The 576,716-nt window shown below is 39.4% G+C and overlaps 2 protein-coding genes across 2 annotated transcripts; both read left to right on the top strand.

The window, feature by feature from the left end:
* Positions 1 to 154,569: 154,569 nt before the first annotated feature.
* Positions 154,570 to 427,160, top strand: LOC128636568 (class I histocompatibility antigen, F10 alpha chain-like; the record flags this gene model as incomplete). Its single annotated transcript, XM_053689562.1, has 10 exons — positions 154,570 to 154,586; positions 157,326 to 157,588; positions 157,725 to 158,003; positions 295,270 to 295,542; positions 312,455 to 312,550; positions 348,747 to 348,770; positions 349,079 to 349,108; positions 369,182 to 369,220; positions 369,849 to 369,895; positions 427,134 to 427,160. Coding segments are annotated over 10 exons (1,095 nt in total), but the record flags the coding sequence as incomplete, so codon positions are not given.
* Positions 427,161 to 537,558: 110,398 nt separating this feature from the next.
* LOC128636077 (proteasome subunit beta type-8) lies at positions 537,559 to 564,041 on the top strand. The gene is made up of 6 exons (XM_053689143.1): positions 537,559 to 537,776; positions 555,944 to 556,088; positions 556,810 to 556,921; positions 557,303 to 557,432; positions 561,944 to 562,148; positions 563,784 to 564,041. The coding sequence occupies exons 1-6, from the start codon at positions 537,630 to 537,632 to the stop codon at positions 563,879 to 563,881; spliced, it is 837 nt and encodes a 278-aa protein (XP_053545118.1). The 5' UTR covers positions 537,559 to 537,629; the 3' UTR covers positions 563,882 to 564,041.
* Positions 564,042 to 576,716: the final 12,675 nt, after the last annotated feature.

The raw sequence follows: 576,716 nt of genomic DNA, 5'->3' as shown, positions 1-576,716 counted from the left end.
TCTTTTACCAGCCCTTAAAAGGGCTTTTTGCGGGGCATGCCCCAAAGTAATCAGCTCTTTTGCCTGTAAAAAAAAACCACAATACCACCCCCCAACATTACAACCCACCACCCACATACCCCTACTCTAATAAAGGTAGGGACCTTTATTATTTTGTTTTTTTTTTAATTTTATTAGGGGGCTTAGATTAGGTTTAATTAGTTTAAAATTCTTGTAATCTTTTTTTATTTTCTGTAATTTAGTGTTTTTTTTTTTTGTACTTTAGTTAGTTTATTTAATTGTATTTAATTGTAGCTACTTGTAGGTAATTTATTTAATTAATTTAACGATAGTGTAGTGTTAGGTTTAATTGTAACTTAGGTTAGGATTTATTTTACAGGTAATTTTGTATTTCTTTTAGCTAGGTAGTTATTAAATAGTTATTAACTATTTAATAGCTATTGTACCTAGTTAAAATAAATACCAAGTTACCTGTAAAATAAATATAAACCCTAAAATAGCTATAATGTAATTATTAATTATATTGTAGCTATCTTAGGGTTTATTTTACAGGTAAGTATTTAGTTTTAAATAGGAATAATTTATTTAATGATAGTGTAGTGTTAGGTGTAATTGTAACTTAGGTTAGTTTTTATTTTACAGGTAAATTTGACTTTATTTTATCTAGGTAGCTATTAAATAGTTATTAACTATTTAATAGCTATTGTACCTAGTTAAAATAAATTTAAATTTGCCTGTAAAATAAATATAAATCCTAAAATAGCTACAATATAATTATTAGTAATATTGTAGCTATATTAGGGTTTATTTTATAGGTAAGTATTTAGTTTTAAATAGGAATAACTAATTTAATAAGAGTAATATTTATTTACATTTATTTAATTAATATTTAAGTTAGGGGGGTGTTAGGGTTAGTGTCAGACTTAGGTTTAGGGGTTAATCATTTTTATTATAGGTTGCGGCAGTGTAGGGGGGGCAGGATAGGGGTTAATACATTTATTATAGGTGGCGACGGTGTAGGGGGGGCAGGATAGGGGTTAATAAGTTTAATATAGGTGGCAGTGGGGTCCGGGAGCGGCGGTTTAGGGTTAAACAATTTATTTAGTTGCGGCGGGGTACAGGATCCGCAGGATAGGGGTTAATAACTTTATTATAGGTGGCGGCGGTATAGGGGGGGCAGTATAGGGGTTAATAGGTATTATGTAGGTGGCGGCGGGGTCCGGGAGCGGCGGTTTAGGGGTTAATATATTTATTATAGTTGCGGCGGGGTCTAGGAGTGGCGGTTTAGGGATAATAACTTTATTTAGTTGCGGGGGGCTCCGGGGGCGACGGTATAGGGGGTAGAACAGTATAGTTAGTGTGGGTGCTTAGTGACAGCTTATCAATAAAGCTGTAAAAAGCCAAAGAGCAGCGAGATCGGATGAGTGATAACTATCACAGTCCGCTGCTCATCGCCCCGTACTTGGTGCACGGCTTTTTGACAGCTTTTTTGATAACTTTGGCGAACGTATTCAGGTCCGTGGCGGCGATGTGAGGCGAGCTTAGGTGAGCGTATTGGGGCCGGCAAAGGCAGGTACGTACGGAGCTTGATAACTAGTGGCCATTATCTCAAACAACTAGTCATAAAGTGACAATAGTACATGCATAATTAAACATGTGTATATTATATAGTGTTAGATAAATATTCATTCAAGAGTGTAAATTTAAAAGTGTATATTTAAAAGTATGTGGGATAGGTGTATCTAGATGGGATACGTGATATAGTAGAGGTTTATCTTTCAAAGATAAACTGAGAACAACAAAAAAAAATAAAAAAAATAAATAAATAAATAAAGAGGTTTATCTTTCAAAGATAAACTGAGAACAAAGAAAAAAAATTGCTTTCAGTCTAGCAGGAAAGGTGAAATATCCATTTGAGAATTGAGGCCTGCTGGGTACAGAGTATTATATTTATAAATAAACTCTGCTTCTTTTAATAAGAGACATTTATCTATATTTCCTCCCCTCCAATTAGTTTTGACTATTTGGATACCCCAATATTGTAAGTCCTTAGTTTGTCCATTATGGACCTCTTTAAAGTGCTTATATAATCTTGTATCAGCTAACTTTTTTTCTATGCAAAAAATATGTTCCCTGATGCGATCTTTTAGCATTCTTTTCGTTTCACCAAAATAAATCAGTTTGCAAGTGCATTGTAATATGTAGATCACTCCTTTCGTTGTGCATCTAATCAGATCTTTAATTACTAATTCATCCTCTACATTAGACAAGGTTAGGGTTAATTTTTTGCAACTGTGTTGGCAGGCCTTACAAGAGTAACAGGGATAAAAACCTGAAATTCTTTTTCCATACAGATCTTTATTTGTTTTATCTTTCTGTATCTGTGGTTTAAACTCACTTTGTGCCAGCATAGATCTAAAGTTCTTAGTTTTTCTGAATATCAGTTTTGGTGTTTGTGAGAGTTTATCTCCTATTACTGGATCAGCTTTGAGTATATGCCAGTGTCTTTTTAGGATGTTTCTAATAGTTCCATGATCATCACTAAAATCAGTGATGAAAGGAACCTCTATTTGTTGTCCTGTTGAATCATTCTTTTGTTTATAGGATAATAGGGATTTTCTATCTGTATTCCTGGCTCTGATTACTGCTTTGTTAATAGTATCTTCTTCGTAACCTCTTAACTGTGACACTCGCAACGTCAGGTATTTGGTTAAATACTTTAACATAAGGACTTATATGTCTACACTTCCTAAATTTGGATATACAGATTTATAAACTATGACTATTCGGGTTGAAATTTGAACTGACTGATACGTTTTGCAAAACACATTTTATCTACTTTCTTAGTGGTGGCAATTATACATTGTAATATCCTATTTTTACTCTAATCAGAGACGTCTTTTTTTTTATTATATTGTTGCAAATTGTTTAGTAACATTTATTACTATAGAATTACACACTTGTTACATTTGTTTCTATGTTCTGATTTTAGCTTATTTTAGAAATATAAAACTATTGCTTTTACTAGCTTGTGGTGTATAACTTTTTTTTGGTTCACCTCCTAATGTCTTTTTAACCTTTAGCTATTTAGCGCTCCTAAGCATTTCTCTTTGACTATACTCATTTTTTCCTAATTGTTAGAGGATCTATTAGGGCCCTAGGAGTTTGGTTAAGTAGCTTAGCGCACATCTCTCCTTTTTACCTAGTTGTAATTTTCTGATCCTCTTGCAGTGTGCAGCAAGCTCAATCCTTTCTTCCTTAAAATGGATGATATCTTTGAATTTAGAGAAAACATGTATAAAATATTATCTGAATACAAAGAAGATGACAATATAGTTGGTTTTAACACTGAAAGCCTAGATGATACAATGAAAAATCTAGAGAAAGTTCTGGTTAGGGAATTAAAACAAAAAACAGAAATTCTATTCTTAAACAAATATATGAACCAAGGACTTATTCCTAAAGTCATCAAATTAAATAAAACCTGTTCCTTTCCTTTAAAAGAGGTTTTTAAAATAGAATGGGAGGAGGTCCTTAAGAAAGCTTCCACTGACTTAATGGACATTCTTAAAAGATCCAGGAAAGATACTATAGATGATTTGGAAAGGGAAATAATAGAAATAAAAGTAAAACTAGAAAATAAATAGACACTCTCTGAATTTAAAGCAAAACAAAAAGTGATGATTGAAATACTAGATACACTTAATAAAGATATATTAAAAACAAAAATGGAAGAAATTGGAAAGAGTTACCTTAATTGCAAAACCTGAGATCATTGAAAACAATGATATAGATATAGATTTAGAAACAGACCAATCACACACACCATGGACCACTGTACACTCTAAGAAAAAAGAGAAAAAGAATAATAATCAATCAAAAAATTATAGATATGATAACACTGACACTAATGCCCCATGGAGATCAAGTAATTATAATGAAACAAGAAACACACATAATAGAGATTACAATCATTATAGTAATAGGAGGCAGAATGACCCTTTGAGGCCTAGCCCACACTTTAAAGGGAGAAACACATATAAGAATGATGGGAATTATTATAATAGATCTGAACCATACACGAATCGATACCATAACAACTACAATGGCCCTAATAATTATTATGATGTAAATAGACAAAGGCCATTTGGTAATGAGAGAGAGCAGAGAAGAAATAATTGGCAAAATCCTGAGAAAAATAAATATATACCTGAATATCAACAGAAAACAGAGACACCGAAATATAGAGATACTGAACCTCTTTTTTTAGAGAACAGCCCTCTGAGGGAGGGCACATCTAGGGACCTATCAAGACAGAATCCAGAAAAAATTTGGGCAAACAAAAAAAGACCCTTAGAGGATCTAGAGGAAGTGGGGCAAATAAACGAAGCAAAAAGATGGAGATAAATAAAAATTGTGTATTTAATATCAGTAGCACACAACTTAAGGAAGACGAAGAGAGAATCCTTAGTCTTGGACTATCCTTTGCTCCCAGCAGCAGACTTAATAAATTTAATACCCACATACACGTTAAAAAATTCATTAGGAATTTAACATTAAAACGCTATTTTTTAAAAACACCTCTAGAAAAATCGGTTCATAGGCCAACTAGTATAACCCAGAATACCTTTATTCATACTAATCTACAAAACAAATCCACTTTTAACCCTACATTTGCAAAAGGAAGTAATCTAGAAACATTCAAACTAATGGTACTAAAAGATCTAAGAAAAAGCGAGCCATCTAGGTTTAATAGACCCAATCTAACTAAAAAAGACAGACTAATATTAGACAACCTAAAAGATCTAAGAAAAAGCGAGCCATCTAGGTTTAATAGACCCAATCTAACTAAAAAAGACAGACTAATATTAGACAACCTAAAAAAGAATAATGAGGTAACCATAAAGCCGGCCGATAAGGGCGGGGGAATTGTGGTCATGGACACAACCCAGTATGAAAAGGAAGCGTTAAGATTACTAAGTGATAGTAAAACCTATAAGAAATTTAGATTTAAATCCTACTAACAAGTTTGCAGTGAAATTGAATAAAATGATCACAGATGGTACCAAATTAGGAATCCTTAATTACAAAGAGGCTGACTTTCTATCCCCAAAATATCCTAAAATTCCACTCTTTTATTTCTTGCCCAAGATCCACAAGGATCTCCACAACCCACCCGGCAGGCCAATTATCTCAGGTATAGGGGCACTATCATCTAATCTATCCCAATATATAGATTCCTTTTTACAAAAATATGTTAAAAATCTGGACTCATATTTAAAAGATTCTACTCAGGTATTAAATATTCTGGACACTATCAAATGGGATAAAGATTTAATTTTAGTGACATGTGATGTTACTTCCCTGTATACTGCTATTAACCATCAATTGGGCATACAGGCAGTAAAAAATTATCTGGATAAAGATGTTGAAATGAAATTAGAACAGAAAACATTTATACTGAAAAGCATTGCTTTTATCTTAGAAAATAATTATTTTATATTTAACAGAAAATTCTATCTGCAAATAGAGGGTACTGCTATGGGCACGAGGTTTACACCTAGCTATGCAAATCTTTTCATGGGAAATTGGGAAGAACATTTTTTCCATGAAAATAGCTATGGTGCAAACCTTGTGCTCTATAGGAGATATATTGATGATCTCCTGATTGTATGGAGAGGGTCAGAATCTGATTTATTTGAAATGTTTAAACAGATGAATATTAATGATCAGGGCCTCCAGTTTACCTTTAACCATAGTCGAGACTCTATTATCTTCCTGGATCTAGAAATTATGGTATGTAATAATGTTCTGGAGACAAAAACCCACTTTAAAAAAGTGGATTCGAATAGTTTCATACATGCAAACAGTTGCCAAAACAGTGGAAGAATAATATTCCTATCGGGCAGAGCCTTAGAATAAGAAGGAACTGCTCAAGAATGTGTGACTTTGAAAATCAGATCAAAATCCTCATCGATAAATTTAAAGATAGATAGTTACGAAGAAGATACTATTATCCTATAAACAAAAGAATGATTCAACAGGACAACAAATAGAGGTTCCTTTCATCACTGATTTTAGTGATGATCATGGAACTATTAGAAACATCCTAAAAAAACACTGGCATATACTCAAAGCTGATCCAGTAATAGGAGATAAACTCTCACAAACACCAAAACTGATATTCAGAAAAACTAAGAACTTTAGATCTATGCTGGCACAAAGTGAGTTTAAACCACAGATACAGAAAGATAAAACAAATAAAGATCTGTATGGAAAAAGAATTTCAGGTTTTTATCCCTGTTACTCTTGTAAGGCCTGCCAACACAGTTGCAAAAAATTAACCCTAACCTTGTCTAATGTAGAGGATGAATTAGTAATTAAAGATCTGATTAGATGCACAACGAAAGGAGTGATCTACATATTACAATGCACTTGCAAACTGATTTATTTTGGTGAAACGAAAAGAATGCTAAAAGATCGCATCAGGGAACATATTCTTTGCATAGAAAAAAAGTTAGATGATACAAGATTATATAAGCACTTTAAGGACACAGCTTTCAGTTTGCTCAATTGTTTTATGACGGAAAAATTCAGTCATATGTCCTTAATAGGTTAAAGAGGTCCATAATGGACAAACTAAGGACTTACAATATTGGGGTATCCAAATAGTCAAAACTAATTGGAGGGGAGGAAATATAGATAAACGTCTCTTATTAAAAGAAGCAGAGCATATTTATAAATATAATACCCTGTACCCAGCAGGCCTCAATTCTGAAATGGATATTTTACCTTTCCTACTAGACTGAAAGCAATTTTTTTTGTCTTTGTTCTTTCTTTCTTTTTTTGTTTTTTTTGTTCTTAGTTTATCTTTGAAAGATAAACCTCTACTATATCACGTATCCCATCTAGATACACCTATCCCACATACTTTTAAATATACACTTTTAAATTTACACTCTTGAATGAATATTTATCTAACACTATATAATATACACATGTTTAATTATGCATGTACTATTGTCACTTTTTGACTAGTTGTTTGAGATAATTTATCTCTTATAGACTAAATATGAAATGTTTTTTATTGCCATTACCACCTTAAGATTGCCAGCACTTGCATCTTTTCACTACCACCTTAAATTTCAATTAATTAATGGGACCAATGAAATGGTTTGGCCTCTTTTAAAAAGCAAGCTTAGGACTGCCAGCTTTCATCTTGAAAAAGCCCTCATGGAGGGAGAAACCGGTTGATGATTTTTATGCAGTCAAAATTGTTTATAATTTTTTTAACTCCTCTGTGGACAACAGAGTTTACATTGGACTCATAGGCGTAAGGATTGCCTACCCATATAAAGCTTGAATATAGTGGAAATCTGCTACCTTTATACCGTAACCTATGCACCGGTGTTGTGCTAGAAGAAACATCTGAACTTTTTACCTAAGTCCGCTAAAGGATATACACTGTGAGTATCCAGCGTGCCGTTGCACTAAGAGCAGGATACTATTTTCATTACCTGACCGAAAAAAAACCCTGGAGTGTTTGAAATTGAGATTGTCCAATAGGACCGGAGCAGATGAATAGACCAGTGACGTATGGTATAACGGCTGAAAAGGTACACACTGACGCCAAACAGCCTACACACCGAGCTGTGGTCCCTTAACTGTGACACTCGCAACATCAGGTATTTGGTTAAATACTTTAACATAAGGACTTATATGTCTACACTTCCTAAATTTGGATATACAGATTTATAAACTATGACTATTCGGGTTGAAATTTGAACTGACTGATACGTTTTGCAAAACACATTTTTTTCTACTTTCTTAGTGGTGGCAATTATACATTGTAATATCCTATTTTTACTCTAATCGGAGACGTCCGTTTTTTTATTATATTGTTGCAAATTGTTTAGTAACATTTATTACTATAGAATTACACACTTGTTACATTTGTTTCTATGTTCTGATTTTAGCTTATTTTAGAAATATAAAACTATTGCTTTTACTAGCTTGTGGTGTATAACTTTTTTTTGGTTCACCTCCTAATGTCTTTTTAACCTTTAGCTATTTAGCGCTCCTAAGCATTTCTCTTTGACTATACACATATTTACAGTTTAAACAGCCTGTGCATATGTTGTATCACAATATTGAAATACTGGGGATATGAACTAGGTGGATATTTATCGTTGAATGCCAGTGTTCTAACAGATTAGCCAATTCCTCAGATTAGCCCTTCACATCGCTTCCGGTGACGTGAAATCAGTTATTTCACCAAAATGAACTCACTGCACATGCGCTCCCCACATCACTGCATTCCAATCACTGCACGTCACTGAATTAACATTCTACCCATCAGATTTGTCGATGGCCTTTAAAGCGCATGCGCCATCATTGTTCTAAACTAAACACTACAAATCTCATCATGCTTTCATGTTTAACATAATTAAATCGCACAATATTGACCAATCTAAAAATGTGATCAGATAAACACACCTGCTGCTAGGCAGAATTTATGACAAAGTGCGTCCCCCTACTATAAATCTGTATTACTGTTTCCTAAGAAGATGTTAATGGAAAGGCGAGCAAAAATATACAGAGAAGGTGACACGGATTAGGTGAACGCAACACACAATTATATACTATTAATTTCATTACGCACCACCCAATTATGTACTATCATTTTAAACGTAATGAAATTGATAGTATATAATCGTGTGTTGCATTCACTTAATCCACATCACCTTCTCTGTATATTTTTGTTGGACTTTCCATTAACATTTTGTGCTTATTAAAGAGAAAAAAAGCCATGTTTGTGAAACTTGAAAGGAATGCATGGTTAAGTGATCTGAAAACTGTAATTTGTATGTGCTAAAAAATGTTGCTATTAGTGCAGGGTGCTCCCTATTAAATTCACTCTCCCCTGCAAGACTCTACATTCTAGAAAACTTAAATACTTTCTATGGAAGCCAGCTTGCAACTCACTGGGACTTCCTGGTTCAGTCAGTATAGTACACAGTAATGACTCTGCTTTTGGCCATTTGCCATTTGAGTGAACATAATAGACACCTAGATATGAGGTGGGGCAGCATTTTGTGTATTGTCTATGGGGTTAGGGCAGACATATACAACTTTATCTCTCTCCAGCACTAACAAATGTTCTGTTGCCAAGGAGGGCCTGTTTCTAAGGAGAGGGCCTGGCATCAAGGATGTCTGATATTGGGCCAGTAATGGCTCCCTGTGGTGTTTGGCTTAGCACATTAGTATGGGATATTGCTATTAGGTCTACAAATAGCAGGTCATTTTAACTGGCTGTACAGAAAGCTTATGTGTGTTTTTAAATAAAGTTCAGAGCTGTGGAACATTGACCTTGTTTTAGCTTTGCAAACGTACACTGGCTGTAGCTCCTCCTATTACGCCAGAAGCTGATCTGTGCTCCTAATTAAGTAAACTGATAGTTAATTGCTGAATTTGATGACATGGAACACCATATATTTGCTACACTGTGACCCTGACATTATCAATTGAAGTAAATATGGTGTTCAGCCTTATGCTTGTCACACTTAATGTTTCTTTCTATTGCAAGTGTTTATTCTACACTTACTCCCTCTCTATAAGTACAGTTATTACACATTATCCCCTGTACAGCATATTTATACATTTATATATTGCAGTATATGTTTCTGTTGTCACCAAACTCCTTTCATTACTTTGTATCATATTTTTATTCTGTTTTTATAGCTTCTTGCCACACCCTTTATCAAATGATTTTGGAAATCCCCAACATAATCATAAGCAAAAAGTTCACTGGCTGAAATTACAAAATAATGCTCAGCGAGGAGAGTGCGAGTGTGTATGCGCATGTGAAGCGCCTGATTTCTTTTTAAGTCATGAAGGCAGTTGCCTAGGGGGACTTTCCTGGTTCAACTGAGAAAAAAACAAAAAAACTTCTTAATATAGTCCCAGTCATCTGACATGATGTGTTCTGTAGAGTCTCATGTTTTTACAGCCAATCAGGAAATGTACTGAGGTATAAAAAACAGATATATGTACGTGGGTTGCCAATAATGAGTGCACTTGGTAGTGATGATGCTTTTGGGGATAAAAGGTTTGAAAATCATAATAATTCTAATGTAACCTTTGCCTAGGGCACAGATGGTGTAAATCCTTTCTACCCCCATAGAACTGCCGCTGGTGACATAACTCCCAGTCTCCCAAGCTGTTATGATCCCACAAAATTAAGGACAGATGGAAGCTCTGCGATCAGCTGTTTAATGTGCTCCAAAAATGGTACTGGCCAGATATGAAAAAGGTGCCAATCTGAAAAAATAAAGATAAAGCAATGTGGCGCCATTACAAGTTTTAAAATAACTTTATTTTTGTGTGCTTAATGCTGCAGTAACCCGCACACCATCCAAGTTCCAACTCAATGGAGAAAAAAAGGTTGGGAAAAAACCTAACACCTGCGATTGCGAAATCGCCATCGCATTTTTGCATTCCCCATTGAATTCTATGTAGAAAAAGAAAGTTGTCAAAAAAACTAACACCCCAACATAAGCCCCTATTCTAATAACCCCTAAACCGCCATCCCCCCACATGCAAATACTAAATAAACCTATTAACCCCTAAACCTCCCTCCCCTGCATCGCAAACACCTAAATAAACCTATTAATCCCTAAACCGCCATCCCTCCACATCACAATCACTAAATAAACCTATTAACGCCTAAAACGCCACCCCCCGCATCAAAATTACCTACATTAAACTATTAACCCCTAAACCTAACACCCTTTAACTTTACCAAAACTAAAATACACCTAAATTAAAGATAAAATATACTAACTACCTTAAAATAAATTAAAACTTACCCGTGAAACAAAATTAAAACCTAAGCTTAAAGGGACATGAAACCCAAATGATTTATTTCATGATTTAGAAAGAAATTGCGATTTAAAACAATTTTCTAATTTACTTCTGTTATCTATTTTGCTTCATTCTCTTGATATCATTTACTGAAAAAAATAAAAAAAAATAATTGGCTCACCCATTTGCATTATTTCTTCAGCAAATGATATATAAAGAATGAAGCATATTAGGTAATAGAAGCATATATGAATGTTGTTTAAAATTGTATTCTCTACCTGAATCATGAAAGACAAATTTTGACTTTTAGTTTCCCTTTAACCCCTTAGTGACCAGACCATTTTTCAATTTTCTTATTAAGGACCAGGGCTATTTTTACATTTCTGCGGTGTTTATGTTTAGCTGTAATTTTCCTCTTACTCATTTACTGTACCCACACATATTATATAACGTTTTTCTCGCCATTAAATGGACTTTCTAAAGATACCATTATTTTCATCATATCTTATAATTTACTATAAAAAATTATAAAATATGATGAAAAAATTGGAAAAAAACAACACTTTTTCTAACTTTGACCCCTAAAATCTGCTACACATCTACAACCACCAAAAAACATCCATGCTATATAGTTTCTAAATGTTGTCCTGAGTTTAGAAATACCCAATGTTTACATGTTCTTTGCTTTTTTGCAAGTTATAGGGCAATAAGTACAAGTAGCACTTTGCTATTTCCAAACCATTTTTTTCCAAAATTTTGTGATAGTTACATTGTAACACTGATATCTGTCAGGAATCCCTGAAAAACCCTTCACATGTATATACATGATCTAGGCCCATTTTGGTATATTTCATGCCACAATTTCACCGCCAAATGCGATCAAATAAAAAAAAAAAAACTTTTTCACAAACTTTAGGTTTCTCACTGAAATTATTTACAAACAGCTTGTGTAATTATGGCACAAATGGTTGTAGTAAATGCTTCTCTGGGATCCCCTTTGTTCAGAAATAGCAGGCATATATGGCTTTGGCGTTGCTTTTTGGTAATTAGAAGGCCGCTAAATGCCACTGCGCACCTCACTTGTATTATGCCCAGCAGTTAAGACTTTAATTAGGTAGCTTGTAGGGTTAATGTTAGCTTTAGTGTAGAGATCAGCCTCCCACCTGACACATCCCACCCCCTGATCCCTCCCTGACCCCCCTCAAACAGCTCTCTTCCCTCCCCCACCTCACAATTGTCACCGCCATCTTAAGTACTGGCATAAAGTACTTTTTTTAGATATATTTATTCTGCAGTATTGGATCCCACCATAGCCCCCAACCTCCCAGATCCCCCCCATACAGCTCTCTAACCCTCCCCCTCTACCTATTTTCCGCCATCTTGGGCACTGGCAGCTGTCTGCCAGTACCCAGTTTGCTAAAAAAATGTTTTTTTTATAAAATAATATTTTTTCTGTAGTGTAGCTGCCCCCCTCAATACCCAACCCCCCCTCCCAGATCCCTTTCCCAACATTTATTCCCCCCCTCCCTCTCCCTCCTTCGCATACATTTCATTTTGAGTCGCGCGCACGCACACTCCCTCCCACCCCCTGCGTGCTCCGGCTGACTCGTGTGCACTGCAGGGACAGGATCAGGAAGTCCCTCCATTGATGGGCAGCCTCCCTGCTACGGCTCCCACCCACCAACGATCGGCACCATCTATGGCCGATGCAGAGAGGGCCACAGAGTGGCTCTCTCTGCATCAGAGGCTAAAAAAAGGGTATTGCAGGATGCCTCAATATCGAGGCATCACTGCAATACCCTGAAAGCGTCTGGAAGCAATCACAATGACTTCCCCCGCTTGAAACCCCTGAGGACATAGGTTTTTGTAGGAAGAACCCTGTACGTCCTTGGTTGTTAAGGGGTTATACTAAAAAAATACCTAACAATATTAAAAAAATAAAAAACAAAAAACATACATTACCAAAAAAAATATTACATTACAAAAACAAAACTACGATTACAAAAAAAAATAAAAACTACAATTACACAAAATAAAAAAGCTACCATTACAAAAATTAACAAACAAATTATCCAAAATGAAAAAAATTCCTATTCTAATACTCCCAAAAAAACACCCCAAAAATAAAAAAAAACCTAATCTAAAAATTAACAATAGCCTTTAAAAGCCCCAAAGCTAACAGTTCTTTTACATTAAAAAAACCAACAATTGCTGCCTAATATTACAACCCCCCACCCCCTCAAAAAAAAAAAAAAAAACATAACTAAAAAAAACCTAATCTACCCAATGCCCAGAAAAGGGCATTTGGATGGGCATTCAGCTCTTTTTTTCTTAAGACCGCTGCTCCTTAACTTGTCCGCCGCCTCTGAGGTGGCGGACAGCAATTAGCCAAATCGGATATGATCGGGTTGATTGACACCCCCTGCTAGCAGCTGATTTGCTGCAAATCTGCAGTGGGCGGCATTGCACAAGCAGTTCACCAGAACTGCTTGTGCAATGTTAAATGCCGACAGCATTTAGCGATGCCGGACGGACATGATTCGCTACAGTGAATCATGTACGCCCGCCATTTGGTAAATCGGCCCCTAAGTCCCAAATTGGTACTCACCTATGATGAAGGGCGGCGCTCCATCTTCATCCCGACGGCGATCCATCTTCATCCATCGGCGGAGCATCTTCTACAATCTTCATCCAGGCCGCGGTTGATCGTCTTGCTTCACCCCTTTGGCGGTCCTCTTCATCCGCGCGATGTGGAGCTCCTTTCATTGCAGTCTCAGACCGCACACTGAAGATTGAGTGCAAGGTACCCCTTTTATATAGGGGTACCCTTGCATTCCTATTGGCTGATTTGATTTTTCAAATTCAAATTAGCCAATAGGATGAAAGCTGCTTTCATCCTATTGGCTGATTTGAATTTATTTATCAATATGAATGCAAGGGTACCCCTATATAAAAGAGATATCTTGCATTCAATCTTCAGTGTGCGGCTGGAGACCGCATGAAGAGGAGCTCCATGTTGTGCGGATGAAGAGGACCACCGACGTCACCGCCAACGGGATGAAGCTAGAAGATGGACCACGCCTAGATGAAGATTGTAGAAGATGCTCCGCCGATGGATGAAGATGTATCACTGTCAGGATGAAGATGGAGCGCCGCCATTCATCATTGATGAGTACCAATTTGGGGATTAGTGTTAGGGGGGTTTTATATTTGGGGTGGTTTTTTTAAGATTAGGGATTTATTTTAATTTTTTGGGCAGAAAAAGAACTGAATGCCCTTTTTAAGGGCAATGCCCATCCAAATGCCCTTTTCGGGGCAATGGGTAGATTTGTTTGTTTTTTAGTTAGGTTTTTTATTCTGGGGGTGGGGAAGTTGTAAATGTTAGGGGGTAATTGAGGTTTTTTAATGTAAAATAGCTGTTAGCTTTGGGGCAATGCCCTGCAAAAGACCCTTTTAAGGGCTACTTTTAGATTATTTTTTTTAATTTTTGGGGTATTTTTTTGAGGGGGTATTAGAATAGGAATACATTTTTTATTTTGGATAATTAGTTTTTGTTTTTTGTAATGTTACGATTTATTATTGTTATTAATGTTAAGTTGTTTTTTTGTAATGTATGTTTTTTTATTTTTTTTATATTTTATTTTTTTAAACAAGTAATGTTAGGTATTTTTTTACTTTAAGCTTAGGTTATAATTTTGTTTCACAGGTAAGTTTTATTTATTTTAAGGTAGTTAGTATATTTTAACTTTAATTTAGGTGCATTTTAATTTTGGTAAAGTTAGGGGTTAATAATTCAATGTAGGTAGTTGCGATGCGGAGAGGGTGGCTGTTTAGGGGTTAATAGGTTTATTTTGTAGTTGTGATGCGGGGATGGCGGTTTAGGGGTCAATAGGTTTATTAAGTAGTTGCAATGCGGGGAGGATGGCGGTTTAGAAGTTAATAGGTTTATTTAGTAGTTGCGATGCAGGGTGGCGGTTTAGGGGTTAATAGTGTCATTTATGGGTGTAGGTGTACTTTGTAAGTTGTTTTTTATGTGTTTTGTGAAACTTTTTTGTTTTGTGAAACACATTACTACTGGTCTTTGAGTGCGGAATGGATCGTTACGGTATAGGCCATATAGCTCGTGGGGAAAAAATACCCCACGACTTGTAATACCAAATCAGTGACCATTTTGCATGCAAAGACCATATCGTACCATAACAAGCGACTTGTAATCCGGGCCCATGAGTGTGGAGTGCAGTTCTGGAGACTGATCTCTAAAAAAGACATTGCAGACCTAGAAAAAGTTCAGAGAAAGGCAACAAAGCTAATAAGGAGATTGGAGAATTTAAGCTATGAGGAGAGGTTAGCCAAACTGGGTCTGTTTTCTCTAGAAAAAAAGTGCTTGAGATGTGATATGATTACATTATATAAATATATTCAGAGTTGGCAGAAGCTCTGTTTGTGACAAGAGGTCACAATGTAAGGCTGGAGAAAAGGTGATTTAGGGGTATATTTATTAAAAGGACAGTCTACCATAGTATTGTTATTGTTTTAAAAGATAGATAATCCCTTTATTACCCATTCCCCAGTTTTGCATAACCAACACAGTTATATTAATACACTTTTTACCTCTGTGATTACCTTGTATCTAGGAACCTTCTTCCAGCCCCCTGATCACATGACTGTGACTGTTTACTATCTATTGTCTTAAATTTAGCATTGTTTTGTGCTAAATCTTAAATAACCCCCTGTGCCTGAACACAGTGTTATCTATATGGCCCACGTGTACTTTCTGTCTCTTTGTGTTGAAAAGAGATTTAAAAAGCATGTGATAAGAGGCAGCCCTCAAAGGCTTAGAAATTAGCATATGAACCTACATATGTTTAGTTTAAACTAAGAATACCAAGAGAAAAAAACAAATTTGATGATAAAAGTAAATTGGAAAGTTGATTAAAATTAAAAGTCCTATCTGAATAATGAAAGTTTTATTTATACTAGACTGTCCCTTTAATGTGCGAGCGGACATGATACGATATAGCGTATCATCTCCGCCGCACATCGATAAATGCCGACAGCATACGCTGTCTGCATATCATTGCACCAGCAGTTCTTGTGAACTGCTGGTGCAATGCCGCCCCCTGCAGATTCGCGGCCACTAGCAGGGGGTGTCAACCCGATCGTATTCGATCGGGTTGATTTCTGTCCGCGGCCTTTAGAGCAGGCAGACAAGTTATGGAGCAGCGGTCTCCATACGGAGCTTGATAAATCGACCCCTTAATCTTCAGCAATGTAAATGCGTTTTTTTTTCACAGTAAGAGCAATAAAATTGTGGAACTCATTGCCTAAGAAGGTAGTAGATGCCAATACCTTAGATATATTTAAAAATGATTAAGATACATTTCTGGCTAAAAACAGAATTCAGGGATATGATTGTTGGGTTAAATGAGTCACGTTTTTAATGGGATTAAGTTAAGATCAACTGGAGCTTTTATTGTAAATCAGGTATTATCTGTATACGTTGAAATTGATGGACGTCTATCTTCTTTCTGCCTCATCTTTCAACCCTGAATTACACTGCTGGGAAATATAAAGGGAGGTATTTTGAAATAAGTGAAATAAATTAGTTTGATGTTATTTCTTTGTAAAGTCCACTAAAACTGAGTTATTTACTTGTGTTTCTCTCATATTTGTAGCTGATTTAATATTGTCAGTTTTGTTACATTTTTTAAACTATAAAATGATCATATTCAGTAAAATGAGAAACTGAGTTTAGTAAACAGTAATATGTAACAGTTTCTATCATGTGATAGCTCTGAAACCTTGTGAATTATTTAAAACTTCATGATAAGAGTTTTATGTTACTGTAGATTAAAAACTATATAGAAAGTTGTGTAAGTTTACACAGATGTAAGTTTAGCTTTTTTTTTTTTTTTTCCCTATATCCAGCAGAGTGAGAATATATATAATGTAGGTTTGTATATAGAAACACATACAGAGATAAAATGTGAATAAAATAACATGGTAACATCTTAAACAAATAGCTGCTGTTTTTGCCTGGTATCTAATGACCCGTCTCTTGTAAATTTTTTCATTGGCTAGAGGCTCACACATTATCCAATAAGCACAGATCACATTCACCCTCTATATATAGTGCAGGTAATGTACTTTATGTCAGTCTGACTTGTGTCTGCTGGTTCTGAGCACCGAGACTGTTTTATGTATTATATAAACAACTGGGGAGAAGATGTGTCAGCTAATCCTGCTGTTCATTCTGGGGTTATCTGGGGTTTATTGTGGTGAGTACATGGGGAGAGGGTAACTGTGCTATGTTATGAATGTATAGAGTGTAAGCTCTGCAGGTCAGGGCCTCTCCTGCCTTATGGTGTCTGTCACTGCTTATTGTCACTGTGAGATCTATATTATCCCTGTATGATAAGTCTGTGTGAGTATGTGAGGAGAGGGTCACTGTGCTATGTTATGTATAGAGTGTAAGCTCTGCAGGTCAGGGCCTTTCCTGCCTTATGGTGTCCGTCACTGCTTATTGTCACTGTGAGATCTATATTATCCCTGTATGATAAGTCTGTGTGAGTATGTGAGGAGAGGGTCACTGTGCTATGTTATGTATAGAGTGTAAGCTCTGCAGGTCAGGGCCTCTCCTGCCTTATGGTGTCAGTCACTTGCTGCTTATTGTCACTGTGAGATCTATATTATCCCTGTATGATAAGTCTGTGTGAGTATGTGAGGAGAGGGTCACTGTGCTATGTTATGTATGTATAGAGTGTAAGCTCTGCAGGTCAGGGCCTCTCCTGCCTTATGGTGTCAGTCACTGCTTATTGTCACAGTGAGATCTTTATTATCCCTGTATGATAAATCTGTGAGTATGTGAGGAGAGGGTCATTGTGCTATGTTATGTATAGAGTGTAAGCTCTGCAGGTCAGGGTCTCTCCTGCCTTATGGTGTCAGTCACTTGTTGCTTATTGTCACTGAGATCTATATTATCCCTGTATGATAAGTCTGTGTGAGTATGTGAGGAGAGGGTCACTGTGCTATGTTATGTATAGAGTGTAAGCTCTGCAGGTCAGGGTCTCTCCTGCCTTATGGTGTCAGTCACTGCTTATTGTCACTGTGAGATCTATATTATCCCTGTATGATAAGTCTGGGTGAGTATGTGAGAAGAGGGTCAATGTGTTATGTGTGTATAGAGTGTAAGCTCTGCAGGTCAGGGCCTCTCCTGCCTTATGGTGTCAGTCACTGCTTATTGTCACAGTGAGATCTATATTATCCCTGTATGATAAATCTGTGAGTATGTGAGGAGAGGGTCATTGTGCTATGTTATGTATAGAGTGTAAGCTCTGCAGGTCAGAGTCTCTCCTGCCTTATGGTGTCAGTCACTTGCTGCTTATTGTCACTGTGAGATCTATATAATCCCTGTATGATAAGTCTGTGTGAGTATGTGAGGAGAGGGTCACTGTGCTATGTTATGTATGTATAGAGTGTAAGCTCTGCAGGTCAGGGCCTCTCCTGCCTTATGGTGTCAGTCACTGCTTATTGTCACTGTGAGATCTATATTATCCCTGTATGATAAGTCTGTGTGAGTATGTGAGGAGAGGGTCACTGTGCTATGTTATGTATGTATAGAGTGTAAGCTCTGCAGGTAAGGGCATCTCCTGCCTTATGGTGTCAGTCACTGCTTATTGTCACTGTGAGATCTATATTATCCCTGTATGATAAGTCTGTGTGAGAATGTGAGGAGAGTTCACTGTGCTATGTTATGTATAGAGTGTAAGCTCTGCAGGTCAGGGTCTCTCCTGCCTTATGGTGTCAGTCACTGCTTATTGTCACTGTGAGATTTTTATTATCCCTGTATGATAAGTCTGTGTGAGTATGTGAGGAGAGGGTCACTGTGTATGTTATGTATAGAGTGTAAGCTCTGCAGGTCCGGGTCTCTCCTGCCTTATGGTGTCAGTCACTGCTTATTGTCACTGTGAGATCTATATTATTCCTGTATGATAAGTCTGTGTGCGTATGTGAGGAGAGGGTCACTGTGCTATGTTATGTATAGAGTGTAAGCTCTGCAGGTCAGGGCCTCTCCTGCCTTATGGTGTCAGTCACTGCTTATTGTCACTGTGAGATCTATATTATCCCTGTATGATAAGTCTGTGTGAGTATGTGAGGAGAGGATCACTGTGCTATGTTATGTATAGAGTGTAAGCTCTGCAGGTCAGGGCCTCTCCTGCCTTATGGTGTCAGTCACTTGCTGCTTATTGTCACTGTGAGATCTATATTATCCCTGTATGATAAGTCTGTGTGAGTATTTGAGGAGAGGGTCACTGTGCTATGTTATGTATGTATAGAGTGTAAGCTCTGCAGGTCAGGGCCTCTCCTGCATTATGGTGTCAGTCACTGCTTATTGTCACTGTGAGATCTATATTATCCCTGTATGATAAGTCTGTGTGAGTATGTGAGGAGAGGGTCACTGTGCTATGTTATGTATAGAGTGTAAGCTCTGCAGGTCAGGGCCTCTCCTGCCTTATGATGTCAGTCACTGCTTATTGTCACTGTGAGATCTATTTTATCCCTGTATGATAAGTCTGTGTGAGTATGTGAGGAGAGGGTCACTGTGCTATGTTATGTATAGAGTGTAAGCTCTGCAGGTCAGGGCCTCTCCTGCCTTATGATGTCAGTCACTGCTTATTGTCACTGTGAGATCTATTTTATCCCTGTATGATAAGTCTGTGTGAGTATGTGAGGAGAGGGTCACTGTGCTATGTTATGTATAGAGTGTAAGCTCTGCAGGTCAGGGTCTCTCCTGCCTTATGGTGTCAGTCACTGCTTATTGTCACTGTGAGATCTATGTTATCCCTGTATGATAAGTCTGTGTGAGTATGTGAGGAGAGGGTCACTGTGCTATGTTATATACTGTATGTATAGAGTGTAAGCTCTGCATGTCAGGGCCTCTCCTGCCTTATGGTGTCAGTCACTGCTTATTGTCACTGTGAGATCTATATTATCCCTGTATGATAAGTCTGTGTGAGTATGTGAGGAGAGGGTCACTGTGCTATGTTATGTATAGAGTGTAAGCTCTGCAGGTCCGGGTCTCTCCTGCCTTATGGTGTCAGTCACTGCTTATTGTCACTGTGAGATCTATGTTATCCCTGTATGATAAGTCTGTGTGAGTATATGAGGAGAGGGTCACTGTGCTATGTATGTATAGAGTGTAAGCTCTGCAGGTCCGGGTCTCTCCTGCCTTATGGTGTCAGTCACTGCTTATTGTCACTGTGAGATCTATATTATCCCTGTAAGATAAGTCTGTGTGAGTATGTGAGAAGAGGGTCACTGTGCTATGTTATGTATAGAGTGTAAGCTCTGCAGGTCAGGGCCTCTCCTGCCTTATGGTGTCAGTCACTTGCTGCTTATTGTCACTGTGAGATCTATATTATCCCTGTATGATAAGTCTGTGTGAGTATGTGAGGAGAGGATCACTGTGCTATGTTATGTATAGAATGTAAGCTCTACAGGTCAGGGCCTCTCCTTCCTTATGGTGTCAGTCACTTACTGCTTATTGTCACTGTGAGATCTATATTATCCCTGTATGATAAGTCTGTGTGAGTATGTGAGGAGAAGGTCACTGTGCTATGTTATGTATGTATAGAGTGTAAGCTCTGCAGGTCAGGGCCTCTCCTGCCTTATGGTGTCAGTCACTGCTTATTGTCACTGTGAGATCTATATTATCCCTGTATGATAAGTCTGTGTGAGTATGTGAGGAGATGGTCACTGTGCTATGTTATGTATAGAGTGTAAGCTCTGCAGGTCAGGGCCTCTCCTGCCTTATGGTGTCAGTCACTGCTTATTGTCACTGTGAGATCTATATTATCCCTGTATGATAAGTCTGTGTGAGTATGTGAGGAGAGGGTCACTGTGCTATGTTATGTATGTATAGAGTGTAAGCTCTGCAGGTCACGGCCTCTCCTGCCTTATGTTGTCAGTCACTGCTTATTGTCACTGTGAGATCTATTTTATCCCTGTATGATAAGTCTGTGTGAGTATGTGAGGAGAGGGTCACTGTGCTATGTTATGTATAGAGTGTAAGCTCTGCAGGTCAGGGTCTCTCTTGCCTTATGGTGTCAGTCACTGCTTATTGTCACTGTGAGATCTATTTTATCCCTGTATGATAAGTCTGTGAGTATGTGAGGAGAGGGTCATCGTGCTATGTTATGTATAGAGTGTAAGCTCTGCAGGTCAGGGTCTCTCCTGCCTTATGGTGTCAGTCACTTGCTGCTATTGTCACTGTGAGATCTATATAATCCCTGTATGATAAGTCTGTGTGAGTATGTGAGGAGAGGGTCACTGTGCTATGTATGTATAGAGTGTAAGCTCTGCAGGTCAGGGCCTCTCCTGCCTTATGGTGTCAGTCACTGCTTATTGTCACTGTGAGATCTATATTATCCCTGTATGATAAGTCTGTGTGAGTATGTGAGGAGAGGGTCACTGTGCTATGTTATGTATGTATAGAGTGTAAGCTCTGCAGGTCAGGGAATCTCCTGCCTTATGGTGTCAGTCACTGCTTATTGTCACTGTGAGATCTATATTATCCCTGTATGATAAGTCTGTGTGAGTATGTGAGGAGAGGTCACTGTGCTATGTTATGTATAGAGTGTAAGCTCTGCAGGTCAGGGTCTCTCCTGCCTTATGGTGTCAGTCACTGCTTATTGTCACTGTGAGATCTTTATTATCCCTGTATGATAAGTCTGTGTGAGTATGTGAGGAGAGGGTCACTGTGCTATGTTATCTATAGAGTGTAAGCTCTGCAGGTCAGGGCCTCTCCTGCCTTATGGTGTCAGTCACTGCTTATTGTCACTGTGAGATCTATATTATCCCTGTATGATAAGTCTGTGTGAGTATGTGAGGAGAGGGTCACTGTGCTATGTTATGTATAGAGTGTAAGCTCTGCAGGTCAGGGAATCTCCTGCCTTATGGTGTCAGTCACTGCTTATTGTCACTGTGAGATCTATATTATCCCTGTATGATAAGTCTGTGTGAGTATGTGAGGAGAGGTCACTGTGCTATGTTATGTATAGAGTGTAAGCTCTGCAGGTCAGGGTCTCTCCTGCCTTATGGTGTCAGTCACTGCTTATTGTCACTGTGAGATCTTTATTATCCCTGTATGATAAGTCTGTGTGAGTATGTGAGGAGAGGGTCACTGTGCTATGTTATGTATGTATAGAGTGTAAGCTCTGCAGGTCAGGGCCTCTCCTGCCTTATGGTGTCAGTCACTGCTGCTTATTGTCACTGTGAGATCTATATTATCCCTGTATGATAAGTCTGTGTGAGTATGTGAGGAGAGGGTCACTGTGCTATGTTATGTATAGAGTGTAAGCTCTGCAGGTCATGGCCTCTCCTGCCTTATGGTGTCAGTCACTTGCTGCTTATTGTCACTGTGAGATCTATATTATTCCTTTATGATAACTAAGTCTGTGTGAGTATGTGAGGAGAGGATCACTGTGCTATGTTATGTATAGAGTGTAAGCTCTGCAGGTCAGGGCCTCTCCTGCCTTATGGTGTCAGTCACTGCTTATTGTCACTGTGAGATCTATATTATCCCTGTATGATAAGTCTGTGTGAGTAGGTGAGGAGAGGGTCACTGTGCTATGTTATGTATAGAGTGTAAGCTCTGCAGGTCTGGGCCTCTCCTGCCTTATGGTGTCAGTCACTGCTTATTGTCACTGTGAGATCTATATTATCCCTGTATGATAAGTCTGTGTGAGTATGTGAGGAGAGGGTCACTGTGCTATGTTATGTATGTATAGAGTGTAAGCTCTGCAGGTCAGGGCCTCTTCTGCCTTATGGTGTCAGTCTCTGCTTATTGTCACTGTGAGATCTATTTTATCCCTGTATGATAAGTCTGTGTGAGTATGTGAGGAGAGGGTCACTGTGCTATGTTATGTATGTATAGAGTGTAAGCTCTGCAGGTCAGGGCCTCTCCTGCCTTATGGTGTCAGTCACTTGCTGCTTATTGTCATTGTGAGATCTATATTATCCCTGCATGATAAGTCTGTGTGAGTATGTGAGGAGAGGGTCACTGTGCTATGTTATGTATAGAGTGTAAGCTCTGCAGGTCAGGGCCTCTCCTGCCTTATGGTGTCAGCCACTGCTTATTGTCACTGTGAGATCTATATTATCCCTGTATGATAAGTCTGTGTGAGTATGTGAGGAGAGGGTCACTGTGCTATGTTATGTATAGAGTGTAAGCTCTGCAGGTCAGGGCCTCTCCTGCCTTATGGTGTCAGCCACTGCTTATTGTCACTGTGAGATCTATATTATCCCTGTATGATAAGTCTGTGTGAGTATGTGAGGAGAGGGTCACTGTGCTATGTTATGTATAGAGTGTAAGCTCTGCAGGTCAGGGCCTCTCCTGCCTTATGGTGTCAGTCACTGCTTATTGTCACTGTGAGATCTATATTATCCCTGTATGATAAGTCTGTGTGAGTATGTGAGGAGAGGGTCACTGTGCTATGTTATGTATAGAGTGTAAGCTCTGCAGGTCAGGGCCTCTCCTGCCTTATGGTGTCAGTCACTGCTTATTGTCACTGTGAGATCTATATTATCCCCTGTATGATAAGTCTGTGTGAGTATGTGAGGAGAGGGTCACTGTGCTATGTTATGTATGTATAGAGTGTAAGCTCTGCAGGTCAGGGCCTCTCCTGCCTTATGGTGTCAGTCACTGCTTATTGTCACTGTGAGATCTATAGTATCCCTGTATGATAAGTCTGTGTGAGTATGTGAGGAGAGGGTCACTGTGCTATGTTATGTATAGAGTGTAAGCTCTGCAGGTCAGGGCCTCTCCTACCTTATGGTGTCAGTCACTTGCTGCTTATTGTCACTGTGAGATCTATATTATCCCTGTATGATAAGTCTGTGTGAGTATGTGAGGAGAGGGTCACTGTGCTATGTTATGTATGTATAGAGTGTAAGCTCTGCAGCTCAGGGTCTCTCCTGCCTTATGGTGTCAGTCACTTGCTGCTTATTGTCACTGTGAGATCTATATTATCCCTGTATGATAAGTCTGTGTGAGTATGTGAGGAGAGGGTCACTGTGCTATGTTATGTATAGAGTGTAAGCTCTGCAGGTCAGGGTCTCTCCTGCCTTATGGTTTCAGTCACTTGCTGCTTATTGTCACTGTGAGATCTATATTATCCCCGTATGATAAGTCTGTGTGAGTATGTGAGGAGAGGGTCACTGTGCTATGTTATGTATGTATAGAGTGTAAGCTCTGCAGCTCAGGGTCTCTCCTGCCTTATGGTTTCAGTCACTTGCTGCTTATTGTCACTGTGAGATCTATATTATCCCTGTATGATAAGTCTGTGTGAGTATGTGAGGAGAGGGTCACTGTGCTATGTTATGTATAGAGTGTAAGCTCTGCAGGTCAGGGTCTCTCCTGCCTTATGGTTTCAGTCACTTGCTGCTTATTGTCACTGTGAGATCTATATTATCCCTGTATCATAAGTCTGTGTGAGTATGTGAGGAGAGGGTCACTGTGCTGTGTTATGTATAGAGTGTAAGCTCTGCAGGTCAGGGTCTTTCCTGCCTTATGGTGTCAGTCACTTGGTGCTTATTGTCACTGTGAGATCTATATTATCCCTGTATGATAAGTCTGTGTGAGTATGTGAGGAGAGGGTCACTGTGCTATGTTATGTATGTATAGAGTGTAAGCTCTGCAGGTCAGGGCCTCTCCTGCCTTATGCTGTCAGTCACTGCTTATTGTCACTGTGAGATTTATATTATCCCTGTATGATAAGTCTGTGTGAGTATGTGAGGAGAGGGTCACTGTGCTATGTTATGTATGTATAGAGTGTAAGCTCTGCAGGTCAGGGCCTCTCCTGCCTTATGGTTTCAGTCACTTGCTGCTTATTGTCACTGTGAGATCTATATTATCCCTGTATGATAAGTCTGTGTGAGTATGTGAGGAGAGGGTCACTGTGCTATGTTATGTATAGAGTGTAAGCTCTGCAGGTCAGGGTCTCTCCTGCCTTATGGTTTCAGTCACTTGCTGCTTATTGTCACTGTGAGATCTATATTATCCCTGTATGATAAGTCTGTGTGAGTATGTGAGGAGAGGGTCACTGTGCTATGTTATGTATAGAGTGTAAGCTCTGCAGGTCAGGGCCTCTCCTGCCTTATGGTGTCAGTCACTGCTTATTGTCACTGTGAGATCTATATTATCCCTGCATGATAAGTCTGTGTGAGTATGTGAGGAGAGGGTCACTGTGCTATGTTATGTATGTATAGAGTGTAAGCTCTGCAGGTCAGGGCCTCTCCTGCCTTATGGTGTCAGTCACTGCTTATTGTCACTGTGAGATCTATATTATCCCTGTATGATAAGTCTGTGTGAGTATGTGAGGAGAGGGTCACTGTGCTATGTTATATATAGAGTGTAAGCTCTGCAGGTCAGGGCCTCTCCTGCCTTATGGTGTCAGTCACTGCTTATTGTCACTGTGAGATCTATATTATCCCCGTATGATAAGTCTGTGTGAGTATGTGAGGAGAGGGTCACTGTGCTATGTTATGTATGTATAGAGTGTAAGCTCTGCAGGTCAGGGCCTCTCCTGCCTTATGGTGTCAGTCACTGCTTATTGTCACTGTGAGATCTATAGTATCCCTGTATGATAAGTCTGTGTGAGTATGTGAGGAGAGGGTCACTGTGCTATGTTATGTATAGAGTGTAAGCTCTGCAGGTCAGGGCCTCTCCTACCTTATGGTGTCAGTCACTTGCTGCTTATTGTCACTGTGAGATCTATATTATCCCTGTATGATAAGTCTGTGTGAGTATATGAGGAGAGGGTCACTGTGCTATGTTATGTATGTATAGAGTGTAAGCTCTGCAGCTCAGGGTCTCTCCTGCCTTATGGTTTCAGTCACTTGCTGCTTATTGTCACTGTGAGATCTATATTATCCCTGTATGATAAGTCTGTGTGAGTATGTGAGGAGAGGGTCACTGTGCTATGTTATGTATAGAGTGTAAGCTCTGCAGGTCAGGGTCTTTCCTGCCTTATGGTGTCAGTCACTTGGTGCTTATTGTCACTGTGAGATCTATATTATCCCTGTATGATAAGTCTGTGTGAGTATGTGAGGAGAGGGTCACTGTGCTATGTTATGTATAGAGTGTAAGCTCTGCAGGTCAGGGCCTCTCCTGCCTTATGGTGTCAGTCACTGCTTATTGTCACTGTGAGATCTATATTATCCCTGTATGATAAGTCTGTGTGAGTATGTGAGGAGAGGGTCACTGTGCTATGTTATGTATGTATAGAGTGTAAGCTCTGCAGGTCAGGGCCTCTCCTGCCTTATGGTGTCAGTCACTTGCTGCTTATTGTCACTGTGAGATCTATATTATCCCTGTATGATAAGTCTGTGTGAGTATGTGAGGAGAGGGTCACTGTGCTGTGTTATGTATAGAGTGTAAGCTCTGCAGGTCAGGGTCTTTCCTGCCTTATGGTGTCAGTCACTTGGTGCTTATTGTCACTGTGAGATCTATATTATCCCTGTATGATATGTCTGTGTGAGTATGTGAGGAGAGGGTCACTGTGCTATGTTATGTATAGAGTGTAAGCTCTGCAGGTCAGGGCCTCTCCTGCCTTATGGTGTCAGTCACTGCTCATTGTCACTGTGAGATCTATATTATCCCTGTATGATAAGTCTGTGAGTATGTGAGGAGAGGGTCACTGTGCTATGTTATGTATAGAGTGTAAGCTCTGCAGGTCAGGGCCTCTCCTGCCTTATGGTGTCAGTCACTTGCTGCTTATTGTCACTGTGAGATCTATATTATCCCTGTATGATAAGTCTGTGTGAGTATGTGAGGTGAGGGTCACTGTGCTATGTTATGTATGTATAGAGTGTAAGCTCTGCAGGTCAGGGCCTCTCCTGCCTTATGGTGTCAGTCACTGCTTATTGTCACTGTGAGATCTATATTATCCCTGTATGATAAGTCTGTGTGAGTATGTGAGGAGAGGGCCACTGTGCTATGTTATGTATAGAGTGTAAGCTCTGCAGGTCAGGGCCTCTCCTTCCTTATGATGTCAGTCACTGCTTATTGTCACTGTGAGATCTATATTATCCCTGTATGATAAGTCTGTGTGAGTATGTGAGGAGAGGGTCACTGTGCTATGTATATATAGAGTGTAAGCTCTGCAGGTCAGGGCCTCTCCTGCCTTATGGTGTCAGTCACTGCTTATTGTCACTGTGAGATCTATATTATCCCTGTATGATAAGTCTGTGTGAGTATGTGAGGAGAGGGTCACTGTGCTATGTTATGTATAGAGTGTAAGCTCTGCAGGTCAGGGCCTCTCCTGCCTTATGGTGTCAGTCACTGCTTATTGTCACTGTGAGATCTATATTATCCCTGTATGATAAGTCTGTGTGAGTATGTGAGGAGAGGGTCACTGTGCTATGTTATGTATGTATAGAGTGTAAGCTCTGCAGGTCAGGGCCTCTCCTGCCTTATACTGTCAGTCACTGCTTATTGTCACTGTGAGATCTATATTATTCCTGTATGATAAGTCTGTGTGAGTATGTGAGGAGAGGGTCACTGTGCTATGTTATGTATAGAGTGTAAGCTCTGCAGGTCAGGGCCTCTCCTGCCTTATGGTGTCAGTCACTGCTTATTGTCACTGTGAGATCTATATTATCCCTGTATGATAAGTCTGTGTGAGTATGTGAGGAGAGGGTCACTGTGCTATGTTATGTATAGAGTGTAAGCTCTGCAGGTCAGGGCCTCTCCTGCCTTATGGTGTCAGTCACTGCTTATTGTCACTGTGAGATCTATATTATCCCTGTATGATAAGTCTGTGTGAGTATGTGAGGAGAGGGTCACTGTGCTATGTTATGTATGTATAGAGTGTAAGCTCTGCAGGTCAGGGCCTCTCCTGCCTTATACTGTCAGTCACTGCTTATTGTCACTGTGAGATCTATATTATTCCTGTATGATAAGTCTGTGTGAGTATGTGAGGAGAGGGTCACTGTGCTATGTTATGTATAGAGTGTAAGCTCTGCAGGTCAGGGCCTCTCCTGCCTTATGGTGTCAGTCACTGCTTATTGTCACTGTGAGATCTATATTATCCCTGTATGATAAGTCTGTGTGAGTATGTGAGGAGAGGGTCACTGTGCTATGTTATGTATAGAGTGTAAGCTCTGCAGGTCAGGGCCCCTCCTGCCTTATGGTGTCAGTCACTTGCTGTTTATTGTCACTGTGAGATCTATATTATCCCTGTATGATAAGTCTGTGTGAGTATGTGAGGAGTGGGTCACTGTGCTGTGTTATGTATAGAGTGTAAGCTCTGCAGGTCAGGACCTCTCCTGCCTTATGGTGTCAGTCACTGCTTATTGTCACTGTGAGATCTATATTATCCCTGTATGATAAGTCTGTGTGAGTATGTGAGGAGAGGGTTACATTATAAGGCCTATGTATCAAAGGTCTTGTGGACCTGATCCGACAGTGCGGATCAGGTCCGCAAGACCCCGCTGAATGCGGAGAGCAATACGCTTTCCGTATTCAGCATTGCACCAGCAGCTCACAAGAGCTGCTGGTGCAACGCCGCCCTCTGCAGACTCGTGGCCAATCGGCCACCAGCAGGGAGGTGTCAATCAACCTGATCGCACTCGATCGGGTTGAATTGTGGCGATTCCTGTCCGCCTGCTCAGAGCACAGCTCCATAACTTGTGTTTCTGGCGAGTCTGAAGGCTCGCCAGAAACACGGGCCCACAAGCTCCCTACGGAGCTTGATAAATGGGCCTCTAAGACTTTTAGCTTGTTGTATGTATAATGTTAATGGACTGAAGTTTTCAGCTTCACTTATTATACGTAAAGGGACAAATTGCCTTTTACTACTAGTATTACATATGTAGATCACCTGTAAACATGTGAAAGTCATATAAATGGTGACATAAAATGTAACTATAAATATGAAAATAGAATAGATTAAATCCTGAAATATGAATAATAAAGAATAGATATATCAATACACATATTGTTTAAACCCATTTTTGATAGCAAATTTTAATGAAAGTGCAGACTTCTGACTTCACAAGCCTAACACTGCTATATTCTGCATAACCATTGTTTTATCACTGTAGTAACTGATGTAGATCTGTTCCTCTCTCGTCTCAGCAGAGGAGATAAGAATTTGTTTTTAAGGATTCCTAGGTTACCGAATGGCGCTCATTACTTAATGGACACTAAAATTTTGCATTTATGTCTTCAATAATTCAACAACTAATAATTAGAAGAAAAAAAATATATTTGAATACATCATTATTATTTTTTTTATTTGTTAACCTGTTACAAAAATAATATAGCAAGAATAGACATTTTTGTATAGTAATACAGAGTACAAGTTAAATGACATCATGAGAAAAACTGGTCTGAATTTTAACATTGTGCAACACATAAAACATGTGAAACACACAAACATTTAATAAAATCATATGAATATTTAAGAATTATGTTTACACATAAAACATAGCTATAAATTTGAATATAAAATAATTAATAATAAAGAATTCATAAATATATAAATAAATAATATTGTTTAAAACCCAAGAAGAAATATACATATATAAAAAGAGAATAAATACTTTGTAAAATAAATTGTATAATTTGTAAAAAAAATAATAATTGTGCTTTATACAAAAAAACATAACCACCATAAAAAGGGTGGGACTCATGGACTCTTGCCAATATGAAAGAAATGAATTTATCAGGTAAGTTCTTACATAAATTATGTTTTCTTTCATGTAATTGGCAAGAGTCCATGAGCTAGTGACGTATGGGATAGCAATACTCAAGATGTGGAACTCCACACAAGAGTCACTAGAGAGGGAGGGATAAAAATAAAAACAGCCATTTTCCGCTGAAAGATTAATCCACAACCCAAAATATAAGTTTACTCTCATAATGAAATGAAAAACTTAAAACATCAGCAGAAGAATCAAACTGAAACAGCTGCCTGAAGAACTTTTCTACCAAAAACTGCTTCTGAAGAAGCAAATACATAAAAACGGTAGAATTTAGTAAATGTATGCAAAGAGGACCAAGTTGCTGCTTTGCAAATCTGATCAACTGAAGCTTCATTCTTAAAAGCCCATGAGGTGGAGACTGATCTAGTAGAATGAGCTGTAATTCTCTGAGGCGGGGCTTTACCCGACTCCAAATAAGCTTGAAGAATCAAAAGCTTTAACCACGAAGCCAAGGAAACAGCAAAAGCCTTCTGACCTTTCCTAGAACCAGAAAATATAACAAATAGACTAGAAGTCTTCCTGAAATCTTTAGTAGCTTCAATATAATATTTCAAAGCTCTCACCACATCCAAAGAATGTAAGGATCTTTCCAAAGAATTCTTGGGAGTAGGAGACAAGGAAGGGACAACAATTTCTCTATTAATGTTGTTAGAATTCACAACCTTAGGTAGGAATTTAAATGAAGTCCGCAAAACCGCCTTATCCTGATGAAAAATCAGAAAAGGAGATTCACAAGAAAGAGCAGATAATTCAGAAACTCTTCTAGCAGAAGAGATGGCCAAAAGGAACAATACTTTCCAAGAAAGTAATTTAATGTCCAAAGAATTCATAGGCTCAAAAGGAGGAGCCTGTAAAGCCTTCAAAACCAAATTAAGACTCCAAGGAGGAGAGATTGATTTAATGACAGGCTTGATACGAACCAAAGCCTGTACAAAACAGTGAATATCAGGAAGTTCAGCAATCTTTCTGTGAAATAAAACAGAAAGAGCAGAGATTTGTCCCTTCAAGGAACTTGCAGACAAACCATTATCTAAACCATCCTGAAGGAACTGTAAAATTCTAGGAATTCTGAAAGAATGCCAAGAGAATTTATGAGAAGAACACCATGAAATATAAATTTTCCAAACTCAATAATAAATCTTACTAGAAACAGATTTACGAGCTTGTAACATAGCATTAATCACTGAGTCAGAGAAACCTCTATGTCTAAGCACTAGGCGTTCAATTTCCATACCTTCAAATTTAATGATTTGAGATCCTGATGAAAAAATGGACCTTGAGACAGCAGGTCCAGCCTTAATGGAAGTGGCCAAGGTTGGCAACTGGACATCCGAACAAGATCCGCATACCAAAACCTGTGAGGCCATGCTGGAGCCACCAGCAACACAAACGATTGTTCCATGATGATTTTGGAGATCACTCTTGGAAGAAGAACTAGAGGCGGGAAAATATAAGCAGGTTGATAACACCAAGGAAGTGTCAACGCATCCACTGCTTCTGCCTGAGGATCCCGGGACCTGGACAGGTACCTGGGAAGTTTCTCGTTTAGATGAGAAGCCATCAGATCTATTTCTGGAAGACCCCACATCTGAACAATTTGAGAAAACACATCTGGATGGAGGGACCACTCCCCCGGATGTAAAGTCTGACGGCTGAGATAATCCGCCTCCCAATTGTCTATACCTGGGATATGAACCGCAGAAATTAGACAGGAGCTGGATTCCACCCAGGCAAGTATCCAAGATACTTCTTTCATAGCTTGGGGACTGTGAGTCCCACCCTGATGATTGACATATGCCACAGTTGTGATATTGTCTGTCTGAAAACAAATGAACGGTTCTCTCTTCAACAGAGGCCAAATCTGAAGAGCCCTGAAAATTGCAGTTCCAAAATATTGATTGGTAATCTCGCCTCTTGAGATTTCCAAACCCCTTGTGCTGTCAGAGATCCCCAAACAGCTCCCCAACCTGAAAGACTCACATCTGTTGTGATCACAGTCCAGGTTGGCTGAACAAAAGAAGCCCCTTGAACTAAACGATGGTGATCTAACCATCAAGTCAGAGAGAGTCGAACATTGGGATTTAAGGATATTAATTGTGATATCTTTGTATAATCCCTGCACCATTGGTTCAGCATACAAAGCTGGAGAGGTCTCATGTGAAAATGATCAAAGGGGATCGCGTCCGATGTTGCAGTCATTTGACCTAAAACTTCCATGCACATAGCTACTGAAGGGAATTACTGAGACTGAAGGTTCAGACAGGCTGCAACCAATTTTAAACGTCTCTTGTCTGTTAGAGACAGAGTCATGGACACTGAATCTATCTGGAAGCCTAAAAAGGTGACCCTTGTCTGAGGAATCAAGAAACTCTTTGGTAAATTGATCCTCCAACCATGCTTTCGAAGAAACAACACTAGTTGATTCGTGTGAGATTCTGCAGAACGTAAAGACTGAGCTAGTACCAAGATATCGTCCAAATAAGTAAACACCGCAATACCCCGCTCTCTGGTTACAGAGAGTAGGGCACCGAGAACCTTTGAAAAGATTATTGGAGCTGTCGCTAGGCCGAAAGGAAGAGCAACAAATTGGTAATGCTTGTCTAGAAAAGAGAATCTCAGAAACTGATAATATTATATATTAGATTATAGGCATTTTGAGGTTTGGGAAACTTTGCCCCTCCTGGTAGGATTGTATATCCCATACGTCACTAGCTCATGGACTCTTGCCAATTACATGAAAGAAAACCTTTTTATTTTGGCCCCTTTTTCTTTGAAAATTGTGTTTTTGTTTAAGTCTTGTGACCTATTGAAGTGCAGACTGATGACTTCACAAGCCTAACACTGCTATATTATCAGGGCCGTCTTTAATATTGATTGGACCCTGGGCAAATATTTTCTTGCCCCCACACCCCAACTGACCAAAGGACAGTGACAGTAGAGACTGCTGCTCCTCTAAAAAAAAAAAAAATCATCTCCATCCTTTAGATGCCAGTTTATTGGCTATAAGACCCCAATCACCTACCACACAGTATATGTCAGCAAGAATCAATAAATGTGAGAACAAGGTCACAGGTTACACAATAAATGTTTTGGTCTCAAAACTGCAGATTAAGATGAATAGTTAGGAGAATCAGAATGCCTAAATATAAGAGCGTATAAAATCATTTGTAGTCCTTATGTTCTTTACTGCTGTATCTGTTCACAACATACTTTTGATATTAACTTTAAAAATTTGAATAAAGCATTGTAAGGTTCTTTGTTCCACAGAATACCATCTGCTGATTCCTGATAATTTTATCTGCAAAAACAGCTTACAGTGCCAGCTTCAAATGTCACTTTTACGTGTATATATATATACAGTATATACTGTATATATATATATATATATATCTACTATAATCGCGTTTGTACGCGTCCATCGCCAGTTGCGCACGCATCCTCAAAGGAATGTTGGCTGCGTAAGGCAGCCAAAAGAATGTTGGCTGCGCATGCAGCCAAAATAATCCACCTGGATGCCATTTACGCTGCATCCAAGTGGATTCCAAAAATGGCAAGGTGGTTAAAGAATCCATCGAAGGTGGATTCAGCGTAAATGGCATCCAGGTGGATTATTTTGGCTGCAATAAACCCAATTATCCTATTAACCCCTAAACCGCCAACCCCCCCACATCGCAATAAACCTAATTAACCTATTAACTCCTAAACCACCAACCCCCTAAACGCAAATGACTTGGTCCTCGGTGGCGGTTCTCAGCGGCGGCGGTGGTCCTCGGTGGCGTGGAGGCTCCTCTTCATGCGATCGTCCACTGCACACTGAAGATTGAATGCAAGGTACCCCATTTATATTGGGGTGCCTTCCATTCCTATTGGCTGACATTTTGAAATCAGCCAATATGATGAGAGGTACTGAAATCTTATTGGCTGATTTGAACAGCCAATAGGATTTCAGTAGCTCTAATCCTATAGGCTGATTTTAGAATTTCAGCCAATAGGAATGCAAGGTACCCCAAATTGAATGCGGTACCTTTAATTCAATTTTAAGTGTACAACGGACATTGGATGAAGAGGAGCCTCCATGCCGCTGAGGACCGCCGCTCTGGATCCGCGCATCAAGGAAACCAGCTCTACACCTCTGCTCCGCCTTCACTTCGGATGAAGATAGAAGATGATGGAGCCACCTGGAAGAAGACCTTTTCCGCCGGACTTCAGGAATGATGGGTACCTATTTGGGGCTTAGTCTTAGTCTTTTTTTATTTTTTTGGGGTGACTTTTTTTTTAGATTAGATAGGGTTTTTTTTATGTAAAAGAGCTGATTGCCCTTTTAAGGGCAGTAAAAGAGCTGTATGCCCTTTTAAGGGCAATGCCCATACACATGCCCCTATAGAGGCAATGGTTAGTTTATTTTTTTTTAGTGTTAGTTTTTTTTATTTTGGGGGGTTTGGTGGGTGGGGGGGTTTACTGTTAGGGGTTTATTGGTAATTGTTTTAGGTAAAAGAGCTGTTTAAGTTAGGGCAATGCCCTAAAAAAGCCATTTTAAGGGCTATTGGTAGTTTAGTATTAGATTAGGGGGTATTTTTATTTTGGGGGTATTTTTTATTTTTATAGGGGTATTAGTTTAGGTTTAAATTTTTTAGTTTGAATAGCTTTGTTTCTTTTTTTCTGTAATTTTACATTTTTTATTTTTTGTAATAATAGCTTTGGGGTTTGTATTTTTTTTTTTTTTTTAATAGACTGCCCTCTGGGCAGGCTTATCGCCTAGCATATATATAAATGTATTTATTTATTACACTTCCTGTTCTCTAGTGTGGTAAAAGAATAGTACCATCATGGACAACTGCTCCTTGGTGCTTGGGGTAAAGAGTGGCGGTTTGCAACCAACAGTGACTCTATAAGTGAAGTACAGTGTCCACCTACCAAAACCTATTGAAGCAAATCTAGAAGGTATGGTGATTTTTTTTTTAAACTACTGATACTAAACATAAAAAATCACATGTTGCTGGTTATGACATTCTGATATCCATGAAGGAACTTGGAAGAGATAAAAAAAAACAACAACAAAAAAGGTCAGGACATGATTCTCCCATACCACTGAATCCCCATTAGCTAAGTACATAATTGTGTGCAACAACACAGTAAGTTACACAAACTAAGAAAACCTCTTCATAAAGAGTCAGCAGAGATGCTTTACATTTTTGGCAGTGGAACCTGAGGTTCAGAAGTCAAAACCAGGGCCGTTGTTCTTTAATATTGATTGGACCCTGTTACGTGTGAGGTCACTCTATGCGGTCTTCAAGGGCTTTTATTTACCAACACAGACAAGGTAGATACAGTTATTTACTTTCTTAGACATCCCTCAGTAACACAGGTGCTAAGTATGCACGTTACATTGACAAAACCAAGGATAACGATATGTTTACCCATTTAAGGCCGTGGTGAAAACAAATTGTATAACTACAATTCCAATATTTCCTCGCTGACAATAACTGAAATGAATGGGGCGGGACTTGAACCGCTCTACTCATTCTGTGTGAATGTCTCTAGGAGTCGGGAATCATTGGGGTGTCGCAGCAGAAGTGTCTGTAGTTATTGGTGTCACTTGCTGTCTTTTATGAAACTACAAGAAAACATGTGGTTTGCCAGCCTACTTGCCCAAACTAAAAAATGCGGAATTAGCATGACATTTTATTTAACTATGACATGACATGGAAGCGTTTCCAGTGTATGGAAAGAGTGAAATATATAGTGCCCAGTAGTTAAATGCCCTTAATAACTGTACTCTATGATAGCCTTAGCTGGGAAAACTATTTGCAGAATCAAGGGGCAGCTGCTTTGGGCCCCACAACAATGACTGTGCCCGGCGCAGCTGCCCCTTTTGACCCGCGTTAAAGACGACCCTGTATATTATAGGCAACCATTGTTCTATTACTCTGTAACTAATTTATATCTGTCCTGTGTGTCCTCAGCAGAGGAGATACAAATGTGTTTTTAATGGTTACCCAGGTTACAGCACTGAGACCATTACTTTATAGACACAAAAATCTTACATATTTTTCATCATTATTTAAACAACTAATATAACTGAATAAATACTAAATACAACTAAACATATTGCTTTTAATCATTTATAGCTCACATTTTTATTTTTACAGGGACCTGAAGCCAAAATGTATCTCTCATGCATCAGATAGAACATACAATTTAAACAACTTTTACATTTATTTCTATTATCTAATTTTCTAAATTCTCTTGGTATCTTTTGTTAAAAAGCAGGGATGTAAGCTCACGAGCGTGCACGTGTCTAAAGCACTATATGGCAGCAGTTTTGCAGGAATATTATCCATTTGCAAGGATACTAGATGGTAGCACTATTCCCTGTCATATAGTGCCCCAAACACCTACCTAGGTATCTCTTCAATAAAGAATTACATGGGAACAAAGCAAATTTGATAATAGAAATAAACGGAATACTTTTTTTAAAACTGTATGTTCTGTCTAAATGGCAATATAAACATTTTGAATTTCATGTCCCTTTTACTAAGCACAGGAGTCTGACATAGATGTGTGTGAGAGAGTTTATTAAATATACAGATTTATGTGTCTATTACTGCTGAGCCAATTACAGGGCAATGTCACATGTGCAAAACAAGTAGGGATGGACGAATGTTTTTAAAAAAAGGGTTTAGGATGTTTGCGCTGTAGAGTTTGCACTTAAAACAAACGGTATATGAAAAGGGAATCCCTAAATCCCTTTAAGAACACTAAAACTACAACAGGACTCTCACAAGGAGAGCATACCTTTGCACTACCAATGTAAGGAAGTTCTCCAGCTAGTAGTGCAAATCGACCTTTATTAGTGCATACAGGGTTCCAACAGTAACAGCAACGTTTCAGGCAAACAATATGCCCTTTGTCAAGCTTGACAAAGGGCATATTGTTTGCCTGAAACGTTGCTGTTACTGTTGGAACCCTGTATGCACTAATAAAGGTCGATTTGCACTACTAGCTGGAGAACTTCCTTACATTGTGACTTGTTTGGGTCTGGTTAACCCTCTCCGTGCTCATTATCATCTGGTGGGTGCTGTTCTTCATTTATCTGTTGAAATTTATACTACCAATAGTAGCTAAATAAGTGACTGGCTGATATGTAAAAAACTAACGGCTAGAATGCGAGTTTGGCGTTAGCCTTAAAAAAGCAGCGTTAAGAGGTCCTAACGCTGCTTTTTAACGCCCGCTGGAATTACGAGTCTGACAGGTACAGGTGTACCGCTCACTTTTTTGGCCAGACTCGAAAATACCGCAAATCCACTTACATAAATTGCGTATCCTATATTTTCAATGGGACTTGCATAGCGCCAGTATTACGAGTCTGACCAAAAGTGAGCGGTAGACCCTCTCCTGTCAAGACTGGTACCGCATTTTAAAGTCAGTAGTTAAGAATTTTACACTACAACGCCGTAGCATAAAACTCTTAACTAAAGTGCTAAAAAGTACACTAACACCCATTAACTACCTATTAACCCCTAAACCAAGGCCCCCCCACAACACAAACACTAAAATAATTTTTTAACCCATAATCTGCCGAACCAGACATCACCGCCACTATAATAAATATATTAACCCCTAAACCGCCACACTCCCGCATCGCAAACATTAGTTAAATATTATTAACCCCTAATCTGCCAGCCCTAACATCGCCACAACCTACCTACATTTATTAACCCCTAATCTACTGCCCCCATCTGCCGCCCCCAACATCGCCACCACTATAATAAAGTTATTAACCCCAAACCTAAGTCTAACCCTAACACCCCCTAACTTAAATATAATTTAAATAAATCTAAATAAAATTACTATCATTAACTAAATTATTCCTATTTAAAACTAAATACTTACCTATAAAATAAACCCTAAGCTAGCTACAATATAACTAATAGTTACATTGTATCTATCTTAGGGTTTATTTTTATTTTACAGGCAACTATGTATTTATTTTAACTAGGTACAATAGTTATTAAATAGTTATTAACTATTTCAAAACTACCTAGTTAAAATAAAGACACATTTACCTGTAAAATAAAACCTAACCTAAGTTACAATTACACCTAACACTAAACTACAATTAAATTAATTACCTAAATTAAATACAATTAATTACAATTAAATAAAATTATCTAAAGTACAACCCCCCCCCCACTAAATTACAGAAAATATAAATAAATTACAAGATTTTTAAACTAATTACACCTCATCTAATCCCCCTAACAAAATAAAAAAAAAAAAAAAAAAAAAAAAAGCCCTACCCTACACTAAATTACAAATAGCCCTTAAAAGAGCCTTTTGCGGGGCATTGCCCCAAAGTAATAAGCTCTTTTACCTGTATAAAAAAAGTACAAATACCCCCCAACATTAAAACCCACCACCCACACAACCAACCCTACTCTAAAACCCACCCAATCCCCCCCTTAAAAAAAACTAACACTAACCCCCTGAAGATCACCCTACCGTGAGACGTCTTCACCCAACTGGGCCGAAGTCCTCAACGAAGCCGGGAGAAGTCTTCATCCAACCGGGCAGAAGTGGTCCTCCAGACGGGCAGAAGTCTTCATCCAGACGGCATCTTGTATCTTCATCCATCCGGCGCGGAGCGGGTCCATCTTCAAGACATCCGACGCGGAGCATCCTCTTCTTTCCACGGACGACAGCTGAATGAAGGTTCCTTTAAATGGCGCCATCCAAGATGGCGTCCCTTCAATTCCGATTAGCTGATAGAATTCTATCAGCCAATCGGAATTAAGGTAGAAAAAATCCTATTGGCTGATGCAATCAGCCAAAAGGATTGAAGTTCAATCCTATTGGCTGATCCAATCAGCCAATAGGATTGATCTGGCATTCTATTGGCTGTTGCATTCAGCCAATAGAATGCCAGTTCAATCCTATTGGCTGATAGTTGTGTGGGTGGTGGGTTTTAATGTCGGGGGGGTATTTGTACTTTTTTTTACAGGTAAAAGAGCTGATTACTTTGGGGCAATGCCCCGCAAAAGGCTGTTTTAAGGGCTATTTGTAATTTAGTGTAGGGTAGGGCTTCTTTTTATTTTGGGGGGGCTTTTTTATTTTGTTAGGGGGATTAGATTAGATGTAATTAGTTTAAATATCTTGTAATTTCTTTATTATTTTCTGTAATTTAGTGGGGTTTTTTTGTACTATAGATAATTTTATTGTAATTAATTGTATTTAATTTAGGTAATTAATTTAATTGTAGTGTTAGTTGTAATTGTAACTCAGGTTAGGTTTTATTTTACAGGTAAATTTGTCTTTATTTTAACTAGGTAGTTATTAAATAGTTAATAACTATTTAATAACTATTGTACCTAGTTAAAATAAATACAAAGTTGCCTGTAAAATAAAAGTAAACCCTAAGATAGATACAATGTAACTATTAGTTATATTGTAGCTATCTTAGGGTTTATTTTATAGGAAAGTATTTAGTTTTAAATAGGAATAATTTAGTTAATTGTAGTAATTTTATTTAGATTTATTTTAATTATATTTAAGTTAGGGGTGTTAGGATTAGGGTTAGACTTAGGTTTAGGGGTTAATAACTTTATTATAGTGGCGGCGACGTTGGGGGCGGCAGATTAGGGGTTAATAAATGTAGGTAGGTTGTGGCGACATTGGGGGCGGCAGAGTAAGGGTTAATAAATAAAATGTAGGTGTCGGCGATGTTGGGGGCAGCAGATTAGGGGTTCATAAGTATAATGTAGGTGGCAGCGGTGTCCGGAGAGGCAGATTAGGGGTTAATAATATAATGCAGGTGTCGGAAATGTCGGGGGCGGCAGATTAGGGGTTAATAAGTGTAAGATTAGGGGTGTTTAGACTCTGGGTTCATGTTAGGGTGTTAGGTGTAGACATAAAAAGTATTTCCCCATAGGAATCAATGGGGCTGCGTTAGGAGCTTTACGCTGCTTTTTTGCAGGTGTTAGGTTTTTTTTTCAGACGGCTCTCCCCCATTGATTCCTATGGGGAAATCGTGCACGAGCACGTTTTACCAGCTCACCGCTAACGTAAGTAGCGCTGATATTGAGGTGAGATGTGGAGCAAAATTTTGCTTTTCGCTCACTTTTTTGCGGCTAACGCCGGATTTGTAAAAACCTGTAATACCAGCGCTGTCTGTAAGTGAGCGGTGAGCATAAACTGCTCGTTAGCACCGCACCCCTCCTAACGCAAAACTCGTAATCTAGGCGTAAGAATTTAATACATATTAATACATACACAAATGTCTGCGTATCGCAATACAGACCTAATGTTAAAAAAACATACATCTAAAAAAGTGTAGTACACTGGAATATAAAACCAAACAATAAATACATAAGGTGTGCTAGCTGGAGGCGCTGGTTCAGCTTGTATCAGTCGTTGGTATCTTCCTTTCCTTCCTCGGTTGTATAACTCTAGGTGCAAAATAGTGGTGCTGAAATATCAGACAATACACCATACAAAGGTGAATATCTACTCACAGTGTATATTGCAGGTTACCGGCTCCTTCCCAATATGACAAGACAATATCACAGATTCAGTAAAAAAGTTTGTCTTTATTTGGCTCCAAAAGAGCGCCTCCAGCTAGCACACCTGATCTATTCACACAGACCTTGGGAGAGACTGTGGGACGGCTGCGGTTCACCAGAAGGGGAAAGTATTAATACATATTATACACCTGTTTGCATGAATAAATACATAAGCAATCACAATATTGCCATGATAACAAATAAAAAAGTTCCAAATAGATAGTTGGATATTTATCCGTAATCACTTTCGTGACAACTTTTGAGCACAGGATACCGGGGTTTCTGGAAAACAATGAATCCCAATCACCAGGAGAAACAAATCCACAAGTAATGTATTTTACTCTTACTTACACCGAGATGGTATAGTACTCGATCCACTTGGTGATATTCTCCACTTGCACTGTGTATTGTCTGGCATCTTCACTGGTCTATACTCGTGTGCCGGTGCCTCTAGATAGACTACGGAAGCTCATGAGGGACTGTAACAGAGCAACGTGTTTTGGCTGGAAGTCGCCTTTCTCAAGCTCTGTTAATGTAACGTTTCCTTGCTCTTATATACACCGCAAATCTTTTAAAGCAGTAGTACCCAAAATAGAGAGTCTGTATATATTTTCTAAAATTGAGTCCTGATATAGGGACATACAAAATAATCAATTATAAAAATAATATATATATATATATATATATATTATTATTTTTTTAAACAAATATAATTAAAAAGAATATATTTAAAAAATGGGTCTTATATACATCGCAAATCTTTTTAAAGTGGTAGTATCCAAAAAATTGAAAACTTATATGTATTTTCACAAATTGGGTCCTGATATAGGACATATAGGGTAACTTTGATAAAAATAACAGTTATTTCAGGGGGCATGTCCGAACGGCGTACCTAACAGGACGCATTCTTTGTGAGCGCTAACAGAATCCTCTTTAATCCGCAGATTATTGAGCTCAAACAGCACATCTTTCTTCACCAACAATCAAATAATAGCTACATAAAAGCCTGTGGCTATATTCCAGCTTATAGTTGCTGTATTCATGAAACCAGAGCCACAGATCGGCAGCATAAGGCCTAAGGCGGTGGTCTACCACTAGGCAACGACACCCCCCCCCCCCAGACTCACCGGGTTAACAGTGCTGACAGCTAATACCTGTCTTACTGAGCTTTTTTTTCAACACCAGATGGTATGATATACTATTCACATCTACACAGCCTAACGAATTTACAACACCTAACATAGCCGTTAGAAACATACTTCAAGATGGCGACTGTGTGGGAGAGTGACCTAGAGCAGATTTTGCTAGATAAACTCTGCCAGAGATCCCTGCCCAGAGACTTCATAGAACGCTATGAATCGCCACCAGAGCGCTTACATGGGGAAGAACTGGAACAGGGCTCTCTAAAAAATGACCGGAAGATACAGCATCCTTTAGAGAAAACCCCTTGCTTCCTACGCAGTCCCACAGTTGAATTAAAGACTTGTGTGTTACCCAAAGAACCTCAAGATAACCAGCGCAACGATAATAATAAGCTGTCCACACGGACATACAATCATCTGGAGCCCTCTGTTTCACACGTGAGCAGGTCATCCACCCCGGTGCAACATAGCCTAACAGTGTCAACAGCGGGTGCGAAGGAAATTCTCCTTAAAATCACAATACAGGGTTTGAAGAGCACAGCGCAACCTCCCCTGATGGGAAACCTTGCTACAGAAGCCTATGGCGACACACTCACTAGCGGCAACAGGCTATCAGCACTCAGATCTGCATCTGGAAACATTTGTGAAGAATCATCCTTTTTAAGTGATCCACCATCAGCACCCTGTGAGACTGAGATAACTATACCAACAAATTTTATCAACGGCATAACAGCTGTAACTCTACGGTACCTTCCGCACTTTTTGGCAGTAAAAATCCAGTCATCCACAAGACTTGACACAGGCTGAAGAGAATCCCGATCTAATATCACTAGTCCTGTATGCTTTATGGCATTTCCACATGTAAGATATGTTCATTGTGTTTCTCACTCATTTATTGTTTGTTGTCTTATAATGTTAAATTTATACCGCAAAACGCACTACAAATGTTCTCACATTATTGGCACCACCTTCTTCAGCTCTTGAAAATTATATTAATAATATTAGTGTTTGGAAACATTTAACTGATAGCTGCCGTATCACAAACAGAGGGCAAAACTGTTAAAATATCAGTACCAGTTCTCCTTTAACAAATTATACAGTTTTTATAAGACATTCTATGATATTTTAAGGCAAACATGCCATTGTATACTTTCTTATTTACAAGATAGCACTATGGGGCCTATTTATTAATGTGTGAGCGGATATGATGCAATATTGCGGATCATGTCCTCTGCACATCGATAAATGCCAACAGCATACGCTCTCTGCATTTATCATTGCACCAGCAGTTCTGGTGAACTGCTGGTGCAATGCCACCACCTGGAGATTCGTGGCCAATTGGCCGCTAGTAGGGGGTGTCAAGCAACCAGATCGTATTCGATCGGGTTGATTTCTGTCCGCTGCCTCAGAGCAGGCGGACAGGTTATGGAGCAGCGGTCTTTAGACACACGGGGCATCAAGCTCCATACAGAACTTGATAAATATGCCCCTATGGCTGTATTTGCATCGCAGGGTAAAATCAGGGGATCATATATATCTATATCTATATGTATAGACAAATGTGAGTATATACCTGGATATAAGCAAGTTAATATATATAGGCTAGGCAAATATATACCTAACTTAATACACTAACTTTAACACATTAGCAACCCTTTACCCTATATTTAGAATATGTGCCCTAATAGCATCTAGGCGTGTGTAGTTCAATATATCCCAATAATAAATACATGCTGCCACATAAACTTAGCAATCTCCAGAGGCGGAGCTAACTACGGAGCTGGATGGCCGCAGGGTAACCGAGCTCCGCAATCATATGGCTGATATAGCCCCTTATACACCCTGGTTCCCTTCTAAAAAGTGATTGTTCACCTACCCCAAAAGCCACAACCACCCACGGACCAAAGCTGGCTAATTTGGAGCTGTAGTCACAAAGTTCCCAGTGACCCAGATGCGGAGTGTCGTGTGGGCTGTGCCCCAAAGCAGATTAGTGCTGGTTGAGCCAAAATCGTATCCCTGCTTAAGACCGACGGCTCCTCTCTACTTATCGCTGAGCTGCACCGACACCCAGGTTTCCCTGTAGACGTCAGCAGCTCTCCATCATGTCCCTCTTCAGTGAGCGGGGAGAAGCCTGTGAAAAGCCGCCATTTTGCCTAAAGCAGAAACAGTAGCTCCCGGTATCCTCACGAACCAGCAGATCTCGGCGGTAGCAGATATCCGGATACAGCACTGCAGAGCCGACAACAGTAAGTCCTGCTCTGGCATTTTCCATATATGTTTGACCCACACAGGCAGCACCACACTCCAGTGCAGTCAGTCTGCTAATAACGGCAGTTAAAGACCTGGAGCCACATTAATGAGAGCTACTCCGCAAGACCCAGAGGCAGTAAGCTTGAGCCTGAGTCGCAACCAGCTATTTATAAAATCTGTTCATACAACCCCATACACCCAGACCTAGACCACAAAATAAGCCCTCATAATAGTGCTACACACTGGCATTTACATACATAAACCTTTGCCTGTGAAACCAAGCTATCTACCAAAAAGAATTATACCTCCTGGGCCACGAGATATAAGATTGAACTAGGAGTCTCCTACCTGAGCTCTGTGTAGATTAGGGCCTCTATTGTGGCCTGATTTACTGGCTCACTCATTTTTAGCCTAGCTAGCTAACTCACAGATCTGCTGTAACTACCCAGAAACTATTTAAGGAAACCACAGCCTTAAGTGTCTCTATATACCTCACGGTTCAGACCAAACAGATTCTCAGGCATATCAGGATGGCTCATGCTTCTAAGAAACCAAAACACCTGGAAAACCCTAAGAAAACTATGACAGACCATTTCAATAGTAAAAATATCTCTGACCAAGAAGCATTGGACAATGACTCTAGAGATTTTTCTGCCTTCTGGTGAAAAACCACTAAATTAGATAGCTCACAGAAAGACCGTTCTATGTCTTTGCTCACACCTATACTAGACTCCATCAAAGCTTTATTTGATAGAATGGACTCTCATTTTGCCTCCCTCAGGCAAGATCTTAGACAATCAGTCAGTGAACTTAAAAGAGATATCTCATCCCTGGGAGAGGGTACGAAGACCCTGGAAAGGAAACATGAAGATCTCAAGATTGATCACACAAACCTCCTATCCTACTCCCAGAATCTCGCTGAACAGATCTCAGACCTCGAAACGAAACTAGCGGATCTAGAAGATAGGTCGTGCGGCAATAACCTGAGAATACGGGGTATATCCGAAGACATTGCTGCTGCAGAGTTGCCTGAGTATCTCATCAGCCTGTTTAAAGAGCATTGGGAACACCACAAGAGCAAGAGTTTCTCATAGATAGAGCTCACAGTGCACTGAGGCCCCGAAGTTCAGCTTCCGACACCCCTAGAGACATCATTATTAGACTGCACTACTTCACCGTTAAAGAAAAAATCCTCAGAGCTTCCTTTGCCAACAAGAATATGAAAGAAGCTTTTCACAACATTCAAATTTTCCCAGACCTCTCTCCACATAAATTGGCCAAGAGAAGGAATTTCCAACAGTTCACCCAAGCTTTACGTTCCCATAATGTGAAATACAGATGGGGTTTCCCGGTAAAGATCTTTTTCCAATATGGAGAACACCCCTACATGATTTCCTCACCAGAGCAGGGCCTGAAACTCCTTCAATCTCAAGGCTCCTGAAAATCCCAAGGCACTCAATACCTCCGCCCCGGAGTGGCAGCCACTCCACAGAAGACCAACTCAGCAAATGAAGAGAAAAGATCTTACACTGACAAAGGACCCTACCTAAGTTGAACTCTCTCCCCCCACTTACAGTCAGTGTTCACCTCCTGTGCTTCATAGGAACTTATGCTGCAGTCCATGCCTTTCACAGGGACTATTTCACGACCTTCCAAACGTAGGCTTAACAGCCCCATACAACACCGATACCCAAGGAACCTCTTTTGCAAGGCGGCTGAACCCCCTCCTATTGCTCAGTGGCAGTGATGTGCATTCATGGGAGGCAGCGCCTCCCCTGGCCAATGTGGATAATACACTCTTTTTTATTAATAATAATAAAAAAAAAATATATATTTTTTTGGGTCCTCAAACTGACCACCCCCACTACCCCCCCCCCCCCCCCCGCCTGTGTTCTGATTACTATGTTGTTTTTTTCAGTACCAGTACCGGTCACATCACATTCATATTGCGCAAGGAAGTAGAGGCCAGCTACCCTTCCATTGAGCAATATGAATGTGTATAGTATGGGCTAGAGAGAGAGTGCCACAGTGCCACCCAGTGGCTAAGCGCTCACTCTCTTTGCAGCCCATACCGCTCCCACCGGAGGCTTCTCTCTTGAAGCCTCAGGAGCACGCCTCAGGAGCATTGCCAGCCCTTTAACCAATCAGAAGGCTGGAGAGCTTCTGGTGCTGGTTTGGGGCGGGCTAACTTGCCTGGCGCGAAATACTAGAGCGGTACTAGGCGCAGGAGCAGAGCGTGACTGTCAGAGTCAGACTCTGGTGACAACTGACAAGCGGTTTATGAAATGCACTGTGGACTGGAGGGGGGAGTCGTCAGTGTCATGACGAGTCTCCGTGAGAAGGACCAGCCAGCACCTACCTACACTACAAGACTTAAGTATTGTAATTTTTTTCCCCCTATCTAAATGCAGAGAACTCACCAAATATCAGTGCTTGTAATTGTTCCTGGTTTATTTCCAGGGTCTGCTGCTTGAAGACGTTCACATGATTGTATGGGGTACCGGTAGACTAGCAATCACTCTGTCTGACTCTGACTTTTCCCGGTGCCTGGGCTGCTGCAAGCTGGGCTGGCTGACCTGTCAAATTAGAATACAGCAGCATCTATTCCTGCAAAATATGTGTTCTGTTTAATTTGTACACCGGCACTTTGTTCCCCTTTGATGATGCCTCCCCCTTGCTAACATGCAGCTCAGCTCATAGACAGATTTATTAGGGCAGTAGGAGACCGGAGGTCACGTTAGTCTTTAGCTGGAAACTAAAGAATGTGATCAGGGAGGAACTATCTCCCCCGTGCAGGCAGTTGAGACTGGCAGTAAATTCATTAGCAGAGGATAAGAAGAACCACGCTGCAATACTTTGTAGTAAGTACTGTTGCAGCACTTCAGGAAAAAATAATGTGTGTTTTTTGTTCCAGTACCAGCACCCGACCCTAATATATCTCTCACTGCTCTGATTTATAAGACATTGTTTATGTAAACACTGTAGCTCTGCTTCAGCTAATGTTTGCTCCAAATTGCAGGTATCAACACTTTCAACACTAAATAAATTATATATATATATATATACAGTACATACATATATAGACACACACACACACAAGCATACACAAAATATATATATATATATATACACACACACACTTGTATTTCTATGTGTATATGTATATATAAATATTTTATACAAAATTCTGTTGTCTTGTGTGTTTATCTTTCTATCTATCTTAACATAATATATAAATATAGGGCTGATCTTTAATTTTTCCAGGGCTGCTTTTTATTCCCAGTCCGGCCCTGTGTTTTCATGTAATTATTTGTTTAAGTGCAGTTTTACTGTGGTGCTGCTGAGTTTGCCTCCATTTTCTGTTTTTATTGCAACAAGACTTTGCGCTATTGAAATCAACCACCAAGTGATCCAAAAAGCTAAAACATATGGCAAATTAGTATAGGGAGATAGTACAATTTAATGAGCTACTATATATTTAGGCAAATTAAAAATATGAAAATTACAAAATAAAGATTACACAATTAAAAACATACAGTCAAATGCTATATTATAAGAATCTCAGGAATTGTTGAGTTGCTCACATATTTTAACGTATATCATCTTCTGTGTGTGTTTTTAAAGGTGTGTTTTTATTTGTGTAATCTTTATTTTGTGATTTTCATATTTTCCATTTGCCTAAATACTTATATAGTACTATCTATCTCCCTATACTAATTCGACCCCCCCCCCCCCTTATAATCTCACAAGTAAAGTGGCACAGCACTGTGTTTTGAAACTGTTGGTGTACTGTTCAAAATAATTCAAGGTTCAAACATGCTGCAAAATAAAAAAAGGAATAGTAGATAGTACTGAAAGCTGTACAGTATGTATTATTAAGTCATCTCATGCAAGGATTAACAAATTTGTTACAAATCTAGCAGCAAGCAAAGATATACAAAAGCCATTTTAGGAACCAGATATATTTATTTCTCTAAATAAATATATGTAGATTCATTTTTAAAATATTAGTAGTCAGAATTAAAATTCACAGAACTGTTTATTTATTTTTTTACTTATTAATATGAGTGTGAAACTGTGAATTTATACGCTAATGTATTTAGAAGACAGCAGTGGGAATATTGACAACTCTCACATTGCATAAATAATAATCTCATATTCCTTATTTGGGCATGAGACATATTTATGTACATTTATGTGGGATAATACTGCTGTCTTGTTGTTTTGTAATAGTTTTAGTGTGTGTCGCAACAGGGCTTGTTGTATAGTGATTCTGTGACACATCACATTTCCTAAATTATTGCCATGATAAGTATCAACAGGTAATCTCAACCAGCCTGTCTGGACACACTGGTGTGTTACAACACTTGCTTTGGGGTATCAAGGAATGTTATGGCAGGAAATGTGGACAACCTGTTAGACACTATTAAAATAATAATAAAACAAATGTAAATATTTTTACATTTTTCACTATTACAGATACATTTTAAAGTTTGTACAATGAGCATAGTGCTCTCTTTTTTTTCTTTTTCTTTTTTTTACTATAGATGACAATGTCATTTGGGTTTGAAAAATAATTCAGGGCATCGCAAGTAAAAAAGGTACAGATATGGATATGTAGAGATGTATAGTTTTGCTTATTTTTAAATAACATTGCTCTGATTTTCAGACTCTTAACCAAGCCCCAAAGTTTTAGGAGAATACCCTACTGACATATACCTACTCCAGCTTGCTCCTGTTTGTTTAAAGGGTCTTTTCATATGCGGGGGAGAGGGAAGTGTCTTTTTCCAATTCTCACTTGCAGTGGGCTTTCCAACTACCTTTTTAGCAGAGCTAAACTGGGAGCTTCTAAGTAAGTTTTTAAACTGTTTTATACTGGATTTTCTAGATCAGTATCTGTGCATATTATTCTTTATAGTAGTGTCTATTATAGTGGTGTCTATTACATGCAGTTATATGAAAATTGGTGTATAGTAGATGGGGTAGATATGTGATAGTGAGGGCAGTTAAGCAAGATATGTGTACTTATATTGTTTTGGCTTCCAGCCTTCCACCTGTCATTAAGTTCAAACTGTGCAGTGCAACTGCATATTGAGGTATGCACTGGTTCAGCTATAATTAAAACCTGCCCTGTTGAGGGTACGTGCAGCCCGCGGCATATGTGTTTCTCCAGCGTATCATATCTAGCGCCTCACCAGCCTCTGACGTCACCGCACGTCACTGCTCAGTGGCCCTAAGAGACCCTTCAAGATGAGTCAGAAGGTCCCAACTAAGGTGATCTTGTACTTTGTTAACACTTTACAAAGGTGAATTCTGCAGACTTATATTAGGTTTTTTTTGTTTTTTTTCCTTCCCTCTTCCAAATTTGCATAGCTACTCATTGGGCCTAGCTTTGCCTTAATAGATCACGTACGGGTACACATCTAACTCTCTGTTTATCTATTGGCACTGAGGCGTATAGGTCTTTGCAACATGTTTATGAGTCAATGTCTCTCCTGGTTTAAACTCACTTCACTTAGTCCATAGTATTTTACATGTTAAAAACAAAATTGTTAAATGCAAGTTCCACTAAAGTTCAGTGGTTTATTCCTTTTTGAATGTCCTACTGTATGTTTTATATTTACATGTGTTCTATTTAAGAGGAAACAAGGGTAAGATAAGACACAGAGAATTTCCATCAGTCTTACTTTCACACAACTCTTACTCCACCTCATCTTTCAGACCCTATAGAACCACACTCCACTGCTGTCACATAACTCATGACTCCTTCTTGCTCAGAAGGTTACTGTCATGTTATACTTCCTTAATCATATACCATCCCTCTCCTTGACTGGGGAGACAATACCTCCCTCCGGTACCCCTTACACCTACTTATACACCACATATAGAACTCTTTTTCAGCCGTTGGCTTGGGCGCTCTGCTGGCCTTTCCAGCTCCGTCTCACTTGTCATTATCTGACCTCTACTGAGGCCTCTCCATTATAACCCCGCCTCACCTCTTACCCTCCATCCAACTCAAAGTGTCTCTTGCCCACTGATGCACCCTAACCCTTCAACACTGTTGACATTGTAGTTAAACCCACACTCTGAGAAGCTGCCTTTAACTTTCACTGGTATACACAATACAAATATCTCTACCTCCCATCCAAGTAGCTCCTGACTCGCTCCCCCTACCACCTGAAACCCTAACCTTTCCCTCTCCCACCCTCCGCCACCTCTCCCCCTTTTTTTTTTCAGAATGGAAGGCTTACGACTGCTCACACTGAATGTTCAGGGCCTCAACTCCCCCACGAAATGCAGCTTACTGCTAAACCACCTTCTGAAGAGTAAAACAGATATTGCCTTTATCCAGGAAACTCACTGGATCCCGACCCCAGGTACGTCAGGAGCCTCCAAAAATACCCCTTAGTTTTTGAAGCCTCCTTTCAATCTAAATCCAGGGGGTAGCCATATTTCTTAGCAATAACAATAAATATGACCCCATCTACTCCGAATTAGACCCCCAAGCCTGCTTTATCATTCTAGTCTGCAAAATGAATGGTAATTTTGTCACTTTTGTAAACATCTACGCACCCAACACTAAACAAATTAAGTTCTTGGGGCAGCTCCAGAGGTCGGTGTCAGCCGTGAAGCAAGGGGAGTTGATCATGGGTGGGGACTTTAATCTTATATGGGACCACATTTGGACAGATCTGGCCCGAAGGTCTCCTCCACGGACAGGCCCGAAGGTCTCCTCCATGGACAGGGCCATTCACTCTCTCTCTAAAGCTTTTCAGAAGCTTCCTCTCCCGTATGGCGCCTTAAAGACTGGCTAGTTACTGATCCCATACATAACGCTGAACTTCAGAAACAGATCATTGAATTTCTGAATATAAATGACAATCAACAAACCTCAGCAGAGACTCTCTGGGTCACACTCAATGCATATCTAAGGGGCCACTTCCTCAAAGTAGAGGCGGATATTTGCAAAAATCGCGGGGCCCCACTCTCCACACTTTATATGCAGCTTAGGACTTTAAAAAACACTCTATATGCATCTTACTTGAGTCCTATAAATGAGGATATTAGAGCCATATTAAAACAAATCCAAACTCTAGAAACTCAAAGAGCTCAATCCACACTTGAAAAGTTTAAATGCACCTTTTAACATCATGGTAATAAGGCCTCTTCCTTATTGGTGGCGAAATTAAGATACTGCACCGCCCAAGCTAAAATACTCACAATCATTACAACCCGGTACACTCTATTGTTACACAATATTCAGGTAGCGCCATATCACATTACAAAAAAACTGTTGTAAATGAATATGCAAAATCACAACCTGTAATCAGAATTGTATCAAAGATAAATAGTAATAATATGCAATGTGCTCTTAAAAGTCCATTCCAAGCACAGAGTGCACTAGCACAATAACTAAAAGCAGTCTCTAAAACATAAAATGAAAAAAGAGGAACAGATACTTGTATATATCTCTTGAAAAGTTTGTATCCTGTGTGTCCACCATGCAGCTCCCTTCCAAACACTGGTGTGCTCTCCGTGAAAAGGCAGCAGGAAAAAGGGAATCTGTAGATACAGAAAAAAGTGGAGTGCAACCAGGGGGACATAGACAAATCTAAGTGCAGATTATAAAAAGTTCCACTTTATTGTTAGAAGTTTAAAAAGATGTACACTTACAGGATTCACCCTCAAACATATGAGGTATGTAACAGCACAAACGTTATAGATGTCCACAGAGTGCAGCAGAAATCCACAATCTGTAATACGCTGTGAGTCCAAAAATCCCTTATTAGGCTGTGAAACTACACACTGTATGTTGCCCACTAAAAATAATTGGGGTTCAGATGGTATGCGCTATATATATATATATATATATATATATATATATATAAATCCTTCCCTCAACGTGTAGATGAATAATCAGGGCTGTAGTCACTAAGGAATTATAGCGGTAGTGCTATAATTAAGCCGGCTTCAGACCAACCGCTGCACACAGCTCACCTGCGTCCTCCGTGTGTAAAATGTGCGAAGCCTAACGCATTTTGTTGGGCTCCTCCCAGCTTCGTCAGAGGCGATGCCCATCCTCTAATCCAGTGTCTTTTTATAGAGGGACTGCATTAAACACTGTAAGCGATAACAAACTGTATCCCCTCTACATAGACTGCTAAATGCAATATTAAAAACGCACATCAGCCTCAAGTTTATATACACATCTAAACCAGTACTAAAAATATATACTAAATCAAATAAATAAAACAACAACAGTTAAAATACAGAAAATAAAATAAAACAGTTAATACACTTTGAGGCTAAAGAAAAAAAAAGAGACAAAGAAAAAGAAAACCAGAGGAGAAAAAAAGATGGGGACAAATTCATTTAGGCTCCTTATTAAAGTGTGTATGTACACATATACACATATATGGTGAGCCCTACATTTTGTATTCTAATAAGTCCAACAATTTACAACTCATAGTTAGACATGGCAAATTGCGTGAGAGCTTGCATATTATACAATGTGTTCTCACACCTGTCACCTATATATAATGTGTGTAGTTGTTCTTACTCCTACAAAACTAGATTGGCTTATGCCCTCCCCTTTATATCTAGAATGTATCTCTAGTATAACCTATGCTATTTATAATAACTGTCACGAATACCTCATGATTTAGCTGCTAAGGGGTTAATTCTCTTTAGCCTGTGAGCTAAAAAAGATTTGTTTTTTCAAGACGAATTGTGTCCTGTGTTTGTTTGTGTTTTCTTTGAAGTGCCAGGAGCCTCATAAATGCTTTGTAGTATACACAGGATAGAGCTTTATGGCTCAAACTGCCAGCAGAGGGTATGACACACAACAGTGCTTCTTCCCCATATCCTGATGAGGTCAATAAAAGGACATTGGTCTAATGCATATATGTGTTTAAAGCAGATTAGGACATTAAATGAAGGGAAATATGACAACCCTGTCATACTTGGTATCAGATTGATTCTCCCAAAGAACCTAAGAGATTGCCGGTCAGTATATATGAAAATAGATTTACCTAGCAGAAATTATAATGGGTTCTATAATTTCAGGCAAAGACTTAGTTTATTGAAGGTCATAAAGACAGGGGGGTTTCTTAACCCGCCCAGGAGGGTGTGATCAGGCAACTTGATCTCTGGAAAATAGGTATAAGAATCTTATTTTTAACTATAAGGGGCACGATCCGATATATGGCGTAGTTTTCGACGCAAGCGAGGGAACCCACGCTGCCTGTAGTTTCACCTCACACATCGTGGTATTACAATTACCCCGCCGACAGTTGCTAAAGTGCCGTAAGTTGGACAAACTAGCAATGTCCAGAAATGAGCGTAACTACAAATTTCTGGAGTCGCCAGTGACTTACAGCACTTTAGAAACTGCCTGCGCCTAAAAAAAGTAACTAAAATATAAAATCTCCCGTAACTTTCTAACCTGCCTCACAAAAATCAGCCCGACACGTATACCCCTATATCCGCAATCCCCCCTCTCACTCCTAATAATAAATGTATTAACCCCTAGACCGACAACCCCCCACAACGCAATAAGCCTAATTATTAACCCCTAAACCACCATAGCCCACACCGCAATACACCTATCCTAGTATTAACCCCTAAACCGCCGCTCCCGGACCCCGCCGCCACCTACATTAAATTTATTAACCCCTAATCTGACCCCCCTACACCGCCGCCACCTACATTAAATATAGTAACCCCTAATCTGACCCCCCTACACTGCCGCCACCTACATTAAATATATTAACCCTCTAATCTGACACGCCTACACCGCCGCCACCTACATTAAATGTATTACCCCCTAAACCTAAGTCTAACCCTAACACCCCCTAACTTAATTATTATTTAAATAAATATAAATAATATTACTATTATTAACTCAATTATTACTATTTAAAACTAAATACTTACCTATAAAATAAACCCTAAGATAGCTACAATATAATTAATAATTACATTGTAGCTATTTTAGGATTTATATTTATTTTACAGGTATATTTGTATTTATTTTAACTAGGTACAATAGCTATTAAATAGTTAATAACTATTTAATAGCTACCTAGTTAAAATAATTACATAATTACCTGTAAAATAAATCCTAACCTAAGTTACAAATACACCTAACACTACACTATCAATAAATTAATTAAATAAACTACAATTATCTAAAATAAAATACAATTAAATAAACTAAACCATATTACAAAAAAAACAAACACTAAATTAAAAAAAATAAAAAAATATTACAAGAAGTTTAATCTAATTACACCTAATCTAAGCCCCCTAATAAAATAAAAAAGCCCCTTAAAATAATAAAATTCCCTATCCTAAACTAAATTACAAATAGCCCTTAAAAGGGCCTTTTGCGGGGCATTGCCCCAAAGTAATCAACTCTTTTACCTGTAAAAAAAAGAAATACAATACCCCCCCAACATTACAGCCCACCACCCACACACCCCTACTCTAAAACCCACCCGATCCCCCCTTAAAAAAACCTAACACTACCCCATTGAAGATCACCCTACCTTGAGCCGTCTTCACCCAGCCGGGCACCAGTGGTCATCCGATGGGGCAGAAGAGGACATCCGGACCAGCAGAAGTCTTCATCCTATCCGAGCAGAAGAGGACATCCGGACCAGCAGAAGTCTTCATCCTATCCGGGCAGAAGAGGACATCCGGACCCGCAGACATCTTCATCCAAGCGGCATCTTCTATCTTCATCCATCCGACGAGGAACGGCTCCATCTTGAAGACCTCTGGCACGGAACATCCTTCTAGGCCGACGACTACCCGATGAATGGCTGGTCCTTTAAATGACGTCATCCAAGATGGCGTCCCTCGAATTCCGATTGGCTGATAGGATTTTATCAGCCAATCGGAATTAAGGTAGGAAAAATCCGATTGGTTGATTTTATCAGCCAATTGGATTGAAGTTCAATCCGATTGGCTGATTGGATCAGCCAATAGAATGCAAGGTCAATTCTATTGGCTGATCCAATCAGCCAATCGGATTGAACTTCAATCTGATTGGCTGATTAAATCAACCAATCGTATTTTTCCTACCTTAATTCCGATTGGCTGATAGAATCCTATCAGCCAATTGGATTTCGAGGGACGCCATCTTGGATGACGTCATTTAAAGGACCAGCCATTCGTTGGGTAGTCGTCGGCTTAGAAGGATGTTCCGCGCTGGAGGTCTTCAAGATGGAGCCGTTCCTCGTCGGATGGATGAAGATAGAAGATGCCGCTTGGATGAAGATGTCTGCGGTTCCGGATGTCCTCTTCTGCCCGGATAGGATGAAGACTTCTGCCGGTCCGGATGTCCTCTTCTGCCTGGATAGGATGAAGACTTCTGCTGGTCCGGATGTCCTCTTCTGCCCCATCGGATGACCACTGGTGCCCGGCTGGGTGAAGACGGCTCAAGGTAGGGTGATCTTCAATGGGGTAGTGTTAGGTTTTTTTAAGGGGGGATTGGCTGGGTTTTAGAGTAGGGGTGTGTGGGTGGTGGGTTGTAATGTTGGGGGGGTATTGTATTTCTTTTTTTTTTACAGGTAAAAGAGCTGATTACTTTGGGGCAATGCCCCGCAAAAGGCCCTTTTAGGATAGGGAATTTTATTATTTTGGGGGGCTTTTTTATTTTATTAGGGGGCTTAGATTAGGTGTAATTAGATTAAACTTCTTGTAATATTTTTTTATTTTTTGTAATTTAGTGTTTGTTTTTTTTGTAATATAGTTTAGTTTATTCAATTGTATTTTATTTTAGATAATTGTATTTAATTTATTTAATTAATGTATTGATAGTGTAGTGTTAGGTGTATTTGTAACTTAGGTTAGGATTTATTTTACAGGTAATTTTGTAATTATTTTAACTAGGTAGCTATTAAATAGTTATTAACTATTTAATAGCTATTGTACCTAGTTAAAATAAATACAAATATACCTGTAAAATAAATATAAATCCTAAAATAGCTACAATGTAATTATTAATTATATTGTAGCTATCTTAGGGTTTATTTTATAGGTAAGTATTTAGTTTTAAATAGTAATAATTGAGTTAATAATAGTAATATTATTTATATTTATTTAAATAATAATTAAGTAAGGGGGGTGTTAGGGTTAGACTTAGGTTTAGGGGGTAATACATTTAATGTAGGTGGCGGCGGTGTAGGGGGGTCAGATTAGAGGGTTAATAAATTTAATGTAGGTGGTGGTGGTGTAGGGGGGTCAGATTAGGGGTTAATAAATTTAATGTAGGTGGCGGCGGTGTAGGGGGGTCAGATTAGGGGTTAATAAATTTAATGTAGGTGGCGGCGGGGTCCGGGAGCGGCGGTTTAGGGGTTAATACAGTTTATTAGGTATTGCGGTGGGGGATTGCGGTTGACAGGTAGATAGACATTGCGCATGCGTTAGGTGTTAGGTTTTTTTAGGAAGGCATTTTAGGGAGTTACGGTGCTCCCATACTCAGCGCAAGGCCTGCTATGGCTGCATTTTATGGCCAGGTGAAAATGGAGTAAGTTTTCTCCATTTTCGCCACGTAAGGCCTTGTGCTGGATATTGGATACCAAATTGCGCGGGTTTTATATGTTAGTCTATGGGGAAAAAAACTACGTCCGACGGGTGAAATATACGTGCCGCATTTATATGCGGCGCTGTATGTAGGATACCAAACCCGCGCAAAAACCGGCGTCGCCGGCTTTTGCGGGCGATGCTGGATATCGGATGGGGCCTGAGATTGTCATTCTTACAAGGGAGGCTGTGACAACACAGAGTAAGGACCCAATTGCTTCATGCCATCTCTCTGGCGCACAAGATTCCAAAGACTAGAATAGTGTAAGGTTTCTAATTGTCTTCTTTTTATTTTGAAAAAACTGTTTGCTGTGTGTAATTTTACTTGTAACAACTTTTTATTAATAATGCATTGTGCATAATATTTTTGGCATAATAACTTTGCTCTGTTAACGGTAGACGCAGAAAAGGCCTTTGACTGTCCTATGGGATCATCTACTTACAAGCCTAAATAATTTTGGTTTCTCAGGTCATTTCTATAATTATATATCTCTACTCTATCAGAATCCCGTTTCTTATCTTAGCATAAATAATATTTTTTCTCCGCCTATAACCCTATATAAAGGAACAAGACAGGGGTGTCCCTTGTCTCCACTACTATTTAATATAGCTATTGAACCTTTAGCGGTAAAAAGTTGTGATGAATTGGAGGGTATAAAGATAAATCAACATAACTCTATACTGTCATTATATGCAGACGATATTTTATTTTATATAAGGAACTCACGCAAAAACATCCCAATTCTCTTGAATATTATAGCGGAGTTTAGCAAGTTTGCTGGGTATAAGATTAATCTTTCCAAGTCCGAGATTCTGTGGGTAATCAAAAACAAGGATAGTTTTGTACAGAATCCTTTTAAACTCTCTGAAAAAAATATCAAATATCTGGGAATAAATTTTTCTAGAAATCCAGAAGAATGGTATGATGCTAACTATATCCCTATATGGGAAAAGTATCTTTCTAAAATACAGAAATGGAGTAAACTGCCTTTGACACTTTTGTCAAGACTAGCCTTAATAAAAATGTGAACATTTCCTAAAATCTTATTTCTGCTACAGAATATCCCTTCCTTCCTGCGAAAGGTGGACATACAAAAATGTAATTCTAGCTGCTCTTGCTTTCTCTGGGCTCCAATAAAACCACGCATTTCTTTATCAAGATTAATGCATCCAAAAGATATGGGGGGGTTTGCATTCCCTAATGTTAAAAATTACAATTTGGCATGTATGGCTAGAATCGCAATGGACTGGCTGACGGGAGCCAACTATGTCACAAATTACGATATAGAGGAGGCTATAATTGCTCCTTACTCCCTCAAGGCCTTCCTACATACAGGTCGACTCAAAAATGCCAGAGAATGTACTTTAAAGCATACTATTTATAACATAATTGCAAAATATGCAATCTGTTGGGGGTAAAACATTTGCTTTCCATATATCTACCCATTAGAGGAAACCCAGACATTGAAAGTGGTTATACATCACCTGTTTTCAGAAAATGGTCGTCCAACAATCTGAAATGACTAATTCAGTTAATGGACCCAGCAACCAAACATATTAGAACTTTTGATTCCTTATCTAAAGAATTTAATTTAGATAAGAGATCCTTCTTTGCTTACCTACAAATTAGACACTTCTTTTATAATCAGAAACCCTTGGAAGGAGATGCATGGACGTTTGGTCCATTGGATATAATTATTAGCAGATTTTCTACAGGTAACCACTCTATATCATATATTTACAGAATCTTAGCACTTAAAGAGGCAGAATTTAAAGTAAATGACCAGCAGAAGTCTTCATCCTATCCGGGCAGAAGAGGACATCCGGACCCGCAGACATCTTCATCCAAGCGGCATCTTCTATCTTCATCCATCCGACGAGGAACGGCTCCATCTTGAAGACCTCTGGCACGGAACATCCTTCTAGGCCGACGACTACCCGATGAATGGCTGGTCCTTTAAATGACGTCATCCAAGATGGCGTCCCTCGAATTCCGATTGGCTGATAGGATTTTATCAGCCAATCGGAATTAAGGTAGGAAAAATCCGATTGGTTGATTTAATCAGCCAATTGGATTGAAGTTCAATCCGATTGGCTGATTGGATCAGCCAATAGAATGCAAGGTCAATTCTATTGGCTGATCCAATCAGCCAATCGGATTGAACTTCAATCTGATTGGCTGATTAAATCAACCAATCGTATTTTTCCTACCTTAATTCCGATTGGCTGATAGAATCCTATCAGCCAATTGGATTTCGAGGGACGCCATCTTGGATGACGTCATTTAAAGGACCAGCCATTCGTTGGGTAGTCGTCGGCTTAGAAGGATGTTCCGCGCTGGAGGTCTTCAAGATGGAGCCGTTCCTCGTCGGATGGATGAAGATAGAAGATGCCGCTTGGATGAAGATGTCTGCGGGTCCAGATGTCCTCTTCTGCCCGGATAGGATGAAGACTTCTGCCGGTCCGGATGTCCTCTTCTGCCTGGATAGGATGAAGACTTCTGCTGGTCCGGATGTCCTCTTCTGCCCCATCGGATGACCACTGGTGCCCGGCTGGGTGAAGACGGCTCAAGGTAGGGTGATCTTCAATGGGGTAGTGTTAGGTTTTTTTAAGGGGGGATTGGCTGGGTTTTAGAGTAGGGGTGTGTGGGTGGTGGGTTGTAATGTTGGGGGGGTATTGTATTTCTTTTTTTTTTACAGGTAAAAGAGCTGATTACTTTGGGGCAATGCCCCGCAAAAGGCCCTTTTAGGATAGGGAATTTTATTATTTTGGGGGGCTTTTTTATTTTATTAGGGGGCTTAGATTAGGTGTAATTAGATTAAACTTCTTGTAATATTTTTTTATTTTTTGTAATTTAGTGTTTGTTTTTTTTTGTAATATAGTTTAGTTTATTCAATTGTATTTTATTTTAGATAATTGTATTTAATTTATTTAATTAATGTATTGATAGTGTAGTGTTAGGTGTATTTGTAACTTAGGTTAGGATTTATTTTACAGGTAATTTTGTAATTATTTTAACTAGGTAGCTATTAAATAGTTATTAACTATTTAATAGCTATTGTACCTAGTTAAAATAAATACAAATATACCTGTAAAATAAATATAAATCCTAAAATAGCTACAATGTAATTATTAATTATATTGTAGCTATCTTAGGGTTTATTTTATAGGTAAGTATTTAGTTTTAAATAGTAATAATTGAGTTAATAATAGTAATATTATTTATATTTATTTAAATAATAATTAAGTTAGGGGGGTGTTAGGGTTAGACTTAGGTTTAGGGGGTAATACATTTAATGTAGGTGGCGGCGGTGTAGGGGGGTCAGATTAGAGGGTTAATAAATTTAATGTAGGTGGTGGTGGTGTAGGGGGGTCAGATTAGGGGTTAATAAATTTAATGTAGGTGGCGGCGGTGTAGGGGGGTCAGATTAGGGGTTAATAAATTTAATGTAGGTGGCGGCGGGGTCCGGGAGCGGCGGTTTAGGGGTTAAACACTTTATTTAGGTGCGGCGGGGTCCAGGAGCGGTGGTTTAGGGGTTAATACAGTTTATTAGGTATTGCGGTGGGGGATTGCGGTTGACAGGTAGATAGACATTGCGCATGCGTTAGGTGTTAGGTTTTTTTAGGAAGGCATTTTAGGGAGTTACGGTGCTCCCATACTCAGCGCAAGGCCTGCTATGGCTGCATTTTATGGCCAGGTGAAAATGGAGTAAGTTTTCTCCATTTTCGCCACGTAAGGCCTTGTGCTGGATATTGGATACCAAATTGCGCGGGTTTTATATGTTAGTCTATGGGGAAAAAAACTACGTCCGACGGGTGAAATATACGTGCCGCATTTATATGCGGCGCTGTATGTAGGATACCAAACCCGCGCAAAAACTGGCGTCGCCGGCTTTTGCGGGCGACGCTGGATATCGGATGGGGCCTGAGATTGTCATTCTTACAAGGGAGGCTGTGACAACACAGAGTAAGGACCCAATTGCTTCATGCCATCTCTCTGGCGCACAAGATTCCAAAGACTAGAATAGTGTAAGGTTTCTAATTGTCTTCTTTTTATTTTGAAAAAACTGTTTGCTGTGTGTAATTTTACTTGTAACAACTTTTTATTAATAATGCATTGTGCATAATATTTTTGGCATAATAACTTTGCTCTGTTAACGGTAGACGCAGAAAAGGCCTTTGACTGTCCTATGGGATCATCTACTTACAAGCCTAAATAATTTTGGTTTCTCAGGTCATTTCTATAATTATATATCTCTACTCTATCAGAATCCCGTTTCGTATCTTAGCATAAATAATATTTTTTCTCCGCCTATAACCCTATATAAAGGAACAAGACAGGGGTGTCCCTTGTCTCCACTACTATTTAATATAGCTATTGAACCTTTAGCGGTAAAAAGTTGTGATGAATTGGAGGGTATAAAGATAAATCAACATAACTCTATACTGTCATTATATGCAGACGATATTTTATTTTATATAAGGAACTCACGCAAAAACATCCCAATTCTCTTGAATATTATAGCGGAGTTTAGCAAGTTTGCTGGGTATAAGATTAATCTTTCCAAGTCCGAGATTCTGTGGGTAATCAAAAACAAGGATAGTTTTGTACAGAATCCTTTTAAACTCTCTGAAAAAAATATCAAATATCTGGGAATAAATTTTTCTAGAAATCCAGAAGAATGGTATGATGCTAACTATATCCCTATATGGGAAAAGTATCTTTCTAAAATACAGAAATGGAGTAAACTGCCTTTGACACTTTCGTCAAGACTAGCCTTAATAAAAATGTGAACATTTCCTAAAATCTTATTTCTGCTACAGAATATCCCTTCCTTCCTGCGAAAGGTGGACATACAAAAATGTAATTCTAGCTGCTCTTGCTTTCTCTGGGCTCCAATAAAACCACGCATTTCTTTATCAAGATTAATGCATCCAAAAGATATGGGGGGGGTTGCATTCCCTAATGTTAAAAATTACAATTTGGCATGTATGGCTAGAATCGCAATGGACTGGCTGACGGGAGCCAACTATGTCACAAATTACGATATAGAGGAGGCTATAATTGCTCCTTACTCCCTCAAGGCCTTCCTACATACAGGTCGACTCAAAAATGCCAGAGAATGTACTTTAAAGCATACTATTTATAACATAATTGCAAAATATGCAATCTGTTGGGGGTAAAACATTTGCTTTCCATATATCTACCCATTAGAGGAAACCCAGACATTGAAAGTGGTTATACATCACCTGTTTTCAGAAAATGGTCGTCCAACAATCTGAAATGACTAATTCAGTTAATGGACCCAGCAACCAAACATATTAGAACTTTTGATTCCTTATCTAAAGAATTTAATTTAGATAAGAGATCCTTCTTTGCTTACCTACAAATTAGACACTTCTTTTATAATCAGAAACCCTTGGAAGGAGATGCATGGACGTTTGGTCCATTGGATATAATTATTAGCAGATTTTCTACAGGTAACCACTCTATATCATATATTTACAGAATCTTAGCACTTAAAGAGGCAGAATTTAAAGTAAATAACCTCTTCCTTATATGGAAGTGAGATATTCCTGGAATTAAACTGGATTTTTTTCAAAAGAGTTTTGATAGAGTAAGAAAGTATTCATCTAATATGGCAATAAGAGTCACACCTAAAACTCCTGAATACTTGACGCCTAAGAGAATGGGAAAATGGAAGGGGGACATGGCTTGCCATAGATGCAAATTTCCTTCAGCGGATCTATATCATGTCTTCTATGTCTGTCCAAAAATTCTTAAACTTTGGAAGCAGGTCGAATTTTGGCTGAATAGATTTTTACCATCTAGGATATCCCTTGAGCCTACGCATATTTTCTTTTTGGCTCATGAAAAGATACAGAATAAGTCTCTGATAAATACTGCAATCTTGCTAACTAGACAGATGATATTAAGAGCTTGGAAGGATAAGAAGGCGCCCAGTATAGCCTCTTTTGTACATAATATAGTATACCAAATGGTTTTGGATCAGAATGATCCATTAATCTTTGAAGAAACAAAATTTAAAAATTATATGGTAAAATGGGATAAAGTAATTCTAGATCAGCCTAGAAAAGTTCAATTGCAGCTCTTAGGGCATTTTCGTAAGTCATCGGCCTTTTTACAATTGTTATTATCAGATAATTACCCCATGCTCTAGAGACAGCACCTTTGCTGAGGGGAGGGGGGGAGTAGGAGGAGTAGGAGGAAACATTAATTTAATCTCTCTCTTTTTTTTTTTTTATTATGTGTCAATTGGAATAGACTTTTAATGTTACAACACTGAGAAAGCCCTGCGAGGCAAGTATTGACATACATATATGTATAATGTACTGTATATTTCTTATTTGTTCCTTTTTTTTTTTTTTTTCTTGTGTGTGTAAAACTCAATAAAAAATTATAAATAAAAAAAAAAAAAAAAAAAATTCATTTATTCATCTTTGGCATTTGTCTAATAATTGAACCACGTTACTGAAAAGACTGGAATATTAGAACTGTATAATTTAGGTTATTTTCTGCTAAATTGTATTCTAAGAGTTAATATGTAAATCTGGGGTTTTCCTTAGGATGTTCCCTTTAATAAATCATAAGTGGTGGCAGCCTAATTAGTTTAGTGTGGGTGGCATTAAAGGGGAGTTTTGGGCATTTATTTTAAGTCTAGTACAGACTAGAGAGTGTTGTTAACCCTTGCACCCACTGAACTAAATCACAAGCTTGCCTGATATGGCTAGATTGTGAAATATTAGTGACAGAAGAAGGGGTCTGATAACCCTTTTTGTGCCAAACAAGTGACTGGCGCAGGGTTTGTTAACCTTGGTCGTCACAATACCTTTTCTAGTGCACTTTATCACTGCTTGTTACATGTCTAGAAAGGCTGCTAAGTCTATATCTCGATTTAGACCTCCTGGACCCATAGCACCTAGTCTATGGATCCAGTATGTCTCTCGCTTCCTTAATTCCAGGAGACGATCCCCTCCTCTTACTTTTCTTTTAACATGTTCAATAGCAATAAAAGTTAACCCTGTACTATCCTTATTATGATACTCTAGATAATGGACCGAGACCCCATGGCTATCCAATCCATTCTCTATGTTTCTCAGGTGTTCACCAAATCTCGTTTTTACTGGGCATTTCGTACGGCCTATGTAAATCTTATCGAATTAACACCTGAGAAGATAAACAACAAAACAAGTTTTACAAGTCATCAAGTCTTTTATCTTAAAATTGCTATCTCCCCTAGAAATTCCAAAAGACTGATTACGTGGGTCTATATGAGTGCAACATTTACAACTTTTTCTCCCACATTTGAAAAATCCTTGTGTGTTTTTCTTTAAATAGGTGTCTGAACTTATAGGTCTCAACATGCTCGGGCTGATCTTATTCTTCAAATTCATATTTCTCTTAAAAACAACTTGTCCCCCCCCCATAAATTGATTCTCTTAACACAGGGTCCTGCATCAAAATGGGCCAATGCTTCCTCATTGCTTTTTCTATATCCCTAGAGGCTCTATTATACCTGGTCACCAATTGTATCTTCCTTTTATTATTCTCTACTCCTCCACTCTCCACTATTTTTCTGTCTAGCTTATTCCTTCTATCCCCTTCTTTCCCTTTGATGAGATTATTTCTGTCCATATTTTCCGCTCTCTTGCGTATCTGACAATAGAGTCTCTGAGTACCCTTTCACTAAGAATCTATTCCTAATTACCTCAGCTTCTCTTAAAAAGTCCTCTTTAATGCAATTCTGCCTAGCCCTCTGAAACTGGTCCAAGAGAATATTTCTCTTCCCTTTCTCATGGTGCCCACTCTGGGCATGTAAATATCCGTTGGTATCAGTGGGTTTCCTGTATAGGCTAGTATATACACTCTCTCCTTCTTGTATCAGTTCAAGATCCAGAAACATCACCCTTTCTTTACTGTATTCCATGGTGAATTTTAAATTCATCATATTTCTATTGGTATATTCGACAAATGTTTTAAGTTCATCCGCTGTACCTTGCCACACTATCAGTATGTCATCTATATAGCGATGCCATCTGATAATGTGGTTTATATAAGGATTCTCACTATTATATATAAACAGGTCCTCCCACCACCCCATATAGAGGTTCGCAAAATTGGGGGCAAATTTCGTCCCCATTACGGTTCCTCTTGTTTGGAGGAAGTACCTGCTTTCAAACATAAAATAAATTCTAGTCAGGATGAATTCAATTGCTGACTCTACAAAATTTATTTGGATGTCGTTCATATATCCACTTTTCTCTGAAAAATACTTCACTGCTGTTATGCCCAGTGAATGGGGAATAGATGTATATAATGAGCACACATCTATGGTAGCCCAAATGTAGTTCTCTTTCCACTCCATTATTTCTGTCCATATTTTCCACTCTCTCTTGGGTAATAGTGTCTCTGAGTACCCTTTCGCTAAGAATCTATTCCTAATTACCTCAGCTTCTCTTAAAAAGTCCTCTTTCGTGCAATTCCGCCTAGCCCTCTGAAACTGGCCCAAGAGAATATTTCTCTTCCATTTCTCATGTTGCCCACTCTGGGCATGTAAATATCCGTTGGTATCAGTGGGTTTCCTGTATAGGCTAGTATATACACTCTCTCCTTCTTGTATCAGTTCAAGATATTTTTTCTCCTCTGGTTTTCTTTTTTCTTTGTCTCTTTTTTTCTTTAGCCTCAAAGTGTATTAACTGTTTTATTTTATTTTCTGTATTTTAACTATTGTTGTTTTATTTATTTGATTTAGTATATATTTTTAGTACTGGTTTAGATGTGTATATAAACTTGAGGCTGATGTGTGTTTTTAATATTGCATTTAGCAGTCTATGTAGAGGGGATACCGTTTGTTATTACTTACAGTGTTTAATGCGGTCCCTCTATAAAAAGATGCTGGATTAGAGGATGGGCATTGCCTCTGACGAAGCTGGGAGGAGCCCAGCAAAATGCGTTAGGCTACGCCCATTTTACATACGGAGGACGCAGGTGAGCTGTGTGCAGTGGTTGGTCTGAAGCCGGCTTAATTACAGCACTACCGCTGCCCCAGTGACCCCACCTCTATTTGTTTTTTACTATAATTCCTTAGTGACTACAGCCCTGATTATTCATCTACACATTGGGGGAAGGCTATATATATATATACAGGGAGTGCAGAATTATTAGGCAAATGAGTATTTTGACCACATCATCCTCTTTATGCATGTTGTCTTACTCCAAGCTGTATAGGGTCGAAAGCCTACTACCAATTAAGCATATTAGGTGATGTGCATCTCTGTAATGAGAAGGGGTGTGGTCTAATGACATCAACACCCTATATCAGGTGTGCATAATTATTAGGCAACTTCCTTTCCTTTGGCAAAATGGGTCAAAAGAAGGACTTGACAGGCTCAGAAAAGTCAAAAATAGTGAGATATCTTGCAGAGGGATGCAGCACTCTTAAAATTGCAAAGCTTCTGAAGCGTGATCATTGAACAATCAAGCGTTTCATTCAAAATAGTCAACAGGGTCGCAAGAAGCGTGTGGAAAAACCAAGGCGCAAAATAACTGCCCATGAACTGAGAAAAGTCAAGCGTGCAGCTGCCAAGATGCCACTTGCCACCAGTTTGGCCATATTTCAGAGCTGCAACATCACTGGAGTGCCCAAAAGCACAAGGTGTGCAATACTCAGAGACATGGCCAAGGTAAGAAAGGCTGAAAGACGACCACCACTGAACAAGACACACAAGCTGAAACGTCAAGACTGGGCCAAGAAATATCTCAAGACTGATTTTTCTAAGGTTTTATGGACTGATGAAATGAGAGTGAGTCTTGATGGGCCAGATGGATGGGCCCGTGGCTGGATTGGTAAAGGGCAGAGAGCTCCAGTCTGACTCAGACGCCAGCAAGGTGGAGGTGGAGTACTGGTTTGGGCTGGTATCATCAAAGATGAGCTTGTGGGGCCTTTTCGGGTTGAGGATGGAGTCAAGCTCAACTCCCAGTCCTACTGCCAGTTTCTGGAAGACACCTTCTTCAAGCAGTGGTACAGGAAGAAGTCTGCATCCTTCAAGAAAAACATGATTTTCATGCAGGACAATGCTCCATCACACGCGTCCAAGTACTCCACAGCGTGGCTGGCAAGAAAGGGTATAAAAGAAGAAAATCTAATGACATGGCCTCCTTGTTCACCTGATCTGAACCCCATTGAGAACCTGTGGTCCATCATCAAATGTGAGATTTACAAGGAGGGAAAACAGTACACCTCTCTGAACAGTGTCTGGGAGGCTGTGGTTGCTGCTGCACGCAATGTTGATGGTGAACAGATCAAAACACTGACAGAATCCATGGATGGCAGGCTTTTGAGTGTCCTTGCAAAGAAAGGTGGCTATATTGGTCACTGATTTGTTTTTGTTTTGTTTTTGAATGTCAGAAATGTATATTTGTGAATGTTGAGATGTTATATTGGTTTCACTGGTAAAAATAAATAATTGAAATGGGTATATATTTGTTTTTTGTTAAGTTGCCTAATAATTATGCACAGTAATAGTCACCTGCACACACAGATATCCCCCTAAAATAGCTAAAACTAAAAACAAACTAAAAACTACTTCCAAAAATATTCAGCTTTGATATTAATGAGTTTTTTGGGTTCATTGAGAACATGGTTGTTGTTCAATAATAAAATTAATCCTCAAAAATACAACTTGCCTAATAATTCTGCACTCCCTGTATATATATATATATATGTATATATATATATATATATATAGAGAGAGAGAGAGCATACCATCTGAACCCCAATTATTTTTTTTGGACAGTGTATTACAGATTGTGGATTTGCTACACTCACACTGTGGACATCTACAACCCAGTACTCTCCCCTACACAAATTGTTCTCACCTTTCGGTCCTTCTATCAATCACTCTATAACATAGAAGATGATCTTGAACACCCCTCTTGTCCCCAGCAACGGTCAGACTGTTCCTAGACAAACTCCAATTGCCCACATTAGCACCAGACAACCTCCCTATTGTCACGGACCTAGTGACTATAGAGAAGTCCAGAAGGCCATCAAAGGCATGAAGCTAGGGAAATCCCCAGGCCCCGATGGTTATTCCGCCAGATTTTACAAAAATCTTCAGTCCCTGATAGCTCCTCTTTTGTGCAGAGTCTTTCAGGAAGCAATGCAAAGGGGGTCTTTCAGTAGGGAATTTCTAGAAGCAACAATCATTACGATACTGAAACCAGGAAAGCCCCCAGAACATTGCAGCAGTTATCGCCCCATCTCCCTTTTAAACTTAGATACTAAACTATATGCAAAGATTTTGACCACTAGACTATTAAAGGTTATTACTTCGTTGATCCACTTAGACCAAGTGGGCTTCATCCCACAGAGAGAGGGCTCGGACACCACTAGGCATATCCTAGACATACTCGCAGTTGCATCAGACGGAGACGCTCCTTTTCTTGCACTGTTGCTTGATGCCGAAAAGGCCTTTGACAGGGTGAGATGGGAGTTTCTTTGGGAGACCCTGAGAGCGTTTCATATCCCGATGGTATTTATTCAGGCAGTTCAGGCCTTATACTCCAATCCCACCACAAAGGTCAGAGGCATTGGTTTCCAATCTGATCCCTTCAAAATAACTAATGGGACCAGGCAGGGGTGCGCCCTCTCGCCCCTCCTCTTTGCGCTCTCTATTGAGCCACTAGCTCATGCCTTCAGGTTAGATCCCCATATCACTGGCCTTTCACTAGGACTACCCCAGCATAAAATATCCCTTTTTGCGGATGACATCACACTTTTCTTAATGGACCTGGATGTCTCCATCCCTGCAGTCTTCACACTTCTCAAAGACTTTGGTTTGATGAGCTTTTATAAACTTAACATTACTAAAACAAAAGCTCTACCGGTCAACATCTCCATACGAGAGCTGACCTACCTACAAAGAATACACAAATTTCAATGGAATTCACAATCCATTACAATTTTGGGAGTTTTTCTGAGTCCGGACCCTTCCATCACTATCTCTAAAAACTACTCGGACAGACTCTCAGAATTTTGTAATTTGCTAACTACGTGGGAGTTTAAGGAGATATCTTAGACAGGAAGAATTGCTGCTATAAAGATGTCCTTCCTACCTAAATTAACGTATCTATTCCGGTGCATCCCATACAATATCCCTAGGCCTATACTTAAACTCCAAAGCCTTATTACCAACTACATATGGAAAAATAAAAGACCCATAACCTCTAGACATACCCTTTAGAGACCTCTCACACATGGGGGCTTGGTCCTCCCAAATATCATCTTATGCTACACCTCAGCCCGACTGTCACATATTCTTAGCTGGAGCGGATCGGAACAACCACCCTGCTGGTATTCCATCGAGACCTCACTATTACCAGCGGAAGTAAAACTTCCTGATCTCATCTGGATACCCTCACATTATAGAAAAGATCTCGGTACCTTGCATGATATATTTAGGGACACTTTCCAATTTTGGGACCAAGTAAGGCACAATCCAGAAATTGCCCCCATCCCTCCCCAGCGCTCACAATCTCTAGTGCTCTTTTTAGTCTCCCCGACTCCTATATTGACTTCTGGCATGGTCTCAAGATCTCGCTGGTCACGGACTTCTATGACCGGGACTCTTGGGTACCTCATATTCGGCTATGTCTAAACTTTTAGATCCCCTCCTGTATTCAATTCGAAGCGTTCCGCTTAAGCTCGTGGTTAAGATCATGGGGATACCCCAAACAGAACCTAAGGGCTCCAACTAAATGGGAAACCAAATAGTCCCAAGCACTTAAGGTCGAACACGCCTTATCTTTCCACTAAAGTCTCCTCTTAGAGCCTCATATAAAAAGCAAAATCCCTCAACACAATGCGTGGGAGAGGGAGATAGGCTTTGCGGCTGACACTGACACCTGGAATGGACGTATTGCTGCAACAAAAAAACTCTTACACTGTGCCACTCTATGGGAGTTGCATTACAAAAACATAAATTATGTTTACCTGATAATTTCCTTTTCTTCCGTGGGAAAGAGTCCACAGCCGCATTCATTACTTATGGGAAATAAGAACCTGGCCACCAGGAGGAGGCAAAGACCCACCAGCCAAAGGCTTAAATGCTCCTCCCACTTCCCCTATCCCAAAGTCATTCAGCTGAGGAACAAGGAACAGTGGATGAAGCATCAAGGTGAAAGGGTGCCAGAAGATAAAAAACAACAACGCCCCAAAAATGGGCGGGGGATTGTGGACTCTTTCCCACGGAAGAAAAGGAAATTATCAGGTAAGCATAATTTATGTTTTTCTTCCTAATGGGAAAGAGTCCACAGCCGCACTCATTACTTATGGGAAATTTATACCCAAGAGTATTGTTTAGCAAGGGAGCGCTACAATATGAAGATAAAGAGTAACATATATGGATAGAGGAATAAATGTAATTAATCTTATTACTACTCGAAAAACAAATGTAGAAGATTAACCGCAAATGTCATTTGAGGAGAAAATAATGCAATAGATAATGATGAGTATAAAAATATATATGGTTTTGTATAAAAATATCTATATATAAAAAATATATCTATATATAAAAAATATCTGTATATAAAAAACCGTAATTAATATAAAGTAAAATGAAGGTGCTGGATTACATAAAAAGCATAAGTCATTTAATTATATACAATGTATTGGAAAATTTAATAATGAAACATATTGTAGGTCGACCTAATACAATGTTAAAAAACGTGTCATACAAATATTGTTACAAAAATAAAAACAATCGCAATTAATTGATGTACGTTTATAAAGACAACTTGTATGTGACTATATGCGGTCTAAAAACATACAGATTATTTATAAGCAGACTGAATAGAGAAAGTCCCAATTCCTTTATCGTAAGATGATGAAAATGTGGCTTTATTAAAAGGATCCCAAGCACCTTTCCTCTGTGTAATCCTTTATAGAGTGAAATGTCCACCTGAAGGAAGGTGAGTTTCCTTTTAATGCAATATCCAGTAGTATTAAGCAAAAAAACAATAGAATTGCTACTATCAGCGTCAAACACAGATCCGACCGGTATCTTTAAATGGGGGGTTCCCAAATGCCTCGTACTCAAAAGGTTCTGTGTATTTTATAATATTTCTAGGAATAGGCAAAACTCAGTAGCCGCAAGTAATGTCTCTGATGGGTTTGATCGTATACAACAAATCAAAAGCCCTCAGATTCACCTTCGGCAGTATTACTGCAACACTTAGATGCAGTTTAATTGCCGAAATCCGTAAGTTACAGGTGCGCTTCACAACGAAAGCATAAGAGCAACGCGTTTCAAATTAAGTTCTTAATCAAGCTCATATGTGGGGCATGTCTCTGTGCTCCCTTTTTAAACCTCTCCTATTATTCCTACTGGACAATACAAAGCAACGTATTTCTCAATGCGCTAGACTGTGAAAATAGAACAATCAGCATGAAGCCTTATATCTATTGACAAGCTGAGATAAATAGTAAATACAGGGAGTGCAGAATTATTAGGCAAGTTGTATTTTTGAGGATTAATTTTATTATTGAACAACAACCATGTTCTCAATGAACCCAAAAAACTCATTAATATCAAAGCTGAATATTTTTGGAAGTAGTTTTTAGTTTGTTTTTAGTTTTAGCTATTTTAGGGGGATATCTGTGTGTGCAGGTGACTATTACTGTGCATAATTATTAGGCAACTTAACAAAAACCAAATATATACCCATTTCAATTATTTATTTTTACCAGTGAAACCAATATAACATCTCAACATTCACAAATATACATTTCTGACATTCAAAAACAAAACAAAAACAAATCAGTGACCAATATAGCCACCTTTCTTTGCAAGGACACTCAAAAGCCTGCCATCCATGGATTCTGTCAGTGTTTTGATCTGTTCACCATCAACATTGCGTGCAGCAGCAACCACAGCCTCCCAGACACTGTTCAGAGAGGTGTACTGTTTTCCCTCCTTGTAAATCTCACATTTGATGATGGACCACAGGTTCTCAATGGGGTTCAGATCAGGTGAACAAGGAGGCCATGTCATTAGATTTTCTTCTTTTATACCCTTTCTTGCCAGCCACGCTGTGGAGTACTTGGACGCGTGTGATGGAGCATTGTCCTGCATGAAAATCATGTTTTTCTTGAAGGATGCAGACTTCTTCCTGTACCACTGCTTGAAGAAGGTGTCTTCCAGAAACTGGCAGTAGGACTGGGAGTTGAGCTTGACTCCATCCTCAACCCGAAAAGGCCCCACAAGCTCATCTTTGATGATACCAGCCCAAACCAGTACTCCACCTCCACCTTGCTGGCGTCTGAGTCGGACTGGAGCTCTCTGCCCTTTACCAATCCAGCCACGGGCCCATCCATCTGGCCCATCAAGACTCACTCTCATTTCATCAGTCCATAAAACCTTAGAAAAATCAGTCTTGAGATATTTCTTGGCCCAGTCTTGACGTTTCAGCTTGTGTGTCTTGTTCAGTGGTGGTCGTCTTTCAGCCTTTCTTACCTTGGCCATGTCTCTGAGTATTGCACACCTTGTGCTTTTGGGCACTCCAGTGATGTTGCAGCTCTGAAATATGGCCAAACTGGTGGCAAGTGGCATCTTGGCAGCTGCACGCTTGACTTTTCTCAGTTCATGGGCAGTTATTTTGCGCCTTGGTTTTTCCACACGCTTCTTGCGACCCTGTTGACTATTTTGAATGAAACGCTTGATTGTTCGATGATCACGCTTCAGAAGCTTTGCAATTTTAAGAGTGCTGCATCCCTCTGCAAGATATCTCACTATTTTTGACTTTTCTGAGCCTGTCAAGTCCTTCTTTTGACCCATTTTGCCAAAGGAAAGGAAGTTGCCTAATAATTATGCACACCTGATATAGGGTGTTGATGTCATTAGACCACACCCCTTCTCATTACAGAGATGCACATCACCTAATATGCTTAATTGGTAGTAGGCTTTCGAGCCTATACAGCTTGGAGTAAGACAACATGCATAAAGAGGATGATGTGGTCAAAATACTCATTTGCCTAATAATTCTGCACTCCCTGTATATAAATAAATAAATACTGTTATATTTCATACAAGGAGGGGATAAATACTAAAATTGAATTAATATTGCATAATCGTCAGTGTGAAAAAATCAATTAATAATAGCTAGCAACAATATACAGTACAATCATAAGTTACAACACTTCAAATATTCCAGCACCTCCAATCTACATAAAATCCTTACAAATAAATATAAAAAGTTATTTAAATTCAATTATTTTTAGACTTAGTATGAAATTGACTAAAAAACTAATCTCTTCTTTCTTTTACAAACAGTATACTGTGTTAAAGACGCAGTACAAATTTTTTTTTGTAAAATAAACAAAATATAAAAATCAACTATAAAAATCACAAAAAACATCCTAAATCAAATTCCAAGATTAAACCATGTGGCGTTAGAGTTTTAAAATCAAAAATCCATTTTGCTTTAATTTTAGAAGCTCTTTCTGGACATTACAGCCTCTCCAATTGGGTCGTACTTGGTCTATTACAGTATAGGTTAAATACTTAGTGTCACCATTATTGCATTTCTTAAAATGTTTAGGGATAGGACGTTCCTTATTTCTATCTAAATCCATATTCTCAATTGAGTTAATATGTTCTTATTATTCTATCCTTTACAGGCCTTGTCAATTCTCCTACATATTGAATCCCACATAAACATTCGAGGAGATATACTACATTATAATCCGTGCATCTATAGATATTATTTATTTTAAAAACCTTTTTTGTCACTCCAGATTTAAAGACTTTACTCTTCCTAGAATATTTGCAGGCCTTGCAATTGTGACATGGAAAAAAACCTGTAATTGTATTCCCTCTCAGATCTCTCTCTTTGTTTATATAATGATTCCCTTTTTTCAAATCAGTGGGAGCTAGATGAGTTTTTAGATTTTTACATTTTCTATATATTATATTCGGATACTGTGGGATAAATGGACCCAACCTATCATCTGATCTCAAAACATGCCAATGTTTCTTTAGGATTTTTTCTAATCTCTTATTATCCTCATTATATTGGGTTATAAATGGAACCCTCAATTCAACCATCTTATTTAGTTCTGAAGTAGTTGATGTCTTATGGACCAACAAATCTGCTCTATTAATCTTCAAAGCTTCCTCCCTTGATGATTCTATAAGATCTAGCTTGTATCCCTTATTTATACATTTATTCACTAAGACTTCTGATTGTTCAATATAATCTGAGTCATTTGTGCAGTTTCTTCTAATGCGCATAAATTGACTCTTTGAAATATTCTTTTTCCATTTCTCTAAATGGCAACTTTCCACATGAATATACCCATTGGCATCCACTGGTTTAAAAAATGTTTTGGTCATTATTTTACCCTCCACAACTTCTATTTGTAGGTCCAAAAAAATAATACTTTTATTGCTTATTTCATATGTAAATGTTAAATTTATCTCATTATTATTCATTCTTGAGAAAAACCATTCTAGTTCATCTTTGGTTCCTCTCCATATAATAAAAATATCATCGATATAACGTTTGAAGGAGACCAGATTTGCCCCCAAGTCAGTTGAGTCCAGGAAAATTACGCCTAGATTACAAGTTTTGTCGGTAAAGACCTGCGGGGCTAACGAGCCTTTTTTTTCCAGCGCTCACTTAAGTCAACGCTGGTATTACAAGTTTTCTGAATGGCTGCGTTAGTCTCAGAAAAGTGAGCGTTGAGCAAATTTAGCTCCACTTCTACCTGTAATACCAGCGTTGCTTAAGTCAGCGGTGAGCTGGCTAAATGTGTTCGTGCACAATTTCCCCATAGGAAACAATGGGGCTGAGCTGGCTGTAAAAAAACCTAACACCTGCAAAAAAGCAGCGTCCAGCTTTTAATGCAGCCCCATTATTTCCTATGGGGAAATAAAAAATATGTCTGCACCTAACACCCTAACATGAACCCCGAGTCTAAACACCCCTAATCTTACACTTATTAACCCCTAATCTGCCGCCCCCGACATCGCCAACACCTACATTATACTATTAACTCCTTATCTGCCGCTCCGGACACCGCCGCCACCTACATTATCCCTATGAACCCCTAATCTACTGCCCCCAGCATCGCCGACACCTACATTATATTTATTAACCCCTATTCTGCTGCCCCCAATGTCGCCGCCACCTACCTACACTTATTAACCCCTAATCTGCCGACCGGACATCGCCGCCACTATAATAAATGTATTAACCCCTAAACCGCCGCAAACCCACCTCGCAAACACTATAGTAAATTTTATTAACCCCTAATCTGCACCCCCCAACGTCGCCACCTACCTACAATTATTAACCCCTAATCTCCCGCACCCAATGTCGCCGCTACTATAATAAAGTTATTAACCCCTAAACCTAAGTCTAACCCTAACACCCCCCTAATTTAGATATAATTTAAATAAATCTAAATAAAATTACTATAATTAAATAAATTAATCCTATTTAAAACGAAATACTTACCTGTAAAATAAACCCTAATATAGCTACAATATAACTAATAGTTACATTGTAGCTATTTTAGGAATTATATTTATTTTACAGGCAACTTTGTATTTATTTTAACTAGGTACAATAGCTATTAAATAGTTAATAACTAGTTAATAGCTACCTAGTTAAAATAATTACAAAATTACCTGTAAAATAAATCCTAACCTAAGTTACAAATACACCTAACACTACACTATCAATAAATTAATTAAATAAATTAAATACAATTATCTAAAATAAAATACAATTAAATAATTGGATCAGCCAATAGAATGCGAGGATTAATTTATTTAATTATAGTAATTTTATTTAGATTTATTTAAATTATATTTAACTTAGGGGGGTGTTAGGGTTAGGGTTTGACTTAGGTTTAGGGGTTAATAACTTTATTATAGTAGCGGCGACGTTGGGTGCGGGAGATTAGGGGTTAATAATTGTAGGTAGGTGGCGGCGACATTGGGGGGGCAGATTAGGGGTTAAGAAATATAATGTAGGTGTCGGCGGAAAATTTTTTACTATAGTGTTTGCGAGGCGGGAGTGCAGCGGTTTAGGGGTTAATACATTTATTATAGTGGCGGAGATGTCCGGTCGGCAGATTAGGGGTTAATGAGTGTAGGTAGGTGGCGGCGACGTTGGGGGGGCAGATTTGGGGTTAAGAAATATAATGTAGGTGTCGGCGATGTTAGGGGCAGCAGATTAGGGGTTCAAAGGTATAATGTAGGTGGCGGCGGTGTCCGGTCGGCAGATTAGGGGTTAAATAATTTTATTATAGTGTTTGCGATGTGGGGGGGCCTCGGTTTAGGGGTTAATATGTAGTTTATGGATGTTAGTGTACTTTATAGCACTGTAGTTAAGAGCTTTATGTTCCGGCGTTAGCCCAAGACTTGTAATACCAGTGTTAGCCAAATCCCATTAAAAAGATAGGATACGCAATTGACGTAAGGGGATTTGCGGTAGCCTCGAGTCGCGGAAGAAAAGTGAGCGGTGAGCCTCTACCTGTCAGACTCGTAATACCAGCGTTAGGTAAAAAGCAGCGTTGGGACCTCTTAACGCTGCTTTTTAAAGCTAACGCAGAACTCGTAATCTAGCAGTTAGTTCCCACAAACCCATAAAAAGATTAGCATAACTAGGGGCAAATCTGGTCCCCATAGCCGTGCCACATTGTTGCAAATAAAATTTACCATTAAAATTAAAATAATTGTGAGATAAAATAAACCTGATACTGTCAATTATAAAAAGTTTTTGCTCCATCAGCAAGTTGGAATCTTTGTTTAAATATTTTTTTTTTATAAAGTTGTCTTTATAAGCGTACATCAATTAATTGCGATTTTTTTTATTTTTGTAACATTATTTGTATGACACGTTTTTTAACATTGTATTGGGTCGACCTACAATATGTTTCATTATTAAATTTTCCAATACATTGTATATAATTAAATGACTTATGCTTTTTTATGTAATCCAGCACCTTCATTTTACTTTATATTAATTACGTTTTTTTATATACAGATATTTTCTATATATAGATATATTTTTTATATATAGATATATTTTTATATATAGATATATTTTTATATATAGATATATTTTTATATATAGATATTTTTATACAAACCAATATATATTTTTATATTCATTATCTATTGCATTATTTTCTGCTCAAATGACATTTGCGGTTAATCTTCTACATTTGTTTTTCGAGTAGTAATAAGATTTATTAAATTTATTCTTCTATCCATATATGTTACTCTTTAGCTTCATATTGTAGCGCTCTCTAGCTAAACAATACTCTAGCAATTATCTGTCAAAGGGCTATTTGAGAGATCCCTTTTTTCTAGTTGGAGTTTGTTGTAACATTGAGTTTGGCGCTGGTCACTCCCCCCCCTTTTTTTGATCATTTGGTTTTCTCTCTTTGTGATTACTAGTGGCCATTATGGATAGGGAGTCTGTTCTCTCTGATTTAAGAAATTATTTCTACAAAGATATTATGGCCAATATACAAGAAAGAATAAAAAATGGTGGGCTAAATAGTGATACTCTTGATCATATGATGACCGAATTAGAATATTATTTTAGATTAGAAATGAGATATAAATTAGATTGCGCTTTCTTTGATGTTTATATTAAGGAAGAAAAAGTCCCTAGAGGACTGAGAATCAAAAAAGAATGTGCTTTCAAAAGTGATGATTCTGATTTTAAAAGTAAATGGAAAAATATCCTAGAGGAAGCTTTGATTAAACTAATGAAGCTCATAAAAGAATTTAGACAAAAACTTCTAGAGGATATTAATCTAAAAATCACTACTTTAGACAATAAACTTATCCCTTTTAAAGGGAGTAAGGAATATAGAGATATTGAACAAGAAATTAAGATCAGGTTAAGTAACAATAGGGAAGAAATTATGACTACCAAAACGAAAAAATTAAAAAGAGATAGGGATGATTATACTACATTTGAAAATGAGCCTAATAACGATTGTTATATTACACACACCCGGAGGCATAATAAAGCCATTGATTCTAAGAATACAAGTATAACCAATAAACAATCGTCGAAACCGACTGATGACGTATTACTGGTTCCCAGACCCCTCTAGCACCATTTTAAACAAAATCAGGATTTCCCTCACACTAATAATAAAAAATGTATACCTAAAAAATATATACCTAATAAACAACAGTATTATCAAGGAAATAACAAACAACAATATCCCTCTAGAAATTTTGATCAGTATCAACAATTAGAAAATAGACAGTCAGACCACCAATATTCTATACGATCAGAAAGGCCTAAACAATATGTCTTTGATAAAAGAGAATACAATAGGGACCCATTTCAAAATAAGAATCAGAATTGGAGAGGTATAAAGAGGGTTACCTTGAGATGTGTAATCAACTTCTAGATGATAAGGAAACGTATAAAATTTTAACAAAAAACCCAACGGGTGAATTTTTAAATGAATTAATGAATCTTATTGTTAAAGCCAGATAACTTGGTATATTGAATGATAAGGAGACTAGTTATCTAATCCCTAAAAATCCCAAAATCCCTCTTTTATACTGTCTACCAAAAATCCATAAAAGTGTTTCAAATTCTCCTGGGAGACCGATAGTCTCCGGGATTGACTCGATCACTGCCAATTTATCCGAATATATAGACCTATTCCTACAGGAATATCTCATTTCTAATCTAAAATAATATTCTAATTCGGTCATCATATGATCAAGAGTATCACTATTTAGCCCACCATTTTTTATTCTTTCTTGTATATTGGCCATAATATCTTTGTAGAAATAATTTCTTAAATCAGAGAGAACAGACTCCCTATCCATAATGGCCACTAGTAATCACAAAGAGAGAAAACCAAATGATCAAAAAAAGGGGGGGGGAGTGACCAGCGCCAAACTCAATGTTACAACAAACTCCAACTAGAAAAAAGGGATCTCTCAAATAGCCCTTTGACAGATAATTGCTAGAGTATTGTTTAGCTAGAGAGCGCTACAATATGAAGCTAAAGAGTAACATATATGGATAGAAGAATAAATTTAATAAATCTTATTACTACTCGAAAAACAAATGTAGAAGATTAACCGCAAATGTCATTTGAGCAGAAAATAATGCAATAGATAATGAATATAAAAATATATATTGGTTTGTATAAAAATATCTATATATAAAAATATATCTATATATAAAAATATATCTATATATAAAAATATATCTATATATAAAAAATATATCTATATATAGAAAATATCTGTATATAAAAAACCGTAATTAATATAAAGTAAAATGAAGGTGCTGGATTACATAAAAAGCATAAGTCATTTAATTATATACAATGTATTGGAAAATTTAATAATGAAACATATTGTAGGTCGACCCAATACAATGTTAAAAAACGTGTCATACAAATAATGTTACAAAAATAAAAAAAATTGCAATTAATTGATGTACGCTTATAAAGACAACTTTATAAAAAAAAAATATTTAAACAAAGATTCCAACTTGCTGATGGAGCAAAAACTTTTTATAATTGACAGTATCAGGTTTATTTTATCTCACAATTATTTTAATTTTAATGGTAAATTTTATTTGCAACAATGTGGCACGGCTATGGGGACCAGATTTGCCCCTAGTTATGCTAATCCTTTTATGGGTTTGTGGGAACTAATTTTCCTGGACTCAACTGACTTGGGGGCAAATTTGGTCTCCTTCAAACATTATATCGACGATATTTTAATTATATGGAGAGGAACCAAAGATGAACTAGAATGGTTTTTCTCAAGAATGAATAATAATGAGATAAATTTAAAATTTACATATGAAATAAGCAATAAAAGTATTAATTTTTGGACCTACAAATAGAAGTTGTGGAGGGTAAAATAATGACCAAAACATTTTTAAACCAGTGGATGCCAATGGGTATATTCATGTGGAAAGTTGCCATTTAGAGAAATGGAAAAAGAATATTCCAAAGAGTCAATTTATGCACATTAGAAAAAACTGCACGAATGACTCAGATTATATTGAACAATCAGAAGTCTTAGTGAATAAATGTATAAATAAGGGATACAAGCTAAATCTTATAGAATCATCAAGGGAGGAAGCTTTGAAGATTAATAGAGCAGATTTGTTGGTCCATAAGACATCAACTACTTCAGAACTAAATAAGATGGTTGAATTGAGGGTTCCATTTATAACCCAATATAATGAGGATAATAAGAGATTAGAAAAAATTCTAAAGAAACATTGGCATGTTTTGAGATCAGATGATACGTTGGGTCCATTTATCCCACAGTATCCGAATATTGTATATAGAAAATGTAAAAATCTAGAAACTCAGCTAGCTCCCACTGATTTGAAAAAAGGGAATCATTATATAAACAAAGAGAGAGATCTGAGAGGGAATACAATTACAGGTTTTTTTCCATGTCACAATTGCAAGGCCTGCAAACATTCTAGGAAGAGTAAAGTATTTAAATCTGGAGTGACAAAACAGGTTTTTAAAATAAATAATATCTATAGATGCACGGATTATAATGTAGTATATCTCCTTGAATGTTTATGTGGGATTCAATATGTAGGAGAATCGACAAGGCCTGTAAAGGATAGAATAAGAGAACATATTAACTCAATTGAGAATATGGATTTAGATAGAAATAAGGAACTTCCTATCCCTAAACATTTTAAGAAATGCAATAATGGTGACACTAAGTATTTAACCTATACTGTAATAGACCAAGTAAGACCCAATTGGAGAGGCTGTAATGTCCAGAAAGAGCTTCTAAAATTAGAAGCAAAATTGATTTTTAATTTAAAAACTCTAACGCCACATGGTTTAATATTGGAATTTGATTCAGGATGTTTTTTGTGATTTTTATAGTTGATTTTTATATTTTGTTTGTTTATTTTACAAAAAAAATTGTTGTACTGTGTCTTTAACACAGTATACTGTTTGTAAAAGAAAGAAGAGATTAGTTTTTTAGTCTATTTCATACTAAGTCTAAAAATAATTGAATTTAAATAATTTTTTATATTTATTTGTAAGGATTTTATGTAGATTGGAGGTGCTGGAATATTTGAAGTGTTGTGACTTATGATTGTACTGTATATTGTTGCTAGCTATTATTAATTGATTTTTTCACACTGACGATTATGCAATATTAATTCAATTTTAGTATTTATCCCCTCCTTGTATGAAATATAACAGTATTTATTTATTTATTTATTTATTTATTTATATATTTACTATTTATCTCAGCTTGTCAATAGATATAAGGCTTCATGCTGATTGTTCTATTTTCACAGTCTAGCGCATTGAGAAATACGCTGCTTTGTATTGTCCAATAGGAATAATAGGAGAGGTTTAAAAAGGGAGCACAGAGACATGCCCCACATATGAGCTTGATTAAGAACTTAATTTGAAACGCGTTGCTCTTATGCTTTCGTTGTGAAGCGCACCTGTAACTTACGGATTTTGGCAATTAAACTCCATCTAAGTGCGCAGTAATACTGCCGAAGGTGAATCTGAGGGCTTTTGATTTGTTGTATACGATCAAACCCATCATAGACATTACTTGCGGCTACTGAGTTTTGCCTATTCCTAGAAATATTATAAAATACACAGAACCTTTTGAGTACGAGGCATTTGGGAACCCCCCATTTAACCCCTTAACGACCGATGACGTATGCCATACGTCCTCAAAAAAAAAGCACTTAACGACCGAGGACGTATGGCATACGTCGTCGGTTTAACAGAGCACTGGAAGCGATCGAAATCGCTTCCAGCTGCTCTAACAGTATTGCAGGCTTGCCTTGATGTCTAGGCATCCTGCAATACTGTTCCCGAGTGCCGGGACCGGATTGATCACTCCCCCACGAGTGATCACTTCCGGTTTCGCTCCAAGTGGAGCCCGGCAGTGTTTCAGAGCATCGGAAGCGATCGGACACGCTTCCGATGCTCTGCTTGTTTGCTAAGTGCCTCGGTGGGTCGAGGCACTTAGTTGGTTATTAAATAAAAGTAATAGTTAAGAAAAAAAAACCCGGATAAATAAAAAAAAAAGCCCAAATAGCCCCCCCCTCCCCCTGCACTAGGCATCCAAGATGGCGATGCCCAGTGCATCATGGGGCCTCTGGGGGTGTCCCTAGCCTGCATCATCATAGGGGCAAGCTAGGGTCACCCAATCTGAGCCTCCCACCCTAAAAAAAATAATAATAATAAAATACCCCATTTGTCTGATCATGTCAATATTTGTAAATATTGACTATGATCAGTGTGGATCTCCCTCCCTCTCCTCACTTGCCATTTTGTTGGAGAGAGAGAGAGACCTGTATTTAGCAGAGAGAGAGATTTATTTCTTTTATTTGTTAAAAAATATAGAACCAAAGGCTCTTTTCAGAGCCATTAACCCCTAGCTTGCCAGTGATCACTATATATCACTGGCAGTAACATAGGTGCACTTTTTTTTTGCTGCATTTTGCTGTCTGTGCATTTTTTTAGGGGTTAATTTTGTTGTTGTAATTTTTTAAAAACCCAAAGGCTCTTTTCAGAAACATTTAGTTAATTTAATTTAATTTTCAGAGCCATTAACCCCTAGCTTGCCAGTGATCACTATATATCACTGGCAGTAGCATAGGTGCACTTTTTTTTTGCTGCATTTTGCTGTCTGTGCATTTTTTTAGGGGTTAATTTTGTTGTTGTAATTTTTTAAAAACCCAAAGGCTCTTTTCAGAAACATTTAGTTAATTTAATTTAATTTTCAGAGCCATTAACCCCTAGCTTGCCAGTGATCGCTATAAATCACTGGCAGTTGCATAGCTGTACTTTTTTGCTGTCTGTGCATTTTTTTAGGAGTTAATTTTGTTGTTGTAATTTTTTAAAAACCCAAAGGCTCTTTTCAGAAACATTTAGTTAATTTAATTTAATTTTCAGAGCCATTAACCCCTAGCTTGCCAGTGATCGCTATAAATCACTGGCAGTTGCATAGCTGTACTTTTTTGCTGTCTGTGCATTTTTTTAGGGGTTAATTTTGTTGTTGTAATTTTTTAAAAACCCAAAGGCTCTTTTCAGAAACATTTAGTTAATTTAATTTAATTTTCAGAGCCATTAACCCCTAGCTTGCCAGTGATCGCTATAAATCACTGGCAGTAGCATAGCTGTACTTTTTTGCTAGTTAATTTAGTTAATTAATTTAGTTAATTTAATTTAATTTTCAGAGCCATTAACCCCTAGCTTGCCAGTGATCGCTATAAATCACTGGCAGTTGCATAGCTGTACTTTTTTGCTGTCTGTGCATTTTTTTAGGGGTTAATTTTGTTGTTGTAATTTTTTAAAAACCCAAAGGCTCTTTTCAGAAACATTTAGTTAATTTAATTTAATTTTCAGAGCCATTAACCTCTAGCTTGCCAGTGATCGCTATAAATCACTGGCAGTAGCATAGCTGTACTTTTTTGCTAGTTAATTTAGTTAATTAATTTAGTTAATTTAATTTTTTTTAGTAATTGTTTTCTGTGACAGATACAAAAATGTCACAGAAAAGATATAGTGCTGAGGAGGCGTATGCCATCCTTGCGTCAGAGTCAGATGCCTCTATTTCTGACTCAGACCCCAATTTTGACCCTGCCATGTGCTCAGATACATCACTAGATGCAGTCTCAACTGATAGTGATGTATCTGTGGCTGCTAGCCCCCCTGCCAGCCCCCCTGCCAGCCCCCCTGCTAGCCCCCCTGCCAGAAGGAGGCGTGTTGCTGCCATTGCTGCTGAAGAGTGGGTAACGCCTCATCTCCAGAGGCCAGATATCCCACCCTTCACAGCAAATGCTGGCATAAATATAGATGTGGCAGGTTTTAGCCCCCAGCAGTTTCTGGAAGTGTTTCTGGGCGATGATATATTGGGGAACATTGTCGCCCAAACTAATTTATATGCCCATCAGTTCCTTGCTGCAAAGCCTGGAACATATTTGGCAAAGCAGCAATGGGCCCCCATCAATGTGCCAGAATTCAAAAAATTCTGGGCATTGACTATGCTGATGGGCATCATAAAGAAACCCTCCATTCGCTCCTACTGGAGTACTAGCCCCATCTGCTCTACCCCCATTTTCTCCCAGACTATGTCGAGGAAGAGGTATGAAATGATTCTGCATTTCATGCACTTCAGCGACAACAGCCTGTGCCCCCCTAGGGAGCATCCCCCATTTGACAGGCTGTATAAAATCCGCCCCCTGATAACCCACTTTTCTGCCAGGTTTGCAGAGGCTTATACACCTGGAAGGAATATATGCGTTGATGAATCCCTAATGAAGTATAAGGGAAGGCTGGGATTCAAGCAGTATATTCCTTCCAAACGCTCCAGATATGGGGTAAAGGTGTATAAGCTCTGTGACAGTGAGACTGGGTATACTCAGGCCTTCCGGGTGTATGAGGGAAAGGATAGCCACCTTGACCCTCCAGGTTGCCCAGAACATATGGGAACCACTGGCAAGATTGTCTGGGACCTGATATTACCCCTAATGAACAAAGGGTATCACTTGTACTTAGACAATTTTTATACAAGTGTCCTTTTGTTCAAGCTACTGTATTGCTTTGATACAGTAGCTTGCGGTACAATTAAAAAGAACCGCGCAGGTTTCCCAGGACAGCTTGTACGCACCCGGCTACGAAGGGGGGGAGACCTCAGCTCTGCGCCAAGAGGAGCTGTTGGCACTGAAGTACAGAGACAAGAAGGATGTATACCTTCTTACCACCATCCACACAGAGAGGACGGTGGCGGTTTCTGTACGTGGCAGAGCTGAGATCATAAGGAAGCCAGTGTGCATCAAGTCTTATAACCGGCATATGGGTGGGGTTGATCTGGCTGATCAGCTGCTGCAGCCCTACCTAATTATGCGGAAGACAAGGGCCTGGTACAAAAAGGTTGCAATTTACCTAATGCAGATTGCAACCCACAACGCTTTTTTGTTGTTCAAAAAAGCAAACCCCAGAGTTAAAAAGACTTTTTTACAGTTTCAGCTCCAGATTATTACGGGGATTTTGTACCATGATGCACCTGCTCCCCGGGCGGTGATGGGAGAGAGCAGAGTTGGGGCTACCCATTTTATTTTTAAAATCCCCCCTACTGCCACAAAGCAGAAACCACAAAAAAAATGCAGAGTCTGTACCAAGAGGGGGAAGAGAAGGGACACCATATATTACTGTCCTGATTGCCCTGGACAGCCTGCACTCTGCATTGAGGACTGCTTCAAGCGGTACCATACAATGGTCAATTTTTAAAAAAATAAATACATTTGCTGTTACATATATATATATATTTTTTTGGTTATGTTTACAGTTAGATGTTTTTTTGTTTTTTTTACTTTTACTGTGCCAGATTTTTACATTTCACTACTCTATTTTTTTCTAAAATTGGGCCTGTTTTTTTTTTAACCAAAACCCCTGTCAAACCTATGCATGGGGGACATAGGTGTTCTCAGGGTGCCTTGCAGAAAACAACCTGAAGTATGTTTTTGTAATAACTTACAACAGTCTCTCCTAAATTATAGTCAAAAAGCAATGTGTCTGTAAAAATGAAAATTGAAAAATTACCACCATACACTTTCTCCAATTTTTTGGGCTAAAACGGTTGCTTCAAAGGCATCAAAGCACACCATATACAATACCTTGGGGTGTCAACATTTAAAAAATATACACTTTGAATGCAATAAATAAAAGTGGGGTATGCGATAGGCCCCAAACTAAAGATAGGCCTATCAGAAGAAATACTCTCATTTTTAATAACTAAAATCACAAGTCATAAAATTGTAACATAACCTTCCCAAAATCCTGGCAAACCTATGCATGGGGGGCATAGGTGTACTCAGGGTGCCTTGCAGAAAACAACCTGAAGTATTCTTTTGCAATAACTTACAACAATCTCTCCTAAATCATAGTCAAAAAGCAATGTGTCTGTAAAAATGAAAATTGAAAAATTACCACCATATACTTTCTCCAATTTTTTGGGCTAAAACGGTTGCTTCAAAGGCATCAAAGCACACCATATACAATACCTTGGGGTGTCAACATTTAAAAAATATACACTTTGAATGCAATAAATAAAAGTGGGGTATGTGATAGGCCCCAAACTAAAGATAGGCCTATCAGAAGAAATACTCTCATTTTTAATAACTAAAATCATGTAACATAACCTTCCCAAAATCCTGGCAAACCTATGCATGGGGGGCATAGGTGTACTCAGGGTGCCTTGCAGAAAACAACCTGAAGTATTCTTTTGCAATAACTTACAACAGTCTCTCCTAAATCATAGTAAAAAAGCAATGTGTCTGTAACAATGAAAATTGAAAAATTACCACCATATACTTTCTCCAATTTTTTGGGCTAAAACGGTTGCATCAAAGTCATCAAACCACTCCATGTATAATACCTTGGGGGGTCAACTTTTTAAATATAATCACATTTATGGAAAACAAATAAATTGGGGTATGTTAAAAGACCCCCAAAAAAGACGATAGGCAAAGAAAATATGTTAAATGTGAAAAAAAATCACAAACACATGTCAGACATTTGGCATTGCACCGCCCAAACAAGCCACCAAACCTATGCATAGGTGGTATCACTGAACTCAGGAGATGTTGGTGACCACATATTGGTGTCTTCTTTGGTAGTAACACATAACAGGAGCTGTGAATCCATGTCTAAAGTACAATGTATGTGAAAAATAACACAAAGAAATGAATGCCCAATAGTTTGACAAAGACTAGTGGTTGAATTAGTGTATGGAAAGTGTTAAAACACCTGCATTTGAAATACCCTAGGATGTCTACTTTTCAAAAATATATGGTTTTATGGGGGTAAATTACATTGGCCGGCTTCAGAAATGTCTTAAATAGAACATGGGTGCATGGGATGTGAAAATGGGAAGTGTAAAAAATGGAATGCGCTTCCTAAAAATAAGGCCTTCTAGCCCCCAGAGACCCCAACACACCTATACATGGGTGGTATCACTGTACTCAGGAGATGTTGTTGAACACATATTGAGGTGTTTTTTGGCAGTAACACATAACAGGAACTGAGAATCCATGCCTAAAGTACAATGTGTGTGAAAAATAACACAAAAAAATGACTACCCAAAAGTTTGACAAAGACTGGTGGTTAAATAAGTTCATGGAAAGTGTGAAAATACCAGCATTTCAAATACCCTAGGGGGTCTACTTCTCAAAAATATATGGTTTTATGGGGGTAAATTTCATTGACCGGCTTCAGAAATGTCCCAAATAGGACATGGGTGCATGATGACCGATGTGAAAATTCCAAGTTGAAAAACTGGAATGCGCTTCCTAAAAATAAGGCCTTCTAGCCCCCAGAGAACCCAACACACCTATACATGGGTGGTATCACTGTACTCAGGAGATGTTGTTGAACACATATTGAGGTGTTTTTTGGCAGTAACACATAACAGGAACTGAGAATCCATGCCTAAAGTACAATGTGTGTGAAAAATAACACAAAAAAATGACTACCCAAAAGTTTGACAAAGACTGGTGGTTAAATAAGTTCATGGAAAGTGTGAAAATACCAGCATTTCAAATACCCTAGGGGGTCTACTTCTCAAAAATATATGGTTTTATGGGGGTAAATTTCATTGACCGGCTTCAGAAATGTCCCAAATAGGACATGGGTGCATGATGACCGATGTGAAAATTCCAAGTTGAAAAACTGGAATGCGCTTCCTAAAAATAAGGCCTTCTAGCCCCCAGAGAACCCAACACACCTATACATGGGTGGCATCACTGTACTCAGGAGATGTTGTTGAACACATATTGAGGTGTTTTTTTGCAGTAACACATAACAGGAACTGAGAATCCATGCCTAAAGTACAATGTGTGTGAAAAATAACACAAAAAAATGACTACCCAAAAGTTTGACAAAAACTGGTGGTTGAATTAGTGCATGGAAAGTGTTAAAATACCAGCATTTGAAATACCCTAGGGTGTCTACTTTTCAAAAATATATGGTTTGATGGGGGTAAATTCCATTGGCCAGCTTCAGAAATGTCCCAAATAGGACATAGGTGCATGATGACCGATGTGAAAATTCCAAGTTGAAAAACTGGAATGCGCTTCCTAAAATTAAGGCCTTTTAGCCCCCAGAGAACCCGACACACCTATACATGGGTGGTATCACTGTACTCAGGAGATGTTGTTGAACACATATTGAGGTGTTTTTTGGCAGTAACACATAACAGGAACTGAGAATCCATGCCTAAAGTACAATGTGTGTGAAAAATAACACAAAATAATGACTACCCAAAAGTTTGACAAAGACTGGTGGTTGAATTAGTGCATGGAAAGTGTTAAAATACAAGCATTTGAAATACCCTAGGGTGTCTACTTTTCAAAAATATATGGTTTGATGGGGGTAAATTCCATTGACCAGCTTCAGAAATGTCCCAAATAGGACATGGGTGCATGATGACCGATGTGAAAATTCCAAGTTGAAAAACTGGAATGCGCTTCCTAAAATTAAGGCCTTTTAGCCCCCAGAGAACCCGACACACCTATACATGGGTGGTATCACTGTACTCAGGAGATGTTGTTGAACACATATTGAGGTTTTTTTTGGTAGTAACACATAACAGGAACTGAGAATCCATGCCTAAAGTACAATGTTTGTGAAAAATAACACAAAATAATGACTACCCAAAAGTTTGACAAAGACTGGTGGTTGAATTAGTGCATGGAAAGTGTTAAAATACAAGCATTTGAAATACCCTAGGGTGTCTACTTTTCAAAAATATATGGTTTGATGGGGGTAAATTCCATTGACCAGCTTCAGAAATGTCCCAAATAGGACATGGGTGCATGATGACCGATGTGAAAATTCCAAGTTGAAAAACTGGAATGCGCTTCCTAAAATTAAGGCCTTTTAGCCCCCAGAGAACCCGACACACCTATACATGGGTGGTATCACTGTACTCAGGAGATGTTGTTGAACACATATTGAGGGTTTTTTTGGTAGTAACACATAACAGGAACTGAGAATCCATGCCTAAAGTACAATGTGTGTGAAAAATAACACAAAATAATGACTACCCAAAAGTTTGACAAAGACTGGTGGTTGAATTAGTGCATGGAAAATGTTAAAATACAAGCATTTGAAATACCCTAGGGTGTCTACTTTTCAAAAATATATGGTTTGATGGGGGTAAATTCCATTGACCAGCTTCAGAAATGTCCCAAATAGGACATGGGTGCATGATGACCGATGTGAAAATTCCAAGTTGAAAAACTGGAATGCGCTCTCTAAAAATAAGAGCTTTTAGCCCCCCGAGAACCCGACACACCTATACATGGGTGGTATCACTGTACCCAGGAGATGCTGCTGAAGACATATGAGGGTGTTATTTGGCAGTAACCCTTAATATTATCAGTAAATGTATTCTTAAATTGCTATTTTGTCAAAAAATCTAATTATTTTTTTTCCCCCCCCAAACTTTGGCATAGATTGGTGGTAAAATGGTTGCATGAAAAAAGTCAAAATACCCCAAGTTTAATACCTTAGGTTGTCTTCTTTTAAAAAATATATACATTTGAAGGGTTATTCAGGGATTCATGACAGATATTGGTGTTACAATGTAACTATCGCCAATTTTGAAAAAACATGGTTTTGAAATAGCAAAGTGCTACTTGTACTTATTGCCCTATAACTTGCAAAAAAAGCAAAGAACATGTAAACATTGGGTATTTATAAACTCAGGACAAAATTTAGAAACTGTTTAGCATTGGTATTTTATGGTGGTTGTAGATGTGTAAGAGATTTTGGGGCTCAAAGTTAGAAAAAGTGCATTTTTTTTCATTTTTTCCTCATATTTTATATTTTTTTTTATAGTAAATTATAAGATATGATGAAAATAATCATATCTTTAGAAAGACCATTTAATGGCGAGAAAAACAGTATATAATATGTGTGGGTACAGTAAATGAGTAAGAGGAAAATTACAGTTAAACACAAACATCGCAGAAATGCAAAAATAGCCTTGGTCCCAGCTGGTCAACAAATTGAAAAGTGGTCTGGTCACTAAGGGGTTAAAGATACCGGTCGGATCTGTGTTTGACGCTGATAGTAGCAATTCTATTGTTTTTTTGCTTAATACTACTGGATATTGCATTAAAAGGAAACTCCTCTTCCTTCAGGTGGACATTTCACTCTATAAAGGATTACACAGAGGAAAGGTGCTTGGGATCCTTTTAATAAAGCCACATTTTCATCATCTTATGATAAAGGAATTGAAACTTTCTCTATTCAGTCTGCTTATAAATAATCTGTATGTTTTTAGACCGCATATAGTCACATACAAGTTGTCTTTATAAACGTACATCAATTAATTGCGATTGTTTTTATTTTTGTAACATTATTTGACACGTTTTTTAACATTGTATTAGGTCGACCTACAATATGTTATTACATTTTCCAATACATTGTATATAATTAAATGACTTATGCTTTTTATGTAATCCAGCACCTTCATTTTACTTTATATTAATTACGTTTTTTTATATACAGATATTTTTTATATACAGATATTTTTTATATACAGATATTTTTTTATATAAAGATATTTTTTTATATAAAGATATTTTTTATATACAGATATTTTTTATATACAGATATTTTTATATACAGATATTTTTTTATATAAAGATATTTTTATACAAAACCATATATATTTTTATACTCATTATCTATTGCATTATTTTCTGCTCAAATGACATTTGCGGTTAATCTTCTACATTTGTTTTTCGAGTAGTAATAAGATTTATTAAATTTATTCTTCTATCCATATATGTTACTCTTTAGCTTCATATTGTAGCGCTCCCTAGCTAAACAATACTCTAGCAATTATCTGTCTTGGGGCTATTTAAGAGATCCCTATTTTCTAGTTGGAGTTTGTTGTAACACTGAGTTTGGCGCTGGTCACTCCCCCCCCTTTTTTTAAATTTATACCCAAGCCAAAGAGGACACAGAATGCCAAAACGGGAGGGTAAGAGGCGGACCAATGAAGGCACCAACCTAAAAACACATTCCCAAGAAACAAAGTCCCATTTCATCCGAAAACCGGGAACAACAATCATTTGAAAAAAAAACAGTCCCATGGACACAAATCTACTGACAGGCCACAAGCGGACACAACCGAGATCACGGACCTCAAGGACACCATCTGTCAGGGGCTACAACCCCTCTGCAGCCCCTCAGACCAACTAGGGGACCCAACTAAAAATTCCCAGAGGGAAGATACAAGACAGGACAGAAGGAACAAAACCCAGGTTGTCAAGGAGACAACCCAGATTCACACGTCATGCTCACCCGAACACATGAAATGAGAAATACAAGGAGAAGGACCAGAAGAGAAACAAAAGAATCTCAAGGACCAGCAGACGCATAGACAGATAAACAGCATGGACAAGTGCCAACCATAGAAACTAGGCCGCAAAGGGCCGACCAAGTCCCACACCCCAGACCACAAGAGACTGAGGGTGCCTCACAAGCAAGGAAAAAAATTCCGTAGCTGGAGAAAAAATTCAGAAAAGGATACAGGAAAAAGACGACAAAAGCTAGTGGCGCAAGAAGAGGAAGCAGAGCCCCCATCCAAAAAGGATACAAAATATCTCGCTCCTGCTCAACCAATATTGCGCAGACCAACACTACACCACTACAGGCTGCAGAGCAGCAGGAACATCATCTCTGAATCAAACCTCTCGGTAACAGAGAGATCCCAAAGCTCCAACTTCCCCAGAGGGTTCAGAGAAACACCTCGTATGGGATCCGAAACCGCATGCAAGCATTCAAGGTGCAAATAGCTGCAGCTGGAGACAAACAGCAAACCCTCCGCTAGCTAGGTAGCAAAGCTAACCATTAGGCCACAATAGCTGGCCATCAGAGACCCACCCCCACGCAAAAGGAGAGGGAGGACAACACCAGTCACGCTTAAGAGAAAGCGTCCAGAAACCCAGGGATAATCCACCCAGAGACCGGAGGACACAAAATCCCAAAGGGCAAACCCACAAGGCATCACTATCTCCGAAACAAAACTAAGGACCACAGAGAAACAAGAGTCCCCCAGAGGAAGACACAAGACAGGGAGCACGTGTCCCCAGGACACCTAACCAATCTACAGATGATCGTCCAGGAACAGAACGCCCAAAGGGTGCCCCCCTCCCGCCGTGGGTGTCCACCACAAGCCCTAGGAGAAGAAAGCAGGACAGACCTGCCAGAGCCCAACAAAAGGGCACAATATCTCTGAGAGCCACCTCTCGAGCCCCCTCAACACAGGCAGAAAGGTGACTAATCATGCCCAACCCATGCGCCGTGACAAAGTCTGCAGAAGGCAGAGACAAAAGGGAAAAAAGGTCAAACAGGGCTAGAAGCAAGTCCTAGACACGAGTGAGGACAACAGGAAAAAAGAACCACTTAAAAAGAAGGCACAGAGCCCGTCCTCACAACAAAGGTACCAAACCGGAAAGAATTCCAGACTCCCTAAAGGGGAGACAAAGGGACCCATCCTGACCCAACTCCCAAGGGGATAACAGGGAGTATTAAGAACTAGACTGCCAGAATCCTAGACTCTCCCCTAGATCCACAATGAGATCTGAAAGGAGGGAGCCAGAATTCCATAAGTCAGAGCCCAAGGCACACACCCCAAGCCGAACCAACAAGCTGGCAGACTATCTCAACGAGGAAAGAAAGACCTCGAACAAAAACTATAGAAGGACACAAGAAATATACTGTGAATAAAACCTGCAGTACGAGTCCAAGAAAGAAACCCCGGACCAGCAGTCACGAGGCACGAGACTCCGAGGACAGAGCTTACCTTGGTCCCTGACCCCAAAAAAGGGCGGCAAAAAGGACCGGAACATCAGTGACGGTCCCGGAGAAAACCAAGGTGAGCCGCACGTCCAATACCCCATCAGAGCATAAAAGCTCCCAGAGGCGGCGTAGAAGTAACTAGCCCCCCTGTATGGCGAGTCCGAAATTAGCCACCCTATGGCAACGAGTCTCTAAGAGAACTACCAAAGGCAGCTCAAAAGGCCGTAACCTACACAGCGGCAAAGGCCTCACACCTTAAGTCGGGGATGTGAAGGGACGTGGTGAACTCCACCGGCCCGGACATCGGGTGCATACTGACACGGGCCAGCCCAAGCACTCCCAACATTCCGACCCAAAGGTCGCAAGGAATGTATAGTGTAGTTCATAGAAATAAAAAAACACAAACAACAAAACAAGTGAACCAGCAGGTCCCGCTGGACAAGCCAGGCGCAACGTGCGTCACCAACATTAACAGTGTACACAACAAACTCCGGATGAGAATCCGGGAACAACTTCCGTAGAAGAACTTAAGCCAAGCAATCCCAGAATTCCCGTAGGAAAAAACATAAAGTAAATAGATCCGTAGGCGGATAAAAGAAAACAAGGGCACCTGCAGGCATCCACCCAGAAGGAACTATGTATCCGCAGTACCTGCCAAATGGAGGTCAGAACCTTCAGAAAAACAAGGCTGGGAAAGCTCACAACAGACCGACCAGAGATAAAATATCCCCTCTAGTCTATCTCGAAGAACCGTGCAAGAACTGAGAAGTCCACGGATGATAAAGGAAAGGATCCCCCAATAAATCAAAAAGGCGTCGTAGTAGGACACGCAGCCGTACAGTCCTATAATGAAAGGAGCAACATGGGGGAACAATCACCCCCGGGGGAAATATTATAGTGCCATTCACGGTCTGAACACCTGGGATAGGCAGGCAGGCGCATAACTGCAAGGAAACTTCAGGGTCCTGCAAGCAAATCAGCGCCATTAAAATATTCAAACGAAAATTTCCTGCCACCTCCGTGGGAAAGAATCCACCCTGCACGGAGGAGACATTAACATCGGGGCCACCCACAAAGGTAAAAGGAATGTGCAATTGGGAAGACGCCTCATGAGGAACAGAGCCTCCAGAGGTCGAGGGCTCAGTAGGCCCAAGATCCCCCGAGCCCGAGGGACCAGGCAAACTATCCAGGCACGAGAGACAAGAGTGGCAGACTTGCGACAACAGGGCCAAATTACAGTCCTCGTCCGAGGACGACTCAGAATCAGATATTAAAATTGTCCCGGCATTAGAATCCTCCATGGCTAAGACTACAAAAAAATCACAATATTGGAAAAAAGCGACTGGCACCTGACACCCACAATGGCTGGGGCACCCACCACCTCCTATGACCAGACCTCAGCAGAGCAGACTCTTTCCTCCGTCGCCACTCGGTCAGGAATGCAGAAGGGGAAGAAGACCCACCCAAGCGTAAACACGGCCAGTCACCAGATGCCCTGCGAAATCTAAAAAGCGTGCCACCTAAAGGCGGCAAAACTAGGCCCACAGCAAAGTTAAGCAAGTCTGAATAAATTAGTTATACAACCATAACCCGAAGGTGTAGTTCTAGGCCGTGCAGACAACAAGCCACTATGTACGCATAGATTAACGCTACATGTCTTGGCCTCAGAGCCCATATGCACATACACAAGCAGGTTGAATCACATAAGAAACATGAGAAAAGACCCCTTCCCCATTCACAAATCCACCCTAAGGAGGAAATTATCCCTTGATTCCCAGATTAAAGCAGAAGGCGCCTCAGCGAGGCCCATACTGAACTGTCATAATAAATCACATTACAGGCAACGTAATAAAATTAAACGATATTACCAGAATCTACGCCATGGAACAGGAACACAGCCCTTCAAGTGTAATGAATAGTAGCATCACCTCCGTCATGGACTTGAGAGAAGACAGCAGGTAGCGAAACGAAGTTCAGCAACGCAAAGTGCTGAAAAGGAGCTGTGAATACGAGTCGGGATGGTGTCTCAGGGGAAGCTCCCACTGAATCTCCAGACTCTCACCTTCACCCAGGCCCTCCACGAGAGACTGACAGGACTACTTAAAACTCCCGTCCCATGTCGAAGGGTAGCACCCTCCATAAGAGACATATGAAAAAGAAATAAAAGTAAAACAATTTTAAAAAGAAAAAACTTCTGACACTACTCTGCCAACCTCCTGGGACATAAGGCAAAGAATGACTGGGGGATAGGGGAAGTGGGAGGAGTATTTAAGCCTTTGGCTGGTGGGTCTTTGCCTCCTCCTGGTGGCCAGGTTCTTATTTCCCATAAGTAATGAATGCGGCTGTGAACTCTTTCTCAATAGGAAGAAAATATTAGTTAGATGGCATCTAGTCCCCTACACACTTCATAAGATATTCGGCACCCAATCTCCTAACTGCTGGCGACATTGTGGACATCTAGGCACAACTCTACACATATGGTGGACCTGCCCTAAAGTCCAGCCTCTTTGGCGAACACTGTTTACTACCCTTAACCTACTGGGGATTAACCTCCCATTCACACCGGAAGTATGCCTACTACATATGCCAAACCTAAACCTTGCCACTGAGGCATTAATAATCTACCTTCTTATGGCCACTAAGCTAGCAATAGCCAGAAGCTGGAAAAACAAAGACCCACCAACCTTTGCACAAACTCTTTCCATCATACAATACATCAAACAAATGGAACTACACTCTTATAGAGTCTTAGACAAGGTAAGGTTCTACTATGAGATATGGACCCCGTGGCTAGATAAGTTTAAGTACTAATTCCAACAGGACCAACACTCTTCCCTTCTGATACACAGCTGCTATTAAGGGGATGTGTTTTTTTTTTTCTCCTTCCGCCTCTATTCAGTCACCCTGCCCCTTCCTCTCCACCCGACTTATCTACTGTGGTAAAGGAGCTACAGACCTAATACTGGGACTTTCTGCTATGTATACCCAGGTGGTATAACTACTCAATTATTTATCTCGATAGAATCACTTGTAAAAATGAGGCTTTATACTTTTGCATATTGAGCACACTCTGTAAACCCTCTTTCCGATTGGTTAACTGTTTCCCATAATGCATTAATTTGTCTCCTGGAGTATTGTATTCTGAGATACAATACACCACTGCTAGATTAGGAGTTTTTGTCGGTAATGGTGTGCTGTGTTAACAAGCCTTTTTTTCTCACCACTCACTTAAGACAATGCTGGTATTACAGGTTTTTTTCAACCTGGCGTTAGCCTCTAAAAAGTGAGCGGAGAGCAAAATTTAGCTCCACATCTCACTGTAATACCAGTGCTGCTTACGGTAGCGGTGAGCTGGCTAAACGTGCTCGTGCACGATTTCCCCATAGGAAACAATGGGGCTGAGCCGGCTGAAAAAAACCCTAACACCTGCAAAAAAGCAGCGTTCAGCTCCTAAAGCAGCCCCATTGTTTCCTATGGGGAAATACATTTTATGTCTGCACCTAACACCCTAACATGAACCCCGAGTCTAAACACCCCTAATCTTACAATTATTAACCCCTAATCTGCTTCCCCGACATCGCCGACACCTGCATTATATTTTTAACCCCTAATCTGCCGCTCCGGACACCGCCGCCACCTACATTATACTTATGAAACCCCTAATCTACTGCCCCCAACATCGCCGAACCCTACATTATATTTATTAACCCCTAATCTGCCACCCCCAACGTCGCCGCAACTATATTAAATTGATTAACCCCTAATCTGCCGCCGCCAACGTCGCCGCCACTATAATAAATTTATTAACCCCTAAACCTAAGTCTAACCCTAACACCCCCCCTAATTTAAATATAATTTTAAATATTCTTAATAAAATTACTACAATTAACTAAATTATTCCTATTTAAAAATAAATACTTACCTATCAAATAAACCCTAAGCTAGCTACAATATAACTAATAGTTACATTGTATCTAGCTTAGGGTTTATTTTTATTTACAGGCAACTTTGTATTTATTTTAATTAGGTAGAATAGTTATTAAATAGTTATTAACTATTTAATAACTACCTAGCTAAAAAAATAAAGTACCTGTAAAATAAATCCTAACCTAAGTTACAATTACACCTAACACTACACTATCATTAAATTAATTACCTAAACTACCTACAATTAATTACAATTAAATTAAATAAACTAAAGTACGAAAAACAACAAACACTAAATTACAGAAAATAAAAAATAATTACAATTTTTTTTAAACTAATTACACCTAATCTAATCCCCCTAATAAAATAAAAAAGCCCCCAAAAATAATAAAATTCCCTACCCTATACTAAATTACAAATAGCCCTTAAAAGGGCCTTTTGCGGGCCATTGCCCCAAAGTAATCAGCTCTTTTACCTGTAAAAAAAAATACAATACCCCCAACATTAAAACCCACCACCCACACACCCAACCCTACTCTAAAACCCACCCAATACCTCCTTAATAAAACCTAACACTAACCCCTTGAAGATCACCCTACCTTGAGATGTCTTCACCCAGTCGGGCACAAGTGGACCTCCAGAGGGGTAGAAGTCTTCATTCGATCCGGGCAGAAGAGGACCTCCAGAAGGGCAGAAGTCTTCATCCAGGCGGCATCTTCTATCTTCATCCATCCGGAGTGGAGCGGGTCCATCTTCAATCCAGCTGACGCGGAGCATCCTCTTCAAACAAAGTCCAACTGAAGAATGAAGGTTCCTTTAAATGACGTCATCCAAGATGGCGTCCCTTCAATTCCGATTGGCTGATAGGATTCTATCAGCCAATCGGAAATAAGTTCAATCCTATTGGCTGATCCAATCAGCCAATAGGATTGAGCTGGCATTCTATTGGCTGTTCCAATCAGGGGTTAGTGTTAGGTTTTATTAAGGGGGTATTGGGTGGGTTTTAGAGTAGGGTTGGGTGTGTGGGTGGTGGGTTTTAATGTTGGGGGGGTATTGTATTTTTTTTACAGGTAAAAGAGCTGATTACTTTGGGGCAATGCCCCGCAAAAGGCCCTTTTAAGGGCTATTTGTAATTTAGTATAGGGTAGGGAATTTTATTATTTTGGGGTGCTTTTTTATTTTATTAGGGGGATTAGATTAGGTGTAATTAGTTTAAAAAAATTGTAATAATTTTTTTATTTTCTGTAAATTAGTGTTTGTTGTTTTTCGTACTTTAGTTTATTTATTTAATTGTAATTAATTGTAGGTAGTTTAGGTAATTAATTTAATGATAGTGTAGTGTTAGGTGTAATTGTAACTTAGGTTAGGATTTATTTTACAGGTAATTTTGTATTTTTTTTAGCTAGGTAGTTATTAAATAGTTAATAACTATTTAATAACTATTCTACCTAGTTAAAATAAATACAAACTTGCCTGTAAAATAAAAATAAACCCTAAGGTAGATACAATGTAACTATTAGTTATATTGTAGCTAGCTTAGGGTTTATTTTATAGGTAAGTATTTAGTTTTAAATAGGAATAATTTATTTAATTGTATTAATTTTATTCAGATTTATTTAAATTATATTTAAGTTAGGGGGGTGTTAGGGTTAGGGTTAGACTTAGGTTTAGGGGTTAATACCTTTAATATAGTTGCGACGACGTTGGGGGAGGCAGATTAGGGGTTAATAAATGTAGGTAGGTGTTGGCGATGTTAGGGACGGCAGATTAGGGGTTAATAATATTTAACTAGTGTTTGCAAGGCGGGAGTGCGGCGGTTTAGGGATTAATATATTTATTAAAGTGGCGGCGATGTCCGGTTGGCAGATTAGGGGTTAAAATTTTTATTTAAGTGTTTGCGATACCGGCGTTAGGAAAATCCCATAGAAAAGATAGGATACGCAATTGACGTAAGGGGATCTGCGGTAAGCTCGAGTCGCAGAAGAAAAGTGAGCGGTACACCTGTACCTGCCAGACTCGTAATACCAGCGGAGCGTTAAAAAGCAGCGTTGGGACCTCTCAACACTGCTTTTTAAGGCTAACACAAGACTCGTAATCTAGGCGTATATTTCTTGTTTAATGTCTAATATAACTTCTTGCCTATATGCTCATCGTTGTTATGTGAATTTACGCCTCAATAAAAATTCTTTATTTAAAAAAATAAAATAAAAAATTTAGCAATCTAAAACCACCTAGTCTGGCAGACATAGCATTTATGTGAGGGGAAAAGTTTTAATAGCAACTATACGCTATAGCCAATTCACACACATTGGGGCAGATGCTCACTAATATATTTACATTAATATAGTTCTAACCTTGCGGCTGGAGCTGTGAGGAGACTAACAGCTTATAGGGAGCCACCTTTATCTAGCTATATGAGCCACCTTCCAACCTTTCTTTTTCATTATATATAAGTATATTATTGTGAATGCTGTAATGACGCTATCCCCTCTCAACATGAGTCAGACCAGTATTACACTCCGTTCCAACTATATTGGAATTTTTTTGATCGCTAGATGGTATCCTCAATAAAGTAGAAGATGCAAAACGACCCAGTCAAATGATATACAGCTGACTAATCCCATGTAAGTGAATACAGCAATTTTAAAAGTGGAAGTTTGCTTATTTTCTCTTGCTAATTATTATACTTAACGCTACCTTATATACTGTAAGCAGGTATGCATTAACTATGTACCTAGATCTGGCCTATGCATCTACATAACTTAATTAATTATGCCATTGAAATGTTATCTTCTCCTTTAGATGCAGTTCTGCTTTGTGTTATTATATGTCTATCATATTTTTTGTTTAATATTAACCCTCGGACTCAGATATCATCAATGAACAAGGTCCAAAAGAGACCTATATCAACGAATTAAGGGACTGGGAAAAAAAAAAAGAAAAGAAAAAAAAAGACAAACGAGGAATATTCGGCTAGATTACGAGTTTTGTCGGTAAAGCTGTGCGGTGTTAACGCTCAGTTTATGCTCACCGCTCACCTACAAACAACGCTGGTATTACAGGATTTTTTAAACGCCGCAAAAAAGTGAGTGGAGAGCAAAATTTAGCTCCACATCTCACCTCAATACCAGCGCTGCTTACGGTAGCGGTGAGCTGGCTAAACGTGCTCGTGCACGATTTCCCCATAGGAATCAATGGGGCAGAATCGGCTGGGAAAAAAAAAAAAAAAAAGCAGCGTTCAGCTCTTAACGCAGCCCCATTGATTCCTATGGGGAAATACTTTTTATGTCTACACCTAACACCCTAACATGAACCCCGAGTCTAAACACCCCTAATCTTACACTTATTAACCCCTAATCTGCCGCCCCCAACATCGCCGACACCTACATTATACATATTAACCCCTAATCTGCCGCTCCGGACACCGCCGCCACCTACATTATACTTATGAACCCCTAATTTGCTGCCCCCAACATCGCCGAACCCTACATTATATTTATTAACCCCTAATCTGCCACCCACAATGTCGCCGCCACCTAACTACACTTATTAACCCCTAATCTGCTGCCCCCAACGTCTCCGCCACTATAATAAACATATTAACCCCTAAACCTAAATCTAACCCTAACCCCCCCTAACTTAAATATAATTTTAAATAATCTAAATAAAATTACTACAATTAACTAAATTATTCCTATTTAAAACTAAATACTTACCTGTAAAATAAACCCTAAGATAGCTACAATATAACTAATAGTTATATTGTAGCTAGCTTAGGGTTTATTTTTATTTTACAGGCAACCCCCCAACATTAAAACCCACCACCCACACACCCAACCCTACTCTAAAACCCACCCAATCCCCCCTTAATAAAACCTAACACTAACCCCTTGAAGATCACGCTACCTTGAGACATCTTCACCCAACCGGGCAGAAGTGGTCCTCCAGAGGGGCAGAAGTCTTCATCCGATCCGGGCAGAAGAGGACCTCCAGATGGGCAGAAGTCTTCATCCAGGCGGCATCTTCTATCTTCATCCATCCTGAGCGGAGCGGGTCCATCTTCAAGCCAGCCGACGCGGAGCATCCTCTTCCAACGACATCCAACTGAAGAATGAAGGTTCCTTTAAATGACGTCATCCAAGATGGCGTCCCTTGAATTACGATTGGCTGATAGGATTCTATCAGCCAATCGGAATTAAGGTAGGAAAAATTCTATTGGCTGATGCAATCAGCCAATAGGATTGAGCTTGCAATAGAATGCCAGCTCAATCCTATTGGCTGATTGGATCAGACAATAGGATTGAACTTCAATTCTATTTGCTGATTGCATCAGCCAATAGGATTTTTCCGACCTTAATTCCGATTGGCTGATAGAATCCTATCAGCCAATCGGAACTGAAGGGACACCATCTTGGATGACGTCATTTAAAGGAACCTTCATTCTTCAGTTGGATGTTGTTGGAAGAGGATGCTCCCCGTCGGCTGGCTTGAAGATGGACACGCTCCGCTCAGGATGGATGAAGATAGAAGATGCCGCCTGGATGAACACTTCTGCCCGTCTGGAGGTCCTCTTCTGCCCGGATCGGATGAAGACTTCTGCCCCTCTGGAGGACCACTTCTGCCCGGTTGGGTGAAGACGTCTCAAGGTAGGGTGATCTTCAAGGGGTTAGTGTTAGGTTTTATTAAGGGGGGATTGGGTGGGTTTTAGAGTAGGGTTGGGTGTGTGGGTGGTGGATTTTAATGTTGGGGGGGTATTGTAGTTTTTTTACAGGTAAAGGAGCTGATTACTTTGGGGCAATGCCCCGCAAAATGCCCTTTTAAGGGCTATTTGTAATTTAGTATAGGGTAGGGATTTTTTTTATTTTGGGGGGATTTTTTATTTTAATAGGGGGATTACAGTAGGTGTAATTAGTTTAAAATTCTTGTAATTATTTTATTATTTTTTGTAATTTAGTTTTTTTTTTTTCGTACTTTAGTTTATTTAATTTAATTGTAATTAATTGTAGTTAGTTTAGGTAATTAATTTAATTATAGTGTAGTGTTAGGTGTAATTGTAACTTAGGTTAGGGTTTATTTTACAGGTAAATTTGTACTTATTTTAGCTAGGTAGCTGTTAAATAGTTAATAACTATTTAATAACTATTTTACCTAGTTAAAATAAATACAAAGTTGCCTGTAAAATAAAAATAAACCCTGAGATAGCTACAATGTAACTATTAGTTATATTGTAGCTATCTTAGGGTTTGTTTTATAGGTAAGTATTTAGTTTTAAATAGGAATAATTTAGTTAATTGTAGTAATTGTATTTAGATGTATTTAAATTATATTTGTTGGGGGGGTTAGGGTTAGACTTAGGTTTAGGGGTTAATACATTTAATATAGTGGCGGCGACATTGGGGGCAGCAGATTAGGGGTTAATAATATTTAACTAGTGTTTGTGAGGCGGTAGTGTGGCGGTTTAGGGGTTAATATATTTATTACAATGGCGGCGATGTCCGGTCGGCAGATTAGGGGTTAAAAACATTATTTAAGTGTTTGCGATGTGCGGAGGGGCCTCAGTTTAGGGGTTAATAGGTAGTTTATGGGTGTTAGTGTACTTTTTAGCACTTTAGTTAAGAGTTTTATGTTACGGCGTTAGCCCATAAAACTCTTAACTACTGACTTTTAAATGCGGTAGCAGTCTTGACAGGAGAGTGTGTACCACTCACTTTTTCCAAGACTCGTAATACCGGCATTAGGAAAATCCCATTAAAGAGATAGGATACGCAATTGACGTAAGGGGATTTGCGGTATGATCGAGTCGCGGAAAAAAAGTGAGCAGTACACCTGTACCTACCAGACTCGTAATACCAGCGGGCGTTAAAAAGCAGCGTTGGGACCTCTCAATGCTGCTTTTTAAGGCTAACGCAAGACTCGTAATCTAGGCGATTGTTTCTAATGAGCAAAGATATGGGGGCCCATTTATCAAGATGCGAGCATTCATGATCCGATATTGTGGATCATGTCCACTGCACATCGATAAATGCCGACAGCATATGCTCTCGGCATTTATCATTGCACCAGCAGTTCTTGTGAACTGCTGGTGCAATACCGCCCCCTGCAGATTTGCGGCCAATTGGCCGCTAGCAGGGGGTGTCAATCAACCCGATCGGGTTCATTTCCTGCAATGTCTGTCCACCTCCTCAGATCAGGTGGACAGGTTATGGAGCAGCGGCCTTTAGACCGCTGCTTCATAAATTGTGTTTCTGGCGAGTCTTCAGGCTCGCCAGAAACACAGGGCATCAAGCTCTGTTCGGAGCTTGACAATTCGGCCCCATGATGTGAATATCTGATGTTTGGTAATTGCTCTGCAATGTGTATGTTTTATTTTTCCTCAATAAAAGAAAATAAAAATAACAGTTTTTTCAAAGAGCAAGGATACATTGTACAAAATCTGACATAAAGTTACAAAAACTAGATGAAAAAATAAACATAGTAACGTTACAAAATGAGACTAAATATGTAACAAACTAATCATGTAAATGACACCCCAGATCTAATTCCTGATTTAGGCCATGTGGTTAGAGTGTTTTTAATAGAAAAATCAATTTCCCTTCTTTTTTAAGGAGTTAATTATGGGAATCTTCTCCTCTCCAATTAACTTTATGTTTATCTATACCTAAATAGGAAAAGTAATTGGGGTTTGCATTATTGCATGAAATAAAATGCTTGACAACAGGCAGATCCTTTTTTCTATCTAAGCTACAGTTTTCAATTGACCATATGTGCTCTCTTATCCTATCACGTAGGGGTCTTTCTGACTCCCCTACGTACTGTATTCCACATTTGCACGTATTTTTATCTGTACATCTAATTATATTATTTATTTTATATGATTCGCCCGTTATATTAGAAACTATTTCTCTTTGTTTTTTTAGAATGTTTACATGACTTACATTGTAAACATGGGAATAAACCTTGTATTTTATTTCCCATAAGGTCTTTCTCATGGCATTTTTTTTATATTTGTTTCTGTAGGAGATAACCGTTTTTAAATTTCTTGGATCATAAGGGTCATCAGATAAACATGCGAAGTTTCATATTTACAACCCTTAATCATGCAATGCAAATACACCTGTGTGAGTGCTTTAAATACACCTTCAAATACCAACAAGTAATAACTATTACCAAACCCTATATCTCCTATACCAGTAATACAATATCTTCATAGTGACACCTAGTGGTCAATAATTAAATCTACAATCCTGGTTCTGTGGAATATTTTGGAAATTGCATACTTTGGGGTGTCTGCAGTAACCCCCTCCTATGTGCACAGGACTAAGTGGTGAGGTGCTGTGTCTATTTGCGACTGTATAAAAACAATTTCCTGTCATGAAGTGGGATCTACCCTGTGTATATTTATAGTGAAATCAGTGGCCCAATGGTTAGTAACCCTTTGAAAATATCAGTTACTTATTCAACAATGGGAATTACAGCACCTATGCCAGGGTTGGCATCAATGTCTGTGCCCAAAACACCATTGGGCCAGGCTAAAAACAATTGCATGTCATGGAGGGGGATCTACTGTATATATATTAACAGTAAAATCAGTGGCCCAATGGTCATTAACCCTTTGTAAAAAGTTACTAATTCAAATTTGTAATATTTGTATTGATGCCAGTGTATACCCTTTGTTTCCAGTTTGTATATACAATTGTTGTATAAAGGGAATTCACCTCTGTGTAACTACATTATATGAATCATATTGTTATTTAAATAAAACCTATATTTTTATTTTAAAGTCAATTTAAAGCAGTCTGACAAAAATGTTTGAATAAGAAACCAAATGTCACGAATAAGAAACAGCTTGAATAAGAAACCAACTTCCTTATCGTTTATAAAGGGGCAATATTATTTAATGATGGATTTTATGAATATAAACTTATTTTTAGTGTTTTTTATTGGGTTTTTATTATTTTAAGCATGTCCTGTGACAGGTCGAGTGTCTCTGAGATTCTATGAGCAGGCCAAACAGAAGGAAACATGTTTACCTAATGTTGAATATCCATTTAAAGACAAGGCTTTAATTGTAAAGCTAGATTACAATTGTGCTTGTGGTACAAATTGGGGAAAAAAACATTTTGTTATTTTCTGCAGAATCTGCATTTTGTGTGTTCTGTGTAAACGTTTCTTGTAAAACTAGTTTCCAGTTGTGTTTGTGGTAATTTAAAGGACAAATAGAGATGGATTATGGGTTGTAAAAACTATAATAAAACACTAATGGGCGGTAAAGGTATCAGAAAACCTTTTTAAAGTCTTCCTTAAGTTCTCATGAAAATAAGGTATGGCAACTAGAGGAAAAGGTAGAGGACCAAAGGTGGTGTCACACTGAATGCTTCTGAGGTGTGATGTAGGAGACAAAAAAAACATAATTTATGCTTACCTGATAAATTTATTTCTCTTGTAGTGTAGTCAGTCCACGGGTCATCCATTACTTATGGGATTATATCTCTTCCCCAACAGGAAGTTGCAAGAGGATCACCCAAGCAGAGCTGCTATATAGCTCCTCCCCTCACATGTCATATCCAGTCATTCGACCGAAACAAGACGAGAAAGGAGAAACCATAGGGTGCAGTGGTGACTGGAGTTTAATTAAAAATTTAGAACTGCCGTAAAAGACAGGGCGGGCCGTGGACTGACTACACTACAAGAGAAATAAATTTATCAGGTAAGCATAAATTATGTTTTCTCTTGTTAAGTGTAGTCAGTCCACGGGTCATCCATTACTTATGGGATACCAATACCAAAGCTAAAAGTACACGGATGATGGGAGGGACAAGGCAGGAACTTTAAACGGAAGGAACCACTGCCTGTAGAACCTTTCTCCCAAAAACAGCCTCCGAAGAAGCAAAAGTGTCAAATTTGTAAAATTTTTAAAAGTGTGAAGTGAAGACCAAGTTGCAGCCTTGCAAATCTGTTCAACAGAGGCCTCATTTTTAAAGGCCCAGGTGGAAGCCACAGCTCTAGTAGAATGAGCTGTAATCCTTTCAGGAGGCTGCTGTCCAGCAGTCTCATAGGCTAAACGTATTATGCTACGAAGCCAAAAAGAGAGAGAGGTAGCCGAAGCTTTTTGACCTCTCCTCTGTCCAGAGTAAACGACAAACAGGGAAGAAGTTTGACGAAAATCTTTAGTTGCCTGCAAATAGAACTTGAGGGCACGGACTACGTCCAGATTGTGCAAAAGTCGTTCCTTCTTAGAAGAAGGGTTAGGACACAATGATGGAACAACAATTTCTTGATTGATATTCCTGTTAGAAACTACCTTAGGTAAGAACCCGGGTTTAGTACGCAGAACTACCTTGTCTGAATGAAAAATCAGATAAGGAGAATCACAATGCAAGGCGGATAACTCAGAGACTCTTCGAGCCGAGGAAATAGCCATCAAAAACAGAACTTTCCAAGATAACAGCTTGATATCAACGGAATGAAGGGGTTCAAACGAAACGCCTTGCAGAACGTTAAGAACTAAGTTTAAGCTCCACGGCGGAGCAACAGTCTTAAACACAGGCTTAATCCTAGCCAAAGCCTGACAAAAAGCCTGAACGTCTGGAACTTCTGCCAGACGTTTGTGCAGAAGAATAGACAGAGCAGAAATCTGTCCTTTTAACGAACTAGCGGATAAGCCCTTTTCTAAACCCTCTTGTAGAAAAGACAATATCCTAGGAATCCTAACCTTACTCCATGAGTAACTCTTGGATTCGCACCAATACAAATATTTACGCCATATCTTATGGTAAATTTTTCTGGTAACAGGTTTCCTAGCCTGTATTAAGGTATCAATAACCGACTCCGAGAAGCCACGCTTTGATAGAATCAAGCGTTCAATCTCCATGCAGTCAGCCTCAGAGAAATTATATTTGGATGGTTGAAAGGACCCTGAATTAGAAGGTCCTGCCTCAGAGGCAGAGACCATGGTGGACAGGACGACATGTCCACTAGGTCTGCATACCAGGTCCTGCGTGGCCACGCAGGCACTATCAGAATCACCGATGCTCTCTCCTGTTTGATCTTGGCAATCAGTCGAGGAAGCATCGGAAATGGTTGAAACACATAAGCCATGTTGAAGACCCAAGGGGCTGTCAGAGCATCTATCAGCACCGCTCCCGGGTCCCTGGACCTGGATCCGTAGCAAGGAAGCTTGGCGTTCTGGCGAGACGCCATGAGATCCAGATCTGGTTTGCCCCAACGATGAAGCAGTTGAGCGAAGACCTCCGGATGAAGTTCCCACTCCCCCGGATGAAAAGTGTGGCGACTTAGAAAATCTGCCTCCCAGTTCTCCACGCCTGGGATGTAGATTGCTGACAGGTGGCAAGAGTGAAACTCTGCCCAGCGAATTATTTTTGAGACTTCCAACATCGCTAGGGAACTCCTGGTTCCCCCTTGATGATTGATGTAAGCCACAGTCGTGATGTTGTCCGACTGAAATCTGATGAACCTCAGAGTTGCTAACTGAGGCCAAGCTAGAAGAGCATTGAATATTGCTCTTAACTCCAGAATATTTATTGGGAGGAGTTTCTCCTCCTGAGTCCATGATCCCTGAGCCTTCAGGGAATTCCAGACTGCGCCCCAACCTAGAAGGCTGGCGTCTGTTGTTACAATCGTCCAATCTGGCCTGCGAAAGGTCATCCCCTTGGACAGGTGGGGCCGAGAAAACCACCAAAGAAGAGAATCTCTGGTCTCTTGATCCAGATTTAGTAGAGGGGACAAATCGGAATAATCCCCATTCCACTGACTTAGCATGCACAATTGCAGCGGTCTGAGATGCAGTCGCGCAAATGGTACTATGTCCATTGCCGCTACCATTAAGCCGATTACTTCCATGCACTGAGCTACTGACGGGTGTGGAATGGAATGAAGGGCACGGCAAGCATTTAGAAGTTTTGATAACCTGGCCTCTGTCAGGTAAATTTTCATCTCTACAGAATCTATAAGAGTCCCTAGGAAGGGAACCCTTGTGAGTGGCAATAGAGAACTCTTTTCCACGTTCACCTTCCACCCATGTGACCTCAGAAATGCCAGAACTATCTCTGTATGAGACTTGGCAGTTTGAAAACTTGACGCTTGTATCAGAATGTCGTCTAGGTACGGAGCCACCGCTATGCCTCGCGGTCTTAGTACCGCCAGAAGTGAGCCCAGAACCTTTGTAAAGATTCTTGGAGCCGTAGCTAACCCGAAGGGAAGAGCTACAAACTGGTAATGCCTGTCTAGGAAGGCAAATCTTAGGTACCGATAATGATCCTTGTGAATCGGTATGTGAAGGTAGGCATCCTTTAAGTCCACAGTGGTCATGTACTGACCCTCTTGGATCATGGGTAGGATGGTTCGAATAGTTTCCATTTTGAATGATGGAACTCTTAGGAATTTGTTTAGGATTTTTAAGTCCAAGATTGGTCTGAAGGTTCCCTCTTTCTTGGGAACCACAAACAGATTTGAATAGAATCCCTGCCCGTGTTCCGTCCGCGGAACTGGGTGGATCACCCCCATTAGTAAGAGGTCTTGTACACAGCGTAGAAACGCCTCTTTCTTTATTTGGTTTGCTGATAACCTTGAAAGATGAAATCTCCCTTGTGGAGGAGAAGCTTTGAAGTCCAGAAGATATCCCTGAGATATGATCTCCAACGCCCAGGGATCCTGGACATCTCTTGCCCAAGCCTGGGCGAAGAGAGAAAGTCTGCCCCCCACTAGATCCGTTTCCGGATAGGGGGCCCTCTCTTCATGCTGTCTTAGGGGCAGCAGCAGGTTTTCTGGCCTGCTTGCCCTTGTTCCAGGACTGGTTAGCTTTCCAGCCCTGTCTGTAACGAGCAACAGCTCCTTCCTGTTTTTGCGCGGAGGAAGTTGATGCTGCTCCTGCCTTGAAGTTACGAAAGGCACGAAAATTAGACTGTTTGGCCTTTGATTTGGCCCTGTCCTGAGGCAGAGCATGGCCCTTACCTCCCGTAATGTCAGCGATAATTTCTTTCAAGCCGGGCCCGAATAAGGTCTGCCCTTTGAAAGGAATATTAAGCAATTTAGATTTAGAAGTCACATCAGCTGACCATGATTTAAGCCACAGCGCTCTGCGCGCTTGGATGGCGAATCCAGAGTTCTTAGCCGTAAGTTTGGTTAAATGTACGACGGCATCAGAAACAAATGCGTTAGCTAGCTTAAGTGCTTTAAGCTTGTTCATAATATCCTCCAATGGAGCTGTGCGAATGGCCTCCTCCAGAGACTCAAACCAGAATGCCGCTGCAGCAGTGACAGGCGCAATGCATGCAAGGGGCTGTAAAATAAAACCTTGTTGAACAAACATTTTCTTCAGGTAACCCTCTAATTTTTTATCCATTGGATCTGAAAAGGCACAACTATCCTCCACCGGGATAGTGGTACGCTTAGCTAAAGTAGAAACTGCTCCCTCCACCTTAGGGACCGTCTGCCATAAGTCCCGTGTGGTGGCGTCTATTGGAAACATTTTCCTAAATATAGGAGGGGGGGAAAAAGGCACACCGGGTCTATCCCACTCCTTGCTAATAATTTCTGTAAGTCTCTTAGGTATAGGAAAAACGTCAGTACACACCGGTACCGCATAGTATTTATCCAGCCTACATAATTTCTCTGGAATTGCAACCGTGTTACAATCATTCAGAGCCGCTAATACCTCCCCTAGCAATACGCGGAGGTTCTCAAGCTTAAATTTAAAATTAGAAATCTCTGAATCCAGTCTTCCTGGATCAGATCCGTCACCCACAGAATGAAGCTCTCCGTCCTCATGTTCTGCAAATTGTGACGCAGTATCGGACATGGCTCTCCCATCATCAGCGCGCTCTGTCCTTAACCCAGAGCAATCGCGCTTGCCTCTTAATTCTGGCAATTTAGATAATACTTCTGTCATAACAGTAGCCATGTCCCTGCAAAGTGATTTGTATGGGCCTCCCTGTTGGCGCCACAATATCACGCACCTCCTGAGTGGGAGGCGAAGGTACTGACACGTGAGGAGAGTTAGTCGGCATAACTTCCCCCTCGTTGTCTGGTGATAATTTCTTTACATGTAAAGATTGACTTTTATTTAAAGTGACATCAATGCAATTAGTACACAAATTTCTATTGGGCTCCACATTGGCCTTTAAACATAGTGAACAAAGAGATTCATCTGAGTCAGACATGTTTAAACAGACTAGCAATGAGACTAGCAAGCTTGGAAAAAAACTTTCAATGAATTTACAAGCAATATAAAAAACGCTACTGCGCCTTTAAGAAGCACAAAAAGCTGTCACAGTTGAAATAACAATGAACCAAATTAGTTATAGCAACCAAATTTTCACAGTAAATGTATTAAGTTAGCAGAGCATTGCACCCACTTGCAAATGGATGATTAACCCCTTAATACCCAAAACGGATAACAATTATATAATTAACGTTTTTATCACAGTCAAACACACTGTCACAGGTCTGCTGTGACTGATTACCTCCCTCAAAACGAATTTTGAAGACCCCTGAGCTCTCTAGAGACGTCCTGGATCATGGAGGATGAAGTAGGAAGATTGTGACTGAAATTTTACTGCGCAAAAAAGCGCTAAAATAGGCCCCTCCCACTCATATTACAACAGTGGGGAAGCTCAGTAACCTGTTTCTATGCAGAAACAAAGATAGCCATGTGGTAAAAATCATGCCCCAATAAGTTTTATCACCAAGTACCTCACAAAAAACGATTAACATGCTAGTAAACGTTTTGAACATATGTTTTAAAAGCTATGAAGTGTTATTAATAAGCCTGCTACCAGTCGCATTTACTGCAGTGAAGGCTCATACATTACTTCAGTATTAACAGTATTTTCTGAGTCAATTCCATTCCCTAGAAAAATACTTCAGTGTGCACACACTCATCAGCCTAATACCAGTCGCTACCACTGCATTTAAGGCTGAACTTATATTACATTGGTATTAGCAGTATTTTCTCAGTCAATTCCATTCCTTAGAAAAATAATTTACTGCACATACCTCGTTTGCAGGGGGGCCCTGCATGCTATTCCCCTTTTCTGAAGTTACCTCACTCCTCAGAATGTATGAGAACAGCCAGTGGATCTTAGTTACGTCTGCTAAGATCATAGAAAACGCAGGCAGATTCTTCTAATGCTGCCTGAGAACAAACGACACACTCCGGTGCCATTTAAAATAACAAACTTTTGATTGAAGAAATAAACTAAGTTTAAAAACATCACAGACCTCTCACAACGACCTATCTTTAGTTAGGTTGCAAGAGAATGACTGGGTATGACATGTGAGGGGAGGAGCTATATAGCAGCTCTGCTTGGGTGATCCTCTTGCAACTTCCTGTTGGGGAAGAGATATAATCCCATAAGTAATGGATGACCCGTGGACTGACTACACTTAACAAGAGAAAAAGTGTAATGTGAACAGTAATCAAAAAGTGATTTCAGTTCCAAAACCCCAGCACACTGCAAGGAATCTTATCATTGCTGAACTTATATAGCACACCACACTTGCAGACACTGACACACACATACATATGCATATACATGCATACACACATATACATGCATACTCACATACTGTGTACATGCATACTCACACAAATATGCATAGAAATACACACACATATGCCAGATAAAACATAGAAACACATAACCTGGGAACCTGTGATTAAAGGGTTATGAAACCCACATTTTTTCTTTCATGGTTCAGATAGAGCTTGTGATTTTAAACAACTTTCCAATGTACTTATTTTATCTAATTTGTTTTGTTCTTTTGGTATCTTTTATTGAAAAGGATACATAGGAAGGCTCAGGAGCTGCTGTTTGTTGGTTCACATATATGCCTCATGTTACTGGCTCACCCAATGCATTCAGCTAGCTCCAAGTAGGCCCCTTCAACAAATGATACCAAGAGAATGATCAATTAGATAAGAGAAGTGAATTAAAACAAAATTTATGCTTACCTGAAATTCTTTTCTTTCCTGGAGAGTCCACTAATCCATTCAATTACTAGTGGGAATTCAACTCCTGGCCACCAGGAGGAGGCAAAGAACACCCCAGCAAAGCTGTTAAAGTGAAGGTCAAGTTTAGCTGACTCGGTCACGCCGTTGGATACATTATTAAAAAGTAGCAGTACTTTAATTCATCATTTTTCTTTAATTATGAACATTGAATGCTGATTTTTACCTTTAAAACAGCCTCAATCCACTTCTTTCCTCCGCCCGCCATTTTGTCAAATTGATTGACAGACGGGTCCTATTTAATAAACCAATGAATAACAATAGCGTGACGTTGACCAAAAGGGGCTGAACGCCCTGGGGGGGGGAAAACGTCCATTGGTGTATTATATAGGACTTGCCTGTCAATCAATTTGACAAAATGGCGGGTGGAGGAAAGAAGTGGATCGGAGGCTGTTTTAAAAGGTAAAAAACAGCATTCAATGTTCATAATTAAAAAAAATGATGCATTAAAGTACCGCTAATTTTTAATAATATATTCAATGGCGTGACCGAGTCAGCTAAACTTGACCTTCCCTTTAAGTATCACTCCCACTTCCCATAAACCCCCAGTTATTCAGCAGAAGGAATATGGAAAGAGAAGAGGACACAAGGGTATAGAGGTGCCTGAGGTTTAAAAATTGACAAAAGCCATCTTTAAATTAAATTAAGATTGGGTCGTGGACTCTCCATGCAAGGAAAGAAAATAATTTTTCAGGTAAGCATACATTTTGTTTTCTTTCCAATGGCATGGAGAGTCCACAAATCCATTCAATTACTAATGGGAACCAATACCCAACCTAGAGGACACAGAACAGCCAATAGCTCAATCCTATTGGCTGATCGGAACAGCCAATAGGATGAAAGATTAATCCTATTGGCTAAATGGAACAGCCAATAGGATTTTAGCAGCTCTAATTCCTATTGGCTGATTGAAATTTTTCAGTCAATAGCAATGCAAGGGACGCCATCATTGATTGCGTCACTTGCATTGAAGCTTCAGTGTACGGCCGCGACTGTATGAAGAGGATGCTCCACGCTAGATGTCTTTAGCATGGACCCGCTCCGTGCCGGATGGATGAAGATAGAAGAGGCCGCCTGGATGAAGACTTCTTGCCGCCTGGATGAGGACTTCACTGGATGGATGAAGATAGAAGAGTCCGTCTGGATGAAGACTTCTTGCCACCTGGATGAGGATTTTGCCAGCTGGATGGATCCTTCAAGCGGGACTTCAACAACTGCAAGTGGATCATCGGGGGTTAGTGTTAGGTTTTTTTAAGGTTTTTTTGGGTGGGTTTTTATTTTAGCTTAGGGTTTGGGCTTTTCATAAAAGAGCTGAATGTCCTTTTAAGGGCAAGGCAATAGAGCTGAATGCCCTTTTAAGGGCAATGCCCATACAAATGCCCTTTTCAAGGCAATGGTTAGCTTAGGTTTTTTTAGATTTGGGGGGTTGGTAGCTTTTTTTTATTTGGGGGGGGTTGGTTGGGTGGTGGGTTTTACTCTTGGGGGGGGTCTTTGTATTTTTTTTCCAGGTAATAGAGCTGTTAAACTTAGGGCAATGCCCTACAAAATGCCCTTTTAAGGGCTATTGGCAGTTTATTGTAGGCTAGGGGTTTATTATTTTGGGTGGGCTTTTTTATTTTGATAGGGCTATTAGATTAAGTAATTCTTTTTTATTTTTGATAATTTGTTTGTTATGTTTTGTAATTTAGTGTTTTTTTAATGTAATTTAGTTATTTTTATTTTTAGTAATTTTAGTGTTTTTATTTTTGTAATGTTAGGTTTTAGTGCAAGGCAGGTTAGGTTTTATTTCACAGGTAAGTTTGTATTTATTTTAACTAGGTAGTTAGTAAATAGTTAATAACTATTTACTAACTAGTCTACCTAGTTAAATCAAATACAAATATACCTGTGAAATAAAAATAAAACCAAGGCTAGCTACAATATAACTATTAGTTATATTGTAGCTAGCTTAGGTTTTATATTACAGGTACGTTTGTATTTTGTTTTAAATAGTTATTATTATTATATTATTATTATTTAGTTAATAATTGTAACTTTAATTTAGCTCTATTTTAATTATGTTAAAGTTAGGGGGTGTTAGGCTTAGGGTTACGTTGGGGTTAGGCTTAGAGTTACGTTGGGGTTATGTTTAGGGGTTAATATATTTATTTAGTGGTAGTGATGTGGGAGGCCAGAGGTTTAGGAGGGGTTAATAACTTTAGTATAGTGGCGGCAACTTCGGGAGCGGCAGATTAGGGGTTAATAGTTTTATGTAGGCCAGCGATGTTGGGGGCGGCAGATTAGGGGTTAATAACTATGTAGGTGGCGGCGATGTTGGGGGCGGCAGATTAGGGGTGTTTAGACTCAGGGTTTATGTTAGGGTGTTAGGTTTAAACGTAACATTTATTTTCCCCATAGACATCAATGGGACTGCGTTACGGAGCTTTTCATTCCGCGATCGCAGGTGTTAGGCACTTTTTTGGCAGGCTCTCCCCATTGATGTCTATGGGGAAATCGTGCATGAGCACGTCAAAGCAGCATTTCTTTTTGGTGCGGTATGGAGCTCAACGCATCAATTTTGCCCGCACAAGCCTGCTTGTTTTAAACTTGTAATAGCAGCGCTATAGGAAGTGAAATAACGCCGCTTTTGTTGCGGTCCTTAAAATCCCTATAGCACTCAAAACTTGTAATCTAGCTGTATATATTTATAAATATCACTCAATACTGTAATCATGTACAGAATTTGGAGTATTTGGGCATGATAGATTAATAACCCTGAACTGCTCTGATACTTTTGAGAGCCAGAGCAGTACAAGGCACACGCCAATGAATGCCAGTGCAGCATCCTCATACCAGCATGAGCTATGAAACTTAGCATATTCTATACAGAATATTCCATACAGAACCCTAGAGATGGTCCTGTAGCTGTAATCCTCTATTACTGTATATAGCTGATTGTTATAGAGAGTAATATAAACTAGCCCTAAATAGGGGGCGCTATTACAGTACATATATATATATATATATATATATATATATATATATATATATATATATATATACACACACACACACACACACACACATGTATGCACACTATAGACATACAAAAAATCAGTGAAGACAATTATTTCGATCTGATGGTGATGATACAGTAATGCTGCACTCTCCTCACATGTAGATGTCAAAGAATCTAGAAAATGAAAGAAACAAGAGAGGCGCCTGTGTGTATCAGTAGATAACCAGATGATAATTTTCAAAGAGCCCTAATCAGGGTACTCACATTTGTGAAGAGTACTCAGACAGTGCTATTGGAAACAGGCTGGATGTTTTACAGCAACCCAGCTCACTGATTGCAGAAACAAAATGACATCAAATCTGGAGAAGATAAGACAAAACAGGGCGCCTGTGTGTACCAGTAATAGACCAAAAAGATATCAGTGTAGATTCTCATTCAGTATACTCACATTTGTGAAGAGCACTCCGACAGTGCTATTAGGCACAAGCTGGATATTTAGCAGCAAACCAGCTTACTGATATGATGGTAACACATGCACTGGAACACAGGTACTCCAAAATATATAGAAGAGTTTTAAAGGATAGAGACTATAAAATAAAACTGCAGAATAGACTGCAACAAATGCAACCTATAACTCCCTAAAGAGTAACAGGTAGGTAGGAAAGGCACGGTTCCAATGTATAATGAACAAAATTTAAAATTGATTTATTGTAAATCAAAAATACATAAAATACAGATAAAAATATAAAACAATGGAATCAGAAGGCAGGGGTTGCTAACTACCCTCCTTCAAATATGCAACGCGTTTCTCAGTGCTTTACCACGCTGTTTCATCAGGCATATAAACTGAGCTGTGAATAGCCTTTAAATACCTTTCCTAACTAAACCAATACTAACAAATGTGAAGCCTGTACAAATTAACACACACACCTGTGATCAACCCTTCCTTCCATGGGGAGTTCCACAGGATTTTTAACCCTTTGTATGTTGTGCATGTTTCATCCTCCATAAATGATTCATAAATGGTCAGATATTGTTAATCATATTGTTATTTACATGTAAATGTAAAAAAGGTTTTAAATAAAAAGCTAAATAGAAAATTAGCTAAAACTAATTAGTGAGACTCTTAAAAAAATCTTTGCTTAATGAAGATTACATCTCAGCTTTGAATATACACCTTTGCACAGAGTCTCAAGGTAATTATATCAACACTCATGCAAGGGATAAATGTATTATTTCCAAAAACTCCCCACCTTTTTAACCCTATGATGTTGTCTGGGGTTCCATTCCTAATGAGTATTGTTTTAAATGTGTTATTCAAACAGCCATACTCCCATGGCTCTATTTTGTGTTACAGAAAAATAATCTAAAATATTTGATCATCTTATCTGTTGTGATCTTTATTAATACAGTTTTAGATACATTAGAAACATTCTTACTGTAAACCTGTCTCAATGTAAAGACAAATGGATCACTCATAAACTCTAAATGTAACATAAAATTACTGAATAAAATTATCAGTGACTAACAAATCTGTGTAAGGATAGGGGTGTGTCTTGTGTGTGCTAAAATCATTAGATGCTGGCAGTTAATATTAACCCTAAGATACTAAATACAATTCACCAGCAATATACGCTATATTGTATCAAAATAAAATTGTGTTCACACAAATACCACCTTGATATGGAATACTAACACTTAATATCAAATATTAATTTTAATAAATAAAATGTTTTATTGGTATCAGAATGTGCAAATTAAAGAAGCCATAAAAGTGTGTACATATACCAGTGTAGAAATATGGTGACCCAAATCTCACAATTGGGATCTCTTATTACTAAGTGCTATAGTCTCAATTGCATTTTAAAACTGCAAAACATAAACACCTGTGTATACACACATATGCACACACACAAATGCGCCTATATGTACACATATGTATACACACGCTGACCATTTATGAATCATTTATGGAGGATGAAACATGCACAACATACAAAGGGTTAAAAATCCTGTGGAACTCCCCATGGAAGGAAGGGTTGATTACAGGTGTGTGTGTTAATTTGTACAGGCTTCACATTTGTTAGTATTGGTTTAGTTAGGAAAGGTATTTAAAGGCTATTCACAGCTCAGTTTATATGCCTGATGAAACAGCGTGGTAAAGCACTGAGAAACGCGTTGCATATTTGAAGGAGGGTAGCTAGCAACCCCTGCCTTCTGGTTCCATTGTTTTATATTTTTATCTGTATTTTTTGTATTTTTGATTTACAATAAATCAATTTTAAATGTTGTTCCTTATACATTGGAACCGTGCCTTTCCTACCTACCTGTTACTCCTTAGGGAGTTATAGGCTGCATTTGTTGCAGTCTATTCTGCAGTTTTAGTTTATAGTCTCTATCCTTTGAGACTCTTCTATATATTTTGGAGTACCTGTGTTCCTGTGTCCCTGTGTTCCAGTGCATGTGTTACCATCATATCAGTAAGCTGGTTTGCTGCTAAATATCCAGCTTGTGCCTAATAGCACTGTCGGAGTGCTCTTCACAAATGTGAGTATACTGAATGAGAATCTACACTGATATCTTTTTGGTTTATTACTGGTACACACAGACGCCCTGTTTTGTCTTATCTTCTCCAGATTTGATGTCATTTTGTTTCTGCAATCAGTGAACTGGGTTGCTGTAAAACATCCATCCTGTTTCCAATAGCACTGTCTGAGTGCTCTTTGCAAATGTGAGTACACTGATTAGGGCTCTTTGAAAATTATCATCTGGTTATCTACTGGTACACACAGGCGCCTCTCTTGTTTCTTTCATTTTCCAGATTACTGCATATAGAAAGCAGTAAAAGAAATTGCTACAGTGAACTACCATTAGGCCACCAATAAATTACAGAAAAAATCTCATATTTAATTTTTTTTTTTTCGTATACGGGACTGACTTACAAAGAGCTAACCTGATATGGTGTGGAAATATCATACAGAACATTATCACATTTAACTATATAATAAAGGAGAAAAACTAAGATGCTGTTAACTTTCTGTGCAGCTCTGGATAGCAATATGCAGTCTGTCTGCAAGGAGCTCTGTGTACACACAGATCAGAGGCCCAATACGAGGCTAGGATTAAGATAACCCCTAAACTATGCCTCGCAGCACAAACACAGATAATATGCACAGCATGTAAATATTTAAAATCACCACTAGGTGGTGATAAATAAATGTGAATCCCCGCTATATAGAGCAAGGAACAGAGCCTTATAAAAATAAACGTGTGTATGTAATAAGCACAGCATAAAAAAGGTATAAGAGCCAACATTTTATATTCTCAATAAAAAGAAAAATAGCCAAATTTCCAAACTCATACAGAGTCTAAGGATAGTGCGCTCCACAACTCACAGCTGAGCTGACGAGTTTGCGCCAAAACAGACCTAAGGTGGGAAGCGTTAACCCCTCCGCCGCTGGTCTAGAGTCCTGATACAGACTCCAATGCAAATAGGGCAGAACTTACTAATACTAAATGTCCAGCATGATCCAATGAAGACAGGAGCCGTTGGTCTGCCAGAACACGCTACTTAGATAAAGATGTTCAATAAATAGAACCCATGGTAGTTAAACTACATGGCACAGCACCCCAACACATCCTCTATTATTCAAAAGGATGTATCCATTACACCCTCGTTAAAGCGATCTAGGGAAAATACGTATGGACTTTATGACACTTAGTCGAGGGCTCCTTAACACAGCTAACGAGTAATAAGGCTCTTAAAACTTCCCAAATCAAATTTACTTCTGGGAGTCTTACACACTTAAGGCTGTGACACACTGCAGGCGATGCAAAGCAAAGCAGCAAGAAAAGTTTGCAAGCTTCACTTTGCGCTGCACCACCTCGCAGCTTCTCTACACTGTTGTCTGTACTGTAGTTTTTCATGTTTGATTTTGGGGGTCAAAGTTAGAAAAAGTGTGTTTTTTTCCATTTTTTAATCATATTTTATCATTTTATTTATAGTAACTTATATGATATGATGAAAATAATGGTATCTTTAGAAAGTCCATTTAATGGCGAGAAAAACGGTATATAATATGTGTGGGTACAGTAAATGAGTAAGAGGAAAATTACAGCTAAACACAAACACCTCAGAAATGTAAAAATAGCCTTGGTCCCAAACAGTCAGAAAATGGAAAAGTGATGTGGTCCTTAAGGGGTTAAAAAAAGTGTTTAAAACATAAAACAAAAAATAACTTTAGAACATTTCTTCGGATGTGCAGGCAAAAATCCACTACAACTTGACTCACAACTACTGCCTGATTTTGTACAATATCCATGTATGGTGTATATTATGCAATAATCAAGCAGTAATATGATTTTTTCAACCAAAGATGTATTCATTTGCTTATCAGCTTGCTTTATTTTATTTGTACTGTACAAAAAAAAAACCTAGCTAATACAAAAATTAGTACATTTTGTGTGTGGGAAAAAAATCATAATAAGCTCTTATTATTGTACATTAACCCCTTAATGACAGAGGACGTGCAGGGTACGTCCTCAAAAAAAGACAGTTAACGCCTGAGGACGTACCCTGTACGTCCTCGGTCTGGAAAGGAGCTGGAAGTGATCCTGCTCGCTTCCAGCTGCTTTCCGGTTATTGCAGTGATGCCTCGATATCGAGGCATCCTGCAATAATCCTTTTTAGCCATCCGATGCAGAGAGAGCCACTCTGTGGCCCTCTCTGCACCGGACATCGATGGCCGGTATCGTTGGTGGGTAGGAGCCGGTGTAGGAGGTGGGTGGAGGCCATCGATGGGCCTTGTGATGTGGAGGGGGGTGGGATCGTGGGCGGGGATAGCTGGAGGCACGCACGGACGCGCATGCACGGGGAGGCGGGGGCGTGCATGGGGAGGGAGGGGGTGAGAACCGCTACACTACAGAAAATTTGTGTTAAAAGTTGGAAAAAGGGGGCAATAGATTTTATAAAAAACTGATTAGTCAAGGGGTGGAGTGTTGGTCTGTGGGAGGGAAAGCTACACTACAGAAAAAAAACGAAAAAAATAAATAAAACCCATTTTTTTTTGCAAACTGGGTACTGGCAGACAGTTGGCCCCCAATAAGGCAGAGGGGGAGGGTAAGAGAGCTGTTTTTGGGGGGTGGGAGGATTAGGGAGGTTGGGGGCTATGGGGGGATCCTACACAGCAGCATATGTAAATATGCTGAAAAAAAGTTAAATAAATTTAAAGATACCTTTTATTTTAATACTGGCAGACTTTCTGCCAGTACTTAAAGGACCAGTCAACACTGTGTATTTGCATAATCAACAAATGCAAGATAACAAGACAATGCAATAGCACTTAGTCTGAACTTCAAATGAGTAGTAGATTTTTTTCTGAGAATTTTAAGTTATGTCTTTTTCCACTCCCCCTGTACCATGTGACAGTGATCAGCCAGTCACAAATGCATACACGTACCATGTGACAGCCATCAGCCATTCACAAATGCATACACACTTATTCTTGCACATGCTCAGTAGGAGCTGGTGACTGAAAAAGTTTAAATATAAAAAGAATGTGCACATTTTGTTAATGGAAGTAAATTGGAAAGTTTAAAATGACATGCTCTATCTGAATACTGAAAGTTTAATTTTGATTGAGTGTCCCTTTAAGATGGCGGGGACAATTGTGGGGTGGGGGAGGGAAGGGAGCTGTTACTTGGGGTTGTCTACTACACTAAAGCTAATATAAACCCTAGAAGCTCCCTACATGCTCCCTAATTAACCCCTTCACTGCTGGGCATAATACACGTGTGGTGCGCAGCTGTATTTAGTGGCCTTCTAATTACCAAAAAGCAAAGCCAAAGCCATATATGTCTGCTATTTATGAATAAAGGGGATCCCAGAGAAGCATTTACAACCATTTGTGCCATTATTGCACAAGTTTTTTGTAAATAATTTCAGTGAGAAACCTAAAGTTTGTGAAAAAAATTGGGAAAAAGTGAACAATCTTTTTTATTTGATCGCATTTGGAGGTGAAATGGTGGCATGAAATATACCAAAATAGGCCTAGATCAATACTTTGGGATGTCTTTTAAAAAAAAATATATACATGTCAATGGATATTCAGGGATTCCTGAACTAGCGCTAATTTTGAAAAAAGTGCTACTTGTACTTATTGCTCTATAACTTGCAAAAAAAGCAAAGAACATGTAAACATTGGGTATTTATAAACTCAGGACAAAATTTAGAAACTATTTAGCATGGGTGTTTTTTGGTGGTTGTAGATGTGTAGCAGATTTTCCACTCCCCCTGTACCATGTGACAGTGATCAGCCAGTCACAAATGCATACACGTACCATGTGACAGCCATCAGCCATTCACAAATGCATACACACTTATTCTTGCACATGCTCAGTAGGAGCTGGTGACTGAAAAAGTTTAAATATAAAAAGAATGTGCACATTTTGTTAATGGAAGTAAATTGGAAAGTTTAAAATGACATGCTCTATCTGAATACTGAAAGTTTAATTTTGATTGAGTGTCCCTTTAAGATGGCGGGGACAATTGTGGGGTGGGGGAGGGAAGGGAGCTGTTACTTGGGGTTGTCTACTACACTAAAGCTAATATTAACCCTAGAAGCTCCCTACATGCTCCCTAATTAACCCCTTCACTGCTGGGCATAATACACGTGTGGTGCGCAGCGGTATTTAGTGGCCTTCTAATTACCAAAAAGCAAAGCCAAAGCCATATATGTCTGCTATTTATGAACAAAGGGGATCCCAGAGAAGCATTTACAACCATTTGTGCCATTATTGCACAAGTTTTTTGTAAATAATTTCAGTGAGAAACCTAAAGTTTGTGAAAAAAATTGGGAAAAAGTGAACAATCTTTTTTATTTGATCGCATTTGGAGGTGAAATGGTGGCATGAAATATACCAAAATAGGCCTAGATCAATACTTTGGGATGTCTTCTAAAAAAAAATATATACATGTCAATGGTGTTTTTTGGTGGTTGTAGATGTGTAGCAGATTTTGGGGGTCAAATTTAGAAAAAGTGTGTTTTTTTCCCATGTTTTTATCATATTTTGTATTGTTTTTATAGCAAATTATAAGATATGATGAAAATAATGGTATCTTTTGAAAGTCCATTTAATGGCGAGAAAAACGGTATATAATGTGTGGGTACAGTAAACGAGTAAGAGGAAAATTACAGCTAAACACAAACACAGCAAAAATGTAAAAATAGCCTTGGTCCCAAACGGACAGAAAATGGAAACGTGTTGTGGTCATTAAGGGGTTAACCTTACATGGATATTTTACACAAGCATGCTAGCTTGTACCTACTGTGTGTCAGCTATATGCAGTACAGGTATCGCAGCTGCTTGTACACTACTCTACTCTACTACACTCAAATCGCCGGTTATGTGGTGGCCTCCCTCCTTCCCAGCTACCAACACCCAGGCACAAGCCCCAGAAATATTCTAAAAGAGCGGTAAGCCAATCGATTCCTCTCAACAGACACTCATTTGTCTGGGGGAATCTGATTGGCTGCCCGCATCCTGACGCGCGTGTTTATACGCGTGAGCCGATTGGCTGAAGATGAAATTTTTCATCTCTCAGCGCTTGGCTACGCGAGTCCACACCAACTGTCGCCGACGGAGTCAAGAGAGAAGATACACTGCACACCAATGTCTGCGCGTCACCTTTTCCCCTAGCTGCGCGTTGCAGTGTGTCACGGCCTTTACATGGTACAGAATCCCCCACACATCCCCTAGCATGCAAAAGGATGTGAGGCAGAAGAATATAACCTACCACACTTAAGGCTGTGACACACTGCAAGCGTGTAGATGCAGATGTGCGTGCTCAGTGTATCCTGCCTTTTCATCTCTGAGCACTCTGCTGCATCAGGTCGCATAGCTGAGCACTCAGAGATGAAATATTTGAACTTCAGAAGCGATGCGAGGCGGTGCGAAGCAGCTGCTTTGCCTCGCGCCACATCGCTTTCAGTGTGTCACAGCCTCTAGTTTAATAACGGCTCTCTGAAAATGCTGTGCTACTAAATATAAAAATTAAGCAATCTTCAGCTCAGACTTCTAGTAATAACAGTCTGGCTTACTGTGTAACACGCAACAGAAATATCCCCCACATGGCCGGCATTCCGGTGCCATCCACAGAGAGAAGAGACTAGGAGACCTAGTTATCAAGCCATCAACTGTGCTGCATTCGACCGCACCAAAACGCTCGCCTAACATCGCGGCCGCGGACCTGAATACGCTCTCCATATTTATATAAAAAGCTATCAAAAAGCCACGAACCAAGTACGGGGCGATGAGCAACGGACTGTTGTTAACTGACAGTCATCGATCTCGCTGCTATTCTGCTTTTTCACAGCTTTATTTATATACTGTCACTAAACACCTCCACTATGCCTGCCGCTTCCAGACCCCGCCGCAACTAAATAGTTATTAACCCCTACCCCTAATCCTATTGGCTGTTGAAATCAGCCAATAGGATTGAGCTTTCATCCTATTGGCTGATCCAATCAGCCAATAGGATTGAGCTTGCATTCCATTGACTATTCCAATCAGCCAATAGAATGCAAGCTCAATCCTATTGGCTGATTGGATCAGCCAATAGGATGAAAGCTCAATCCTATTGGCTGATTGCAACAGCCAATAGGATTTTTTCAACCTTAATTCCGATTGGCTGATAGAAATCTATCAGTCAATCGGAATCTAAGGGACACCATCTTGGAGGATTTCATTTAAAGGAACCTTCATTTGGAAAAAGATGTCGAAAGAAGAGGATGCTCCGCACCAGATGTCTTGAAGATGGAGCTGCTCTGCACTGGATGGATGAAGATAGAAGACGCCATCTGGATGAAGACTTCTGCCGGCTTGGATGAAGACTTCGGCCCGCTTGGATGAAGACTTCTGTCGGCTTCAATGAAGACTTCTGCCGCTTCGTTGAGGATGGATGTCGGGTCTTCAGAAACTGTAAGTGGATCTTCGGGGGTTAGTGTTAGGTTTTTTTAAGGGTTTATTGGGTGGGTTTTAATTTTAGATTAGGGTTTGGGCAAGGAAAAAGAGCTAAATGCCCTTTTAAGGGCAAAGCCCATACAAATGCCCTTTTCAGGGCAATGGGGAGCTTAGGTTTTTTAGATTAGGTTTTTATTTGGGGGGTTGGTTGTGAGTTTTACTGTTGGGGGGTATTTGTATTTTTTTTTTACAGGTAAAAGAGCTGATTTATTTGGGGCAATGCCCCGCAAAAGGCCCTTTTAAGGGCCATTGGTAGTTTATTGTAGGCTAGGTTTTTTTTATTTTGGGGGGCTTTTTTATTTTCATACGGCTCTTAGATTAGGTGTAATTAGTTTAAATATTTGATCATTTATTTTTATTTTGTGAAATTTAGTGTTTGTTATTTTTTGTGACTTAGTTGTTAGTTTTTTGTAACTTTGTAATTTTTTATAGTAGATTTAAATTATTTGAGTAGGGCTAGGTTTTTAAATATATAATATATTTAATTTAATTTGTAGATTCAAAACAAAAAGCAATCCAAGGGCAAATGTAAAAACAAATCCTTTATTCTTCACAAAGTTAAAATTTCCAGGAGAGTCCAGAATACATGCTAGAATGGCATCACAGGCAAACTGAAGGCTAACATGTTTCGGCTAGAGTGCCGTAATCATAGCTAAGTCAGTATACCTGTGGTGCCTATTTAAAAACAAACCTTAGAGATAATTGGTTAACAAATGTACCAATGCCTGTGTAGCCATACAAACATGTTAGGGATTAACCCTTAGCTAAGATTCCTATTTATACATTAAACCTAAAGTCTGATATAAACAGATACAAAAAGGTACAGAGTAAACATATCAAATTATTTTACACATGCAATATACAGTCTGCAGTATTGTATAGACATGTGCGGTTCGTTTCGGATCGATTCGGAAATTCGGCCGAATTTGTAAAATTCGGGATTCGGATCGATTCGGATTTCCGAATTAAAATTGTGCCGAATCTAACGAATTAATCCAAATTAGTTCGGATTTATTCGGATTTATTTTGGTAGATTCGGATGGCCATGGATTACACTAGTATTGTACAGTATATTCGGTTATATCACTCTGCTATGGGTTACACCTAATATACAGTACATAATACTAGTCTAATACACAGCACATCCCACCTAACACTTACTGAAATTCCGAATTTCAGAACCGAACCGAATCGAACCGAATCCAGCCGAATTTATTCGAATCCGAATAAATCCGAAACTAATCCGAACTGAATTGATTCAAATTTTTCCGAATTCGAATCAATCCAAACCGAAATTCAAAAAAATCCGAATCGATCCGAACCGAATTGTTTCACCATGCACATGTCTAGTATTGTATAGATTATGTCATATGTTCAAAAAAGATACTAGATATGTCTATAGCTAATATTTGCAAAAAACCCTACTCATGTGCACATAATTGCAATTGCTGTATGGGCAATGGTATCTTTCAGTTGAGTAGATACTAGTCAGACACTTCAAGTCTGTGCAAACATAATACAAAACGATACAAACATATAAAAGATCAAAAGATATATATGTAGGTACAAGAAAAATGTGCATCAATGTGCACATACTCTCTAAATGAAAGGAACATACATCGATTTGGAAGAATCCAAAATCTAAAGAATGTGAAAAAAGGGGCATAATAACCCATAGGTACGCAAACACTCACACATACACACACACACACACTCTCACACACACTTATAGACCCCCATACACACCCACACACTTGTTCACACACTCCCGCACTCCCTCCCACTCACATACACACACATACACTCTTACTCGCACTAATTCACCCTCACACAATCATACACAGACTCTCACACACATACTCACATACTCTCACACTCAAATACACTCAGGCTCACAAACCCTCCCACTCACACTCACTCTCTCCCATTCTCACGATAACCTCACACTCACTAGCCCTCACTCTCTCATACTGACTCACTCACACACACTCACACTCATTCATATATACACATACTCTCACTCGCCCTCTCTCACACTCACACACATATACACATTCATATACCTACAGACTGAACTCACTGAAGAACTAGAGCCTCGAGTACAAATATAGCTTATGCCTTAAAAAGCCACATACTGTGTCATATGGAGTACACTAATTGAAGTATGTATATAAATACTCAAACAAATTGTATATAAACAATGTTTTGTACCTATAAGTTACCAAGTAACTCGTATTATTCAGCGCAAATTATAAGCTGCAATATATACAACATGACACAGTATATGGTGCAACCACTTGACGAAAAGCATAATCATATCCAGAGGGCATAATCATATGCAAAACCACATGTAGCTAACCACACGTAGATGCATATGTATACACACGTATACTTCTAGAACAATGTACATAAGCATTTTAACCCAGAGAAATGATTTAAAGATGTATCGAAACGGACCATCTTACATAAATTATTTCCAGTAGTTAATTAAATCATACTCTGAGTTAAGTCCCTTGGGTACTCTAGTTTGTAACTTGAATACCCAGAACATTTCATGTTTACCAAGGATCTTATCCCTGTCTCCTCCCCTAAGGGGTGGCTTAATCCACTCAATGGCTTGCCATCTGAATGTATCATTCCTTTTTTGGTGTATGTTCCTGTAATGTCTTACAAGGGGAGTCGTAGCCTCACCTAGTTTAATGGTGGATAGATGATTACGTATTCTAGTGTTGACCTCGTTCATCGTGAGGCCTATGTATTGTAGGTGACATTCAATACATGTAATCAAGTAAATGACATAGGAGGATGTGCAGTTCAGGCAAGAAGAGATCTTAAACTCTTCTCCAGTGACTTGTGACCAAAAAGTATCTGAAAAGATACAGAACTCACAAGGTCTACACCTGGACCTACCACATCTTTACATCCCCCTATGTCTAAGCCATGCACTCTGGGTAGCACTGGCCACTGGCGGTAATTCAGAAGGGGAAAAAAAATTGCCTATAGTCTTGCTACGTCTGTAAGAACAGCGCAGACCCCTTTCGACACTGCTAAGTAAATTGTCATCAGCTGATAACATACGAAAGTGACTATTTACTATTTTACAAATGTCTTTGTATTCATTAGTGTAATCAGTAACAAACGTGACCTTTGGCGGCACATGAGCAGTTTGAGGTGCATCCTTTCCAGATGCCCCTAATAGGTTCTTCCTGTCAATGCTATCCACCTGAAATTGGGCTCTATTAATGACATGTTTAGGGTAACCTCTTTGTTGTAATCTATCTCTCATTGTCTTGCATTGTTTTGTATAGGCCACCCCATCAGTACAATTCCTTTTCACCCTAGTCAGTTGCCCCTTAGCAACTGCAAATGGAACATGTCTTGGGTGACAACTTCTCGCATGTAAGAGTGTGTTCATAGTGATGGGTTTCCTATACAAATCAACAAGAATGCAACCATTATCATACCTGTCAGAGTAATGTACAAGTAGTTCACGGATCTCACCTGACTTTCAAATGTGAATTTCAGACCCACACAATTATTGTTTAATTGCTGTACAAAATCTTCAACCTTGTTCAACGGTCCCTGCCAAATGAAGAGCAGGTCATCAATGTAGCGCTGATACAGCGCTACATTGTCCTTGAGGGTGTTTCCATCTCCATAAATGTGGGACCGCTCCCACCAACCCATAAAAAGGTTGGCATAGGAGGGGGCAAACTTAGCCCCCATAGTGGTCCCACACCTCTGGAGATAGAACTCACCCTCAAACTGAAAATAATTGTGGGTCAACAGGAACCTCGTGGCTCTCAGTACAAAGTCAATAAATTCTCTAGTAAAAACGGAGTAGTTATTAAGAAAGAATGCAATCGCATTCAATCCTTCCTCATGAGGTATATAGGAATATAGAGCCACGACATCCACCGTTAACCAAGAATAGTTGTCTGCATTCCAAAATGTATTCTCCAATACATGAATGATATCCTTAGTATCACTGACATAGCTATAAAGGGTCACTACAAAAGGGTGTAAAATAGCATCCAAACATTCGGAAAGATGTTCAGATAGGGACACTATTCCGCTCACTATGGGCCATCCTTGAACATTATCTGTAGACTTATGGACCTTTGGAAGATGGTGGAAGATGGGCACTACAGGGCTGCTGACCAACAAATAGTCATGAGTTGCCCTGTCAAAATGCCCATCCTCCAAACCATCATCCAAGAGTGATCTCAATTCTCTCAGATATACCCTAGTAGAGTCACTGTCTAGGTGTATATATTGAGAAGTATCTTTTAACTGTCGATGTGCCTCCCCAATATATGCTGCTCTATCCATTATAACGACTGAGCCCCCCTTGTCGGCTGAGCGTATGACTATCTCCTTCATAGCTTGGAGCTCTTTTAGAGCTTTTCTCTCTTTTAAAGACAAATTTTGATTATATTTACCAGATTTACCCATTTTGCTGTTATCAGATAACTTAGTCAAATCATCTTCTACTCTCTTATAAAAAGTTTCAAGTATGTTACCTCGACTGTGTATGGGATAGAATTCAGATGGTTTATTAACTTGTAGTTTAATTAATTTGTAGTTTAATGTAATTTTAGTCTAATAGGGTAGAATAATTAATAGTTTAATATAGTTTAATGTAATCTTAGTATAACAGTTAGGGTAGATTAATAGTTTAATATAGTTTAATGTAATCTTAGTATAACAGTTAGGGTAGATTAATTATTAGTTTAATATAGTTTAATTTAAATCTAAAGGTAAGTTTTAATTTATTATAAGATAGGGATGAGTTAATATTTAATATAAAGTTAGCGGGTTGTTAGGTTTAGGGGTTAATAGGTTAATTTAGTTTATGGCGATGTGGGGGGCTGGCGGTTTAGGGGTTAATAGGTTTAGTAAGTGGTACTGATGTGGGAGGCCAGGGGTTTAGGGGTTAATAACTTTATTTAGTTGCGGTGGGCTCCAGGAGCGGCGGGATAGAGGTTAATACTTTTATGTAGGTGGCGGCGGTGTTGGGCAGATTAGGGGTTAATAAGTATAATGTAGGTGGCGGTTAGTGATGTCGCGAATAGTTCGCCGGCGAATAGTTCCCGGCGAACATAGCTTGTTCGCGTTCGCCGCGGCGGGCGAACATATGCGATGTTCGATCCGCCCCCTATTCGTCATCATTGAGTAAACTTTGACCCTGTATCTCACAGTCTGCAGACACATTTCAGCCAATCAGCAGCAGACACTCCCTCCCAGACCCTCCCAGCTCCTGGACAGCAGCCATTTTAGATCCATTCTGATCCTGCATTCTTAGTGAGAGGAGGGATAGTGTAGCTGCTGCTGATTTTATAGGGAAATTGATAGCTAGGCTAGTGTATTCAGTGTCCACTACAGTCCTGAAGGACTCATCTGATCTCTGCTGTAAGTACAGCACCCCAAAAAGCCCTTTTTAGGGCTAGAACATATATTTTTTTTTTTGCCTGTCTAATTTTGACTGTGAAACATCAGTCTGCTAGTGTAATCTAATTGCAGTTGCCTGCCTGCCAGCGTGTGTGCCAGGCCCACTTGCCAACTAGTGCCACCACTCATATCTGTTGTAACAGTAGTGTAAATTTAAAAAAAAAAAAACTTTTTTGACTGTGAAACATCAGTCTGCTAGTGTAATCTAATTGCAGTTGCCTGTCTGCCAGTGTGTGTGCCAGGCCCACTTGCCAACTAGAGCCACCACTCATATCTGTTGTAACAGTAGTGTAAATTTAAAAAAAAAAAACTTTTTTGACTGTGAAACATCAGTCTGCTAGTGTAATCTAATTGCATTTGCCTGCCTGCCAGCGTGTGTGCCAGGCCCACTTGCCAACTAGTTCCACCACTCATATCTGTTGTAACAGTAGTGTAAATTTAAAAAAAAAAACTTTTTTGACTGTGAAACATCAGTCTGCTAGTGTAATCTAATTGCATTTGCCTGCCTGCCAGCGTGTGTGTCAGGCCCACTTGCCAACTAGTTCCACCACTCATATCTGTTGTAACAGTAGTGTAAATTTAAAAAAAAAAAACTTTTTTGACTGTGAAACATCAGTCTGCTAGTGTAATCTAATAGCAGTTGCCTGTCTGCCAGCGTGTGTGCCAGGCCCACTTGCCAACTAGTGCGACCACTCATATCTGTTGTAACAGTACTGTAAAAAAAATTTAAAAAAATGTTTTTGACTGTGAAACATCAGTCTGCTAGTGTAATCTAATTGCAGTTGCCTACCTGCCAGCGTGTGTGCCAGGCCCACTTGCCAACTAGTGCCACCACTCATATCTGTTGTAACAGTAGTGTAAATTTAAAAAAAACAAAACGTTTTTGACTGTGAAACATCAGTCTGCTAGTGTAATCGAATTGCAGTTGCCTGCCTGCCAGCGTGTGTGCCAGTCCCACTTGCCAAATAGTGCCACCACTCAAATCTGTTGTAACAGTAGTGTACATTTTTTAAAAAAAAAACTTTTTTGACTGTGAAACATCAGTCTGCTAGTGTAATCGAATTGCAGTTGCCTGCCTGCCAGCGTGTGTGCCAGTCCCACTTGCCAAATAGTGCCACCACTCATATCTGTTGTAACAGTATTGTACATTTTAAAAAAAAAACTTTTTTGACTGTGAAACATCAGTCTGCTAGTGTAATCTAATTGCAGTTGCCTGCCTGCCAGCGTGTGTGCCAGGCCCACTTGCCAACTAGTGCCACCACTCATATCTGTTGTAACAGTAGTGTAAATTTAAAAAAAAAAAAACTTTTTTGACTGTGAAACATCAGTCTGCTAGTGTAATCTAATAGCAGTTGCCTGCCTGCCAGTGTGTGTGCCAGGCCCACTTGCCAACTAGTGCCACCACTCATATCTGTTGTAACAGTAGTGTAAATTTAAAAAAAAAAAACTTTTTTGACTGTGAAACATCAGTCTGCTAGTGTAATCTAACAGCAGTTGCCTGCCTGCCAGCGTGTGTGCCAGGCCCACTTTCCAACTAGTGCCACCACTCATATCTGTTGTAACAGTAGTGTAAATTTTGTAAAAAAAAACTTTTTTGACTGTGAAACATCAGTCTGCTAGTGTAATCTAATAGCAGTTGCCTGCCTGCCTGCCAGCGTGTGTGCCAGGCCCACTTGCCAACTAGTGCCACCACTCATATCTGTTCTAACAGTAGTGTAAATTTTTTTTAAAAAAATTTTTTGACTGTGAAACATCAGTCTGCTAGTGTAATTTAATTGCAGTTGCCTGCCTGCCCGTGTGTGTGCCAGGCCCACTTGCTAAGTGCCACCACTCATATCTGTTGTAACAGTAGTGTAAATTTAGCAAAAAAAAAACTTTTTTGACTGTGAAACATCAGTCTGCTAGTGTAATCTAATTGCAGTTGCCTGCCTGCCAGCGTGTGTGCCAGGCCCACTTGCCAACTAGTGCCACCACTCATATCTGTTGTAACAGTAGTGTAAATTTAAAAAAAAAAAACTTTTTTGACTGTGAAACATCAGTCTGCTAGTGTAATCGAATTGCAGTTGCCTGCCTGCCAGCGTGTGTGCCAGGCCCACTTGCCAACTAGTGCCACCACTCATATCTGTTGTAACAGTAGTGTACATTTTCATATATACACATACTCTCACTCGCCCTCTCTCACACTCACACACATATACACATTCATATACCTACAGACTGAACTCACTGAAGAACTAGAGCCTCGAGTGCAAATATAGCTTATGCCTTAAAAAGCCACATACTGTGTCATATGGAGTACACTAATTGAAGTATGTATATAAATACTCAAACACATTGTATATAAACAATGTTTTGTACCTATAAGTTACCAAGTACCTCGTATTATTCAGTGCAAATTATAAGCTGCAATATATACAACATGACACAGTATGTGGTGCAACCACTTGACGAAAAGCATAATCATATCCAGAGGGCATAATCATATACAAAACCACATGTAGCTAACCACACGTAGATGCATATGTATATACACGTATACTTCTAGAACAATGTACATAAGCATTTTAACCCAGAGAAATGATTTAAAGATGTATCGAAACGGACCATCTTACATAAATTATTTCCAGTAGTTAATTAAATCATACTCTGAGTTAAGTCCCTTGGGTACTCTAGTTTGTAACTTGAATACTAAGAACATTTCATGTTTACCAAGGATCTTATCCCTGTCTCCTCCCCTAAGGGGTGGCTTAATCCACTCAATGGCTTGCCATCTGAATGTATCATTCCTTTTTTGGTGTATGTTCCTGTAATGTCTTACAAGGGGAGTCGTAGCCTCACCTAGTTTAATGGTGGATAGATGATTACGTATTCTAGTGTTGACCTCGTTCGTCGTGAGGCCTATGTATTGTAGGTGACATTCAATACATGTAATCAAGTAAATGACATAGGAGGATGTGCAGTTCAGGCAAGAAGAGATCTTAAACTCTTCTCCAGTGACTTGTGACCAAAAAGTGGTCTGAAAAGATACAGAACACACAAGGTCTACACCTGGACCTACCACATCTGTACATCAACCTATGTCTAAGCCATGCACTCTGGGTAGCACTGGCCACTGACGGTAATTCAGAAGGGGAAAAAATTGCCTATAGTCTTGCTACATCTGTAAGAACAGCGCAGACCCCTTTCGACACTGCTAAGTAAATTGTCATCAGCTGATAACATACGAAAGTGTCTATTTACTATTTTACAAATGTCTTTGTATTCATTACTGTAATCAGTAACAAACGTGACCTTTGGCGGCACATGAGCAGTTTGAGGTGCATCCTTTCCAGATGCCCCTAATAGGTTCTTCCTGTCAATCCTATCCACCTGAAATTGGGCTCTATTAATGACATGTTTAGGGTAACCTCTTTGTTGTAATTTATCTCTCATTGTCTTGCATTGTTTTGTATAGGCCACCCCATCAGTACAATTCCTTAGCAACTGCAAATGGAACATGTCTTGGGTGACAACTTCTCGCATGTAAGAGTGTGTTCATAGTGATGGGTTTCCTATACAAATCAACGAGAATGCAACCATTATCCATACCTGTCAGAGTAATGTCCAAGTAGTTCACGGATCTCACCTGACTTTCAAATGTGAATTTCAGACCCACACAATTATTGTTTAATTGCTGTACAAAATCTTCAACCTTGTTCAACGGTCCATGCCAAATGAAGAGCAGGTCATCAATGTAGCGCTGATACAGCGCTACATTGTCCTTGAGGGTGTTTCCATCTCCATAAATGTGGGACCGCTCCCACCAACCCATAAAAAGGTTGGCATAGGAGGGGGCAAACTTAGCCCCCATAGTGGTCCCACACCTCTGGAGATAGAACTCACCCTCCAACCGAAAATAATTGTGGGTCAACAGGAACCTCGTGGCTCTCAGTACAAAGTCAATAAATTCTCTAGTAAAAACTGAGTAGTTTATTAAGAAAGAATGCAATCGCATTCAATCCTTCCTCATGAGGTATAGAGGAATATAGAGCCACGACGTCCACCGTTAACCAAGAATAGTTGTCTGCATTCCAAAAAGTATTCTCTAATACATGAATGATATCCTTAGTATCACTGACATAGCTATAAAGGGTCACTACAAAAGGGTGTAAAATAGCATCCAAACATTCGGAAAGATGTTTAGATAGGGACACTATTCCGCTCATTATGGGCCATCCTTGAACATTATCTGTAGACTTATGGACCTTTGGAAGATGGTGGAAGATGGGCACTACAGGGCTGCTGACCAACAAATAGTCATGAGTTGCCCTGTCAAAATGCCCATCCTCCAAACCATCATCCAAGAGTGATCTCAATTCTCTCAGATATACCCTAGTAGAGTCACTGTCTAGGTGTATATATTGAGAAGTATCTTTTAACTGTCGATGTGCCTCCCCAATATATGCTGCTCTATCTATTATAACGACTGAGCCCCGCTTGCCGGGTGAGCGTATGACTATCTCCTTCATAGCTTGGAGCTCTTTTAGAGCTTTTCTCTCTTTTAAAGACAAATTTTGATTATATTTACCAGATTTACCCATTTTGCTGTTATCAGATAATTTAGTCAAATCATCTTCTACTCTCTTATAAACAGTTTCAAGTATGTTACCTCAACTGTGTATGGGATAGAATTCAGATGGTTTATTAACTTGTAGTTTAATTAATTTGTAGTTTAATGTAATTTTAGTCTAATAGTTAGGGTAGAATAATTAATAGTTTAATATAGTTTAATGTAATCTTAGTATAACAGTTAGGGTAGATTAATAGTTTAATATAGTTTAATGTAATCTTAGTATAACAGTTAGGGTAGATTAATTATTAGTTTAATATAGTTTAATTCAAATCTAAAGGTAAGTTTTAATTTATTATAAGATAGGGATGAGTTAATATTTAATATAAAGTTAGCGGGTTGTTAGGTTTAGGGGTTAATAGGTTAATTTTGTTTCTGTCAATGAGGGGGGCTGGCGGTTTAGGGGTTAATAGGTTTAGTAAGTGGTACTGATGTGGGAGGCCAGGGGTTTAGGGGTTAATAACTTTATTTAGTTGCGGTGGGCTCCAGGAGCAGCGGGATAGAGGTTAATACTTTTATGTAGGTGGCGGCGGTGTTGGGCAGCAGATTAGGGATTAATAAGTATAATGTAGGTGGCGGTTAAAGATGTCGCGAATAGTTCGCCGGCGAATAGTTCCCGGCGAACATAGCTTGTTCGCGTTCGCCGCGTCGGGCGAACATATGCGATGTTCGATCCGCCCCCTATTCGTCATCATTGAGTAAACTTTGACCCTGTATCTCACAGTCTGCAGACACATTTCAGCCAATCAGCAGCAGACACTCCCTCCCAGACCCTCCCAGCTCCTGGACAGCAGTCATTTTAGATCCATTCTGATCCTGCATTCTTAGTGAGAGGAGGGATAGTGTAGCTGCTGCTGATTTTATAGGGAAATTGATAGCTAGGCTAGTGTATTCAGTGTCCACTACAGTCCTGAAGGACTCATCTGATCTCTGCTGTAAGGACAGCACCCCAAAAAGCCCTTTTTAGGGCTAGAACATATATATTTTTTTTTGCCTGTCTAATTTTGACTGTGAAACATCGGTCTGCTAGTGTAATCTAATTGCAGTTGCCTGCCTGCCAGCGTGTGTGCCAGGCCCACTTGCCAACTAGTTCCACTACTCATATCTGTTGTAACAGTAGTGTAAATTAAAAAAAAAAAAAACTTTTTTGACTGTGAAACATCAGTCTGCTAGTGTAATCTAATAGCAGTTGCCTGCCTGCCAGCGTGTGTGCCAGGCCCACTTGCCAACTAGTGCCACCACTCATATCTGTTGTAACAGTAGTGTACATTTAAAAAAAAAAAAAAAAACTTTTTTGACTGTGAAACATCAGTCTGCTAGTGTAATCTAATTGCAGTTGCCTGCCTGCCAGCGTGTGTGCCAGGCCCACTTGCCAACTAGTACCACCACTCATATCTGTTGTAACAGTAGTGTAAATTTAAAAAAAAAAAACTTTTTTGACTGTGAAACATCAGTCTGCTAGTGTAATCGAATTGCAGTTGCCTGCCTGCCAGCGTGTGTGCCAGTCCCACTTGCCAACTAGTACCACCACTCATATCTGTTGTAACAGTAGTGTAAATTTAAAAAAAAAAAACTTTTTTGACTGTGAAACATCAGTCTGCTAGTGTAATCTAATAGCAGTTGCCTGCCTGCCAGCGTGTGTGCCAGGCCCACTTGGCAACTAGTGCCACCACTCATATCTGTTGTAACAGTAGTGTACATTTAAAAAAAAAAAACTTTTTTGACTGTGAAACATCAGTCTGCTAGTGTAATCGAATTGCAGTTGCCTGCCTGCCAGCGTGTGTGCCAGTCCCACTTGCCAACTAGTACCACCACTCATATCTGTTGTAACAGTAGTGTAAATTTAAAAAAAAAAACTTTTTTGACTGTAAAACATCAGTCTGCTAGTGTAATCTAATTGCAGTTGCCTGCCTGCCAGCGTGTGTGCCAGGCCCACTTGCCAACTAGTGCCACCACGCATATCTGTTGTAACAGTAGGGTAAATTTAAAAATATATATATTTTTTGACTGTGAAACATCAGTCTGCTAGTGTAATCGAATTGTAGTTGCCTGCCTGCCTGCCAGCGTGTGTGCCAGGCCCACTTGCCAACTAGTGCCACCACTCATATCTGTTGTAACAGTAGTGTAAATTTTTTTTAAAAAAACTTTTTTGACTGTGAAACATCAGTCTGCTAGTGTAATCTAATTCTAGTTGCCTGCCTGCCAGCGTGTGTGCCAGGCCCACTTGCCAGCTAGTGCCACCACTCATATCTGTTGTAACAGTAGTGTAAATTTAAAAAACAACAACATTTTTTTACTGTGAAACATCAGTCTGCTAGTGTAATCTAATTGCAGTTGCCTGCCTGCTAGCGTGTGTGCCAGGCCCACTTGCCCAGTGCCACCACTCATATCTTGTTTAATAGTAGTGTAAGTGTACATTTAAAAATAAAAAAAATATTTTGACTGTGAAACATCAGTCTGCTTTTTTGTGTCAGGCTCACAGCGTATACTGTGCCCACTTGTCCAGTGCCACCACTCACATTATCTTGTTTAATAGTAGTGTAAGTGTACATTTTAAAAATAAAAAAACTATTTTGACTGTGAAACATCATTCTGCTTTTTTGTGTCAGGCTCACAGCGTATACTGTGCCCACTTGCCCAGTGCCACCACTCATATTATCTTGTTTAATAGTAGTGTAAGTGTACATTTTAAAAATAAAAAAACTATTTTGAACGTGAAACATAAGTCTGCTTTTTTGTGTCAGGCTCACATCGTATACTGTGCCCACTTGACCAGTGCCACCAATCATATTATCTTGTTTAATAGTAGTGTAAGTGTACATTTTAAAAATAAAAAAACTATTTTGAACGTGAAACATAAGTCTGCTTTTTTGTGTCAGGCTCACAGCGTATACTGTGCCCACTTGCCCAGTGCCACCACTCATATTATCTTGTTTAATAGTAGTGTAAGTGTACATTTTAAAAATAAAAAAACTATTTTGAACGTGAAACATAAGTCTGCTTTTTTGTGTCAGGCTCACATCGTATACTGTGCCCACTTGACCAGTGCCACCAATCATATTATCTTGTTTAATAGTAGTGTAAGTGTACATTTTAAAAATAAAAAAACTATTTTGAACGTGAAACATAAGTCTGCTTTTTTGTGTCAGGCTCACAGCGTATACTGTGCCCACTCACAGTAGCTTGCACGCATATTAGCACTAATTGAAAAAAAAATGACAGGCAGAGGCAGGCCAACCCGCAGGGGCCGTCGTGGTGCTGTGATTCCCTTTGGCCATAGACTAATGCCCAGTGTTAGGCCACGTACCATGAACACGAAAAGTTCTGATGAAATAGTTGACTTTATAACACAGGACACCCAATCTTCTACAGCTTCCGCTAGTAACCTTGACGCACTATCCTCCTCCAGCTTAGCTTCGGGCACCTCTCAACTTACCACTCGCCCGCCTGCCGCCACCACCGACACTAGCACCACAGCCGCCTCACTTGATCTGTCAGAGGAGTTATGTACACCTCAGTGTGAAGAAATGAGTGATGCGCAACCATCATTTACAGAGGATGTAGATAACTGTGATATGTCTCAGTCGGGCAGCATTAAAGACTTGGACGACGCACGGTGTAATGATGATGTTGTACCCGCCTTTGCTTCCGTTGTTGAGTTGTCAGATACAAGTGAAGGGGTTGATGATGACGATGCGTCCGTGGATGTCACGTGGGCGCCTGGTAGAAGAGAAGAAGAACAGGGGGAAAGTTCAGATGGGGAGACAGAGAGGAGCAGGAGGAGGAGACGAGTTGGAAGCAGGGGGAGGTCGTCAAAAGGAGCTAGTGGCACAGTCAGACAGCATGCATCGGCACCCAGGGTCAGCCAGACAGCACGCCAATCAACGCATGCTGTTGCCACCACCAGAATGCCGTCATCGCAGAGCTCAGCAGTGTGGCATTTTTTTTATGTGTCTGCCTCTGACAACAGCAATGCCATTTGCAACCTGTGCCAAAAGAAACTGAGTTGTGGGAAGTCCAACACCCACCTAGGTACAACTGCTTTGCGAAGGCACATGATCTCACATCACAAACGCCTATGGGATGAACACATGAGGACAAGCAGCACACAAACTCAAAGCCGTCATCCTCCTCCTGGTCCAGCATCTTCAGCCACATCAACCACTGCTGTGCTCCTTGCCCCCTCTCAACCATCCGCCAATCCGTCTCTCTTCCGGAGCAGTTCCTGCTCATCTGCCCACAGTCAAGTGTCTGTCAAGGACATGTTTGAGCGTAAGAAGCCAATGTCACCAAGTCACCCCCTTGCCCGGCGTCTGACAGCTGGCTTGTCTGAACTCTTAGCCCGCCAGCTTTTACCATACAAGCTGGTGGAGTCTGAGGCGTTCAAAAAATTTGTAGCTATTGGGACACCGCAGTGGAAGGTACCCGGACGAAATTTCTTTGCACAAAAGGCAATCTCCAACCTGTACTCGATTGTGCGAAAGGAAGTAATGGCATGTCTGGCACACAGTGTTGGGGCAAGGGTCCATCTGACCACTGATAGATTGTCTGCAAAGCATGGTCAGGGCATGTATATCGCCTACACTGCGCATTGGGTAAACCTGCTGACGGCTGCCAAGCATGGAATGCCTGGCTCTGCAGAGGAGTTGGTGACACTGCCACGACTTGCAGGCAGGCCTGCTGCCACCTCCTCTACTCCTCCTACTCCATCCTCTTCCATAACCTCCTCGACTGAGTCCTCTTCTGCTGCTGCATCTTGCTCCACATCAACGGCACCCCCCCAGCTCCCCAGGTACTATTCCACATCCTGGATACGGCAGTGTCACGCCGTCTTGGGGTTGACTTGCCTGAAAGCAGAGAGTCACACCGCAGCAGCACTCCTGTCCGCCCTGATCGCACAGGTGGATCAGTGGCTGACTCCGCACCAACTGGAGATCGGCAAAGTGGTTTCTGACAAAGAAAGTAATTTGGTGGCGGCATTGAAATTGGGCAAGTTGACACATGTGCCATGCATGGCACATGTGTGTAATCTGATTGTACAACGCTTTGTGCATAAGTACCCAGGCTTACAGGATGTCCTGAAGCAGGCCAGGAAGGTGTGTGGCCATTTCAGGTGTTCCTACACGGCCATGGCACACTTGTCAGATATCCAGCAGCGAAACAACCTGCCAGTGAGGCGCTTGATTTGTGACAGCCCGACATGTTGGAATTCAACACTCCTAATGTTCGAACGCCTGCTCCAACAAGAAAAAGCAGTTAACGAGTATTTGTATGACCGGGGTGCTAGGACAGCCTCTGGGGAGCTGGGAATTTTTTTGCCACGTTACTGGACGCTCATGGGCAATGCCTGTAGGCTCATGCGTCCTTTTGAGGAGGTGACAAACCTAGTCAGTCGCACCGAAGGCACCATCAGCGACATCATACCATTTGTTTTCTTCCTGGAGCGTGCCCTGAGAAGAGTGCTGGATCAGGCCGTAGATGAGCGTGAAGAGGAAGAGGAAGAGTTGTGGTCACCATCACCACCAGAAACAGCCTTATCAGCATCGCTTGCTGGACCAGCGGCAACGCAGGAAGAGGATTGTGAGGAAGACGAGTCAGAGGAGGAATGTGGTTTTGAGGAGGAGGAGGAAGACCAAGCACAACAGGCAACCCAGGGTGCTCGTTGTCACCTATCTGGTACCCGTGGTGTTGTACATGGCGGGGGGGAAGAAGATAACTTCAGTGAGATCAGTGAGGACGAGGAACGGGACATGAGTAGCTCGGCATCCAACCTTGTGCAAATGGGGTCTTTCATGCTGTCGTGCCTGTTGAGGGACACTCGTATAAAAAAGCTGAAGGAGAACGAACTGTACTGGGTGTCCACGCTACTAGACCCCCGGTATAAGCATAAAGTGACTGAAATGTTACCGAATTCCCGCAAGTCGGAAAGGATGGAGCAGTTCAAAAATAAATTAAAAAGTATGCTTTACACAGCGTATAAGGGTGATGTCACAGCACAACGGGAATCTAACAGGGGAAGAGGTGAAAGTAATACTCCTCCTCCCAAGACCACGCCAGCAAGGACAAGACGCTTTCCAGACGTGTTGTTGATGGAGGACATGCGGACCTTTTTAACTCCTATGCATCGCCACAGCCCTTCGGGATCCAGCCTCAGAGAACGACTCAACCGACAGGTAGCAGACTACCTCGCCTTAACTGCAGATCTCGACACTCTGAGGAGCGATGAACCCCTTGACTACTGGGTGTGCAGGCTTGACCTGTGGCCTGAGCTATCCCAATTTGCAATCGAACTTCTGGCCTGCCCCGCTTCAAGTGTCCTGTCAGAAAGGACCTTCAGTGCAGCAGGAGGTATTGTCACTGAGAAGAGAAGTCGCCTAGGTCAAAAAAGTCTTGATTACCTCACCTTTATTAAAATGAATGAGGGATGGATCCCGAAGGGACTGACATTGGGCGATACATTCGAGTAAAAAAGGCCTGATGAGATGAGCTGCCTTGGGCTAAAAATGGTCCACATGCTGCTGTATTTTATCTTCGAATGCCAGATGACTTGCGTGACTTATCCGCCAACAACTAGGGTTCAAGCCGCAATGTTTTAGGGCACTTTCTAACTGTCAAACAAACATCAATTTTTCTGGCTGCTGCTACAGCAGCGGCTGCAACAATACTTAATTTTTCAGGCATGTGTACATGCCTAATTTTTCTGGCCTCTGGTGCTGCACTGTGGCTTCAAAACCCAAACCAAAAAAAAAAGGCACATAACAGGGATTAAACTGCTAAGAATAGTACTACTTAACACACCACTCATATCTGATGGCACAGTAGATTGCACGCGCAGTGCCCCAAATTTGAAGTAGGAGGACCGACCAAGCATCTTTTTCAATCTCCCGGTTCCTAAAATCCATGCCATATACACGTCCCTGATAGGGGACACCGCAGTGGAAGGTACACAGCTGAAATTTCTTTGCACAAAAGGCAATCCCCAACCTGTACTCGATTGTGCAAAAGGAAGTAACCTTACCATGGGTCCCAGCCGCACGTCTTGTAAAATTCTCTGTCTGGGAAATTATCTATCTATCAAATCTATCTATTTATCTATCAAATCTATCTATCTATCTATCTATCTATCGTATCTATCAAATGTATCTATTGCATCTATTGATCTATCTATCTAATCTATGTATCTATCTATCTATCTATCTATCTATCAAATCTATCTATCTTGTGGCCGGACCGACCAAGCATCTTTTTCCATCTCCCGGTTCCTAAAATCCATGCCATATACATGTCAGGTATTAAACTGATAAGAATAGTACTACTTGACAGACCACTCATATCTGGTGGCACAGTAGATTGGACGCGGTGCTCTGACAAAATGCAGAAGGACATTTGGCAGACGGACATTTGGCAGACGGACATTTGGCCGACAGACAGAAAGCTAAAGAATGTTCCGATTTTGGCAGAGGGCAGATACACAGAGTGCTCTGTTCTAATCAGAGCCTCGGGCGCGGCAACTGCCTCTGGGAACCTTACCATGGGTCCCAGCCCGCACGACTTGTTGTAATTCTCTGTCTGGGAAATTATCTATCTATCAAATCTATCTATTTATCTATCAAATCTATCTATCGTTTCTATCATCAAATGTATCTATTGCATCTATTGATCTATCTTTCTAATCTATGTATCTATCTATCTATCTATCTCGTGGCCGGACCGACCAAGCATCTTTTTCCATCTCCCGGTTCCTAAAATCATCTCCGGGTTCCTAAAATCGATGCCATACCTGTACTCGATTGTGCAAAAGGAAGTCATGGCATATGGGGTCTTTCATGCTGTCGTGCCTGTTGAGGGTCGGGGACCCTCGTATAAAAAGGCTGAAGGAGAACAACCTGTACTGGGTGTCCAAGTATCTTTTTCCATCTCCCGGTTCCTAAAATTATCTCCGGGTTCCTAAAATCGATGCCATACCTGTACTCGATTGTGCAAAAGGAAGTCATGGCATATGGGATCTTTCAAACTGTCTGGCCTGTTGAGGGTTGGGGACCCTCGTATAAAAAGGCTGAAGGAGAACGACCTGTACTGTGTGTCCAAGCATCTTTTTCCATCTCCCGGTTCCTAAAAATTATCTCCGGGTTCCTAAAATCGATGCCATACCTGTACTTGATTGTGCAAAAGGAAGTCATGGCATATCGGTTCTTTCATGCTGTCGTGCCTGTTGAGGGTCGGGGACCCTCGTATAAAAAGGCTGAAGGAGAACGACCTGTACTGGGTGTCCAAGCATCTTTTTCCATCTCCGGTTCCTAAAAATTATCTCCGGGTTCCTAAAATCGATGCCATACCTGTACTCGATTGTGAAAAAAGGAAGTAATGGCATATGGGGTCTTTCATGCAGTCGTGCCTGTTGAGGGTCGGGGACCCTCGTATAAAAAGGCTGAAGTAGAACGACCTGTACTGGGTGTCCAAGCATATTTTTCCATCTCCCGGTTCCTAAAAATTATCTCCGGGTTCCTAAAATCGATGCCATACCTGTACTCGATTGTGCAAAACGAAGTCATGCCATATGAAGTCTTTCATGCTGTCATGCCTGTTGAGGGTCGGGGACCCTCGTATAAAAAGGCTGAAGGAGAACGACCTGTACTGGGTGTCCAAGCATCTTTTTCCATCTCCCGGTTCCTAAAATTATCTCCGGGTTCCTAAAATCAATGCCATACCTGTACTCGATTGTGCAAAAGGAAGTCATGGCATATGGGGTCTTTCAAACTGTCTTGCCTGTTGAGGGTCGGGGACCCTCGTATAAAAAGGCTGAAGGAGAACGACCTGTACTGGGTGTCCAAGCATCTTTTTCCATCTCCCGGTTCCTAAAAATTATCTCCGGGTTCCTAAAATCGATGCCATACCTGTACTCGATTGTGCAAAAGGAAGTAATGGCATATGGGGTCTTTCATGCTGTTGTGCCTGTTGAGGGTCGGGGACCCTCGTATAAAAAATGCTGAAGGAGAACGACCTGTACTGGGTGTCCAAGCATCTTTTTCCATCTCCCGGTTCCTAAAAATTATCTCCGGGTTCCTAAAATCGATGCCATACCTGTACTCGATTGTGCAAAAGGAAGTTATGGCATATGGGGTCTTTCATGCTGTCGTGCCTATTGAGGGTCGGGGACCCTCGTATAAAAAGGCTGAAGGAGAACGACCTGTACTGTGTGTCCAAGCATCTTTTTCCATCTCCTGGTTCCTAAAAATTATCTCTGGGTTCCTAAAATTGATGCCATACCTGTACTCGATTGTGCAAAAGGAAGTCATGGCATATGGGGTCTTTCATACTGTCGTGCCTGTTGAGGGTCGGGGACCCTCGTATAAAAAGGCTGAAGGAGAACGACCTGTACTGGGTGTCCAAGCATCTTTTTCCATCTCCCGGTTCCTAAAATTATCTCCGGGTTCCTAAAATCGATGCCATACCTGTACTCGATTGTGCAAAAGGAAGTCATGGCATATGGGGTCTTTCATGCTGTCGTGCCTATTGAGGGTCGGGGACCCTCGTATAAAAAGGCTGAAGGAGAACGACCTGTACTGGGTGTCCAAGCATCTTTTTCCATCTCCCGGTTCCTAAAATTATCTCCGGGTTCCTAAAATCGATGCCATACCTGTACTCGATTGTGCAAAAGGAAGTCATGGCACATGGGGTCTTTCATGCTGTCGTGCCTGTTGAGGGTCGGGGACCCTCGTATAAAAAGACTGAAGGAGAACGACCTGTAATGGGTGTCCAAGCATCTTTTTCCATCTCCCGGTTCCTAAAATCATCTCCGGGTTCCTAAAATCGATGCCATACCTGTACTTGATTGTGCAAAAGGAAGTCATGGCATATGGGGTCTTTCATGCTGTCGTGCCTGTTGAGGGTCGGGGACCCTCGTATAAAAAGGCTGAAGGAGAACGACCTGTACTGGGTGTCCAAGCATCTTTTTCCATCTCCCGGTTCCTAAAATTATCTCCGGGTTCCTAAAATCGATGCCATACCTGTACTCGATTGTGCAAAAGGAAGTCATGCCATATGGGGTCTTTCATTCTGTCATGCCTGTTGAGGGTCGGCGACCCTCGTATAAAAAGGCTGAAGTGGAACGACCTGTACTGGGTGTCCAAGCATCTTTTTCCATCTCCCGGTTCCTAAAATTATCTCCGGGTTCCTAAAATCGATGCCATACCTGTACTCGATTGTGCAAAAGGAAGTCATGGCATATGAGGTCTTTCAAACTGTCTGGCCTGTTGAGGGTCGGGGACCCTCGTATAAAAAGGCTGAAGGAGAACGACCTGTACTGGGTGTCCAAGCATCTTTTTCCATCTCCCGGTTCCTAAAAATTATCTCCAGGTTCCTAAAATCGATGCCATACCTGTACTCGATTGTGCAAAAGGAAGTAATGGCGTATGGGGTCTTTCATGCTGTCGTGCCTGTTGAGGGTCGGGGACCCTCGTATAAAATGGCTGAAGGAGAACGACCTGAACTGGGTGTCCAAGCATCTTTTTCCATCTCCCGGTTCCTAAAATTATCTCCGGGTTCCTAAAATCGATACCATACCTGTACTCGATTGTGCAAAAGGAAGTAACCTTACCATGGGTCCCAGACCGCCCGTCTTGTAATTCTCTGTCTGGGAAATTATCTATCTATCAAATCTATCTATTTATCTATCAAATCTATCGTATCTATCATCAAATGTATCTATTGCATCTATTGATCTATCCATCTAATCTATGTATCTATCTATCTCGTGGCTGGACCGACCAAGCATCTTTTTCCATCTCCCGGTTCCTAAAATCATCTCCGGGTTCCTAAAATCGATGCCATATACACGTCCCCTGATAGGGCACGTAACAGGGATTAAACTGATAAGAATAGTACTAGTTAACACACCACTCCTATCTGGTGGCACATTAGATTGCACGTGCAGTGCCCCAAATTGGAACTTGGAAGTAGGAGGACCGACCAAGCATCTCATCTCTGTGTGATTCCTGTTCTTGTAGGACAGTTAATGGGTCAGTCATGTTGCACAGCTCCTCAATGTGACAAATCTTCCTGGTTAGCTCGTCGTTCTCTTTTTCCCAGCTGCTGGATCAGATCAGAGATTGTGAGTAAAACCTGCTCCTGCTGCCGGGTGATCTCACTCAGGACTCGCTTCTCTAGGTCTTCCAGCTGTTTCCTGATGTCCCTAATCAGGGCAGTGAGTCTCTCTGTTACACCAGCTGCTTTCTCTTGCACCCCTCTCCTGTGCTTCTGCAGATTCTGGACTCTTTTCTCAGTCTCCTCTCTCTTTGTGGTCAGTTTCTGCAGAACATTTCTCAGTTTCTTTTTCTTCTTCTCAGAAGCCTCATTCAGCAGCTCGACCTGGTGTCCCCTGTGCTCTCCGGCCAGGGAGCAAGACACACAGATACAGGCAGCATCCTCAGTGCAGTAATATAATAGGAGCATCTTGTGGGTGGAGCATTTTCTGTTACCCCAGGAAGTGATTGCACGCGCAGTGACATCAGTGAGGACAAGGAACGGGACATGGCTAGCTTGGTATCCAACCTTGTGCAAATGGGGAGTTTGCGGTTGTGCAAATGGACTGTTTGCGGTTGTTTGCTGTGCATTAAACGGGGAGTTTGGTCTGTCACTGTGAAGCGAGCGTAACCCTTACACTACCTGAACGATACAACATCATACCTGATGTTTTAAAGCACGTTATTCCAAACAATTTAGGAATTTTAGGTGATTTATGCCCTTTATGGATTAAAAACAGACTCTGCATCAACTATGTAATTTTCCATGGGAGTTTTGCTATGGATCCCCCTCCGGCATGCCACAGTCCAGGTGTTAGTCCCCTTGAAACAACTTTTCCATTACTTTTGTGGCCAGAAAGAGTCCCTGTGGGTTTTAAAATTTGCCTGCATATTGAAGTCAATGGCGGTTCGCCCGGTTCGCCCGTTTGCGAACTTTTGCGGAAGTTCGCGTTCGCTGTTTGCGAACGCAAAATTTTAGGTTCGCGACATCACTAGTGGCGGTGCGATGTCGGGGCGGCAGATTAGGGGTGTTTAGACTTGGGGTACATATTAGGGTGTTAGGTATAAACGTTACTTTTATTCTCCAATAGGAATTAATGGGATATCGGGCAGCAGCGAACATAAGCTTTCGCTGCTTTCAGACTCGAATTGATTCCTATGGCATCCGCGACCTCCAGGGCGGCTGATTGAAAAGCAGGTACGCTGGGCCGGAATAGTGGCAAGCGTACCTGTTAGCAGTTTCATAACTAGCAAAAGTAGTCAGATAGTGCCGAATTTGCATTCGGAACATCTGTAATGACGTAAGCATCGATCTGTGTCGGATTGAGACCGGCGGATCGCATGTGACGTCACAATTTTCAACTTTTGCCGGTCTGTAGGCTTTGATAAATGAGGCGAATCAAGCTCACCACAATTACGCTGCGGAATTCCAGCATATTTGCGGTTGACGGCTTGATTAATAGGCCTCTAGAGATTAACCCACACAGAGCCCATTAAAAACTGCCCAGATTTTAATCCCAACTGTGAAGAGATTATTATATTAATAGCCTCCAGACCTCAATATTAAATAAAGGGTTTAACCCCTAAGTGTTGAGCCTTCTAACCTCTCTGGAGTCCAGCTGCAGGGCAGGAACAGCTTCTCAGGTATGGCAGATTCAGCCGACCTCTGACAGGGACCTGAAGAAAAACAGAATTTATGCTTACCTGATAAATTACTTTCTCCAACGGTGTGTCCGGTCCACGGCGTCATCCTTACTTGTGGGATATTCTCTTCCCCAACAGGAAATGGCAAAGAGTCCCAGCAAAGCTGGTCACATGATCCCTCCTAGGCTCCGCCCACCCCAGTCATTCGACCGACGGACAGGAGGAAATATATATAGGAGAAACCATATGATACCGTGGTGACTGTAGTTAGAGAAAATAATTCATCAGACCTGATTAAAAAACCAGGGCGGGCCGTGGACCGGACACACCGTTGGAGAAAGTAATTTATCAGGTAAGCATAAATTCTGTTTTCTCCAACATTGGTGTGTCCGGTCCACGGCGTCATCCTTACTTGTGGGAACCAATACCAAAGCTTTAGGACACGGATGAAGGGAGGGAGCAAATCAGGTCACCTAAACGGAAGGAACCACAGCTTGCAAAACCTTTCTCCCAAAAATAGCCTCCGAAGAAGCAAAAGTATCAAATTTGTAAAATTTGGCAAAAGTGTGCAGTGAAGACCAAGTCGCTGCCTTACATATCTGGTCAACAGAAGCCTCGTTCTTGAAGGCCCATGTGGAAGCCACAGCCCTAGTGGAGTGAGCTGTGATTCTTTCGGGAGGCTGCCGTCCGGCAGTCTCATAAACCAATCGGATAATGCTTTTAAGCCAAAAGGAAAGAGAGGTAGAAGTCGCTTTTTGACCTCTCCTTTTACCAGAATAAACAACAAACAAGGAAGATGTTTGTCTGAAATCTTTAGTAGCCTCTAAATAGAATTTTAGAGCACGGACTACGTCCAAATTGTGTAACAAACGTTCCTTCTTTGAAACTGGATTCGGACACAAAGAAGGTACAACTATCTCCTGGTTAATATTTTTGTTATAAACAACTTTCGGAAGAAAACCAGGCTTAGTACGCAAAACCACCTTATCTGCATGGAACACCAGATAGGGCGGAGAACACTGGAGAGCAGATAACTCTGAAACTCTTCTAGCAGAAGAAATTGCAACTAAAAACAAAACTTTCCAAGATAGTAACTTAATATCTATGGAATGTAAAGGTTCAAACGGAACCCCTTGAAGAACTGAAAGAACTAGATTTAGACTCCAGGGAGGAGTCAAAGGTCTGTAAACAGGCTTGATCCTAACCAGAGCCTGAACAAATGCTTGAACATCTGGCACGGCTGCCAGTCTTTTGTGAAGTAAAACAGATAAAGCAGAGATCTGTCCCTTTAGAGAACTTGCAGATAATCCTTTCTCCAAACCTTCTTGTAGAAAGGATAGAATCTTAGGAATTTTTATCTTGTTCCATGGGAATCCTTTGGATTCACACCAACAGATATATTTTTTCCATACTTTATGGTAAATTTTTCTAGTTACAGGCTTTCTAGCCTGAATCAGAGTATCTATTACAGAATCTGAAAACCCACGCTTTGATAAAATCAAGCGTTCAATCTCCAAGCCGTCAGTTGGAGGGAAACCAGATTCGGATGTTCGAATGGACCCTGAACAAGAAGGTCCTGTCTCAAAGGTAGCCTCCATGGTGGAGTCGATGACATATTCACCAGGTCTGCATACCAAGTCCTGCGTGGCCACGCAGGAGCTATCAAGATCACCAAGGCCCTCTCTTGATTGAACCTGGCTACCAGCCTGGGAATGAGAGGAAACGGTGGGAATACATAAGCTAGGTTGAAGGTCCAAGGTGCTACTAGTGCATCTACTAGAGTCGCCTTGGGATCCCTGGATCTGGACCCGTAGCAAGGAACCTTGAAGTTCTGACGAGACGCCATCAGATCCATGTCTGGAATGCCCCATAATTGAGTTATCTGGGCAAAGATTTCCGGATGGAGTTCCCACTCCCCCGGATGGAATGTCTGACGACTCAGAAAATCCGCTTCCCAATTTTCCACTCCTGGGATGTGGATCGCAGACAAGTGGCAGGAGTGATCCTCCGCCCATTGAATTATCTTGGTCACTTCTTTCATCGCCAGGGAACTCCTTGTTCCCCCCTGATGATTGATATATGCAACGGTCGTCATGTTGTCTGATTGAAACCTTATGAATTTGGCCTTTGCTAGTTGAGGCCAAGCTCTGAGAGCATTGAATATCGCTCTCAGTTCCAGAATGTTTATCGGGAGAAGAGACTCTTCCCGAGACCATAGACCCTGAGCTTTCAGGGATTCCCAGACCGCGCCCCAGCCCACTAGACTGGCGTCGGTCATGACAATGACCCACTCTGGTCTGCGGAAGCTCATTCCCTGTGACAGATTGTCCAGGGTCAGCCACCAACGGAGTGAATCTCTGGTCTTTTGATCTACTTGAATCATCAGAGACAAGTCTGTATAATCCCCATTCCACTGTCTGAGCATGCACAGTTGTAATGGTCTTAGATGAATTCGTGCAAAAGGAACTATGTCCATTGTTGCAACCATCAATCCTATTACTTCCATGCACTGCGCTATGGAAGGACGAGGAACAGAATGAAGTACTTGACAAGAGCTTAGAAGTTTTGATTTTCTGACCTCTGTCAGAAAAATCCTCATTTCTAAGGAATCTATTATTGTTCCCAAGAAGGGAACTCTTGTTGACGGGGACAGAGAACTTTTTTCTTTGTTCACCTTCCATCCGTGAGATCTGAGAAAGGCTAGGACGATGTCCGTATGAGCCTTTGCTTTTGACAGGGACGACGCTTGAATTAGGATGTCGTCCAAGTAAGGTACTACTGCAATGCCCCTTGGTCTTAGAACCGCTAGAAGGGACCCTAGTACCTTTGTGAAAATCCTTGGAGCAGTGGCTAATCCGAATGGAAGTGCCACAAACTGGTAATGCTTGTCCAGAAAAGCGAACCTTAGGAACTGATGATGTTCCTTGTGGATAGGAATATGTAGGTACGCATCCTTTAAATCCACGGTAGTCATAAATTGACTTTCCTGGATGGTGGGTAGGATCGTTCGAATAGTTTCCATTTTGAACGATGGTACCCTGAGAAATTTGTTTAGGATCTTCAGATCCAAAATTGGTCTGAATGTTCCCTCTTTTTTGGGAACTATGAACAGATTGGAATAAAATCCCATTCCTTGTTCTCTTATTGGAACTGGATGTATCACTCCCATCTTTAACAGGTCTTCTACACAATGTAAGAATGCCTGTCTCTTTATTTGGTTTGAAGATAAGTGAGACCTGTGGAACCTTCACCTTGGGGGTAGTTCCTTGAATTCCAGGAGATAACCTTGAGAAACTATTTCTAGCGCCCAAGGATCCTGAACATCTCTTGCCCAAGCCTGAGCAAAGAGAGAGAGTCTGCCCCCCACTAGATCCGGTCCCGGATCGGGGGCTATCCCTTCATGCTGTTTTGGTAGCAGTGGTAGGCTTCTTGGCCTGCTTACCCTTGTTCCAGCCTTGCATTGGTTTCCAGGCTGGTTTGGGTTGTGAAGTATTACCCTCTTGCTTAGAGGATGCAGAATTAGAGGCTGGTCCGTTTCTGCGAAAGGGACGAAAATTAGGCTTATTTTTAGCCTTAAAAGACCTATCCTGTGGGAGGGCGTGGCCCTTTCCCCCAGTGATGTCTGAAATAATCTCTTTCAAATCTGGTCCAAATAATGTTTTACCTTTGAAAGGAATGTTAAGCAATTTTGTCTTGGAAGACACATCCGCTGACCAAGACTTTAGCCAAAGCGCTCTGCGCGCCACGATAGCAAACCCTGAATTTTTCGCCGCTAATCTAGCTAATTGCAAAGCGGCATCTAAAACAAAAGAGTTAGCCAATTTAAGTGCTTGAACTCTGTCCATAACCTCCTCATACGAAGATTCTTTACTGAGCGACTTTTCTAGTTCCTCGAACCAGAAACACGCTGCCGTAGTGACAGGAACAATGCATGAAATTGGTTGTAGAAGGTAACCTTGCTGTACAAAAATCTTTTTAAGCAAACCCTCTAATTTTTTATCCATAGGATCTTTGAAAGCACAACTATCTTCGATAGGAATAGTAGTGCGTTTGTTTAGAGTAGAAACCGCCCCCTCGACCTTGGGGACTGTCTGCCATAAGTCCTTTCTGGGGTCGAATATAGGAAATAATTTCTTAAATATAGGGGGGGGAACAAAAGGTATGCCGGGCTTTTCCCACTCTTTATTTACTATGTCCGCCACCCGCTTGGGTATAGGAAAAGCGTCGGGGGGCACCGGAACCTCTAGGAACTTGTCCATCTTACATAATTTCTCTGGAATGACCAAATTGTCACAATCATCCAGAGTAGATAACACCTCCTTAAGCAGTGCGCGGAGATGTTCTAATTTAAATTTAAATGTCACAACATCAGGTTCAGCTTGATGAGAAATTTTTCCTGAATCTGAGATTTCTCCATCAGACAAAACCTCCCTCATGGCCCCTTGAGATTGGTGTGAGGGTATGTCAGAACAGTTATCATCAGCGCCCTCTTGCTCTTCAGTGTTTAAAACAGAGCAATCGCGCTTTCTCTGATAAGTAGGCATTTTGGATAAAATATTTGCTATGGAGTTATCCATTACAGCCGTTAATTGTTGCATGGTAATAAGTATTGGCGCACTAGATGTACTAGGGGCCTCCTGCGTGGGCAAAACTGGTGTAGACACAGTAGGGGATGATGTCCTTACTTTGTTTGGACACTATGGCACAATTATCACATAAATTTAAATGGGGAGACACATTGGCTTTCATACATATAGAACATAGCTTATCTGATGGTACAGACATGTTAAACAGGCTTAAACTTGTCAACAAAGCACAAAAAACGTTTTAAAATAAAACCGTTACTGTCTCTTTAAATTTCAAACTGAAAACACTTTATTACTGAATATGTGAAAAAGTATGAAGGAATTGTTCAAAAATTACCAAAATTTCACCACAGTGTCTTAAGGCATTAAAAGTATTGCACACCAAATTTCAGAGCTTTAACCCTTAAAATAACGGAACCGGAGCCGTTTTTAAATTTAACCCCTATACAGTCCCAGCTATATGCTTTGCTGAGACCCAACCAAGCCCAGAGGGGAATACGATACCAAATGACGCCTTCTAGAAGCTTTTTTAGTGATTCTTAGATCCTCACACATGCATCTGCATGCCTTGCTCTCCAAAAACAACTGCGCAGTAATGGCGCGAAAATGAGGCTCAGTCTATAACTAGAAAGGCCCCCAGACTAAAAAAGGTGTCCAACACAGTGCCTGCCGTTTTTTAAACGTTCCCCAAGATTATAATGCCAATTATTAGCTAGAATCTGCATAATATGCCCCAATAAAGCAATCGTTTTAGCCCATAAAAATGTCTACCAGTTTTTAAGCCCTTTTTTAAGCCCTTTATTCTTTTATGTGTGACTAAGAAAATGGCTTACCGCTCCCCATGAGGGGAAATGACAGCCTTCCAGCATTACATGGTCTTGTTAGAAATATGGCTAGTCATACCTTAAGCAGAAAAGTCTGCTAACTGTTTCCCCCAACTGAAGTTACTTCATCTCAACAGTCCTGTGTGGAAACAGCAATCGATTTTAGTTACTGTCTGCTAAAATCATCTTCCTCTTACAAACAGAAATCTTCATCCTTTTCTGTTTCAGAGTAAATAGTACATACCAGCACTATTTTAAAATAACAAACACTTGATAGAAGAATAAAAACTACATTTAAACACCAAAAAACTCTTAACCATCTCCGTGGAGATGTTGCCTGTGCAACGGCAAAGAGAATGACTGGGGTGGGCGGAGCCTAGGAGGGATCATGTGACCAGCTTTGCTGGGACTCTTTGCCATTTCCTGTTGGGGAAGAAAATATCCCACAAGTAAGGATGACGCCGTGGACCGGACACACCAATGTTGGAGAAAAGAATTTCAGAATAACCAACCCTGGATTTCTATATAGGGGTAGCATAAATATTAGAAATTAAACAAGGACTACCTCGCCATTTTCTAACTGCTAAAACCATTACTCTTACTAAAGAGGATCACATGGACACATCTTGACCCCAATACTTGCTTGCAGGGAAAAGTACCCATTTAAAGGGTGAAATATCTTCAGACCCCATATTCGCACATCCATCCTGATGTATAAAGGCTGTGACACACCGCAAGAGATGCGGAGCGAGGCGATGCAGCTGCTTCGCACCGCTTCTGAAGTTCAATTATTTCATCTCTGAGCGCTCAGCTACGCGACCTGATGCAGCAAAGTGCTCAGAGATGAAAAGGCAGGACACACTGAGCGCACACAGCCGCATCTACACACTGCGCACCGCTCTGCTTGCAGTGTATCACAGCCTTTAGGCAAAGAATGACTGGGGGTTTATGGGAAGTGGGAGTGATACTTAAAGGGACATGAAACCCAAAATTTTTCTTTCATGATTCAGATAGAGAATACAGTTTTAAACAACTTTCCAATTTACTTCTTTTATTTAATTTTGCTGAAAGGTTTATCTAGGCAAGTTCAGGAGCAGCAGAGAACCTAGGATCTAGCTGCTGATTGGTGGCTGTGTATATATACTGATTGTCATTGGCTCACCACATGTGTTCAGTTAGAAATGATTAGTGCATTGCTACTCCTTCAACAAAGCATACCAAGAGAATGAAACAAATTAGATAATAGAAGTAAATTAGAAAGTTGTTTAAAATTGTATTCTCTATCTGAATCACGAAATAATTTTTTTGTGTTTCATGTCCCTTTAACAGGTTTGCTGGGGTGTTCTATGCCTCCTCCTGGTGGCCAGGAGTTGAATTCCCACTAGTAATTGAATGGATTTGTGGACTAATTTAAAATTGTATTCTCTATCTGAGTCATGAAATGTTTAAAGGGACAGTCTACAATAGAATTTTTATTGTTTTTAAAAATACATAATCCCTTTATTACCCATTCTCCAGTTTTGCATAATCAACACAGTTATATTAATACACTTTTTACCTCTGTGATTACCGTGTATCTAAGCATCTTCTGACAGCCCCCTGATCATATGACTGTAACTATTTATTATCTATTGACTTAAATTTAGTACTGTGTTTAGTATTACTTGGGAATCTTCTAGATCTCAAATATAAATGTAGACTTGTGTCTCCTGTCAACACAGGGTGTCGTTATCTAGTTCCTATCTCATGGAAGTTAGCCCTTTCATTTAATAACTTCCTTTAATTTAGTAAGACTTAGTAATTCATCACATTAATTCTGGGTTCAGCCTTTTGATGTGTTCAGTTTCAATAAGATATGATGGGGCCTAATTATCATTGTGCGAGCGGACATGATCCGATATTGCGGAACATGTCTGCTGTACATCGATAAATGCAGAAAGCATACGCTCTCGGCATTTATTATTGCACCAGCAGTTCTGGTAAACTGCTGGTGCAATACTGCCCCCTGCAGAATCGCTGCCAATCGGCCGCTAGCAGGGGATGTCATTCAACCCGATCGTATTCAATCGGGTTGATTTCTGTTGATTTCTGTCCACCTCCATACGGAGCTTGATAAATCGGCCCCTTTGAGTGATTTAGATATGCATGAAGGTGCAATCTGTATTTTTAGTGGAGACCATTTGTCTGTCTTTGGGAGCAAATGCATTACATCCTGATTCCTTAGAAGTTCTGGTCAGTGTCTATCCTAACAGCAGGTGTCTGAGTCTGTTCAGGCTCATTGAATAAATATATGTGATATTACAGTTAAGATCTTATATCCAAAGTGAATATATTATGTATAAATTATTTCATATATATTGACATAGTTAGTTTACAGGTTACAGTAATGTGTAACTGTCTCTCTCTGTGTCTCTCAGGCAGTCACAGGTTGCAGTAATGTGTAATTGTCTCTCTCTGTGTCTCTCAGGTAGTCACAGGTTACAGTAATGTGTAACTGTCTCTCTCTGTGTCTCTCAGGCAGTCACAGGTTACAGTAATGTGTAACTGTCTCTCTGTGTCTCTCAGGCACTCACAGGTTACAGTAATGTGTAACTGTCTCTCTGTGTCTCTCAGGCAGTCACAGGTTACAGTAATGTGTAACTGTCTCTCTGTGTCTCTCAGGCACTCACAGGTTACAGTAATGTGTAACTGTCTCTCTCTATGTCTCTCAGGCAGTCACAGGTTACAGTGATGTGTAACTGTCTCTCTCTGTGTCTCTCAGGCAGTCACAGGTTACAGTAATGTGTAACTGTCTCTCTCTGTGTCTCTCAGGCACTCACAGGTTACAGTAATGTGTAACTGTCTCTCTCTGTGTGTCTCTCAGGCAGTCACAGGTTACAGTAATGTGTAACTGTCTCTCTCTGTGTCTCTCAGGCAGTCACAGGTTACAGTAATGTGTAACTGTCTCTCTCTGTGTCTCTCAGGCACTCACAGGTTACAGTAATGTGTAACTGTCTCTCTCTGTGTGTCTCTCAGGCAGTCACAGGTTACAGTAATATGTAACTGTCTGTGTCTCTCAGGCAGTCACAGGTTACAGTAATGTGTAACTGTCTCTCTCTGTGTCTCTCAGGCAGTCACAGCTTACAGTAATGTGTAACTGTCTCTCTCTGTGTCTCTCAGGTAGTCACAGGTTACAGTAATGTGTAACTGTCTCTCTCTGTGTCTCTCAGGTAGTCACAGGTTACAGTAATGTGTAACTGTCTCTCTCTGTGTGTCTCTCAGGCAGTCACAGGTTACAGTAATGTGTAACTGTCTCTCTCTGTTTCTCTCAGGCAGTCACAGGTTACAGTAATGTGTAATTGTCTCTCTCTGTGTCTAGCAGGCAGTTACAGTAATGTGTAACCGTCTCTCAGGTAGTCACAGGTTACAGTAATATGTAACTGTCTTTGTGTCTCTCAGGCAGTCACAGGTTACAGTAATGTGTAACTGTCTGTGTCTCTCAGGCAGTCACAGGTTACAGTAATGTGTAACTGTCTCTCTCTGTGTCTCTCAGGCAGTCACAGCTTACAGTAATGTGTAACTGTCTCTCTCTGTGTCTCTCAGGTAGTCACAGGTTACAGTAATGTGTAACTGTCTCTCTCTGTGTCTCTCAGGCAGTCACAGGTTACAGTAAAGTGTAACTGTCTCTCTCTGTGTCTCTCAGGCAGTCACAGGTTACAGTAATGTGTAACTGTCTCTCTCTGTGTCTCTCAGGCAGTCACAGGTTACAGTAATGTGTAACTGTCTCTCTCTGTGTCTCTCAGGCAGTCACAGGTTACAGTAATGTGTAACTGTCTCTCTCTGTGTCTCTCAGGTAGTCACAGGTTACAGTAATGTGTAACTGTCTTTGTGTCTCTCAGGCAGTCACAGGTTACAGTAATGTGTGACTGTCTCTGCGTCTCTCTCTCTCTGTGTCTCCAGCAGTCACAAATTACAGTAATGTGTAACTGTCTCTGTTTGTCTCAGGCAGTCACAGGTTACAGTAATGTGTAACTGTCTCTTTCTGTCTCTCAGGCAGTCACAGGTTACAGTAATGAGTAACTTTCTCTCTCTGTGTCTTTCAGGCAGTCACAGGTTTCAGTAATGTGTAACTGTCTCTCTCTGTGTCTCTCAGGCAGTCACAGGTTACGGTAATGTGTAATTTTCACTCTCTGTATCTCTCAGGCAGTCATAGGTTATAGTAATGTGTAACAGCTCTCTCTGTGTCTCACAGGCAGTGACAGCACAGGTTACAGTAATGAATAACTGTCTCTCTCTGTGTCTCTCAGGCAGTCACAGGTTACAGTAATGTGTAATTGTCTCTCTGTGTCTCTCAGGCACTCACAGGTTACAATAATGTGTAACTGTCTCTCTCTGTGTCTCTCAGGCAGTCACAGGTTACAGTAATGTGTAACTGTCTCTCTCTGTGTCTCTCAGGCAGTCACAGGTTACAGTAATGTGTAATTGTCTCTCTGTGTCTCTCAGGCACTCACAGGTTACAATAATGTGTAACTGTCTCTCTCTGTGTGTCTCAGGCAGTCACAGGTTACAGTAATGTGTAATTGTCTCTCTGTGCCTCTCGGGCAGTCACAGGTTACAGTAATGTGTAACTGTCTCTCTATGTCTCTTAGGCGGTCACAGGTTACAGTAATGTGTAACTGTCTCTATCTGTGTCTCTCAGGCAGTCACAGGTTACAGTAATGTGTAACTGTCTCTCTCTGTGTCTCTCAGGCAGTCACAGGTTACAGTAATGTGTAACTGTCTCTCTCTGTGTCTCTCAGACAGTCACAGGTTATGGTAATGTGTAACTGTCTCTCTCTGTCTCTCAGGCAGTCACAGGTTACAGTAATGTGTAACTGTCTCTCTCTGTGTCTCTCAGGCAGTCACAGGTTACAGTAATGTGTAACTGTCTCTGTGTGTCTCAGGCAGTCACAGGTTACAGTAATGTGTAACTGTCTCTCTGTGTCTCTCAGAGTCACAGGTTACAGTAATGTGTAACTGTCTCTCTGTCTCTCAGGTAAGTCACAGGTTACAGTAATGTGTAACTGTGTCTGTGTCTCTCAGCCAGTCACAGTACACAGTAATATGTAACTGTCTTTCAGGCAGTCACAAATTACAGTCATTTGTAACTGTCTGTCTCAGGCAGTCACAGGTTAACAGTAACTTGTAACTGTCTCTCTCTGTGTCTCTCAGCCAGTCACAGTACACAGTAATATGTAACTGTCTTTCAGGCAGTCACAAATTACAGTCATTTGTAACTGTCTGTTTGTCTCAGGCAGTCACAGGTTAACAGTAACTTGTAACTGTCTCTCTCTGTGTCTCTCAGGCAGTCACAGGTTACAGTAATGTGTAACTGTCTCTGTGTCTCTCAGGCAGTCACAGTAATGTCTAACTGTCTTTCTGTGTCTCTCAGGCAGTCACAGGTTACAGTAATGTGTAACTGTCTCTCTCTGTGTCCCTCAGGCAGTCATAGGTTACAGTAATGTGTAACTGTCTCTGTGTCTCTCAGGCAGTCACTGGTTACAGTAATGTGTAACTGTCTCTCTGTCTCACAGGTTACAGTAATGTGTAACTGTCTCTCTGTGTCTCTCAGTTAGTCACATGTTAAAGTAATGTGTAACTGTCTCTCTCTGTGTCTCTCAGGCAGTCACAGTAATGTCTAACTGTCTTTCTGTGTCTCTCAGGCAGTCACAGGTTACAGTAATGTGTAACTGTCTCTCTCTGTGTCCCTCAGGCAGTCATAGGTTACAGTAATGTGTAACTGTCTCTCTCTGTGTCTCTCAGGCAGTCACAGGTTACAGTAATGTGTAACTGTCTCTCTCTGTGTCTCTCAGGCAGTCACAGTAATGTCTAACTGTCTTTCTGTGTCTCTCAGGCAGTCACAGGTTACAGTAATGTGTAACTGTCTCTCTCTGTGTCCCTCAGGCAGTCATAGGTTACAGTAATGTGTAACTGTCTCTGTGTCTCTCAGGCAGTCACAGGTTACAGTAATGTGTAACTGTCTCTCTGTGTCTCAGGCAGTCACAGGTTACAGTAATGTGTAACTGTCTCTCTGTGTCTCTCAGTTAGTCACATGTTAAAGTAATGTGTAACTGTCTCTCTCTGTGTCTCTCAGGCAGTCACACTCTACAGTATTATGAGACTGGGGTCTCAGAGCCAGGACATGGGCTGCCTGCGTTTGTTGCAGTTGGTTATGTAGATGAAATACAGATAATGAGATATGACAGTGACTCTCCCAGAGCACGACCTGCTGTTCAGTGGATGGAGACCGTTGAGGAGGATCCTGGTTACTGGGAAGGACAGACACATATAGGCCAATTCTGGGAGGCTATATTCAAACACAATGTGAAGATAGGGATGAGGCGCTTCAACCAGACAGCAGGTGAGATACTTATCATTACTATATACAGCAGTGTGTGTGTGTCATACTGTATATAACACACACACACACACACATATATATACTGTATATAACACACACTGCTGCTCCTGTGTGACGATCACTATATCCTGTGCAGGTTTTCATTCTGTGCAGAGGATGACTGGCTGTGAGCTGTATGATGATGGCAGCACCAGGGGGTATATACAGGATGGTTATGATGGGAGAGAATTCCTCACCCTGGATACAGACAGATGGATCTGGGTCCCTATAATAAATGAGGCTCAGATCACTGCACAGAGATGGAACAGCCCAGAGGTCGGTACGGCTGAGAATGACAAGGATTTCCTGCAGGGGGAGTGCATCGAGTGGCTGAGGAAACACATCAGAGCTGGGAAAGCAGAGCTGGAGAGGAAAGGTAAGAGCAGAGCACACGTGACATAGGGGACACATCATGTGACACCAGTAACCGCTCATTTACTTTCACAGATGACACAAGAGATTTTTACAAAAATGCAACAAATGTTGCACAACAGAAGGAAGAGCCTTAGACGCCTACTTATAAAGCCGTCAACTTACTTGCATTCAACGGCACCAATACGCTCGCCTGACATCGCTTAACATCGTGGCCGCGGACCTGAATACGCTCTACATATTTATATCTAAAGCTGTCATAAAGCCGCGCACCAAGTATGGGGCGACGAGTAGCGGACTGTTGTTAACTAAACAGTCATCGATCTCACTGCTCTTCGGCTTTTTCAAAGCTTTATTTATATACTGTCACTAAACACCGCCACTATACTAAACTGTTTAACCCCTATCCTGCCACTCCTGGAACCCGCCGCAACTAAATAAAGTTATTAACCCCTATCCCGCCACTCCCGGAGCCCACCGCAACTCTAATAAAGTTATTAACCCCTATCCCGCTGTTCCCGGACCCTGCCGCAACTAACTAAAGGTATTAACCCCTAAACCCCTGGCCTCCCACATCACTAGCACTTACTAAACCTATTAACCCCTAAACTGCCAGCCCCCACATCGCCATAAACTAACTTAAACTATAAACCCCTAAACCTAACAACCCGCTAAGTTTATATTAAATATTAACTCATCCCTATCTTATAATAAATTTACTTACCTTTAGATTTAAATTAAACTATATTAAACTATTAATTAATCTACCCTATTATACTAAAATTACATTAAACTATATTAAACTATTAATTAATCTACCCTAACTATTATACTAAAATTACATTAAACTATATTAAACTATTAATTAATTTACCCTAACTATTATACTCAAATTACATTAAACTATATTAAACTAATAATTAACCTACCCTAACTATTATACTAAAATTACATTAAACTGTATTAAACTAATAATTAATCTACCCTAACTGTTATACTAAAATTACATTAAACTACAAATTAAATTAACTACTGTATATTATATATTTAAACACCTAACCCTACTCAAATAATTTAAATCTACAATAAAAAAATTACAAAGTTACAAAAAACTAACAACTAAGTTACAAAAAATAACAAACACTAAGTTACAAAAAAAATAAACACTAAGTTACACACAATAAAAAATAAATTATCAAAGATTTAAACTAATAACACCTAATCGAAGAGCCTTATGAAAATAAAAAAGCCCCCCAAAATAAAAAAAACCCTAACCTACAATAAACTACAAATAGCCCTTAAAAGGGCCTTTTGCGGGGCATTGCCCCAAAGAAATTAGCTCTTTTATTATATGTAAATAAAAAATACAAATACCCCCCCAACAGTAAAACCCACTACCCACACAACCAATCCCCCAAATAAAAACCTAACTAAAAAAAACCTAAGCTCCCCATTGCCCTGAAAAGGGCATTTGGATAGGCATTTCCCTTAAAAGGGCATTTAGCTCTATTGCTGCCCAAACCCTAATCTAAAACTAAAACCCACCCAATAAACCCTTAAAAAAACCTAACACTAACCCATGAAGATCCACTTACAGTTTTGAAGATCCGACATCCATCCTCAAAGAAGCCAGGAGAAGTCCTCATCCAAGCGGCCGAAGTCTTCATCCAAGCCCGCAGAAGTCTTCATCCAGATGGCATCTTCTATCTTCATCCATCCGGCGTGGAGCGGCTCCATCTTCAAGACATCTGACGCGGAGCATACTCTTCTTACAACGTCTTCTTGATCAATGAAGGTTCCTTTAAATGACGTCATCCAAGATGGTGTCCCTTAGATTCCGATTGGCTGATAGAATTCTATGTGTCAGATGTCTTGAAGATGGAGCCGCTCCACGCCGGATGGATGAAGATAGAAGATGCCATCTGGATGAAGACTTCTGCGGGCTTGGATGAAGACTTCGGCCACTTACAGTTTTGAAGATCCGCCATCCATCCTCAAAGAAGCCAGGAGAAGTCCTCATCCAAGCGGCCGAAGTCTTCATCCAAGCCCGCAGAAGTCTTCATCCAGATGGCATCTTCTATCTTCATCCATCTGGCGTGGAGCGGCTCCATCTTCAAGACATCTGACGCGGAGCATACTCTTCTTACAACGTCTTCTTGATCAATGAAGGTTCCTTTAAATGACGTCATCCAAGATGGTGTCCCTTAGATTCCGATTGGCTGATAGAATTCTATCAGCCAATTGGCATTAAGGTTGAAAAAATCCTATTGGCTGTTGCAATCAGCCAATAGGATTAAGCTTTCATCCTATTGGCTGATCCAATCAGCCAATAGGATTGAGGTCGCATTCTATTGGCTTTTCCAATCCAATTCTATCAGCCAATCGAAATCTAAGGGACGCCATCTTGGATGACGTCATTTAAAGGAACCTTCATTGTTCAAGAAGACGTTGTAAGAAGAGGTTGCGCCGTATCGGATGTCTTGAAGATGGAGCCGCTCCGCGCCGGATGGATGAAGATAGAAGATGCTGTCTAGGTGAAGACTTCTGCGGGCTTGGATGAAGACTTAGGCCGCTTGGATGAAGACTTCTGCCGGCTTCGATGAGGACTTCTCCCGGCTTCTTTGAGGATGGATGTCGGATCTTCAAAACTGTAAGTGATTCTTCAGGGGTCCGTGTTAGGTTTTTTTAAGGGTTTATTGGGTGGGTTTTAGTTTTAGATGAGGGTTTGGGCAGCAATAGAGCTAAATGCCCTTTTAAGGGCAATGCCCATCCTAATGCCCTTTTCAGGGCAATGGGGAGCTTAGGTTTTTTTAGTTAGGTTTTTATTTGGGGGGGTTGGTTGTGTGGGTGGTGGGTTTTACTGTTGGGGGGGGTATTTGTATTTTTTATTTACAGGTAAAAGAGCTGATTTCTTTGTGGCAATGCCCCGCAAAAGGCCCTTTTAAGGGCTATTTGTAGTTTATTGTAGGTTAGGGTTTTTTTATTTTGGGGGGGCTTTTTTATTTTCATAGGGCTCTTAGATTAGGTGTAATTAGTTTAAATCTTTGATAATTTATTTTTTATTTTGTGTAACTTAGGCCTAGATTTAGAGTTTGGCGGTAGCCGTGAAAACCAGCGTTAGAGGCTCCTAACGCTGGTTTTAGGCTACCGCCGGTATTTGGAGTCATTCAAAAAATGGTCTAACGCTCACTTTTCAGCCGCGACTTTTCCATACCGCAGATCCCCTTACGTAAATTGCGTATCCTATCTTTTCAATGGGATCTTTCTAAGTCCGGTATTTAGAGTCGTGTCTGAAGTGAGCGTTAGAAATCTAACGACCAAACTCCAGCCGCAGAAAAAAACCAGGAGTTAAGAGCTTTTTGGGCTAACGCCGGTTCATAAAGCTCTTAACTACTGTGCCCTAAAGTACACTAACACCCATAAACTACCTATGTACCCCTAAACTGAGGTCCCCCCACATCGCCGCCACTCGATTAAATTTTTTTAACCCCTAATCTGCCGACCGCCACCTACGTTATACTTATGTACCCCTAATCTGCTGCCCCTAACACCGCCGACCCCTGTATTATATTTATTAACCACTAATCTGCCCCCCACAACGTCGCCGCCAACTACCTACAATAATTACCCCTAATCTGCCGACCGCAAAGCGCCGCTACTTAAGTTATCCTTATGTACCCCTAATCTGCTGCCCCTAACACCGCCGACCCCTATATTATATTTATTAACCCCTAATCTGCCCCCCACAACGTCGCCTCCACCTGCCTACACTTATTAACCCCTAATCTGCCGAGCGGACCGCACCGCTACTCTATTAAATTTATTAACCCCTAAAGCTAATTCTAACCCTAACCCTAACACCCCCCTAAGTTAAATATAATTTTATTCTAACGAAATAAATTATCTCTTATTAAATAACTTATTCCTATTTAAAGCTAAATACTTACCTGTAAAATAAACCCTAATATAGCTACAATATAACGAATAATTACATTGTAGCTATTTTAGGATTAATATTTATTTTACAGGCAACTTTGTAATTATTTTAACCAGGTACAATAGCTATTAAATAGTTAAGAACTATTTAATAGTTACCTAGTTAAAATAATAACAAAATTACCTGTAAAATAAATCCTAACCTAAGTTACAATTAAACCTAACACTATACTATCATTAAATTAATTAAATAAAATACCTACAATTACCTACAATTAAACCTAACACTACACTATCAATAAATTAATTAAATACAATATCTACAAATAACTACAATGAAATAAACTAACTAAAGTACAAAAAATAAAAAAGAACTAAGTTACAAAAAATAAAAAAATATTTACAAACATAAGAAAAATATTACAACAATTTTAAACTAATTACACCTACTCTAAGCCCCCTAATAAAATAACAAAGACCCCCAAAATAAAAAAATGCCCTACCCTATTCTAAATTACTAAAGTTCAAAGCTCTTTTACCTTACCAGCCCTGAACAGGGCCCTTTGCGGGGCATGCCCCAAAGAATTCAGCTCTTTTGCCTGTAAAAAAAAAACATACAATACCCCCCCCCAACATTACAACCCACCACCCACATACCCCTAATCTAACCCAAACCCCCCTTAAATAAACCTAACACTAAGCCCCTGAAGATCTTCCTACCTTGTCTTCAACATGCCAGGTATGACCGTCCGTTCCAGGCTCCGATATCTTCATCTAAGCCCAAGCGGGGGCTAGACATCCATCATCCGACGGCTGAAGAAGTCCAGAAGAGGCTCCAAAGTCTTCATCCTATCCGGGAAGAAGAGTAGATCCGGACCGGCAACTATCATCTTCCAAGCGGCATCTTCTATCTTCATCCGATGAGGACCGGCTCCATCCTGAAGACCTCCACCGGGGACCCATCTTCATCTGGCGACGTCCAACTGAAGAATGACGGTTCCTTTAAGGGACGTCATCCAAGATGGCGTCCCTCGAATTCCGATTGGCTGATAGGATTCTATCAGCCAATCGGAATTAAGGTAGGAAAATTCTGATTGGCTGATGGAATCAGCCAATCAGAATCAAGTTCAATCCGATTGGCTGATCCGATCAGCCAATCAGATTGAGCTCGCATTCTATTGGCTGATCGGAACAGCCAATAGAATGCGAGCTCAATCTGATTGGCTGATTGGATCAGCCAATCGGATTGAACTTGATTCTGATTGGCTGATTCCATCAGCCAATCAGAATTTTCCTACCTTAATTCCGATTGGCTGATAGAATCCTATCAGCCAATCGGAATTCGAGGGACGCCATCTTGGATGACGTCATTTAAAGGAACCGTCATTCGTCGTTCAGTCGTCGGCCAGGATGGATGTTCCGCGTCGGAGGTCTTCAGGATGCTGCCGCTCCGCTCCGGATGGATGACGATAGAAGATGCCGCTTGGATGAAGACTTCAATCAGATGGAAGACCTCTTCTGCCCCGCTTGGATGAAGACTTCTACCGGATCATGGACATCTTCAGCCCCCCGCTTGGGCTTGGATCAGGACATCGGAGGAGCTCTTCTGGACCGATCGGTGAACCTGGTATGGTGAAGATAAGGTAGCAAGATCTTCAGGGGCTTAGTGTTAGGTTTATTTAAGGGGGGTTTGGGTTAGATTAGGGGTATGTGGGTGGTGGGTTGTAAATGTTGGGGGGGGTATTGTATGTGTTTTTTTTTACAGGCAAAAGAGCTGAACTTCTTGGGGCATGCCCCGCAAAGGGCCCTGTTCAGGGCTGGTAAGGTAAAAGAGCTTTGAACTTTAGTAATTTAGAATAGGGTAGAGCATTTTTTTATTTTGGGGGGCTTTGTTATTTTATTAGGGGGCTTAGAGTAGGTGTAATTAGTTTAAAATTGTTGTAATATTTTTCTTATGTTTGTAAATATTTTTTTATTTTTTGTAACTTAGTTCTTTTTTATTTTTTGTACTTTAGTTAGTTTATTTCATTGTAGTTATTTGTAGATATTGTATTTAATTAATGTATTGATAGTGTAGTGTTAGGTTTAATTGTAGGTAATTGTAGGTATTTTATTTAATTAATTTAATGATATTGTAGTGTTAGGTTTAATTGTAACTTAGGTTAGGATTTATTTTACAGGTAATTTTGTTATTATTTTAACTAGGTAACTATTAAATAGTTATTAACTATTTAATAGCTATTGTACCTGGTTAAAATAATTACAAAGTTGCCTGTAAAATAAATATTAATCCTAAAATAGCTACAATGTAATTATAATTTATATTGTAGCTATATTAGGGTTTATTTTACAGGTAAGTATTTAGCTTTAAATAGGAATAAGTTATTTAATAAGAGTTAATTTATTTCGTTAGAATAAAATTATATTTAACTTAGGGGGGTGTTAGTGTTAGGGTTAGAATTAGCTTTAGGGGTTGATACATTTATTAGAATAGCGGTGTGCTCCGCTCGGCAGATTAGGGATTAATAAGTGTAGGCAGGTGGGGGCGACGTTGTGGGCGGCAGATTAGGGGTTAATAAATATAATATAGGGGTCGGCGGTGTTAGGGACAGCAGATTAGGGGTACATAGGGATAATGTAAGTAGCGGCGGTTTACGGAGCGGCAGATTAGGGGTTAATAATAATATGCAGGGGTCAGCGATAGCGGGGGCGGCAGATTAGGGGTTAATAAGTGTAAGGTTAGGGGTGTTTAGACTCGGGGTACATGTTAGGGTGTTAGGTGCAGACGTAGGAAGTGTTTCCCCATAGCAAACAATGGGGCTGCGTTAGGAGCTGAACGCGGCTTTTTTGCAGGTGTTAGGTTTTTTTTGCAGCTCAAACAGCCCCATTGTTTTCTATGGGGGAATCGTGCACGAGCACGTTTTTGAGGCTGGCCGCGTCCGTAAGCAACTCTGGTATCGAGAGTTGCAGTTGCGTTAAAAATGCTCTACGCTCCTTTTTTGGAGCCTAACGCAGCCATTCTGTGGACTCTCAATACCAGAGTTATTTTAAAGGTGCGGCCAGAAAAAAGCCAGCGTTAGCTATGCGGGTCGTTACCGACAAAACTCTAAATCTAGCCGTTAGTGTTTATTATTTTTTGTAACTTAGTGTTTTTATTTTTTGTAACTTAGTTGTTAGTTTTTTGTAACTTTGTAATTTTTTATTGTAGATTTAAATTATTTGAGTAGGGTTAGGTGTTTAAATATATAATATACAGTAGTTAATTTAATTTGTAGTTTAATGTAGTTTTAGTATAACAGTTAGGGTAGATTAATTATTAGTTTAATACAGTTTAATGTAATTTTAGTATAATAGTTAGGGTAGATTAATTATTATTTTAATATAGTTTAATGTAATTTTAGTATAACAGAGTAGATTAATTATTAGTTTAATATAGTTTAATTTAAATATAAAGGTAAGTTTAAATTTATTATAAGATAGGGATGAGTTAATATTTAATATAAAGTTAGCGGGTTGTTAGGTTTAGGGGTTAATAGTTTAATTTAGTTTATGGCGATGTGGGGGGCTGGCGGTTTAGGGGTTAAAAGGTTTAGTAAGTGCTAGTGATGTGGGAGGCCAGGGGTTTAGGGATTAATAAATTTATTTAGTTGCGGTGGGTTCCGGGAGCGGCGGGATAGGGGTTAATAACTTTATGTAGGTGGCGGCGGTGTCGGTGCGGTAGATTAGGGGTTAATAAGTATAATGTAGGTGGCGGCGGTATCGGGCGGCAGATTAGGGGTTAATAAGTGTAATGTAGGTGGCGGCAGTGTCGGGGCGGCAGATTAGGGGTGTTTAGACTCAGGGTACATGTTAGGGTGTTAGGTGTAAAGGTAACTTTTATTCTACCATAGAAATCAATGGGATATCTGGCAGCATTGAACATGAGCTTTCGCTGCTTTCAGACTCCCATTGATTCTTATGGCATTCCGCCGCCTCCAGGGCGGCGGATTGAAAACCAGGTACGCTGGGCCGGAATAGCAAAAGTAGTCAGATAGTGTCGAATTTGCGTTCGGAACATCTGTAGTGACGTAAGCATCGATCTGTGTCGGACTGAGACCAGCGGATTGTATGTTACGTCACAAATTTCGACTTTTGCCAATCTGTAGGCTTTGATAACTAGGGGGAATCAGGCTCTCCACAATTACGCTGCGGAATTCCAGCATATTTGCGGTTGATACAAAGCTATAGAGATGGAAACATTCCAAACATTCAAATAAAAAATAACTTTATTAGAAATGGTAATAAAAAAAACCCCATAAATGCGTACTCTTGCTTGCATGCATTCACACACACACACACACACACAAGTTAAAAATAGCTTAAACTCAGGGTGATAAATATGTAAAGTCTCCACTGTTAAATCAAATAAGTCAGATCTGGTATTTTAACCTATGCTTAGTGGAAATGGTGCTAATTCTAACTAATACCCAAGCATCAAAGGGTTAAATAGTGCATAGCAAAACCACAGGTTATAGCATAGCTAATTTTAATTACTTTTAATCTGACTACTGTGGTTAAGGTACTATTGAACCCATACCCAGCCTACACAGAACAATACAATAAAATAATTATGGAAACATGGCGAAATCAAATTATTACAAAAGTAGAGAAAGATTTCCTGATCCAAAAAATCCAACACTATGTACTTTCTGCCGAAGGTACATAAAAACCTTAATAGACCCCCGGGCAGACCGATAGTCTCCGTTAATAACAATCTCACAGAAGCAGCTAGTAAATACGTGGATCAGAGACTGAGAGAATATCTTACAGGGATACCCTCATATGTGCAGGACACTATGGAGGTCCTGCAAATGTTAGAGAATGTACAGATCACTGAAAATACATGGCTAATTAAAGCCGATGTGGGGTCCCTTTACACCAGTATCAGACACAAAGATGGACACAATGAATTTATCATCAAATTATTAAACTACGCACTAACACACAATGTATTCACATTTTAAAACTGTTTCTACTTACAAACACAAGGCACAGCAATGGGCACATCTTGTGCCCCAACTTACGCTAATTTATGTTTAGGTTACTGGAAACATCATAATGTATTCACCATTGGAATGGAAGAATTCACTAATCTAGTAGCAATGTGGCTTAGATATATTGACTATGTGTTATTCCTAGGGGAAGGCACATGTTAACTCCTTGATAAGTTTCTAGAAAAATTGAACCAAAATAACCTGAACTTTAAACTCACGTATCAGGCTGAATTATATTTTATTAACTTTCTAGATTTGAAAATTTCAAAAAATCATGATGGTAGTATAAGAACTTCCATATTCAGAAAAAAAACAATGACCAATAGTTTGCTACATAAAACCAGTGCACACCCTTATAGTACTCTGAAATCCATACCATATGGAGAATTTCTCAGACTGAGGAGAAACTGCTCTAGTAACTTGATCTCTCAAGAAGAAAGTAGAGGTTACAGCAAAAGATCCATAAAACAAGCCAAATTCAAAACATCCAATATGACAAGAGTAAATCTTCTCCAACCGAAAGCCAATACATCAGACTCTCAGAATGCACCGACTTATTACACTGTATAATCTCCAGATACATCATGTTTTAAATATACTTAACAACTGGCACATCCTAAAAACTGATCCAGTTCTAGATAAAGTAATTTGTGACAGAGTAACTATAGGGTATAAAAGACCATGTAATCTGAAAGATTAACTGGTTTCAAGTCATTATATCCACATACCTAAAAAGGCAGACAGTGACCCGGGCATGTATTCATGTGGAACATGCTCGATCTGCTCACAAGTACGAAAAAAAAAAAGAAATAGTGGACAAAAATGGCAAGAAGCATTCTTTTCAAAATCACTTTACTTGTAAAACAACTGGTGTCATCTACACCTTACACACTGTCTGTGCAATAAAGTCTATGTGGGTATGACCACCAGAGAAGTACGTGTCAGAATTCTGGAGCATATGAGTAACATCAGAAATGCAGATAAAGATAAGAAAAAAGATGGAAAATTAACCAGTGTGGCAAAACATTTTCTTTTGAACCATCAAAGTCAACCAAAGCAACTACAATTCATGGTTGTACAAAAAAATCTCCTTAGGAATAAGGGGTGGAGATCTAGAAAAATCCTTACTCAAAGCAGAATACAGATGGATCTACCTACTTGACAGCCTGCAACCTAAAGGCTTAAATGAATATAACAACTATTATGCATATGTATAATAATATTCTCCCTAATAATGCCAACAATAAAGTTGATCTTTTGCCATTATTAAAAAAATCTTTTTCACACAGAGTGCACTGCCAGCACCGCACCAAGCACTATTTAGATTTACTCACATCATTTGTATATAATATTATTTTTATATTTTTTTAACTTATAATTTATTCACGTTAAGAGCACAGTATTAATTTTTACTAATCTAATCACATGTATTTACTTATGAAATAAATACTGTGCAAATGCACTATTGTCCTATATCATTACACTCGTTTAAAATATTTACACTGCACATAGATTTATGTTTATACACACCTTAAGTTACTATAATATAGGCAATTATCTGATAAACTTATGGAAAGAGAAAATTAAAATATTAACCATCAATATCTTTTGTAGGATGACCTCTGTTATCATCAACAAAAGGGTATGAGGCATTAGCAAAATGAGGCTGTAGGGTTAAAATCATGATTCCTAATATGGAATAGTATAAATGCTCAAAAAATACATTCTAACCATATATTCCTATATAACATGTCTGACTCAGTATTCTGCTTTGTAACGACCGAGATGGGGAATTTGTAAATATACGCACATATGATCAATCATCTATCTAACAAATACTAAATGGCACTCTGATGCCAAAAATATTAAATGAACATACGACACGAAAATGTAAATAACGCCTGATGTTAAGCATTTACTATCATAGGGTGACAGTGAATATATCTCAAATGTGTCACATACTACTACCTCAATAGTACTGCTCTTCATGATATCATATGGTTAATACTTTACACTGAATCTGTACAAGTGGAACGATTCATACGTGAGATAAAATCAACATGACAGCTGTAAACACGATTGTCCAATCACGTATAATATGACACGCATCGACACAGCTGATTGTACCTGTCTATACTAGGACTTAGATTAGCTATTGAGATTGACTGACAAGCAATCTGACCTGAAAATACGAGAATATAACCCCAAAGGATTGTGTGACTACTCTTAGTAAGAGATACAATTCCCAAATCTCTCAAAGTATAAATACAAATATAAAAATAAGGGTACGCTAAAAACAGCAGCAATATACACAAATATCAAAGACATATATATAAAAATATATATATATATTCAAATTTATTATAAAAAAATTATTCTTATTATAAAAAAGTTATAGTAACAATAGTATACCTAAACCAATGTTGGTAATAATATAATAGAATTAAAACATATGCTTTAAAAACTAAAAATGGATCACGATGTGATATATATCAAATTGTTGCAAATAAAGTATTAGGATGAAAAAAAAAAATTTTTGCTGCCCCTGAAACAGATGATACAACGGTGTATACCAAAGTCACTTTTCCTGACTTCTGGTATTGGAGGATTGGCTTAAGGATATATATATTATCATGCAGTTTTGATATGATCCACAATAGAATATAAAACTCCAAACAGCGGTATTACTCAGTGTTCACCGAAATACGAAAATTTGCTTAATAGCGATTTCTCTACTCACTAATTCCCAACGTATAAACAAGAATTAATTGAGAATGCCAGATTTCAGGCTAAAAGTGAGAAAAGAACAAAACTTCTTATAGGCAATAGAAAAAAGGATTTAAAGTAGATAAAGAAAATAATATAATAATTCCATTCCTAACAGATTACAACATCCATCATAAAAAAGTAAGACAGATTCTAAACAAACATTGGTTCCTGTTACAAAGAGATCCAATAATTGGGGAATTGCTAAATGACAGACCCAATATTGTTTTTAAAAAACAAAACATTTAAAAAATATCCTAGCTCCAAGCACACTGAAAAGGGAATCAAAGAAGAAGTTTTGTATAGACTTACAAGGCCAAACAGTGAAAGGATTCTATCCCTGTTTCAATTGCAAATCATGCAGTTTTAGCAATAAAACTAAGATGGTAAATTCTACAGTAAGTAATATTAAATATGAGATCAGAGATCTGATCAGATGCACAGACAAGAACGTAGTGTACCTCATACAGTGCCCCTGTACCAAACAATATATAGGGGAGACCTCATGCCCTTTAAAAGACAAAATAAGCGAGCATCTACTGAACATCGAACATGGTTTAAAAGGACATCTTCTCTCCCATCATTTTAAAGAATCACACAATCAGAGCACTATGGGATTTAAATATTGGGGGATTAGGAAAATAAGAGGTGATTGAAGGGGAGGAAACATAAACCAATCTTTATTAAAAGCAGAAGCAGAGCTAATTTTTAATTTTAAGACCCTAGAACCCCAAGGTTTTAATGCAGAATTAGATATCAATTCCCTAATCTGAAATATAACAAATGAGGTCATGTGATTTACCTTTTTTCTCTCTTTTCTAATTAAGAATTTATAGAATGGTCTTGATTCCAAACTAAACGTTAACTCATAACCATACAGAACAAAAATGATACAGTTTATATTTTACATTTTAAAGCACACAAAGTTTATATACACTACTATAAGATACAATACATATTAAATAATAATAGGGCTAATATTGAATAGACTACATTACACACTGATATAGAGATATATAACATATATATTCTGTATCTATAGAGTTAAGGGAACTATATTTTAGAAAATGTATTGGGTATGTGGTTAGAAAATATCAATCTATTTACATTGTAATTACACTATAGTTTATTGCACGTTGTTTTTAAGATGTTTGTTGATTGCTACATGTGTTTTTAAACAAAGAAATTCAAAGAAGGTGAAAAATAGCTGCCGCTTCAATCTCTTAGAAAAGAGACATTCCTTTAAAGTTTTAAAAATGGTATGGAGGTGGATCCAAAATATAAATAAACGGATATTTTTGAATAGGAACAGCTCATCTTGAAAAAAGCTTTAATAGCTGAAACGCGTTGATGATGGAGCAGCTCCTATACCTTACTTCAAGTTTTATATGAACTTTTAGAGCGCTCTGATTTTTATTGACATTAACGTTAGAAAATAACGGCAAAAAAATTGTTCCAGCAAGAGACCTGGTAATATCTACCCCTCCCATTGGCCACTGGAGAACACGGGACTGCAATACACAGAATCCAACCCGCTTGTTCATGAGCAGAACACCAAAAAAAGGAAAGGCAGGAGAGGCGAGAGTGTGCATACATTGGGAATTAGTGAGTAGATAAATTGACATTAAGATAATTTTTGTATTTGGGTGAACACTGTGAGTAATACCGCTGTTTGGCGTTCTATATTCTATTGTGGATCAGATCAAAACTGCATGATAATATATATATCCTTAAGCCAATCCTCCAATACGAGAAGTCGGGAAAAGTGACTGTGGTTAAAAACTATACACCGTTGTATCATCTGTTGTTTCAGGGGCAGCGAAAATATGTTTTTTGCATCCTAATACTTTATTTGCAACAATTTAAAATATATCACATTGTTTCATTGTGATCCTTTTTTTTTAGTTTTGAAAGAGTATGTTTTAATTCTATTGTATTTTTACCACCGGTGGTTTAGGTATACTATTGCTACTATAAGTAACTTTTTTTATAATGAGAATTAATTTTTTATAAAAAATTTGAATATATTTTTTTATATATATGCCTTTGATATTTGTGTATATTGCTGCTGTATACAGCACACTCTTGTTTGTATATTGCTGCTGTTTTTAGCGCTGTCTTATTTATATTTGCAAGCAATCTGACCTGTTAATAATACAATTAGGACCGAGAAGGATCCAATACGGGCGAGGAGGCGGAGCGATTTTTGCTATAACATGCTCCAAAACTAGCTGTCATGTACCCCTCTGAGAAAGCGTTTGTGAAATGCGTTAGGGGCACTTTCACTTTGACTTAGTCCCTCTTTTTATACTACTTACCAGGATGCAATAATTTTGATTTCAAGCCTCCTTTGTTGTTATGGTCATTTGCCTTAACCACAGTATTCAGATTAAAAGTAATCAAGCTCCCGCTATAGAAGGAGCTTTTTTCTTGACAATTAGCTGTGCTATAACCTGTGGTTTTGCTACGCACTATTTAACCCTTTGATGCTTGGGTATTAGTTAGCATAAGCAACTTTCCCACTTAGCATAGGTTATAATATCAGATCTGACTTCTTATTTGATTTACAGTGGAGACTTTACATGTATCACCCTTGGTTTAAGCTAATTTTAACTTGTGTACACATTTAAGACTGTTTTTTTTTTATTACAATTTGTAATAAAGGTATTTTTTATTTGAATGTTTGGAATGTTTCCATCTCTATATTTTTGTATCAATTGTTAAATTAGAGTAAGATTCTTTCTTCTGTTCAACATTTTGTTGCATTTTTGTAAAAAATAGTGTTCAGTTAGCTAGCAATTAAATGCCTAATAACATAGCTACTTGAACTATTATTTCTTACATTTACCTATCCCTCAATTGCCTTTTGGTAGGTGACACAAGAGGTGACTGGGGGTGTCACATGACAAGTGACAAGAACATAAGTAGGTCCCCACCCTTAGTGTTCAAGTTTTCTCACTACCTCTGCTGCCCAGTAATAGGGGCCCCTGTGTCCTCTCCCTTAGTGTGCAAGTCCTCTCACTGCCTCTGCTGCCCAGTAATAGGGGCCCCTGTGTCCCCTCCCTTAGTGTGCAAGTCCTCTCACTGCCTCTGCTGCCCAGTAATAGGGGCCCCTGTGTCCCCACCCTTAGTGTGCAAGTCCTCTCACTGCCTCTGCTGCCAGTGATAGGGGCCCCTGTGTCCTCTCCCTTAGTGTGCAAGTCCTCTCACTGCCTCTGCTGCCAGTAATAGGGGCCCCTGTGTCCCTACCCTTAGTGTGCAAGTCCTCTCACTGCCTCTGCTGCCCAGTAATAGGGGCCCCTGTGTCCCCTCACTTAGTGTGCAAGTCCTCTCACTGCCTCTGCTGCCCAGTAATAGGGGCCCCTGTGTCCTCTCCCTTAGTGTGCAAGTCCTCTCACTGCCTCTGCTGCCCAGTAATAGGGGCCCCTGTGTCCCCACCCTTAGTGTGCAAGTCCTCTCACTGCCTCTGCTGCCCAGTAATAGGGCCCCTGTGTCCCACCCTTAGTGTGCAAGTCCTCTCACTGCCTCTGCTGCCAGTGATAGGGGCCCCTGTGTCCCCTCCCTTAGTGTGCAAGTCCTCTCACTGCCTCTGCTGCCCAGTAATAGGGGCCCCTGTGTCCCCTCCCTTAGTGTGCAAGTCCTCTCACTGCCTCTGCTGCCCAGTAATAGGGGCCCCTGTGTCCCCACCCTTAGTGTGCAAGTCCTCTCACTGACTCTGCTGCCCAGTAATAGGGGCTCCTGTGTCCCCACCCTTAGTGTGCAAGTCCTCTCACTGCCTCTGCTGCCCAGTAATAGGGGCCCCTGTGTCCCCTCCCTTAGTGTGCAAGTCCTCTCACTGCCTCTGCTGCCCAGTAATAGGGGCCCCTGTGTCCCCACCCTTAGTGTGCAAGTCCTCTCACTGCCTCTACTGCCAGTAATAGGGGCCCCTGTGTCCCCACCCTTAGTGTGAAAGTCCTCTCACCGCCTCTACTGCCAGTAATAGGGGCCCCTGTGTCCCCACCCTTAGTGTGCAAGTCCTCTCACTGCCTCTACTGCCAGTAATAGGGGCCCCTGTGTCCCCTCCCTTAGTGTGCAAGTCCTCTCACTGCCTCTGCTGCCCAGTAATAGGGGCCCCTGTGTCCCCACCCTTAGTGTGCAAGTCCTCTCACTGCCTCTGCTTCCCAGTAATAGGGGCCCCTGTGTCCTCTCTCTTAGTGTGCAAGTCCTCTCACTGCCTCTGCTGCCCAGTAATAGGGGCCCTGTGTCCCCACCCTTAGTGTGCAAGTCCTCTCACTGCCTTTGCTGCCCAGTAATAGGGGCCCCTGTGTCCCCACCCTTAGTGTGCAAGTCCTCTCACTGCCTCTGCTTCCCAGTAATAGAGGCCCCTGTGTCCTCTCTCTTAGTGTGCAAGTCCTCTCACTGCCTCTGCTGCCCAGTAATAGGGGCCCCTGGTTCCCCACCCTTAGTGTGCAAGTCCTCTCACTGCCTCTGCTGCCCAGTAATAGGGGCCCCTGTGTCCCCAGCTGCCAGACTGTGACATGTAATATACACACATAGTGATTCCTCTCCGTCATATGGTTTATTATAGGATAGAAGGTCTGACCCTCCCTCACTGCTAGAATAAAATGCTGCAATTACCTACTGATCTGTACTAATGATGTGTTTATATGTTACTGACTCACAGTTAACCCCTTACCTACTGATCTCTACTAATAATGTGTTTATATGTTACTGACTCAGTTAACCCCTTACCTACTGATCTGTACTAATAATGTGTTTATATGTTACTGACTCACAGTTAACCCCTTACCTACTGATCTCTACTAATAATGTGTTTATATGTTACTGACTCAGTTAACCCCTTACCTACTGATCTGTACTAATAATGTGTTTATATGTTACTGACTCACAGTTAACCCCTTACCTACTGATCTGTACAAATAATGTGTTTATATTTTACTGACTCACAGTTAACCCCTTGTTGTGTGTGTAATTAGTAAGGGTTAATAAAACCAGCTAGGGGAGGCTGAGGTTAGGACCACACACTGCTGGGGCCTTGGTGAGACATTGTTTTATCATTTCTTGGCCATTACCTGTAACTTATAGATAATAGAGACCAGCAGCACCTCTAATAAATTACTTATGTTTATTTCACATCCAAAACCACAAAGACAAACAATGTTTTGTTCCTTACATCAGTGTTTCTCAACTGCAGTCCTCAAGTACCCCTAACAGGCCATGTTTTTATTATAGCTGAACTAGAGCTAGGGTTGCCACCTCGGCCATGTTTTCCTGGACACTTATGAGTTACACATGTTGCAGGGTAAGCAGGGCGGAACATGTATTTGTGCCTCTGGAGATCACATGAATACTGCTGATTAACAGCACAATACAGTTCCTCCCTGCACACCCTGCAGCATGTGTAACTCATAAGTGTCCAGGAAAACATGGCCGAGGTGGGAACCCTAACTAGAGCACATTTGACCTAATCAGCTGATAGGTAAGAGCAGGTTAGTAACCAAGGTTACTGATCAGCTGATTAGTTCCCCTATGCTCTAGTTCAGCTATAATGAAAACTTGACCTTTTGTGGGTACTTGAGGACCGCTGTTAACCCCTTAAGGACCAACGATGTACAGGGTACGTCCTACAAAAAAATGTCCATAAAGGGACATAAACCCCACATTTTTTATTTCATGATTCAGATAGAGAATACCATTTTAAACAAATTTCCAATTTACTTCTATTATCTAATTTGCTTCATTCTCTTGATATTCTTTCCTGAAAAGCATATCTAGATAGGCTCAGTAGCTTCTGATTGGTGACTGCACATAGATGCCTCATGTGATTGGCTCACCAATGTGCATTGCTATTTCTTTAACAAAGGATATCTAAAGATTGCAGCAAATTAGATAATAGAAGTAAATTGGAATGTTGTTTAAAATTGTATTCTCTATCTGAATCGTGAGAATTTTTTGGGTTTAATGGCCCTTTAATGACCAAGGACGTATCCTGTACGTCTTTGGTGTTTGAAAGTGCTGGAAGCGATCCTGATCGCTTACAGCCGCTTTCATGTTATTGCAGTGATGCCTCGATATTGAGGCATCCTGCAATAAAAAAAAATAGCCATCCGATGCAGAGAGAGCCACTCTGTGGCCCTCTCTGCATTGGACATTGATGGCCATGATTGTTGGTGGGTGGGAGCCGATGTGGGAGGCAGGTGGGCGGCCATTGATGCGAGGAGGTTATCGCAGGGGGGCGGGATCACTTGCGGGGCATGCACTCATGCACGGGGGACTCAAGGGGGCGCGCACGTGCACGGGGGGACATGCGCGTGCACTGTGGCGGGAGCGGGTGGGTAGCTACACTATGGGACGATGTGTTTGTAGCTAAGAGTAAGGCGGGATAGAGGAGGGAGTGGGGTTATCTAAGTGATCGGGGAGGGGGTGGGGGGTTGGCTATTGAGGAGGGGCAGCTACACTACAGAAAAACAAACAAACAACCCCCCCCCCCCTTATTTGTGACAAACAGGGTACTGGCAGACAGCTGCCAGTACCGAAGATGGCGCACTATAAGGTAGAGGGGAGAGTTAGAGAGCTGTTTGGGGGGGATCAGGGAGGTTGGGGGCTAAGGGGGGATCCTACACAGCAGAATAGATATTTAAAAAATAAATAGAATAAAAAAAACTTATTTTAGTACTGGCAGACTTTCTGCCAGTACTTAAGATGGCCGGGACAATTGTGGGGTGGGGAGGGAAGAGAGCTGTTTGGGAGGGATCAGGGGGTGTGATGTGTCAGGTGGGAGGCTGATCTCTACACTAAAGCTAAAAATAACCCTGCAAGCTCCCTACAAGCTACCTAATTAACCTCTTCACTGCTGGGCATAATACAAGTGTGGTGTGCAGCGCCATTTAGCGGCCTTCTAATTGCCAAAAAGCAACGCCAAAGCCAAATATGTCTGCTATTTCTGAACAAAGGGGATCCCAGGGAAGCATTTACAACCATTTGTGCTATAATTGTATAAGCTGTTTGTAAATCATTTCAGTGAGAAACCTAAAGTTTGTGAAAAAGTTTGTGAAAAAGTTTGTGAAAAAGTGAACGTTTTTTTTTATTTGATCGCATTTGGCGGTGAAATGGTGGCATGAAATATACCAAAATTGGCCTAGATCAATACTTTGGGTTGTCTACTACACTAAAGCTAAAATTAACCCTACAAGCTCCCTAATTAACCCCTTCACTGCTGGGCATAATACACATGTGGTGCGCAGCAGCATTTAGCAGCCTTCTAATTACCAAAAAGCAAAGCCAAAGCCATATAAGTCTGCTATTTCTGAACAAAGGGGATCCCAGAGAAGCATTTACAACCATTTGTGCCATAATTGTACAAGCTGTTTGTAAATAATTTCAGTGACAAACCTAAAATTGTGAAAAATTTAACTTTTTTTTTTATTTGATCGCATTTGATGGTTAAATGGTGGCATGAAAAATACTAAAATGGGCGTAGATCAATACTTTGGGTTGTCTTCTAAAAAAAATAATATATACATGTCAAGGGATATTCAGGGATTCCTGACAGATATCAGTGTTACAATGTAACTAGTGCTAATTTATTTTTTTTAAATGGTTTGGAAATAGCAAAGTGCTACTTGTACTTATTGCCCTATAACTTGCAAAAAAAGCAGAGAACATGTAAACATTGGGTATTTCTAAACTCAGGACAAAATGTAGAAACTATTTAGCATGGGTGTTTTTGGTGGTTGTAGATGTGTAAAAGATTTTGGGGGTCAAAGTTAGAAAACGTGTGTTTTTTTTCAATTTTTTCCTCATATTTTATAATTTTTTTTATAGTAAATTATAAGATATGATGAAAATAATGGTATCTTTAGAAAGTCCATTTAATGGCGAGAATAACGGTATATAATATGTGTGGGTACAGTAAATGAGTAAGAGGAAAATTACAGCTAAACACAAACACCACAGAAATGTAAACATAGCCCTGGTCCCAAACGGTCAGAAAATAGAAAAGTGCTGTGGTCCTTAAGGGGTTAAGAAACACTGACCTACATATGATATCTTAACTAGAGAACAGGTGACCTAATCAGCTGATCAGTAACTATGGTTACTAACCTGCTCTCATCCATTAGCTACTTATGTCACATGTGCTCTAGTTCAGATATGATTAAAACCTGGCCTGTTAGGGGGACTGGAGAAACACTGAAAATACCTTAACCCCTTAACGACCAAGGACATACGCCACACGTCCTCAAAAAAATACAGTTAATGACCGAGGACGTGTGGCATACGTCCTTGGTCTGGAAAGCAGCTGGAAGCGATCCTGCTCGCTTCCAGCTGCTTTCCGGTTATTGCAGTGATGCCTCGATATCGAGGCATCCTGCAATAACCCCCCTTGGCCATCCGATGCAGAGAGAGCCACTCTGTGGCCCTCTCTGCACCGGACATCGGTGGCCGGTATCGTTGGTGGGTGGGAGCAAGTCTGGGAGGCGGGTGGGCGGCCATCGATGTGCCGAATGAAGTGGAGGGGGGGCGGGATCGGGGGCGGGATGGACGGGAGCGCGCACAGGAGCGCGCGCGTGCACGGGGGGCGGGCGCGTGCACGGGGCGGGAGCGGGAGGGAACCGCTACACTGCAGAAAAATAAAGGTTAATAAAAGTAAAACAACAAACATTTAAAAAAAATATATAAATAATCTAAGGGATCTGGAAGGGGTGGGGGGTTGATCTGGGGGGGGGGAAGCTACACTACAGAAAAGGGCAATTAAATAAAAAAAAACCCACTTTTTTTACTAAACTGGGTACTGGCAGACAGCTGCCAGTACCCAAGATGGCGCCCATTAAGGCAGAGGGGGAGGGTTAGAGATCTGTTTGGTGGGGGATCAGTGAGGTTGGGGGCTAAGGGGGGATCCTACACAGTAGCATATGTAAATATGCTAAGAAAAAAAACAAAAAAAAACACAAATATAGCTTTTATTTTAGTACTGGCAGAGTTTCTGCCAGTACTTAAGATGGCGGGGACAATTGTGGGGTGGGGGAGGGAAGAGAGCTGTTTGGGAGGGATCAGGGGGTCTGATGTTTCAGGTGGGAGGCTGAGCTCTACACTAAAGCTAAAATTAACCCTGCAAGCTCCCTACAAGCTACATAATTAACCCCATCACTGCTAGCCATAATACACGTGTGATGTGCAGCGGCATTTGGCGGCCTTCTAATTACCAAAAAGCAACGCCAAAGTCATATATGTCTGCTATTTCTGAACAAAGGGGATCCCAGAGAAGCATTTACAACCATTTGTGCCATAATTGCACAAGCTGTTTGTAAATAATTTCAGTGAGAAACCTAAAGTTTGTGAAAAAGTTTGTGAAATAGGGAACGTTTTTTTTTTATTTGATCGCATTTGGCGGTGAAATGGTGGCATGAAATATACCAAAATGGGCCTAGATCAATACTTTGGGTTGTCTACTACACTACACTAAAGCTAAAATTAACCCTACAAGCTCCCTACAAGCTACATAATTAACCCCTTCACTGCTGGGCATAATACACGTGTGGTGCGCAGTGGCATTTAGCGGCCTTCTAATTACCAAAAAGCAATGCCAAAGCCATATATGTCTGCTATTTCTGAACAAAGGGGATCCCAAATAAGCATTTACAACCATTTGTGCCATAATTGCACAAGCTGTTTGTAAATGATTTTAGTGAGAAACCTAAAATTGTGAAAAATTTAACGTTTTTTTAATTTGATCGCATTTGGCGGTGAAATGGTGGCATGAAATATACCAAAATTGGCCTAGATCAATACATGGGGTTGTGTACTACACTACACTAAAGCTAAAATTACCTCTAAAAGCTCCCTACATGCTCCCTAATTAACCCCTTCACTACTGGGCATAATACACGTGTAGTACACAGTGGCATTTAGCAGCCTTCTAATTGCAAAAAAGCAATGCCAAAGCCATATATGTCTGCTATTTCTGAACAAAGGGGATCCCAGAGAAGAATTTACAACCATTTAAGCCATAATTGCACAAGCTGTTTGTAAATAATTTCAGTGAGAAACCAAAAGTTTGTGAAAAAATTAGTGAAAAAGTGAACGATTTTTTGTATTTAATCGCATTTGGCGGCGAAATGATGGCATGAAATATACCAAAATGGGCCTAGATCAATACTTTGGGATGTCTACTAAAAAAAAATATATACATGTCAATGGATATTCAGAGATTCCTGAAAGATATCAGTGTTCTAATGTAACTAGCACTAATTTTGAAAAGTAATGGTTTGGAAATAGCAAAGTGCTACTTGTATTTATGGCCCTATAACTTACAAAAAAAGCAAAGAAGATGTAAACATTGGGTATTTCTAAACTCAGGACAAAATTTAGAAACTATTTAGCATGGGTGTTTTTTGGTGGTTGTAGATGTGTAACAGATTTTGGGGGTCAAAGTTAGAAAAAGTGTGTTTTTTTCCATTTTTTCCTCATATTTTATAATTTTTTTTATAGTAAATTATAAGATATGATGAAAATAATGGTATCTTTAGAAATTCCATTTAATGGCGAGAAAAACGGTATATAATATGTGTGGGTACAGTAAATGAGTAAGAGGAAAATTACAGCTAAACACAAACACTGCAGAAATGTAAAAATAGCCTTGGTCCCAAACGGACAGAAAATGGAAAAGTGCTGTGGTCATTAAGGGGTTAATCATGTGATATAAAAAGCAATACATACAAATCACTTATTGATAGACCATATGGACCTAACTTCCTCATTACAGAATATAGATATATTTTATTTTCATCATATAAAGTCAACTGTATTAGTGCCATCTAGTGTTTGAAACACAGAATGGGCTTTTTGACTTAGTGAATAAAAACTTGCACATCAGTTAATATTTTTGCATAAACAAATGCACCTAATTACAATCCATGTTCATCCAAGAAAAGGGGACCAGTCTATTTCCTTGTTCATAACCACTAACATCATAGTGAACTCTCTTTTTATTATTGAATAAAGACTTACATAAATTATGATTTTTACTTAAAGGGACATGATACAAAAATGTTAAAGCACTTGAAACGGATGCAGCATAGCTGTAAAAAGCCGACTAGAAAATATCACCTGAACATCTCTATGTAAAAAAGAAGATATTTACCTCAAAATTTTGTAAGTATTTAAACCCCACTGTAAATAGACTTTATGCAGCCAGTCAGGATGCTAGACCCTGATTCCCAGGACTTGCTAGGGCATGTGCATCTGCCATGTGCAGGCACAGTCATGTTGTTTTCCTATTCAGCTTATGGAACTTTAGTGTGATATCTTATGAGATTTAAGTGAAATCTCATGAGATCACTGCAAAGCAATAAAATAATACCTCAGCTGATTGGCTATTGTGCCTTCTTTCTTCTTTTTTTTTTTAACTAGCAGCTTTTGAGGTAAAATATCTTCCCTTTTTACATAGAGATGTTAAGGTATTTTCATGTCAGCTTTTTACAGCTATGCTGCATCACTTTCATGTGATTTAGCACATAGGTATTATGACCCTTTAAATGAATGAAGCTTATTACAATTAGTACTCATCTAAGGGAATGTGACCAGTCTATTACCTTATTCATCTGCACTGAAATCATAGTGAGCTCTTAATCTTAGTGAATAAATAATTACACATTAGTTAAGGTTTTTACATAAATAACTGCACCTCATTACAATTAATACTCACCAGTCTATTTCATTGTTCATAACCACTAAAATCACATACGGCTATATTACGAGTTTTGCGGTACAGCTATACCACTGAAAAATTGGCCATTGCGTGTTGAATTGCCAGGAACGCATATAACAAGTTTTGCGGTATAGCTATACCGCAAGCATTTTAGCCTCTAATGCAACGTCCATTCCGCACTCAAATGATGTTTGAGTGCGGGATTTTCTAGAGCACCGTATTACAGGTTGTGCGGTCTGGCAAAAATGCTTGCTTTACAGCCTATACGGACACAATCCATACCGCGATCTGAGAGCAGTAGTTATGGACTTTGTATAACAAAAATGTTTCACAAAACTCATAACTATAATGTTACAAAGTACACTAACACCCATAAACTACCTATTAACCCCTAAACCGCCACCCTCCCGCATCACAAACACTATATTAAATTTATTAACCCCTAATCTGCTGCCCACCCACATCGCGACTATTAAATACATTTATTAACCCCTAATCTGCCGCCCACCCATCGACACACCCACATCGCCAACACTTCTTAAATATATTAACCCCTAAACCGCCAGCCCCCACATTGCAAAGCACTAAATTAAACTATTAAACCCTAAACCTAACACCCCCCCTAACTTTAAATTTAAATTACAATATAACAATATTTAAATAAATAAAAACTTACCTGTGAAATAAAAATAAACCTAACATTAAACTATAAATTAACCTAACATTACTATTCTAATAAAATAAAAAAAAATACCAATTAAAAAACCTAAATTACAAATTTAAAAAAAACTAACACTACGAAAAAATTGAAAAGCTAAATTACAAATTTTTTAAAAAAACTAATCCTACGAAAACAATATTTTGTAAAATATAACATATTTTACAAAAAATAAAACGCTTACGGCTAGATTACGAGTTTTGTCGCAAAAACTTGCGTTGCTAACGAGCCTTTTTTTCCAGCGCTCACTTTAAACAACGCTGGTATTACAAGTTTTCTGAATGGCTGCGTTAGCCTCAGAAAAGTGAGCGTTGAGCAAATTTAGCGCCACTTCTCACTGTAATACCAGCGCTGCTTACGGTAGCGGTAAGATGGCTAAAACGTGCTCGTGCAGAATCTCCCCATAGGAAACAATGGGGCTGAGACGGCTGAAAAAAACCTAGCACCTGCAAAAAAGCAGCGTTCAGCTCCCCTAACGCAGACCCATTGTTTCCTATGGGAAAATACTTTCTAAGTCTACACCTAACACCCTAACATGAACCCCGAGTCTAAACACCCCTAACCTTACACTTATTAACCCCTAATCTGCCGCCCCTGACATCCTTGCCACCTACATTATATTATTAACCCCTAATCTGCCGCTCCGGACACCGCCGCCACCTACATTATACCTATGAACCCCTAATCTGCTGCCCCTAACATCGCCGACACCTACATTATATTTCTTTCATGTAATTAGCAAGAGTCCATGAGCTAGTGACGTATGGGATATACATTCCTACCAGGAGGGGCAAAGTTTCCCAAACCTCAAAATGCCTATAAATACACCCCTCACCACACCCACAAATCAGTTTTACAAACTTTGCCTCCTGTGGAGGTGGTGAAGTAAGTTTGTGCTAGATTCTACGTTGAAATGCGCTCCGCAGCAGGTTGGAGCCCGGTTTTCCTCTCAGCGTGCAGTGAATGTCAGAGGGATGTGAAGAGAGTATTGCCTATTTGAATTCAATGATCTCCTTCTACGGGGTCTATTTCATAGGTTCTCTGTTATCGGTCGTAGAGATTCATCTCTTACCTCCCTTTTCAGATCGACGATATACTCTTATATATACCATTACCTCTACTGATTCTCGTTTCATTACTGGTTTGGCTTTCTACTACATGTAGATGAGTGTCCTGGGGTAAGTAAGTCTTATTTTTGTGACACTCTAAGCTATGGTTGGGCACTTTTATATAAAGTTCTAAATATTTGTGTTTAAACATTTATTTGCCTTGATTCAGGATGTTCAATATTCCTTATTTCAGACAGTCAGTTTCATTATTTGGGATAATGCATTTGAATAATCAATTTTTTTCTTACCTTAAAATTTGACTTTTTTTCCCTGTGGGCTGTTAGGCTCGCAGGGGCTGAAAATGCTTCATTTTATTGCGTCATTCTTGGCGCTGACTTTTTTGGCGCAAAAAAATTTTTCTTTGTTATTTCCGGCGTCATACTTGTCACCGGAAGTTGCGTAATTTTTTTACGTTTTTGCGCCAAAAGTGTCGGCGTTACCGGATGTGGCGTCATTTTTGGCGCTAAAAGCATTTAGGCGCCAAATAATGTGGGCGTCTTTTTTGGCGCTAAAAAATATGGGCGTCATTATTGTCTCCACATTATTTAAGTCTCATTGTTTATTTGCTTCTGGTTGCTAGAAGCTTGTTCACTGGCATTTTTTCCCATTCCTGAAACTGTCATTTAAGGAATTTGATCAATTTTGCTTTATATGTTGTTTTTTCTATTACATATTGCAAGATGTCTCAGATTGACCCTGAATCAGAAGATACTTCTGGAAAATCGCTGCCTGATGCTGGATCTACCAAAGTTAAGTGTATTTGCTGTAAACTTGTGGTATCTGTTCCTCCAGCTGTTGTTTGTAATGAATGTCATGACAAACTTGTTAATGCAGATAATATTTCCTTTAGTAATGTTACATTACCTGTTGCTGTTCCATCAACATCTAATACTCAGAGTGTTCCTGTTAACATAAGAGATTTTGTTTCTAAATCCATTAAGAAGGCTATGTCTGTTATTCCTCCTTCTAGTAAACGTAAAAGGTCTTTTAAAACTTCTCATTTTTCAGATGAATTTTTAAATGAACATCATCATTCTGATTCTGATAATGATTCCTCTGGTTCAGAGGATTCTGTTTCAGAGCTTGATGCTGATAAATCTTCATATTTATTCAAAATGGAATTTATTCGTTCTTTACTTAAAGAAGTCTTAATTGCATTAGAAATAGAGGAATCTGGTCCTCTTGATACTAAATCTAAACGTTTAAATAAGGTTTTTAAATCTCCTGTAGTTATTCCAGAAGTTTTTCCTGTCCCTGATGCTATTTCTGAAGTAATTTCCAGGGAATGGAATAATTTGGGTAATTCATTTACTCCTTCTAAACGTTTTAAGCAATTATATCCTGTGCCATCTGACAGATTAGAGTTTTGGGACAAAATCCCTAAGGTTGATGGGGCTATCTCTACTCTTGCTAAACGTACTACTATTCCTACGGCAGATAGTACTTCCTTTAAGGATCCTTTAGATAGGAAAATTGAATCCTTTTTAAGAAAAGCTTACTTATGTTCAGGTAATCTTCTTAGACCTGCTATATCTTTAGCGGATGTTGCTGCAGCTTCAACTTTTTGGTTGGAAGCTTTAGCGCAACAAGTAGCAGATCATAATTTTCATAGCATTGTTAATCTTCTTCAACATGCTAATAATTTTATTTGTGATGCCATCTTTGATATCATTAGGGTTGATGTCAGGTATATGTCTCTAGCTATTTTAGCTAGAAGAGCTTTATGGCTTAAAACTTGGAATGCTGATATGTCTTCCAAGTCAACTTTGCTTTCCCTTTCTTTCCAGGGTGATAAATTATTTGGTTCACAGTTGGATTCCATTATTTCAACTGTTACTGGGGGGAAAGGAACTTTTTTACCACAGGATAAAAAATCTAAAGGTAAATTTAGGTCTACAAATCGTTTTCGTTCCTTTCGTCACAATAAGGAACAAAAGCCTGATCCTTCCCCTTCAGGAGCGGTATCAGTTTGGAAACCATCTCCAGTCTGGAATAAATCCAAGCCTTTTAGAAAGCCAAAGCCAGCTCCCAAGTCAACATGAAGGTGCGGCCCTCGTTCCAGCCCAGCTGGTAGGGGGCAGATTACTTTTTTTCAAAGAAATTTGGATCAATTCGATTCACAATCTTTGGATTCAGAACATTGTTTCACAAGGGTACAGAATAGGCTTCAAGATAAGGCCTCCTGCAAGAAGATTTTTTCTTTCCCGTGTCCCAGTAAATCCAGTGAAGGCTCAAGCATTTCTGAAATGTGTTTCAGATCTAGAGTTGGCTGGAGTAATTATGCCAGTTCCAGTTCTGGGACAGGGGCTGGGGTTTTACTCAAATCTCTTCATTGTACCAAAGAAGGAGAATTCCTTCAGACCAGTTCTGGATTTAAAAATATTGAATCATTATGTAAGGATACCAACATTCAAAATGGTAACTATAAGGACTATTCTGCCTTTTGTTCAGCAAGGGCATTATATGTCCACAATAGATTTACAGGATGCATATCTGCATATTCCGATTCATCCAGATCACTATCAGTTTCTGAGATTCTCTTTCCTAGACAAGCATTACCAGTTTGTGGCTCTGCTGTTTGGCCTAGCAACAGCTCCAAGGATTTTTACAAAGGTTCTCGGTGCCCTTCTGTCTGTAATCAGAGAACAGGGTATTGTGGTATTTCCTTATTTGGACGATATCTTGGTACTTGCTCAGTCTTCACATTTAGCAGAATCTCATACGAATCGACTTGTATTGTTTCTTCGAGAACATGGTTGGAGGATCAATTTACCAAAAAGTTCATTGATTCCTCAGACAAGGGTAACCTTTTTAGGTTTCCAGATAGATTCAGTGTCCATGACTCTGTCTCTGACAGACAAGAGACGTCTAAAATTGGTTTCAGCTTGTCGAAACCTTCAGTCTCAATCATTCCCTTCGATAGCCTTATGCATGGAAATTCTAGGTCTTATGACTGCTGCATCGGACGCGATCCCCTTTGCTCGTTTTCACATGCGACCTCTTCAGCTCTGTATGCTGAACCAGTGGTGCAGGGATTATACAAAGATATCTCAATTAATATATTTAAAACCGATTGTACGACACTCTCTGACGTGGTGGACAGACTACCATCGTTTAGTTCAGGGGGCTTCTTTTGTTCTTCCGACCTGGACTGTGATTTCAACAGATGCAAGTCTGACAGGTTGGGGAGCTGTTTGGGGGTCTCTGGCAGCACAAGGGCTTTGGGAATCTCAGGAGGTGAGATTACCAATCAACATTTTGGAATTCCGTGCAATTTTCAGAGCTCTTCAGTCATGGCCTCTTCTAAAGAGAGAGTCGTTCATTTGTTTTCAGACGGACAATGTCACAACCGTGGCATATGTCAATCATCAAGGAGGGACTCACAGTCCTCTGGCTATGAAAGAAGTATCTCGAATACTGGTATGGGCGGAATCCAGCTCCTGTCTAATTTCTGCGGTTCATATCCCAGGTATAGACAATTGGGAAGCGGATTATCTCAGTCGCCAAACGTTACATCCGGGCGAATGGTCTCTTCACCCAGAGGTATTTCTTCAGATTGTTCAAATGTGGGGACTTCCAGAAATAGATCTGATGGCTTCTCATCTAAACAAGAAACTTCCCAGGTATCTGTCCAGATCCAGGGATCCTCAGGCGGAGGCAGTGGATGCATTGTCGCTTCCTTGGAAGTATCATCCTGCCTATATCTTTCCGCCTCTAGTTCTTCTTCCAAGAGTGATTTCCAAGATTCTAAAGGAGTGCTCGTTTGTTCTGCTGGTGGCTCCAGCATGGCCTCACAGATTTTGGTATGCGGATCTTGTCCGGATGGCCACTTGCCAACCGTGGACTCTTCCATTAAGACCAGACCTTCTATCGCAAGGTCCTTTTTTCCATCAGGATCTCAAATCCTTAAATTTGAAGGTATGGAGATTGAACGCTTGATTCTCAGTCATAGAGGTTTTTCTGACTCTGTGATTAATACTATGTTACAGGCTCGTAAATCTGTATCTAGGAAGATATATTATCGAGTCTGGAAGATTTACATTTCTTGGTGTTTTTCTCATCATTTTTCTTGGCATTCTTTTAGAATTCCTAGAATTTTACAGTTTCTTCAGGATGGTTTGGATAAAGGTTTGTCTGCAAGTTCCTTGAAAGGACAAATCTCTGCTCTTTCTGTTCTTTTCCACAGAAAGATTGCTAGTCTTCCTGATATTCATTGTTTTGTACAAGCTTTGGTTCGTATAAAACCTGTTATTAAGTCAATTTCTCCTCCTTGGAGTTTGAATTTGGTTCTGGGGGCTCTTCAAGCTCCTCCGTTTGAACCTATGCATTCGCTGGACATTAAATTAGTTTCTTGGAAAGTTTTGTTTCTTTTGGCCATCTCTTCTGCTAGAAGAGTTTCTGAATTATCTGCTCTTTCTTGTGAGTCTCCTTTTCTGATTTTTTATCAGGATAAGGCGGTGTTGCGAACTTCTTTTAAATTTTTACCTAAGGTTGTGAATTCTAACAACATTAGTAGAGAAATTGTGGTTCCTTCATTGTGTCCTAATCCTAAGAATTCTAAGGAAAGATTGTTGCATTCTTTGGATGTAGTTAGAGCTTTGAAATATTATGTTGAAGCTACTAAAAATTTCCGAAAGACTTCTAGTCTATTTGTTATCTTTTCCGGTTTTAGGAAAGGTCAGAAGGCCTCTGCCATTTCTTTGGCGTCTTGGTTAAAGTTTTTGATTCATCATGCTTATGTCGAGTCGGGTAAAACTCCGCCTCAAAGGATTACAGCTCATTCTACTAGGTCAGTTTCTACTTCCTGGGCGTTTAGGAATGAAGCTTCGGTTGATCAGATTTGCAAAGCAGCAACTTGGTCTTCTTTGCATACTTTTACTAAATTCTACCATTTTGATGTGTTTTCTTCTTCTGAAGCAGTTTTTGTTAGAAAAGTACTTCAGGCAGCTGTTTCAGTTTGATGCTTCTGCTTATATTTTCAGTTTTTTTCATTATAAGATTTAAACTTTGTTTTGGGTGTGGATTATTTTCAGCGGAATTGGCTGTCTTTATTTTATCCCTCCCTCTCTAGTGACTCTTGCGTGGAAGATCCACATCTTGGGTATTCATTATCCCATACGTCACTAGCTCATGGACTCTTGCTAATTACATGAAAGAAAACATAATTTATGTAAGAACTTACCTGATAAATTAATTTCTTTCATATTAGCAAGAGTCCATGAGGCCCACCCTTTTTTGTGGTGGTTATGATTTTTTTGTATAAAGCACAATTATTCCAATTCCTTATTTTTTTATGCTTTCGCACTTTTTTCTTATCACCCCACTTCTTGGCTATGCGTTAAACTGATTTGTGGGTGTGGTGAGGGGTGTATTTATAGGCATTTTGAGGTTTGGGAAACTTTGCCCCTCCTGGTAGGAATGTATATCCCATACGTCACTAGCTCATGGACTCTTGCTAATATGAAAGAAATGAATTTAGCAGGTAAGTTCTTACATTAATTACGTTTTATTAACCCCTAATCTGCCGCCCCCAACGTCGCCGCTACTATATTAAATGTATTAACCCCTAAACCTAAGTCTAACCCTAACACCCCCTAACAAATCTATTTTTAATAAATCTAAATAAAATAACTAATTAAATAAATTATTCCTATTTAAAACTAAATACTTACCTATAGAATAAACCCTAATATAGCTACAATATAACTAATAGTTACATTGTAGCTATTTTAGGATTTATTTTTATTTTACAGGCAACTTTGTATTTATTTTAACTAGGCACAATAGTTATTAAATAGTTATTAACTATTTAATAGCTACCTAGATAAAATAAATACAAATATACCTGTAAAATAAACCCTAACCTAAGTTACAATTACACCTAACACTACCCTATAATTAAATTAATTACCTAAACTACCTACAATTAAATACAATTAAATTAAATTAACTAAATTACGAAAAAAACAAACACTAAATTACAGAAAATAAAAAAGAAGTTACAATTTTTTTAAACTAATTACACCTAATCTAATCCCCCTAATAAAATAAAAAAGCCCCCCAAAATAATAAAATTCCCTACCCTACACTAAATTACAAAGGGCCTTTTGCGGGGCATTGCCCCAAAGTAATCAGCTCTTTTACCAGCCCTTAAAAGGGCTTTTTGCAGGGCATTGCCCCAAAGTAATCAGCTCTTTTACCTGTAAAATACAATACCCCCCAACATTAAAGCCAACCACCCACATACCCCTACTCTAAAACCCACCCAATCCCCCCTTAAAAAAACCTAACACTAACCCCCTGAAGATCACCCTACCTTGAGCCGTCTTCACCCAGCCGGGCCGAACTCTTCATCCAATCCGGCAAGAAGAGGTCCTCCAGAGGGTCCAAAGTCTTCATCCTATCCGGGCAGAAGAGAACATCCAGACCGGAAGAAACCTTCATCCAAGCGACATCCTCTTTCTTCATCCTTCCGGAGCGGAGCGGCACCATCTTGAAGACCTCCGACGCGGAACATCCTCCTTGACCGACGACTAGACGACGAATGACGGTTCCTTTAAATAATGTCATCCAAGATGGCGTCCCTCGGAACAGCCAATAGAATGCGAGGTCAATCCGATTGGCTGATTGGATCAGCCAATCGGATTTTTCCTACCTTAATTCCGATTGGCTGATAGAATCCTATCAGTCAATCGGAATTCGAGGGACGCCATCTTGGATGACATCATTTAAAGGAACCGTTAATCGTCGTCTAGTTGTCGGTCAAGGAGGATGTTCCGCGTCGGAGGTCTTCAAGATGGTGCCGCTCCGCTCCGGAAGGATGAAGAAAGAAGATGCCGCTTGGATGAAGATTTCTTCCGGTCTGGATGTCCTCTTCTGCCCGGATAGGATGAAGACTTCGGACCCTCTGGAGGACCTCTTCTTGCCGGATTGGATTAAGAGTTCGGCCCGGCTGGGTGAAGACGGCTCAAGGTAGGGTGATCTTCAGGGGGTTAGTGTTAGGTTTTTTTAAGGGGGGATTGGTGGGTTTTAGAGTAGGGGTATGTGGGTGGTGGGTTTTAATGTTGGGGGGGTATTGTATTTTTTTTTACAGGTAAAAGAGCTGATTACTTTGGGGCAATGCCCCGCAAAAGGCCCTTTTAAGGGCTATTTGTAATTTAGTGTAGGGTAGGGAATTTTATTATTTTGGGGGGCTTTTTTATTTTATTAGGGGGATTAGATTAGGTGTAATTAGTTTAAAATATTGTAATTTCTTTTTTATTTTCTGTAATTTAGTGTTTTTTTTCGTAATTTAGTTTATTTAATTTAATTGTATTTAATTGTAGGTAGTTTAGGTAATTAATTTAATTATAGAGTAGTGTTAGGTGTAATTGTAACTTAGGTTAGGGTTTATTTTACAGGTATATTTGTATTTATTTTATCTAGGTAGTTATTAAATAGTTAATAACTATTTAATAACTATTGTGCCTAGTTAAAATAAATACAAAGTTGCCTGTAAAATAAAAATAAATCCTAAAATAGCTACAATGTAACTATTAGTTATATTGTAGCTATATTAGGGTTTATTTTACAGGTAAGTATTTAGTTTTAAATAAGAATAATTTATTTAATTATAGTAATTTTATTTAGATTTATTAAAAATAGATTTAAGTTAGGGGGGTGTTAGGGTTAGACTTAGGTTTAGGGGTTAATAACTTTATTATAGTAGCGGCGACATTGGAGTCGGAAGATTAGGGGTTAATAATTGTAGGTAGGTGTCGGCGACGTTGGGGGGGCAGATTAGGGGTTAATAAAATTTAACTAGTGTTTGCGAGGCGGGAGTGCGGCGGTTTAGGGGTTAATACATTTATTATAGTGGCGGTGATGTCCGGTCAGCAGATTAGGGGTTAATAATTGTAGGTAGATGGCGGCGACGTTGGGGGCGGCAGATTAGGGGTTAATAAATATAATGTAGGTGTCAGCGATGTTAGGGGCAGCAGATTAGGGGTTCATAGGTATAATGTAGGTGGCGACGATGTCCGGTCGGCAGATTAGGGGTTAAACATTTTTATTATAGGGTTTGCGATGTGGGGGGCCTCAGTTTAGGGGTTAATAGGTAGTTTATGGGTGTTAGTGTACTTTTTAGCACTTTTTAGCACGGCGTTAGCCCATAAAACTCTTAACTACTGAGTTTTAAATGCTGTAGGAGTCTTGGAGGTAGAGGCTGTACCACTCACTTCTTCCAAGACTAGTAATACCGGCGTTAGGAAAATCCCATTAAAAAGATAGGATACGCAATTGACTTAAGGGGATTTGCGGTATGGAAAAGTTGCGGAATGTTATGAATATTACCTTTATCTATAAAAGTATATTATGTGAAATGGTGCAATTTTAAATGACACATTTTTCTATAAGTTATGAAAGGTAATAAACAAATCTGAATCCTTTTAGTTGCTATCAGTCTATTAATTATACCGACACCAGATGAATAACAAAAATTAACTTTATTAAAGTATTTTGTTATTAATAATTAGCATTTAATAGAAACTTAAGCAATCAAAATATTACAGAGAAATAGACTACCGTTCTATAATAATCACTACGTGATAACATAACATCAAATAGCAAGGAAAACAGAATAATACAGAGATTAAACTATAAAGATGATTAAGTCATATTTTCAAAATAACACAAACATTGGCATGATGATAAGAACCAAATATTTCATTAAAACCCTCTAAGGTAATTGCGGAGAATCAGGTAGATTAATAATTATGACAAACCGTCAGATGATAATCTATCCTAATTCCTGATTCACCCGGTGTTATTGTCGACAAATAAGACCAGGTGGTAGGAACTTTTATAAAGAAAACACAAAGCTATAAAACAATTAATTAATTTACCTGATTAAATATGAAAAGGCATTTTACATAAATGTTAAATGTAAATCTTAATGATATTAACATCTAAAGTGACTTTCTTTCATACATCACCAAAGTAAATAAATTTCCCCTTTTTCAGACAGGAATCAAACTGTCAGGTCGTAGGTCTGTCCCAATAGGCTAAACTCGTCTCAGCAGTTATAATCCAATAATCTCGGACCTCTGTAGTTGATTAGCAAATTACCAACTTCATAAATTATGTGACCAGTTCAAAAGCCCAGGAAAAACGACCCCCTCCCCTTGGGCTAGACCCTATATATTCCCATTCTCTCATCTAGGAGGAGTCATTAATTATAATATTTTAATCATTGATTAACATAAAATTAATTAGATGAAATATTGTTTTAACAGTAGATGGCTCTCGCATATAGGGTAAAAATATTGGAAAAACACTTATTATATTTATGTTTACCCCAACATTCCTAAACTACAATCAAGGTTATAAACTGCACTTATTTACAGAAATAAGCGACTAGCTGGGGCCTAAGCAAGTAAACTACCTTGAATAATGAAAACATATTGATATGAAACTTCTCAGTCAGCAAGACTGAGGAAAACAAAATTCAATGTAATAATAGCTGAGCCCTGGTTAAGCTTAAAACAAGAAAACAACATGGAGTCTGTTCTGTCATGAAAAATTCATGACAGGAAGAAAAGTGAGCGGTACACCTGTACCTGCCAGACTTGTAAAAAAAAGCAGCGTTAGGACCCCTTAACGCTGCTTTTTAAGGCTAACGCCAAACTCGTAATCTAGCCGTAAGATTTCAAAAATAATAAGCGAAATTATCAAAAATTAAAATTACACCTAATCTAATAGTCCTATAAAAATAAATAAGTCCTCCAAAATAAAAACACCCCCTAGGGCCTAACCTACAATAAACTACCAATAGCCCTTAAAAGGACCTTTTGTAGGGCATTGCCTAAGTTTAACAGCTCTGTTACCTAGAAAAAAATACAAAGTCCCCCCAACAGTAAAACCCACCACTCAAACAACCCCCCAAAATAAAAACCTAACTAAATAAATCCTAAACTACCCATTGCCCCTAAATAGGCATTTGTATGGGCATTTCCCTTAAAAGGGCATTCAGCTCTTTTACACTTTGCCCAAAGCCCTAATCTGAACCCCCCCACCAAAAAAAAACTAACCCCAGAATATCTACTCACGGTTCCTGAAGTCCGGACATCCATGTCCATTCAGGCGGCGAGAAGTTTCCATCCAGGCGGCGACATCTTCATCCATCTTGTGGGCGTCTTCTATCTTCATCCTGGTGGCGCGGGGATGCTATCCTGGAAGCCGATGCCATCCTGCATGGAGCATCCTCTTCATACGATCACCGCCGTACACTGAATCTTCAATGCAAGGTACCCATTTCAAAATGGCGTACCTTGCATTCCTATTGTCTGATTTGATTTTTCAATTTCAAATCAGCCAATAGGATGAGAGCTTCTGAAATCCTATTGGCTGTTCAAATCAGCCAATAGGATGAGAGCTACTGAAATCCTATTGGGTAATTCTGGGTTTTTTTTTTTTTTTTGGTGGGGTTAGTTTGTTTTTTTGTTGTTGGGGGGGTGGTTCCGATTAGGGCTTTGGGCAAAGTGTAAAAGAGCTGAATGCTCTTTAATACTTTCACAGACATACACATTCTAACACTTTTTCTCACACACTCACTCTCTAACTCTAATACTCTTACACACACACTCTCACACACTCTCAAACTCATTTTAACACTTTTATACACACTCACTAATACACACTCGCTCTAACACTCACACACACTGTCACACACTCTCACAAACATTCTAACATGCTCTCACACACTATAACACCCTCTCACACCCACACATCTAACTGTAGAACACTCATGTTGTCATACATACTCTCAATTTTAATACACTCACTGTAACACACACTTTAATTATTTGCCTCATTACCAAAGCAAGCCTTCTGATAACAAAACTTACTAAGTAATAAGCAAATGTGCAGCTATTTCTATTTTTAGTGTTTTCAAAAACAGCAGCAGAAAGTGTAAATTTTTTAGATTCATTAGAACATTGCATTTGTCTCTAATTTAGAGTTAACCTTGATATAGTTAATAAAGAAAGACTAAGTTAACTTAAATCAATAAACATTTACAAATGCTGTCACAGTATATACAGTATACGTAACAGAAGATACAAAAAAAGTTTAGTAATCAAGGGAGGTAATCTCTATACAGTAAGCAGACATCTTATTCACATATAACAGGGCAAATCAAAAGGGAGCTGTCTCTGTAAATATAGATTCAACATCTAAATATGTGCACAAACTTCAGACATATCTTTTATACAGATCTAAAATGTGCTTTATGCTTTTAACCAAGAGTTACCTGGCAGATACAAGGCACTCTCCCACCCAACAACTGTCCTGGTCAGTGGCTATAACTGCCACTTCCAAACAGCTACTATACAGACTACAATAGGGACCACAGGGGTAAGAAAATAATAATAATGTGAGCACTCATTATTACCTGGTATCTGTATCCATGGCCATGGAGTGCACTTACCCCTGCCTGTCCCTTCTCTCTCAACGGAAACAGTGAGGGTGTAAATCAACTTTGGGGGACCAGTGGAAGCGCTGGATGCCTAACATTAATTTTAAATGTCATCTGAAATTAATGCTAGGCATCCAGCGCTACCACCAGTCCCCAAAAGTTAATTTGTGTGTGTGTGTATATGAGTGTGTGTCTGTATATATGTTTATATGTGTAGCAGAGCAATATGCACCTGTAAGCTGACGCTGTTTAAAATATTTTGAATGCATAGCTATGTAAAGACAGTCTATCATATTCAGAGAATTGTGTGTTATATACTGAGCATGCTATGGGGCCTATCTATCAAGCTCCGTTTGGAGCTTGACGCTCCGTGTTTCTGGCGAGCCTGCAGGTTTGCCAGAAACCGCAGTTATGAAGCAGCGGTCACAAAGACCGCTGCTCCATAACCCTGTCCGCCTGCTCTGAGCAGGCGGACAGGAATCGCCGGAATTCAACCCGATCGAGTAACTTAGTCTTTCTTTATTAACTATAACAATAAAGTGAAAGCTTGGTAGTGGCTAGATGGACAATCTGCGACCAGGTAGATAAACCTTATACACTTTGTAACTCGTTTGATGACAAAATCGGCTCACCCAGAATACAAAGCCGTTGTAGTAATGCTTCCCCGTGTGTAGGTACAATTGGTATTTGTTTGAAACACATCAGCCCCTTTGCAAACAACAATTTACCTCTCAGGTGAACGGTATTGCTCCTCTGTGTACCGTGATGGGTTGGTTGTTCAGCGTGTGTGGGGTCATGTGATGGTTTAGACCAATCAGAAGCACGGATTGCCGGGTGGTCTGTGTGTCAGCGTGTCAGCGATGTCTGCAGATTCCAAAAATCAAAATAAGCCAAGCTGTATATCAAAGAGTTAGTAACAATGTTACATTTCAAAACGGATTGTTTTAATAAAGTTCCAAATAGAACAACAGAGCGCTCTGTGTATCAATTTCCAAATCAATAGTAAACAATCCCAGTGTTTCGGATCAACGCGTTTCAGCTTGTGTAGCCTTTCTCAAGATAAATTCTGACTGCTCACTTTTTATTGGGAACCATTGCTTAAACTCCTCCTTGTTGTGTACTCATTATTTTTCTTTTTTCTTAAAGGGACGTCACCTTTAGCAGGTAGAACAATCATTACCTTTCCTCTTGTAGCAAAAAATTATTTATGATAATGAATAATAAAACAAATATATAAATATATAAAAACAATACCTATTTTAATATATAGTATACACATATATGATATTGAGAAAAAGCTAAAAAATGTTTTAAAAAAAAAATATATATAAATTTATATCAGTGGTAATGTATATTAAAACTCAGTGATCTTTAGTGTATGATAAACCTTAATTTAAGACAATGAAATATATAATAAATATGTGTGCATAAAATGAATTAATTAATGTGTTACCTAAAAAAATTAGTATCCTAAACGGATTTATAAATAATAAAACCATGGATGTGGATGGGACCAATAAATGTTAAGGATAAAGTGACCAAATATATAATAAGTGTAAAAAAGTAGATACTGCCTAGATATACATTAAAAGTGATGCTAAATAGATACTCATCCCGATAATATCATTTTAATATTGTATTCTATAAATATTATTATTTTAGAGAGGATTATATCTTTATGTTAAATCTAACCTAATAATATATGAAAATATAACCCTTTTCAGCATACTAATTGTTTTCAAATATTTTGTTATTTTTAATATTATTATATTGTCTATGCAAGTTATTTAAAACAAATTTTTTTTTTTTTTTTTTTATTAAAACACAAATAAATTTAATGGAAAAGTTAAAACCAAAAAATTTTTAAAAAAAGTTTTTTAGTGCATGACAGAGTTTAAGTCTAGCTCTGCATTTAAACCAAATGGTTCTAAGGTTTTAAATTGAAATATCAGTTCAGCTTCTGCACGTAAAAGCTTTTTGTTGAGGTCACCTCCTCTCCAATTATTAGTGATTTTTCTGACACCCCAATACTTTAGACCCTTTGTATTTTGAAAATGACACTCTTTAAAATGTCTGGATAACAAATGTCCTGTGAAACCGTGTTCAATATTTAAAAGATGTTCACGGATTCTGTCTTTGAGGGGGCATGAGGTCTCCCCCAAATACTGTTTGTCACATGGACATTGTATCAGATATACCACATTTATGTTCGTACATCTGATACAATCCCTTATTTCAAAATCTTTATTGGTATTAGAAGACTTCACCCGCTTTGTTTTGTTGCTAAATTTACAGGCTTTGCAGTTTATACAGGGGTAAAACCCTTTTAATTTTTGTGATTCAAAATCTCCTTCAATGAATCTTTTCTTTGAATCTCTAAAAGCACTTTAAGCAATGGTTCCCAATAAAAAGTGAGCAGTGAGCAGTCAGAATTTATCTTGAGAAAGGCTACACAAGCTGAAAGCGTTGATCCGAAACACTGGGATTGTTTACTATTGATTTGGAAATTGATACACAGAGCGCTCTGTTGTTCTATTTGGAACTTTATTAAAACAATCCGTTTTGAAATGTAACATTGTTACTAACTCTTTGATATACAGCTTGGCTTATTTTGATTTTTGGAATCTGCAGACATCGCTGACACGCTGACACACAGACCACCCAGCAATCCGTGCTTCTGATTGGTCTAAACCATCACGTGACCCCACACACGCTGAACAACCAACCCATCACGGTACACAGAGGAGCAATACCGTTCACATGAGAGGTAAATTGTTGTTTGCAAAGGGGCTGACGTGTTTCAAACAAATACCAATTGTACCTACACACGGGGAAGCATTACTACAACGGCTTCGTATTCTGGGTGAGACGATTTTGTCATCAAACGAGTTACCAAGTGTATAAGGTTTATCTACCTGGTCGCAGATTGTCCATCTAGCCACTACCAAGCTTTCACTTTATTGTTATAATCATTCAGCTACAGACTGACTTTGATGCTCTCTTTAAATCAAACTGAACCATTGTTTTTCTGCTTTTGGACTATTTTCCCATTTGCAAGCTCTTAACAGACTTTATTTTTTCTCTACCCCTCTAGTTATTTTTATTTTTTATTTTTTATACCACCGGTGGTTTTTATTGTATTGTTTCCTATATTAATTGTTTACATTAACATTGATTTTTTAGGTTAGGTTTTTGTTAGTGTTTATCTACTAGTGTATAATAAATTTAATATATATTTTTATCGATAAGTTCTTTTATTCAACATTCAATTTGTTGTATGTACCGACATTATATATCCCACTATTTTATTAGCAGCTTTTACTAGCGCTCCCTGTCTCTTTGTTTCTCAATAGTCATTGTTTGAAGGTGAATTGGAACTTACCTCTTTCTTTCAGGGTAGCCATATCTGTGCTAATTTTAGACCTCTTTTTTCCTTGTAAGTATATGAATAGGCCAGGCATTGTCTGACAGATTGTCTTATCTATTACCTATAAGAAACTTTAGTGTCCCATGGGATGAGCTGATGCATTTCTTCTGACAAGTAAAAATAGCTTATTTACACAATGTCCTCTATTAACCTCTTATGTTTAGTTTAACCAAACAAAAGGTCTGGTTGTGGTATTAACCATACCTGCATTTGCAACTGAAGCTCACACCTTAAACTGCTCAATCCTTACACTAAATATGAATGGCCACTTGGTTCTTAGACCCCTATATAGCTTCATCCCCAAAACAAACACATATATACACCTGACTCTCTACCCCATATGTTTTGTTGCTTCACCCAGTCATCTCTACCTCTCAAAATTCATTGGGTCTCAACCCTTCCTTTAAACACATGTACCTATCATAACAATATCGGTAGGGTTGCCACCTTAGCAATGTTTTCCTGGACACTTATTAGTTATACATGCTGCAGGGTGTGCAGGGAGGAACATGTATTGTGTTTCTGGACAGCACTATTCGTATTCCTCCCTGCACACCCTTCAGCATGTGTAACTTATAAGTGTTCTGTATTTTAAGGGACGGGTAGCAACCCTAAATATCGGTCCACTCCAACATTATTTACCCCTGACATCCGCTCTCTTATAGATAACCGTACCGCATATATCCCTTACATTTATGTCCCCATTTAATTAACACGATGTGAATTATTGATCCAACTGATGTCCCAGTCCCCACAGACATTGCGAAAAGGTACACCTCTGGCACCTTCACCACAAAGTGGAACTGACCTGAAGTCGCTATACGGGTGTACTTACCGTAACTAATGGCCGGCCAGGTTCTTCTTCTCAGCAGCTCAGCTAGTCTTCTTGACCCACAGTTCACTGACACTACTCCCACTGACCCGGTCCGACCGTCCGTCACAGGTGGGTCACACTGTCTGACTCAGTTACATACGTGACTCCGCTATCCTCTTCACTCTTCCCACGCCAGCAACAACACACACCTCCTCCAGACTCCACAAGAAGTGTGAGACAGTAAGTCACGTGATGTCACTGAGCAAACCAGATTGGCTCCCGATTAGGTGACGCTAAGAATGTTTGTTGTCCTTTATCACCTGATCCAGTGTCAGCTCTAATTAGATGATCCCTTAAATTACCTGCTTGTTTATAGGCTGGCATAGGTGGGCATTGGAACTCCTTAATGTCAGCATTACAATCCTTTAATATATCACAATCTTTCCTAATTATCGTAACTATTTGATGACTATTATCATTATATACAGAGACAATGACCACTCAGTTTTCCGTTATTTTTTTGCCCTGTCTATATTATAGAACAGTGCTTCTCCATTCTATTCCTCAGGGCACACTAACAAGCCAGATTTTCAATATATCCGAACTAGAGCAGATCAATAACCATAATTATTATCCTGCGCTCCCCAAGGTAATCCTGAAAATCCAGCCTGTTATTGTGCCCTGAGGACTAAAATTGAGAAACAATTAACTTAATGTGCCCTTGTATTAAAGATGGTTGTTGCATGTATAGAAATAAAGACACTACAAGCTGTTAGTGTGAGGAATCATGTTGAACTATAGAACTACATCCAGGTCAGAGGTAGGAACAGGAAACAGGAAGTATAAGGCAATGCAATGTTACCATAAACAAACAGAGTCACAGTATTTGCATAATAACTCCATAACATCTCCCCTTTTTACATTCAATCCAAAATTTGCTAACAAATTACCTAAAACAGATCCTGAACAGTCTTAAACATAACATACTGCATTACTGGTAGATACACTACAGATTGTGTCTATCTGGTGGTCTTGAAACACAGGGATTTTGCCTGGATGAAGCTGTTCAGCTCCAGAAGGTGTTAAGGAGCTTCCCTCTTTCCTGGCTGGTGTGTTTGGCACGGAAGAACTTGCTGGTATAAGAGGCTGTGTCAGGACCAGGGAATTTCACTAAATGTTTCAAATAAGAAATCATGGTTTAAGTGCAAAGACCTCAGCTGCTGAGATGTATATAATTTATTTCTCTAATAATATTTGTTTTGTAGCAATTGATTTAATGTTGCAGAATATAATTATCTACCAAAATAATGAGCAACATATAAATCAGATAGCTATAGTTATTGTAAGGTGGTTTAGTGAGAATGTACTCTATTGCTGCCACATGTGTTTAATAACACTAAATATAATGCAGCAGAGTATCTCACAGAGATACCTTTAAGATAAATTAACTATATAATTAAGTGTATCTTGTTATATGGCAGGGTAAATAACTTCTCTGGAGTTGCAGAACTAAAGTAAAGCATAAATGTAATTTACCATTTACCATGGTGATAGGAAACAACTTAAAAAGAATTGAGAATGACCAGGAAGTGCTAACAAGTACCGGAATGTCTATATACAAATACGGAGAGCAGAGATTGAGTACCTGGGAACCACAGAGTCCTTAAGTTGATGTAGGAAAGATCCGGTAAGTTTTGTTCACTTAATATCTCTCCTCCGGTGGTTATGAGAGAAGCTGATCCTCCGTGCACACTGAGCGTTGGCGTGTGATGTCACCGCGTAGTGATATGAAGTAGATCCGGCCGTCTCCACAGAACTGCAGGCTGTTAGAAAGACTCGTGTTACAACAAATCAGGATAGCAATACAGGAGCTGTAGTGGGTGGTTACCAGAAGGGGTAAGCACAATACCAAGCAATGAGAAGGGGAAGTAAAGGAGCTTATATAGAGAAAGTTAGATCCGGAATTAAAGGTACAGTCACAACAAGATCAAGAGATGCTAGCAATCCTGACAGTATCCCCCCATCTAAGAGCAACACCGGTGCTCATGGACGAGGACGATCCGGGTTCCTGCGATGAAACATGGAAAGCAAACGAGGAGCAGAGATATTGCTAGCAGGCTCCCAGGAGTCGTGTTTCCCGAGGAATAACCCTTCCAATTTACCAGATACTGGAGAGTTCCTCGGAATCGTCGGGAATCAAGGATGGCATGAACTTCATATTCAGTCTCTGGATCAATTGAGACTTGAAGGGAAGTAGAATGTGATGGGGAGTCCCTTAAAGCTTTGTATGGTTTGAGAAGGGAAACATGGAAAGTGGGATGCACTTTTATATTATCTGGCAGTTTTAGTCTTACTGCATTGACGTTGATTATCTGAATTATAGGATAAGGTCCAATGAATAGAGGAGAAAACTTTTTGGTAGGAGTATTTAACTTAAGGTTTCTGGTGGATAACCATACGAGATCCCCGATGGCATATGATGGAGGTGGTCTCCTTTTCCTGTCATAATATTTCTTTTGTGTTTCCTTAAACTTCTCAATAGCTGCTTGTATGGTGGCAAAGTTAGTAGAAATAGTATCTGAGAGATCGGATATATTAGGGTAAACACTGTGGTTATCCGGGAGTAGGTGAAAATTGGGATGGAAACCATAATTAGTAAAGAATGGTGTGGTTTTGGTCGTAGAATGTACAGAATTATTATAGGAGAATTCGGCGTAAGGGAGATGTGTCGACCATTGATGTTGTTTATCAGAACAGTAGAGTCTGAGATACTGCTCAATCCATTGATTACATCTCTCCGTTTGTCCGTTACTTTGAGGATGATAAGCTGTTGTGAGTTTTTTCTCAATATTGAATATTTTACAGAATTCTGTCCATAATCTACTGGAAAATTGAGTACCTCTGTCGCAAAGTATGGAATTCGGAAGACCATGGAGTTTGAAAACATGAGATATCAGTAGTTGAATAGTTTCCATAGTAGTGGGTAATTTATGGTATGCAATAAAATGAGACATCTTGCTAAATAAGTCTACCACTACTACTATAGTGTTATTATTGTTGGATCTAGGTAAATCAACTATGAAATCGACGGCTATCTGTGACCAAGGTTTAGATGGAGTACTGAGGGGTAGAAGAAGTCCATAGGGTACTTGTTTCATAGATTTAGAAATTGTGCATCTATGGCATGATGTAACATGTTCCTGAACATCAGCATTCACGGTAGGCCACCAATAAGATCTGTTTATGAGTTGTAGTGTTTTTTTTAAACCTGGATAACCTGCCAGCAGAGACTCATGGGCGGTCTGAAGTAACATCTGTCGGCGAACAGGTGGAATGTACAATAGATCCTGATGATAATAAAGACCATCTTGTTTCTTATTGAGGAGATTCAGCGGTTTTGTTTGATCATTTTCTTGTTCAAAAATTAATTGTGGTTTAGAATCACAAATAAAAGAAATGAATCTATTATGTGGTATAAGACTTTGGTCGGGTGTGTGCTGGCGTGTATGAGTAGACAATCTAGAAAGAGCATCTGCCTTATGGTTTTTGTTTGCTGGGCGATAAACAATTTGATAATTGAACCTGGAAAGGAACAAATTCCACCTTACTTGTCTGGCAGATAGAGTTCTTGTACATTTTAAATATTGTAAGTTCCTATGATCCGTATAAATCAGGATAGGAACGGAAGTACCCTCCAGAAGGTGTCTCCAGTGTTCAAGAGAGAGCTTAATGGCCAACAATTCTTTGTCCCCTATGGGGTAGTTTTGTTCAGCTGCGTTTAAAGAACGGGAAAAGAAAGCAACTGGGTGTAGAGGTTGTTTAATGGATTCACGTTGCAAAAGAACTGCTCCCACTGCAACATCCGAAGCATCAACCTCCAGAGTGAACTGACAATCAGGGTTTGGAAACCTGAGTATTGGTGCGGTAGTAAATTTTAGTTTCAAGAAGTCGAACGCTCTTTGTGACTCCTGAGTCCATTTAAATGGTAATGTAGTTTTTTTTAGTGTGGTTAGAGGTTTGGTGTGTTTGGAATTTTTTTTTATAAATTTGCGATAAAAGTTTGCGAAGCCTAAAAAACGTTGAACCTCTTTCCTTGATTTAGGAATTGGCCAATCTTTAATAGCTTGTATCTTAGTCTCCTCCATGTATATTCCAGAAGAGGTGATAATATAACCCAAGAAAGCTATGCTCTGAGCATTAAATATACATTTTTCGGGTTTCACATAAAGGTGATTATCCCTTAATCTGGAAAGAACTTGTCTAACGTGAAGAATGTGTTCGGTAAGGGTCTTGGAATATATCAATATGTCATCGAGATATATGACAATAAAAACATCTAGGATGTCTCTGAACAAGTCATTTATCAGATGTTGGAAAGTGGCCGGGGCGTTACAGAGCCCGAACGGCATGACCGTGTATTCATAGTGGCCGTATCGGGTCCTGAACGCCGTCAGCCACTCATCACCACTTCTTACTCTAATGAGGTTATACGCCCCTCTAAGGTCCAATTTTGTAAAGTATTTAGCCCCTTCTAATCTCTCTATCAGCTCTGGGATAAGAGGTAATGGGTACCTGTTTTTCACAGTGATCTTATTTAGCTGTCTATAGTCTATGATGGGCCTTAGGGAGCCGTCTTTGTTCTTTACAAAGAAGATTCCGGCTCCCGCCGGCGACGTAGAGGGGTGAATAAAACCTTTCCTGAGATTATCCTCTAGATAAGTTTTTAAGTACTCAAGTTCTGTTTTGGAAAGAGGGTAGATGTGTCCACAAGGAATCTCTGCACCAGGAAGTATGTCTATAGGGCAGTCATACTTCCTGTGAGGAGGTAAACTCTCAGATTCTGTTTTACTAAATAAATCTGAGAAATCTGTATATTCAGTGGGAATGTGAATCTCTGTCATATTTTGAGATGTGAGAAAAATACCTATGGGAAAACATGTTGTGGAACAGTATTTGGAGTTGAAAGTAAGAGATAGGTCAGACCAACATATTTGAGGATTGTGTAGACTTAACCAAGTTAAACCTAATATTATGGGAGAGACAGGTGAAACTATTACATCAAATGAAATATATTCTCTATGGTGGTCACTTGTAGAGACCAGTAGAGGAATGGTTTGATGTTCAACTGGACCTGAAGTAATAACTTTACCGTCTATGCCACGCAAAAGAATGGGAGACTTTTTCTGCACAAGTGGTATTTTATTTAATTTTGTGAAATCCTTATCTATATAACATGCGGTTGCTCCAGAATCAATTATTGCTGGCACGTTGATCCGTTGGAGATCCCACTGTAATAAAAGAGCAAGTTTACAGTAGTTAGTAGTGGAATCATAAGTATTACAACAAGAGAAGGAAGAAAAGTTCTTACACTTTCTTTGTTTTTGGAGGGATGGACAGTCTCTCATGGTATGCTCCTCAGAAGCACAATACAAACAAAGGTTGTTTTCACGTCTTCTGCTTTTCTCTTGAGGGGTTAGGGGTCCCTTTAGGAACCCTATATTCATAGGTTCTGCACTAGCCCTACTAGGAAAATGAGTAGGTGTGGATGTACTAAATTTTTTAAAGTGTGTATCATGGTAAGATCTTTCATGCATACGCTCTCTCAGACGTCTGTCTATTGTAATAGAGAGGTTAATAAGCCCTTCTAGTGTGGGAGGAAGTTCTATGCGAGAAAGCTCGTCTTTAATAGGCTCAGAAAGTCCAAGTCTAAACTGTTTTTTAAGGGATACATCATTCCACTGGGAATCTTTTGCCCATCTTTTAAAATCAGTGATGTATTCTTCTACAATTCTTCTTTTCTGTTTTAATGCCCTAAGTGCTGTCTCAGCGGTTTGTTGCTTGAAACGGTCTTCATATAATTGACTCATTGCAGCAAAAAACCCATCTAGGGAATTTAGTATGGCTTCATTTGTCTCAAAGAAGGTATTAGCCCATGAACGGGGCTCCCCTCTCAAATAGGATATAATGGTTAGTACACGTATCCTATCATTGGGATATGACTGTGGTCTAAGTGTAAAAAGCAGTAGGCAGGCGTTTTTAAAGTCTCTAAACTGGGACCTATCCCCAGCAAACTTTTCTGGTAGGCTTACACGTGGTTCTGATGTATGAATCTTTCTCTTGTAAGGTGTATCCAGTCCACGGATCATCCATTACTTGTGGGATATTCTCATTCCCAACAGGAAGTTCCAAGAGGACACCCACAGCAGAGCTGTAATATAGCTCCTCCCCTAACTGTCATACCCAGTCATTCTCTTGCAACTCTCAACAAGCAAGGTCGTTGTAGGAGAGAGTGGTTAAATATAGCTAGTTTATTTTCTTCAATCAAAAGTTTGTTATTTTTAAATAGTACCGGAGTTGTGCTATTTTATCTCAGGCAGTAAATAGAAGAAGAATCTGCCTGAGGTTTCTATGATCTTAGCAGGTTATAACTAAGATCCATTGCTGTTCTCACATATGTCTGAGGGGATTACACAGATGAGGTAACTTCAGCGAGAGAATGGCGTGCAGTTTATTCTGCTATCAGGTATGTGCAGTTATAATTTTTTCTAGAGATGGAAAACACTAGAAAATGCTGCTGATACCGGATTAATGTAAGTTAAGCCTGAATACAGTGATTTAATAACGACTGGTATCATGCTTACTCCCAGGGGTAATACCCTTATAATATTGCAATATAAAACGTTTGCTGGCATGTTTAATCGTTTTTATATATACTTTGGTGATAAAACTTTATTGGGGCCTAGTTTTTTCCACATGGCTGGCTTAAATTTTGACTAGAAACAGTTTACTGAGGCTTTCCACTGTTATAGTATAAAAGTTACAGTTGGTGCAGTTAAAATTACAAACTGACAGGAGTCCCCTGTATGCTATAGGATATCTCTAAAGGGCTCAAAGGCTTTCCAAATTCGTTTATTGGGTAAGGTAGGACCACAGCTTTCTGTGGCAGTTGGTTGTGACTGTTAAAAAACGTCTATTTCGTTTTTTGATCCGTTTTTTGAACTAAGGGGTTAATCATCCATTTGCAAGTGGATGCAATGCTCTGCTAGCCTATTACATACACTGTAAAAATTTCGTTTGATTTACTGCATTTTTTCACTGTTTTTCAAATTCTGACAAAATTTGTTTCTCTTAAAGGCACAGTACCGTTTTTTATATTTGCTTGTTAACTTGATTTAAAGTGTTTTCCAAGCTTGCTAGTCTCATTGCTAGTCTGTATAAACATGTCTGACATAGAAGAAACTCCTTGTTCATTATGTTTAAAAGCCATGGTGGAACCCCCTCTTAGAATGTGTACCAAATGTACTGATTTCATTTTATGCAATAAAGATCATATTCTGTTTTTAAAAAAATTATCACCAGAGGAATCTGACGAGGGGAAAGTTATGCCGACTAACTCTCCCCACGTGTCAGACCCTTTGACTCCCGCCCAAGGGACTCACGCTCAAATGGCGCCAAGTACATCTAGGGCGCCCATAGCGTTTACTTTACAAGACATGGCGGCAGTCATGGATAATACACTGTCAGCGGTATTAGCCAGACTACCTGATCTTAGAGGTTAGCGAGATAGCTCTGGGGTGAGACAAAATGCAGAGCATACTGACGCTTTAAGAACCATGTCTGATACTGCCTCACAATATGCAGAAGCTGAGGAAGGAGAGCTTCAGTCAGTGGGTGATGTTAATGACTCAGGAAAGATACCTGATTCTAATATTTCTACATTTAAATTTAAGCTTGAACACTTCCGCGTGTTGCTTAGGGAGGTTTTAGCTGCTCTGAATGACTGTGATACCATTGCAGTGCCAGAGAAATTGTGTAGACTGGATAAATGCTTTGCAGTGCCGGTGTGTACTGATGTTTTTCCAATACCTAAAAGGTTTACAGAAATTATTAATAAGGAATGGGATAGACCAGGTGTGCCGTTCTCTTCCCCTCCTATTTTTAGAAAAATGTTTTCCAATAGACGCCACCACACGGGACTTATGGCAGACAGTCCCTAAGGTGGAGGGAGCAGTTTCTACTCTAGCAAAGCGTACTAATATCCCTGTCGAGGACAGTTGTGCTTTTTTAGATCCAATGGATAAAAAATTAGAAGGTTACCTTAAGAAAATATTTATTCAACAAGGTTTGATCCTACAGCCCATTGCATGCATTGCCCCTGTCACTGCTGCTGCGGCGTACTGGTTTGAGTCTCTGGAAGAGGCTTTACAGGTAGCGACTCCATTGGATGACATACTTGGCAAAATTAGAGCACTTAAGCTAGCCAATTATTTTATTTCTGATGCCATTGTTCATTTGAATAAACTAACGGCTAAGAATTCTGGTTTTGCTATACAGGCGTGCAGAGCGCTATGGCTTAAATCATGGTCAGCTGACGTGACTTTAAAATCTAAGCTACTTAACATTCCCTTAAAGGGGCAGACCCTATTCGGGCCTGGTTTGAAGGAGATTATTGCTCATATCACGGGAGGAAAAGGTTGTGCCCTTCCTCAGGACAGGTCCAAATCTAGGGCCAAACAGTCTAATTTTCGTGCCTTTCGAAACTTCAAGGCAGGTGCGGCATCAACTTCCTCTAATAATAAACAAGAGGGAACTTTTGCTCAATCCAAGACGGTCTGGAGACCAAACCAGACCTGGAAAAAAGGTAAGCAGGTCAAAAAGCCTGCTGCTGCCTCTAAGACAGCATGAAGGAACGACCCCCTATCCGGTAACGGATCTAGTAGGGGGCAGACTTTCACTCTTCGCCCAGGCGTGGGCAAGAGATGTTCAGGATCCCTGGGCGTTGGAAATTATATCCTAGGGATATCTTCTGGACTTCAAAGCTTCCCCCCCAAAAGGGAGATTTCACCTTTCACAATTATCTGCAAACCAGATAAAGAGAGAGGCATTCTTACACTGTGTACGAGACCTCCTAGTTATGGGAGTGATCCATCCAGTTCCAAAGGAGGAACAGGAACAGGGTTTTTACTCAAATCTGTTTGTGGTTCCCAAAAAAGAGGGAACCTTCTGACCGATTTTGGATCTAAAGATCTTAAACAAATTCCTCAAAGTTCCGTCGTTCAAGATGGAAACTATTCGTACCATCCTACCACTGATCCAGGAGGGTCAATATATGACTACAGTGGATCTAAAGGATACTTATCTTCACATTCCGATACACAAAGATCATCATCGGTTTCTCAGGTTTGCCTTTCAAGACAGGCATTACCAGTTGTAGCTCTTCCCTTTGGATTAGCTACAGCCCCAAGAATCTTTACAAAGGTTCTAGGGTCGCTTTTGGCGGTCCTAAGGCCGCGGGGCATAGCAGTAGCCCCTTATTTAGAAGACATCCTGATACAGGCGTCAAACTTCCAAATTGCCAAGTCTCATACGGACGTAGTACTGGCATTTCTGAGGTCGCATGGGTGGAAAGTGAAAGAGGAAAAGTGTTCTCTATCCCCACTCACAAGAGTTTCCTTTCTAGGGACCCTGATAGATTCTGTAGAAATGAAAATTTACCTTGACGGAGTCCAGGTTATCAAAGCTTCTAAAATTCCTGTCGGGTTCTTCATTCCATTCCGCGCCCTTTGGTGGCTCAGTGTATGGAAGTAATCGGCTTAATGGTAGCGGCAATGGACATAGTGCCGTTTGCACACTTACATCTCAGACCGCTGCAACTATGCAGGCTCAGTCAGTGGAGCAGGGATTACACAGATTTGGCCCCTCAACTGAATCTGGACCAAGAGACCAGGGATCCTCTTCCCTGGTGGCTATCTCGGGTCCATCTGTCCAAAGGTATGACCTTCGCAGGCCAGATTGGACTATTGTAACAACAAATGCCAGCCTTCTAGGTTGGGGTGCAGTCTGGAACTCCCTGAAGGCTCAGGGATCGTGGACTCAGGAGGAGTCTCTCCTTCCAATAAATATTCTGGAACTAAGAATATTCAAGGCTCTTCAGGTTTGGCCTCAGTTAGCAACTCTGAGGTACATCAGATTTCAGTCGGTCAACATCACGACTGTAGCTTACATCAACCATCGAGGGGGAACAAGAAGTTCCCTAGAGATGTTAGAAGTTTCAAAAATAATTCACTGGGCCGAGATTCACTCTTGCCTCAGCTATCCATATCCCAGGTGTAGAGCACTGGGAGGCGGATTTTCTAAGTCGTCAGACTTTTCATCAGGGGGAATGGGAACTCCATCCGGAGGTATTTGCACAACTGATTCTCCGTTGGGGCAAACCAGAACTGGATCTCATGGCGTCTCGCCAGAACGCCAAGCTTCCGTGTTACGGATCCAGGTCCAGGGATCCCAAGGCGACACTGATAGATACTCTAGCAGCGCCCTGGTCTTTCAACCTGGCTTATGTGTTTCCACCGTTTCCTCTGCTCCCTCGACTGATTGCCAAGATCAAGCAGGAGAGAGCATTGGTGATTCTGATAGCACCTGCGTGGCCACGCAGGACCTGGTATGCAGATCTAGTGGACATGTCATCCTTTCCACCATGGTCTCTGCCTCTGAGACAGGACCTTCTACTTCAGGGTCCTTTCAACCATCCAAATCTAATTTCTCTGAGGCTGACTGCCTGGAGATTGAACGCTTGATTTTATCAAAGCGTGGCTTCTCCGAGTCAGTTATTGATACCTTAATACAGGCACGAAAGCCTGTCACCAGGAAAATTTACCATAAGGTATGGCGTAGATATATTTATTGGTGTGAATCCAAGGGTTACTCATGGAGTAAGGTCAGGATTCCTAGGATTTTATCTTTTCTCCAAGAAGGTTTGGAAAAAGGATTGTCAGCTAGTTTCTTAAAGGGACAGATTTTTGCTCTGTCTATTCTTTTGCACTAGCGTCTGGCAGATGTTCCAGACGTTCAGGCATTTTGTCAGGCTTTAGTTAGAATCAAGCCTGTGTTTAAACCTGTTGCTCCACCATGGAGCTTAAACTTGGTTCTTAAGGTTCTTCAAGGAGTTCCGTTTGAACCTCTTCATTCCATAGATATCAAACTTTTATCTTGGAAAGTTCTTTTTTTTTTTGGTAGCTATTTCCTCGGCTCGTAGAGTCTCTGAGCTATCTGCCTTACAATGTGATTCTCCTTATCTGATTTTTCATACGGATAAGGTAGTCCTGCGTACCAAACCTGGGTTCTTACCTAAGGTGGTATCTAACAAGAATATCAATCAAGAGATTGTGGTTCCATCTTTGTGTTACACAATCTGGACGTGGTCCGTGCTTTAAAGTTTTACGTACAAGCTACTAAAGATTTTCGTCAAACATCTGCTTTGTTTGTTGTCTACTCTGGACAGAGGAGAGGTCAAAAGGCTTTGGCAACCTCTTTTTCTTTTTGGCTAAGAAGCTTAATCCGCTTAGCCTATGAGACTGCTGGACAGCAGCCTCCTGAAAGGATTACAGCTCATTCCACTAGAGCTGTGGCTTCCACTTGGGCCTTTAAAAATGAGGCTTCTGTTGAACAGATTTGCAAGGCGGCGACTTGGTCTTCGCTTCATACTTTTTCAAAATTTTACAAATTTGATACTTTTGCTTCTTCGGAGGCTATATTTGGGAGAAAGGTTTTACAGGCAGTGGTTCCTTCCATTTAAGTTCCTGCCTTGTCCCTCCCTTCATCCGTGTACTTTAGCTTTGGTATTGGTATCCCACAAGTAATGGATGATCCGTGGACTGGATACACCTTACAAGAGAAAACACAATTTATGCTTACCTGATAAATGTATTTCTCTTGTGGTGTATCCAGTCCACGGCCCGCTCTGTCATTTTAAGGCAGGTAATTTTTAAATTTAAACTACAGTAACCACTACACCCTATGGTTCCTCCTTTCTCGGCTTGTTTTCGGTCGAATGACTGGCTATGACAGTTAGGGGAGGAGCTATATTACAGCTCTGCTGTGGGTGTCCTCTTGCAACTTCCTGTTGGGAATGAGAATATCCCACAAGTAATGGATGATCCGTGGACTGGATACACCACAAGAGAAATAAATTTATCAGGTAAGCATAAATTGTGTTTTTCATCTATATAATCCTTAATATAAGCCTTATGGGCATCGTTTTCAGCTTTAAGTGAGGTTAAACCCTCTGTAAGTAAGTCAACCCTCTGATTTAAATTTTGCATATGAGTTGTCATCTCAGCTGGGTCCATAGTAGCAGGCAGGCTTGGTATTCTGTCAGGACCAGGGAATTTCACTAAATGTTTCAAATAAGAAATCATGGTTTAAGTGCAAAGACCTCAGCTGCTGAGATGTATATAATTTCTTTCTCTAATAATATTTGTTTTGTAGCAATTGATTTAATGTTGCAGAATATAATTATCTACCAAAATAATAAGGAGCAACATATAAATCAGATAGCTATAGTTATTGTAAGGTGGTTTAGTGAGAATGTACTCTATTGCTGCCACATGTGTTTAATAACACTAAATATAATGCAGCAGAGTCTCTCACAGATATACCTTTAAGATAAGTTAACTAAATATTTAAGTGTATCTTGTTACATGGCAGGGTAAATAACTTCTATGGAGTTGCAGAACTAAAGTAAAGCATAAATGTAATTTACCATTTACCATGGTGATAGGAAACAACTTAAAAAGAATTGAGAATGACCAGGAAGTGCTAACAAGTACCGGAATGTCTATATACAAATACGGAGAGCAGAGATTGAGTACCTGGGAACCACAGAGTCCTTAAGTTGATGTAGGAAAGATCCGGTAAGTTTTGTTCACTTAATATCTCTCCTCCGGTGGTTATGAGAGAAGCTGATCCTCCGTGCACACTGAGCGTTGGCGTGTGACGTCACTGCGTAGTGATATGAAGTAGATCCGGCCATCTCCACAGAACTGCAGGCTGTTAGAAAGACTCGTGTTACAACAAATCAGGATAGCAATACAGGAGCTGTAGTGGGTGGTTACCAGAAGGGGTAAGCACAATACCAATCAATGAGAAGGGGAAGTAAAGGAGCTTATATAGGGAAAGTTAGATACGGAATTAAAGGTACAGTCACAACAAGATCAAGAGATGCTAGCAATCCTGACAGGCTGCATTATGGCATCCTCATTGAATCCTTCTGATATGACAGCAGTATTGTATCTGCCTTGCTTATGTGGTCCAGTAGGACTAGGTGCATTGAGAGCCTCGGGAAGCTCAAGTTCCAGATGCTTATAGGCTTGTGTGGTGGGATGCTCTGCCACTCGCAGGTCCACTTGATTGCGGCGGTAGAGACTGCCTTCCACATCCACAAGATATGAGCGAGGAACAACCCTATGAACACCGGTACCCAGTCTCCAGCGACCAGTCCTGTCACCAGGGAGCGGCTTCATACGGATTGGCTCTCCAATGCTTAGTTCCGGTAAGTCTTTGGCAGACACATTGTATGTCAGTTTGGAGATCTGTTTCCTCCATCGCAGCTTTCCTCTGTTCAAGTAATTTATTTGCCACTGGCAATGAAGTCTTCAGCCTCCTTGACATCAAGCGCGGTGCAGGACTGCTGTCCATGCCTTCATTTGGGGTGTTCCTCCAATGTAGAATGGCTTTCCATGGGTCATTACCTTCATACTTGGCCTTTTTGCAAAGATTCTTCACTATCTTGAAGCTTGAGGGTGCCACAGGGAAGAGGTAAGATGCTCAAACCCCCAATCTGTAGAGAACCGTCTGAATTTGTCAGGTTAGGAAATGTCCAGAAGAAGACCCAAATGCTAGGGCGAACTTAAACAACACCCTTGCCCTCTTAGTTTAATCCAGGACGTGACCCCACGACAACCTCCAAAAAACAAAGTACTCACGATATGGAGCAGGGTTAGCCTGTGCCAAAGTAATTCATGATATCAGCCAGATAGACTTCTGAATAAGGAACTGGTTTCAGGAAATGTCTTCCACAGAATCAGGAGAGCAGGGATAGTCCACTTATATTCAGACAGAAGAAGGGTAAAACAGGAAACAGTTAATAATGCAGGAGTAGGTCATTTGTTATCAGGCAGTCTGAAGGTTAACACTGTGATGTCAGAACTTGCAGAGATAGCAACAGGTAAGCTGGTAGTTTGAAGGTTAACACTGATTAATCAGTACTTGTTGAGATTGGCAACAGGATATCAAGCAGTTTGAAGGTTTACACTGAATAATTGTATTTGCAGAGTTTGGAAACAGGTAAACATGCAGATTGAAGGTTTCACAGAAATAACAGTATTTGAATAGTTTGGCCATACACAGAGTAGTCTGAATATGCAGGTTTTGCAGCAGGAAAACAGGAAGTTTGAAAGTTTCACAAAACAAACAGTACTTGCATTGTTTGGAGACAGGTAATCAGGAGGTTGAAGGTTAATCCAGCATAGTAAGTCCTTGAAGAGATTGGCAACAGAAAAGCAGCAGTTAGAGAGATTCCTCAGCGAAATCCTATCAGAAGCCACAAAGTTAACAAACAAACGGGCACTGGAGAAACAGGAAGCCCAGAATAAAAAGCCTGGTTGTGACATCATCAGGAAGGGGTGGCTCAGACACCTGTCAATCAAGCACACAGAGAGGACTGCAGAGCTTCCCAGCAGCTGAGCGTGACAGTGCCCCCTCCTCAAGGACCCCTCCGGGGGACCCGACCGGGCCTGGCAGGGTATTTCTTGTGAAAAGACTTGACAAGAGCTGGAGCATGAACATGAGAGGCCGGTTCCCAAGATCGTTCAGAGATAGGATAACCCTTCCAATGGACCAGGTAGTACAGCCGATTGCACCGTAGCTTGGAATCGAGAATCTGGCTGACTTCAAACTCAGAAGTTCCCTCTACGGAAAGTGGAGGAGGTGGTTTACTCTTGATAGAGTACCGATTGTAGATGACTGGCTTGAGAAGGGAGACATGAAACACTGGATAGATCTTGAGAGTCTTGGGTAAGGCCAGGTGGTATGCAGAAGAACAAACTCTGGAAACAATTCGAAAAGGTCCAATGTACTTAGGACCCAACTTGGTACAAGGTTGCTTTAGACGTATGAATCTGGTGGATAAAAATACTCTGTCTCCAGTACGAAGTAAAGGAGCCTTACACCTTCTGCGATCAGCATATTTCTTATGTCTTAAGGAAGAAGAGAGTAGATTTTGACGAATGAGTTGCCAGTGATTACTGAGATTTTTCACTATACGATCTGCTCCAGGGACTTCAGTAGAACTGGTAATCATAGGAAAGGTTCTAGGTTCAAATCCATAAGCTACCTTAAAGGGAGAGGTCTGTAATGAGGCTTTATAACATGAGTTGTGAGCTAATTCCGTCAAAGGCAATAACTGAGACCAGTTGGAGTGGTGATGGTCTACATAATGTCTTAGAAAAGATTCCAAGGCTTGATTTACACGCTCAGTCTGTCCGTTGGGTTGAGGATGGTGTGCAGTAGAAAGTGATATGTTGATTCCGAAGTGTTTACAAAAAGACCTCCAAAATTTGGAAACAAATTGGACTCCACGATCTGAGACTATGTCAGTGGGAAAACCATGTAAACGAGATATATGTAGAACAAAGAGTTCAGAAAGTCTTTGAGCTGAAGGCAAGCCTGGAAGAGGTATGAAGTGAGCAGACTTGGAGAACCGATCCACCACTACCCAAATGGTCGTATTTCCAGCAGAAACAGGAAGATCTGTAACAAAGTCCATGGATAAGTGAGACCAAGGGTAATGAGGAATAGGAAGAGGGTGTAATAGGATTATATTGCTGCTTGTAGTTCGAAGCACAAGAACTACAAGCAGCAATATAATCCTTAACATCCCTCCTCATAGTGGACCACCAAACATGCTGCTTCAGTTTCCACAATGTATTGGTTATTCCCGGATGACCTGCTGAAATGTTGTCATGAGCCCAACGTAGAAGCTTAAGACGTAATCCTTTGGGTACATACAGGATACCAGAAGGTAGTTTGCAAGAAGATGGTACCCGGACTTGAGCAGCATGTAAAGCCTGTACTGGAAAAGAGGATACTTGAGCCAAAACTTTGACTGGACGTAGTATAGGTTCTGAATCCAATGGAGAAGGTTCAGAAGATTGGAACTGCCTAGATAAAGCATCTGCCTTGGAATTTTTTGAACCAGGAACATAGGAAAGTACAAAAACCTGGAGAAGAACAAGGCCCACCGAGCCTGACAAGGATTGAGACGTGTAGCTGTTTGGAGGTATAAAAGATTCTTGTGATCTGTCAGAATGAAAAAAGGTTGACTGGTACCCTCTAACCAATGCCTCCATTCATCCAAAGCTAATTTTATAGCCAAAAGCTCCTTATTGCCCACATCATAATTTAACTCGGCAGGATTGAATTTTTTCGAAAAGAACGCCACAGGATGTATCTTGCTGGTAGTCGGATCATGTTGGGAGAGAACAGCTCCAGCTGCTATAGAGGAAGCGTCAACCTCCAAAATAAACTGGAAATCAGGAATTGGATGACTGAGAAGAGGTGCAGAAGAAAATGCTGATTTTAGCGTTTCAAAAGCTTGTACTGCCGAAGAGGACCAGTTCTTACAATTTTGCCCTTTCTTAGTAAGAGAAGTGAGTGGAGACGTGATGTCAGCAAAGTTCTTTATAAACTTTCTATAGTAATTGGCAAAGCCAAGAAACCTCTGCAGGGATTTGAGAGTAGCTGGTCTGGGCCAGTCCTTCATAGCCAACAGTTTAGCAGGATCCATCTCAAAACCTGATTCAGAAATGATATACCCCAAAAAGGGGATGGAACTCTGATGAAAAGAGCATTTCTCCAATTTAGCGGACAGGGAATTGTCTCGTAATCTCTGAAGAACCAGTCTTACATGATGTACATGTTCCTGTAATGTTTTCGAATAGATTAGAATGTCATCGAGGTAAATGATAACAAATTGATTTAGATCATCTCTGAAGATTTCGTTAACAAAGTGCTGAAATACTGCTGGTGCATTGCACAATCCAAATGGCATTACTAGATACTCGTAGTGACCAAATCTAGTGTTAAATGCCGTCTTCCATTCGTCTCCTTTACGGATTCTGACCAGATTGTAGGCCCCACGGAGATCTAACTTGGAAAAAATAGAAGCACCTTGAAGACGATCGAATAACTCAGAAATGAGCGGCAGAGGATAGCTGTTTTTGACAGTAATCTGATTCAAGGCTCGATAATCAATACAGGGACTAAGACCTCCATCTTTTTTCCCAATGAAGAAAAAACCTGCACCCACAGGTGAAGAGGAAGGACGAATGAATCCTCTGGCTAAGTTGTCCTTTATGTATTCCTCAAGAGAGACATTTTCTTGACGAGAGAGGGGATAGGTCCTTCCCTTAGGTAGAGGAGCCCCTGAATACAATTCGATAGGACAGTCAAATATCCGGTGTGGAGGTAACGTCTCAGCCTCTTTTTTAGAAAACACATCACAAAAGGCATGATAGTAATTGGGCAATGATTCAGGAACTTCCACCATAGCTACGACAGGACAGGATGGTTTAGAGGGATTTTGCAGGCAATGTTTGAAACAGGTAGTTCCCCAGGAAATAAGTTCTCCTTTAGACCATGAGAAAACTGGATCATGAAGCGGCAACAAAGGTAACCCCAGAATCAATGGTATGTGGGGAGAAGAGATGACATCAAAACGAATAATTTCAGAATGAAGTATGCCCACAGTCAAAAGAAGAGGAATGGTAGAATGTTGTATGATACCAGTACCTAGAGGCTGTCCACTGACAGTAGTTACCTTAATTAACTGTTTCTTGGCTTGAAGAGGAATCCTGAGAGAGTCAGCAAAGTTTGAATCAATGAATACTCCAGCAGCTCCAGAATCGATGAGAGCTTGAGCTCGAAACTTGGTGTTTCCAAAAGAGATAGTTACAGGAACAAAAAGTTTAGAATTGAGGGAAGACATGGGATTCTGGCTTAACTCTGTCCCTCTATCAAAAGTTAAGCCTTGGCTTTTACTGGCCGGATAGGACAGTCCTTCAGTAAATGTCCTTTGGTACCACAATACAGACATAACCCAAGAGTACGCCTTCTATGGCATTCAGCTTCTGACAATTTAATAGCTCCTACTTCCATGGGTTCCACAGACTCAGGAGATTGGGAATTATTATTAGAAAGACTTGAGGCTCGAATAGGAGGACGGAAAGAAGATTTAACAAAGGATCTCCGATTCCTATCTCTCTCCTGAAGACGTTCAGAATGCCGGGCGTCCAATGAATCGGGGAGTTCCCGAAATACAAGTTCATCCTTAAGGCGTTCGCAAAGTCCTTTGCGAAAGGCTGCCCGTAAGGCTCCATGGTTCCAATCAGTTTCTGCGGCTAAAGTCCTGAATTCAATAGCATATTGAGCTACCGAAAGGGATCCCTGTCTCAGATCCAACAATCCTGCCTCAGCAGCTGCAGACCTCCCAGGCTTGTCAAAAACAGAAGAAAAAATGGACACAAATAATTCCACATCCTGTAGTAACGGATCATTCTTCTCTAAAAGAGGGGACACCCAGGCTAGAGCCTTACCCTTCAAGAGAGAAATAATAAAGGTGATTTTGGAAGTAGAATTGGAAAAAACTTGAGGATTGTTTCTGAAGTGTAAATGACACTGATTAAGGAATCCACGGCATTCTTCTGGATCACCGTCATATTTATCTGGAAGTGGGATTCGTGGTATATTCTGTCCAACAGTTTGAGGTGGATTAAAGACAGCATTGGTGCTAGTAGCAGTGGCAGCAGGAGTCACCGTCGCTTGAGAAGGAGCGGAGAGGTTATGTAACAGAGCAGTAATCTGGTCAAGCTTGGAATCCAAAGATTGCAAATGAGCAGAATGATTTCCTAGAAGTTGCCCTTGTATAGCCACAGCCCTGGATAACTCGTCAGGGTCCATATTATGGCCCGTTTGTACTGTCAGGTTAGGAAATGTCCAGAAGAAGACCCAAATGCTAGGGCGAACTTAAACAACACCCTTGCCCTCTGAGTTTAATCCAGGACGTGACCCCACGACAACCTCCAAAAAACAAAGTACTCACGATATGGAGCAGGGTTAGCCTGTGCCAAAGTAATTCATGATATCAGCCAGATAGACTTCTGAATAAGGAACTGGTTTCAGGAAATGTCTTCCACAGAATCAGGAGAGCAGGGATAGTCCACTTATACTCAGACAGAAGAAGGGTAAAACAGGAAACAGTTAATAATGCAGGAGTAGGTCATTTGTTATCAGGCAGTCTGAAGGTTAACACTGTGATGTAAGAACTTGCAGAGATAGCAACAGGTAAGCTGGTAGTTTGAAGGTTAACACTGATTAATCAGTACTTGTTGAGATTGGCAACAGGATATCAAGCAGTTTGAAGGTTTACACTGAATAATTGTATTTGCAGAGTTTGGAAACAGGTAAACATGCAGATTGAAGGTTTCACAGAAATAACAGTATTTGAATAGTTTGGCCATACACAGAGTAGTCTGAATATGCAGGTTTTGCAGCAGGAAAACAGGAAGTTTGAAAGTTTCACATAACAAACAGTACTTGCATTGTTTGGAGACAGGTAATCAGGAGGTTGAAGGTTAATCCAGCATAGTAAATCCTTGAAGAGATTGGCAACAGAAAAGCAGCAGTTAGAGAGATTCCTCAGTGAAATCCTATCAGAAGCCACAAAGTTAACAAACAAACGGGCACTGGAGAAACAGGAAGCCCAGAATAAAAAGCCTGGTTGTGACATCATCAGGAAGGGGTGGCTCAGACACCTGTCAATCAAGCACACAGAGAGGACTGCAGAGCTTACCAGCAGCTGAGCGTGACAGAATTTCTCACATGCAAACTGAGGTCTATTAGCTGAGATTACCCTGTCTGGCTGTCCATGACATGCAAACTGTGCTTTACAACGCTTGATTATAGTTTCAGCAGACAGGTCGGGAAGGAGCTCAATCTTCCAAAAGTCAGAATAGTGATCAACGATTAGTAGAAAATCTTGCCCAGCATAATTCAGTAAATCCATGCTTACAATTTGCCAAGGCCGTGTGGGCAGCACATGTGACATCATGGGTTATTTCTGTTGTGCCTGTGCATATTCATTGCATGATGAACAACAGCTAACAAAGTCTCTAATCTCATTTTTCATGTTAGGCCAATATAGGGTATCTCGTGCCTGTCTATAGCAGTGTTAATTTCGTCGACTAAAACTAGACTAAAATGACTATAAAACTAAAGAAATTTTGATGACTAAAATACGACTAAAACTAAAATGACATTTTAGTCAAAAGACTATGACTAAAACTAAATCAAAATGACATTTTAGTCAAAAGACTATCACTAAAACTAAATCAAAATTTGCTGACAAAAACATTTTATGCAAGTTGTTATAATCAATCCATATCCAATTACTGCTCTTTTGTAAAATTTACGAAACTTAATTTTATAAAATTTTAAGATAAATAAAGACGTGTTATATACCACAACAGTTAAATCTGTTAAATCTGTATTGCATGTTCAAACCTTAATACCATAAATAAAAACAGGTTAATAAACCTTTACTCCAGCAGTATATAATGAGTTTGGAAGTTCTAGAACAGTGCTAATATCGTTGCCGAAAATATTTAGAATCTGTGAACAATCAATTGATTCTTCCTATAGAAATAAGCATAACCCACGAATATGGGTTTAAGTTATGCTGTGCCTGTGCTAGCTGCAGAAACTTTTTGTTGTGTTGAGTTACTTGATACTTGTTTTAATTATTAACAGAGAACTGTTAAAGGTTTTATATTGGGTAATATGTTCAATTTAGCCAATACAGTTTACAGTTTTTTTTTTTTTATATTTTAAAGTTGCACTTTTGTTTGTTTATGAAACTTGGTTTTATTTAATTTTAATAAAGATGTTAGATATCACAACGGCTAAATCTGTGTCTGTATTGCATGTTTAAACCTTAATACCATAAATATTAACAGGTGTTAAGTTTACTCCTGAAGTATATAATCAGTTTGCAAATTATAGAGAAATGCTTAAATAATGCATTACACTTTAACTACACCCCTAAGATTTTAGTCGACTAAAATCTACTGGAGATTTAGTCGACTAAAATCTACTGGAGATTCAGTCGACTAAAACTAGACTAAAACTAAAACAATTCAGATGACTAAAATACGACTAAAACTAAAATGGCATTTTAGTCAAAAGACTAAGACTAAATTGAAATTTGCCGTCAAAATTAACACTGGTCTATAGCATGCTTCTCCTCCAATGTTACTGGCATGAATATGCGTCAGCATCTCCGATCTTAATGATTTAGGAATGATGACCCTTGACCCCTTGTACAGTACACCATCCTGAATGCTGATTTCGTCTTGGAAAGTCCAGTATTCTCTTACAATTAATGGCACCTCTGCCTTTGAATCTGGCCAACCATTCAGAACAACATACTTAAGTGCTTGCAAACTCTCGTCAATTTCTGTGTGCTGTCTTATCTGAAGCAATTGTTGGTCTGTGACATTTAAATAGTCTGAATGATTAATCTGCGACAGGACATCCAGGTCCTGTTAAACATTGCAAACTGTGTGTTGTGCACTCTCAGGTGTACCACTTGCTGCTGTAGCTCTGCTAAGAGTGTCACTAATGTACATTTCAGGTCCAGGTTTATAGACAACATTTAGGCAATAATTTTGTAACGTGAGCAACATGCTCTGTAGACATTTTGGTGCACACAAAATGTTTGATGTCCTGCACCGCATTATCATGCTTAGGAAGCCAATGCCAAACTGCATCCTTGTCCAGAAGCCTTCTAAATGGCTCGCAAACCTCTGAGAGGTGTGGTAGGAATTTCAATAGGTAGGTAACAAATCCAATGAAGCGCTGCAGGGATTTCACATTCGCCGGCTGTGGCATATCCAGTATAACTCTGATTTTTTTCTGGGTCAGCCTTTAAACCCTCAAAGGATAGTATGTGTCCATGGAAGCGGACCTCTTTGACCTTGAATTGCAGTTTTTTCATGCCAAGTCTTAGTTTCACCTGCCTACAATGATTCATTAGTTCCAATAGTTTGGCATCATGATCTTGCTCTGCTTCCCTATCTGTATCCCCACAGCCAACCACAAGGATGTTATCAGCTATTGGTTCAATACCACTGAGTCCAGCCAATAGTTTCTGTTGTTTACATTGATACACCTCTAGTGCAACTGATACTCCAAAAGGCAACTTGAGTCATCCTTTTCCTGCCACAGGGAGTCCAGAAGGTTGTCATGTAGCTACTTGCATTATCCAACTTACATTGTAAAAATGCATCGCGGGCATCAACAAGCGTGAACAGACGTGACTTAGGCAGCTTGTACAAAACATCCTCGAGAGTTGGCATGATTTAGTGAGATCGCCTCAGCGCCTGATTCAAGAATTTGGGATTTATGCATAGTCTTAGCTTATCAGGCTTCTTTACAATCACCATATTGCTTATCCAATCAGTTGGTTCAGTCACTGTTGCTAAATGTCCATCAGCCTCATAATGGTCAAGCTGCGCCTTAACTGCCTGTTTTATGGCCACTGGCACATTGCGCAGTGCACATTGTACTGGGGGGACACTCATGTCAAGGTCGAAATGAACTTCCCCTGGTACAGATTCTACAGGCCCAGTAAAAACATCACTAAATTTGTTTAATAGCAAATGTTTTGTCAAAGGCCCTTTGAATTGACCGTCAATCACGTTGAGCTCTGCGGGGATAGAGAAATGCATCAGCCCTAGACGCTCACAGGTTGAGCCGGATAACAGTGGCTTTTGGCAGGCTTCCACAATTTCGTACTCAACTTGTGTGTCCTTCAATGTATGACACATTCTGTCCTGTCCTAGAGAATTCATAAGCTCACCTGAGTATAACTTTAGTCTGGTGTCCCTTGGCAGTAGACGTACTTCTGGTGCTGCTAACATCGTTTTGTCTCTCAAGCACATTACATCACATGTTGCCCCTGAATCAAGCTGGCAGGATTGGGGCTTATTATTTAAATTTAAAGTGACAAACCATTTCTTTCCTCTGGCTTGCACAGTGCCGATCAATTCATTACTGTATATCACTTCAGCGGTCTGTGACTCTTCCTCATATACAGATGTGTTCTTCATGGTGTGTAACTTTCCTAGTGATGGCTGTCTTTTACTTGACAAACGTTAACAAAGTGATTTGTTCTTCCACAAGACCTACAAGGCTTTCCATAAGCTGGACATTGCTCTTTAATTCTTTGATGCACAGTCCCACAATATTTGCATGCTGTAGGGTTTGCAGCATTTGTGCTAAACATGCGGCGTTGTTGCTGTGGTTTGCTTATGTGTTGTCGCTGCATTGCAATGTTTATGCTGTCTGTCCTGTTCCATAACTTTCAAACGTCTGTCAGTGAGCTCTGCTGTGTGTCACGTTTCAATGGCTGTGTTTAAAGTTAAAAATATTAATATGGAAGACAGCACCTTTGTATCATGCCCTGGGGCACGGAAAAGGACCAGCCAAGTCCCAATGTAATGTTCCAATAAATAGATATCCAGCCTCCAAGAAACAGTTAAAAGACCTTTATTTTCTTTTTACAGGGTCCATAAAGCAAATCAACAACATTTCAAACCACACACTGGTTCTTAGTCATGTCATGACTAAGAACCAGTGTGTGGTTTGAAACGTTGTTGATTTGCTTTATGGACCCTGTAAAAAGAAAATAAAGGTCTTTTAACTGTTTCTTGGAGGCTGGATATCTATTTATTGTGTTTAAAGTTAAGTCATGTTCTCTTTGTACACGCCTGCACGTGCTCTCACTAGCTACACCAATAACAATTTTGTCCCTTATTAATTCATCCCTTAGAGTACCATATTCACAAGTTGCTGCCTTTTCTCTCAAGCGTGTAGCAAAGTTATCAAGATATTCTCCCTCTTCTTGTTTGCAGCATCCAAACACATAGCTTTCATAAATGACATTTTAGCAGGTTTAAAATAAGCTTCCAGTGCATCTAAAATGGCTGTAACATTCTCTTGCTGCTCTGCTGTGAGGGTCAGATTGTGCTTATACACATGCCTGCATTCACTACCCATGACTCTTCTCAGAGTTTCTGCCTGCACTGCTGCATATTTCTCATTCAACCCTGTAGCCAGGGAATAATCTTCAAATTCAGCTCTAAAAGTTTCCTAATTGCTGCTGCAATCCCCACTGATTCTCATCCCCTCTGGGGGAGGTATGTAATTAATGGCAGTCATATTGTCTTTAAGTCTCTAAGCTCTCAAATATCAGAATATCCACAAAAAAAGTTTCAGGCTGCAACTCACAAAGCTGTGCTGTATCCAAAAGCTACTGTGCTGCAGACTTCCGGTGGGTGGGCTGATGGAAAGGACGCAAAGCTAGCTGCTTGCGCTCATATGCAGCTAACCGCCAGCAACCTGAGCCCTAGGCCCAAGTTTTGAGTTGGGCATTTGAGGAGCTGTACCGCATACAGGGTGAGAAGAGGTGGCGGTAAGAAATCCATCCAAGGCTCCGCTATATGGCAAAGTACAGTGATCTACTTCACCTCAAGTCTATGCAAAATGGAATAACGCTTCAGAGACAGAGATAAGAATCCGTGGAAGCCGGTAACGATGCATCCAAGCTATTTATTCCCCATGCATTAAGATAAGTGCCTTAAATGTTAAATAGAGGGTGGATTACCTTGCAGTATACAGAGTATAGCTGTAAGTCTGGGTAGAAAGGGTCAGCTGTAGTATACACTGTATAGAACTCTGAGCAAACCCAGTGAAGAAGCTGACTCGAGTAAAGGGAAGCTTAATCGTTATATACATGGGGGAAAATAACTTATTATTCAGGCACAAAACAAACAGATGAGCACAATATATAGATGCATATCAAAGTTGTGGAAGTGCACTTTTGAACATTGTATTTACAAGTCTGGGTTTAAGGGGATGGTGGTGTCCAAAGTGTACCTATATAAGCAAGCCGTGTCATGCTGTAAATTACCCACACTACAAATTATATATCAAAGAGAACAGAGTCACGTAAACGTGGGTCTGACCTGCAGGAGGGGTTTGTTGAATTGTAGAGCCTGTAAGACTGGGGTAATACGGTTATATACCTAACAGCCGTTAGTATCGCAAGATAGGCTGGGCGCTTTGGAAATGGTATATAACGCCCCAAGGAATATGGCTGTATATTAAACCTAATAGTATTCCGGCATAACTCCCGGATTAGAGGTTTTGGCTGAGTAATACCCACACAGAGCTTAGTTATAAGTCTGAGATTACAGGGACGGTAGTGTTTGAAGCATGTTTCTAAAAATAATCCCAGTGAAGACACTGGCTCGCGTGTATGTGACTGTGGTCTTACTGTTGTGGAAGTCTGGAAAGTCTGGGGTAGATGAGTCATATATTCATGAGCCCCCAGTGAAGATATAGGCATATTAAATCTTTAAGCCCCCCTGTTTTGGAGTATTGGTGATGTATAAATAGCAACAAGGGAAACATCCCTGGCTATGTGATTATCGTAGCTATTCTGCGAATGCCAAGTAGTGCTGGAGGTTTTATTAGAAGAAAGGAAAAGGCGGCACTCCAGGCTTGTGAAAACAACAGAATGTTTATTCCAAATACACAGTCGCTACACACTTAGACACCAAACATGTTACGGAAGAAGGGGGCGTGTCCTTACGCGTTTCGTGCCGTGCGGCACTTAGTCATAGGATAAAGGTAAGTAGAGAACAGGTAAGTTTATACCCCTGCCCACCAATAAGAATTAAAAGAATAATTAAAGAGACAGGTGAGAAACAGAAAGGGGATACAGAGCAGATTATTGAAAAAATTATTATTATTGTTATATCTACATTTCACAAGATGCGTAATGAAATTGTGTATGACAACAAGAAAAGGGATAAGTTATAAATAGCAAAGGGGTTTGTTTATCCTCAAACGTATTTCAAACTTGTTGTGATTTTTTACAACAAGTTTGAAATACGTTTGAGGATAAACAAACCGCATCTTGTGAAATGTAGATATAACAATAATAATAATTTTTTCAATAATCTGCTCTGTATCCCCTTTCTGTTTCTCACCTGTCTCTTTAATAATTCTTTTAATTCTTATTGGTGGGCAGGGGTATAAACTTACCTGTTCTCTACTTACCTTTATCCTATGGCTAAGTGCCGCACGGCACAAAACGCGTGAGGACACGCCCCCTTCTTCCGTTACATGTTTGGTGTCTAAGTGTGTAGCGACTGTGTATTTGGAATAAACATTCTGTTGTTTTCACAAGCCTGGAGTGCCGCCTTTTCCTTTCTTCTGCTTCATTGGAGTGACTTTCCTCATATGGTGAGCACCTCTTCCGTTTCAGCAGTCCGTAGAGCCTATATTTCCAATTGGGGTATGCTGTTGGTTCCTGGAGACGCCTGTGTGAGCTGCGCTAACCACTTCCTGCTCTGGAGGTTTTATTGTATGTTGATATGCAAGGATAATGCCAAGCACGCTCCAAGTGATCAAGTAATCGCTGAGAAATAGAAATGCTGTAAATGGGCATGAAGAATGTGCTGGTATAAATCACAATGACTGCTGTTTAACCTGTAACTAAGTGGTCCACAGAGGAAGAGGTTGATACAAGGACAAGCTATTAATTCTGGATACATTTGGAGTTTAAGCTGTATAAATCAGGCTTATAGCGTTTGTTAAAAAAAAAAAAAAAAAAAGGGCCGAGGTGTCCAATAGTCTAAGCCACAAAAAGTCCTGTGGGTGTGCCCTGAAATATTTAACAAATGACTAAGCCTGTGTAGATTGGTTGTGATAATATTTCAAGACAGTTTGCTAAAGTTTATATCATCATGTTGCAGGTCAATTTGAAAGTAATAACTAGGCAATATATATCGTTAAGGGTGGTATAGCAACATGTTTGTACACTAATACATTGGTTTGATAGCCTTAATGATTTGAAGCTTTAGGCTTTTCAAGAATTCAGGAGGAGACTGGCAAAAATAGGTACTGTGTATATCTTAATAGAAAGAGATTGGTGAACTAACCTGCAGATAGCAGGTAAAGAAGCCAGTGTCTAAAAATCTGATTGTTAAAGTATAGGCCAGTATAGTTTGTAATTTCTCTAATTGCTATAGCTGGTGTCTTCACTTTAGAGTGTATTTTTTTAAATGATTTAATAACACGTACAAAACACATTAGTAGGCGCTGCGGCGTCCCCATATAAATTTTCACTCGCCCTTTTTTTTGTTTTTTTGTTTTTGTTTTTTATTTGTTATTTCCACTTCTTGTATTTGCCCTGTGGATCAAAGGTCACATTTTTTTGCTTTTTATGGAGAAATTTGTGCACAATCTTAAAGATAAATCACCATATATGGCAGCTAAAAATAGAGAAAGAAATAAGAATAAAAATATCTCTGAATCTAGTTTGGAGAATATAGATACACACAACACGATGGGATCTAATATTGACACTCAAACACTGATTACACAGATATCAGCTATCATGATACCACAATTTGATAATATTAGGAAAGATATATGTACTCTATTGAATGATCTAAGACAGTTTAATGATAGATTGTCAGAAGCTGAGAAAAGAATCTCGGATATGGAAGATCAAATGATTGTGAAAGAAAGCCTACTTGAAAGTCTAACTCATAAAATTGTTAAACTACAGGAAAGAGCAGAACAGTCAGAGGACAGATCTAGAAGGAATAATGTCAAAATTCTAGGTATTCCAAAAAGGATTCAGATCTTAGAACTAGAGAGCCTAGTGACAACAGAACTGCCTAAATGGTCAGGTATGCCTGTTAGAGACAAAGAGGCATATTTACTAAAGGTCTTGCTGACCTGATCCGACAGTGCGGATCAGGTCCGCAAAACCTCGCTGAATGCGGAGAGCAATACGCTCTCCGTATTCAGCATTGCACCAGCAGCTCACAAGAGCTGCTGGTGCAATGCCGCCCCCTGCAAACTCGCGGCCAATCGGCCGCCTGCAGGGGGTGTCAATCATCCCGATCGTACTCGATCGGATTGATTTCTGGCGATTCCTGTCCGCCTGCTCAGAGCAGGCGGACAGGGTTATGGAGCAGTGGTCTTTGTGACCGCTGCTTCATAACTGGTGTTTCTGGCGAGTCTGAAGACTCGCCAGAAACACGGGCCCACAAGCTCCTTACGGAGCTTGATAAATGGGCCCCAAAGACATTATTATAGAGAGAGTACATAGACTTGGCTATAGAACTGATGAAGTCCAATCTAAGCAATTAAACAAACAATACCCTAGACCTGTGATAGCTAAGTTTCTAAATTATAAGGATAAGCTTGAAATTTTGAGCTACTAAAAAAAATTGACCGAGCCCTTGATAAAAGATGGTAACAGGGTTATGATATTCCAGGATTTTTCAGTGGAAACGGCCCGTAAGAGGAAAATGATGTCGCAATTATGCACACAATATATTCACCAAGGTTTAAAGGCCTATGTAGTTTATCCGGCAATATTAAAGGTAGAATCTAAGGAAGGCATTAAGATTTTTCAAAATAGCGAGGATGCTACTGGTTTTCTTAATCAAGGGAAAAAGCATTAACAGTCAGGGAAGAAATTGTATTATGAAGGTTAGTCTGAAGCGGTTTTTTAACTATGTTTTTGTATTGTTGTCAGGGATTTCTTCCCCTCCCACCCTCCCCCTATTCCTCTCTTGTTTACTTCTGTAGTTGGTGGATAGATTGGTCTATACAAGTTAAGATATGGATAATGAATTAAATATTGTTTCATGGAACGTGGGGGGATTTTCATCACCAATCAAAAGGAAAACAATTCTTAAAGAGACAGTAAAGTCAAAGCTAAAATTTCATGATTCAGACAGGGCATGTAATTTTAAACAACTTTCCAATTTACTTTTATCATCAAATTTGCTTTGTTCCCTTGGTGGTATTTTTGAAAAGCTAAACCTAGCTAGGCTCAAACTGATTTCTAAACCGTTGAAAACCGCCTCTTAGCTCAGAGCATTTTGAAAGTTTTTTTCACATTTAGACAGTGTTAGTTCATGTGTGTCATATAGATAACATTGTGCTCTCCCGTGAAGTTATTAAGGAGTCTTCACTGATTGACTACACTGCATGTCTGTCAAAGGCACTTAGATAAGGAGGCTGTCTGCAGAGGCTTAGATACAAGGTAATCACAGAGGTAAAAAGTATATTAATATAAATGTATTGGTTATGCAAAAAAAGGAATGGGTAATAAAGGGATTATCTGTCTTTTTAAATAAGAAAAATTTTGGTGTAAAAAATTTTGGGTAAAAAAATGAAGGCTGATATTGCTTGTTTACAAGAAATTAGACTCTCAGGGGTCGAACAAAATAAACTTAAATGTCAATGGGTGGGAGAGGTATGTGCAACCCCATGTACGACCAGAAAAAAAGGGTTGGCGCTATTATTTAGTAAAAATTCGAACTATAAAATAATAGAAACTATTTTTGATGTAAATGCCGGATATGTTATAGTGAAGATAGAAATACATAGTCGAATATGGACAATATATAATGTATATGGTCCCAATAAACTAGACTCTGAATTTTGGGCACAACTAACTGCAAGCAATCTTGTTAGATTTTAATGACACCCAATTAATTGTCACTGGGGACTTCAATCTGACCTCTAGGCTTCCAATTGATAGGAAGTGTACATCAGGAAGAAATATAGATTACAGATTAAAGAAAGAAAGTAAGATTTTACATGTTTTTTTAAAAAATCTTAAATTGAATGATATTTGGAGATCACAGAACCCGGATGAAAAAAGGTACACGTGTTTATCAAAGTCACATAACTCGCTATCAAGGATTGACTTAATTTTAATCTCTGATATACTTCTTAATAAAGAGCTAAAAGCAGAGATAAAAGATTTCTCTTGTTAAGTGTATCCAGTCCACGGATCATCCATTCCTTATGGAATATATTCTCCTTCCCAACAGGAAGATGCAAGAGTCCACCCACAGCAAAGCTGCTATATAGCTCCTCCCCTAACTGCCATATTCAGTCATTCTCTTGCAAGCCTCAACATAGATAGGAGGTCGTGAGAGTCTGTGGTGCTTTCTACTTAGTTTATTCTTCAATCAAAAGTTTGTTATTTTTAAATGGCACCGGAGTGTGCTGTTTATCTCAGGCAGTATTTGGAAGAAGAATCTGCCTGCGTTTTTCTATGATCTTAGCAGACGTAACTAAGATCCATTTGCTGTTCTCACACATTCTGAGGAGTGAGGTACTTCAGAGGGGGAATGGCGTGCAGGTTTTCCTGCAGATAAGGTATGTGCAGTAAAATATTTTTCTAGGAATGGAATTGACTAAGAAAATACTGCTGATACCGAAGTAATGTAAGTAAAGCCTTAAATGCAGCGATAGCGACTGGTATCAGGCTTATTAATAGAGATACATACTCTTGTAAAAATGTGTTTTAAAACGTTTGCTGGCATGTTTAATAGTTTTTTAACATATGTTTGGTGATAAAACTTATTGGGGCCTAAGTTTTTTCCACATGGCTAGCTTAAATTTTGCATAGAAACAGTTAACTGAAGCTTCCCACTGTTGGCTGTGGCAGTTTGTTGTGTCTGTTTTTAAAAACGTCTATGTCATTTTTTTATCTGTTTTTTGCATTAAGGGGTTAATCATCCATTTGCAAGTGGGTGCAATGCTCTGTTACCTTATTACATGTACTGTAAAAATTTCGTTTGTTTTACTGCCTTTTTTTCACTGTTTTTCAAATTTTGACAAAATTTGTTTCTCTTAAAGGCACAGTAACGTTTTATATATTTGCTTGTTAACTTGATTTAAAGTGTTTTCCAAGCTTACTAGTCTCATTATTAGTCTGTTCTAACATGTCTGACATAGAGGAAGCTCTGTGTTCATTATGTTTTAAAGCCATGGTGGAACCCCATCTTAGAATGTGTACCAGATGTACTGATTTCATGTTAAACAATAAAGATCATTTTTTGTTTTTAAAAACATTATCACCAGAGGATTCTGTCGTGGGGGTAGTTATGCCGACTAACTCTCCCCACGTGTCAGACCTTTTGACTCCCGCTTTAGGGACTCACGCTCAAATGGCGCCAAGTACATCAAGGGCACCCATAGCGTTTCTTTTACCAGGGGATTCTGTCGAGGGGAAAGTTATGCCGACTAACTCTCCCCACGTGTCAGACCCTTCGACTCCCGCTTCAGGGACTCACGCTCAAATGGCGCCAAGTACATCAAGGGCGCCCATAGCGTTTATTTTACAAGACATGGCAAAGGTGGTGAATAATATTCTGGCAGCAGTATTAGTCAGACTACCTGAAATTAAAGGAAAGCAGTTAGCTCTGGGGGTAGATACAGAGCATACAGACGCTTTTAGAACCATGTATGATACTACCTCACAATATGCTTAGTCTGTGGGTGATTTTTTTTTTTGACTCAGGGAAGATGATTTAACCTGATTCTGATATTTCTACATTTAAAATTTATGCTTGAGAACCTCCACTTGTTGCTCAGGGAGGCTTTGGCTGCTCTGAATGAATGTGTACAATCGCAGGGCCAGAGAAATTGTGTAGACTGGATAAATAATATGCAGTGCCGGTGTGTACTGATGTTTTTCCAATACCTAAAGAGGTTTACTAAAATTTTTTTAATAAGGAATGGGATAGACCAGGTGTGCCGTTCTCTTCCCCTCCTATTTTTTAGAAGAATGTTTTCTAATAGTTACCACCACACGGGACTTCTGGCAGACAGTTCCTAAGGTGGAGAGAAGAGTTTCTACTCTAGCTAAGCGTACCACTACCTCTGACGAGGACAGTTGTGCTTTTTAGATCCAATGGATAAAAAATGTTTATTCAACAGGGTTTTATCCTGCAGCCCCTTGCATACATTGCTTCTGTCACTGCTGCTGCGGCGTTCTGGGTTGAGTCTCTTGATGAGGCTTTACAGTTAAGCGACTCCATTGGATGAATATATTTGACAAGCTTATGCTAGCCAATTCCTTTGTTTTCTGATGCCTTGTTCATTTGACTAGACTAACGGGTAAGAATTCTGTTTTTTACTATACTGGCGCGCAGAGCGCTATGGCTTATATCATGGTCAGCTGTCGTGACTTTAATAAATAAGCTACTTAACTTCCCTTCAAGGGGCAGACCCTATTCGGGCCTGGTTTGAAGGAGATTATTGCTTATATCACTGGAGGAAAAGGTCATGCCCTTCCTCAGGATAGGTCCAAATCAAGGGCCAAAAAAAAAAAAAAAAGTCTAATTTTCGTGCCTTTTAAAAACTTCAGGGCAGGTGTGGCATCCTCTTCCTCTAAGGCAAAACAAGAGGGAATTTTTGCTCAGTCCAAGGCGGTCTGGAGACAATCGGACCTGGAACAAAGATAAGCAGGCCAAGGAGCCTGCTGCTGCCTCTAAGGTAACGGATCCTATAGGGGGCAGACTTTCATTCTTCGCCCAGGCGTGGGCAAGAGATGCCCAGGATCCCTAGGCATTGGAATTTATATCCCAGAGATATCTTCTGGATTTCAAAGATTCCCCCCCCAAAAAAGGGGAGATTTCGCCTTTCACAATTATCTGCAAACCAGATAAAGAAGGAGGCATTCTTACATTGTGTACGAGATCCATCCAGTTCCAAGAGAGGAACAGGGACAGAGTTTTTACTCAAATCTGTTTGTGGTTCCCAAGGAGAGGGAACCTTCAGACCTATTTTGGATCTAAAGATCTTAAACAAATTCCTCAGAATTCCGTCATTTAAGATGGAAACTATTCGTACCATCTTAACTATGATCCAGGAGAGTCAATAGAGGACTACAATGGATTTGAAGGATGCTTATCCTCACATTGTGATGCATAAATATCACCATCTTTTTTTAGGTTTGCCTTTCTAGACAGGCATTACCAGTTTGTAGCTCTTTCCTTTGGGATATCTACAGCCCCAAGAATCTTTATGGAGGTTCTGGGGTCGCTTTGGCGGTCGGGGCATAGAAGTGGCCCCTTATTTAGACGACATCCTGATACAGGCGTCAAACATCCAAATTGCCCAGTCTCATACGGACGTAGTACTGGCATTTCTGAGATCACATGGGTGGAAAGTGAACAAGGAAAGAGTTCTCTATCCCCAATCTCAAGGGTTTCCCTCCTAGGGACTCTGATAGATTCTGTAGAAATGAAAATTTACCTGACGGAGTCCAGGTTGTCAAAGTTTCTAAATTTCTGCCGTGTTTTTTTTTTTTTTTTTTTTTCATCCCATCCGCGCCCTTCGGTGGCTCAGTACATGAATGAAATCGGCTTAATGGTAGCGGCAAGGGACATAGTACCGTTTGCACGTCTACATTTCAGACCGCTGCAACTATGCATGCTCAGTCAGAGGAACGGGGATTACACAGATTTGTCCCCCTGTTAAACCTGGACCAAGAGACCAGAGATTCTCTTCTCTGGTGACTATGTCGGGTCCATCTGTCCAAGGGTATGACCTTCCGCAGGTCAGATGGGACAATTGTTACAATAGATGCCAGCCTTTTAGGTTGGGATGCAGTCTGGAACTCCCTGAAGGCTCAGGGATAGTGGACTTAGGAGGAGACCCTCCTTCTAATAAATATTCTGGAACTGGGAGTGATATTCCATGCTCTTCAGACTTGGCCTCAGTTAGCAACTCTGAGGTACATCATACTCAGTCGGACAATATACACGACTGTGGCTTACATCAGCCATCAAGGGGGAACAGAAGTTCCCTAGCGATGTTAGAAGTCTTACAATAATTCACTGGACAGAGACTCACTCTTGTCTATCAGCTATCCATATCCCAGGTGTTGAGAACTGGGAGGTGGATTTTCTAAGTCGTCAGACTTTTCTTCCGGGGGAGTGGGATTTCCTCCGGAGGTCAAGACCAAGCAGGAGAGGGCTTTGGTGTTTTTGACAGCGCCTGCGTAGCCACGCAGGACCTGGTATGCAGATCTGGTGGACATGTCATCCTTTCCATCACAGTCTCTGCTTCTGAGACAGGTCCCTCTACCTCAGGGTCCTTTCAACCATCTAAATAGAATCAATCTGAGATGGACTGCCTGGAGACTGAACGCTTGATGTTATCAAAGCATGGCTTCTCCGAGTCAGTCATTGATACCTTAATACAGACATGAAAGCCTGTCTCTAGGAAAATTGAACATAGATATGGTGTAAATATCTGATTGTTATGAATCCAAGGGTTACTCATGGAGTAAAGTCTGGATTCCCAGGATATTATCTTTTCTCCAAGATGTTTTTGAGAAAAGGGTTGTCAGCTAATTCCTTAAAAGGGGACAGATTTTTACTCTGTCTATTTTTTTGCACAAGCGTCTGGCAGGTATTCTAGACGTTCAGGCATTTGGTCAGGCTTTGGTTAGATCCAAGCCTGTGTTTAAAACTGTTGCTCCGCCATGGAGCTTAAACCTGATTCTTAAGGTTCTTCAAGAAGTTCCGTTTGAACCTTTTTTGTTCCATAGATATCAATCTTTATCTTGGAAAGTTCCTTTTGGGTAGCTAATTCCTCGACTCGTAGAGTCTCCAAGTTATCTGTGTTACAATGTGATTCTCCTTATCTGGTCCTTCGTACGGATAAGGTAGTCCTGCGTACCAACCTGGGTTTTTTCCTAAGGTGGTATCTAACAAGTACATCACTCAAGAGATAGTTGTTCCATGCTTGTATCCTAATCCTTCCTCAAAGAAGGACCGTCTATTACACAATATTGGACGTGGTTTGTGCTTTAAAGTTTTACTTACAAGCTACTACAGTTTTCATCAAACGTTCACCTTGTTTGTTGTCTATTCTGGACAGAGGAGAGGTCAAAAGACTTCAGCAGCCTCTCTGTCTTTTTGGTTAAAAAGCATAATTCATTTAGCTTATGAGACTGCTGGACAGCAGCCTCCTGAAGGGATTACAGCTCATTCTACTAGAGCTGTGGTTTTCACTTGGGCCTTTTTTAAATGTGGCTTCTGTTGAACAGATTTACAAGACGGAGTCTTGGTCTGCGCTTCATACTTTTCAAATTTAACAAATTTGATACCTTGCTTCTTCGGAGGCTATTTTTGGGAGAAAGGGTTTTTTACAGGCAGTGGTAACTTCCGTTTAAGTACCTGCCTTGTCCCTCCCATCATCCGTGTACTTTAGCTTTGGTATTGGTATTCCATAAGTAATGGATGATCCGTGGACTGGATACACTTAACAAGAGAAAACATAATTTATGCTTACCTGATAAATTTATTTCTCTTGTAGTGTATCCAGTCCACGGCCCGCCCTGTCACTTTAAGGCAGGTAATTTTTTCATTTGAACTACAGTCACCACTGCACCCTATGGTTTTTCCTTTCTCTGCATGTTTTCGGTCGAATGACTGAATATGGCAGTTAGGGGAGGAGCTATATAGCAGCTTTGCTGTGGGTGGACTCTTGCAGCTTCCTGTTGGGAAGGAGAATATATTCCATAAGTAATGGATGATCCGTGGACTGGATACACTACAAGAGAAATAAATTTATCAGGTAAGCATAAATTATGTTTTTACCATTTCAGATCATGCACCAATTACTCTAAAAATTGCTAATTTAACTAACGGTGATAATAGTAAAAAGGGTAACTTCTAGACCTAGATGAATAATCACAAAGTGATAATACATTACTATCTGCAAGGATTGCAAAGGATTCGTTGGAACTATTTGACTCAGTTCTAATATTACTCTGCGCAGAGTTTCTCCTCCTAACCGGACCTACATTCGATACGCATCCAGCGTTCCTGACGTCACCAGCTGTTGTGAGCCGCGCTGGACACCTGTGCCGGACCTTAACGGAGGATTCAGCTCGAGAAGGAGCAGGTAGGCACTATAGAGGTGTAGCGGCCCAACAGCGTGGTAGTCAGAGGGTAATCTTATACTCCGCAAAGGAGACACGGTTTTGTGATCATTACAGAAACTGCTAATAACCCCTGTTTAATTTGAAACATCTAACGGAACTACAAATATCTCCATACGGTGTTTTTACACCCATTTATTCCTATTACGGAGCATTAACTTTTATTTCAACTCTAGGCAGAACTTTTCATACCTACCTTACTCCAAACTGAACTTTTATTGTGATATAATCTCACACGAGCCAGTATTTCACAGGTGGATTTACACTTTTATATAGGACAACCATCCCAATATCTTTTTAGACCTAGAGATCTCAACCTACATTCAGCTTCTTTTAGCCACTTTTAGCTTATTTTACATAATTTTAGCGTAGTGATACTATATATGACCGGTCATATTATTTTTGTGTTATTTTATATGTGATAAATAAATTTTACCTTGATATATTTATTGCGTTGCTTTGATATTTATTCAGTTATCCCAGGTGCTAATATAATACACCTATACAATATTTGTATGCCACATCAAGTGTTTTTATAATATAATATCTGTAGTTTATTTTCTATCCCCATAGCTGTTTAGCGCATACACACACTTCTCTCTTTTCTTTGTACCAGTTTCTTTATTATCTGCTTTATGGGAGCAGATTAGTGTGTATTGCAAGGGGCAGATTTGCGCACCATATACCCACCTCTTCTCATGATTTATGATTATTGTTTCCCTTGTTGGAATTAAAGGGACACTAAACCCAAAACAATTCTTTCATGATTCAGATAGAGAATACAATTTTAAACAACACTCCAATTTACTTCTATTATCTAAATTGCTTCATTCTTTAGATATCCTTTGTTGAAGAAATAGCATTGGGTGAGTCAATCAAACAAGGCATCTATGTGCAGCCACCAATCAGCAGCTACTGAGCCTATCTAGATATGCTTTTCAGCAAAGTATATCAAGAGAATAAAGCAAATTAGACAATAGAAGTAAATTAGAAAGTTGTTTAAAATGGCATGCTCTTTCTAAATCATGAAAAAAAAAATGGGTTTAATGTCCCTTTAAATAAATCAAAAGCTACTGTGCTCCAAACAAGAGGCTCAGTCCTGATTCTAGTTACTTCTGACACCATGTTTCATGTATAGAAATAAAGACACTACAAGCTGTTAGTGTGAGGAATCATGTTGAACTATAGAACTACATCCAGGTCAGAGGTAGGAACAGAAAACAAAGTATAAGGCAATGCAATATTACCATAAACAAACAGAGTCACAGTATTTGCATAATAACTCCATAACAATGGTTGGAATCCTATAATTCTAAAAAATGCCACCTTTCTTGCAATTTCTCTGCGGCAAATATTTCATCACATACTATTTTTATACACTCATAGAGGCCTATTTATGAAAGGCCTGTCGGACATGATCCGATATTGCGGATCATGTCCGACAGACCTCGCTGAATGTGGAGAGCAATACGCTCTCCACATTCAGCATTGCACCAGCAGCTCTTGTGAACTGCTGGTGCAACGCCGCACCCTGCAGATTTGTGGCCAATCGGCCGCTAGCAGGGGGGTGTCAATCAACCTGATCGTAATTCGATCGGGTTGAATTGCGGCGATGCCTGTCCGCCTCCTCAGAGCAGGCGGACAGGTTATGGAGCAGCGGTCTTTAGACTGCTGCTCCATAACTTGTGTTTCTGGTGAGTCTGAAGGCTCGCCAGAATCACGGGCCCTCAAGCTCCATACGGAGCTTGATAAATGGGCCCCATAGCATTACTATATGGTAGGATGCTGAGTTTATAAGGCGGTCTCAGTAGACAACATTGGGCTAGATTATGAGTGGAGCGCTATAGTTAGCACGTGGAGCATAAACGCGATTGCGAGATCAGTGTTTTTTACACTCAAATCCATATTACAAGTGGCGCACTTTTAAAATGACAGTGAATTAGTGGTAATTTACGCTCCCTATATTTTTTATGGGTAGTGTTGAGCAGTAATGTGTGCTCGTATTAAAAGTTGAAAGTAAATGTGATAGTTAAAACGCAATCGCATTTACCACTCAAACCTGAAAGGTTGCATAAAGTTTTTCCGGAGGAAACGGCTGCCCTATGCTATTAACCCCTAAACTGCCATGCCCCACATCCCAAACTACCCTCTACCCTATTAACCCCTAAACTGTCACACACTCCACAGATTAATTTGGGCAGCAGCGCTCCATCTTCATCCCAGCGGCAGTCCATTTTCATCCTGGCAGTGGTCTTCATCCATCTTCGGATCTTCAAAAGCGATCCTCTTCATGCTGTCATCAGCAGTATATTGAAATTTGAATGCGAGGTACAGTTTTATATAGGGGTACCTTTGCATTCCTATTGGCTGATTTTCATGTTTAAATTAAAATAAGCCAATAGAGGGGTACCTCTCATTCAAAATTCAGTATGCTGCTGGTGACAGCATGAAGAGGATCATTGCTGAAGATCTGAAGATGGATGAAGACGGCTGCGATGAAGATAAGAAGATGGACCGCCGCCGGGATGAAAATGATCTATAGTCATGATGAAGATGAACCACCGTCGGGATGAAGATGAAGCGTGCCACCTGGATTCATCTTTGGTACCATCTTCTGGGTTTAGTGTTAGTTTTTTCTTGTTTTTTTTTGGGGTGGGTATTTTTTTTTAGATTGGGGTTTGTTTTTTTCTGGGCAGCAAAGAGCTAAATGCCCCTTTAATGGCATTGCCCAGCTAAATGCCCATTGCAGGGTACTTTTTAGAGTTATTTCTCTTGTAAGGTGTATCCAGTCCACGGATTCATCCATTACTTGTGGGATATTCTCCTTCCCAACAGGAAGCTGCAAGAGGACACCCACAGCAGAGCTGTCTATATAGCTCCTCCCCTAACTGCCACTCCCAGTCATTCTCTTGCAGCTCTCGACAAGAAAGGAAGTATCAAGAGATATGTGGTGATTTAGTGTAGTTTATCTTCAATCAAAAGTTTGTTATTTTTAAATGGTACCGGCGTTGTACTGTTTTTACCTCAGGCAGAAATTAGAAGAAGAGTTCTGCCTGAGGTTTTTGATGATCTTAGCAGGTTGTAACTAAGGTCCACTGCTGTTCTCACACATAACTGAAGAGTATGGGAAAACTTCAGCTCGGGGAATGGCCTGCAGAATTAACTGCTTGAGGTATGTTCAGTATATTTTTTTCTAGAGAGATGATAAGGTCTAGAAAATGCTGACAGTGCCTGATATATTTAAGGTAAGCCTGATTACAGTGATTTAACAAACGACTGGTATCATGCTTGCAGTAAAGGGTAATATTCATGTTACTTGCTCTTATTACTTAGTATGTAAAACGTTTGCAGGATCTATAAAAAACGTTTTTTTACAGAGGGTGATAAATCTTTATTTGGGGCTTAGTTTTCCACATGGCTGACTAGATTTCTCCTAGGAACAGTTATTATGTCCCTTTCACTTTGAGTGCATGGTGGGAGGGGCCTATTTTTGCGCTCTAATTGCGCAGTTGTTTTTACAGTCTGAGACATCCAGCTTCCCTGAAGGAGTCCCCTGACATAAAGGACCTCTGTAAAGGGTTTTTGTGCCTACAAAAGTCGTTTTATGGGCAGGTAGGAGCCACAGTAGAGCTGTGGCAGTTTGCTTGTGACTGTTTATAACGGTTTTACCGTTTTTCTAATTCGTTTTTGAGCCTGAGGGGTTAATCATCCATTTGCAAGTGGGTGCAATGCTATTTTAGTCTATTATACACACTGTAAAAATTTCGTAGAGTTTACTGCTTTTTTTCACTGTTTTGCAGTCTATGTGATTGTTTTTTTCCCTTAAAGGCACAGTACCGTTTTTTATTTTCTGCTTTTTCACATTTATTTAAGTGTTTTCCAAGCTTGCTGGTCTCATTACTAGTCTGTTAAACATGTCTGACATAGAGGAAACTCCTCGTTCATTATGTTTAGAAGCCATTGTGGAACCCCCTCTTAGAATGTGTACCAAATGCACTGATCTTACTATAAATTTTAAAGACCATATTCTGGCTTTAAAAGATTTATCACCAGAGGAAATTGACAAGGGGGAAGTTATGCCGACTAACTCTCCCCACGTGTCAGAACCTATAACTCCCGCTCATGGGACGCCAAGTACATCTAGCGCGCCCATTGCGTATACTTTACAAGACATGGCGGAAGTTATGAATCATACCCTTACAGAGGTATTGTCCAAACTGCCAGGGTTACAAGGAAAGCGAGACAGCTCTGGGGCTAGAACAAATACAGAGCTATCTGACGCTTTAGTAGCTATGTCTGATATACCCTCACAATGTGCAGAAGCCGAAGCAGGAGAGCTTCTATCTGTGGGTGATTTTTCTGATTCAGGGAAGACATTTCAACCTGATTCTGATATGTTTACATTTAAATTTAAGCTTGAACACCTCCGCGTGTTGCTCAGGGAGGTTTTAGCAACTCTGGATGACTGTGACGCCATTGCAGTCCCAGAGAAATTGTGTAAGTTGGATAAATACTATGCAGTGCCTGTTTACACTGATGTTTTTCCAATACCTAAGAGGTTTTCAGAAATTATTACTAAGGAATGGGATAGACCAGGTGTACCGTTCTCTCCCCCTCCTGTTTTTAAAAAAAATGTTCCCTATAGATGCCGCTACACGGGACTTGTGGCAGACGGTCCCTAAGGTGGAGGGTGCAGTCTCTACCCTAGCGAAGCGTACAACTATCCCGGTTGAGGACAGTTGTGCTTTTCTAGATCCAATGGACAAAAAACTTTTTGGGGTTACCTTAAGAAAATTTTTATTCAACAAGGTTTTATTCTCCAGCCTCTTGCATGCATTGCCCCAGTCACTGCTGCTGTGGCTTTCTGGTTTGAGTCTCTAGAAGAGGCTCTACAGGTAGAAACCCCGTTGGATGATATCCTTGACAAGCTTAAAGCTCTTAAGCTAGCCAATTCATTTGTTTCTGACACCGTTGTTCATTTAACCAAACTAACGGCTAAAAACTCAGGTTTTGCTATTCAGGCGCGTAGGGCGCTATGGCTTAAATCCTGGTCAGCTGACGTTACTTCAAAGTCTAAGCTTCTCAACATTCCCTTCAAGGGGCAGACCCTATTCGGGCCTGGACTGAAGGAGATCATTTCTAATATTACTGGAGGAAAAGGTCACGCCCTTCCTCAGGATAGGTCCAACAAATTAAGGACCAAACAGACTAATTTTCGTTCCTTTCGAAACTTCAAGAGTGGCGCAGCTTCAACTTCCTCTAATACAAAACAAGAGGGAAATTTTGCCCAGTCCAAGCCGGTCTGGAGACCTAACCAGACTTGGAACAAAGGAAAGCAGGCCAAAAAACCTGCTGCTGCCTCTAAGACAGCATGAAGGATCAGCCCCCGATCCGGAAACGGATCTAGTAGGGGGCAGACTTTCTCTCTTCACCCAGGCTTGGGCAAGAGATGTCCAGGATCCCTGGACGTTAGAAATTGTGTCCCAGGGATATCTTCTAGACTTCAAAACTTCTTCCCCAAAAGGGAGATTTCATCTCTCACAATTATCTGCAAACCAGATAAAGAGAGAGGCATTCTTACATTGTGTTCAAGACCTCCTAGTTATGGGAGTGATCCACCCAGTTCCAAAGGAGGAACAGGGGCAAGGCTTCTATTCAAATCTGTTTGTAGTTCCCAAGAAAGAGGGAACCTTCAGACCAATCTTAGATCTCAAGATCCTAAACAAATTTCTCAGAGTCCCATCCTTCAAGATGGAGACTATTCGAACCATCCTACCTATGATCCAGGAGGGTCAATATATGACTACCGTGGACTTAAAGGATGCTTATCTTCACATTCCGATACACAGAGATCATCATCGGTTTCTCAGGTTCGCCTTCCTAGACAGGCATTACCAGTTTGTGGCTCTTCCCTTTGGGTTAGCTACGGCACCCAGAATCTTTACGAAGGTTCTAGGGTCACTCCTAGCGGTCCTAAGGCCGCGGGGTATAGCAGTAGCCCCTTACCTAGACGACATTCTGATACAGGCGACGAATTTTCAAATCGCCAGGTCCCATACGGACATTGTTCTGGCATTCCTGAGGTCTCATGGGTGGAAAGTGAACGAAGAAAAGAGTTCTCTATCCCATCTCACAAGAGTTTCCTTCCTAGGAACTCTGATAGATTCTGTAGAAATGAAGATTTACCTGACAGAGGCCAGGTTGTCAAAACTTCTAAATTCCTGCCATGTTCTTTATTCTACTTCTCGCCCTTCAGTGGCTCAGTGTATGGAAGTAATCGGCTTAATGGTAGCGGCAATGGACATAGTGCCGTTTGCCCGCCTACATCTCAGACCGCTGCAACTTTGCATGCTCAGTCAGTGGAATGGGGATTACACAGATTTGTCCCCTCTACTAAATCTGGATCAAGAGACCAGGGATTCTCTTCTCTGGTGGCTATCTCGGGTCCATCTGTCCAAGGGTATGACCTTCCGCAGGCCGGATTGGACAATAGTAACGACAGATGCCAGCCTTCTGGGCTGGGGTGCAGTCTGGAACTCCCTGAAGGCTCAGGGCTCGTGGATTCAGGAGGAGGCACTCCTTCCGATAAAAATTCTGGAACTAAGAGCGATATTCAATGCGCTTGGCCTCAGCTTGCTGCGGTCAGGTTCATCAGATTTCAGTCGGACAATATCACGACTGTAGCCTACATCAACCATCAAGGGGGAACAAGGAGTTCCCTAGCAATGTTGGAGGTTTCAAAAATAATTCTATGGGCAGAGGTTCACTCTTGCCATCTATCAGCTATCCATATCCCAGGAGTAGAGAACTGGGAGGCGGATTTTCTAAGTCGACAGACTTTTCATCCGGGGGAGTGGGAACTCCATCCGGAGGTATTTGCACAGTTGATTCAACTTTGGGGCAAACCAGAACTGGATCTCATGGCGTCTCGTCAGAACGCCAAGCTTCCTTGTTACGGTTCCAGGTCCAGGGATCCCAAGGCAGCACTGATAGATGCTCTAGCAGCGCCTTGGTCCTTCAACCTGGCTTATGTGTTTCCACTGTTTCCTCTGCTCCCTCGTCTGATTGCCAAGATCAAGCAGGAGAGAGCTTCAGTGATTTTGATAGCACCTGCGTGGCCACGCAGGACTTGGTATGCAGATCTGGTGGACATGTCATCCCTTCCACCATGGACTCTGCCGCTGAGGCAGGACCTTCTACTTCAGGGTCCTTTCAACCATCCAAATCTAATTTCTCTGCGTCTGACTGCTTGGAGATTGAACGCTTGATTTTATCATAGCGTGGTTTCTCTCAGTCGGTCATTGATACCTTAATTCAGGCTCGAAAGCCGGTCACCAGGAAAATCTATCATAAGATATGGTTTAGATATCTTCATTGGTGTGAATCCAAAGGTTACTCATGGAGTAAGGTCAGGATTCCTAGGATATTATCTTTCTCTTGTAAGGTGTATCCAGTCCACAGATCATCCATTACTTGTTGGATATTCTCCTTCCCAACAGGAAGCTGCAAGAGGATCACCCACAGCAGAGCTGTCTATATAGCTCCTCCCCTAACTGCCACCTACCAGTCATTCTCTTGCAGCTCTCGACAAGATAGTAAGTAGCTAGAGAGATGTGGTGAATTTATGTAGTTTATCTTCAATCAAAAGTTTATTATTTTCAAATGGTACCGGAGTTGTACTGTTTTAGCCTCAGGCAGAAAGTTGAAGAAGAGTCTGCCTGTGGTTTTTGATGATCTTAGCAGGTTGTAACTAAGATCCATTGCTGTTCTCACACATAACTGAAGAGATGAGGTAACTTCAGCTGGGGGAATGGCGTGCAGGGTCTCCTGCTATGAGGTATGTGCAGTTTAAATTTTTCTAGAGAAATGAATATGCTAGAAAATGCTGTTAATACCGGATTTATTTAAGGTAAGCCTGATTACAGTGATTTAAAAACGACTAGTATCATGCTTGCTGTAAAAGGTAATATTCTTATTACTTTCTCACATTACTGAAAATAAGATAACGTTTGCTGGAAGTGTTTAAACGTTTTTTTCTACATATTGGTGATAGAACTTTATTGGGGCCCAGTTTTTTCCACATGGCTGGCTAGATTTTGCCTAGGGATAGTTTTTTATGGCCCTCTCACTGTGAGTACAGGTTGGGAGGGGCCTAATTTCAGGCCTAAATCGTGCAGTAGTTTTTGCAGCTTGAGACTTCCAGCTTCCCTAGGAGTCCCCTGAACACTTAGGACCTCTACAAAGGGTTTTTGTGCCTTCAAAAGTCGTTGTATGGGCAGGTAGGGTCACAGCAGAGCTGTGGCAGTTTGTTGTGACTGTTAAAAAACGTTTATATCGTTTTTTTGATCCGGTTTTGAAACTAAGGGGTTAATCATCCATTTGCAAGTGGGTGCAATGCTCTGTAGTCTATTATACACACTGTAAAAATTTCGTAAGATTTATTGCTTTTTATCACTGTTTTTCAATTTCTGACAAAATTTGTTTCTCTTAAAGGCACAGTACCGTTTTTATTTTTTGCTTGTTTACATTTATCAAAGTGTTTTCCAAGCTTGCTGGTCTCATTGATAGTCTGTTTAAACATGTCTGACATAGAGGAAACTCCTTGTTCATTATGTTTAGAAGCCATTGTGGAACCCCCTCTTAGAATGTGTACCAAATGTACTGATTTTACTTTAAGTTATAAAGATCATATTCTGTCTTTAAAAGATTTATCACCAGAGGAAATTGACAAGGGGGAAGTTATGCCGACTAACTCGCCCCACGTGTCAGAACCTTTGACTCGCGCTCAAGGGACTCCCGCTCAAGTGGCGCCAAGTACATCTAGTGCGCCCATGGCGTTTACTTTACAAGACATGGCGGCAGTTATGGATCATACCCTTACAGCGGTATTGTCCAAACTACCAGGGTTACAAGGAAAGCGAGACAGCTCTGGGACTAGAAAAAATACAGAGCTCTCTGACGCTTTAGTAGCTATGTCTGATATCCCCTCACAATATGCAGAAGCTGAGGCAGGAGAGCTTCTTTCTGTGGGTGATTTTTCTGACTCAGGGAAGATGCTTCAACCTGATTCTGATATGCCTACATTTAAATTTAAGCTTGAACACCTCCGCATGTTGCTCAGGGAGGTTTTAGCTACTCTGGATGACTGTGACACCATTATAGTGCCAGAGATATTGTGTAGATTGGATAAATACTATGCAGTGCCTGTTTACACTGATGTTTTTCCAATACCTAAAAGGTTTTCAGAAATTATTACTAAGGAATAGGATAGACCAGGTGTACCATTCTCTCCCCCTCCTATTTTTAAGAAAATGTTTCCAATAGATGCCGCTACACGGGACTTATGGCAAACGGTCCCTAAGATGGAGGGTGCAGTTTCTACCCTAGCTAAGTGTACAACTATTCCCGTCGAGGACAGTTGTGCTTTCCTAGATCCAATGGATAAAAAGTTAGAGGGTTACCTTAAGAAAATGTTTATTCAACAAGGTTTTATTCTCCAGCCTCTTGCATGCATTGCCCTGGTCATTGCTGCTGCGGCCTTCTGGTTTGAGTCTCTGGAAGAGGCCTTACAGGTAGAAACTCCATTGGATGATATACTTGACAAGCTTAAAGCGCTTAAGCTAGCCAATTCATTTGTTTCTGACGCCGTTGTTCATTTAACCAAACTAACGGCTAAGAACTCAGGTTTTGCTATACAGGCGCGTAGGGCGCTATGGCTTAAATCCTGGTCAGCTGACGTTACTTCAAAGTCTAAGCTTCTCAACATTCCCTTCAAGGGGCAGACCCTATTCGGGCCTGAACTGAAGGAGATCATTTCTGATATTACTGGAGGAAAAGGTCATGCCCTTCCTCAGGATAGGTCTAATAAATTAAGGACCAAACAAACTAATTTTCGTGCCTTTCAAAACTTTAAGACGAGCGCGGCATCAACTCCCTCTAATGCAAAACAAGAGGGAAATTTTGCCCAGTCCAAGCCGGTCTGGAGACCTAACCAGGCCTGGAACAAAGGTAAGCAGGCCAAGAAGCCTGCTGCTGCCTCTAAGACAGCATGAAAGATCAGCCCCCGATCTGGTAACGGATCTAGTAGGGGGCAGACTTTCTCTATTCGCCCAGGCTTGGGCAAGAGATGTCCAGGATCCCTGGGCATTGGAAATTGTGTCCCAGGGATATCTTCTGGACTTCAAAGCTTCTTCCCCAAAAGGAAGATTTCACCTCTCACAATTATCTGCAGACCAGATAAAGAGAGAGGCATTCTTACATTGTGTTCAAGACCTCCTAGTTATGGGAGTGATCCATCCAGTTCCAAAGGAGGAACAGGGGCAAGGCTTCTATTCAAATCTCTTTGTGGTTCCCAAGAAAGAGGGAACCTTCAGACCAATCTTAGATCTCAAGATCCTAAACAAATTTCTCAGGGTCCCATCTTTCAAGATGGAGACTATTCGAACCATCCTACCTATGATCCAGGAGGGTCAATACATGACTACCATGGACTTAAAGGATGCTTATCTTCACATTCCGATACACAAAGATCATCATCGGTTTCTCAGGTTCGCCTTCCTAGACAGGCATTACCAGTTTGTGGCTCTTCCCTTTGGGTTAGCTACGGCACCAAGAATCTTTACGAAGGTTCTGGCGTCACTTCTGGCGGTCCTAAGGCCGAGGGGCATAGCAGTAGCCCCTTACTTAGACGACATTCTGATACAGGCGTCGAATTTCCAAATTGCCAAGTCCCATACGGACATTGTTCTGGCATTCCTGATGTCTCATGGGTGGAAAGTGAATGAAAAGAAGAGTTCTCTATCCCCGCTCACAAGAGTTTCCTTCCTGGGAACTCTGATAGATTCTGTAGAAATGAAGATTTACCTGACAGAGGCCAGGTTGTCAAAACTTCTAAATTCCTGCCGTGTTCTTTATTCTACTTCTCGCTCTTCAGTGGCTCAGTGTATGGAAGTAATCGGCTTAATGGTAGCGGCAATGGACATAGTGCTGTTTGCCCGCCTACATCTCAGACCACTGCAACTCTGCATGCTCAGTCAGTGGAATGGGGATTACACGGATTTGTCCCCTCTACTAAATCTGGATCAAGAGACCAGGGATTCTCTTTTCTGGTGGCTATCTCGGGTCCATCTGTCCAAAGGTATGACCTTCCGCAGGCCAGATTGGACAATAGTAACAACAGATGCCAGCCTTCTGGGCTGGGGTGCAATCTGGAACTCCCTGAAGGCTCAGGTATCGTGGACTCAGGAGGAAGCACTCCTTCCGATAAAAATTCTGGAACTAAGAGCGATATTCAATGCTCTTCAGGCTTGGCCTCAGCTAGCTGCGGTCAGGTTCATCAGATTTCAGTCGGACAACATCACGACTGTAGCTTACATCAACCATCAAGGGGGAACAAGGAGTTCCCTAGCAATGTTGGAGGTTTCAAAGATAATCGATGGGCAGAGATTCACTCTTGCCATCTATCAGCTATCCATATCCCAGGAGTAGAGAACTGGGAGGCAGATTTTCTAAGTCGACAGACTTTTCATCCGGGGGAGTGGGAGCTCCATCCGGAGGTATTTGCACAGTTGATTCAACTTTGGGGCAAACCAGAACTGGATCTCATGGCGTCTCGTCAGAACGCCAAGCTTCCTTGTTACGGTTCCAGGTCCAGGGATCCCAAGGCAGCACTGATAGATGCTCTAGCAGTGCCTTGGTCCTTCAACCTGGCTTATGTGTTTCCACTGTTTCCTCTGCTCCCTCGTCTGATTGCCAAGATCAAACAGGAGAGAGCTTCGGTGATTTTGATAGCACCTGCGTGGCCTCGCAGGACTTGGTATGCAGATCTGGTGGACATGTCATCCTCTCCACCATGGACTCTGCCTCTGAGACAGGACCTTCTACTTCAGGGTCCTTTCAACCATCCAAATCTAATTTTTCTGCGTCTGACTGCTTGGAGATTGAATGCTTGATTTTATCAAAGCGTGGTTTCTCCGAGTCGGTCATTGATACCTTAATACAGGCGCGAAAGCCTGTCACCAGGAAAATCTATCATAAGATATGGTGTAAATATCTTCATTGGTGTGAATCCAAGGGTTGCTCATGGAGTAAAGTCAGGATTCCTAGGATATTATCTTTTCTCCAAGAAGGATTGGAGAAGGGTTTATCAGCTAGTTCATTAAAGGGACAGATTTCTGCTCTGTTTATTCTTTTGCACAAACATCTGGCTGAGGTTCCAGATGTTCAGGCGTTTTGTCAGGCTCTGGTTAGAATCAAGCCTGTTTTTAAACCTGTTGCTCCGCCATGGAGTTTAAATTTAGTTCTTAAAGTTCTTCAAGGGGTTCCGTTTGAACCTTTGCATTCCATAGATATTAAGCTCTTATCTTGGAAAGTTCTGTTTTTAGTAGCTATCTCCTCGGCTCGAAGAGTTTCGGAGTTATCTGCTTTACAATGTGATTCCCCTTATCTCATTTTCCATGCAGATAAGGTAGTGTTATGTACCAAACCTGGTTTTCTGCCTAAGGTGGTATCTAATAAAAATATCAATCAGGAGATTGTTGTTCCGTCACTGTGTCCTAATCCTTCTTCAAAGAAGGAACGTCTATTACACAATCTTGACGTGGTTCACGCTTTAAATTTTTATTTACAAGCTACTAAAGATTTTCGGCAAACATCTGCATTGTTTGTTGTCTACTCTGGACAGAGGAGAGGCCAAAAGGCTTCGGCAACTTCTCTATCTTTTTGGCTAAGAAGTATAATCCGCTTAGCTTATGAGACTGCTGGCCAGCAGCCTCCTGAAAGAATTACAGCTCATTCTACTAGAGCGGTAGCTTCCACATGGGCTTTTAAGAATGAGGCTTCTGTTGAACAGATTTGTAAGGCAGCGACTTGGTCTTCGCTTCATACTTTTTCTTAATTCTATAAATTTGATACTTTTGCTTCTTCGGAGTCTATTTTTGGGAGAAAGGTCTTACAGGCAGTGGTGCCTTCCGTTTAAGCGCCTGCCTTGTCCCTCCCTTCATCCGTGTCCTATAGCTTTGGTATTGGTATCCCACAAGTAATGGATGATCCGTGGACTGGATACACCTTACAAGAGAAAACAAAATTTATGCTTACCTGATAAATTTATTTCTCTTGTGGTGTATCCAGTCCACAGCCCGCCCTGTCATTTTAAGGCAGGTGTTTTTTATTTTTAAACTACAGTCACCACTGCACCCTATAGTTTCTCCTTTCTCTTGCTTGTCTTCGGTCGAATGACTGGTAGGTGGCAGTTAGGGGAGGAGCTATATAGACAGCTCTGCTGTGGGTGATCCTCTTGCAGCTTTCTGTTGGGAAGGAGAATTTCCCACAAGTAATGGATGATCCGTGGACTGGATACACCACAAGTGAAATAAATTTATCAGGTAAGCATAAATTTTGTTTTTCTCCAAGATTGGAGAAGGGATTGTCAGCTAGTTCCTTAAAGGGACAGATTTCTGCTCTGTCTATTCTTTTGCACAAGCGTCTGGCCGATACTCCAGATGTTCAGGCGTTTTGTCAGGCTTTAGTTAGAATCAAGCCTGTGTTTAAACCTGTTGCTCCGCCATGGAGTTTAAATTTGGTTCTTAAGGTTCTGCAAGGGGTTCCGTTTGAACCTTTGCATTCCATAGATATTAAACTTTTATCTCAGAAAGTTCTGTTTTTAGTAGCTATCTCCTCGGCTCGAAGAGTTTCGGAGTTATCTGCTTTACAATGTGATTCCCCTTATCTCATTTTCCATGCAGATAAGGTAGTGTTACGTACCAAACCTGGTTTTCTTCCTAAGGTGGTATCTAATAAAAATATCAATCAGGAGATTGTTGTTCCTTCACTATGTCCTAATCCTTCTTCAAAGAAGGAACGTCTTTTACACAATCTTGATGTGGTTCGTGCTTTAAAATTTTTATTTACAAGCTATGAAGGATTTTCATCAAACATCTGCTTTGTTTGTGGTCTACTCTGGACAGAGGAGAGGCCAAAAGCTGTTGAACAGATTTGTAAGGCGGCGACTTGGTCTTCGCTTCATACTTTTTCTAAATTCTACAAATTTGATACTTTTGCTTCTTCGGAGGCTATATTTGGGAGAAAGGTCTTACAGACAGTGGTTCCTTCCGTTTAAGCGCCTGCCTTGTCCCTCCCTTCATCCGTGTCCTATAGCTTTGGTATTGGTATCCCACAAGTAATGGATGAATCCATGGACTGGATACACCTTACAAGAGAAAACAAAATTTATGCTTACCTGATAAATTTATTTCTCTTGTGGTGTATCCAGTCCACGGCCCGCCCTGTCATTTTAAGGCAGGTGTTTTTTATTTTTAAACTACAGTCACCACTGCACCCTATAGTTTCTCCTTTCTCTTGCTTGTCTTCGGTCGAATGAATGGGAGTGGCAGTTAGGGGAGGAGCTATATAGACAGCTCTGCTGTGGGTGTCCTCTTGCAGCTTCCTGTTGGGGAGGAGAATATCCCACAAGTAATGGATGAATCACCACAAGAGAAATAAATTTATCAGGTAAGCATAAATTTTGTTTTTTGTTTGTTTTTAAGAAAAAAATTTTGGGTGGGGGGGTTAATGTTAGGAGTTTGTAGTGTTTTTATTTTTTGCGTAAAAAGAGCTGATACACTTTAGGGCAATAAAAAAGGCCCTTTTTAATGGCTACATTTGTAGTTTAGGGTTAGAATATATATTTTTTTAATTTGGGGTGTTTTTTTGTGGGGTTTTAGAATAGGCATTACTTGCAATGTGCAGAGTGGTGTTTTAGGGGTTAATAGTGCAGAAGGTTACTTTGCAATGTGGGTAATGGCGGTTAAGGGGTTAATATTGTAGTGGTGACTTTGCAGTGGGCTATGTGGTAGTTTAGGGGTTATTAAATTTGGAGTATGGGTGGTAGTTTTTTTTCCACTTTTCTCTCTCCATTGAAGTCAATGGTAGAGTATGTCAACAAAATCGCCATATTCTAAGTTCTCCCCTTTGTGTGAGTCAGGTTAGCACTCAAACAATGAACATATACTTTCAACTTGTAATCCAAGCGCTACCCGACTCGCACAAGGAGCAGAAGTCGAGCGCTGTTAGCGTGCAAGCGGGATTGATAATTACCGCTCCACTCGTTATCTAGCCCATAGTACGGGGATATCCCTACACTGATCTCTACAGTGTTCCCTAAGTAATTCCTTTCCATGGGGAATGTATTGTTATTCGTTATGGAGGTAATCAGTGGTGGTCTGGAAATGAGGTAGGGGATCTTCCTTTTCACCTCTTCCAATTTTACAAAGATTTCCCTGACTATAGGGTTATGTATTGGAGAGTATTGAGGATGGGTGCTAACAGAGTGCGCCCAAGTATCAGTAGTGGCTCACAGCATGTTCCAATGGGAAACATTTTTATTATACTGGATACACCAATCCAATATTCTTATAAGGGAAATAGTGCTCCTGTATAAATCCAAACTGGGTAATCCCAGTCCTAGTGGTCTAGTTAACTGAATAATTATTTTATTGATTCTGTGGTGTTTTGTCCCATATGAAATCACTAAAAGCTGCCTACCTCTCTAGAGGCTGTATAAGTGGGAAAGATCTAGAGAGGTAGGCAGCGCACACACACTAACAGCACGGACACACAGACAGCACACACACACTGACAGCACACACACACACAGACAGCACACACACACAGACAGCACACACACACACACACACAGGCAGCACACACACATAGACAGCACACAAACACACACACAGACAGCACACACACAGACAGCACACACACACAGACAGCACACAAACACACACACAGACAGCACACACACAGACAGCACACACAAACAGCACACACACGCACACGGACAGCTTACACACACAGACAGCACACACACACAGACAGCACACACACACAGAAAGCACACAAACACACAGAAAGCACATAAACACACCGACAGCACACACACACACACACACAGACAGCACACACACACACAGACAGCACACACACACACACACACACAGACAGCACACACACAGACAGCACACACATACACACACAGACAGCACACACACACAGACAGCATGCACGCACACACACACAGACAGCACACACACACAGAAAGCAGACAGCACATACAGACAGCACAGACACAAACACAAACACAGACAGCACACACACACACAGACAGCACATACACACACACAGCACACACACACCAACAGCACACACACACAGACAGCACACACACACGCAGACAGCACACACATGCAGACAGCACACACGCAGACAGCACACACACAGACAGCACACACACAGACAGCACACACACAGACAGCACACACACACAGACAGCACTCACACACACACAGACAGCACACACAGACAACACACACACACACACACAGACAGCACACACACGTACACAGACAGCACACACACACAGAAAGCACACACAGACAGCACACACACAGACAGCACACACACAGACAGCACACACACACACAGACAGCAGACACACACACAGACAGCACACAAACACACAGACGGCACACACACAGACAGCACACACACAGAGACTGCACACACAAAGAGACTGCACACATACACAGACAGCACACACACACACATACAGCACACACACAGACAACACACAAACACACACACAGACAGCACACACACACACAGACAGCACACACACACACACACAGACAGCACACACACACACAGCACACACACAACACACAAACACACAGCACACACACACACACACACACACAGCACACACACACACACACACACACACAGACAGCACACAGCACGCACACACACAGACAGCACACACACACAGACAGCACACAAACACACACACAGACAGTACACACACACACACAGACAGCACACAAACACACACACACAGACAGCACACACAGACAGATAGCACACACACACAGCACACACACACAGACAGCACACAAACACACACACACAGACAGCACACACACACACACACACACACAGACAGCACACACACAACACACAAACACACAGCACACACACACACAGACAGCACACACACACACAGACAGCACACACACACACACACACAGACAGCACACACACACACACAACACACAAACACACAGCACACACACACACAGACAGCACACACACACAGACAGCACACAAACACACACACACAGACAGTACACACACACAGACAGCACACAAACACACACACACAGACAGCACACACAGACAGATAGCACACACACACAGCACACACACACAGACAGCACACACAGACAACACACACAGCACACACAGACAACACACAAACACACACACACAGACAGCACACACACACAGACAGCACACACACACAGACAGCACACACACAGTACAAGAAGGTGGAGGGAAATCACACACTGGATCCAATGCTGCATGACCACACAGTATCTCTCAGCCTTAGTCTCCACCCTTCACCACCACCCTTTATGCAAGGAGCTGATTGATTGGAGAATTATAGTATAATCCTCCAATCAATCAGATCTTTGCATCTTGCAGCCAGGGCCGGTGCTAGGCTTTATATCTACACAGGCAAAGACACATTGTATAGTTCTGTAACAAGTCTGTATATTATTATTGTACGTGGATCAGAGTTAATTGCATTTGAGGTAAAAGTTTATGAAAAGGAAAAAAAATGAAGCATTGTTTTAAATATGTCATATCTAAATCATATTTCTAACAGCATCACTTTATAAAACAGTTTATCTTGCTGTTCAATAGGACAAAGCATCATGGAACATTCTTTACTCCCTTATATTACACACACAGCACCTTGAGAACAGTGCACTACGCGTCTAAATACCAACTTCTCTAAACATATGCTGCCTGCAGATAACTTAAGTAAGGAATCTAAATATAAAATGGAAATGTTAAAGGGACATTCCATTTCTTTTTTATTAATTATTTAATGTTAATATTGCTTTAAAACATGCAACTTTGCAATATAGTGTATTTAAAAAATGGTTTCTTTTTTAAGGTATTTAGTTTAAAAAAAAACTTTTTCCACTGCCTTTTTTTCCCATTTACCTCAGCCAATGCTCTGGATCGTATTGATATACGACCATGAATGCGCATTGTGAACGAGTTTTATTAGTGAGCATTGACTGCGCATGCGCAGTGCATTTGTAAAGTCATACAAACCCGCTAAACTCCGTTCCCCTTTGTAAGTTTGCCAGCTCGCTGCTTCATATTGGGAACGGCGAACGGCTTTATTTTTAGAGTGTTTTGGAAGTTCCCAAACAAGGATATCTGGAAATATCACCTCTAAATGCACACGCTGTACACACAAAAAAAAACTACACAGGTGATGAAAATTCTGAAGATCTGAACCAGATCAACAAACACTCTCCAGAGTTCTATAGTAATTGAGTGGTAACCGGACCACCAAGCCACTAGTAAAAGCTAGTAAAAGGGTAATTTCAAAATTATATACCTATATATTTTTTAATATTTCAATTATCCTTTCACTGGTGGCTTGGTGTCCGGTTACTACTCGATTACTATAGAGCTGGGGAGAGTGTTTGTTAATCAGGTTCAGTTCATCAGCCGTGGATGTATAATTTCAAGTATTTGTAAAAACAGGCAATATATAAAAAAAATACTAGTTTTAAAAAAATATATGTAGATATACCTGTATGATAAAACATACTTAATGAAAGGTATACCAAAGGGCCAACTTCGCGAAGGCTGGGTCTGGACCAATAACAATAATGTCAAGTTATTACAATGAGCATTATTTTATTAGACAAACAAGTTAAAAAGTTAAAAACATGGATCCATGTACAAACATTCAAATTTTTACAACAATAGTAACTAAAAAAAATGTTAAAACAGATAGTAATAAAACCAATGTGTCAATTAAAATTAAACACACACTTGCATCTAAAGAAGTAATTTAGTCACAAATTACAAAAATATCATCATAAAGGTTAATATAGCTCTCAGTTGAACCTTTAACTATGTATTTAACACATAGGTGAAACCAAGTGGAACATGATAAGTTGATAGAATTTATGCAAAAATATATCAAACCGTGAATAGGTTGTAAGAAAGATGTGTGAAAAAATGTGTGATCTTCAAAAAATGGCAAAATGAGAACAAAAACAAAAAACAAAAATTATACCATCAATCAAAAACGTTTAAAAAAACCAAAAATTCACAAACAAATAACAAAAGTTGATGTGATGTGTTCAAATCATGGATTATCCAAAGTTATAGATATGTGAAGTCAATAAACCAATATAAGCTGTATGTCCCTTTAAGAAAAATAGGAATGATTGAATAGAATGTGAATCCTAAGAAGTGATCGTAGTGGTAATAGTTATCCCAATGTTAATGCTGAGTGTCAGTGTCAATGCTTATTAGCCGTGTTCAAACCATATTCTATCTTCTTGGCAAATGTTTGTAACAATCCCTGGGTAATCCTTCTGTAAAAGAAAGATAAAATAGTGTAGATTGTTTTAAAATCAATAAATATATGAAAATATGCTTACCAGTCGACGCGTTTCGGTCATAAACAGACCTTTATCAAGACTGGTTTAATGATGTTTGTGATGGTCCTTTTATACCAGACTGATTGTTGGCAATGCAATTATGGAACCGGAAGTGGTTATTAAACACTTCCGGTTTTACTAGCAGTTAAAAATACATTTAAAACACATTTAGATAATATATTAAAATCCTTGTGTTATATCAGACATTGTCCATATCTTATCAACTTTATTTGGAACATAAAGAATAAGAGAATATAAGTATAAAAATACGATAATACAAGTGTAAAGAATCAGAGCACAAGTACAGACCCAGCCTTTTTGGTCATAACTCCGTTGCCTATTGTTAACATTAATTTTTGTTAACCTTAATTTTAGATTTATTTCTTCATTAACCAAATTGATCAGCATGATCTGATCGCAAGAGAGTTTATTCTCAACTGCAAACCGATTTTCGGCTGCATCTATTGGGTATGACCTCATCGGAGGCTTGGTATAGAGTGTGGTTCCTATTGGGTAAGATCATGGGTGTGTGTTAGAAACTCAGTTTCATTGGATAGTTATAAGGAAGTAGGTTGAGGATGTCGGTTAAGGATTTTTCTATCTGTCATAATAAAGCCGATTTAAGATATATGTTAGGGTGTCAATTTTCTGATAGATGACAGCATGTGATTAATGCTCGAAAATAGTTTTAGGGATATAGTTAACGGTCCCAGAAGACAAAGAGGAAATGTTTCACATAAAAGACGAATTAGCTAGTTTCGTCTGGTATCTGTTACACAATCTCAGCATGTTCATGTCAGACAATTCTGTGTTGATAATGCTAAAAGTGTATAACAATGTTTTATATCCCTACTTTCATAATAGGGTTATGATAGTTTCTCCTATGTAATGTAACTTTAAGTCAATTTTCTCTAGTGTCCACATTGGAATTTTACAATATGTTTATCATAAGGTATTTTGATATCCATAAAACCGTCAGGGTAAAAGAATTTAAAAATTTAAAAATTTGCAAAGAGTTGAAAACCTCAATGAATCTTATGTCAGAGCGGATACGTGTGGGAACCAAATAATGGTAGTAATATACTCACTAGAGATGGCGATAGGACTATCGAGCAGCCTTTGCTTAATTAATTTTGCAGAAACAGCCCATCGGATAAAAAGATGTTATTTGAAACTCCAAAGTATGCCTTATGGACTAATAGTGTCCGTTTCAGGAAAAAATATATCCTGATTAATGCGTTATGTTGAATAGATCAAATTAGAAAGGACTTGTAGTCAAAAGGATTTTTTTTAAAACAATTACTTCAAGTTTAAAATAAGAACAAATTGCCACAACCTCATTAGTATGTAGCATGCAGCGTAGCCTAGTGACAAGAGACAGAAGGGTCTGTAGGCAAACCTAGTTCACACCGAAAGGATGTTTTATTGCATTTAGCCACCTCATTATGGCTTAAATGGATTTAATTTATAGCTTGTTCCAGTTTGTATACATTATATTGCAGGGTTTTATATCTTAGTTTCTGAACATGAAGGCTTGAATAAATTCAATGTCTATCTTATTTAGGTATGTATATCAAATATGTCTAAGTTTCAGAACATATAGACAATGTATGCGGATGACAGTACAAAAATATTGAGAATAGAACCATATTGCAACAAAGGAACCCCAAAAGTGGGTATATACTCATTAAAAATTCGTAATTGGAAATATCCAACATAATATGGGCAGAGAGAGGTATTTATGCACAGACAGGGGGAGTTGGTTGTTAGAAGATCATTGGGTATGGTGCTTACTAAAATATTTCATAAGACCTATATTGCATTTTAAAAGCTAACTCAGTATTATACTAGGCACAATCTCTTGATCTTCGCCTAAAAGTTCACTTCCCAGAGGGGATTAGTAAGGTTAAACATATCCCCATAGTTTCTCTGAGTTTCTTTTGAAATTTTTATTTCATGTCTCATTGTAGTTAGTTTAGTTGAGGTTTATAAGGTGAGATAGATCCTCTTTATTGTTTAGCCCTCTGGGGTATAGACAGTCTAAATAGAAAATCCATTTGGATTCTGCTGTTAATAGCTTCTTTTCGTGATTACCTCCTCTCCAGTTTTTAGTTACTTTTTGAATCCCCATATATTTAAGTGTATTACTTTTCCCTTGGTGTTTCGTAGAGAAATGCCTATACAGTGGGGTATCCATATTGAGTTTTTCAATTTGTAGGATATGCTCCCGTATCCTATCTCGCAATGGCCTGGATGTCTGTCCTATATATTGGAGGCCACAAGGACATTGGAGTAAATAGACCACTCCCTTATCTTGGCAACGAATCAGGTTTCCAATTTTATATTTCTCTTTAGTGTTGTTGGAGTGGAATTCATCCGTTTTTTTTTTTTTAAAGTTATTTTTTATTAACAGCAATAGTTCACATAAAACATGAAAGAAAATCACAGAGCTTGAAAACACATATAACCAATTCTACTCTTAAGTTAAATAACAAGGTTCTGTCTTCTTATATCAAATTGCTGAATTTTTTTTGTTGTACACCCAGAGTCCACCATCAGTAATAAGTAATCTAGCAATACAAAAACAAATAACAGAAAAAGAAAAGGAAAAAGAAGAAGAGAAAAAAAAGGGAGGGGAAGGGAAGGGGAAGAGGGAAAAAAGAAGAGAGGGGAGGGAAAAAAGGGTTATATCCTCTCTTCCCTGTCTCTCCCCCCCTACCATGCGTCAAGCAGTACTAATTCTGAATTCCTAAATGGAAAGATCATCAGCTCTATTTCAGATGTTGAATATCCTTTGATAAAAGCAGACCATTTCAAAAAAATTTTTTTAATATCTTCTTCATTATTAATATTAGTATCTCTCTGCTCTATCATACATTGTTTCTTTAGATGATTTCTAACTTCTAAGATTGTAGGAACTTTTTGTCTCTTCCAACCTTTAAATAGCAAATATCTGGCTGCTAGGATTGTAAGAATGATTAGTTTCTCCTGAGGATGCTGTTTTCCGCTAAGTGTTATACAGAAGATAATCTGTATTAGTGTAAGAGTTAGAGGGGCAGCCACCAGGTTGCTGTTAAGCCAAAATTCTAGTTTGTACCAAAATTGCCTAATTTTCGGGCAGTTCCAAATCATATGTATCAGATTTGCCGCTTCAAGGGAGCATTTTGGACATTTACTATAGTTCAGATTGTATATTTTATGACCTTTCTCTGGGGTGAAATATGCTCTATGTAAAACTTTAACATGCGCTTCTCTCCAAGTGGCAGATAAAGTGGCCTGATTCACTTTGCTAATGGATTTTTGAATACATTTAGGGTCTATTAAATCAGAGGCAGTCAGCCTGTTCCAATCTAACGCCATTTGTTCTAACAACGGAATTCCTTTACCAGTACTAAGAAATGAATAACATGGAGTTATTGACATATGTCCATTTTTAATCAGTATCAACCAGTTTTCCAGTTTTCCAAGTGTCCAGGATAAACCTGTGTTCCTGGCCAAATCTGTGACATAGTGTCTAATTTGCAGATATGCAAAGAACTCCTTATTAGGTAGTTGAAATTCATTTTTCAGTTCTTCAAATGTTTTAATAGTATTTAATTCCGTCTTGACAAGTTGTTGAACTCTTTTGAGTCCAAGTTGGGACCAGTTATCGAAAATGACCGAATTCAAGCCAGGCGGAAATTTTGGGTTCCCTTCAATTGATAGATATTGGGAAATATTGCAATTACTTTTAAGCAGAGCCCCAATTTTCCACCATGCTTTTATAGGATTTAACACTGTTTTAAGCTTCTTAATTTCAGAGGGCAGTGTTTTGGGTTCGCAGTGAGCTAGCCCTCCTAGAAGAAATGGGTGGCAGACATTTTCCTCTAGCATTATATTTTACACATAGTTTTTAGAATGGATCCAGTCTGTCAATGTTTGGGCTAGAAAGACCAGATTGTATTGTCTAATATCAGGGAGAGCTAGTCCTCCAAATTCTTTCGCTAAAGACAATTTATTTAGGGAAATCTTAGATCTCTTCCCTTGCCATATGAACCTTCTGACTGCTTTATTAAGCAAACGAATGTCTCTTTCATAGACAATTATTGGTGTATTTTGTAAGACATATAGAAATTTTGGGAGAAGGATCATTTTATACAATGCAATTCTGCCGGATAATGATATTGGTAAATTTTGCCATACTTTCATTTTTTCACATATATTTGTCAGAATTGGTATTATATTGAGTCTGTATAAATCGTTAAATTTAATTGGTATTGTGATTCCTAAGTATTTAAAAGACTCAGAAACCACCTTAATCGGACTATCTTGTATTGAATGAGTGTTCTTTCTGAGCCAGTATATCTCAGACTTGGACTCATTAATTCTATACCCAGAGAAAGAGCTGTATTGTGCAATTATATTTAGAAGTTTAGGTATGTTTATCTTTGTATTTGCTATATACAGAAGTATGTCGTCCACGTATAACGCGATTATCAGATCATATTTACCTATTCTAATACCCGTTTTTACTCCACAATAATAATTCATCCGTTTTTACTCCACATTTGCACGCTTTGCAAGTGTGACAGGGGAAGAAGCCTTTGACCTTTTTCCCGAAGACATCTTGATAGAAAGGATTTTCCGAAAACATTGGGCACTACTCAAAGACGATGACATATTAGGAGAGAAATTACCTCCGGTACCAAAGTTCGTATATAGAAAAACTAATAACTTAAAGAATAAACTGGCACCGAGTATACAGAAGAAAAATTCTCCATTCTCCAGGAATACAAGATGTCTTCGGGAAAAAGGTCAAAGGCTTCTTCCCCTGTCACACTTGCAAAGCATGCAAATGTGGAGTAAAAACGGATGAATTCCACTCCAACAACTCTAAAGAGAAATATAAAATTGGAAACCTGATTCGTTGCCAAGATAAGGGAGTGGTCTATTTACTCCAATGTCCTTGTGGCCTCCAATATATAGGACAGACATCCAGGCCATTGCGAGATAGGATACGGGAGCATATCCTACAAATTGAAAAACTCAATATGGATACCCTACTGTATAGGCATTTCTCTACGAAACACCAAGGGAAAAGTAATACACTTAAATATATGGGGATTCAAAAAGTAACTAAAAACTGGAGAGGAGGCAATCACGAAAAGAAGCTATTAACAGCAGAATCCAAATGGATTTTCTATTTAGACTGTCTATACCCCAGAGGGCTAAACAATAAAGAGGATCTATCTCACCTTATAAACCTCAACTAAACTAACTACAATGAGACATGAAATAAAAATTTCAAAAGGAACTCAGAGAAACTATGGGGATATGTTTAACCTTACTAATCCCCACTAGGAAGTGAACTTTTAGGCGAAGATCAAGAGATTGTACCTAGTATAATACTGAGTTAGCTATTATAATGCAATATAGGTCTTATGAAATATTTTAGTAAGCACCATACCCAATGATCTTCTAACAACCAACTCCCCCTGTCTGTGCATAAATACCTCTCTCTGCCCATATTATGTTGGATATTTCCAATTACGAATTTTTAATGAGTATATACCCACTTTTGGGGTTCCTTTGTTGCAATATGGTTCTATTCTCAATGTTTTTGTATTGTCACCCGCATACATTGTCTATATGTTCTGAAACTTAGACATATTTGATATACATACCTAAATAAGATAGAAATTGAATTTATTCAAGCCTTCATGTTCAGAAACTAAGATATAAAACCCTGCGATATAATGTATACAAACTGGAACAAGCTATAAATTAAATCCATTTAAGCCATAATGAGGTGGCTAAATCCAATAAAACACCCTTTCGGTGTGAACTAGGTTTGCCTACAGACCCCTCTGTCTCTTGTCACTAGGTTACGCTGCATGCTACATACTAATGAGGTTGTGGCAATTTGTTCTTATTTTAAACTTGAAGTAATTGTTTTAAAAAAATCCTTTTGACTACAAGTCCTATCTAATTTGATCTATTCCACATAACGCATTAATCAGGATATATTTTTTCCTGAAACGGACACTATTAGTCCATAAGGCATACTATGGAGTTTCAAATAACATCTTTTTATCCGATGGGCTGTTTCTGCAAAATTAATTAAGCAAAGGCTGCTCGATAGTCCTATCGCCATCTCTAGTGAGTATATTACTACCATTATTTGGTTCCCACACGTATCCGCTCTGACCCGCTCTGACATAAGATTCATTGAGGTTTTCAACTCTTTGCAAATTTTTAAATTTTTAAATTCTTTTACCCTGACGGTTTTATGGATATCAAAATACCTTATGATAAACATATTGTAAAATTCCAATGTGGACACTAGAGAAAATTGACTTAAAGTTACATTACATAGGAGAAACTATCATAACCCTATTATGAAAGTAGGGATATAAAACATTGTTATACACTTTTAGCATTATCAACACAGAATTGTCTTACACGAACATGCTGATATTGTGTAACAGATACCAGACGAAACTAGCTAATTCGTCTTTTATGTGAAACATTTCCTCTTTGTCTTCTGGGACCGTTAACTATATCCCTAAACCTATTTTCGAGCATTAATCACATGCTGTCATCTATCAAAAAATTGACACCCTAACATATATTTTAAATCGGCTTTATTATGACAGATAAAAAAATCCTTAACCGACATCCTCAACCTACTTCCTTATAACTATCCAATGAAACTGAGTTTCTAACACACACCCATGATCTTACCCAATAGGAACCACACTCTATACCAAGCCTCCGATGAGGTCATACCCAATAGATGCAGCCGAAAATCGGTTTGCAGTTGAGAATAAACTCTCTTGCGATCAGATCATGCTGATCAATTTGGCTAATGAAGAAATAAATCTAAAATTAAGGTTAACAAAAATTAATGTTAACAATAGGCAACGGAGTTATGACCAAAAAGGCTGGGTCTGTACTTGTGCTCTGATTCTTTACACTTGTATTATCGTATTTTTACACTTATATTCTCTTATTCTTTATGTTCCAAATAAAGTTGATAAGATATGGACAATGTCTGATATAACACAAGGATTTTAATATATTATCTAAATGTGTTTTAAATGTATTTTTAACTGCTAGTAAAACCGGAAGTGTTTAATAACCACTTTGGTTCCATGATTGCATTGCCAGCAATCAGTCTGGTATAAAAGGACCATCACAAACATCATTAAACCAGTCTTGATAAAGGTCTGTTTATGACCGAAACGCGTCGACTGGTAAGCATATTTTCATATATTTATTGATTTTAAAACAATCTACACTATTTTATCTTTCTTTTACAGAAGGATTACCAAGGGATTTTTACAAACATTTGCCAAGAAGATAGAATATAGTTTGAACACGGCTAATAAGCATTGACACTGACACTCAGCATTAACATTGGGATCACTATTACCACTACTATCGCTTCTTAGGATTCACATTCTTTTCAATCATTCGTATTTTTCTTAAAGGGACATACAGTTTATATTGGTTTATTGACTTCACATATCTATAACTTTGGATAATCCACTATTTGAACACATCACATCAACTTTTGTTATTTGTTTGTGAATTTTTGTTTTTTTGAAACGTTTTTGATTGACGGTATAATTTTTGTTTTTGTTTTTGTTCTCATTTCACCATTTTTTGAAGATCACACATTTTTCACACATCTTTCTTACAAACTATTCACGGTTTGATATATTTTTGCATAAATCCTTTCAACTTATCATGTTCCACTTGGTTTCACCTATGTGTTAAATACATAGTTAAAGGTTCAACTGAGAGCTATATTAACCTTTATGATATTTTTGTAATTTGTGACTAAATTACTTCTTTAGATGCAACTGTTTGTTTAATTTTAATCGACATATTGATTTTATTACTATCTGTTTTAACATTTTGTTTAGTTACTATTGTTGTATAAATTTGAATTTTTGTACATAGATCCATGTTTTTAACTTTTTAACTTTTTTGTCTAATAAAATAATGCTCATTATAATAACTTGACATTATTGTTATTGGTCCAGACCCAGCCTTCGCGAAGTTGGCGCTTTGGTATACCTTTCATTAGTTCTACCTTTCCATATTTGACAACTAGGTGTCAATATATCAAAGCTAAAGGTCTCCTTTCTTTCATGTAATTAGCAAGAGTCCATGAGCTAGTGACGTATGGGATATAAATTCCTACCAGGAGGGGCAAAGTTTCCCAAACCTTAAAATGCCTATAAATACACCCCTCACCACACCCACAATTCAGTTTTACAAACTTTGCCTCCCATGGAGGTGGTGAAGTAAGTTTGTGCTAGATTCTACGTTGATATGCGCTTCGCAGCAGGCTGAAGCCTGGTTTTCCTCTCAGAGTGCAGTGAATGTCCGAGGGATGTGAAGAGAGTATTGCCTATTTGAATACAATGGTCTTCCTCTAGGGGATCTATTTCATAGGTTCTCTGTTATCGGTCGTAGAGATTTCTTCTCCTACCTACCTTTTCAGATCGACGATATACTCTTATATACCATTACCTCTACTGATTCTCGTTTCAGTACTGGTTTGGCTATCTACTATATGTAGATGAGTGTCTTAGGGTAACTAAGTCTTATTTTATTTATGACACTCTAAGCTATGGTTGGGCACTTTATATGTAAAGTTCTAAATATATGTTTTAAACTTATATTTGCCATGATTCAGGATATTCAGTATTCCTTCTTTCAGACTGTTAGTTTCATTTTTTTGGGAAAATGCTTATGAATTAATATTTTTTCTTACCTTAAAAATATTCAAATTTACTTTTTTCCTTGCGGGCTGTTAGGCTCGCGAGGGCCGAAAATGCTTTAATTTATTGCGTCATTTTTGGCGCAAACTTTTTTGGCGCAAAATTTTTGTCATTTCCGGCGCCATAGTTGACGCCGGAAGTTTGTTCATGGTTGCGTCATTTTTTGACGCATGTGTGTTACAGACGTTTTTTTGCGCCAAAAAATGTGGGCGTCATTCTTGGCGCCAAAAAATGTGGGCGTCATACTTGGCGCCAAAAAATGTGGGCGTCATACTTGGCGCCACTTTTTTTCACATTATTTAAGTTTCATTTTTTTGTTGCTTCTGGTTACTAGAGGCTTGTTTGTTTTGCATTTTTTTCCCATTCCTGAAACTGTCATTTAAGGAATTTTGATAATTTTGCTTTATATGTTGTTTTTTTCTATTACATATTGCAAGATATTTCAAACACTGTTCCTGTATCAAGAAATGCTGAGGGATTCCTGTTGACTGATATCAGTCCTACCAAAGCTAAGTTCATTTATTTTAATGTTATGAATGTTTATCTTTAGCTATGGTTTGTAATAAGTTATCATGATAAACTTTTACATGCAGAATCCATTAGTATTTATGCTTTATATATTGCTATTCTTTCTACATCTTATGTACAAGATATACTTAGAAATTTATAAGAATATTTTTCTGATTCTATTTTAAAGGCTTTGTCTGACATCCCGCCTTCTAATAAAATTTTTAGGTCTTTTTCAAACTTCTTTTTTAGTTGATGAAGTTTCAAATGATTCCCCAAGTTAATGGGGCTCTCTCTACTCCTGCTAAATATACTATTATTCTTATAGCAAATAGTATTTATTTTTTTCCTTCAGATGGTTGTATCTTATTTAAGGAAAATTATTTTCAGGTACTTTTCTTAGACTTGTAATTTATTTGGCTGATGTTGCAATTGCTTCATCTTTCTGGTTGGATACTTTAAGATCAAGTATCGGATTATGATTTGTTTAGCATTGTTAAAAGGACAAAATCTACTACTCATTTGAAGTTCAGACTAAGTGCTATTGCATTGTCTTGTTATCTTGCATTTGTTAATTGTGCAAGTCCAGTGTGTTGACTGGTCCTTTAACTTGATTAACATGCTAATAATTTCATTTGTGTTGTCATTTTATTAAATATTTTTGCAAATGAGGTTTAATCTATGTCTTTAGCTATTTTAGCTAGAAGAATTTTGTGATTTCAATCTTGGAATGCTAATTTGATTTCTAAAATCCATATTTCTTTTTTTCCAAGATAATCAATTATTTGGTTCATAATTGGATTCAATTCTTTAACTGTTACTCTGGGCTTCAAGATTGAGTTCTAAGACTAAAACTTTAAGCTTATATTAGTTTTCTGTTCTTACTAAGGAACGGAATCCTGAATTCTTCCCCAAGTAACATGTTTATAATTGGAAGTTTTTTTCTTCATTCAATTAAGCCTTTTAAAAGTTCAAAGTCAGCTCCCCAAATTTGCTTGTAGGTGCGGTTCTTATTCCAGCTTGGCTGGTAAGGGGCAGGTTAAGACTTTTTTGAAATTTGTTTGGTTCTATTCGGTCCAAACTTCTTAGACTTTGGGTACAGAATAGGATTCAGAGTAAAACCGTCTGTGAGAAGTCTTTTTTCTCTATCATATTCCAGCTATTCCAGTAAGACTAACACTTTCCTGAAGTGTGTTTCAGACCTATATGTTTTGGGTACTGGTGAAGTGCGGCTGGTCACCCGTTGGGGCTCAAGCGCTGCTCAGACCTGGGGTTTTCTGGGGTATTTATTCCAGTTTCATTTTAGGAACTGGGTTTTGGGGTTTTATTCAAGACTATTCATTGTTCCAAAGATCAAAAAGATTTTCTAATTGTCATATAAGTGTACCATCTTTTAGAATGGTGTTTATATGGTCTATTCTGCCTTTTTGGTCAGTGATGGCATTTTTTGTTTACAATAGATACAATAGATGCATATCTTCATTTTCTGTTTTCATTCAGATTATTTTTATTTTCTGAGATTCTCTTTTTTTGACAAAGCATTACCAATTTGTTGCTTTTCCTTCTGGTCTAGCGACAGCTCTAAGAATCTTTTCAAGGTTCTCAGTGTTCCTTATTTGGACGGTATCGTGGTACTGGCTCAGTCTTTTCGTTCTGCGGAATCTCATACGATTCAACTTTGTTGTTTCTTCAAGACATGGTTAGAGGATCTTTTTATCAAAAGCTCCTTGATTCCTCTCACAAGGGTCACCTTTTTTAGGTTTCCAGATAGATTGTGTCAATGTTTTTGTCTCTAACAGACAAGTGACAAGTTTATTGGGATCCGTTTGTCGGAACCTTCAGTCTCTATTATTTCCTTCAAGTTGCTATATATGCATGGAAGTTTTAGGTTTCATGGCTGCAGCATTGGATTCGATTCCCTTTGCTCATTTCATAGGAAACCTTTCCAGTTTTTTATGCTGAATAATGGTGCAGGATATCACTTTTTAGATCTTTGAATCCTAATGTTTAACTATCTTTGATTCGGTGGTTAAGATCACCATCATTTAGTTCTACAGGTCTCTTCGGTTCTTTCAACCTGGACCATGATCTCTACAGATGCGAGTCTTTTAGGTTGGGAGGCTGTCTGAGGATCTCTGTCAGCACAAGGGGTTTGGAAATCTCAGGAGGCGAGATTACCATTTGATATTTTGGAACTCCGTGCATTCTCAGAGTTCTTCAGTTGGTTTCTTTTTGAAGAAGAGATGTTTATTGTTTTTTCAGACAGACAATGTCACAACTGTGGCGTATGTCAATCATCAGGGTGGGACTATCAGTCCTTAGGCTGTGACAGAAGTATCTCGGATATTTGCTTGGGCTAAATCCAGCTCCTATCTAATTTCTGTGGTCTTTTTCCCAGGTATAGATAATTGGGAAGCGGATAATCTCTGTTAATCAAGCTTTACATCCGGTAGAATGGTCTCTTTACCCAGATATGTTTTTCAATTTTTCAGATGTGAGGGCTTCCAGAAATAGATCTGATGGCATCTCATCTAAACAAGGAACTTCCCAGGGGCCTATTCAAGTCCGGGGATCCTCAGGCGGAAGTAGTGTATGCATTGACACTTCCTTGGAATTATCAATCTGCCTATATTTTTTCATCTCTGGTTCTTCTTTTAAGAGTGATTTTCAAAATTATCAGAGAGCAATCTTTGGTGTGGCTGGTGGCTCCAGCATGGCCACACAGGTTTTGGTATATGGTTCTTGTTTGGATGTCCAGTTGCCGATCTTGGCTACTTCCATTAAGGCCAGACCTTATATCTTAACATTCGTTTTTTTTTCATCAGGAATTCAAATTATTAATTTGATGGTATGAAAATTTAACGCTTAGTACTTAGTCATAGAAGTATCTCTGACTCAGTGATTAATACTATGTTGCAGGCTCGTAAATCTGTGTCTAGTAGGATTTATTATCGAGTTTGGAAGATTTACATCTCATGATGCTCTCCTTAGGAATTCTCTTGACATTATTTTAAAATTCCTAGGTTTTTATAGTTTCTTCATAAGGTTTTGTCTGCATGTTCCTTGAAAGGACAAATCTCTGCTTTTCCTGTGCTGTTTCACAGTAAGAATTGCTAAATCTTTCTGATATTCATTGTTTTGTTCAGGCTTTGGTTCATATCAAGCCTGTCATTAAGCCAATTTCTCCTCCTTGGAGCCTTAATTTGGTTCTGAAGGCTTTACAGGCTCTTCTGTTTGAGCATATGCTTTCTTTGGACATTAATTACTTTCATGGAAAGTATTGTTCTTTTTAGACATTTCTTCAGCTAGAACAGTTTTTGAATTATCTGTTCTTTCTTGTGAATCTCCTTTTTCTGATTTTTCATCAGGATAAGGTGGTTTTTGCTGTCCTCATTTCAATTTTTACCTAAAGTTGTGAATTCTAACAACATTAGTAGAGGAATTATTGTCCCTTCCTTGTGTCCTAATCCTAAGAATTCTTTGGTAAGATTCTTACATTTTTTGGATGTGGTAAGAGTTTTGAAATATTATGTTGAAGCTACTCAGATTTCAGACAGACTTCTAGTCTATTTGTTATCTTTTCTGGTTTTACGAAAGGTCAGAAGGCTTCTGTCATTTCTTTGGCATCTTGGTTAAAGCTTTTGATTCATCATGCTTATGTGGAATCGGGTAAAACCCCGCCTCAGAGGATTACGGCTCATTCTACTAGGTCAGTTTCTACTTCCTGGACTTTTAAGAATGAAGCTTCTGCTGATCAGATTTGCAAAGCAATAACTTGGTCTTCTTTGCATACTTTTACTAAATTCTACCATTTTGATGTTTTCTCTTCCTCAGAAGCAGTTTTTGGTAGAATAGTACTTCAGGCAGCTGTTTCAGTTTGATTCTTCTGCTTATAATTTCAGTTTTTTTATTATAAAAATTGAAACTTTTTGATTTGGGTAGTGGATTAATTTTTCAGCGGAATTGGCTGTCTTTATTTTTATCCCTCGCTCTCTAGTGACTCTTGCGTGGAAGTTCCACATCTTGGGTATCTGCTATCCCATACGTCACTAGCTCATGGACTCTTGCTAATTACATGAAAGAAAACATAATTTATGTAAGAACTTACCTGATAAATTCATTTCTTTCATATTAGCAAGAGTCCATGAGGCCCACCCTTTTTGTGGTGGTTATGATTTTTTTGTATAAAGCACAATTATTCCAATTCCTTATTTTTGATGCTTTCGCTCCTTTCTTATCACCCCACTTCTTGGCTATTCGTTAAACTGAATTGTGGGTTTGGCGAGGGGTGTATTTATAGGCATTTTAAGGTTTGGGAAACTTTGCCCCTCCTGGTAGGAATGTATATCCCATACGTCACTAGCTCATGGACTCTTGCTAATATGAAAGAAATGAATTTATCAGGTAAGTTCTTACATAAATTATGTTTTTTAGTAGGTGCTAGGTGTACACCACTGTTGATAAAACATACCTAACATACAAAAAAAAAGCCAGGACGGTTTTGCAGCTGCAAAAAAAAAAAAAAGCCTTTTGATGAAGATCAGACAGCTACCTACCACTTACTGGTATATAACTCTAGTGAAATGAACAAACAAAAGCAAACGAGGATGAGCTTGCGTGCACTCTGGCTAACAGTGACTAATTTACATACTAAAAATGACTGGACAATGTCAGCAGCCTACACAATACTGAAAACAAGTTTTTTTCATGACGGGCGTTTTTTAAAATTGTTGTGAGGACTTCCAAAAGGCATTTTGTGTGAGTGGAAACAATATATTAAGTTTAACTAATTTGTTTAATATATATCTCTTTAAAAACCGATGTGTGAGTTCTTTGCAATAAATAAATAAAACATTTGAGCTGGAATGTCCCTTTAATTACTGCAGTAATACCGTCATATTCCTCTCTGCACACCCTGCAGCATGTATAACTCATAAGTGTCCAGGAAAATATGGCCGAGGTGGCAACCCTAATTACACCTCAAGTGAGCACATCCGGACCTATCGCTTAGCTTTGTGACAATGGGTGGGAGGGAGGGGACACACACACAGCAAAACAAGGAAATACTAATTTCTGCTTGTTTATCACAAAACTTTAATTGTCCTCGAGTCTGTCTGCACTGAATGAACCTCATCTCATGGTATAATAACAGATAACTGCTGATCAATCTTCTGTGCCCTTCACAGGAATTAGACACACAGTAACTCTGTAACATAGGGCCATGTCTGAGACAGTGGCGGAGACAGGGCCCTGGTGCAAATGTTTTTTCGGGGCCCACCACATGACATCCTGAATTTGTAAAAATGCATATATACAATATATATATATATATATATATATATATATATATATATATATATATATATATATATATACATACACACACATTTATGCAAATTTAGGATGTTATATATATATATATATATATATATATATATATAAAATATATTACAATTTTTTTCTGTAGGAAAGGCAACAGTTGGCCACTTTAAAATCTAAAACAAAATATATCTTGCCTGACAAACCTCCAACAGACACAGTTGTGGGTGGCCATTGTTGGTAGATATTAGGTTGATAGTAAAGCAATAGCCACCTTTCTCTGTGACGCCAATTATTATGAATCACTGAGGAAACCAAACTACCTTAATTCTGCTTATACCTTTTAACAACTTTACCTGACTCCTTCAACTTTTTAAATGTTAAAATATGCCACAATTATAAAATATACTGTTTTCTGTGTGATGTTTTAGTGCAGTGCTTGACAAATTTTCTCAAGATCTAGGAGCCAGTCAAAAATGCATAAAAAGTTAGGAGCCAGATCAGTTCTTATGGGTTATGGCGTGGGCTTAGGGTTGCCACCTCGGCCATGTTTTCCTGGACACTTATGAGTTACACATGCTGCAGGGTAAGCAGAGGGGAACATGCATTGCACACCTAAACAGCACATGAATAGTGACCCTGGATAGCACTATTCATGTTCCTCCTTGCACACCCTGCAGCATGTGTAACTCATAAGTGTCCAGGAAAATATGGCCGAGGTGGCAACCCTATGTGGGCTGCTGAGTATTTATGTTATATAGCTTGCATGTATGTGTGTGTGTATATATATATATATATATATATATATATATATATATATATATATCATAAAATGTATGACACCAACAATGTGTTAAATACTTCTGTGGTAAAATATCTTTTAAATAATAGTTAATTAATACATGTGCTCTTTAACAAACAATTAAAAATATTGAGGATTCTTAGAAACAGCATTATTAGCATTAGTTATATCTTGCAATTTAGATTGCAATTTCAGCTGATCACAATTACACAAATAATGTCCAGTATGGTTAGTGCAGCAAAAGCTCTATATTTGTAAAAATCACTAGACATGGTTCTCTGTGTTCTAAAAGACAGAAATGCAATCAAGAACATAAAGTACATATATTTCTTTAATTGCTGCTTCACATATAAAGAACACCACAGTTTGAGTAGCTTGTATCATTATTAGATTTAGATCCCAGACTCCCTTTTGCATGGAGGACTATCCATTCATTGCAGCCAGGTACCGGACTTTGTAACTTGAAACTTAAAGGGACACTGAACTCAATTTTTTTCTTCTGGGATTCAGATAGAGCATGCAATTTTAAGCAAGTTTCTAATTTACTCCTATTATCATTTTTTCTTCGTTTTCTTGCTATCTTTATTTGAAAAAGAGGGCATCTAAGCTAAGGAGCCAGCCAATTTTTGGTTCAGATCATGGACAGCACTTGTTTATTGGTGGGTGAATGTATCCACCAATCAGCAAGAACAACCCAGGTTGTTCACCAAAAATGGGCCGGCATCTAAACTTACATTCTTGCTTTCAAATAAAGATACCAAGAGAATGAAGAAAATGGGATAATAGGAGTAAATTAGAAAATTGCTTAAAATTGCATGCTCTATCTGAATCACGGAAGAAAAAAATTGGGTTCAGTGTCCTTTTAATCAGCCCTCCTCCACACACTACACAGCTGTAAATCAAACCTCTGTGTTACGGTGTCATGTCGAAATCTGGGACCCACTAAGGTCAGAGACACAGCTGGTTTAAAGCTGCCAAACAGCAGCAGACACTTAACCCCATCCCCATGGTAACTGCATGGAAACATTATGATATACTGTTGTATTTTATGAGAAGTGGCACTTTAACTTTTATGTAAAACTAAGGTTGCATTTGAACCTACCTAACAGATTCTTATTTGACAGTTTCAGCCCCTTCTCCTGCTTCTTCCTTTTTCTTTCTGCCTGCCGTGAGTGATCCAAAAACATTTCCTGCTGCACTATTGGTTAATAGGGCACCTTTCTGAATGGAGGAGGGAAAAATTGTGGCCCAAAAATTTAAATAAAAATGGCGTCTAAAAAAAAAAAGAAAAAAATATGGCAGCGCACAAAAAAAAAATTATGAAAAAAATGTTTGTTTGAACTGGTGCGGTGGGTAGGGTTGCCACCTTTTGCCCAGAAGATTCCTGGACACTTTTTAAATGGGGTTGGAGAGGGTGTGTCTCAGGGCGTCATTTGGGGGCGTGGCCTGAGAAAAAGGCAGCAGTAGTAGTGTGTGGCATGCTGCGTGTAGCCAGCAGGCTGTAGGACCCAAGAGGACGCGGCTTAAACCCAGCCCAACGCCTGCTGTCCTGGAGCTGGCAAGCCCACCCCACTCCGCCCCACCCCAGCCTGCTTCACAGTAACTCACAAATCACCTCTTCCTCCCCTGGGCTGTATTTTACTGGCTGAGAAGGTAAAATACAGGCCAAGTGGCAGACCAAGGCACCACATGTAGGGTGATACCGGGGCAGGTGGCAATCCTAGCGGCGGGGCCCCCTAATCATGGGGCCCTAGGTGGCCATCTTGCTCGCCTTGCCCTAAGGCCAGATCTGGTGTTCAGCTAGCTCCGAGTACTTAAAACAACTCATTAAACAAAGGATACCAAGAGAATTAAGCTAATTTGATAATAGAAGTAAGTTTGAAAGTTGTTTAAAATCACATGCTCTATCTCACTCATGAAAAAAAATAATTATGTCCCCTTATGTTTTACTTACATAATATCAGTAATAATGTGTTTTTATCTTTATTAGTTCTCTCACATAATATCAGTAATAATGTGTTTTATCTTTATTAGTTCCCTCACATAATATCAGTAATAATGTGTTTTTATCTTTATTAGTTCTCTCACATAATATCAGTAATAATGTGTTTTATCTTTATTAGTTCTCTCACATAATATCAGTAATAATGTGTTTTATCTTTATTAGTTCTCTCACATAATATCAGTAATAATGTGTTTTATCTTTATTAGTTCTCTCACATAATATCTGTAATAATGTGTTTTATCTTTATTAGTTCTCTCACATAATATCAGTAATAATGTGTTTTATCTTTATTAGTTCTCTCATATAATATCAGTAATAATGTCTTGATAAAGGCCGCATTAAGGCTGAAACGCGTAGATGTGTATGTCTGTTCCTTAACTTTCATAAACCGGAAGACACCAGAGCGCTCTGTGATTGTCTAAACTTTCAAACCTACCGCCAAAGGACTGACAGCGTGGGAGACCTCAGCTGATTGGCGCATATCCGGACACGTGACTACTCTGAATACACAGAGCCGATTACGTCACACGCCAACGGATCGTGGTGGAAACAGAGGGGTAACAGTACCTGAGACCGACCGGATCACCTACCTTGAATTGACATTGGTAGACGGGGTATCAAGCAGAGAAGCCCTATCTTGAAGGTTGGTCGCACTCTCAAGGTAATAGACATCCCTATCCCAGATCCTACAGCACCTTATAAAACTGACATTATTAACAAGTGGAGATTGTACCTTACGAAACTGACAGTATTAACAAGTGGAGTTTGTACTTTACATACTGTTCTTTGATTCCTGTATTGCCTCATACTTATGGATGCCTGAACAAACTTTGCACAGCCTTTTTTATGATTGGATTATTCTTTTACTTAAACGGATTTTATATTACCCCCTTTTTTACATTTAACATTTTTTAACCACCGGTGGTATAGAAATTAGACATATACGATTTGTTTGGTGTATTATATCTCAGTATTTATGTGTATTAAATTATAATATTTAAGTGTTTTGCTACGAGTATTTTATTATTTTTAATTGCAATAAGTTAAATCCTTTTTATCAGAGATACCGTGCTTTTTTAGCGCCGCATCTATCCTTCTTTGTGTTTTATCTTTATTAGTTCTCTCACATAATATCAGTAATAATGTGTTTTATCTTTATTAGTTCTCTCACATAATATCAGTAATAATGTGTTTTTATCTTTATTAGTTCTCTCACATAATATCAGTAATAATGTGTTTTATCTTTATTAGTTCTCTCACATAATATCAGTAATAATGTGTTTTATCTTTATTAGTTCACTCACATAATATCAGTAATAATGTGTTTATCTTTATTAGTTCTTTCACATAATATCAGTAATAATGTGTTTTATCTTTATTAGTTCTCTCACATAATATCAGTAATAATGTGTTTTATCTTTATTAGTTCTCTCACATAATATCAGTAATAATGTGTTTTATCTTTATTAGTTCTCTCACATAATATCAGTAATAATCGGCTAGATTACAAGTTTTGCGTTATGAGGGGTGCGGTGCTAACTTGCACGTTATTGTCACCGCTAACTTACCTACAGCGCTGGTATTACAGGTTTTCCTAAACCCGGCGTTAACAGGCAATAAGTGAGCGTAGAGCAAAATTGAGCTCCATACCGCACTCCAATACCAGTGCTGTTAAGTCAGTGGTGAGATAGTTGTACGTGCTCGTGCATGATTTCCCCATAGACATCAATGGGGAGAGCAGGTTGAGAAAAAGTCTAACACCTGCAATAAAGCAGCGTAAAGCTCTGTAACGCAGCACCATTGATTTCTATGGGGAAACACATTTAATGTTTACACCTAACACCCTAACATGAACCCCGAGTCTAAACACCCCTAATCTTACACTTATTAACCCCTAATCCGCCTCCCCTGACATCGCCGACACCTAAATTATACTTATTAACCCCTAATCTGCCGCTCCGGACATCGCCGCCACTATAATAAACATATTAACCCCTAAACCGCCACACTCCCGCCTCAAAAACACTAGTTAAATATTATTAACCCCTAATCTGCCACCCCTAACATCGCCGCCACCTATCTACATTTATTAACCCCTAATCTGCCGCCCCCAATGTCGCTGCCACTATACTAAATTTACTAACCCCTACACCTAAGTCTAACCCTAACCCTAACACCCCCTAACTTAAATATAATTAAAAGAAATCTAAATAAAACCTACAATTAATAACTAAATAATTCCTATTTAAAACTAAATACTTACCTGTAAAATAAACCCTAAGCTAGCTACAATATAACTAATACATTGTAGCTATCTTAGGGTTTATTTTTATTTTACAGGCAAGTTTGTATTTATTTTAACTAGGTACAATAGTTACTAAATAGTTATTAACTATTTAATAACTACCTAGCTAAAATAAATACAAATTTACCTGTAAAATAAAACCTAACCTGAGTTACACTAACACCTAACACTACACTACAATTAAATAAATTACCTAAATAAAATAAAATTAACTAAATTAAATACAAATACCTAAATTACAAAAACAAAAAACACTAAATTACAAAAAATAAAAACCTTTTAAGGCTATTGGTAGTTTAGTTTAGGCTAGGGTTTTTTTATTTTGGGGGGGGGGCTTTTTTATTTTGATAGGGCTATTAGATTAGGTGTAATTAGTTTAAAGATCTTGTAATTTGTTTTTTATTTTCTGTAATTTATTTGTTTTTTTTTTTAATTTAGCTAATTGTATTTGATTTATGTAATTGTATTTCATTTAGGTAATGTATTTAATTGTAGTGTAGTGTTAGGTGTTAGTGTAACATAGGTTAGGTTTTATTTTACAGGTAAATTTGTATTTATTTTAGCTAGGTAGTTAGTAAATAGTTAATAACTATTTAGTAACTATTCTACCTAGTTAAAATAAATACAAACTTGCCTGTAAAATAAAAATAAACCCCAAGCTAGATACAATGTAACTATTATTTATATTGTAGCTAGCTTAGGGTTTATTTTATAGGTAAGTATTTAGTTTTAAATAGGGATTATTTAGTTATTAATAGTAGGTTTTCTTTAGATTTAGGTTTAGGGGTTAATAACTTTAGTATAGTGGCGGCAACGTTGGGGGCGGCAGATTAGGGGTTAATAAATGTAGGTAGGTGGCAGCGACGTTAGGGGCGGCAGATTAGGGGTTAATAATATTTAACTAGTGTTTGCGAGGCGGGAGTGCGGCGGTTTAGGGGTTAATATGTTTATTCTAGTGGCGGTGATGTCCGGAGCGGCAGATTAGGCGTTAATAATTTTATTATAGTGTTTGCGATGCGGGATGGCCTTGGTTTAGGGGTTAATAGCTAGTTTATAGGTGTTAGTGTACTTTTTAGCACTTTAGTTATGAGTTTCATGCTACGGCATTGTAGTGTAAAACTCATAACTACTGACTTTAAAATGCGTTAGGAATCTTGGCAGGATAGGGTGTACCGCTCACTTTTTGGCCTCCCAGGACAAACTCGTAATACCGGCGCTATGCAAGTCCCATTGAAAAAAGCCTTTACGAAATTGACGTAAGTTGCTTTGCGTTCAGCCCTAAAAAGTGTGCGGTGCCCCTAAACCTGCAAGACTCGTAATACCAGCGGGCGTGAAAAAGGAGCTTTAGGACCTGTTAACGCTGCTTTTTCACCTTAACGCAAAACTCGTAATCTAGCCAAATGTGTTTTATCTTTATTAGTTCTCTCACATAATATCAGTAATAATGTGTTTTATCTTTATTAGTTCTCTCACATAATATCAGTAATAATGTGTTTATCTTTATTAGTTCTCTCACATAAAATCAGTAATAATGTGTTTTATCTTTATTAGTTCTCTCATTTAATATCAGTAATAATGTGTTTTATCTTTATTAGTTCTCTCACATAATATCATTAATAATGTGTTTTATGTTTATTAGTTCTCTAACATAATATCAGTAATAATGTGTTTTATCTTTATTAGTTCTCTAACATAATATCAGTAATAATGTGTTTTATCTTTATTAGTTCTCTAACATAATATCAGTAATAATGTGTTTTATCTTTATTAGTTCTCTCACATAATATCAGTAATAATTTGTTTTATCTTTATTAGTTCTCTCACATAATATCAGTAATAATGTGTTTTATCTTTATTAGTTCTCTCACATAATATAGTAATAATCGGCTAGATTTAGAGTTTTGCGGCCAAAGGGGTGCAATAGCTACGCATGTTTTTTTCCCCCGCACATTTTAAACAACGCTGGTATTTAGAGTTCTCTGAAGGGCTGCGTTAGGCTCCAAAAAGGGAGCGTAGAGCATAATTTACTGCCACTTCAACTCTCAATACCAGCGTTGCTTACGGACGCGGCCATCTTCAAAAACGTGCTCGTGCACGATTCCCCCATAGGAAACAATGGGGCAGTTTGAGCTGAAAAAAAACCTAACACCTGCAAAAAAGCAGCGTTCAGCTCATAACGCAGCCCCATTGTTTCCTATGGGGAAACACTTCCTAAGTTTGCACCTAACACCCTAATATGTACCCCGAGTCTAAACACCCCTAACCTTACACTTATTAACCCCTAATCTGCCGCCCCCGCTATCGCTGACACCTGCATTACACAATTAACCCCTAATCTGCCGCTCCGGACACCGCCGCCACCTACATTATAGCTATGTACCCCTAATCTGCTGCCCCTAACATCGCCGACCCCTATATTATATTTATTAACCCCTAATCTGCCCCCCCCAACGTCGCCGCTACCTACCTACACTTATTAACCCCTAATCTTCCGACCGGACCTCGCCGCCACTATAATAAATGTATTAACCCCTAAACCGCCTCACTCCCGCCTCAAAAAACCTATAATAAATAGTATTAACCCCTAATCTGCCCTCCCTAACATCGCCGACACCTAACTTCAAGTATTAACCCCTAATCTGCCGACCGGACCTCGCCGCTACTATAATAAATCTATTAACCCCTAAAGCTAAGTCTAACCCTAACACCCCCATAACTTAAATATAATTTAAATCTAACGAAATAAAATAAATCTTATTAAATAAATTAATCCTATTTAAAGCTAAATACTTACCTGTAAAATAAACCCTAATATAGCTACAATATAACGAATAATTATATTGTAGCTATTTTAGGATTTATATTTATTTTACAGGCAACTTTGTATTTATTTTAACTAGGTACAATAGCTATTAAATAGTTATTAACTATTTAATAGCTACCTAGTTAAAATAATTACAAAATTACCTGTAAAATAAATCCTAACCTAAATTACAAATACACCTAACACTACACTATCAATAAATTAATTAACTAAACTACCTACAATTATCTACAATTAAATCAACTAAACTAAATTACAAAAAAAAACCCCACTAAATTACAAAAAATAAAAAAAGATTACAAGAATTTTAAACTAATTACACCTACTCTAAGCCCCCTAAAAAAATAACAAAGCCCCCCAAAATAAAAAAATGCCCTACCCTATTCTAAAATAAAAAGTTAGCTCTTTTACCTTACCAGCCCTTAAAAGGGCCTTTTGCGGGGCATGCCCCAAAGTCATCAGCTCTTTTGCATTTAAAAAAAACATACAATACCCCCCCCAACATTACAACTCACCACCCACATACCCCTAATCTAACCCAAACCCCCCTTAAAAAAACCTAACACTAAGCCCCTGAAGATCTCCCTACCTTATCTTCACCACGCCGGGTATTCACCGATCCGTCCAGAAGAGGGTCCGAAGTCTTCATCCTATCCGGCAAGAAGAGGTCCTCCAGAGGGTCCGAAGTCTTCATCCTATCCAGCAAGAAGAGGACATCCGGACCGGTAGACATGTTCATCCAGGCGGCGTCTTCTATCTTCATCCATCCGGCGCAGAGCGGGACCATCTTGAAGCAGCCGATGCGGATCCATCCTCTTCTTCCGGCGACTCCCGACGAATGAAGGTTCCTTTAAGTGACGTCATCCAAGATGGCGTCCCTCGAATTCCGATTGGCAAATAGGATTCTATCAGCCAATCGGAATTAAGGTAGGAAAAATCTGATTGGCTGATTGAATCAGCCAATCAGATTCAAGTTCAATCCGATTGGCTGATCCAATCAGCCAATCAGATTGAGCTCGCATTCTATTGGCTGTTCCGACTTTTTTCTGCGGCTGGAGTCTTGTCGTTAGAGTTCTAACGCTCACTTCAGCCAAGACTCTAAATACCAGCGTTAGGAAGATCCCATTGAAAAGATAGGATACGCAATTGGCGTAAGGGGATCTGCGGTATGGAAAAGTGGCGGCTGGAAAGTGAGCGTTAGACCCTTTCCTGACTGACTCTAAATACCAGCGGGCGGCCAAAACCAGCGTTAGGACCCCTTAACACTGGTTTGGACGGCTAACGCAAAACTCTAAATCTAGGTGAATGTGTTTTATCTTTATTAGTTCTCTCACATAATATCAGTAATAATGTGCTTTATCTTTATTAGTTCTCTCACATAATATCAGTAATATTGTGTTTTATCTTTATTAGTTCTCTCACATAATAACAGTAATAATGTGTTTTTATCTGTATTAGTTCTCTCACATAATATCAGTAATAATGTGTTTTATCTTTATTAGTTCTCTCACATAATATCAGTAATAATGTGTTTTATCTTTATTCGTTCTCTCACATAATATCAGTAATAATGTGTTTTATCTTTATTAGTTCTCTCACATAATATCAGTAATAATGTGTTTTATCTTTTTTCGTTCTCTCACATATCAGTTATAATGTGTTTTATCTTTATTAGTTCTCTCACATAATATCAGTAATAATGTGTTTTATCTTTATTAGTTCTCTCACATACTATCAGTAATAATGTGTTTTATGTTTATTCGTTCTCTCACATAATATCAGTAATAATGTGTTTTATCTTTATTAGTTCTCTCATATAATATCAGTAATAATGTGTTTTATCTTTATTAGTTCTCTCACATAATATCAGTAATAATGTGTTTTATCTTTATTAGTTCTCTCACATAATATCAGTAATAATCGCCAGGATTATGAGTTTTGCGGTAACATTGGTGCGGTGCTAACGAGCAGTTTATGCTCACCGCTCACCTACAGACAGCGCTGGTATTACGGGTTTTTACAAACCCGGCGTTAGCCGCAGAAAAGTGAGCGGAGAGCAAAATTTTGCTCCACATCTCACCTCAATACCAGCGCTGCTTACGGTAGCGGTGAGCTGGCTAAACGTGCTCATGCACGATTTCCCCATAGGAATCAATGGGGGAGAGCCGGCTGAAAAAAAAGCAGCGTTTAGCTCCTAACGCAGCCCCATTGATTCCTATGGGGAAATAAAAGTTATGTTTACACCTAACACCCTAACATGAACCCCGAGTCTAAACACCCCTAATCTTACACTTATTAACCCCTAATCTGCCGCCCCCGACATCACCGACACCTACATTATATTATTAACCCCTAAACTGCCGCCCCCAACATCGCCGTAACTATATTAACGTTATTAACCCCTAAAACTAAGTCTAACCCTAACCCCCCCTAACTTAAATATAATTTAAATAAATATAAATAAATTATTCCTATTTAAAACTAAATACTTTCCTATAAAATAAACCCTAAGATAGCTATAATATAACTAATAGTTACATTGTAGCTAGCTTAGAGTTTATTTTTATTTTACAGGCAACTTTGTATTTATTTTAACTAGGTACAATAGTTATTAAATAGCTATTAACTATTTAATAACTTCCTAGTTAAAATAAATACAAATTTACCTGTAAAATAAAACCTAACCTAAGTTACAATTACACCTAACACTACACTATAATTAAATAAATTAAATAAATTAACTACAATTAAATACAATTAAATAAAATTATCTAAATTACGAAAAAAGCACAAAATTACAGAAAATAATAAAATAATTACAAGTTTTTTAAACCGAGGTTGCAACATCATCCTTTAACGTCCTTTGAAAAATTGGAGAGACTTTTTGAAAAACTGCTTGATAAAGCGCCATATGACTACCTGATGGACAAGCTATTCACCAACAGCACACCATCTACCCAGCGTGAGGGATCTGCAGACTCCGGCAGTCAAAATGGCGTTACATCCATGGCGCACATACCACCTAATGCAGAACCTCACACGTCTTCTACAAGACAGCTTGACTCTGCGCACTGCTATGGAGACTCAGAGCTACAAGTGGATAGTGGCCACGATCCAGGCTTCATGTCTACTAATATAGTGGGCCCAGCCTCTGGGCGCTCTGACATCGGGGACCGCTGCCCGGTTCCAGCTGGTTCGTACCGAAGTCCATCAGGGCGGAGTATACCCTTAAAGAACAAGTTGCCCTATATGATAGTCTCTTTCACAAGAGAGGAGACAAGATAATTACCCCTTGTACAATTTTGTGGCAAACGGACTTGCAGAAACCCCCAGAGACGCTAAAGAGATTCTCTGATCAGCCTATTCAACATGTCTCACAATCAACAGGCGAATATGGAAGGTGGACATATTTACCTGCCTCAGCTGGGGGCATCTTTATCTCCCATGGTGAGGGATGTATCCCGAGAACAGGAGAGGGGTAGTTTTCGGATGCCCCTCTCAGGCACTACATAGCGGAATTAGCCCTTCGCCGGTAAACTTGCCTGTTAACATTAAACTTATCTTATAAACTCTATAAAGGATTACTATCCGTTTTTCTGTACCATATATATGCCTTATTCTGAACGCTCTATTGTACCTCACAGCAATGTCTTTCAAAATATGGACGATCACGTAGATAAGCAAGCAGCCTCCCTTTCCCAGGGCCATTTCACTAATTGTAAGACCAAAGATTTGCACGATCCTAGCAGGACATTACCATGCAGCCTAACAAATTCTTGGAGATAAAAGGCCACCAGAACCCTAACACCTGGGTCTCCCGTACTATGTAGCTACTCACAGTAAAAACGGGACCTCTGTTAATGAGTGTCTATGTTTTCTATATGCCTAACGTGTATTAATGCTAGCACATACGTTACAATTGCTGGGACTTAGTTTTCATAAGACTGTAGCTCAGAATTAATATCACACAGTCTTGGTCCTAGGGGCACTTTCATTACTTACACAATATGTCCATATTACTGATTTTAGAGGCCAATTTGTATGCTCCATATCTCAATTGGGTTTCATCCCTACACTCATAGTTTAATTAAGTTACTAGCACCTCCATAAAACAGCACAAACTGTAATAACACTATATATTTAACGAATAACAAAAACTTATGTGTGCTATATCTCAGCTTTTGGTTGTCTAAATGATAAATTAATTGTTGGGTTGTGGTTTCTATTTAGCCTTTTATATAATATATAATATGTAAGTCCAATAACTGTTTTCACTTTGTGACATGATGCTTTTGTTTTGTTTTTGTTTAAAATGAGGACACTCATTATATTTTTATAATCACAAACAGAATTAACTAAAATATATCACAGTACTGGTCACGTATGTTAGTGAAATTACCTTTTATCATTTGAAAGTGATCATATGTAATTGAATCTACTACAATTGTAACCTATACAGTATTTTGTTATCTGTACTTTGCTTGTTTCCTCAATAAAAATATTTAAAAAAAAAAAAAAAAAAAAAAAAAAAGCAGCGTTGGGACCTCTCAACGCTGCTTTTTAAGGCTAACGCAAAACTCGTAATCTAGCCGAAAGTGTTTTATCTTTATCAGTTCTCTCTCATAATATTAGTAATAATGTGTTTTATCTTTATTAGTTCTCTCACATAATGTCAGTAATAATGTGTTTTATCTTTATTAGTTCTCTCACATAATATTGGTAATAATGTGTTTTATCTTTATTAGTTCTCTCACATAATATAAGTAATAATGTGTTTTATCTTTATTAGTTCTCTCATATAATATCAGTAATAATGTGTTTTATCTTTATTAGTTCTCTCACATAATACCAGTAAAAATGTGTTTCATCTTTATTAGTTCTCTCACATAATATCAGTAATAATGTGTTTTATCTTTATTAGTTCTCTCATATAATATCAGTAGTAATGTGTTTTATCTTTATTAGTTCTCTCACATACCAGTAATAATGTGTTTTACTTTTATTAGTTCTCTCACATAATATCAGTAATAATGTGTTTTATCTTTATTAGTTCTCTCATATAATATCAGTAATAATGTGTTTTATCTTTATTAGTTCTCTCACATAATACCAGTAATAATGTGTTTTACTTTTATTAGTTCTCTCACATAATATCAGTAATAATGTGTTTTATCTTTATTAGTTCTCTCATATAATATCAGTAATAATGTGTTTTATCTTTATTAGTTCTCTCACATAATACCAGTAATAATGTGTTTTACTTTTATTAGTTCTCTCACATAATATCAGTAATAATGTATTTTATCTTTATTACGGTAGTTCTCTCACATAATATCAGTAATAATGTGTTTTATCTTTATTAGTTCTCTCACATAATACCAGTAATAATGTGTTTTACTTTTATTAGTTCTCTCACATAATATCAGTAATAATGTATTTTATCTTTATTACGGTAGTTCTCTCACATAATATCAGTAATAATGTGTTTTATCTTTATTTGTTCTCTCACATAATATCAGTAATAATGTGCTTTATCTTTATTAGTTCTCTCACGTAATATCAGTAATAATGTATTTTATCTTTATTACGGTAGTTCTCTCCCATAATATCAGTAATAATGTGTTTTATCTTTATTTGTTCTCTCACATAATATCAGTAATAATGTATTTTATCTTTATTAGTTCTCTCACGTAATATCAGTAATAATGTGTTTTATCTTTATTAGTTCTCTCAAATAATATCAGTAATAACGTGTTTTATCTTTATTAGTTCTCTCACATAATATCAGTAATAATGTGTTTTACCTTTATTAGTTCTCTCACATAATATCAGTAATTATCGCCTAGATTTAGAGTTCTGCGTTAGCCGTCAAAACCAGCGTTAGGGGGCCCTAACGCTGGTTTTGTCCTACCGCTGGTATTTAGAGTCGTGTAGGTAAGGGTCTAACGCTCACTTTCCAGCCGCGACTTTTCCATACCGCAGATCCCCTTACGCCATTTGCGTATACTATCTTTTTAATGGGATCTTTCTAACGCCGGTATTTAGAGTCTTGGCTGAAGTGAGCGTTAGAACTCTAACGACAAGACTCCAGCCGCAGAAAAAAGTCAGGAGTTAAGAGCTTTCTGGGCTAACGCCGGTTCATAAAGCTCTTAACTACTGTGCTCTAAAGTACACTAACACCCATAAACTACCTATGTACCCCTAAACCGAGGTCCCCCCACATCGCCGCCACTCTATTAAATTTTTTTAACCCCTAACCTGCCGACCGTACACCGCCGCAACCTACATTATCCCTATGTACCCCTAATCTGCTGCCCCTAACATCTCCGACCCCTATATTATATTTATTAACCCCTAATCTGCCCCCCCAATGTCGCCGCTACCTTACCTACATTTATTAATCCCTAATCTGCCGACCGGACCTCGTCGCCACTATAATAAATGTATTAACCCCTAAACCGCCTCACTCCCGCCTCGCAAACCCTATAATAAATAGTATTAACCCCTAATCTGCCCTCCCTAACATTGCCGACACCTAACTTCAAGTATTAACCCCTAATCTGCCGACCGGACCTCGCCGCTACTCTAATAAATGTATTAACCCCTAAAGCTAAGTCTAACCCTAACCCTAACACCCCCCTAAGTTAAATATAATTTTTATCTAACTAAATAAAATAAATCTTATTAAATAAATTATTCCTATTTAAAGCTAAATACTTACCTGTAAAATAAACCCTAATATAGCTACAATATAAATTATAATTATATTGTAGCTATTTTAGGATTAATATTTATTTTACAGGCAACTTTGTATTTATTTTAACCAGGTACAATAGCTATTAAATAGTTAATAACTATTTAATAGTTACCTAGTTAGAATAATTACAAAATTACCTGTAAAATAAATCCTAACCTAAGTTACAATTAAACCTAACACTACACTATCAATAAATTAATTACATACAAATACCTACAAATAAATACAATTAAATAAACTAACTAAAGTACAAATAATAAAAAAGAACTAAGTTACAAAAATAAAAAAATAATTTACAAACATTATAAAAATATTACAACAATTTTAAGCTAATTAAACCTACTCTAAGCCCCCTAATAAAATAACAAAGCCCCCCAAAATAAAAAAATGCCCTACCCTATTCTAAAATACAAATAGAAAAGCTCTTTTACCTTACCAGCCCTTAAAAGGGCCTTTTGCGGGGCATGCCCCAAAGAATTCTGCTCTTTTGCCTGTAAAAAAAAAACATACAATACCCCCCCCCAACATTTACAACCCACCACCCACATACCCCTAATCTAACCCAAACCCCCCTTAAATAAACCTAACACTAAGCCCCTGAAGATCTCCCTACCTTATCTTCACCACGCCGGGTATCACCGATCCGTCTAGAAGAGGCTCCGAAGTCTTCATCCAAGCCCAAGCGGGGGCTGAAGAGGTCCATCATCGGGCTGAAAAGGTCCATCATCCGGCTGAAGTCTTGATCCAAGCGGGGGCTGAAGAGATCCATCATCCGGCTGAAGTCTTGATCCAAGCGGGGGCTGAAGAGATCCATCATCCGGCTGAAGTCTTGACCCAAGCGGGGGCTGAAGAGATCCATCATCCGGCTGAAGTCTTCTATCAAGCGGCATCTTCAATCTTCTTTCTTCTGGATCCATCTTCATCCCGCCAACGCGGAACATCCATCCTGGCCGACGACTTCCCGACGAATGACGGTTCCTTTAAGGGACGTCATCCAAGATGGCGTCCCTCGAATTCCGATTGGCTGATAGGATTCTATCAGCCAATCGGAATTAAGGTAGGAAAATTCTGATTGGCTGATGGAATCAGCCAATCAGATTCAAGTTCAATCCGATTGGCTGATCCAATCAGCCAATCAGATTGAGCTCGCATTCTATTGGCTGATTGGAACAGCCAATAGAATGCGAGCTCGATCTGATTGGCTGATTGGAACAGCCAATAGAATGCGAGCTCGATCTGATTGGCTGATTGGATCAGCCAATCGGATTGAACTTGAATCTGATTGGCTGATTCCATCAGCCAATCAGAATTTTCCTACCTTAATTCCGATTGGCTGATAGAATCCTATCAGCCAATCGGAATTCGAAGGACGCCATCTTGGATGACGTCCCTTAAAGGAACCGTCATTCGTCGGGAAGTCGTCGGCCAGGATGGATGTTCCGCGTCGGCGGGATGAAGATGGATCCGGAAGAAAGAAGATTGAAGATGCCACTTGATAGAAGACTTCAGCCGGATGATGGATCTCTTCAGCCCCCGCTTGGATCAAGACTTCAGCCGGATGATGGATCTCTTCAGCCAACGCTTGGATCAAGACTTCAGCCGGATGATGGATCTCTTCAGCCCCCACTTGGATCAAGACTTCAGCCGGATGATGGACCTCTTCAGCCCGATGATGGACCTCTTCAGCCCCCGCTTGGGCTTGGATGAAGACTTCGGAGCCTCTTCTGGACGGATCGGTGATACCCGGCGTGGTGAAGATAAGGTAGGGAGATCTTCAGGGGCTTAGTGTTAGGTTTATTTAAGGGGGGTTTGGGTTAGATTAGGGGTATGTGGGTGGTGGGTTATAATGTTGGGGGGGGGGTATTGTATGTTTTTTTTTACAGGCAAAAGAGCAGAATTCTTTGGGGCATGCCCCGCAAAAGGCCCTTTTAAGGGCTGGTAAGGTAAAAGAGCTTTTCTATTTGTATTTTAGAATAGGGTAGGGCATTTTTTTATTTTGGGGGGCTTTGTTATTTTATTAGGGGGCTTAGAGTAGGTGTAATTAGCTTAAAATTGTTGTAATATTTTTATAATGTTTGTAAATTATTTTTTTATTTTTTCTAACTTAGTTCTTTTTTTATTTTTTGTACTTTAGTTAGTTTATTTAATTGTATTTATTTGTAGGTATTTGTATGTAATTAATTTATTGCTAGTGTAGTGTTAGGTTTAATTGTAACTTAGGTTAGGATTTATTTTACAGGTAATTTTGTAATTATTTTAACTAGGTAGCTATTAAATAGTTATTAACTATTTAATAGCTATTGTACCTGGTTAAAATAAATACAAAGTTGCCTGTAAAATAAATATAAATCCTAAAATAGCTTTAGGGGTTAATACATTTATTAGAGTAGCGGCGAGGTCCGGTCGGCAGATTAGGGGTTAATACTTTAAGTTAGGTGTCGGCGATGTTAGGGAGGGCAGATTAGGGGTTAATACTATTTATTATAGGGTTTTTGAGGCGGGAGTGAGACGGATTAGGGGTTAATAACTTTATTATAGTAGCGGTGAGGTCCGGTCGGCAGATTAGGGGTTAATAATTGTAGGTAGGTGGCGGCGACGTTGGGGGCGGCAGATTAGGGGTTAATAAATATAATATAGGGGTCGGCGGTGTTAGGGGCAGCAGATTAGGGGTACATAGGGATAACGTAGGTTGCAGCATTGTACGGAGCGGCAGATTAGGGGTTAAAAAAATATGCAGGTGTCAGATTAGGGGTTGATAAGTGTAAGGTTAGGGGTGTTTAGACTCGGGGTACATGTTAGGGTGTTAGGTGCAGACTTAGGAAGTGTTTCCCCATAGGAAACAATGGGGCTGCGTTAGGAGCTGAACGCTGCTTTTTTGCAGGTGTTAGGTTTTTTTTCAGCTCAAACTGCCCCATTGTTTCCTATGGGGGAATCGTGCACGAGCACGTTTTTGAAGCTGGCCGCGTCCGTAAGCACCGCTGGTATTGAGAGTTGCAGTGGCGGTAAATATGCCTCTACGCTCTCTTTTTGGAGCCTAACGCAGCCATTCTGTGAACTCTAAATACCAGCGGTATTTAAAAGGTGCGGGGGAAAAAAAGCATGCGTAGCTAACGCATCCCTTTGGCCGCAGAACTCTAAATCTAGCCGTATGTGTTTTATCTTTATTAGTTCTCTCACATAATATCAGTAATGATGTGTTTTATCTTTATTAGTTCTCTCACATAATATCATTAATAATGTGTTTTATCTTTATTAGTTCTCTCACATAATATCAGTAATAATCGGCTAGATTTAGAGTTTTGTCGGTAAAGACCCGTGTAGCTAACGCAGCTTTTTTTCCCAACGCACCCTTAAGACAATGCTGGTATTTAGAGTTGTCTGAAGGGCTGCGTTAGGCTCCAAAAAGGGTGCGTTGAGCCGAATGTACCGCCACTTCAACCCTCAATACCAGCGTTGCTTACGGTAGCGGTAAGCTGGCAAAACGTGCTCGTGCACGATTCCCCCATAGGAAACCATGGGGCAGTTTGGGATGAAAAAAAACCTAACACCTGCAAAAAAGCAGCGTTAAGCTCCCAACGCAGCCCCATTGTTTCCTATGGGGAAACACTTTCTAAGTCTGCACCTAACACACTAACATGAACCCCGAATCTAAACACCCCTAACCTTACACTTATTAACCCCTAATCTGCTGACCCCGCTATCGCTGACACCTGCATTATACCATTAACCCCGGCCCTAATCTGCCGCTCCGGACACCGCTGCAACCTACATTATAGCTATGAACCCCTAATCTGCTGCCCCTAACATCACCGACACCTATATTATATTTATTACCCCCTAATCTGCCCCCCCCAATGTCGCAGCTACCTAACTACAAATATTAACCCCTAATCTGCCGACCGGACCTCGCCGCCACTATAATAAATGTATTAACCCCTAAACCGGCGCACTCCCGCCTCGCAAACCCTATAATAAATAGTATTAACCCCTAATCTGCCCCCCCAACATCGCCGCCACCTAACTTCAAGTATTAACCCCTAACTAAAGCTAAGTCTAACCCTAACCCTAACACCCCCCTAAATTAAATATAATTTTAATCTAACAAAATAAATTAAATCTTATTAACTACAGTTTTCCTATTTAAAACTAAATACTTACCTGTAAAATAAACCCTAATATAGCTACAATATAACGAATAATTATATAGTAGCTATTTTAGGATTTATATTTATTTTACAGGCAACTTTTTATTTATTTTAACTAGGTACAATAGTTATTAAATAGTTATTAACTATTTAATAGCTACCTAGTTAAAATAATTACAAAATTACCTGTAAAATAAATCCTAACCTAAGTTACAATTAAACCTAACACTACACTATCAATAAATTAATTAAATAAATTACCTACAATTATATACAATTAAATAAACTAAACTAAATTACAAAAAAAAACAAACACTAAATTACAAAAAATAAAAAAAGATTACAAGAATATTAGGCTAATTACACCTACTCTAAGCCCCCTAATAAAATAAAAAAGCACCCCAAAATAATAAAGGTCCCTACCCTATTCTAAATTAAAAAGTAACCAGCTCTTTTACCAGCCCTTAAAATGGCTTTTTGCGGGGCATGCCCCTAAGTAATCAGCTCTTTTGCCTGTAAAAAAAAATACAACCCCCCCAACATTAAAACCCACCACCCACATACCCCTACTCTAACCCAAACCCCCCTTAAATAAACCTAACACTACCCCCCTGAAGATCTCCCTACCTTGAGTCGTGTTCACCCAGCCGGGCACCGATGGACCAAAAGAGGACATCCGGAGCGGCAGAAGTCTTCATCCTATCAGGGCAGAAGAGGACATCCGGACCGGCAGACATCTTCATCCAAGCGGCATCTTCTATCTTCATCCATCCATCCATCCGGAGCGGAGCGGAGCCATCTTCTTCAAGCCGACGCGGATCCATCCTCTTCAACCGACGCCTACTCGCCGAATGAAGGTTCCTTTAAGGGACGTCATCCAAGATGGCGTCCCTCGTATTCCGATTGGCTGATAGGATTCTATCAGCCAATCGGAATTAAGGTAGGAAAAATCTGATTGGCTGATTAAATGATAGGATTCTATCAGCCAATCCGATTGAACTTGAATCTGATTGGCTGATTTAATCAGCCAATCAGATTTTTCTTACCTTAATTCCGATTGGCTGATAGAATCCTATCCGTCTTGGATGACGTCCCTTAAAGGAACCTTCATTCGGCGAGTAGGCGTCGGTTGAAGAGGATGGATCCGCGTCGGCTGGAAGAAGATGGCTCCGCTCCGGATGGATGAAGATAGAAGATGCCGCTTGGATGAAGATGTCTGCCGGTCCGGATGTCCTCTTCTGCCCGGATAGAATGAAGACTTCTGCCGCTCCGGATGTCCTCTCTTGGTCCATCGGTGCCCGGCTGGGTGAACATGACTCAAGGTAGGGAGATCTTCAGGGGGGTAGTGTTAGGTTTATTTAAGGGGGGTTTGGGTTAGAGTAGGGGTATGTGGGTGGTGGGTTTTAATGTTGAGGGGGGTTGTATTTTTTTTACAGGCAAAAGAGCTGATTACTTAGGGGCATGCCCCGCAAAAAGCCCTTTTAAGGGCTGGTAAAATAGCTGGTTACTTTTTAATTTAGAATAGGGTAGGGACCTTTATTATTTTGGGGGGCTTTTTTATTTTATTAGGGGGCTTAGAGTAGGTGTAATTAGCCTAATATTCTTGTATTTTATTTTATTTTTGTAATTTAGTGTTTTGTTTTTTTTGTAATATAGTTTAGTTTATTTAATTGTATTTTAGTTTAGATAATTGTAGTTTATTTAATTAATTTATTGATAGTGTAGTGTTAGGTGTATTTGTAACTTAGTTTAGGATTTATTTTACAGGTAATTTTGTAATTATTTTAACTATGTAGCTATTAAATAGTTAATAACTATTTAATAGCTATTGTACCTAGTTAAAATAATAAAATAAATACAAAGTTGCCTGTAAAATAAATATAAATCCTAAAATAGCTACAATATAAATATTCGTTATTTTGTAGCAATATTAGGGTTTATTTTACAGGTAAGTATTTAGTTTTAAATAGGAATACTGTAGTTAATAAGATTTAATTTATTTCGTTAGATTAAAATTATATTTAATTTAGGGGGGTGTTAGGGTTAGAGTTAGACTTAGCTTTAGGGGTTAATTCATTTATTAGAGTAGCCGCGAGGTCCGGTCGGCAGATTAGGGGTTAATACTTGAAGTTAGGTGGCGGCGACGTTGGGGGGGGGGGGCAGATTAGGGGTTAATACTATTTATTATAGGGTTTGCGAGGCGGGAGTGCGGCGGTTTAGAAGTTAATACATTTATTATAGTGGCGGAGAGGTCCGGTCGGCAGATTAGGGGTTAATAAGTGTAGTTAGGTAGCAGCGACGTTGGGGGGGGGGGCAGATTAGGGGTTAATAAATATTATGTAGGTGTCGGCGATGTTAGGGGTAGCAGATTAGGGGTTCATGGGGATAATGTAGGTGGCGGCGGTGTGCGGTCGGCAGATTAGGGGTTAAAATTTTTTATTATAGTGGCGCCGATGTGGGGGGGCCTCGGTTTAGGGGTACATAGGTAGTTTATGGGTGTTAGTGTACTTTAGAGTACTGTAGTTAAGAGCTTTATAAACCGGCGTTAGCCCATAAAGCTCTTAACTACAGCCTTTCCATGGGCGGTAGGAGTCTTTTCGGTAGAGGGTCTACCGCTCACTTCAGCCAAGACTCTAAATACCAGCGTTAGGAAGATCCCATTGAAAAGATAGGATACGCAATTGGCGTAAGGGGATCTGCGGTATGGAAAGGTTGCGGCTTGAAAGTAAGTGTTAGACCCTTTCCTGGCCGACTCTAAATACCAGCGGGCGGCCAAAAGCAGCGTTAGGACCCCTTAACGCTGCTTTTGACGGCTAACGCAGAACTCTAAATCTAGGCGAATGTGTTTTATCTTTATTAGTTCTCTCACATAATATCAGTAATAATGTGTTTTATCTTTATTAGTTCTCTCACATAATACCAGTAATAATGTGTTTTATCTTTATTAATTCTCTCACATAATATCAGTAATAATGTGTTTTATCTTTATTCGTTCTCTCACATAATATCAGTAATAATGTGCTTTATCTTTATTAGTTCTCTCACATAATATCAGTAATAATGTGTTTTATCTTTATTAGTTCTCTCACGTAATATCAGTAATAATGTGTTTTATCTTTATTAGTTCTCTCATATAATATCAGTAATAATGTGTTTTATCTTTATTAGTTCTCTCACATAATATCAGTAATAATCACCTAGAGTACAAGTTTTGTCGGTAAAGCTGTGCGGTGCTAACGAGCCTTTTTTTTTCACTGCTCACTTAAAACAACGCTGGTATTACGAGTTTTCTGAATGGCTGCGTTAGCCTCAGAAAAGTGAGCGGAGAGCAAAATTTAGCTCCACATCTCACCTCGATACCAGCGTTGCTTAAGTCAGCGGTGAGCTGGTGTAACATGCTTGTGCACGATTTCCCCATAGGAAACAATGGGGCTGAGCCGGCTGAAAAAAAAACTAACACCTGCAAAATAGCAGCGTTCAGCTCCTAACGCAGCATTATTGTTTCCTATGGGGAAATAAAAAATATGTCTACACCTAACACCCTAACATGAACCCTGAGTCTAAACACCCCTAATCTTACACTTATTAACCCCTAATCTGCCGACTCCGACATCGTCGCCACCTGCATTATACTATTAACTCCTAATCTGCCGGTCCGGACACCGCCGCCACCTACATTATACCTATGAACCCTAAATACCCCCCATCATTAAAACCCACCACCCACACACCCAACCCTACTCTAAAACCCACCAAATCCCCCTTAATAAAACCTAACACTAACCCCCTGAAGATCACCCTACCTTGAGCCGTCTTCACCCAGCCGGGCACAAGTGGTCCATCCTATCCGGCCAGAAGAGGACATCCAGACGGGCAGAAGTCTTCATCCGATCAGGGCAGAAGAGGTCCTCCTGAGTGGCAGAAGTCTTCATCCAGGCGCCATCTTCTATCTTCATCCTTCCGGAGCGGAGCGGGTCCATCTTCAATCCAGCCGACGCGGAGCATCCTCTTCAAACAAAGTCCTAACGAAGAATGAAGGTTCCTTTAAATGACGTCATCCAAGATGGCGTCCCTTGAATTCCAATTGGCTGATAGAATCCTATCAGCCAATCGGAATTAAGGTAGGAAAAATCCTATTGGCTGATGCAATCAGCCAATCAGGTTGAAGTTCAATCCGATTGGCTGATCCAATCAGCCAATAGGATTTTTCCTACCTTAATTCCGATTGACTGATAGGATTCTATCAGCCAATCGGAATTTAAGGGACGCCATCTTGGATGACGTCATTTAAGGGAACCTTCATTCTTCGTTAGGACTTCGTTTGAAGAGGATGCTCCGCGTCGGCTGGATTGAAGATGGACCCGCTACGGTCCGGAAGGATGAAGATAGAAGATGCCGCCTGGATGAAGACTTCTGCCGCTCAGGAGGACCTCTTCTGCCCCGATCGGATGAAGACTTCTGCCCATCTGGATGTCCTCTTCTGGCCAGATAGGATGGACCACTTGTGCCCGGCTGGGTGAAGACGGCTCAAGGTAGGGTGATCTTCAGGGGGTTAGTGTTAGTTTTTTTTTAAGGGGGGGATTGGGTGGGTTTTAGAGTAGGGTTGGGTGTGTGGGTGGTGGGTTTTAATGTTGGGGGGAGGTTTTTTTTTTTTTTTTACAGGTAAAAGAGCTTATTACTTTGGGGTAATGCCCCGCAAAAGGCCCTTTTAAGGGCTATTTGTAATTTAGTATAGGGTAGGGAAATTTTTTTAATTTGGGGGGCTTTTTTATTTTATTAGGGGGCTTAGATTAGGTGTAATTAGTTTAAAATTATTGTACTTATTTTTTTATTTTCTGTAATTTAGTGTGTGTTATTTTGTACCTTAGTTAATTTTATTTAATTGTATTTAATTGTAGGTAATTGTAGGCAATTTATTTAATTTAGGGATTGGAACAGCCAATAGAATGCTGATTGCATCAGCCAATAGGATTTTTCCTACCTTAATTCCGATTGGCTGATAGGATTCCATCAGCCAATTCAAATTCAAAGGATGCCATCTTGGATGACGTCATTTAAAGGAACCTTCATTCTTTGTTAGGACTTCGTTTGAAGAGTATGCTCCGCGTCGGCTGGATTGAAGATGGACCCGCTCCGCTCCGGAAGGATGAAGATAGAAGATGGCACCTGGATGAAGACTTCTGCCACTCAGGAGGACCTCTTCTGCCCTGATTGGATGAAGACTTCTGCCCATCTGGATGTCCTCTTCTGGCCGGATAGGATGGACCACTTGTGCCCGGCTGGGTGAAGACGGCTCAAGGTAGGGTGATCTTCAGGGGGTTAGTGTTAGGTTTTTTTAAGGGGGGATTGGGTGGGTTTTAGAGTAGGGTTGGGTGTGTGGGTGGTGGGTTTTAATGATGGGGGGGTATTTTTTTTTTTTTACAGGTAAAAGAGATGATTACTTTGGGGCAATGCCCCGCAAAGGGCCCTTTTAAGGGCTATTTGTAATTTAGTATAGGGTAGGGAATTTTTTTTATTTTGGGGGGCTTTTTTATTTTATTAGGGGGCTTAGATTAGGTGTAATTAGTTTAAAATTCTTGTACTTATTTTTTTATTTTCTGTAATTTAGTGTGTGTTTTTTTTTGTACCTTAGTTAATTTTATTTAATTGTATTTAATTGTAGGTAATTGTAGGTAATTTATTTAATTTATTTAATTGTAGTGTAGTGTTAGGTGTAATTGTAACTTAGGTTAGGGTTTATTTTACAGGTAATTTTGTCTTTATTTTAGCTGGGTAGTTATTAAATAGTTAATAACTATTTAATAACTATTCTACCTAGTTAAAATAAATACAAACTTAGCTGTAAAATAAAAATAAACCCTAAGATGGCTACAATGTAATTATTAGTTATATTGTAGCTATCTTATGGTTTATTTTATAGGTAAGTATTTAGTTTTAAATAGGAATAGTTTAGATAATTTTATTAATTTAATTTCGTTTTATTTAAATTATATTTAAGTTAGGGGGGGGTTAGGGTTAGGGTTAGAGTTAGTTTAGGGGTTAATAAATTTAATATAGTGTCGGCGACATTGTGGGCGGCAGATTAGGGGTTAATAAATGTAGGTAGGTGGCGGTGATGTTAGGGACGGCAGATTAGGGGTTAATATAATTTAACTAGTGTTTGCGAGGCGGGAGTGCGTCGGTTTAGGGGTTAATACATTTATTAAAGTGGCGACGATGCTCCGGTCGGCAGATTAGGGGTTAAATAATTGTATTATAGTGTTTGCGATGTGGGGGGGGCCTCGGTTTAGGGGTTAATAGGTAGTTTATGGGTGTTAGTGTACTTTTTAGCACATTAGTTAAGAGTTTTATGTTACGGCGTTAGCCCATTAAACTCTTAACTACTGACTTTTAACTGCGGTAGGAGTCTTGACAGGAGAGGGTGTACCGCTCTCTTTCTCCAAGACTCGTAATACCGGCGTTAGGAAAATCCCATAGAAAAGATAGGATACGCAATTAAGTAAGGGGATTTGCGGTATGCTCGAGTCGCGGAAAAAAAGTGAGCGGTACACCAGTACCTGCCAGACTCATAATACCAGCGGGCGTTAAAAAGCAGCGTTGGGACCTCTCAACGCTGCTTTTTAAGGCTAACGCAGAACTCATGATCTAGCCGAATGTGTTTTATCTTTATTAGTTCTCTCACATAATATCAGTAATAATTTGTTTTATCTTTATTAGTTCTCTCACATAATATCAGTAATAATGTGTTTTATCTTTATTAGTTCTCACATAATATCAGTAATAATGTGCTTTATCTTTATTAGTTCTCTCACATAATATCAGTAATAATGTGTGTTATCTTTATTTGTTCTCTCACATAATATCAGTAATAATGTGTTTTATCTTTATTAGTTCTCTCACATAATATCAGTAATAATGTGTTTTATCTTTATTAGTTCTCTCACATAATATCAGTAATGTGTTTTATCTTTATTAGTTCTCTCACATAATATATATCAGTAATATTGTGCTTTATCTTTATTAGTTCTCTCACATAATATCAGTAATAATGTGTTTTATCTTTATTAGTTCTCTCACATAATATCAGTAATAATAATGTGTTTTATCTTTATTAGTTCTCTCACATAATATCAGTAATAATGTGTTTTACCTTTATTAGTTCTCTCACATAATATCAGTAATAATGTGTTTTATCTTTATTAGTTCTCTCACATAATATCAGTAATAATGTGTTTTATCTTTATTAGTTCTCTCACATAATATCAGTAATAATGTGTTTTATCTTTATTAGTTCTCTCACATAATATCAGTAATAATGTGTTTATCTTTATTAGTTCTCTCACATAATATCAGTAATAATGTGTTTTATCTTTATTAGTTCTCTCACATATTAGTAATAATGTGTTTTATCTTTATTAGTTCTCTCACATAATATCAGTAATAATGTGTTTTATCTTTATTAGTTCTCTCACATAATATCAGTAATAATGTGTTTTATCTTTATTAGTTCTCTCACAGAATATCAGTAATAATGTGTTTTATCTTTATTAGTTATCTCGCATAATATCAGTAATTATATGTTTTGTCTTTATTAGTTGTCCCTCAAGTGAAGGTTTCCGGTCACCAATCAGACACTGTGATAAAGCTTCACTGCCGGGTGTACGGGTTTTACCCTAAAGCTGTGGATGTCAAGTGGGTGAAGAACGAAGACATTGATTTAATCTCAGAGGAGGCAACACAGGTCCTCCCCAACCCTGATGGGACCTATCAGCTCAGGGTCACTGTGGAGGTGATACCTAAGGACGGGGACAGTTTCTCCTGTCATGTGGATCACAGCAGCCTGAAGGAGCCACTTACTGTGCTTTGGGGTGAGTGTTACCAATAACTCAGTAATGAGAAAATTAGAAGCGTCAGTGATGAGTAAATTAGATTCCTCAGCCAATCACTGCATTTGATCTCATAGAGTCCGATTTGTCACTTGCTGTTTCTTTATATTACTTGTAACTGCTGTGAGCTACTAGGCTGTGATGTATACTTTACAGGAACTATATAAGTAATAGATCTAAATTATCAGTGGTTGTGTGCAGGGGATATATACACACTCTATATATATATATATATATATATATATATATATATATATATATATATATATATATATATTTAACAAGGGTGATTGGCACCAGAACAAATGAATTAGTATCAGGTTAATGCACACTTGCTTTAGTAAAAATAATTGCAAATGTGCAGTGCACAGAGGTAGTAGAACTATTTATATTATAAAGCAAAGAAAAATAGGGGCAGAGTGGCAGGGTACTAACTGTTCCCTCCCACCAAAACTCCTAGAGACTACCTTAAACTGGCACAAACCATAAAATACAAAATATAGAAATCAGAATAAAACCACCTAAATTGCAGAAAAATATGTCATTTTAATACAAATAAAATATACCAACAAAAATAACAAATTAAATTAAAGCAACTATAGCGGTGTAATTAATAAATGTTCACAACAGAAAAAACTGTGATTGAGGGTCAAATGATCTCCAAGGGTACCCTTTGGAAAATATGTATGATGATTTCAGAGCTCACAAAAAAAACCAAAAATGTCTTAATTCCAGATACGATTAAATGAAATCTTTTACAATAAGAAAGTCTGCTTGTGATAGTAATTTCATATTTCCCAAACAGTGATTGCTGAGCAATCTAAGAAATAAACAGCGGTTCATTCCAGTATGCAAAGGACAGTAGCGGTCGGTAAGTAGCGCCCAAAGCAGTCTCCCCCAGAATAATATTACAGTCCAGTAAAGCAAGTGCTAGTATATGCAGGGTTAGTAAGTCAAGCTTAAGATGTCTCACCCATTCCAGGATACGATATCCCTCTTGACGTAACTTCAGGGTGCTTATGAACAGCAGTACTTACCTAACCCTCCTGACGATATCACAACTAAGCACAGTTGCTGGGAGGCCTGTTGCCTGTCACTTTTGCGCTTACCGTTATTTCCAAATTAGTGCTGTTATGACTGCAGACTGATACCTTACTGCGTTAATGGATCCTTGAAGAATATCATCAAAAGTTCCCAGGTTATGTTATGGAACACATGTAGCTGCCAACTGTTGCTACGTACATTTCACCCTTCATGGCATGGGGCTTCTTCCGGCTGTGTCTGATTACGTCACAATTAGGTGACGCTTTTTAAGACCAAAAGACTCCGCCTCCAACAACCGAGTGAATTGTTACCAATCGAATGCAAGAAACATTTTGTTTCAATTTAAAGGCAAACTGCACCGCTAAAGTGGCAAATAGTGGCTTTCAATAAAATGTTATGTATACAAACAATTCAAAAATCTAACCAAACGCTTATTTGATATAAACTTAAATTGGCACAGCTTTTATGAATCATTCAATATCTTTATTAACATTGTAGACATGGAAATCCCTAAATGAAATGAGGACGAAACCTTATGATTTTCAATAAATGACCTATAAAGAAGGAATTTTATAATGTTTTGCATCATAATTATCTTTGAACATTCCTACATCCTTATCAATATTTGGCAACATAGGAATCCCAGGATGGGTCTATGAGAAAGACCATTTTTGTCTTTCTATAAACGATCCTCCAAGAACAAAGATTTTATGTAATTTAACATCGTTTTGTATAGGGATCTTAAAATGAGGTATAGAGAGGACTTATGTTTTTATTTTATACAATCTGCAGCGAACTCCTTTAAAAGTTGTCATAAATAAATTCTGCAGGGTTAGCATTTATTATAATTTAATCACCCAAAAAGGGGGCAAAATTAATTTCTTCATTCATCCCAATGGGTTTTAAGGAGTTAAGATTATATATCCATTTACACTCCTTTTGTAACAGTAATTTATCCCAGTTGCCACCTCTTTCATTCAATTGCACTCTTTCCAAACCCCTAAATTTTAGGGTTGATTCATCACTATTGTGATTGAAGTAGAAGTGCCTAGCTACACTGCTAGTTTTGATAAGTTTGTTTTTAATGTCTCTCTTGTGTTCTTTATTTTAATTTGTGTTCTTTATTTAATTTGTTATTTTTGTTGGTATATTTTATTTGTATTAAAATGACATATTTTTCTGCAATTTAGGTGGTTTTATTCTGATTTCTATATTTTGTATTTCTCCAACATTGGTGTGTCCGGTCCACGGCGTCATCCATTACTTGTGGGATATTCTCCTCCCCTACAGGGAAAGGCAAGGAGAGCACACAGCAAGAGCTGTCCATATAGCTCCCCCTCTGGCTCCGCCCCCAGTCATTCTCCTTGCCGCTCTGAACAAGTAGCATGTCCACGGGGATGGTGAGGAGTTTGTGGTCAAGAAGGTTTGGATAAGGGATTGTCAGCGAGTTCTCTAAAAGGACAGATTTCTGCTTTATCTGTCTTGTTATACAAACGACTGGCAGCTGTGCCAGCGGTACAAGCTTTTGTACAGGCTTTGGTCAGAATCAAACCTGTTTACAGACCCTTGACTCCTCCTTGGAGTCTAAATTTAGTTCTTTCAGTTCTTCAGGGGGTTCCGTTTGAACCCTTACATTCCATAGATATCAAGTTGCTATCTTGGAAAGTTCTGTTTTTGGTTGCTATTTCTTCTGCTAGAAGAGTTTCTGACTTATCTGCTTTGCAGTGTGATCCACCCTATCTGGTGTTCCATTCAGATAAGGTTATTTTGCGTACCAAGCCTGGTTTTCTTCCAAAAGTTGTTTTCAACAAGAATTTTAACCAGGAAATAGTTGTTCCTTCTCTGTGCCCGAATCCAGTTTCAAAGAAGGAACGTTTGTTACACAATTTAGATGTAGTCCGTGCTTTAAAGTTCTATTTAGAAGCAACAAAGAATTTTAGACAAACCTCATCCTTGTTTGTCGTTTACTCTGGTAAGAAGAGAGGACAAAAAGCTATTGCTACCTCTCTTTCTTTCTGGCTGAAAAGCATTATCCGATTGGCTTATGAGACTGCAGGACGGCAGCCTCCTGAACGAATCACAGCTCACTCCACTAGGGCTGTGGCTTCCACATGGGCCTTCAAGAACGAGGCTTCTGTTAATCAGATATGTAAGGCAGCGACTTGGTCTTCTCTGCACACTTTTGCCAAATTTTACAAATTTGATATTTTTGCTTCTTCGGAGGCTGTTTTTGGGAGAAAGGTTTTGCAAGCCGTGGTGCCTTCTGTTTAGGTAACCTGATTTGCTCCCTCCCTTCATCCGTGTCCTAAAGCTTTGGTATTGGTTCCCACAAGTAATGGATGACGCCGTGGACCGGACACACCAATGTTGGAGAAAACAGAATTTATGCTTACCTGATAAATTGCTTTCTCCAACGGTGTGTCCGGTCCACGGCCCGCCCTGGTTTTTTAATCAGGTTTGAAAAAAAATTTCTTTCTCTTTATACACTACAGTCACCACGGCACCCTATAGTTTCTCCTTTTTCTCCTAACCGTCGGTCGAATGACTGGGGGGCGGAGCCAGAGGGGGAGCTATATGGACAGCTCTTGCTGTGTGCTCTCCTTGCCTTTCCCTGTAGGGGAGGAGAATATCCCACAAGTAATGGATGACGCCGTGGACCGGACACACCGTTGGAGAAAGCAATTTATCAGGTAAGCATAAATTCTGTTTTTATGGTTTGTGCCAGTTTAAGGTAGTCTCTAGGAGTATTGGTGGGAGGGAACAGTTAGTACCCTGCCACTCTGCCCCTATTTTTCTTTGCTTTATAATATATATATATATATATATATATATATATACACACTATATATATATATATATATATATATATACACATACACACACACAATATATATACACACACACAATATATATATTTACACACACACACACACTATATATATATATATATATATATACACATACACACACACAATATATATATATATACACACACACACACTATATATATATATATATATATATATATATATATATATACACATACACACACACACACACACACACACACACACACTATATATATATATATATATATATATATATATATATATATATATATATATATATATATATATATACACTATATTATCCTGGTATGGTATTGATATATAAAGCTAGCTAGGGTAAGGCAGCCTGAGGCTAAGGCTTAGCATTAGGGCCTAGTGTAAGGGTTAGGATTAGCATCAGGATTAGTCTGTGGCTTCAGACTTCACTGCTAAACACTACTGACCAAAAAAAACTCTTCTAAGGCTGCCATTGCAACCCGGTACTCACAGTAGTGGTCACAGAGAGTAGTGAAGTTATACACACACACAAATGGACACAACTACAGTAATAACACATTGTAGATAAGATGATCAATTTATTGTGGACTCTTTTAGTTTATTTTACAGGTAAATAAATATAATCATTTTCTTTCCTGAAAACTGAATGAGTTAAAAGGGATGTCTACGCTCGCAATTGTGTCTCATACCAAAGTGTTGCTTCAGTGTTGGCACTAGTAAACAGCTTAAAGGGCCATAATACCCAAATGTTTAAACACTTGAAAGTGATGCAGCATAGCTGTAAAAAGCTGACTAGAAAATATCTCCTGAACATCTCTATGTAAAAAAGAAAGATATTTTACCTCAAAAGTTCCTCAGTAGCCACCTCCCATTGTAAAGGATTTCTAAGCAGCATTTTAGTATGTCTGTCCTAGGACAGCTGAAGGGATGAGCATCGTGCACTCTCATCTTATTTCACCAATCAGGTAAAGGAAGTTTACAATGAAATCTCATGAGAATCAAGTCAAATCTCATGAGATCACAGTAAAAGTTCATGACCTCAGCACTGCTGATGCTGATTGGCTGCTGTTCATTTCTTCATTTTTTTTTTATTTTTACCTGCAGCTGGGAGCAGCTGAGTATATTTTTTACACAGAACTTACTCTGCTGAGCTGAGGAGATTGTGAGGTAAAATATCTTCCTTTTTTACATAGAGATGCTCAGGTGATATTTTCCTGTCAGTTTTTTACAGTTATACTGCATCAGTTTCAAGTGATTTAGCATATGAGTATTATGTCCCTTTAACCCAGCAGCTATGTATGTATAAATATTTGCCCAACAATTATTGATGCCATTTGCTTGCTGCCAGTGCCATTATACCATATATATTATATAAATATTATTAATTTATCATGGACTCATTAAGTATGCCCTCCATAATGCCCGCAGCCCGCTCCGGCCTCTTCAGATACCCCCACCATGATTCCTACCTCATCACTCCCTCGTCTCTCTCTCACTCGGTCTCGGTCGTCTACTCTGCAGGCTGGCCGGATGTCCCCATCTTGTCATGTCTTGGGCACTGGCAGCAATCACTCACTCTTATGCTGCCTGCAGACGTGTGAGCCTCAGTCAGTGGAGTCAGGCGGCTCATACCGCTTCCCGCACAATTTTCTCCCTCCAGACAGTCTCAGTCGAGTGAGTCATAGTCTGACTCTGAATTTGACAGGCAGCGGCAAATGAGCTCCACCTCCTCCACTCTCTGACATCACACGCATGCGCGCTGCGGCCCTCCAATAGGCTAAGCAATAGCTGGGCCAGCCCAGGGACAGGAAGTACACACTGTACTAGTATGCAGGGAGCCAGCCAGAGCCCCGGGTGCGGCGAATCTCAGACTCAGATAAAAAAGAATGTGATGACACAACAATCTAATAAATTAAATCAATATTAACAACAAGTCAACATCATTATTACATTCATTATGATCCATAACGCTTCAAGTTCGTTCAGGGCGCAGGGCGGCAGAATTTATAATCGGCAGTCGGCACCGCTCTCAGCGCCACTCAGCTGGTGCGATCTAAGGCAGCAGCCTATGCTGCCTTATACAAAACGCCGGCCCTGGTTGTGTGATAATAAAGCAACACCCTGAGCTTCTACTATTAATATAAAATAATTTCATGAGTCTGTTACATGTGACCGTCAATAACAAATGTCCTTATTGTCAAACAGAAACATAGGTACATATAGGATACCGGTATCACAAAAATGCCTTAAAAACATTACGAAACAAATTAATTTAAAAGGGAATAAATTTACTCTGTATGTAACAAGGCCTTACTAATATACACACAAATAAATACACTATGTATGTAACAGGACCTTACTAATAAACACACTAATAAATACACTCTGTATGTAACAGGACCTTACTAATATACACACTAATAAATACACTCTGTATGTAACAGGACCTTACTAATATACACACAAATATATACACTATGTATGTAACAGGACTTTACTAATAAACACACTAATAAATACACTCTGTATGTAACAGGACCTTACTAATATACACAATAATAAATACACTCTGTATGTAACAGGACCTTACTAATATACACACTAATAAATACACTCTGTATGTAACAGGACCTTACTAATATACACACAAATAAATACACTCTGTATGTAACAGGACCTTACTAATATACACACAAATAAATACACTATGTATGTAACAGGACCTTACTAATATACACACAAATAAATACACTCTGTATGTAACAGGACCTTACTAATATACACACAAATAAATACACTCTGTATGTAACAGTACCATACTAATATACACACAAATAAATACACTCTGTATGTAACAGGACCTTACTAATATACACACTAATAAATACACTCTGTATGTAACAGGACCTTACTAATATACACACAAATATATACACTCTGTATTTAACAGGACCTTACTAATATACACACAAATAAATACACTCTGTATGTAACAGGACCACTAATATACACACAAATAAATACACTCTGTATGTAACAGGACCTTACTAATATACACACAAATAAATAAACACTGTATATAACAGGACCTTACTAATATACACACAAATAAATACACTCTGTATGTAACAGGACCTTACTAATATACACAAAAATAAATACACTCTGTATATAACAGGACCTTACTAATATACACACAAATAAATACACTCTGTATGTAACAGTACCTTACTAATATACACACAAATAAATACACACTGTATATAACAGGACCTTACTAATATACACACAAATAAATACACTCTGTATGTAACTGGACCTTACTAATATACACACAAATAAATACACTCTGTATGTAACAGGACCTTACTAATATACACACAAATAAAAAAAAACTATGGTCGAGCGCCACCCACACGGGCTAAGGCCTTTTGCACCCCTTCCTTTAAATTAAAATTAAACAAATGAAGCCCCACTTCATTTAGATGTACCCCATCCTTCAGGAAGAAACATTTTCCCGACTCCCCCTCAAATTCAATGTGCCTCAAACACAAACCTCCCAACTGGGCCACAAAACTAGCAATCGTCCGGTTGACTTTTTTCCTAGAAGCCTCCAGCCTCCTGAGTCCTGACATCCCAAGCAGATCTGGTCTCAATTTCCGACCACACAATGATCAATTGAGGGAACAACTCCTTCAGCCTCCTCATCCCCCAACGGATCCTGTCAATAAGCTCCTTTTGTGACATAAAACCTATGTCATTGCCACCCGCATGGATCACGAGGATGTCAGGAGGCCCGTACAGTCTAGCATAATCAATCACAGATCCCACCACCTGGTCCCACCTTAAACCCCTCACTCCAAACCATCTCACTGCCACCTGATCAGACTCAGCTGAACCCCATTCTGCTTGACTGCTGCCGCCTTACGGGCCCAATAAACGTAAGAATGTCCAATTATCCAACAGGTGGCAGGTCCTGCAAAAAATACAGATTACTACACTTTTAAAATCGGCCTCACATAGCGCTTATAACACTCAGACTTCCACCTACCAACATGCTTCACCACAGACTCATGCAGGCCCAACTCATGCGCCTCTGTAGCTGCCCCAATCCAGAAAGAATGGCTCCCAAACTCCCTGGGGTCTACCCCAATAATTTGCAAGACCTTCTTTAGAACCGCCCCAAACTGGAATTTTAACAGGACCGACCCATCCTCATATAACAAAATTGGGCCCCCCACTGTCGGCCGCTTCTCTAAATATTGGGCCACAGACCCCACTGGGCAACAATCCCCTCCTATAGCACCTAACCGGATCCACCTTCCTCTCCCCTCCTGATCTGTTTTTGATCTCCTCAGCCAAATAAACAGCTTGGGGCCATTCATCACCACCTCTCCAAACCCAATTCCCCCCTCATCACACCTATTCGAACCCACCAATTCCAATATCCTAAACCCCCCCGAAAAACGCTAACACATAAGCCACCCTGAACAAAAGAAACTCAAACTCCGACTTGCACACCCCAGGCAACCCTTTCACCAACCTTTTAAGAAGCGCATACACCACCGGGCGCCTCAAATCCACCCGCTTCTTCCCCTTACAAATACCCTTTACCGCCAACTTTACCACAAAATCCTTAGTGAAATCCCCCCATCTCATCAATCAGATTTGCATTCCCCCATTCATCAATCCAACCTAATAAATGATTTACCCTATCCACATGTGAAATGTCCCTCACTACCCAATCTTTCAAACCAGTGAATCCACACAGGGACGTATGCCCTCCAGGTATTACAGGCTAAAGCCCCCTTTGCAATCCTTAATCCCCTAAGAAATTCATCTGCCACAGTTCCCATGGGCACTCGGCTCCCTTCTCGTCCACATCCGGAGCTGCCTCCCGAAATGTCTTCCACTGCAGACGAGAAAGAGCATCAGCGATTACATTCAACTTTCCTGGGACATGAATTGCCCGATAAAAAACACATTAGGCCTCAAGCATTCCAATACAAACACCCAAAGGAGCCGAATCACAGGAACCAAATTTGCTGTTAATCTGTTCAGAGCAAACACCACCCCCAAATTGTCAGAATCAAATATCACTTTCTTGTTTCCCAGCACATGGGGTCACAGCTTGACTGCCACCACCAGGGAAAAAAGCTCCAGGAATACCAAATTCCTAGTACAGCCCCCCTCTGCCCAACTCACAGGCCACGTGCCCGAACACCATCTGCCATCCAAATATGCTCCAAAACCAATGGCCCCAGATGCATCAGTGTATAGATGAAGTTCCTCATCCGACACCCCAGGCTCCTGAAAAAAGGATCGCCCATTGAATCCTTCCAGAAAAAGAAGTCAAACTCTCAGGTCCTCCTTCAGCTCCTTGGACAAATGCAATCTGTGGTGCGGTGCCTTCATACCCGCTGTAGCCAGGGACAGCCTCCTCCCAAACACTCTTCCCACCGGGATCACCCGGCAAGCAAAATTTAATTTCCCCAGCAGCGATTGTAATTCTCTCAACGTCACTTTCCCCTTCCTGATCAAGGACATCACTGGACCTTCCTTCTTCTCAGGTGCCACCGGTAACTCAAACTGTGCTGCCACCTCCAAAAAGGTATCTATCAGGACCCTACATTCGCAAGAGCCGGCCGGCCCCACAAACAAAAAATCATGCAATTAATGGACCACTAGGGAACTACCTGCCTTCACCCTGACCACCCATTCCACAAAAGTGCTAAACTTTTCAAAATATGAGCACGATATGGAACATCCCATTGGCAGACATAGGTCCACATAATAGTCTCCCTGAAAATGGCAACCCAATAAATGATGACATAAGGGATGCACCGGAAGCAAAGGGAAAAGCCAACTCAACATCTACCTTTGCCAGTAAGGCACCCCTAACCGCCTTTCTCACTACCTCCACTGCTCTGTCAAATGAGGCATAGCGCACCACAGTCAAAGACGGGTCAATACCATCATTCATCGAAGACCCTTTCAGGTAAGCCAGGTGATGTATCATCCTGAATTGCCCAGGAACTTTCTTGGGCACCACCCCCAATGGAGAAACTCTCAAGTTGTCGATAGGTGGGCTCCTAAATGGTCCCGCCATCCATCCCAATGCCACTTCTTTGTCCAATTTTTCTCTGAATACCTGAGGAAAATCAATAGCCGATCTCAAATTACCCACTATACCCGAACCCCCCGATGTTCTGAAAGAAATGCGGAAACCCGAGCTAAACCCTGAAAGCAATAGCTCCACATCCTCCTCCTTCCCCCTCCTCCTACCATACTGTTTTAACCACAGGGACATTTCTCCTACCTTCACCGGTGTCGGCGCCCATAACAGCAGCTTTCCCCCCTTTACCATTACCCTTGTTCCGTTTGAAACATCTAGCCCCCGAATGTGATCCCCCACACCATGTACACTCATGCTTGTACTTACATGCTGTGCCAAATCTACATGTTCCTTCATTGAACTGAAAGCATAATCCTTTCTTGATGGCCACTGCTGTTGCCCCTGCTCCAACGCTTCCACTACTTCCTGAGCTCGCTCCACGAAAGGACTGGCTTCACATCGGTGTCATCAAGGAAATCAATTCCACAAACTCCCACTTCCATATCTTCTCCTTTTACTCCTTACTAAGATGTATACCTAAGGGGCCCACAGAACACAAGCATGGCCTCCTCAGTGCCTGATCCACCACTTTCAAAACTTCCACCACCGGAGCCACTGTACCCTGACCTTTTTCCCCCACTGCAGACCCCCCAGGGACAATTGGTGCACCTACCAACACCTGCCCCGCTCCTGGAATCCATGCTTGCCCAGCTCCCACCGCCTCCCCTTGTACCCCTTGACCTCTTGGGTCCCTCCCCTCTGAGATATCAGCTCCTTCAGAATCCTTACAACCAAGTCATGCATACCCCTTTCAGCCTGCAGACTCTCCCCACCCCCACGTGGGGTCCTCCATTCACCTGCGTGGCCTATCTTTTCCACCTGCTTCTCATGCCCTCCTACTGGTCTGGATTCTGCTGCACTTTCGACCACTCACCTCGAATTGCTCCTATCTTTCTCCACCTGCCTCCTATCTGCCACCGACCTGTGCTCTTTCAGTCCTCTGCCTATCCCTAGGCTCTGCTACTAGCCTACTCCGCGTGGGTGACATGTGCCTGTCCGTGTCTCTGCGCCTTCTCTATGGCTTCCAGGATCTCACCCTCTGCCGTCTAGCCCTAGAACAGCTCCTGTCATGCCTCCCACTCCTTGAACTGGCTGGAGCATGTCTCTGAGAAAGGGGAGAAGTGGTCATATGGTGCCCTCCCTCCAAACCCCTCCCTTCCCTGACCACTGACCTGCCTAACCTATGCTCCCCTCCCCCCTTAACTCTTTCCCTTGCCCACCTGCCACACCCCGGGCATCAGGGAACGTAGCAGCTGCATAAGCATAGCCGTGTCTCCTAACTGTGCTGTATCCTCCTGAACCTGTTGTGGCCCCTCCATGGCCTCTTCACCTGCAAAGTCACTATAGGAGTCATTGATCCACAGCACGTCCTCTTTCAGGTCCCGTGATGACGCCTGCACTGCGGGCAAACCCCTAAGCTTTCTCCCACCTACTCTGCTGCTCCCCAAATACCCCCTGTCTCTGCCCCCCCAAATCCCCTGTTCCCCTAACCCCCGCATCCTCCACTGTGGACCTTACACCCTGCAGGAGCACACTCACTAACCCCTCCAAACCGACTTCCTTCATGATCCCCCACTACAAACCCCCCTGGATTCCATCCACCACAGATCCAGCCCCCTGTCCTTTCCCACTGCTTATTACCCCTCGCCTAATATCCCCTTCACCACAACTTCCCACACTCATATTCCTTCATTGGTACTCCTCACTCCCCTCCACCCCTGTCCCCACACTTCCCAGTACACCTTCAGCCTCTCATCACTCCTCTGCCCTTCTGCCATGCTGCTCCGCTGTGCGGCCTCCTCTGTGTTGCAGCCTCTGTCTCGCACTTCCCCAGCGCTGATGTCACAGCTCCTGGTCTACCGCCACAGCTACCCTCCGCGAGAGACACCGCTGTTACCCTGGCACTCCATTTTGGCCTTCCTGGCCCTCTTCCAGCTCCAGCCACTACCGTTCCTACCTCCTTACCACGTCTGCTCTCTGACCACTGCCTCCCCCTGAGTGAAGAACTTAGTCTCTCCGGCGGGCGAGAGCGGCGCGCAGGCCGGCGTGATGCTCCTGCAGAAGTGATGGCCCCTCCACGGCCTTAACCTCTCCTGCCGTGTCAACCTCCTTCTTCGTCTCCAAAAGCTGCCTCTGCAACCAGGTGAGAACCTTTTCTGCAAATAAACTCCTCACTTGCTCAATCAGCACTCTGACTGCAGCCATCTTAGCTTCTCTCTTGCTAAAACAAAAAGGCTAATGGCTCCCGCTGCAACCCTTATTTAATTACTCCCCTTTAGCTCCACCCCCTAACCCTCTTCTCCCGCCTCACACAACTTCATGGCCTCGGATGTGGTCATACCCCCCTCCAGTCCACTTTGTCCCTCCTGGGGTTATTTATACACACTGTAAGTAACAGTACCTTACTGATATACACAAATAAATACACTCTGTATGTAACAGGGCCTTACTAATATACACACTAATAAATGCACTCTGTATGTAACAGGACCTTACTAATATACACACTGATAAATACACTCTGTATGTAACAAGATCTTACTAATATACACACTAATAAATACACTCTGTATGTAACAAGATCTTACTAATATACACATAAATAAATACACTCTGTATGTAACAAGATCTTACTAATATACACATAAATAAATACACTCTGTATGTAACAGGAGCTTACTAATATACACACTAATAAATACACTCTGTATGTAACAGGACCTTACTAATATATACACTAATAAATACACTCTGTATGTAACAGGACCTTACTAATATACACACAAATAAATACACTCAGTATGTAACAGGACCTTACTAATATACACACAAATACACTCTGTATGTAACAGGACCTTACTAATATACACACAAATACACTCTGTATGTAAAAGGGCCTTACTAATATACACACAAATAAATACACTCTGTATGTAACAGGACCTTACTAATATACACACTAATAGATACACTCTGTATGTAACAGGACCTTACTAGTATACACACAAATAAATACACTCTGTATGTAACAAGACCTTACTAATATACACACTAATAAATACACTCTGTATGTAACAAGATCTTACTAATATACACATAAATAAATACACTCTGTATGTAACAAGATCTTACTAATATACACATAAATAAATACACTCTGTATGTAACAGGAGCTTACTAATATACACACTAATAAATACACTCTGTATGTAACAGGACCTTACTAATATATACACTAATAAATACACTCTGTATGTAACAGGACCTTACTAATATACACACAAATAAATACACTCTGTATGTAACATGGCCTTACTAATATACACACAAATAAATACACTCTGTATGTAACAGGACATTACTAATATACACACAAATAAAAAAACTCTATATGTAACATGAACTTACTAATATATACACTAATAAATACACTCTGTATGTAACAGGACCTTACTAATACAGTAGATACAAATAAATACACTCTGTATGTAACAGGACGTTACTAATATACACACAAATAAATACACTCTATATGTAACAGGACCTTACTAATATACACATTAATAAATACACTCTGCATGTAACAGGACCTTACTAATATAGATACAAATAAATACACTCTGTATGTAAGAGGACCTTACTAATATACACACTAATATTTAAATGCACTCTGTATGTAACAGGGCCTTACTTATATACACACAAATAAATATACTCTGTATGTAACAGGACCTTACTAATATACACACAAATAAATACACTCTATATGTAACAGGACCTTACTAATATACACATTAATAAATACACTCTGCATGTAACAGGACCTTAGTAATATACACACAAATAAAAACACTCTGTATAAAACAGAACCTTACTAATATACATATTAATAAATACACTCTGCATGTAACAGGACCTTACTAATATAGATACAAATAAATACACTCTGTATGTAAGAGGACCTTACTAATATACACACTAATAAATACACTCTGTATGTAACAGTACCTTACTAATATACACACAAATAAATACACTCTGTATGAAACAAGACCTTACTATTATACACACTAATAAATACACTCTGTATGTAACAGGACCTTACTAATATACACATTAATAAATACACTCTGTATGTAACAGAACCTTACTAATATACAAGCTAATAAATACACTCTGTATGTAACAGGACCTTACTAATATACACACAAATAAATACACTCTGTATATAACAGGACCTTACTAATATACACACAAATACACTCTGTATGTAACAGGACCTTACTAATATACACATAAATAAATACACTATGTATGTAACAGGACCTTACTAATATACACATAAATAAATACACTATGTATGTAACAGGACCTTACTAATATGCACACAAATAAATACACTATGTATGTAACAGGACCTTACTAATATACACATAAATAAATACACTATGTATGTAACAGGACCTTACTAATATACACAGAATAAAATACACTCTGTATGTAACAGGACCTTACTAATATACACACTAATAAATACACTCTGTATGTAACAGGACCTTACTAATATACCCACAAATAAATACACTCTGTATGTAACAGGACCTTACTAATATACATACAAATAAATACACACTGTATATAACAGGACCTTACTAATATACACACAAATAAATACACTCTGTATGTAACAGGACCTTACTAATATACAAACAAATAAATACACTCTATATGTAACAGAACCTTACTAATATACACACTAATAAATACACTCTGTAGGTAACAGGGCCTTACTAATATACACACAAATAAATACACTCTGTATGTAACATGACCTTACTAATATACACACTAATAAACACAATATGTATATAACAGGACCTTACTAATATACATACTAATAAATACACTCTGTATGTAACAGAACCTTACTAATACAGTAGATACAAATAAATACACTCTGTATGTAACAGGACCTTACTAATATACACACAAATAAATACACTCTATATGTAACAGGACCTTACTAATATACACATTAATAAATACACTCTGCATGTAACAGGACCTTACTAATATAGATACAAATAAATACACTCTGTATGTAAGAGGACCTTACTAATATACACACTAATATTTAAATGCACTCTGTATGTAACAGGGCCTTACTTATATACACACAAATAAATATACTCTGTATGTAACAGGACCTTACTAATATAAACACAAATAAATACACTCTATATGTAATAGGACCTTACTAATATACACATTAATAAATACACTCTGCATGTAACAGGACCTTAGTAATATACACACAAATAAAAACACTCTGTATAAAACAGGACCTTACTAATATACACATTAATAAATGTATGTAATGCATGTAACAGGACCTTACTAATATAGATACAAATAAATACACTCTGTATGTAAGAGGACCTTACTAATATACACGCTAATAAATACACTCTGTATGTAACAGGACCTTACTAATATATACATAAATAAATAAACTCTATATGGAAAAAGGGCCTTACTCATATACAGATTAATAAATACACTCTGCATGTAACAGGACCTTACTAATATAGATACAAATAAATACACTCTGTATGTAAGAGGACCTTACTAATATACACACTAATAAATACACTCTGTATGTAACAGTACCTTACTAATATACACACAAATAAATACACTCTGTATGAAACCAGACCTTACTATTATACACATTAATAAATACACTCTGTATGTAACAGAACCTTACTAATATACAAGCTAATAAATACACTCTGTATGTAACAGGACCTTACTAATATACACATAAATAAATACACTATGTATGTAACAGGACCTTACTAATATACACATAAATAAATGCACTATGTATGTAACAGGACCTTACAAATATACACACAAATAAATACACTATGTATGTAACAGGACCTTACTAATATACACATAAATAAATACACTATGTATGTAACAGGACCTTACTAATATACACATAATTAAATACACTCTGTATGTAACAGGACCTTACTAATATACACACTAATAAATACACTCTGTACACTGATGTCACATGACCAGCACTAACTGATTACAATGTGCTCATGTGCTGTCACTGTAGTATGTGAGACACAGACAGGTTACTGAGCCCTGGGCACATATCTAGTGAGGTCTGTACAGTAAGTCACACTGATGTCACATGACCAGCACTAACTGATAACATTGTGCTCATGTGCTGTCACTGTAGTATGTGAGACACAGACAGGTTACTGAGCTCTGGGCACATATCTAGTGAGGTCTGTACTGTAAGTCAGTAAGTCACACTGATGTCACATGACCAGCACTAACTGATAACATTGTGCTCATATGCTGTCACTGTAGTATGTGAGACACAGACAGGTTACTGAGCTCTGGGCACATATCTAATGAGGTCTGTATAGTAAGTCAGTAAGTCACACTGATGTCACATGACCAGCACTAACTGATAACATTGTGCTCATGTGCTGTCACTGTAGTATGTAAGAGACAGACAGGTTACTGAACACTGGGCACATATCTAGTGAGGTCTGTACTGTAAGTCACACTGATGTCACATGACCAGCACTAACTGATAACATTGTGCTCATGTGCTATCACTGTAGTATGTAAGATACAGACAGGTTACTGAGCTCTGGGGACATATCTAGTGAGGTCTGTACAGTAAGTCAATAAGTCACACTGATGTCACATGACAAGCACCATACACGCTCAGGGGTTAAAGATTTACTGACTCTTCTTTTACTCAACTCTTATGTATAATTTTATGTTTCATTTTCAGAACCAAAGAAAGATTCCTCTCTGTACATAATTATTGCTGTTGGAGTTATCCTCTCTGTCGTTATTGCTGCTGGTGTTGCTGGATACATTCTGTTAAGTAAGTGCTCAGGCTATAAACTCAGCTTGTTGGTTAAAAAAAAGACAATAAACTATCATTTTAACCATGACTTAGATGGTGCCCTATCATAATATTGCACTGCAAAGTACCACACAACAGTTGCCCAGCACATAATTGTCCCTTATCACTTATTAATCAGTGACACCAAGCAGTATGATGGTTTCCCAGAGACAAAGTGCCAGCAAATGTGTTAGGAGTCCCATCTTAGGCACTCATACTGTAGTTTTGCCACCTCTGTTGAAGGCTGGAGCATACCTCAGTACTTACAGCATCAAGTAGAGAAGCCATATTTATACCAAGAGATTAATTAGTATACCAGTGTATTAATTTACTTTCTCTTGTAAGGTGTATCCAGTCCACGGATCATCCATTACTTGTGGGATATTCTCATTCCCAACAGGAAGTTGCAAGAGGACACCCACAGCAGAGCTGTCATATAGCTCCTCCCCTAACTGTCATACCCAGTCATTCTCTTGCAACTCTCAACAAGCAAGGATGTTGTAGGAGAGAGTGGTTAAATATAGCTAGTTTATTTTCTTCAATCAAAAGTTTGTTATTTTTAAATAGTACCGGAGTTGTGCTATTTTATCTCAGGCAGTAAATAGAAGAAGAATCTGCCTGAGGTTTCTATGATCTTAGCAGGTTGTAACTAAGATCCATTGCTGTTCTCACATATGTCTGAGGGGATTACACAGATGAGGTAACTTCAGCGAGAGAATGGCGTGCAGTTTATTCTGCTATCAGGTATGTGCAGTTATAATTTTTTCTAGAGATGGAAAACACTAGAAAATGCTGCTGATACCGGATTAATGTAAGTTAAGCCTGAATACAGTGATTTAATAACGACTGGTATCATGCTTACTCCCAGGGGTAATACCCTTATGATATTGCAATATAAAACGTTTGCTGGCATGTTTAATCGTTTTTATATATGCTTTGGTGATAAAACTTTATTGGGGCCTAGTTTTTTCCACATGGCTGGCTTAAATTTTGACTAGAAACAGTTTCCTGAGGCTTTCCACTGTTGTAATATAAAAGTTACAGTTGGTGCAGTTAAAATTACAAACTGTGACATCCAGCTTCCCTCAAAGGCCCTCTGAATGCTATAGGACATCTCTAAAGGGCCCAAAGGCTTTCCAAAGTCGTTTATTGGGGAAGGTAGGGCCACAGCTTGCTGTGGCAGTTGGTTGTGACTGTTAAAAAACGTCTATTTGGTTTTTTGATCTGTTTTTCTCCTGTTAAGTGTAGTCAGTCCACGGGTCATCCATTACTTATGGAATATATCTCTTCCTAACAGGAAACTGCAAGAGAATCACCCAGCAGAGCTGCTATATAGCTCCTCCCCTCACATATCATATTCAGTCATTCTCTTGCAGCCTAACTAAAAGGACACTGTGAGAGATCTGTGGTGTTTTTTAACTTAGTTTATTTCTACAATCAAAAGTTTGTGTTTTTAAATGGCACCGGAGTGTGCTGTTTATTCTCAGGCAGCATTAGAAGAAGAATCTGCCTGTGTATTTCTATGATCTTAGCAGACGTAACTAAGATCCACTGGCTGTTCTCATCTGAGGAAAAGTGAGGTAACTTCAGAGAAGGGGAATAGCATGCAGGGCCCCCCTGCAACAAATGAGGTATGTGCAGTAAATTATTTTCTGAGGAATGGAATTGACTGAGAAAATACTGCTGATACCATTGTAAAGTAAGTTCAGCCTTAAATGCAGTGATAGCGACTGGTATCAGGCTGATGTGTGTGTGTGTGTGTACACTGAATGTATTTTTCTAAGGAATGGAATTGACTCTGAAAATACTGTTAATACTGAAATAATGTATGAGCCTTAACTGCAGTAAAAGCGACTGGTAGCAGGCTTATTAATAATAATACATAGTTTTCAAATGTATGTTTAAAACGTTTACTGGCATGTTAATCGTTTTTTGTGAGGTACTTGGTGATAAAACTTATTGGGGCATGATTTTTACCACATGGCCATTTTTGTTTTCTGCATAGAAACAGTTTCTGAGCTTCCCCACTGTTGTAATATGAGTGGGAGGGGCCTATTTTAGCGCTTTTTTGCGCAGTAAAAATTCAGTCACAATCTGTCTACTTCATCCTCCATGATCCAGATCGTCTCTAGAGAGCTCAGGGGTCTTCAAAATCCATTTTGAGGGAGGTAATCAGTCACAGCAGATCTGTGACAGTGTGTTTGACTGTGATAAAAACGTTAATTTTATAATTGTTATCCGTTTTTGGGTATTAAGGGGTTAATCATCCATTTGCTGGTGGGTGCAATCCTTTGCTAACTTAATACATTTACTGTGAAAATTTGGTTGCTATAACTATTTTGGTCATTGTTATTTCAACTGTGTCAGTTTTTTTGTGCTTCTTAAAGGCACAGTAGCGCTTTTTATATTGCTTGTAAATTTATTTTGAAAAGTATTTCCAAGTTTGCTAGTCTCATTGCTAGTTTGTTTAAACATGTCTGACTCAGATGAATCTCTTTGTTCACTATGTTTAAAGGCCAATGTGGAGCCCAATAGAAATTTGTGTACTAATTGCATTGATGCTACTTTAAATAAAAGTCAATCTTTACATGTAAAGAAATTATCACCAGACAACGAGGGGGAAGTTATGCCGACTAACTCTCCTCACGTGTCAGTACCTTCGCCTCCCGCTCAGGAGGTGCGTGATTTTGTGGCGCCAAGTACATCAGGGAGGCCCTTACAAATCACATTGCAAGACATGGCTATTGTTATGACAGAAGTATTATCTAAATTGCCAGAATTAAGAGGCAAGCGCGATAGCTCTGGGTTAAGGACAGAGCGCGCGGATGAGATGAGAGCCATGTCAGATACTGCGTCACAGTTTGCAGAATGTGAAGACGGAGAGCTTCATTCTGTGGGTGACGGATCTGATCCAGGGAGACTGGATTCAGAGATTTCCAATTTTAAATTTAAGCTAGAGAACCTCCGCACATTGCTAGGGGAGGTATTAGCGGCTCTGAATGATTGTAACACGGTTGCAATTCCAGAGAAATTATGTAGGTTGGATAGATACTATGCGGTACCGGTGTGTACTGACGTATTTCCTATACCAAAAAGGCTTACAGAGATTATTAGCAAGGAGTGGGATAGACCTGGTGTGCCTTTTACCCCTCCTCCCATATTTAGGAAAATGTTTCCTATTGACGCCACCACACGAGACTTATGGCAGACGGTCCCTAAGGTGGAGGGAGCAGTTTCTACTTTAGCTAAGCGTACCACTATCCCGGTGGAGGATAGTTGTGCCTTTTCAGACCCAATGGATAAAAAATTAGAGGGTTACCTTAAGAAAATGTTTGTTCAACAAGGTTTTATTTTACAGCCCCTTGCATGCATTGCGCCTGTCACTGCTGCGGCAGCATTCTGGTTTGAGTCTCTGGAAGAGGCCATTCGCTCAGCTCCATTGGATGAAATAATGAACAAGCTTAAAACACTTAAGCTAGCTAACGCATTTGTTTCTGATGCCGTTGTGCATTTAACCAAGCTTACGGCTAAGAACTCCGGATTCGCCATCCAAGCGCGCAGAGCGCTATGGCTTAAATCCTGGTCAGCTGACGTGACTTCTAAATCTAAATTGCTTAATATTCCTTTCAAAGGGCAGACCTTATTCGGGCCCGGCTTGAAAGAAATTATTGCTGACATTACGGGAGGTAAGGGCCATGCTCTACCTCAGGACAGGGCCAGATCAAAGGCCAAACAGTCTAATTTTCGTGCCTTTCGTAACTTCAAGGCAGGAGCAGCATCAACTTCCTCCGCTCCAAAACAGGAAGGAGCTGTTGCTCGTTACAGGCAGGGCTGGAAAGTTAACCAGTCCTGAAACAGGGGCAAGCAGGCCAAGAAACCTGCTGCTGCCCCCAAGACAGCATGAAGAGAGGGCCCCCTATCCGGAAACGGATCTAGTGGGGGGCAGACTTTCTCTCTTCGCCCAGGCTTGGGCAAGAGATGTCCAGGATCCCTAGGCGTTGGAGATCATATCTCAGGGATATCTCCTGGACTTCAAAACTTCTCCTCCACGGGGGAGATTTCATCTTTCAAGGTTATCAGCAAACCAAACAAAGAAAGAGGCGTTTCTACGCTGTGTACAAGACCTCTTACTAATGGGGGTAATCCACCCAGTTCCGCGGACGGAACACGGGCAGGGATTCTATTCAAATCTATTTGTGGTTCCCAAGAAAGAGGGAACCTTCAGACCAATCTTGGACTTAAAAATCCTAAACAAATTTCTAAGAGTTCCATCATTCAAAATGGAAACTATTCGAACCATCCTTCCCATGATCCAAGAGGGTCAGTACATGACCACAGTGGACTTAAAGGATGCCTACCTTCACATACCGATTCACAAGGATCATTACCGGTATCTAAGATTTGCCTTCCTAGACAGGCATTACCAGTTTGTAGCTCTTCCCTTCGGATTAGCTACGGCTCCAAGAATCTTTACAAAAATTCTAGGCTCACTTCTGGCGGTACTAAGACCGCGAGGCATAGCGGTGACTCCGTACCTAGACGACATTCTGATACAAGCGTCAAGTTTTCAAACTGCCAAGTCTCATACAGAGATAGTTCTGGCATTTCTGAGGTCGCATGGGTGGAAGGTGAACGTGGAAAAGAGTTCTCTATTACCACTTACAAGAGTTCCCTTTCTAGGGACTCTTATAGATTCTGTAGAGATGAAAATTTACCTGACAGAGGCCAGGTTATTAAAACTTCTAAATGCTTGCCGTGTCCTTCACTCCATTCCACACCCGTCAGTAGCTCAGTGCATGGAAGTAATCGGCTTAATGGTAGCGGCAATGGACATAGTACCATTTGCGCGCCTGCATCTCAGACCGCTGCAATTGTGCATGCTAAGTCAGTGGAACGGGGATTACTCAGATTTGTCCCCTCTTCTAAATCTGGATCAAGAGATCAGAGATTCTCTTCTATGGTGGCTTTCTCGGCCACATCTGTCCAAGGGGATGACCTTTCGCAGGCCAGATTGGACGATTGTAACAACAGACGCCAGCCTTCTAGGCTGGGGCGCAGTCTGGAATTCCCTGAAAGCTCAGGGATTATGGACTCAGGAGGAGAAACTCCTCCCAATAAATATTCTGGAATTAAGAGCAATATTCAATGCTCTCCTAGCTTGGCCTCAGTTAGCAACTCTGAGGTTCATCAGATTTCAGTCGGACAACATCACGACTGTGGCTTACATCAACCATCAAGGGGGAACCAGAAGTTCCCTAGCGATGTTGGATGTCTCAAAGATAATTCGCTGGGCAGAGTCTCACTCTTGCCACCTGTCAGCGATCTACATCCCAGGCGTGGAGAACTGGGAGGCGGATTTTCTAAGTCGCCAGACTTTTCATCCGGGGGAGTGGGAACTTCATCCGGAGGTCTTTGCTCAACTGATTCATCGTTGGGGCAAACCAGATCTGGATCTCATGGCGTCTCGTCAGAACGCCAAGCTTCCTTATTACGGATCCAGGTCCAGGGACCCGGGAGCGGTGCTGATAGATGCTCTGACAGCCCCTTGGATCTTCAACATGGCTTATGTGTTTCCACCATTCCCGATGCTTCCTCGTTTGATTGCCAAGATCAAACAGGAGAGAGCTTCGGTGATTCTGATAGCGCCTGCGTGGCCACGCAGGACCTGGTATGCAGACCTAGTGGACATGTCGTCCTGTCCACCGTGGTCTCTACCTCTGAGACAGGACCTTCTAATTCAGGGTCCTTTCAACCATCCAAATCTAATTTCTCTGAGGCTGACTGCATGGAGATTGAACGCTTGATTCTATCAAAGCGTGGCTTCTCGGAGTCGGTTATTGATACCTTAATACAGGCTAGGAAGCCTGTTACCAGAAAAATTTACCATAAGATATGGCGTAAATATTTGTATTGGTGCGAATCCAAGAGTTACTCATGGAGTAAGGTTAGGATTCCTAGGATATTGTCCTTTCTACAAGAGAGTTTAGAAAAGGGCTTATCTGCTAGTTCGTTAAAGGGACAGATTTCTGCTCTTTCTATTCTTCTACACAAACGTCTGGCTGAAGTTCCAGACGTTCAGGCTTTCTGTCAGGCTTTAACTAGGATTAAGCCTGTGTTTAAGACTGTTGCTCCGCCGTGGAGCTTAAACTTAGTTCTTAATGTTCTTCAAGGCGTTCCATTTGAACCCCTTCATTCCATTGATATCAAGCTGTTATCTTGGAAAGTTCTGTTTTTGATGGCTATTTCCTCGGCTCGAAGAGTCTCTGAGTTATCTGCCTTACATTGTGATTCTCCTTATCTGATTTTTCATTCAGACAAGGTAGTCCTGCGTACTAAACCTAGGTTCTTACCTAAGGTAGTTACTAACAGGAATATCAATCAAGAGATTGTTGTTCGATCATTGTGTCCTAACCCTTCTTCAAAGAAGGAACGACTTTTGCATAATCTGGACGTAGTCCGTGCTCTGAAATTCTATTTGCAGGCAACTAAAGATTTTCGTCAAACTTCATCCCTGTTTGTCGTTTACTCTGGACAGAGAAGAGGTCAAAGGGCTTCGGCTACCTCTCTCTCCTTTTGGCTTCGTAGCATAATACGCTTAGCCTATGAGACTGCTGGACAGCAGCCTCCTGAAAGGATTACAGCTCATTCTACTAGAGCTGTGGCTTCCACCTGGGCCTTTAAAAATGAGGCCTCTGTTGAACAGATTTGCAAGGCTGCGACTTGGTCTTCGCTTCACACTTTTTCAAAATTTTACAAATTTGACACTTTTGCTTCTTCGGAGGCTATTTTTGGGAGAAAGGTACTTCAGGCAGTGGTTCCTTCTGTTTAATGTTCCTGCCTTGTCCCTCCCTTCATCCGTGTACTTTAGCTTTGGTATTGGTATTCCATAAGTAATGGATGACCCGTGGACTGACTACACTTAACAGGAGAAAACATAATTTATGCTTACCTGATAAATTCCTTTCTCCTGTAGTGTAGTCAGTCCACGGCCCGCCCTGTTTTTACGGCAGGTCTAAATTTTAATTAAACTCCAGTCACCACTGCACCCTATGGTCCCTCCTTTCTCGTCTGCTTTGGTCGAATGACTGAATATGATATGTGAGGGGAGGAGCTATATAGCAGCTCTGCTGGGTGATTCTCTTGCAGTTTCCTGTTAGGAAGAGATATATTCCATAAGTAATGGATGACCCGTGGACTGACTACACTACAGGAGAAAGGAATTTATCAGGTAAGCATAAATTATGTTTTTGAACTAAGGGGTTAATCATCCATTTGCAAGTGGGTGCAATGCTCTGTTAGCCTATTATACACACTGTAAAAATTTCATTTGATTTACTGCATTTTTTCACTGTTTTTCAAATTCTGACAAAATTTGTTTCTCTTAAAGGTACAGTACCGTTTTTTATATTTGCTTGTTAACTTGATTTAAAGTGTTTTCCAAGCTTGCTAGTCTCATTGCTAGTCTGTATAAACATGTCTGACATAGAAGAAACTCCTTGTTTATTATGTTTAAAAGCCATGGTGGAACCCCCTCTTAGAATGTGTACCAAATGTACTGATTTCATTTTATGCAATAAAGATCATTTTCTGTCTTTAAAAAATTTATCACCAGAGGAATCTGACGAGGGGGAAGTTATGCCGACTAACTTTCCCCACGTGTCAGACCCTTTGAATCCCGCTTAAGGGACGCACGCTCAAATGGCGCCAAGTACATCTAGGGCGCCCATAGCGTTTACTTTACAAGACATGGCGGCAGTCATGGATAATACACTGTCAGCGGTATTAGCCAGACTACCTGAACTTAGAGGTAAGCGAGATAGCTCTGGGGTGAGACAAAATGCAGAGCATACTGACGCTTTAAGAACCATGTCTGATACTGCCTCACAATATGCAGAAGCTGAGGAAAGAGAGCTTCAGTCAGTGGGTGATGTTAATGACTCAGGAAAGATACCTGATTCTAATATTTCTACATTTAAATTTAAGCTTGAAAACCTCCGCGTGTTGCTTAGGGAGGTTTTAGCTGCTCTGAATGACTGTGATACCATTGCAATGCCAGAGAAATTGTGTAGACTGGATAAATACTTTGCAGTGCCGGTGTGTACTGATGTTTTTCCAAATACCTAAAAGGTTTACAGAAATTATTAATAAGGAATGGGATAGACCAGGTGTGACGTTCTCTTCCCCTCCTATTTTTAGAAAAATGTTTCCAATAGACGCCACCACACAGGACTTATGGCAGACAGTCCCTAAGGTGGAGGGAGCTGTTTCTACTCTAGTAAAGCGTACTACTATCCCTGTCGAGGACAGTTGTGCTTTTTTTTAGATCCAATGGATAAAAAATTAGAGGTTACCTTAAGAAAATATTTATTCAACAAGGTTTTATCCTACAGCCCCTTGCATGCATTGCCCCTGTCACTGCTGTTGCGGCGTACTGGTTTGAGTCTCTGGAAGAGGCTTTACAGGTAGCGACTCCATTGGATGACATACTTGGCAAACTTAGAGCACTTAAGCTAGCCAATTCTTTTATTCTGATGCCATTGTTCATTTGACTAAACTAACGGCTAAGAATTCTGGTTTTGCTATACAGGCGCGCAGAGCGCTATGGCTTAGATCATGGTCAGCTGACGTGACTTCAAAATCTAAGCTACTTAACATTCCCTTCAAGGGGCAGACCCTATTCTGGCCTGGTTTGAAGGAGATTATTGCTGATATCACTGGAGGAAAAGGTCATGCCCTTCCTCAGGACAGGTCCAAATCTAGGGCCAAACAGTCTAATTTTCGTGCCTTTCGAAACTTCAAGGCAGGTGCGGCATCAACTTCCTCTAATGCTAAACAAGAGGGAACTTTTGCTCTATCCAAGACGGTCTGGAGACCAATCCAGACCTGGAAAAAAGGTAAGCAGGCCAAAAAGCCTGCTGCTGCCTCTAAGACAGCATGAAGGAACGGCCCCCTATCCGGTAACGGATCTAGTAGGGGGCAGACTTTCACTCTTCGCCCAGGCGTGGGCAAGAAATGTTCAGGATCCCTGGGCGTTGGAAATTATATCCCAGGGATATCTCCTGGACTTCAAAGCTTCCCCCCCAAAAGGGAGATTTCACCTTTCACAATTATCTGCAAACCAGATAAAGAGAGAGGCATTCTTACACTGTGAGACCTCCTAGTTATGGGAGTGATCCATCCAGTTCCAAAGGAGGAACAGGGACAGGGTTTTTACTCAAATCTGTTTGTGATTCCCAAAAAAGAGGGAACCTTCAGACCAATTTTGGATCTAAAGATCTTAAACAAATTCCTCAAAGTTCCATCATTCAAGATGGAAACTATTCGTACCATCCTACCAATGATCCAGGAGGGTCAATATATGACTACAGTGGATCTAAAGGATGCTTATCTTCACATTCCGATACACAAAGATCATCATCGGTTTCTCAGGTTTGCCTTACTAGACAGGCATTACCAGTTTGTAGCTCTTCCCTTTGGATTAGCTACAGCCCCAAGAATCTTTACAAAGGTTCTAGGGTCGCTTCTGGCGGTCCTAAGGCCGCAGGGCATAGCAGTAGCCCCTTATTTAGACGACATCCTGATACAGGCGTCAAACTTCCAAATTGCCAAGTCTCATACGGACGTAGTACTGGCATTTCTGAGGTCGCATGGGTGGAAAGTGAACGAGGAAAAGAGTTCTCTATCCCCACTCACAAGAGTTTCCTTTCTAGGGACTCTGATAGATTCTGTAGAAATGAAAATTTACCTGACGGAGTCCAGGTTATCAAAGCTTCTAAATTCCTGCCGGGTTCTTCATTCCATTCCGCGCCCTTCGGTGGCTCAGTGTATGGAAGTAATCGGCTTAATGGTAGCAGCAATGGACATAGTGCCGTTTGCACGCTTACATCTCAGACTGCTGCAACTATGCATGCTCAGTCAGTGGAACGGGGATTACAGATTTGTCCCCTCAACTGAATCTGGACCAAGAGACCAGGGATTCTCTTCTCTGGTGGCTATCTCGGGTCCATCTGTCCAAAGGTATGACCTTTCGCAGGCCAGAATGGACAATTGTAACAACAGATGCCAGCCTTCTAGGTTGGGGTGCAGTCTGGAATTCCCTGAAGGCTCAGGGATCGTGGACTCAGGAGGAGTCTCTCCTTCCAATAAATATTCTGGAACTAAGAGCGATATTCAATGCTCTTCAGGCTTGGCCTCAGTTAGCAACTCTGAGGTACATCAGATTTCAGTCGGACAACATCACGACTGTAGCTTACATCAACCATCAAGGGGGAACAAGAAGTTCCCTAGCGATGTTAGAAGTTTCAAAAATAATTCGCTGGGCAGAGATTCACTCTTGCCACCTATCAGCTATCCATATCCCAGGTGTAGAGAACTGGGAGGCGGATTTTCTAAGTCGTCAAACTTTTCATCCGGGAGAGTGGGAACTCCATCGGAGGTTTTTGCACAACTGATTCATCGTTGGGGCAAACCAGAACTGGATCTCATGGCGTCTTGCCAGAACGCCAAGCTTCCGTGTTACGGATCCAGGTCCAGGGATCCCAAGGCGACACTGATAGATGCTCTAGCAGCGCCCTGGTCTTTCAACCTGGCTTATGTGTTTCCACCGTTTCCTCTGCTCCCTCGACTGATTGCCAAGATCAAGCAGGAGAGAGCATCAGTGATTCTGATAGCACCTGCGTGGCCACGCAGGACCTGGTATGCAGATCTAGTGGACATGTCATCCTTTCCACCATGGTCTCTGCCTCTGAGACAGGACCTTCTACTTCAGGTTCCTTTCAACCATCCAAATCTAATTTCTCTGAGGCTGACTGCCTGGAGATTGAACGCTTGATTTTATCAAAGCGTGGCTTCTCCGAGTCAGTTATTGATACCTTAATACAGGCACGAAAGCCTGTCACCAGGAAAATTTAACATAAGATATGGCGTAAATATCTTTATTGGTGTGAATCCAAGGGTTACTCATGGAGTAAGGTCAGGATTCCCAGGATATTATCTTTTCTCCAAGAAGGTTTGGAAAAAGGATTGTCAGCTAGTTCCTTAAAGGGACAGATTTCTGCTCTGTCTATTCTTTTGCACAAGCGTCTGGCAGATGTTCCAGACGTTCAGGCATTTTGTCAGGCTTTAGTTAGAATCAAGCCTGTGTTTAAACCTGTTGCTCCACCATGGAGCTTAAATTTGGTTCTTAAGGTTCTTCAAGGAGTTCTGTTTGAACCTCTTCATTCCATAGATATCAAACTTTTATCTTGGAAAGTTCTTTTTTTGGTAGCTATTTCCTCGGCTCGTAGAGTCTCTGAGCTATCTGCCTTATAATGTGATTCTCCTTATCTGATTTTTCATACGGATAAGGTAGTCCTGCGTACCAAACCTGGTTTCTTACCTAAGGTGGTATCTAACAAGAATATCAATCAAGAGATTGTTGTTCCATCCTTGTGTCCTAATCCTTCTTCGAAGAAGGAACGTCTATTACACAATCTGGACGTGGTCCGTGCTTTAAAGTTTTACTTACAAGCTACTAAAAATTTTCGTCAAACATCTGCTTTGTTTGTTGTCTACTCTGGACAGAGGAGAGGTCAAAAGGCTTCGGCAACCTCTCTTTCTTTTTGGCTAAGAAGCATAATCCGCTTAGCCTATGAGACTGCTGGACAGCAGCCTCCTGAAAGGATTACAGCTCATTCCACTAGAGCTGTGGCTTCCACTTGGGCCTTTAAAAATGAGGCTTCTGTTGAACAGATTTGCAAGGCGGCGACTTGGTCTTCGCTTCATACTTTTTCAAAATTTTACAAATTTGATACTTTTGCTTCTTCGGAGGCTATATTTGGGAGAAAGGGTTTTACAGGCAGTGGTTTCTTCCATTTAAGTACCTGCCTTGTCCCTCCCTTCATCCGTGTACTTTAGCTTTGGTATTGGTATCCCACAAGTAATGGATGATCCGTGGACTGGATACACCTTACAAGAGAAAACACAATTTATGCTTACCTGATAAATTTATTTCTCTTGTGGTGTATCCAGTCCACGGCCCGCCCTGTCATTTTAAGGCAGGTAATTTTTAAATTTAAACTACAGTAACCACTGCACCCTATGGTTCCTCCTTTCTCGGCTTGTTTTTGGTCGAATGACTGGCTATGACAGTTAGGGGAGGAGCTATATTACAGCTCTGCTGTGGGTGTCCTCTTGCATCTTCCTGTTGGGAATGAGAATATCCCACAAGTAATGGATGATCCGTGGGCTGGATACACCACAAGAGAAATAAATTTATCAGGTAAGCATAAATTGTGTTTTTTTTTATTTTTATTAGTGAGCATTATTAAGCAGTTAGCCCAGGCAATGTGACACTAATTCTGTACACTCTAAAAACAGTCATTCATAATTAAAGGGACATTCCAGCATAAATTAAAATCCACATGGATACATTTCAGTTTTGAATAGAAGCATTTTTGTAATATAAATGTATTAGCAAAAATGCTTCTAATAAAGCTATAGCTGTATAGAAAGTGTATTCAAGTATGCACCGTGCACCAGCATTTTAAACACAGCATTTGCTCAGAGAACTTAAGGCGCTTGTACCATCTGGTGATTACTCAATTTGTTAATTGCTGGCATGATACAAGCCCCACTGGCTCTATAAACAGCTGTGGTATTTAAAATGCTGGTGCACTGAGAATATCTAACTATGCTTCACATGCACATGCAGAGAAAAATGCTAGCACTAAAACAATGATAACTTTTACTAGAAGCATTTTTGCCAATACATGTACTGTATATTACAAATATGTTTCTATTGAAAGATGTAATTCATCTATGTTCATTTAAATTTTGACCGGAACGTCCCTTTAACTTTGCAAGAGGTTTTCAAAATCAAACTCTTTCAAAGTTTTCAAGAGAATTTTGTGGTGCAATAACTCCCCCCCCATACTTTTTCCAAAACCTTATAGGAGAATGTTTGGAATGATGACATTTTGGACTAGTTAAATACACATTTGTTTATTGAATTATAAAAAAGCTGTTATTGACTTACAGCTTTTTCTTTCCTAACATATGGTGAGTCCATGGCTTGAGTAATTACTGTTGGGAATATCACTCCTGGCCAGCAGGAGGAGGCAAAGAGCACCACAGTTAAAGGGGCCCATTTATCAAGCTCCGAACGGAACTTGTGGGCCCGTGTTTCTGGCGAGTCTTCAGACTCACCAGAAACACCAGTTATGAAGCAGAGGTCTAAAGACCTCTGCTTCATAACCCTGTCCGCCTGCTCTGATGAGGCGGACAGGAATTGCCGGAAATCAACACGATCGAGTACGATTGGGTTGATTGACACCTCCCTGCTGGCGGCCGATTGGCCGCGAGTCAGCAGGGGGCGGCGTTGCACCAGCAGCTCTTGTGAGCTGCTGGTGCAATGTTAAATGCGGAGAGTGTATTGCTCTCCGCATTCAGCGAGGTCTTGCGGACCTGATCCGCACTGTCGGATCAGGTTCGCAAGACCGTTGATAAATAGGCCCCAAAGTGTTAAGTATCACTCCCTTACCCACAACCCCTGTCATTCTCTTTGCCTTTGGTGCATGGAGGAGGTGAAGTTTAGGTGTCAGAAGACATTTTTTTATTTCATCTACAAGCAAGTTTTGGGGTATAGCCGTATTTCACGTCATTCCTTGCAGTCGGGTAGTGGTGGCTTTAAAGCAGTTAGGAACTTGTAAAGAGGTACTTACTGAGTTTTCCTAACAATTGCTGCCCTAGTTTAGAAAGCCAGAGTTGACTACTCTGTTCTTTATTTTTCAAAGGTCTCTGTGAAGAACTGTGTCTTCTCATACCTTGTAACTGTCTACGTGCCAGACAGTGCTTTTTCTTCCTGTTTGGGAGACCATGCACTTAACAAATTAAGACACTGCTTTTTTATTGGGACATAGATAATCCTGTTTTATGGGTTACACTGGGGCATGAAGCAGGCACTGTAGCATGTGTGAGACTAACATTTAAACTCTTTTAAAAAGAAAGGATAAAATGTTTTTATTAGGCTTTATTTTCTGACACATATTTACTTTATAAAACAATACAAGTTTAAACTGAAAGTAAGGCTGAATTTTCTATTTCACCAGCTTATTCATTTCTCCTTTGCTTTAAAATAAAAGGATGCAACATTTTAAACTGTCAGGTTTGAAAAAACGGTTTTCCATCTTAATATGAGGAGAGTCCATGGCTTCATTCCTTACTTGTGGGAATACAGAACCTGGCCACCAGGGGGAAGCAAAGACACCCGAGCCAAAGGTTTAAATACCTCACCCACTCCCCTCATTACCCAGTCATTCTTTGACTTTCGTCACAGGAAGATGGCAGAGAAGTGTCAGAAGATTTGGAGTAGTCTCTTATGGAGTGTAGTACTCTACGCTTTGGGACTGGAGTTTTAAGTAGTCTTGTCAGTCTCTCAGTGAGAGCATTGATGAAGGTTAGGGTCTGGAGATGCAGGGAGAGTCTTTCTGCGAAACCATCCAGACTCGTATTAACAGCTACTAAGCAATCAGTGTTGACGAGTTTCACTGCCTGCTTCTTTCACTCAAGTCCATGTCAGGTGCGATGCTACAAGACTGTCAAACTTAGGCTGTGTGTCTGTTCCACGGCGGTGATTCCGGTAAGATCGTTTCATTTTATTTCGTATGATAACGCAAGAAGACAGGGTCACAATGTGACTCATTTAGCTGTATGGAATCAAGGGTTAATATCTCCGGAAGGGGATTATTGAACAGGGGGGATTTATACATGATTTGCTTTATTATGTTTTATGCTGCAACATGTGTGAGATGAGGCTCTGGCAGATGTGGGAACATTCAGTTTTTTTACATTACAGGTTTCTCTGTGTCACCTGGGTCATAGGAGGTGGTGAGTGCCCCAGCCATTGGGGGTATAAAGGTGCCATTTATTTCTTTTCTGTAGTCCATTGTAAAAGCGCAAGCTATGGAGGACTCTAATGCATTAGAGGGTACCCCCTCTTTACACAAATCTAATACCTGTTTTTATTGTGAGGAGGCTATAGTATATCCGCCTGCTCAATTATGTTTCACATGCCTTGATAAAGTAGTTATATCCAAAAAGAACAAGTTGTTTAGTACTACTGAGCCGTCCACCTCTGAGGGGTCTCCGTCCCATGAGATGGGTTCCCTGCAATCATCTCCTATCACACATGCAGCTCCCCATTGCACTACTAATCCTCCTTCGGGAGGGGTCCTCTTACCGCCAGACGTTTCTGAACATTTGCAAACGGCAGTGTCTGCGGCCTTTAGTGCTTTATCTCGCCCTGCTAAGCACAAGCGAAAGGTTAAATACTGTTATCCTTCCCAGGGGTCATCTACCAACTTGTTGGATTTATCTGATACTAGATTATCCGCTGATGAAGAAGCCTCTGATACTTCAGAGGAGGCTCTTTCTGGGTCGGAATCGGCTGCCTCTAAGCCTCCGGCTGCGGAGGAACCAGACTTTAGATTTAGGACAAGGTAGTGCCACAAACTTTCCCGGTTCCAGTAAATATGGCTAATATTATTAAGAATGAATGGGAAAGAATTGGATCCTCTTTTTCCCCTTCTTCTTTTAAGAAATTGTTCCCGCTTCCTAAATTCCAATTAGAGTTGTGGGGATCTGTCCCTAAGGTGGATGGAGCTATCTCCACGCTTGCTAAGCGCACCACTATCCCACTTGAGGATAGTACATCATTTAAGGAGCCCATGGATAAGAAGCTAGAAACTCTGTTAAGAAAAATGTTTCAGCACACAGGATTTTTATTTCAGCTGGCAGCGACGGATGCTGCAGTGGCTGGAGCCTCTACCTATTGGTGTGACTCCCTGTCGGAGATGATCGAGGTGGAAACTCCCCTCGATGAGATCCAGGAAATAATTAAGGCCTTGAGGGTAGTTAATTCATTTATTTGTGATGCAAGTATGCAGATTATCCGCTTGAATGCCAAGACATCAGGTTTTTCTGTTCTAGCCCGCAGGGCTCTATGGTTGAAGTCTCGGCTGACATGACTTCCAAATCTAGATTACTTTCCATTCCATTTAAGAGGAAGGTTCTTTTTGGTCCAGGACTGGACTCTATCATATCCACGGTCACAGGGGGCAAGGATAAGAAGAATAAAGCTAAAGGACAGGGTCCTAATTTTTTCCCCTTTCTTTCGGATAAGTCCCAACATCAGCAGCCTTCTGCAAATTCTGATCAGTCCAAGGGAACTTGGAAACCATCTCAATTTTGGAACAAGTCCAAGCAGAACAAGAAGCCTGCAGAGACAAAATCGGCATGAAGGGGCGGTCCCCGATCCATCACTGGATTGTGTTGGGGTAGACTATCTCTCTTTGTGGAGGCTTGGCTAGGAGACATGCAAGACCCTTGGGTTATGGAGGTCATTGCCCAGGGTTACAGGATAGGTTTAAAATCTCATCCTCCCAGGGGCAGATTCCTCTTATCAAACCTGTCTTCAAGACCAGAAAAATGAGACGCCTTTCTAGGGTGCATGAGGGATCCCCCCCTAGGGGTCATTGTACCAGTACCTCTAGCAGAGAGAGGTCTGGGATACTACTTAAACCTTTTTGTTGTCCCAAAGAAGGAGGGTACGTTTCGCCCGACTCTAGACCTAAAGTGCTTAAACAAGTTTCTGTCAGTGCCATCGTTAAAAATGGAAATCATAAGGTCTATTCTGCCCTTAGTTCAAGAGGGACAGTTCATGACCACAATAGACTTTGAGGATGCTTACCTTCATGTGCCAATTCACAAGGATCACTTCACATTCTTAAGATTCGCTTTTCTGGATCAGCACATCCAGTTTGTAGCACTTCCATTTGGTCTGGCTACTGCTCCAAGAGTCTTTACGAAGGTTCTGGGGGCTCTTCTCGTGGTGGCCAGATCCAGAGGTATTGCAGTAGCAACTTATTTGGACAACGTTCTTATCCAAGCTCCGATCCACATTCCAGGTGTGGAAAACTGGGAAGCGGACTTTCTCAGCGTGGAGATTTCCATCCCGAGGTGTTTGCAGAGATTTGCAACAGATGGGGGACACCGGAGATAGAGCTCATGGCATCAAGACTCAATACCAAGCAACCCAGATATGGGTTGCAGTCCAGGAATCCCCAGGCAGAGCTGATAGATGCCTTAGCAGTGCCCTGGGGGTTCAGCCTATTTTACATTTTTCCTCCGTTGCCACTTCTACCTCGGGTAGTGGCCCGCATCAAGCAGAAGCAAGCTTCAACTATTCTAATTGCTCCGTCGTGGCCGCGAAGGATGTGGTTTGCGGACCTGGTGGGGATGTCATCATCTCCTCCATAGAGGTTACCCTGTCGTAGGGATCTGCTGGAACAGGGTCCCTTTGTTCATCAAAAACGAAATTTATACTTACCTGATAAATTTATTTCTTGACACGGTGAGTCCACAGATCATCTAATTACTATTGGGATATTCACCTCCTGCCCAGCAGGAGGTGGGAAAGAGCACCACAGCAAAGCTGTTAAATATCACCTCCCTTCACTCTAACTCCAGTCATTCGGCCGAAGTAAAAGAGAGAAAGGAAGTAACAAGGTGCAGAGGTGCCTGAGGTTTATAGACATAACAAAAAATACCCTGTCGTCAATAAAGCAGGGCGGGCTGTGGACCGTGTCAAGAAATAAATAAATTTATCAGGTAAGCATAAACTTTATTTTCTTTCTAATGGCACGGTCCGCAGATCATCTAATTGCTATTGGGAATCAATACCCAAGCTAGAGGACACAGATGAAAAGGGAGGGACAAGACAGGGAACCTAAACAGAAGGCACCACTGCTTGAAGAACCTTTCTCCCAAAGGAAGCCTCAGCCGAGGCAAAAGTATCAAACTTATAGAATTTTGAAAAGGTATGTAGAGAGGACCAAGTTGCAGCCTTGCAAATCTGTTCTACAAAAGCTTCATTTTTTAATGCCCAGGAAGAAGAAACAGCCCTCGTAGAATGAGCTGTAACCTTCTCAGGAGGCTGCTGTCCAGCAGTCTCATAGGCAAAGCGAATTATACTCTTCAGCCACAAAGAAAGAGAAGTAACCGTAGATTTCTGCCCCTTATGTTTCCCATAGAAAACTACAAACAGAGCAGAAGACTGACAAAAATCCTTAGTCGCCTGTAAATAGAATTTTAGAGCACGAACCACATCTAGGTTGTGCAGAAAACGTTCTTTATGAGAAGAAGTATTGGGACATAAAGAAGGAACAACAATCTCCTGATTAATGTTCCGATCTGAAACCACTTTAGAAAGAAAACCTAATTTTGTAAGTAAGACAACCTTAGCTAAATGAAAAATAAGGTATGGAGACTCATACTGTAAAGCCGAGATCTCTGAGACTCTATGAGCAGAAGAAATAGCAACAAGAAACAAAACCTTCCAAGATAGCAACTTAATATCTAAGGAATGCATAGGCTCAAATTGAGCCTGTTAAAGAATCTTAAGAACAAGATTAAGACTCCAGGGAGGAGTAACAGGTTTGAACACAGGCCTGATTCTGACCAAGGCCTGACAGAACGATTGAATGTCTGGTACCTCTGCCATGAATGTCTGGTACCTCTTTATGTAACAAAATAGATAAGGCAGAAATTTGACCTTTCAAGGAGCTTGCCGAAAACCCCTTCTCCAAGCCCTCTTGGAGAAAAGATAAAATTCTAGTAATCCGAACTCTACTCCAAGAGTAGCCTTTCGAATCGCACCAATACAGATATTTACGCCAAATCTTATGGTAAATTTTCCTGGTAACAGGCTTGCGAGCTTGAATCATAGTCTCAATGACCTGATCTGAAAAACCAAGCTTAGATAAAATTAAGAGCTCAATCTCCAAGCAGTCAGCTTCAGAGAAACTAGATTTGGATAAAGGAAGGGCACTTGAAGAAGAAGGTTCTTTCTTAGATGAAGTTTCCAAGGAGGTAGAGATGACATCTCCACTAGGTCTGCATACCAAATCCTGTGAGGCCACGCCAGAGCAATGAGAATCACTGACGCCCTCTCTTGCTTGATCCGAACAATGACTCGAGGAAGAAGAGCGAACGGAGGAAATAGGTATGGAAGGTTGAAATTCAAAGGAACTGCTAAAGCATCTATCAGAACCGCCTGAGGGTCCCTAGACCTCGACCCGTACCTCTGGAGCTTGGCATTCTGACGAGATGCCATGAGATCTAGATCCGACTGTCCCCATTTGAGAATCAAGATGGAAAACACTTCCGGATGTAATTCCCATTCCCCCGGGTGAAAGGTCTGTCTGCTCAGAAAACCCGCTTCCCAATTGTCCACTCCTGGAACGTGGATCTCTGATAGACAACAGTTGTGGGTCTCTGCCCACTGAATAATCTTGGACACCTCTTTCATGGCCAAAGAACTCTGAGTTCCACCCTGATGGTTGATGTAAGCCACTGAGGTTATGTTGTCCGACTGAAATCTGATAAACCGGGCAGAAGCTAACTGAGGCCAGGCCAGAAAAGCATTGAAGATTGCTCTTAGCTCTAGAATGTTTATGGGAGAACTGATTCTTCCCGAGTCCATGTCCCCTGAGCCCTTAGAAGGCCCCAGACTGCTCCCCAACCTGTCAGGCTGGTGTCCGTAGTCACTATCATCCAGGTAGGTCTGTGAAAACAGGTTCCCTGGGAGAGATGATCCTGAGACAACCACCAAGGAAGAAAATCTCTTGTCATCTGATCCAAATGAATTCGCGGAGACAGATCCACGTAATCCCCATTCCATTGTCTGAGCATGCATAACTGCAGAGGTCTGAAATGGAAATGAGCAAAAGGAATAATATCCATGGCGTCCACCATGAGACTGATTACCTCCATACATTGAGCTATTGATGGATGAAGAGAAGACTGAAGAGACAGACAAGATTTGAAAATCTTGGATTTTCTGACCTCTGTCAGAAATATTTTCATCAAAACGGAGTCTATTATGGTTCCCAAAAAGACTACCATTGTAGATGGAATTAAGGAACTCTTTTCCAGATTCACCTTACAACCGTGAGAGCGCAGGAAGGATACAAGCATCTCCATGTGGGATTTCGCTAGATGAAAAGACTGGGCCTGAACCAGAATGTCATCTAGATAAGGTGCCACTGCAATACCCTGTAACCGGAGCAGAGCCAACAGAGATCCCAGAATCTTTGAAAAAACTCTGGGAGATGTAGCTAGTCTGAAAGGAAGAGCCACAAACTGGAAGTGTTTGTGGAGAAAAGAAAATCTCAGAAACTTGTCATGATCCCTGTGGATAGGAACATGAAGATACGCATCCTTTAAATCCACTGTTGTCATAAATTGACCCTCTTGATTTAAGGGAAGAATGGAATGAATAGTTTCCATTTTGAAGGGCGGTACTCTGAGGAATTTGTTTAGGCTCTTGAGATACAAGATTGGTCTGAAGGTTTCTTCTTTCTTTGGAACCACAAACAGATTGGAGTAAAATCCCAGACTCTGCTCCTGAACTGGAACAGGAACTATACCTCCCATTTTGGATAGATCCCGAACACAACGTAAGAAGGCCTCTCTTTTTATTTGGTCGGCAGATAATCTTGAGAGAAGAAATTCCCTGGGGGGGAAAAGTCTTGAATTCTAGTTTGTATCCTTGGGACACGATGTCTAACAGAATGAAGGTTCCTTTAAGGGACGTCATCCAAGATGGCGTCCCTCGAATTCCGATTGGCTGATAGGATTCTATCAGCCAATCGGAATTAAGGTAGGAAAATTCTGATTGGCTGATGGAATCAGCCAATCAGATTCAAGTTCAATCCGATTGACTGATCCAATCAGCCAATCAGATTGAGCTCGCATTCTATTGGCTGTTCCGATCATGTTAGGGTGTTAGGTGCAGACTTAGAAACTGTTTCCCCATAGGAAACAATGGGGCTGCATTAGGAGCTGAACGCTGCTTTTTTGCAGGTGTTAGGTTTTTTTTCAGCTCAAATTGCCCCATTGTTTCCTATGGGGGAATCGTGCACAAGCACGTTTTTTAAGCTGGCCGCGTCTGTAAGCACCGCTGGTATTTAGAGTTGCAGTGTCGGTAAATTATGCTCTACGCTCCCTTTTTGGAGCCTAACGCAGCCCTTCTGTGAACTCTAAATACCAGCGGTATTTAAAAGGTGCGGGGAAAAAAAAGCATGCGTAGCTAACGCACCCCTTCTAACGCAAAACTCCAAATCTAGCAGTATGTTACCTGTAAAATAAAAATAAATCCTAAAATAGCTACAATATAATTATTAATCATATTGTAGCTATCTTAGGGTTTATTTTATAGGTATTTAGTTTTAAATAGGATTAATTTAGTTAATACTACAAACTGGAAACTCTGTGACTAAGTGTCACAGATAACCTATAGGAGGCGCTTACTTAACAGGTGGTGTGGGTGACCCTAGTGTAAATGTATAATGATAAACCCATATAAAAATAAAAACATAACTAAAATACAAAATTACTATAGAATTAATATATAAATTGTTGAAATCAAATATAAACTTAATTAAAAAATTATTAAGATATGTAAATAAAAAAATGAAAATACAAATGTATATATGTAAAAATACACACGTTACACTGGAAGATGTCCAATATAAACGGTGCAAATAAAAAGTCCCAAAATAAGTCTGAGAAAGGGAAAAGTGGAGAAGGCAGCTCTCGGTCTTCACTTCACAAGTGATGTAATTTTCTTATATGGACAACTGTAAAAAACAGAAACAGAGGCGCCACATGTGTAGATCAATAGATACCAAGACGTAAATCTGGACAAGACACAGGATACTCACAAACGTGAAGGCACTCTCTTGTGCCTGTTAGAGGCAGGCTGGTATTCTAAACAGCAAACCAGCTGGCTGTGTATACGAATCCCCGTCGTGATGTCCTGGAGAGGTGGATGTCCTGCAAGGCAGTCCTTGCCTGGATAGTATCCTAAAGGTTGGAACAAGGGAGAAAGGCTGGACATTGTAAACATGTGGTTACTTAGGCCTATTTAAGGGTGATTAAGACATAGATAGAGCATACAAGCCTGAGGAAACGGGGTTACTCCCGAGAAACGCGTCGCTTTACTTCTCTATATACCATAAGAGATTTGATTTTAACACACCAGCTGTAATGTGCTACATTACTGGCTATTTTATTCTGTATAATAAATGCTAGTTTTATGATTCACGAAGTCTGGTGTGTGCATCAATCTCTTCTAAGTAACCCAAAGGCTGTCCAGCCTTTCTCCCTTGTTCCAACCTTTAGGATACTATCCAGGCAAGGACTGCCTTGCAGGACATCCACCTCTCCAGGACATCACGACGGGGATTCGTATACACAGCCAGCTGGTTTGCTGTTTAGAATACCAGCCTGCCTCTAACAGGCACAAGAGAGTGCCTTCACGTTTGTGAGTATCCTGTGTCTTGTCCAGATTTACGTCTTGGTATCTATTGATCTACACATGTGGCGCCTCTGTTTCTGTTTTTTACAGTTGTCCATATAAGATAATTTAGTTAATAAGAGTAATTTTTATTTAGATTTATTAAAATAATATTTAAGTTAGGGGGGTGTTAGGGTTAGTGTTAGACTTAGGTTTAGGGGTTAATTAGTTTAATATAGATGGCGGCAGTATAGGGGGGGCAGGATAAGGGTTAATACATTTATTATAGGTGGCGATGGTGTAGGGGGGGCAGATTAGGGGTTAATAAGTTTAATATAGGTGGCGGCGGGGTCCGGGAGTGGCGGTTTAGGGGTTAAACAATTTTTTTAGTTGCGGCGGGGTACGGGATCGGCAGGATAGGGGTTAAGAAATGTATTATAGTTGCGGCGGGGTCTGGGAGCGGCGGTTTAGGGGTTAATAAGTTTATTAGAGTGGCGGTGGGCTCCGGGAGCGGCGGTTTTGGGGTTAACATGTTTAATATAGGTGGCAATGGTGTAGGGGGGCAGATTAGGGGTGTTTAGACTCGGGGTACATGTTAGGGTGTTAGGTGCAGACGTTTCCCATAGGAATCAATGGGATGTCGGGCAGCAGCGAACATGATCTTTCGCTATGGTCAGACTCCCATTGATTCCTATGGGATCTGCTGCCTCCAGGGTGGCGGATTGAAAACCAGGTACGCTGGGCCGGAAAAGTGCCGAGCGTACCTGCTAGGAATTTGATAACTTTCAAAAGTAGTCATATTGTGCCGAACTTGCGTTCGGCACATCTGGAGTGACGTAAGAATCGATCTGTGTCAGACTGAGTCCGGCGGATCGTAGCTTACGTCACAAAATTCTACTTTTGCCGGTGTGTAGGGCTTGATAACTTAGACGAATCAGCCTCGCCACAAATACGCTGCGGAATTCCAGCGTATTTGAGGTTGACGGCTTGATAACTAGAGGCCAATGTCTGAAAAATCACTGGGTTTATTTTTAAACTTAAACAGATTCAAAGAACCAGTTCTTAGCTGAAAAAACATTTTCAAAGGAAATAGTCTTACACACTTCAATGCAAGTTGATACCTGTTGTGTGTTGAATCCACATCTATGCTGGCTAACAAAGAAACATGTCTGCATTGGGACTATCAAATTCACTGTTAAAATACAACTTACATTTAGATTTCAAGTAAAATATACCTCAGTATTGTATGAAAATATACTGTATATTTTAATGGATATGAGATTGTCTATTTGTATGATATTAAATATGAAAACATGATTCTGGGAGATTGTCTATTAGGGATGTCTCGAATTGTTCGCCGGCGAATAGTTCCCGGCGAACATAGCTTGTTCGCGTTCGCAACGGCGGGTGAACATATGCGATGTTCGATCCGCCCCCTATTCATCATCATTGAGTAAACTTTGACCCTGTATCTCACAGTCTGCAGACACATTCCAGCCAATCAGCAGCAGACCCTCCCTCCCAGACCCTCCCAGCTCCTGGACAGCAGCCATTTTAGATTCATTCAGAAGCTGCTTTCTTAGTGAGAGGAGGGACAGTGTAGCTGCTGCTGATTTAATAGGGAAATTGAAAGCTAGGCTAGTGTATTCAGTGTCCACTACAGTCCTGAAGGACTCATCTGATCTCTGCTGTAAGGACAGCACCCCAAAAAAACCTTTTTAGGGTTAGAATATCAGTCTGTTTTTTTTTTCCCTGTGTAATCTAATTGCAGTTGCCTGCCTGCCAACGTGTGTGTCAGGCTCACAGCGTATACTGTGCCCACTTGCCCAGTGCCACCATTCATATCTTTTGTAACAGTAGTGTAAATTAAAAAAAAACAAAAAACTTTTTTGACTGTGAAACATCTGTCTGCTAGTGTAATCTAATTGCAGTTGCCTGCCTGCCAGCGTGTGTGCCAGGCTCACAGCGTATACTGTGCCCACTTGCCCAGTGCCACCACTCATATCTGTTGTAACAGTAGTGTAAATTAAAAAAAAAAAACTTTTTTGACTGTGAAACATCAGTCTGCTAGTGTAATCTAATTGCAGTTGCCTGCCTGCCAGCGTGTGTGCCAGGCCCACTTGCCCAGTGCCACCACTCATATCTGGTGTAACAGTAGTGTAAATTAAAAAAAAAAACTTTTTTGACTGTGAAACATCAGTCTGCTTGTGTAATCTAATTGCAGTTGCCTGCCTGCCTGACAGCGTGTGTGCCAGGCCCACTTGCCCAGTGCCACCACTCATATCTGTTGTAACAGTTGTGTAAATTTAAAAAAAAAAAAATTGACTGTGAAACATCAGTCTGCTAGTGTAATCTAATTGCAGTTGCCTGCCTGCCAGCGTGTGTGCCAGGCCCACTTGCCCAGTGCCACCACTCATATCTGTTGTAACAGTAGTGTAAATTTAAAAAAACAAAACTTTTTTGACTGTGAAACATCAGTCTGCTTGTGTAATCTAATTGCAGTTGCCTGCCTGCCAGCGTGTGTGCCAGGCTCACAGCGTATACTGTGCCCACTTGCCCAGTGCCACCACTCATATCTGTTGTAACAGTAGTGTAAATTAAAAAAGAAAAAACTTTTTTGACTGTGAAACATCAGTCTGCTAGTGTAATCTAATTGCAGTTGCCTGCCAGTGTGTGTGCCAGGCCCACTTGCCCAGTGCCACCACTCATATCTGTTGTAACAGTAGTGTAAATTTAAAAAAAAAACTTTTTTGACTGTGAAACATCAGTCTGCTAGTGTAATCTAATTGCAGTTGCCTGCCTGCCAGCGTGTGTGCCAGGCTCACAGCATATACTGTGACCACTTGCCCAGTGCCACCACTCATATCTGGTGTAACAGTAGTGTAAATTAAAAAAAACAAAACTTTTTTGACTGTGAAACATAAGTCTGCTTGTGTAATCTAATTGCAGTTGCCTGCCTGCCAGCGTGTGTGCCAGGCCCACTTGCCCAGTGCCACCACTCATATCTGGTGTAACAGTAGTGTAAATTAAAAAAAAAAAACTTTTTTTGACTGTGAAACATCAGTCTGCTAGTGTAATCTAATTGCAGTTGCCTGCCTGCCAGCGTGTGTGCCAGGCCCACTTGCCCAGTGCCACCACTCATATCTGTTGTAACAGTAGTGTAAATTTAAAAAAAAAACTTTTTTGACTGTGAAACATCAGTCTGCTAGTGTAATCTAATTGCAGTTGCCTGCCTGCCAGCGTGTGTGCCAGGCCCACTTGCCCAGTGCCACCACTCATATCTGGTGTAACAGTAGTGTAAATTTAAAAAAAAAAAACTTTTTGACTGTGAAACATCAGTCTGCTTGTGTAATCTAATTGCAGTTGCCTGCCTGCCAGCATGTGTGCCAGGCTCACAGCGTATACTGTGCCCACTTGCCCAGTGCCACCACTCATATCTGGTGTAACAGTAGTGTAAATTAAAAAAAAAAAACATTTTTAACTGTGAAACATCAGTCTGCTTGTGTAATCTAATTGCAGTTGCCTGCCTGCCAGCGTGTGTGCCAGGCTCACAGCGTATACTGTGCCCACTTGCCCAGTACCACCACTCATATCTGGTGTAACAGTAGTGTAAATTAAAAAAAAAAAACTTTTTTGACTGTGAAACATCAGTCTGCTTGTGTAGTCTAATTGCAGTTGCCTGCCTGCCAGCGTATGTGCCAGGCCCACTTGCCCAGTGCCACCACTCATATCTGTTGTAACAGTAGTGTAAATTAAAAAAAAAAAACTTTTTTGACTGTGAAACATCAGTCTGCTTGTGTAATCTAATTGCAGTTTCCTGCCTGCCAGCATGTGTGCCAGGCTCACAGCGTATACTGTGCCCACTTGCCCAGTGCCACCACTCATATCTTGTTTAATAGTAGTGTAAGTGTACATTTAAAACAAAAAAAACTTTTTGGACTGTGAAACATCAGTCTGCTTTTTTGTGTCAGGCTCACAGCGTATACTGTGCCCACTTGCCCAGTGCCACCACTCATATCTTGTTTAATAGTGGTGTAAGTGTACATTTAAAAAAAAATGACAGGCAGAGGCAGGCCACCCCGCAGGTGCCGTCGTGGTCGTGGTGCTGTGATTCCCTTTGGCCCTAGAATAATACCCAGTGTTCAGAGGCCGCGTACCATGAACTCGAAAAGTTCTGAGGACATAGTTGACTTTTTAACACAGGACACCCAATCTTGTATAGCTTCCGCTACAAACCTTGATACACCAACCTCCTCCAGCTTATCTTTGGGCACCTCTCAAGTTACCACTCGCCCACCTGCCGCCACCACCAACACTAGCACCACAGCCGCTTCACTTGATCTGTCAGAGGAGTTATTTACACATCATTTGGAAGAAATGAGTGATGCGCAACCATCATTGACAGAGGATGTAGATAACAGTGATATGTCTCAGTCAGGCAGCATTACAGACATGGACGTACGGTGTGATGATGATGATGCTGTACCCGCTGCTGCTTCCTTTGTTGATTTGTCAAATACAAGTGAAGCGGTTGAGAATGACGATGTGTCCATGGATGTCACGTGGGTGCCCGCTAGAAGAGAAGAAGAACAGGGGGAAAGTTCAGATGGGGAGACAGAGAGGAGGAGACGAGTTGGAAGCAGGGGGAGGTCGTCGCAAGGAGCTAGTGGCACAGTCAGACAGCATGCATCGGCACCCGGGGTCAGCCAGACAGCACGCCAATCAACGCATGCTGTTGCCACCACCAGAATGCCGTCATCGCAGAGCTCAGCAGTGTGGCATTTTTTGTGTGTGTCTGCCTCTGACAACAGTGATGCCATTTGCAACCTGTGCCAAAAGAAACTGAGTCGTGGGAAGTCCAACACTCACCTAGGTACAACTGCTTTGCGAAGGCACATGATCGCACATCACAAACGCCTATGGGATCAACACATGAGTACAAGCAGCACACAAACTCAAAGCCGCCATCCTCCTCCTGGTCCAGCATCTTCAGCCACGTCAACCACTGCTGTCCTCCTTGCCCCCTCTCAACCATCCACCACTCTGTCTCTCTTCCGAAGCATTTCCTGCTCATCTGCCCACAGTCAGGTGTCTGTCAAGGACATGTTTGAGCGTAAGAAGCCAATGTCCCAAAGTCACCCCCTTGCCCGGCGTCTGACAGCTGGCTTGTCTGAACTCTTAGCCCGCCAGCTTTTACCATAAAAGCTGGTGGAGTCTGAGGTGTTCAAAAAATTTGTAGCTATTGGGACACCGCAGTGTAAGGTACCCGGCAGAAATTTCTTTTCACAAAAGGCAATCCCCAACCTGTACTCGATTGTGTGAAAGGAAGTAATGGCATGTCTGGCACACAGTGTTGGGGCAAGGGTCCATCTGACCACTGATAGCTGGTCTGCAAAGCATGGTCAGGGCAGGTATATCACCTACACTGCGCATTGGGTAAACCTGCTGACAGCTGACAACCATGCAATGCGTGGCTCTGCAGAGTTGGTGACACCGCCACGACTTGCAGGCAGGCCTGCTGCCACCTCCTCTACTCCTCCTACTCCATCCTCTTCCATAACCTCCTCGACTGAGTCCTCTTCTGCTGCTGCGTCTTGCTCCACATCAACGGCAGCCCCCCAGCTCCCCAGGTACTATTCCACATCCCGGATACGGCAGTGTCACGCCGTCTTGGGGTTGACTTGCCTTAAAGCAGAGAGTCACACCGGACCAGCACTCCTGTCTGCCCTGAACGCACAGGTGGATCAGTGGCTGACTCCGCACCAACTGGCTATCGGCAAAGTGGTTTCTGACAACGGAAGTAATTTGTTGGCGGCATTGAAATTGGGCAAGTTGACCCATGTGCCGTGCATGGCACATGTGTGTAATCTGATCGTACAACGCTTTGTGCATAAGTACCCAGGCTTACAGGATGTCCTGAAGTAGGCCAGGAAGGTGTGTGGCCATTTCAGGCGTTCCTACACGGCCATGGCGCACTTTTCAGATATCCAGCGGCTAAACAACATGCCAGTGAGGCGCTTGATTTGCGACAGCCCGACACGTTGGAATTCAACACTCCTAATGTTCGACCGCCTGCTCCAACAAGAAAAAGCCGTTAACGAGTATTTGTATGACCGGGGTGCTAGGACAGCCTCTGTGGAGCTGGGAATTTTTTTGCCACGTTACTGGACACTCATGCGCAATGCCTGTAGGCTCATGCGTCCTTTTGAGGAGGTGACAAACCTAGTAAGTCGCACCGAAGGCACCATCAGCGACATCATACCATTTGTTTTCTTCCTGGAGCGTGCCCTGCGAAGAGTGCTGGATCAGGCCGTAGATGAGCATGAAGAGGAAGAGTTGTGGTCACCATCTCCACCAGAAACAGCCTTATCAGCATCGCTTGCTGGACCAGCGGCAACGCTGGAAGAGGATTGTGAGAAAGAGGAGTCAGAGGAGGAATGTGGCTTTGAGGAGGAGGAGGAAGACCAACCCAACCACAACAGGCATCCCAGGGTGCTCGTTGTCACCTACCTGGTACCCGTGGTGTTGTACGTGGCTGGGGGGAAGAAGATACCTTCAGTGAGATCACTGAGGATGAGGAACGGGACATGAGTAGCTCCGCATCCAAACTTGTGCAAATGGGGTCTTTCATGCTGTCGTGCCTGTTGAGGGACCTTCGTATAAAAAAGCTGCAGGAGAACGACCTGTACTGGGTGTCCACGCTACTAGACCCCCGGTATAAGCATAAAGTGCTTGAAATGTTACCGAATTACCGCAAGTCGGAAAGGATGCAGCAGTTCAAAAATAAATTAAAAAGTATGCTTTACACAGCATATAAGGGTGATGTCACAGCACAACGGGAATCTAACAGGGGAAGAGGTGAAAGTAATCCTCCGACTCCATCGCCGGCAAGGACAGGATGCTTTACAGATGTCTTGTTGATGGAGGACATGCAGAGCTTTTTAAGTCCTATGCATCGCCACAGCCCTTCGGGGTCCACCCTCAGAGAACGACTCGACCGACAGGTAGCAGACTACCTCGCCTTAACTGCAGATCTCGACACTCTGAGGAGCAATGAACCACTTGACTACTGGGTGTGCAGGCTTGACCTGTGGCCTGAGCTATCCCAATTTGCACTAGAACTTCTGGCCTGCCCTGCTTCAAGTGTCCTGTCAGAAAGGACCTTCAGTGCAGCAGGAGGTATTGTCACTGAGAAGAGAAGTCGCCTAGGTCAAAAAAGTCTAGATTACCTCACCTTTATTAAGATGAATGAGGGATGGATCCCGAAGGGACTGACATTGGGCGATACATTTGAGTAAAAAAGGCCTGATGACATGAGCTGCTTTGGGCTAAAAATGGTCCACACGCTGCTGTATTTTATCTTCGAATGCCGGATGACTTGCGTGACTTATCCGCCACCAACTAGGGTTCAAGCCGCAATGTTTTAGGGCACTTTCTGCCTGGGAAACAAACATCAATTTTTCTGGCCGCTGCTACAGCAGCGGCTGCAACAATACCTAATTTTTTCAGGCATGTGTACATGCCAAATTTGTCTGGCCTCTGGTGCTGCACTGTGGCTTCAAAAACCACACCACTCATATCTGGTGGCACAGTAGATTGCACGCGCAGTGCCCCAAATTTGAAGTAGGAGGACCGACCAAGCATCTTTTTCCATCTCCCGGTTCCTAAAATCCATGCCATATACACGTCCCCTGATAGGGGACGTAACAGGGATTAAACTGATCAGAATAGTACTACTTAACACACCACTTATATCTGGTGGCACAGTAGATTGCACGCGGTGCTCTGACAAAAGGCAGAACGACATTTGGCAGACGGACATTTAGCAGACGGACATTTGGCCGACAGACAGAAAGCTAAAGAATGTTCCGATTTCGGCCAAGGGCAGATACGTTCCAGAGTGCTCTGTTCTAATCAGAGCCTCGGGCGCCGCAACTGCCTCTGGTAACCTTACCATGGGTCCCAGACTGCACGTCTTGTAATTCTCTGTCTTGGAAATTATCTAACTATCAAATCTATCTATTTATCTATCAAATCTATCTATCTATCTATCGTATCTATCAAATGTATCTATTGCATCTATTGATCTATCTATCTAATCTATGTATCTATCTATCTATCAAATCTATCTATCTCGTTGCCGGACTGATATCTGACAGCCACTTGTGTTTCGGCCATGCCATATACATATCCATGCCATATACACGTCCCCTGATAGGGGACGTAACAGGGATTAAACTGATCAAAATAGTACTACTTAACACACCACTCATATCTGGTGGCACAGTAGATTGCACGCGCAGTGCCCCTAATTTGAAGTAGGAGGACCGACCAAGCATCTTTTTCCATCTCCCGGTTCCTAAAATCCATGCCATATACACGTCCCCTGATAGGGGACGTAACAGGGATTAAACTGATCAAAATAGTACTACTTAACACACCACTCATATCTGGTGCCACAGTAGATTGCATTCGGTGCGCTGACAAAATGCAGAAGGACATTTGGCAGACGGACATTTAGCAGACGGACATTTGGCAGACGGACATTTGGCCGACAGACAGAAAGCTAAAGAATGTTCCGATTTCGGCCGAGGGCAGATACGTTCCAGAGTGCTCTGTTCTAATCAGAGCCTTGGGCACTGCAACTGCCTCTGGGAATCTTACCATGGGTCCCAGACCGCACGTCTTGTAATTCTCTGTCTTGGAAATTATCTATCTATCAAATCTATCTATTTATCTATCAAATCTATCTATCTATCGTATCTATCAAATCTATATATTGCATCTATTGATCTATCTATCTAATCTATGTATCTATCTATCTATCAAATCTATCTATCTCGTGGCCGGACTGTTATCTGACATCCACTTGTGTTTCGGCCATGCCATATACATATCCATGCCATATACACGTCCCCTGATAGGGGACGTAACAGGGATTAAACTGATCAGAATAGTACTACTTAACACACCACTCATATCTGGTGGCACAGTAGATTGCACGTGCAGTGCCCCTAATTTGAAGTAGGAGGACCGACCAAGCATCTTTTTCCATCTCCCGGTTCCTAAAATCCATGCCATATACACGTCCCCTGATAGGGGACGTAACAGGGATTAAACTGATCAGAATAGTACTACTTAACACACCACTCATATCTGGTGGCACAGTAGATTGCACGCGGTGCTCTGACAAAATGCAGAAGGACATTTGGCAGACGGACATTTGGCAGACGGACATTTGGCCGACAGACAGAAAGCTAAAGAATGTTCCGATTTCGGCCGAGGGCAGATACGTTCAAGAGTGCTCTGTTCTAATCAGAGCCTTGGGCGCCGCAACTGCCTCTGGGAACCTTACCATGGGTCCCAGTTCGCACGTCTTGTAATTCTCTGTCTGGGAAATTATCTATCTATCTATCTATCTATCAAATCTATCTATTTATCTATCAAATCTATCTATCTATCTATTTATCTATTAAATCTATCTATCTATCTATTGTATCTATCAAATGTATCTATTGCATCTATTGATCTATCTATCTAATCTATGTATCTATCTATCTATCAAATCTATCTATCTCGTGGCCGGACTGTTATCTGACAGCCACTTGTGTTTCGGCCATGCCATATACATATCCATGCCATATACACGTCCCCTGATAGGGGCCGTAACAGGGATTAAACTGATCAGAATAGTACTACTTAACACACCACTCATATCTGGTGGCACAGTAGATTGCACGCACAGTGCCACAAATTTGAAGTAGGAAGACCGACCAAGCATCTTTTTCCATCTCCCGGTTCCTAAAATCCATGCCATATACACGTCCCCTGATAGGGGACCTAACAGGGATTACACTGATAGGAACAGTACTACTTAACACACCTTATAATAACGCAGAGAGAGGCAATGCAGAGAGAGGAGTCTGAAGAAGAGGAGTCAGAGGAGGAAGGTGGCTTTGAGGAGGTGGAAGACCAAACACAGCAGGCGTCCCAGGGGGCTTGTTGTCACCTTTTCGGGGTGTTAGTTCACGTATTTCATATAGATAACACTGTGCTTGTGCACGAGAAGTTATCTGGGAGCAGGCACTGATTGGCTAGACTGCAAGTCTGTCAAAAGAACTGAAAAAAGGGGCAGTTTGCAGAGGCTTAGATACAAGATAATCACAGAGGTTAAAAGTATATTATTATAAATGTGTTAGGTATGAAAAACTGGGAAATGGGTAATAAAGGGATTATCTATCTTTTAAAACAATAAAAATTCTGGTGTAGACTGTCCCTTTAAACGGGGAGTTTGGTCTGTCACTGTGAAGCGGGCGTAACCCTTACACTACCTGATCGATATAACATCATACCTGATGTTTTAAAGCACGTTATTCCAAACAATTTAGCAATGTTAGGTGATTTATGCCCTTTATGGCTTAAAAACAGACTCTGCATCAACTATGTAATTTTCCATGGGAGTTTTGCCATGGATCCCCCTCCGGCATGCCACAGTCCAGGTGTTAGTACCCTTGAAACAACTTTTCCATCACTATTGTGGCCAGAAAGAGTCCCTGTGGGTTTTAAAATTCGCCTGCCTATTGAAGTCTATGGCGGTTCGCCCGGTTGGTCCGTTCGCGAACAGTTGCGGAAGTTCGTGTCCGCCGTTCGCAAACGCAAATTTTTAGGTTCGCGACATCACTATTGTCTATGCCTAAGAAGGGTAATATTGGAAGCTAAAAACCTAAGAATCCAGATTTCAGCATGTCTTAACCTATGTATTTTTGAAAACACAGAAGTCTTAAGGATTCAAAGTTTGGACAAATCATATATATAGTTTTCAAACAGTAAATATGTGCCTCAGACTATTCAATAATAGATACGAATAAATGGATATGAAATTGTCTGTTCATATAATATTAAATGTGAATGTCTGCTAAATGAAAAATATAAATAACCTATTCTCTCTATTTTTCAGGCATCTATCAAATACACGTGTGGTTGTCCCATAAATTGAGTCATATGTTTTACACACTCAGAATGAGGTGTACTGGATGTTAGAAATAGTACTGATGTTTCATATTAAAATAATCAGGAACAATGACACAATATGGGGAGAGTATGATTGATAGTGTAACTGTTTATTAATATGATCACTAAGAACAGGCTTGTATTTGGTATTGGAATGATCAGAAAAATGACATTATACTGTCCTATCTATAATTCAAATTGTAAGTGATTAATGCATAAAGTTATAATAGTTTAAATAATCATTTTATAAGGTTATATTAAATTGTAGCAAAAATGGATGGTAAGACTATATTTCTGGTTGTCTGCTGCCCTCTAGGGGATTGGAACTGGTATGACAACCAAATAGATTGTCTATTAGAACACATACAGAGCCAGTGAGGGAGGCATCCCCCAAAATGAACCAATCAATGCTAAGCATCCGAAGGGCCAATCCAAGACAGCACTGTGTGCGTAACCGAAAACAGATCAACAATGATTACAATATAAGAAAAGCTGAATGCAAGGGAAAGAAACACAGTCTGTTGCCTGCTGATACCGTGTGATTGAATAACTGCTGCGATTCTTGGGAAAACAATCATATATCAAAAAGCTGAGACTAGCTTCTGGATCTATGCAATAACTTCTTTTTCTTCATATGAGGTGATCTGAAAATACTTGGAAAAGACTGAACTACTAATTGGCTCAAACTGGTGATGTATGATTGTTCTATTTTTTTTTATATTTAAATCAAAGATATTTGGTAACCATAACTAATTGCAGTTATTAGATTTAAAAGGGCATTTTATATTTTAGCTTGCATTCATAGTCCTGTGTAGTCTTAACTAGTCACTCTTGTATGCTAAGTAATTAATTTATTTGCTAGATAAATATCCTGTGGGTTGCATATTTCTTAGTTAGGCCCATTATTGTAAGTAAATCTCTCTGGTGTGTAATTTATCTTTGCAAATATATATATTTTTATATATATATATATATATATATATATATATATATATATATATATATATATATATATATTAGAATTTTTCTTAATTGTAGATTTAAGAATTTATTTCAGTTTAGATAAACTGGCATATAATCTGGCTGTTTTACATTAAGAATATATATACTTTTGGTGTTTAATTAGCGTTATAGAATCAGTCGTGGGTTAAATAACTTACTGGTACCAGTCTGAATGTTTGTGGCTCATATCTTGGTATCTCATTGTGGTATTTAATGAAATTCAATTGCGAATAAGGTTAATAAATAGGATAACTTTTATGATCTTTGCATAGCATATAATAACAGTTTACGCTGGTATAGATTGATTCATATCTGGTTTCCTATAAATATAATTCAATGTGTCTATAAACTTTAACTAATACAAAGAACTTAGGAATTTACATTAATTTTATTGTTTTGTATATGCAGTTTATTGGGGGTTTATTTTAAAGGATAATTATTAAATATATTGTATTATAACCCGACCATATACTGACAAGGTTTAATATGATTAGAGGGATAATAAGTGGTTTTGTTTTTTTACATTTTGGGGTTTGGTGGTTAAAGGGTTAATAGCTAATGGGTTAAACAGTGAGGTTTAAAGGCAAAAAGGGCCTCTCCATTTTGGTATTAATAGTGGTTAGTGGGATTTTGAGGTTAGGCGATTTAGCGATTACATCACAGGTTGAAGTTCCTACATGTTAATTGATACCTTTTAATATTGTGCAGTCACGCTAATAGGTGACATGTACAATTAACCTGTTGTGGTCCAAAACAATAAAGATATAAGTATAAGTCTCACAGATGGATTTGAATGGAGAATATTGGTACAGTGAGTATGTTTGTTGGGTTATCAAACATTTTTTATTAATGTAAGAATGGAAAGTATTTTGCTGAATGCAGTAACACAGAGATATATGACTACAAATCTCTGAAACACATAGACATACAGGGAAAAAAAGCACATGAAGTAGGAATTCTAAGAAACACAGACACTAAAGTCTAAACTTTCAGGATTCAGATAGAAAACAGTTTTAACCCCTTAACAACCTCGACGTACCCTGTACATTGCTGGTCGCTAAAGGTTTGTCTAGTTGTAATAGCACTGGGTCTTGCCCTCCCTCCCAAGACTGCGCTATTAAAAAGCAAAAACCTATAGAAAGACCAGTGACATACAGGGTATGTCACTGGTCATTAAGGGGTTAAGAGACTTTCCAATTATCTCCATTATGTAATTGTACACACACAACTCCTAGTGAGGCTTAGTTTTCATTGAGGTGTTAAAGTTTGGAATCTGGTAGTAAGATAAAAATTCTCCCATAGATTGTAATGGAGATAAATGTTTTTTATCAACAATTTACAAACTTTACTGCCTCAATGGAAACTAGGCCTCACTATGTGCAGTTCATATTGTATACTTATAAATCTGTGATTGGCTTATGGCTGTCACATGATACAAGGGGCATCAAATTGTCAGTACATTTTGAAATTTATCATAAAAAAAATCTACTGCTCATTTAAAATTTAGATTAAGTGATTTTGCATTGTCTTTTTGTTATGCACTTGTACTTAATGGTCCTTTTAATCAGCACATAGGTCAGATCACAGGTCGAGAACAATTATAAATAGAACGGAACAGCACACAGGTCACTAACATAAGTTTATCTAAATATTTTACTACAAAACTCACCATTAAAAGTCTATGAGCATTTTTGTAGATAAATCATTTGATAAGCTAAAGCATTTTCATTGACCCTATAATTAGATGCAGGATAGATAAGAAGAAATAATGGAATTGCACTGAAAATGTTAAAGAAAATCCTGAACAAATGTTTTATTTTCTTTTAGGAAAGGAGAAGCCTTCTCATAACAGTAAGTATTTTGTTTTCAGTTGTGGAACATATAATGACATTTCTCACCACTTTAGCTGGATAAGTACATATGTCCTCATATTACATTGAGTAAAGTGGTAAAATTGCTTTGAATTCTGCATTATACTATTGTATATGAGGTGAGGGTAATAGTGGTGTAGTAGTATATGTGAGATGGGGTGACAATGTCCCATTCTATGCTATATTAGAGGTTTGCAGTGTGTTTATGCTGCATCACCTCCCCTGAGAAGTAGTAAATCTAATGTTCTATTTGTGTGTAGAGTTATAACATTCTATTTTATATTTTAGGTAATGAAGAAAAGTTGTTATCCCACAAAGGTAAGTGGTTGAATATAGGTTTGCTGGGTAACCGTTATATCATGCACAGAGTCAGCTGGTTAGATAATCATAGTGCGCCTGACAATAATCCCCCCTAAATCTATGGCACAGTTGGAATTTCCAGAACATAACTAGTGTGAGCAAGAAGGAACAATGTAAACAGGAAAAACAGTAAAACTGCACCAAGCAAATGTATATAATAGTGTATACTGGGTTAAAAGGAGAAAGATATGAGGTGAATTGAGCCCACTACGATTCCTTATTGGGAGAAGTAAAAAAACCCTCTGCACAGAAAACCACATTTCTCCCCAAAGACTATTTAATAGGAGGGCCAATAAAAAAGAAAACATTAAATAAATGGAGAGAGAAAAAATTAGTAATCAATTCAGAATACTGCCCAAAACAGGCAGTGGTGTAGACCCTTAAAGGGTCAGTTTACTTGAAATTGTGTATTGTTTAAAAAGATAGATAATACCCATTCCTCAGTTTTGCATAACCAACACAGTTATTTATTTTTTTTTTAGTTTATATTCTTTTATTGGTAATCCAGTTCAGGGTACAGGAAAAAGAACGGGGTTTAGCACATTATTTACAAGATAGGGGATGTGGTACAAATCGAGCTTAAGAGAAGAAAAAAAGAAAAAAAGAAAAAAAAAAGGAGAGAAAGAGCAAAATAAAAAAACATATTTAAGGCCATTTTGTATACTTATATATGCTTCATAGTAAGCCCTCCCCTTAGATACTTGCTTCAAGTAAAAAGAGAATGTTTAGACCAGATTAGAATTATCACTAATAATGGCAAATGAAAACCTTATAGCTTAAACTATAACTTGCAGCTCATCTTATTTACCCCTTACTGGGAACCTATTTTTTATTTTTTCTAGACAAACAGTTGTGATCATACGAGGTTCCTTGATAGAACAAAGTCGAGCACAACTAGACAAAAAATCATATAAAAACAAAAGCCAGACGCACGGACACAGACAAAAACAAACAAAAGCATAATAAAAAACAAAACAACACCGAGAGAGAGGAAAAAAAAAAAAAAAAAGGGGGAGAAGAAAAAAAAAAGGGGGAAAAAAAAAGGAAGAAAGTAGAGAAGGAAGGAGAAAAATGGGCTACATCGATTTCCAGAGGAAAAGAGAAATAAAAGATGTTTAGGGTTTACCATATCCCTAGTAAAATAAGTTCACTATCTTTAAAAGGATAGATTATATACTCAATTTCACTAGGGGTAAGTGCTTTGATAAATTGTGACCACTTGGAGAAGAAGGGGATAGATGTTGATGAGTCCTGGGTTTGCTTAATCCAAAGAAGCTCTGATTTTGCAGAGTTGACACTGTAACCTGAAAATTATCCAAATTCTTGGATTATAGAAAGAAGTTTTGGGATATTTCTAGAGGTGTTTGACATATATATTAGTACATCATCAGCATATAGTGCAGTTTGCAGGACTTTTTTTATTAATCTTGATCCCCTCTATTTGCTGCCGAATTTGATTTGCGAGAGGTTCAATAGCTAGATCAAATAGAAGCGGGGAGAGAGGGCAGCCCTGCCTTGTACCTTTCTCCAGTTTTATGACCTGTGTAAGAGAGCCATTGACTATTATCCTCGTATAGGCATTCTTGTATAGATTATTAAAGAAGCTTAAGAAATGGCCCGTGAGCCCAAATTGTTGTAAAGTGAATGCTATATGATCATGGTGTACTGAGTCAAATGCCTTGCCTGCGTCTATTGAAATAATTGCCAGATCTGGAGTGCCCTCTCTACCCGCCTCTTGCTGCCCCTCCCCTGCTTTGAAGTAATCTATTGCAAGAAACACTTCTCTTATTTTAGCTGAAGAGTTACGTTTCAGCAAAAACCCAGCTTGATCCTTATGTATGATAGTAGACAAATGAAATTGAAGCCTTTGCGCCAATATTGCTGATAGAAGTTTGTAATCCATGTTAAGAAGCGCGATTGGTCTGTAGGACTCTTTTTCAGCTGGATCTTTGCCGTGTTTGAGAATGAGGGAAGTAAATGAAGCCACAAAGTCAGAAGAAGGGGTGTTACCTTTTATGTAAAGATCGTTAAAAAGTAGAGTTAAATGTGGTATTATTTCAGGCATTAGAATCTTATAAAATTCATTTGGAAGGGCATCCGGTCCCGGGGTTTTATTGAGGGCGAGCTTTTTAATTGAGGCAGATATTTCAGTCTCTGTTATCGGGGCACATATCTCGTCCAACATTTCAGAGGTTATTTTTGGGTATTCAATTTTCCCCCAGAATTCCTCCCGTTGTTTAAGATCGGAGGTCTTGTGTGTATAAATGGATTTATAGTAATCCGCAAAGATGCCGAGAAGTTCCTCGGCTGTCTTATAAGTTTTACCTTCATAACATATTGAATTTATTGGTGGAGAGGCCCTGTCACGACTAACCAGGTTCGCAAGAAGCTTCCCAGTTTTACTCCCAAAACGATATAATTTCGCCTGTAGTCTAAGATCTTTTTGAGATGATTGATAAAGAAGAAATGCATCCCTTTCTGCTAAAGCGGTTGTGTACCTAACCCAATTCTCAGATGATTTCAAGAAAATATATTGATTATAATCATTTGAAACTGCTTTCAGTAATTCCTTTTCTCTTAGCTTAATTTTTTTTGTCCTTGCTATAGTGTATGCTAAGATATCGCCTCGCAGAACCACCTTGGCTGACTCCCAGAAAATAGCAGGTTTGGTGATATACTCACGGTTAAATACTGCGAATTCACGAAATTTGACTGTAAGCCAATTTTTGAACTTGAGATCTGTAGCTAAATAACGAGGGAACCGGAAGCCAGTATTCCTTGAAGAATTAAGGTTTAACTGAAAGTGAAGAGAAATCGGAGCATGGTCCGAAATAGTAATAGGGGAGATTTCTGCGGTGACATTTGACTTGGAGAGCCTATCGTCAAGCAAAAAAAGATCTATCCGAGATAGAGATTTGTGAGCCCTTGAATGACAAGTGAAATCTCTGACCTCAGGGTTTTGGAGTCTCCAGATGTCAGAGATTTTCGCTAAAGGTTTGTCGAGTTGTAATAGCACTGGGTCTTGCCCTCCCTCCCAAGACTGCGCTATTAAAAAGCAAAAACCTATAGAAAGACCAGTGACATACAGGGTATGTCACTGGTCATTAAGGGGTTAATAGACTTTCCAATTATCTCCATTATGTAATTGTACACACACAACTCCTAGTGAGGCTTAGTTTTCATTGAGGTGTTAAAGTTTGGAATCTGGTAGTAAGATAAAAATTCTCCCATAGACTGTAATGGAGATAAATGTTTTTTATCACCAATTTACAAACTTTACTGCCTCAATGGAAACTAGGCCTCACTATGTGCAGTTCATATTGTATACTTATAAATCTGTGATTGGCTTATGGCTGTCACATGATACAAGGGGCATCAAATTGTCAGTACATTTTGAAATTTATCATAAAAAAAATCTACTGCTCATTTAAAATTTAGACTAAGTGATTTTGCATTGTCTTTTTGTTATGCACTTGTACTTAATGGTCCTTTTAATCAGCACATAGGTCAGATCACAGGTCGAGAACAATTATAAATAGAACGGAACAGCACACAGGTCACTAACATAAGTTTATCTAAATATTTTACTACAAAACTCACCATTAAAAGTCTATGAGCATTTTTGTAGATAAATCATTTGATAAGCTAAAGCATTTTCATTGACCCTATAATTAGATGCAGGATATATAAGAACAAATAATGGAATTGCACTGAAAATGTTAAAGAAAATCCTGAACAAATGTTTTATTTTCGTTTAGGAAAGGAGAAGCCTTCTCATAGCAGTAAGTATTTTGTTTTCAGTTGTGGAACATATAATGACATTTCTCACCACTTTAGCTGGATAAGTACATATGTCCTCATATTACATTGAGTAAAGTGGTAAAATTGCTTTGAATTCTGCATTATACTATTGTATATGAGGTGAGGGTAACAGTGGTGTAGTAGTATATGTGAGATGGGGTGACAATGTCCCATTCTATGCTATATTAGAGGTTTGCAGTGTGTTTATGCTGCATCACCTCCCCTGAGAAGTAGTAAATCTAATGTTCTATTTGTGTGTAGAGTTATAACATTCTATTTTATATTTTAGGTACTGAAGAAAAGTTGTTATCCCACAAATGTAAGTAGTTGAATATAGGTTTGCTGGGTAACCGTTATATCATGTACAGAGTCAGCTGGTTAGATAATCATAGCACTTTAGCTGGATAAGTACATATGTCCTCATATTACATTGAGTAAAGTGGTAAAATTGCTTTGAATTCTGCATTATACTATTGTATATGAGGTGAGGGTAACAGTGGTGTAGTAGTATATGTGAGATGGGGTGACAATGTCCCATTCTATGCTATATTAGAGGTTTGCAGTGTGTTTATGCTGCATCACCTCCCCTGAGAAGTAGTAAATCTAATGTTCTATTTGTGTGTAGAGTTATAACATTCTATTTTATATTTTAGGTACTGAAGAAACGTTGTTATCCCACAAATGTAAGTAGTTGAATATAGGTTTGCTGGGTAACCGTTATATCATGCACAGAGTCAGCTGGTTAGATAATCATAGTGCGCCTGACAATAATCCCCCCTAAATCTATGGCACAGTTGGAATTTCCAGAACATAACTAGTGTGAGCAAGGAGGAACAATGTAAACAGGAAAAACAGTAAAACTGCACCAAGCAAATGTATATAATAGTGTATACTGGGTTAAAAGGAGAAAGATATGAGGTGAATTGAGCCCACTACGATTCCTTATTGGGAGAAGTAAAAAACCCTCTGCACAGACACCCACATTTCTCCCCAAAGACTATTTAATAGGAGAGCCAATAAAAAAAGAAAACATTAAATAAATGGAGAGAGAAAAAATTAGTAATCAATTCAGAATACTGCCCAAAACAGGCAGTGGTGTAGACCCTTAAAGGATCAGTTTACTTGAAATTGTGTATTGTTTAAAAAGATAGATAATTCCTTTATTACCCATTCCTCAGTTTTGCATAACCAACACAGTTATTTTAATACACTTTTTACCTCAGTGATTACCTTGTATCTAAGCCTCTGCAGACTGCCCCCTTATTTAAGTTCTTTTGACAGACTTACATTTTAGCCAATCAATGCTGACTCATAAATAACTCCATGGGATTGAGCACAATGTTATCAATATAAAACAGGTGCTTAGTAATTCATTTGGAATATTATTATAATAATATTTTTTAATAATAACATTTTTATTTGCAACATTTTTAATGTGAATACATAGGGATTTATTAGCCAATCAGCATTAGTAGGAAGTAGCTATAATCCAATGAAAATTAGTAGGATATACACACCTGATACAGCTGTAATAGTTTCATTTGTATTAATTTTTTTGGGGTGGGGGGATACAATTTTAACATATTTAAATGCAACTTTAACATAAATACTAACGGCTAGATTACGAGTTTTTGTTGGTAAGGCTTGCGGTACTAATGAGCAGTTTATGCTCACTGCTCACCTACAAACAACACTGGTATTACAGGTTTTTCCAAACCCGGCATTAGCCGCAGAAAAGTGAGCAGAGAGCATCTCACCTCAATACATCTCACCTCAATACCAGCGCTGCTTACGGTAGTGGTGAGCTAGCTGAACGTGCTCATGCACGATTTCCCCATAGGAATCAATGGGGCAGATTCGGCTGAAAAAAACCTAACACCTTCAAAAAAGTAGCGTTCAGCTCCTAACGCAGCCCCATTGATTCCTATGGGGAAATAAAAGTTATGCCTACACCTAACACCCTAACATGAACCCCGAGTCTAAACACCCCTAATCTTACATTTATTGAACCCTAATCTGCCGTCCCTGACATCGCCGACACCTGCATTATATTATTAACCCCTAATCTGCCGCTCCGGACACCGCCGCCACCTACATTATACTTATGAACCCCTAATCTGCTGCCCTCAACATTGCTGAACCCTACATACTATTTATTAATCCCTATTCTGCCTAACTACAATTATTAACCCCTAATCTGCCGCCCCTAACGTCGCCGCCACTATAATAAAGTTATTAACCCCTAAACCTAAGTCTAACCCTAACCCTAACACCCCCCTAACTTAAATATAATTTAAATAAATCTAAACAAAATTACTACAATTAAATAAATTATTCCTATTTAAAACTAAATACTTACCTATAAAAATAAACCCTAAGCTAGCTACAATATAACTAATAGTTACATTGTAGCTAGCTTATGGTTTATTTTTTATTTTACAGGCAACTTTGTATTTATTTTAACTAGGTACAATAGTTATTAAATAGTTATTAACTATTTAATAACTACCTAGCTAAAATAGAGACAAATTTACCTGTAAAATAAAACCTAACCTAAATTACAATTACACCAAACACTACACTACAATTAAATTAATTACCTAAACTAACTACAATTAAATACAATTAAATACAATTATCTAAATTACGAAAAAAAAACACTAAATTACAGAAAATAATAAAATAATTACAATTTTTTTAAACTAATTACACCTAATCTAATCCCCCTAATAAAATAAAAAAGCCCCCCAAAATAAAAAAACCCTACCCTATACTAAATTACAAATAACCCTTGTGTCAAGTTGTGTCTTTTTGTGGTTTGGTGATGTAATTCTCCATGGCACGACTAAGGACCAGATTACGAGTGGAGCACAAACAGTTATGCTCGACCGTTAAGGGGTATATTGTGGGTCAAGTTTTCCGCTTGTATTACAAGTTGAAATGCAAAGTGATCGCTTGGGCGCAATCGCAATTTGCTCTAGAATGATTACCGCGTCCTCAGAGCTCTGGTTAACTGTTTCATGAAACAAAAAAGTGTCACAAATCACATCAAAAATACATTACAAAGTACAGTTACACTCATAATAAGACTATCTGATAAAAATATTGCACAAAAAAAGTTATAAGGGTTTAAATATATGAGGTCTCAAGTGTTAGAAGAAAACAAGACAAAGGGCTTTAACATAGAGATACATAAACATACATATATAATGATGTATATGTGTGTGTGTGATGTATATGTTTGATTGCATTTATAGTTCCATGTAATACAAAATTTGAAAAATTTAAAATAAGTGAACAGTGTCAAGTTGTGTCCTTTTGTGGTTCAGTGATCTGACTCTCCGTGACACATCTATAAATGTCTGTATGTTTATTCTGCTCTGTGGTTTCTGCCTTGTTTCTCCAGCGGGACATCTCTGGTCATATCAGCTACATGTGATCATGTGACCCATATTAGAGGTTTGTAGTGTTAATTCATGCTGTGTCACCTCCCCTGAGGAGCAGTACCTCAAACTGTTATATTTGCATGTAGGTTTTTTACATTCTGTTTTAGTTGACATGAAGGATTTATCCCACACCACTTTAATTCCCTATAAACAAATTTGTTGAAAATAAGTTTGCTGAATAACCATTATATAATGCGCAGAGTCCACTGGTTCGATGACCTTAGTGTGATTAACAGTAATAACTCTAATACTATTTAGTACAGTATAGGGCACAACCAGAATTTCAGGACCACACAAGGTGATCGGGGTGGGGGTGGTGTCAGTGTTAGCAGCAAAGACATGGTGTTCTTCCTATTTAAAAGATATACAACCTTGCTTAAATTGAAGCTAATTTTAAGTTTTGTTACACAATTTATCATAAAATCAATGTATCAGCAATTTACAGAAGCGGTCCACAGCACCTTTTGTAAACTTAATCTTTTATTGGAGACAGCTTAAAAACAAAGTGACGTTTCGGGATCTCCCCCTTAATCATACATGTTTGACACATATCACATAAAGACTTATAGGCCTCTATTTATCAAGGTCTGTCAGACCTGATCCGACAGTGCGGATCAGGTCCGACAGACCTCGCTGAATACGGCGAGCAATACGCTCGCCGTATTAAGCATTGCACCAGCAGCTCACAAGAGCTGCTGGTGCAACGCCGCCCCCTGCAGACTCGCGGCCAATGGGCTGCCAGCAGGGGGGTTGATTTCCGGCGATGTCTGTCCGTCTGCTCAGAGCAGACGGACAGGTTATGGAGCAGCAGTCTTTGTGACCGCTGAATCATAACTGCTGTTTCTGGCTAGCCTGCAGGCTCGCCAGAAACACGGGGCATCAAGCTCCATTCGGAACTTGATAAATATGCCCCATAAAGTCAAATTGGTGCCAGTTTTCCCAGTAACTTGTGTTGCTCTGCCATCTATTGGATTTAGAGAGCAACTACATGTACAAGATACTTTGTATATTTATACATTAATTCATTTGTGTTACAAGTTGTAATAGTAAACTCATTAATAGTTGCAATCATAATACTGATCTAGGAACCTAGCATATTGCTATATCCTACATTGATAATGATATGAAATAGAATGAAATTACCACCCTTACTTAGAAATGTGTCTTTTATTTCAAAGTATCATGGTATTAGTAATATCATTAATATTAATATTAGTAATGCTGTTGTTTACATACTAATGTTTGTACAACATACTATGTATTCTCCTTATCATAGAAAGGTATTAGATCTATATGTCCAGTGTTCCGTGTAATATCCTTGATACTTGGTTACACATATTAGTCAATTAATAATATTACTAATACCATGATACTTTGAAATAGAAGGCACGTTTCTAAGTAAGGGTGGTCATTTTATTCTATTTCACATAATTACCAATGTAGGATATAGCAATATGCTAGGTTCCTAGATCAGTATTAGGATTGCAACTATAAATGAGTTTACTATTACAAATTTTGAAATGGGATATAATAACTTCTTTCATATGAATAACCCCTTTATATGGATATCCCTATGATTGAGATTATATGACATATATATTGTCTATATTGGTTAAGTATGAAGTTTATTTGTGGGCTGTTTTTGGTACTGGTTGCTCTTGGGACTCCACTCCCGCTAGTGTTTTACTGTAAATAGATACTGACCCAGCTAGAAGGCGGGTCCTACAGCGTGGTGACTCGTATACACAAATCGGTAGGAACTACTGGTTGTGTTTTATTAAGCATCTATGGACTAACACTGATCTTACAGGTTAAGCTGCATGAATACCAAGTTTGATAAGCTCACGGAGAGACCTCTGAGATGGGGGGGAATTCACCTATTAAGGGGGATTTTGAGATTGTGCATTGTGCAATACTTCTTTTTGTGTTTATATATACATACAGTATATATATATATACACACACACCAGCCAGCATGAAAGTCTAAGAGCCATTTCTCAATATATATATATATATATATATATATATATATATATATATATACACTATATAAATATATGTCTCTATATATATATTTAATATACATATTAAAAAGGCATCCATTCAGTTAGAAAATTTACTGTTTGGGCCAGGTTTAAATTATATATTGTTTGCCTGATCCACTTGCACACTTTCAGCGCAGTGCTGAAAATCGAGCTAGCGGCTAAAAAGCAGACAGGAAGCATGCACTAAAATATTTTTCTCTTTGCGGTCACGCATGGTGCGTCTTCCTCTTTCCGCTATTGGAGGCGGCTTCATCTGAGGGCTAGCAGCAGCGTTTCTTCTGAGAGCCGTACAAGTGTTAGTTGAACTTTGTGTATTCTACTATTTTGATTCTTCAGTGGAGGATGATAGTTTGACTAGGAGGTGGTAAGATACCTCAGCTACGGCTTGAGGATAGATGTGCCGGTTTAGAACTATTGCACTACGCTTCTCTTTTTTAGCTGTATGAGAGTTGCGACTGTAATAAAAGATTTATTGTTATTGATATCCTTTTTCTGCCTTGTTGTGGCTTTGTTGTTATTAGGGATGGGTGAATGTGTAAATTTTCGAATTTCGAATGTAGAACGAATGTTATTACCGAAATTCGAATTCTAAATCCGAATGTCGATAAGAACGAATATTCTTAAAAATTTGAAAATCGAATGTTATTTACAGTTTTCGAATGTCACTTTCGAATTCGAATGTTTATAATTATATCGAATGTCCACATTCAAAATTTCAAATTTAACATTCTATTTAACAAATACTATTCAGAAGTTCAATAGTTCATGTGGTAGGGCGGGAATCTAGTAAATTGATACATAAATAGATACAAATATATCATTTTGAATGTTTCCATATAGAATATTGCATAATTCGAATATTACATTTAAAGAAAGCATTAGAAATACTATTACAAACATATAAATTCAAATTTTTCGAATTCGAATATAAATTCGAATTTTTCGAATTCGAATATTGCATAATTCGAATATTACATTTAAAGAAAAAGCATTAGAAATACTATTACAATCTAAATTCGAATGTTTCGAATTCGAATATTGCATAATTCGAATATTACATTTAAAGAAAAAGCATTAGAAATACTATTACAATCTAAATTCGAATTTTTCGAATTTGAATACACGTATTGCATAATTAGAATATTACATTTAAAGAAAAAGCATTAGAAATACTATTACAATCTAAATTCGAATTTTTCGAATTCGAATATTGCATAATTCGAATATTACATTTGAAGAAAAAGCATTAGAAATACTATTACAATCTAAATTCAAATTTTTCGAAAAGAATATTTTCGAATGTAATCGTAAAATTCGTAACCGAACATTCGAAAATCGAATGTTAGAATGTTATGTAAACATTCGAAATTCAATTTGAACGAACGAATGTGTTAAAATTCGTGCCGTTTTTCAAATGTTGCAAAACATTCGCCCATCCCTAGTTGTTATACTTTCCAAGATAAGATCCTAGAGGTTTTCACTATGGAAAGGGAAAAAAACTTAACTGCTTCTTTGGACAAATGCTTAAATTGTCTAGAAGCCCAGGTGATTCCTTCTGTACAACTTTGCTCCTTATGCTTAGGAAATAGCAGCACAATAGTCAGCGCACCCAGGAGAGAAAAGGAATATAGGCTAGGGATGGGCGAATGTGTAAATTTTCAAATTTCGAATGTAGAACGAATGTTATTACCGAAATTCGAATTCTAAATCCGAATGTCGATAAGAACGAATATTCTTAAAAATTCAAAAATCGAATGTTATTTACAGTTTTCGAATGTCACTTTCGAATTCGAATGTTTATAATTATATCGAATGTCCACATTCGAAATTTCGAATTTAACATTCTATTTAACAAATACTATTCAGAAGTTCAATAGTTCATGTGGTAGGGCGGGAATCTAGTAAATTGATACATAAATAGATAAAAATATATCATTTCGAATGTTTCCATATAGAATATTGCATAATTCGAATATTACATTTAAAGAAAGCATTAGAAATACTATTACAAACATATAAATTCGAATTTTTCGAATTCGAATTTTTCGAATTCGAATATTGCATAATTTGAATATTACATTTAAAGAAAAAACATTAGAAATACTATTACAATCTAAATTCGAATTTTTCGAATTCAAATATTACATTTAAAGAAAAAGCATTAGAAATACTATTACAATCTAAATTCGAATTTTTCGAATTCGAATATTGCATAATTCGAATATTACATTTAAAGAAAAAGCATTAGAAATACTATTACAATCTAAATTCGAATTTTTCGAATTCGAATACACGTATTGCATAATTCGAATATTACATTTAAAGAAAAAGCATTAGAAATACTATTACAATCTAAATTCGAATTTTTCGAATTCGAATATTGCATAATTCGAATATTACATTTGAAGAAAAAGCATTAGAAATACTATTACAATCTAAATTCAAATTTTTCGAAAAGAATATTTTCAAATGTAATCGTAAAATTCGAAACCGAACATTCGAAAATCGATTGTTAGAATGTTATGTAAACATTCGAAATTCGATTCGAACGAACGAATGTGTTAAAATTCGTGCCGTTTTTCGAATGTTGCGAAACATTCGCCCATCCGTAATATAGGCACACGTAGCTTGCTTCTGTGAATTTTAATGCAATGTATGACAAAGCACATTACAAATAAGTATTAAAGGCATGTGGTGATACGGCTGGCAGCACCAGTCAATAAAAACAGGTCAGACGCATTTCCTAGTGTGTATAACACATAATCATCAGTGACCGTACTGAACACCCACAATTCCAAGCCATTTTATCATATGGGGACTCCTCCCCCTCAATTAACAATCCAATGAAATATCTTTACATGGCCAAAAAAAGTGGGTGTATAGTAGGGGGTTTGTTTAAAGCCAAATACTTGTCAAAACTTAAATGTGTTCATGTATTATGAGATATCTGACTTCTTTGAGATACAATGTAAAAAACATTACAAGTAATGCAAACATATGCTTATTAAACACATAAATACAAGTTGTTATGATGTAAAGTAAATGGCAATGAATGAAAACATAACTAACTATATATAAATAAACAGGATGCCATGAAGATTTAAAGTGACAGCTATGAACTGCAATCAAAATTAGTAAACAAAGGAACAATATAGTGCAGATATAATTATTGATCTACATACAATTTAACGTCCCACTCTGAATTTAAACCAATTGGCAACCGGGTATCCAAATGAAAAATCCAAAAAAACTTCTCTTTTACTGAGAATTATTCCTCTATTCCCTCCTCTGGGATGTCTAGAAATCAATTGGATAGCCTGGAATGTCAAGAGTGAGCTATCAAAGTTGTGACATTTTTTGAAATGCAGGGATATTGGAGTGGTAGAATCTGGGTCCTCTATAGAACGTAAATGTTCCAGAAAACGGTCCTTCAGAGCACGTGTCATTTGACCTACATACTGCCTCAAACATCCTTTGCATGTCAAAAGATAAATGACATAACAAGAATTGCAAGTCATATGTTCCCGAATCTGAAAATGCTTATTATTAGCAGTAGACACAAAACTTGCTCCAAAAGAAGCATAGGAACAAGATTTGCATCTCCTGCTACCACATTTGAAAAATCCTGGTTTAATGGAAAGCCAGTTTTTTCTCTGTGGGGGTCTTGGCAACATAGATGGAGATAGGAGATTCCCCAATGTTTGTGCCTTACGTGATACAAAACATGTACCTTCCTTTAGAATACTCTAAAGACTCTCATCAGTATCCAAAATAGGAAGTGCCTTACGTACTATGTCACATATCTTACCAAACTCAACACTGTATGCAGTGATAAATTTAAGTTTGTTAGATCTGCTTTGTTTTTTAGAGGTATCAGACTGAAAGAGGTCTTTTCTCTCAACCTGATCAACTTCTTTCTTAACCTGCTCTAGAGCTGTCTTAGAATACCCTCTCTCAATTAGTCTGGCGGTTAGGTCATCAGAATGTTTCAAATAATAAGTTACTACAATTTCGTTTGACCCTTATATATTGGCTCTTAGGAATGGAGTTGATAGTATGTTTTGGGTGACACGACCGGGCATTCAGAATGGTATTCCCAGCACTTGGTTTACGGAACAATTCTGTTTCAATCCTGGAAGTTTCCAAATTTGAACGTAATTCGATATCTAAAAAAGAAATCGAAGAATTATTAACCTCCATAGTGAACTGAAGATTCAATGAATTGTTTTGGAGATAATGTAGAAACTGTTCAAGAAGATGTACTGGACCCTTCCAAATTAGCAAGACGTCGTCAATGTAGCGACCATAATAATATATATAGCTCTAGAGCAGGTTAAGAAAGAAGTTGATCAGGTTGAGAGAAAATACCTCTTTCAGTCTGATACCTCTAAAAAACAAAGCAGATCTAACAAACTTAAATTTATCACTGCATACAGTGTTGAGTTTGGTAAGATATGTGACATAGTATGTAAGGCACTTCCTATTTTGGATACTGATGAGAGTCTTAAGAGTATTCTAAAGGAAGGTACATGTTTTGTATTACGTAAGGCACAAACATTGGGGAATCTCTTATCTCCATCTATGTTGCCAAGACCCCCACAGAGAAAAAAATGGCTTTCCATTAAACCAGGATTTTTCAAATGTGGTAGCAGGAGATGCAAATCTTGTTCCTATGCTTCTTTTGGAGCAAGTTTTCTGTCTACTGCTAATAATAAGCATTTTCAGATTCGGGAACATATGACTTGCAATTCTTGTTATGTCATTTATCTTTTGACATGCAAGGGATGTTTGAGGCAGTATGTAGGTCAAACGACACGTGCTCTGAAGGACCGTTTTCTGGAACATTTACGTTCTATAGAGGACCCAGAGTCTACCACTCCAATATCCCTGCATTTCAAAAAATGTCACAACTCTGATAGCTCACTTGTGACATTCCAGGCTATCCAATTGATTTCTAGACATCCCAGAGGAGGGAATAGAGGAATAATTCTCAGTAAAAGAGAAGTTTTTTGGATTTTTCATTTGGATACCTGGTTGCCAATTGGTTTAAATTCAGAGTGGGACGTTAAATTGTATGTAGATCAATAATTATATCTGCACTATATTGTTCCTTTGTTTACTAATTTTGATTGCAGTTCATAGCTGTCACTTTAAATCTTCATGGCATCCTGTTTATTTATATATAGTTAGTTATGTTTTCATTCATTGCCATTTACTTTACATCATAACAACTTGTATTTATGTGTTTAATAAGCATATGTTTGCATTACTTGTAATGTTTTTTACATTGTATCTCAAAGAAGTCAGATATCTCATAATACATGAACACATTTAAGTTTTGACAAGTATTTGGCTTTAAACAAACCCCCTACTATACACCCACTTTTTTGGCCATGTAAAGATATTTCATTGGATTGTTAATTGAGGGGGAGGAGTCCCCATATGATTAAATGGCTTGAAATTGTGGGTGTTCAGTACGGTCACTGATGATTATGTGTTATACACACTAGGAAACGCGTCTGACCTGTTTTTATTGACTGGTGCCGCCAGCCGTATCACCACATGCCTTTAATACTTATTTGTAATGTGCTTTGTCATACATTGCATTAAAATTCACAGAAGCAAGCTATGTGTGCCTATATTCCTTTTCTCTCCTGGGTGCGCTGACTATTGTGCTGCTGATTCTTGTTGGAGCGAGGGTGGAACGCTCCTGTCTTCGCACCGGTTGAGCGAGTGTGCTACGTCATCATGACGCAATTGGGGGTGTGACTTACTACGTGAAGGCCACTGCAGGTATTTAGATACAATTGTTACATCGGCTGCCGTGTCTGAGTGCTCCCTGACGACTGTTTGCTTAGGAAATATGTTGCAATCTAAAAATAAAGAATCTGCAAATTTAACCCTTCTGAGCCCTCTGCCTCTCAGAATTTTGATGCTCTAGATATGCCTCAACTTTCTCCTCAGTCCCGTCCCTAGCAATTACACAAACAGTGCCCTGCGATTCTACTCAGTCTGCTCCTGGGGGTATATTTTTTCAGGTGATTTTGCTGCACAGCTTACCTCAGCTGTTTCTGAAGCTTTGAGTGCATTACCTATTTCAGGTAAAAGGAAAATAAAAATTAAAAATATTCCCTCTAAGTCAGATATCTCTTTAAAAGCCAAGACGGCTTTGGTCAGTTTATCCCAATTATCTGAGGATGAAAATTCTTCAGCAATGTCTGAGGGAGAAATCTCTGAATCAGAATCTGCTACAGTTAGTACCATAGACTCAGAGGAGGTTCGTTTTAGATTTAAACTAGAGCACCTCCATTTTCTACTTAAAGTGATCCTAGCTACTTTGGAGTATTCAGATCCTACGATTTCTGAGGTTCCTAAGGTTTGGTCTGGCTTACATCATCTCCACTGTCACGGGTGGAAAGGGAGTTTTTCTGCCACAGGATAAGAATATTAGACCTATGGTTTGCCAGACTTCTAATTTTCATTCCTTTCGCAACTTCAAGGGACAGAAATCTTTTTTTTCTTCCAAGCCTGAACATACCAAGCCTTCCTGAAGATCCAAGCAACCTTGGAATAAGGGCAAGCAGTCCAAGAAAACTTCCTCTGAGAACAAGTCAGCATGAAGGGTTCACCCCCGGTCCGAGATTGGATCAAGTAGGGGGCAGACTCTCTCTTTTTCAAGAGGCTTGGATTCTCAACGTTCCAAATCCTTAGGCAGTGGAGGTGGTCTCTCAGGGATACAAGATAGGTTTCAAATCTTGTCCTCCGAGAGGAAAATTTCTCCTGTCAAGGTTATCAGCAAACCAGGAAAAAATGGAGGCATTCTTAAATTGTGTCATGGATCTCTCTTCTCTAGGAGTGATCATTGCTGTTCCTCAGGCAGAACAAGGTCGGGGATTCTATTCCAATCTGTTTGTGGTTCCCAGAAAAGAGGGAACTTTTTGACCTATTCTAGACCTGAAGTGCCTTAACAAATTTCTCAGGGTTCCGTCCTTCAAAATGGAGATCATTCATTCCATTCTCTCTTAAGTTCAGGAGTGTCAGTTCATGACTACCATCGACCTGAAGGACGCTTACCTTCATGTTCCTATCCACAAGGATCATTTTTAATTCCTACAGTTTGCCTTCCTGGACAAACACTTCCAATTTGTAGCCCTCCCTTTCGGCCTAGCCACAGGTCCCCAAATCTTTACGAAGGTTTTAGGGGCTCTTTTGGAAGTGGCCAAATCTCAAGGAATTGGGATATCTTGGTTCAGGGGCCATCTTTTTATTAAGCAAGATCCCATACAGATTCTCTGCTGTTGATTCTCTGCTCTCATGGATGGATGGTGAATCTGGACAAGAGTTCCTTGGTACCAAACAACAGGGTCTGTTTTTTGGGGACGATCATAGACTCGATCTCGATGAAGATTTTCTTAATGGAAGTCAGAAAATCCAGACTTCTCTCTACCTGTCTTTCTCTTCAGTCATCTGTCCAACATTGGTGACACAGTGTATGGAAGTAATTGGTCTCATGGTGGCTTCAATGGACATTATTCCTTTTGCTCGTTTCCATCTAAAACCTCTAAAGTTATGCATGCTTAGACGATGGAACAGAGACCACTCTGACCTCTCTCAGAGGATATTCCTAGACAACCTGATGAGAGACTCTCTGTCCTGGTGGCTCTCTCAGGATCATCTGTTTCAAGGTACATGTTTCTTGAGAGCATCCTGGGAGATTGTGACCACGGATGCCAGCCTTTCCAGCTGGGGAGCAGTTTGGGGTCCCTTAAGAGCTCAGGGAACCTGGACCTGGAGTCTGTCCTTCCAATAAATATCTTAGAATTGAGAGCAATCTTCAATGCACTAATTGCTTGGCCTCAACTGAGTTTGGTCCGGTTTATCAGATTTCAATTGGACAACATTACATCAGTGGCTTATGTCAACCATCAGGGAGAAACAAGGAGTTCCTTAGCGATGAAAGAGGTGTCTTGCATCCTTTGGTGGGCGGAATCTCACAACTGTCTCATTTCTGCCATTCACATCCCAGGTGTGGACAACTAAAGCAGATTACCTGAGCAGACAAACATCTCAATGATAACCGTCAGGTGGGGAGTTCTGGAGTTGGATCTGATGGCATATCATCTAAACACCAAGCTTCCAAGATATGGATCCAGATCAAGGGATCCACAAGCAGCTCTGGTGGATGCTTTAGTGGTTCCATTGGATTTCAGTTTGATTTACCTGTTTCCTCCATTTGCCCTCCTTCCTCGGGTGATAGCCTGTATCAAACAGGAGCAGGCTTCAGTGATTGCGGACCTTGTGAAAATGTCGTCCTCTCCCCCGTGGAAATTACCACTGAGGAAGGACCTTCTACTTCAGGGTCCTTTTCTTTTATCCAAATCTAGATTCTCTGAAGCTGACTGCATGGAGATTGAGCGCCTAGTCTTGTCTAGACAAGGTTTTTTTGAAAAGGTTATTGACACCTTGATCCAGGCTCGTAAGCCTGTAACTCACAAGATATATCATAAAGCTTTCCGCACATACCTTTACTGGTGCGAATCTCAGGGTTTCCCTTGGCGTAAGGTGAGGGTACCTCACATTCTGTCCTTTCTCCAGGAGGGGCTGGAGAAGGGTTTGTCAGTCAGTTCTCTGAAGGGTCAGATTTCTGCCCTTTCTGTTCTGTTACATAAACGTTTGGCCGACTTACCAGATGTTCAGTCATTTGTTCAGGCCCTGGACAGAATCAGGCCTGTGTTTAAGCCTGTTGCTCCTCCGTGGAGCCTTAATCTTGTTCTTAGGGTTCTGCAGGAGGCTCCGTTTGAGCCTATACCCTCTGTTGATATTAAGTTATTGTCTTGGAAAGTTTTGTTTTTACTAGCTTTGCTGGGGTGTTCTTTACCTCCTCCTGGTGGCCAGGAGTTGAATTCCCACTAGTAATTAGAATGGATTTGTGGACTCTCCATGCCAGGAAAGAAAATAATTTATCAGGTAAGCATAATGGTTTTTTTTTATTATCAAATCTGCTTCATTCCCTTGATATCCTTTGCTGAAGGAGCAGCAATTCACTACTGAGAGCTAGCTGAACACATCTAGCCAGCCAATCACAAGAGACAAATGTGTGCAAAGCACCAATCACCAGCTAACTCCCACTAGTGTAGGATATGTACATATTCTTTTTCAACAATAGATACCAAGAGAACAATAACATTTGAAAATCAAAGGCCTAGATTTGGAGTTTGGCGGTAGCCGTGAAAACCAGCGTTAGAGGCTCCTAACGCTGGTTTTAGGCTAACTCCGGTATTTGGAGTCACTCAAAAAAGGGTCTAACGCTCACTTTTCAGCCGCGACTTTTCCATACCGCAGATCCCCTTACGTCAATTGCGTATCCTATCTTTTCAATGGGATCTTTCTAACTCAACGACAAAACTCCAGCCGCAGAAAAAAGTCAGTAGTTAAGAGCTTTTTGGGCTAACGCCGGTTCATAAAGCTCTTAACTACTGTACTCTAAAGTACACTAACACCCATAAACTACCTATGTACCCCTAAACCGAGGTCCCCCCACATCGCCGCCACTCGATTAAATTTTTTTAACCCCTAATCTGCCGACCGCCACCTACGTTATACTTATGTACCCCTAATCTGCTGCCCCTAACACCGCCGACCCCTGTATTATATTTATTAACCCCTAACCTGCCCCCCACAACGTCGCCGCCAGCTACCTACAATAATTAACCCCTAATCTGCCGACCGCAAAGCGCCGCCACCTACATTATAGCTATGTACCCCTAATCTGCTGCCCATAACACCGCCGACCCCTATATTATATTTATTAACCCCTAATCTGCCCCCCTCAACGTCGCCTCCACCTGCCTACACTTATTAACCCCTAATCTGCCGAGCGGACCGCACCGCTACTATAATAAAGTTATTAACCCCTAATCCGCCTCACTAACCCTATAATAAATAGTATTAACCCCTAATCTGCCCTCCCTAACATCGCCGACACTTAACCTAGGGGTTAATAAATATAACATAGGGGTCGGCGGTGTTAGGGGCAGCAGATTAGGGGTACATAGGGATAATGTAAGTAGCGGCGGTTTACGGAGCGGCAGATTAGGGGTTAAAAATAATATGCAGGGGTCAGCGATAGCGGGGGCGGCAGATTAGGGGTTAATAAGTGTAAGGTTAGGGGTGTTTAGACTCGGGGTACATGTTAGGGTGTTAGTTGCAGACATCTATTTAAAAAAAAAAAAAAGGATTTAATACATTTTAAAATTCTCTGTTTTAGATTTAAAAAAGTTACAAATTAAATGTGATATTCCTTTAAACACTTGTTTCTCTCTATCATCAAGCGTAGTTTAAAATAAAAGAACAGTGGTCTTATAAAAATCAAGGGCTGGATCATATGCCATTTGTTATAATAGATCTGCTATTAAAATAAAAACAACTATTGATATTAATGTTATTGTGCAGGATAATAACATTCTGTTATAAGTCTACATCTTCATGTTTATCCACAGATTGTAAACTACTGAATATATTTTTGCTATTATTAGAGACACATTCGTCTGTGTGTTTCGCCAGGTTACAAAAGGTTCCTGCATGCATTTGCAGCATGAGGTTATGCACCATAGTGAGTGCGTGTGAGATCATAAGGAAGGTTCCTGTTAATTTCTCTCTGATTGGACAGCTGTCACACTGACAAAATAGCAACATAAGGGTTATTGTGCAGGATTATAACATTCTTTTTTCTGTTTCAGCTATAACGGATTGTTGCTCTACAGACTTAACCACTGAATGTAAGTTACTGATTATATTTTTGCTATGAGCCATCATGCACAGGGTCAGCTGGTTATTTAGTGACATTAGAGAGACGCTGGCCTGTAGCTACAAAAGGTTTATGCATGCATTTGCAGCATGAGGTTGTGCACTATAGTGAGTGTGCATGAGATTATGGGGCCTTTTTATCAAGCTCTGTATGGAGCTTAATGCCCTGTGTTTCTGGCGAGTCTTCAGGCTCGCCAGAAACACAAGTTGTGAATCAGCGGTCTAAAGACCGCTGCTCCATAACCTGTCCGCCTGCTCTGAGGCCGCGGACAGACATCGCCAGAAATCAACCGGATCAAATACGACCGGGTTGATTGACACCCCCTGCTAGCGTCCGATTGGCCGCAAATCTGCAGGGGGCGGCATTGCACCAGCAATTCACAAGAACTGCTGGTGCAATGATAAATGCCAACAGCTGTCTGCATTTATCGATGTGCGACGGACAGTCCGTCCCCACTTTAATAAATATACCCCAATGAAAAAAAGTCATAATCCTGTTAATTTATTTCTGGTTGGACTAATGTTACATTGCTAGGAGTGAATACTTGAGGTAGGTTATGATTTTGTTACACAGAGTAAACATTTTATTTTCTCTCCTAGCCTCTGAAAGCAGCACATTATCCACCGACTCATCCACTGCTCCAATGGTAAGTGAATGTTTGTTGTGAGCTTTAACCATTATGTCATGCACAGTATAAGCTGGTTATATGGCCTTTGTTTGATACAGATCTGTATGATGTCTCTAGAGATGTTTGTTAGACCTTTGCCTGAGTGTTAAGACTGATTAGTGCATTTGTAAAATAACCAAATATGAAGTTGTGTGAAATCTACCGTTTGATAATTGTTCACGTTGCCAGCTGCCAATGTATTAGTGCAATGATAAGCAGCCATTTTTATTGATATCAGAAGCACTTCTTTCCATTATTACTTCTATGTAAAAGGGCCCTATAATTAAAGGGACATAATACTGATGCTAAATCACTTGAAAGTGATGCAGCATAACTGTAAAAAAACTGACAAGAAGATATCGCCTGAACATCTCAATGTAAAAAAGGAAGATTTCTTTCATGTAATTGGCAAGAGTCCATGAGCTAGTGACGTATGGGATATACATTCCTACCAGGAGGGGCAAAGTTTCCCAAACCTCAAAATGCCTACAAATACACCCCCCACCACACCCACAATTCAGTTTTACAAACAATGGGGGGTAGTTATCAAGCCGTCTACTTTACCTGCCTTCACCGGTTCAATACGCCAGCCTAAGCTCGCCTACCATCGCCGCCGCGGACCTTCAAAATTTCGCCTAAGTTATCAAAAAAGCTGTCAAAAAGCCACGCACCAAGTACGGGGCGATGAGCAGCGGACTGTGAGAGTTATCACTCATCCGATCTCACTGCTCTTCGGCTTTTTGACAGCTTTATTGATACCCCTGTCACTAAGCACCCACACTAACTACATTGTTCTACCCCCTATACCGGCACCCCCGGAGCCCCCCGCAACTCAATAAAGTTATTAACCCCTAAACCGCCACTCCTAGACCCCGCCGCAACTCTTATAAATGTATTAACCCCTAAACCGCCGCTCCCGGACACCACCGCCACCTACATTATACCTAGTAACCCCTATCCTGCCCCCCCTATATCGCCGCCACCTATAATAAATGTATTAACCCCTATCCTGCGGATCCTGGACCTCGCCGCAACTAAATAAATAGTTTAACCCCTAAACCGCCGCTCCCGGACCCCGCCGCAACCTATATTAAACTTATTAACCCCTAATCTGCCCCCCCTACACCGTCGCCACCTATAATAAATTTATTAACCCCTATCCTGCCCCCCCTACACCGCCGCCACTGTAATAAAATTATTAACCCCTAAACCTAAGTCTAACACTAACCCTAACACCCCCCTAACTTAAATATTAATTAAATAAATCTAAATAATATTTCTCTTATTAACTAAGTTAATCCTATTTAAAACTAAATACTTACCTTTAAAATAAACCCAAATATAGCTACAATATAAATAATAATTATATTGTAGCTATCTTAGGATTTATTTTTATTTTACAGGCAACTTTCAATTTATTTTAACTAGGTACAATAGCTATTAAATAGTTATTAACTATTTAATAGCTACCTAGTTAAAATAAAGAGAAATTATCCTGTAAAATAAAAACTAACCTAAGTTACAATTACACCTAACACTACACTATACTTTAATAAATTATTCCTATTTAAAACTAAATACTTACCTGTAAAATAAACCCTAAGATAGCTACAATATAATTAATAATTACATTGTAGCTATTTTAGGATTTATATTTATTTTACAGGTCACTTTGTATTTATTTTAGCTAGTTAGAATAGTTATTAAATAGTTATTAACTATTTAATAACTACCAAGCTAAAAGAAATACAAAATTACCTGTAAAATAAATCCTAACCTAAGTTACAATTAAACCTAACACTACACTATCATTAAATTAATTAAATAAATTACCTACAAATAACTACAATTAAATACAATTAAATAAACTAACTAAAGTACAAAAAAGAAAAATAGCTAAGTTACAAAAAATAAAAAAAATAAGTTACAAACATTTAAAAAATATTACAACAATTTAAGCTACTTACACCTAATCTAAGCCCCCTAATAAAATAACAAACCCCCCCCCCAAAATAAAAAAATGCCCTACCCTATTCTAAATTAAAAAGTTACCAGCTCTTTTACCTTACCAGCCCTTAAAAGGGCCTTTTGCGGGGCATGCCCCAAAGAATTCTGCTCTTTTGCCTGTAAAATAAAAATACAACCCCCCCAACATTAAAACCCACCACCCACATACCCCTAATCTAACCCAAACCCCCCTTAAATAGAATGGCGTCCCTTCAATTCCGATTGGCTGATAGGATTCCTATCAGCCAATCGGAATTGAAGGGACGCCATCTTGGATGACGTCCCTTAAAGGAACCTTCATTCAGTCGTCGGCCGTCGGGGAAGAAGGATGTTCCGCGTCGGTGGGATGAAGATGGATCCGGAAGAAAGAAGATTGAAGACGCCGCTTGGAAGATGACATCGCCCGGATGGAAGACTTCTTCAGCGCCGCCTGGATGATGACTTCATCGGATGGAAGACTTCTTCAGCGCCCATTGGATGATGACTTCTGCCGCTCCGGATCTCCTCTTCGGTTCCATCGGTGGTCGGCTGGCTGAAGACGACTCAAGGTAGGATGATCTTCAGGGGGGTAGTGTTAGGTTTATTTAAGGGGGGTTTGGGTTAGATTAGGGGTATGTGGGTGGTGGGTTTTAATGTTGGGGGGGTTGTATTTTTATTTTACAGGCAAAAGAGCAGAATTCTTTGGGGCATGCCCCGCAAAAGGCCCTTTTAAGGGCTGGTAAGGTAAAAGAGCTGGTAACTTTTTAATTTAGAATAGGGTAGGGCATTTTTTTATTGTGGGGGGCTTTCTTATTTTATTAGGGGGCTTAGATTAGGTGTAAGTATCTTAAAATTGTTGTAATATTTTTTAAATGTTTGTAACTTATTTTTTTTATTTTTTGTAACTTAGCTTTTTTTATTTTTTGTACTTTAGTTAGTTTATTTAATTGTATTTAATTGTAGTTATTTGTAGGTAATTTATTTAATTAATTTAATGATAGTGTAGTGTTAGGTTTAATTGTAACTTAGGTTAGGATTTATTTTACAGGTAATTTTGTATTTCTTTTAGCTAGGTAGTTATTAAATAGTTAATAACTATTTAATAACTATTCTAACTAGCTAAAATAAATACAAAGTTACCTGTAAAATAAATATAAATCCTAAAATAGCTACAATGTAATTATTAATTATATTGTAGCTATCTTAGGGTTTATTTTACAGGTAAGTATTTAGTTTTAAATAGGAATAATTTATTAAAGTATAGTGTAGTGTTAGGTGTAATTGTAACTTAGGTTAGTTTTTATTTTACAGGTAAATTTCTCTTTATTTTAGCTAGGTAGCTATTAAATAGTTAATAACTATTTAATAGCTATTGTACCTAGTTAAAATAAATTGAAAGATGCCTGTAAAATAAAAATAAATCCTAAGATAGCTACAATATAATTATTATTTATATTGTAGCTATATTAGGGTTTATTTTAAAGGTAAGTATTTAGTTTTAAATAGGATTAATATAGTTAATAAGAGAAATATTATTTAGATTTATTTAATTAATATTTAAGTTAGGGGGGTGTTAGGGTTAGTGTTAGACTTAGGTTTAGGGGTTAATAATTTTATTACAGTGGCGGCGGTGTAGGGGGGGCAGGATAGGGGTTAATAAATTTATTATAGGTGGCGATGGTGTAGGGGGGGCAGATTAGGGGTTAATAAGTTTAATATAGGTTGCGGCGGGGTCCGGGAGCGGCGGTTTAGGGGTTAAACTATTTATTTAGTTGCGGCGAGGTCCGGGATCCGCTGGATAGGGGTTAATAACTTTATTATAGGTGGCGACGGTATAGGGGGGGCAGGATAGGGGTTAATAGGTATAATGTAGGTGGCAGTGGGCTCCGGGAGCGGCGGTTTAGGGGTTAATAGGTATTATGTAGGTGGCGGTGGGCTCCGGGAGCGGCAGTTTAGGGGGTAATAACTTTATTTAGTTGCGGCGGTGTAGGGGGGATAGATTAGAGGTGTTTAGACTCGGGGTACATGTTAGGGTGTTAGATGTAGACAGCTCCCATAGAAATCAATGCGATGTCTGGCAGCAGCGAACATGAACTTTCGCTATGGTCAGACTCCCATTGATTCCTATGGGATCCGCCGCCTCCAGGGCGGCGGTTTGAAAACCAAGTACGCTGGGCCGGAAAAGTGCCGAGCGTACCTGCTAGTTTTTTGATAACTAGCAAAAGTAGTCAGATTGTGCCGCACTTGTGTGCGGAACATCTGGAGTGATGTAAGAATCGATCTGTGTCGGACTGAGTCCGGCGGATCGAAGCTTACGTCACTAAATTCTACTTTTGCCGGTATCTAGGGCTTGATAACTTAGGCGAATCAGCCTCGCCACAAATACGCTGCGGAATTCCAGTGTATTTGAGGTTGACGGCTTGATAACTAGGGGCCAATGCCTCCTATGGAGGTGGTGAAGTAAGTTTGTGCTAGATTTCTACGTTGATATGCGCTTCGCAGCATGCTGAATCCCGGTTTTCCTCTCAGAGTGCAGTGAATGACAGAGGGATGTGAAGGGAGTATTGCCTATTGAATGCTATGGTCATCCTATCGGGGATCTATTTCATAGGTTCTCTGTTATCGGTTGTAGAGATTCTTCTCCTACCTCCCTTTTCAGATCGACGATATACTCTTATATACCATTACCTCTGCTGATTCTCGTTTCAGTACTGGTTTGGCTATTTACTATATGTAGATGAGTGTCTTTTGGTAAGTATGTCTTATTTTATTTATGACACTCTCAGCTATGGTTTGGCACTTTATATGTAAAGTTCTAAATATATGTTTTATACTTATATTTGCCATGATTCAGGTTAATCAGTATATTTCCTTTTTGCAGACTGTCAGTTTAATTTTTGGGGAAATGCATAAAAAAAAAAAAAATATTTCTTACCTGAAATTTTTCAATTGACTTTCTTTCTAAATTGCGGGCTGTTAGGCTCGCGGGTGCGCAAAATGCTATAATTTATTGCGTCATTTTTGGCGCAAGACTTTTTTGGCACGAGAATTGCGTTTGTTGACGTATTTTCGTCATTTCCGGCGTCTTAGTTGGCGCCGAAAATTTTCACATAGTTGCGTCATCCCTTTCCTGAAACTGTCATTTAAGGAAATTGATATTTTGCTATATATGTTGTTTTTCTCTTACATTTGCAAGATATCTCAAAGACTGTTCCTGAATCAGAAAATACTGTTGGATTCCTGATGACTGATATCAGTCCTACCAAAGCTAAGTTCATTTATTTTAATATTATGAATTTTTATCTTTAGCTATGGTTTGTAATAAGTTATCATGATAAGCTTTTACATGCAGAGTCCATTAGTATTAATGCATTATCTATTGCTATTCTTTTTACATCTAATGTACAAGATATACCTAGGAATTTATAAGAATATTTTTCTGATTCTATCCTAAAGGCTTTGTCTGCCATCCCGCCTTCTAATAAAATTTATAGTTTTTTTTTTAAACTTCATTGAGGAGACTAGTTCTTTTGATTTTAAGACTAGCTAACATTTAAAATTCTGCTTATTAACCACCTGTGGTTTCTTCAGAGGTTTTTTCTCTCCAGTTCCTGATACTAGGGAATGGAATAGGCCTGGGACTTCTTTTATTCCTTCTTTAAGGTTTTTAAATTGTATCCTTTGCCAGCAGTTAGTTTAGAGTTTTGGGGAAAGATCCCTAAAGTTAATGGGCTATCTCTACTCTTGCTAAACATATTACTATTCCTATAGGAAATAGTATTTATTTTTCAAGTTCCTTCAGATGGGAAACTTGTATCTTATCTAAGGAAAATTATTTTATTTTCAGGTCCTTTTCTTAGGCCTGCAATTTATTTGGCTGATGTTGCAACTGCTTCAACCTTTTGGTTGCATACTTTAGTGCAACAAGTAACTGATTATGATTTGTTTAAGCATTGTTAAGTTGATCAACATGCTAATAATTTCATTTGTGTCGTCATTTTTTTATATTTTCACAATTGAGGTTAAATCCATATTTCTTTTTTTCCAAGGTAATCAATTATTTGGTTCACAATTGGATTCAATTCTTTCAACTATTACTCTGGGGAAGGGAGTTTTTTTGCTTCTAGATTAAGTTCTAAGAGTAAATCTTAAGCTTATATTAGTTTTTTGTTCTTAATAAGGAACGGAATCCTAATTCTTCCCCAAGTAACATGTTTATAGTTGGAAGTTTTTTTCATGGAATGAATTCAAGCCATTTAAAAGATCAAAGTCAGCCCCCAAATTTGCATGTAGGTGTGGCTCTTATTCCAGCTTAGCTGGTAAGGGGCAGGTTAAGAATTTTTTAAATTTGTTTGGTTCAATTCGGTCCAAACTTCTTAGATTGGGATTCAGAATAGGATTCAGAGTAAAACCGCCTGTGAGAAATCTTTTTCTCTCTAGCATATTCCAGCTATTCCAGTAAAGGCACACACTTTCCTGAAGTGTGTTTCAGACCTGTGTGTATTAGGTACTTGTGAAGCGCGGCTGGTCACCCGGGGTCTCAAGGCGCTGCTCAGACCTGGAGTTATCTGGGGTATTCATACCAGTTCCATTTCAGGAACGGGGTTTGGGGTTTTGTTCAAAACTATTCTTTGTCCCAAAGATAGAAAATCTTTTTGAATTGTCATATAAGAGTACCATCTTTCAGAATGGTGTTTATATGGTCTTTTCTGCCTTTTGGTCAGCAAGGGCATTATTTGTTTACAATAGATACAATAGATGCATATCTTCTTATTCTGTTTTCATTCAGATTATTTTCATTTTCTGAGATTCTCTTTTTTAGACAAGCGTTACCAATTTGTTGCTTTTCCTTCTGGCCTAGCGACAACTCTAAGAATCTTTTTCAAGGTTCTCAGTGTTTCCTTATTTGGACGATCTCGTGGTATTTGCTCAGTCTTTTCGTTCTGCAGAATCTCATACGATTCAACTTTTGTTGTTTCTTCAAGACATGGTTGGAGGATCTTTTTATCAAAAAAAGCTCCTTGATTCCTCAGACAAGGGTCACCTTTTTTAGGTTTCCAGATAGATTGTGTCAATGTCTTTGTCTCTAACAGACAAGAAACAATTATATTGGGTTCAGTTTGTCGGAACTTTCAGTCTCTATTATTTCCTTCAGTAGCTATATGCATGGAAGTTTTAGGTCTCATGGCTGCAGCATTGGATTCGATTCCCTTTGCTCATTTTCATATGAAACCTTTCCATTTTTTTATGCTGAATTAATGGTGCAGGGATTATTCTAGGATATTACTTTTAATATCTTTGAATCCCAATATTCAACTATCTTTGACTTGGTGGTTAGATCACCTTCATATAGTTCTACGGGTCTCTTCGGTTCATCCAACCTGGACCATGATCACAACAGATGCAAGTCTTTTAGGTTGGGAGGCTGTCTGGGGATCTCTGTCAGCACAAGGTGTTTGGAAATCTCAAGAGGCGAGATTACCATTCAATATTTTGGAACTCCGTGTGTTTCTCAGAGTTCTTCAGTTTTGGCTTCTTTTTGAAGAGAGAGACGTTTATTGGTTTTCAGACAGACAATGTCACAACTGTGGCGTATGTCATTCATCAGGGTGGGACTCTCAGTCCTTAGGCTGTGAAAGAAGTATCTCAGATACTTGCTTGGGCTAAATCCAGCTCCTGTCTAATTTCAGCGGTCCATATCCCAGGTATAGACAATTGGGAAGCGGATTATCTCTGTCAATCAAGCTTTACATCCGGGAGAATGGTCTTTTCACCCAGATGTGTTTTTTCAAATTGTTCAGATGTGGGGGCTTCCAGAAATAGATCTGATGGCATCTCATCTAAACAAGAAACTTCCCAGGTACCTTTCCAGGTCTGGGGACCCTCAGGCGGAAGCAGTGTATGCATTGACACTTCCTTGGAGTTATCAACCTGCCTATATTTTTCCGCCTCTGGTTCTTCTTTTTAGAGTGATTTTCAAAATCATCATGGAGCAATCGTTTGTGCTGCTGGTGGCTCCAGCATGGCCGCTCAGTTTTTTGGTATATGGTTCTTGTTCAGATGTCCAGTTGCCAACCTTGGTCACTTCCATTAAGGCCAGACCTTATATCTTAAGGTTCGTTTTTTACGTCAGGAACTCAGATTATTAAATTTGATGGTATGGAAATTAAACGCTTAGTGCTTAGTCATAGAGTTTTCTCTGACTCCGTGATTAATACTATGTTGCAGGCTCGTAAATTTGTGTCTAGAAAGATTTATTTTCGAATTTGGAAGACTTACATCTCATGATGTTCTTCTCATAAATTCTCTTGGCATTCTTTTAGAATTCCTAGGATTTTACAGTTTCTTCAGGATGGTTTGGATAAGGTTTTGTCTGCAAGTTCCTTGAAAGGACAAATATCTGCTCTTTCTGTGCTGTTTCACAGAATAATTGCTAATCTTCCTGATATTCATTGTTTTGTTCAGGCTTTGGTTCGTATCAAGTCTGTCATTAAGCCAATTTCTCCTCCTTGGAGTCTTAGTTTGGTTCTGAGGGCTTTACAGGCTCTTCCGTTTGAGCCTATGCGTTCTTTGGACATTAAATTACTTTCATGGAAAGTATTGTTCCTTTTGGCAATCTCTTCTGCTAGAAGAGTTTCTGAATTTTCTGCTCTTTCTTGTGAGTCTCCTTTTCTGATTTTTCATCAGGATAAGGCGGTTTTGCTGTCTTCATTTAAATTTTTACCTAAAGTTGTGAATTCTAACAACATTAGTAGAGGAATTATTGTCCCTTCCTTGTGTCCTAATCCTAAAAATTCTTTGGAAAGATCCTTACATTCTTTGGATGTGGTAAGAGCATTGAAATATTATGTTGAAGCTACTAAGATTTCAGAAAGACTTCTAGTCTATTTGTTATCTTTTCTGGTTTTAGGAAAGGCCAGAAAGACTTCTGCCATTTCTTTGGCATCTTGGTTAAAGCTTTTGATTCATCATGCTTATTTGGAGTCGGATTAATCCCCGCCTCAGAGGTTTACGGCTCATTCTACTAGGTCATTTTCTACTTCCTGGGCTTTTAAGAATGAAGCTTCTGTTGATCAAATTTGCAAAGCAACGACTTGGTCTTCTTTGCATATTTTTACTAAATTCTTCCATTTTGGTGTTTTCTCTTCTTCAGAAGCAGTTTTTGGTAGAATAGTACTTCAGGCAGCTGTTTCAGTTTGATCCTTCTGCTTATATTTTCAGTTTTTTTCATTATAAAGATTAAAACTTTTGATTTGGGTTGTGGATTAATTTTTTCAGCGGAATTGGCTGTCTTTATTTTTATCCCTCCCTCTCTAGTGACTCTTGTATGGAGTTCCACATCTTGGGTATTTGCTATCCCATACGTCACTAGCTCATGGACTCTTGCCAATTACATGAAAGAAAACATAATTTTTGTAAGAACTTACCTGATAAATTCATTTCTTTCATATTGGCAAGAGTCCATGAGGCCCACCCTTTTTATGGTGGTTATGATTTCTTTTTGTATAAAGCACAATTATTCCAATTCCTTGTTGATGCTTTCGCTCCTTTCTTATCACCCCACTTCTTGGCTATTCGTTAAACTGAATTGTGGGTGTGGTGGGGGGTGTATTTATAGGCATTTTGAGGTTTGGGAAACTTTGCCCCTCCTGGTAGGAATGTATATCCCATACGTCACTAGCTCATGGACTCTTGCCAATATGAAAGAAATGAATTTATCAGGTAAGTTCTTACATAAATTATGTTATTTTACCTCAAAATGTCTTCATCTAACAAGAGTAAATGCTCTGGTAACCGTTAAATTTCAGCTACTGTCCAGCTGCAAGTTAAAAAACAACAACAGCCAATCAGCATCATCAGTGCTTAGGTCAAGCTTTTCTTTGCTGCAATCTCAAAAGATTTCACTGAAATCTCGTGAGATTTCATAGTAAACTTCCTTAAAATTAATTCGGAAATTACATTACTGTGCCTGCACATGCCAGATTCACACTCCCTTGCAAGTCCTGAGACTAGCATCCTGATTGGCTATTAAAGTCCCTTTACAATGGGGTGTGAAAACGTATAATATTTTGAGGTACAATATCTTACTTTTTTACATAGTGATGTTTAGGTAATATTTTCTACATTTGGGTATCATGTCCCTTTAATATGTTCCAGTCCTGTTTTCTTCTAAATTCCACAGCTAAAATTATGTGATAAACCCCAGACAATACTTAATCACTTATTTCTAAGTAGCTCAAAAAGATTTCAAATGTAACATTGCTTTTACCCCACTGATATTACCGCCGTCATATTGAATGACTTTAGGAAACTTGCGGCTAGATTACAAGTTTTGCGTTACTGTGCGGTACGGCTATACCTCTGAAAAATTGGCCATTCCAAGTGGAATGGCGCGTAAAGCATATTACAAGTCACTGCGGTACAGATATACCGCAAGCATTTTAGCCTGTAACGCAACCCTCCATTCCGCACTCAAAAAATTTAAGTTTGAGTGTGGGCTTTTCCATAGCGTCGTATTACAGGTTGTGCGGTCAGGCTAAAATGCTTGCGGTTTAGCTTATACTGCTGTGAGCCATTCCGCAGTCTGAGACCAGTAGTTATGGATTTTGGGAAACAAAAATGTTTCCCAAAACTCATAACTAAAATGTTACAAAGTACACTAACACCCATAAACTACCTATTAACCCCTAAACTGCCACCCTCCCGCATCACAAACACTATATTAAATGTATTAACCCCTAAACCGCCGACCACCCACATCACCAACACTAAAATAAATCTACTAGAAACAGGGTTTAATAATGGCACTATTCTAGGCAGACCCCACTTATTTAAATTTTAATATGGCGAGGATTAAATCTATTGAAGTTCCTCACTCTTTGTGTTCTCTGTTAAGATTAGTGGGTTGGTGCTTGTGCATAAATAGGTATACACTGGGAAATTACGCTCGCCTAACATAGCGACCGCGGAACTGAATACACTCTCCATATTTATTTAGAAAGCTGTCAAAAAGCTGCGCACCAAGTACGGGGCGATGAGCTGCGGACTGTTATTAACTAACAGTCTTCAATCTCGCTGCTATTCGGCTTTTCCCCAGCTTTATTTATACCCTGTCACTAAACACCACCACTATACTAAAATGTTTAACCCTTATCCCGCCGCTCCCGGACCCCGCTGCAACTAAATAAAGTTATTAACCCCCATCCCGCTGCTCCCAGAGCCCACCGCAACTCTAATAAACTTATTAACCCCAATTCCACCGCTCCCCGACACCGCCGCAACTAACTAAATGTTTTAACCCCTATCCCTCCGCTCCCGGAGCCCACCACTAATCTAATAAAGGTATTAACCCCTATCCCTTGCTCCTGGAGCCCACCGCAACTAAATAAATGTATTAACCCATAAACCCCTGGCCTCCCACATCACTACCACTTACTAAACCTATTAACCCCTAAACCGCCAGCCCCCCACTTCGCCATAAACTAAATTAAGCTATTAACCCCTAAACCTAACAACCCGCTAACTGTACATTAAAATTACGTCATCACTACCTAATAATAAATTTAAACTTACCTTTAGATTTAAATTAAACTATATTAAACTACTAATTAACCTACCCTAACTATTATACTAGAATTACATTATACTATATTAAACTAATAATTAACCTACCCTAACTATTATACTAAAATTACATTAAAATATTAAACTACTAATAAACCTACCCTAACTATTATACTAAAATTATATTAAACTATATTAAACTATTCATTAACCTACCCTAACTATTATACTAAAATTACATTAAACTTTATTTAACTATTCATTCATCTACCCTGTTATACTAAAATTACATTAAACTACAAATTAAATTAAATATATTATATAGTTAAAAACCTAACCCAGCTCAAGTTATTTAAATCTACTATTAAAAATTACAAAGTTACAAAAAACTAACAACTAAGTTACACAAAATAACAAACACTTAAGTTACCAAAAAAAAAATAAACACTAAGTTACACAAAATAAAAAATAAATTATCAAATATTTAAACTAATTACACCTAATCTAAGAGCCCTATGAAAATAAAAAGCCCCCCAAAATAAAAAAAATAAAAACCTAGCCTACAATAAACTACCAATGGCCCTTAAAAGGGCCTTTTGCAGGGCATTGCCCCAAAGAATTCAGCTCTTTTACCTGTTCAAAAAAATACAAATACCCCCCAACAGTAAAACCCACCACCCACACAACCAACCCCCCAAATAAAAACCTAATCTAAAAAGCCTAAGCTCCCTATTGCCCTGAAAAGGGCATTTGGATGGGCATTGCCCTTAAAATGGCATTTAGCTCTTTTTTAGCCCAAACCCCTAATCTAAAATTAAAACCCACCCAATAAACCCTTAATAAAACCTAACACTAACCCCCGAAGATCCACTTACAGTTTTGAAGACCGGACATCCATCCTCAACGAAGCGGCAGAAGTCCTCATCGAAGCCGGCAGAAGTCTTCATCCAACCGGGCAGAAGTCTTCATCCAAGCCGGCAGAAGTTTTCATCCAGACGGCATCTTCTATCTTCATCCATCTGGCGCGGAGCGGCTCCATCTTCAAGACATCCGGCGCGGAGCATCCTCTTCAATCGACGTTGAATGTTGCAATCAGCCAATAGGATTGAGCTTTCATCCTATTGGCTGATCCAATCAGCCAATAGGATTGAGCTTGCATTCTATTGGCTGATTGGATCTGGATTGGAAGACTTCTGCCGGCTTCGATGAACACTTCTGCCAGCTTCGATGAGGCCTTCTTGCCGCTTGGATGAAGACTTCTTCCGCTTCGTTGAGGATGGATGTCCAGTCTTCAAAACTGTAAGTGGATCTTCGGGGGTTAGTGTTAGGTTTTATTAAGGGTTTTTTGGGTGGGTTTTAATTTTAGATTAGGGGTTTGGGCTGAAAAAGAGCTAAATACCCTTTTAAGGGCAATGCCCATCCAAATGCCCTTGGGCAATGGGGAGCTTAGGTTATTAGATTAGGTTTTTATTTGGTGGGTTGATTGTGTGGGTGGTGGGTTTTACTGTTGGGGTGTATTTGTATTTTTTTTTTTTACAGGTAAAAGAGCTAATTTCTTTGGGGAAATGCCCCGCAAAAGGCCCTTTTAAGGGCCATTGGTAGTTTATTGTAGGCTAGGAATTTTTTTTTTTGGGGGGGGGGGGCTTTTTTATTTTCATAGGGCTCTTAGATTAGGTGTAATTAGTTTAAATATTTGATAATTTATTTTTTATTTTGTGTAACTCAGTGTTTATTTTTTTGTAACTTAGTGTTTGTTATTTTGTGTAACTTAGTTAGTTGTTAGTTTTTTGTAACTTTGTAACTTTTAATAGTAGATTTAAATTATTTGAGTAGGGTTAGGTTTTTAACTATATAATATATTTAATTTAATTTGTAGTTTAATGTAATTTTAGTATATCAGTTAGGGTAGGTTAATTATTAGTTTAATATAGTTTAATGTAATTTTATTATAATTGTTAGGGTAGATTAATTATTAGTTTAATATAGTTTAATGTAATTTTAGTATAATAGTTAGGGTAGGTTAATTAATAGTTTAATATAGTTTAATGTAATTTTAGTATAATAGTTAGGGTAGATTAATTATTAATTTAATATAGTTTAATTTAAATCTAAAGGTAAGTTTAAATGTATTATTAGATAGTGATGAGTTAATATTTAATGTAAAGTTAGCGGGTTGTTAGGTTTAGGGGTTAATAGCTTAATTTAGTTTATGGCGATGTGGGGGGCTGGCGGTTTAGGGGTTAATAGGTTTAGTAAGTGGTAGTGATGTGGGAGGCCAGGGGTTTAGGGGTTAATAACTTTATTTAGTTGTGGTGGGGTCCGGGAGTGGCAGTATAGGGTTAATAACATTATATTGGTGGCGGCGTGGTCCGGAAGTGGCGGAATAGGGGTTAATACATTTATTTAGTTGCGGAGGGGTCCCGGAGCGACGGGATAGGGGTTAATAACATTATATAGGTTGCGGCGGGGTCCTGGAGCTGCAGGATAGGGGTTAATACATTTTATTTAGTGGCATCGATGTCGGGGATGGCAGATTAGGGGTGTTTAGACTCGGGGCTTATGTTAGGGTGTTAGGTGTAAATGTTACTTTTATTCTCCCATAGGAATCAATGGGATATCTGGCAGCATCGAACATGAGCTTTCGCTGCTTTCAGACTATGGAATCCGCAGCCTCCAGGGTGGCGGATTGAAAAGCAGGTATGCTGGGCCGGAATAGTGGCGAGCGTACCTGTTAGATATTTGATAACTAGCAAAAGTAGTCAGATAGTGCCGAATTTGTATTCGGAACATCTGTAATGACGTAAGCATCGATTTGTGACGGATTGAGACCGGTGGATTGTATGTTACGTCACAGATTTCAACTTTTGACGGTCTGTAGGCTTTGATAAATAAGGCGAATCAAGCTTGCCACAATTACGCTGGGGAATTCCAGTGTATTTGCGGTTGACGGCTTGATAAATAGGCCTCATAGTATCTAGCTTATCGTTATGTTAATAACGCTAGGACTCTCAATTTTCCTATTGAAGTCCTATGATGTGAGTGTCACTATAAATCCACAGTAGTGTTATTGTGCTCAGAATAGACTACTGTGGTTCTGTGGTGGGGAATCAAGCACTACATCAAGTGCAAAATTATCTATTATGCGGGTGTTTATTGTCCCCAGTAGGAGCGACTCATATTCTCACCTATAAATTTAAGTAGATAGTATCTCCACTGATTGTTGTAGTGTACCATTATATTGTGTTGCTTGAATAACCTGTAATTACTGTTGTGCTATTGGCGGTATTGTGCTGCTGTAATGCCTTGTTTCACTGTTAGGGTAGGAATAATTAGTAGACACTTATATAAATGTTGTGAGTGTCATATCTTGATTAACCTTACAGTGGGAATTGCATATGTTACTTATTGGATATCTGACTACTTGAATCACCGTGTTTTACTGTGGTGTATCCACAGTGTACATCAACATTACTTATATTCCACCTTTCAGTGGGGATTGCATAAGCAGATTATCCAATGTTTGACTGATTTAATCACTTGTGTTCTACTGTGATGTGTTTACAGTGTACATCAACATAATTTCTTTCACTCAACTTGTCTGTCCAGCTTGGGTTATGATTAGCCGTCACAGCTCATTTTTATCCGCTCAAAAATGATAAATCTCTTTATCGGAATGTATGCATTTCTCTAATCACCACAATCTTAATGTCTGTTTGCACAATTATGTCACATAAAAGTTGGACGTTTTACTTATGATTGTTAGGCAGAATCAATGTATACCTGGTTGTGTCCAAGTCAATAATTTGGCTTGGTTGCCACTAATATATGGCAAACTTAGGTATATATATTTATATATATGTACGTATACGTCTATAATATCATATGGTTAGTAAGATGTGCTTGCTGCTGATCGCATCTAGTATGATCTTAAATATCTAGTAGATTATAATATCACAGTTTTGGAATGGAAGTTTGTGTTACTAGTCGAATCTTTGTATCCTTCTATACTAGTCAAGTTCCTTTGTTTGGTATGAATGTCTGTTATATATGACACTTTTTTTTACCAAGTTTTCTAGTGTTTACACTGTAGGGAGATATAGCTGTTCTGCTAGTGGATGAATATAGAGTTAATTATTCTCTCTATGTTCTCAATTGTATGCCTGTATTCAGCCAACAAGACCATAACTTATCAAACCCCCACTACAGGCAGATTAAGGTTACTGATGTAAGTATTTCAGCATTCAATTGAGTGTTATATGCTGCTATTAACCCACTATTACTGTTTTTAAATATTAATCTTTCACCGTTGCGCTGTATACAGTTGCGCTAATTATCAAGGTTGAGAGTTCAGTTTATATGCTGCTATTCAATCAGCAATATTTTTCCCACTTGAGATAACTTATTATCGCTATTGTGAGCGTTTCAATGTCTCATGCTGTTGTTGTCTCACTGTCCACCCCTACTTTGTATTGTATATACAGGGAGTGCAGAATTATTAGGCAAGTTGTATTTTTGAGGATTAATTTTATTATTGAACAACAACCATGTTCTCAATGAACCCAAAAAACTCATTAATATCAAAGCTGAATATTTTTGGAAGTAGTTTTTAGTTTGTTTTTAGTTTTAGCAATTTTAGGGGGATATCTGTGTGTGCAGGTGACTATTACTGTGCATAATTATTAGGCAACTTAACAAAAAACAAATATATACCCATTTCAATTATTTATTTTTACCAGTGAAACCAATATAACATCTCAACATTCACAAATATACATTTCTGACATTCAAAAACAAAACAAAAACAAATCAGTGACCAATATAGCCACCTTTCTTTGCAAGGACACTCAAAAGCCTGCCATCCATGGATACTGTCAGTGTTTTGATCTGTTCACCATTAACATTGCGTGCAGCAGCAACCACAGCCTCCCAGACACTGTTCAGAGAGGTGTACTGTTTTCCCTCCTTGTAAATCTCACATTTGATGATGGACCACAGGTTCTCAATGGGGTTCAGATCAGGTGAACAAGGAGGCCATGTCATTAGATTTTCTTCTTTTATACCCTTTCTTGCCAGCCACGCTGTGGAGTACTTGGATGCGTGTGATGGAGCATTGTCTTGCATGAAAATCATGTTTTTCTTGAAGGATGCAGACTTCTTCCTGTACCACTGCTTGAAGAAGGTGTCTTCCAGAAACTGGCAGTAGGACTGGGAGTTGAGCTTGTCTCCATCCTCAACTCGAAAAGGCCCCACAAGCTCATCTTTGATGATACCAGCCCAAACCAGTACTTCACCTCCACCTTGCTGGCGTCTGAGTCGGACTGGAGCTCTCTGCCCTTTACCAATCCAGCCACGGGCCCATCCATCTGGCCCATCAAGACTCACTCTCATTTCATCAGTCCATAAAACCTTAGAAAAATCAGTCTTGAGATATTTCTTGGCCCAGTCTTGACGTTTCAGCTTGTGTGTCTTGTTCAGTGGAGGTCGTCTTTCAGCCTTTCTTACCTTGGCCATGTCTCTGAGTATTGCACACCTTGTGCTTTTGGGCACTCCAGTGATGTTGCAGCTCTGAAATATGGCCAAACTGGTGGCAAGTGGCATCTTGGCAGCTGCACGCTTGACTTTTCTCAGTTCATGGGCAGTTATTTTGCGCCTTGGTTTTTCCACACGCTTCTTGCGACCCTGTTGACTATTTTGAATGAAACGCTTGATTGTTCGATGATCACGCTTCAGAAGCTTTGCAATTTTAAGAGTGCTGCATCCCTCTGCAAGATATCTCACTATTTTTTACTTTTCTGAGCCTGTCAAGTCCTTCTTTTGACCCATTTTGCCAAAGGAAAGGAAGTTGCCTAATAATTATGCACACCTGATATAGGGTGTTGATGTCATTAGACCACACCCCTTCTCATTACAGAGATGCACATCACCTAATATGCTTAATTGGTAGTAGGCTTTCGAGCCTATACAGCTTGGAGTAAGACAACATGCATAAAGAGGATGATGTGGTCAAAATACTAATTTGCCTAATAATTCTGCACTCCCTGTAGTTGCGCTTGATATTATCAGTACATCCTAGATTTAAGTGCTGTTATTCGGTTGATCAATATACACCCCTCCAAGTTGTACTGTATATAATTACTTATTGTCATTAGTGTAAATTAGGTTTATATGCCGCTATTCGGCCAACAGTAAATCCCCGTTTTGTATTGACTGGTTCCACTAGTGTAAGTGTTTCAGTATTTCAAAGCATCTTACGTGCTATTATTTAGCTACACTTAGTGGATAGTAAGTGCACAATCATTTTATTATGTTATATAAAGTTGTGAGGATGTCCCTAGATAACCGCTAGGTTTAGTCAGGTTCTATCTTAACATTTAAATTTAAAAAGCGTCCTTCACACTGCTCAGACGCATTTTGCCCTTTCCGGTGTTCTGTGAAGGGGCCGAACTTTTGAAAAGAGCGAACCATGTCACTTCCTGTGACGTTACATCAGCTGTTGTACACATTTTGGCCCTAATGCGCATGCGTGCCAGCATCATCACATACCTGGCCGCATACGTCACTGTTAAACTATTTAGACCTGTGAAATTCAGAAGCCTTTCTATAGCGCATGCGTGGGATTTTCTATCACAAATGGGGGGGTTTGTGGAAAGCTGTTTATTCGTCTCCTCGGCAATATTCGGAAGTCCACTGCAACTACTGCCATTAAGCTGAGTCTCCGTGCGTATATACAGCCACTGCTTCTTCTGCTGATCCAATGCTTACTGCTGCAACAAATGTTTAAACAATGACATTGAAGGGAGCCTGTGAAAAGCTGCATTCAATCAGCATAAGAAGCAGTGGCGATAGCCGAGTGGCTGTTTGTCATTACATGCACGGAGACTCAGCTTAATCGGAGTAGTTGCAGTGGGAAGGCGGACTTCAGAATATTGCCGAGGAGAATGAACAGCTTTCCATAACCCCCCCCCCATTTGTGATAGAAAATCCCATGCATGCGCTATAGAAAGGCTTCTGAATTTCACAGGTCTAAATATTTTCCCAGTGACATATGCGGCCAGGTATGTGATGACGCTGGCACGCATGCGTATTAGGGCCAAAATGTGTACAACAGCTGATGTAACGTCACAGGAAGTGACATGGTTCGCTCTTTTCAAAAGTTCGTCCCTTTAACAGAAAACCGGGCTTTTTCAAAGGCAACAAGCCGCCCGGTGTGTGCATATTTATGTGCTCCGATATCCGGAAGTTCAGCCCCCTTGGTTGTTTCACTGGCTACTTGAGCTGTCACTCAACATGGCTTCTGCAATCTAAAGGTAGTATATATCTATTGTTATTAATTCTAGTCTCTAACCGATCAAATTGATACTTTAGTTGCCATTATTTAAATTTTTTGTAATTAAATATCATTCTCAAAAGTTGTGAGATCGGTGTGTTTAGAGGATTGTAATATCTGATTTATTACATATCTTGTGTATTGTTCTTTTCATATTGGTATACCTGTTCATTTGCCAATTATTATTAGGAGAGAGGGGGAGAATTGATATTCTCACTGATATTTATTACTTCGATTTGGCAATCTGCTTTTATTAATTTTCTCAGCTTGGTGTACCTATCTGTGATACTCCATGGTTTTCATGGATTTCTATTTTAAAGGGACAGTCAACACTTCCGTTAACATTATTTGAGATTGAAAATTAAAAACCGACGATCCGCCTGCACTATAACCCTCCTGCCTTGCCGCCTTGCTTCTGTACTAATCAGCATCGCTAACTTCTCTAATAACAGGTAAATATGGCAGCCAAACTCCCCCCACCGTTACATAGCTGCCTTCTTCTTCAAATGATCAGCAAATCAGAATCCAATCCTCGATCATAAATAGCACGCGCTTGCAATTTCTGACCGAGGATTGGATTCTGATTTGCTGATCATTTGAAGAAGAAGGCAGCTACGTAACGATGGGGGGAGTTCGGCTGCCATATTTACCTGGTATTAGAGAAGTTAGTGACGCTGATTAGTACAGCGTCATTTTGTCTTGTTTAAACATTATCTTGTGTGCGTCTCTTAATAACCCCTCCATAGATGTTGGTATTGTATTACCACCTGAATTATTGCTTCCTTCAAATATTTAATTTAAGTCTGCTGTTCTTTTCAATTGCCTGGCCTGTCTATCTTTGTCCCATGTCGCGTCCATATTTATAATTGAGTCTGTGTGCTCTATTGTTAGGAATCTCTGGATTACCAGAGTGTATTGTTGCAACCAGAAACAGGGTTTAACAATGGCACTATTCTAGGCAGACCCCACTTATTTAAATTTTAATATGGCGAGGATTAAATCTATTGACTTTCCTCACTCTTTGTGTTCTCTGTTAAGATTAATGGGTTTGTGCTTGTGCATAAATATGTATACACTGGGAAATCGCGGAACAAGAGTTGTTCCACTGGACAGTATGCACTTGTAGCACTCTAATGCCCAGACTCAGAAGGTGTGGCTTCACAAGGATCAATTAAAATGTAACTTTTATTGTTCTCAATAAAAACTGAATAGACAAAGACACTCAAATATTAAAAACAGCAATGTGAGATAGAACCAAATAATGTGATACTGTAATTGTACTACATGCCTGAATGAGGTTTATTTCATAGCATCACCACATAGTATAAGAATTATCTTGAATACCTAGTGATTATTGTTTCCAATAGGTTTGGAGATATGGTATCTAGCTTATCGTTATGTTAATAACGCTAGGACTCTCAATTTTCCTATTGAAGTCCTATGATGTGAGTGTTACTATAAATCCACAGTAGTGTTATTGTGCTCAGAATAGACTACTGTGTGGTTCTGTGGTGGGGAATCAAGCACTACATCAAGTGGATAATTATCTATTATGCGGGTGTTTATTGTCCTCAGTAGGAGCGACTCATATTCTCACCCCTAAATTTTTGTAGATAGTATCTCCACTGATTGTTGTAGTGTACCATTATATTGTGTTGCTTAAATAACCTGTAATTACTGTGCTATTAGCGGTATTGTGCTGCTGTAATGCCTTGTTTTACTGTTAGGGTAGGAATAATTAGTAGACACTTATATAAATGTTGTGAGTGTCATATCTTGATTAACCTTACAGTGGGAATTGCATATGTAACTTATTGGATATCTGACTACTTGAATCACCGTGTTTTACTGTGGTGTATCCACAGTGTACATCAACATTACTTATATTCCACCTTTTAGTGGGGATTGTATAAGCAGATTATCCAATGTTTGACTGGTTTAATCACTTGTGTTCTACTGTGGTGTGTTCACAGTGTACATAATTTCTTTGATGTTAATAATCTCTGGAGGTTCAATGTAAGGTATTGGAAAAGGGTCTTTATTTTTGTAAACAAGAGGGATGCAATTGGTTTAAGTTAGAACAGGACCTTTATAGGTTCAATAGAAGCCTTAAATTGAAATCGTATTTTTCTAATACTGACTGTGGGATGGGAGTACAAAAGGTCTCCGGGACTGACAAGGCTAATGAACTGGCTTTTAAAAATTTGGGTCTAAGAAATAAAAGTAAATTTATTCCAGCAACCTATGATTCCAGTATTGATGTGTTTATGAGGTTGGTTAGACATGACCTGGATATAATAAAGAAACAGCAATGTAAGAAAGGGCAGCAGTTTACACCAAACATGTCTAAGAAAGAGAATCAAGCCCTAAAAGCACTATGCGATAACAAAGGGTTAATTTGCAAACAGGCTGATAAGGGTGGTGCTACAGTGGTCTTAGACAGGGCGTATTATATCAATGAAATTCAAGGTCAATTGTCTAAAACTGATGTCTATATGCCCTTACTGTATGATCTATCCCCTAAAATTATGAGTGACATAAAAAAATGTGTACAGAGAGCTTTCCTGAACTGAATCATTGATAGTGAGACTAGGAATTTCCTCATTAAAGATGAGTTTATTATTCCAGTGTTTTAGACACTCCCTAAAGTTCATAAAAATTTGGGGGCCCCTCCAGGGCACCCCATAGTGGCGGGCATTGACTCTCTAACTCTTGAGACCATTTGTATCTCAATCTATGTCTTTCATTAAAGACACTAATGATTTTTTAGAAAAGATTGAGGGTTTGTCAGGTAATATGGATAAATGTATTTTGTACAGTTTGGATATTGTAAGTCTCTACACTTCTATACCCCACACTAGTGACCTGGATGTTATCAAACATGTTATTTCCAGAAGTAATAGATTTACAATAGCACAACAACCGTTCATGGTTGAACTAATGGAGATAATATTGTATTGTAACTATTTTCTCTTCGAAGACACATATTATGTACAAAAACAAGGAACAGCTATGGGGTCCAACCTCGCCCCTACCTATGCCAATATCTTTATGAATATCTTTGAGGAAAGATTTGTATATGAAAATAAGCTTTTTCTTCTATGTGGTGCCACTTGGTGCTGCTACATAGACGATATTTTTGGCATTTGGTGGGGCGACGTTGGCTCCCTCCCGCAGTTTAATACAGCTTCAAAAAGCATAGGCATAAGATAGCCCAAACCCTAATCTAAAAAAAACCCACCCAAAAAAGTTTAAAAAAACCTAACACTAACCCCCCCCGCCATCCACTTATTGTTTTTGAAGTCCAGACATTCATCCTCATCCAGGCGGCGAAGTCCTCATCCAGGAGGCGAGAAGTCTTTATCCAGGCGGCGAGATCTTCATCCATCCAGGCGGCGTCTTCTATCTTCATCCAGGTGGCATCTTCTATCTTCATCCCGGCGGCGTGGAGTGGTCCATCCTTCCAGACATCCAGTGCGGAGCATTCTCTTCATACGGTCGCCACTGTATACTAAATCTTCAATGCAAAGGAGCCTTTTTAAAATGGCATCCCTTGCATTCCTATTGGCTGATTTAATTTTTTAAATTCAAATCAGCCAATAGGATGAGAGCTACTGAAATCCTATTGGCTGTTCAAATCGGCCAATAGGATGAGAGCTACTGAAATTCAGTAGCTCTCATCCTATTGGCTGATTTGAACAGCCAATGGGATTTTAGCAGCTCTAATTTCTATTGGTAGAAAAGGGGTACCTTGCATTTGAATCCTCAGTGTGCGGATTGATGGACCTCCGCCTTGGACCTCCACCTGGACCTCCGCCTTGGACCTTCGCCTGGACCTCTGCCTCTGTGCATCGACCGCTGCGCCTCCGCAGGGATGAAGAAGATGCCAGTCCCATGATGGATGAAGATGGAGCCGCTGGAAGGAAGATCGTTCAAGCCGGACTTCAGCAACTGTGAGTACCTAAAGAGGGGTTAGTGTTAGGTTTTTTTTAAGGTTTTTTGGGTGTTTTTTTTTTTTTTTAGATTAGGGTTTGGGCTATCTTAAACAAGCTGAATGCAATTTTAAGGGCAAGAAAAAGAGCTGATTGCCCATACAAATGCCCTTTTCAGGGCAATGGGTAGATTAGTTTTTTTTAGTTAGGTTTTATTATTTTGTGGGTTTGAGGTGGGTGGGGGTTTGTAATGTTAGGGGTTGTTTGTTTTATTTTGTAGCAAAAGAGCTGTTAACTTCTATAATATAAAGTTTATTATAGATTAGAGTTCTTTTATTTTGGGGTGGTTTTTTTTTTAAATGGGGTATTAGAATAGGAATCATTTTTAATATTTTGGATAATTAGTTTGTTACTTTGTGTAATGTTTTTTTTTCTTTTCAAGGTGTTTTTTTTTTAGAACAGTCATTTTTTTATTTTTAATGGGCAGCAAAAGAGCTGAATGACCTTTTAAGGTCAATGCCCATACAAATGCCCTTTTCAGTTAGGTTTTACTTTATTTTTATTTTGTGGGTTTGGGGGGAGGGGATTTGTATACTGTTAGGGGGTGTTTGATTTTCTTTTGTAGAAAAAGAGCTGATTTCTTTAGGGCAATGCCCTACAAAAGGTCCTTTTAAGGGCCCTTGGTAGTTTATTATAGATTAGGGGTTTTTTTTGTTTTTTTTTTAAACAGGGTATTAGAATAGGAATAATTATAATTGTTTTGGATAATTTTGTTTGTTATTTTCTGTAATGGTAGGTTTTTTGTTTATTTTTTTGTAATTTTAGTGTTTTTTTTTTTGTAATGTTAGGTTTTAGTGTAAGGCAGGTTAGGTTTTATTTCACAGGTAAGATTGTATTTATTTTAACTAGGTAGCTAGTAAATAGTTAATAACTATTTACTAACTAGTCTATCTAGTTAAAATAAATACAAACTTACCTGTGAAAAAAAAATAAAACCTAAGCTAGCTACAATATAACTATTAGTTATATTGTAGCTATCTTAGGTTTTATTTCACAGGTATGTATTTAGTTTTAAATAGGTATTATTTAGTTAATAATTGTAACTTTAATTTAGCTCTATTTTAATTATGATAAAGTTAGGGGGTGTTAGGTTTAGGATTACGGTTAGGGTTTAGGGTTAGGGTTAGGTTTAGGGGTTAATATAGTTTAATTTAGGTTGTTGCGATGTGGGGGGCTGGCGGTTTAGGGGTTAATAGGTTTATTTAGTGGTAGTTATGTGGGAGGCCAGAGGTTTAGGGGTTAATAACTTTATTTAGTGGCAGCGATGTCGGGGAGCAGCAGAATAGGGGTTAATATCTTTATTATAGCGTGTGCAATGTTGGGGTGCGGGGAATAGGGGTTAATAACTTTAGTATAATGGCGGCGATATCGGGAGCGGCAGATTAGGGGTTAATGACTTTATTTAGGTGGTGGCGATATCGGGAGCGGCAGATTAGTGGTTAATAACATTATGTAGGTGGCGGCAATGTCGGGGGCAGCAGATTAGGGGTGTTTAGACTCGGGGTTTATGTCAGGGTGTTAGATTTAAACATACCTTTTTTTCCCCCCATAGACATCAATGGGGTTGCGTTACAGATCTTTTTATTCCGCGATCTCAGGTGTCTCAGGTTTTTTTCTAACCCACTCTCCCCATTAATGTCTATGTGCACGTCAAAGCAGCGCTTGTATTTTGTGCAGTATGAAGCTCAACGCAACTATATCGCAGGCACAAGGCGGATTTTCAGAACTCGTAATGGCAGCGCTATGGAGGGTGAAATAACACAACTTTTGTTGCGTTCATTTCGAACCCTCTATAGCGCAAAACTTGTAATCTACCTGTATATTACCTCCTATGAAAACTATATAGAAAATTGGTTTTACATTAAATCTTCAAACTCTTATGCTTTCAAAATACAAAGGTTTTAAAAGACTTTCTTTTTGTTACCTTTAACACAGACACAGTCTGGGGGCTTGTATATTGGGTTTAGTGTGTGTTTATTTAACACTGAACTGTAAGGGATCGATTTATCAAAGCTGTGGTGGACAGGGGCACGTATATGCGCCTCTGTATGCCTCAGCTCGCCTGTGCGGGGTGAATTTACCCGCAGGATATTACCATTGCACACGAGCACTATTTTGCGCTTGCGTGCAAACCCGCCCCCTGCCCGAGCACAGCCAATCACGCGCAGGCAGGAGCTGTCAATCTCCTTGGTCGGGCTAGACCGCGAGGATTGAATTTCGCCACCTTAGAGGTGGCGAAGAGGTTAGGAAAGCAGTGGTCTGATGACCGCTGCTTGTTAAATACGGCGAGGAGGTTCTTGCAGCCGTAGGGACTTTAATAAATCGAGCCCTAAATGTTTACCTTTCCTGGGAGCTTGTTTCTAGGTTCAGACTTTAGGGCTCCTGACTACAGGAGGTCCATTATCAGCTAACTTTATCACCCATTGCCAATGCAGGAATAAAGATTCTAAAAATGTGACATCCTTACCATTTGGGATAAATATATTACATAGAAGTCTTGGTTAGTGAAGATCTGAACAGCAGGAGGTCTGGTCTGTTCAGTTTCATTGATAAAAATACCTGTATTTTACAATGTCAAAACATTTGTACCCAGGGTTATTTGAATATAAATTAAAGGGGCAGTAAACACCAGAATTTTTGTTGTTTAAAAATGTAGATCATTCCTTTATTACCCATTCCCCAATTTTGCATAACCAACACAGTTATATTAATATACTTTTTAACTCTGTGATTACCTTGTATCTATGCCTCTGCAAACTTCCCCTTATTTCAGTTCTTTTGACGGACATGCATTTTTAGCCAATCAGTGCCTTCACGTGCCTGAGCTCAATGTTATCTATATGAAACACATGAACTAACGCCCTCTAGTGGTGAAAAATTGTCAAAATGCTTTCCGATTAGAGGCAGTCTTCAAGGTCTAACGGCTAGATTTGGAGTTTTGCGTTAGAAGGGGTGCGTTAGCTACGCGTGCTTTTTTTTGGCCGCACCTTTTAAATACCGCTGGTATTTAGGGTTCACAGAAGGGCTGCGTTAGGCTCCAAAAAGGGAGCGTATAGCATATTTACCGCCATTGCAACTCTAAATACCAGCGGTGCTTACGGACGCGCCCAGCTTAAAAAACGTGCTCGTGCACGATTCCCCCATAGAAAACAATGGGGCTGTTTGAGCTGAAAAAAAACCTAACACCTGCAAAAAAGCAGCGTTCAGCTCCTAACGCAGCCCCATTGTTTCCTATGGGGAAACACTTCCTAAGTCTGCACCTAACACCCTAACATGTACCCCGAGTCTAAACACCCCTAACCTTACACTTATTAACCCCTAATCTGCCGCCCCCGCTATCGCTGACCCCTGCATTTTTTTTTAACCCCTAATCTGCCGCTCCGTACACCGCCGCAACCTACGTTATCCCTATGTACCCCTAATCTGCTGCCCCTAACACCGCCGACCCCTATATTATATTTATTAACCCCTAATCTGCCCCCCATAACGTCGCCGCCAGCTAACTACAATAATTAACCCCTAATCTGCCGACCGGACCTCACCGCTACTATAATAAATGTATTAACCCCTAATCCGCCTCACTAACCCTATAATAAATAATATTAACCCCTAATCTGCCCTCCCTAACATCGCTGACACCTAACTTCAAGTATTAACCCCTAATCTGCCGACCGGACCTCACCGCTACTCTAATAAATTTATTAACCCCTAAAGCTAAGTCTAACCCTAACACTAACACCCCCCTAAGTTAAATATAATTTTTATCTAACGAAATAAATTAACTCTTATTAAATAAATTAATCCTATTTAAAGCTAAATACTTACCTGTAAAATAAACCCTAATATAGCTACAATATAAATTATAATTATATTGTAGCTATTTTAGGATTAATATTTATTTTACAGGCAACTTTGTATTTATTTTAACCAGGTACAATAGCTATTAAATAGTTAATAACTATTTAATAGCTACCTAGTTAAAATAATTACAAAATTACCTGTAAAATAAATCCTAACCTAAGTTTCAATTAAACCTAACACTACACTATCAATAAATAAATTAAATAAAATACCTACAAATAAATACAATTAAATAAACTAACTAAAGTACAAAAAATAAAAAAAGCTAAGTTACAAAAAATAAAAAAATTAATTACAAACATAATAAAAATATTACAACAATTTTAAGCTAATTACACCTACTCTAAGCCCCCTAATAAAATAACAAAGCCCCCCAAAATAAAAAAATGCCCTACCCTATTCTAAAATTAAAATAGAAAAGCTCTTTTACCTTACCAGCCCTTAAAAGGGCCTTTTGCGGGGCATGCCCCAAAGAATTCAGCTCTTTTGCCTGTAAAAAAAACATACAATACCCCGCCCAACATTACAACCCACCACCCACATACCCCTAATCTAACCCAAACCCCCCTTAAATAAACCTAACACTAAGCCCCTGAAGATCTCCCTAACTTGTCTTCACCATGCCAGGTATCACCGAACGCTCCAGGCTCCGAAGTCTTCATCCAAGCCCAAGCGGGGGCTGGAGATCCATCATCCGGCTGAAGTCTTCTATCAAGCGGCGGCTGAAGAGGTCCAGAAGAGGCTCCAAAGTCTTCATCCTATCCGGGCAGAAGAGGAGATCCGGACCGGCAACCATCTTCTTCCAAGCGGCATCTTCTATCTTAATCCGATGACAAGCGGCTCCATCTTGAAGACCTCCGGTGCGGATCCATCCTCTTCTTCCGACGTCCTAAGTCCGAATGAAGGTTCCTTTAAATGACGTCATCCAAGATGGCGTCCCTCGAATTCCGATTGGCTGATAGGATTCTATCAGCCAATCGGAATTAAGGTAGGAAAAATCTGATTGGCTGATGGAATCAGCCAATCAGATTCAAGTTCAATCCGATTGGCTGATCCAATCAGCCAATCAGATTGAGCTCACATTCTATTGGCTGATTGGAACAGCCAATAGAATGCGAGCTCAATCTGATTGGCTGATTCAATCAGCCAATCAGATTTTCCCTACCTTAATTCCGATTGGCTGATAGAATCCTATCAGCCAATCGGAATTTGAGGGACGCCATCTTGGATGACGTCATTTAAAGGAACCTTCATTCGGACTTAGGACGTCAGAAGAAGAGGATGGATCCGCGCCGGAGGTCTTCAAGATGGAGCCGCTTGTCATCGGATGAAGATAGAAGATGCCGCTTGGAAGAAGATGGTTGCCGGTCCGGATCTCCTCTTCTGCCCGGATAGGATGAAGACTTTGGAGCCTCTTCTGGACCTCTTCAGCCGCCGCTTGATAGAAGACTTTAGCCGGATGATGGATCTCCAGCCCCCGCTTGGGCTTGGATGAAGACTTCGGAGCCTGGAGCGATCGGTGATACCTGGCATGGTGAAGACAAGGTAGGAAGATCTTCAGGGGCTTAGTGTTAGGTTTATTTAAGGGGGGTTTGGGTTAGATTAGGGGTATGTGGGTGGTGGGTTGTAATGTTGGGGGGGGGTATTGTATGTTTTTTTTTACAGGCAAAAGAGCTGAATTCTTTGGGGCATGCCCCGCAAAAGGCCCTTTTAAGGGCTGGTAAGGTAAAAGAGCTTTTCTATTTTAATTTTAGAATAGGGTAGGGCATTTTTTTATTTGGGGGGGATTTGTTATTTTATTAGGGGGCTTAGAGTAGGTGTAATTAGCTTAAAATTGTTGTAATATTTTTATTATGTTTGTAATTAATTTTTTTTTTTTTGTAACTTAGCTTTTTTTATTTTTTGTACTTTAGTTACTTTATTTAATTGTATTTATTTGTAGGTATTTTATTTAATTTATTTATTGATAGTGTAGTGTTAGGTTTAATTGTATCTTAGGTTAGGATTTATTTTACAGGTAATTTTGTACTTATTTTAACTAGGTAGCTATTAAATAGTTCTTAACTATTTAATAGCTATTGTACCTGGTTAAAATAAATACAAAGTTGCCTGTAAAATAAATATAAATCCTAAAATAGCTACAATATAATTATAATTTATATTGTAGCTATATTAGGGTTTATTTTACAGGTAAGTATTTAGCTTTAAATAGGAATAATTTATTTAATAAGAGTTAATTTATTTCGTTAGATTTAAATTATATTTAACTTAGGGGGGTGTTAGTGTTAGGGTTAGACTTAGCTTTAGGGGTTAATACATTTATTATAGTAGCGGTGAGGTCCGGTCGGCAGATTAGGGGTTAATACTTGAAGTTAGGTGTCGGCGATGTTAGGGAGGGCAGATTAGGGGTTAATACTATTTATTATAGGGTTATTGAGGCGGGAGTGAGGCGGATTAGGGGTTAATAACTTTATTATAGTAGCGGTGAGGTCCGGTCGGCAGATTAGGGGTTAATAATTGTAGGTAAGGTAGCAGCGACGTTGGTGGCGGCAGATTAGGGGTTAATACATATAATATAGGGGTCGGCGGTGTTAGGGGTAGCAGATTAGGGGTACATAGGGATAACGTAGGTTGCGGCGGTGTGCGGTCGGCAGATTAGGGGTTAAAAATTTTTATTAGAGTGGCGGCGATTTGGGGGGACCTCGGTTTAGGGGTACATAGGTAGTTTATGGGTGTTAGTGTACTTTAGAGCACAGTAGTTAAGAGCTTTATGAACCGGCGTTAGCCCAGAAAGCTCTTAACTCCTGTTTTTTTTCTGCGGCTGGAGTCTTGTCGTTAGATTTCTAACGCTCACTTCAGCCAAGACTCTAAATACCGGCGTTAGAAAGATCCCATTGAAAAGATAGGATACGCAATTGGCGTAGGAGGATCTGCGGTATGGAAAAGTGGTGGCTGCAAAGTGAGCGTTAGACCCTTTAATGACTGACTCCAAATACCAGCGGGCGGTAAAAACCAGCGTTAGGAGCCTCTAACGCTGGTTTTGACGGCTACCGCAAAACTCTAAATCTAGGCGTAAGAAATTAGCACATGAACCTCCTAGAGAACAAAGCAAAATTGGTAATAAAAGTAAATTGGAAAGTTGTTTAAAATTACATGCCCTATTTAAATCATGAAAGATTTTTTTTTACTTTACTGTCCCTTTAATTATTTATCTATATAATGCATATATATATATACAGGTGGCCCTCATTTTACAACGGTTCAATTTACACAGTTTCAGAATAACAACCTTTTTTTTCCAGTCATGTGACTGCTATTGAAAAGCATTGATAAGCAGTGCATTTAATAAAATAGGCAGTAGGTGGAGCTGTCCGCTTGTGTTGTAGCAAAGCCAAGCAAGCTGAAAGTAGTCAGTTTAACCAGACCTGAACTATCGTGCAAATTTCAAAGGAACAAGATCTTCCTGTCTATAAATCAGTCCAGATTGGAATGCATAGAAATGAATGTTCGCAGAAAAATGCAAGTGAAGTATGTGTTGTGTGATTATTTTATTAGGTTTATAATGCTGTTTAGAAAATGTTTTTGTTTTTGTTTAATTATATATTCTATGTTGTGTGATTATTTTATTAGGTTTATAATGCTGTTTATCATTTAAAGTCTTCATTTCAAAGCTTTTAAAATAATGTATTAGGTGTTACTTATGACAATTTTGAGAGGGGCCTGGAACCTATCTCCCTCACTTCCCATTGACTTACATTATAAACTGGGTTTCAATTTACAACGGTTTTGATTTACAACCATTCCTTCTGGAACCTAACCCCGGCGTAAACTGAGGGCTACCTGTATATATATATATATATCTTATATAATGTCACTCAGCAATACCCTGACAATGTGACATCATGCTGCCAATGGGGATTAATGAGAGCGCAATAGGGTGTTGAAACTGTTTAAGTAATGATTATACAGAGCTCACGGATATCTGAAACACAATAAAGGCACCATTAACTGTTACTGACCCTGCTGTGGCTATAAATATTCAGCAATTGGATACTTGGATGGTTGATTGCTGTATTGCCCTCCACATTGTGCCAGTCAGGATGTAGTTTATAAAATGCTACTTTTATTGGGCTGTGAGTAATTTTTACACTGGCATAGTGTGAGTGTGTGCTGTGTAGTTAGTGTGCTGTGTGTTTTCTTTCTGCATCTATAGTGTGCGTGAGTTAGTGTAAATGCAGTGTGGTGTATTTACATACGCCTTTGACAAAGCAGTGATGAAACGCACGTCAGGCACTCGCACTGCCCTCCACTATAATAACCTAAGTGTGTTAGCCACTTAGTTTTATTAGCAGCACGGGAATACCCAGACTTTTTAAGTAATTGACCAGGAGTACTGTGAAAGTCCAGATACGCCAATTGGCATTGGAGTCAGTGATAGGGATCTTTTGTACTCGCAGTACACTGGTCAATGTGGATAATCACCCTTTTTGTGCTGAGCTAATTAATCACTATATAGTATTGGGTTCTTCCTTGATATGTGTTCATTGGAATGCTCATACAGGGGGTCAGACATGTCTATGTTTTTTTTTTATATTTTAAACATGTCATATGTTTGTTTTTTATTGATCTAATAAAAGATTTATTTTAATTATCCACCCCTCTTCTCCATAGTGCAGATTGTTAGTAACAACCTCCTATATATTCATGTTAGTGTGCCAAATAATGCTTCTTTTTCTCCAACATTGGTGTGTCCGGTCCACGGCGTCATCCTTACTTGTGGGATATTCTCTTCCCCAACAGGAAATGGCAAAGAGTCCCAGCAAAGCTGGTCACATGATCCCTCCTAGGCTCCGCCCACCCCAGTCATTCTCTTTGCCGTTGCACAGGCAACATCTCCACGGAGATGGTTAAGAGTTTTTTGGTGTTTAAATGTAGTTTTTATTCTTCTATCAAGTGTTTGTTATTTTAAAATAGTGCTGGTATGTACTATTTACTCTGAAACAGAAAAGGATGAAGATTTCTGTTTGTAAGAGGAAGATGATTTTAGCAGACAGTAACTAAAATCGATTGCTGTTTCCACATAGGACTGTTGAGATGAAGTAACTTCAGTTGGGGGAAACAGTTAGCAGACTTTTCTGCTTAAGGTATGACTAGCCATATTTCTAACAAGACTGTGTAATGCTGGAAGGCTGTCATTTCCCCTCATGGGGACCGGTAAGCCATTTTCTTAGTCAAAAACAAACAGAATAAAGGGCTTATTATGGGCTAAAAAACTGGTAGACATTTTTATGGGCTAAATCGATTGCTTTATTTGTGCATATTATTCAAATTTAGGCTAACAATTGACATTTATAATCTTGGGGAACGTTTATAAAACGGCAGGCACTGTATTGGACACCTTTTTCAGTCAGGGGGCCTTTCTAGTCATAGACTGAGCCTCATTTTCGCGCCATTAATGCGCAGTTGTTTTTTGAGAGCAGGGCATGCAGATGCATGTGTGAGGATCTAAGAATCTCTGAAAAAGCTTTTAGAAGGCGTCATTTGGTATTGTATTCCCCTCAGGGCTTGGTTGGGTCTTAGCAAAGACTGTATCTGGGACTGTATAGGGGTTAAATTGAAAAACGGCTCCGGTTCCGTTATTTTAAGGGTTAAAGCTCTGAAATTTGGTGTGCAATACTTTTAAGGCTTTAAGACACTGTGGTGAAAATTTGGTAATTTTTGAACAATTCCTTCATACTTTTTCACATATTCAGTAATAAAGTGTTTTCTGTTTGAAATTTAAAGTGACAGTAACGGTTTTATTTTAAAACGTTTTTTTGTGCATTGTTGACAAGTTTAAGCCTGTTTAACATGTCTGTACCTTCAAATAAGCTATGTTCTATATGTTTGAAAGCAAATGTGTCTCCCCATTTAAATTTATGTGATAATTGTGCCATAGCGTCCAAACAAAGTAAGGACAGTACTGCCACAAATAATGATATTGCCCAAGATGATTCCTCAAATGAGGGGAGTAAACATGATACTACATCATCTCCTACTGTGTCTACACCAGTTTTGCCCATGCAGGAGGCCCCTAGTACATCTAGTGCGCCAATACTTATTACCATGCAACAATTAACGGCTGTAATGGATAACTCCATAGCAAATCTTTTATCCAAAATGCCTACTTATCAGAGAAAGCGCGATTGCTCTGTTTTAAACACTGAAGAGCAAGAGGACGCTGATGATAATTGTTCTGTCATACCCTCACACCAATCTGAAGGGGCCATGAGGGAGGTTTTGTCTGAGGGAGAAGTTTCAGATTCAGGAAAAAATTCTCATCAAGCTGAACCTGATGTTGTGACATTTAAATTTAAATTAGAACATCTCCGCGCACTGCTTAAGGAGGTGTTATCTACTCTGGATGATTGTGACAATTTGGTCATTCCAGAGAAATTATGCAAGATGGACAGGTTCCTAGAGGTTCCGGTGCCCCCCGACGCTTTTCCTATACCCAAGCGGGTGGCGGACATAGTAAATAAAGAGTGGGAAAAGCCCGGCATACCTTTTGTTCCTCCCCCTATATTTAAGAAATTATTTCCTATGGTCGACCCCAGAAAGGACTTATGGCAGACAGTCCCCAAGGTCGAGGGGGCAGTTTCTACTCTAAACAAACGCACTACTATTCCTATCGAAGATAGTTGTGCTTTCAAAGATCCTATGGATAAAAAATTGGAAGGTTTGCTTAAAAGGATTTTTGTACAGCAAGGCTACCTTCTACAACCAATTTCATGCATTGTTCCTGTCACTACGGCAGCGTGGTTCTGGTTCGAGGAACTAGAAAAGTTGCTCAGTAGAGAAACTCCATATGAGGAGGTTATGGACAGAGTTCACTCACTTAAATTGGCTAACTCTTTTATTTTAGATGCCGCTTTGCAATTAGCAAAATTAGCGGCGAAAAATTCAGGGTTTGCTATTGTGGCGCGCAGAGCGCTTTGGCTAAAGTCTTGGTCAGCGGATGTGTCATCCAAGACAAAATTACTTAACATTCCTTTCAAAGGTAAAACTTTATTTGGACCTGATTTGAAAGAGATTATTTCAGACATCACTGGGGGAAAGGGCCACGCCCTTCCACAGGATAGGTCTTTTAAGGCTAAAAATAAGCCTAATTTTCGTCCCTTTCGCAGAAATGGACCAGCCTCTAATTCTGCATCCTCTAAGCAAGAGGGTAATGCCTCACAACCCAAACCAGCCTGGAAACCAATGCAAGGCTGGAACAAGGGTAAGCAGGCCAAGAAGCCTGCCACTGCTAACAAGACAGCATGAAGGAGTAGCCCCCGATCCGGGACCGGATCTGGTGGGGGGCAGACTCTCTCTCTTTGCTCAGGCTTGGGCAAGAGATGTTCAGGATCCTTGGGCGCTAGAAATAGTTTCTCAAGGTTATCTCCTGGAATTCAAGGAACTACCCCCAAGGGGAAGGTTCCACAAGTCTCACTTATCCTCAAACCAAATAAAGAGACAGGCATTCTTACATTGTGTAGAAGACCTGTTAAAGATGGGAGTGATACACCCAGTTCCAATAAAGAAACAAGGAATGAGATTTTATTCCAATCTGTTCGTAGTTCCCAAAAAAGAGGGAACGTTCAGACCAATTTTGGATTTGAAGATCCTAAACAAATTTCTCAGGGTACCATCGTTCAAAATGGAAACTATTCGAACGATTCTACCCACCATCCAGGAAAGTCAATTTATGACTACCGTGGATCTAAAGGATGCGTACCTACATATCCCTATCCACAAGGAACATCATCAGTTCCTAAGGTTCGCTTTTCTGGACAAACATTACCAGTTTGTGGCTCTTCCATTCGGATTAGCCACTGCTCCAAGGATTTTCACAAAGGTGCTAGGGTCCCTTCTAGCGGTTCTAAGACCAAGGGGCATTGCAGTAGTACCTTATTTGGACGACATTCTAATACAAGCGTCGTCCCTGTCAAAGGCAAAGGCTCATACGGACATCGTTCTAGCCTTTCTCACATCTCACGGATGGAAGGTGAACAAAGAAAAGAGTTCTCTGTCCCCGTCAACAAGAGTTCCCTTCTTGGGAACAATAATAGATTCCTTAGAAATGAGGATTTTTCTGACAGAGGTCAGAAAATCAAAACTTCTAAGCTCTTGTCAAGTGCTTCATTCTGTTCCTCGTCCTTCCATAGCGCTGTGCATGGAAGTAATAGGATTGATGGTTGCAATAATGGACATAGTTCCTTTTGCACGAATTCATCTAAGACCATTACAACTGTGCATGCTCAAACAGTGGAATGGGGATTATACAGACTTGTCTCCAATGATTCAAGTAGATCAAAAGACCAGAGATTCACTCCGTTGGTGGCTGACCCTGGACCATCTGTCCCAGGGAATGAGCTTCCGCAGGCCGGAGTGGGTCATTGTCACGACCGACGCCAGTCTAGTGGGCTGGGGTGCGGTCTGGGAATCCCTGAAAGCTCAGGGTCTATGGTCTCGGGAAGAGTCTCTTCTCCCGATAAACATTCTGGAACTGAGAGCGATATTCAATGCTCTCATAGCTTGGCCTCAACTAGCAAAGGCCAAATTCATAAGGTTCCAATCAGACAACATGACGACTGTTGCTTATATCAATCATCAAGGGGGAACAAAGAGTTCCCTGGCGATGAAAGAAGTGACCAAAATAATTCAATGGGTGGAGGATCACTCCTGCCACTTGTCTGCGATCCACATCCCAGGAGTGGAAAATTGGGAAGCGGATTTTCTGAGTCGTCAGACATTTCATCCGGGGGAGTGGGAACTCCATCTGGAAATCTTTGCCCAAATAACTCAATTATGGGGCATTCCAGACATGGATCTGATGGCGTCTCGTCAGAACTTCAAGGTTCCTTGCTACGGGTCCAGATCCAGGGATCCCAAGGCGACTCTAGTAGATGCACTAGTAGCTCCTTGGACTTTCATCCTAGCTTACGTATTCCCACCGTTTCCTCTCATTCCCAGGCTGGTAGCCAGGATCAATCAGGAGAGGGCCTCGGTGATCTTGATAGCTCCTGCGTGGCCACGCAGGACTTGGTATGCAGACCTGGTGAATATGTCATTGGCTCCACCATGGAAGCTATCTTTGAGACAGGACCTTCTTGTTCAAGGTCCATTCGAACACCCAAATCTGGTCTCCCTCCAACTGACGGCTTGGAGATTGAACGCTTGATTCTATCAAAGCGTGGGTTTTCAGATTCGGTGATGGATACTCTGGTTCAGGCCAGAAAACCTGTAACTAGAAAAATTTACCATAAAATATGGAAAAAATATATCTGTTGGTGTGAATCCAAAGGATTCCCATGGAATAAGATAAAAATTCCTAAGATTCTCTCCTTTCTTCAAGAAGGTTTGGAGAAAGGATTATCTGCAAGTTCTCTAAAGGGACAGATCTCTGCTTTATCTGTCTTACTACACAAAAGACTGGCAGCTGTTCTAGATGTTCAAGCATTTGTTCAGGCTCTGGTTAGGATCAAGCCTGTTTACAGACCTTTGACTCCTCCCTGGAGTCTAAATCTAGTTCTTTCAGTTCTTCAAGGGGTTCCGTTTGAACCCTTACATTCCATAGATATTAAGTTACTATCTTGGAAAGTTTTGTTTTTGGTTGCAATTTCTTCTGCTAGAAGAGTTTCAGAGTTATCTGCTCTGCAGTGTTCTCCTCCTTATCTGGTGTTCCATGCAGATAAGGTGGTTTTGCGTACTAAGCCTGGTTTTCTTCCTAAAGTTGTTTCTAACAAAAATATTAACCAGGAGATAGTTGTACCTTCTTTGTGTCCGAATCCAGTTTCAAAGAAGGAACGTTTGTTACATAATTTGGACGTTTTCCGTGCTCTAAAGTTCTATTTAGAGGCTACTAAAGATTTCAGACAAACATCTTCTACCTCTCTTTCCTTTTGGCTTAAAAGCATCATCCGATTGGCTTATGAGACTGCCGGACGGCAGCCTCCTGAAAGAATCACAGCTCACTCCACTAGGGCTGTGGCTTCCACATGGGCCTTCAAGAACGAGGCTTCTGTTGACCAGATATGTAAGGCAGCGACTTGGTCTTCACTGCACACTTTTGCCAAATTTTACAAATTTGATACTTTTGCTTCTTCGGAGGCTATTTTTGGGAGAAAGGTTTTGCAAGCTGTGGTTCCTTCCGTTTAGGTGACCTGATTTGCTCCCTCCCTTCATCTGTGTCCTAAAGCTTTGGTATTGGTTCCCACAAGTAAGGATGACGCCGTGGACCGGACACACCAATGTTGGAGAAAACAGAATTTATGCTTACCTGATAAATTACTTTCTCCAACGGTGTGTCCGGTCCACGGCCCGCCCTGGTTTTTTAATCAGGTCTGATGAATTATTTTCTCTAACTACAGTCACCACGGTATCATATGGTTTCTCCTATATATATTTCCTCCTGTCCGTCGGTCGAATGACTGGGGTGGGCGGAGCCTAGGAGGGATCATGTGACCAGCTTTGCTGGGACTCTTTGCCATTTCCTGTTGGGGAAGAGAATATCCCACAAGTAAGGATGACGCCGTGGACCGGACACACCGTTGGAGAAAGTAATTTATCAGGTAAGCATAAATTCTGTTTTTTTTCTTTATTATGTTTAGATAGTGTGTATACATGTATGTATACTTGTGCATACTTTTTGCATATTTGTGTGTATGCTAGTGTGGATGTCTATAGTACCAGTATGTTTTCTAGCATGAGTAAAGTGTATGCCGAATAGTGTTGCATGTGTGTGTATGGCTTGTATGCTTGGCAGTTTAGTGAGTTTGTGAAGTGTATTTAGTGTATGTGTATGCTATACATAAAATTCAAATTTTGTTGTTTTTTTCCCTCTGGATTTCCTTGCTCTAGTAAAAGTTATTACAGTTTTTCAGCGCCAAACACACATATGATGGTTAGGGCTTTTACCTTGATTGGCAGCTTGTTTCATTCATATCAGTATATTATACTTGCCATATTTTGTGTATTTGTGGGGCTGCTCTGCCTTAAAATACCTGAGCCTATTTTTTGTCCCAGTCTGGCCCAGATATATATGTGTGTATATGTATGTGTGTGTATACAATATATGTGTTTATATGTGTGTATATGTATGTGTGTGTATACATCTGAATATGTGTGTTTATATGTGTATGTGTGTGTATACATGGGAATATATGTGTTTATATGTGTGTATATGTGTTTATATGTGTGTATATGTATGTGTGTATGTGTATGTGTGTGTATACATGTGAATATATGTGTGTATGTGTGTGTATGCATGTGAATATATGTGTTTATGTGTGTATGTGTGTGTATACATGTGGATATTTGTGTTTATATGTGTGTATATGTATGTGTGTGTATGCATGTGAATATATGTGTTTATGTGTGTATGTGTGTGTATACATGTGAATATGTGTGTTTATATGTGTGTATATGTATGTGTGTGTATACATGTGAATATATGTGTGTATATGTATGTGTGTATACATGTGAATATATGTGTTTATGTGTGTGTATACATGCGAATATGTGTGTTTATATGTGTGTATATGTATGTGTGTGTATACATGGGAATATATGTGTTTATATGTGTGTGTATACATGTGAATATGTGTGTTTATATGTGTGTATATGTATGTGTGTGTATACATCTGAATATATGTGTTTATATGTGTGTATGTGTGTGTATACATCTGAATATATATGTTTATATGTGTGTATACATGGGAATATATGTGTTTATATGTGTGTATATGTATGCGTGTGTATACATGTGAATATGTGTGTTTATACGTGTGTATATGTATGTGTGTTTATACGTGTGTATATGTGTGTTAATATGTGTGTATATGTATGTATGGGTCTCTCACTGAATGATGACCTACTATATGGCTTAAATATGAATCATCAAAGTTTAATTTAAATACTGCTCTTTCATATGAATCATACTATATTTTTAAATATAAAGCTACTGCATCTGGTGCATAAATTAAATAAGCCATTTTAACGGCTTTCGATAACAACCAAACACATGCCAACAAACTCTAGTACCTGAATAGAAAAAAATAGGTTTCTGTCTGATTTATAGAATATGGTATTACAATAATGTTTTCTCTTTGTTTCAGGTCTAAATAAAAAAAAAAAGCAGTCTTGTGGAAGAATTCTTTTATGACTGTGTGGATACTGAATAAAAGTACATTTTTTAATAAATAAGACTTTCTTAAGTGATTGTATTGCCTATATTTCAGCTTGCAGTTAAATGGTTAATAAGGTTAATTTTAATTAACCAATTAAATTGTATGTTAATGATTTTTAATGAGTTGTCGTGTTTGGATATTTTGATCTATTTCGGCCAGTTAGATCTGTCTGTTCCGGCATCGTTTTTAATGACTTATATGCCATAATAAAATGTTAAAGTGTTATACATTGAGTTTGAAGCTGGTTTTCCATTTTTTGCTAGTGGTGTATACTCCAGTAAAAACAAAAAAAAATCAAGATTGGATCTTCAAAATAAGTGGTGGTGGGGAAGAGCTTGAAATGGCTTATTTTAAAACAAGGTATTAAATTGGTGGATATATTATTCTGTAGCAAAATATCAAATGTATTGTAATTACAAGATGTTTAACTAAGGACATATTTACATATTTCTGTGCTTGAAGGCTTACACATAATACAATGTTAAATATATACATTTATATATCATATATCTGTCTATCTTATCTATCTATTCATGCCTCTTTACCTTTTTATATGGCTCTATGTTAGAGTTGCCACCTCAGCCATGTTGTTAACCTAGACAGTTATTAGTTACACATGCTTCAGGGTCTGCAGGGAAGAACATGTATTGTGCCCTTTAAAAGAACGTGAACATTGCTACTGCATAGCACTAGTCATGTTGCACACCCTGCAGCATGTGCAACTCATAACTGTTCGGGTTAACATGGCTGAGGTGGCAACCTCTGTGTCATCACCATTAATTTCTGGAATGCACTGCACTTGATATCCATTATTAAAATATATTTTCTTATGGGGGATAGTGGGCGGCAGCCATACTGATTGACTATGGGTTGATCAAAATTCTTTAGAAGTTATTAAATTACTTATTAACAAAAATTCCCCTCAGACTTTAATGTTTTTTTCTGTTAATAATCAAAATATTTTCTAAAGGATTGTGATCGACTTTATACTAGAGGCAGAGAAAAAGATGTGCAAAATCTATCATATATCTCTAGCTATAGATGCCTTCCATCTTTGATATGTACAGATCCTGTCCGGGGCAGTCATAGTGAAAATATTAAGTGTGCTGTATTCAAGACATTTATTTTCTAAAAGTTGTTAAAACAATATCTACTTAAGATATATATATATATATCTTACAAATGTATTTTTTCTCCCATTTTCCAGCCCCCTGTATCATGTGACAGACATCAGCCAATCACAGACTAGTATACGTATACCCTGTGAGCTTGTGCACATGCTCAGTAGGATCTTGTTCCCCTAGAAAGTGTGAATATAAAAAGACTGTGCAAAATTTGATTATGGAAGTAAATTGGAAAGTGTCTTAAAACTGCTGCTCTTTCTGAATCATAAAAGTTTATTTTAATTTGTGTCCCTTTGAATTAATTAATACTAGACAAAATGAAATATATATATATATATATCGTGATGAATGATGCATTTTTTTGTCTGTGTTTATGTCTATTTTATAACAACTTTTAGGGAACAAAATAGTGTTGCATATTCAGGTGTGAATACACAGTTTTTAGAATTATCAGCGAACAGACTATTCAATATATATGGGTATTTAACACAGCACAGTAAACTATACTGAATAAATGCTAGTGTCTGCTGTGGTATTAACAGGTATTGGTACAAGAAAATATTATAATGGATATTAAGTGATATGTGTTCTGGTATCAAATGGTAACTGTATACAGAGCCTTAAGGGTTGATTTATGAAGCAGCGGATGCTGCTTCCGACCCACTCCGCTTCAGTTCTGCCTGAAGCGGAAGTTAAGAAGCAGCGGTCCTAAGACCGCTGCTCCTTAACTCGTCCGCCACCTCTGAGGTGGCGGACAGCAATCAGCCCGATCTAATACAATCGGGCTGATTGACACCCCATGCTAGCGGCCGATTGGCTGTTAATCTGCAGGGGGCGGTATTGCATCAGCAGTTCACAAGAACTGCTGGTGCAATGATAAATGCCGACACCGTATGCTGTCGGCATTTATCGATGTGTGGCGGACATGATACACTACATTGTATCATCTCCGTCCGCACAATAATAAATAGACCTCATCCAATAGTATATTGGATCAATTACAATTTAGAAAATTCTATCAGATGATTTATCTTTAAAAAAAAAATTCCCATAGGATTTAATGGTGAAATTAATTTTGTCGATAAATAATTTCCTAAACTATTGGAATTGGCCCATTATAATGTATCAGTAAGTATATGCACATGAAACAAAAGTAAAATATAACTAATGATGGAATTTCCAAAAAGATAGGGAGAAAGACAGATACAATATTTTTATTATATAAAGTGATTAAGGGACATTAGATGAAAATCAATGCTATAGTGCTGATGATATTTGCTGATTTGCAATGTTTCTTGATGATTATTATTATTATTATTATTATCAGGTATTTATAGAGCGCCAACAGATTCCACAGCGCAGCAATTCTGTACGACTATGTATGATTATGTATTAATGCATGAATATTTACTTTGTTATTTCAATAAAATTGCTGAATTATTATGCAAACTGTTTTGGTGTCATATTTATTTTCCTAAATCTCTCAAACAAACAAACAAACAAACAAACTGTTATTTGCCCAGAGAATATAGATTTCATTTCTCTTCTCCCCTTTCTCTCTCTCCCCCCCCAATCAGCTTCATAAGTGCTGATGTCACACTTTGCTTTACTATGATCTCAGGAGATTTCACTGAAGTCTTGTGAGATTTCATAGTGAACTTCTTTAAACTGAGGAGGGAAATAATTGTGCCTTCACATACCAAGATTAATGCTCCATTATTATTTATGTTATTATTTTCATCAGTTATTTGTAAAGTGCCAACAGATTCTGCAGCGCTATAAACATGGGTATATTATGCAAGGTAGAATTTATAGGGGATAAATAAGTAAAGGGCTCTAAAAAGAGTTGCACTGTTGTAAATCAGCTCTTATGAAAGTGATCTACAAACAACTGCATTTGTAGCTTTATATACTAAGGGGGTTCAAGGGGATGAAAAAGGAAAACAGAGGTAAGAAAAAGTTAGCATATATTAGGCTAGATTACAAGTGGACTGCTAAATATCTATTGCGAGCAAGCAATATTTATCTCTTCACACTGTAATGCCAGCACACATTAATGTGTGCTTGTATTACAAGTTAATCGCAATGCAACATTATTTGTAGATTTGTTATACAATGTTGCAAAACACTGCTGCCATAGAGTACTAAAGACACGTGCACACTCCTGAGCTCTTCTGAGCCTACCTAGTTTTACTCTTCAATAAAAGATACCAAAAAAACAAAGCAAATTTGATAACAGAAGTACATTAGAAAGTTGTTTAAAAATTGCTTCTCTATCAGAATCATGAAAGTTTAATTGTGACTTTAATGTACCTTTAAGAAGCATTCAAAACCTTACAAATTAGAGGAGAGTCTTGTGGATCGAGGCAGAGAGTTCTACCAAATATTGGCTATTTTGGAGAGGTCCTGTAGACGGGAATGTGAGGTAAAACAAGACAGGAGCAGAGAAGGAGGTCATGAGGAGAGTGAAGGGGATGGGAGAGAGAGTATCTGAAGATGAGGTCTGAGATATAGGGGGGAGCAGTGTTATTGAGAGCCTTGAATACCAGAGTCAGGATTGTGTGTTTAATTCTAAATGTTACAGGAAGCCAGTGAAGGACTAACATCCTGATTGGCTGCTTTAAGTCCCTTTATAGTGGGATGGGATGTGGCTATTGAGGAAATTTTGAGATAAAATATCTTCCTTTTTTGAATAGAGATGTTCAGGAGATATTTTCTTGTCAGCTTTTTACAGCTATGCTGCATCAATATCAAGAGACTCAACGTTTGGGTGTTATGTCCATTTACGCAAAGCACTTTATGCACAGTAACTGTCGATACAAAGAGGGGAAGAGTGAGAGAAAGAGGGGGGAGAGAGAGAGCAAGAGGGGTGAGAGAGAGGTAGAGGGGAGAAAAAAAAGAAGAAAGGTAGGTCTGAGGAGAATCATCTAATAATTTTGGCCCAGATTACGAGTAAAGCGCTACCATTTGCACGCATGCAACATAGGGTTTTTGCATTCATTTTCACTGAAGTTGAATTGTGCTCGTATTACAAGCTGACAATAAATGCGAACACATAAGCGTATTCAAGATTTATACTAGAATGATTACCATTAACTCAGAGCTCTGGTTAATTGAAAGTGTCACACAACACACACCTGAGACGTGGATGAGACAGACAAAAGCTTCTTTTTAAAAAAGCACAGTGGATTTGGAGATTAGACACACTTTCCCCTAGGGGTTTAAATAAAGAAATCTCCTGGGGCACATTTATGTAACAATGGAGGGCTGTGGTGGGTTGTTTTTTTGCATAGACTGTATATATGTAAGTCATAACGTGTTAATATATACATTTTGAATGCAGATTGATCTATATCCTATGAACGTAGGGATAGCAATAATGTTTATATACCATAATTTTGTAAGGGCTATCATATTTGCCTGATTGCTCCCAGAGGTGTAATAATGTACCAATATATATTAGCTATTGTGTACATTTGTTTCTCATGTTGTAAGAGTGGGCTTGTGACTGTTGTTGGAAGTTTTTTTTTCTAACCAATGACTAGCCATTAAGGTCCACATATAATCACGATACTTCTATAAGTGAACTCCTTGAGAAAGGGCGGAGTTCCTAATCACGCGTCAGAGTTACACTGATGTCATCAGCTGGAGCCGGACTCAGAGACGCTACATGTGTGTTTGAAGCAGCGGTATTGTTTGAAGATTTGTCAGATGAGCATACGGTATGGGCGGTGGATTTCAAGTTCGAATAACCATATCCAGGAACTGCTGAAGACTCATCCACTATCTATTCTCCATGAGCCTGATTGTTTGCACTGGAAGTATTTGGGGGTTACGCATACACTGGGATCATACTTGGAGCTGCGCTACTAACGGAGGTGGCGGTGTACAGGGTGTATAGCGTTATCTATGTGCAGTGGACCCTATAACTTGTCTATTTGGTGACATATTATCAGGGGAGATCACAAACCGCATGCATTCACAAACACGGTCCAATATGCATTTCAAAGACTTCCTTTTGGATACATAAATTCTGGACATGAATTTGCTGTATTCATGCATAAGGCTATGCCTGATGCACTGGAAAGGGGGACCTTATCTTATGTTGATGATGTTTTAATCAAAAGCACAGACTTTGAAAAACACATTGCAGAGCTTAAACACGTCCTCAGCCAACTTAAAAGGGCAGGTGTCAAATTATCCCTACAAAAAGCTCAATGGTGCCGCACTCGTGTAAACTTCTTGGGACATGAAGTTACCTCTGAAGGATTAAACCCCCAGAAGAAAAAGGTGGAAGCTATAGTGAATTCTAAAAACCCAACTAACTTAAAGGAATTGAGATCATTCCTGGGTATGACAAATTATTCTCGCAAATTCATTGATAATTATGCGGAATTAGCTAAACCACTACTACTTCTTCTAAAGAAAGATGTGAAATGGCACTGGAGTGAGTCTCAAGAGACAGCCATCAGAGAGCTGAAGAGAAAACTCACTCAAGCACCTTGCTTAGCGTACCCTGAAGGTGGTAAACCTTTCTTCTTAGAAACAGGTTACACAGATATAAGCAGGAGTGCTGTTTTATACCAAAAGCATGATAATTTGAACAAAGCCATTGCTTATGCGAGCAAAAATCTATCCCCAGTAGAAATAAAGTTTAACAATTGCGAAAAAGCCCTCTTATCTACTGTATGGGCTCTACAAAATTTCCGCAGCTATATACAGGGTGAGAAAATTATTGTAGAAACGGCCCACCAGCCTTTGCTATATTTGCAAAGTGAGAGAATAAGAGATGGGAATTTGTCTAATAGCCGCATAACAGCATGGACTCTTTCCTTACAAGGCTGGCCCTTAGAAATTCGCTACAAGCAGAATAAAAAGAATCCAGTCGCACAAGGGCTTGCTGAGCTCCACGACTGTACTGCTAGAGATCCTGGGGAAGAATTATCAGAAAATGATTTTCTGGAGGAACAATTGCTTTCCCCATATAAAATATACAATGAGGACCATTGTCAAACATTACCTTGGGTGTATGTTGATGGTTGTTCTTACCATGCCACTATTGATAATGAGCGCAGATTAGTCGCTGGCATTGGTATAACTGGGGCAAATGGATTCCCCAACATATCTATAGGTTTCGACATTGGACCAAGATCCAGTCAAGTTGCAGAACTAACTGCTGTTCTCAAAACCATTGAAATGGCTATTGAACATGGTATTCATGAATTTGTGATCATAACTGACTCAAATTATGTGCGTGACAGTTTTGTTGAATACCTGCCAACTTGGAAAAGAAATGGCATGCAGAAAAGCAATAACAAACCAGTCAAGCATGGCAAGTTCTGCGAGATTGATAATCTTGTGGTATCCAATGATTTAACCATACACTGTAAAAAGACCAAGGGTCATTCCAAAGTTCTAGGTCCGGATAAGGAAGGCAATGACCTTGCGGATTCATTAGCCAAACATGGAGCCATAACTGGAGAACTCCTTAATATTGACCACTTAATGGGTGCAATTCAGGTAGAAGCCATTACCAGAAACCAGGCAAAACAACAGAGTGAGCCTAACTTGGTACAATGGAGTCAGGATTCTCCTAGTGAGGACCTGATCACTAGTCAAAAAGAAGACCCCATTGTAGGCATCTTCTATAAACACATAGAAGATCCTGAAAGCAACCCCATCTCAAAAGATGATTGTATTGGCAAAGAAGATCTTAGAATCTTAATAAAATCTAGATCACAATTCAAGTTACAGGATGGTTTGTTAATTAGAACCTCCAAAACTGACATCCAGCAGTGGGTAGTACCCACCAAGTTCAGAGGTCCAATGCTTCAACATGCCCATGATGCTCCCACATCTGGTCATCGCGGTGCCAAACTCACATATGAAATATTGCGTGATTACGCTTTTTGGCCACACATGTTGAAAGATGTTCAAACCTACTGTCAAGGGTGTTTAATCTGCCCACAGTTTCAACCCACTGCACCAACGCATAGAGCGCCATTGCAGAAAAGGGGGATGGTAATGCCATGGTCAGATATACAAATTGATTTTATTGGTCCGGTAACAAGGTCATCAAGAAGTAACAAGTACATGTTAACAGTGACATGCCTGTTCACTAAATGGGTAGAGTGCATTAGTGCACATAACAATAGCACTGAGACATGCGCAGCATTGCTCATCAACCACGTGTTTTCCAGATTTGGTTTGCCCCAAAGAATCGAATCAGATCGGGGAACCCACTTCACTAGCGAAGTGATGAACAAAATGTGGAAAATACTAGGGGTTAAAAGAAAGCTCCATATTGCTTATAGAGCTGCCTCCAGTGGTGGTGTAGAGCGTTACAACCAGTCCATTGTTAAAATCCTCAAAAAGTTCGTGAGTGAAACGGGTAAAGACTGGGATGTAAAACTACCTCTAGTCTTAATGGCATTAAGAGCAACTCCAAGTAGTGCTACCAAGATGTCACCTTTTGAACTGATGACTGGTAGAAGAATGGTTCTACCTCAGCATCTGCTGTACCGTACATCAGACCAAAACTTGATAAACGCTGCCAATACACATCAATATGTGGAGAACCTAAGAAAGCACCTGCAATATGCCTTTGCATTTGCTCAAAGGAATTTAGAAAGAGCCGCAACTGCCACTAAAACCTATTATGATCTCAAAACATCCAAAAAGGAATATGAAATAAATGATAAAGTTTATCTTTATAACTTTGGAAGAGATCAGGTTAGGGAGAAGAAATTTCTTCCCTCATGGAAAGGTCCTTTTGTCATTACTGACAAAATATCTCCAGTGGCCTATGAAATACGGATCCCCAAAAATGAAAGTTTCATAGATAAATGGGTCCATATCAATCAATTGCGAGCATGTCATCCAAGATCCCAACTACAAGTTATAGAGGGAGAATGAAGTGTCATATCCCCAACTGCACTAAAAAGACATACTGTAGTTTGAAGATGACTGGCTCAAAAATAACGGACTTTCTACTTAAAGGACTGCCTATGATGTATACGGCCAATATCCTCACCGAGTACCACTGACTTTGATCCAACTCAAATACATGTGTCCTACATATATTTGAATTTGAAAGGGGGAATTATGTCAGGGCACAGGTAAATACATATTTATATATATATGTATGTCAATAGGACAGGGAAATATGTTTATGTATGAAACCATATTTGTATCAGATATTACTGGAATAAGGTTTAAATTCTGATGTCAGGATTTGACTCAGAAACCTTCACAAATTGAATATACATCTCCAGGCTGAGCTACAGGCAACAGGTCCCAAGAAACAAAAGGAATACATTTGCTTCTTAATTAGGAAGTGCAAATTTCATAGCACTCTGTACCCCATGTGGTGAGTAAGAGACGAAGAGCCTGGATACACACTCATATATGGACTTCCTGCCAACAAAGGAGCTGAAAATTGACAGCTGCCTGTTAAGTGACTCAGGCTGTGTGGCTGATAACACCAGAATACATGTGACACAGACATTGTGTCTAGGGGAGGATAGCATACAGTGAAGGCACATGGCTTACATTATGATTTCAAAGCAAATGTACTTAGATTTTAAATAAAAATAAATACATTTTTGCAAAGGGAACAATACTAGTTTCATATGTGTTTGGAATAATTCAAATAACCCAGATAGGTATATATATATGGGACTAAGACATTTTATATTAAATGAATGATTGCTATGTTGAGTAATGACTACATCAAATACATATGAATGCTTGGATCATTTCTAATAATTATTTCTATTTTTATTGCAGACAACCATTGGTCATGGGCATCAATCTATGCACTTAGAAATAGGTGCACTAAATACCTCAGCCTCTGTGTTTTTAAGAACATGAATAGATATTTGTGAAACTAAAAATAAAAATAAAAATAATAAATTACACTTATTACTTTATTTCAGATGGAATGCCTGCGTGAGATGAAATAAGTCATATCATATGAATGTACAATAAATGTTTATAAAGTTTTAAATACATCTCTTAAAATATAGTGAGATGAAGATATGGAAGTTACTTTGATGTGATATGACTATGAAATATAAACTTTCTGTTAGGCTAAATGAAATATAAATTATTTTAATATAATGTTAGATGTATTTGATGTTTCATATCAAAATGATCAGAAAATTCATTAAGATATAACTTATCCAAAACAAATATTGTGAATAGTTGTTGCAGTAAATTATGATAAAATGAATAACCATTTCATAGAAATACTGATTTACGTTTGTTCAAATGTTTAGAAATGGTATTGCTGCATATATTGCTGTGTCTGTTTATAATGCTGCCACCCGGTGTTGCCATACGAGAACTACAACCAAAAGGCTTTTTGGCTGTTAAAAATAAGATATTCCAATTATCCAATGACAAGGGACAAGGCTCTGTGGGCGTTTCCAATACTCACCAATGACTGATAAATAATCAAAAAAGGGGAGGGGTGAGATCAGATGATTTAAACCCCAGCATAGAGACTGATCAAGAGGTTGTTGGCTGATCCTGAAGGAAATAACTACTGTAGTTATTATTAAAGCACACACCTACTATTGGACTCCATATGCATTATCCCCAAATTTTGAATTTCTGAGGTGAAATTGGATCTGTTAAGAAACATTGGAAACTGGATTGCTGTTTATTTGGTGATGTATACAAGGTTTCATGTAAGATAAGTTATATGCATAGCCATTACAGTTAATAGATTTATGTAGCAGAGTTAAAGAAATAGTTTGGATTTTAAGTTAGCATTTCATAGCCTATATATTGTTAAACTAATCCCAATCTTAAATTGTTTCATCTATGCAAATATATAATAATAATTCAGAAGTGTATATTGTATTTTAAATTGGTAGTCACAGCCTACATATTGTTTAAATCTGTATCTGATTTGTTAAGTAACTCATCTGTGCAAGTTCTGATATTGTAAGTTAATTTTGTATTAGGATAAATTGCAGTTAAATAGCAGAATATATATATCACCCTATTGATTATAAGCACTGTTGCTTGGATTTTAAAGGCTATTTATAAATAAGGTTGGTTTTAAAGGTAAGCGTGTATGAACTTTGCATAGCATATTTAAATAGTTTTCAAGCGCATATAAATTTATTTCATATTCCTTTTATTGCAAATATATTTCAAAAATGTTCATGGATATTAACTAAATAAAAGAATTCAGATATTTATATTAATTGTATTGTTTCTAGTAGATGCATGTTGATTAAGGGTTTCTATTTTTAAGGAAAATTATTGTTTGTATTGTGTCATAACCCTGCCATAAGCTGATATATTATTTGGATAGCACTACTAAGATTTTCATAAATATACTGACAACATATAAACACACAAATACATATGTACATTCTAGTCAAAACCATGGCACAAACCAACCTCATTCACAGAACACCCTGTCCCATCCCTTCAGTTGTAACCCTATCTGCAGCAGATCTGGTTCTACCCTTTCTATTATGGCTCAGCCCACAAAATGCAGATAGGCCTCCAACAACTGCCCCCCCTATTATTACATTTCAGTACATATTTATTATAAGTTTCATGTAGAAATGGACTGAGTAAATGTAGGATTACAACATAATTATAATTCAGTTTTCATATAAAAAGTAATAAAATTCAATGGCAAAAACATTTGATAATGCCAAAGCTTAAATTCCAACTCAAACATTAAAAAACATGGAGATTTTGAACTTAAACTCCCCACACTCACTTGGGAGCTTTGCAATTATGTCAATCGTCAATGACATCACTAATGAAACCACACATGACATCATTAATGACATCATCAATTACACCATTAGTGACATAACAAATTACATAATCAATTGCATAACTAGTGATATGACCTATTACATCATCCTAAACTCAGACAATATAAAATATGTGTTTGTGTTTATACCTATACCTGCATAAAAAATATAAACAATTGTGCTCTTTTTTTAGAAACTCTATCAAAGCATTACATGTATGGGTAATGTCTCACTAATGTAACTTCTATTACTCCCAGGGTCTTTGTTCACTTTATGGTATAATTGATATTTATTTCCTATGAAAACTGATGCAGTTATAAAGTTTTGTGACTTTTTAAAAGTTTATGAATCTAGTGCCCACGTTCTGTCTCACTCCTGTAAATGGAGACTTTTGAGATTACCATCTCTTCTGACTACAAAATGTGGTATTTCAGGGATTATGTGAATTTGAGATAATATTTTTCATCTCATGAAGTCTATAAGGATGTAGCTTTTCTACATGTCAGTAATATATTTTAAAGGTTTTGCAACATCATAAGGAACTCTCAAATTATCATTCTGTATGAAGAACTTTTGTCAGCATCAGGGATGTTTGTTGATGAAAAGCTCCATAGCAACAACTCATGTGTTGTTGCTACAACTAGTGGGAATATCATTCCTTGCCAGCAGGAGGAGGCAAAGAGCACTACAGCAAAGCTGTTAAGTGTCACTCCTCTACCCATAATCCCCAGTCATTCTCTTTGCCTCTGTCAATGGAGGAGGTGAAGTTTGGTGTCTGAAGAAATTAATTCTTTTTTCGGTACTTTTCCCTTCAAGCAAGGACTTGGGTTTAGTTGAGTCCACGTCAATCTCTTCAGTAGAGTAGTGGTGGCTTTTAAGCAGTTAGGAAGTTGTGAGGTAGTCCTTGATTTGTTTCCCTACACATTGCTGCCCATGGTACAGAAAGCCAGAGTTGGTTACTCTGTTCTTTCTTTTTCTACAGGTCTCTGTAAGGAGTATATGTCCTTTCATGCCTTGTGAGCTGTCTTCCTGCTGGACAGCTAGACTGCAGGTAAATGCTTTTGTCTTCTAGGTCTTGGAGACTTGCACTTCAGAAGAATGTTATATGCAGCAGATGGGGACATTTTTAAAATCCTTTATACAGGATTTTCTTTGGCAGTGGGCAGGCACATTATGTATGTTGAGACTAGAGGGTCGATTTATAAAGCAGTGGATGCTGCTTCCAACCCACTCCACTTCATGTCCACCTGAAGCGGAAGTTAAGAAGCATCAGTCCTAAGAACGCTGCTCCTTAACTCGTCTGCCACCTCTGAGGTGGTGCAGGGGGTGGTATTGCACCAGCAGTTCACAAGAACTGCTGGTGCAATGATAAATTCCGACAGCGTATGCTGTCGGCATTTATCGATGTGCATCAGAGATGATCCGCTATATTGGATCATGTCCGCTCGCACCTACATAAATTGACCCCCAGGAGTTAATCTTCCCTTTATTGGGACAGTTTCCCTCTTTGGGCTAATTTTGTTGAAATACTTTATTAGTATGTGTGTGACTTAAGTTTTATACAGGGATTTAGGTATAAACTTAAAATTTGGCATTTCGTTTTCTTTGCTTGGTTAGCCCGAACAGGCTAACTGACAGACTGTTTGAGCTGTAAGAGGAGATCAGTCTCTTCAGTGTCGATTTATTATATGATCGGTTTAGAGACTTTTGGCAGCCAAATTGTGTATAAGTGTTATGATAAGGCACCTCAGCTTGTCTGAGATGTAGGGAGCCGGATTGGTTTATTATTTTAACACATTTTTGCATAATGTTAAGCGGCTGTGGTGTTAAAAATTCATAAAGGGAACAGTGTATTTAAAAAATTTCTACAATTTGGGGAATTTTTTTATTTAGTATTATGGACATGGACCAAGACTCTGTCTTTTGACAAATGCTTGTTATGCCTTGAGGCACAAATTGTTTTGCCTATGCAATTCTGTGCTGCATTCTTAGCTAGAACACTTCAATTTAAAGATAATTTGTTGCCCTCCGAGCCCAATGTCTCTCAGGATGATGCTGTTCAGGTAATGCCACAGCTTTCTCCTCAAACGTCCCAAGCCTCTATGGCGTCAGATACAGTGCCCTGTAGTTCCTCTCAGCCTCCTGGAGGAGTTTATTTGCCTGCATATTTTGCTGCACATGTATCTTCTGCAGTATCTGCGGCATTATCTGTTTTTCCTATGCTGGGAAAACGCAAGAGGAAATTTAGACATTCAAATAGTAAGGTTTCTGTTCCACCTACTGCTACGCAGGTTCCCTCATAAATCTGATGAGGAGGATACATCAGTAGCCTCTGAGAGTAAAATCTCAGATTCAGACAGTATAATTCCTTCATCTGATACTGAAGAAGTACATTTCAGATTTAAGCTTAAACACCTTTGTGTACTGTTAAAGGAGGTATTGGCTACTTTGGACGACTCTGACTCTTCTGTCATTGTCAATCCTAAAAAATCTAGTAAACTTAACAAATACTATGATGTTCCTTCCTCTGTGGAAGTGTTTCCTGTTCCAGGCCGTGTGACGGAGAGTATTTTACAGGAATGGGAGAAGCCAGGGATACCTTTCTCCCCATCTCCCATTTTAAAAGATGCTTCCTGTTGCAAACTCCATTAAAGATTCATGGCGCATGGTGCCTAAAGTAGAAGGGGCTATTTCTACTCTGGCTAAGAGAACTACGATCCCTATAGAGGATAGCTGCTCCATTAAGGATCCCATGGACAAGAAGCTGGAGGCTTATTTGAAAAGATGTATGTTCATCAGGGTCTTCAATGGCAACCTGCAGTCTGTATTGCCACAGGAGCAAGTGCTGCATCTTATTGGTACAATGCCTTGTCTGAATCAATTTTAGTAGAGACTCCATTATAGGAGATCCAAGATAGGATTAAGGCTCTCAAACTAGCCAATTCCTTTATTTCTGATGCTAACATGCAAATTATTTGACTGGGAGCCAAGATGTCTGGCTTTACTGTCTTAGCCCGCAGGGCTTTGTAGCTAAAATCTTGGTCAGCTGATGTTACCTCCAAGTCCAAGCTTCTGGCGCCTCCTTAAATGGGTAAAACCTTGTTTGGACCTGGACTGGCAGAAATAATTACTGATTTTACGGGTGGAAAAGGGTCTTTTCTACCACAATATAAGAAGAACAGACCTAAATGGCGTCAAAGTAATTTTCGTTCCTTTCGTAACTTCAAAGGTCAAAAGTCTTCCTCTCCCTCTTCCAAGCAGGAGCAGCCCAAGTCCTCTTGGAAGCCCAATCAGTCTTGGAACAAGGGGAAGCAATCAAAGAAACCCTCAGCTGAGTCTAAGTCAACATAAAGGGTCGGCCCCCGGTCCAGGATCGGATCAAGTGGGGGGCAGACTTTCCCTGTTTGTCAAGCATGGATATGAGATGTCACAGATCCTTAGGCTGTGGACATAGTATCTCAGGGTTACAAAATAGAATTCAAAACTTTTCCTCCCAGGGGCAGATTCCATCTCTCAAGATTATATGCAGACCAGATAAAAAGAGAGGCATTCTTGAACTGTGTTCCTCTTTGGGAGTGATTGTTCCAGTTCCAGTAAGGGAACAGGGTCTAGGATTCTATTCAAATCGGTTTGTGGTTCCTAAAAAAGAGGGAATTGTTTGACCCATTTTAGACATAAAGTGTCTCAACAAGTTTCTCAGGGTACCATCCTTCAAAATGGAAACCATTTATTCCATTCTTCCATTGGTTCAGGAGGGTCAGTTCATGATGACCATAGACCTGAAGTATGTGTATCTTCATGTTCCCATCCACAGGGATCATCTCAGGTTCCTGAGATTCGCTTTTCTAGACAAACACTTTCAGTTTGTGGCGCTTCTGCTTGGACTTGCTACAGCTCCCAGAATTTTCTCAAAGGTTTTGGAGGCTCTCTTGGCAGTGATCAGGCACCATCTTTTCAACAAGCAAACTCTCATACAGAGATCTTGTTGTCTTTTCTACGTTCCCACAGATGGAAAGTGAATCTGGAAAAGAGTTCCCTTGTTCCAGCTACAAGGGTGGTTTTCTTATGGACCATAATAGATTCCCTATCTATGAATTTTTTTCTGACAGAGGTCAGAAAATCCAAAGTTCTCTCCTCTTGCCTCTCTCTACAGTCTACTGTTCGGCCATCAGTGGCTCAATGCATGGAGGTAATTGGTCTGATGGTCGCTTCCATGGACATCATTCCCTTTGCTCGATTCCATTTGAGAGCTCTGCAGTTATGCATGCTCAGACAATGGAATGGAGACCATTCAGATCTGTCTCTAGACCAGTCAACAAGAGACTCTCTCCTGTGGTGGCTTTCTCAGGACCATCTGTCTCAGGGCACATGCTTCCGGAGACCTTCCTGAGTGATTGTGACCATGGACACCAGCCTGCTAGGCTGGGGTGCAGTCTTGGACTCATCAAAGGAGGAGGGACTATGGACTCGGCTTTCCCCTTAATATCAGTGCTCTGATGACTTGGCCTCAATTGTCTTTAGCCTGGTTTATCAGGTTTCAGTCATACAATATCACCTCCGTGGCTTACATCAACGACCAGGGAGGAACTCGGAGTTCCTTAGCCATGAAGGAGGTGGCACGGATTATTCAATGGGCAGAAGCTCACAATTGTTGTCTATCTGCCATCCACATTCCTGGAGTGGACAACTGGGAAGTGGATTTCCTGAGCAGACAGACATTTCATCCCGGGGAGTGGGATTTCCATCCGGAGGTGTTTTTCAGGTTAACCCTCAAATGGGGGGTGCCAGAGTTGGATCTGATGGCATCTCGGCAGAACACCAAGCTTCCGAGGTACTTTTCAAGGTCAAGAGATCCTCAGGATGCTCTGATAAATGCTCTGGCGGTTCCTTGGGATTTCGATCTAGCATACCTGTTTCCTCCATTTGCGCTCCTTCCACAAGTTATTGTTCGTATCAAACAAGAGAGAGCATCAGTAATTCTAATAGCTCCTGCATGGCCTCACATAACCTAGTGAAGATGTCATCTTGGCCGCCTTGGAGGTTTCCTTTGAGGAAGGACCTTCTAACTCAGGGTCCATTCCTACATCCAAATCCCATTTCTCTGAGCTGACTGCTTGGAGATTAAACGCTTAGTTCTGTCTAAGCGTAGATTTTCTAAGTTGGTCATTGAGACCATGATCCAGGCTCGTAACAAGAGAGAGCATCAGTAATTCTAATAGCTCCTGCATGGCCTCACATAACCTAGTGAAGATGTCATCTTGGCCGCCTTGGCCGCCTTAGAGGTTTCCTTTGAGGAAGGACCTTCTAACTCAGGGTCCATTTCTCCATCCAAATCCCATTTCTCTGAGCTGACTGCTTGGAGATTAAACGCTTAGTTCTGTCTAAGCGTAGATTTTCTAAGTCGGTCATTGAGACCATGATCCAGGCTTGTAAGCCTGTTACTCAAAAAAATTACCATAAGGTATGACGTAAATACCTTTATTAGTATGAATCTAAGGGCTACTCTTGGTCTTGGAGTAGGGTCAGGATTCCTAGAATTTTGTCTTTTCTCCAGGAAGGTCTGGAGAAAGGGTTGTCAGTCAGTTCTCTGAAAGGTCAGATTTCTGCATTATCTATTTTGTTACACAAGCATCTGGCGGATGTGCCAGATGTTCAATCTTTTTGTCATGAATCTGGTCAGAATCGGGCCTGTGTTTAAACTGTTGCCCTCCTTAGAGCCTTAATCTTGTTCTTAAAGTTTTGTAGCAGGCTCTGTTTGAGCCAATGCATTCCATAGATATTAAGTTGCTATCTTAGAAGGTTTTGTTTCTTATTGCTATCTCTTCTGCTCGGAGAGTTTCAGAACTCTAGGCTTTGCAGTGTGATTCGCCTTACCTTATCTTTCATGTGGATAAGACGGTTCTTCATACTTAATTGGGGTTTCTTCCTAAAGTGGTTTTGGATAGAAATATTAATCAGGGAATTGTTGTTCCTTCTCTCTGTCCTAATCCTTCTTCTCATAAAGAACGTCTGTTGCACAACTTGGATGTTGTGCGTGCCCTAAAATTCTACCTACAGGCAACTAAGGATTTTTGCCAGTCTTCTGCCCTGTTTGTTTGTTTCACAGGAAAGCCTAAGGGTCAGAAGGCTACTTCTACTTCTCTTTCTCTTTGGTTGAGAAGTATGATCCGTTTTGCTTATGAGACTGCTGGACAGAAGCCTCCTGAGAGAATTACAGCTCATTCCACTATGGTTGTCTCCTCTACTTGGGCTTTCAAAAATGAAGCTTCTGTGGAACAGATTTGAAAGGCTGCCACTTGGTCCTCTCTGCATACTTTTTCCACATTTTCCAAATGTGATACTTTTTCCTGGGTTGTTGTGCGTGCCCTAAAATTCTACCTACAGGCAACTAAGGATTTTCGCCAGTCTTCTGCCCTGTTTGTTTGTTTCACAGGAAAGCCTAAGGGTCAGAAGGCTACTTCTACTTCTCTTTCTCTTTGGTTGAGAAGTATGATCCGTTTTGCTTATGAGACTGCTGGACAGCAGCCTCCTGAGAGAATTACAGCTCATTCCACTATGGTTGTCTCCTCTACTTGGGCTTTCAAAAATGAAGCTTCTGTGGAACAGATTTGCAAGGCTGCCACTTGGTCCTCTCTGCATACTTTTTCCACATTTTCCAAATGTGATACTTTTTCCTGGGCTGAGGCCTCTTTTGGGAGAAAAGTTCTTCAAGTGATGGTGCCTTCTGTTTATGTCTACCTGTCTACCTGTCTTGTTCTCCCTCCCTGTTCATTCTGTGTCCTCTACCTTGGCTATTGGTTCCTACTAGTAATTGAATGATGTTGTGGACTCTCGATATCTTAGGAAAGAAAACAACATTTATGCTTACCTGATAAATTTCTTTCTTTCCGGATATGGAGAGTCCACGACCCCACCCTTAATTAAGACTGTTATTTTTGACTGAACCTCAGGCACCTCTACACCTTTGTGTTATTCCTTTTTCCATTTCCCTTCGGTCAAATGAAAGGGGATTATGGGTAGGGGAGTGACACTTAACAGCTTTGCTGTGGTGCTCTTTGCCTACTCCTGCTGGCCAGGAGTAATATTCCCACTAGTAATTGAATGACGTCTTGGACTCTCCATATCCGGAAATAAATACATTTAAATTTTAAATTATTTGCCAGAGGATCTAAACAGGTTAAGAAAATCCAGCAAGTTTCAAGTGAGAAGACAAAAGCTAGAGCCCAGTAAAACAGCAACAGCCAGTATCCACTAATAAGCAAAGAGTCAGCATCTATTGCGAGGTAAATATCAGCATCTATTGACAGGTAAAGTTTTTAGAAAAAGGCAATAAGTCTAATCTATATCTAACATTGTTTTACAGTTTGCCAGTCCTGACCAGTCTTCCTGAATAATGAACTACCAGTTGATCTGTATCATCTACTTCCTGCTGTGGTCTGAGCTCTATGCCAGACCACTCCCTGCAAACTGGAGTGGAGAGTCAGTTGAGGTTGGAAACAGCGTTGATCTGCTAGAGACCTTGAGGGAGAAACGATCCATAGGAAAATTTCTGAAAGGAATGGGAAAGAAAGCAGGAAAAGCTGTAGCAAAGAAAACAGGAGAGGCAGCCAAAAAAGCTGGAAAATGGGTGGCAAAGAAAACAGTAGAGCTTATAAAGGGAAATTCAAAGGATTTGAGTAAAGACTCAGAGGCGGCTGTTCCCACAGTTGATTCTAATCAATAAAAATATAAACTCAAAAATGATGGATAAAGGAGTGGTCTGTTTATACACAATATGAGGTTTTCCTTAGTATTAGTTATACATAGTTTTGTATGTGTCTGTGTCTCTCTGGTAGGTGCTTATATCAGTTTTTTGTTTGTATGTGTTGTACATAGCAACAAAAGGCTGTAATTGATAGGTTATATGTACAGCGGGGCTTGTGGGGTGTGTAAGTGTAAACTCACATATAAAAGTGTTAATATTTGTGTATGACAATGCTCTTAAAGAGTCTTCATGACCATATGTATATTAGTTATTAAAGATATATTAGATTACAAGTGGACCCTGTGCTAAGAATAGCGCTCAATCCGGTACAAGTGAATGGTAAAAAAAAATTGCCAGAAAATCTTAAAGCATCAGTCATTTTTCTTTAGCGCCAGTATGTAAGAGCGGCGCTGCAACTTTAAAGCCTCAACTTGCATTGAAGAACATGAAGGGAAATGAATCACAATATGGTGTAATACTGTTTTTCACAATCCACCACTAAATGGAAAATACTCACAGAAGGAATATATACACACAGTTGTATATTGTATCCTCACAGCAACTGACCTCTCCCAGATTGTTTTCACAACAACTCAGAAAAACTCAGAACAATATAAGATTAAAATATCATTTACTCACTATTTAAAATCAAATACACAGCTTAGATAAAAGTCTTCAATGCATAAATAATAAAAACCACACTCTTGGGGGTGTGTCTAGGCAGTGGCCATGTTAGGTCATAATATCTGTGGCTCTAAGTTTGACTTCCCTAACCCGCCGGTTATTGAGTCCATCCTGGAACTTTTTCTAAGCTCATCTGCAGTTTTGAATAGTTCACAAAACATAGATCTGAAAGATATCAAATTTGCAGAGTTCATGACAACAGGACCTAGATCTGGACCGCTGGAACCTCAGACTGGAACCTCACCATGAGGATTCAGCTCCCCCCCATGCAGGGGGTATAGCAGTCATATTTAGACTACCCTTTTCATTTCTAAGAGAGAACATCACTCATAAGACGGTGCTACCTCAAGGGACTATTCTGCTATAATAACTGCATCCAACCCACCGAGTGAAAATGGAAGCCCTGGCAAGATGGGAGTCAAGAATAAGCAGACTTTTACAGGATCACTACTGAGACCTAGAGAGGGATCTGTGCGCTATGCTCTTTAAAGGACGACTTCAAAGTCAGAAGCTTCAGGCACCCGCTGAACACGCTCCGGCAGCAAATAATGATAGCGCGGATCCCTGCTTGGCCCGGGAGGGATTATAGGGGGGAGGCCCTCTAGGCCATAACACAGACTTCATCAACCTTGGGTCCAGAGAAGACCCTGCCCAGACCAGTACCTGCACGGGTGGTTAATGAGATGTCTGGAGACACAATTTATGCTGCGGTGCCTTCTAGTCTGTTACCGGATCACAGATCGGATAGGAAAGCCTGCGTGACAGCCAAAACAAGCAAGGAGGAGGTCCAAAAGAAGCCATGCTTTGTGTCTACTGCTTTAATTGAGACAACTGTTACCCCAGATAGCACCAGAATGGCAGTTGCGGATAAACCTGAGAAACAGTGTGGAGCCTATATGGAAATGACGGATCTGGACTACCTTGATCTGACCGATGTCGATGAAGCCACATCAGGAGGTAAACTCTATTTGGCCACTGAAACCTAATCCTTAGTGGTGAAGGGACAGCTGCTGAAATATAACAAGTGGCAACTCTATTACTTAGTTCTATATACCCCAGAGAAAGCTCCTCAAGACTTACGACTGGGAGTAGGACTTATGGATTATGTTACAACTTTGTCTCTCATTACAAAGCAAGGGGACAATTTTATATCTCCAAATTTGGTGCAAATTTTTCCCCCAAACTTGTGGCACTAATAGATATAGAGATAAAAATTAAAAAAATACACAACATAATATAGCTACCTTCCTTTTAATTTTTTTGGAAAAATCTATGTGCACCATGTTTAAGCCATGTAATACAAGTCCCACTCTCCACTTCGCACCAAATTTGACTCAACACTTTTCGCACCAATTATGAAGCAAACTCCTATACAACCCACACACTAGTGAATTTTTAAACCACTTTTGATTGGAATATGCATAATCGCATGATTTATGACATGGGCCAATCTGATTCAAATATACATTATAAACTATCACTAACTAATCAAATTGCTCGATACTTGTGTCATTGATCACTCATCAGAACTTGTAAGTGCCATTTGTTACATTGTGTATTCTACTTTGAAACTATGTATATGTGAAATTAGTATTAAAGATAAACATTGATGCTGACATTACGACACACAGTGTAATATTTACACAAAGATTTTAAAATTCGAAATGATGTTTGATTCAATATAATCTTAAACTGATAGCTCAAAGGGATAGCCCACCTAACATTAAACTGTCATGATTCAGATATAGCAGAAATTAAAATCACCTCTTTACTTCCATGCTATTTTCAGTGTATTTCTTCCTTCTCTTGAATTTAGTTTTCAGTAAGAAATGGCATCTTATATCCCAGCCCATTTTATAACACCTATGAAGGGGTGGTGTTTAAAACTAGATTGCAATCAGGAGGGGTTACACAGGTATAAAGAAAAAACTGGGCCAACTCTTAAAATATCCATTGATTGCAAATAAATACATATGATACTCTGATTACTTGTTATATTTACAATTATTCCTGCTCAGAATAATAATAAATTTTCACTATATACATATAGTGGTATACATAAACACAGAGATATGAAAGACAACATTGTTTAGAAGAAGAAAAAAAGGAATTTAGGGACATGTAAATATGTTTGCAAAAGATTTCTGACATAAGACACACACACACACACATATATATATATATATATATATATATATATATATATATATATATATATATATATATACAAGTATGTGCAAAGATTTATATGTACAAATTCTAGCATTAATAGTCATTTATAAAAAAAAAATCTGAGATAAAAGCATATCAAGTAAGTGTAGATCCAGATAGGCTTGCAGCGGCATAAGTGTTAAGGCTGGCAGGGAGTGTGAAGATGGAGGGAGTGTTGTGAGTTGCAACAATGTTGCAGGGACAGAGAGTGGCTTGCCTTTCTTAAGCTGGTGTCTGCAGTTCCTGTTCCTCTTTGATCCTGGATAAGAAGCTGTCAAGTTGATTTGTCTTCTCTCCATCTTCAGACCCCTCTTCTTACCATGAGGCGTTCCAGACATTCTTCTGCCCCACCATTGAGGTTTAGAGAAGGAAATATACCTGTTACTCGTCGTGGTTTACAGGAACAACAAATAAGTATCATGGAAGCTGAGGATATTATTCCATCTTCCCAAATTATAGAAAATCCTTCCTCCTCTCCCCATATCCATGCCCCTGCCCCCATACCTCCTGCTCCTGCCCCCAGACCTCTGGCCAATTACTATGGCTGAGATTCACCACCCTCCCCCAGTTTCCATTCCCAGCCCCATAAAGGCTATTCCAGAGACACAGCAAGATTCTGCTGTGGTTGAGGATGCAGGGACACTCCATTCTGTCCCTCCATTAACAACCCAGCATAAAACTCATTGCAGCTCCTTTTTTAATATCTTTGCTGCTCTTCCTCCTCCAGCGGCAGGTGCTGTTGCATCCCTGCTTGCATCTATTGTGGATGCAATAAAATCAGGCCAGCAAATTTAAAATATAGAGCAGTCAGCAAGGCTAATTTTTTCCCAAACTGCTCATATCTCAAATGAAAATATGTTGGCGCCTACTACGCTGGTATCCATAACTCCCACAAGGCCTGTAAGCCTCCAGAATTTTCTAAGGATAGCACCTCCCCCCAGCCCATCAACTCCACTAGACCCTAATACGTTACATTTAGCTTCTCCCCCTGGGCCTGTAAGTCAAGCGTTCCTTGGCCCATCTCCACACGCCCCTGCCCCACCTTCTAGTCCAAGTCTGGGTACCTATCCCCCTCCTGGGGTGCTGCAGGTGAGCGCTTCTGTCGCATCCCCTCCCGGACAACCTCCTCTTCATGCGCCTCCGATCGGGCCTATGCAACTAGGCCATACGGTTGCACGCAACGTCACTTCCGGTGACGTCATCCCTCCTACTTCCGGATTCCCACGTGGTCGGTCGGCGATCAGACGCGACTCTCTGGCAGGGGAGCACCGAAAGCGCTCGTTAGCCAGAGGACACCTAGTCGGTCGCCGGAGAGGGCAGGTCACATCCAGGCAGTGGTTTGGGGAGGATGCTATGAGGAGTTCCGGTGTGATTGAGATTTGGCAGGATGGGGGTGTGATGCATGTTAGTGAATACAGGACAATTGTCCAGTATAATTCACCATTTTGATATTGCATATTAATCACTTATGTCTGTGCTATATAATATAGGGGTACAATTGATCATGTGTATTTACTTATATATTCAGGTACACATACACATATATATTATTTTTCAGTATTAATATGTAGCTATTAGCTAGTGCTGCTTGTCAGTATATAATTGCTTACTGTGAAGTTTTTGTACTTTATCAAAATAATCCATGTTTTGTTACTATGATATTCACGGGCCCAAACATAGCTGCATGATTCCTATCATTATATTACTGGTATCAATATTCACAAATATCCCCATGTTTGTCATACATGGTTCCAATAAGTCTCTTTTTCTATCACATTAGTGGGGTTCAACCTTGGTTAATGGTCAAATCGAGATACTGACTTGTTTTTCAGAATATATTTACAAAATACATATTTGTCTGTTATAGCTTAGTGACGAGTGCTATCTTCCGAGGGAAAATATTCTAACTGCTAAATCTTAGCTTATTAACAAAATTTTTTAATTAATCTGTAATTAGTGTTAGCCAATCAATTATGTGAACCTAACCTTATCAGTTGGGGTGGAGTTAAGCACTTTCCATAAAATACACACTCACCCACAAAAGGGGGACAGGGGAACACAAGCAGACGGCACAAGGAGTCACACTGAGCATGCATGATGACCACACCCTATACAGAGGAGATGGGAGGCTAAGCTGACCAGATAGACAAGTCAGGATAATGGCGAGAGAGGGTCCAGGGGTAACCTAAGAGGGCCTATTTACACTGAACCCCAGTGAAGGATCCCACAATGTTGATAAGTATGAAACAAACCTATATGAAACAGTTTTATTGATATGATTTATGCTCTTTACATTTATATTGAAAATTGTATTATTGAATCAGGTGAGCTAATCCATTCTGGTTTGCTCTTTATAGTCACAAATACTTTGTTTGGTAATTCCTGTTAACCTGATCTTATCTGTCGACAATAACACTGGGTCACTCAGGAATCTGGTAATAATATCATTTTCTTCCAGGATTATTAGTTTACCTGATTCTTGCCAGCTATGCTGAGAATTTAAATAACAAAAGTTTCTGTTTCTCTATTATACATGCAAGCTACTGCAAGTAAAATAATTTAGTGATTGTTTTCATTAGTTTTAACCTGATAATCATTAAATCATTGTAATGATGTATGCTTATTGATTTGCTTTATTCAAATATTGCTTATTATTTCTAATAATTCTTTTAATAAACTAAGTTTACTTATTGATCTGGTCTCAGTTTAATTAATAGACAAATCAGAACTAAAAGGATTCAGGTTTTATATATATTATCCTTTGCAAATGATATAATTCAGAGTGTTATTAAATTGCACACATTGCCCCTGCAAAGTCGGTAACAGCTATTATATAAATATTGAGTTACATTATCAGAATGATATAGAGGTTCCATAATATTTATTGTGTCTAAACACATAATACACTTTGCGGGTACACTACTGGAATAATAATAAAAATAATAATAATAATAAATATAATATTCATAACATTATATTTGGAGGCACTGCTGAGATTTCAAAGGCTCTATTAATTATTTTTTGTTGTTGTTGAAATAATTAGAATTTATCAGGTTTAAGTGTAAATTTTATATTTTTAAGCAGTAGACAGTGTTTCTCCTTTAAGTAAAAATGAAACTTTGAGCTTGCTTTACTATCCTTGAGAAGAATGATAACATTGTGAATATTTTGGTTTTCTTTTTTATAAAAAAAAAGTTATCTCTTGTGTTTGGCTTTGTCGCAGAGGGAAAGATTTGAACTTTACATTTAAAGCGGCAGTTCTGGTGTTCTATGTTATAAAGAATGATAACTATAAATTGCTAACTGCAAAAAACAAGTATTTATATTATATTCTTTTACAGAATCTAACTTAAAACTGATCATTTTATTTCAGTGGCAGTCTGCTGTCAAACTGAATCTCACAGATATTACAGAACTCTTTGTTATTAAAATAACCTCCCAGAGTTCAATAAAATGAAATATTATTTAATGAATTAATTTAAGTGACACTTTAACAAATATATAGTTATTTAGATACTAACCAGTCAACAACTATTACTGTATTAAGTTTTATTGCTGCTTAACAACTAAGCTGTGGTCTATAATAAGTGTCTACAAATAAACACCCCTAATTAAGGCAATAGGGGACAGCAAACAAAGGATGCAAGATTTTATCTGATTCTGCTGAATTTACATAACTTGCTAACTTAACTGATTATTTTATTATTTTTTTTTAAATAATATTTTTTTATTTCTATCGTGCACATCATATTGTCATAAAGAAACAAGAAAAAAAAACAGACAATTTACAGAAGACGCAGCTTCCCACATTGCAATGATAATCGAAGGAGGCACAACTCCTGCTCTTTACCTCTGCCTTGTATGAATTATATTGTTGCAGAATTAACAATCTAATATCCTTTTACACAACCCCTTGATTTCTCTTGCAGAAAAGCTCAATACTCATATACATTCTCTGTTGGTGTCCTGTTAATTATGATATTTAAATCCAGCGGAATTTGCATTAAAGCCACACATCCACCGGGAGAGAGAACACAAAACAAAACAAAAAAAAAAGAAAAAGGGAGGGGTCCGGCAGCCAGTCTGATCCCACTCCCCGACCAGAAATACTTAATAGCCAGTGTGGGGGAAGCACTTCCTCTGACACCATTGTTATAAAGAAAAGCTTATTTTTCAAAGGCGCAATGAATTGAGCCTGTACCGTCCTAGGCCAAGATAAAATTACATTCTTCCATTTATTGAAGAACATTCTGAATACCTTTTCCGAAGCCCACACTAAATGTTGTCTTTCTATGATCATTTGTATTTTTATATTATTTGTAAACTCACGCATACTGGGGGCATCAGGGGATCTCCACTTCCTGAATATCAAGTATTGTGCCGCCAGAATAACCAAATTAATTAGCTGCCTGTCGCCTTTCAAGCTTCCATCGTCTTTTAAGAGGAAGATGTAACTCGACTGGAATGTGCACTCCTCTTGCAAAAATCTGTTCACCCAATATTGAATTTTACTCCAAAATTGTCTGACTTTTGGGCATTCCCAGAGACAATGGCTCAGGTCGCATCCTCTCTATTACATTTGAAACAATTCCCTTTGTGTCCCTCCTGTGCCCACTTACTAATCCTCATCGATGTTAAATAATAATTATTCATTAACTTGATCTGAGATTCTTTCCAACTCACCAATATTGTTGCTGTGTCTGCTAATTTAAAGCTCCTTTCGATTTCTTCGGCCTGAAGCGTACTGTAATATCTCCTCAGAACCTCTTTTATTTTATTTATGTGTTCTTTCCCAGTAAGGTTTTGTAATAACTTATACCAGTAAGATATTGCTCTTTTGCCCGCCATATATAATTTCACTCCTGAATCAATTCCTGGATCCCACACAATCCTGTATGTTTGTAATAATTTAGTTATGTAGCTCCTAGCCTGTAAATAAGCAAAGAAGTTTTTTGTCAGCAACTGATATTGTTTAGCTAATATCTCGAATGATTGCAACACTTGCCTATTCGACTGCATTAACTGGGAAAAATAACTAATCCCTTTTTGTTTCCAGTCTCTAAAGATCATATTATCTATCCCAGGTGTGAAGTCAGGGGTACCAACAATCGGCAGATATTTTGTTAATTGAAAATCTTGACCCAAGAAGCCACAATACATTTGCCATGCACGCACCACATTAGAAAAGGTTAGTAAACCTCTAACATTGCTCGGTAGTCTTCTATGCGGATAATGTAAGATTGCTTTAAGATCGAAAGGCTAACTTATCTGATTATAGTTTTAATCTAACAAAACTGATTTCTTTTACAGTGACAAGACTGGATGAGTCTTTATTTCTTAATAATACAGTTTTTGCAGGGAACTGTGTTGCTACTACAGGAAATAACATTTTCCCTATTTGTTTAATGGAACAGAGGTGTTCTCATGAGACTTATAAGCCTTCTTATCCTGAATTATGGATAACGTGAAGTTGCAGGCTGCTAGAAGAGATCTACATTCCTCAGTTGTGCAGTGAGGTCAAATGTCCTGTCTGGAACTGATGACGTCAGGTAGTACCTGGTTTTCTATACTTTAGTTGGGTGACAAACCTAGAGGAGAAAGTAGTATTTTTTTTCCTTCACTTTTTCCTTCACATAAAAAGGTTATTAACCTAAAACTCAAATACATCTATAGGCCTAGCTTAATAGCTAAATAACTAGGCATCTTGCTAATCATACTCCTACTGGTGAAAAACTGGATTCCTTTAATATACCATTAGGGGAAGGGAATCTTATAAGAGTTGTAATATACTCAGAGCAAGAAAGTAAGATTAAGACAGCTAAACTAGGCTTTGGTCAGAGGTGTTCCATGAAGAGTATACGAGGAGGTAAGCTTCTCCAAAAGCACAAAGGTACTTTACCAGTAAAAACCCACCGAGGTATAAATAGGGTGAGAAAGGTACAATGTAGGCTTGAAATGCCATACCTAAAGTTTCCTCAGGGTTTCAGAGTCCCCTTTAGAAGGAATACCCTGCCTAAGGTTAATAGGGTGTATATGGTTCAAAAGTCTAAAAGTGCAAACTGAAAAGGGTCCCTAGAATTGGGTAAACCTATTAAAAGAAGCTAATAAAGTTAAGGCATAGCCGATAACATAAATCCTCCTGATCTTTAGGAACTTAAATTAGTCCAGGGTCAAACATGACTCTAGGATGTTTTGTTTACTAGGCCAAAGTAAATAGACAATCAAACTGAAGGTAAATATGAAGCTGTTGGTAAGTCTGAAACTAAAACTAGCTTATATTACTTGCTCAATTAAACCAATGGATGAAATGGTTTTTTTTTTACCATATATTCTGAGTATTATACTTTAATAGTTACACTGCTCAGAAATATCTAGAGGGGTGATTATTGATACTAATCATCTGTTTGGAACTGTATTACAAACTAATATGACAATAAACAAGTGGTATAGTTAATATACCCCTGTATCTATGTAACTGTAAATGGATATGATATCCTAATCAATTATTATTTTACAAATATATTCTAAAGGACTATGGCTTGACACAAATCTGCTTATTAACTAAGGATGATTTGTTTTATTTTTATTCCAGGTATCAACTTATTCTTGCTGAAAAAAGAGTGACAGATATGACAATATCATACTTAATATGTGAAAACTGCATCCAAGTAAAGCATTACTATGATGTAATGACAAAATGTTGCATGTTTAATATATTTATTTTTTTTGGTCTCACATCCCATAGCAAGTAGAGATGTGATGTGACATCACTTTATAGAAATATACTTAATGTGCTATTTCTTATGTTATAGGAGTCAAGCTTAAACTGACAGATGCTTGATCCAAGGAGAGATGACCATTAAAGAGACCACCATGTTCTGGGCCATACGATGGAAGCCTGATATAGTCACAACCATGATGTTTAATCAACCAAAAACCAGCACAATAGCTTGTTATACAGTTGCTGCACACATTCTCCTGGGCCACATACACAGAAATAAAGTTGTTCTGAAACAATCTGGTGGTTTGATCCTGACAGTAACCACACACTATAAAATAACTTGGTTTATGTTGATGCCTGAATAAAGAAACTGCAAACTTTACACTTTATTTTGTTTCTTGGAGATGCAGCATTGCAACCACTTAAAGGGACATACACTGTATACACAAGTGGGCATTGCTTGACTGACTTTTGATATTTTCCTACACCAATAAATGTTAAAATATTTTATAAGTTGAATTTTACCCCATTCAGGTACTAAATCACTGTGTACCTGATAAAAGGACATTTATCGAGATTACCTTGTCTCACTCACTCGTGACAGGTCATCTCGAGAGGGGGATTATGTCAGGACAATTGTCCAGTATAATTCACCATTTTGATATTGCATATTAATCACATATGTCTGTGCTATATAATATAGGGGTACAATTGATCATGTATATTTACTTATATATTCAGGTATACATACACATATATATTATTTTTCAGTATTAATATGTAGCTATTAGCTAGTGCTGCTTGTCAGTATATAATTGCTTACTGTGAAGTTTTTGTACTTTATCAAAATAAGCCATGTTTTGTTACTATGATATTCAAGGTCCCCAACATAGCTGCATGATTCCTATCATTATATTACTGGTATAAATATTCACAAATATCCCCATGTTTGTCATAGATGGTTCCAGTAAGTCTCTTTTTCTATAAACATTACTGGGGTTCAACCTTGGTTAATGGTCAAATAGAGATATTGACTTGTTTTTCAGAATATATTTACAAAATACATATTTGTCTGTTATAGCTTAGTGACGAGTGCCATCTTCTGAGGGAAAAATATTCTAACTGCTAAATCTTAGTTTATTAACAAAAATGTTAATTAATCTGTAATTAGTGGTAGCCAATCAATTATGTGAACCTAACCTTATCAGTTGGGGTGGAGTTAAGCACTTTCCATAAAATACACACTCACCCACAAAAGGGGGACAGGGGAACACAAGCAGACGGCACAAGGAGCCACACTGAGCATGCATGATGACCACACCCTATCCAGAGGAGATGGGAGGCTAAGCTGACCAGATAGACAAGTCAGGATAATGGCGAGAGAGGGTCCAGGGGTAACCTAAGAGGGCCTATTTACACTGAACCCCAGTGAAGGATCCCACAATGTTGATAAGTATGAAAAAAACCTATATGAAACAGTTTTATTAATATGATTTATGCTCTTTACATTTATATTGAAAATTTTATTATTGAATCAGGTGAGTTAATCAATTCTGGTTTGCCCTTTATAGTCACAAATATTTTGTTTGGTAATTCCTGTTAACCTGGTCTTATCTGCCGACAATAACACTGGGTCAATCAGGAATCTGGTAATAATATCATTTTCTTATGGTCTTCCAGGATTTTTAGTTTACCTGATTCTTGCCAGCTATGCTGAGAATTTAAATAACAAAAGTTTCTGTTTCTCTAGTATACATGCAAGCTACTGCAAGTAAAATAATTTAGTGATTGTTTTCATTAGTTTTAAGTTTGCTTATTGATTTGGTCTCAGTTTAATTAATAGACAAATCAGAACTAAAAGGATTCAGGTTTTATATATATTATCCTTTGCAAATGATATAATTCAGAGTGTTATTAAATTGCACACATTGCCCCTGCAAAGTTGGTAACAGCTATTATATAAATATTGAGTTACAGAATGATATAGAGGTTCTATAATATTTATTGTGTCTAAAATCATAATACACTTTGCGGGTACACTACTGAAATAATAATAAAAATAATAATAATAATAATAAATATAATATTCATAACAGGGCAGGAAGGGAACACATACGCCTAGATTACGAGTTTTGCGTTAGGGTAAAAAAGCAGCGTTGGCCGGTCCTAACGCTGCTTTTTCCCTACCGCTGGTATTTCGAGTTTCCCTAAAGCCACAAAAATATCCATCTCCGCTGAAATCGTTTACATCAACCCAGACCCAGTAGTTAACATCTACCGGGAAAAAAAACATCCACAAATCAAAAAAAAAAACCATTACACAAACTACACTTACACTCATACAAACACTACACTATATTTATTTTTAAGATTTCATATTTTATGGTCAAAATAGAGCGGATCAAAGTTACGAGATCTCGGGTGTTTGAAAAAAAAGCCACACAAATCCATTCTCCATTGACTTACATAGACAGACGGGAACAGAAACTCATATAGCTACATCTAACTACTAATATTATCACATACATACACTAATCGATACATACAAACAATATACAGCACATTACATACACAAATAAGATTTTTATTAGGAAATAAACACGATTTAGCTACTTTTTCACACAAGACCATGACGTCACTCACTTTACCCTCAAAACAAGTCTTTGGTTTTATTTCTACACACATTTTTATCTTCCATTGACTTCTATGGGGAAGACGTGCTCATGCACGCGACATCCAGATTTACCTAACGCACGGAAAAAGCGTAGACAAGAAAACTCGTAATACCAGCGTTAGAATTGTGAAACTAACTCATGCTTTCTTGCGTTAGTTCCGCTATGACAAATAGATCAAGAAATGGCTATTTCCCTATGGAGTTATGGCTTTTACTTCTGTGAAATTCACTACAACATCAAATTGTTATAAAAATTTACATTACATCAACTACAAATCACCATCAACAATACGAAAAAAATTTAATAAATTACATCATATTTAAACGGACAGAAAAATAATTTGAACATTTCATTACTCACAAACAGTAGACTATTGGAAACACATCTCATTTACCTCTATAATAGCATTTCATTTATTCAACTCATATGCTTGCATGAACAGCATATCTACATAGGCTTAACACATGATCATTAATGGATGCACATACATTACTTTTATCATTCACTCATACATGTGCATTGATATGATGGGGGAAAAACACATTACATTCTCTCTATGAATCATGAAACATAAAATATGGATTTTACTGTCCCTTTAACGTCACAATTCACTCAGAATATAACATTAGGAATTACGTACAATAAGAACATCATTAGAACAGATTACAGCTGTCACTTTTTGGGAAGGAACAACAATGCTATACTGCTTTATAGAAGTCAGCATATGTGGGAGAGAATCCCAATATATACGTATATATGTACATAACACGTATCAGGCAACCACAAAGCACACATTTATATTTTAATCAGCACAAAATAACAATGTAGTAAAATACAACAACACAATGAGCATGTGATAACTAGACAGGCAGGTTGATAATATGATGACATCATTAGAAGCTTCAACCATACACATTACAGCTTTAGGACTGTACCGCCCCTTTCAGAAGTTTCTCAATCAATACTACAATACTACATATACGTAAACGACAGTTTGGAACATCATTATTATTGCGATTTTAAAGGGACGCGTACAATATTGACATCTCGCAAATCACTTATATATACAATACTACAGATGTCAGCCGGAAGATCTTCATTATTATTGCGATTTTAATGGGACGCGTAAAATATTGACATCTCGCCAATCACTTATATATACAATATTATAGATGTCAGCAGTTACTTTATCATTTACAAACAATATTGCAGCAACATTGATCGATCAGATTCTATACCATTATACACAAGTATACACTTTCATTCATGTTAGCGTGGACGTGTTTTTTTTTACTATAAGATCGCGTTTAATAAGTATTTATTACGCATATGAACAAACATTACGAAGATGCAGTGTATATGTTACATTTTACACTTTCACATTGCGATTCATTGGGGGAAAACTAAATTTCAGCAAACACCTAAAAAAACCGCCCACTTTGAAAGCATTTGCGCCGCTCACATACAAACAAGTGTATACAATCAGCAATCATTACAAACTCACTACCATTGGACTAATTGTACTATAAATCCCCCAAACAACATGGCCAAAGCGTCCCTTGCGATCGACATTGTATCAAATCGCTTTTGTGTTTTTGCATAGATTGTTACTCCTTGTGCGTTTGCTCTGCTGTTTGGCTTTGTGCTGCTTAGCTTGGCAAATATGGATGATGCTGAGTTGGATGCTGCTGGTGCTGCTGCACAAGTAGCGTTCTATAGAATCAGGTGGGCTCGGCGGCTCCAAGAGAGACAAAGGGCTCGTTTGGTTCGAGGTCCTCGTGTTCATAGGGTGAGACCCACCTTGGACAACATGAGTGACTTCGAGGTTTATGACAAGTATAGGCTCAATCGCGAACAGCTCATTGGCCTTTACGATGTTCTTAGACCTCACATGGAGCCACGTAGACGTATGTCAACGGCAATCCCTGGTATGACCAAGATGCTTAGTTGTATACACGTCCTGGCCTCCGGGAGTTTTCAATCTGGAGAGGGGTACCTGCATGGGCTTGCCCAGGGTACTTTCTCTGTGGTTTTTGACAACTTTCTGGATGCCATGGTACGAGTCAGTAAGCGTTACATAGGATTCCCTCAGAATGATGGTGATTGGAGGCGCCTGAAGAGGGAATTCTTTGCTATCGCTCGAATTCCCAATGTCTTGGAAGCAATAGATTGCACCCACATTGCACTGCGTGCCCCACAACATGACTTGCCCTTCCGAAATCGCAAACACTTCCATAGTCTCAACGTGCAGTTTGTTTGTGACGCATGTATGCGGATTATGCAGGTGTGTGCGAAATTCAGCGGGGCTTGTCATGATGCCCACATCCTCAGACAGTCGTCCCTGTGGTGGCAGTTTGAGGACAGAGAGTTCCCACCTGGGTGGCTCGTTGGTGAGTACTTGTGCACAACATGGTTAATTAGTTAGACAATTGCCACTGTAGTCTTAAAAAACAGTTGTGTTTGTGTAATGTGCAAAATGTGCAGCTCTAGGATGCAATTTAACCATTTAATTGTCTTTCCGCAAATGTCTAGTTTTAGCTCCAAACAGATATGTAGCATGTCTTAGCTTAAATGGGAAGGTAGAGAATGCAATTTAACCATTTTGTTTTTATTTTAGCAAATGTCTGGTTTATGCGAAATACGCATAGGTAGCATGTCTTAGCTTAAATGTGCAGATAGAGAATGCAATTTAACCATGTCATTGTCTCTTTCCGCAAATGTCTAGTTTTAGCTCCAAACAGATATGTAGCATGTCTTAGCTTAAATGGGCAGATAGAGAATGCAATTTAACCATTTAATTGTCTTTCAGCAAATGTCTAGTTTTAGCTCCAAACAGATATGTAGCATGTCTTAGCTTAAATGGCCAGATAGAGAATGCAATTTAACCATTTTGTTGTTATTTTAGCAAATGTCTGGTTTATGCGAAATACGCATAGGTAGCATGTCTTAGCTTAAATCGGCAGATAGAGAATGCAATTTAACCATTTAATTGTCTTTCCGCAAATGTCTAGTTTTAGCTCCAAACAGATATGTAGCATGTCTTAGCTTAAATGGGCAGATAGAGAATGCAATTTAACCATTTATTTGTCTTTCCACAAATGTCTAGTTTTAGCTCCAAACAGATATCTAGCATGTCTTAGCTTAAATGGGCAGATAAAGAATGCGATTTAAACATATAATTCTTTTTTGATGAAAATGTTTATTTTAGGGGATTTTCGTGTACACAAATGAAAAGTATTTTAATATAATAATTATAAATACATTAATAATATTTGTCATTTTGTTATGTTCATTATTTATAGGTGATTCTGGTTACATGAGCCGGCCTTGGCTCATTACGCCGTTGCGTAACCCCACCGACGAGGCCCAGGAGCGCTATAATAGGGCGCACAATCGGACTAGGGCTGTAGTGGAGAGGATGTTTGGGCTCCTCAAAATGAGACTCAGATGCCTGGACAGGTCTGGAGGAGCCCTCCAATACAGCCCTAGTAAGGTGGCGAAGATCGTTATAGCCTGCAGCATCCTGCATAACATTGCACAGCGGGCTGGGATGCTGCAGGCTGTCGAGGCGCCCCAACGCCTCCTCCAAGATGAGAAGGATGATCCTATTCTAGAGGGGCCATTCCAGGACGAGGGGCTCAATGTCAGAGCAAACATCATCAACCGCCACTTCAGATGGTAAATAATAGAAGTTAGATTGGAGTATTGCGAATATGTGTGAATTCCAGGGAAATGAGGAGAGAATTGTGCAAACATGTTAGGATTGTTCATCAAATGATTATAAACATTTATTTTGATTATTATAGGTGATGCTCTTGGCATTGGGTCCTGTAATGACTTCGCCACCTGGTTTTTAAAGACATCAGCTGGTAAGTATAAATAATTTATGGACTGTGGCTGGCAGGAATTTGGCACAATCACCCATCATATGGCATACATTTTACAAACTAGTATTTAGTTTACACATTACTAGAAATTTGGATACTCAGAAAGGGATCCTCTAGCAAGACTATATGCTTCAAAGTCATATTCAAAGTCACACATCAGAGGTTAGATCTGCACAATGTATGACTCATCTTCACACTTGATTGATAGAACATAACACAAGATGCTACACATGCTTAGTAAGCTAGTGATAGAAATAGTTTCAGAAATGGGGGGGGAGGTGCAGAACTAATTCACACTTCTATTAATAATTTTATGTTCACTTTTTCGGCCATTAGGGAGATGACTTCATCTAAAGACTGAAAGTGAAGAATTCAAGCCTGAAAGTGACGAATTCAAGCCTGAAAGTGAAGAATTCAAGACTGAAAGTGAAGTATCCCAGACTGAAAGTGAAGTATCCCAGACTGAAAGTGAAGTATCCCAGATTGAAAGTGAAGAATCCCAGATTGAAAATGATGAATCCCAGATTGAAAGTGATGAATACCAATGTGATCATGTCTGGCATTGTCTTTCAAATGTGCTGACCTTGAAAACCATACAAAGACACGTTCACATGGTAAGTGGCAACAATTTTATGGACTAAGGCTGTGGATGCATCCTATTGGAGACACTTAGATTATTTTTCTTTTACATGGTATTTCACAATCTTCTATTTTGAAAATGATGAATAAGACACCTAATGAAGATAAACTGATATTTGGAAGATAATTGCCTTTCAAAGACCATACATCCAGGTTAGTTTGCACAATGCATGCTAGTTAAGAATCACAGGAGGAAGAACGTTAAAAGAATTAGGAATAGATACATGTCTTATATTAGAATATGTTTATTTTACATACATTACCCCTACTTTGTGCTAGAGAGGACTCACATTCTGACCAATCAGACAAAGGAATACATTCTATAGTTGATATAGAGGTATATTATTTGAAGGGACATGAAATATTACTTATTTTAATATTACATTATTTTGTCTAATTTAAAATGCTAATGTTTAATTCTAAGATTGATTAGACAATATAATGGTATTTCTAATTATGGATAGATATAGATTTCATGTCTGAACCTTTTTTTTTTTAAATGTCAAGACCAAAAAAATACATGTTAGAGCTTAGACACAAGATGATTTAACAATTATTCGATTTAATGAATATTTTAACAAGTGTTCATGAAATAACTAATGTTTATAATTTTCTTTCTTTTTCAGAGTTTCATCTGTGATGTGTTTTTTTTGTTTTTTTTAGTTATTTTCTTGTCAATAAATTTATTTTCATACTATATCTTCTATTTTTTTTAATTAAAATACATATTCTTAGAAACATATCTTTATCACAGTAAGATAAGAAGAAATATATCCATCTAATCTGACAAGTAAACCAAATATTACTCCCATGACTGTTAGTCATCTATTTGACAAGCACATGCCAGATATAAAATAATTTAGGTTAATTTAATGAATGTAAAATATCAACACAGCTTATTCAGATAATGTTAAAGTCAAGTATCTTTCAACAATTTAATTTGGACTTAAATACATCTATGCTTTTATTGTGTGATTTATAGATGTTAAAATCATAAAATGTTTATGACGAGGATATGTAGTCTAAATTATACAAAACAACATTGTTCATTTCACGTTTTTTTTTTTTTTTTTTACTTTTTATTGAGGTTGAAAGAAAAAAGGCAGTCATCCTGTAAGGGCAAACAATAATAATAATATACAACATTGTACATAAACCCAGCATCACCACAATATTAGAAAACATAGAATATCGCTTGCAAATCAAAAAATAAAGTGTTACCTATGTGGTTTGTAAGAACTTAAAGCAAGCCTCAGATTTTTAAATTAACATAGAGGGCCCCTATTAAGCCCTTGTTTATAGGCAAATCTATATCATAATATCTAAATAAATACTCTTTATTAGCCTATGTACCAGATAATATAAAAAAGATAAACTGTAATATCACTCTCATAGTCTCAGTAGCATGAAAACAAACAGGTATATCTATAAGTGGGTCTACTTTTACACTATGTAGGGAGGATCCATGGGGGCCATTACACAATCTAGTATAGAAATCTCACATCAACTTAAAGTCTGACCTTTTGCCAAGTAATATGGAGAATTTGTTTAGACCTCATGTTCATTACAGGGAGTGCAGAATTATTAGGCAAGTTGTATTTTTGAGGATTAATTTTATTATTGAACAACAACCATGTTCTCAATGAACCCAAAAAACTCATTAATATCAAAGCTGAATATTTTTGGAAGTAGTTTTTAGTTTGTTTTTAGTTTTAGCTATTTTAGGGGGATATCTGTGTGTGCAGGTGACTATTACTGTGCATAATTATTAGGCAACTTAACAAAAAACAAATATATACCCATTTCAATTATTTATTTTTACCAGTGAAACCAATATAACATCTCAACATTCACAAATATACATTTCTGACATTCAAAAACAAAACAAAAACAAATCAGTGACCAATATAGCCACCTTTCTTTGCAAGGACACTCAAAAGCCTGCCATCCATGGATTCTGTCAGTGTTTTGATCTGTTCACCATCAACATTGCGTGCAGCAGCAACCACAGCCTCCCAGACACTGTTCAGAGAGGTGTACTGTTTTCCCTCCTTGTAAATCTCACATTTGATGATGGACCACAGGTTCTCAATGGGGTTCAGATCAGGTGAACAAGGAGGCCATGTCATTAGATTTTCTTCTTTTGTACCCTTTCTTGCCAGCCACGCTGTGGAGTACTTGGACGCATGTGATGGAGCATTGTCCTGCATGAAAATCATGTTTTTCTTGAAGGATGCAGACTTCTTCCTGTACCACTGCTTGAAGAAGGTGTCTTTCAGAAACTGGCAGAAGGACTGGGAGTTGAGCTTGACTCCATCCTCAACCCGAAAAGGCCCCACAAGCTCATCTTTGATGATACCAGCCCAAACCAGTACTCCACCTCCACCTTGCTGGCGTCTGAGTCGGACTGGAGCTCTCTGCCCTTTACCAATCCAGCCACGGGCCCATCCATCTGGCCCATCAAGACTCACTCTCATTTCATCAGTCCATAAAACCTTAGAAAAATCAGTCTTGAGATATTTCTTGGCCCAGTCTTGACGTTTCAGCTTGTGTGTCTTGTTCAGTGGTGGTCGTCTTTCAGCCTTTCTTACCTTGGCCATGTCTCTGAGTATTGCACACCTTGTGCTTTTGGGCACTCCAGTGATGTTGCAGCTCTGAAATATGGCCAAACTGGTGGCAAGTGGCATCTTGGCAGCTGCACGCTTGACTTTTCTCAGTTCATGGGCAGTTATTTTGCGCCTTGGTTTTTCCACACGCTTCTTGCGACCCTGTTGACTATTTTGAATGAAACGCTTGATTGTTCGATGATCACGCTTCAGAAGCTTTGCAATTTTAAGAGTGCTGCATCTCTCTGCAAGATATCTCACTATTTTTGACTTTTCTGAGCCTGTCAAGTCCTTCTTTTGACCCATTTTGCCAAAGGAAAGGAAGTTGCCTAATAATTATGCACACCTGATATAGGGTGTTGATGTCATTAGACCACACCCCTTCTCATTACAGAGATGCACATCACCTAATATGCTTAATTGGTAGTAGGCTTTCGAGCCTATACAGCTTGGAGTAAGACAGCATGCATAAAGAGGATGATGTGGTCAAAATACTCATTTGCCTAATAATTCTGCACTCCCTGTAATAGAATTCTACTCCCCTGTGGTGGAGGGATCTGGTCTCAACCACAGCTCATGTATAGAAATATTTGATAAGTCATCTGAAGGCAGTTCACAACTTAAACTAAATGAAATGCTGAATAAGGGGAGAGCGTATTTAGACTATTGTATGCATTACTGGTCAATAAACTAGTGAAGTATAGGGATACTCTATAATTAGACATCGGGTAACTAGCTTCTGCAAAGTAAATTAAACCATTATCCCACAGTACAAACCTTCCCTATATGAACTAACAGAGAAAAAATGCCTATTAACAAATTATATATGGCAGTATGAACTACACCTATAAATAGCTGAACAGTAGGTATATAATAACGGCACAATTTTACTAACTGTATAACAATCAATTCTAAAACTCTCATTAACAACACTCTAGTTGAAAATAGTTATTTAACCTAATCTACATATAGCCGGATCCCCAGCCGCTGGTATAAACCTATGGAGTAGGTGAAAAGATAACGCTAACACTTATCCAACACCCTCCCTGCAGATAATGCAAACTCTGGTAAATAAGTTATGGGTGACTGGTTTCCGAGGCAACATCTTACACGTAGCCCATTGTATGCAATTTGCCTGCACATTAAATACTCCACAAGATGTATGAGATTGTGGGGCTGACTCCATGTTAAACATCTTAAATTGAATTATCCTCTGATACCGTCTATCTGAAATGCTGCTAAGAACACTCAGTTCCAATGTTAACAATTTAGACCGTTGAGATATGGTGTCCGCTGGATCATAGTGGCTAAGTAGATGCAAGGCTCCTGGCCATACCACGCTCTCTATACAGTCCTCTTGCTCTCCACCCAAATAGAACATGTCATTTTCCCGGGGAGCGGCTGCCTCCCCTGGGCCCAAGACAGCCGTATGACCATACAAGGACATCGCCCCAGTGGTCTCCCTCCTGGATAATACAGAGAGATTGCTGGAAATCGGCTGCTGTGTTGGTGTAGCTCTCTCCTCACACACTTTAGTACTTACAGTACTCAGATTCATTAACTGAGGGCTAGACGACCACAATGGCGTTCTCCAAGTATTACTGTGAGACCATATTGCCGCTTTGTTGGTCGCATCATCTATTGAAAGGCTATCAGTATATATAGCTCCGGAGTGTATGGAGTCAAATAATATATTCAGCTGTTCACAAAATTTGCACTCTAAATCATACAGCAGAGCTTGAACAGTACAATATAGTTCCCCCATGGCTAATAAATGCAGAAGTGCAAAAGTGTCAGTATATCTGCGCCGTTATGTAGTAGTAGTATTTAGTTCCAAAAGCTGGTTGTGCGGCAGCCTTCGCCACGCAGTTCTCTATTCACACACCGAAAAAGGCCTAGTAAACAGCAGTCATGTATGGCGCACTTGAATAACATAGGTCAGGGTGTCAATCCTCCACTTCTGTATTGTTTGCTAAACATGTAGATAGGTATAGGGTCTCAATAGAAAAGTCATACGGCTAGATTTGGAGTTTGGCGGTAGCCGTGAAAACCAGCGTAAGAGGCTCCTAACGCTGGTTTTAGGCTACCGCCGGTATTTGGAGTCAGTCAAAAAAGGGTCTAACGCTCACTTTTCAGCCGCGACTTTTCCATACCGCAGATCCCCTTACGTCAATTGCGTATCCTATCTTTTCAATGGGATCTTTCTAACTCCGGTATTTAGAGTCGTGTCTGAAGTGAGCGTTAGAAATCTAACGACCAAACTCCAGCCGCAGAAAAAAGTCAGTAGTTAAGAGCTTTCTGGGCCGGTTCATAAAGCTCTTAACTACTGTGCCCTAAAGTACACTAACACCCATAAACTACCTATGTACCCCTAAACCGAGGCCCCCCCACATCGCCGACACTCGATTAAATTTTTTTAACCCCTAATCTGCCGACCGCCACCTACGTTATCCTTATGTACCCCTAATCTGCTGCCCCTAACACCGCCGACCCCTATATTATATTTATTAACCCCTAATCTGCCCCCCACAACGTCGCCGCCAACTACCTACAATAATTAACCCCTAATCTCTTGAGCGCAAAGCGCCGCTACTTAAGTTATCCTTATGTACCCCTAATCTGCTGCCCCTAACACCGCCGACCCCTATATTATATTTATTAACCACAAATCTGCCCCCCACAACGTCGCCTCCACCTGCCTACACTTATTAACCCCTAATCTGCCGAGCGGACCGCACCGCTACTCTATTAAATTTATTAACCCCTAAAGCTAATTCTAACCCTAACCCTAACACCCCCCTAAGTTAAATATAATTTTATTCTAACGAAATAAATTAACTCTTATTAAATAACTTATTCCTATTTAAAGCTAAATACTTACCTGTAAAATAAACCCTAATATAGCTACAATATAACGAATAATTACATTGTAGCTATTTTAGGATTAATATTTATTTTACAGGCAACTTTGTAATTATTTTAACCAGGTACAATAGCTATTAAATAGTTATTAACTATTTAATAGCTACCTAGTTAAAATAATAACAAAATTACCTGTAAAATAAATCCTAACCTAAGTTACAATTAAACCTAACACTATACTATCATTAAATTAATTAAATAAAATACCTACAATTAGCTACAATTAAACCTAACACTACACTATCAATAAATTAATTAAATACAATATGTACAAATAACTACAATGAAATAAACTAACTAAAGTACAAAAAAAAAAAAGAACTAAGTTACATAAAATAATTTTTTTTTTACAAACATAAGAAAAATATTACAACAATTTTAAACTAATTACACCTACTCTAAGCCCCCTAATAAAATAACAAAGACCCCCAAAATAAAAAAAATGCCCTACCCTATTCTAAATTACTAAAGTTCAAAGCTCTTTTACCTTACCAGCCCTGAACAGGGCCCTTTGCGGGGCATGCCCCAAGAAATTCAGCTCTTTTGCCTGTAAAAAAAACCATACAATACCCCCCCCCCATCATTACAACCCACCACCCACATACCCCTAATATAACCCAAACCCCCCTTAAATAAACCTAACACTAAGCCCCTGAAGATCATCCTACCTTGTCTTCACCATACCAGGTTCACCGATCCGTCCTGGCTCCAAAATCTTCATCCAAGCCCAAGCGGGGGCTAGACATCCATCATCCGACGGCTGAAGAAGTCCAGAAGAGGCTCCAAAGTCTTCATCCTATCCGGGAAGAAGAGTAGATCCGGACCGGCAACCATCTTCTTCCAAGCGGCATCTTCTATCTTCATCCGATAAGGACCGGCTCCATCCTGAAGACCTCCACCGCGGACCCATCTTCATCCTCCGACGTCCAACTGAAGAATGACGGTTCCTTTAAGGGACGTCATCCAAGATGGCGTCCCTCGAATTCCGATTGGCTGATAGGATTCTATCAGCCAATCGGAATTAAGGTAGGAAAATTCTGATTGGCTGATGGAATCAGCCAATCAGAATCAAGTTCAATCCGATTGGCTGATCCGATCAGCCAATCAGATTGAGCTCGCATTCTATTGGCTGATCGGAACAGCCAATAGAATGCGAGCTCAATCTGATTGGCTGATCGGATCAGCCAATCGGATTGAACTTGATTCTGATTGGCTGATTCCATCAGCCAATCAGAATTTTCCTACCTTAATTCCGATTGGCTGATAGAATCCTATCAGCCAATCGGAATTCGAGGGACGCCATCTTGGATGACGTCCCTTAAAGGAACCGTCATTCTTCAGTTGGACGTTGGAGGATGAAGATGGGTCCGCGGTGGAGGTCTTCAGGATGGAGCCGGTCCTCATCGGATGAAGATAGAAGATGCCGTTTGGAAGATGATGGTTGCCGGTCCGGATCTACTCTTCTTCCCGGATAGGATGAAGACTTTGGAGCCTCTTCTGGACTTCTTCAGCCGTCGGATGATGGATGTCTAGCCCCCGCTTGGGCTTAGATGAAGATATCGGAGCCTGGAACGGACGGTCATACCTGGCATGGTGAAGACAAGGTAGGAAGATCTTCAGGGGCTTAGTGTAAGGTTTATTTAAGGGGGGTTTGGGTTAGATTAGGGGTATGTGGGTGGTGGGTTGTAATGTTGGGGGGGGGGTATTGTATGTTTTTTTTTACAGGCAAAAGAGCTGAATTCTTTGGGGCATGCCCCGCAAAGGGCCCTGTTCAGGGCTGGTAAGGTAAAAGAGCTTTGAACTTTAGTAATTTAGAATAGGGTAGGGCATTTTTTATTTTGGGGGTCTTTGTTATTTTATTAGGGGGCTTAGAGTAGGTGTAATTAGTTTAAAATTGTTGTAATATTTTTCTTATGTTTGTAAATATTTTTTTATTTTTTGTAACTTAGTTCTTTTTTATTTTTTGTACTTTAGTTAGTTTATTTAATTGTATTTATTTGTAGATATTGTATTTAATTAATGTATTGATAGTGTAGTGTTAGGTTTAATTGTAGATAATTGTAGGTATTTTATTTAATTCATTTATTGATAGTGTAGTGTTAGGTTTAATTGTAACTTAGGTTAGGATTTATTTTACAGGTAATTTTGTAATTATTTTAACTATTTTAGCTATTAAATAGTTCTTAACTATTTAATAGCTATTGTACCTGGTTAAAATAAATACAAAGTTACCTGTAAAATAAATATAAATCCTAAAATAGCTATAATATAATTATAATTTATATTGTAGCTATATTAGGATTTATTTTACAGGTAAGTATTTAGCTTTAAATAGGAATAATTTATTTAATAAGAGTTAATTAATTTCGTTAGATTTAAATTATATTTAAGTTAGGGGGGTGTTAGTGTTAGGGTTAGACTTAGCTTTAGGGGTTAATACATTTATTAGAATAGCGGTGAGCTCCAGTCGGCAGATTAGGGGTTAATGTTTGAAGTTAGGTGTCGGCGATGTTAGGGAGGGCAGATTAGGGGTTAATACTATTTATTATAGGGTTAGTGAGGCGGATTAGGGGTTAATAACTTTATTATAATAGCGGTGCGGTCCGGTCGGAAGATTAGGGGTTAATAAGTGTAGTTAGGTGGAGGCGACGTTGTGGGGGGCAGATTAGGGGTTAATAAATATAATATAGGGGTCGGCGGTGTTAGGGGCAGCAGATTAGGGGTACATAGGGATAATGTAAGTAGCGGCGGTTTACGGAGTGGCAGATTAGGGGTTAAAAATAATATGCAGGGGTCAGCGATAGCGGGGGCGGCAGAATAGGGGTTAATAAGTGTAAGGTTAGGGGTGTTTAGACTCGGGGTACATGTTAGGGTGTTAGGTGCAGACGTAGGAAGTGTTTCCCCATAGCAAACAATGGGGCTGCGTTAGGAGCTGAACGCGGCTTTTTTGCAGGTGTTAGGTTTTTTTTCAGCTCAAACAGCCCCATTGTTTCCTATGGGGGAATCGTGCACGAGCACGTTTTTGAGGCTTGCCGCGTCCATAAGCAACTCTGGTATCGAGAGTTGCAGTTGCGTTAAAAATGCTCTACGCTCCTTTTTTGGAGCCTAACGCAGCCATTCTGTGGACTCTCAATACCAGAGTTATTTTAAAGGTGCGGCCAGAAAAAAGCCAGCGTTAGCTACGCGGGTCGTTACCGACAAAACTCTAAATCTAGCCGATAGTAAGTAAAATCTCCAAACTTTAAAGCCAAATAAAACCCAAGTAGACAATAATAGACAGGAGCTTCATAGAAACACGTCTGACCACTCCAAGCATAGGCACCCCCCCCTCCCCGTTCATTTCACTTTTAAGAAAGGAAAGTGTTTAACTTACATTAAAGTGACAGTGTAGTTGAATGTTAGATTTAGATAATAATATCTTGGATTATCCAAAAACATTATTACAATAAATATAGGTTATTCATCTTTAATTTTCTTAAAGTTAATATGTTAGAAATTATCTGTAAATGAAAAGTAAGTTAATTTAATATTTATACCAAGCTAATTATTGTATGCCATATTGATTACTTTTCAGTTCTGAAGGGTCATTTAACTATAGATAGATCAAAAGATAACTTTTAGCAATTATTCTCCTTACCTCTTGGATAGATAGCACATAACTAGATGTATTTTCAGTCCCCTTTAGTTTCTTTATACAATGTTAACTCCACATATTCCTAATGGCTTGGTCCTTAAAGGGACATTCCAAAAATATTTCATTTAGTGAATTATAGACAATACAAATTTTAGTTAAACACCATTTAAATGTACTATTATCTAATTATATTCAGTTTTTAGATATCCTTTGTTAAAGAAATAGCAATGCACATGAGTTAGACAATGACATAAGGCATCTATGTGCAACCAACAATCAGCAGCAAAAGAGCCTATCTAGATATGGTTTTCAGTCAAGAATGTAAATTGAAAAAAAGATAATGAGAGAATAAAACCAAATGTGACGTTGTTTTAACATTGTGTTATCCATCTAAATCGGTATAGAACATATAGCTTAAAGGGACACTGAACCCAATTTTTTTCTTTCGTGATTCAGATAGAGCATGCACTTTTAAGCAACTTTCTAATTTACTACTATTATCAATTTCTCATCGTTCTCTAGCTATCTTTATTTGAAAAGGAATGCATTTAAGCTTCTTTTTTTGGTTCAGGACTCTGGACAGCACTTTTTTATTGGTGGATTAATTTATCCACCAATCAGCAAGAACAATCCAGGTTGTTCACCAAAAATGTGCCGGCATTTAAACTTACATTCTTGCATTTCAAATAAAGATACCAAGAGAATGAAGACAATTTGATAATGTTTAGACAGATGTATTTAGATCAAGTTCAAGATTGCATATTAGCTCATGAAAGGGACGGTAATTAAAAAGCGTTTCTTTCTGGAATCATAAATAAAATTTAATTATTAACTGTCACGCTCGGCCGCTGGGAAGCTCCTGTGGTCCTCTCTGTGTGCTTGATTGGCAGGTAGTCTGAGCCGCCCCTTCCTGATGATGTCACTACTTGGCTTTTTATTCCGGGCTTCCTGTTTCTTCAGTGCCCGTTTGTTTGTTACTCTTTGTGGCTCTTGTGAGGACTTCGCTGTGGAAACTCTCTAACTGCTGATTTTCTGTTACCAAACACTGCAAAGACTGACTATGCTGGGTTAACCCTCAAACTTCGTGATATACTGTTGCCAAACACTGCAAGTACTGTTTAATCTGTGAATCTCTCAAACTGCATGTTTACCTGTTTCCAAACTCTGCAAGTACTGTTTATTCAGTGTAACCTTCAAACTGCTTAATATCCTGTTGCCAAACACTGCAAGTACTGTTTATTCTGTGAAACTCTCAAACTGCATGTTCACCTGTTGCCAATCTATGCAAGTACTGTTTATTCAGTGTAAACCTTCAAACTGCTTGATATCCTGTTGCCAAACTCTACAAGTACTGTTTATTCAGTGTAAACTCTCAAACTGCATGATAACCTGTTGCCAATCTATGCAAGTACTGATTAATCTGTGTTAACCTTCAAACTACCTGATATCCTGTTGTCTAACTCTGCAAGTACTGACTATTCAGTATTAACCCTCAGACTGCCTGATAACCTGTTGCCAAACTCTGCAAGGATTGACTACACAGTGTTAACCCTCAAACTACCTGATATCCTGTTGTCTAACTCTGAAAGTACTGACTATTTAGTATTAACCTTCAAACTGCCTGATAACCTGTTGCCAAACTCTGCAAGGACTGACTACACAGTGTTAACCCTCAAACTGCCTGATAACAAGTTACCTACTCCTGCATTATTAACTGTTTCTTGTTTTACCCTTCCTCTGTCTGAGTATAAGTGGACTATCCCTGCTCTCCTGATTCTGTTGAAGACATTTCCTTAAACCAGTTCCTTACTCAGAAGTCTATTTTGGCTGATATCTTGAATTACATTGGACTCAGGCTAACTCTGCTCTATATCATGAGTACATTGTTTTTTAGAGGTTGTCGAGGTGTCATGCCTGGATTAAACTCAGAGTGCAAGGGTGTTGTTTAAGTTCGCCCTAGCATTTGGGTCTTCTTCTGGACATTTCCTAACCTAACAGTACAAACGGGCCATAATATGGACCCTGATGAGTTATCCAGGGCTGTGGCTCTACAAGGGCAACTTCTAGGAAATCATTCTGCTCATTTGCAATCTTTGGATTCCAAGCTTGACCAGATTACTGCTCTGCTACATAACCTCTCCGCTCCTTCTCAAGCTACGGCGACTCCTGCTGCAGCTGCTACTAGCTCCAATGCTGTCTTTAACCCACCTCAACCTGTTGGACAGTATATACCACGAATCCCACTTCCAGATAAATATGACGGTAACCCTGAAGAATGCCGTGGATTCCTTAATCAATGTCGTTTACACTTCAGAAACAATCCTCGAGTTTTTTCAAATTCTACTTCCAAAATCACCTTTATTATATCCCTCATGAAGGGTAAGGCTCTAGCCTGGGTATCTCCTCTTTTAGAGAAGAATAATCCTTTACTACAGGATGTGGAATTATTTGTGTCCATTTTTTCTTCTGTTTTTGACAAGCCTGGGAGGTCTGCAGCTGCAGAGGCAGGATTGTTGGATCTGAGACAGGGATCCCTTTCGGTAGCTCAATATGCTATTGAATTCAAGACTTTAGCTGCAGAAACTAATTGGAAACATGGAGCCTTACGGGCAGCCTTTCGCAAGGGACTTTGCGAACGCCTTAAGGATGAACTTGTATTTCGGGAACTCCCCGATTCATTGGAGGGTCTTATCAATTTGTGTATTACTCTTGACACCCGGCATTCTGAACGTCTTCAGGAGAGAGATAGGAATCGGAGATCCTTTGTTAAATCTTCTTTTCGTCCTCCTATTCGAACCTCAAGCCTGTCTAATAATAATTCCCAATCTCCTGAGTCTGTGGAACCCATGGAAGTAGGAGCTATTAAATTGTCAGAAGCTGAACGCCATAGAAGCCGTACTCTTGGATTATGTCTGTATTGTGGTACCAAAGGACATTTACTGAAGGACTGTCCTATCCGGCCAGTAAAAGCCAAGGCTTAACTTTTGATAGAGGGACAGAGTTAAGCCAGAATCCCATGTCTTCCTTCAATTCTAAACATTTTGTTCCTGTAACTATCACTTTTGGAAACACCAAGTTTTGAGCTCAAGCCCTCATTGACTCTGGAGCTGCTGGAGTTTTCATTGATTCAAACTTTGCTGACTCTCTCAGGATTCCTCTTCAAGCCAAGAAACAGTTAATTAAGGTAACCACTGTTAGTGGACAGCCTCTAGGTTCAGATATCATACAAAATTCTACCCTTCCTCTTCTTTTGTCTGTGGGCATACTCCATTCTGAAATTATTCGTTTTGACGTCATCACTTCTCCCCACATACCGTTGATTCTGGGGTTACCTTGGTTGCAGCTTCATGATCCAGTCTTCTCATGGTCTAAAGGAGAACTTATTTCCTGCGGAACTACCTGTTTCAAACATTGCCTGCAAAATCCCTCAAAACCATCTTGTCCTGTCGTAGCTATGGTGGAAGTTCCTGATTCATTGCATAATTACTATCATGCCTTTAGTGATGTGTTTTCTAAAGAGTAGGCTGAGACGTTACCTCCACACCGGATATTTGACTGTCCTATCGAATTGTTTTCAGGGGCTCCTCTACCTAAGGGAAGGACCTATCCCCTCTCTCGTCAAGAAAATGTCTCTCTTGAGGAATACATAAAGGACAACTTAGCCAGAGGATTTATTCGTCCTTCCTCATCACCTGTGGGTGCGGGGTTTTTCTTCATTGGGAAAAAAGATGGAGGTCTCCGTCCCTGTATCGATTATCGTGCCTTGAATCAGATCACTGTCAAAAACAGCTATCCTCTGCCGCTCATTCCTGAGTTATTTGATCGTCTTCAAGGTGCTTCTATTGTTTCCAAGTTAGATCTCTGTGGGGCCTACAATTTGGTCAGAATCCATAAAGGAGATGAATGGAAGACAGCATTTAACACTAGATTTGGTCACTATGAGTATCTATTAATGCCATTCGGATTGTGAAATGCACCAGCAGTATTTCAGCACTTTGTTAACGAAATCTTCAGAGATTATCTAAATCAATTCGTTATCATTTATCTCGATGACATTCTGATCTATTACAAAACATTACAGGAACATGTACATCATCTAAGACTGGTACTTCAGAGGTTACGAGACAATTCCCTGTTCGCTAAATTGGAGAAATGCTCTTTTCATCAGAGTTCCATTCCCTTTTTGGGTTATATCATTTCAGAATCAGGTTTTGAGATGGATCCTGCTAAACTTTCGGCTATCAAGGACTGGCCCAGACCAACTACTCTCAAATCCCTGCAGAGGTTTCTTGGCTTTGCCAATTACTATAGAAAGTTTATTAAGAAATTTGCTGACATCACGTCTCCGCTCACTTCTCTTACTAAGAAAGGGCAAGATTGTAAGAACTGGTCCACTTCGGCAGTACAGGCTTTTGAAACGTTAAAATCAGCATTTTCTTCTGCACCTTTTCTCAGTCATCCAATTCCTGATCTCCAGTTTATTTTGGAGGTTGACGCTTCTTCTATAGCAGCTGGAGCTGTTATCTCCCAACGTGATCCGACTACCAGCAAGATACATTCTGTGGCATTCTTTTCAAAAAAATTAAATCCTGCCGAGTTAAATTATGATGTGGGCAATAAGGAGCTTTTGGCTATAACATTAGCTTTGGATGAATGGAGGCATTGGTTAGAGGGTACCAGTCAACCTTTTTTCAAAGGACATTTACTGAAGGACTGTCCTATCCGGCCAGTAAAAGCCAAGGCTTAACTTTTGATAGAGGGACAGAGTTAAGCCAGAATCCCATGTCTTCCTTCAATTCTAAACGTTTTGTTCCTGTAACTATCACTTTTGGAAACACCAAGTTTTGAGCTCAAGCCCTCATTGACTCTGGAGCTGCTGGAGTTTTCATTGATTCAAACTTTGCTGACTCTCTCAGGATTCCTCTTCAAGCCAAGAAACAGTTAATTAAGGTAACCACTGTTAGTGGACAGCCTCTAGGTTCAGATATCATACACAATTCTACCATTCCTTTTCTTTTGTCTGTGGGCATACTCCATTCTGAAATTATTCGTTTTGACGTCATCACTTCTCCCCACATACCGTTGATTCTGGGGTTACCTTGGTTGCAGCTTCATGATCCAGTCTTCTCATGGTCTAAAGGAGAACTTATTTCCTGCGGAACTACCTGTTTCAAACATTGCCTGCAAAATCCCTCAAAACCATCTTGTCCTGTCGTAGCTATGGTGGAAGTTCCTGATTCATTGCCTAATTACTATCATGCCTTTAGTGATGTGTTTTCTAAAGAGTAGGCTGAGACGTTACCTCCACACCGGATATTTGACTGTCCTATCGAATTGTTTTCAGGGGCTCCTCTACCTAAGGGAAGGACCTATTCCCTCTCTCGTCAAGAAAATGTCTCTCTTGAGGAATACATAAAGGACAACTTAGCCAGAGGATTTATTCGTCCTTCCTCATCACCTGTGGGTGCGGGTTTTTTCTTCATTGGGAAAAAAGATGGAGGTCTCCGTCCCTGTATCGATTATCGGGCCTTGAATCAGATCACTGTCAAAAACAGCTATCCTCTGCCGCTCATTCCTGAGTTATTTGATCGTCTTCAAGTTGCTTCTATTGTTTCCAAGTTAGATCTCTGTGGGGCCTACAATTTGGTCAGAATCCGTAAAGGAGATGAATGGAAGACAGCATTTAACACTAGATTTGGTCACTATGAGTATCTATTAATGCCATTCGGATTGTGAAATGCACCAGCAGTATTTCAGCACTTTGTTAACGAAATCTTCAAAGATTATCTAAATCAATTCGTTATCATTTATCTCGATGACATTCTGATCTATTCCAAAACATTACAGGAACATGTACATCATGTAAGACTGGTACTTCAGAGGTTACGAGACAATTCCCTGTTCGCTAAATTGGAGAAATGCTCTTTTCATCAGAGTTCCATTCCCTTTTTGGGTTATATCATTTCAGAATCAGGTTTTGAGATGGATCCTGCTAAACTTTCGGCTATCAAGGACTGGCCCAGACCAACTACTCTGAAATCCCTGCAGAGGTTTCTTGGCTTTTACTATAGAAAGTTTATTAAGAAATTTGCTGACATCACGTCTCCGCTCACTTCTCTTACTAAGAAAGGGCAAGATTGTAAGAACTGGTCCACTTCGGCAGTACAGGCTTTTGAAACGCTAAAATCAGCATTTTCTTCTGCACCTCTTCTCAGTCATCCGATTCCTGATCTCCAGTTTATTTTGGAGGTTGACGCTTCTTCTATAGCAGCTGGAGCTGTTCTCTCCCAACGTGATCTGACTACCAGCAAGATACATCCTGTGGCGTTCTTTTCGAAAAAATTAAATCCTGCCGAGTTAAATTATGATGTGGGTAATAAGGAGCTTTTGGCTATGAAATTAGCTTTGGATGAATGGAGGCATTGGTTAGAGGGTACCAGTCAACCTTTTCTCATTCTGACAGATCATAAGAATCTTTTATACCTCCATACAGCTACTCGTCTCAATCCTCGTCAGGCTCGATGGGCCTTGTTCTTCTCCAGGTTTAATTTTGTACTTTCCTATGTTCCTGGTTCAAAAAATTCCAAGGCAGATGCTTTATCTAGGCAGTTCCAATCTTCTGAGCCTTCTCCTTTGGATTCTGAACCTATACTACGTCCAGTCAAAGTTTTGGCTCAAGTATCCTCTTTTCCAGTACAGGCTTTACATGCTGCTCAAGTCTGGGTACCATCTTCTTGCAAACTACCTTCTGGTATCCTGTATGTACCCAAAGGATTACGTCTAAAGCTTCTACGTTGGGCTCACGACAACATTTCAGCAGGTCATCCTGGAGTAACCAATACTTTGTGGAAACTGAAGCAGCATGTTTGGTGGTCCACTATGAGGAGGGATGTTAAGGATTATATTGCTGCTTGTAGTTCTTGTGCTTCGAACAAACAATCTTCTCATCGACCGTTTGCTCTATTACACCCTCTTCCTATTCCTCATTACCCTTGGTCTCACTTATCCATGGACTTCGTTACAGATCTTCCTGTTTCTGCTGGAAATACGACCATTTGGGTAGTGGTGGATCGGTTCTCCAAGTCTGCTCACTTCATACCTCTTCCAGGCTTGCCTTCAGCTCAAAGACTTTCTGAACTCTTTGTTCTACATATATCTCGTTTACATGGTTTTCCCACTGACATAGTCTCAGATCGCGGAGTTCAATTTGTTTCCAAGTTTTGGAGGTCTTTTTGTAAGCACTTCGGAATTGACATATCTCTTTCTAATGCACATCATCCTCAATCCAACGGACAGACTGGGCGTGTAAATCAAGCCTTGGAATCTTTTCTTAGACATTATGTAGACCATCACCACTCCAACTGGTCTCAGTTATTGCCTTTGGCGGAATTAGCTCACAACTCACGCTATAACGCCTCATTACAGACCTCTCTCTTTAAGGCAGCTTATGGTTTTGAACCTAGAACCTTTCCTATGATTACCAGTTCTACTGAAGTCCCTGGAGCAGATCGTATTGTGAAAAATCTCAGTAACCACTGGCAACTCATTCGTCAAAATCTACTTTCCTCTTCCTTAAGACACAAGAGATATGCTGATCGCAGAAGGTGTAAGGCTCCTTTACTTCGTACTGGAGACAGAGTATTTTTATCCACCAGATTCATACGTCTAAAACAACCTTGTACTAAGTTGGGTCCTAAGTACATTGGACCTTTTCAAATTGTTTCCAAAGATTGTTCTTCTGCATACCGCCTGGCTTTACCCAAGACTCTCAAGATCCATCCAGTGTTTCATGTCTCCTTGCTCAAGCCAGTCATCTACAACCGGTACTCTATCAAGAGTAAACCACCTCCTCCACTTTCCGTAGAGGGAACTTCTGAGTTTGAAGTCAGCAAGATTTTGGATTCCAAGCTACGGGGCAATCGGCTGTACTACCTGGTCCATTGGAAGGGTTATCCTATCTCTGAACGATCTTGGGAACCAGCCTCTCATGTTCATGCTCCAGCTCTTGTCAAGTCTTTTCACAAGAAATACCCTGCCAGGCCCGGTCGGGTCCCCTGGAGGGGTCCTTGAGGAGGGGGCACTGTCACGCTCGGCCGCTGGGAAGCTCCTGCGGTCCTCTCTGTGTGCTTGATTTTCAGGTAGTCTGAGCCGCCCCTTCCTGATGATGTCACTACCAGGCTTTTTATTCCGGGCTTCCTGTTTCTTCAGTGCCCATTTGTTTGTTACTCTTTGTGGCTCCTGTGAGGACTTTGCTGTGGAAACTCTCTAACTGCTGATTTTCTGTTGCCAAACTCTGCAAAGACTGACTATGCTGGACTAACCCTCAAACTTCCTGATATCCTGTTGCCAAACACTGCAAGTACTGTTTATTCTGTGAATCTCTCAAACTGCATGTTTACCTGTTGCCAAACTCTGCAAGTACTGTTTATTCAGTGTAAACTTCAAACTGCTTGATATCCTGTTGCCAAACACTGCAAGTACTGTTTATTCTTTGAAACTCTCAAACTGCATGTTCACCTGTTGCCAATCTCTGCAAGTACTGTTTATTTAGTGTAAACCTTCAAACTGATTGATATCCTGTTGCCAAACTCTACAAGTACTGTTTATTCAGTGTAAACTCTCAAACTACATTATAACCTGTTGCCAATCTCTGCAAGTACTGATTAATCTGTGTTAACCTTCAAACTACCTGATATCCTGTTGTCTAACTCTGCAAGTACTGACTATTCAGTATTAACCCTCAGACTGCCTGATAACCTGTTGCCAAACTCTGCAAGGACTGACTACACAGTGTTAACCCTCAAACTACCTGATATCCTGTTGTCTAACTCTGCAAGTACTGACTATTCAGTATTAACCTTCAAACTGCCTGATAACCTGTTGCCAAACTCTGCAAGGACTGACTACACAGTGTTAACCCTCAAACTGCCTGATAACAAGTTACCTACTCCTGCATTATTAACTGTTTCTTGTTTTACCCTTCCTCTGTCTGAGTATAAGTGGACTATCCCTGCTCTCCTGATTCTGTTGAAGACATTTCCTGAAACCAGTTCCTTACTCAGAAGTCTATTTTGGCTGATATCTTGAATTACTTTGGACTCAGGCTAACTCTGCTCCATATTGTGAGTACATTATTTTTTAGATGTTGTCGTGGGGTCACGTCCTGGATTAAACTCAGAGTGCAAGGGTGTTGTTTAAGTTCGCCCTAGCATTCGGGTCTTCTTCTGGATATTTCCTAACCTGACATTAACATTTAATTCTATCATCCATTTTAAATCATTATTTTTGGATTATTTACTTTACATAGCAAAAAGTTCCACACACTGTAAATAAAACTTGGCGACCTTGATAGCCGACTTACCGCATTCAGTCAAAGGGGGTTCGATGCTGTTCCTTTTCCGATCTGGTCTCAGGACACAGGGCTCCATCAGTTCTCAACCGTTAATACTCTTTCTTGTTGCCCTGTGATGTCGTGTCGCTTATAGCGCCCAGGAACTCCTAGAGTCTACCAGCTATGCATCACCGTATTCATCATGCCCCCTTCTAATGCGTGCGGCTTGATTGCTTAGTCATTGCTTAGTCGCTGACCCCGGACGTCACAACCAGGCGTGTGTATTAGCGTCCAATCCAAGGATGAGGGGGGAGGAGGCAATCCACCAGGGGAATGCCTGCATCCGTGCTCACTGCAAGGGAATCCAATTTTCACTTGATATACAAATAAGGAAACAGAAGCACCGGCAGATGTGAAATACAGCGTTTATTCCAGAAATAACGCTGTACGTATTAAAGGTTACAGTTCATGTGTAGGTTATAAAACCTCCAAGTATTACTGCAAGAGACACTAGCAGCAGCTGGTTGCCCAATTAGTAGGTAGGAGGAAAGAAACAGCTGACGCGTTTCGGCTTTTCAGCCGTAATCTTAGCTGATAATAATGTTAAAAACAGGCGCCCTTTTTCAAGGGTCTTCCCTCCTCCCATTGGACAACCAATGAAGCCAATCCCTGCTCTTGAGTAATTTACAAGCATGTGTAAGAGTAAGAACATTAACATAAGCATCTTATTCCATGACAAGGTTCCAATTCCCTTATGCCGTAGTTCACTTCACTTTGTATTTAAAGTGCAACTGTAAATACATTTTAATAATTTTCCTTTTGCAGCTTACCCTATTTGGAAACAGGAGACGCTCACACATGCGCCCCTTCACTACCCTGTATAGTATGATAGTGTACATACACCAAGGGGCATAAGGGTTACGTCGAAATTACACACATTCCCGGCCTCTGGTGCCCAGAGGGGGCTGCCCATTATCTGTATGCACCATATACATATCTGGGCATTAATTGTAATGTTATTATAGTGGGACCAGGTGACATATCCCGGTGATTATTCTCAAACCATTTAATTGTATAAACTAGTGTGTGCTGCCAGTGTACAGGGAATATATAGTTCCTTTGTGTTAGTATAAATCAGTAAGCCTGGGCAAGGAATCCTATGGAAAAAATACTTAATTATTTTACTTACTTATTTATTTATTTATTTATTTATGTTGTTTGCAAGTAGGGAATACTATATGGAGGTAGGTAAGGCTGAGGAATCTTGACAAATTGTGTCTAGATATTAGGTTTAATTCACCGCTTATATAAACAGTGAACATCTACTGAAAGTAATCATAATAACAATGACTATTCACATATGCCTGGTCATGTTAATCATAATATCAATGACTAGTCACATATGCCTGGTTATGTTAACCCCTAGTTCCAAGTACTAAAGGGTAAAGCCGGTATACTTCCTCAATGTTTGTTAGCCATTTATTGCCAATAGTTAATTAAATCAAAGGCAGAGTTTAACCCTGAAGGTGTTCTGGTCTTCAACTTGAAGATCCAGAACACCTCCTGTCTGCCTAGTGCCTTTTCCCCATCCCCTCCTCGTGGGGGAACGGGGACATTTTCAATGGCCTTCCATCTAAAACTCTCGGCACTTTTGTCATGTTTCAGTGCAAAATGTTGCACTAGAGGAGTGCTTGATTTGCCAATCCTGATTGTGGAGAGATGCTCCCTTATGCGGGATCTTATCTCCCTTGTGGTCAACCCTACATACTGGATTTCACATGAGACACATGTTATTAGGTACACTACATATTTGGACCTGCATGTAATGCATGTTTTTATTCCAAATTGCTGTCCTGTGACTGTTGATTGAAAAAATTTGCCACAGTCAACTTTCTCACGCGCTACACATGGTTTGAGAATAATCACTGGGATATGTCACCCGGTCCCACTATAATAACATTACAATTAATGCCCAGATATGTATATGGTACATACAGATAGTGGGCAGCCCCCTCTGGGCACCAGAGGCCGGGAATGTGTGTAATTTCCACGTAAACTTTATGCCCCTTGGTGTAAGTACACTATCATACTATACAGGGTAGTGAAGGGGCGCATGTGTGAGCGTCTCCTGTTTCCAAATAGGGTAAGCTGCAAAAGGAAAATTATTAAAATGTATTTACAGTTTTACTTTAAATACAAAGTGAAGTGAACTACGGCATAAGGGAATTGGAACCTTGTCATGGAATAAGATGCTTATGTTAATGTTCTTACTCTTACACATGCTTGTAAATTACTCAAGAGCAGGCATTGGCTCCATTGGTTTTCCAATGGGTGGAGGGATGACCCTTGAAAAAGGGCGCCTGTTTTTATCATTATAATCAGCTAAGATTACGGCTGAAAAGCCGAAACGCGTCAGCTGTTTCTTTCCTCCTACCTACTAATTGGGCAACTAGCTGATGCTAGTGTCTCTTGCAGTAATACTTGGAGGTTTTATAACCTACACATGAACTGTAACCTTTAATACGTACAGCGTTATTTCTGGAATAAACGCTGCATTTCACATCTGCCGGTGCTCCTGTTTCCTTATTTGTATATCAAGTGAAAATCGGATTCCCTTGCAGTGAGCACTGATGCAGGCATTCCCCTGGTGGATTGCCTCCTCCCCCCTCATCCTTGGATTGGACGCTAATACACACGCCTGGTTGTGACGTCCGGGGTCAGCGACTAAGCAACTACTAAGCAATTAAGCCGCACGCATTAGAAGGGGGCATGATGAATACGGTGATGCATAACTGGTAGACTCTAGGAGTTCCTGGGCGCTATAAGCGACACAACATCACAGGGCAACAAGAAAGAGTATTAACGGTCGAGAACCGATGGAGCCCTGTGTCCTGAGACCAGATCGGAAAAGGAACAGCATCGAACCCCCTTTGACTGAATGCAGTAAGTCGGCTATCAAGGTCGCCAAGTTTTATTTACAGTGTGTGGAACTTTTTGCTATGTGATTTATACGTGGGAATCGGCTCATACACCACACTTGTAAAGAACTGTAAACCCATCCATAGAATAGAGGGGAAGAGAGTTTCAAGATGTCAGACACAGACAGCAGCTCTCACATACAAGCACGTACTTTTTACTCTTTAATGAGTGTCTCGGAAAGAGACGAACATACTAGGAAAATTGAGGCAATTTTCTCTACGGATCCTACAAAGCTCTCCCTGAATGCACTGTTTGAGGATATGGAGCAACTACTAGTCAAGGAAAATAGACTCAAGTGGGACATTATAACACTTAACAAATATTACGAATTGGGTCTAATACCTAGGGGACTACGTATAAATAAGTTCCCCACTTTTTTAACTGAGGACAGATAATTTATAAAGTTGTGGAATGCTACTTTGTCAGAATGTTCAGCTAGCCTTATGTCTCTGCTTGTCCAGTATAAAACAACTCAGTTAAATGTTATTACTGATAAGATTACTCTAATACAAGATGAGCTTAATGTCCGCAGTAGGGACCCAGATTATCCAATTTTAGATCAGATTCTGCAGGATACCATAGCAGAAGCCAAACAGGTGTTGTTAGAGAGAAAACACAGCAAATTTGTACGGGACCAGACCGACTTTAATAATGATCTGGTATATGTCTGGAACCGAAGGGAATGTTTCTCTAAACGTAAGGAATCCAACACTAGAGGAGGTATAGGAAATAGGTGGGGAAATAGGCAAAGAAACAGAGGTAGGGGTCGAAGGGGCCAGCGCAGAATCCAATTTGTGGATAATGACACTGATTCACAAGGGGACAGCTCAGGTTCAGGAGGGGAGGATACAGATACGAACTACACTCCATATCCCCTCAGCACAACTGAACCCCGTAGAGACCAACCCAGTACCTCACAAGTAGTTAGACCAAGGGAAGATAGCGTACCAATAGTGCCCATCTTGAAAAATGCGAAGCCATACGCATACTCAAAATATAACATACAGAGACCAGTCACCACAACAAGTAATACTGACCACATTGCAACAAACACAGAAATGGCACAAGTCAATCAAGTTTTTTCGATTGCCCCCCAAGAAGAGACATGGGGGGGCAAGATACAAGAGGTCCTCAGAAGGGAAGGTACACTTTGAGGAAAAAGTAAAAGATCCTGTAGCCATAAGCATCATTAATCTTTCCTCATATGAGCTAAATGATCAGGAACGAAGAGTTTTGGAACTGGGACTGGGCTTTGTGCCCACTACCAGTTTCAACCTCTTTAGTACACTTCTCGATGTGAATAAACTGGTGAGGAAACTCACATTACAGAAACATTTCAACAAAACTAAATATGAGGGATCAATTGCAGTGGAATCTAGTTCCCCACAGATGACAGAAGAGGGGCAGTTGTCAGATGCTGCACTTGATTTTGGAGAGCAGTGTGATATCAGAGTCCTTGAATCACTCCTAACAGAAGGGGGATTGGACACAAATAATGAACAAACTACTCTTCCAAAATTCAAAAAGGCATCCACGTTTTACCCCATACATGAGAGGGGTTCTGTAATAGAGAAATTCTACTCTAGAGTGGAAAATGACCTTACTAGTCTTTATTATCAAGACAAAAACCACAGGCAAAATGTTACACAAGCAGAAAGACAGTCATTACAGAACTTAGCCAAAAATCGAGATCTGGTGGTTAGGTCAGCAGACAAGGGGGGATCCATTGTCATCTTGAGTACTGGAGATTTCATTCGAGAGGCAATGAGACAACCCTTGAATGAAAAAGAATACAGGGTATTAAGATCTGACCCCACCAAATTGTTCCAAAAACAACTCAAAGACCTCATAGATGATGGTCTAGAGTTTGGGTTACTTGATAAGGGAACAAGCGAATTCCTGTATGTTGAGTACCCAAGGACACCTGTATTTAACCATCTCCCCAAGGTGCACAAGTCACTCACGGAGGTCAGGGGCAGACCCATAGTCAGTGGCATTGGGTCTCTCCTTGAACCTCTGTCTGAGTGGCTTGATGCTCTACTACAGCCAATGATAAGACGGCTTACCAGTTTCGTTTTGGACACAAAACACATTTTGAATTTGGTGTCCAAAATTGATTGGAAAGATGGCTACACATGGATAACAGTAGATGTGAAATCTCTGTATTCCTCAATCCCCCATGTACAAGGATTAAAAGCCGTGGGTTACTATATGAAAAAATATCATGGGAACAATCCCACACTGTGTGAGTATGTGTGTACAGTTACGGAATATCTGCTTACACACAACTTTTTTGAGTTCAATGGCCAGTTCTTTCTCCAAATATGTGGTACGGCAATGGGGGCCAAGTTTGCCCCCTCCTACGCCAACCTTTTTATGGGTTGGTGGGAGGAGGACCACATATTTGGAGAGGGGAATCCGCCCAGGCAGAATATAGTTGTCTATAAAAGATTTATAGACAATCTTCTGTTTGTGTGGAAAGGGGGTGTACAAGAGGTCCCACTGCTCATTGAATATCTGAATAACAATGACAAGGGGATTGAGTTCACCTTTGAATGCAATACATGCAGCATCAATTATCTTGATGTAACCCTGTTTGGCATTCCAGGGGAAAAAATAACCTCTACCATTTTTCGAAAACCAATAACAGGTAACACATTGTTACATGCAAAAAGTTGCCACCCACAGAATGTCTTCAGAGCAGTGGCAAAAGGACAATATATGAGGGCAAAAAGAAACTGTAGCCAATAGGAACAGTATGAAAAGGAGAGCAGAGACCTAACCACTAGGCTGAGAAATAGGGGCTATGGTCATGGCATCATTAAAAATGCCAGGGACTCTGTTAAAACTATGGACAGATCAACCCTATTACTAACCAAGGGAAAGAAAGAAAGGGAGAGAAAACTCTGTGACTCTGCCCTTTTCTTTATTACTGATTATTCAGTGGAATACCCGAAAATTTGAAACATCATCAGGAAGCATTTTGATATGCTTTCAGCAGATGATGATTTGGCAGGGGTGTCCAAACAGGGTTGCCGTTTTTCCTACAGGAAAAACAAGACTATTGGGAATATTGTAGCACCCACTAAATTGAAAAAGGATGAACCGAGTGGGTCAGCTTGGCTACTGGTCAAGGGTATGCACAGGTGCAACTACAGAGACTGTGTAGCGTGTGAGAAAGTTGACTGTGGCAAATTTTTCAATCAACAGTCACAGGACAGCAATTTGGAATAAAAACATGCATTACATGCAGGTCCAAATATGTAGTGTACCTAATAACATGTGTCTCATGTGAAATCCAGTATGTAGGGTTGACCGCAAGGGAGATAAGATCCCGCATAAGGGAGCATCTCTCCACAATCAGGATTGGCAAATCAAGCACTCCTCTAGTGCAACATTTTGCACTGAAACATGACAAAAGTGCCGAGAGTTTTAGATGGAAGACCATTGAAAATGTCCCCGTTCCCCCACGAGGGGGGGATAGGGAAAAGGCACTAGGCAGACAGGAGGTGTTCTGGATCTTCAAGTTGAAGACCAGAACACCTTCAGGGTTAAACTCTGCCTTTGATTTAATTAACTATTGGCAATAAATGGCTAACAAACATTGAGGAAGTATACCGGCATTAACCTTTAGTACTTGGAACTAGGGGTTAACATAACCAGGCATATGTGAATAGTCATTGATATTATGATTAACATGACCAGGCATATGTGAATAGTCATTGTTATTATGATTACTTTCAGTAGATATTCACTGTTTATATAAGCGGTGAATTAAACCTAATATCTAGACACAATTTGTCAAGATTCCTCAGCCTTACCTACCTCCATATAGTATTCCCTACTTGCAAACAACATAAATAAATAAATAAGTAAGTAAAATAATTAAGTATTTTTTCCATAGGATTCTTTGCCCAGGCTTACTGATTTATACTAACACAAAGGAACTATATATTCCCTGTACACTGGCAGCACACACTAGTTTATACAATTAAATGGTTTGAGAATAATCACCGGGATATGTCACCCGGTCCCACTATAATAACATTACAATTAATGCCCAGATATGTATATGGTGCATACAGATAATGGGCAGCCCCCTCTGGGCACCAGAGGCCAGGAATGTGTGTAATTTCCACGTAACCCTTATGCCCCTTGGTGTATGTACACTATCATACTATACAGGGTAGTGAAGGGGCGCATGTGTGAGCGTCTCCTGTTTCCAAATAGGGTAAGCTGCAAAAGGAAAATTATTAAAATGTATTTACAGTTGCACTTTAAATACAAAGTGAAGTGAACTACGGCATAAGGGAACTGGAACCTTGTCATGGAATAAGATGCTTATGTTAATGTTCTTACTCTTACACATGCTTGTAAATTACTCAAGAGCAGGGATTGGCTCCATTGGTTGTCCAATGGGAGGAGGTATGACCCTTGAAAAAGGGCGCCTGTTTTTATCATTATTATCAGCTAAGATTACGGCTGAAAAGCCGAAACGCGTCAGCTGTTTCTTTCCTCCTACCTACTAATTGGGCAACCAGCTGCTGCTAGTGTCTCTTGCAGTAATAGTTGGAGGTTTTATAACCTACACATGAACTGTAACCTTTAATACGTACAGTGTTATTTCTGGAATAAACGCTGTGTTTACATCTGCCGGTGCTCCTGTTTCCTTATTTATTTCCTTTACAACCATATTTAGATATGCTCAGTAGCTGAACATTGGTGGATGCACAGAGATGCCTTGTGTGATTGGCTCAACCATGTGCATTGCAATTTCTTCTGTTAAGGATATCTAAAGATTAATATAAATTGATAGTTTCATTTTAAAGTTAAAAATGTATTCTCTCTCAGGATCATTTTTTTTTTTTATATAATTTTTATTGAAGTTGGGTAAAGCAATACACACACAGTCAAATCTTAATAGTGCAAGTACATGTGAATAACAGACATTACAAAACAATGATATGAATTTTGCACACTCCTACATACAGTACAGCAGAATGATAAGTACAAAATGCAAAGAAGTTAATAATGTTTCAGTCTTAGCTGTTTAATTCTGCTAAGGACGTCTATTAAGCGTATTTTTCTGACATTTCTATGTGTGCACTCAATCCCAAGCTCCCGTTTTCCAATATTTTAACACACCTAACTAACATCTAACTACATTAACTTAAACATCAAAACTTAACTTGTAATATTCACGTGGAATTGGCCAACTTAAGGCCCGGCGGTGGCGGAGGGAAAAAAAAAAAAAAAAGGGGTGAGGGGGGGCAGGAAAGGGGGGAGGAATTCTCATCCTAGGTTCCACAAAAGCAGCTGAGTCTTTAAATGGTATCAGGATCAGTCTCTGGATCTCCAGTTCAAAAGTGAGTATAAGCCTGCGCCACTTGCGTAAGAAGAGGCCCAGCCTATTTTGAACATCCATCCTGACATCCATTTGTTCAATGAATATCTGCGTTCTGAGTAGACTTCTAAAGCCTTGAAAAGAGGGACCCTTCCTCACCGTCCAATTTTTTAGAATACATTTCTGGCTAATAATATTACCATGCTCAGTATTGCATCTTGTTGTTTATGTTGCGGTGCCCAGTGTAGGAAAATGACCGTTTCCGGTTGGAGTGTGAGCTTTACCTGCAAAACTTGGTTAACCCAGTATTGTATTTTACCCCAGTATTGTCTAATTGGTGGACATTCCCACAAATAGTGCAAGAGAGTAGGGGCCTCCATTGAACACTTTGCACATTCATTAAGGTGTGTAGGTACCCATTTGGCCAGATTCCTCGGAGTGAGGTATGCTTTGTGAAGAAAGCGCACCTGGGTTTCCCTGAACATGGCAGACAAGGTGGTCGACTTAGTTCTCTCAAGTCCTATCCGAATGTCTTCCCATGTAATTTCGCTAACTCCCTCTCTAGTCCAGCCCATCTGCAATTTCTCACGTACGCTTTCCGAGTACTGATGGATGAGCGATTGGTAAATTTCAGACAGGGAAAATCTCCCCATCTGATAAAGGGCTTGAGTGATCTTGAAGGGGAAACTCTGCCAGAGTTCCGGTGCACTTCTTATTAAAGTGGTGATATAATGCCTCACCTGCAAGAAGGCGAAGAAGTGAGTCCTTGGCATATCAAATTCCCTTTGCAGGGCCCCAAAAGTTTTTATCTCTTTTGTAAGTGGGTCCAGTAGTTGTTTAAGAAATCTCAACCCTTTCCCTTCCCATACCAGGAAGGGCTGTGTTTCTGAACCTGCCGGAAAGTCCGGGTTTTTAACGATAGGTAAGTAACTGGAGGCATGGCATGATTTCCTCAAGAATTTGTGAGCCTGGTGCCAAGCTTTTAAAGGGTCTGTGAATAGCGTGTTGAGACCCAGAGCTTTTACTGACTTCATGTTAGTAATGTGCGGCAAATATGCCAGCGAAGTATTCCCCAAGACTGCCTGCTCCAGAGAAGGTTGACAGAAGTGATGGGTACCCACTTGCCAGTCCAGCACCAGGCGTATCAGGGCGGCCCAGTTATATAGCTTGAAGTCTGGCAAAGCCAGACCCCCATTGAGGAAGTTCATACTCATCTTTTCTCTCGAGGTACGAGGTTTACCCCCCCGCCATATGAAGCGGGTCGCCGCCGAGTTTAGCATTTTAACATCTGATTTATTTAAGAGCAAGGGTAACATTAGTAGCGGATAAAGAAAACGGGGCAGGACTTTCATTTTTAGCAAGCTAATCCTGCCCGATAGCGAGAGAGGTAAGGATTTCCAGCTGTTCATCAGTGCTTGTAATTTCGCACAAATGGGTGTCAGGTTATTAGCATACAATTTGTTAGGGTTGGCAGAGATCTTAACACCTAGGTATGTGATATCATGTTTGGCTACCGTAAACGGAAATTCTCCGTCTCTACCGGGCTTTCTGTGTAGCCATAAGATCTCTGATTTCTGCATGTTCACTTTGTACCCTGAGAACAGGCCAAAGTTGGTAAGAGCTTCCAGAATAGTCGGTATATGTGTTTGGGGGTCTTGAACGAACAGGAGCATATCATCTGCGTATAACGCTAGATGTTGTGGTTGACCCATGACATCAATGCCGGGAAAAGCATGTCGTAATTTGATCGCCAGTGGCTCAAGGGCAATGTTGAAGAGTAGGGCTGACAGTGGGCAGCCCTGTCGCGTTCCTCTATGTAGATGAATATTAGTTGAAAATATATTATTAACAAGTATGTTGGCATACGGGGAGTAATATAGATTCCTAATGAACTCAAGAAACGGGCCAGAGAAGTTGGCCTTGGTCAAGGTGTGGAAGAGATGATCCCATTCAACACGGTCAAAGGCCTTCTCTGCGTCAAGAGACAGCAGGAAGGCCTCCTCCCCGCTTTTTACTGAGTCATTATGTTTGTTGGTCCAGTAGTATTGTATGACCTGCAGGACTCTACGAACATTCACTACTGAGGACCTTGCATGCATGAATCCCGTTTGGTCCCTGTGAATTATATCTGGTAAGATAAATTTAAGCCTCTCGGCCAACAATTTAGTCAGTACCTTGTAGTCCGAGTTTAACAGCGAGATCGGACGGTACGATTCTGGCAATAAGCTGTCTTTCCCAGACTTCGGGATTAGGGTGATGTAGGCCGCGGAAAATTCAGGGACCGGGGCTCTTTCCCCTTCAAAGTAGGAAGAGTATAGAGCTGCTAGGGTGGGGGATACTTGTTCTTTAAGAAGTCGGTAGAATTCCACCGGCAATCCATCGGGGCCCGGGGCTTTGCCCAGTGACATTGCCATTATTGTCCTTTGAATCTCCTCCTCCCCTATGTGGGCATTCAACTTTTCCAGTTGAGATTCTGAAATCTGTGGGATGTTAATACTTTCCCAGAATTTATCTCTCAATTCCATTTCGACGGACTGCTCGCTGGAATATAGAGCAGAGTAGTATGTCGCGAACGCCTTCGCAATTGACTCTGCATCCCTTACAATTTTACCCTGGGTTCTCAGTGCAGCTACGTGCTTAGAAGAAGTGGGGATGTTTACCAGGGATGCCATAAGTCTCCCGGATTTATCCCCGAATCTATAGTATTTACCCTTGGATCGCAGTAGGGCTTGTGAGGCTTGGTTAGCCAGCAGGGCATCATATTCCCTCTTCGTGGTTATATATTTACTATGATTCGGATGGGAGGGCGTTGCACAATAAGCGCGGTAGGCCTCAGCTAAGGTTTCCCTCAGTTTCCCAAGTTTCTCCGTATATTGTTTTTTCCTGCGAGCCAGATAAGCAATAATTTTACCCGACAGGACCGCCTTAGCTGTAGTCCAAAACAATTCTGGGGAGTCTATGTGTTGAGCATTGTTCACCCGATAATCATCCCAGGAGTGAACCAAATAATTTTGGAATTCCTGCGAGTAAATTAGGTGTTTAGGGAATTTTAGAGTACGTCTGTTAGAAACTGGAGGGTTTCTATCTAAAAAGAGCGCTATGGGTGCATGGTCTGAGACCACCACCTCTCCAATTTTAGTGTCAATAACGTGCGTGAGCAGAGAGTTTGAAACCAAGAAGACATAGTAGGAGATGCGCGTGATGCACAGGTGTAATCTTTCCCGTCGGGGTTAAGCTGTCTCCAAATGTCTACCATGTCCAGGGAGCTGTCCAGGAACTCAAAGATGTCCTTTTCAAATTTTTCTGAGGGTCTGGCTGCCTTATCAAGTCTCCCTCCCCGTGGTACTTTCAGCCTGTCACATTGAGGGTTGGGGGTGAGGTTGAAGTCCCCACCCAGAATAATATGGGTATCTAGATAGGGAGTAATAACTGCTACGAGGGCATTCCAAAAACCTCTATCCCTCTGGTTAGGGGCATAAATGTTACATAGTGTGTAGATTTTTTCTGCAATACATATCTGTATTAGTATATATCTCCCCTCTGGGTCCTTGAGTACTTCCCTGATCTCATAATCAAGTCGCTTCCCCAAGAGTATTGCTACTCCCCTACTGGCTGAGCTATATGAGGCATACTCAACCCTCCCCACCCAGTCAGACTTCAGTTTCTCATGTTCAGGATCTAGAAGGTGCGTCTCCTGTAAGAACGCAATATCTGCTTTTTTTTTTCTGAGCTGAGTAAGGATCGATTTTCTCTTTATTGGGGAGTGAATACCTCCAATGTTCCATGAATAGAGATTAAATTGTAATTATTCGACTAGATCCCAGGAGTTGGTGTGAGTGGATATATGTGTGTGTGGTAAAGATACATCCAAGAAAGTAGCCAGGAAGCAAGAAAGGGGAGAGGACGGGAGAAGAAGAGAGAAAAAAGGGGGGGGGAGAAGAGAGGGGAGGAAAAAAAAAAAAAAAAAAAACCGCCCCGCAACATACAGGCTCCCGGTTCAGCCTCTCTCTGCGATGAGCCACCGCCAGGCCCCATTGGATGGCTTGGATCAAAAGCTGTTCTACGAAAGGAGAAAAAGGATTTATTATCACAGCCCTTAACACAGCAATCTGTATTTGCAGGTAGAACAGTAGTTGCACAGTGAAAAATTTCAAACCTTATGTAAAAAAACTCACAATCTTCCCATGTGAAGAACCTGACCTTTTAGGGCTGTGTGTTTGGACAATAATAGGTAAAATGGTGAACAACAAACAGATTAAAGAAAACATGACAAACTTCCCAAGAAAAGGATCTGGCCCCCTGGGATCTGCTTCATGCGCAGCAGTTAATGAACTTACATAGCCATTGGGTTCATAGACCTCATCCGTTTTTTTCAGATGGGTTGCGTAACATTGCATATTCCCCACCAGTAGTAGCATCCCAGCAAGAACAAGTAACCTCAAAACATGGCTTGAGCGGGGTATCCCAATCTGATTCTCGCTATAAAAACTCTAAGCCATCATGTACAGTTAAATTAGTTGCGTGACCGAAGTCTTGTGTGAAAGACAACTATCTAGCTATTCTTTCAGCCTAAGTCCCCCCCATCCTGCTCTCTGGTCAGGCTATGCGCAGGGGAACCCCCTTTCTCCACAAATTCCTGAGCTTCTAGGGGCGTGTCAAAGAATCTTGGTCCTCTAGAAGTAATGATTTTCAGCCTAGCAGGGTATAAAAGAAAGGCCTGTCTACCCTCCTTATGCAACTTAGAACAGATAGGTGAGAAATCCCCTGCGCCTGCGCGTAAGATCTGCGGAGGAATCTTGAAACAGTAGCAAGCGTGCATTATCAAAGGTCAGATGTTCCAGCTTTCTATATGCTCTCATGATGGCTGTTTTTGTTTGAAAATGCAAAAATTTAATCATGATAGGGCGGGGCTGCGATCTGTCTGCGCCTGTTTTTTCTGGCCCTACCCTGTGTGCTCTCTCAACCCCTCCATCTAGATCTCTAAGCGGGATGTTTAGCAAAGAGGGGAGTGTTTTTTCTACAAATTGAAGTATGTCACTCAGTTTAATCGTTTTAGGGAGGCCCAGGAGACGCACATTATTGCATCACGATCTGTTTTCCAGATCATCTATTTTTAGTTGTAAAGTTAAAGCTTGCCTTTCAAGACTCCTAATTTTGTTAACAGTGGTCACATTGCTATCTTCCAGATCAGAGATTCTACCCTCCGCCTCAGCTACTCTAGTTGAGAATTGCTTAACATCGTCAGTGAGCGTGTCAACCCCTCTCTGTAAGTTGTCAATTTTAGGCATAAACAACATTGAAATCTGTTTCACTATAGGGTGAGCATCTATTTGATTGGTTTCCTGAAAGGTGTCTACATTGGAACCTTGAGTGGCTTGCTCAGTGCCAGCTCTGTTTCTGCGCTCACTGTTTTTATTGCGGCCTGACATTGTGTGATTAGTTAAGAATCTCTCCATGTACCCATAAAGCAGTAAAAACAAGGTTGATGTCACAAAAGTAAAGGTAGAACAACACAGTAAGTCCAAATGCAGTACAAATGATACAAACCAGACTATATCATACAGCAGATTTACTGCGAGAGAGTATGCTTTCTGAGTTCAGCAACCCCAGGCCTATAGGCAATGCAAAAGATTTTGATAAATAGGTCACAAAGCATAACTTTCAGCTGTCATGCATTCTCTGGATGTAGGTTATAGCCTGTGCTCAAGATACTATATACATTCCTTCCTCTCAATTATGACCATTTATTACTGCCTCACTCATACATTGTTCTCATACAAAATTAGCTGACTTTTAATATGTTCAAAATTCGGTCTCTGTGCACCGTTATCACCGTGCACAGAGTAAATCAAAGCAGCTGCTTCTGAATAAGTAAGATTGTCTGAGGAGTGAGGTACTGTAGCAAAGGCCTCCTGTCCCAGGATATGAGAGGCTTTTTGCCTAGTAGATGTGCCAACAGCAGATCAGTTTAAAAGTCAGCAGTTCTGGTAAAGCTAAATGTCACTCCACACTTGCTCTAACAAAGTGCAGCCTTAATTGCCGCAGGATTATGAAAAGGGTCAGCTTGGGCCTAGAAACTACCACGAGATAGTGTGTTATTTATTCTGTAGCTTTTGATCCCAAGGGTCCCACCAAAGGGACGCAAATATATCTGGTAGCAGTACAGCAGAGATTGTCCCAGTGAGAAAAGGTTCTAAGGCTGTCAGGGCCTGAACTCAGGGCAGCACTCCGCTCTTATTGCTGTTATGCCATGAGGGTAAAAAGGAGAGTGTCTTTAGGGGTGCCTGCTGGGCCGATAACAGTGTGTGAGACCCATTTCTGGATGTATCCTGGGTGTCCCACTCCCTCTGCTACTCGGTACCCTGTGTTGTATGTTTAAACCAGCTCTTACCCTCCGATTCTGTCTCCCTGGTCCCTGCTCCGCTGTTATCAAAGATGGCGCCGGGTTTCGCGCCAAAGGGGTTTTCTTGCGTGGGAGGTAAATGCCGGCTCCAAGGTGCTGTTTGTTACCGTCTCCGGTCACCTCAGGGACACCTCGCTATGCCCCGCCAGAAAGAGCCACGGAGGGGGCTTGGAGACCTGGGGTAGTTGGTGGAGCGCGTTCCGTGTCTGCGTGCCGCCAGCTCACTCTCCTCTCACCGCTTTCTCTGTACCCTCTGATGGTGACGTTCCGTCTGCTTGCGGCTGCAAGTTTCCAGTCTTCTCCTCTCAGGTCCAGGAAGACCCTCTATGTCTGCCCTGGTTGCGCTCCCCTGGAGCCAGAGTCTTCCGCGGCCTTCCGGTGGTGGAGCGATGTCGTGCTCGCCCGATCTCTATGGGGGTCCGATATAACTTAAGTCCCCCACTCCGGGCAGCAGATTCTGCCAAGGAGAGATCACTGGGAGTATGGTCCACACAGTGCTTGGGTGCTAGTTGTAATATTGTGGAGTCCAGGCTGTATATAGCCTATGCTAGGGGTATCAAAGCACGGAGCTCTTTGCTTCTGCTGCTTACTCGTAGGCCAGCCCACTGGAAACCTCTCAGGATCATTTTAAGAAAATATTTGTTGTAATGTCCCTTTAAAAATAAAGACGCCATTGCCCAATAACAGATGTTAGCAGTTCAGACAAATACAAGCTTGAGGTTTATTTACTAATAATAAACAAACGTGTATTTTAACATTTATAATCAGATTATACAAGTTCCGGCCATTATAACCAGAAATTACGCATTTCAGAAATCTCGCATGGGAAATGTATCTTGCAACACGAGAGCAACATTTGATTGTAATGTCACGCAATAGCACCCAATCGATGTGCATTATAAATACATTTAATAGAGCAATGTCAATACTTCACAATAAGTCACAAAATTGTTTTAATAAACAATAAATACATACAATGTTAAATTTGTATTATTACAACTTATTTGTATTAAAGAACATGATTGATATTAAACATCGAAATGTGTAAAACATTTACTAATGTGACTAGATTATATTTCAATAATAAAATGTCAAAATCAATATTTAATGGATCACGTATATCACATCTGCGTCACACATATCCGCATAACAGTCCCATGAGTTACAAATAAGTCTACATGAAAAATGTAGTAACAGCACCCCCAGGAGGTATGTGTATGGAAGTTACTAAGATATGAAACATTAAGGAACAACCAATCAGAGTCCATCACACAAACATAACTTGAGTTATTATGGTCTCACAGACATGATAACAAAATTTCAAATTTTGATCCAATCAGATGTACAGATACCATGTCCCATGGTGCATCTCATGTTTACTTCACCAAATAAAAGTCCATTACACGTTGCGATCTTTGTCAGTTCTCTAATGCCTGCTGGCAGTTATATATTTATAATATAATATAAATATTTATATTAGACAACCTAGCAGGCATGACACCTCCCAGGTTCACCAAGCCGGAGAGTGCTGCACTGGTCAACAGTCTTCAGAACATGGATAGCATATGTTTCTTTTTAGTATAAATTTAGACAACAATCATCAAGTGATACACACATGAGAACTCTTAAATGTTCCATGTACTCTGCTTTTGAGATAATTGTAAAAATACAGTAAAATTTAATTATTACTCATCGAGAATAACACATCTAATGTAATTTGTATGCTCCATCAAAATGATGTAAATCATAACTTTGGCTCAGTATATCTTTAATGCAACATTGATGTGTGTCCTTGAGCAACATTAACATATGTTATAATATCTGATATTAACGTGTACACAACATGTTATGTTTTACAGAGATTGATGTAACATGTGGGATGGAGGAGGAAGAGGCTCCCTTGGAGTCTGATGGTATGTGAAATATATATAACATGTATCCAATATGTATTATTGTTTTAAAACATTCTCTGGAAGAAAATCAAAGTCTACAGCATTAGCGCTTTAAAAATTATTATTCCATTATTTTTAGAAAACACTACTGCCCCCCTTTTTATATCATGCAGCATGAACATATGTTTGTATTTTTCTTTCATTTATGTATGATTTGTCATTAATGACATCATGATGTCACATGCATATTCCATGCCAAACCACAATAATCATCTTCTGATTGTACAGACAGTCATTGCTATTCATCTGAGTGCCGATATGCAGACCATATCCTTATGTCATCATTGTTTAGAAATTCAAAAGCACTTCTAAGTATACATAAAACATAATCATGTTTAAATGCCTTGATTTCATTTCGTGATGTATGAGATGTTAATATATTTTTATTATCTATTTCAGATGGACCCTCCTCTTCTGGGCATCAGCTTCCCGACCCTACCCAGTCCCCTCCCAAGGTAGATGTCCCTACCCATAGAGAAGCCCCTCCCGGACCTTCCCATTCCTCCTGTCCCTCCCAAAAAATGCCACTTTGCCCCCACTCGCCGCTCTCCCCATATTTTGGCCCGTACAGCTCCCCCACCTGACCAGCCCCCAATTCCCCAGGCCCCTGACTCCCCAGCTGTAAGGGCTAACCCAGAGCGGCAGCCCATCCCTCCCCGGCCCAATCCCATCCCTCCCCCCTTACCTCCCCAGCCCAATGCCAGCCCTCCCCCATCCCATCCCCATCCCAATCCCATCCCTCCCCCCAGTCCCCACCTTCATTGTCCTGGGTGTCGGATTATCCTTCCCAGGAACAGTTGTAAGTATCATTCTAAATCCACATTATAACATATTTGATCTCATATCACTCTATATACCAATCACCACTACTAGGATAGAACAATAGAAAAATAACTTTTTAGTACCTTAACTCTTCTATAACCCATTGGGAGTGTAATTTGTTCTGCTTTCTGTGTTTACTCAGCTTGGCCTCAAGGCCAAAAGGTTTAAGGATAGGTGTGGATACCACAGGCTAACTCAACTTTTTCAAATGCCAATGTAAGGACAATGGAAATAATTTTAAAACATTTAATACACTCAAGCTGGTAAAGTGGATCATTGTGAACCAATTAAAGGGGAGAACATGTTTGAGTAAACTGTCCCTTTAATGGTTTATGTGTGAAGAACATATTTAATGTGTAAATCTTCGAGATAGAATATTTAATTATAATAATGATTTGTCTTTATTATTACAATGTATATTTGCTCTCTTTTTATTATGTTATGTAATTATCATTAATATTCTTTGTTTGCTTTATTTTAGGTTGTGACTCAGCATGGCTGATGCTAGAGACTCTAGCACATATAGAGCAGGCCGTGCTGAGGAACAGTCTGTTCCTGGGAAGGATATATGACACCATGCATGCCCAGTTACGTATGATGCGTGTAGAGTCAATGCTTGAATCTGTAGCTGGACATGCACAGGACGATGAGGGTGATGCTGATGCCCCATAAGTGGAGGATCCGGAGATGCTCCGAGGGCACAGATACAAATCTTCCATCCACATGTTACTATGTTTGTTAATTTTTATGGTTGCCATTTGACCATTTTTTGTTGTTGTTGTGCCTGTTGCACTCTTTTACCTTGTCAAATGGCTCCAATGGGGCTGTGTTGGCCCTTGTCAACTCCCTCCAAGGACTGTGAGGCACTCTTTTACCTTGTCAAATGGCTCCAATGGGGCTGTGTTGGCCCTTGTCAACTCCCTCCAAGGACTGTGATGCACTCTTTCACCTTGTCAAATGGCTCCAATGGGGCTGTGCTGGCCTTTGTTGGCCCTTGTCAACTCCCTCCAAGGACTGTGATGCACTCTTTCACCTTGTCAAATGGCTCCAATGGGGCTGTGTTGGCCCTTGTCAACTCCCTCCAAGGACTGTGATGCACTCTGTTACCTTTTCAAATGGCTCCAATGGGGCTGTGTTGGCCCTTGTCAACTCCCTCCAAGGACTGTGATGCACTCTGTTACCTTGTCAAATGGCTCCAATGGGGCTGTGCTGGCCTTTGTTGGCCCTTGTCAACTCCCTCCAAGGACTGTGATGCACTCTGTTACCTTGTCAAATGGCTCCAATGGGGCTGTGTTGGCCCTTGTCTACTCCCTCCAAGACCTTTGATGCACTCTGTTACCTTGTCAAATGGCTCCAATGGGGCTGTGCTGGCCTTTGTTGGCCCTTGTCAACTCCCTCCAAGGACTGTGATGCACTCTTGTTACCTTGTCAAATGGCTCCAATGGGGCTGTGTTGGCCCTTGTCAACTCCCTCCAAGGACTGTGATGCACTCTGTTACCTTGTCAAATGGCTCCAATGGGGCTGTATTGGCCCTTGTCAACTCCCTCTAAGGACTGTGATGCACTCTGTTACCTTGTCAAATGGCTCCAATGGGGATGTGCTGGCCTTTGTTGGCCCTTGTCAACTCCCTCCAAGGACTGTTATGCACACTGTTACCTTGTCAAATGGCTCCAATGGGGCTGTGTTGGCCCTTGTCAACTCCCTCCAAGGACTGTGATGCACTCTGTTACCTTGTCAAATGGCTCCAATGGGGCTGTGTTGGCCCTTGTCAACTCCCTCCAAGGAGTGTGATGCACCCTGTTACCTTGTCAAATGGCTCCAATGGGGCTGTGCTGGCCTTTGTTGGCCCTTGTCAACTCCCTCCAAGGACTGTGATGCACTCTGTTACCTTGTCAAATGGCTCCAATGGGGCTGTGTTGGCCCTTGTCAACTCACTTCAAGGACTGTGATGCACTCTGTTACCTTGTCAAATGGCTCCAATGGGGCTGTGCTGGCCTTTGTTGGCCCTTGTCAACTCCCTCCAAGGACTGTGATGCACTCTTTCACCTTTCAAATGGCTCCAATGGGGCTGTGCTGGCCTTTGTTGGCCCTTGTCAACTCCCTCTAAGGACTGTGATGCACTCTTTTACCTTGTCAAATGGCTCCAATTGGGCTGTGCTGGCCTTTGTTGGCCCTTGTCAACTCCCTCCAAGGACTGTGATGCACTCTGTTACCTTGTCAAATGGCTCCAATGGGAATGTGTTGGCCCTTGTCAACTCCCTCCAAGGACTGTGATGCACTCTTTCACCTTGTGAAATGGCTCCAATGGGGCTGTGCTGGCCTTTGTTGGCCCTTGTCAACTCCCTCCAAGGACTGTGATGCACTCTTTCACCTTTCAAATGGCTCCAATGGGGCTGTGCTGGCCTTTGTTGGCCCTTGTCAACTCCCTCCAAGGACTGTGATGTACTCTTTTACCTTGTCAAATGGCTCCAATGGGGCTGTGCTGGCCTTTGTTGGCCCTTGTCAACTCCCTCCAAGGACTGTGATGCACTCTTTTACCTTGTCAAATGGCTCCAATGGGGCTGTGCTGGCCTTTGTTGGCCCTTGTCAACTCCCTCCAAGGCAGGCCCGGACTGGCCATAGGGCATACCGGCATTTGCCCGGTGGGCCGCCGGTTACCTTAGCCCCGCCCCCAATATTACCGCTGACTGCTTTTATTATGTTGCCCGGCCAGGCTGTCTGAGTTTTTGTTTGGTGCCATGCGGTGTGTGGCTGTTGCTGGACCGCAGACTACAACATATGGCATATGTTAAATTAAAGTCCTGACATGTGGGACTGGATTTCAGCAAGGCAGGGGAGTGTACTAGGAGGCAGAGCCGGTTGGCTGGGGCAGAGAGAGAGCATGAGCTCTGAGGCTGGTTACTAGGCGGACACACACGGAACGTCCACAGTATAGACACAGTGTCAAACTACCTGGTCCTGTTCCCTCAGCCTGAGCGGTCCCTTCTTACCCTGAGCCTCCTCATTGAGAGAGGAGCGAGCCAGCGTGAGTAAGGACCATGCAGGCAGAACGGTCTGCCCTCTGCTCTGCTGGGGGCTTCTTGTGGGGTGAGGTTAAGACCTGGGAGCATGAGTGAGACTGGGACCAGAGGCAGAGTCGAGCAAAGACAGAAAACCAAAGAGTCTTCACTCTTCTGCAGAGTGGGCTGGGCCCCAAACGCACCCTGACCTCTACTGCTGCGCTGCTGCCTGGACCTGTCCAAGAAGAAGAGGTCAGAGGAGGACAGGAGGTAAATAGGCACTGCACTGGCCAGGGGGGCTAGAGGGCAGGCTGGGCAGCTATCAACCACCCAGTAAAGTAATGGGTTGTGTAAGTCTCCTGGATGCCCAGGTGGAAGGGGTGGGGCTGTTCCCTGTTTGACTCCAGTTTTGCGCGCCGTCTTTTACCGCCTCAGTTTTTTCCCCATACTCTGTGCACTACAACAAATGTGTTCTTAAAATAACAAAATTAGAATCAGTTTTATTTCAGGAAATTTAGTTTAATTAACTACAATTTCCAGGGCTCTAGCAGCTTTTGGAAATTGTTTGCTCTCTCTGTTTCGTTACGGTACTAGGCAGGCATTAATATATAGAAAACAACATGTTTGTTTGTAGAGATGTCTTGAGGAGTTTGCCAGCCAAATTTTATTTCACAGACATCTTTACAAACATGGGGCGTGATCCGATATACGGCATAGTTTTCGGCGCAAGCGAGGGAACCCGCGCCGCCCGTAGTTTCACCTCGCACATTGGGGTATTACATATATGGCGCCAGCAGTTGCTAAAGTGCCGTAAGTCTGATAAACCAGCGATGTCCAGAAATGAGCGTAACTACAAATTTCTGTAGTCGCCAGTTACTTACGGCACTTTAGAAACTGCCGGCGCCTAAAAAAACTAACTAAAATATAAAATCTCCAGTAACTGTCTAACCTACCTCCCAAAAATCAGCCAGATACGTATACCCCTATATCCGCAATCCCCCCTCTCACTCCTAATAATAAATGTATTAACCCCTAGACCGACAACCCCCCACAACGCAATAAGCCTAATTATTAACCCCTAAACCGCCATAGCCCACACTGCAATAAACCTATCCTAGTATTAACCCCTAAACCGCCGCTCCTGGAGCCCACCGCCACCTACATTATATGTATTAACCCCTAAACCACCGCTCCCGGACCCCACCGCACCTAAATAAAGTGTTTAACCCCTAAACCGCCGCTCCCGGACCCCGCCGCACCTAAATAAAGTGTTTAACCCCTAAACCGCCGCTCCCGGACCCCGCCGCACCTAAATAAAGTGTTTAACCCCTAAACCGCCGCTCCCGGACCCCGCCGCCACCTACATTAAATATATTAACCTCTAATCTGACCCCCCTACACTGCCGCCACCTACATTAAATGTATTACCCTCTAATCTGACCCCCCTACACCGCCGCCACCTACATTAAATGTATTACACCCTAAACCTAAGTCTAACCCTAACATCCCCCTAATTTAATTATTATTTAAATAAATATATATAATATTACTTTTATTAACTCAATTATTCCTATTTAAAACTAAATACTTACCTATAAAATAAACCCTAAGATAGCTACAATATAATTAATAATTACATTGTAGCTATTTTAGGGTTTATATTTATTTTACAGGTAACTTTGTATTTATTTTAACTAGGTACAATAGCTATTAAATATTTAATAGCTACCTAGTTACAATAATTACAAAATTACCTGTAAAATAAATCCTAACCTAAGTTACAAATACACATAACACTACACTATCAATAAATTAATTAAATAAATTAACTACAATTATCTAAAATAAAATACAATTAAATAAACTAAATAATAATAATAAACTATAAAATAATAATAATAATAATATTAATAATAAAATAATAATAATAATAAACTATATTACAAAAACAAACAAACACTAAATTACAAAAAATAAAAAAATATTACAAGAAGTTTAATCTAATTACACCTAATCTAAGCCCCCTAATAAAATAAAAAAGCCCCCCAAAATAATAAAATTCCCTATCCTAAACTAAATTACAAATAGCACTTAAAAGGGCCTTTTGCGGGGCATTGCCCCAAAGTAATCAGCTCTTTTACCAGCCCTTAAAAGGGCCTTTTGCGGGGCATTGCCCCAAAGTAATCAGCTCTTTTACCTGTAAAAAAAAGAAATACAATACCCCCTCCAACATTACAACCCACCACCCACACACCCCTACTCTAAAACCCACCCGATCCCCCCTTAAAGGACCAGTCAACACATTAGATTTGCATAATCAACAAATGCAAGATAACAAGACAATGCAATAGCACTTAGTCTGAACTTCAAATGAGAAGTAGATTTTTTATAACAAAATTGAAAGTTATGTATATTTCCACTCCCCTTGTACCATGTGATAGCAATCAGCCAATCACAAATGCATATACGTATAGTCTGTGAATTCTTGCACATGCTCAGTAGGATCTGGTGACTCAAAAATTGTAAATATAAAAGACTGTGCACGTTTTTTTTAATGGAAGTAAATTGGAAAGTTGTTTAAAATTACACGCTGTATCTGAATCATGAAAATTTGATTTAACCTGAGTGTCCCTTTAAATAAACCTAACACTACCCCATTGAAGATCACCCTACCTTGAGCCGTCTTCACCCAGCCGGGCACCACTGGTCATCCGATGGGGCAGAAGAGGACATCCGGACCGGCAGAAGTCTTCATCCGATCGGGGCAGAAGAGGTCCTCCATCCGGCAGAAGTCTTCATCCAAGCAGCATCTTCTATCTTCATCCTTCCGGTGATGAGCGGCTCCATCTTGAAGACCTCCGGCGCGGAACATCCTTCTTGGCCGACGACTACCCGACGAATGGCTGGTCCTTTAAATGACGTCATCCAAGATGGGGTCCCTTGAATTCCGATTGGCTGATAGGATTCTCTCAGCCAATCAGAATTAAGGTAGGAAAAATCAGATTGGTTGATTTAATCAGACAATCGGATTGAAGTTCAATCCGATTGGCTGATTGGATCAGCCAATAGAATTGACGTTGCATATGCTGCATTTCTTTCTGTTGCTATACATTTAATAACCTTAATATTCATTAAAATGTATCCCGATTCTAACTATAGCTGTGCTAAGTAAGTAGCACAGTTAAAATGTGGGTGTGTCTGAGCAGCACTGCTTGTTATTTTCTAAAGGTACATTTTCCCTTGACAGCTATATATCTCACTAAGGGAAGTAATTCCTGTATGCAACCCCTGGGAAAAAAGCAGAAATAATTTGTGTCAAAGATCTTGTGTCCTCAGTGGTGTGCTTGGGGCATCTGATGGGTGGGTAAAGACAGTGGTCACAACTCAAAGACCTCTGTGGATCTACTTGACATTTTTAGAAAATATTGTTCAATAGACATAAGTTTATACACAACTCTTAAAGGGACTGTCAAGTCCAAAATAAACTTTCATGATTCAAATAGGTTGTGTAATTTTAATCAGTTTTCCAATTTACTTTTATCACCAATTTTGTTTTGTTCTCTTGGTATTCTTAGTTGAAAGCTAAACCTAGGTAGGCTCATATGCTAATTTCTTAGACCTTGAGGCCACCTCTTATGTGAATGCATTTTGACAGTTTTCCAAAACTAGAGGGCGTTAGTTCATGTGTGTCATATAGATAACATTGAGCTCATGCATGTGAAGTTACCTAGGAGTAAGCACTGATTGGCTAAAATGAAGTTCTGTCAAAAGAACTGAAATAATTGGGCAGTCTTAAAGGGACATTAAACACTTTGAGATGGTAATATAAAATGATAAATTGTATATAATAAAACAACTCTGCAATATACTTTCATTATTTATTTTGTCATCTTTGCCTGTAATTCCATTCTGAAATTGTGAGCTGTTCAGTTCCTGTTAGAAATGAAAGTGCAGAAAACTGTTAAATCCAGCACAACTATTGGCTGCACACTCTAGTGAGCTATTTATAACTGACCCTAATTGGCCACAGCAGAAAAGGTAACACAAGTTACAACATGGCAGCTCCCAGTGTTTTATAGACACTAAAACTTTACACTTATTTTGTCACTTTTTAAACAACTAATGAAACTTTAAAAAATACATCTACATGTTAGTCATGGACTAATCTTTTCTTTGAATGCATCATTCGATCTAGAATGTATTTAGTGTTTAATGTCCCTTTAAGAGGCTTAGATACTAGGTATTTTTTTTTAGGAAAAGGTGGCAACCCTATTAGCACTGCAGGCCGGGCTGGCCCAATGTTATAGTGAGGTTGTGTGAGTGTTGGAAATTTTAAATGGTTTTTCTCACTTAAACAAGTATTATGCTTGCCATGTTTGGTATACAGTTAAATAAAATATTATGAACGGGGGGGGGGGGGGGGGGAGTGGGCCTCTTTGCCCTAAAATGCCCGGGCCTCTTTTTGGTCCTAGTCCGACCCTGCCAGACCTCGTTTTTGTGTGTGTCTCCTTATTTCAAATGCATCCTATCACGAACGATTACTAATGAGCAGTTTAAATATTTGTATCAGCATTACGCGTTCCCGTACGCATATGTATTCAACCCAGCAGTTGTACGCAACTGCATTTGATGTAAATAGGCGCGATTAGCAAAAATCTAGGCTGCACATGCGACGAGCAATGTGAGAAAGTAACGCTGACGCCGGCAACTACATATACAGTGACGTCTGAAAATTAGCGTTGCACATACACACAGGATGCGTGCTGCCGATATTGCCTATCCTGATAGATGCCGGTCATAGGAGTGCATGATTAGTAAAAAAATGAGGGCTTGGAAATCATTGACAATTTATATTAACCCTTTGGTGCTAAGCTGATTTAAGTTTTTTTTTGTTTGTTTTTAAATATATATATTTTTTTAACTTTTTTTTTTCCAGATCCCCAAGGCTTACTCCATTGGAAAGGTTAGCTGCTTAGATGCCTGAGATACAGGCTTCGAAGCAGTATGCCTCCTTCCCCTATACTTGTCATTGTCATTTTTAAATAAAGTTGCGCGGTGGCGTCATCACGTCATTGCTCGTGACGTCATCACGCAAAACGTGAAGCCCCGGCAATGCCTGTCACTATACAGGCCCGATCGCCGGGATAGGAGCGGGTGGGAGCCCCCAGATCTCCCTCAAGGTGGGAGAGTGCTAGCGACGGCTCTGAGGTGTCGTTAGTACCTGAGTGGGAAACTGAGATGGCTCAGAGCCATCGTTACCACTGAAAGGGTTAATAATACAAGAAAATGGCAATTAATAAGCAAATGAAGTGATTTGCTTACTTGTTTGTACAAATGTAAACTTTCCAATGATTATAAAAATAATTTGCCTTTCATGTCCCTTTAAATAGCCTGCACTTTTCTGGAACACTACATGGCAGGAAAAAGGTCTGCCATCAAGTGTTCTTGCTAATGTATAACATTCTGTCTGCCATCTAGTGTTCTTGCTAATGTATAACATTCTGTCTGCCATCTAGTGTTCTTGCTAATGTATAACATTCTGTATGCCATCTAGTGTTCTTGCTAATGTATAACATTCTGTCTGCCATAGTGCTGCAGACACGTGCACACTCTTGATCTGCTTTAGGAGCTTTCAGTTGAAAAATACCTTGCTGCTGGTACAGGAATTTAAAACAGTCATATGCAAGACATATTTCATTAAAGGGATAGGAAACACAATTTTTTTCTTTCATGATTCAGATAGAAAAGCAATTTTAAACAACTTTCTAATTTACTTCTATTATCAATTTTTCTTCATTCCCTTGGTATCTTTTGTTGAAAAGCAGTGACGTATGCTTAGGAGCCAGCCCATTTCTGGAGCACTATATGGCAACAGTTTTGCAAGAGCACTAAATGGCATCACTATTTTCTGCTATATAGTGCTATAGATACCTACGTTGGTATTTCTTCAACACAGAATATCATGGGAACAAAGCAAATTTAATAATAGAAGTAACCAGTAACATTACAAATAAATAATTATTGCCTGACAGTACCCCATGTAAACAGAATGGTCCGCTGACATTCCCCAGATGCTCTGGACCAAGGCTGCACTGCTCCCACCATCACCACTCTCCTAAGCATTTCCCCGCCACCTGGATGATGACACGCCCACATGTCTAGGCCTCCCCTCTTTGCCACCAGATCCAGTGCAGACACAATTCTTTAATTAATGTTAAATACTTAAAAAGAAAAGAAAAATTAATAATTTAAAATGTTATCAAATTTATAACTTAATACATTTGGTTCAAGTGTCTTAATAATATTTGTTATGGGAATAACTTTAATATTTACTGTACATTTCTTTGAACCTTGGAAAGAAACATATTTACAAAATTTTACTACGTATGTTAACTTGGTGAACTGAGCAAGCAGAACAAAGTGACTTTCTATTTTCGTTTCACAGCTTATTGCTTAAGGAACGCAGCAAATTCAAATTTTTCAATAAGACCTTGTGGCGTAACAGTTTGTAGTTTATACATCCATTCTGTCTCTTTTTTGAGGAGAACATTATCAATGTTCCCTCCTCTTCCAAAAAGAGAGCATGATTCAATGCCTATAACTCTTAAATCAGATAGGCTGCAACTATGGTGAGTCAAAAAGTGCAGTGCCACTCCACTCCTTATCTCACCATCTCCTGCTGCCTTAATATCATCCCTGTGTTCAGTTACCCTGTCCTTCAACATACGTCTGATTTTTCCTACGTAGAAGGCAGGGCAACTGCAGGACAAAAGGTAAATAACATTTTCAGTTTTGCAGTTAATAAACTGCTTTATGGGATAGAGAACTGAACCGGTAGAGAAGGTTTTTGTGCGGACAATGTATTTACATAAAACACAGTGTCCGCACTGAAAAACACCCCCTCACCTTTCTATGCTCCTCCAACCAATCTTTAGTATTGGGACTTTTTATGAAGTGACTCTTTACCAATTTGTCCTTCAAATTTGGAGCTCTCCTAGCTACTAGAGACAAAATGAATCAAGGTCTCCAGCACTTAAAAGACTTTAATAGCACAGAGTTAATTTAAATTTGGAGCTCTCCTAGCTACTAGAGAGGGTTTATCCCCTACTATTTTTCCAATTGTCTCATCAGCCTTTAGAAATTGCCATTCCTCATTAAAAATTGTGCAAATCCTTTCCCAATGGCAATTATATTGGGTAACGAATTGCATCCTTTGATCCTCAGACTTTAGTCTTAGTTGTATAGAGCAAGTCATCTCTGTTTTCTCTTCTAGCTCTATTCATAGCATATCTCAGATTTCTTTTCGAATAACCTCTATTTTCAAACCTATTGAACATTTCAATGGCATGTTTGTCAAATTTCCTTAAGCTTGAACAATTATGCCTTAAACGTAAAAATTGGCCTACAGGGATTCCCCGAATTAGTGATTTTGTGTGATGACTAGACGCTTCCAAGATATTATTAGTGGCTGTGTCCTTACGATAAATTTCAGTGGTTAGGTTCTTCCCTTCCTTTCTAATTTTCACATCAAGGAATGTGAGTTCATTTTCATTATAATCAAATGTCAGGAGAATATTATAAGAGTTTTTACTACCTGACTTTCCCACATACCAAGATGGAGGCAAGCATATGATGGAGCTTTTTTTCTGGAGAGTAGAGGACCTTCATATAAGAAACACACTGACTTTGTACTGACTCTTCTGCAGTTTGTTCTAACCAATAATGTGTTTACCTTTGATACGAGGTTTTACAAACAGATTAGAGGAACAGCGATGGGGGCAACATGTGCTCCATCATATGCTTGCCTCCATCTTGGTATGTGGGAAAGTCAGGTAGTGTTCAGCGAGTTACAGTGTTGGATAGAGGATCATGTCCTCATTTGGCTACGCTATGTGGATGACGTCTTCCTCCTATGGAGAGGTACTGAGGATTCCCTAAAAGAGTTTGTTAAACTGTTAAATAAAAACTCTTATAATATTCTCCTGACATTTGATTATAATGAAAATGAACTCACATTCCTTGATGTGAAAATTAGAAAGGAAGGGAAGAACTTAATCACTAAAATTTATCATAAGGACACAGCCACTAATAATATCTTGGAAGCGTCTAGTCATCACCCAAAATCACTAATTCAGGGAATCCCTGTAGGCCAATTTTTACGTTTAAGGCGTAATTGTTCAAGCTTAAGGAAATTTGACAAACATGCCATTGAAATGTTCAATAGGTTTGAAAATAGAGGTTACTCGAAATGAAATCTAAGATATGCTATGAAGAGAAAACAGAGATGGCTTGCTCTTTAAAACTAAGACTAAGTCTGAGGATCAAAGGGTGCAATTCGTTACCAAATATAATTGCCATTGAGAAAAGGATTTGCACAATTTTGAATGAGAAATGGCAATTTCTAAAGGCTGATGAGACAATTGGAAAAATAGTAGGGGATAAACCCTCTCTAGTAGTTAGGAGAGCTCCAAATTTGAAGGACAAATTGGTAAAGAGTCACTTCATAAAAAGTCCCAATACTAAAGATTGGTTGGAGGAGCATAGAAAGGTGAGGGGGTGTTTTTCAGTGCGGACACTGTGTTTTATGTAAATACATTGTCCGCACAAAAACCTTCTCTACCGGTTCAGTTCTCTATCCCATAAAGCAGTTTATTAACTGCAAAACTGAAAATGTTATTTACCTTTTGTCCTGCAGTTGCCCTGCCTTCTACGTAGGAAAAATGAGACGTATGTTGAAGGACAGGGTAACTGAACACAGGGATGATATTAAGGCAGCAGGAGATGGTGAGATAAGGAGTGGAGTGGCACTGCACTTTTTGACTCACCATAGTTGCAGCCTATCTGATTTAAGAGTTATAGGCATTGAATCATGCTCTCTTTTTGGAAGAGGAGGGAACATTGATAATGTTCTCCTCAAAAAAGAGACAGAATGGATGTATAAACTACAAACTGTTACGCCACAAGGTCTTATTGAAAAATTTGAATTCGCTGCGTTCCTTAAGCAATAAGCTGTGAAACGAAAATAGAAAGTCACTTTGTTCTGCTTGCTCAGTTCACCAAGTTAACATACGTAGTAAAATTTTGTAAATATGTTTCTTTCCAAGGTTCAAAGAAATGTACAGTAAATATTAAAGTTATTCCCATAACAAATATTATTAAGACACTTGAACCAAATGTATTAAGTTATAAATTTGATAACATTTTAAATTATTAATTTTTCTTTTCTTTTTAAGTATTTAACATTAATTAAAGAATTGTGTGTACTTTTTTGAGGTTATGTGCACATAAAAATGATATTGGTATTAATAGATCAAAATAGTTGGTTATTTTGTTCACTATATATTTCACCGCTTCCTAAGGAAAGTGGGCATAGATAAAATGAGCACTTTCCATTGGCTGTTTGCCTAAACAGGGACAACCAATCAGCTCCTAAGAGGAGCAATAAAGAAACGTCTGAGGCTCAATGAAGTAACCGCTTTGCCCTGAGGAAACCCCTATGACGCTGTGGTTACGTGGGGGGTGAAACGCACGTCGGCAGTGACGTACCTGGAGGTGGACATGCTTGTTTGCAGACCGCATTGGCGTTTCTAACATCACGCTTTCTTGTTGGCATAATGACCTAAGTGGATTACCATTAGCTTAATGCTTGCTTGCCTGTGGATGCACGGACTTGCTCATTACAAAGGTCACAGAGAATAGGGTACTCCCTATTGTTCTACAAAACACACTTTACAACCGAGTGAATAACCTGCTTCTTTATTTGCACCTGCCTACTTAGATTTATATGATATCTTATTAGCTACCATATGCACTACTGTTAATTTAAGTTGTAAAAGACAATTTGAGACTCATTTTGGGGACGTTATACATAGATCCTGACACATTGCATTTCATGACACCAGAAACCTTCTCTTAATGGTGGTGTCTGCTGAAATTGGAGTTGTATACATTCCCCTAGTCAATTTTGTCTTGTTCAGACCATTGGGTCCTGTGTATGAATAATTTACGTGTATTGTGCACAATACAAATATTTTGCCTGCAATTATTGATTGATGTATAGCTAGGCAATATTTTACTGACTTAATAATTAACATAGTATAACTGTACTGACATAGATCCTCATGGATCACTATGATGGTCGATTGTACGCTTAGAGCGTAACCATCCTCTAGTGGAGGTGTTGTCTGTTCAGTATTGGCATATTTAGGTAACTAAGCACTATGTGTCTACAAGTATTGCAATAAAATTGACATTTAGTCTGTTTCAAGCACAACTACCCCTTGTGTACCATCTTTATTTGGTTCATTTTGTCTTTTATGGGTTGTAGGATTTCCTTGCCTGAAGTGTGAGTGAAAGATTTGGCAAACAATAATTACCATAATTTATGGTGCTTTGCCTTTGCTAAGCATTTATTAAAAAGGTTGTGCTGAAATCCCTGTCTTTTTTGGTAGTGACCCTATTTTAGGTTACCACCTTATCTCTCTGTTGACTGTGCCTTCATATTAACTAATGCCTGGGACAAGCATAAGGCTATCCTACATACTAACTAATGTCTGGCACAAGCATAAGGCTATCCTACATACTAACTAATGCATGTGACAAGCATAAGGCTATCCTACATACTAACTAATGCCTGGGACAAGCATAAGGCTATCCTACATACTAACTAATTCCTGGGACAAGCATAAGGCTATCCTACAAACTAACTAATGCCTGGGACAAGCATAAGGCTATCCTACATACTAACTAATGCCTGGGACAAGCATAAGGCTATCCTACAAACTAACTAATGCCTGGGACAAGCATAAGGCTATCCTACATACTAACTAATGTCTGGGACAAGCATAAGGCTATCCTACATACTAACTAATGCCTGGGACAAGCATAAGGCTATCCTACATACTAACTAATGCCTGGGATAAGCATAAGGCTATCCTACATACTAACTAATGCCTGGGATAAGCATAAGGCTATTCTACATACTAACTAATGCCTGGGATAAGCATAAGGCTATTCTACATACTAACTAATGCCTGGGATAAGCATAAGGCTATCCTACATACTAACTAATGCCTGGGACAAGCATAAGGCTATCCTACATACTATCTATTGCCTGGGACAAGCATAAGGCTATCTTACATACTAACTAATGCCTGGGACAAGCATAAGGCTATCCTACATACTATCTAATGCCTGGGACAAGCATAAGGCTATTCTACATACTAACTAATGCCTGGGACAAGCATAAGGCTATCCTACATACTATCTATTGCCTGGGACAAGCATAAGGCTATCTTACATACTAACTAATGCCTGGGACAAGCATAAGGCTATCCTACATACTATCTAATGCCTGGGACAAGCATAAGGCTATTCTACATACTAACTAATGCCTGGGACAAGCATAAGGCTATCCTACATACTATCTAATGCCTGGGACAAGCATAAGGCTATCCTACATACTAACTAATGCCTGAGATAAGCATAAGGCTATCCTACATACTAACTAATGCCTGAGACAAGCATAAGGCTATCCTACATACTAACTAATGCCTGGGACAAGCATAAGGCTATCCTACGAACTAGATAAGTTTATACTGTTAGGAAATATCGGGCAGACTTGCTGGGCCTATGGCTCTTATCTGCCGTCAATATCCATGTTTCTATATTCATCAGAATATGGCCAACGGTTAGTGTTGAAATTTTGCCTCCCCACTGGGTGGGAGTGCATGTGGTAAAGTTCTGAGGACAATGGGTTCCTTGGAGCCAGGTGTTAATTCTGTTTCAGCAGGCTTAACAAGTGTAAGGTTGTGTCCAGTTGTGTGACGTCATATGTTACTAATAGTTTGGGGGGTAAGGGAGATTGAAATAGCACTGCTCGTTGGTTTAGCTTATAACATTTTGATGCTTTATGATTATTTATATGATTATATGAAAAGGTTTACATAATTAATAAAGGAGCTCTTGTGTCTTTATTAAATTTGGGGTGTTGGTTGGAAAGGGGTGGGTGTGGTTAGTTGAGAGGGCCGGAACTTGAAGACTCAGAAGGTCAAGCAATATGTTGTTATTGATGCATTAAATTTGTTCAAAGAAAGTTTTGAGCTTTGCATATAGCTGTAACAGAATAATGTTTGTGTAATCTCTGTCTGGATTGGTTTCTGATTAGCAAGAAGTCACAGTTTAGAAAGATGAAACTTCTGCAGTCACCAATTTTTACCACTTTGTGTCACTGTTACCCTCTAGTTCCCGTTTACAGGTTCTCCATGATAACTGCCTAGTAACCAATGATGTCATAGTTTGGCATTTTCTCTGATTGGTATTTTATTTCCGTATCATTTCTGGGAAATCAGGCTGTTTATTTTCTAAGCATGATTCAGGGGAAGAGGAGAAGGGAGGGGTAGACTGCAGAGAGTGATTAGTCCGCTGTATTTAAATAGGCAGATTTAACCTTTTATGCACCAAGAATACTTTACTTGTGAAATACCATGGGGGTTTGTTTTTTAGAACATAAAAGAAAAAAGTAAAAGAAGTGTGTTTGTTATAGCATCAAAAAGACATTGCAGCAGCAAAATAAACAATGAAAAAGAAACATATAGAATATGGATTTAAAGGATGATACAAGCACAACAAAGGAACTTTTGCAATATATTTAATATGTTTAACTGCAGCAGGTAGATCAGAAGGCTGAGTGCACTGATGTTCATTTTAGATATGATTATGTCCCTTTAAAGGGACAGTCTAGTCAAAATTAAAATTCTATGATTCAGATAGAGAGGCCTATTTATCAAGCCGTCAACCGCAAATACGCTGGAATTCCGCAGCGTAATTGTGGCGAGCCTGATTCGCCCTATTTATCAAAGCCTACAGACCGGCAAAAGTTGAAATTTGTGACGTAACATACGATCCGCCGGTCTCAATCCGACACAGATTGATGCTTACGTCATTACAGATGTTCTGAATACAAATTTGGCACTATTTGACTACTTTTGCAAGTTATCAAACTTCTAACAGGTACGCTCGCCACTATTCCGGCCCAGCATACCTGGTTTTCAATCCGCCACCCTGGAGGCCGCGGATGCCATAGGAATCAATGGGAGTCTGAAAGCAGCGAAACCTTATGTTCAATGCTGCCAGATATCCCATTGATTTCTATGGTAGAATAAAAGTTACGTTTACACCTAACACCCTAACATAAGCCCCGTGTCTAAACACCCCTAATCTGCCGCCCCGCCATCGCCGCCATCTACATAATGTTATTAACCCCTATTCCGCCGCTCCCAGACCCCGCCGCCACCTACATAATGTTATTAACCTCTATTCCGCCACTCCCGGACCCGCCGCCTTTGACAAAGGCTTGTAAGAGCCGACAAGCGTTGATCTACCTGCAGCTTCAACTGGGATTTGTTAAAGCCTGAAAACTGGTGTGTGAGACTGCACTGAAAATCAGATGCAGAGCAAACTCCCATAACCGCAACTCCAGCATTTTAAAAACCTGTCAGGTTATGCTGTTGGGGCGATAGGAGTAACAAAAATCGAAAAAGTGTGCACACTGGAACTTAAGGAGCGGATTGGTGTACCAGATTGCTGGCGTCATCGAAACAGACAAGCTCTGGGACCTAACAACCGCTGACGAGCGGCATCTGAAAGTGGCGGAGGATTATACAACACACCTGACTTAGAAGGTACCGGGGATTATCAAATTTTACTCGGCTAAGTCAATTAAGGTAACGCACATCTCTGCACCACTAAGGAAATCTCTGTTTTGTTATAAAGACTGCTTTAAAGAGTATACACGTCTCAACCACGTAACCTTTTGCTCACACTGCTAGAAAGTAACAGGACGTTGGGACTTTGTTACCATTTAAAGGCTCAAACCATTTGAGATTGTTAACCACTAAAGAAATCTCTGTTTTGTTACTAAGACTGTTTGAAAGAGTACACACGTCTTAATAACGTAACCTTTGCTTACACTGCTACAAAGTAAAAGGACGTTGAGACTTGGTTACCGTATGAAAGTTTAAAGGCTCAAACACTCTAAGATTGCGATACAACAAACACACCTGTAAAATATATGAAATTTTGATATCAATTTAGATATTTGTAGAAAACCTCATCTATTGTGAATGAATAACCAATTGTGAATGAATTGTTTTTATGAAAGAGTCCTTTGACAACATTAGAACTATTAAGTTTTTAAATGACACCGGTGTCTGATACATTTGCAACTTTATTTATGTTTGTTATTTTATATGAATAAATATTAATGGTTAATTATTAATTGATTGTTGTCGGCTGGATTGCTTTTCATTTATTATATATATTTTTTGACTGTTTACTTGTGGATTTTACGCGGGTGAAATAGTTGTGACTCCAATTAATATTTGGACAAATTTATTGGTATATTTTGAGCAGTTAGCCCTTCGGGCGCATCCCTCAATCTCTTTTGTGTTATGTAATCTCCGTTGCAGGGTTCTCCATGGATCCTGACAAGTTCTCTCCAGTTCTGCAGTTGTCTTGCCCAGACATGACCCGTAAAGAGAATGATTCACTCCTTTAGTCACCTACTGCCATTAAGGCTGTGACAGTCTTAAGACTGCCTTTGCTGCCGCTCCAGTTCTGGCTCATCCTAACCCTGTCCTGCCTTTCATTTTTGAGGTCTATGTGTCTGAGACTGGAGTAGGTGCCCTCTTGTATCAACGTCCTATGCTTGATGATTCCTTGCATCCGTGCGGTTTCTTCTCTAAGAAATTGTCTCCAGTGGAGTGCAATTATGAAATTGGTGACAGGGAATTACTGGCTATAATTTTGGCACTCAAGGAATGGAGGCATATTCCCGAGGGCACTAGCGTACCAGTGCTCATTCTTAATGACCACAAGAATTTAACTTATCTATCCGAAGCAAAATGTTTGTGGCCCAGACAGGCCAGATGGGCGCTATTTTTGTCTTGGGTTTCATTATGTGGTCTCCTACCTGCCTGGTAGTAAGAGTGTTAGGGCTGATGCCCTATCTCGACAATTTTCGCCTCTGTCCAAGGAGGAGTCTGTACCTACTCCAGTTATACCTCCTGACCATATTTTGGCCACCATACGTACTAATTTGACTTCTCCCTTGGGGGAGGAGATCCTGGCTGTACAAACCAATGCACCTCCTGAGAAACCTACTGGTAAGTGCTTTGTACCTGAGAATCTTCGAACTAAACTATTGAACACCACTATCCTAAAGCCGCAGGTCACCCTGGCAAGAACCAAATGATTTGGTCTGTCACTCGATAATTCTGCTGGCCAGGTCTTCGTTCTGATGTTGCTGCGTATGTTGCCTCCTGCTCAGTCTGTGCACAGAACAAGATTCCTCGACATCTTCCTGTGGGTTGCAGTCCCAGGATTATGATGTCACACTTATTATTTAAAGGGCCTCTGTTCAGTATGCGTTTGCCTTTGTCTTGTCTCAGACTTGTTTGTTAGTTCCTGTGTTCCAGTTCCTGTGTATTACCTGGCTTGTCTGATGTCCCTTCTAGTTCCTGATCCCGGCTCATCTGACTACTCGCATTTGCTCCTGACTCAGCTTGGCTGACTTCCAGCTCTGACTTTTATTCCTGGCTTGTCATTTAGCTTGTGGACTTTTTATTATTTTTTTGTTATTAATAAAGGTGTGATTATTTTTGCATTTCACGTCTCAGTCTGATTCCTGGTACCCTGACCTGACACAGCAGTCATTAGACCGCTGCTTCTCAACCCTATCCTCCCCCTGTTATGTGGTGTATATTAATCTCACTGGATTATTCTGACCGGGGAGATTGACAGCTGCTGTCTGCGCATGATAGGATGCACACAAGGAGTGGGCGGGGTTGCACATGATCACACGTGTGCAATGATGAATATGGGCAGTGGATTGCTGGCCACTAGAGTTGAGTCCAGGCAGATGGGGTGAGGATGTACACCCCTGTTCGCCAGTAGTATGATAAATCTAGCCCTAATTGTCCAAGTAGCTGCTGAACATTAAAGTAAAACAGGGCTATGGTTACACTTAACACCTGATAAAATTATAAAGGAAACCTGTAAACCTGATGAAAACCAGGAAAACTAAATCATAATATACATTTTGCAGTTCAGTTTTTGGACCAGAATTGTAAACTCCCCTATCTGTTTAATCTTTTTCACAGTTACCTACAAGTTGTTTTGTGGCAATTAGTATTAGAGTTATATAATTGTACTAAAATAAAGCCTTTTTATCAACAGATACAATCATTTGATTTATAATACAAATCGTGGCATCCTTTGTTGAAGAGTAAATAGAGGTAGCTTGAGTTCAGGAGCTTGCAGCAGTTTACAATAGTGTATAACATTGCTAAAACGTTGCAAATATTGTTGTCGGACACGTGGATGGTAATTGAGCTCACCTAGGATTACTCTTTAACAAAAGATAAATAATACTAGTAAATTTGTTAAAAATTGCATTCTCTATCCAATTTATTTAAGTTTAAAGGGACAATTTTAAACAACATTCTAATTTATTTATATGATCTAATTTGCTTCATTCTTCAGATATCCTTTGTTGGAGAAATAACAATCAAATGAGGCATCTATGTGCAGCCACCAATCAGCAGCTACTGAGACAATTTAGATATGCTTTTCAACAAAGGATATCAAGAGAATGAAACAAAGATAATAGAAGTGAATTGGAAAGTTGTTTTTAAATGGTATGTTCTTTCTAAATCATGAAATAAACATTTTTTATTTCATGTCCCTTTAATTTTGACTTTACTATCCCTTAAAGGGATATTAAACAGTGCTTGTTTAGTAAAAAGAAATATGATAAATTGAAGTAAACATAAAAATAAACAGATTGTGTTAAAAACCAGTCAACAACTTACTTGTTTTCTTGCTAAATGAGCACTAAGAAATTCTGTGTAGCCACTTCCCACACCTACACAAGTGAGCTACCATTACAGAACATAGGTTACATGGTCACATTATTTTTTGCAGCAAAAGTCCTATACTGAGCATGGGCAATAAACTAATTGCAGCTAGCAGATAAGTGTCTCCTAGCAACACTTCCAAAGAAAAACTGATCTTTTGCCTTCCCCTGCCTCCTTGTAGGGCTGTAACAGGAAGTAATGGACCTTGCCCAAATGAAGTTAAAAAAGCAAAATAAATAAAATGTAAAATAATTTTAAAATGATGAATAATACATATTGCATTGATCTCACTGCTTAGTGCTTTTATATTACAGCATGAAACATACAATTGTTATCCCTTTAGTAAACTAACAGCAGCTGCAAGCCTTATTTACTGCCAATATTTTCCGAGGCTATGGCTTGTGATCAAGATCATAAAGTATGCGCATTTTTTAATGCAAGTACCAAGAGCAGGAACATCCTGTTTTTATGAGTGTTTTACAACAACAAAAATACATTGTCAAGCGACTAAACTGAGTAGTAATTCACCACTTGATAAGAACATCCCCCATAATGCTATTGGTAGGGAGGACGCATCTGCACAAGCAGGAAAACAAAAAGTAGTTTTAATATATGAGATGAAAGAGAGATTGTACTGTAAAATTTTCTGAAATGCAAATAATTCCTTTATCTTGAAACTGGAAATAGCCGGCCCATTTTGGTTCAGCACCTGGGTAGCGCTTGCTGTTTGGTGGCTAAATGTAACCACCAATCAGCAAGCACTACCCAGGGTTCTGACCAAAAATGGTCCGGCTCCTAAGCTTTACATTCCTGCTTTTAAAATAAAGATACCTAGAGAAAGAAGAAAAATTGATATTAGGAGTAAATTAGAAAGTTGCTTAAAATGTCATGCTCTATCTGAATCAATCACCTAAATAATTTAGTAGGATTTAGTAAAATAATAGCATATTTTCCTATTAATATTTCACATTGCAATGTTCTTCACATAACAGAATATGTTCTATTTATTCATAAATACATATATCTACATATATCTGATGGTATTTTGGTACAATATATATCTATACCTATATATATATATATATATATATATATATATATATATTTATATATATACAGTATATATTTATATATATATATATATATATATAGATATAGATATACACATAGAGTATATGTTTATATACAGTATATATATATATATATATATATATATATATATATATATATACACACACACAGGATTATATATAGGTATAGATATATACAGATATACAGTATATAAGAATATCTATTTAAAAATACATAGAACATATTCTGCTATGTGCAGAACATTGAAACTTAAAATATTTACAGTAAATACATAGTTAAAACCTTTATTAAATATGAATATTGCAAAAAAAAATTAAAATAATATTTATTAGATAGTGTTATTATGAGTGTAACTGTACTTTGTAGTGTATTTTTCATGTGTTTTGTGGAACTTTAATGTTTTGTGAAACAGTTACCCAGAGCTCTGAAGTTGTGGTGGTAATCATTCGAGCATAAATCGTGATTGCACTCAAGCGATCATGTTTACTTTCAAATACTTTTGTAATAGGAGCGGTAAGCCCAATGAGTGCAAACCCCTTATCGCTCGGGCACAAACGTTTGCACTACACTCGTTATCTGCCCCATTTAATTTCACCTGACAACACATATGTATATTGTATATCATTTTAATTAATTTAGATTATTTGGGTATTTTTTCCAGTTCTAGTATGGATAAGTAACATGATTAAAGTAGTTTATGCTACAGAGAGTTTATTATTTAAATGTCTGGAGGATGCTGTGTCATGTCTAGATAGATGTTAATTATCATGGTTTCACTGTAGGGCCACAGTAATGAGGGTGCCAGGGGTTCAGTGCAGTCTGGTGCAGCCCCTAATCATCTAGAAGGAATGATCCAAAAAAACTGGAGCAGTTCTTCTTTAAAGGGACACTATACTATAAAATTAGTTTTCCTTTATGGGAAATTGTTCCTTCATGTTTATTTTGTATATTTGAAATAGCTGGATTTGTTAATTAAAACTACAATCTATTGTTCTCATGGACCTGTTCATATAAATGGGCTGAGCCTGCAGGTTAAGCAGACCTGCTAATGTTAAGCTTTTTCTAAACATAACGTTTAATAGTTAGGTATTGTAATACTAATTATGACTGGGATTAAAGAAGCACAACCAGTTTTTTTTCAAATACAAATTCTCTCCTACCCTCACTGAGAGGTTAATGATTGCTATTGTCTCATGTTTGCATAGTTTTTCTTCACAGCATACATCTGTATTCATATAAAGTCTAAGGAGCTAATTGCAAAACAATAAATACACTACAGCAGGTAAAATGGACCATTGAGAACCGTTTAAAGTACAATATCCCTTTAAATAATGTTTGCAGAAATCCACATGCTTGCAAGGAAAGGCAACACTATTCAGAAGCAAACAACAGAAATGGTGACACATCTGTGTCTATGGGTTTATCAAAATGTGTTCATGTAATTCTAGTTCTGAACAGTAGAGGAAAACCTCAGACTACATCATGTATCTGTTAGATATATAACCTTTTATAAAACAATTTACCTAGAGACTAGTGATGCTTCTGATTTTGATTTCTGATTGGAGGATTTTTCTTTCCGGGGAGGTAAAAGGAAATCTAATTTCCATTTCAGGGGTTGAAAGATTATGAAATATGCACTGTATGAAAACAGGCCGCCATTTTATATATTTTATAACCCACGGATACATCATTAGTGTCTGGTAGACAAGATGGTGCTCAGCCTTACAGAGTGACACTAGCAAAAGCTATGACTTTATTAGATATCTATTATCCCATTGACAAGAATCTTCTGTTCTTTAAGGGATATTACATTAATTTGTATATATGAACAAGGTATATCTGCAAATAGGTATTAAACTGCTAAAGCAATGCAAATTAAATATGTGCTTTAACCCCTTAAAGGGATAGAAAGGTCAAAATTTAAAAGTGCATAGGTACATTTTAGTTTTAAATAAAAGCATTTGGCATTATATTTACATTAGCAGAAATGCTTCTAGTAAAAAATCTATACTGTTCTTCAGTGGCATATGCACATATGCTATGTGGGTCAGAGCAGTATGGTGTGTATTGTGCCTGTGAAGACTTCATTTGTGTCTTATAAGTCACTGCTGACTCTCTCTATTGCACAGGCCCTCACAGGATATGTGAGTATGCCACTGAAAAAAGTCAAAGGATTTTTGCTATTTTATGTATATTGCAAAAAAAAAAAATGCTTCTATTTAAAATGCACCCAAGTACACAGGCAATCTTCTTAGATTATTGCACCTGGGCCCTGTGGTTTCTAGTTACGGCTCCATAAAAAAGTTAAACACATAATAGAAGTACTGCTCGGGACCCGAAGAACACTTCTGGTCTTGAGCTAAATTGCTGAAAGCAGCTGTACCTTTAACATTTTTCTTTAGAAAGTTACCACTGTTTTTTTTGTTATTTTTTTTAATATAAGCTGTTCTTTTAGCTTAAAAAGTACTTAGTTTTAATCTTTAAAATCTTTATGTATGGAAATTTAAATCCCTTTAATAAGATGTGGACTGGCAACAGTGAGTGCAGATGTTGTAACGGGTTAAAAAAAGTGCCGGGGGACACAAATAATCTATTGCAACTACATGTGCGAGCAGGTCCTGAGTTAGACTTCTCAATAAATAGCATTTATTATACACAGAATATAAGGTGAGGCTAACCCAAATACATAGCATTTATTATACATAGATAATATAAGGTGAGGCTAACCCATATACATAGCAATTATTATACACAGAGAATATAAGATGAGGCTAACCCAAATACATAAAATTTATTATACATAGAAAATATAAGGTGAGGTTAACCTAAATACATATCATTTATTATACACAGAGAATATAAGGTGAGGCTAACCCATATACATAGCAATTATTATACACAGAGAATATAAGGTGAGGCTAACCCTAATACATAGCATTTATTATATACAGAGAATATAAGATGAGGCTAACCCAAATACATAGCATTTATTATACATAGAAAATATAAGGTGAGGTTAACCCAAATACATAGCATTTATTATACATAGAGAATATAAGGTGAGGCTAACCCATATACATAGTGTTTATTATACACAGAGAATATAAGGTGAGGCTAACCCTAATACATAGCATTTATTATACACAGAGAATATACGGTGAGGCTAACCCAAATACATAGCATTTATTATACATAGAAAATATAAGGTGAGGTTAACCCAAATACATAGCATTTATTATATACAGAGAATATAAGGTAAGGCTAACCCAAATACATAGCATGTATTATACATAGAGAATATAAGGTGAGGCTAACCCATATACATAGTGTTTATTATACACAGAGAATATAAGGTGAGGCTAACCCTAATACATAGCATTTATTATACATAGAAAATATAAGGTGAGGTTAACCCAAATACATAGCATTTATTATACATAGAGAATATAAGGTGAGGCTAACCCATATGCATAGTATTTATTATACACAGAGAATATAAGGTGAGGCTAACCCTAATACATAGCATTTATTATACACAGAGAATATAAGGTGAGGCTAACCCAAATACATAGCATTTATTATACATAGAAAATATAAGGTGAGGCTAACCCAAATACATAGCATTTATTATACATAGAAAATATAAGGTGAGGTTAACCCAAATACATAGCATTAATTATACATAGAAAATATAAGGTGAGGTTAACCCAAATACATAGCATTTATTAAACACAGTGAATATAAGGTGAGGCTAATCCAAATACATAGCATTTATTATACATAGAGAATATAAGGTGAGGCCAACCCAAATACATAGCATTTATTATACACAGAGAATATAAGGTGAGGCTAACCCAAATACGTAGCATTTATTATACACAGAGAATATGAGAGGCTATCCCAAATACAAATTGATTAAATACATACAAATAATAATATGCAGGTACTAAACACTTTATTTAAAATGCTTGGGACTGGAAACATTTGGATTTCGGAATTGCCTGGATTTTGAAAAACAAGAAGGAACACAGAGCGCAACCCACTCTAAGTGTAAAATCATTTATTTTATCCAGCAATAGAAAACGTGTAAATCGCACGTACAGTGTAACAGAGTAAAAATAGCACAATAAACAAGTCCCAGAATATATCACCAAATGTCAGGGGTGTGATATCCGTCACCTCGTAGCTTGATATCCCCAAAACAGCTTCCGGATCGCCGTCTAAGAGTTCAGCTTATACAGAGGGATACTCCAAATGACATGGGTAACAGGGAAGCTGGGAAGCTGAGAGAAGTTATTGTTGCCGCCTTGACGCGTTTCCTCAGGCTACGACCTGACTTTTTCAAGAGGATCTATTGAGTGACGTCACTGTAGTCTTTTTAAACCGTCCCGGTGAGGCGCGCCTCTTAAAGAAGCCATCTTATTGGTTATGACTCATCAGTGACGTTAAGGCAAGTCTGGCGCTTTCAAATAAACAAAGTGTCCTTTTTAAATAGGCTCAACTCTTGACAACTACCCAGCTACAAGTAATAGAGGAGGGTGACTGACACTACATCATCGGCTTATCCTTTGGAATATTTGGTTTTTGCATCTGTAAAATGGGACAGTTTGGAGAGGAGATGGGACCAAGTGTAAATAACAATATCTTATGTACTTTAGGCACTATATATATATATATATATATATATATATATATATATATATATATATATATATATATGTGTGTGTGTGTGTGTGTGTGTATGTGTGTGTATGTCATAATACAGCTTATAAATGCAACCTAACAACCTCTACAGGTAGTTTTATATCATTATTAATATGTTTGCAAACATAGTAGCATCAGAAAGACAATACAGCACTGCAATCAGAAGGTAATAGTTATTGTTTTAAATAAATATAGGTTAGCATTTGCATTTTACAATATAAAAAAATGCAGGCAGAAAAATTGTAATTTAGTGGTGGGCAAAAATTATAATTTTTAATAATTTAATTTTTAAAATAATATAAATAAAAACAAAAACCTCTGGTTTTTGGAATAATTCTGGATTTTGGAATTCCGGAAGGAATTTATTGTGTGCAGAGAAAATGATATAATATTTCAGTTGTCCAAAATGCAAAGGATTTTAATGTATACAAAGTGCATAAAAGGACCTTTAAACTTGATATTTCAACAATGCATAAAAATGTTTCATTATTGCAAGTGAAACATTATTGCAGTATACATTCATTATTTAATTTGGAGCCTTTTGCTGTAAAATATATCTAAAAAATGTGCTTGCTTGGCTTTGTACCAGGGAACCATGGGTTAATAATTTTGGGCAATTTATATGAGCTTTTGTTTATTTTTTCCTCCCTCCATAAGCTTCTATTGTGTCAAATGCTCTAACCCTTTGAGTGCTTAGCACTTTCCCACCTGGGGGCTAAGGTTTTTTAAAGGTTTTTTTTATTTTAATTTTTAAAAATATATTTTTTTAACCTTTTTATTTTAATTTCAGATCCCCAAGACTTACACTGTTGGAAAGGTTAGGCAATTACCTTTCCAACGGTGGGTCTTGGGGGTCTGTAGCTGCTTAGATGTCTGAGATACAGGCTTCTAAGCAGCATGGCCCCTGCTCCTATATTTAACATTGTTAATGTTAAATAAAGTTGCACGGTAACGTCATCATGTCATTGCGCGTGACGTCACCACGTGTAACGTGAAGCCCCAGCGATGCCTGTCACTATGCAGGCCCGATCATTGGGGTAGGAGCCGGTGGGAGCCCCCAGATCTCTCTCAAAGTGGGAGAGTGCTAGTGGCGGCTCTGAGCCGTCATTAGCACCTGACTGAGACAATTTGTGACGGCTCAGAGCTGTCATTAGCATTCAAGGGGTAAGGAATAGTCTAGTAAAAATTAAACTTTCATGATTCAGATAAAGCATGCATTTTTAAGCAACTTTCTTATTTACTCCTATTATCAATTTGTCTTCGTTCTCTTGGTATCTTTATTTAAATGCAAGCTTAGGAGCCAGCCCATTTTTGGTTCTGCACCTGGGAAGCGCTTGCTGATTGGTGGCTCCATTTAGACCTTAATCAGAAAGCGCTACCCAGATGCTGAACCAAAAATGGGCCGGCTTTTAAGCTTACATTCTTGCTTTTTTAAATAAAGATACCAAGAGAACAAAGAAAATTTGATAATAGGAGTAAAAGAAATTTGCTTAAAATCTGAATCATGAAATTTTAATTTTGACTAGAACTGTCCCTTTAAAAAGGTGGTTTATCAGTTTTCCATCAGCAACCATGGTAGGAAAATACTTTTGTAATAATAACTAAGTTGAATCAGTGCTGAACCTCCTTAAAGGAATACAAGAGGGCGGGCTACCCCAGTCTGCACATGTGCAAACAGAGTTTGTGTTATATCTGAATATTAGTTTGTGATTGGTTAGCAGGATTCTTTTGTTCAGGGAACAGGGAGATCAGTGAAAATAATAAATATAAAACAATATACTCATTTGACAAAATAAAGCTGCAGTTTTCATTGCTAAATTATTCTTATATATGAAGGTTCATATGTACTGTATGTAGTTTATACTTTGTTTTTAATGTCCCTTTAATCTCTTAAGGACATATGACGGAATTTTTCCGTCATAAAACAATTGAGCAAACTGAAAGCTGTGTCCTTAAAGGGTTAAGATACCGGTATTCTCAGTATGTTTTCCAAGTGATCACATTTCCAACAATTCTTCTGTTAAAAACTTGCAATTGTTACCTCACAAACAACACAGATCCTGATTGGCGTTGCTAATTTCTAGGTGTATTAATTAAAAAATCAAATGCACAGGATTAAAGGGACATTAAACTTCTGGACACAACTACACTAACATGGTTACTTCTAATTGTGCTTTTGATTTTCCTCCTATTCCTTCAGCTATCTGCAAAACTGTTCCCCTATTTTAACCCCTTAAAGGGGCACTGAACCCAATTTTTTTCTTTTATGATTCAGATAGAGCATGCAATTTTAAGCAGCTTTCTAATTTACTCATATTATCACATTTTCTTTGTTCTCTTGCTATATTTATTTGAAAAAGAAGGCATCCAGGCTTTTTATATGGTTCAGAACTCTTGACAGCACTTTTTTATTGGTGGATGAATGTATCCACCAATCAGCAAGAACAACCCAGGTTGTTCACCAAAAATGGGCCGGCATCTAAACTTACATTCTTGCATTTCAAATAAAGATACAAAGAGAATGAAGACAATTTGATAATAGGAGTAAATTAGAAAGTTGCTTAAAATTTCATGCTCTATCTGAATCACAATAGAAAAAAATTTGGGTTCAGTGTCCCTTTAAAGTTGGCATTTGAAGAGGCTCCGACTCTTCCTATAGGGTGGTGCTATCCTGGAGCACAGGTGAAATATTCAGCTGATTAGTAAACATCGTTATTGTCCTGCTCTCCCCCAAGGTAATCCTGAAAATCTGGCCTGTTATGGAGACCTCAGGATAGGTTTGAAAAACAGTTCTCTATATTGCTGCTGATTTTTTGTTTAGTTATTATGTTGATATCTAATAAGGGCAACCATTGGTCTTAAGTTCCAGCTAGGTGTCTGTGTTTTATTACTAGGTAGATACCAGATTTGAAAGGAATTCTTAGCATTAAAGGGATAGTATACCCATTTCTTTTCTTTCATGATTCAGATAGAGCATGCAATTGTAAGCAACTTTCTAATTTACTACTGTTATCAATTGTTCTTCCTTCTCTTTGTATCTTTATTTAAAAAGCAGAAATGTATGTTTAAGAGCCAGACCATTTTTGGTTCAGAACATGGGTTCCACTTGCTTATTGGTGGCTTAATGTAACTAACCAATCAGCAAGTGCAATCCAGGTTGTCAACCAAAAAATGGGTCGGCACTTAAACATACGTTTCTGCTTTTCAAATAAAGATAGCAAGAGAAGGAAGAAAATTTGATAATAGGAGTAAATTAGAAAGTTGCTTACAATTGCAAGCTCTATCTGAATCATGAAAGAAAAAAAAAATGGGTTTACTATCCCTTTAATTTCTTTACTTTACAACATTTTATAGATGGTTAAGTAAGCACAAACATATGAAACAATTAACTAGCTGCTTTGTTTGTAAGGGTGTTTCCAAGTTAGGGTATTTCCACTTATTGCTCCCTGAAAATCGAATTGGCGGCCTGCAATAATAATAAGGGTAAATGCCAAAAGGAGGGAAATGTTCTTGTTATCTACAAAATAAATTGTCAGTTTAAAGGGACATTGAACCCAATTTTTTTCTTTTGTGATTCAGACAGAGCAGGCAATTTTAAGCAACTTTCTCATTTACTCCTATTATCAATTTTTCTTCGTTCTCTTGCGATCTTTATTTGAAAAAGAAATTCCAGAACGCTGGACAGCACTTGTTTATTGGTGGATGAATTTATCCACAAATCAGCAAGAACAACCCAGGTTGTTCATCAAAAATGGTCCGGCATCTAAACTTACATTCTTGCTTTTCAAATAAAAATACCAAGAGAATGAAGAACATTTGATAATAGGAGTAAATTAGAAAGTTGCATGCTCTATCTGAATCACAAAATAAAAAATTTGGGTTCAGTGTTCCTTTAAAGTGTCAGGGTTTTTTTTTTATGAAAAAGTTGCTTAAAGGGACATGAAACTCAATTTTTTTCTTTTGTTATTGACCGCCAAGGCAGAACATGCTGTGATCTGAGATGTCATCACAGAAAATGCAGCATGTCTGCCGAAAGAATGGGACACATGCAGGAACTGTTAGCGCTTTCGCTTTACAGCAGTGCTCCACATCAGGCTGTTCTCTTCAAGCAGCACTGTGCTCTGGCTTCACTGTGTAAGTTTTCCTCAACATCGTGCAGCCAGAGTGAAGACCTGTTTGAAAAAAGCAGTCAAATACTGATCAGCGCTGCAAAAAGCATTTGTTGATGCTTTATTTTCTAGTTAATCAACACATTGCAATTGAGTTGGTGCTGTAGGTTAACAAATATCATTTTATATCAAAATGAACTGCAGAAAATTTTTCACAAAAAAAAAAAAAATTGCAGAAAGTGAAAAAAAGTTCTGCCTCTGGGCGTGATTCAGATACAGAATTTCTTTAACACAACATTCCAGTTTACTTCTATTATCTAATTTGCTTCATTCTTTAGGTATCCTTTGTTGAAGAAATAGCAATGGACATGGGTGAGCCAATCACACAAGGCATCTATGTGCAGCCACCAATTAGCTACTACTGAGCCTATTTAGATATGAGTTTTTAACAAAATATATCAAGAGAATGAAGCAAATTAAATAACTGAAGTAAATCATGAAAGAAAAAAATTGGGTTTCAGGTCCCTTTTAACTTCTTTTTAAATGGGCAGGAAACTCCTGTTTCCCCACAACTGCTGCATTAATACATTCTTTTCTGGCCGTGACAACTTTAATGGATATCACTAGCGAACAGAAACACCGGTAACTCATGGGAGGAGTCAGGTGGGGAAGTGGCTAAGGCCATAACATTTATTGGAAAGTGAGTGTGGCAAGTTGCACACTGCTACCAAATCTGATTATCATGCAAAATGCTGTATGGTTGGGAATAAAAATTAGGTTTATTCAGCTTTAGTGAAACATGATGTGTAATTTGAACTATATTTTTAAATGTGCATTAAAAGAGAAAAATATTGTGTTTATTAAAGGGACATAACAGTTAAAATGTGAATACTGATGCATACTGATGTGCCACAGCTGGATACATTCTTCATTTTCATTTTTATTGCATCTAGTTTTGTTGCTTTTTTTAAATAGTTGTCTGGAGTAGTGATTTTAATTTCAGCTGCCTTAGTTTAGAATGTTATTTGCATAATCCATAGTTGCATAGTCAGGAATATCACTAGTTTTCATCAAATCGTTATTTATAGCATTACTATTGCAGAATCAGACTTTCCAACCTTGCAGACTGAGCTTTACCCAGAGACAAGTGACGCATGCTTTCTATTTTTTTCCGATTGGACCAGTTTTTAAATTGGCAGAGGGTGTGCCAGGTACTTTCCATGAATCTCCTTGTGATTTCTATGAACTGCTTTAACAATTTCCCAGAAATCATATTAATAAACTGTAGAAAGCAAATGTTAATAGTGATATGTCACGTAACATTGTGTCTGAAAAACACTGCTTAGCTGCAATATATTAGCAAGAAACACACACACATACAGGGCGTAACTAGAAACCACAGGGCCCAGGTGCAAGAATCTAAGAAGGGACCCCCCCAACCCCCCCCCCCCAAAAAAAAAAAAGTGAATTTGATACATATCATTTTTTTTTTACATTTAACACAGAAAAAAAATGTAAATCAGATTACATGTCTGCAAAAGGAGGTACCCTGTGCCCACTGTCTGTGAGATGGTCTGACCCCCTATTACTGTATATAGTGACACCGTTTAACCCACCAGTACTGTATATAGTGAGTCAGTGACACAGTCTGTAATCTGCCTGTGAGATGGCTGGCCTGACCCTACCCACCCCAGTACTTTATAAAGTGACCACAGTAGTCTGTGACATGGTCCAGCCCACCCCGTACTGTATATAGTTGTACTGTATGGTGACACTGTTTACCCCCCCCCCCTCATGTTGTAGTAACAAGGTCTGTAATTTGCTGGTTCCACAAACACACACACATACATACACACTCATACATGCATAAATACACACACAGTCACATACATACATACACACACACACACACATACATGCATAAATACACACACAGTCACATACATACACACATACATGCATAAATACACACACAGTCACATACACACATAAACACCAATGGGTAAAACAGAAAGACTAACCCCTTTAGTCAGAGACACTAGTGAAGCATCCTGTCGCACTCACATGATATCAGTGCAGGCAGAGGCAGGTCAATGCTTTTATTGTAAAAAAAAATATATATATATTTTTTTGAAGCTGGGCCCCCACCCTTGTCTGCACCCCCTGTAGTATCGCCCCTGCATACACACACTCACACATACACACAAACTCACTTACACACAAACACACACACTCACAAATACACACACTTACACAAACACACACATACACACACACTCACTTACACACAAACACACACACTCACAAATACACACACTTACACAAACACACACATACACACACACTCACTTACACACAAACACACACACTCACAAATACACACACTTACACAAACACACACATACACACACTCACTCAAATATACACTCACACATACACACACTTACACTTACACAAACACACATATACACATACACTTACACAGTTATACACACACATATAAAATAGCAGAAACCACACACAAAACAACCACCATCAACATACTGCACATGCATCCACCATAATCATATAACACACAGCTAGTTCAATTATGAGTCATTTCTATGCATCATAAATAATGCCAGTGCTTACATAAGGCAGATCAGGCAGTTACCTTGGGGTCTCCCTGCAGTGAGAAGTAAACTTGCACTGCAGCAAGCTGCTCATCTAAAAATATTGTTTTTACTGTTGCTGTTTAAATAGGTATGTAATAATTGCTGAGTGTCTTATAATTAAAGTATCCAAGAAGCGCCTAACTAGAGGCAGAGAAAAACAGGTCTTCGCAATTTACTCAATAAAAAATAATAATCAATAGGTACTAGTTTACTATACAATCAATATTAGGCAATATTTAATAACATATTTAACAGAATAATTATAAATGACAATTTGATTAAAATGACAATATGGCTTAAAAACATGGATCCATGTGGCATATAATCTAAAAATAAAATAAAAAATGACAACAATGAACAAATAACAATAGAAGTGAAATTAGTTGCAAATATGGCAACAATGTGGTCTGTGGTATCACCAATCGTTTAGTGAGTGGATTGGGATAGGAATGAAGTGTTAATAGTTCCTTAGTTTATGCGTTTCCTCTTCTTAATGTAAACTCTTCTTAGTGAAAAAATTAAATGAAACAAATGTGAAAATATTTGAAAATATTGATTGTGAAAAATGGAATTAAAATTAGAGTAAAAAACTGTGAAAAAATGAAAAATTACTCCAACATACTGTGAAAAAAGTTAAAAATATTTGAAAAAACGTGATAAACCAGTTGAGTGAAAAATAGTTTCCAAAAAATAAAAAAATGTATAAAAATAAAAATAAAATGAAATGGAATATGTGAACTATGTAGCAAACAAAAAGTTAGATATTTCCCAAGTTAGTTGTATCCAAACATATAAGCGGTGCAAATGATAGGTGCACAATGTGATTTGCTTGAAAAGTTAGTGATTATAAGAGTTTCCTTAAAGGTATATCCTTAGTCTGTAAATTGTGACAATGTTTTGTTTGATAGAATACTCAATCTTTTTTTAAGTTCAATCCCTTAGTAATTCACTATTTTGTAACATTATAAATTATTTAAATTTAACTGTTTGTTTTTATTCCTTTAAATATTATTGGTTATGCATTTTAAGTTAATTTATATCTACCATTGCCTATGAACTTCATTTTATCCTATTCTGAAATAAATCACAACATTGTATAAAACCAGATCACACCGCTGTCCCTATTAAAGCGAGCATGTGCTATCCGCTATTATAAGAGACCGGAAGGAGCGGAATGATCTACCAATATCGAAACCGGAAATGACATAGCAATGTTGACACCAGAAATGACAGTACTACGTCACTTCCGGTTTTACGCTCCCAAAGATAACCACCGATAGAGTTTTATGGTGTTTATGACAAGTAACCTAATATTGAAAACTTATAAAAAGTACAATTTTATGCAATGAAACGCAATTACAAAAAGGAAACTAGGTATTCAACTATTGGCCGAAACGGAAGGAAATCATGAGGATAACTTCCTGGTCATAATAGGATGAATTTTTTGGCGCCAAAATTACAACATTTTTATTGGTGTATTACATCTTTAAATAAAGCCACCTTAGCTCACCTTAACATAGTCTTGAGAAAGGCCCAACAAAGGGGCCGAAACACGTTGACAAAATTGGTGAGCATCATTTTAATACTATTAAGTTACTTTTAGCAATATTGCACAATTGTTAACTCTTTATTTACAGGAATTACTAAGGGATTGAACTTAAAAAAAGATTGAGTATTCTATCAAACAAAACATTGTCACAATTTACAGACTAAGGATATACCTTTAAGGAAACTCTTATAATCACTAACTTTTCAAGCAAATCACATTGTGCACCTATCATTTGCACCGCTTATATGTTTGGATACAACTAACTTGGGAAATATCTAACTTTTTGTTTGCTACATATGTCACATATTCCATTTCATTTTATTTTTATTTTTATACATTTTTTGATTTTTTGAAAACTATTTTTCACTCAACTGGTTTACCATGTTTTTTCAAATATTTTTAACTTTTTTCACAGTATGTTGGAGTAATTTTTCATTTTTTCACATTTTTTTACTCTAATTTTAATTCCATTTTTCACAATCAATATTTTCAAATATTTTCACATTTTTTTCATTTAATTTTTTCACTAAGAAGAGTTTTACATTAAGAAGAGGAAACGCATAAACTAAGGAACTATTAACACTTCATTCCTATCCCAATCCACTCACTAAACGATTGGTGATACCACAGACCACATTGTTGCCATATTTGCGACTAATTTCACTTCTATTGTTATTTGTTCATTGTTGTCATTTTTTATTTTATTTTTAGATTATATGCCACATGGATCTATGTTTTTAAGCCATATTGTCATTTTAATCAAATTGTCATTTATAATTATTCTGTTTAATATGTTATTAAATATTGCCTAATATTGATTGTATAGTAAACTAGTAACTATTGATTATTATTTTTTATTGAGTAAATTGCGAAGACCTGTTTTTCTCTGCCTCTAGTTAGACGCTTCTTGGATACTTTAATTATAAGTTGCTCATATCTAGGGGTAGCTAGGTACCCTTCTATCCAGGAGCCATAGGGAACCTTATTTGAGCGTTGAGAGATATTATAATATAATTGCTGAGTGTGACAGCTACAGTATGGCTCCCAGTATCAGTTTATAATAATTACACTACACTATGTCTCCCAGTATCAGTTTATAATAATTACACTACAATATGTCTCCCCAGTATCAGTTTATAATAATTACACTACACTATGTCTCCCCAGTATCAGTTTATAATAATTACACTACACTATGTCTCCCCAGTATCAGTTTATAATAATTACACTACAATATGGCTCCTCAGTATCAGTTTATAATAATTACACTACAATATGGCTCCCCAGTATCAGTTTATAATAATTACACTACACTATGGCTCCTCAGTATCAGTTTATAATAATTACACTACACTATGGCTCCTCAGTATCAGTTTATAATAATTACACTACAATAGGGCTCCTCATTACCAGTTTATAATAATTACACTACAATATGGCTTCTCAGTATCAGTTAATAATAATTACACTACAATATGGCTCCTCAGTATCGGTTAATAATAATTACACTACAATATGGCTCCTCAGTATCAGTTAATAATAATTACACTACACTATGTCTCCCCAGTATCAGTTTATAATAATTACACTACACTATGTCTCCCCAGTATCAGTTTATAATAATTACACTACAATATGTCTCCCCAGTATCAGTTTATAATAATTACACTACACTATGTCTCCCCAGTATCAGTTTATAATAATTACACTACAATATGGCTCCTTAGTATCAGTTTATAATAATTACACTACAATATGGCTCCTTAGTATCAGTTTATAATAATTACACTACAATATGGCTCCTTAGTATCAGTTTATAATAATTACACTACAATATGGCTCCTTAGTATCAGTTTATAATAATTACACTACAATAGGGCTCCTCAGTATCAGTTTATAATAATTACACTACAATATGGATCCTTAGTATCAGTTTATAATAATTACACTACAATAGGGCTCCTTAGTATCAGTTTATAATAATTACACTACAATAGGGCTCCTCAGTATCAGTTTATAATAATTACACTACAATATGGCTCCTCAGTATCAGTTAATAATAATTACACTACAATATGGCTCCTCAGTATCAGTTAATAATAATTACACTACACTATGTCTCCCCAGTATCAGTTTATAATAATTACACTACACTATGTCTCCCCAGTATCAGTTTATAATAATTACACTACAATATGTCTCCCCAGTATCAGTTTATAATAATTACACTACACTATGTGTAATACTCAGAATCAAAGTTTTGTGTGTATCTATTATGTAACTTCTTTGAGTGGAAGTTCCCAAGCTACATAAAATATTTAATATTAGCCAAACATAGTTTTCACTGAGAACAATGAGTTGTGACAACAGCAACAAACAGTTAGGCTTTACATCAGATATGAAACAAGTAAACAGACAGTACCTTAAGTTCCTTGAAGGAATAAGTAGCTAGAGTCTCAGGGAATGATTGTAGGCTGTTAGGAGGTTAGCAGGCAGCGGAATAGGAGAGAGGGGTTCCGGTGTTGATCCGATAGAGCTGCAGGGAGAGAGACAAGCTTACCGCACTGCGGCCGTAGCTGATGACGTAGCCGGCGGCTTCACAGAAATCTGTAACTGTTCCAAACAGCAGATGCCGGCTTGAGCGTAGGGGTTGTAGAGCGGATGCTGGAATCTCCTGTTTGAAGCTTGGTGGGTAAGTCAGGAAGCTGATAGCTGCAACGGAGACAAGTAGAAAATCACAGAGTAAGTGTAAACCACTTAGGGCTGACAGAGATGAAGATCGTATAGAGACTTCAATTAACCAGCAATGAACTGCTGGGAGGAAGTTCCTTATAAAGGAGGAAGGTGATGATCCTTAAAGGTACAGTCAGATAGATTCAGTGCGAGGAACCTTACATAGGCCCCCCCCCAAGGAAACCACAGCGAGGTTTCACGGACGAGGTCTGTCCGGGTGTCTCCGATGGAAAAGGGAGACAAGAGGGGAACAGAGAGGTTGGAAGCCGGCTCCCAGGAATCTTCCTCATGTCCATAACCCAACCAATGGACCAGATAGAAGAGTTGACCACGAAGAAGACGAGAATCAAGAATGCTATGAACCTGGTATTCCTCTTGAGGGTCCGAACCCACCATGTCAGGTTGGGAAACGGGAGTAGGATCATTAGAAACACAGGGTTTCACCAAGGAAACATGGAAGGTGGGATGAATCCGCAAAGTGGGTGGAAGATCCAAAGTAACAGTAACCGGATTAGGAACAGAGGTGATAGCAAAAGGACCAATGTAAGTTCTACCCAATTTCCTACAGGGATAGCGCAACTTCAAGTTCCTAGTGGAGAGCCAGACCCGTTGTCCAACGGCATACTGCGGAGCTGCCCTATGTCGGAGGTTGTAGTACTTACTCTGGGAAGCCTGGGCTTCAAGAATATGAGCCCTTGCGGAAGAAAATATGCGTGAAATGTCATTCACTGTATCGTTCACCTGGGGACAAGGAGAATCAATCCTGGGTAATAGATCACTACGGGGATGAAGACCATAGTTAATGTAAAAGGGGCTGAAACCAGTGGAAGAGCTTACATGGTTGTTAAGTGCAAACTCCGCCAAAGGCAAATAAGATGCCCAAGTATCCTGCTCTTGAGAGCAGTAACATCTCAGATATTGTTCCACAACTTGATTCATTCGTTCAGTCTGCCCGTTTGACTGCGGGTGAAAAGATGTCGTGAGGCATTGTTCAATATGCAAAGCTTTACAAAGATGTCTCCAAAACCTGGATGTGAACTGCGTCCCCCTGTCACTGACTACAGATTTCGGTATTCCATGCAACCGAATCACCTCTCTAATAAAAAGTTCAGCTGTATGCTTAGACGTAGGAAGAGCAGTAGTGGGGATGAAATGGACCATTTTAGAAAATAGGTCGGTGATAACAAAGATAGTAGTAAACCCATTGGATCTGGGTAACTCAACGATGAAGTCCATGGAGACCTTATCCCATGGTCTCAAAGGGGCTTGAAGTGGTTGTAAAAATCCGATTGGACGTTGTTTTGAATGCTTTGAAGTGGCACAGATAGTACAATTAGATAAAAAGGATTGAACTGATTTTCTGATTCCAGGCCACCAGTAAGAACGAAGGATGAGTTCAGTGGTCTTAGTTGCACCCATATGACCAGCTAAAGGTGAGTCATGAACAGTTTTCAATACTAAGGGACGGAAGGAAGCTGGTATGTACAATTTCTTTTCTTTATATAACAACCCATCTGTGTGCATGGTAAGACCATCTGTAGGTCTATCGTCATCAGAAGTTTGGGCACGTATCATCTGTGGTACGAAATCTCCTATATATCCTAGAATACAGTCTCGAGGAATTATAGTGGTTGGCGTAAGGTCAGGTGTAATTATCGTATGTTGTCTAGATAGAGCATCAGCCTTCCCATTCTTTTCCCCAGGTCTATAAGTTATGACGTAGTTAAACCTTGAGAAATAAAGACTCCATCTCAGTTGCCTGGAGGAAAGGGTTTTATTGGTTTGCAGATATTGCAGGTTCTTATGATCAGTGAATATTACAATGGGGTGAACAGCACCCTCCAATAGATGTCTCCAGTGATCGAATGAACTTTTGATCGCCAATAACTCCTTTTCACCGACAGGATAATTAATTTCGGCAGGTTGTAGAATCCTGGAGAAATAAGCTACTGGATGCAATGGATCCTTGAATGACGGTCTTTGGGAAAGGATTGCACCAATTGCGTATTCGGAAGCGTCAACCTCCAAGACGAATTGATGGTTCATATCTGGAAACATCAAGATGGGAGCTGTAGAAAATCTTTCCTTAAGGATTTCAAAAGATTCTTGAGCTTCAGGTGTCCAACGGAAAGTGCTATGTATTTTTGTGAGTTCTGTGAGAGGTTTGGCAATTGCAGCAAATCCAGGAATAAACTTCCTATAGAAGTTAGAGAAACCCAGGAAGCGTTGAGTTTCTTTTCTAGTGCTAGGAATTGGCCACTCAAGCACAGCTTGTACTTTTTTATTGTCCATAGAGATACCATACACAGTGATATGGTAACCTAGAAAAGTGATGTCTTGGGTTTCAAAAATACATTTTTCAAGTTTAGCATATAAACTATTTTTCCTTAATCTGTTTAGTACTTCTTTGACATGAATTCTATGTTGGTCAATAGTTTGCGAATATATTAAAATGTCATCTAAGTAGACGACGATATATACATCCAATATGTCTCTGAAAAGGTCGTTAATGAAACACTGAAATGTTGCTGGGGCATTACAAAGCCCGAATGGCATTACAGTATACTCATATAGACCATATCTAGTCCTAAATGCTGTAAGCCATTCATCTCCAGCTCTCATTCTGATAAGATTATAGGCGCCCCTAAGATCCAATTTGGTGAAAACTGAGGCGCCACGCAATCTTTCTATCAGTTCAGGGATTAATGGAAGAGGGTACCTATTTTTCCTTGTGCGTTTATTTAGCTCCCTGTAGTCTATTATAGGTCTGAGAGAACCGTCTTTGTTGGTAACAAAGAACATGCCCGCCCCAGCGGGTGAGGTACTGGGTCTGATAAACCCTTTTTTAAGGTTCTCGTCGATATAATTCTTCAAATGCTCTAATTCAGGCTTAGACAAAGGATATAGATGCCCAAATGGGATAGAGACACCTGGAAGCAGATCGATAGGGCAATCGTATGCCCTGTGGGGTGGTAAAGATTCTGCTTCTTTTTTGTCAAACACGTCAGTAAATTCGGAGTACTGAGGGGGTATCTTGCTCTCTGAATCAGTCAGAGACAAACAAAAAGAATTACTAGATGTAAGCTTGGTGTTCTGGATCTCTGGGAATGTAATGGTAAGACATGACCAGTTAATAAGTGGTTTATGAAGACTTAACCATTGAATTCCAAGAATAACTTTGAACATAGGGGAGGAGATAACATCTAAACTTATTTGTTCAGTGTGTTTTTGTTCTGTGTGTAACTGAAGGGGAATGGTTTGGTGAGTGAGAGGACCACTAGGTAAAAGAGTACCATCAATAACCTTCACAGATACAGGGATGTGCTTAGTGATCAAAGGAATTTTATTAACTTTCACAAAATTCACGTCAATGAAATTACCACAAGACCCTGTGTCAATTATGGCTGTAGTCCGGATCTTGTAGTGTTCCCACTGTAAAGAGATGGGCAGTGTTAGATATTTAGTGGTAGTAGTTTTAGAGAAAAAGTTAGTTAGAGGAAGATCATTCTTACCTAATTTCTGTTTTGCCAATAGGGGGCAGTCCTTTACCTCGTGCTTAGGGGAAGCACAATATAAACATAGGTTCAGAGTTTTCCTTCTAGATTTCTCTTGTGTGGATAGGGGGCCTTTAATAAAGCCTATTTCCATAGGTTGTGGGAAATCTTTCCCAGAAGAAGGAGTAGGTAGTGCAGGAGCTCTTTTTGTGAACCCAGATTTTTCAGACCGTCTCTCCCTCAAACGCCGATCAATGGATATGGACACCGTATACAACTCCTCCAAAGTGTCCGGTATTCCAATTCGCGAAAGTTCATCTTTAAGCTCCTCACTTAATCCCAGACGAAATTGATTCCTCAGTGAGATCTCATTCCACAATGAATCAGTGGCAAAGATCTTAAACTGAGTTATGTAAGTTTCAACAGCATTTTTATTTTGTTTCAAAGCTCTAAGGTTATTTTCTGCTGAGATTTGCTTATAAGGATCATCGTAGAGTGTGGACATTTCTGTAAAGAAAGCGTCCAGAGATCCTAGGATAGGATCCTGTTTTTCAAAAAAGGTGTCTGCCCATGCCCTGGGCTCTCCTCTTAAATAAGAAATGACGGTTAGCACTCTAATTCTTTCAGAGGCGTATGTTTTAGGTTTTAGTTCAAACAATAACATACAGGAGTTCCTGAACTCTCTGAATTGAGAGCGGTTGCCAGAAAATTTCTCCGGTGTGGAAACTGCAGGTTCAGGATGATGTTCATTCTGGCCTGGTTTAACAGCTAGTGTTTCCCTAAGACAGGCCTTTAGGGCCTGGTTTTCTATCTGTAATTCTTGAAATGAGCTGGCGAGCATATCAACCCTATCAGATAATTTTTTTAGGTGTTCAGACATAGCACCCATCTCCATATTGTTTACTTGTATAGTTTAAACAGGACGGTGAAAACAGAAATCAGAAATTAGTGAATTCACAATTAAATCCTGTATCTTTTTTGGCTGGTTAATTATGTAATACTCAGAATCAAAGTTTTGTGTGTATCTATTATGTAACTTCTTTGAGTGGAAGTTCCCAAGCTACATAAAAGATTTAATATTAGCCAAACATAGTTTTCACTGAGAACAATGAGTTGTGACAACAGCAACAAACAGTTAGGCTTTACATCAGATATGAAACAAGTAAACAGACAGTACCTTAAGTTCCTTGAAGGAATAAGTAGCTAGAGTCTCAGGGAATGATTGTAGGCTGTTAGGAGGTTAGCAGGCAGCGGAATAGGAGAGAGGGGTTCCGGCGTTGATCCGATAGAGCTGCAGGGAGAGAGACAAGCTTACCGCACTGCGGCCGTAGCTGATGACGTAGCCGGCGGCTTCACAGAAATCTGTAACTGTTCCAAACAGCAGATGCCGGCTTGAGCGTAGGGGTTGTAGAGCGGATGCTGGAATCTCCTGTTTGAAGCTTGGTGGGTAAGTCAGGAAGCTGATAGCTGCAACGGAGACAAGTAGAAAATCACAGAGTAAGTGTAAACCACTTAGGGCTGACAGAGATGAAGATCGAATAGAGACTTCAATTAACCAGCAATGAACTGCTGGGAGGAAGTTCCTTATAAAGGAGGAAGGTGATGATCCTTAAAGGTACAGTCAGATAGATTCAGTGCGAAGAACCTTACACTATGTCTCCCCAGTATCAGTTTATAATAATTACACTACAATATGGCTCCTTAGTATCAGTTTATAATAATTACACTACAATATGGCTCCTTAGTATCAGTTTATAATAATTACACTACAATATGGCTCCTTAGTATCAGTTTATAATAATTACACTACAATATGGCTCCTTAGTATCAGTTTATAATAATTACACTACAATAGGGCTCCTCAGTATCAGTTTATAATAATTACACTACAATATGGCTCCTTAGTATCAGTTTATAATAATTACACTACAATATGGCTCCTTAGTATCAGTTTATAATAATTACACTACAATATGGCTCCTCAGTATCAGTTTATAATAATTACACTACAATATGGCTCCTCAGTATCAGTTAATAATAATTACACTACAATATGGCTCCTCAGTATCAGTTAATAATAATTACACTACAATATGGCTCCTCAGTATCAGTTTATAATAATTACATTACAATATGGCTCCTTAGTATCAGTTTATAATAATTACACTACAATATGGCTCCTTAGTATCAGTTTATAATAATTACACTACAATATGGCTCCTTAGTATCAGTTTATAATAATTACACTACAATATGGCTCCTCAGTATCAGTTTATAATAATTACACTACAATATGTCTCCTCAGTATCAGTTTATAATAATTACACTACACTATGTCTCCTCAGTATCAGTTTATAATAATTACACTACAATATGTCTCCTCAGTATCAGTTTATAATAATTACACTACACTATGTCTCCTCAGTATCAGTTTATAATAACACTACACTATGGGGCCTATCTATCATACTCCGAACGGAGTTTGAAGGCCCGTGTTTCTGGCGAGTCTTCAGACTCGCCAGAAACACAAGTTATGGAGCTGTCCGCCTGCTCTGATGAGGCGGACAGGAATCGCCAGAATTCAACCCGATCGAGTACGATCAGGTTGATTGACACCACCCTGCTGGCAGCCGATTGGCCGCGAGTCTGCAGGGGGCGGCGTTGCACCAGCAGCTCACAAGAGCTGCTGGTGCAATGCTGAATACGCACTGTTGGATCAGGTCCGACAGACATTTGTTTAATAGACCTCTATGGCTCCTCAGTATCAGTTTATAATAATTACACTACAATATGGCTCCTCAGTATCAGTTTATAATAATTACACTACAATATGGCTCCTCAGTATCAGTTTATAATAATTACACTACAATATGGCTCCTCAGTATCAGTTTATAATAATTACACTACAATATGGCTCCTCAGTATCAGTTTATAATAATTACACTTCAATATGGCTCCTCAGTATTAGTTTATAATAATTACACTACAATATGGCTCCTCAGTATCAGTTAATAATAATTACACTACACAATGGCTCCTCTGTATCAGTTTATAATAATTACATTACAATATGGCTCCTAAGTATCAGTTTATAATAATTACATTACAATATGGCTCCTCGGTATCAGTTTATAATAATTACACTACAATATGGCTCCTCAGTATCAGTTTATAATAATTACATTACAATATGGCTCCTCAGTATCAGTTTATAATAATTACACTACACTATGGCTCCTCAGTATTAGTTTATAATAATTACATTACAATATGGCTCCTCGGTATCAGTTTATAATAATTACACTACACAATGGCTCCTCGGTATCAGTTTATAATAATTACACTACAATATGGCTCCTCAGTATCAGTTTATAATAATTACACTACACTATGGCTCCTCAGTATCAGTTTATAATAATTACACTACACTATGGCTCCTCAGTATCAGTTTATAATAATTACACTACACTATGGCTCCTCAGTATCAGTTTATAATAATTACACTACAATGTGGCTCCTCAGTATTAGTTTATAATAATTACACTAAACTATGGCTCCTCAGTATCCGTTTATAATAATTACACTACAATATCGCTCCTCAGTATCAGTTTATAATAATTACACTACAATATGGCTCCTCTGTATCAGTTTATAATAATTACACTACAATATGGCTCCTCAGTATCAGTTTATAATTACACTACAATATGGCTCCTCAGTATTAGTTTATAATAATTACACTACACTATGGCTCCTCAGTATCAGTTTATAATAATTACATTGCAATATCGCTCCTCAGTATCAGTTTATAATAATTACACTACAATGTGGCTCCTCAGTATTAGTTTATAATAATTACACTACACTATGGCTCCTCAGTATTAGTTTATAATAATTACACTACACTATGGCTTGTCAGTATCAGTTTATAATAATTACACTGCAATGTGGCTCCTCAGTATTAGTTTATAATAATTACACTACACTATGGCTCCTCAGTATCAGTTTATAATAATTACACTACAATATGGCTCCTCAGTATCAGTTTATAATTACACTACAATATGGCTCCTCAGTATTAGTTTATAATAATTACACTACAATGTGGCTCCTCAGTATTAGTTTATAATAATTACACTACACTATGGCTCCTCAGTATCAGTTTACAATAATTCCACTACAATATGGCTCCTCAGTATCAGTTTATAATAATTACACTACAATATGGCTCCTCAGTATCAGTTTATAATTACACTACAATATGGCTCCTCAGTATTAGTTTATAATAATTACACTACACTATGGCACCTCAGTATCAGTTTATAATAATTACACTACAATATGGCTCCTCAGTATTAGTTTATAATAATTACACTACAGTATGGCTCCTCAGTATCAGTTTACAATAATTACACTACAATATGGCTCCTCAGTATTAGTTTATAATAATTACACTACACTATGGCACCTCAGTATCAGTTTATAATAATTACACTACAATATGGCTCCTCAGTATCAGTTTATAATAATTACACTACAATATGGCTCCTCAGTATCAGTTTATAATAATTACACTACACTATGGCTCCTCAGTATCAGTTTATAATAATTGCACTACAATATGGCTCCTCAGTATCAGTTTATAATAATTACACTACAATATGGCTCCTCAGTATCAGTTTATAATAATTACACTACACTATGGCTCCCAGTATCAGTTTATAATTACACTACAATATGGCTCCTCAGTATTAGTTTATAATAATTACACTACACTATGGCACCTCAGTATCAGTTTATAATAATTACACTACAATATGGCTCCTCAGTATCAGTTTATAATAATTACACTACACTATGGCTCCTCAGTATCAGTTTATAATAATTGCACTACAATGTGGCTCCTCAGTATTAGTTTATGATAATTACACTACACTATGGCTCCTCAGTATTAGTTTATAATAATTACACTACACTATGGCTCCTCAGTATCAGTTTATAATAATTATGAATCAGAAGAATGCACAAGCACCAAGGTAATCCCCACCTGTGGGTATGCAACAAACTGTTTGCAGGTGTGCTAGCTATTAGACCTGCACCATGGTCCAAAGTATACAGTTCAAAGGAGTGTTATAGCCGCACCACCAACAGTATTTAAAACATTATTGCTTTATTGTGCCTTTTAAAACAGACAACGTTTCAGACCCATGTCCTTATTCATGTCTAACATAAAACATTAAAATCAAACCTTAAATAGGCTGAAGCTCCGCCTACCACACCTGATTTCACCTGTGTTAACCTTTAGTTATCCTTTCCTGAACTCAATGCCATCTAGTGGCCAATTTCTGAATTTTTCAAAATACATTCAAGGTGACCTTCAACAAAGGATATATAAAGAAGTTAGTCAAATAAATTTCTCTATATCTTTACATTTTTAACATCAAGTTCTTGAACAAAAAACATTTTGTTGTTAGGTGTATAGTTATTAATCTTAACTGGCATATACTCAAATTTTCAAAATACATTCAAGGTGACCTTCAACAAAGGATATATAGAGAATTTAGTCAAATACATTTCTCTGTATCTTTACATTTTTAACATCCAATCCTTGAACAAGACACCTGATTTCACCTGTGTTAACCTTTAGTTATCCTTTCCTGAACCCAATGCCATCTAGTGGCCAATTTCTGAATTTCTCAAAATACATTCTAGGTGACCTTCAACAAAGGATATATAAAGAAGTTAGTCAAATAAATTTCTCTATATCTTTGCATTTTTAACATCAAGTTTTTGAACAAAAGACATTTTGTTGTTAGGTGTATAGTTATTAATATTAAGTGGCATATACTCAAATTTTCAAAATACATTCAAGATGACCTACAACAAAGGATATATAGAGAAGTTAGTCAAATAAATTTCTTTGTATCTTTGCATTTTTAACATCCAATCCTTGAACAAAAGACACCTGATTTCACCTGTGTTAACCTTTAGTTATCCTTTCCTGAACCCAATGCCATCTAGTGGCCAATTTCTGAATTTCTCAAAATACATTCTAGGTGACCTTCAAAAAAGGATATATAAAGAAGTTAGTCAAATAAATTTCTCTATATCTTTGCATTTTTAACATCAAGTTTTTGAACAAAAGACATTTTGTTGTTAGGTGTATAGTTATTAATATTAAGTGGCATATACTCAAATTTTCAAAATACATTGAAGATGACCTACAACAAAGGATATATAGAGAAGTTAGTCAAATAAATTTCTTTGTATCTTTGCATTTTTAACATCCAGTCCTTGAACAAAAGACATTTTGTTGTTAAGTGTATAGTTATTAATATTCACTGGCATATACTCCAATCCATTTCCCTGTTCATTCCATTAGGGGTCATAGTCCCCAACTCATGAATCCAGTACAATTCCCTGTACTTTAACATCTTAGTTCTATTCCCACCCCTCCTAGGTATTTTTATATGTTCAAGTACCTGGAATCTGAGCTGATTAATTTGATGTCCAGCCATAATAAAATGGTTGGACACAGGAGCATCTAATTTACCTGTCCTGATATTGCTTTTATGTTGGTTAATGCGCTCCCGTACCTTCTGGGTGGTCTCGCCAACGTACCCCAAACCACATGGACACTTAATTAGGTATATCACAAACTTAGAATTACAGGTATAATAATCCTTCAACCTATATTTTTTACATGTAGAGGGGTGAGTAAAGGTTTATAATAATTACACTACACTATGGCTCCTCAGTATCAGTTTATAATAATTACACTACACTATGGCTCCTCAGTATCAGTTTATAATAATTGCACTACAATGTGGTTCCTCAGTATTAGTTTATAATAATTACACTACAATATGGCTCCTCAGTATTAGTTTATAATAATTACACTACAATATGGCTCCTCAGTATCAGTTTATAATAATTACACTACAATATGGCTCCTCAGTATCAGTTTATAATAATTACATTACAATATGGCTCCTCAGTATCAGTTTATAATAATTACATTACAATATGGCTCCTCAGTATCAGTTTATAATAATTACACTACAATATGGCTCCTCAGTATCAGTTTATAATAATTACATTACAATATGGCTCTTCTGTATTAGTTTATAATAATTACACTACAATATGGCTCCTCAGTATCAGTTAATAATAATTACACTACAATATGGCTCCTCAGTATCAGTTAATAATAATTACACTACAATATGGCTCCTCAGTATCAGTTTATAATAATTACACTTCAATAGGGCTCCTCAGTATCAGTTTATAATAATTACACTACAATATGGCTCCTCAGTATCAGTTTATAATAATTACACTACAATATGGCTCCTTAGTATCAGTTAATAATAATTACACTACAATATGGCTCCTCAGTATCAGTTAATAATAATTACACTACAATATGGCTCCTCAGTATCAGTTTATAATAATTACGCTACAATATGGCTCCTCAGTATCAGTTTATAATAATTACGCTACAATATGGCTCCTCAGTATCAGTTTATAATAATTACACTACAATATGGCTCCTCAGTATCAGTTAATAATAATTACGCTACAATATGGCTCCTCAGTATCAGTTAATAATAATTACACTACAATATGGCTCCTCAGTATCAGTTAATAATAATTACACTACAATATGGCTCCTCAGTATCAGTTTATAATAATTACACTACAATATGGCTCCTCAGTATCAGTTAATAATAATTACACTACAATATGGCTCCTCAGTATCAGTTAATAATAATTACACTACAATATGGCTCCTCAGTATCAGTTTATAATAATTACACTACAATATGGCTCCTCAGTATCAGTTAATAATAATTACACTACAATATGGCTCCTCAGTATCAGTTAATAATAATTACACTACAATATGGCTCCTCAGTATCAGTTTATAATAATTACACTTCAATAGGGCTCCTCAGTATCAGTTTATAATAATTACACTACAATATGGCTCCTCAGTATCAGTTTATAATAATTACACTACAATATGGCTCCTCAGTATCAGTTAATAATAATTACACTACAATATGGCTCCTCAGTATCAGTTAATAATAATTACACTACAATATGGCTCCTCAGTATCAGTTTATAATAATTACACTACACTATGGCTCCTCAGTATCAGTTTATTATAATTACACTACAATATGGCTCCTCAGTATCAGTTAATAATAATTATACTACAATATGGCACCTCAGTATCAGTTTATAATAATTACACTACAATATGGCTCCTCAGTATCAGTTTATAATAATTACACTACAATATGGCTCCTCAGTATCAGTTAATAATAATTACACTACACTATGGCTCCTCAGTATCAGTTTATAATAATTACACTACAATATGGCTCCTCTGTATTAGTTTATAATAATTGCACTACAATATGGCTCCTCTGTATCAGTTTATAATAATTACACTACAATATGGCTCCTCAGTATCAGTTAATAATAATTACACTACAATATGGCTCCTCTGTATCAGTTTATAATAATTACACTACAATATGGCTCCTCAGTATCAGTTTATAATAATTACACTACAATATGGCTCCTCTGTATCAGTTTATAATAATTACACTACAATGGCTCCTTAGTATCAGTTTATAATAATTACACTACAATATGGCTCCTCAGTATCAGTTTATAATAATTACACTACAATATGGCTCCTCAGTATCAGTTTATAATAATTACACTACAATATGGCTCCTCTGTATCAGTTTATAATAATTACACTACAATATGGCTCCTCTGTATCAGTTTATAATAATTACACTACAATATGGCTCCTCTGTATCAGTTTATAATAATTACACTACAATATGGCTCCTTAGTATCAGTTTATAATAATTACACTATAATATGGCTCCTCTGTATCAGTTTATAATAATTACACTACAATATGGCTCCTCTGTATCAGTTTATAATAATTACACTACAATATGGCTCCTCAGTATCAGTTAATAATAATTACACTACAATATGGCTCCTCTGTATCAGTTTATAATAATTACACTACAATATGGCTCCTCAGTATCAGTTTATAATAATTACACTACAATATGGCTCCTCTGTATCAGTTTATAATAATTACACTACAATATGGCTCCTTAGTATCAGTTTATAATAATTACACTACAATATGGCTCCTCAGTATCAGTTTATAATAATTACACTACAATATGGCTCCCAGTATCAGTTTATAATAATTACACTACAATATGGCTCCTCTGTATCAGTTTATAATAATTACACTACAATATGGCTCCTCAGTATCAGTTTATAATAATTACACTACAATATGGCTCCTCAGTATCAGTTTATAATAATTACACTACAATATGGCTCCTCTGTATCAGTTTATAATAATTACACTACAATATGGCTCCTCAGTATAAGTTTATAATAATTACATTACAATATGGCTCTTCTGTATTAGTTTATAATAATTACACTACAATATGGCTCCTCAGTATCAGTTTATAATAATTACACTACAATATGGCTCCTTAGTATCAGTTTATAATAATTACACTACAATATGGCTCCTCAGTATCAGTTTATAATAATTACACTACAATATGGCTCCTCTGTATCAGTTTATAATAATTACACTACAATATGGCTCCTCAGTATAAGTTTATAATAATTACATTACAATATGGCTCTTCTGTATTAGTTTATAATAATTACACTACAATATGGCTCCTCAGTATCAGTTTATAATAATTACACTACAATATGGCTCCTCAGTATTAGTTTATAATAATTACACTACAATATGGCTCCTCAGTATCAGTTTATAATAATTACATTACAATATGGCTCTTCTGTATTAGTTTATAATAATTACACTACAATATGGCTCCTCAGTATCAGTTTATAATAATTACACTACAATATGGCTCCTCAGTATCAGTTTATAATAATTACACTACAATATGGCTCCTCATTACCAGTTTATAATAATTACACTACAATATGGCGCCTCAGTATCAGTTAATAATAATTACACTACAATGTCGCTCCTCAGTATTAGTTTACAATAATTGCTGAGTGTGATAGCTACAGTATGGCTTATCAGTATCAGTTTACAATAATAACATTACAATATGGCTCCTTAGTGTCATCTTAAAATAATTGCTGAGTATGTAGGTTTAAATAAATTATTTTATATATTATTATGAATTCTTACTTACTTTAACATACTATTTCAGGATTTAATTGTGTTTAACCCCTTAACAACCACGATGTACCCCAAAAGTTTTTTCAGGCCATACAAGCGTAGGTTTCGCCACCAGTGTCAGAACCACACTATTTTAACCTTCCTTCCTTCTGCAGGCATCCTGGAATGGTGATGCCTTGCCGCTGGTGGAGAGACCGTGCTATCAAAAAAGCAATCCCCATTTAAACACCGCCAACATACAGGGTACGTCGCTGATCATTAAGGAGTTAATAATCATATGAAATATTAAAGTAAACATATTTTTTTAGAAGTATCCATATGATTTTACTGATTTTGTGCGTGTTTTAAAATATTTCCCTTTAGGTAAAAAACAAAAACAAAGAACCATTGGACATCCGTATTCAGCAAGCCAAAACTTGTTAATTGGCTCAATTTCAACTGAGCGAATTTTCTATTTTTTCTGACTCTCAATGACAACGGGATGAGCTACAGCAGGTGCAGTAACACCATGGTCTGTTTCTCAAAGGCGTCACCAAAGGGGGAGGGGCTTGTGTCCCCTCAGTTGTCAAACTGCACTTGCGCTGCTGTGTGTTCTCTGACAATAGCACAATATCCAGCAGGCAAGCAGCAAGTGCAGGGCGACTGAAAGTCTGTAAGACATCACACCCCAGAACTTCGGACAAGGCTAAGGCAAAGTGATTGGCTGTTTTCTGCCCTGACCCTAGCGTATTATTACACGAGGTACATGCTAGATCGGTTTGGAGGGCTCTATAACTTTTATGTTGAAGTTAGAGACGATTGGCTCCTCGAGCAACAAGACTGGACTGGCTTCAGAAATTGAGAGAAGCATCTCTTCAGCAAGAAGTGAGAACCGTAACTCTCACAAGCTTCTAGGCCTGGCCAGGTAAGAATTATGTAGTACATTTTATTGTTTATGCATAGATGTCTAATATTAGTTATATTTAAAAAAAAACCTTCATAGCTATTGGTTAAATGTTTTGTTTTATTTACACAACTAGCAGTCATTTTAACCCTTGTCTGCCAGTAACATTGAAATCAATAAGTGTATCTCTTTGGTTGCCTGTAACACATGTAAACAATAGAAATTTGACCCCTTGAATGCCCCTTAATTCTTTCTGTTTCATATTTGTAATTTATTGAGGCATAGAAGGGCATTTTCCCTATAGTTAAAGGTACAGTAAAGTCCAAAATAAACGTTCATGATTCAGATAGGACATGTCATTTTAAACAACTTTCCAATGTACTTTTATCATCAAATTTGCATTGTTCTCTTGGTATTCTTAGTTGAAAGCTAAACCTTGTTAGGCTCATATACTAATTTCTAAGCCCTTGAAGGCCGCCTCTTATCTGAATTAAATTTTACAGTTTTTACAGCTAGATGGTGGTCATTCATGTGTGCCGTATAGACAGCATTGTGCTCACGCCCGTGGACTTATTTAAGAGCCAGCACTAATTGCCTGAAATGCAAGACTGTCAAAAGAACTGAGATAAGGGGGCAGTCGGCAGAAGCTTAGATACAAAACAGAGGTAAAAGGTATATTTCTATAACTGTGTTGGTTATGCAAAACTGGGGAATGGGTAATAAAAGGATTATCTATTTTTTTAAACAATAACATTTTTGGTGTATAGTCCCTTTAACACTAAAATAAATGGACATTTAAGTGTCTAGTATTTTTGTGAATATTTTACTGAACAACCTGCTAAAATACTTGACTGTCCAGTTGAATACTGGCGTTGTTCCGAAAAGTCCGCAAATACACATTTTAGTCGTCGCAAGTACTTACGCCACTATTTTGTCCACGTAAAGTCTCAATAAAGTGTAGTTTTATGCAAATTAGGCTAACACTCGTAAAAATGACCCGCAACTTCATCTAAAAATGCGCCACGTAATTACGCTATTCAAAATTCATATATAAACCCATGCGCAGCCGCCATTTTCTTCAGTGTGTTTGGATGGTTCGTTGAGCTACAGCACACTACAGTGGAGTTGAGAATTAGAGTAGAGAGAGAGGCGCAAACAGAGGAGTTAGTTAGGTCGCTTTGTTGGTTGGGTAAGCTTGTACACTTACACATCTTTTTACATATTGCACACATTTTGCATACATACATATACAAAATACACAACACTTTTTTTTTTCTAACACCCCACACATTTTATTTCAATTTTACAGTGTGATAGGCTGAGTGTTTGGTTGTGATTGTGTGTGATTGAACTGGGATTGAGTGTGAGTGTGTGTAGTGTGAGGATGGTAGGGAGAGGTAGGGCGGAGGGGAGGAGTGGAGAGGAGTGGCAGGGAGAGGAGTATTGTAGCGGACAGGAGAAGCAGCGGGGTCCCCGTCAGGGAGTAAGTGGAGTGGGGAGAGGGAGAGCTAGAAGGGATGATGGGAGCGGAGATGCCCAGAGACCAGGCACATCTAGGAGAGGGACTGAGGGTGCACATGGGGACAGAAGGGGGGGGAGGAGGGAGAGGATAGGGAGGAACCCCCACCAGGGACATCGCAGGGAGAAAGCCAGGTGTCCACAGAGGATGAGAGGATGAGATGTCCTAATTTCTCATTCTCTGAGAATGTTGCCCTAGTCCAGGCCATCATGGACAATCACAGTGCCTTCTTTGGCCAGGAGAAGGGCAAAGGTGTTGACAGAAGGCGGAAAACAGCATGGTTGGCGGTAGAGGATGCCGTCAACAGTGTGGCCGAGCAGAGGAGGACTGTTGAGGGCCTTAAAAAAAGATGGAATGACTGTAAGAGGCGGGTGAAAGAGAAGATGGGGTAGGAAGCCATGCACCAGAGGGGAACAGGCGGTGGTCCACCCTTGGAAGCAAAATACAACACCTGGCAGGAGATGATACGCAGGTCCCTGAGTATCACAGCAGTCCGTGGACTTCCAGGGGCTCGTGACTCAGGGGTTGCAACCACAGCACCTCATGCTGGTGAGTAACATCCCACACACCAGTATGATATGTATTTGAGATATAACATCCTTTAATGTCACACATTCATGTACACAATGAGGAGCATGGCATTTGGCCTACTAACAAAAACATCTACAATTATATTTGACATTAATGCTACTTAGCACAATGCAATTCATGATATGAGGTGGAATAGTGCAATACTAACATGTCTCAGAGTAACACAGGCCACAAGCCACTTGTAGAGTTTTCAGTAAATGGACACTATAGCCATCACAATATTTTAGCTCAGAAAGCAGGTTTTGTGCCTACATCAGGCTAAATTAAATTGTATGACCATAGTGTCACTTAAAGAACACATTTTTTCCATCATTGACATGTACACATAACTATTGTATGAAACACATACCTGTATACTGTGCAGATTAAAATCCCTCATACCACAAATCACATTGTGCACATGCATGTTATAGAGTTTGACATGAGAATGAGTATAGGCCCTAGCATGTATCAATGTACATTGTATGCCCACATGGACATATATATGACTGTACTAATCCCTCTCATCATTTGACTCCTCCACAGAACCTCCTGTCACCAGGCTGCAAACAGGCATGCCGCCACCTCCACCACCACCACCAGTCACAGGCATGCCGCCACCTCCACCACCACCACCAGTCACAGGCATGCAGCCACCACCACCAGTCTACAGGCAACTATGTGAACATTATGCTCCCAGGCATGAGCAGGGTTGGATGGCTTCTGTTGAGGACCCGGAAGTGATGCCACCACCATTGCCATATGAGCCCAGTCAAGATTCCTGGCCAGAGGGATACTCTTCTTTTGGCTTTGAGGGGGAGCCAAGTCAGCCACAAAGGGTCCATGTCTTTACCCCCCCCCCCCCCCAACACAATATCAGGGCAGTCATGGCTATTACACACAGGGTATGTCCCAAGAAGTGCAAACTGGACAGGCTGAGTGGTCACAATGGGACTACCAATCCACCCTGAGAGCTCCACCATCCTCTTCCCTTTCGAGAGCTCCACCATCCTCTTCCCTTGGGAGAGCTCCACCATCCTCTTCCCTTGGGAGAGCTCCACCATCTGCAGATGAGCATATAGCTGACGATGTCCCACAAGCACCAGCAGATGAAGATGTTCCACAAGCACATGCAGATGCAGCTGAAGTTGTTCCTCAAGCACATGCAGATGCAGCTGAAGTAGTTCCTCAAGCACCAGCAGATGCAGCTGAAGTAGTTCCTCAAGCACCAGCAGATGCAGCAGAACATGCACCTCAAGCACCTAGAAGCCCTGCTGCTCAAGAGCCTGTGGATGCATTGTATTCTCCCCTGGGTGAGGAATACATTGCACTGCAGAGGAGGCTCATAACAAGCTGCAAGAGCAGACAAAGAGGCCAAGAGAGGTTTCACAGGAGCCAAGAGAGGTTTCAAAGGAGCCAAGAGAAGTTTCAAAGGAGCCAAGAGAGGTTACACAGGAGCCAAGAGAGGTTACTCAAGCATGGCATAGAGCTGCAGAGGGACATGGCAGCATCATTAAATGGAATTGTTCAAAACCAGTCGCAGATGATGCGAATTCTGTCTGATATGCAGATGCAGATGGACAATAGATGGCGGGAACAAAATCAACTCTTGGGTGTGTTGGTTGAGCACTTTACACACCAGCAGGACACTGCCTCCAGCCTATCATCTGTGGCCAGCACTCCAGCAGAATCATCTGAATCTTCCCAAACCAGGAGAACAAGGAAATCCACTCTAGTCACCTCAGCCCCCTCATCCAAGAAGCTTAAAAATAAATAAATATTCTTATAGCTCACAATAAATCTTGTCCTCTGTTATTTACCATATAATTGTCATCAACATCCATGTGAGGGGTGTTTTAGTACAGTAATATTGTTTAAACATATAATAAGGCCTGTGTGCAAATGGGCCCAAAAAGGTAATAGTATCATGTTTATGACATATTCATGTTCTATAAACCACATCACATAGGTGTGTATGAAGGGTACATATAGTAATATTCACTTATTAGGTTTCTCACATCCAATAGAAATTGACCCATGTGCAGGGATAGGCATGAGCCAAGGCTGTGGCGGACATTTTTTAAGGTAAAGACCTTTAGTGAAGGACACCTTGCCTATCCCTGCACATGGGTATATATATCTAAATAATAATGTTTTTACAGAAGGTGTGAACATAAGGTATAAACATCCATTTTCTTTCTTCTTAATGATAGTCAATAAATCATAGTGACCTAAACATGAATTAAACTAATTAGATATTTTCAGTAATTAGGGTGGTTAAGGGAAGGGGGGTGGGATGTAGTAGTTTCACTTACATGCAGTGGAAATCCGCAGTATGTAATTCGATGACCAGCTGCAGCAGGGGCAGCACCATGACCAGGGACCTCAGCAGCAACTATTGAATCAGCATGTGTAGACGGAACAACAGGGGATTGTAGGGCTTCCAGCACCCCTTGTGCCCCATGATGCACCCCTTGTGCCCCATGATGCTGCCTCTCTATGGAAAGCAGGAGAAACATGGTGGCTAATGAGGATGTGCATTGGCGGGTTTTTTAGGCTTCCTGTTGAGAGGTTGTGCTGTTTGTGATTGGTTTGACACACTTGCAGGGGCAGGAATAATAAATGATTGGAAGAGGTTTAACTGTTTGAGATCCAAGCTGCTGATATGTATGTTGTTGAGCATGCATTTGTTAGGCCTTCAGAGAGTTTCGTTGGTTTTTTAGTCAGTGCAAGGGTTTGCTGCGCCTGCAATTTGTGGTGAGATGAGAATGGAGTAGATTTTCTGAATTCTGCGCGCGTAAGTCCTTACGCTGTATATTGGATGCCAAACTGTGCGTGTTTTGTATGCCAGTCTATGGGTAAAAAAAAAAAACGGGCGAAGGCAGAAATATACGCGCGTAACTTGTATGCTACACCGTATATGTGATACCAAACCTGCGCAAAATCTGGCGTCGCCGGCTTTTGCGGGCGATGCTGCATATCGGATGGGGCCCCTGGCAACTCTAATTGTGACAAAACCTGATGAAGTTTAGAAATTGTTGTCTGCATAAACAGAAGCAGAATTGTAATTAACCTCAAGGTCTTTGTGATTTATTGTCAGATCATATAGTCTCTGACTTTTATTTTACTTAATGTATTTACTTTTAAAAACATATATGTACACAATCTGTATGGGTTTGATGGTTGCATGTGCTCAGTATTTTGCACACTTTTTTTGTAATGTTGTTTAATCATTCTTAAAGGGACATGAAACACAGTTTTTTTCTTTCATGATTCATATAGAGCATGCAGTTTTAAACAACTTTCTAATTTATTTCTATTATCAATTTTTCATTGTTCTCTTGGTGTCCTTGTTTGTAAAGCAGGGACATTTCAGGAGCACTATATTGCAGCAGTGTTGCAAGAATGAGATCCATTTGCAAGAGCACTATATGGCAGCACTATTTCCTGTCCTGTAGTGCTGCAGACACCTACCTAGGTATCTCTTCAACAAAGAATTTAATGGAATCAAAGCAAATTTGATACTAGAAGTAAATTGGCAACTTTTTTTAAATTGTATGCTCTGTCTGAATCACAAAATAAATGTTTTTGGGTTTCATATCCCTTTAAAAGTTATAATATATTTTGTGTATATTTGCTCTGTTAATACTGTTATTAATACTTATTTTATAATAATAAAAACGCTACCATACAAGTTGACAGTTTAATAAAGAGTGCATGCATGGGGGATGGTATCAATTTAGCAGTTTTCTATAGTTAGTTTCACTTTCTATTATAAGCAAACAGAGAGAAACACAGTGACATAGAGGGACAACCACCCTTCTATGCCCCTTACCCAGTGAGCCTACGTACATAATGGCCCTCATTGAAGTTTGCGGGGGTAACAAGGGGTGGCAGCTGCCCCTCGGTTACCCCACCAGAGATACCGGAGCTACAGCCGGTCCCACGCACTACACGTTTGGCATGAAGGCAAGTGAGCTGGCACTGCCCCCGGGGCTACAGGTGGGTACAGCCAGCTGAGGGGGTGCATGTGGGGAGGAAGCATTTGTTGTAATGAGGCATGAAGCGGGGAGAGCATCAGAGGGATAAGTTCATGAACAAGGGAGGGAGATGTTTGTGATATGACTCCAGCTTCTGTGCATTCTCACTCAGCTGTTCAGTTTAACGCTTCTTACAGTAATTAATACCCCCCCCCCCTAAAATCACACAGCAACGTCTTTCTGCTGCTCTGTTCAGTTATGATTTCCCACACTCTGCTTGTTTGTTTTTTTACCCTCCCCCATCACTGCTGTTATGTTTTTATTCACTTTTATTTGTAGAACTTTCTCTTCCCCCTAATTTATACTCATTTCTCTCTCTCTGTTTTTCTTATTTTGTTGTCTTTATCCAAATCCCCTCTTCCATTATTTCTGTTACCCTCCTTGTTTCCGTAAAGGGACAAGAAACCCAAAATGTTTCTTTCATGATTCAGATAGAGCATGCGATTTTAAACAGCTTTCAAATTTACTTCTAGTATCAAATTTTCTTTGTTCTTTTGGTATATTTTGTTGAAAAGCAGAGATTTAAGCTCAGGAGCGTGCAGGTGTCTGAAGAACTATATGGCAGCAATTTTAGGTGAATGTTATATATGTGTATATATTTCTGTGTGTTTGTGTGTGTGTGTGTGTGTATATATATATATATATATATATATATATATATATATATGTGTGTTGTGTATTTATGTATTTATATATGTATAAACATATAAACACATTTATACACATGTACACACACACATATATATATATTTACTTTGAGCCTTTTCCATTCAAATACCTGACAATATTTTTTAATTCACTTTAATTTAATAATGTTTTTAACTGTGTTTATACTGTAAATATATAAATATATACTGTAAATATATGTATATAAATATATATATATATATATATATATATATACCTGTATAAACTAATGATATATATATATATATATATATATATATATATATATATATATATATATATATATATATATAATAAACAGAACATTTTCTTCTATGTGAAGAACTTCTGAAAGTAAAATGTGCATAAATACCTTTTGGCTAGAGTTGTGCGTTACGGTTTTAATGCTGAAAAAATTGCCATTTCAGCGTAAAAACAGTAACGCAGCCATTACGAGTCGTGTCCGTATAGCTGTACCGCAAGCATTTTAGCCTGAAACGCAACGTCAATCCCGTACTCAAAAAAATTACGTTTTTGTGTGGGATTTCCATAGCGCCGGTATTACAGGTTGTGCGGTGAGGCTAAAATGCTTGCATTACAGCCTATACCGACATGATCCATACCGCCATCTGAAAGCAGTAGTTATGAGTTTTGCACAACAAAACTGTTACACAAAACTCATAACTAAAATGTTACAGCGTACACTAACACCTATAAACTACCTATTAACCCCTAAACCGAGGCCCTTCCGCATCGCAAACACTATATTAAACTTATTAACCCCTAATCTACCGCTCCCGACATCGCCGCCACTAATAAAAGTTATTAACTCCTATTCTGCCGCTCCCCGACTTCGCCGCCACTATAATAAAGTTATAAACCCTATTCCCCCGCATCCCAACATTGCCGCCACTATAATAAAGATATTAACCCCTATACTGCCACTCCCCGACATTGCCGCCACTATAATAAAGTTATTAACCCCTATTCCGCCACTCCCTGGCATCGCCACCACTAAATAAAGTTATTCACCTCTAAACCTCTGGCCCCCCACATAACCGCCACTAAATAAACCTATTAACCCCTAAACCACCAGCACCCCACAACCTAACAACCCCCTAACTTTAAATTAAAATTACAATATCCCTATCTTAAAATAAATAAAAACTTACCTGTGAAATTAAAAAAACCTAAGTTTAAACTAACAATTAACCTAACATACCTATTAGACTAAATTTAAAATAACTACAAATTAAATAAACTAAATTACACGTTAAAAAAACTAACACTACTAAAAAAATGTATTCTAAAATTACAAAAAATAACAAACACTAAATTACAAAAAATAACAAATGAAATTATCCAAAATAAAAACAATTACACCAATCTAATAGCCCTATAAAAATAAAAAGCCCCCCAAAATAAAAAAACCTAGCCTACAATAGACTACCAATAGCCCTTAAAATGGCCTTTTGTAGGGCATTGCCCTAAAGAAATCAGCTCTTTTCCCTGTAAAAAAAATACAAAGACCCCCCAACAGTAAAACCCACCACCCAACCAACCCCCCAAAATAAAAAACCTAACTCTAACAAAAACCTAAGCTATCTATTGCCCTGAAAGGGCATTTGTATGGGCATTGCCCTTAAAAGGGCATTTAGTTCTTTTACATTGCACTGAAAAGGGCATTTAGCTCTTTTAAGAAAGCCCAAATCCTAATCTAAAAAAAAAAACCACCCAAAAAAAGTAAAAAAAAAACCTAACACTAACCCCGGACGATCCAATTACAGTTTATGAAGTCCGGACATCCAGGCGGTGAGAAGTCTTCATCCAGGCGGCGATGTCTTCATCAATCCAGGTGGCATCTTCTATCTTCAACCCGGCGGCGAGAAGTCTTTATCCAGGCGGCAATGTCTTCATCCATCCAGGCGGCATCTTCTATCTTCATCCAGGCGGCGAGAAGTCTTCATCCAGACGGCAAGAAGTCTTCATACAGGCGGCGTTGTCTATCTTCATCCAGGTGACATCTTCTATCTTCATCCCAGCGGCATCTTCTATCTTCATCCCCACGGTGCGGAGCGGATCCATCGTTGAAGCCATCCAGCGTGAAGCGTCCTCTTTATACGGTCACCGCTGTACACTGAATCTGCATTCCTATTGGCTGATTTGATTTTTGAAATTCAAATCAGCCAATAGGATGAGAACTACTGAAATCCTATATATATATATATATATATATATATATATATATATATATATATATATATATATTAGCAAAAAATATAAATGTGTGGTGGTGCACAATTTGCTCAAAATTCCATTGCTTTTAAACTGTGCTAGCTGTCCCAATTAATATGAAATACAACTAAAAAAGGAAGGATTGAACATATGTCTGAGTCAATCAAAGCGGGACACAGGCTGCACAAAGTTAATCAAAAAGCTTTTATTACCATAAGGCTCTAACAGTTTAAACAGGCCGTCTACCCTCCACCCTATTCCTAAGAATGTGCAACTAAAACCTAGTTGATTACATAGATGTTAGAACAAGCCGGCCGGCTAGCAAGTCAAATTGCAACAATTACAATATGTATCAGCTATGATGTATGAGACCGTAAAAATATGAACATTATCTCATATCAAAACTTCCATATAGTCCATATTATTTTTCACAAGGCCCCAAAATTGCAGTTATACTTATTGTTAAGGAAAGTTCAGAAGTCCAGGCACATTAGTGTCAAAAACACGCTCTGGTCTGTGTGGTTCCTTCAGATATCTGTACTATGTAGCAACATCAATACTGCTGTATTATATCATTCCGTGCATATGACTGGCTCCGTAGACAACTCAAATCACTTAGATAGACAACGCACAATGTACCATGGCAGGACAGACCAGGCTGTCAACCGCAAGACTTTCAAGCCTTATAAAGAAATAATTTCAGCTGTACCTGCTTCCCAGTCGGATCAATCTGAAAAGTTCTTTGTTTGTTTCTGGCCTCTTCGCTTGCTTACCGCCATGTACGCTTCAGCGTTGCTATTCGGATTCAAATTTCGCTGGCTGGTTCACAGCTGTTCACCTCCTGTGCATGCTCAATCGTTTCTCCCCTCCCACATAGGGCTGAGTGTCGGGGCCTCATCAGATGTATTGGATGAGGGGTGTGTATCAGACTTTATACTACCATTGGCTCAAAAGTCCACCCCTTAAACAGCATTCATTTGCATAACAGCTGATTTTTAAACAAATGTTTTTCAACACGGCATCAAATTGCACAATGTAGGAACTGATCATTACTATATTCACTATTTACAACTACCACATCATGGCTTTTATATGTACCGAATTATCTTGCAGCTTCATATTTGAAAATCGGATTTGTCAACAATCCATGTTGTTCAAACATAACCCATCTGTGACCACAATCATGCACAATGGGCTATAAACTGCTAAAGTGGCATTCTCTCTACAAATCAGAACACAATTTATTTCGAACTTTTCCAAGAAACAAACATCTTTGCACCTATAACAATAACAATAGTTGGCGTATAGCACGTCTTGTATCAACATGAATGTTAACGTGTCTTATCCTTGTGTCAATATGACAATTTACGTATCTTGTCGATATACAGTTAAAGGGGTTTAGTGCACACCGAGACATTTTACTCTACAGGAAACATGCAAACTCTATTTTTTCATTTAAGCCTGTTGGGCTTAATGTATTTAACCTAAAGATCCAGGCACAAAAAGAGTATCCAATGAAAACCAGATTTAAACCAAAATCAAAGTTTATGCCTCAACTATCCCTATCTCCTAGCATACAAAACTTTGTAAAATCTGTAGAGGTGGATATTAACAAGATAGGTGTCACTGGGGTTGTTAGTGATAATTTAAATAAAAGTGAAAGAAGAGCTCTGCAAGAACTCATGAAAAGAAAAGATTTGGTGTTCAAGCCGTCGAATAAAGGCGGCAACATTGTCATTCAAGATCAAGATGCCTATATACAGGAGGTAAATAGACAGCTATCAGTGCAAGAGCAATATGAGAAAGTGACTCATCATGATTATGATAGGTCATGTAATGAACTAATCTTTCTCTTGAATAGAGCAAGAAGAGAAGGTTTAATCAATACAAAGGAACATCAGGCACTGGTTAATCCCTATCCAGTATTACCAATGTTCTACTGTATACCCAAGGTGCATAAAAACTTGAAATGTCCACCTGGCCGCCCAATAATTTCGGGCATAGGTGGACCCACCGAAGGTATCAGTAGATACGTTGATTACTTCCTGAGACCCTTTCTCGAGTCCCTGTCGTCCTATATTAGTGACACAAGTGACGTTTTAAAAAAGCTTGATAAGATCACAGTTGAGCAAGATTTGCTTTTAGTGACTCTCGACGTAGAGTCCCTGTACTCGTCCATCCCCCATCAGGCAGGCCTAAATGCAGCCAGATATTTTCTGGAATTGAGGGGGGATGAGTATAGGGAGAACACAGAATGGATCTTATGCCTGTTAGAATTCGTTCTAAAGAATAACATCTTTTCTTTTGATGGCAGACTATTCAGGCAGTTGAGAGGAACAGCCATGGGCGCAACATGCGCTCCGACGTACGCATGTCTGCACCTGGGCTATTGGGAGACTAAGTATGTCTTCCACGAACTTTCAGAGTGGGTCGATAAGCACATAGTGCTTTGGCTGAGATTCGTGGACGACATTCTAATCCTCTGGAAGGGAGATGATAGGTCTGTCCATGAATTTGTGAAAATTCTTAACAATAATGATTTAAATTTGTTTCTTACATATAACATCAGTTCTGATAGTGCTATTTTTCTTGACTTAGAAATATCTAAACAAAACAACATACTCCATACAAACATCTATCGTAAAAAGACAGCAACCAATAGCTTATTGCAAGCAAGCAGTCACCACCCAGAGCCACAGAAAAAAGGTGTCCCTATAGGCCAATTTTTAAGGCTGAAGAGATGTTGCTCTTCACCGAAGGTGTTTGAAGAACAAGCACAAATAATGACAGATAGATTTTTGTCTAGAGGATATTCACGTAAAATAGTCAAAAAGGCTTGGGTGAGAGCAAGGAAGACATGTAGAAGTGACCTTTTATACTCAAAAAAGAAAGACAACAGTGACACACAGGTGAGATTAATCACAAAATATAACTCACACTGGAACAAGCTGAAGCACATTCTCAATAGCCATTGGCATATATTATCTGATGACACGTCACTCCAGGGGTGCATATCGGAGTACCCGCTATTGACAGCCAGGAGAGCTCCCAGTATCAAAGACATGCTGGTTCACAGCGAGTTCAAAAGGGAGGAGATGAAAAACTGGCTAACAGTTAAACAACACAGAGGAGGTAGCGCACCATGTGGACATTGTGTCTACTGCACATATATGAAGAGATCAAACACTTTTAGTACCCTAACAGGAAGCAAGGTATACTATGTAAGGGAAAGAATTACATGTACTTCCAAAAATGTCATATATCTACTGAACTGTCCATGTCCCAAGTTCTATGTAGGTAAGACCACCAGAGAGCTGAAAAGTAGAACTCGTGAACATAGAGACGATATTAAAAATGGGGACATGGACAGCCCAGTTGCAAGACATTTTAAGTTTTTTCATAACTCAGACCACACCAAGCTGCAAATTATGGGTATTGAGCATTTAAAACAGAACAGGCGAGGGGGTCATCTCGATAGAATAATTTTGCAGCATGAATCAAGGTGGATCTTTAGGTTAAATACATTAAGCCCAACAGGCTTAAATGAAAAAATAGAGTTTGCATGTTTCCTGTAGAGTAAAATGTCTCGTTGTGCACTAAACCCCTTTAACTGTATATCGACAAGATATGTAAATTGTCATATTGACACAAGGATAAGACACGTTAACATTCATGTTGATACAAGACGTGCTATACGCCAACTATTGTTATTGTTATAGGTGCAAAGATGTTTGTTTCTTGGAAAAGTTCGAAATAAATTGTGTTCTGATTTGTAGAGAGAATGCCACTTTAGCAGTTTATAGCCCATTGTGCATGATTGTGGTCACAGATGGGTTATGTTTGAACAACATGGATTGTTGACAAATCCAATTTTCAAATATGAAGCTGCAAGATAATTCGGTACATATAAAAGCCATGATGTGGTAGTTGTGAATATAGTAATGATCGGTTCCTACATTGTGCAATTTGATGCCGTGTTGAAAAACATTTGTTTAAAAATCAGCTGTTATGCAAATGAATGCTGTTTAAGGGGTGGACTTTTGAGCTAATGGTAGTATAAAGTCTGATACACACCCCTCAACCAATACATCTGATGAGGCCCCGACACTCAGCCCTATGTGGGAGGGGAGAAACGCGTCATGATTGAGCATGCACAGGAGGTGAACAGCTGTGAACCAGCCAGTGAAATTTGAATCCGAATAGCAACGCTGAAGCGTACATGGCGGTAAGCAAGCGAAGAGGCCAGAAACAAACAAAGAACTTTTCAGATTGATCCGACTGGGAAGCAGCTACAGCTGAAATTATTTCTTTATAAGGCTTGAAAGTCTTGCGGTTGACAGCCTGGTCTGTCCTGCCATGGTACATTGTGTGTTGTAAATCTAAGTGATTTGAGTTGTCTACGGAGCCAGTCATATGCACGGAATGATATAATACAGCAGTATTGATGTTGCTACATAGTACAGATATCTGAAGGAACCACACAGACCAGAGCGTGTTTTTGACACTAATGTGCCTGGACTTCTGAACTTTCCTTAACAATAAGTATAACTGCAATTTTGGGGCCTTGTGAAAAATAATATGGACTATATGGAAGTTTTGATATGAGATAATGTTCATATTTTTACGGTCTCATACATCATAGCTGATACATATTGTAATTGTTGCAATTTGACTTGCTAGCCGGCCGGCTTGTTCTAACATCTATGTAATCAACTAGGTTTTAGTTGCACATTCTTAGGAATAGGGTGGAGGGTAGACGGCCTGTTTAAACTGTTAGAGCCTTATGGTAATAAAAGCTTTTTGATTAACTTTGTGCAGCCTGTGTCCCGCTTTGATTGACTCAGACATATGTTCAATCCTTCCTTTTTTAGTTGTATTTCAGTATATATATATACTGTATGCAGGACACAATGTAATTGTAGCCTTTATCCTCCTCACCGTGACAAGCAATCTAACAGTGCATGCACGCATTTGTTTGGGCAGCAAAATCCGACACTACAGCTTCCAAATCAGAATCTGCTCCCTCTGAGTGCGCATGTTGCTGATTGACATAATCGCATTCCACACATTCCTATTTAACATATGTGGAGTGCAATTACGTCATACAGAGCATGCGCAGTCAGAGGGAGCAGATTATGACAAAGTAGCAGAATCTGATAGAACACTGGCCCATATTTGGATCAGCACCCTGGATAGCACTTGTTGATTGGTGGGAACATTCAGCCACCAATCACCGAGTGCAACTCGGGTGCTGAACCAAAAATAGGCTGGCTCCTTAGCTTAGATTCCTGGTTTTTCAAATAAAGATATCAGGAGAATGAAGAAAAAATTGATAATAGGAGTAAATGAGAAAGTTGCTTAAAATCGCTGCTCTATCTGAATCATGAAAGAAAATATGTGGTTTTAGTATCCCTTTAATATGTACATACGGAAACTTTACCATCACTTTTAAGGGACATGACTCCCACAGTTTTCCTTTCATAATTCAGGCAGAGCATAACATTTTTAACAAATTTCCATTTTACTTCTGTTATCAAATTTGCTTCATTTATTTGGCGTCCTTTGTTAAAGGAGCAGCAATGTGCTACTGGAAGATAGCTAATCACATCAAGTGAACTAATGACAAGTGGCATATATGTGCAGTCACCAACTAGCATTGCTGCTCCCACATTGCCTACTTAGCTATGCTTTTAAACAAACAATACCAAAAGAACAAAGTAAATTAGATACTATATGGGGTAGATGCTGCTTTCTATGCTGCTTCTTAACTTGCCTGCCACCTTTCAGGTGGCAGACTGCAATCATCCCGATCGGATCGGGATAATTGACACCTCTTTCTAGCGGCCGATTGGCCCCGAATCTGCAGGGAGCGGCATTGAACAAGAATTTCACAAGAAATGCTTGTGCAATGTTAAATGCCGACAGCGTATGCTGTAGGCATTTAATGATGTCGGGAGGACATGATTCGCTACAGCAAATCATGTCCACTCGACTTTTAATAAATCTACCCCTATAAGTAAATTGGAGTCTACTCTATCTGAATTATTTCTTTTTTTTTTTTTATTTTATCTGTCTCTTACTTTTTCTCGTTTCTTTTATGTTACTACTTTAACAGTTTTGATTTTGTATTTGAGTTTGGTTAAAGGGATATTAAACTCATTTATTTTATAGATGCATAATATGTATCAGATGTAGGTAACCAACGACCTGCTTGTATTTTTGCCTGCTTGCAAGCTCAGAATGTTTTTTACTGTTTTAAATGCTTGGAAAAAAAATCAAAAGAAGTATAATATTTTGTAATGTAAAATTGAAATTTTAGTGTCCATAAATAAAATGTTTTTAAGCCACAGCCAATCTTTTTCATTAATGTATTGTCTATGGCTGCTCAGCGCGCTACAATATACATAAGGAGGCCGAATTATCAAGCCGTCAACTATGCTGCATTCGCCGGGACCAATACGCTCGCCTAACATCGCGGCCGCGGACCTGAATACAATCTCCATATTTATAAAAAAAGCTGCGCACCAAGTACAGGGCGATGAGCAGCAGACTGTTGTTAACTAGTCATCGATCTCGCTGCTATTCGGCTTTTTCCCAACTTTATTTATACCCTGTCACTAAACACCGCCACTATACTAAAATGTTTAACCCCTATCCCGCCTCTCCCGGACCCCGCCGCAACTTTAATAAAGTTATTAACCCCTATCCCGCTGCTCCCGGACCCCTCCGCAACTAAATAAATGTATTAACCCCTGGCCTCCCACATCACTACCACTTACTAAACCTATTAACCCCTAAACCGCCAGACCCCCACATCGCCATAAACTAAATTGAGCTATTAACCTCTAAACCTAACAAGCCGCTAACTTTACATTATAATTACCTCATCCCTATCTTATAATTATAAATTTAAACTTAGCTGTAGAATGAAATTAAACTATTAATTAACCTACCCTAAGTAGTATACTAAAATTACATTAAACTAACAATTAAATTAACTATATTACATATTTAAAAACCTAACCCTACTCAAATTATTTAAATCTACTATTAAAAATTACTAAATTACAAAAAAATAACAACTAAGTTACAAAAAATAAAAAAACAGAGTATCAAAAATAAAAAAGAATTACACCTAATCTAATAGCCCTATCAAAATAAAAAAGCCCCCCCAAATAAAAAAAAACCTAGCCTACACTAAACTACCAATGGCCCTTAAAAGGGCCTTTTGCGGGGCATTGCCCCAAAATACAATCCCCCCCAACATTAAAACCCACCACCCACACAAACAACCCCCCCCAAATAAAACCCTATCTAAAAAACCTAAGCTCCCCATTGCCCTGAAAAGGGCATTTGTATGGGCATTGCCCTTAAAAGGGCATTTAGCTCTTTTACTGCCCAAAGTCCCTAACCTAAAATTAAAACCCACCCAATAAACCCTTAAAAAAACCTAACACTAACCCCAAGATGATCCACTTACATTTTTCGAAGACCGGACATCCATCCTCATCCAAGCGGCAGAAGTCCTCAGCGAAGCCGGCAAAAGTCTTCATCCAAGCAGGCAGAAGTCTTCATCCAGGCGGCATCTTCTATCTTCATCTATCCGGCATGGAGCGGCTCCATCTTCAAGACATCCGGCGCGGAGCATTCTCTTCTTCCGATGGTCAACGACGAATGAAGTTTCCCTTTAAGGTACGTCATCCAAGATGGCGTCCCTTACATTCCGATTGGCTGATAGAATTCTATCAGCCAATAGGAATTAAAGGTAAAAAAATCCTATTGGCTGTTGCAATCAGCCAATATTATTGAGCTTTCATCCTATTGGCTGTTGCAATCATCCAATAGGATAGAGTTCGCATTCTATTGGCTGATTGGAAAAGCCAATAAAATGCAAGCTTAATCCTATTGGCTGATACAAACAGCCAATAGAATTGAGTTTGCATTCTATTGGCTATTCCAATCAGCTAATAGAATGCGAGCTCAATCCTATTAGATGATTGCAACAGCCAATAGGATGAAAGCTCAATCCTATTGGCTGATTGCAACAGCCAATAGGATTTTTCCCTTTAATTCCTATTGGCTGATAGAATTCTATCAGCCAATCGGAATGTAAAGGACGCCATCTTGGATGACATACCTTAAAGGGAAACTTCATTCGTCATTGACCATCGGAAGAAGAGGATGATCCGTGCCGGATGTCTTGAAGATGGATCCGCTCCGCGCCGGATGGATGAAGATAGAAGATAACGTCTGGATGAAGACTTCTTCCGGCTTCGTTGAGGACTTCTCCCGCTTGGATGAGGATAGATGGCCGGTCTTCGAAAACTGTAAGTGGATCATCTTGGAGTTAGTGTTAGGTTTTTTAAAGGGTTTATTGGGTGGGTTTTAATTTTAGATTAGGGACTTTGGGCAGTAAAAGAGCTAAATGCCTTTTTAAGGGCAATGCCCATACAAATGCCCTTTTCAGGGAAATGGGGAGCTTAGGTTTTTTAGATAGGGTTTTATTTAGGGGGGTGGTTGTGTGGGTGGTGGGTTTTACTGTTGGGAGGTTGTTTGTATTTCTTTTTTACAGGTAAAAGAGCTGATTTCTTTGGGGCAATGCCACGCAAAAGGTCCTTTTAAGGGCCATTGGTAGTTTAGTATAGGCTAGGGTTTTTTATTTTGGGGGGCTTTTTTATTTTGATAGGGATCTTAGATTAGGTGTAATTCTTTTTTATTTTTGATACTGTGTTTTTTTATTTTTTGTAACTTAGTGTTTTTATTTTTTGTAACTTAGTTGTTTTTTTTTGTAATTTAGTAATAGTTAATAGTAGATTTAAATAACTTGAGTAGGGTTATGTTTTTAAATATGTAATATAGTTAATTTAATTGTTAGTTTAATGTAATTTTAGCATACTAGTTAGGGTAGGTTAATTAATAGTTTCATATAGTTTAATGTAATTTTAGTATACTAGTTAGGGTAGCTTAATTAATAGTTTAATATAGTTTGATGTAATTTTAGTATTATAGTTATGGTAGGTTAATTAATAGTTTAATATAGTTTAATTCTACAGGTAAGTTTTAGTTTATTATAAGATAGGGATGAGTTAATATTTAATGTAAAGTTAGCGGGTTGTTAGGTTTAGGGTTAATAGCTTAATTTAGTTTATGGCGATGTGGGGAGCTGGCAGTTTAGGGGTTAATAAGTTTAGTTAGTGGTAGTGATGTGGGAGGCCAGGGGTTAATAATTTTATTACAGTTGCGGTGGGCTCCGGGAGCAGCGGGATAGGGGTTAATACTTTTATTTAGTTGCGGTGGGCTCCGGGAGCAGCAGGATAGGGGTTAATAAATTTTATTTAGGTTGTAGCGATGTCGCGGCGGCAGATTAGGGGGGTTTGGATTCAGGGCTTATGTTAGGGTGTTAGATGTAAACGTTACTGGTTTTCTAGCATAGAAATCAATGGGATATCTGGCAGCATCGAACATGAGCTTTCGCTGCTTTCATACTCCCATTGATTTCTATGGCATCCGCGGCCTCCAGGGTGGCGGATTGAAAACCAGGTACGCTGGGCCGGAATAGCCACGAGCGTACCTGTTAACTATTTGATAACTTGTAAAATTTGTCTGATAGTGCCGAATGTGTATTCGGAACATCTGTAATGACGTAAGCATCGATCTGTGTCGGATTGAGACCGGCGGATCGTATGTTACGTATGTTACGGTCTGTAGGCTTTGATAACTAGGTTGAATCAAGCTCACCACAATTACGCTGCGGAATTCCAGCGTATTTGCGGTTGACGGCTTGATAAATATCGCTCTATATGGCCAAATGTATGTGGACACCCCGCCAATTGAGTATCAGCCACATCCAAAGCTAACAGGTGCATAAAAATCAGCACATAGCCATGAAATCTATGGGCTCCGGGAGCGGCGGGATGGGGGTTAATACTTTTATTTAGTTGCGGTGGGCTCCGGGAGCAGCAGGATAGGGGTTAATACATTTTATTTAGGTTGTGGCAATGTCGCGGCGGCAGATTAGGGGGGTTTGGACTCAGGGCTTATGTTAGGGTGTTAGATGTAAACGTTACTGGTTTTCTAGCCTAGAAATCAATGGGATATCTGGCAGCATCGAACATGAGCTTTCGCTGCTTTCATACTCCCATTGATTCCTATGGCATCCGCGGCCTCCAGGGTGGCGGATTTAAAACCAGGTACGCTGGGCCGGAATAGCCGCGAGCGTACCTGTTAACTATTTGATAACTTGCAAAAGTTGTCTGATAGTGCCGAATGTGTATTCGGAACATCTGTAATGACGTAAGCATCGATCTGTGTCGGATTGAGACCGACGGATCGTATGTTACGTATGTTACGGTCTGTAGGCTTTGATAACTAGGTTGAATCAAGCTCACCACAATTACGCTGCGGAGTTCCAGCGTATTTGCGGTTGACGGCTTGATAAATATTGCTCTATATGGCCAAATGTATGTGGACACCCCGCCAATTGAGTATCAGCCACATCCAAAGCTAACAGGTGCATAAAAACCAGCACATAGCCATGAAATCTACATAGACAAGCATTGGCAGAATTAAATTGGTTCTTCCTTGAAGAGTTTTGTCACTTGAAACTTGGCACCGTCATAAGCTGCCACCTTTTCCACAAGTCAGTTTGTGAAATCTCTGTCCTACTAGATCTAGAACTGCTCTCAACTGTAAGTACTGTCATTGTAAAGATTAAATGTCTAGAAGCAACAATAGCCCAGCCACAATGTAATAGACCCCACAAACTCACAAAGCATAGCACAGAAATATGCCCTATCCCATGATGCATCACTCACTACAGAGTGCTAGAGATCAGCACAAGAACTGTGTGTCAGGAGCTTCATGATATGGGTTTTTATGGGTGAGAAAGTGTGCACAAGTTTCACTTCCATGTGCGTATTGCCAAGGGTCAGCTGGAGGGGAGTAAAGCATGGGGCCACTGGACTCTAGAGCACTCCAAACGTGTTCTCTGGAGTGATGTCACACTTCTCTAACTGCCAGTCTGATGAAAGAATCTGGGTGTGGCTCATGTTTGGAGAATGCTACCTAGCAGAATGCTTAGTGCCTACTGTAAATTTTGGTGGAGGAGGGATAATGGTCTATGATAAGCACTTTCAAAATATAACATTCATGATTCAGATAGAGCATGCAGTTTTAAGAGACTTTCTATACTATGGGGCCAATTCATTAAGAGTCGGATGGAAAAATGCTTTCTGCATTTAAAATTGCACAAGCTGTTCTGGTGAACTGCTTGTGCAATGCCGCCCCCTGCAGATTTGCGGCCACTAGCAGGGGATGTCAATCAACCCGATCGTATGTGATCGGGTTGATTACTGTACGCCGCCTCAGAGGTGGCGTACGAGTTAAGGAGCCTGAAGACTCGTGCTGAAACAGATGTATCTGGCCCCATTTGGACCATGATAAATCGGCCCATAGTGTGTGGTTTTACCTTGAACATTTTCATTTCTGTTTTTAAGAAGCATTGAATAAATTTTGGATTGTATTTTAGTAAGGCTTGCCTGTGTTTCCTGATGTGGCTGGACAGTTGGAGATATATATATAGATATATAGATATATAGATAGATAGATAGATAGATAGATAGAAAAGACTAGGTGTCAGCGCCTTCCTTCTGTGAGAACTCAGGACAAACCAGTGTAAAAAATGTTGTGGGGTAACGATTCCTCTATTACCACACACTTACTTCTAAAAACCTCAATCCATATAAGGTAAGTAGCCACCGTTTATGAGCAACGCCCAATTAGCTGTTAACTCCAGGTCCGTAGTATAAGGAGCAAGGAAAACCGGAAAGGTAACTCAGCTATGCAACAACTGAAGTGCTTGATCCAGATATCCACAATATGCCTTCTGTTTATGATGCACAATTGCACATAGCCATGCTGCCTCAGTACACAAACACCGGTCCTGGAGTTACCAGCTAATTGGGCGTGGCTCATAAACGGTGGCTACTTACCTCATATGGATTGAGGTTTTTAGAAGTGTGTGGGGATAGGGGAATCGTTACCCCACAACAGTTTTTACACTGGTTTGTCCTGAGTTCTCACAGAAGGAAGGCGCTGACACCTAGTCTTTTGTACATATCTGTTTTTGGTGAAAATTGCCATGGAGTCTTCATTAACCCTATCGGTCATGCAGCCTTCTTTCGGATATATTATATCCTGTGGACTTGTGGACATTGTAATAATATTACCAATTTTTGTGCAATTATATATATAATTTATATAAACATATTTAATATTATACAGGATAGCGTGGTTTTACATAGTCTTTTGTGCATATACTGTATATGTGTGTGTGTGTGTATATATATATATATATATATATATATATATATATATATATATACTTTTTAAAATTATTATTATTTATTTTTCCAGCACAATTATCAGATTGAAGATATACCTTTATTTCAGCGGCTACTTGTTTTTGTTAGCCAGGTGATCACTATTTCCACAGATATCACATGACTGTAATACCCAATGGGTTTTTTTTAAAGGGACAGTCTACACCAGAATATTAATTGTTTTAAAAGATAGATAATCCCTTTATTACCCATTCCCCAGTTTTGCATAACCAACACAGTTATATTAATATACTTTTAACCTCTGTGATTATCTTGCTTCTAAGCCTCTGCAAACTGCCGCTTTATTTCAGTTCTTTTGACAGACTTGCAGTTTAGCCAATCAGTGCCTGCTCCCAGATAACTTCACGTGAACGAGCACAGTGTTATCTATATGAAATACATGAACTAACACCCTCTAGTGGTGAAAAACTGTTAAAATGCATTCTGAAAAGAGGTGGCCTTCAAGGTCTAAGAAATTAGCATATGAACCTCCTAGGTTAAGCTTTCAACTAAGAATACCAAGAGAACAAAGCAAAATTGGTGATAAAAGTAAATTGGAAAATTGTTTAAAATTACATGCTCTATCTGAATCATGAAAGTTTTTTTGGCCTAGACTGTCCCTTTAATCTGGAAACCCCCCATCAGAAGTGGACGGTGCCCTCCGACCAGAGTGGGCAAACATTCCAAGCCACTTTCAAAACAGCAGGCATCTGTATTTGCAATCAGTGACTCAGGCAGTTAACCCCAGCAGGGCAGCTTGGGTGCAGTAGGAGAAATCCCACAAAATGATCAAACACACAGAATAGTACAAACTCAGTTAGATGCACACAGCTAGGCATAAAGCATACAAGTAGAGAGTTTGTTACAGCATTTGGTTAAACAATGATAAAGCCAGGAACCTGTTCACAGTCTCTTCATACCTGGGCCCTAAACTACAGCCAACACCTGCTGGCTTCCAACCAAACACACTGACAACTCCCAAGGGTGTCACAACTATTTGTAATCTAGCTAGACACATATAAATCCAACAAGTAGACCAGCGTAGGTACACAGCCCAAGCCACTTATAAAACAGCAGGCAGCTGTATTTGCAATCAGTGACTCTGGTAGTTAAAGGGACAAACTACTCCAGAATTGTTATTATTTAAAAAAAAAAGATAATCCCTTTAAGACCCATTCACCAGTTTTGCATAACCAACACTGTTATAATAATATACTTTTTACCTCTGTGATTACCTTGTATCTAAGCCTCTGCAGACTGCCCCTTTATCTCAGTTCTTTTGACAAACTTGCATTTTAGCAAAATAGTGCTGACTCAAAAATAACTCCACAGGAGTGAGCATACTGTTATCTAAATAGCACACATGAACCAGCACTTTCTAACTGTGATAGAAGGCCGATTTTAACAGTTAAGAAATCAGTTTGAGCTTACCTAGGTTTAGCTTTCAGCAAATAATTATCGAGAGAGCAAAGCAAATTTGATGATAAAAGTAAATTTTAAAGTTGTTTAAAATTGCTTGCCTGAATCATGAAAGTTTAATTTTGACTAGCCCGCCCCTTTAACCCCAGACCAGTTTATGTAATAACAGAGAAACTGGTGAAGCTGGAGAGGTTGGTGAGAGCTGTTAGTGAATATGCCCCTCTATCACTGATGCCAGAAGAAAATTGCATTATTAACCCTTACCCTGACATAGATCACTACAGAGTTTTCATTGTTAAAGGACAGTCTACACCTTAGTCATCTTAAAGTCTTACCCTAGATTAAGCTGCAAATATCCCCCTTTTTATATCATGCAGCAGTAACAGTAAAAAGTTTTTTTTAATTAATTGTGATGTCATCAGTGGGCGGAGCTTGACAGCCATGTCAAAATGACCAGAAACAATATTCATTTTAAAATAACTTTTTTACTGTTGCTGCTGCATGATATTTAAAAGGTGCAAGAGGCTACTTGCAGCTTAATCTAAAGTAAGGCTTTAAGATGACTTAAGTGTAGGCTGCCCCTTACCCCAACCGTAACTTTTCAGTACCACCATCTACCTTAACAGGATTACAAAACTAACCGTTCCCTTTCAAAATCGTTATTTTACTAACCTATCTTTTGGCATGTAGCTACTTTCTGGTTTTGCAGAAACAAATTAGTTTCATTCTGACTTCAGATACAGCTCCTGTGACTTCCAGTTGTTGATAAGGATATCATGAAATGTTTTGTGTTGTAGTTATTCATTTAAAATACTTGTTTACTGTTTCCACTTTAATTTATTAAAATTTTATATTGTTTTACTTGCGATTATTTGAGAGAGAAGTTGCCAATTAACTGATATTTTCCTACAGTTGGTAAAACAAAATGTTATCAGCATAAATCCTCAATGATTTCTATGGATATTCTGTGATAAAACAGAGACCAAGGGTCCGATTTATCAAGCAGCGGATGCTGCTTTTTCCGTGCGAGCCTTCTGGCTTGCCGGAAACAGGAGTTAAGAAGCAGAGGTCGTAAGACCGTTGCTCCTTAACTTGTCGTGACGGACTACAATCATCCCGATAAGATGCGATCGGGATGATTGGCACCCCCTGCTAGCGGCCAATTCGCCACGAAGGTGCAGGGGGCGGCATTGCACAAGCCTTTCACCAGAAATGCTTATGCAATGATAAATGCCGACAGCGTATGCTGTCAGCATTTAGCGATGTCCGTCCGACATTTGATAAATCGTCTCCTATGTCTTGTCAACTGGCCTTTAAATTTGCAAAGTGATCTTTTCCAACATTTTGAAGATGGAGACAGTCTGAGCTTTAGGTAAATAATTGTATAGTGATCACCTACAGTGGAATCTGCTTTCATTTTTTCCAACAGCCTGCTCCCTTCCTAAAGTGCTTGCAGACAGGACGAAATGGAGTAAAGCTTGAACCAGCCCATGGTACAACCACACTGGCCTTTAAATTCCGTCATGGGGTCATTGTTTCTGTAGATTCAAGAGCATCAGCGGGAGATTATATTGGTAAAGAAACAATTGTGTTTTTGAACAGTTAATTGTCACTTTTTAATCTCTTTTGACCCCTTGTCTTCTGCTTTTTATGGATTTCAACTAATACATTTTGTGGTTTTATTTTTATACACTTCCCTCATTAGTTATTTTCTAATTAATTGTCAGCTTCTATAATAAAGATTGCTGCTAGGCTCCACAAAGATCTGGGGCTACAGCCCAAAACAAAACTCAGCGGCCCCTAAACAAATCGTATACTCCTGGTAATCATCCTGAATCTGCCCATGAGTTACCATGACCCCACCCACTAATCCTCCTGGTTCCTGGGACAGTGCCTTGTCCAATTTTAACATGCCACTACACACAACCATGCAGTCATAAATCTATTGGCATTATGTTACTGAAGTCAGATGCCACTTTACAATGTGTTGCTTAGACGGATGTGTTTACCATATTTTGTTCTAAATAGAAGATCCATTAATTTTAACTGAAATAACATAATTAACCAGATTATTATATGATTATACCAAGAGATTATTGGTTTCCCTAAGGAAACCAGAATGTTTGAAAAGAACATGCCCAAGATCCCACGCACTATTCACACATGAACCTACCCCAGCAAGACACAACTCCATCCACAAAACAAAGATGGCCGCTTCAATGTTCATGTTGTGAGGTAAGCTAGGCTTTTAGCGCTCATGACTAGAAAGTAATACGATTACTATTGTGTCTACAGCTACTTTAGAAGCAAACAAAGTAATAGAAATTAACCCTTACCTGCTGGGAACCATGTCTGGGAGTGCAGCAGACTGTCAGCACTGGGAGAGACTGCTGGCTAAGGAATGCAGGTGAGACTTATTTGTGAATAAATACCCTTTTCTGTCTTACTTTATATCTCTCTTTACTTCCTCTCTGCCGTTTTTACTATCCTGTGTACACACCCAGGCCTATGTTCCAGTTTCAGCATCACTGTTATTTTTGTTTATTGCTCAGGAGCTACTATCCATATTTAGACTAGACTGTCCCTTTAAGAAATTTTGGAAAGTTACCAAAATTCTAAATTTTGTAATCATCCAAAAAGTTCTGAAAATAAATTGGCTAGAGTTTACCCAGGCCCTTCGTGCTTAGGTTTATCTTTTGTATGGTAAACACATTTGCCTGTCTATGTCTATATATACTGCATACACCCCTGTCTGTATCCATAATCTCTATATATCTTCTTTACTCAGGTTGTATCAGCTGAGGAATAACACTCGGATAACAGTATCTGCTGCCTCCAAGCTGTTGAGTAACATGATGCTTCAGTATAGAGGGATGGGACTCTCCATGGGAAGCATGATTTGTGGTTGGGATAAAAAGGTGTGTACACGTGTATATGTGTGTGTGCACATGTATATGTGCCTGTGTGTGTGCACATGTATATGTGCATGTGTGTGTGTGCGTGTATATGTGTGTGCACGTGTGTATGTGTGTACACGTGTGTATATGTGTGTGTGCACGTGTATATGTGCTTGTGTGTGTGCACGTGTATATGTGTGTGTGCACGTGTATATGTGCTTGTGTGTGTATGTGTGTGTGCACATGTATGTGTGCACGTGTATATGTGCCTGTGTGTGTGCACATGTATATGTGCATGTGTGTGTGCGCGTGTATATGTGTGTGCACGTGTGTATGTGTGTACACGTGTGTATATGTGTGTGTGCAAGTGTATATGTGCTTGTGTGTGTGCACGTGTATATGTGTGTGCACGTGTATATGTGCTTGTGTGTGTATGTGTGTGTGCACATGTATATAAGCCTGTGTATGTGTGCACGTGTATATGTGCCTGTGTGTGTGCACGTGTATATGTGCCTGTGTGTGTGTACACGTGTATATGTGCTTGTGTGTGCACGTGTTTATGTGCCTGTGTGTGTGCACGTGTATATGTGCTTGTGTGTTTGCACGTGTATATGTACGTGCGTGTGTGCACATGTATATGTGCATGTGTGTGCACGTGTATATGTGCTTGTGTGTGTGCATGTGTATATGTGCTTGTATGTGCACATGTATATGTGCGTGTGTGTGCACGTGTATATGTGCGTGTGTGTGTGCATGTGTGTGTGCAAATGTATATGTGCGTGTGTGTGCACGTGTATATGTGCTTGTGTGTGTGCAAGTGTATATGTGCTTGTGTGTGTGCACGTGTATATGTGCTTGTGTGTTTGCACATGTATATGTGCGTGCGTGTGTGCACATGTATATGTGCATGTGTGTGCACGTGTATGTGTGCACGTGTATATGTGCATGTGTGTGTACACGTGTATATGTGCTTGTGTGTGTGCAAGTGTATATGTGCTTGTGTGTGTGCATGTGTGTGCACGTGTATATGTGCATGTGTGTGTACACGTGTATATGTGCTTGTGTGTGTGCACGTGTATATGTGTGTGCACGTGTATATGTGCTTGTGTGTGTATGTGTGTGTGCACATGTATATAAGCCTGTGTATGTGTGCACGTGTATATGTGCCTGTGTGTGTGCACGTGTATATGTGCCTGTGTGTGTGTACACGTGTATATGTGCTTGTGTGTGCACGTGTATATGTGCCTGTGTGTGTGCACGTGTATATGTGCTTGTGTGTGTGCATGTGTATATGTGCTTGTATGTGCACATGTATATGTGCGTGTGTGTGCACGTGTATATGTGCGTGTGTGTGTGCATGTGTGTGTGTGCAAATGTATATGTGCGTGTGTGTGCACGTGTATATGTGCTTGTGTGTGTGCAAGTGTATATGTGCTTGTGTGTGTGCACGTGTATATGTGCTTGTGTTTGCACATGTATATGTGCGTGCGTGTGTGCACATGTATATGTGCATGTGTGTGCACGTGTATGTGTGCACGTGTATATGTGCATGTGTGTGTACACGTGTATATGTGCTTGTGTGTGTGCAAGTGTATATGTGCTTGTGTGTGTGCATGTGTGTGCACGTGTATATGTGCATGTGTGTGTACACGTGTATATGTGCTTGTGTGTGTGCAAGTGTATATGTGCTTGTGTGTGTGCATGTGTATATGTGCTTGTGTGTGTGCATGTGTATATGTGCTTGTGTGTGTGCATGTGTATATGTGCTTGTGTGTGTGCATGTGTATATGTGCTTGTGTGTGTACACGTGTATATGTGCTTGTGTGTGTACACGTGTATATGTGCTTGTGTGTGTGCAAGTGTATATGTGCTTGTGTGTGTGCATGTGTATATGTGCTTGTGTGTGTGCAAGTATATATGTGCTTGTGTGTGTGCATGTGTGTGCACGTGTATATGTGCATGTGTGTGTGCAAATGTATATGTGCTTGTGTGTGTGCATGTGTATATGTGCTTGTGTGTGTACACGTGTATATGTGCTTGTGTGTGTACACGTGTATATGTGCTTGTGTGTGTGCATGTGTATATGTGCTTGTGTGTGTGCATGTGTATATGTGCTTGTGTGTGTGCATGTGTATATGTGCTTGTGTGTGTGCATGTGTATATGTGCTTGTGTGTGTGCATGTGTGTGCACGTGTATATGTGCATGTGTGTGTGCACGTGCATATGTGCATGTGTGTGTGCATGTGCTGTATATTCTTACATACAAGTTGTTAGTGTATTTGTATCATACACTAGATTTTATATACTGTATATGTGCTTGTATGTGTGCACGTGTATATGTGCGTGTGTGTGCATGTGTATATGTGCGTGTGTGTGTGCATGTGCTGTATATTCTTACATACATGTTGTTAGTGTATTTGTATCATACACTAGATTTTATATACTGTATATGTGCTTGTGTGTGTGCATGTGTATATGTGCGTGTGTGTGTGCACGTGTATATGTGCGTGTGTGTGTGCATGTGCTGTATATTCTTACATACATGTTGTTAGTGTATTTGTATCATACACTAGATTTTATATACTGTATATGTGCTTGTGTGTGCATGTGTATATGTGCGTGTGTGTGTGCACGTGTATATGTGCATGTGTGTGTGCACGTGCATATGTGCGTGTGTGTGTGCATGTGCTGTATATTCTTACATACATGTTGTTAGTGTATTTGTATCATACACTAGATTTTATATACTGTATATGGGATCAGATTAATGAGAAAGACCAGCAAGCAAATATGGAGCATGTTAATTATTGTGAAATATTCTGCAGAGTATGGAAGGAGAAAATCTTCAGGCGGCATAAAGAATACTTAAAGGGAAACTGTACAGTACAATGGTTTTCCTAGTGACTTAAAAACCCAATTTTTTTTCTTTCATAATTCAGATAGAGCAGCAATTTTAAGCAACTTTCTAATGTAATCCTATTATCACTTTTTCTTCGTTCTCCTGGTATCTTTATTTGAAAAAGCAGTAATGTAAGCATAAGAGCCAGCCCATTCTTAGTTCAGCACCATGGATAGTGCCTGCTGATTGGTGGCTAAATTTAGCCACCAATCAGCAAGCACTACCCAGGTAAGCTTACATGCCTGCTTTTTCAAATAAAGACTCCAAGAGAACAAAGACAAATTAATAGGATAATAGGAGTAAATTAGAAAGTTGCTTAACATTCCCTGCCCTATCTGAATCATGAAAGAAAACATTTGGGTTCAGTATCCCTTTAAAGGGACATTAAACACTAAACAAATCAATGATGTATTCAGACAAAGATTATCCTGATAATAATTTGTATATTTAAAAAAATGATATTAGTTGTTTAAATATTGAAAAAATAAGGCTAAAGTTAAACATCCATAAAGTAGTGTGCTCCGCCATATTGTAACTTAGGTTACATTTTCTGCTGAGGCCAATTAGGAATGGTTATAAATGGCTTACTAGAGTGTGCAGCCAATGACTGTGTAGATTACAACTGTGTCTGCACTTCCTTGTTTAACATGAATTTGAAAGCCCACAATATTCAGAATTAAATTACAGGAAAGGAGAAAAAAATAAATACTGAAAGTATATTGCAAAGTTGTTTTACTACATGTAATTAAACAAATTATATTAATATCTTGAGGCGTTTAATGTCCCTTTAAGAGGACAGTAAACACCTTGTAATTAAAAGATATTTCTGTTGTGTTGCTACAAAATAATGTATCAGCCAATCTAAACTTTTTTTCCTGCAATTGTTTTTCAATATCCAAACCCCCCCTTACTATTTGCCTTATTTGGAGGAGCCAATTCGGACTTGAGTCTGCAGACAACAAGGCTTGCCACAGTCATAATGTTAGTAAAAAGTATGAATTAGAGCAAGTAACTTTTTGACTATTATGGTTCTTTAAAGGGATACTAAGCCCAAATGTTTTCGTTCATGATTAAGTTAGAGCAGCAATTTTAAGCGACTTTCTAATTTACGCCTATTATTAATTTTTCTTTGTTCTCTTGCTATCTTTATTTGAAAAAGCAGAAACCTAAGCTAAGGAGTCGGACCATTTTTGGTTCAGCACCCTGGATAGTGCTTGCTGATTGGTGGGTACATTGAGCCAGCAAGCGCAACCCAGATTCTGAACAAAAAATGGTCCGGCTCCTAAGCTTACATTCTTGCCTTTCAAATAAAGATAGCAAGAGAGTAAGAAAAGGTGATAATCTGAACCATGAAAGAAAAAAAAATGGGTTTAGTATCCCTTTAATAATAAAGGTGGTGTTTCATCATTAAAACTGGTGGTGGTGTGGGGGGGTAGGGAGATTGCAATCAAAACTTTGGAAAAGTGTAAAAGCCCCTTTTTGAGACATTTTGTTGTAACGTTCCCCTTTCTTAGTCATTTTGAGTAGTAAAGTAAGAAGTATAGGCTATGCCTTGATAATAATACTTATGGCCACGTTACTTATAGATGTGAGTTGTATTACAAGTTTATTGATTGTTATTACACTTCCACAGGGCCCTGGTCTTTATTATGTAGATGATGATGGAACCCGCCTTTCAGGTGATATGTTCTCCACGGGCTGTGGGAACTCTTATGCATATGGAGTGATGGATAGCGGTTATCACTATGAGTTAACCCCAGAGGAGGCGTATGACTTAGGTCGTCGTGCTATTGCTCATGCGACCCATCGCGATGCTTACTCTGGTGGGGTTGTTAACTGTAAGTATGAGCCGAGCATGAAATGATCTAGAAACAAAAGGAAATGGAAACACTATAAGAAAGGGGGGGGGGGGGGAAACAGCACACCCTTTAACCGCCATTAAATAAAGATACAGATACTGTAGATAGTAATAGTAATAGTCAATAGCAGTCAGAAAAGAGTAAGGAGAAGTAAAAATGGCAATAAACAGAGGGAAGACAGGATTAATATGGAGAAAAAGGGAGTGGGAAAAAAAGGATTGAGATAAGAATAGAAACAACTATTATTATGGCTACGTCCGAAACGCGTCATCTATAAAGGCTGATTGACTTTATTTTTTGCAAGAATGATAACAAACGGACCAACTGTCCCTATTTGAGAGTGACAGTATATTATTCTGAGCTCTGTCCCTCCCAAATAGCCATATGTTCATATTTGCAGAAATTCCCGCTAGCTCCGCCCATAGACCAGCCAGACATGCCCATGATCCCACCCACATTCTATGTGTGACCCCACCCTTCCTGACATGGCCACACCCACAAAATGACAATGACTTCCCCTTCAATCTCCTGAGTCCATAATACCTAGCTACAAATGTTGATAGGTATGTGATAAGAGAAGACAAAGAGGGTTAATTACTGAGACTTAATCAGAAAATAATAATATAAATAAAAATAAGATGCTAGTGGGTAGAATAGTGATTATGAAGCCTTATGCAAGAGATGGGGGAGGGACAATTGCAAAAAGAAACTAAAATAAGATATAGGGGAAAGAGGTGGAAGGGGAGAGATAATAATTGTGATAAGGGGGAGATGGGAGAGAGGAAATAACATTGAAAATGCAATGAGAATGAAGCAAATTTGATAATAGAAATCAATTATTAAATATTATCATTCATTTTATCCGTTATTTGTAGAGCGCCAACAGATTCCCCAGCGCTGTAAACATGGGTCTATACAAGGTAGCATTTATGGGAGATAAAGGGCCCTGCCAAGAGTTGCACTGTTGTAAATCATCTCTTGTGAAGGTGATCTACAAAGCAGCTGGGCTCGTAGGCTTACATGCTAAGGGGGGTTTAAGGGGATGACAAGAGGAAGAGAGGAACTAAGATAGGAAAATGTTAGTGTATATTGTATGCATCCCTGAACAGTAGAATCTTTAAGGAGCGCTTGAGATATTAAAAACTAGGGGAGAGTCATGTAGTGCAAGGCAGAGAGTTCCACAAGATAGGTGCCAATCTAGAGAAGTTTTGTAGACCAGTGTTTCTCAACCGCGGCCCTCAAGTTCTCCTAACAGCCAGATTTTTATATAGCTTAACTAGAGCACAGGTGAAATAATCAGCTGATGGGTGAGAGCAAGTTAGTAACCATGGTTACTGATAAGCTAATTATTTAACCTATGATCTAGTTCAGATATAATGAAAACCTGGCCTGTTGGGGGTACTTGAGGACTGTGGTTGAGAAACAATTTTGTAGATGGTTTGCACTGTGTGACTAATGAAAGAAACATTCTGGGTCCCTTTAATAGAAATCAGTGCAATATGTGAAAGCCCATAGTGTGTAATATCCCTTTAAATGCTGATACATACTATGGATATTTAAATAAAACATGATTTAATGTTTCTAACTAATGTGCCCCTCAACTCTTTCTGTTAGTGTATCACATGCGTGAAGAAGGATGGATCAAAATTGGAAAATATGATGTGGCCGAGTTAATTCACAAATTCCGTGAAGAGAATCACAGAAAGGAATAAGACAACATCTCAAGTACGGAGAGTTCTTCGATGCCCCAGCTATTATTTTATTGGGTCAAACTATCAGATAGCCCTGAGATGCTAAGCAATGAGCTGGTCAATAACTTGTTGTACAAAACGTTCTATCTCTCAATTAACAAATAAAGATTTTTATATCCCAGACCTCATTGTGTCGGATTCTGTCAAAGCTTAAAGGGACATGAAACCCCAAAATGTTCTTTCATGACTCAGATAGAAAATACAATTTTAAACAACTTTCCAGTTTACTTCTATTATTTAATTTGCTTCCTTCCCTTGTTATCCTTTGTTGAAAGGTTTATCTAGGCAAGCTCAAGAGCAGCAGATAACCTAGGTTCTAGCTGTTTATTGGTGGCTGCATATATATATAGATTGTGATTGGCTCACCCATGTGTTCAGTTAGAAGCCATTAGTGTGATGCTGCTCCTTCACAAATGATACCCAGAGAAAGAAACAGATTAGATAATAGAAGTAAATTAGAAAGTTGTTTAAAAATTGTATTTTCTATCTGAATCATGAAAGAAATGTTTGGGTTTCATGTCCCTTTAAGTCCTGAAATTATTTTATTTCATTAAAAAGAAAAGAAACCCAAAAATTGTCTTCATGATTCATATAGAACATTCAGTTATAAACATCTTTCCAATTTACTTTTTTTTATCAAATTTGTTTTATTCTCTTGATATCCTTGAAATGCAGCAATGCACTATTGAGAGTTAGCTGAACCATAAGGCGAGCCAATGGCAATAAGCATTTATGTGCAACCACCAATCAGCATCTAGCTACCATTAGTGCATTGCTGCTCCTGACAGTATATCTATGTAGCCCCAGGAACATACATGTGTCTTAAGCTCTATATTACAATAATGTTTATAACAATGCTGTATGTATAGTGCTGAGGACAAGTTTATACATTTAACAATAGAAGGATGTTAGATTTTTTTTATCTGTAAGCTATATTTTAATAATAAATTTAAAGGGACGTGAAACCCCTTTTTTCACAATCCTCATGAAACCCTTTTTTTTCCACAATTCAGATACAAAATTAAATTTTAAACAACTTTCCAAATGACTCAGATAATCAATTTTGCTACATTCTCTTGGTATACTTTATTGAAGGAGCAGCAATGTATAACTGGGAGTTAGCTGAACACATCAGTAAGCCAATGATAAGAGGTATATACTCTATGTGCAGCCACCAATCAGCAGCTAGCTCCCAGCACCTCAGCCTTCCCTTGCAGTCGGTTATTTGTAGAGCGCCAACAGATTCCGCAGCGCTATAAACAAAGGGGGAGTACAACAAAACAATTATAGGGTAGAGGGCCCTGCCAAGAGTTGCACTGTTGTAGTCAGCTCTTAAGAAGGTGATCTACAAACAGCTGTACTTTTAGGCTTACAGGCTAAGAGGGTTCAGGGGATTGCAGTGGAGGAGAGGAACTGGTATTGGGAAAGGTTAGCGTAGGTTGTATGCGTCCCTGAACAGTAGAGTCTTTAGGGAGCACTTGAAGCTTTTAAAACTAGAAGAGAGTCTTGTGGAGCGAGGCAGAGAGTTCCACAAGATGGGAGCCAGTCTGGAGAAGTCCTGTAGACGGGAGTGTGATGAGGTGACAAGAGAGGAGGAGAGTAGGAGGTCATGAGCAGAGCGAAGGGGACGGGAGGGAGAGTATCTGGAGACAAGGTCTGAGATGTAGGGGGGAGCAGTGCAGTTGAGGGCTTTGTATGTAATAGTGAGAGTTTTGTGTTTGATCCTAGAGGCAAGAGGAAGCCAGTGAAGGGATTGGCAGAGAGGCGCAGCAGATGAAGAGCGACGTGTAAGGAAGATGAGTCTGGCAGAGGCATTCATTATGGATTGTAAAGGAGCTAGGCGGCAGGTGGGGGAGACCAGAGAGGACAGAGTTGCAGTAATCAAGGCGGGAAAGAATGAGAGAGTGGATTAAAATCTTAGTTGTGTCTTGTGTAAGGAAGTGTCTAATTTTAGAGATGTTTTTAAGGTGGAAGCGGCAGGCTGTAGCCAAGGACTGAATGTGAGGAGTGAAGGAAAGATCTGAGTCAAATGTGACCCCGAGACATCGGGCATGCGGGGTAGGGGTAATGATGGAGTCGTCGACAGTTATAGAGATATTGGGGGTGAAGATTTTGGAAGAAGGGGGGAAAATGAGGAGCTCAGTTTTGGAGAGATTTAGCTTGAGGTAGTGAGAGGACATCCAGGAAGAGATGTGAGAAAGACAGTTAGTGACACGGGTTAGCAAGGAAGGAGATAGTTCTGGTGCAGAGAAGTAGATTTGGGTGTCATCGGCATACAAATGATAATGGAAACCGTGGGACTTAATTAGGGAACCTAGTGATGACGTATAGATTGAGAAGAGAAGGGGACCGAGGACAGAGCCTTGCGGTACTCCGACAGAAAGTGGTGACGGGGCAGAGGAGGCCCCAGAGAAGGCTACACTGAAGGTACGGTTTGACAGGTAGGAAGAGAGCCACGAAAGGGCTGTGTCACAGATGCCGAAGGATTGGAGGGTTTGGAGCAAAAGAGGGTGGTCGACAGTGTCAAAGGCAGCGGACAGATCAAGGAGGATAAGCAGAGAGAAGTGGCCTTTTGATTTAGCTGTAAGTAGGTCGTTGGTGACCTTAACAATAGCTGTCTCTGTGGAGTGATAGGGACGAAATCCAGATTGCAGCGGGTCAAGAAGGGAGTTTAAAGTAAGGAAATGGGATAGGCGTGCATATACTAGTTTTTCGAGAAGCTTTGAAGCAAGAGGGAGGAGGGAAATTGGGCGGTAGTTGGATGGGGAGGTAGGATCAAGGGAAGGTTTTTTGAGGATAGGTGTGACCAGTGCATGTTTCAGTGATGAGGGAAATGTACCAGTGCTGAGGGAGAGGTTGAAAATGTGTGTTAGTATAGGGGTAAGGGTAGCAGAGAGAGAGGGGAGCAGCTGTGAGGGGATAGGGTCAAGGGGACAGGTAGTGAGGTGAGAGCGCAGTATAAGTGCTGAAACTTCGTCCTCAGTGACAGGGGAGAATGAACTAAGTTTCAGGTTATGAGGGTTGTGGTTGAGTGAGAGTATTTGAGGGGGGGAGAGAATGGAATTGTGTTGAGAACTGATTTCATGTCTGATGGAATCAATTTTGTTAGTGAAGTGACTGGCAAAGTCTTGAGCTGACAGAGAAGTTGTATTAGGAAGTGGAGGAGGGCGGAGGAGAGTATTGAAAGTGCAGTCTCAACTAATCCCAGGTAGTCTAGTGTGCAGCACGCCCTGGAAACCTGGAAGTGTCTCAGAAGGGAAGAGGGCTTAAGGGAGCTGGATAAAGGGGTTGGTGTGTAAACCATTTAATCTTAGCTCCCTTAAAGGGACACAACCCAAATTTTGTCTTTTGTGATTCAGATAGAGCATGCAATTTTAAGCAATTTTCTAAGTTACTCCTATTATCAAATGTTCTTTATTCTCTTGGTATCTTTATTTGAAATGCAAGAATGTAAGTTTAGATGCCGGACCATTTTTGGTGAACAACCTAGGTTGTCCTTGCTGATTGATGGATACATTCATCATCCACTAAAAAAGTGCTGTCCAGAGTCTGAACCAAAAAAAAGCTTAGATGCTTTCTTTTTCAAATTAAGATAGCAAGAGAACGAAGAAAAATTGATAATAGGAGTAAATTAGAAAGTTACAGTTGCATGCTCTATCTGAATCACAAAAGAAAAAATTTGGGTTCAGTGTCCCTTTAAGCCCTAGTAAACTCCAAGACCCACTGTTTGAAAGTATAAATAAATGTAAAAAATAAATAAAAAATCACACATATTTTAAAGCACAACATATAAATATCCCTCTAACGGGCCATCAAAAAGGCCTAGAGACCCCCAAGACCCCTTGTTTTAAAGCCCATACGCTCCTCTTAAAAAAAGCCCTTAAATAAGTTGTAATAGTCAGGTGATGACTGTGGCAATAGTGATCACCTGGTGTGAATAAATGTGCATTTATTTGTACAGAGGCTCATGATTAAAGTTACATAGCTATACCCAAAGCCCCTTATTAATTTGTGGTTAACCCCTTATTTTTATTATAATGAGGAAAAAACACACACACACTTTTTTATAACCTTGTTTATTCAAATTTTAATTAAAAAAATGCAGGTTTCTTACACGTCATGATATATACATAAAATAATGATATAAGTTAAATCTTCTGGGTCTCCTGAGGAAAAAGATATATAATATGGGTGTGAAAATGACTCACAAAAGGGCCTAAATGTAAGCATCATCTAAAAACTACAAAATAGCTCAGCATTAGGGGCGGCTCAGCAGTTAGAGGGTTAAAGGATATCAGGAGAATTGTGAGAGAGATTTAGACAAACCCTGGGAACTCCCCTGTTCAGCACAGGAAACTCGCCTGTCCCTCCCACATTATGAAATGATCAGTTTAATTTTATATAGAACAAATACAAAATGCAGTCATATTTAAAAGATACACATAAATATACAAAGTAGAATCCTAATTTGTTAAAGGATTATAAATGTGTAGCAAATTTTTTGCAAACAAAATATATCAAACAATCTTACATGTTTATGAAAACAAAGCTTCCTTTTAATTGAAAATAAATAATTTTGTTTAATGAGGCCCATTTATCAAGTTCCGAATGGAGCTTGAGGGCCCGCTGCTCTATAACCCTGTCCGCCTGTTCTGATGAGGTGGACAGGAATCGCCACGATTCAACCCGATCGAGTACGATCGGGTTGATTGACACCTCACTGCTGGCGGCCCATTGAAAGCTGAATACAGAGAGCGTATTGCTCTCCACATTCAACGAGGTCTTGCGGACCTGATCCGCACTGTCAGATCAGGTCCGCAAGACCTTTGATAAATAGGCCTCAATGTCTGACGTCATTTAAGACAGCCCAAGAAAAATTGATATTTCTTCATCCAAATTAATGTTGTGGGTTATGCATATTATAATTTGCTGTGAGTGCTCTCGAAACGCATGCTCAATACTGGTTGAAAATGATTGCATGCGCACTGAGTGGCTTGAAGACATTACTACCAATGCATGCGCACTTTGAACAATATCTCCAAAGCTGTCTGGGCTCTTGCACACAGCACTTTTAATCACAAAGTACAGTGCTGTGTAAGAAGCTTGTCTCATTTTGATTATCTTATATTTTGTAATAACGAAATTGTGAATTTTGTATATATTTTTTATCAAATATCACATCAATTGTGTACATATGTAATTAGTTTCAATCTAGGATTGCTTGTTAATATATAGAGATTGATTAGGTAGAGACCAATATAATTGCCTAATTGGTTGTAGCTCATCTTCCCGAACTCCCCTTTAGACATCCAGAAACCTGCTCCTTTGTGGCCGCTGTAGGGGAGTAAATGATGTAACAAGCTGCTTATATGCACACGCATCGTCTGCTTCTCCCACACGTGGCTGCTACCTAGGTAGACCCCTCGTGATAGGACTCGTACAACTTACCTTTTTATACAGTGGACATGTGCAGCAGTGAACAAATCATTTCGGACAAATATTTCTGAAAATTAGTTTTCCAAATATTCGTCTGCTGCACTATTCAGTATTCATTTAGTTTAAAATGAATTAAGTACTGAATATATAGTGAACAATTACATTGGTTTTCATTAAACAAATGTAAAGGTTCCTTTGCTATAGGTGAAAAAGACCACCTGTAGCCTTATACTTATACTCAAGTGAGATATAGAGAGCGGTGCTATTAGGGATGGGTGAATGTTTTGCAACATTCGAAAATTTTAACTTATTTTAACACATTCGTTCAATCGTTTTGAATTTCGAATGTTTGCACAACATTCTAACATTCGTTTTATGTAATAGTATTTCTAATGCTTTCTTTAAATGTAATATTCTAATTATGCAATATTCAAATTCGAAACATTTGAAGAGATATTTTTTTATATATTTTGTCTCAATTTATTAAATTCCCTACCACATGAACTATTGAACCTCTGAATAGTATTTGTTAAATCGAATGTTACATTCAAAATTTCCCTAGCGCTAATCCCGACCCTGCATCACAGAACTCCGGGCCCAGCTATAGTAGAAGGTCCTTAAGTATTGGCCCTGAGAGCCGCTTCGCTAAGCCCCCTGTTAGAGCGGCCAGGACTCTGTGAAAAAGAGGATTATGGTTCTCCAGCGCGCTTTGGTAAGTATTTTAGTCTTTTTCACCTGTAGCTGTGAAGCGATTTTCTCGTTTAATGAAAAAAAAAAAATGTTCCACAAATGGTCGGCATTCATTTAGTTTTAAACAAGACGAATCCTGAAAGCACAGGCACCAAATATTTAAAATATGAAGTATCTTGAATATTAGGAATAAAACCGAAAATATAGCTTGTGTGCATGTCTATTTTACAGTACTCTGCCCCTTTAAGTCCACTATTCAAAGGTTTGGTGTTGCAGACTCTCCTTGACCTTTAAACAGTCATCTGAGAGGCTACAATAAAATCCTGGCTTGGTTGATCATTTTGTTTTAGTTTAATCTAGTTCATCATCACGGCTCCCTCGCTTTTTATAAATACAATTACAAAGTTTGGTTTAGCACAGCTTACAATAAGTTTATATACATGGAGTGCTGCCAATGAGACCAAATAGTACACAAAACAGAGGGCATTGGTGCCTATCCACTATTTGTATTTATAAAAAAAGGGAGACTGACCATTTTCCATTGGTTTAAAGGGATAGTCCAGTCAAAATTAAACTTTCATGATTCAGATAGGGAACTTTCGAATTAACTTTTATCATCAAATTTGTTTTGTACTCTTGGTATTCGTAGTTAAAAGCTAAACCTAGGTATATGCTAATTTCTAAGCCCTTGAAGGCCACCTCTTATCTGAATGCATTTGACAGTTTTTCACAGTTAGACACTTTACTCTAGTTCATGTGTGCTATACAGATAAACTGTTCTTACGCCGCCCCATGGAGTAACCCAGGAGTCAGCACTGATTGGCTAAAATGCAAGTCTGTACAAAGCATAGATTGTCTAGGAACTCGGTCGGAACAGCACTAGCACAGCCCACTAGTTATATTTCTCGCAATATGTAACACAAAAATGCAAACGGAAAAATAGAGAGGGTGTGGGAGGCGCCCATGGGCGGTCTGTTCTTTACTTTTGATAATAAATGTGGCCAGAAACAATGTTCCAAAAAAATTGTACCTATTTAAAGTACAAGTTCTTATCAAAGAGATCCAAAATCCCAATCGTTTTTAACAAAAGAATATTTATTCGATACAAAACTAGATATAATTAAAAAACTGTTTTTATAAAATACACGTTTTAGCACTCTCAATACAATTACAAAATTGCTATGGACACCGGTGTATTTTTCTATTGTTTGTGACTGCAATCTGCTTACAGTTAATAATCAATCGCAGCAAATACTAAAACCTAGATAGGAATAACCACTGGTGTGGTCTGAACGATGATAAAATATAAAAGTTGTTATCTAAAGATTTTATATACACTCTGTTCCACTCTGCAAATTCTGACACAATATTTATTACAATAACACACAATGATACAGTTAATGCTCTATAATACGAGCCAGTCCGATTTTGCAAACTGATTTTTGCAAGTTGATTTGCGGCTAATAGAATAAAAGGGTAAGTTCATATAGCTCAAAATAAAGTGGATAGTACAAGTTGATTTGCGGCTAATAGAATAAAAGGGTAAGTTCATATAGCTCAAAATAAAATGGATAGTACCACCCTGCCATTTTCAGAATCCACATGGATGCAGCGTAGGCAAAGCCTGAAGCCTTAAAAAAAAACATGCAACCGCCCGCACAAAATATTGAAAAAACACATAACCGCCCACAAGAAATGAATAAAAAACACGTAACCTCCCATACAAAGTATAGCACAAAAAAACCTAACCTTCCGCACAAAGTATTAACAAACATCTAAACCGACAAACCCCCACATCGCAATAAACCTAATTAACCCATTAACCTCTAAACTGCCAACCCCCAACATCACAATAAACCTAATTAACCTATTAACTCCTAAACCGCCATCCCCTCACAATGCAAATAACTAATTTAATTACTAAGCCCCCTAACACCCCCTAAATTAACCTCAATACTAAGTTACACTTAAATAAAACCTAACATTAAAATTACAAAAAATAATCTAAAATTACAAAAAATAAAAAACTCTAAAATTACAGAAAAAAATAAACAAAATGATAAAAAATAAAAAAAATAAACCTTATCCCTATGAAAATAAAACAGTAATACCCACACACCCCCAAAATAAAAAACTAACACTAAAAAAAAAACTAAAGTACCCATTGCCCCTAAAGGGGCATTTGTATGAACATTGCTCTTAAAAGGGCATTCAGCTCTTTTGCAGACCATTAAATCCCTAATCTTAAAAAACAAAATAAAAAAAAATCCTAACACTAAGCCCCAAATAGGTACTCACCGTTTCTGAAGTCGGCGGAGAAGGTCTTCTTCCAGGCGGCCCCATCATCTTCTATCTTCACCCGGAGCAAAGGCGTATTAGTTTAGGTTTACATTTTTTATTCTGGATAGCTTTGTTAATTTTTTTCTGTAATTTTAAATTTAAATTTAGCTTTGGGGGTTGTTGTTTTTTTTTTCTTAAATAGACTGTCCTCTGGGCAAGCTTATCTCCTAGTGGGTAATAAAGGGATTATCTTACTCTTTAAACAATACAAATTCTGGAGTAGACTGTCCCTTTAAAGCACCCCACTCAAGATCAGGTGTACTCATGACAGTGTAATGGAGTTGTTATATAAAGCCAGGGAGTCTCATTCTATTATAGAGAAAAAGCAGGAATGATTTAGCCCATAAAGGCAACATACCGTATTGTTAGGACAAGTCAGCATTGGAACACCTTGTAAGTTGGGGACTGGCTAAGCAGAATATGCACATATTGTGTGACTATGATCCCAATTTTAATATAAAAGCATAGATGTGTTTTGCAGGTGTTTATTTGCAAGTGGATGTGCATCAATACTACCTTGTTTTGTGTTCCTCTCATTTTATACTTCACTTTTTGTCCACAGACTCACTACACAAGGGATAGGCAAATGTTTTGGCACATTCCATACAAAGAAAGAATATTGGTTTGGCTCATTTTCTCTAAATAAAAGTACGTTTTCTGGGTATTTAACTTTCATTTGTGTCTAAACAAAAAATGAATGTTCACTATGCAATCATATATTTTTTATATATATATATATTTATTTATTATTTCAACAATGTGACCACAACACACTTGACTGCCTTGCAAAGGCGATACATATTTCAGAAAAACAATAACAAGGACAAAGAAACCAAAAAAAAAAAGAAAAAAAATTCAGAAACAAGTATATATCACTTCATGACACATTGTTGAGCTTTTTTTCCTTCTTATTTCTTAACACAATACATACAAAACCCGGCAAAATAGCTCTTTGGAGGATATAAATACTTACCCTTGACAGCAAAGATAAATTAACTTTTGTAGCCTTCCATAATTGGAGATTACAGTATAGTCACTATATACCTTAAATAAAGGGGGGGTGGGGGGGAAGCCCACACCATCCTCATGTTCCCCCCCATGTGTAGCCTGGGCTATTCTTGATAACCTCTTTATCTACTGATTTTAAACCTTTAAGATGCCATTTCAAAATCAGATTCTTACCTAATTCATCCTCTTCCTTCCTCAAACACTTGTACCATTTATTAATAGAATATTTCCATATTCTACAAATTTTAAGGCATGATTCCATCTGTTCCCAGTTTCCACTTCCTTTATAATCTTTCTTCAGTTCAGTCAACCAGTGTCTAAGTTGGAGGTATGCAAAAAAATCTTTCTATGGCAATTTAAATTCTTGTCTTAATTCTTCAAAAGCCTTTATTGTCTCATTTCCATTTATTTTAACCATTGTTTGTGAGACAAATACCAGTCCCTGCTCGTCTCCAACTAAAGAAAATTCAGATCTCACTGTGTCTCTGGGGAAGAGTGGATTTCCTATCATTTCAAGATAGTTATATTTCCTGAAATCTAGACCAATTAGTTTACAGAAGATCTGCGCAAGCTCTTATTATAATATATATCACTTTTAAGTTCTTACATTCCTTTGGTATTGATTTTGTATCTAAATGTAATAATGCTTTTAAGGAGAATGGGCTCACTATTGCCGATTCCAATTCTTTAGATGTAAAATGGTCTTCTCCCAAGAGCCACTCGGCTGCTATCTTAACTAAACAGACAATGTTGTAGTCTTGCAAGGACGGGAGAGAAAACCCCCAGCATTCTTATGTTGACATCATTTATTTATAGAATATCTGACTTTCTTTTTACCCCCAAAAAATTAGTTAGACCTTTATTAAAAAGTTTAATATCTTTCTTTTTAATTAATAATGGTAGGTTTTGTAGTTTTATATAAAAGTTTTGGAAAACCAAACCGTTTTCACCAAGTTTATTTTGCCAGACAAAGACAAAGGGAGCTTTTTCCAGAATTCTAATGAACTATTTAATTTGCAAAAAATAGAGTTGTAGTTTTTCCTCATACCATTTAGCTGGGTTCCTATTTAGCCAAATACCTATATATAATATTTTGTCAACTTCTTTAAATGAGATATTTTGGGCAGAATTTTTTGTTTTTCTCATCCACATCAGTTCAGATTTAGTCATATTAACTTTATATCCTGTGAAAGACCCACATTTGTTAAGATAATCCATAAGGATAGGGATTTTATTTTTTGTATTTCTTAGAAAACCAATAACATTATCTGCATATAATAGAATCTTTGTTTCTACTTAATTACATATAATTCCCTGTATAGCTTGATTTAGTTTTATGGCTAATGGTTCGACTACTAAGTTGAATAATAACGGGGACAGGGGACATCCCTGTCACGTACCTCTACCCAGTCTAATTTCCGGTGTAAGCATCCTGTTTATTGAAATAGTAGAAAGGGGACTATCATAGATAGATTTAATGTAGTTGGTAAAATTTCCCCCCAAAACCCAAAATGATTCAGGGTAGAAAATAGATGGTCCCACTGGACTGCATTGAAAGCTTTTTCAGCATTGATTGTTATCAGAGCCAGGTCGTCCATTCTACCCTTTGTTTTCCCAGTCTCTATCATTCCAATAATAGTCCATATTGCATGTTTTCCTATTATTTAAAGTGGAGGATCTATTCTTCATAAAACCTGTTTGATTTAAATTAATTTGACAGCTGATTAGTAAATTGTGACTCCCTCGCATTAACCTTCTTCTTAATCTGGGTCCTATATCTTATAATTTCTCCTCTTAATACCACCTTTGCTGTTTCCCACAGAATCTATTTTCTCTGGCTATATTCTTTATTGTTCAATAGGAATTAATTCCATGCTATTTTACTTCCAATCAGCGTCCCTGCAAGAGGAACTTTTAATACAATTGGGGAGTGATCTGATATTGTAAAATCTTTCATTTCAGCTAGGGTATCTTCTTTCATAAAAACTCAGCTATTATAAAAACATCAATTCTAGATAATGATAGAAAAATTTTAGACATACAGGTATAGGTCTCTAGTTATCAAGCCGTCAACCGCAAATACGCTGGAATTCCGCAGAGTATTTGTGGCGAGGCTGATTCGCCATAGTTATCAAGCCCTACAGACCGGCAAAAGTAGAATCTAGTGACATAATCTACGATCCGCCGGACTCAGTCCGACACAGATCGATGGTTACGTCACTCCAGATGTTCCAAACGCTAGGTTCGGCACTATCTGACTACTTTTGGAAGTTAACAAAGAACAACCAGGTACGCTCGCCACTATTCCGGCCCTAGCGTACCTGGTGTTCAATCCGCCACCTGGAGGCGGTGGATTCCATAGGAATCAATGGGAGTCTGACAGCAGCGAGAGCTCATGTTCACTGCTGCCCGATATCCCACTGATTTCTATGGGAAGTGTCTGCACCTAACACCCCTAACATGTACCCCGAGTCCTAAACACCCCTAATCTACCACCCCCTACACCGCCGCCACCCCACTTTATACTTATTAACCCCTAATCTGCCCCCCCCTACACCGCTGCCACCTACTTTATACTTATTAACCACTAAACCGTCGCTCCCGGACCCCACCGCAACTATAATAAATGTATTAACCCCTAAACCGCTGCTCCCGGACCCCGCCGCAACTATAATACATTTATTAACCCCTAAACCAACACTCCCGGACCCCGCCGCCACCTACATTATACCTATTAACCCCTAATCTGCTGCCCCCCTATACCGCCGCCACCTACATAAAGTTATTAACCCCTATCCTGCTGATCCCGGACCCCGCCGCAAATAAATTCATTGTTTAACCCCCTAAACCGCCACACCCGGAGCCCTCCGCCACCTACATTACATTTATTAACCCCTATCCTGCCCCCCCCTACACCGCCGCCACCTACAGTACATTGATTAAACCCTAATCTACCCCCCCTACACCGCCGCCACTATATTAAATGAATTAACCCCTAAACCTAAGTCTAACCCTAACCCTAACACCCCCCCTAACTTAAAGGGACACTGTACCCAAAAAATTTCTTTCACGATTCATATAGAGCATGACATTTTAAGCAACTTTCTAATTTACTCCTATTATCAAATTTTCTTCATTCTCTTGGTATCTTTATATGAAATGCAAGAATGTAAGTTTAGATGCCGGCCCATTTTTGGGTGAACAACCTGGGTTGTCCTTGCTGATTGGTGGATAAATTCATCCATCAATAAAAAAGTGCTGTCCATGGTTCTGAAACCAAAAAAAGCTTAGATGCCTTCTTTTTCAAATAATGATAGCAAGA

The sequence above is a fragment of the Bombina bombina genome, chromosome 7 (assembly GCF_027579735.1).
Source record: "Bombina bombina isolate aBomBom1 chromosome 7, aBomBom1.pri, whole genome shotgun sequence".
Lineage (NCBI taxonomy): Eukaryota > Metazoa > Chordata > Amphibia > Anura > Bombinatoridae > Bombina > Bombina bombina.
This window is presented reverse-complemented; position numbering and strand designations above follow the sequence as displayed.

Coding starts and splice junctions, on each gene's coding strand:
- LOC128636077 (XM_053689143.1), top strand. CDS start 537,630: ATGGCCCTCATTGAAGTTTGCGGGGGTAACAAGGGGTGGCAGCTGCCC. Junction 556,089..556,809: donor ATCAGCGGGAGATTATATTG/GTAAAGAAACAA, acceptor TTGTGTCTACAG/CTACTTTAGAAGCAAACAAA. Junction 557,433..561,943: donor TTTGTGGTTGGGATAAAAAG/GTGTGTACACGT, acceptor ACACTTCCACAG/GGCCCTGGTCTTTATTATGT.